General features: G+C 40.1%; 34 protein-coding genes, 1 long non-coding RNA gene and 1 other non-coding gene across 60 annotated transcripts; 20 read left to right on the top strand and 16 right to left on the bottom strand.

The window, feature by feature from the left end:
- Positions 1 to 12,086: 12,086 nt before the first annotated feature.
- dact2 (dishevelled-binding antagonist of beta-catenin 2) lies at positions 12,087 to 50,820 on the bottom strand. Of its 2 annotated transcripts, XM_054798884.1 has the most exons (9): positions 50,695 to 50,820; positions 44,089 to 44,556; positions 43,783 to 43,962; positions 43,518 to 43,589; positions 36,258 to 36,319; positions 16,324 to 19,023; positions 15,243 to 15,375; positions 14,874 to 15,158; positions 12,087 to 14,239 (listed from the first exon to the last, which is right to left on the bottom strand). In XM_054798884.1, the coding sequence occupies exons 6-9, from the start codon at positions 16,594 to 16,596 to the stop codon at positions 12,405 to 12,407; spliced, it is 2,526 nt and encodes an 841-aa protein (XP_054654859.1). In that variant the 5' UTR covers positions 16,597 to 19,023; positions 36,258 to 36,319; positions 43,518 to 43,589; positions 43,783 to 43,962; positions 44,089 to 44,556; positions 50,695 to 50,820; the 3' UTR covers positions 12,087 to 12,404. The 2 variants fall into 2 exon arrangements, with proteins under 2 accessions (XP_054654859.1, XP_054654858.1); XM_054798883.1 differs by lacking the exon at positions 36,258 to 36,319 and having other exon boundaries at positions 43,518 to 43,962.
- Positions 18,586 to 37,101, top strand: adam8a (ADAM metallopeptidase domain 8a). Its single transcript, XM_054798882.1, has 25 exons — positions 18,586 to 18,679; positions 18,762 to 18,862; positions 18,964 to 19,037; positions 19,117 to 19,195; positions 20,287 to 20,363; positions 24,046 to 24,277; positions 25,479 to 25,556; positions 25,671 to 25,739; positions 26,192 to 26,361; positions 26,441 to 26,522; positions 28,647 to 28,789; positions 28,871 to 29,048; positions 29,145 to 29,234; positions 29,350 to 29,545; positions 29,628 to 29,709; positions 29,794 to 29,971; positions 30,051 to 30,137; positions 30,222 to 30,306; positions 32,393 to 32,501; positions 32,579 to 32,777; positions 33,844 to 33,882; positions 33,979 to 34,035; positions 34,709 to 34,759; positions 34,857 to 34,937; positions 35,193 to 37,101. The coding sequence occupies exons 1-25, from the start codon at positions 18,634 to 18,636 to the stop codon at positions 35,235 to 35,237; spliced, it is 2,628 nt and encodes an 875-aa protein (XP_054654857.1). The 5' UTR covers positions 18,586 to 18,633; the 3' UTR covers positions 35,238 to 37,101.
- spef1 (sperm flagellar 1) lies at positions 38,720 to 45,003 on the top strand. The gene is made up of 7 exons (XM_054798885.1): positions 38,720 to 38,941; positions 39,162 to 39,273; positions 41,906 to 42,053; positions 42,124 to 42,169; positions 43,925 to 43,997; positions 44,072 to 44,177; positions 44,465 to 45,003. Exons 1-7 carry the CDS (start codon positions 38,833 to 38,835, stop codon positions 44,600 to 44,602), a joined length of 732 nt encoding a protein of 243 aa, XP_054654860.1. The 5' UTR covers positions 38,720 to 38,832; the 3' UTR covers positions 44,603 to 45,003.
- Positions 50,821 to 53,645: 2,825 nt separating the features above from the next.
- Positions 53,646 to 63,838, bottom strand: erlin1 (ER lipid raft associated 1). Its single transcript, XM_054798913.1, has 12 exons — positions 63,690 to 63,838; positions 62,749 to 62,877; positions 62,502 to 62,583; positions 62,233 to 62,279; positions 58,299 to 58,360; positions 58,075 to 58,200; positions 57,910 to 57,983; positions 57,099 to 57,157; positions 56,914 to 57,005; positions 56,721 to 56,810; positions 56,561 to 56,640; positions 53,646 to 55,356 (listed from the first exon to the last, which is right to left on the bottom strand). The coding sequence occupies exons 2-12, from the start codon at positions 62,859 to 62,861 to the stop codon at positions 55,192 to 55,194; spliced, it is 990 nt and encodes a 329-aa protein (XP_054654888.1). The 5' UTR covers positions 62,862 to 62,877; positions 63,690 to 63,838; the 3' UTR covers positions 53,646 to 55,191.
- Positions 63,839 to 64,220: 382 nt separating this feature from the next.
- LOC129194023 (inhibitor of nuclear factor kappa-B kinase subunit alpha-like) lies at positions 64,221 to 77,296 on the bottom strand. 3 transcript variants are annotated; one of them, XM_054798910.1, is made up of 22 exons: positions 76,909 to 77,296; positions 76,029 to 76,171; positions 75,826 to 75,920; positions 75,611 to 75,728; positions 75,430 to 75,499; positions 73,687 to 73,775; positions 73,516 to 73,605; positions 73,314 to 73,438; positions 72,424 to 72,531; positions 72,209 to 72,344; positions 70,919 to 71,119; positions 70,637 to 70,739; positions 70,372 to 70,495; positions 70,071 to 70,222; positions 69,932 to 69,993; positions 67,714 to 67,823; positions 67,591 to 67,640; positions 67,398 to 67,506; positions 67,182 to 67,329; positions 67,000 to 67,049; positions 66,818 to 66,917; positions 64,222 to 65,053 (listed from the first exon to the last, which is right to left on the bottom strand). In XM_054798910.1, exons 2-22 carry the CDS (start codon positions 76,131 to 76,133, stop codon positions 64,976 to 64,978), a joined length of 2,223 nt encoding a protein of 740 aa, XP_054654885.1. In that variant the 5' UTR covers positions 76,134 to 76,171; positions 76,909 to 77,296; the 3' UTR covers positions 64,222 to 64,975. The 3 variants fall into 3 exon arrangements, with proteins under 3 accessions (XP_054654886.1, XP_054654885.1, XP_054654884.1); XM_054798909.1 differs by having other exon boundaries at positions 64,223 to 65,053; positions 76,029 to 76,174; positions 76,909 to 77,295; XM_054798911.1 differs by lacking the exons at positions 75,611 to 75,728; positions 75,826 to 75,920; positions 76,029 to 76,171; positions 76,909 to 77,296 and having other exon boundaries at positions 64,221 to 65,053; positions 75,389 to 75,499.
- Positions 77,250 to 87,530, top strand: LOC129194024 (tissue-type plasminogen activator-like). Its single transcript, XM_054798912.1, has 12 exons — positions 77,250 to 77,420; positions 82,653 to 82,874; positions 83,279 to 83,355; positions 83,447 to 83,501; positions 83,579 to 83,729; positions 84,752 to 84,834; positions 84,922 to 84,960; positions 85,040 to 85,220; positions 85,299 to 85,444; positions 85,549 to 85,689; positions 86,019 to 86,167; positions 86,938 to 87,530. The coding sequence occupies exons 3-12, from the start codon at positions 83,305 to 83,307 to the stop codon at positions 87,130 to 87,132; spliced, it is 1,191 nt and encodes a 396-aa protein (XP_054654887.1). The 5' UTR covers positions 77,250 to 77,420; positions 82,653 to 82,874; positions 83,279 to 83,304; the 3' UTR covers positions 87,133 to 87,530.
- trnaa-ugc (transfer RNA alanine (anticodon UGC)) lies at positions 86,726 to 86,797 on the top strand. The gene has a single exon. It is a non-coding gene; the product is annotated as a tRNA-Ala (tRNA).
- A 5,322-nt stretch (positions 87,531 to 92,852) lies between the features above and the next one.
- LOC129194192 (vinculin-like) lies at positions 92,853 to 121,950 on the top strand. Of its 5 annotated transcripts, XM_054799222.1 has the most exons (24): positions 92,853 to 93,389; positions 98,792 to 98,862; positions 100,599 to 100,749; positions 101,170 to 101,278; positions 102,140 to 102,262; positions 104,147 to 104,307; positions 107,412 to 107,502; positions 107,586 to 107,733; positions 107,809 to 107,962; positions 108,032 to 108,207; positions 108,290 to 108,388; positions 109,551 to 109,741; positions 109,949 to 109,975; positions 110,850 to 111,049; positions 111,274 to 111,402; positions 111,475 to 111,624; positions 111,736 to 111,844; positions 113,578 to 113,880; positions 113,946 to 114,070; positions 114,816 to 115,001; positions 115,964 to 116,119; positions 117,496 to 117,699; positions 118,021 to 118,125; positions 119,815 to 121,950. In XM_054799222.1, exons 1-24 carry the CDS (start codon positions 93,222 to 93,224, stop codon positions 119,959 to 119,961), a joined length of 3,483 nt encoding a protein of 1,160 aa, XP_054655197.1. In that variant the 5' UTR covers positions 92,853 to 93,221; the 3' UTR covers positions 119,962 to 121,950. The 5 variants fall into 5 exon arrangements, with proteins under 5 accessions (XP_054655197.1, XP_054655198.1, XP_054655199.1 ...); XM_054799223.1 differs by lacking the exon at positions 109,949 to 109,975 and having other exon boundaries at positions 92,854 to 93,389; XM_054799224.1 differs by lacking the exon at positions 108,290 to 108,388 and having other exon boundaries at positions 92,856 to 93,389.
- Positions 121,951 to 123,885: 1,935 nt separating this feature from the next.
- ap3m1 (adaptor related protein complex 3 subunit mu 1) lies at positions 123,886 to 128,496 on the bottom strand. 2 transcript variants are annotated; one of them, XM_054798686.1, is made up of 9 exons: positions 128,457 to 128,496; positions 127,846 to 128,123; positions 127,602 to 127,773; positions 127,394 to 127,531; positions 126,899 to 126,984; positions 126,691 to 126,824; positions 125,018 to 125,225; positions 124,774 to 124,918; positions 123,886 to 124,691 (listed from the first exon to the last, which is right to left on the bottom strand). In XM_054798686.1, exons 2-9 carry the CDS (start codon positions 128,116 to 128,118, stop codon positions 124,591 to 124,593), a joined length of 1,257 nt encoding a protein of 418 aa, XP_054654661.1. In that variant the 5' UTR covers positions 128,119 to 128,123; positions 128,457 to 128,496; the 3' UTR covers positions 123,886 to 124,590. The 2 variants fall into 2 exon arrangements, with proteins under 2 accessions (XP_054654661.1, XP_054654662.1); XM_054798687.1 differs by lacking the exon at positions 128,457 to 128,496 and adding an exon at positions 128,247 to 128,405.
- Positions 128,497 to 129,371: 875 nt separating this feature from the next.
- adka (adenosine kinase a) lies at positions 129,372 to 137,699 on the top strand. 2 transcript variants are annotated; one of them, XM_054798934.1, is made up of 11 exons: positions 129,372 to 129,549; positions 130,910 to 130,984; positions 131,569 to 131,622; positions 134,566 to 134,644; positions 134,735 to 134,907; positions 134,987 to 135,095; positions 135,671 to 135,841; positions 136,104 to 136,139; positions 136,236 to 136,350; positions 136,429 to 136,515; positions 136,589 to 137,699. In XM_054798934.1, the coding sequence occupies exons 1-11, from the start codon at positions 129,458 to 129,460 to the stop codon at positions 136,711 to 136,713; spliced, it is 1,116 nt and encodes a 371-aa protein (XP_054654909.1). In that variant the 5' UTR covers positions 129,372 to 129,457; the 3' UTR covers positions 136,714 to 137,699. The 2 variants fall into 2 exon arrangements, with proteins under 2 accessions (XP_054654909.1, XP_054654910.1); XM_054798935.1 differs by lacking the exon at positions 129,372 to 129,549 and adding an exon at positions 130,096 to 130,278.
- Positions 137,700 to 138,809: 1,110 nt separating this feature from the next.
- On the bottom strand, positions 138,810 to 143,045 carry LOC129194041 (dual specificity phosphatase 29-like). The gene is made up of 4 exons (XM_054798936.1): positions 142,938 to 143,045; positions 142,408 to 142,595; positions 139,355 to 139,578; positions 138,810 to 139,276 (listed from the first exon to the last, which is right to left on the bottom strand). Exons 2-4 carry the CDS (start codon positions 142,584 to 142,586, stop codon positions 139,053 to 139,055), a joined length of 627 nt encoding a protein of 208 aa, XP_054654911.1. The 5' UTR covers positions 142,587 to 142,595; positions 142,938 to 143,045; the 3' UTR covers positions 138,810 to 139,052.
- Positions 143,046 to 145,467: 2,422 nt separating this feature from the next.
- dusp13a (dual specificity phosphatase 13a) lies at positions 145,468 to 149,012 on the bottom strand. Its single transcript, XM_054798938.1, has 4 exons — positions 147,483 to 149,012; positions 147,225 to 147,350; positions 146,516 to 146,757; positions 145,468 to 146,446 (listed from the first exon to the last, which is right to left on the bottom strand). Exons 2-4 carry the CDS (start codon positions 147,347 to 147,349, stop codon positions 146,232 to 146,234), a joined length of 582 nt encoding a protein of 193 aa, XP_054654913.1. The 5' UTR covers position 147,350; positions 147,483 to 149,012; the 3' UTR covers positions 145,468 to 146,231.
- On the top strand, positions 145,627 to 151,251 carry LOC129194045 (uncharacterized). The gene is made up of 4 exons (XR_008573673.1): positions 145,627 to 146,384; positions 146,525 to 146,708; positions 147,290 to 147,353; positions 150,882 to 151,251. It is a non-coding gene; the product is annotated as an uncharacterized LOC129194045 (long non-coding RNA).
- Positions 149,114 to 151,034, bottom strand: LOC129194043 (dual specificity protein phosphatase 13-like). Its single transcript, XM_054798937.1, has 3 exons — positions 150,865 to 151,034; positions 150,397 to 150,614; positions 149,114 to 150,328 (listed from the first exon to the last, which is right to left on the bottom strand). Exons 1-3 carry the CDS (start codon positions 150,990 to 150,992, stop codon positions 150,117 to 150,119), a joined length of 558 nt encoding a protein of 185 aa, XP_054654912.1. The 5' UTR covers positions 150,993 to 151,034; the 3' UTR covers positions 149,114 to 150,116.
- A 1,896-nt stretch (positions 151,252 to 153,147) lies between the features above and the next one.
- On the bottom strand, positions 153,148 to 154,731 carry LOC129194019 (dual specificity protein phosphatase 13-like). Its single transcript, XM_054798902.1, has 3 exons — positions 154,529 to 154,731; positions 153,552 to 153,766; positions 153,148 to 153,484 (listed from the first exon to the last, which is right to left on the bottom strand). The coding sequence occupies exons 1-3, from the start codon at positions 154,717 to 154,719 to the stop codon at positions 153,291 to 153,293; spliced, it is 600 nt and encodes a 199-aa protein (XP_054654877.1). The 5' UTR covers positions 154,720 to 154,731; the 3' UTR covers positions 153,148 to 153,290.
- Positions 154,732 to 156,166: 1,435 nt separating this feature from the next.
- Positions 156,167 to 170,616, top strand: LOC129193839 (sphingomyelin synthase-related protein 1-like). Of its 3 annotated transcripts, XM_054798555.1 has the most exons (7): positions 156,189 to 156,285; positions 158,504 to 158,645; positions 158,871 to 159,497; positions 159,617 to 159,712; positions 162,781 to 162,898; positions 163,032 to 163,182; positions 165,880 to 167,656. In XM_054798555.1, the coding sequence occupies exons 3-7, from the start codon at positions 158,875 to 158,877 to the stop codon at positions 166,182 to 166,184; spliced, it is 1,293 nt and encodes a 430-aa protein (XP_054654530.1). In that variant the 5' UTR covers positions 156,189 to 156,285; positions 158,504 to 158,645; positions 158,871 to 158,874; the 3' UTR covers positions 166,185 to 167,656. The 3 variants fall into 3 exon arrangements, with proteins under 3 accessions (XP_054654531.1, XP_054654529.1, XP_054654530.1); XM_054798556.1 differs by lacking the exons at positions 158,504 to 158,645; positions 165,880 to 167,656 and adding an exon at positions 170,470 to 170,616 and having other exon boundaries at positions 156,167 to 156,285; XM_054798554.1 differs by lacking the exon at positions 158,504 to 158,645 and having other exon boundaries at positions 156,167 to 156,285; positions 165,880 to 167,654.
- On the top strand, positions 170,526 to 177,494 carry npy4r (neuropeptide Y receptor Y4). Of its 2 annotated transcripts, XM_054798558.1 has the most exons (3): positions 170,585 to 170,682; positions 172,970 to 173,004; positions 173,934 to 177,494. In XM_054798558.1, the coding sequence occupies exon 3, from the start codon at positions 174,007 to 174,009 to the stop codon at positions 175,297 to 175,299; it is 1,293 nt and encodes a 430-aa protein (XP_054654533.1). In that variant the 5' UTR covers positions 170,585 to 170,682; positions 172,970 to 173,004; positions 173,934 to 174,006; the 3' UTR covers positions 175,300 to 177,494. The 2 variants fall into 2 exon arrangements, with proteins under 2 accessions (XP_054654532.1, XP_054654533.1); XM_054798557.1 differs by lacking the exon at positions 172,970 to 173,004 and having other exon boundaries at positions 170,526 to 170,682; positions 173,934 to 177,493.
- A 215-nt stretch (positions 177,495 to 177,709) lies between these two features.
- On the top strand, positions 177,710 to 223,561 carry mcph1 (microcephalin 1). Of its 4 annotated transcripts, none has more exons than XM_054798549.1 (15): positions 177,716 to 177,750; positions 178,196 to 178,257; positions 178,364 to 178,455; positions 178,830 to 178,948; positions 179,048 to 179,132; positions 179,399 to 179,510; positions 180,454 to 180,585; positions 180,661 to 180,741; positions 183,138 to 184,262; positions 186,126 to 186,238; positions 188,299 to 188,336; positions 189,202 to 189,364; positions 189,429 to 189,506; positions 222,558 to 222,784; positions 222,899 to 223,561. In XM_054798549.1, the coding sequence occupies exons 2-15, from the start codon at positions 178,224 to 178,226 to the stop codon at positions 222,930 to 222,932; spliced, it is 2,433 nt and encodes an 810-aa protein (XP_054654524.1). In that variant the 5' UTR covers positions 177,716 to 177,750; positions 178,196 to 178,223; the 3' UTR covers positions 222,933 to 223,561. The 4 variants fall into 4 exon arrangements, with proteins under 4 accessions (XP_054654525.1, XP_054654524.1, XP_054654523.1 ...); XM_054798548.1 differs by having other exon boundaries at positions 222,558 to 222,795; XM_054798550.1 differs by lacking the exon at positions 178,830 to 178,948 and having other exon boundaries at positions 177,710 to 177,750; positions 222,558 to 222,795.
- angpt2a (angiopoietin 2a) lies at positions 189,730 to 208,522 on the bottom strand. Its single transcript, XM_054798552.1, has 9 exons — positions 208,031 to 208,522; positions 203,405 to 203,560; positions 202,218 to 202,339; positions 201,853 to 202,091; positions 200,520 to 200,647; positions 200,232 to 200,333; positions 199,466 to 199,632; positions 196,554 to 196,684; positions 189,730 to 193,280 (listed from the first exon to the last, which is right to left on the bottom strand). The coding sequence occupies exons 1-9, from the start codon at positions 208,307 to 208,309 to the stop codon at positions 193,120 to 193,122; spliced, it is 1,485 nt and encodes a 494-aa protein (XP_054654527.1). The 5' UTR covers positions 208,310 to 208,522; the 3' UTR covers positions 189,730 to 193,119.
- Positions 223,562 to 225,242: 1,681 nt separating the features above from the next.
- Positions 225,243 to 241,213, top strand: agpat5 (1-acylglycerol-3-phosphate O-acyltransferase 5 (lysophosphatidic acid acyltransferase, epsilon)). Its single transcript, XM_054799301.1, has 8 exons — positions 225,243 to 226,012; positions 228,158 to 228,227; positions 228,299 to 228,414; positions 228,492 to 228,581; positions 229,304 to 229,394; positions 231,113 to 231,274; positions 236,292 to 236,415; positions 239,599 to 241,213. The coding sequence occupies exons 1-8, from the start codon at positions 225,794 to 225,796 to the stop codon at positions 239,822 to 239,824; spliced, it is 1,098 nt and encodes a 365-aa protein (XP_054655276.1). The 5' UTR covers positions 225,243 to 225,793; the 3' UTR covers positions 239,825 to 241,213.
- A 2,050-nt stretch (positions 241,214 to 243,263) lies between these two features.
- On the bottom strand, positions 243,264 to 245,243 carry gsta.1 (glutathione S-transferase, alpha tandem duplicate 1). Its single transcript, XM_054798945.1, has 7 exons — positions 245,198 to 245,243; positions 245,013 to 245,134; positions 244,884 to 244,935; positions 244,532 to 244,664; positions 243,787 to 243,922; positions 243,593 to 243,718; positions 243,264 to 243,496 (listed from the first exon to the last, which is right to left on the bottom strand). The coding sequence occupies exons 2-7, from the start codon at positions 245,094 to 245,096 to the stop codon at positions 243,359 to 243,361; spliced, it is 669 nt and encodes a 222-aa protein (XP_054654920.1). The 5' UTR covers positions 245,097 to 245,134; positions 245,198 to 245,243; the 3' UTR covers positions 243,264 to 243,358.
- A 466-nt stretch (positions 245,244 to 245,709) lies between these two features.
- On the top strand, positions 245,710 to 247,354 carry tmem14a (transmembrane protein 14A). The gene is made up of 5 exons (XM_054798948.1): positions 245,710 to 245,942; positions 246,204 to 246,286; positions 246,367 to 246,468; positions 246,546 to 246,633; positions 246,973 to 247,354. The coding sequence occupies exons 2-5, from the start codon at positions 246,211 to 246,213 to the stop codon at positions 247,013 to 247,015; spliced, it is 309 nt and encodes a 102-aa protein (XP_054654923.1). The 5' UTR covers positions 245,710 to 245,942; positions 246,204 to 246,210; the 3' UTR covers positions 247,016 to 247,354.
- LOC129194051 (glutathione S-transferase A2-like) lies at positions 247,353 to 251,300 on the bottom strand. The gene is made up of 8 exons (XM_054798946.1): positions 251,282 to 251,300; positions 249,181 to 249,299; positions 248,984 to 249,105; positions 248,855 to 248,906; positions 248,489 to 248,621; positions 247,879 to 248,014; positions 247,685 to 247,810; positions 247,353 to 247,588 (listed from the first exon to the last, which is right to left on the bottom strand). Exons 3-8 carry the CDS (start codon positions 249,065 to 249,067, stop codon positions 247,451 to 247,453), a joined length of 669 nt encoding a protein of 222 aa, XP_054654921.1. The 5' UTR covers positions 249,068 to 249,105; positions 249,181 to 249,299; positions 251,282 to 251,300; the 3' UTR covers positions 247,353 to 247,450.
- Positions 251,301 to 251,480: 180 nt separating this feature from the next.
- Positions 251,481 to 261,786, bottom strand: LOC129194049 (serine/threonine-protein kinase ICK-like). 2 transcript variants are annotated; one of them, XM_054798943.1, is made up of 14 exons: positions 261,616 to 261,786; positions 260,764 to 261,028; positions 260,578 to 260,632; positions 258,717 to 258,838; positions 258,568 to 258,647; positions 258,358 to 258,490; positions 255,018 to 255,189; positions 254,764 to 254,931; positions 253,034 to 253,390; positions 252,764 to 252,969; positions 252,545 to 252,687; positions 252,351 to 252,467; positions 252,160 to 252,267; positions 251,481 to 252,084 (listed from the first exon to the last, which is right to left on the bottom strand). In XM_054798943.1, exons 2-14 carry the CDS (start codon positions 260,862 to 260,864, stop codon positions 251,936 to 251,938), a joined length of 1,911 nt encoding a protein of 636 aa, XP_054654918.1. In that variant the 5' UTR covers positions 260,865 to 261,028; positions 261,616 to 261,786; the 3' UTR covers positions 251,481 to 251,935. The 2 variants fall into 2 exon arrangements, with proteins under 2 accessions (XP_054654918.1, XP_054654919.1); XM_054798944.1 differs by lacking the exon at positions 261,616 to 261,786 and adding an exon at positions 259,125 to 259,178 and having other exon boundaries at positions 260,764 to 260,855.
- Positions 261,787 to 262,338: 552 nt separating this feature from the next.
- Positions 262,339 to 269,379, top strand: fbxo9 (F-box protein 9). 2 transcript variants are annotated; one of them, XM_054798296.1, is made up of 13 exons: positions 262,340 to 262,545; positions 263,636 to 263,713; positions 265,439 to 265,570; positions 265,653 to 265,710; positions 266,770 to 266,866; positions 266,977 to 267,107; positions 267,186 to 267,300; positions 267,707 to 267,825; positions 267,894 to 267,984; positions 268,058 to 268,153; positions 268,253 to 268,346; positions 268,734 to 268,888; positions 268,972 to 269,378. In XM_054798296.1, the coding sequence occupies exons 1-13, from the start codon at positions 262,543 to 262,545 to the stop codon at positions 269,078 to 269,080; spliced, it is 1,278 nt and encodes a 425-aa protein (XP_054654271.1). In that variant the 5' UTR covers positions 262,340 to 262,542; the 3' UTR covers positions 269,081 to 269,378. The 2 variants fall into 2 exon arrangements, with proteins under 2 accessions (XP_054654272.1, XP_054654271.1); XM_054798297.1 differs by lacking the exon at positions 263,636 to 263,713 and having other exon boundaries at positions 262,339 to 262,545; positions 268,972 to 269,379.
- Positions 269,380 to 269,901: 522 nt separating this feature from the next.
- On the bottom strand, positions 269,902 to 284,511 carry elovl5 (ELOVL fatty acid elongase 5). The gene is made up of 8 exons (XM_054798298.1): positions 283,988 to 284,511; positions 279,027 to 279,091; positions 278,713 to 278,900; positions 276,034 to 276,111; positions 274,568 to 274,739; positions 273,896 to 274,020; positions 272,205 to 272,339; positions 269,902 to 270,884 (listed from the first exon to the last, which is right to left on the bottom strand). Exons 2-8 carry the CDS (start codon positions 279,082 to 279,084, stop codon positions 270,768 to 270,770), a joined length of 873 nt encoding a protein of 290 aa, XP_054654273.1. The 5' UTR covers positions 279,085 to 279,091; positions 283,988 to 284,511; the 3' UTR covers positions 269,902 to 270,767.
- Positions 284,512 to 285,177: 666 nt separating this feature from the next.
- On the bottom strand, positions 285,178 to 300,699 carry gclc (glutamate-cysteine ligase, catalytic subunit). The gene is made up of 16 exons (XM_054798294.1): positions 300,075 to 300,699; positions 299,339 to 299,451; positions 296,051 to 296,233; positions 295,282 to 295,395; positions 292,679 to 292,737; positions 292,405 to 292,541; positions 292,174 to 292,248; positions 290,432 to 290,548; positions 289,551 to 289,689; positions 289,373 to 289,485; positions 289,197 to 289,289; positions 288,326 to 288,430; positions 288,159 to 288,240; positions 287,963 to 288,072; positions 285,914 to 286,034; positions 285,178 to 285,829 (listed from the first exon to the last, which is right to left on the bottom strand). The coding sequence occupies exons 1-16, from the start codon at positions 300,222 to 300,224 to the stop codon at positions 285,648 to 285,650; spliced, it is 1,893 nt and encodes a 630-aa protein (XP_054654269.1). The 5' UTR covers positions 300,225 to 300,699; the 3' UTR covers positions 285,178 to 285,647.
- Positions 300,700 to 306,867: 6,168 nt separating this feature from the next.
- On the bottom strand, positions 306,868 to 311,144 carry klhl31 (kelch-like family member 31). The gene is made up of 3 exons (XM_054798756.1): positions 311,069 to 311,144; positions 309,275 to 310,477; positions 306,868 to 308,666 (listed from the first exon to the last, which is right to left on the bottom strand). The coding sequence occupies exons 2-3, from the start codon at positions 310,447 to 310,449 to the stop codon at positions 307,931 to 307,933; spliced, it is 1,911 nt and encodes a 636-aa protein (XP_054654731.1). The 5' UTR covers positions 310,450 to 310,477; positions 311,069 to 311,144; the 3' UTR covers positions 306,868 to 307,930.
- A 1,421-nt stretch (positions 311,145 to 312,565) lies between these two features.
- eloal (elongin A, like) lies at positions 312,566 to 323,117 on the top strand. The gene is made up of 11 exons (XM_054799015.1): positions 312,566 to 312,659; positions 313,944 to 314,000; positions 314,068 to 314,177; positions 314,259 to 315,027; positions 315,096 to 315,186; positions 315,269 to 315,436; positions 316,916 to 317,013; positions 318,668 to 318,848; positions 322,209 to 322,323; positions 322,663 to 322,793; positions 322,950 to 323,117. The coding sequence occupies exons 1-11, from the start codon at positions 312,582 to 312,584 to the stop codon at positions 323,009 to 323,011; spliced, it is 1,860 nt and encodes a 619-aa protein (XP_054654990.1). The 5' UTR covers positions 312,566 to 312,581; the 3' UTR covers positions 323,012 to 323,117.
- Positions 323,118 to 326,755: 3,638 nt separating this feature from the next.
- On the top strand, positions 326,756 to 366,223 carry lrrc1 (leucine rich repeat containing 1). The gene is made up of 14 exons (XM_054799230.1): positions 326,756 to 327,329; positions 345,881 to 345,998; positions 346,085 to 346,163; positions 347,890 to 347,979; positions 352,487 to 352,543; positions 354,185 to 354,248; positions 354,671 to 354,745; positions 356,929 to 357,073; positions 357,145 to 357,263; positions 357,361 to 357,444; positions 359,694 to 359,809; positions 361,386 to 361,558; positions 363,816 to 363,955; positions 365,487 to 366,223. The coding sequence occupies exons 1-14, from the start codon at positions 327,171 to 327,173 to the stop codon at positions 365,643 to 365,645; spliced, it is 1,578 nt and encodes a 525-aa protein (XP_054655205.1). The 5' UTR covers positions 326,756 to 327,170; the 3' UTR covers positions 365,646 to 366,223.
- A 1,916-nt stretch (positions 366,224 to 368,139) lies between these two features.
- Positions 368,140 to 373,198, top strand: LOC129194295 (PDZ domain-containing protein 2). The gene is made up of 9 exons (XM_054799429.1): positions 368,140 to 368,154; positions 368,317 to 368,340; positions 368,907 to 369,080; positions 369,304 to 369,546; positions 369,648 to 369,737; positions 369,922 to 369,999; positions 370,367 to 370,648; positions 370,731 to 370,826; positions 372,264 to 373,198. The coding sequence occupies exons 1-9, from the start codon at positions 368,140 to 368,142 to the stop codon at positions 372,414 to 372,416; spliced, it is 1,155 nt and encodes a 384-aa protein (XP_054655404.1). The 3' UTR covers positions 372,417 to 373,198.
- An 8,579-nt stretch (positions 373,199 to 381,777) lies between these two features.
- On the top strand, positions 381,778 to 441,071 carry mlip (muscular LMNA-interacting protein). Of its 6 annotated transcripts, XR_008573697.1 has the most exons (14): positions 381,778 to 381,841; positions 383,027 to 383,290; positions 398,208 to 398,315; positions 407,195 to 407,329; positions 407,603 to 409,087; positions 410,715 to 410,786; positions 413,179 to 413,262; positions 413,349 to 413,432; positions 413,528 to 413,569; positions 428,052 to 428,090; positions 429,921 to 429,977; positions 430,083 to 430,217; positions 437,302 to 439,910; positions 440,587 to 441,071. XR_008573697.1 is itself a non-coding variant. In XM_054799127.1 (13 exons), exons 2-13 carry the CDS (start codon positions 383,261 to 383,263, stop codon positions 437,440 to 437,442), a joined length of 2,406 nt encoding a protein of 801 aa, XP_054655102.1. In that variant the 5' UTR covers positions 381,778 to 381,841; positions 383,027 to 383,260; the 3' UTR covers positions 437,443 to 440,574. The 6 variants fall into 6 exon arrangements, 5 of the variants coding, with proteins under 5 accessions (XP_054655102.1, XP_054655101.1, XP_054655104.1 ...); XM_054799127.1 differs by lacking the exon at positions 440,587 to 441,071 and having other exon boundaries at positions 407,609 to 409,087; positions 437,302 to 440,574; XM_054799126.1 differs by lacking the exon at positions 440,587 to 441,071 and having other exon boundaries at positions 437,302 to 440,574.
- A 31,382-nt stretch (positions 441,072 to 472,453) lies between these two features.
- On the top strand, positions 472,454 to 488,173 carry fam83b (family with sequence similarity 83 member B). The gene is made up of 5 exons (XM_054799637.1): positions 472,454 to 472,601; positions 475,145 to 475,621; positions 478,032 to 478,196; positions 484,547 to 484,671; positions 485,879 to 488,173. The coding sequence occupies exons 2-5, from the start codon at positions 475,169 to 475,171 to the stop codon at positions 487,743 to 487,745; spliced, it is 2,610 nt and encodes an 869-aa protein (XP_054655612.1). The 5' UTR covers positions 472,454 to 472,601; positions 475,145 to 475,168; the 3' UTR covers positions 487,746 to 488,173.
- Positions 488,174 to 503,933: 15,760 nt separating this feature from the next.
- hcrtr2 (hypocretin (orexin) receptor 2) lies at positions 503,934 to 524,374 on the top strand. The gene is made up of 7 exons (XM_054799294.1): positions 503,934 to 504,512; positions 512,862 to 513,040; positions 516,236 to 516,479; positions 519,506 to 519,621; positions 519,709 to 519,929; positions 521,435 to 521,556; positions 523,017 to 524,374. Exons 1-7 carry the CDS (start codon positions 504,299 to 504,301, stop codon positions 523,187 to 523,189), a joined length of 1,269 nt encoding a protein of 422 aa, XP_054655269.1. The 5' UTR covers positions 503,934 to 504,298; the 3' UTR covers positions 523,190 to 524,374.
- Positions 524,375 to 535,479: 11,105 nt separating this feature from the next.
- On the top strand, positions 535,480 to 543,676 carry gfral (GDNF family receptor alpha like). The gene is made up of 9 exons (XM_054799003.1): positions 535,480 to 535,618; positions 537,403 to 537,534; positions 537,825 to 537,974; positions 538,089 to 538,148; positions 538,219 to 538,534; positions 541,278 to 541,531; positions 541,613 to 541,693; positions 541,771 to 541,849; positions 543,419 to 543,676. The coding sequence occupies exons 1-9, from the start codon at positions 535,549 to 535,551 to the stop codon at positions 543,495 to 543,497; spliced, it is 1,221 nt and encodes a 406-aa protein (XP_054654978.1). The 5' UTR covers positions 535,480 to 535,548; the 3' UTR covers positions 543,498 to 543,676.
- hmgcll1 (3-hydroxymethyl-3-methylglutaryl-CoA lyase-like 1) lies at positions 543,361 to 566,817 on the bottom strand. 3 transcript variants are annotated; one of them, XM_054799005.1, is made up of 9 exons: positions 566,687 to 566,817; positions 564,450 to 564,521; positions 563,910 to 564,017; positions 563,474 to 563,569; positions 563,233 to 563,381; positions 560,707 to 560,770; positions 560,420 to 560,608; positions 547,245 to 547,370; positions 543,361 to 545,596 (listed from the first exon to the last, which is right to left on the bottom strand). In XM_054799005.1, the coding sequence occupies exons 3-9, from the start codon at positions 563,976 to 563,978 to the stop codon at positions 545,492 to 545,494; spliced, it is 798 nt and encodes a 265-aa protein (XP_054654980.1). In that variant the 5' UTR covers positions 563,979 to 564,017; positions 564,450 to 564,521; positions 566,687 to 566,817; the 3' UTR covers positions 543,361 to 545,491. The 3 variants fall into 3 exon arrangements, with proteins under 3 accessions (XP_054654980.1, XP_054654981.1, XP_054654979.1); XM_054799006.1 differs by having other exon boundaries at positions 563,923 to 564,017; XM_054799004.1 differs by having other exon boundaries at positions 566,463 to 566,785.
- Between the last annotated feature and the right edge of the window lie 9,899 nt (positions 566,818 to 576,716).

Genomic DNA, 576,716 nt, shown 5'->3' with positions numbered 1-576,716 from the left:
TGTAAGTGACTTTGAGTCATGTTTCAAAAAACCATTAATCAGTATAACATATACAAATAACAATAGCATGTGCCATTTCAAACTTTTGACCTCTTCACCTTTTTCACATGATCATGTGATGTGCAACACCAAATATTTCTCAAAAGATCGTCAGGCCTGTATGTTTGCCTTCATTACAATAATTTCGAGATGTTGCAAAATCCGAGGTTTATGGTGACAGCTGTCTGAACCTCTGGGTGCAGAGACGTGATACCGCCAGGAGGATCAGTCTGTTCCCTGAATGACCCCTGACCTCTGCACTAGGAGAGGGGTGGCTTGTCCAAATCACTCAAGAGAAAAGACCTCAGGGAGTCCTGCAACTTGTTAGTGGAGTCGGCTGAAATTACCTTTGTATGCGCCACAGTATCATGTTTGTTTGCTTTTTTTTTTTTGCCTCAGACACAAAAACAGTGAAACAGACACTAATGAAAACAAGTGAAACCGACTTTGTTAAAGCACACATCCGGAACCGCAATTCTGACTCTGGGCGTGTTGCGGAAAGAATCTTATTATCCTGTGTAATCTGTAAATGAGTGGAGCCTCTCCAGTGCACCTGTGAGCTGTGACCTATGGGGAAGAAGCTAACCACTAACTATACCTAGGAGACAAAAACAAACAAGACAAACAGCAACATTGACCCCAAGGAAATGCCGCACTTTGCCCTATAACAACCAACACCCCCCACCCCGCCGAGTCCGACTTAATTGGATCGTCTCCCATGCTTTGGAAAAACTAATTTGTGTACGTGTGTGTTTGTGTTTGTTAAATTTTATCTACTTGGGAATGAAGAAATTATGATTTCTGCCTTAATCCTGTTTTCCAGCATCTCAGAGACAATAAAGGTCATTAAAACAAATGGTTTAACATACCAATAATGTGAAAGACATGCCATAAAATTGTGGATCGCTGCTCAAAATGAATAGAATATTGACCCTTTTAGACTTGCCAGCTGAGCCTTCATTTAACAAGGTTCGTGCACTGCAGAGAGACAACCAGGAGCCATTACACAAAGTCTGGCATATTTTTTTATAGGTGTTAGGCTTGAGTCCATTAGGCCTTGAGTTGTTTGAGCTTAAGGAAGCCACAGCTTTCAAGGCGCCATTGTGAAAGCACTTGCAGTGTATTTATGGCATCTTCTAGAAGGAGAGCAGTCACACGTGCAGGGCGACCAAATAGTGTGGAGGAGGGAAGCAGAGAAATAAAAGCCATGTGCATGTAGCTTCAGAAATACTATTATGTAAGACAGGGACCAGTTTGGATAACAATTAAGGGGCGCTCAGCTCTCAGCCATAATAGTAATGATATGCACTTTATATTTAAGATATTAATAAAACAATGCTTTAATAGGGCCAAATTAGTTTGAAACTGGGCTGCATGGCAACCCAGTGGTTAGCACATCAGCCTCACAGTCTGGTTTGAATCTCTGTATTTTCCCCAATGTGTTTGTTGGTTTTCCTCAGTCGTTCCCATGTTCCCAAAAACATGCATGTTAGCTTAACTGGAAATTCTAAATTGTACACAATGTGAGTGTGAATGGTTATCTACGTGTTCCCTGCGATTGGCTGGCGACCAGTCCCCGGTGTACCCCACCTCTTGCCCAAAGTCAATTGCCCTGACGGTTCTAACGGTGTAGAAGATGGATGGAAACCACTAAATACAGTTAGGGCTAAATGTCTTTAGACAATGAGCTCACCAGTGATTTCTTTAATTTTAAGAATGTAACCCAACTGTTAATGTGGCTACTCCTAAGGTTTGTGCTTTTCCTTTTTTAACCTGTTTTTCAGCCTCCTTTAATTGCATTAAGGTCTCAAGCCAAACAGTTGCCAGATGCCAGCTCACAACTCGATATCAGCTTCAGATTGCTATCTGCTTCATTCATTTGTGAAGTAACAAGATAATGGACCACACCTGGCCAGTTGTGAAAAGGGGAGTCAACTGTAATTCTTAATTTCTTAAATTGCAGCTAAAAGTCTACACTACACTCACATATTGACTGAAATTCATTGTTGTGGTGAATAATGTCATACAAAGCCTGTCACTGTCCAGTTACTTATGTACCCGAGTAAATGAATGTTAATGGCTCAAGGGATGTGTGTAGAGAAAGGGTCGCAAGTGTCAAAGAGGAATTTACGTTGGTAGGTGAGGGGGGACTTGTTAGTGGCCATATGGGAGCAGCAAGAAGGGCGATGCAGCTGGAGGGGGGTACCTGTAGGGTCCCATGTTCTCCTGTCACTCTGATCTTATCAGGGGGCCAGACCAAGAGGAGGACCAGCTGTCAGTCTTGCCGCTCTTTTGATGTCCTCCACCAGATCTCACACTCACCACTTCAGAGCAATCGGGCCTTGTTTTTGTTCATGATGAGAACCGGTGGCTTTGCTGGTGGCTAAGTCGACAAACCCCGCAGTAAAGAACAGGCAAGATAAAGCAAAGATTGTTCCAGCCCTCTGAGGACATGTGGGGCTGGGCCAGATGAAATGAGTAGTTTAGAGCTTTCTGCCTTGACAAAAGAGAGGCAACCCTCTGAGCTGACACAGGACATCCTGCTCATAAAACAGTCAGGACATCCTCACAGAGAAACTGAGACTGATAATAGAGGAAACGCCAAGCATTCAACAGATACACTAGTTCCCTTGATGAGCGCATGAGCTCTTTTCAAGTGTACGCACTTTGTGTAGATTCCCACAAAGCTACTGGGAGAATGTGCTGACATTGTTTTTGCCAACTAAAACTCAAAACCTTGCGTCATCTATGCTGTCTTTGCAAACTTGAAGGCGCATATAAAATGTAAAATGCATGCAGTTTGCAGATGACTGGGTAATGTCTCGTACAACTTGTGACACACATTTAGATCTTTAGATGGAAGATCATTTGCGCCTCGTGTTTTTATGGCACACCTAGCAACCTAGCACAGTGGTGTCATTAGCAGCAAGGCAAAGCATTGTTTGAAGTGCTTACTTTTTTAATGTATCAGACTGCAATTTCTTGGTAAACACATGTTCTTATACGTTGTAACTTATTGAGGTTGCATGCCTCCTGCATTAGTGGAACTTTGCTATTATCACACAATACACCAACGACACAGGAATATATTTTTATTTTGTTATGTTTAATATTATTAGTTCATTTAAACCCAAAATAATCATGCCCCAAAGAGTACCTCAGGTTGGCGACGAACCAAAGAGTCCCTTTGCATGCACACACAGGATTTTCTCTGCTAGACAATTGCTTGGCAGGGGCGAATGCACTCACTTTGCCCTCTGTTGCTGTGAGTGCGTGCTCTCCATACATTGCGAACTTTTGAACCACCCCTTGACCACAGCTTGAAGGGAGTTGAAACAATGGTTAGCAAACACAGCGGAGTGAATGAAGGGATTAGCTATTAAATGACAGGATGTGCTTAAAGAGGAGCAGGTGGTGGTAAAGGAAGGGCCTGCTAAGCCTTGCAGGACTTGGACAGCATGCATCTCTTTTGACTTGCTCACCATTTGCCTTCAGTCCTCAATCTTTTATACACTCCTGATCAAAATTTTAAGACCAGTTGAAAAACTGCAAAAATTTACATTTTGCACTGTTGGATGTTAAGTAGAGCTTCTAAATACAAAAGAAGAAACGGAGTGAGACAATTACAATTTATTACAAACAAGCAATAAAGTGACATAGGCTGTTCATCGGGTGATCAAAAGTTTAAGACCACAGCCTTTAACAGCCAAAATCATGGCAAAAATGTGGATTCAATGTAATTTTTCTGTCAGGTATTCACAGTCATGATCTCCTGATGGCAAAGGCAAGCTTCCTCTCTTTGAATGCATTGTTGAACTGCATAAGCAAGGTCTCTGGCAGCGCGCCGTTACACGCATTGCACTTTTTTACACTTCTTCAAAGATCCAGAGGGTTATGGAACAAAAAATTCAAGCGGTAGACCCAAAAAAATGTCACCGGCCCTGAGCAGGAGTATCCGATTGGCCGTCCATCAAGACACAGGACCATGCTCGGCCCAAAATAAGGTTGTTAGTGGTGCAGAGTGAAGTCCAATAACCATCAATAACCAGCTTTTAAGAACAAAAACCATCTTTAAAGGCCTCGTCTCCTTGGAATTTGCACATAGGACATTGAAAGGTAAAAGAAAGCTTTATTCTCTGATGAGAAAAAATGTAACCTTGACGGTCTTGATGGCTTCCAACATTACTGGCATGACAAGGAGATCCCACCTGAGATTTTTTCCACACGGCACACACAGAGATGATCCTGATCTAGGGTGCTTTTTCCTTCAATGAAACAATGGAGCTTCAGGTTGTGCAGGGGCGTCAAACGGCAAATGGCTATGTGGAGATGTTGCAGGGGGCATCCCTCATGACTGAAGGCCATCGTCTGTGTGGTAAAGGCTGGCTTTTCCAACAGGGCAATACCCACCTGACAAAGGAATTCTTCCAGAGGAATAACGTCACTCTTTTGGACCATCGTGCGTGCTCCCCTGATCTAAACCCAATTGAGAATATTTGGGGATGGATAGCAAGGAAAGTTGACAAAAATGGACATCATTTCCAGAGAGCGGGTGCCCTCCGTGAAGCCATCTTCACCACCTGGAGCAACATTCCCACTAGCCTCCTGGAAACACTGGCATCAAGCATGCCCAAACCAGTTTTGGAGGTGATTAACAAGAATGGTGCAGCTCATTACTGAGTCCTTTTTTGAAAATGTTATTTCTATTGGGGGGGGGGGTTCTGCTTTTTTATGCGCTTTGCAATAAATTGCTTACTCACATTTCTTCTTTTTACGTTTTGAAGCTCTACTTGAACCTCCTTAAGATCCAACAGTGCAAAATGTAAATTCTTGCAATTTTTCAACCGGTCTTAATATTTTGATCAAGAGTGTAGCTACCCTCAAATGTTGCTGCTCATTTCCCTCACTTTCTATCTTTTCATATGGTCTCTTTATTGTCCACTTCTCCATATAGCGAAAGAAGCCTGCTCATTAACACAGACCGGAGGCAATTGACATTCATGAGGTTGGACATTCCGGTCCAGCCCCATTCATATGTACAGTCAGCTAAGGGACAAAAGATACTATAGAACCCATCCCCCAAATGGAAGGTCGCAAAGAGGCTTGTTGAATTTGGGTTTCGTTATACCGTGTGTATATTTAGACACGTTCAAGTGCCACTAAATTGAATTTCGGCACTACTTACAATGCATTTTATTTGTAACCTGTAGAAGGACAGAAACTGTGACATAATTTTATTTATATCATATTTTTTATGTTTAAACTAGCCAAATAGTGATATAATGCACACACCACTTCTACTGGAAGTCCCAGAATGCATTATAATAGCTGATATTTAATGTTGTTCTCTTTTGGATGTACAGTCACTCATTAGTGCTCATGCTCATGTATTTCCATCAAGTGATTCCTTTTACCGACTGAGTTACTCACTGAAGCGAATCGGGTACTAAAGTCACTCGAGGTGAGTTTCTGCCAGTGCGCTCTGCAGAAACTCATGTGCAACAAGTTGTGAATAGGGTACTCGATTCTCTCGAGTCACCCATGTGTGGGGTTCCCGCTTGCTCTTTTGGTCACGTGATGGCGACCGCCCGGCAACGCCATTATTCTCAGAAAGAAGTATTTTGCTTGTCCACAGGACAACGACAAGGCGATGTTGTCAGATTTTCCCACTCTAGAAGCCGTTTTCAAACAGTTTTAGGGACAGGCCTTTAATCACGCTTGCTTGCCTTTTTTAATTTAGCTAGCGGTAGCAGGGGTGAGTAAGCAAACAAATGAACAGAGACAAGTACCTGTGAGTCCCGATTCAGTAAAAAACTCGTTCATGGCTCTCAAATCTCTCAAGTTTCCACAAATTGGTGGTTCAGAATGTAGATTTGAAACGTACAGTTCCTCTCCGAATTTTGTCACTTGCATTTGGTAGTAGCTTAGATCTTAGGTCTTGTATGTGCCTGAGTATGGTGGCCTTTGAAGGTCAAAAAGGTTTAGTGCTCCATTGTTGAACATAATGACTTCTTCTACCGGATTTAAAATCAGCATTGACATGGACAGTTGGGTCAGTAGTGAATTACAATTTTCCTGACTACTTGAGCGTTTTTTTTCACATTTTCTTAATTAAAACAGTTGTTTTTAAACAAATGCATAACAGTCATCCCTCGCCACATCACGGCTGGAACATTGCAGTTTTTCAAAAATGTATTAATTGATAAATGATCGCTGTTTCATGGTTGATGCCTATTATTACTCAAAAAATATTGAATATGCTGTATTCTGGTCACTAGGCATCAGTAACGTTGCATCGATGAGACATTACATTAACTTAAATTACCGCAACTTGCGCTGTGGTGTCAGCCATGTCTGACGTGACATAGTGAAAAAAAGTTTTCCTCCCATTCGGTGTGTATGCCACAACAACAAGGAACTTTCCCAATGCTAACGGATGAATTATCGCTTATCATGTCTACTATATTATGTAATACAAGTATAAAGGTGACTATAGGGGTGTTATTTCATGTTTAGAGGGCTCTAATAATGTTAAAAATGTTTTTAGACAGTCATAAGCAGGTTTTCTATGCTGTAACTATGAAAACTTTCCATCCATCCATTTTCTTGGCCACAAGATACGATTTGGTGGGCCGCAAATGGCCCGCGGGGCGCGAGTTTGAGACCCCTGTTGTAAGATGTATCTAACCCCAACTGATGTGTGGAGAAGTGAAAAATGTTAAATATGTATGCATGCAGCACATTCCACTATTCATTTTACATTTTTACCCTCGTTTCATTAGTTTTATATGCAGTGGTGCCTTGGTTAACGTCATAAATCCATTCCAAAAGTTCCAACTTAAACCAAAATGGGCTCTAACCAAGGCAAGTTTTCCTATTGAAAATAATGTAAATTCAATGAATTTGTTCCAGACACTCAAACACATTTTATAGACAATAATTATAGTTTTAAAGGCAGAAAATGATGCAAAAAATTATTACAAATGACAAATGGAGAGGAGAGGAGATTATGCTTCGAGGGCAATCCCTTTTTTTACTGTTACTACACTCATGACGCAAAAATAGTCTGTGCTTTTTAACATGCACAATTTTACATTCAAAAAACAATGCCACAAACATGACATATGAAATGGAGAAATTAACATTTCACATCATTTTACTTGTAGCGGACATCCTTGCAAGGTTTGTCTGCACGCTCAAACTCACCATGCCTGACGACGCTGTGTATGCCTGTTCTTTTGTTTGTCATTTTTGAACTAGCCTCTGTTTGCTTGACATTCGTCAAAAGACTCACTCGTCGCAGGTGTTTTCTGTGGCAGACCCTGTGTCTCCCGCTAGCTCCCGCCAGTCGTTGAACCACATCGGCAACAACTTTTGAGCACCTTCCGTGGTTGGTGGTCCCTGTTTTGTTAACACTGCTACTCCTTTCACAACATGAGCTCACTTGATTACGTTGTTATTTTTCAGAATGGCAGCACATGCTGCCACATAGGCTGCCATAGTTAAGGGTGAATCAAGTACCTTGAGATTTTGTCTCTTTATTACGCGTGCCATATTGCACGCAAAAGGTTTGGATATTAACCGAAACACGCGCTAAGAGGGGCGGACGTGTGCAAAATATTAGATGGCTTTTTGTCATGCTTTGTTGTGTCCATTGTGACAAAGAATGATACACTTTACCAGTTAAAACTTCAATACAATATATTATTAGTCTGATTTGTATCCGTAAAAATAATAAAATAAGGTTATGCTTAAGTAAGCTTGTAAATGAATTATTTCAGTAAGCTGCTCCTTCTCTCTCATGAACAATGAACGTTCACATTGATGAGTTCCTGACCTCCATCTTGTCAGCACAAGACACATCTATAAAAGAGACCCAGCACCCCTGGCCCAAGTTCTCCAAAGTCATGTGACCCCCTCACATGACTTAATGCAGTGCTGTCCCAACTTTTCCACCGAGGGCCGCATACTGAAAAATCTAAGGATGTGGGGGGCCACTTTGACACTTTTATATATTTTATTAAAAAATATATTATATTGTATATATTTAAAGACAAAACATTGTGCTATTATTAGTTGTTAGTGTCAACATTGACGTTTTTTCTCTTTACATCGTGCCAATTTTTGCTGTTTTTCTTCTCTTTTCTCTAAATGTGTTTGTACAAAGTGCCACAGGCTGTAAATGGCCCCTGGGCCGCACGTTGGACACCCATGATTTAATGCATTCAGCAGAAATACTGTAGTTATAGAAGCCAATCACAAATCAAAAATCTCTGTTTTTGCGAATATGTTTCCAACAAACTGAAGGTAAATGTGAGTCATGGAATGACTGTGGGAGCGCAGAGAGCTTGAGGGCTTCTTTTATGTGTTTCGGAGACAGCCTGGGAAGGGCTGGGATAAATTAAGATTTGTGATTACCTCATCGTCACGTAAGAGGAGAACCCCTCCTCCAGCTGTGACCCAAGTCAAAGTTTAATTAGCACCTGTCTGCGGCGCACCCTTTGTTGTTCTTAGTCCTCTCCCTGCTCTCTCTGGCGCTTGTTTGCAATGTTGTTCTTGTTTCACAGTTGTCACATTGTCACGGAATTGTCAAAGCAATACACAATGTGATATTTTAGGTGCAGTTGTTTTGTTCCACTGATAGAAATATGCTTTGGCTGCCGTGTTAACTGCACGAGTAGCAGCTCAGTGACCTTAAGTGTAACATGTAATAAGATCACGATCCAAAGCTGCTCAGTGACATGCGTTCTAATGACCTCTGTGATCATCTGTTCCTGCCCTAAGAGCACTTAGTTGTAACACATTTGCCTATTTTTATCTCAATGGATGTTGCCAATAACGACCTGCTGCAGACTGGGTTATAGAACATCTCACTGGGAACTCCAGTAGCAAACTAAGCAGGTGCTGGCGGGAGTTATGGTGTTGCTTTTAAAAACCCTGTAGAACCACCCATCTTTTAGCAGAACTGCATCTGATTACGCTCACATGCTTGGTTGTCTGCAAAAGACATCTTGGCTTGCCTTTGCTTTGGCAAGCAGCTGTGATGTTTCCACCAGCCATTGTGGTGTCAGCAAAAAGCGGTATGATCTTGATGAGAAGTGACATCTGCCCATGTGTTCTCCTGCATTTGATGTCAAAGTCAGAGCGCATGAACGACAATCTGTGTAATGAGATCCCACACGACATCTGTAGTCCTTCACTGTGACTTGACAGGCAACCACGGGGGAGTATTTTCGAAGGAGGGTAACACCTTTTGCATGAAATACATCTACGCTTAACTTCATTTAAATATCAGTCATGTAGGTTAGGGTTCCCCATCCACCGGGAAGCTTTCAGGTGCAATGATGAAAAAAAAACACTTAAAAAATACATTTGTAAATAACTACACTGAATTGTATGTAAACACATATCAATTTTGGAAATATGTTCCATTATTTTATTTAAAAAATAAGTAAGTATAAATAAAACACATTAGATTGCTATGTTGGACATGTTGGATGTTGTTTTTACTTTCAATTTTAGTAATTCAGTGACTTTAAAGCAAAGTGCGGCACATTCTAAAATGATAATTTAGTAAGAAAACAAAAAAAAAAACAAACAAAAACAAAACAATAAAGGCAAAATATTAAGAGGAGAAAGTTGTAATCTAATGAGAAAAACAGGAATAACGTCGTATTATGAAGAAAAATCATTTTAGTATCATAAAGTTAAAATATAAAGCAAAATACCTTTAAAAAAAAAAAAGAAAGTTGTATTATTATGAGAAACAAAAAAACAATGAAAAGTTGTAATTTGTGGAAACTTGGTTTCGGAAAAATGTATCATGTTAAGTCAAAATAAAGTCAAAATATAATGGGAATAAAGTCATAATTAAGAGAAGAATAGTTGGGGGAAAAAAATAAATAGAAAAAACAGCTGTAGTTTTTGCAAGAATATCCATCAATTTTCTATGCCGCTTATCCTCATTAGGGTCGCGGAGGTATGCTGGAGCCTATCCCAGCCGCAAGAGGCGGGGTACACCCTGGACTGGTCGCCAGCCAATGGCAGGGCACATATAGACAAACAATCATTCACACTCACATTCATACCTATGGACAATTTAGAGTCTCCAATTAACCTAACATGCATGTTTTTGGAATGTGGGAGGAAACCGGAGTACCCGGAGAAAACCCACGCACGCACGGGGAGAACATGCAAACTCCACACAGAAATGCCGAAGCGGAGATTCGAACCCACATCTTCTCGATCTCCTGGCTGTGTGGCCAACATTCTAACCACTCGGTTAGAGAATAAAGTCGAAATAAAAAGGTCGTATTCTGACGAGAAATCTTAACATGATCTTAACGTGAAAGTCGCGATTTTACGAGAATAAACTCGGAATAATATGAGGAAAAAATGTCTTTTTAGTAGCATAGATTTGAAATATTATAGAGAAAATATATATATATTTTTAAAGTCATAATATTTTGAGAAACAAAAACAAAAAATAAAGTTGTAACTTTTGGAAAATTAGGTTGAAAAAGAAAAAGTAATAATATTATGGGAATAAAGTCAAAATATTATAGGAATGATGTCATAATATTAAGAGGTTTGAAGGTTATTTATGAAGAAAGTTTAATATGGAAAATTTAAAAAAAAATGCTGGGATGCAAATATCACAATGGCCCAGTATTTGGACACCCCTGGTTTAAAGCAGTAGTACAAATATGCCATTACAAAATATACTTTTTTCTTAAAGACAGAAAGCAATACTGCCGTAGATCTTTGGGCTTATTACAAACAAAAGTAAAACAGACATGTTGAACATGAAAAGACACCAAGGGTATAAAAAGGCCCCCCTTGACCTCTCTTTTGTAGCAACCCTCGGAGATGAGCCAGAGCTACAGCTGCAGAGGTCAGTCAGCACACAAGGTCAAGCCGAGACGGTCCTGCTTGCCTCAACATCAAAGTTAAGTCCAGCAGCGGTCGTGATCCCTGAGAGCCTGCCTGAAAACAGCAGCACTAATCCCGCCAAGGTCTCGCTGTCGCTCTCAAGGAGAGGACAGAGGGCGTACAAACCCCACCCTCAAAAAGTTGATTCAGTTGTAGCAATGCACTGAATTGAAAACGCTACCTTTGATGTGTGAATTGTGGCCTTTTGGTCTATATTTTGGGAGGGGAGTGCTGCACAACGGCCCTTCCTTGAGCACTTTTACTCAAAGACGGATTCATTTTCTTCATGGAGTGCAATGCTTTCTTGTTAAAGGAGGACTGAGGTCTGAATGAGAATTAAATACTGGTGTGTATAGTGCTTCTCGCTACGGGGAACACATCTTCAAAGTAAATTTTGATGAAATGCTGACTATGCTAGCCCTGTAAGCTTCTTAGTTTGCAACTTTAGGGTTAGAAGTGACTATGTGGTGGGAGAAAATGTTATTATGTACCACCACAGGAGACAAAGGTGGTATTTTGAAAGCTGCTCATTGCACAATTTACCCTCAATCTTAAATCATTTCAAAATAAGTGCCACGCCACTTCCCACTGTCTAATCTCCTTAAGGCAGACCAGCAATAAAGAATCGCTTATCATTTCCTGCCCCTTCTTAAATCCAATGTGCTTTCTGACATACGCTGACCGTTTTAAAAGTCAAAGCCTAAGCTCTGACACCTGAGCTGTAACTCACTTAATGTCAGCTCAGTGCCCGTTCATGTGTGGCGATTGTGTGTGTTAGTGCTCCGGTGTTTGCTTTCATTTGAATGTCTGAGTGCTGATAAGTTTCACCCTGCTAATTAAGCGTGACTGTCTGGGTCGAATGTTGAATCTGCAACTTATTAAGCCAACAGCTGGTCTGAATCGGGAAACCAGATAAGGAGCTGCTTGAGATATCTGTGCTAAATTGGTTTCCCTCAGCAGGATGTTTGTCAGGATCAAGAGTTTTGTGCGATAGTCGTCGGGGGAGAAAAAGAAGGTGGCACGTTGCTCATGGCAAAACCGGAGTCCCATTGCCATTTGTGTTTGCACTCAAATCAAAAGTCAAAGCAATTCAATGTATTCATCAAATGGCCATTTATTAAAACAACAAACATGGATTATTAGACAGAAAACATAAAGAATAAACTGTTAAATGAAATAACTAATGTAAAAAGTTGGGTTTTGTACACATTATTATGAATTTCTGTTGAAATAGCAGACGCATGCATTGAGAAATGACTCAGAATAAGATAACTATTTACAAATAAGTGTAAGTATAATGGTGTCATACGTGCATGCTTTTGGTTATAACAATATTGTTCATTCAAATCACCAGTGCACAGAAAAGAAGGGTGCGACAATGAAATTCTGTCAAAGTTTCCCACAGTTCTCTGCTTTAGCCCGAGGTGACTCCGCTACACCAGGGTCATGACCTTCAGAGAGGCAGGCTGGAAGCGACGAATCTTTTTCTTCAGGGCTCGGGAAGCTTTGATGCGGCAGGCTGAGGGCTCCGGTCGTGGGAGCTGCTGGAGGGTACGTCCGGCCGCAGTGGGCCCAAGTGAAGCTTCAGCCCATACCAAGTCTCCCTCCTCCTCGAGGCTGTCCAACTGGTCCCCCTCGTCCAGGGACAGGCTGCTGTCGGAGTCTGAGAAGGATTGGAAACTCTGGCTGGACTCGCTATCCCCGAAGCGATTGGTGGTGTTATCGCTCATCTCCCCATCGCTGCTTGCAGCGATCGTGGAGTGAAACAGTGACATGCACTCAGCTGAGTACTCAGACTCACATCTGGGTGGGTAGTGGCTGGATATGCGGTAGGGTGCTGGGGGGTATCTGGCATTGAGACTAGTATGGAAGGAGTTAGCTGACATAGAGGTCATGAAGGAGCGAGGAGGTCCTATCCACTGGCCTGACCTGGTGCTCATACTGCGGACCAAATGCATGCTTCCTGGTGCTTGTGAATGGAGATCTTTGGACCTTTGTCGCTGAGCCCACAATGCTTGAAACTTCTCCCCATGCCTCTTCTTCCTCTGCTCCAGAGGCTGCTCATGCTCTCCACATTGTGATCTGCGGCTTTTGCTGGATTTGGGGGCAGATGGAAGAGGGTGTGGCTTCGACTGGACCTTGTGGGTGTACATTAGTCCAGGGCCACACTGGCTTGAGTCTGAGCCTGAGCCCTGTTTGTGCTCTTCAGTCGGACAGCTGGCATATTTCTGGATCATCTTTCCCTTGGCTGATCTTCTCGCTTCTCCCTTGGAGCCGCTGGATTCTCGCGTTCTTTCGCCAGATGAGTAGCCGTGCTGCTGCCTCAGCGCCCGAGGCTTCTCGCTGCTCTTTCTTCTGAGTTTTACGGCTTTGGTTTTACGATCAGCTTGTCTCACCTTGACCCTCTGAGTCCCAGCTGGGACAAATTTGGCATGGACAAACTCGGGGGAGCCTGTGTGGCCATTGTGCATCTCAAAGCCTTGACTGTCCTCTGCACTTGAGCTGTGTGACATGACGGTTCTTTGCCTATAGCCCTTCTTCTCTACCAGCCTTGTTTCTGAGTTATCCCCACATGTCTTTTGTGTGTGGCCTCTTGATACAACATGTGTTTTGTCCTTCTTCCTCAGTGATGACACAGTCACCTCATCAGAGCTGTACTCTCTCATGACAGCAGGATAAGAGGGCCCATATGAAACCCCCTGAGGTCTCACTGACTGTTGGTGGCCTGCATTATCAGTAGTTTCTGGACTGGAATGTGTCATGCGGTGTCTCCTCTGTTCATTATCTTGTGGTATGATGTTTATGGCTTGAGTCGGGGGAGGTTGTGGAGGAGATACCGGTTTCTGAGGAAACACAGTTACGACTTCAGTCGGTTTCCTCTGATAGTTGCTGTGTGTCTGCACAGCCTCGGGGGACATTTCAATTTGGCTTTTGCTGGAGCTGCGCTGGAGGAGCTTGTCAATGTAGCCCAGAGTCTTCGTATCATAGCCCATCTCAGTAGCCTGGAGCGTGTCAGACTCCGTCACTGGGGTTCCTCCTGCAAATCCAGGTATGGCCGGTTCCCCAACATGGAAAAAGATTGGGCTTTGGAGGGCCACAGCATGCAGTGGGCTAGGGTAGTGGTACAATTCAATTCCACTGCGGGACACCAAATTGCTCTGAAACTTGGGGTCCATTGTGGGGATCTTTAGGTTTGGGCACATTGGTTGTTTCTTAGTGTCCACGGATTTGTAGCTTAGTCCTTGAGTCATCATCCGGTCTAGGTCACCTGTAAAACACAACAGGCACAATTAACCGTTTGATGAGAAATCCACGACAAAGATAACAATGCTCTTCCCATCTTTAGGAAGGCAGAATTTTGTACACAGCCATTGTCTTCCGTTATCAGCACACTTTATGTTGTGGTATTTGCTTGTGTCTTAAAATGCAGAAAAATGCTACTTAAAAATGAATAAGTATTCATAAAGAACTACGTTTTGTGTGTGTAGATTTGTAGATTTATTTCGTCAAGAAAGACAGGCACAGTGCAAATTAATCAACGTTTGAATGTAAATATGCAGCAAGTGGCTAATTTCCATCTTTAGGCCCAGCAGTCAGATCGATGTTTAGCATAGTAACATTTGACATTAAAAAAAACGAAGAATAATAATAAAAAAAAGAAAGGATAAACAGTAAACAGACAGCTAAACAAAAGGCATAAAAGCGTGTGCACTTGACAAAAACATGAGTTTGGGGAGTGCTTGAGTGCTACAGTGTTTAGGTGTTAATGTACTTGGCTGCTAAGTGCTGAAGTGGGCGGGGCCGTAGTACGTTTTGACACATTTATTGCACACAAATGTGTGCAGATGTTTCAGGCCTTTAGGTCGGAGAAACCAAAATGTAGAGCGTGTGGGAAGTGTTACCTGTTGACACGGGTCTTGGTCGTCCGTGTTCAGCGACAGCAGAGCTCGCTCTGATCCTGCTGCTTCCCAGATGAATGCCGCGGGCAGCGTTGGGCTGAGTCGCGCTTTCGTCGGCCGAACGGCGGCGGTGAACATCCGTTTGGTATTGCGAGCAAACTTGAGAGTTAGCGGGGCTCGTGGTTGGGAGGAGAAGACTCGTCTGGGAGGATGACAGACATTCGCTGTACACAGAGGTGCAGGAGTTGGACAAGGAGCAAGAGCCACCATCGCTGAGCTCGTAGAAACCTAGAGAGGGAATTCAATGATTATTCAACGACGACACAATATTTTAGTCCGTGAGTGTGAACCGTCGCATGAGCGTATACGCACCCGAACTCGGTCTGCTGTCGCTCTCCAGTTGCTCTGTGGAGGCCTTGCTCACATCCAGTTTCAGCTCACTTATTTGTTGGTCCAGCTGCTGTAGGTGAGTCTTGAGTCCGACATCCTGTTTCCGAAGACGAGACTGTAGAAAAATATATCATTTCAGCCACTGGGGTCATGCGCAGTGTTTATGCATGCATCAAAATAGAATAAAACAAGAAAGACATACATACAGTACATCAAACTGTACAGCCATCGGAACAAGAGGCGCTACTCAGCTGTGGCTGATGATTAACCCCAGCAGGACACGGGGGAGCACGGAAAAAACAGTGGTGGGTAACTCATTCTCCCCCACAGCGAGGGCTAGCCATTGTGTAAACTGCTTAGAGGAGCAATGCTTGGGGGTTGGGGTGGAGGACTGTTTGCTTTGCAGCCAGGGCACGGCCTCTACTGTTACAGTTGTTTCAATGCCTTCAATATACACTCTTGACTTTTATTGTCTTGCATCTGCGCCACCAAAGTTGCTACAGGAAAAAGTTATGCACGTCAACACACTGTGTTGTAAACTGATATGGTTGCTGAAACATAAGATGGGATGGGAAGAGCCTTCGGGTTTTAATTCACAAGTGTCCCACAATAAATCATTGTAACTCAAGCATGCATGATAATCCCCGCTCTTCCTGCAAATGGCTCTAACAGCAGCACACATGGCAAAGCTCGTCACGCTACTCTTCACAGCGCCAGTTGTCGGCAGCACTCAAGACAACACATAAAAAACACCATCCTTTATTTTATTATTTCCTGGCATTGTGGCATTAGTGGTTAATGATTGTGACTGGCCCCCTGCAGTCTACACACGCACACCACACACACAATACTTGGTTACAGCATTGAACCTGATTTATGACTCTAATCCTACTTCCTACCCCCATTTGAGGGTTTGAAAGTGTGTCTGCTAATAATTGAAGACATGAGCATCAGCTGACCGCTTCATGATTCACAAGCAAGGTAAGAATAAATTAAACACATTAGAAAATGTGAGCGCATGTTCTCTTTCTTTGTTGACTTCTGTATTTAAACTACTTCCTACCAGCTGTTGCTTCAGCGCTGTGAGGGTCGCCTCCAACCGCTGCTCCTCGGCCCCCATCATCCTGGTTTCCTCCGGGCCAGGGTGTACGCAAGTGAACGGCTCCTCCCGGTCCACCTTCAGAGCCCAGCTCACCATGTCACTCTGCCGCTCCCGAAGCAGATGCAGCTCTTGCAGCCCGGCCAGGGCAGCCTGCAGCCTCTCCCCGACCCTGCTGCGGTCCATGCCCACTGCAGCGCTCATCATTCCCACGCAGGAGCCCTTGGTGCTCAGCATCGTGGAGGACAGACACCGTGCATATCCACAAACGTCATGCAATGATGTGAAAAGTCCTCGTTCGACCTCGCAGTTAACGACAATGTCTTGCTGTTGCTGTCGTTGACCTGCTTGGGTTTTAAACTACCTGATGGAACTACTTTGGAACATAGAGAGGCAATTTAAGCTCCTCCCACAGACCAAATGGCCCCGCTTCCTATTGGCTGGCCGCTGGGCCCCATTCAACATCTGCTTCTAATCTTTCCCACATTCAAACTGCCAGTACATCAACATCATCTGCATATCATTGAAATGTAAAAACAAAAACAAAAATGATCCTTTTTATTACGGTGCGGAAAGTACACCCTTGGACGTGCATCTAACTAGTGTATCTATCTAGCTAGCTATATGTAGTCACCATAGGTAAACTGCACCCTCTTGTGGTCATGCATGTTACTGCAGTAGGGTGGGGGGTCGTGTATGGTTAAAGAAATGTGCGTGTATACCGTAAATATACTGGGTCTCACTTTCATATCACTTTTCTGCTGGTCTGAGATGTCACTTGGATGTAAATGAAATAAATGTTTGCCAAGAGTGTTTTCATTTATATCTGTTTTTAAAGTAGTAGCTCCAGTAGTGCTTCATCTTGCAAAAGGTACAAAATCTAGTTTTAAAATACATGCAGGCTCGTGAGATTACTTTCTACACTATACAGTGTGTCTGTCTATTTTTTTTTGGCCTGTTCTAATTTATTTTAAAATAAATGAAGTTCATTTATTTCAGTAGTTCAATTCAAAAAGTGAAATTCATTCATTCTATAGATACACTACACACAGAATAGCCAAAAAGGTTGATATCGTGAACTACTGGTTCTCGCTTTAATCGGCAAATGAACTGAGCGGAGCCTCCAGGGGACATGGAGAAAAAAAAAATTAAAAAAAAGATTGCCCCGCTTGCACTCCTTGATTATACTATCCAACTATAAGCGAGATCGATTTTCAGCCGAGGGAATAAGCTAGATATGCTCACTTTTTGAGCCGAGCGTCAGGAATAAATGCAATATGATATATTAAGTAGGCCAACGTTAGCAGATGTCTATGTCACAGCAGTCCTTGTTGGGTACTCAGCCTGTTGATCTTTTTATATTACAATATTTGCTGGAGGAATAAGCACTCTGAGGCGTCAATCAACTGCCATAAAACACTTAATTTTAACAAAAACGAAAAAGTCACAAAGAAAAGCCGCCATAAAAAAACGTCAACACTCCCATCTAGTGGTCATCACGAGCTACAGCATGTCTCGGGCACACATCAGTCGATTTAGCACTAATTTGTCACAAATAATGAATATAATTTAGTTTGCCGTTGCTTGTGTCTCGGAATGATGACATCAATTCACTGGCAGGCTGTTAAATTGGAACATTGGCGCCATCCTTCGACTGAAATCAAGCTAGGAGTAGCATGAGCTCACGGGAATTGTTTTTCTTTACGTCATGTTGCGACAGCATATTATGAAATTTGAGGTGCATGTAATCTGTATTGCACTGCATGTAGTGTGTGTCAATAGACAGATAAGTAATAATCAAATGTGTTGCAATAGACGACCTTTCATGGTTCGTGCTTATGAAATTAGGCGAGGCGGCCAGCAGATGGCAGCAAATGACAACATGCTCCGTAAAACTATGTGCAATGAATTGACTGCTATCATTTATTGTAATTGCTCGTCAATGTATCAGAATACATCTGTATTCATGTGTTATCTAATATATTTTTATCCTCTATAGAACATTTATATCTATAACTTTGAATTACGACATTTTAGTTTTAGAACAAAGTAGAGAAGTTTTTCCGGAAATAATTTCTACATCCGAATTTCGGCACACTAAGAGACGTTCAAAATACATGTCTAAATGGCTCCGGGTCTTTTTATGTACTCTTGTGATTTGTACACGTCAGAAGGTCAGTTTCAGGAAATTACAACACGGGGGGCGGGGAGATTCAAGTCTTGGGTATTTTCTCAGATTGTCAAGCTCACAATGACTGAGTCCATCCAAGCAACATGACCCAATTTGGATATTTGATATGGATTTTCTTCTCCTTGTGGGGTATTTCTATTACTTTTTCTTTCTAGCTTTCTTTTTTCGTTCTTTCTTGTATTTCTCATTGGACCACTGATGGTATTTGCAGGAAGTGTGTGGACTCTACCTCATGTGATGATGTATGAAACAGTGACACCTCAGAAGCTGAACAATTCATTTCACATCATCAGTGATGCTGCCCCCCATCAGGTAACCTACATACGCACTGTACACCTCTGCTTAGTCTTGAAACATCTACTTATGTTAGTAGTATTGTTGTTATAGTACTTTGTGTGTGTGTGTTGTGTTAGATATACCCTGATGTATTGCAGTACTCTCTGAGGATTGCAGGACAAAACTGCACATTGCACCTGGAGAGAAACAAGTAAGAAAGGTTTAGTCCACCTGAGCACGGATTTTTATTATTTGCTAATACGGCCGTATCTTGCATTTAATCATTTCAGGGAGCTTATTGGAAAAACCTTCTTGGTGACACATTATTCCCAGCAAGGCGTCCAGATAACAACAAAACCTGCTCTTGAGGTATGTGCGTGTGGTTTTAGGACATCTGTGTTGTTAGTGAGTAATATAATAATAATAATTCACACTTCAGGAAGACCCTGGTAATGACATTTTAATGCAGTGGTGGGAAACCTACGGCTCTTGAGCTGTACAGTATCTCACTAAAATGACTACACCCCTTGCACTTCATCAATTTAGCATTTTTTTCCATATTATTACATGAAACTTGGACATGCACAACTGGGCAATCATATTTAACCCACAAATTATCATAACGCATAATGTATGACTTGTCATCTGAAATACAATACATCTGAAACGGCAGACTCACGGTGGCATAAAAGAAATATCACTATAATCGTCACATGGCAACTTAACATGCATCAGGTAGATAACACATACACGGTGTGACTACTATTATTAAGAGGATAATACACAACATAATAAAAAATTATAAACACCAACTATGTTAACTCTAAACATGTACTTTTGGCAACCATCTACAAAAAGGTGCTGCAAGGCATGCTGGGAAGCTGGAAGCACTCCTCACTTGTTTTGTAAGAAGTTTGTAAAGTTATATGTTTAGAGTTAATATAGTTGTTGTTTATTATTCCTTATAGTAGTAGTGTTTTGCACTATGTGTGTTTACCTTTTTGTTACGTGTTGTGCTGCCATGTTTGTAGTTCTCGTGATAATAATGGCATCGACTCTTATGGGATAATGTTCCGCAAAATGTACTCTGATCTGTTCCCATAAAGTTGTAAGCATAGAAATGTACATGTCTTGGTAAAGGGTCCTACTTCCAATGCACCGGTAGTGTTTTCAACACAGGAGATTGCAGCATGTTCTGTATTAATCAAGTGCAGGACGTCCTGTGGCATCAGTAGTTTTGTCACATTTGTTCTACATGGTTTGTTCATGGGCTGTGCCCTTTGCTTTATCAGTGACCAATTTCCTTCCTCTAATGCTGACATCTCATACAGGAAGTTGATTACTAATACGGTGTGTGTTCCAGATGCATCATTCCATCTGACTATGACTCCTAATGAGCTTGACCTCAGACTATACTATGATTATTTGTGTTAAAATCGCTCTTTTCCTGACATGTTCAGAATCACTGCTACTACCATGGACACATTGTGGGAGTGGAAGACTCTTCGGCCAGCGTGGAACTGTGCTCAGGAATAAAGTCAGTATACAGCACTAGTCTTTTTTTTTTTCCCGCCGTCCTGTAAAAATGATCCCACAATGGTTATTGTTTCCTTAGTATGGCACAGCCAAATTGGCTTAGACCCATGATGGCTTGAGACTGACCACTGTGATTCATGTCCAGCGTGCAAAAATAGTGACTCTTCTGCAGCCGTTTCCTCCATTAGGATTAATTAGATCACATGGCTCAGATCCAGACGTCCCTGTCTGGAGCTGGTCTCGCTATAACGACATTATTCATTGAGTCGAACCGTCGCCATCATAAAATCTTTACAACTGTAACTGTACAGGCCATGTTTTACGTAAGTAACATTAAACACGATTAGCTGCCATACATGTATGAGGAGACGTTAACCACTGCATACACCTAATATAAAGCAAAACGAGTCATTCTTTGGAGATGATGGAGCAGAGGCATCACTAGGTTTTAAGGACAAGGGAGGCTTAGTCCCCAGGAGATGCACAGGATGTGAGCAAACCTAGACTGAGGCTGACAAATTATTTTTATTATTATTATTTCAGTCTGTTTTTTTACAGGGTTAACACAAAAAAAAAGAAGAAAATCCACATTATGGTGCCGAATTTTGCAAAGAATTCTTACTTAGGGACTGTTTGCAATTTGCTCCAATAATAAGTACATTTTTAATAAGATAATAAATAAATAAATAAATACACAGAATACAAATATAAGAAGAACACTGCTGGCTACCGCATTACAAATTTAACGGAATAAAAATTGTTGTTCGGCCGCAATAAGGTGATTGGCGGTCGTGGCTGTCACTCGTGTCTCGTACGTACAGTATGTATCCACTTGTATATGTTCGTCACACATGCGCATACACAAAAGCAGGCCAAGAGCGTCAATTAGCAGTCATTCTATTGTTACGATAGGATATGCAGTCGTCCCTCGCCACTTTGCACTTCGAATTTCGCAACTTCACTCTACCGCATTTTTTTCCAAAATATGTCGATTAATAAATCATTCGTGGTTGAATACAGCCTATTAGTAGTCTAAAAATATGCATATTTAGCAAATTTCTAATGTTTTTTTGCCTAAATTAACTATTTTCAAGCATAAAAATGGCGAAATGAACTTAAATACAAATATAAGCCATTCAGAAGATGCATTCAAAGATGCTGGGATGATATGTAGTATTGTACACTGGTCACTAGGTGTCAGTAATGTTACTGTGATGTTCAGTGAGATACACAAGCACCAGACTTGATCACTGGAACAACAGGCTTTTATTGCAGGGTTGTCTTATGGCACAACAGGCACAATAATCCCTAAAACGGACAACTGTGGCGGCTGTAACCCAGGCCACGCTGAAACACAACTCTGAACCCTTGACGTCACTTTTTATTGTCTTATTTATTGTCATAAATGGCTTATTTTATCAAATTATGTCTACTATATTGGGTAATATAAGTGTAAAGGTGACAATAACAGTGTTATTTGTTGACTAGAGGTCTCTAATAATGTCAAAAACCGAATTTAGAAGGTTGTAAACAGGTTGTCTGTGCTCTAACTACAAAAATATTCCATTTATATATTTTGAATCCTACTTTGTGGAAATGTACTTGTCACGGTCGGGTGTGGAACCAATTAACCGTGATGAACAAGGTTTCCTGTACATTCACTGATAGCTCATGTTGGTAGCCAGATCTTTGCTATTTTGCAAATCACTATTATCAGCTGACAACAAACATAACTAATGCGCGTGTGTGTGTGTGAGTGTGTGTGTTACATGGGCTGAAGTACTCGCAGCAGGAAGAGGGCGGGATATAATGCTTGAAGCACATTTGAAGGTCAGCGGCCTCTAGGCAGCCGTGTAACGGTTCCAAACAGCCCCTTTAAGAGCCCACATGTATCATACGCAAAACTGTATGGAAAAAAAGAACACTTCCTTGTCACAGTCAGCCAAGTGCCAAGTACACCATTTTTAAATAACATGGCTATGATATCGAGTTACTTGGTGGGTGGAAGTATCAAAGAATGCCATCTGTTTTTAAGGGTGGCAAATGGTCTGTCACTCTGTTGTGACTCAGATGCTGAAGCGCGTCTTTTTCGACTGACATGACAGCAGAAATGGTGAAGGCTTTTTTGACCCCCTTATGTGGCATCAGCTTGACGTGCACCTCCAAAATATTCAACGGCGACACGGACCACAGAGCTGTGATTGCAATACGTAAACTTGAGCAGTAATACGCGTTTCAGAGCAACATGTACAACAAAAGTGACTGATGTTCCACATCGATTAGTTCCAGCTCCAACGAGGATTTGGATGTTGCGTTGCCATTGTTTATTACTAAACTGGAAGCTAAAAACTTTTTTTCAAAGAGTGTTGTTTTTGTGGAGAATTGCGAGTCACGTGTCAGCCCCTGCCAAAGAGCTATATATCACGCAAGATGCAGTCAGACCGTGCGTGCGTAGTGACGAGGCTGAAGCATAATTCAGGCTTAGTGGACCTTTCACATGAGCTGCTGCATACAAGCTGCTTGAATGGTTGCCTTCAGAGAGTGGCGAGTGGAGCATGTCTGAATCAAGGAGGTTTTGGACAGACAATTATCTTTGGGTGACTATCCCGCCTCGTTTTTTTGCGCAAGAAACTTTCTGGCCACCAGAACTTCCTCAAGCAATGGATTGGATGACAACCCACTGAAGGGGCTCCGTATACCTTACACTATGGTTGGTTCCAGAGCCCGACCATGATAAGTGAATTTCCGCAAAGTAGGATTTCTCATTTATAAATGGAATATTTTCGTGGTTAGATCATAGAAAACCTGTTTACGATCTTCTAAATACGGTTTCTAACATTATTAGAGCTTTCTACACATGAAATAACACCCTTCAAGTCACCCTTACGCTCATTTTACCCGATATAGTAGACATAATAACAGAATATAAGCCATTTGAGACATAAATAAGACGTGTGCTAGTGTGTGTTGCTGTGTGAGTGAAGGGCGGACAAGAAGAGACATTGGGGGGTTCAGAGTTGACTTTTAGCTAGGCATTGGTTACGGCTGCAACAGTAGCCCGTGTTAGAGATTTTTACAAGGGATAATTGTGCGATAATTCATTTACAGTAATTGTACTGGTTTAATTGGTTTATTTTATTTTGAACATGCAACACAAGTTCATTTGGAATGCATCACATAGTAGAATTCACAGTTTTACACGTCCAAAAAGGAGTAGGAGGAAGCAAAGCTTCTTCTTGGTCACATTGATTTGAGCAGTCAGACGCTTACCCACAGTATGTCACAGTAAGTTTCATGGTTGGTTTATGGTTATCATCACACTTTTCCTCTTTGCCACAGTGGTACTGTGGTGGCATCACAATAAAGTTAAAGAAAAATCACAACATACTTGTTGAGTTAGTCCTTTTAGATTCTCACTGAGCTACTGTAAGTCTCATGAGATTTTCGCTTGGTTTGACCTTTGAGGTATGTTTTTTTTTCAGAATATGTGAGTTGAACTTCAAATTGTACACTTTTGAGGCATTGGACTTTAGAGTTTATGCTGTCTTTTGTTTTTTTTTGTAGTAAAAATAGGTAATATTTGATCATCCCAGCAAGCTCAATAAGCAAAACAAACTAAAGGAAATCAATTTTACATTACATTTCCCTCCACCCTCTCTTTAAGTTGCTTTTTTTTCCTGTAGGGGGTTTGTGCGCCTGCAGGACCAAACGTACCTGATAGAACCCCTCGCCAGCACTGCAAGTGAACAGCAGGCTGACAGTGGGGCTGCTAAAGTTTACAGCGACAAGGGTCTTCATGCTGTGTACAACTACAAACACCTGAGAAGGAAGAGGAGCTCCTGTTCCCATGGAAACATAACCATGTACTATGATCACGGAGCCCGTCCGTCTGGACTGTTCCAGCTCAGCAATCTGGTAAAGACACACTGCATGGACACATACACATTCTGCATGTAAGCACGCCACAAAAAGGTTTAAAAAAAAATCTCTATAAGAAAACAGCAAAATCTCACTTCTTCTATTTACTGTTATGAATTGACATTAAGGAGAGGCATAATAACAAATTCAAATTTGTGTCAAGCTACTAGTATGTTAAATTATTAAAACATACACTACCAGCAGCTCTTCAAATATGTGTAAAAAAATTTTGCTACAAGACTACAGTTGTGAAAATGTGTTCCCCATTGACAGACGACACCCTTAGCTAATATATTTTTATGCTTATCTTTTACCTTGGTTAGCGTACGCCCCAATTAGCATGTTTTTTGATTAAAGTCGAAAATTTATGGCAAAATTTTGCCTCGGTTGGCATACATTTTCCGGCTAGCGTATATTATGGCGCGCATGTTGTCATGTTATTAATACACTGCATCCAACTGTGTTCTTAATTTAATTTTTTCACAAATCGTCCTTGGTAGCAGCATGCTAATATATGAAAACAGGAACCGGTGGCTCCGTCGCCCGTCTATGATGTCATCAGTGGTTGACTGTGTAGTCCTTTGCTAGCAAACACAGTTACGTCCCACATTGTGTCTTTGACAATAATCATGTCCTCAATAAAGGTAAAAGCAACCTTATATGTTCATTTATATCTTTCATTCATCATTTATGTGCATTTAGAATTGTTTTACGCATGTAAAACTATAAATGCAAAGCTACAAAAACGTGTTTTGAGACTTGTGGCCTAACTGTGTTTGCTAGCAAAGAACTACACAGTCAACCGCTGATCACATCATAGACGGGCGATGGAGCCACCCATTACTAGTTTCATATATTAGCAAGCTGCTACCAAGGACGTTCTGTGATGAAAGTAAATTAAGAACACAGTTGGACGCAAACAAAATGCACCAAAAACACAAATTAGAAGAGCTGTTGGTCGTGTATATGTTTAATGTGTTAAATGTTTATTTATCCATTTCATTCATAATTTATATGTATTTATATGCATTTTGAATTATTTTTTTGCATGTAAAAGTATAAAAACTTGTTTTGTGTTAATATGATTTCTTATGGGAAAAATTGATTAGGTTTTTGAGTCGGACCTTCTGCTTCACCTATGGATTAATGATGCTGCTGTATATGTTTATGTATCTTCTAAATTGTCTGTGTCCCTCAGAGAAGCAGAGCCCAAACCAAAGACAATGGAAGAAAACCAAGAACAGTAGAGCTCGCTGTTGTGGTCGACTACAAGGAGGTTGGATTCTCCTTCTTAATGTCTGCACTTGAAGCTAATCATAAATCAATTTGCAATGCACATTCCCTTCAAAAAGAAACTGATACCGATATACTGTAAATGCTTCCTTTCCAGTACAAGAAGTTTGGCAGTAAAAAAGTTGTGGAGGCCAGAGTGCTTGAAATAGCAAACCACGTTGACAGGGTACGTGTCAGAAATAGTTCTTACTACTATAAAGTAGGTTCATTCTCAAATTTATATGACTAGATTTATTTCCTGTGGTAACTTTGGGTCTGAATACCAGAAATTCAGGAAAAAAAAGTGTGCCGATACGATGTGTTCTTCACAAGTGATTAAAAGGAGAAGTTCTCTCACTTTAAGTGTGAATCTTAACACATTAGCGGGGGATTTTAACACATATCACACGTTCCTGTTTGCATATTTTCTCAGAATTGGGCCAATGCCAATGAATCATCAGACACTAGACTCAGACAGTGGTGGACTGTGGCAGTATCATAGCTGCAGTACTGTATGCCCTTGCTTCGGTGGTTTCTAGCGTCACGTCTGACTCCTTTTTGAACTGTTCTTCACAAAAGCCATCCATGTTATTTCCTTTCCATTTCAATGTCAAATTGTATTCCGCCGTTGTGTTGCAGCTCTATCGACCTGTAGGCATTCGTGTGATGTTGGTGAGTCTGGATATCTGGTCATACAAAGATCAAATAGAGGTCAGCAGCAACCCTGAGCAAACCCTCAGCCGCTTTCTCGAGTGGCGCCAGCGGAGCCTCCTGCCGAGGACTAAACATGACAACGCACAATTCATCACGTAAGACGCAGACGTGTTTTTTGGCTCGCACCGAGAGAGGTTAACTACTGTGTTAACATTTGTCTTTTTCTTCATTCAGAGGGGTGGATTTTGAAGGCACCACTGTTGGGCTGGCCAACACAAATGCAATGTGTACCTCTACCTCAGGAGCGGTCAACGAGGTAGGTGCATTCTTTTGTTTCCTACAATCCATACATCCATCCAAGCTGTCATCATCATAAAACCTTCATTATGTGTGAGGAATGTTTTAGGTAACATTTTGACAATTTTAACTATCATGCAAGTGTACAAAGAAGTTAACCGCTGTAAAACACCCTACCTTACTGACTTTCATAGCAAGTGCACTAGTAATTAAAACAAGTAAGTAAGTAAAACATTAAAGAAAAATAACAGTAGTAACTTAAGTAAGGAATGACAATGGCATAATGAGGTGGGGCTCCACGTCACAGACGCGCATCATTCGTCTCACTTTTTCACATTCTTCACTGTCACACAAGTGCAAGAAATGTAAAAGTAAAACAACCTGCAATGAGGACTGCTTTGGGTCATTTTGTACAAGTGCTAAAAACTTACAAAAAGCCAAATAAGAAGCAAAATGTGCAGATTTAATCCATTTATGTTATGTATTCGGGCGAGAGGCGGGGTACACCCTGGAACGGTCGCCAGCCAATCAAAGGGCATCTATAGACAAACAACCATTCACACCTATGGACAATTTAGAGGCTCCAATTAACCTGACGTGCATATTTTTGGAATGTGGGAGGAAAGAAAGAAAGCCCACATGCAAACTCCACACAGATGTCCCAAGGGAGATACGAACATACTGTAAATACATGTACATCAAAAACATCAACTGATTGGGATGGGATTGCTATGGAAATGATGAAAAGGGTTATTAAAGAGACTGTCGAACCATTAACTTACGTCAGCAAATTATCATTTCAAACAGGTACATTTTCAAACAAAATGAAAATAGCAAAAGTAGAGAAAATGGAGACAAACACCGATTTACAAACTATAGACCAGTTTCCTTACACAATTTTCCAAAATCATTGAAATTATTCAATAAGTTAGACACATTTATAAATAAAAATACACTACTGGCGGACAGTCAATATGGATACAGAGCTAACATTTCAACTTCAACGGCATGAATTGCAATAACTGAGGAAATTACCAATGCAATAGACCGCAGTGCTCAGCCGGACTATTCATGGAAGCAATTAATCCTAAATAACAAGTTAGAGCATCAGAGGTTTGGTCTTGAACTGGGTAAAAAGCTACCTTACTAATACAAATCAATATGTGAAGCTAGGAGAATATACATCTGCATGTCCATAAATATCTTGTGGAGTACCCCATGGATCAATATTGGGACCACATTTTTTTTTACTTTATGTATAAACAATATCTGTGAAGTCACAAAAGACTTTAAAGTTAGTGTTATTCACAGGTGATACAACTGCTTTTTGTTTTGGAGGTAATGCACAAGAGCTAATAGAAACCATCATAGCAGAAATGAACACATTTAAAAAAAAAGAGTTTGGCAAAAACAAAAAATTGTGGACGCCGCCTCTCACCCGAAGTCAGCTGGGGTAGGCTGCAGCATACCCCCGCGACCCTAGTGAGGATAAGCGGCATAGAAAATGGATGGATGGATGGACCTAACCCTAATCCACAGCACCGGGTATAGAGAGCCAACAAAACCTTTATTCATGAAGTCACAAATATTGAAATGTAACTGATCTGCTTCATTTTCAAACAGCTAATATTATGCACCAAGCAAACAATAATCTGCTCCCCAACAATGTAAAACAATTCTTCCCAACAAAACAGGAGAGGTATGACCTCAGGGACACATTCGACTGAAAACACTCGTACGTGTGCATAGCACAGAAAACCTTCAGGATATCGGTATGTGGAATTAAACTATGCAACGGAATGAGCAAAGACCTCAAACAATTTATGAACATGATTCAGTTTCAGAAACAGGACAAGTGTTTGGTGTTCACAAAGTACAAAGAATACTGAACCACCTTGTCTGAAATCATTACCCGCAATGTGTGGGTGTTTGATTTAAGTATTTTAGACAAAAACATGCTGAAACTAATCCAATACAGGCCAAAATATACGTATATGTGAGAATTTTCCACAAGTGACAAAAAAAAAAACAAGCTGCATGCCGCAAATGGGCCCCGAGCCTCAATTTGGACACAGAGTGGTCACTGTATTTGTCACTGTATTTGTGTTTTTCTGTACTCAGTATCCCTCCATTGTGCACACAGGATCATAACAATAATGCAATAGGAGTGTCTTCCACTATTGCCCACGAGATGGGTCACAACCTGGGCTTGTCTCATGATACTGAAAACTGCATCTGTGGGTCTTTGACATCAAAAAAAGGCTGCATCATGGCTGAGAGTGTTGGGTAAGCTCGTTGTGTTGACTTAGGTTGAATGAACTACTGTATTGTCAAACTTAAAGGAAACCTTGTTGAATGTTCCCCTAGTGTTGTGTATCCAGAGTTGTTTAGCAGTTGCAGCCGGCAGCAGCTCACCAGGTTCTTGACGGAGGTCAACCCAGCTTGTCTGCTAGATACCCCCTCTACTGGTCGTATTTATGGGGGGCCGGTGTGTGGCAATGCCTTCCTGGAGCCTGGAGAGGAGTGTGACTGCGGCACAGTGGAGGTACTGCATGCTGCGCTCACATAAACATTTCAATGAATGAAGAACCCCACCAAGGAAGGCTGGATTGTAATGTTGTGTCCCTGTCACGTCTCCAAGGAATGCATAAATCCCTGCTGCAATGCTACTAACTGCAAACTTAACGCTGGAGCCCAGTGTGCTGAGGGTGAATGCTGCCACAACTGTCAAGTATGTAATCGTCACTCTTCATGTGACGCTCATTGTGCAACCGTGTCTCTTGACAATGTTCAGGCTCACTGGTTCTATGTGATTAAGCGCATTTCTGGGCCATCACCATTTGCAGCTGAAAGCGTCAGGCAGCGTCTGCCGGCCAAGGACAGGAAACTGCGACTTGGCAGAATACTGCAGTGGACTGTCCGCCTCCTGTCCTCCTGACGCCTACGCCCAGAACGGCCTGCCGTGCAACCGTGGGAAAGGATACTGCTACAGTGGAAAGTGTCCGTCACGACAGCAACACTGCAAGAGGTTATGGGGACCAGGTAGAAGAGAAATCGAATTATTACACCCTGCCTATGTTTTCGTAACATCAGGACATCTCAGTCACTTGTTTCCTTTCTCTAGATGCTGAAGTGGCTGCAGATGCTTGTTTCTTCCAACATGGAGGCTGCAGAAAGACCTTTTTTAGCCAAAGATGTTTGGGAAAGTATGAAAATTTACACTGCATTATGGTTGCACTAATTATTATCGCGTTCTTGGACTTTTATCACTTTGTGTTGTTTGGTTGCAGAGATCAAGCATGCGGGGCACTTTTCTGCACTGGAGGATGGGAGTTCCCAGTGACATCGAGGAAGTCGTTCTACAAAGTAGGAAATGAGGAATGCAATGAGGCAACAATGAATCCTGAAGACAACTACCCTGCAGATTTGGGCATGGTGCCAACTGGAACCAAGTGTGGCAACAACATGGTAAAACCCAAATGATTCTTTTGACATATAGCTTACATAAAACCCAATCAAACGCAACTCAACTTGACATGTGTCTCAGGTATGCTACAATCAAAAGTGTCAGGACATCAGACACATTAAAGCATATGGAACCAATGACTGTTCAGCCAAATGCAACAATCACGGGGTGAGAAATCCCCGACACACACACACTATATAAAGATTTGAAGCATTTTCAAACACGCAAATTTACTGAACTTGACTCGAGCAGGTTTGCAACCATGAGAGCAAGTGTCACTGTGATCCTGGCTGGGCTCCACCTTTCTGTGATGTGCTGGAGTCGGACCTGCCAGAAGGTATTCTTTACATTTAAATGATGTATTTTAGGGGTGTACGATAATGAGGTCGATATGAGGGATTTATGAGGTCATACTGATAAATCCGATGACATTAAAAAATAGCTCTGATAACAGATATTTTTTTTTAAAAAAAAGCTCCAATGAAGCGAAATTACCTATACTGTGCAGGTGAGAAAATGAAATGATACTCCGGTTCTCCAGACTTGCGTAGCGGCACACCTGCTGCTCAGAGTATCCGAATAATAGTGCACTTTGCTGGGCCACAGCAGGTGGCTCCCTCCGCTCTAGACTCTGGTTCTCCCTGATAGAGGTGATGTGGTAGTAGCAAATCAACACGAACAGCTGGTCAAATCCAAATTTCTTCGAGTCCTTCTTACCTCCAGATGTGCACAAACTAAAATGTGAGTGTGAATGGTTGTTTGTCTATATGTGCCCTGCCATTCGTGATCAGTCCAGGGTGTACCAGTCAGCTGGGTTAGGCTCCAGCATACCTACGACCCTAGTGAGGATAAGCTGCATAGAAGATGCATGGATGGATGTATGCATGGTACCATATGGGTCTTGAGAAGCAGAAACTTATCAGTATCAGTTTAAAAAAAAAAAAGATATTGTGCAACTCTAATGTATTTACCTGCTTGTGTTATTTTTATTAGCATTAGCATCTAAATTTCCTTGTTTAACCATTGGGAAAATTAGCTTTAAATATATTTATAAATGCTCGGAACTCCTGTTTCCATGTCAGGCAGTGTTGTATTGAGCAGAGATCTGCATAGAAAGTAGCTCAACATCCCATGTCATGTACTTTTTTAATCAGCAAACTAGTTGAGTCAACAGTGTCTCTGCTGGTTGCAGGAAAGAAGCAAACTCCATTTTGCCTCATTTGCTTGAAAGGAAAACTGCACATTTTTGGGAATTTTTCCCATCATCCACAATCCTTGCGTGAGACATGAACACATATGTCTTTCTCTTTTCTGTGCACTCTAAAGATATAAAAACAGATAAAAAGATGGAGGTAAGACTGCACGTAATGGGATATACTTATGCTGCCTATAAAGCTTTCTGAACAAAACTCCAAAAAGCTCCAACAACGCACCATTTACATACAACGTGACGTGCATATTACCATTATTGTTAACATTGTTACCACTGTATTGACACTTTGCTACATCGGCTAGCGACTAGCGTCACCACGAACTCACCCGCAGCGTGTCAGCGGCTGGCTTACAATGCCTCAAGCCCCTACCAAAATGCAACGCTACTTATTGGAGCTGCTGCTACTGCTGCTGTGTTTTTATTTTTGAGTTTGGAAAAGTTAATGAAATAAATGCGCCCAGGAAGGAAGTTCCGGTAGTGCTTAAAAGGTGGTGTGTAGGTGTGTCCCATTACGTGCAGTAATAAGCTGTCTCTTTTTATCTGTTTTTACATCTTTAGAACGCACAGAAAGACGTGTGTTCATGTCTCACATAAGGATAGTGGGTGATGGGCAAAATTCAAAAAGAAGTGCAGTTTTCCTTTAAGACAAGATGATCCCATACAATTGAGTACATTTTTTATAATCAATTTATTGATTGTTGTACCCAATCTGAAAAATCACAATATACACACATATGAAAACATTTTAAAGCGCATGCAGAGATAGTGCCGATCATTCATTAATCATGCTTGTATTAGAAAATGGGATGAAAAAAGGGTTTGCATTTTTATTAAGTGGATCTTATTTCAAAAGATAAAGGAATTGTGTGCAATGATGTTTAGCGAGATATGAAGATGAAAGATGAATGCTGGAGTCGAAAACGAACAATACAGGTCAAAAACAGTATGACTCCTCTCTTATAATCATGCATGAAGTTGAACTACCACACAAACATGTGCTTTACATGTGATTGTGTCCTGTTTTCTTCTCCAGCACTAACTTGGTGTAGTTTATAGACAACTGTGATCTGTTCTTGCTATCTAACAGAAGCATTCATATCAGTGATTTCATGGAATTCCCCGATTAGGCGGCGTAAATGCAGTAATGACATTTTCAGTCACATCCTCCAGAGAAGTGAATTAATACTGATAATGTGATGTGTGTTTACAGGAGGCGGACTGGTGCTTATTGTGTCGCTGGCCGTAGGCTTGCTCATACTCTTCGTCCTGCTCATTGGAGGCTTCATGTGCTGCAGCCGGACAAGACAACCCGCAAAGAGGTATGATATGTAGTTCCCTCAGCCTCAATGAACGAATGAATCCCTGTCTTAAGTTTAAGAACATGTTTCTGTGACAGATGCCTCCAGTCTACCTCAGGACAGACAAATCCATTGTTTCGCTCAGGCATTGCACGGGGCAGCCCTCATCTTCGTACCACAACTATCAGCCAGCCAACGTTCGTGGAATCTTCGGCAAGCCGAATCTGTAAACCTGTGTCGTGCGCCACGGTTAGATCATCGAGTGCGGTGTTCAAGCCCTGCAGAACAGCCCCTGAGGTTTGTTGTTGAGCAAAGAACTCAGGCAGGTTTTGTCTATTTCAGTATTCAAAAATGAACAGGAATAGACAATTGTTAACGGACAGTTGCCAACTGCACTGGTCGTTTTGTGGTACATGCTAATGCCTTTTGTGCAGTTCATGCATGTTCAAGTCCTGGCCATGCCTCAACACTCTCCAGTTGGATATACCAAGTGTAGGACCCAGCCAAAACCAAACTGTAGGTTGTCATTGACCAGGGGTGGAGAAGCTATAAACTATGGTTGTAAAAAAACTAAAAATAGCATTAAAAAAATAGCACGTTAACGTCGGTAACTAATTTATTTCATTAATTACGTTAAAATTGTTAGGGTCATTAAGGCATGCGCACCTTGTCAAGCCACCCCTCTCGGTTATGATGATCGACGGGGGAACAATAGCATCCCTACAGAGTCTGATGCTCTTCATTTGTTGTCTATGCCGCTTAATCCTCACTAGGGTTTCACTACTGTATGCCGGAGCCTATCCCAGCTGACCCTGGGTGAGAGGCGGGGTACACCCTGGACTGGTTGCCAGTCAATCAAATGTATCTCCTATTCAGTGACGTGTCAGGGGAGGCATGATGATTTTTTTTTTAAAGGAATATTGATAACATAAAACAAGTATTAATATGTGTCCATTGAACTGTATTCAAAAAGTATTGTTTGTATGAGTTCAATCCTTTTTCACATTTTCTTTTGTAAAAATTTCTGAGTTTGCACATTTATGTGTGAGCTAAAAGGTGCTTGTCTCAACATCTCAATATAAACACTTGAGATGTTCTAACTTCTTCATATGTTTATATACCGGCCTGTATATGACAAAATATCTAGTCACTTGCCATATGGCATGTGCATGCTGGTGAATATTTTCATATTTTAGAGATCTTGGACATGAGCCTCCAAGACTGTCTGTCTTGCGTCCCCCAGATGGCCACCTTGACCCCACTACTTTCCAGGCACTAAACCTAGTAGCCCCTTGAGTAGATCTCAAAATGTCAGTCAGAAAGAAAGAGTCATCATTCTCTTCTTTGTCTTCGTCTCCTACAGCCCCCCAGAACTGTACCTCAGCCATCAAAGATCCAACAGGTAACACTAACCAGCCCCAACACCCCCCAGAGAGTCATCCTTATCACCCTCAACGTTTGTGTTTCTACTTAAGTCACAAAATGTGTTTTTTTTTAGGGTTTAAAGCCACTCGTGCAACCACCAGCTGTGCCAAGCAAGCCAGTCTACTCTGAGGTAATAATGCAAACATGCTCTAAGTATACTAGTAGTAGATTTACGTAAACCACACAGAGGACGTGGCATTAATTGGAAGAATTAATTGGAATAATTAGAACAAGGCTGTTATTTCTGAAAATTGAAAACTTATTATATATGACAACTTTATTATTTATTTATTTTACTTCGATCATGAGTTGGAGTGCATGAGAAAGTGGAAAGGAAAATGTAGCTCTCTTTGACTGCCTGGTCATTTATTAACAAATATATTGCACAACACAGCAGCAACAGTACCAACGTTGTCATAGTAGAAAGGTGCAATCGCATTAGTTTCACACCTACAGCGGAGTCGTGGTGGTAGATACAAACTGCTGGATGCTGACCATTCATGATGCTTCGAATGCAGCTACTGGTGTCTTGTGGAGTTAATACAACTAAACCAGGAGTTTGTCTAGAGGCACAGCTGTTAATGCCAATGTTTTTGGTGGTTATTTGCTTTTGTAGGCCATGCGCCCGGCGACTATAGGAGCCTTTGTGATTATTTAATTGAATAGAGGCGCTAATTAGAACAGAAGGACGTTCCCTAAACCATTCCAGTATTTTGAATCGGGGGGACTAAGGCGTTTGGCAAAACCCTTGATAGACAAATAAGTGATGAGGAGTTGTTTGTGATTGCTTGTGTTTCTTCCAGGCTAGGCCACTACCTCCATCCAGACCTCTACCGCCTCTTGCGTCAAAAACAGTATGTCAACAACTAAAGCAATCATGCTGATGTTTAAACAGTTCCTGACTTTGTTGTTTTTGTTGTTGTCCTAATGTAATCATCTCATATCTCATAGGTCACAAAGCCTAAACCTCTGACACCTCCAGTGAAGCCAAAGCCCGCGGTTGTCCCGGCACCGCTGCCTCATACTCAGATGGTACGTGAGTCAGACCACAGCTTTTCTAAATCCTGCAAATTTTGTCTGCTGGCCTTCTTGGTATTGGTATTAGTGGAATGCACATTCATGATTTGGTTTCTTGTTACTCGGTGTTAGTGTGGCATCCAAATCACATGAATGAACAGAGAGAGAGAGATGGCACATACAGTAAATATCTAATGTGTGGAGGAAGCTAATTAAAGATACTCAAAGAAGCTTATGCAGTGTGCGTTTGCTGACTATTTATTTGTGTAGCTTGCAGGGAGAGCCGCCCTCATTCCGCACAACAGGCCCAGATGACTGAGGGGAACAACTCACAACAAATCCTCCGACATTGATGATCTTATCTCACCTACAAGGACTTAAAAAAGTCTTTCAGGAGACGTCAGGTCTGGGGTTCACGTGGGGACGAGATGCAGTGGAGGATCAGCAAGAAAGATACGCAAACAGGACTTTTTTTCTTCTCTGCACCTTGAGGATTACCGCCGTCTGCCTTCCTTCTTTTTTTTTAATGAAAACCTGAAAACTGTGATTGACACGTTGAACTCTTGTGTGCTACACATGACAAATGGCTATGCCGCCATGATGATGATGTGTTTTAAGGGAAACGTCTTTCCTCGACCCTGAGATATGTGAACACTTTGATGACTAAGATTGCGCTGCTGATGCTATAACTCTTTTGACTTATTACCATACACGCACATTGTTTTGGTACTGCCTTTCCGATAAGTCGTTTAGGGATTTTCAAATGTGGCACCAACGTGGGCACTTTAAAGACTTGTATGAATTTGTGTATGGTTATTTTTTCTCATATTAATACACGCTGTCAAGGGATTTTTTTTATATTGTACAATCTATGCAGCAGTCATCATCACATTGTCCCTTATAATAACATTAATAATACTGTCATTGTTTTCCTTACAATGACCATTCAAATATCAATCTGAGAATAATTTATATTCATAAAGACTCTGAGGATAATAAACTCTAGTGGACATGCATACACTCCTTCTATTATTTTTTAGTATTCCGAAAGTGTGTGACTTAATCATAAAAGAAAGCTTTATTCAACATCACTAGCCATTCAGTGTGTTCGTGGCCTTGTCTGTTAGTGGCCATTTTTGGCTATGAATATGCTCAAATTTTTTCTACTTTTACTGTTTTTAACTAGTTCTTGTATAGTACAAAATACCCTCGTGAACGAAAAAAACTTTTAACACAATGCACTTTGTGGAAAACAGCCTAAAAACAAACAAAAAAAAGAAGTGCTCATTGTTTTCAGTGCTATGGTTTTTCATGCATCATTAAGATCAAGCTTACCGTATGTCAACATTGTGCCATTCTTTGGCTGCATTGGAGTGCCGTAAGCCATCAAACATAATCTGGTGAAAGAATAACAAAAATATAATCAAATTTGTAAGTGTTATGTTTAGAAAGAATGAATTTTACCTAGATTGGAAGATTTAATACTGTAAATAGCAAGGAATTTAAAGTGCTCATGACACCAAAAAAAGTCTGAACAAAAACAAGAACAAAATGAAAGTACTCACTTAATAAAACATTTTTGTCATGCTGCTGTCATAGATAATAAACTATGAAATAGGACTGAAATGAAGTAGTGATTTTGACAAGGTTTTGACATGCCCACTGCTGAGTTTTCTGAACCGATGCCATCTTGGCTGTGACATCACTGCCAGAATACATTCTGGGAACCACATTCAAACACATGAACTCACAGCTAAGCCAAGAAAGTGACATATTCACAACAATAACACAGTAATAACATTCACTGATATTGTGTTGTGACAACTATGATATAGCACACACGCAAAAATGGCCACAAGTATAGCTGCTTATTTAGCCCTGGAATGAAACCCGACAGTGTTCCTAGAATAGATCTAGTGTAATCCACCTGTTTCACACTGCCTGCGTCATGGCTCGAACGCAGGACCTTCGTAATGGGAGACGAGAGCGTTGACCGTTGGGCCAAAAGCCTGGACTGTCAACCCAACGTTCAGCACACCTCTTAAGGCCGAGGGAGTGAGGTTTTATCAACGTACACTTGCGCAGCCACACCAGATGGCATCCGTTTCACTGGTACAGAAAATCTGGATTTACTTACTGAAAGTGACAGATTGACTGCAAGATAAGCTAGAAAGACGAGTGACAACAATCCATGTCCATGTCTTTATGTCACCGGCAATGAACGCATGCTAAGAAAGTGACATATTCACAACAATAATAATGTTCATTAATATTGTGTTGTGAGAAGTATGATATGTTTTACTTGCAGTGATAGCCCCAGCAGATAGCACAATAGCCATCTTGCTAGCATGTCAGTTAGGAATTAGCACTGCTTTAGCTGCCATGAGCACTTGGCTGGCTACTATGTAGCATATTGCTGGAGAAATGTAAATTCACTTACTGCCACCTTGGCATGCTGTGGCTTTTTGACTTTTTATTTCCATCTACGGGGTAGTATTGAAACATTTGTCTCACGAAAGTTTGCCGGTCATCTGGCGAGGAGAACGGTGTCTTTTGGAAATGTGAACAAGCATACTCCGCCTCCTCAAGCGTTCCAACAAAAGCCTTCAACACAACGAGCGGGCGTAATGTAGAAAAATATATAACAAACGACAGAAGTTCCCAGAGAACTGGAGAATAATTACAGGGAATGCATTGTAGTGAACGGGAACTTCTGGGTGAGGCTGTGCAGTTTTAAGTAGAGCATGACCCCATTAATTCAGTGTTTCTAAAATAGTGGGGCACACCCCCCTCGGCAGCGGGGCGAGGTGTCAGGGAGGCCCAAGGGAGGAGGCGTTTGGTCTCTACTTGCTAGCTCAGCAGATAACAGGTTCTCCATGAAGACGGCAGTTGAGTTCCATTTCAGAGTCTTTACTTTGAAACACTTTTAAAACTGAACATACAGAAATAAAGCATGTCAGTTTTGACTTACATAAGGTATGAATCATTTCTCAGTGACGTTCAACATAAACAAAATGCATGAAAACAAATGCATTAGCTTGATGCTAATTTACATTGGAAATCTGACATACAGTACAAGCTAGTGAGTTACATGCATGAGGATTTCAAACACCTCCAAATATGACAACTAATTAGAAATTTAAATGTGCATTCCACTTGAGATGATGCATAATAAGCATAACATACTTTCAGGCAAACACAGCTCAACAAGAGATAAGTCTGGCACACTGCACGTCACAAGGGCAGTACCGACTTCCTGGTTACGTACGGCAGTACACCAAAGACAAACTGAACCTAAGTGCATACTTGCAAATGAGACTCATATAGGCAATATTGTTGCATGGAAAAATGTCTGTGCCTTAGGCAGGGCATGACAGATCATAAGTGAGAACCACTGCCATAATTCAATTGGCCAAAAGTGGCCATGATAGAGAAGAGATACAACTGGATGTCATTTTTGGTATATTTAAAGAGCTGAAGTTGCAAATTACATTTAAATAAATGCAGACCCTTGGCAAATGTAATTCTATAAGCCTTAACACAGCCAAAATGGTCCAAAAAACTGTTTAGGTTAGAAACCACTGAGTTGAAAGTAAAAAAGCAAAACTACACGTTTATGTAACTCACCATAAAGTTAGTGTTGAAGGCTTAATTGGCAAAAAATGTGGTGTATTTAATTCTACAACAGTTCAATCCTGTAGTGCTTCATGCAAGAGAGAACCCCATCGTGCACACGTCTGCTTACGTATCGTTTCAATTCACAAGTGCTCCTATTGGCGCTCCTTCCGCATCAAGACCCTTTACGCTATGTTGCCTAGCAACCACCTTCAAACAACCCAGAGAGTTGACAGCCGCTTGAACGGCAAACTGATACACTTTTTCCAAGTAGGCAAAACTCTATTTGCAGCGAATGGAGCGAGAGTTAGACGAGGAAGAGCTGCAGGATTTGTACGCTTGGATAGACAAAATCCCTCTTTCAAGGCCCAAAAGAAACATCGCCAATGACTTCAGCGACGGAGGTACTTCAGCTAAAGCTAATGCTAACGCTAAAGCTAAACTAGGAGAACAATCAATCAACGCATCACCAGGCACACCTTGGCTAATGAGATCCAATACAAAAACTGTACCAGAAATTCTTCCTTTACAAGGATAATAACGACCATTTTTAATTGGAACTATCAGATAACGGTATATCTATATATATTGATTTATTGTGTCTATTTATCTATTTATTTCCAGTAATGGCAGCAGAGGTTGTTAAACATTTCTTCCCAAGGCTTATTGACTTGCACAACTATACTCCTGCCAGCTCAACACAACAGAAGCTCAGCAACTGGAACCTTCTCAACAGGCAAGAAACCACCACTGTATCTAGCAGAACTTTATCTATCTAGATCATCCTGAAAGATGTTGCTAATATTTTCACTCTCTTATGTAGCGTTTTAACGTAACCAAAATGTCAGAAAAGCATTATTTTGCTATTGTCATATTGCTGTGTGTGAGTTTTGATGCGTGGTTTGCTGTCATTATTTACATGAGGGTGTGAAATATTAGAAACAACTGTCAGTATGATGCAGTGCACACTACAACCACAAGGATGATATAATGTGGTGTGAAAAAGTGCTTTTCCCCTTCCTGATTTCTTTTTTTTTTTTGCACATTTGTCAAACGTGAATGTCAAATGTGTTTTTAAATGAAACTTTTTATTATTAAGGGAGAAAAAAATCCAAACCTACATGGCCCTGTGTGGAAATAGTGATTGCCCCCTAAACCTAATAACTGGTTGGGCCATCCTTAGCAGCAACAACTGCAATCAAGTATTTGCGATAACCTGCAATGAGTCTCTTACAGCACTGTGGAGGAATTTTGGCTCACTCATCTTTGCAGAATTGTTGTAATTCAGCCACATTCGAGGGTTTTCCAGCATGAAGCCCCTTTTTTAAGGTCATGCCACAGCATCTCAATAGGATTCAGGTCAGGACTTTGACTAGGCCACGCCAAAGTCTTTATTTTGTTTTTCTTCAGCCATTCACAGGTGGACTTGCTGGTGTGTTTTGGATCATTGTCTATTGTCCAAGTTCGTTTCAGCTTGAGGTCACAAACAGATGGCCGGACATTTTCCTTAAGTATTTTTTGGTAGACAGCAGAACTCATGGTTCCATTTATCACAGCAAGTCTTCCAGGTCCTGAAGCAGCAAAACAGCCGCAGACCATCACACTACCACCACAAAATATTTCATTGTTGGTATGATGTTCTGTTTCTGATATACGGCGTTACTTTTACAGCAGATGTAATAGGACACACACCCTCCAAAAAGTTTTTTCCAAAGGGTATTGGAGATCATCAAGATGTTTTCTGGCAAAATTGAGACCAGCCTTAATGTTCTTTTTGTTCAGCAGTGGTTCTCATCTTGGTACTCTGCCATGCAGGTCGTTTTTGCCCAGTGTCTTTCTTATGGTGGAGTCATGAACACTGACCTTTATTGAGGCAAATGAGGCCTGCAGTTCTTTGGATGTTGTTGTGGGGCCTTTTGTGACCTCTTAGATGAGTCATCACTGTGCTCCGCGTAATTTTGGTTGGCCGGCCACTCCTGGGAAGGTTCACCACTGTTCCATGTTTTGTGGATAATGTCTCTATAACCTTTTCCACTTGAACTCGTGTATAATAATCCACAGTTATGTTTTAACAGGGGGTGCAATCACTTTTTCACACTGGGCCATGTAGGTTTGGATTTTTTTTCTCCCTTAACAATATAAAGTTTGATTTTAAAACTACATTTTGTGTTCAGTTGTGTTGTCATTGACTAATACTTAATTTTTTTTGATAATCTGAAACATTTCAGTGTGACAAACATGCAAAAAAATAAGAAATCAGGAAGAGGACAAATACTTTTTCACACCACTGTAACTACTACTACAGTATAGATTTACTAGCCACTGAAAAAGACTCAACACACAGCCGCTGTTATTTAAAATTGCCTGCAGAAAAGCATGGTGTTACATATTATGGTCTGGTATGGTCTAGGGCTGACGGCACAAAATTAATTCCAACATTTTCTAAGCAGAAACTGGGCCTCATGGCAGTTTTCCAACATGATAACAAACCCAAACACATCTCCAAGATGACAATTGCCTTGCTGTGGAAGCTGAAGGTAACGGTGCTGGAGCGTCCAAGTATGTCTCCTCCACACCTGAACACAATTGAGCACCTGTGGGGCATCCTCAAGCGGAAGGAAGGTGAAGGAGCGCAAGGTGTCTGTCTAACATCCACCAGCCCCGATGTCTTGATATGATGTGATGGAAGAGGGTTCCAGTAACATCCTGTGCAGCTCTGCTGAACTCCATGTCCGAGAGGATTAAGGCAATGCTGGATAACAATGGCGCTCACACTAAATATTGACACGTTGGACACAATTTGGACATGTTCGCTGTGAGGTTTACTCAGCTATTTAGACAATAGTAGCTGTGTCATCTTGTATCTGAGTCATTTTCAGTGAATAGTGAATATGTCCAATAAGTCCAAGCTTAATTTTATAGTATTTTCCCTTGATAATAAAATGGTTGCCGAAATGCAGGGCATGTACTCATTTTTGTGAGTACTGTATATCCTGATTCCATGTGACTCATATCTTGTCTGTTTGGTTTATTTTTTCTTTTTAAAGTGATTCAGAATACATTCTTATAGCTTATAAATGGCCAAACTGTGACTTAAGTATGTCTAGTGCTCTCCTACCCGCCATTCCCAGCAGACACCTCAACATATTCAGCAGCCTGAACTTAGCTCAACTCTCTTCATCTGGCGGTGAGAACCAGTCCAAACACGGTCTTGGACCGTTTACATGGCAAACAGCCAACTATGAGGCTTCACTTGGGATCCCTGTGGTGTTTATCATCAAAATGCAACATCAATTCAGAACGCCTTTCCTCTGCTGCTCCTAATTGGAACCAGCTGTGTGTTTGCGTGTGTGTTTTTGCGTGCACAGGAAGGTGTTTTCCAAGCTGAACTTCCACGTGCCCGAGAAGTCAGTGAAAAAGATTGTACTGAGAACAGCGGGAGTGATCGAGAGCGTGCTCAGCGCCCTCCGGGAGAAGATAGACAAGAAGCTAGAGCACAACACACACAACATACTAGTATGTAACCTATGCTAATGACAGAACATTCAAACACACACACACTTACATGGTGTTCTTTGAAATTCAGGATTTGGAATACTATGACACCAGGAACCCAGACAACACGCACACAGGTAACAACATTCACTCCAACCACAACACACCTGTTGGAAATCTTGTTTATTTCTCTTTTAAAGGTCCCATATTATACTATTTTTCAACAACTAAAAAAAAAAAGTCTCAGAAGTCCCACAATTGTGAATTTGAAGTGTTCTGGCCAAAATCTAAACTTTTGTGTGTGTTTGTCCATGCCTTTCTCTGACAGAGTAGGTGGCTCCAAGAAGCGCTATTTTACACTTTATCCACTTTTTACATATAAACTGTAATTAGGGATGCACCGATCCTCATTTTTTCCCTTCCAATCCAATCCCAATACCCGAATTTGCTTATCTGCCCATACAATACAATTCCGATATCAGAGCTCTGTTTGCATTAACATTCAACCACGCCAAAAGAATGTCAGCAAATGTAGGTAGAAGAATATCAGTGAACGTAGCTGTCCCCACACACACACACACACACACACACGAGCGCTCAGCCTGACGCGTTCACAGGCCGTTGGACAACACTGAACTCATAACATCGCACATAACTTCCGGGTTGCTACGTTACCATTATTACTGTTGATTTTATATGAGGCTGTAATAAACTCCTCTTTACAGGCAAGTTATACTGTACCCCACCGGACGTTTTGTGTTGTGTAGATGTTTGACTGTTTTGTGTGGCTGCGAACGCATCATGTGGAGTACTTGTGTGTGTGCAGGAATCAGGACAGCTGCCAGTGCCTGTGTGGCGAAAGCTATGTTCACTGATATTCTTTTCGCTGCGTTTGCTGACACCAACAAGCTAACAACATTAAAGCGCAGACATAGCTCATGAATCAGAAATCTTCACAGGTGGTATCAACAAGGTACGATATGTGAATTATGCTGGTATCGGAACCCGAGATCGATTCTAGAGCCTTTACTGTAACTCTGCACTTGTCCAATGTAATACAGGCTATATATCACATCCAAAAAAATGTAACATTAACACTAGGGGAGGATAGTTGGTACAGCTCTGGGCTATTTTAAGATGTGTAGAGAAGCCTCTGAACATTCATGGGGCAATCTCATCTAGCTAGGGCCAAGTCAGAGGCAGTGGAGCAAACAGGAAGTGAGAGAGACACACGATTATTGTTCAAGTATCATTCAAAAGGGCCCATTAAGTAGTTTTTTAAGGTAATGATTACTAATTAAAAGTCATTATTATCTTTGTAAAAGCAGAATTAAATGGGAACATCAAAACTGAGCATTATTTTCTTTGGTAATCCTGTATAGGATTGGAGTAGCTGTGCTTTGTGGTGTATTTTCCTATGATCCTATGCTTCCTGTCCTTTTATTGCATGTGTTGCTATCATGATAACAGTGGCCACACACATACCTGATTAGCAAATGTCACGACCTTTAGGGCGTCATTCGCTGACCTCCTTTTCTTCTGATTCTCACACCTCATCTGTTGTCACAAAAAAAAACCCTGTGACCTCAGACCAGTTCCTCTTTCCTCTCTTTCTTCCCCCACCCTACACGCTATCACACACAGAGCACAGAGTGCAGGTCCTCCCATCAGCAGATGGCCTTATCACTGACCTAAGATCAGCATGGCAGAACATCAAGGCCTTTCCCTCCCTTGTTCTGCTTCTACTCACCCCCTATTGTTGTGGTCGTAAGATTTACTGTCTCATCTTCTAAGAGTGTCCTACAAGAGCAAATGCCTCATCTCTCACATTAAGTCGACATGATTGTTTTGGGGGGAAATGTCATGCATTTTCTTTCTTATCTTTTTTCCAGATCTCCAGTCCGAGGTGACTCAGATGGCACGTGAAGGGCTGAAAAAGGATGAAAAGTTTAAATTGGAGAATAGGTAACACCAAAGCAGAACACCATTATCAGCTGCAATGTATGGGGAATAAAGAATACATGTCCTTAATGGTGCAGCAGAATGCAAAACGCACCCCAGTTTTACTCCCACTTGGACCCAGCTCTCCGGCAAATTCTGAAGGAAAAAGAGCACGCGGCCATGGCTTTGCAGGAGACAGTGGAGGTATGCACACACTTCAATCTGGGAAACGCATCGCTTGGCTTGTCTTCCTAGTTAATTCTCTGCTGGGATAAAAGCAAGTCATATAGACATTTTGCAGGTGTGTGTGTGTGTGTGTGCACATAAATGGCACAAGCTGTGTCAGCAGTGGTCAGTGAGTCAGTTTCACCCCAGCGGATGTAACGCTCAATGTGTGACAACATCTGCATGTGAGACCAGAGGCTATACAAGGACACAAATGTGCAATGCTTCCCTTCTTTTTTAACATGTGTGTGTGTGTGTGTGTGCAGATCCTGCAGATGAAGGTGAGCAAGTTGGAGCGTCTGGTACAGCTGAAGGACATGCGGATAGATGATCTGAGGCAGAATCTGGAGATGTGTAACTGTCAAAAAGGAAAACACAATGATTCAAACACCAGCAGCACGTAACACTTTGAAATCCTTAAATTAACACTTTTGAATTGTGCAATTAGCTTCAAATACTCCCTTACCAAAAAGATATAAAAAGAAGCAATGTGCAAGTGTGTTTCCTCAAGTACATTGAACGTAATCCGTTCAGGGACACCAGTTAATTCATTCCGATTTTTAAACCCTTGCTCCCATAGGATATAATAGAATTTGGATTAATCTGTTCCAGTGTCAAACTGTATAACACAAGTATAAAAATAATATAACAACTAATGTAATTTAAGACAAAAAAACCCTCTCTACCCATGATAACAAGTAATGTGGTATGGTGCGTTTTTTTGCGATGTGTGTGATGTCAGCCAAATTGATGTTTTTCATGTTTTTGTGCCGCAGTTTATTAATTTAGTGTAGCAAGACACATACAAAATCTTGGGAGGTGTCCTTTTCAAACCTATTCTCATCAGAATTTAGTAGGACTTTGTACAGAAACTAATGCAGAAAACTAAAAAATGGTGTTATGAAAATAATATTTCCATACTACAAATTTCTTTGAAATCATCTGAAAATGTTAGGACTTCCTACTAAATTCTCATGTGAACACCATGTCTAGGTCAGAAATTCTTGTACTTAAATCTCTCCTGCTTTAATTTACTCTTAAAATATCCTGTTTAAGGGGAGTAAACCTGTTGTTTACACATTTGTTAATGGTATACTTTTGGTATACTTTTAACTTTAAGGGAAACATATACAGTGATCCTTGTTTATTGTGATTAATTAGTACCAGACCCGACTGTGATAAATGAATTTCCGCGAAGTAGGTTTCCTTATTCGTAGATGGATTTTTGTAGTTAGAGAATAGAAACCCTGTTTATGACCTTCTAAATATTTATTTATATTATTAGAGTCCTCTAGACATGAAATAACACCCCTATAGCCACCCTTATACTTGTATTATCCAATATAATAGACATAATAACAGAAAATACGCAATTTAAGACATGAATAAGACTTGTGCTCGTGTGTGGGACGACAGGAAGTGACATCAGGGGTTCAGAGTTCAGCTTGGCATGGGTTAGAGTTCATCTTGGCGTGGGTTATGGCCACAACAGTAGCCCGTTTTTATTGGGGATTATTGTTCCTGTTGTGAGATAATTCAAATCTGCAATAAAAGCCTATTCTGGCAATCAAGTCTGGTGCTAGTGTGTCTCACTGAACATTACAGTAACATTACTGACACCTAGTGACCAGTGTAGAATACTACATAAATTAGTTTAATGCTCTTTTAAATGGCGTATATTTGTATTTAAGTGCACTGAGCCATTTAAATGCTTACTTTAGATATGCTTACTAAAAATATGCATCATTTCCTTAAATATGCATATGTTTTGACCACGAAATGGCATGATTTATTAATATATATTTTTTTAAATCGTGATAGAGTGAAATTTGAAGCGTGAAGTGATGAGGGACGACTGTACCGTTAGTTAACTTGCTTGGTCATCCAATTACACCTTATGATAACACCAAACAAGCACAAGCCAAGCATATTTTAAAAATAGGACAAATATCATCCAACAACACAGAGACCAATATGTTAATTGTTTAATAGCTATACTGTAGAGGCTTGCCTATTCGTGGACTGTCTTCTCTCTACTTTAAATTGTGAATACATTGGCACCTCGTTCCAAGAGGTCAGACGAAAACCAAATGGTATCTTTATACTTTGCAATGAGTTAATTCTTGAATTAAATAGTGTTTCTCACCTTCTTATTAAATTGCTGTAACTCCCAACTTTGGCCCCATGGTGGGTTATTTAGCAGTCGCGCTCAATAAAAGATGCACAGACAGTGAGTCACGCATGCATAGGGTACTTTGTTTGGGCACTTCATTTCGCGGCATGACACAGTACAGGCAATGGTAGCTGCTGGTTTTTGAAACGGGAAGCTCATTGGGGTCTGACATACATTTAATATGATTTTACCAACTGCGGCCATCGTGGCTGGGCTAACTAGCAAGCTACTCCTCCCACAACGAGGATATGATTTAATGAAGCAACTAACGAACAAACCTTAATAATGCTGGGATTATTTAGTTTATTTACACTGTAGTATGTACAAAGTGAGAAAATAGCTGTAGAATTGAAGCACTGTGAAATAATTCACTCTGGGAAAGTGGGCAAAAACAACCTCGCTCACTTCTCTGGCTGCTGACAGTGAAAATCAAGGACCGCCCTGCTTCATAGACTCACAGTGAAGCTCAGCTTCCATGGAAGTGACATTTTTTGCCGAATTATCCAATCAGGGTCCTATTATCTCTTGTTCAAGGTGTTGCTTTTTGCCATAAGTAGTAAGTGGGGGACCCTTGCGCAAAAATATGCTCTGAGCTTCCATGCTCTGAAGCTACAGCTTCAATGGCGATTTACCATAGCGTCCGTGCTGCTTCCGAAGAAAGAGAGATCAGAGGGCAAATTTACAGCAGATTAATGCTCAACATACTCACAAAATTAAGCACACTTTTAATGCAGTTTTAAAACGACATTTAAGATTATCAGTGCATATTTGACCAATTATTTTCTTAAATTTAATGAAGTTCAGCTTTTAGTCGATGAGCAATCGGCACTGAGTGCATGACAAATGGACCAGTTTGTTATGCACAATATTTTATGATAACTGAGACTGTCCAAAAAACGGGGCACAATTGTGGCGAAAATGTTAATCAAAAACCAAATCATACAAAAACTGGGGCGTTTGAAAGCTGAGGTTTGAATGTAATTAGTTTTTGTTTTACAAGCGGCCGAAATGAGTTTTCCATGTAGGGTGGCTGGGCTCTCCTTTAGAGATAAGGTGAGAAGCACTGTCATCCTTGAGAAACTTAGAGTACAACAACCCTGCATTGAATGGAGCCAGATGAGGTGGCCTCCCGGACGCCTCCCTGCGGAGGTGTTCAGGGCACGTCCGACTGGCAGGAGGCTTCGGGGAAGACCCAGCACATGTTGGAGAGACTATGTCTGTCAGCTGGCCTGTGAACGCCTCGAGATCTGCCGGGAGGAGTTGGACAAAGGGGCCGGGGAGAGGGAAGTCCGGGCTTCCCTGCTTAGGCTGCTGCCCCCATCACCGGACCTCGGATAAGCGGTAGAAGAAAGATGGTGGGATAATTCAGTTATTTTTTTGTTATTTATTTTAATTACACGTTCCACTTTCATGGTGTTCTATTATTATGTGGTTATGTGGTTGTTATTATGTGGTTTAAAAATCTGTTTTGTTTAAAAAACTGTTTTGACTTGACTTTTTTCTCTTTTCAATAAAGATATTTCAAAATACTGTAATACATTTTAGAGCTGTAATTGTAATACTGTGAAACTGTAATATTTTTGCCCATGGTTATCATTCCGTAAGAATCTCATACTGGCCCATTCTTAGACGTGATGTTGTGTAACTGCACTTTTAGTACAATACTTTATACTGTATGCCTGTAATTGTTACTTAATGTGTAAAACTGAATTTAAAATGCATTCATTAACCCTTAAAGGTACATTATAAGGCTTAGAGCACAAAAAATACACATTTTAGGACTTTTTATGGGTCTTGGAACCCCGCGAATAGCGGGGATCTACTGTATATGTATTTAATTGGCACAATATATTCCAATCCAAACATTTACAATGCTGAAAATGGCTTATTTTCAGTTAGAAATAATAGTGTACTGTATTGCACTGTAATGTATTGTAAAAAATAAGCATCACGTGACTGTTTGTATTCATCAAAGTGTATGACAATTCTTACGGCAATTACGATGTTAAAAAATGCACGTCTTTCAAATCTCTGACACAAATATAATGCAAGATGAACTTGTTGATGCCTATGTGACACACCTATGACATGCATTATATGATGCTAGGTGGGTGTACAAATTGGTCAATTCAGTGGATAACAAAAGGCACCTCTGGAAAGTCATTGTAACGTCTATTAAAATGTTTGTGACGGGAGAAGACCGGAGAGACCACTGGTATGTAATAACTGTTGTTGGTTCTAAGGTACAACTGTGTTTAGTCTTGAGTAGTAATGCTGTTCCTCTTCGATTCAAAAGTTATCAACCCAACCCGATAACGCCTGCAAGTAGTCGAAGTGTCAAGTAAAACTCAAGAAAATCTCCTGGAGTCGAGTTGATTAAACGGCCTCTACAATCAAATGCAAGTGCGGGCTGGCTTAAGTCCAAAAGAACTTGACAGTACTTAAATATGCATCTTGATTTGTAAGGGACTGCTTTGAAATACACCAGCAGCTTCATGTGATTATGTGTTTGTCAAGTGCTTCATTGTATTTTTGTTCAAGACAGAGAATGTTTTGTCACTTCCTGGTACTGTATATTCAGGTCGTACCATAACACGGCCGCCTCTGTTCTTTTTTAAAACATATTATTTAAAAATTTGTGTCCCTTTGTACAGCTAGAACCGTCTGACCGCCATGTGCTCAATAAATAGACAGCTATAGTGTTCCAGTATGACCTCTTCAACTGGGGCTCTTTGAAAAAGTTGCTGCAAACACAATGAAATGCAGTGTTAAGTTTACTCACAAGCACCGTCAGTTCCTTCCACATTTGACATTGCAACAGCTTATTTTGAAAGCAACTCCTGTTCCTTTTTGTTCAAGTGTGAATAATGCTGAAAGAGGAACGCGAGTGGCTGTAGTGTGCTGTACATTTCCACCCATGTTCGAAGGTAATAGAAGATGAGTCTGACAGGAGAATATAATCATTGCTGATTCAGCATCACAGCTTTTTTTTTTTGGTAAAGTCTAATGACAAAGCATTAGGTCATGTTCGTAACCGAAAAGGCTGACACAATCATGCTCATTTTAGAACATGAGAACTAAACGAAAATATCAGTGGCAGGCTGGGCCTTAAGTGACCGAATCCACCTTTTGATTCCACCGCTATCACGTCCCATAATAATACACATAACTGCGATATGCAACAATGCACATCATTAAAGACAAACAAGTTAACGTTTGTCTTCATTCATCACAATGTCTGCTTTTCCGGAAAAGTCAGCCTTGAAAATTGATTTTCAAACCAATTTCTTCTCGACTTCCATCAGCCATTGTGGGCATTATTCTGGGCAAATTGCTACAGACTCTTCTTCTGTTATTTATTGGCAGTTGGCAAGCAACTTTTGCTGTACATTACAGCCACCTTCTGCTCGTCGAAGTCAGCATTGTTTTGCTCCATTGGTGTTACTGTACGCCTGCAAGCTGGCCCTGTGAGGCAAATCTGAAATCTGTCAAAGAAACAGCCCCACTGCTAAAAGTTTAAGTGATGTAGGGCCAGCACTCCTACCTCTGAAGGCCTTTGGCAGATTACATTGGTATAGCAGCTCAAAGAAGCTGAAATCTGATTGGACAAAAAATGTAACATACACCTACTGGAAGCAATGCAGCCTAGAAACATGCAATGAAATGAAGATGCTGTTTGGAATAAATTAATACATTTTAAGAGAACAAATACTACAGTTTAGTTGTAAATGTAGGTCAGTGATTCTGATAGTTTAGGTCAGCAGAGAAGGCCTTGCGGGCTCTGTTAAATATAATATAAATGTAAGTAAATCGACAGCTATGGACATACGGCTGAGAATTGACAGGGAAAGTCGTCAGAAACAGTTGCATACAAAGCACAGACGCACAAAGGAAATAACTATAAATTAAAGTGCTCTATATAGAATATTGAATTAATTTGTGAAGATTATTTTTTTAGGACAGCTTTGTCAAGCGCCATGCGTGGGATTGGGAGCATCACTGCACCAATATGCCTTAAAGCAGTGGTCCCCAACATTTTTGGACCTTTTTGGAGGGGGAAGGGGGGTCGTATAGCGATCTAATTTATCTCATTTAGTATTTATTGTGTAAAACTACGACAGGAGCAACATCAAATTAAAAGCACAAAGTGAATACAGACCCACCATCCACCAGTATAAGATTGGAGTTTGTTTTTCAGAGCGAAGATTATTGCGCCGCTGCTTGACGTGTGTGCTAACAGGCAGTGTGCTAGCATGAATTTACTTGAAGCTGTGTACAGAACAAATATACACATTAGCACTCAGTAACGTCATAAAACTTTACCTTTATGCATTCCCACAGGGTACCAGCATTTGGGAGCAAATATGAAGTGAAAAAACCCCGATAAAAATACAGTATAGTTGGCAATCTGTGCAGAGTGGGAGAAGGCTAGCGCACATACAATGGTGCGTTAAAGGACTGTCAAACAAAGCGGGACACTCGCAACAAACAACATAAACATGTAAAAACTTCAAACTATATTATTTTTTTAAATAAAATAATGGCCCATATTTCCAAAACTGCTATGCATTTACTTAAAATTTGATTTAGTTATTTACAAATTGTATAGTATTTTTTGTGTTTGTGTAGTTTTATCATTGCGCCTGAAAGGTTTCCTCCCCCCAGTTCGGTGGTTGGGGCCCCCTGCCTTAAAGGGGTAGTTCGAATTTCTTGACATGAAGTTGTATGACACCCCCCACCCCCCACCCCCACCACCAATTGGAGGGGTAAATCACTGTTGCTGTAGTCCCCTGCTGATGGGGATGTCACACAACTTCATGTCAAAAAATCCGCACTATCCCTTTAACGCAAACTAGGTTAGGTTTTGAAAGGAGTAGAAGGGTGACAGAGTGAATGTGTATGGTGAAAGTGCAATAGGGGTATATTGTTTAAAGACGAGGTGCTGAATAATGAGGGAATAGAGCGTGGAAGTGCAGTAAAAAGCAAAGGTAATGCTTTTAGTGTGAGTGTGAAGCTCCAGCACATGGGATTGGAATGTAAGACCAAAAAAGTCAAGCACTGACTGACGGTGAATCACGCTCACTATTGTGCCGCTGTTTAGGATTTAGATTTACACTCCTCAGAATGGGGCAACCACACCCTGTCACTGAACTATGAGGGAGGATAGAGGGACCATCATAATGACGGTGAAGGAAGGAAAGAGCAGACATGGACTTGACCTTACATCCTGAGGGAGACAACGTTGCTGACATTGCCAGACCACCCATTTAAATCAACATTGACCACATCTTCTTATGCAAACAATATTAGCTTTATTTATACGCATTCTGATCAAATGAGGTCAGACTCAAACAAAACACCCTCCCCATTTTTTCAAAGTAGAGGCGACACAAGATAGATGTATTTCATAAAGTTATCTTTTCCATGTAAAAGATGTTGACAATAATGACTTTGAGGAAGCCATCCCTCTTCTGCTGCAGAGCTTACACATGTTGAGTGCTTTCTGTAGGCTCGTGTAAACAGCTGACCAGCCTTGCTGAGGGCCAAGGCCTGAGGCCAAGCACTCTCTATGGATGACTGTTTCACAAAGAGCTCCGTTTACGAGGTTTATTCATCAGTGCGACACACTGTCATTATTCAGCCTGTCATCCATATAAGAACGCAAACAACACAACATGATAAACTCGCATGTCAAATCAATTCTGGATTTTCATGAATTTGCTTTTATTTCCAAAAAATGTTTGGAACGAGTGTCACGCGATTATACTTCAAACAAATTGTTTCAGTATTTACAGCGTTAGGGCTCCTTCTGTTGGAAGCTATGGGAACTGCATCTCTGCCGCGTCAATCTTGATACTTTATTTGCTGATGACATGATGACTGCAATGCATAAAATCTAGAACAAAGGTATTAGGCCAAAGACAAATTAAGAAATGTAGAGGACAGCACTAGAACGTAGTAAAATACGTCGTAAATGTAGTCAAAAAATACTCCGTTTTTTGGATGAAAGAAGACAACGAAGTTTTAGTCTTGATAAAGGAAGAAAGGCGGCGGGTATTGTGTCAGATGACCAGTAATGAATACTTGTTGAAGCAGAGGTTGTGTATTTGTAACAAGCAATATGGCGGACGATGACGTGCATTGTGCATTATGCAGAGGCGCAGACTTGCAGTACCAGAGTTGAGCACAAGAGGGCGGTAAAGCACAAAAAATTATGTGGCAGAACACCTGTCAAAGCATTTGAATGCGAGAAGATCCACCAAAATCGAACACCAGAAACGGCCTTATTTGTGACAGTGACAAGATGTTCTTGATTCAAGATCTTGAGCAGTTTACCCGAGGTGAGCCAACAGACTTTGTACGGCTAATGCATGCCAGCTGGCGCTGTGCAAGTGTACGCTGGTAAACCTCACTCCCTGACGCCTTAAGAGTCGCCCTGGACATGAGCTGATATGCCAGGCTTTTAGCTCGATGGCTAGCACTCTCTAATCCCATTCTGCAGAACATGTGGCTGGCTGTACCGGGCAGTTACACAAAGTTGTCGGCACATGATACCTCATCAAGGCTACAATGAAGCAAGAAGCCTGCGAGTTTATCACTATGCTAACGAGGTGAACATTGCAACTTCCTGCACGAATAAAGCTTTCAGATGGTCGCAAATTAATCTTCATAGCTATTCACTGTTTCTCACTGGATGCAAGATATTAACCAGCTTCAGGACAGTAGTGTGTAAACTGCCATACAAAATGAGAAGTGGAGAGAGCAAAGTTTGCATTGATAAACAGAGAAGCTAAAATATCACGTGAGTGAATGAATCACCCATGAAGAATCATGACACGTCTGAGGTGGGACCTGTGGAGACACCGGGGCAGGAACAAACAGCCGTGTTCTGTCAGTTTTGCCAGGCTGTGTCAAATCAAAATAAAGTGATCTGTCAGTTTTGCCAGGCTGTGCCAAATCAAAACAAAGTGAAAGCTACCTTCGTCATTTAATAATGCATTTATGGACAATGGAGGCCAAGCAAACATTTGCTATGAAATGCCAGATGACTTGATTTTCCTGTATTGAAGACTGATATCCCTCAAGTCTGGCACATTTCTCATGTAAATTAATCATTTCTTATTATCTGTCTGACTCTAAGGCCAAATATGTTTGGGGACTTGATCTAGTACAACAATCCATCCCTGCTGACTTAATGCAAGAGCTGTGTTACACCCTGGATCACAAAGGCAAGAATATAAAGACTAAACGCAGTCAATCAACATCTGGAGAAGACAGGTACCAAAATAGGCTTTATTTAAGAACATTGTCAAAACATTTTGCATATTAACCTTTTAAAACAAGGAGACAATTTCAGATTTTTTTGTACAAAACAACAAAAAGAACTCATGTTCTTGAGTGATTTAAACCCCTCATTTGCATCGTTAATTGAACCTGCTGCCAGCAAGCAGCAGAGGAAGAGTGCGGCCATTCGGAGGTCACAAACATCAGGACCTGTCTCTTTAGCACAAGTAGTGTCTTTCTCTCAACTCCAGCCTACGGTAAGGCAGGACAGCGTGACAAACCTGGCTTGCTCATTTTTTAAACTGAATCATTCATTCCCCCGTTTTCCTTTTCAACAACACTGAGAGGGAAAGAAGTAATAGTAGCCCTCGCTTGCAAGTTATGTTTATATACAACTGCATCCACAAATGAGAAGATAATACAAGCTTTCATTTGTTTGGCTGAGAAACTTAGCAGGCCTCTGTGTGCAGTTTATCCACAAGTGTGTAACCGTGTATTGTCCTCAGACTGGTGTAAACCTGGCCACAACTATTGGATGTAACCTAAAAAGCAAAAGCTGTCCTAATGATGGCATTATGATCCAGTATAAACAGCAGGAAGAACATTAAGCAAACTTTCAAAGTCCTCAGACTTTTTTTTTTTTTTTTTTTTAAGACAGCCGCTCTTCAGATAAGTTCCTGAGAATGAATAGTTAACCACCGTGTGTGAGTAAGCTCTAAAAGTTGGCAGACAATTGCAGGCACTACTTTTATCACCAGAATCAGGCCACAGTAAACGCTCACATGCATGGCCCCGAAAACTCAATCCAGCAGACCAATAAGAACAGGAAGTCACAACCTCTTCCAGTGGACAGTCAAATACGAAGTCAACTTGAAATTAGCATTAGCATTAGGAGGAAGTCTGCTTTCTTTTAGCAGCATAACATATTCATTTCTTTGGAGGAGAACACAACAGTGCAATGTATCGTGTTTGACCCACAAACAAAAACAAGTTACAAGCCACTGAGCACAAACATAAATGGACAAATGGTTTGAAATCATCCACCAGAAGCGTGTGATGATTGAACAGCATGTACAGATGTGTGTGAGACAAACACGAACATATCCCTCCCCCATGCTTATAATTAGTGTCACTCGCTGCATTCCAGTCCAGATAAACGCATTCGCCTCCCAAGTAAACACATCGTCATCTTGCATACCACGAGGTTAGCACAAATCCAAAAGCAACGTTAAACTGATTCAAGAACGTGTAAATTCGGGCGACTCCTTGCTGTCACTTTGCAGGCAAAAGCTTTTTAGTAAGCTTTTCATTTTCTACAACTGATTATTTCTTTTGAAAATAAACTGTTCCCTTCCTCAATGACTGGAAATGTATAGAAAAAAAAAAAAAATAGAACATTCCCTTTCTTTGTCTTCCAAAACATCACTTGCGTTAATGAGCATGGAAAAATCTTTCTTTGCAAGTTAAGACTTATTCAATCCCACCAGTCATCTCCAGTTGAACACCTGTACATCTCACTGCTGCCGCCACTGCAACTTAAGGTTTCAGAAAGTCTGCATCTGATGGCTTGTTTTCCACTTTGGGTGGACTGATGCTTGCCTCCACAAACATATTTGGGATGTCCTGGCCGAAGTAGATCTTACTGTTAGCTGCTATGGCTTGATACTTCATCAGCTCAAGATACTCCGGGGTTAATTTCAGCTGCAGAGAAGCACATGTGATTGTTAAGCTATATTGCCACCAAATTGCGCCGTATCGCTCAGTATGACACAGTACAGTTTGGAAGGGTGAACTCTGCATTACTAGTACAGTATAGTTATAGCTACATCATCTGCATGTGGCATCATAGCAGTGCAACACAGTGTAATTAGCAGCCAATTAAACTAAGAGGAAGAGGAGAGGATGTCGACCATAGAACTCCGTCCTGACTGCTTAGCAAAAGAAAAATCGAATCCGCTGTTCATGTGACGCATGTTGACTTATTCCCCATCAGATATAATGCAAAGTGTAAGATTATTATTGTGATGCAATTGTACCATAATGCCTTAGTTTTAAGCAATATTTAATATCCAATACAAATGTAAATGTAAATAGAAGGTTATACCCTGTATAGTAACGGGTATCTGCAGGGTCTTGAAAAGTCAAAAAATCCAAAAATTGGACTTTAGGGCCTTAGAATGTCTGAAATTCCCTGAAAAATTGAATGTATTAAATGCAATTTTGAAAGGTCTTTAAAATGTATTAGTAACTTTTATTTAAATAAACTGCCTAAACTTCAGTCCCGCTTTTAAGCATTTCGATTTTTGTGGACACTATAATGTAACGTCACAAATTATTGAGCGCAAACAGCTAGTGTGCTGTGTGAAATGGGTCTTAAATTTGGAAAAATTGGGTTGACATCCAATCATTTTTTGTCTGCCTTAAACTTTGGAAGTTGTGTCGTGCGGTGTTGTCATCAATATAAAGGGTTGGATGTACACCGCGGCACAAAGTCAACTGTGATCTTTTTACACTTGTATGACAGTTCAGAATGTTTATTCATTAAGTCCCTCTCCACTTCCTTAATCTTGGCGCTTACAGTATGTCACACATCAAAGGGTTAGAAGTTTTATTTTCCTTGAGCTTAATTCAGTTATCCAGTGTGCAACTTTTACACTTTAATGTTGGTTACTGTTAAAATAAATATGAATATGAACAAATTGACAAAGTTTGCATTGTAATGATGTTAGATTGACACTCAACAGACTGCAACGTGTCCAGCTCCTCCCTTGAGTGCATTATTATTGAGTTTGGTACCCTGTCTAAACAGCTCAGTCATTTTGGCATCCTTATGAAGTTTTGGCAATGTAAAACACAACAATATGTACTCCTACTAGAATATATAATTATGTGCCACATCTTTTACCTGATTTGCTTCAGCAAATTTGGCAGCAGTGTAATACTCCGCATCCGCCTTTGCTTTCTCTCTCGCCAGGAATGCAGCATCTGATTGAGACATAAACAGACGACATAAATATCTATCTCACAGATAAAGAGGAGACACGCACTGAAGCAGTCAGGCTAACCCTCTATTTCGGAGATCTTCTTCTCCGTCTCTTTCTCCATCACTTTCTGCTGATACTGGATCTCGGCAACCTGAGCCACCTTTTGAGCCTCTGCACAAACAAAGATGAGGTTCAACAGCACGCAGAATTGGAGGTGAGAAGACTGGAGGTAATTAAATGCCAGCAAGCTGAGTTACAGTAAAAATACACTTACCAATAATGGCTTTCTTCCGCTCAGTCTCTGCCTCCTTTTCCACCACCTTCTGAGTCTGAGCGGTAATTAACAGACGGGTCTTCTCTGCTTCCCTACACCGACACACACAAAGTTCTCACAAATACTAGTCTTCCTGCTGTTGGCAAGAAATGAAATTACACACTGCAACATCAAGCCAAACTCACATAAGTTCAAAATTCCGCCTGATAGCCTCTGGGATCTTTGGCTTGGTAACACGGACAGCCTGTATAAGTGTTGGATTAAAACAAAACATTTACTCCAATTTCACAGATAGCAAATGAAACGTGGTTGTTACTTGATGATTGCTGTATTGAACATTTCAGAAGAGATGAGGCAGAATTAGCTAGTCTGAGATGACGCGTACGCCTACACAAACAACTAAAATGTTTACGAAAAACGGATGTGAACTAGTATACTGATGCAAGCCAGTAGTCTCCTTACCCTGCCTTGTGGCAAAGTCAACCCCGCCTATTCTACAATCTGAGGTAGCATTACCGTAGTCATAACAGAAGGTGAGACACCACCTACAGTTGTGTAAAGTTTAACATCCAACACTCACCTCTAACACATACTGTTGAAAGCAGTGGTCACTGACAAGTACTGTATACATGACAACAGATTGTGGCACTAACTTCACCATGCATCTAATATTGTGTCACTGTCAGAAAGTGTACAGAGCATCCGTCTGCTGGGTTGTAGAAAAGGCAAAGGCACATAAGTTTGGCCTTTCATGCAGCAACTCTTTTACAGTACAAAGCGTATTTAGTGAGCTGCAACAAAATGTAGCGGTCATCATGGTCAATTTGGCATTTTTTGTGTGTAATCCTACTAACACACAAAGTTACATAGCCAACAAAAAATTTACATCCTTTGTCGAGATTTTAAAAGTGCTGTGTTGAATTGTGACTGGGTGACTAAACAACCCAAGTCAAGTGGTATTTGTACTAAAAAAAAAAAACAACAAAAAAAAGGTACCTGTATTGTAAGTCCAGGGGCCATGACATTAAGATCTTTCTGCAGTGCAGTCTTCAGGTTTTCATCAATTATGTCTGCATAACAAATAAAAACACAATATTTTATTTCTTCCACTTCTCATGATCCTCCCCACTCCTCCATTTACGGTAGTTGCAGCAGACGAACCAAACAGCTCTATGTAGACCTCCTGCAGAGTGTGCACACTGCAAAACTGGTTAAGTTCGTGGTGAATCTTGTTGAAAATGAGAGTTTTGTCATAGTCGGCCGTATAGTTCCTCACTATATCCACCACTACAAAAGACATCAACAAGAGAAGTATTACGCTACTATGAGGTGGCACAACAACTTTAGGCAAAACAAAGGAAATATTGCAATTTAACAGTTTGTACCTGCTGAGGGGACCAGCATGTTGACAACCTCTATTCGGTCAAAATAGATCATCACCCCACCACTATTTAGGAGACAAAAATGTTGACATGTTAAGGTGTTTTATTTTTGTTGTAAAGTCAGCATGAAAGGAGTAAAAGGGACTCTATGCAATTCCAAATTACATTTTTTGAAACCGGAAAATAAACCACCACTGCTGGCCAGCATGTTGCCAACAGAGGTTTAAAAGAACAAATTGTACAAAAAAAAGTATAGCTTTTTCACAAGTACAAATTAAGTACAAAAATAGTCGGAAATGTTCGTTCGGCACAAATAAATGAACTGGTTCATGGCTGTCACTCAGGCCTGTTGGTATTCACATACACGTCCGTGACGCGTACACATACACAAAAACAGTCTCAGAGGCGATCAACAATTTGCAGTCAGATTGTTGTTAATGCTTAACTGAAAATGTTGAAAATGCTTTATTTAGGCAAAAATATGTAACATTTGTTTAAATATGCATATTTTTACTAATAGGCCATATTCGACCACCAAACACCTTAATTTATTAATTCCTATATTTTCAAAAAAACGTAATAAGAGTGAAACCACAAAATTCAAAGTGCCGAGGGATGACTTTTTCCCCCCTTGCATTAAAATTACAGCTTTACTCTTGTAAAATGGCATTTCTGTTCTTGTAATATGAGACTCCCTTACTCCTGATAGGATGTTTGAAAATTCTGAGGCTGCTTGTGCTTCTTTGTCTATTCCAGTCTCTCTATTCAGCATAGATTGGTCCGATAGACAATCTAAATATCCTGCAGAAATCCTGACAATTTCATCAAATTCACCCAGCCAGGGCTGAGAGTCATGTGTTGAGCCCGATTTCAAAAAAATTATTACATTAGTCTTTGGGTTCAAACAAGTTTTTTTTCTGAAATATTGTTAACGAATCAAGTGTGTGATGACAATGTTCTTTGTGGAGAATCTTTATAGCACCGATAGATGTCGGCCTTTGAGAGGTGGAGATGTTGACATTTTTGTAAGGAACAGTTTCTTTGGGAATGTTATCAGCTCACATTTTTGTCAAGGAAAGTTTCTCTGGGAATGTTATCAGCCTTGCATCTATCGCGATATTTGGCATTAAGTGTCTCTCAACTGTGAAAAAACTGCTTGTTGTGGGTGTATGCCGTCCTTATTGGACCGCATTTTAACCAAGAAGCCACACAACTTTAAATCCTCTGGAGTTCTCCCCCTTGACTTTTAGTGATCACACCCACTCGCTTGTATCATCTTTATCAGACTGCTGCAGTAGTCCAAAGTTCTGAAAGTCCTGGAGAATAATTAAAACTCAAGACCCTCCTCGTCCCACTTACTTGTGAAGATCTCTCAAGACTGCTTTCATTTCTTATAAAAATCATGTGACATTCTTAATAAACACTATTACCACGAGTCATTCAGAACTTAGGCCAGAATGTGCCAATAATTCAACAATTCTACATTTATGTTAACAAGGAATGCCATAATTTTTTCTTTAGGCCCTTCATGTGTTAATACGACTTGTTCAGAGGGCGTAGAGCCCACCTTTGTGAACACCTCTGTTATTGTTCATTGGTGACAAAGGAAGCAAACAAGCTGAATAGCTGATCAGTGTCTTGCTTTCTCACCAAGTTGACTCACTGGAAAATACTGCCCCTAAATGCTGTGGTGGAGAATTGAACGGCACATGCTTTGAAAGGCTCATGACAACGTTAGAAGGGACGGCATAGTGACCACACACAAGCATACACCACCTGGAGCCACAGCAAAAGGATGAAAGGGCCACATGCGGCTGGCTCCGGAGTGCAGGGTGCAGACCCCTGCCCTAACTTATGGAAAACAGCTTATGGAAACTACTTTGCATAAAGGTAGTCCCACAAATGAACAAAATAAGTTTAAGCCATTTTAAAAATTACCCTCTTTGGCAAAAATGTTACAAGACCTGATAAGTGATCAAATGTGAGCTTTCTAAAGCCAGCTGACCATGCTGTACTTCTTGAGCATCTGTACAAGATTGGCTTCGATTACCAATCCTGTAAATGGATTAGGAATGATTTATCTGGCAGAACTCAAGATGTGGTTGCTGATGGTTTCCGATCAAACTATCTGAATGCCTGTACAGGAGTGCCACAAGGGTCTGTTTGAGGACCATTGTTTTCCTTATATGTCAATGATTTCCATGTTGGTATCAAAAACAGTTTAATTGATTGGTACATGGATGACCCAATCCTCTTATCAATTTCCCTCTCAGTTGATCCAGCTATGCAAAATCTAGTCTGATTTCTATGTAATTCAAAGCACTCTCGCTAAACTTAAACTGGTGTTAAATACAGGGTTTCATGCTACACATATCTGGGCATTGGAAAGGGTTTCATGTTGTAAGTATCTGGGCATATGGATTGATGACAAGTTTTAAACACGTAACAAATTTCAAACAAACTGAAGCCTTTATTGGTAGGCTATTACATAAATAATTGTTGTCTTCCTCAGTACTGTAGAAAGCAGATGTACAAGCTTTTATCAGTTTTGGACTATGGAGAAATCATTTATATGCATAAATCATTTATATGCATGCTTCCCTCACTACATTATAACCACTTGATACTGTTTATCACGTTGCTATTAGATTCATTCTTTCTGTATTAGACTGTCGGCAGGACCTCTTTACCTCTAAGAAATGACAGTTTGTGCAGACGCTAACACTGTTTATTACAAGGCCTTTCTTCATTTGCAACCTGCTTATTTAACAAATTTGCTTAGTTTTTCGTTACTTGAGCTACTCCATCCCTTGTCTCTTAACACCCCACGTTTGGAAAAATTGCTTTTGAGCATTTTATACCCTTCAAATAGAATAATCTCTTATCATATCTGCAGTTAGATGCTTTGATTCCATGTAATAATTTCAAGTATTTTATCATGAAATGTACTTTAAAATCATTTTTAATTTTTTAAAATAGTTTTGTTGCAGTTTTCATCTACAGTATATTGTTTTAATGATTTGTTTGTAAATAAAGATAGCGTCAATCATGTAGGACGTTTCACTGGTTCAGAGGAAGACATTTCACCAAATGCTTTGCAAACATTCTGTGATGAGGGAAAAAAACATCAAGCTTCAACACATCAAATCTCCACATCAGCCAGAATGGCTACGACACCTGGGACTTCTTCCTTTCACCGCAGCGTTTAAATGCAAAAAGGTTTGCCAGAGACAACCCGAGGGCTAAAGCGATCTGTGATTTCATTATGGAAATAATGGTGCTATGTAGATGACCAGCACTTTACCACCGTTGAAGATACCGGCTTTTGTCGGCTAAAAAAAAACCCTTGGAGCCACGGTTTGTACTTCTGAGCCACTATTTTTTTTTAATGTTTTGTTAATAGTAGTAATGTCAGGATATTTGGTTAGGGCAAAGCTAGAGGTACAGTTTTTCAAATCCAACTTTGAGTCGTTCTTACCTGCAGGTGTGCAAAAACTACAGTTAAATCTAAATTTAAAGTTTTCTATCTGGCTTGAGAAGCAGGAAGTTATCAGTATTGGCTTGAAAAAGTATATATTGTGCATCCCTAATTACAACTCTATTCTCACAATATTTGTTCTCATCATACAACCTTGTTCATGTAAATCTACATCTTTGTTCTTGTGATATTACACATTTATCCTTCTTAATATTCCAACTTTATTGTAAAATTCTGATTTTCTCATAAAATTACAGCTTCATTCATGTAAACCTGTATTTCTGCTCTTGTGATATAGCTTTTTCCTATTACAATGACAACTCTATTCTCACAAAATGACACCATTCTCCTATTGGTACAAGTTAATTCTTATAAAATTTGTTTAGTTCTTGTAATTCTAGTACTTTATTATTCTAAAATTACACATTTGTTCTTATGGACAAAACAATATTCTGGTACCTTGTTCCACAAGGTACATTCTTGATCTCATCAGTCTGGAGTGTAGTCTGAAACAACAAAAATAAAGCATTATCTACAAACAAAATGACCACGATAAGTCTCACAACATGTATACAAAAGCTGCTACAGCCATATATGGAGAATAGTCATTTAGTTGAGGTTCCTGTTTGGTCTTGTGTGTGCGTGCGTGTGCATGCGTGTGTTCGAACATTTTACTTCCTCATGCTTGTGTTAAAAGGCCTAGTGGGCAGAATGCCAGAGGAGATTACCTGCACTGATCTGTAGGTGGTAATGAAAGGCAGCATAATATGATATCCTGGACCATTAGGGCCTGTCAGCAAAGCCCCACCCCTGAAATGAGATTTCAAAACAACTTTTGGGACGATTTACTAACGTCTTGAAAATCCGCTGATTACACATCAAGACGGAAGGAAAGTAAACCAGCAACTTTGGATGTACAACCCCTGACAAAAATTATGGAATCACCAGCCTGGAGATGTTCAAGGTGCTTATTACCTGTAGTAAACAGCAAGGTGTCCTTCCTCTATTTTGTGAATGGAGGAGTGCAACAGGATGGCCATCACTCCTGCTATGGCTGCAAACACAGCCCCTACATGCGGCATCGTCATCCTCACTGGCTCTCCCCTGCAGGCACGCACACGACAAAATAAACACAATGTTTATATGTGGGCCGTAAAAGCCGTGGAGCCGTTTTGCTGGCCAGTCAAATAAAATTAACTCCATCAAACAGGATTTGCATGTAACGCGATGTGTACTGTACCCATGATTTAACAAGGAACATTTTGGTGTCTCATTAATAACATGAAAGTTGACTAAGACAATGTATAGATTTCTTAATAATTAAAGCATAGATGAGGAAAACACTAATATATTTTCTTCAATAGCATCGTAAAGTGATTTGTCTACTTGGTGTCGTCACAAGGGAACCTAGCTTGTGTAAACAGCATAAGAATAAGATACATGACCAAAATCTCACTTGAAGCATGTTAACATGACTGTAACAGTTAACACTGACACCGCTACACAACAGTCAAGAAGGTTATATAGTTAAAATTGACATGCACTTATTTACAATGACAGCTGACCATGAGTATGCGGCTAACAAGGGTAGCACGCCTACTGTCATTAAATACTCAGCAGATACATTCTACCAAGAAACAACTGAATAATAATGTTATCATAACATAACTCTCATTCGTCCCCACGATTAAATAGTTGAAACTTTAAAAAGAGTAACGCTGACACACCAACGGCGTTAGTTAGCCAGTTAGCCGGCTAGCTAACGTTCGCTACCACGGGTCGCCTTAGCAAAATGCTAACTCAACGGTCAGTTAGCGTCAAGCAAACGGCCCAAAGAGACTTCCCTTGTGTGCTGAAATACGGACAAAAATACTGAATGAATGTCAGGTTGAATGGCTATCACTAAAACAAATTACCTCTATCTCCAACAGTTGGCGGCTTCTTGTGTTCATTCAACGGCCCATCCCCAGTATCCAGTACCACCGCCCACTGTTTCACAAGCTTTTACTTACGGTGTAGTGCGTTCAGGGGCTGTCGAAATTTACACTACCGCATTTGACAAGTCAAATGTAAAAATAAGACTTTGTAGGAAACATGTTGTGTTGATCAAAGTTTAGTAAGACTTTGTAGAAAACATGTTGTGTTGATCTAAATTCAGTTCTAACCAATACTGATTAAAATCTAAAGACATCATATTACTAATGCACTGTCGAAAATTAGTCAAGAATGTTAGGCAAGGCAACTTTATTTACAAGCTTTTACTTACGGCGTGGTGCGTTCAGGGGCTATCGAAATTTGCACTTCCAGGTTTGGCAGGTCAAAGGTAAAAATAAGACTTTGTAGGAAACATGTTGTGTTGATCTAAGTTCAGTAAGACTTTGTAGAAAACATGTGTTGATCTAAGTTCAGTTCTAACCGATACTGATTACAATCTACAGACATATTACTAATGTCGAAAATGAGTCAAGAATATTAGGCAAGGCAAGTTTATTTATAGAGCACAATTCATACACAGGTAATTCAAAGTGCTTAACAGAAAAGGCAAAAATCATATTACATGATTGTACTGTAAGGTTAAAAAGTATGAATTAAATATGTAATCTTTTGCCTTGCCTATGACATCTATAAGAGTATAACAACTACTTCACTTCAAAGAGTGTATTTTACACACAAAATAATTTAAACAAACTAAATTTGATAGGGTTCAGTTTTAACTGGACTAGTCACCACCAGTCAATCCCAGAACACACAGAGACAAACATTCACACTTCTGGACAATTTAGTGGCTCCAACTACCTTAACATGCATGTTTTGGGAATGTGGGAGGGAGCACGGTGTCATGCAAACTCCACATAGCGATGTTCCAACGGAGATTCTAACCCGGATCTTCAGCCTGTTAGCTAACCACTACCCCCACTCTATAAACAAAGTTCACAAATTGATTCAGTCATAATAAGCAAGAACAAACACGTTTATTGTTCTTGGCAACAATCCTTTACTCTTCTGAAGTTGACCGGTAAAATAAATACGTTCCAGGTGGAAAACACTTCAAATTGAAAATAAAATGTAACACAAATTGAAAATAAAATGTACCATTAATATTAAAACCTAAAGGCTTACATCATTGTGTATCACACATTGTGTTGTAAATATTTCCAATACATCATCCTATGTAAGATGATCAAAGATAGCATCAAATGTACTAAAAACTTTTATTTTTAACTGTGCCTGACTCTTTTGAGACTTTTTGGTTGTGTCGAGTCCAACTCCAGTCTTGATCCTGGAGAAAGAACAAAGACATATCCAAATATATCATCACAGGACAGGACATTAGTTATGGAAAAACATGCTCCAAAATATTACATTCTTGGGGAAGTTGTTCTTTTTAAATGATAGATGATGAAAATACGTTCAACAACTATTTATCGACACATAGTTTAATGGTTACAGTTTACTTAAACTCAGTGCTGAAATGATATAAAAACACTTGGGCCTGGTTTTTCAAAACTAATCTGCTCAGATTTTGGATAACAGATTGGATCAAACTTTGAAAATGGGTTTTTGTATCACATAATACTATATCTGGATCATGCAGTATAGCCTGCAAGATATCTTATTTAATCATAAGATTTCAATTTCATTTGTACATCTGTCAGGTTAAAGTGATTAGGTAGGCTATAACCTATTACCAACTCTATTCTCACAAAAATGACACCATTCTCCTATTATCTTTCAGAATAGCCTTACAGCAAAGTAGAAAGAGTTTGGCCTCATAAAATACCGTAATCCCCCAAACAGCTGTCTATTTCCATCACAAATTAATGTATATTCATCACAATCCAAAATATTTTTGTTTTGTTTTTAGCTATTTTTTTAGTGATGCATGCAATGATAAAGAAGAATAACAAGGCAATGGCATTTTTATTTGTTTTAGGTTGTTCAGATGAGCGGCCTGCCGGAGAATGTTTTTTTTTTTGTTGTGTGCGTGTTTTAGTTTCAAATAAAAATAAACTTGTTGTCAGGGAAATCCTTGCAGATAACCAAGACAAGTACTGGACTGTATAACTACTCAAAGAAACAGATTCAACCAAGCCAAGATTGTCTTTTTACTCACGAGGAGAACAAAGGGACGCACCAGAGTTGCCTTCCCACACCGCTCTGCATACGCGCTCCGAAAACCTCTCTCTTTACTTTCTGTTGGGCGTTTCCTAGTTACAGGAAAGTTCAGCTTCTCAAGGAAGGGGCCTACTACAGCTGGACTCTGTGTCTTTGTACTGTATAGCTATGTTTGTGTGTGAGAGTTGTTATCTTACACTTTTCTAACACCACAGGATATGAACAGGAGCAGAAGAGCAGCCTGGCCTTGTGCACTCCCCCACTTCTCTGAGTCACACAAGACTGGTCCTCTGTTCCTCTCACACAGGAAAATGTGTGAGTGTTTAGTACATTTTCATAACAAAACTTTCACAACGATAGCACTTAATTAAAACAAATTCTTTCACACTTGTATTGACCCCACACTGGATATTCTACTTGTTGCTCTTTACATATCTATAGTTCTACATTGTGATTTCCTACCCTGTTTGAGCACTGGTTATCCATATTTGGTGATCCTGAAAACTTTCTATCCGGATTAGATTGATCCATTCCGATGTTGTTTTGAAAAACAGCTCAAAATTAAGATGGATTACGTGATCGTGGATAACAAAAAAAAATATTACCAAAACCGCATCAACTTGATTGGATTAAAACATTTGAAAAATCGGGCCTTGGTGAAATGACACTTGTTTATGGCATGTGAGTGAGATAAATACGCCACCTGCTGGCGGAAATGTACAAACTTCATGAAACATGCATTTTCATGTTTGCAGTCTCCACTATTTTGTGCCGTTTTACTCCAGAAAAAGGTTTGTGGTCTGATCCGAATACTCCTCATATATACATAATATAATATTGTAACCCTATAATATGGCAAAGATTGATAAGAAATGGGTGAGTGGAATCAGCTTTAATAAACTATTGTACATATATAACTATACATTACCATAATACTATGCTCCCTCTCATCACTGGCATCCTGCAGCAGAGACGTAAGCTGACTTAAATAACGATGATTGTCGTCCAGTAACTGATGAACAGTTTCACTGCACAAGAAAAGGGATCTTTTATTGCTACAAAAACAACATTTAGACATTTTCCAAATTTTTTTTAGTATACCATAATCACCTGTCACTGTTGGGCTGAATAAAACTTGGTGATGAAGCGTTGCCCTGGGACTTAAGACATAAGGACACATGGTATTGTATGCACTTATACAGTACATGCTATAATATAATGTATTGCTGTCCTTCAACTGACTAAACATCACAGATACTGAAGACTTTCTACACCATTTGCTAAATACTCACACAGGCAATCCTAAGAAGGTACCAGAACTCCTTCTGCCGCTTGGTTTGCATCTGCATTACGGCTGACTCTGCAGTCTTTATGTTCTCTACTGCCCTCTCCAACTTTGGAAAAATGTCAACGATGCGTCGCTTGCACACCAGAATTGTACTGGAGAGTGAGACGTGAATTAGTACAATCAGTCTTACAGCACTTTGCATTGTTGTTGGACAAATTACCTAAGGTGAGTGTACAAGTCTTTTAGGACTCTGTCTTGGTTCTGAACCATTTGGAGTATGGCTTTCACCATGCCTGAGCTGTCACTGTAACCATGTGGCGGGTCAGGGCCTGCACAAACAAAGCAAAAATACAAATGTTACACTTTTTGCAGCCTGGCTGTTAATATCAATACAAGTGGAGATTTGCACTAACTTTTGCACTTGGCTTTTAGTTGCTTGTAGAGTTCAATAGCTTTTCCTTCACTGTAGAGACAAATTAAGACATTTACTGAATATATCATTGAAATTATTGCTGCATCGTTACAAAAATACAGACAGCTGTTCCATTAAGTCCCCTTGTCGCCTCAAAAACGGACTCCGCTGCAACTCCACAATTTCAGAATGTAGAGAAATTATTTCTTCATCCAGATAACCCACATCAGCAACCTGCAGCAGAAAACACACTTTATGAAGTTTGAAATTAATATGAATAATATTTCAGCAACCATGTTATTATATCTTCTCAAGGGACAATACTATAGAAATATAACTTGGCTATAACTTAGAGGAGTCCGTGTACAGATGGTATAGAAGTACAGTGAAACGACAGTTAAGCCAAATATACAGCACAATTTTGCTTCAGTTTGTGTGCATTCTCCAGTCAGCGTTCAATATGGTGCATGTCTTGTCTTGTCTTGCTGACTGTGTGGGCCCATCTGTATACTTAATGTATTATTTTTATTATCAGAAAGCATACTTCAATGTTAGCATCTTATTAGATAGCTAACAAAATGGCAACCAGAACCAGAAGTCAGCTACATTACGTCGCTCGTCTGTGATGTCATCAGCGGATGACTGTTCAAATTTTTTAACACAAACAAGTTTTTATATTTTTATAATTATAGTTTTATATGCATAAATCAATTCTAAATGCATACAAATGACAAATGAAAAGGCTAAATGAACATTTATTGAATGACTGACATTCATTCCCGAAGACACGATGTGGCAGCGAGATCAACCAGCAACCATCTTCCTGTGTTCCCATGAGTTACTTCTTGAATTCAATGGTGTTTCTCACCTTCTTTGTCAAAATACTGGCACTTGAAACTTTCTTTGGCTCATTTTTGGGTTATTGAAGTGAGAAACACTACTGAATACAAGAAATAACCCTTGGCAAAACAAGCAGATGGTGATGGTTGATCTCGCTGCCACACCGTGTCTTTGGGGACAGCCACGTCAAGAATCTTCCATGAAGGTAAAAGTAACCTTAAATGTTAATTTATCCCTTTCATTCATTATTTATATGTATTGTCCATATGTATTTGAATTGTTTTCTGCATGTAAATCTATAATTGTAAAACTATAAAAACGTATTTTGTGTTAACATTTTTGGCTTTCTGAAATGTATTAATTGGATTTACATGATTTCTTAAGGTCAAAATTTATTCGGTTAATGTCCGTTCTAGAACGAACTGATGCTAACCAAATCTACTGTTGAACAGAAGTAAGTCAACACACAGCCATTACTGTCTTAATAGCTGGCAACACAAGTGAGCACAACTCACAGTGAGCATATCCAAACTGTGTCAATATTTACTGTGCGCACCATAGTTAGCACTGCCTTAATCTACCAATCTACTAATCTCCTGGAATCTTCTTCCACTCCTCCATGATGTCATCACTTGTGGAGCTGTCCTCAAAATTTTCTTCTACTTCAGGATCCCCCAACGGTGCTCAATTAAGTTCAGGTGTGAAGATATACTTGGCCACACCATCACCTTCATGTTCAGCTTCATCAGAAAGGCCCTTGTCATCTTGGAGGTGTGTTTGGGCTCCTTATCATGTTGAAAATCTGCCATGTGGTTCAGTTTCCCAAGGCAGGGGATTATGCTCTGCTTCAGAATGTCACAGGATAGGTTGGAATTCACATTTCCCCTCAGTGAACCGCAGTCATTGACCACGACGCTACCACAACCATGCAGGGCAAAATTACACTCAATATAAACACAACACTTCATTTTTCTTGAGCTGAATGAAGTAAAAAATCTTGGGATGCTCTGGCTTGATGTATACGGTATTTGAGGCAAATGGTGGTCACAGAAGATACTGACTGGTTTTCGGACCCCTCTAGATCACCCCCAACACAGTTGACTTGTACACTCACCTTAGGTAACACACACCCACAGCACATTTTGGTGTGGCCTTTTATTGTGGCCAACCTAAGACACACCTGTGCAGTAATCATGCTGTCTCATCAGCATGCCACACCTGTGAGATGGATAGGTTATGAATCATGAATGCTCACAAACACAGATTTAGATAGATTTGTGAACAATATTGGAGCGAGATAGGCGTTTTGTGTACATCGAAATGTTTTAGATCGCTGTTGAGTCATTTTCAGTGCATAATAAATCTATACTGCTATCCAAGCTGTTTCATTTCTATAGTGTTGTATTGAGAAGATATAATGTATTAAAATGATTGCAGAAATGTGAGGGGTTTAATCACCTTTGTGAGATACTGTTTGTCTGCAATTTGGATTTCTGTCCTACCTTTGTAAATCCCTCAGCTTTTGCTTCATTTTCATGCCAGGTCCTCAGCATCTTTTCTGAAGCTTCACAACAATAGGCTGTTTTTCAGTCCATTTGCATGGATGCATAGAATGGAATAGAATGATAAGAAGAAACTCACAGATGCCTGTGTGTTTCTGCTTGTTGTACTGCTCTAGGTCGTGCTCAATGCTAGTTTTGAAGAAAGCCAGTTTGGCTTGCAGCTGCTGTGACTGGGAGAAGAGCAGGTTCTTGTAGCGCGTTAAGTTGGTGTTGTATCGCAGCAGACTGAGGCTACTCGGACACAAAGACAAGAAAATAATATTCGGTAGGATCAGGTAGAGCTCACCCCTTTTAGGAGGTGAAGCAAAGTAGCATACAATTCATAACGTTTTTCAAAAAAGCTCATCTTAAGGAGCCCCTAAAAACATGTGTTCACTTACATAGCAGCCCTTTGACCCTGGTACAGGCGGGTGTAGTCCTCTTTGAGTCCGCAAATGTAGCTGACTGCTTCCCCCCATACTTTTCTCAATGCAGCCAGTGGGAGCTGTGTCTTTGTCTCCCTGACTATGAAAATAAACATTATTTACCTTAATTACCATCATTTTAAAATAACTAATAGGAAGCCAAGGCAAAAACCAACTCATTTTAATGTAAGAGTAAGGTAAGAACAAGATTTGCATCCTATTATAAAGTGAAATATCTCACCTATAAAGTTGACACTGTCTGGCGGTGGTCTGGCAGTCAGGGGTCCTGAGTACTTGGACAAGCTCTTATCAAACAGAAAGACTATGGAGGTGTCCCATCCCCTCTGAGCGAAAAGAGCACCAAAAAATATACAGTAGTATATATAAAAATATATAATACGGTCACACACTGAGGTTTCTACCAGTTAGGTGGCGATAACGATGACGATGCTCACACATTCATGTGCAATATCAAATTTGATGCCAATTTTCTCATGTGAGCTTGTGTGCATGCGTCACATACCAATCCATCTGGCAGACAGTGTGCAGGTGGTCTGCGTGGGTCGAGGGAGATGCCAGTCTCTAACAGCAGTTCTTGATTAAGTGGGGAGATGTGCGTCTGTGTATGCGTCTCCAGACGAAGCTGCAATGAGTGTAAGCTCTCGTCTGCATCCAAAACCAAGGAGTGCAGCTCGGCTGACGTCATGTCCAAAACATGGATTACCTGGGAAAACACAGATTGCAGATTATGCGTTTTTGTTTGTCACTGGGCTTAATGTATCTTAATGGCTGTTTTATATACTCACTCAGTGGACGCTTCATTAATTAATTATTACTGCAAAATGTTAAAAGCAGTATGAGCAAAAATCTAGCCTTGCAAATTATTAGAAACAGCTCTCAGTGTGATGTACACTGTAAACGACAACCACCAATAATAAACATTAAATTACATTGTCAATAAATAAATGAGCATTATTATAATTGAAAACGCAAAATGAATGATACAGATTTTATATTGGGTCTCATACAGGTGCACTTCAATGTTGTTGGTGGAAATTACATACTGATCATGTAATTTCACTAGATCAGGGGTAGCAAAACTTTTTGACTTGTAGATCACAATGGTTTCCCGGCCAGAAGCAGGTGGACTGTGTGTTTGTAGAAATATATACAGTAAGAAATGTAATGTTATTTCATGTATGTTATTACTTCACGTTGTTTTGCAGGATATAATGATAGACCAACTAAAAAAAAATAGAACAAAATTTTACCGAATAAGGCACCCAGAATGTATATTAATAAAAGGAGCTTTGATTTTCTGATGATTTCCTCCCTCTTTGAATCAAGTGTATATTGTTTACCACCTGCCTGACCAATCAAACAACTCCGGGCTGGGGCTTGCCAGTTGCATGCTGGAGAGCAGCGGGGCATACGGGCGTGTTCAGTGGTTAAAACATGTGCCTTCTGGTCACTCCGGGAGGGTAGTGCACTGATGTGATAATACATGTATTCTTATTAATATTTTTGCGATCGACTGGTCGATCACTATCAAAGAGTTGGCACCCCTGGCATAAATGGTTCAAGAATTATGGTACTTTCAAAATAGCATTACAAACCCTGTGACTGATGACAGCTTTTGGGTTAAAGAGTTTAAAAAAAAATAATTTGTAAAGGTTGGGCCGGCTGAGCCTTCAGCCTTAATGGTAACAGTATATGACCTGCGGGTCGGGTCGTCGGTTGCCCATGCGTGGACTAGATTCATAAACAAATACAAAAATTGTCAAAATATAGTAATAATAGTGTTACTACTGACCTTCATATTCAGAATATTCTGTAGAGCACTGTAGCAGTGTGCCTTACTCGTAACAGCATCCAACCCTCCACCGCGTGCGACAGGGTCCCACAGTAACAACATCTGCAGCAACTTCTCAACTGGCTCAAGCAACGGCCTTAACTCAAACACATGCAAAATGAACATAAAATGAGATACTCTGTAGCGTACATAAATATGTTTTTTTCTATTGCTACCTGCTGAGATTGTTGGGATAAGGAAGATGCGTTGAGAATCGAACTTCTCCATTCATGTCCTCCACTGCCATGATGTCTTTGGCACCTTTATTCTTGACTTTGCTTGTCCTACCAAAAAAACGCACTTAAATATTGGAAAAATTCATATTCAAGTCTATTGCATTTGCTGCAATTATGGTTCATTATGGCTGAAGAAAAACAAAATGAAGACTGTGGAGTGGCCTGGTCAAAGTCCTGACCTAAATCCTATTGCGATGCTGTGGCATGACCTTAAAGAGGAGGTTCATGCTCGAAAACCCTCCAATGTGGCTGAATTACAACAACCCTGCAAAGATGAGTGGGCCAAAATTCTTCCACAACGCTGTAAGAGACTCATTGCAAGTTGATTGCTGTTGTTGCTGCTAACAGTGGCCCAACCAGTTATTAGGTTTATCTCTTAAAGTGTTAGGGCAGATGCCCCAGAGCTGAGCTTTGTAATATCTTCCAGTGTTCACTAAAAGATTGAAAACTAAGAAATTGCGGTATGTCTCATCTCTCTCTCTCTACACAGGAACAAAGAGCCTGATCGGCCCAACTGGGGGCAGTGAGTGGGCGCTCTGCGTTGCAGGCATGCCCATAATAAAGAATAAACCACATCAACATTAAGATGGGCTGCCACTCACTGAAAAGCACAGAGAGTGGCAGCCCATCTTAATATTGATGTGGTTTATTAAAATACGTGGTTTATGCCTGCAATGGTCTACATTGCAGGCATACCCATAATAAGTAATTTCAAGCAGTTTATCCAATTAAAATCTTAAAATTTCAAGCACCTAGGGAACCATGTTTATTCAAGTTATTAAATATGTTTTCTTAATTGTTATGCGCACAAATATCTGGTGTAGACTCACCACTGTACAGGCTGCATGTGGTGTAAAAAGGGGCGGAAACCACATGTGCATTCAAAGATCACTATTCCAAAACTCCAATAGTCTACAGTTACAGTGTATGGTTTACTCTCAAACAGTTCTGGAGCCTGAAACACAAAACAAAACACTTAGTAGGTTGCATTAGGTTGCAGAAACAGACAGACATTGGTGTTAACACACTTACAAGATACTGCAGCGTTCCAACAAACGACGTACAGACACTGCCTTGGTCAAGATCTTTAGCATAACCAAGATCTATGATTTTATGAACAAGCTGAAGGAGAATATAAAATAAGAGTGAGGGTGTGTACAAGAATGTAAAAAAGTAGCAACGGATACTGTGCAGGAGGTTCACCTTGCCATTGGTTTCTTGCAGAACTATATTCTCAGGCTTTAGGTCTCTGTGGATGATCTTATTTTCATGAAGATACTGGATACCACAACCTGTTAACAACATGAATCAGACTGTAAACACAGTAGGGATTTTCCAAAAAATGTAAATAAGCAGATGAAAACCAGTGACGTGCGGTCAGGGGAGGCAGGTGAGGCCTTATGATAAAAAAATAAAAAAAACACATAATGACATAAATGCATATTAATATGTGTTCATTGAACTGTTTTATAAATTTATTTTCTGCGTAATTACAATTGTTTTCAATTTTTTTTCATTTGGACATTTCCTAATCAAATACAGTGCAGAAACCTCAGATGCGGCTGCTGCAAGAGTCTCTTCTAGGCTTAGTGCGCCAGCCTTGTCTACCGTGAGTTCGATCACGGTGTGTGCCAGTTTCTGTGTGTCAACATGTCGCCAATAATATAATGTAGCAGAAACATTTATTATACACCATGACTTTCTACAGGCTATGCAATGTCATTAATGTCAGTGCACCATCATTATTCTTGCTAATCGAACAATAAAATATAGAGAAATATCATACGCGACAGCGGTGAGTACTCGCTTTATCCTGAAAGGGTGGTGGCGTGCGTGAGCTAGAAGGTTCTTTGTCACTGCCATCCTTCCATAGAGAATAAAAAACAACTTTTTTTGACAGCAGCAGAACCAGCTGTCAAATACATTAAAGACATTTTTATCCTCTGCTGAATGAATGAATTTGACTGCCAAGATGGAGGGTAATGGGCTCCACACACAAGGGGTGACGTCGATTCATTTTTAATGGAACCTGCACGACACGGCGATTATCGTGAGTCTCTGTCCAGCCAAACGACACGCAAAATTGGGGCATGTTCAATCTTGTGCTTGTTCATGTCATCCTGTACATCGTGTAAGTTGAAAAATGTTCAACTTTTTATTGTTGTCGCCCAGACGAAGACCAATCAGCGGGTCGTTTCATTGAACGACCAATCAGTACTCTCTCGCAGGTAACCGTGGAGGAAAAAATAATACTTGCCGTTTCAGATTTCACAGAGCTAGATAAACAAAAAAGCAGCAGGATGGAAAACTGTTGTCACCAGAGTAAACATCAGGTAAGTTTACATTAATTTACATAGACATTTATTTGAGTTCATCTTTGATACTAGCAAGATCCCGTACTAGCAAGAGTACTCAAACAACACCATCCGCTTTTTCTTGCCTGAACTATTTTGATACACCAACACCCCAAAATTCCCTCCAAATCTGACAGCCAATCAAAACCATGGGAGACACTTAATTCGCTCTGGATGTGAGTGCATCGCTCACTGGTGTCACTGGCCGCAGCTGCTTGTCGCCTCCCACGTGTACGGTTTGCTATCGCCAACACAGTCGTTTGTCGCCTCCTGTGTGTGGTGCCTATTATACTGTATGTCCAAGCTCACCAGAAGGTGAACAGACTTTTACAACAAAGTATCAGAACATTTCCTAGAAAAGAACAGGACACATACTTCATATACAGATAAAAAGGTAAGACCACAATTTTTTTCATTTACTACAAAAAATAAATAAATGGGACAAAGAAGAATTTGAAAACAATTATATATTTTTTTCAACCAGTTATTCTCTTAATAAGCAACCTACTGTATATTAACATAAAAAAACTCCAGTGGAGTCAGTGCCTCACCAGCCATGAACCTCACCGCACGTCCCTGAGGAAAACCATACCAATGTCACTGAGAAGAGCGAAGACTTCACTCTCCTTCAGCCCACAGCAATTTTCTGGTTTATTCAGAACCTAAGGAAATTGTATGTAACGTAATGCAGGAGATGTATGTAATGACAACTAAATAACTAAATAAATAACAAAATATATCATGTATTAATACAACACAGAGACATGAATTACTTTACGTAGGTCTCCTCTGGAACAATACTCCATGGCCAGCAGAGGAAGGTCGTTCAGAGCAACTGAATTAAATTCTTCTGGAACTTGGCAAGCCTGAACAACATTCACATGGTTTAACCTGAAACATATAACAATACAACAACAAACAATATAAATATGTCACCATTAAAATCAATATGTGTTGTGCTGCACAGCAGCTAATAATCCCCACTCACTTCCTCATGATCTGGATCTCTCTGCTCCAGCGTTCCTTGTTCTTGGAGCTCAGATCGAGTCGGCAGATTTTAACAGCTAACTTCTCTCCAGACTCCTGCTCCAAAAACACATGTAAGTAATAATAAAGTTATGTCACATTAGTTGCAAGGTCCTCATGTTTGTGGTTCTCCTGTGGAGTGGCCGTGTGGATGAGAGAGCTTACAAGATGCTGGTAGAGGTAGACGTGGCCAAAGCCTCCCATTCCAAGCCTCTCCTTCATCTCCCATGGTCCACACTGCTGGTTTTGTTTGAGGGGCGCTCGCTCCATGATCACGAATGTGGGCACTTCTGGGCAACACAAGTGACCTGCTGGAGACCGGAAAAATATGTCTTTACTTGGCAGCTGCTGTCATTTACATTTACAACTTCAGGTATTTTACTGTGAGTTTGTGTGTTAGCACACTTATTCTTAAATGAGAATGATTTTACTCTATTTTTTTTTACGTTTAGCCTCCTAGAATCGTTCTACATTTCTTGGTAACACTCCACAGATGCTGACATTTTGACACGTGACTACATAATGTGGCATTTGAGCAGGAGAGCAGGGGTTTGGGCTACAGACCCAGCAAAAGCACACAGAGAGAGACAAAGCGGGAAAGAGACGCAAATAAGACAAGGCTTTGTTGTGCGACTCTCAAAGTTTAAAGTTTATCAATAGTTTACACACAGTCAGATTTTTGTCAAATTGAGAATTTGTACTGTAGATCTGTTTTTGGTAACCCTCTTTTCCATGTTGAGTATATAATAAGACATAAATAATAAACATTTGATATCATGTATGTTTTGTACATTACTAATGTACACTATATATAACTTTAACATTATTACATACACTAAATACATACATACACTTGGGAGCCGAAAGAGTCGGCTCTTTATAATGAGATGAATCGTAAGAACCAACGCTCTGGAATTATGATTAACTAAGTAACGGAGCTAGGTAAACACTTGGCTTACAAGCCAAACACCCCTCCGTAAAGCCGATGTTGACTTTACGGACCAAGTATAACTTCACTGCATCTCAAATTTGTCGTAAATCTTACCTGTTTGCGACTTCAGTGTAGAGGTGTCATGGCTCAATATTTAAGTCAGCGCATTTTAGCCATCCAAGTTAGCCAAATGTGTTGTTGTCGGTCCTTTTTCTTAATATTGGAGCTAAACACTTCACGTTATGTAACTGCCAGCCTTCCCAGCCTGTCGAGAGCCTCACAAGCGAGGTTTCAGCGCTATGTTTGTTGTTTTGTTGCTTAAATAGTTCCAAAAGAGACTTAAGAAAACTAAGTGAAAGTAATGGTGAACCTTGAGTGTATCTGCGCGTGCGCGACAGGCTCAACGTATAAGGGAAACACGGAAGAAAGTTGTTGTATCCTCACCGCAACAACAAATTGTGAAAGCAATGAAATATTTTTTCAGACTTAATTTTACCGAGCCTGCCACATGAATATTCTTATTTACCATGGTATGGTCATACCTTTGGTCTGTAGAGGGCACCATATACCTGGCATCAAAGGGATTGCCTGATTTCAGTCATTCGAACATCAACATTTTTTTGCTTGTGAGTACTGTCGCTGTTTTTATAACACGCATTGCTTCTGAAATAGTGGACTGTTTTCGAAATAACATAAAAGAGATATCATAAAACCGAAGGCAATGCGGCAGCAATTATTTGGCATTTAGAATCACTGCGAAAGCGCCCTATGACGTAAGCGCAATGTCATTTTCAACCATCAGGGGTCGTATTTTCATGTCTGGAGATTGCTATCCATACACAAACAACATACAGTAAAACTCACGCTAAAATTAACATACAGACTACAAACAATAGTGCATTATTGCTACACAAAATGTGCTATTGATCTGTACAAATGTACAATGTTTTTTATGTGGCACCAGCCTCTGTAAACTGTCCTATCACTTATAGTAACTGCATTACTTCTCCACCATTTCGTACATTCTTTTTTTTTTGCCCTGTCCAGCCATTAGGGCAGATAGCATTGTAGATCCAAATGTTTTTACGTGCTCAACAAATTTGCTCTGCCAGGGAAAAGTGTGAGATACACTTCCCCTGTTATACAGAATTTATTTGACTTTGTCAGCATGTTCGCCACACAGTCACAGTCCGGAGATTGGGAAGATCTGGGTTCGATTCTCCCTTGGGCATTTTCCGTGTGGAGTTTGCATGTTCTCCTCGTGCGGGCGTGGGTTTCTCCGGTTTCCTCCCACATTCCAAAAACATGCATGTTAGGTTAATTGGCAACTCTAAATTGTCATAGGTGTGGGTGCGAATGGTTGTTTGTCTACATGTGCCCTGCGATTGGCTGGCGACCAGTCCAGGGTATACCCCGCCTGTTACCCGAAGTCTGCTGGGATAGGCTCCAGCATACCCACGGCCCTAATGAGGAGAAGCGGCATTGAAAATGGATGGATGGATGACGTTTTGTTGTTATGCAAATTTGGAGCAGCTGGACTGGAGCAGGGGGAGATGGAGAAGAAGAGAAAAGAAAACAGAGGGGAGAAACAAACAGGACTACATCAGCAAATGTCTGTGACGGCTATAAAGACCATGACGGAAAGGACAAACTAACATCAACAACCACAATGATAATACTGCATTGAAACAGTCATACATATTAGTAGTAATAGTGGTAATGAAATTATTAACTATGATAGTGATCAGAATGACAATAACTAATGCACACAATTGTAAAAACTATAATCATACTGCCGACATCACTGTCACTAATAAAACCAACAACATAATAACACCCTGGGTAACTCAGTGAGTAATGTGGGGAAGTACGTACGTACTGTGACACACTTGGACAAAATTGTTGGTACCCTTCGTTCAATGAAAGAAAAACTCACAATGGTCACAGAAATAACTTGAATCTAAAAAAAGTAATAATAAATAAAAATTCTATGAAATTTAACCAATGAATGTCAGACATTGCTTTTCAACCATGCTCCAACAGAATTATTGAAAAAAATACTCTTGAAAAAAACTCATGAAACAGGCCTGGACAAAAATGACGGTACCCCATAACTTAACTTAAACTTAAAAACTTTTGTTGCACAACCTTTTGGGGCAGTCACTGCAATCAAATGATTCCTGTATCTGTCAATGAGACTTTTGCACCTCTCAGTAGGTATTTTGGCCCACTCCTCATGAGCAAACTACTCCAGTTGTCTCAGGTTTGAAGGGTGCCTTTTCCAGACAGCATGTTTCAGCTCCTTCCAAAGATGCGCAATAGGATTAAGGTCAGGGCTCATAGAAGGCCACTTTAGAATAATCCAGTGTTGTCCTCTAAACCATTCTTGGGTGTTTTTAGCTGAGTGTTTTGGGTCATTGTCCCTTTGCAAGACCCATGACCTGCGACTGAGACCAAGCTTTCTGACACTGGCCAGCACATTTCTCTCTAGAAAATCCTTAATAGTCTTGAGATTTCATTGTACCCTGCACAGATTTAAGACACCCTGTGCCAGATGCAGCAAAGCAGCCCCAGAACATAACAGAGCCTCCTCCATGTTTCACAGTAGGGACAGTGTTCTTTTCTTGATCTGCTTCATTTTTTGGTTTGTGAACATAGAGCTGATGTGCCTTGCCAAAAAGTTCATTTTTTTCCCATCTGTCCATAGGACATTCTCCCAGAAGCTGTGTGGCTTGTCAACATGTAGTCTGGCAAAGTCCGGTCTGGCTTTTTTATGACTTGTTTTCAACAGTGGTGTTGTCCTTGGTTTTCTCCCATTAAGTCCAATTTGGCTCAAACAACGACGGATGGTGCGATCTGACATTGATGTTCCTTGAGCTTGAAGTTCACTTTTAATCTCTTTAGAGGTTTTTCTGGGCTCTTTTGTTACCATTCGTATTATCCGTCTCTTTGATTTGTCAGTAATTTTTCTCCTGTGGCCACATCCAGGGAGGTTGGCTACAGTCCCATGGATCTTAAATTTCTGATATGTGCAACTGTTGTCACAGGAACATCAAGCTGCTTGGAGATGGTCTTATAGCCTTTACCTTTAACATGCTTGTCGATAATTTTCTTTCTAATCTCCTGAGACAATTTTTTCTTTGCTTCCTCTGGTCCATGTTGAGTGTGGTACACACCATGTCACCAAACAGCAGTGACTGACTGTAGTCCTATCTATAGGCCCACCGACTACAAGGTTGTAGACACCTGTTAGTGGACACACTTTGAATTAACAAGTCCCTTTGGTCACATTGTTTGTCTTTTCTAGGGATACCATCATTTTTGTCCAGGCCTGTTTCATGAGTTTATTTTTGTTCATTAATTTTATTGGAGCATGGTTGAAAAGCAATGTCTGGCATTCATTGGTTACATGTCATAGAATTGTTATCTATTTTTACTTTTTGCAGATTCAAGTTATTTCTGTGACCATTGTGAGTTTTTCTTTCATTGAACGAAGGGTACCAACAATTTTATCCACGTGTGTATGTACGTGTGTACAGGCATCTCTGTGTGTGTGCAAGTCTTCATGTATATAAAGGTGCGCGAATGTGTGAACGTGTGAGGAGGCATCGCCCCCCCCCCACCTGACGGAGGCCCGGGCAGCAGAGATGTAACACCCAGCACCAGCCCACACGGAGGAAATCCCTGTGTATCCCCATTAAAAAAAAAAGAATTAAATAAATAAATAGATTTTTAAAAATAAATAAATAAAAGCACACACATACACACACACACACACACCGTGGTCGACTGCCTGTTACCCGGAAACCTCGTCGCAAGATATCCCCTGCTGGGGACCCAGGGCGAAGCGGAGTAGGGGACCCTGGGGTTCCAGACCCACAACCCAGATCCCGAGCCGCAGAGAAGGCATTTAGTACATTCATTCAAGTAGTACCTCTCATGTCATCAGGGGGGCTGCTTGCTAACCAGTTAGTTACCTCGAGGACTAACTAACTTTGAACGTCTACAGACAGGGCGCCTTGCAACCCTGTGAATTTTTGCCTAGGGCCCCAACAGACACTAGAATCACATCTGCATGTTATATTTGCAGTTTGCATTATAGTACATTCAGAGTTACTTCTGTTGTGTTAAGCACTATCTGGAACATTCAATATTATTAAATGCTTTGTTATGTATATTTGCACTATTATGTCATGAAAATACGATGTATAACCTGTTACTAAAATGCAATATAATGTCATGAAAACACTATCTTTTCATGAGAATGTGATAATACAGTATCTCATAAAAACAATGCATTTTGTCAGGAAAGCGCTATATTTTGTTATTGAATCCCATTTTGTATTAATGTCAAAGCATTTGAGGTTATTTTCCCTCAATATTACCTTTCTCATGTTATATTTGCACAATGTTATATTCAAGTTATGTATAGTTACAGTTTTATGTCATGAAAACACCATCATTTGTTATGAAAATGTATGTTTTGTCATGAAAATCCAAAATTTCATCACACGCCACTATATTTTGTTATATATATATATATATATATAAATGCTATATATATATATATAAATGCTATATATATATATATATATATTATATGCATTCTCTGGTACCTTACATCACACAATTTTTGCTTATGCTAAATTTTGCATCTGGTTGCACGTTGGAGACTTTTTATAATTTTATTGTTTATATTTTAGATTTCTTTTTTTTTAATTTCTAAATTAGTATTTTTTATCCTTTCTGCACTGTGGGCCATTTTAGATGATTTTTCCAGTTCTTTGTATGTCTGGTTATTCTTGAATTGACAACAAAGCTTATAGAATCTTGAATATTATTGAATTTTAGAAATAAGTTTAACAGTATCAGTTGTCTGACGTCAATGCACAACCTAACAATACAGGTCAATGTTCATGCTGACCAATGCTGAGCCTAAACTGTACCTGCTGTGTATCGAGCAGAAAAAAAAATAATATGAAGCTTTAAAAGCAATAATTGGAGTGGAACAGCTGAAGATATTAACATTATTTCAACTTATTCAATCAATGGATGTATTAGTTAATGTTTGTGTTAAGTTGTTTCCTTCCTCCTGCCGGCATTTATGTCATCCCTCATTGTCCTCGAGACACAACATGTGTGGCTATTGTGATCAGGAAAGAGGAAATGTGACTAATCAAGGCGTCATGTAAGTATGAGGTAGTGATATTGGAGGGGGGATTTCATACCCAAAATCCCCCTTATTTGGTGCAGGCATACAAAGTAATCTTGTTTTGTTTTGAGAAGAAACACTGTTTGCATCAATACATACAGTAGTCAATACTGCATGGCTTGACAAATTATACATACAGTGGTGTTTTTTATTAGTTATTAAAAGTTTTTTTTTTCTCTATTAGCACGTTTTTAAATCAGGGCCCCACATTTGTTACATTTCCTTGATTGACTATGATGAAATGTCAACAGTGCCTCTGCTGTTTGCAGCCAAGTGTAAAGTGTATGTACAGTGGGACAGCAAAATAATCAGTTCATTCATTACTTTGTCTGAATTTATTGTTGTTTTGATTGTGTCTCTGGATGTTTTTTTTTTGGCCATTATAAACCTCTGAATAACATTTTCTGTGTGTAAATTATCTAAAATTTGCACAAAATTTTCCAGTAGAACATTTTCATGTCCAGGAATCTATACCTTATCACGTTAAGGAGACCAAATTGCAGCCTTGTGAACTTTACTGCATGTAATTATTGGGAAATGGTCTGGCTAAATTGAAATTATGTGAACGCGGTCATCTTCCTATACATCATGCTTGCCTGTTTTCATACCAATTTTGGATATACTTCTTCTATTCTGACTTTTACAGGAGGCGCTGATGTCACAGGACATGACTATTTTGAAGCTTCAGCAGTTTTGTGACAACGATGTTTCATGAGCTTGTGATAAACTCCTCCTCCCAGCTTCTGCATGTTTAAATGGGAGGCGAAGCAGGAGAGGTCAGCGCCACAAGAAGACACGTGAAGGAAACGCACCACCTGCGTTATTTAACCTCCATCTGGATTTTTGGACACATTATCACAACATAAAGGTATGAATTTCCTCTCAAGCTTCCCTTTTCACAAAAATAATATTTCTCATTGTAAGTGTTTCAATGTTTATTATATTGTGATGAAAGAAAGAGAAGAGAAAGTACAGTTCTGTCAATGCAGTCATCGTTATCACATTGATACTGTGTTCTGTTAGAGAAAATATTTTGAAACGATGTTGAAAAAATAAACAATTCCTCACTGATACTGCACAGTCTGCATGGATATAGATTTTATGGTTCCTCTGCAAATGCGCACATGCATTTTATCACCTTGTCTTTATCGTCTTTTTCTAATAATCACGTGTGTGTCTGTCCTGTTATGTCCCTGTAGATAATCTCGCTCTATGGGCATCAAGTCATTTAGTGTTGATATGTTATATTCTCTTTTTCCTGTTTGTCTGTAGACATAATCCCCAAAGCAGAAGTAAAGATGAACTTCTTAGTCATCCTCTGCATCTTTGCAGCAGTCAGTATTGAAGTTGTAAGTAAACTACAGAAGCAACATTTCATGTCAATCTTGGCAATTGGTACATGTTAAAAACATGCATTTGTGGCACGTCCTTTTTTTTCAGGCTTTTTCAAAGAATTGGTATAAAAAGACACCACGCTATATGCAATCTAATCAAGGTGAGCTCATTGTTCATTTTTGTATGTTTGTTTTAAGCGTACATTGTTTTTATTGTTCACCTCTCTTTGGATTAAAGATGACCCTTCAGAGGAGTGTCAATCCAGCGATGGCAGCAGTTACAGGGGAATTATTTCCAGAACAAAAACTAGGGCCCGCTGTCTTAATTGGAACAGGTTCAAAAACCCCTGGGGGACTTCAGTTGGACTCGGGAATCATAGATACTGCAGGTATGCTTCGATTCAGCCATTATAAAACTTACATACTATATATCAGGTATGAGTTTAAAATCTCAGCAAGTAAAATGAAAGGGTTTCTGGTTTACCTCTAATTTGTTTGTATTTTGAACTGATATAATGGAAAATCAAGTAAGCTCTTCAAGAGTCAAAATGTCACCTTCAAAAAACGTTTCTGCAAACAAACAAAGAACATTTTAACATCCTTAAATGTCAAACAAGTGTAAAAATAAGGTGACTATTGGAATGTAAAAAAACACAAATCACACCATCTTACCCTAAATGATGAATAACAATGGCATAATGTTTGATGATTTGTTGCATTGTCACACAGGTGTAAAATGAAGTTAACCACATAATAAAACACAGCCTGACTCTTACTGCTTTGAAAATAAGTTAGTTGACTTGACTTCCAGTTTATGTTCTACTTCGTCTTTAACACCCGCGGTTTTGAGGCGGGTCCTACTTTTTGAATGGGGCCCCAAAAAGTCAAAGAAAAAGCACTACCTTTGAACTGCGCGCTCATGAGGTACACTGAGTTATTGCACGGTATGCTGACCCGTCACGTGACGTTGATCCATCTGTTTGAATAATTGTTGGAAGAAAACAAAAAAATGCAAAATACAGGCCAAGCATTAAACCCCAGATGCTTGTTGAGGCCTTGCCTGATGTCATGTGTAACAGATGTCAACTGATGTGGCTGTGTGAAAGTTCTTTGGCAAACCTCACTACTTGACACCTCAAAGTGGTACCCTGGACGATAAGTTGAAAGGTCAGGTTTTTAGCTCACTGCGTAGCACGGCTCTGCTGAATTCTCAAACAGTAGGTCTCTGTGGACACAAGTTCGAGCCCCGGCCAAGGTGCAGGGCTGAATTGTGTTATACATGCATGGTGACATTTTTGGACACTTTTTTGCACAGACTTAGAAGCACATTGTTCCAACCTCTGGGGCATGGCATGTTATGTTATGTGACTGTATCCAGTTTGACTTTAAAGTTAATGCACTTCCATTCTAGGAATCCTGACCAGAGCTTGATGCCTTGGTGTCATGTCAGAAGAGGGAAGAGAGTCGTGAGAGAATTCTGTGACATTCCTAAATGTAAGACCTGAGATCTACTGTATATACCCGAGCTATTATTCCTTTTCAAATTTTGGCTTTTGTAATGGTCTCATTTTGCCATCCAAGGTTCCTTACCAGTAAAACCCCCTGCTGCCATGGATACAGGTAGTCAATTTGTCCCACAACTTTGTCACCCTAACATCCTCTGATGACTCTGATGAGTCCCTTCTCCCTGTTCTTGCAGAACTGACGTGTGGAGAGATGCCTCAGCAGATGATGCACAGAATTGTGGGCGGTTCTTTTGTAGCCATACAGTCGCAGCCGTGGGTCGCAGCCATTTTTCATCAGCGCTCCAAATTCATTTGTGGCGGCTCGCTGATTGCGCCATGCTGGGTGCTGACGGCTGCACACTGTTTGTCTGATGGGTGAGTCCTAATACACAGCAACACTGCATATGATCATTTCCTCTTCTGCACTGGTTGTTTATGTGTGTTTTGGTTCAGTCCAGGGACCAACATTCAACGTCTGTCTGTGTTCCTGGGGAAGAGTGCCATCAATGAAACAGATTACATCAACGAGCAGAAGTTCACCGTGGAAAAAATGATCGTCCACCAAGCATACAATGCCACCACCTACGACAATGACATAGGTGTGCACAGATGTACTGTTACGACTGATCCCCATATTTGGCCGCATGTCTGTGTGAAGGAGGCTTCTGTAAACTATAAGATGATTTTTTTTTTGTATTTCTAGCTCTTTTGAAGATTAAAAACAGTGATGGTGGATGTGCCGTACAAACAAAATATGCACGGACGGTTTGTCTTCCTCCACCTAATACTCAACTTCCTGTTGGCTTTCAATGCATCACTGCTGGGTTTGGGAAGGAAAGATCCGGTAAGTCCAATATAATGTCCAACCCACACTATATGGACCAAACTATTGGGATATCTGGACATGTTTCCTACAGGAAATAGAAAAAAAATGTCCCCACCATTGAAAATATAACATCTACACTTCTGAAAACTTTCTTCAAAAATGTGTTTGTGAGAATAGAGATGTCCCAAATACTTTTGTCCATTGTTAGGAATGGAATATTTTCCCTCTGCTTTGAACAAGACATGTTGAACGTTTTTTGATAAATATTCCATTCCTAACAGCGTATAATGTACACATATGACAACGGCGTCTATCATTTGTTCTGTTTTAATACATGTTGTCTGCAGGGGGCTGGGAGTATTCACAGTATTTGAAACAGGCCCATGTGAACCTTCTCTCCCAGGCTGACTGTAAAAAAGATATCTTGTATGAGAGTCTGATCACTGACAACATGCTATGTGCTGCGGGACCTAACTGGAGCACAGATGCCTGCGAGGTGAGCAGATATGCCTTTTTCCAACATGTAATGGTAGGTGCGATGGCATTACTAGAGTCTTACTATTACCGTAATGTAATCAATTGCTCTGGTGCAGTGGTTCTCAATTATTTTCCATCACGCCCCCACAGGGAACTGAATTTTTTTTGATTCACAGAGATGTGCATATTTATAGACTTAACACAGTATTTTCAAAACGTGTTAAAACTGGTCACTTGTCAGCCTCGTCATCTTATTATTATTATTATTATTTTGTAAGCATTTACGTTCAGTTTGTCCTTGGAGTACTGCCATTGTCAGGAAGTAGCTACTGCCACTGGGACAGGCAAATTGTCAGCCCTGTCTCTCGTTGAACCCTAGAAAATGTTTGCCTGAAAGCAAGTTGTGCTTATTATGCGTCATCTGTTTAAGTGGACTGTACATTTAAATGTCTAATTAGTTATCATATTTGGAAGTGTTCAGAATTACCATAGAAATTGCTAATGCTAATCACCAGGGCGCATATGAAAATCAAATGTATTAGCACAGAGTCACTGAGGTCAAACAGTGGCAAGGTAAGGGGATGTAGCTCAGTGGTAGAGTGCATGCTTTGCATGTATGAGGCTCTGGTTTCAATCCCTGGCATCTCCATTTTCCACAATAATGAATGTTTTCAAATTGACTTATCACAATAATGCGTTTCTAGTTAGTCTGCTGTCCATAAATACATACAGTAACATTACTTTGTACACTAAACACTGACTGACATGTTTGTCTATTCGCTCTCACAGGGGGACTCTGGTGGTCCACTAGTGTGTGAAGCATCTGGTCGGATGTTTCTTTTTGGTGTGGTGAGCTGGGGCATTGGCTGCGCGCAGGAGAACAAGCCAGGGGTTTACACTGCGCTCACTAAATACAACAAATGGATTGCTGAGAAAACGGATCTCCCGAAGTATACAGAAGGCGTCATGTACCCCCAAAAGTGAAGTGCGCAACAAGGAGTCTGTTGTTGTAATATGATTGTTGTATTATTTTGTATTATATTTCCAAAAGGAATATTTGGCAGCAGAAGTGAAAACTCTGCTTGCATTCAAAGTGTGTACATGTCGCCATGTTGGTTTCACTGTGCACAGAATGGCAGCTGATGGATATTACTGGACATGGACAGAGAAAATTCCTTTGAGGATTTACTGTCATATTTCTTTAGGAATGTTTTGGTTAAGTTTACAGTATTTATTGTATTGGATGTACAATCGCTTGATGTGCTGTTCATGTTGATTCTTTTTGTAAGATTGTAAGATATTTTAAAAAAAAACTTTTTTATGTAATTTAATGTAAACATTTGGCACTAAGCATATTATATAGAAGCCGCTTATATTTTTTAAATAAATTCAAATGCTGAAATTTCAAAGGAGATTGTACACTGTGTAAGAAGTTAAGAAGTGCATGGAAAAAAAGTGGAATGAGTCAACCAATGAGCAAACAATTACTGTACACAGTACCGTGAAGTAAAATTCACACTGGAGGGCACTATTGTGTGCAAAGCAAACCCCAGCAGTCACTGGAAGTAGTACAGTATTTAACACTATTTTTCATCACTTTTATCATTTCAAATTCAATTTTGAAATTAAACAGGAAGGTGGGAAGTATACCAGTGTCACGGATTGTGATCAACTTTGGGTGTTCCACTGTATATAGCAAGAAAAGGTGAACACTTTACATTGATATAATTTGCTTCCTTTGATTAATTGATGGATATGCAAAAGATACATACGAGGTAACTGAGTTGAGTTTTAATATTTTGTTTTGCATTTTCTATACAGTGGTGTGAAAAAGTGATTTCTTTTTTTGCATGTTTGTCAGACTTAAATGTTTCAGATCATCAAACAAATGTAAATATTAGTCAATGACGACACAACTGAACACAAAATGCAGTTTTTAAATGAAACTTTTTATTTTTAAGGGAGGAAAAAAATCCAAACCTACATGGCCCTGTGTGAAAAAGTGATTGCCTCCTAAACCTAATAACTGGTTGGGCCATCCTTAGCAGCAACAACTGCAATCAAGCATTTGCGATAACTTGCAATCAGTCTCTTACAGCGCTGTGGAGGAATTTTGGCCCACTCATCTTTGCAGAATTGTTGTAATTCAGCCACACTGGAAGGTTTTCGAGCATGAAGTCCCTTTTTTAAGATCATGCCACAGCATCTCAATAGGATTCAGGTCAGGACTTTGACTAGGCCACTCCACAGTCTTCATTTTGTTTTTCTTCAGCCATTCAGAGGTGGACTTGCTGGTGTTTTTTTGATCATTGTCCTGCTGCAGAACCCAAGTTGGTTTCAGCTTGAGGTCACGAATAGATGGCCGGACATTCTCCTTCAGGATTTTTTGGTAGACAGCAGAATTCATGGTTCCATAATGGCTCTCACTGTGGTTCACTGGAGTCCCAAAGCTGTGGAAATGGCTTTATGACCTTTTCCAGACTGATAGATCTCAAATACTTTCTTTCTGGGGGGGAGAGAACAGGGGGAGCAATCACTTTTTCACACAAGGCTATGTAGGTTTGGATTTTTGTCTCCCTTAATAATAAAACGTTTCATTTAAAAACTGCATTTTGTATTCAGTTGTGTTGTCATTGACTAATATTTACATCTGTTTGACAATCTGAAACATTTAAGTATGACAAACATGCAAAAAAACACTGTATAGAAATATGCAAAACAAATCATTAATACTTAATTCAGTTACCTCGTATGTATCTTTTGCATATCCATCAATTAATCAAAGGAAGCAAATTATATCAATGTAAAGTGTTTACCTTCCACACATTTCCTTGCTATATACAGTGGAACCCCCAAAGCTGACCACAATCCATGACACTGGTACACTTCCCACCTTCCAGTACTAATTTCAAAACTATTTTTCTAATATAAAAGCATTTGGAGTCAATTGAATGATTTTTTTTTTCCAGGCTTAAACTGTTGACGGGTTTCCTGTCTGGTTCTATGGTTAAATCACAATTTTTCTCTCACTGGTACCCTTCTGTAGTCATCACAAAAAGTACACACAAAAGCCAAAGAAAAAGAAAAACCCACTTGTGTTGTTAAGACTTAAAACACTGAGCCAGTCACAACATTTTTTACTTGCATTTTTATTGTAAATGTTATTAAACTCCAAATTTTATAACTTTTGAGGCAGTTTTGCTGCAGTTACAACACTGACAAGTATACCCAACATGGTTGTGCTTCCCTCTACTGACTCACACATGCATGGTTCTTTAATAATCACAAATAATCAATCCATGTACTGTGTATATACTGTATATGGCATGAGGATAAGCGTTGATATTAGCATGGTCCTCAAGGCATTTTCCACGCAACTTTTGATAAAGCCTTTATTTACAATGTGTGTGTTTCTGAGCCAAAGTAGTTTACAGCAGGACGGCAGGGGCCAATCGCAGTCCAGCTTGTCCTCCCCCTCACAAACCCCTCAATTACTCACACACTCAATCCAGTTTTCTTTATCACTGTGCCTCAAACCATATATGGTTTTGAGATGCTGTAAGTATGAGTCTCACTCCCCTTAAAGGACATTTTGCAAGGAGGAAAGGTGGGAAGAGGGAGAAATCAGCGTCACAAATCAACTGCTCTCACAGCTGGAAGGTTTCAGGTTCGATCCCCTGCTTTTCTATCCCAGTTACCCCTTATTCTATGTCATCAGTGTCTGAATGAGACTTCCCATACATGGCAGCGTAGTAAGTAGTGAACGCAGAAAAACATACCAGGTTTTCTCATGTAAAACATGCACCATTTACATGTTCAAAACGTTAAAATAAAATAATGCCACTAATCTGTACAATTTAAATGAAAGGAGACACATTTCACTTATACAATGTCCAATACACTGGCTAGGTAAATATGCACAAAACTAATACTCTGTCAATGCACCTTTTGCTTTAATCGTTACGTGGCAATATGACGGCTGTGTTTTGTTGTTTTTATGTTTCACAGTAGTTGTTTCTTCTTTTACACCTGTGTGACAAGTAACAGTTGTAAAGATAATTGACTTTAAAGAGGTTTTACTTAGCAAACCTTGTAACAAAGAATACTAGCCTTGTGTTTATAGTAATCAAAATGGCTTTTACCATTCACTTTACTGTTAAAGGGATTTGTGGAGAATGAAAAACAAAACAAAACACAATATGATCTGTGGGGGACTCATCAACATTTCTCTTTAATATATTATATTATATCTTTAATACAGTAACTAATGATCTGATCTAGAGATGCTCGATATTTTCTTACCGATATCCGATATACCAATGTTGTCCAACACTTCATTACCAGTACCATTATTGGCAGTAGCTCTTCCCTCAAACTTATGTCAGGTCATATCTCGCGTAATGAATGAAGACAGCATGCTTCTTTTCCTGTGATGCCACTGGATGCATTTAACAAATAAACACTCTTTGTGCAAAATAAGACAGCTACTGCAATATGCAATGTAAGTTACAGAAACAGAGGCATAATTATTTTAAACATGTTGTCTCAAAAGTCATTAAACATAATGACCAATAGTCAACTAAAATAATATGCTCTCCTACTATCAACAAGTAAAACAGCTTAGTCTTAATAAATTCACAAATAAGAATTCAATAAAGTAATGGTGGTAACGATACAATTTGGAAAGCTGCACATTTTTATGTGACATAAACATTCATATAAGAACAAAGTAAAGTGAAAAGTATGGAACTACGGACTAATACAATCAGTGAATTCATAAATTGGGCTTATTCAGCTTGCCTGTGACCCTGAACAGGATCAGCGGGAGAGAATGACTGAATGAATACTGTATGTTTATTATTGTGGTTGTTTAGTACCTAAGTTACCTGATTAAGTTACAAGAGAGGCTCTTTACACATGGACCACCTCTCAGCGTGATGCAGTTCATTGTTATTTTTGCAAAAACATCATTTTGACTGGATCTCATTAGAATGAGTACCTACCGTAAATTCTGGTGTATAAGCCGCACCCACAAAATTTAGAGGAAAAAACAGATTTGTTCATATATAAGCCGCACCGGTGTGAAAGTCGCGCATGCCCATGTCATAAAATGGCATACTGTGGCACACGTGAGTCCACGAGGACCAGACAGCTCTTTATTTGACAGGAGCCAATTATGAGCTGTGAAAAAAGTCACGACAAGCTTGTCAAACCATTGAAATTGTAGGAGGTCATTACTCAATATAGTCGACTCACTGTGTCATCTTACATAGAACACTAAAGTCATCACACAGCAACTTAACACTCAAAAGGTTCCTAGGAAATATACATTACAAGTACCAATCCGAGTTTAAAATGACAAACGGCAGCTATTTTAAGATCTATCCATAATGCATTTCTGCCAGAAGAGCAGTTCATTTGAGGACAAGTGACATAGAAAATGGATGGATGGCGCTACAATGCTGCCTCTGTCCACCAGAGGAAACCAGAGGACCCCAGAGAACAGAGCCCAGAGGGAGGCTGATGTAATTGCAGCGTTCAGTGAATGCATTGCTCAGACGCAATGTATTATGGGAGAACTTTAAAAGAGTTAGTTTTAATTTTAAACTCGTATGGGTACATCTTTGTGTATTTCTCATGTATATCGTTCCAGTGTTAAGTTGCTATGTAATGAGTTTAGTGTTGTTTGTAAGATGACACCATGAATCAGACTGTTATATTGTTATACTGTTATATATAATGACCCCATGTGATTGCCAGTGCGCTGACAAGCTTGTTGTGAGTGCACTGATAGCTTGTGGTTGGCTCCTTCCAAAGAAAGAGCTACCATTTCCTCACTGACTCACAAGCGGCACAGCATTTAAACAATTAGTAGTACTCACAAGATTCAGCCATAGATAAGCTGCACCGCTGTATAAGCCACTGGGTTCAAAGTTTAAGAAAAAAGTAGTGGCTTATACGCCGGAATTTATGGTAATGTAGTAGTCAGTGGTTCATGTATAAAAGAAGCCCAGTTAAGAAAAGGAGATCCTCTTCAGCCAGGTGGACAAGACTGTCTAGTCTCTCCAGTTTGGTTGACAACGGCATCTTGCAGTCCCCCACACTCACACACACAGAGCTATAAGCACTGTGGTGGTGAATGTCTCCAGGGTATAAATAATGCTGGTTTTGCCTGAGACGTCTCCGGTTTCCTCAACCCACATTGAGAGTGTCACCATTCCAGCAGCACCGACAGGAAGTCATTCCAAATACCTCCAACTGAGTCTTATGCACCATCGCATTCCCTAGTAATGTGTATATTCATGCATTATTTAGAATGTGGACATGTAAAAGTGCATGCGTCAGATGTTTGTGCCCCCTTCTTTGGGCCACAGCAAGATGAATCCATAATCTTAATTTAGACCTGAACATTGAGGCTTGGGGACATGAACTCCTGACCCACCATTTAATGAATGTGGATCATGTCTCAAATGCAAGTTTGAGGCTTCATAAAATAAAAAAATAAAATTGCTATTTTGTTCTTCACCTGCATCTCATCTCTAGTGTCCTCTACAGTTCCATTGAGCTGACCTTTTTAAAACACTTGTGTTGCCACGTTGTACCTTTTGGCGGCGCTGCACCAAGTGTCTTCACATAAGCGAGGAATCCCCACCTCGTCTCATTACTTTAGCTCACTTCTTCCCTTTTTGGGAGGGGGCTGGGGGGGCTCACTGCCATGCATGTATGCAAGGCATGACGTAACTTGGACTGAACTGTCACTTGCACAGTGGTGTGCGCGTCCATGTACGTGCGGCGTGAGCGCGCACCTCCTCACCACCGCCAGCACCAGCAGCAGCAAAGAAGCAAGCAGCGTCTTTGCCGTGATTGGGCGGAGGGTGGTGATTCCTTCTGGCACAATTCCGGTAGATCCCACCGGAGGAACCCTGGAGAAGCTTGAGTGGACGGTGCACACGCTTGAGTGGGCCCTCCTGCAAGTGAGGAGAGCAAAAACAGAAGGAAAGGAAGGCTTCTGTGCAAGAAGCCACCGACCACCTTTTCTGTGTGCTGGAAGGCTGCGGTAAAAGTGGTTGACCATGCCGGTGTTCCACACCAAGACCATCGAGAGTATCCTGGAGCCGGTGGCCCAGCAGATCTCTCACCTGGTCATCATGCACGAAGAGGGCGAGGTGGACGGGAAAGCCATCCCGGATCTGACCGTACCGGTGCAGGCGGTGCAGGCTGCAGTCAGCAACCTTGTGCGGGTGAGTCTATGTGAGTTTATTGTCATTTTTAATTAATCATGTAATTAATTAAGAGAGCGTTGTCTCATCTGGCATAATCAAAAGGCAAAAAAGAAATGTAAGAAGATCTTATGATTCATTTTTTTATGGTGTTTGATCTTTGCACACGTCATTAAAATGATAAGTGACTACAAAGGCAACATGCTCAACTTTGGTTTTACGGCTAATCAGAAGGACACTTGACTCAGTGGAGTTTCTGGGGCGGAAGATTGAACTGACACACACAGGTCATCTTCAATTTAAGATACTGTATGTCTGTGCGCAATTACGGCAGAATCCATGTGGGCCATGTCAACAGACATTCATCATTACCCCCACATGGCTTATTTTGGCATATTGGATGTATTGCATGGATTGTGAGGTGAATTCAGTATGCACAGTGACCAGACAATCCTCAATACCTGTATCCCTAACCAGGTCTGAATAGTTGGCAATGTTAACAAAACCTCTTTTTCTTTCAGCTGTCATACTTTTTTATTTAGCAATTCAAATCTGTCTTCATGTTCCTTCTACGGTATCTTGTTAGCAGAGCAGAACAGTGATTTTTGTTGTTTTGTTGGAAACATTCAAAGGTCAGAGCAGTGTTGCCTTAACATTCCAATTCACTGATGAATATTTGTACATATTCATGTTCCTACTATCCTGTCAGCATAGTACATTTGTTTTCATTTTTCAGTTGGAAACACAGTGGCTTCAGCAGTCAAATTCTCTGATAAACATCTCATTAACTGTCAAAAATAGAGCATCTTAACCAACAGGTGTGGGCCCTTTACGGCTGACAAGAGCATTCAATCTGCAAATCTCAGAAAACCATTATAAAATACGGCAAATCATTTAACACACAAATGGCTGGAATGGCGGTGGCCTAGTGGTTAGCATGTTGGCCACACAGTCAGGAGATCGTTAAGATCTGGGTTGGGCATCTCTGTGTGGAGTTTGCATGTTCTCCCCGTGCGAGCGTGGGTTTTCTCCGGGTACTCCGGTTTCCTCCCACATTCCAAAAGCATGCATGTTACTGGCGACTCTAAATTGTCCGTCAGTAGGTATGAATGTGAGAGTGAATGGTTGTTTGTCTATATGTGCCCTGAGATTGACTGGCGACCAGTCCAGGATGTACCCCGCCTCTCGCCCGAAGTCAGCTGGGATAGGCTCCAGCATACCCGCGACCCTAGTGAGGATAAGCGGCATAGAAGATGGATGGATGGCTGTAATGTGTAATAATACATATTTGTTTGATTCACTTAGTATGGCTCTCTGAGGATTTATAAAAACTAAAATTGTGCCTGATAACCCTTTAAAGGCTTCTATTAAAAAGCTAAAAAATTAATCAGTCCATAATGCTCTCTTCTTCTGCTTGTCCTCGTCCTTTCAATCAGTTCATCCATCCAGACGGCAAGCAGAGGGAGGCTAATGGCAGCCTCAGGCATATCTATGACATGTTGTGATGCGAAGGACAGTGAGGACGCTGGAAGGATGCTTCTTTTATCAGATTTAATTACACATATAAGATTTGGGTGTTTTATCTCATAATGGCACATGATCATTTTGTAGTTATGAAGCCGAAGAGGAGATGATGGACAAGGTAGAGAGACGTTTTAAAGGAACGCTTGCTGGTTGCTCAGTAGACAAGCTTAATTGGACATGATGGACACCCTCTGGTTTTGTAGACTTTATTTTAGCAAGCAGAGTCAGTTCCACGCATGCGCTATTACTGCAAAGGTGTAAAAAAGTACACCATAAGCACGCCGCTGCACACTGATACAGTTACACTGTTATACTGTTATGTAAAAAGTAGGTCACTGAGATTGTTGAAGACGCAAACAAGATAGTGTCAAACAGTCAGAGAGACGTGCGGGCTGAGAGCGATTCAACTAAACATCTAAAAGATTGAGCTGCTGCATTTGGTGGAAATAACGTACAAGCTTGCTGTCAAAGATAGACTCTTGGAAGTTTGAGCTCCCAAAGCAGGCGACGTCGATCTCATTCCCGAGTATGTCTGGGGGAGGGAGGCGAAATAAATAGATTTACTGTTGAGAAGTGAGCAGCTAAGCTAAGAAAGGAGTCACCTGCTTCTGTTTGGGATGTTATTCACTGGATGACCCCGGATGGCCTTAACAGTGGTGTTCGCTCATACTGTCTGCATCCTACACTAAAGCTACTTGATAATTACATATTTGTGTTGGACAACTGCAAAGTTGACATATGCATAAGTTGACAATGCATATGTGTCATACTTAATGTACTGTAAATACGGGTTATTAGACAGCTCCTGCTTAAAAGGTCATCTTTGGAGATATTGCTACCGGTTATTACAGTATTTCTCATATACTTTAGAGTAGTCTATGTACAGCTCATACAGTATATCAGTATAGATTTACTATCCACTGAAAATGACTCAATACACAGCCATTACAGTGGAACGGTTTTTATCATTCATTGGTTCCAAATGGACCGACACACAAAATGTACAAAAACAAAGGCAGTTTTTCGGACAGGAAAAAATATATATCCAATGAATCCGTTCCAGACATCTAAAAATATTAACCACAAATACATTTTATAGAGAATAATTATGATTTTAAATGCAGAAAACAATACTAAATAATTATAAATGACGATTACATGGACATTATTGTTGATGCGGATTTCTGCACTTCCTGGAGAGATTGAATTCAGTAGTGTTTCCCACCTTCTTTATCAAATCGCTGGCACTGTCAACTTTCTTTGGCCTCAAGGCGGGTTATTTAGCTGTCACACTCGATAAAAACGCATGGGCAGTGAGCCAGCAACACCTGACTAGTTTGTTAACTGCAACATTGTATGAAAACTGAGACAGTGTACGAAACATTTTAGCGAAAATGTATGCCAAAAACTGGGTCGTTCGAAAACGGAGGGATTACTGTCTTGTCTAAATAGCTGGCAACACAGGAGTACCAGGATAGTTGTGTCTTATCCACAATCAAGCATGGTGGCGGTAGCTTCATGGTCTGGGGCTGCATGAATGCTGCCAGCACTGGGTAGCTGTGGTTCATTGAGGGAAATATGAATTCTAAAATGTACTGTGACATTTTGAGGCAGAGCATGATCGCCTCCCTTGGGAAATGAGGGGTTTTCAGAGTGTGGCACCGTGAGCCTCCCCTCAGAGAATATAATGCGGCGGGACCTCAATTACGGACCAAAAAACAGATTTTCTGCTCAACCCAGACTCAATTTAGTCTCGCAACAAAAATCAATGCATTCTGTCCTTGACATAACTGAAGATAGCTTAGCAGTTTAAAAAAAAATGTTTTTCTTTATTTTTCTCAAGCTGCTGCACCTCCACTGAAGTGTTCTGGTTCCTACCCTGCTTACTTGGTCACTACTTGACTAAAGTACACTTTTCCAACGCACACACAATAACACCGTGTTTGTGCTACAGTGGGCCACTTTGCAGCACATTAATAATGCACCGAGTCATCAATGATTATGCATTGAATAATCGATGATAAGTGTTGCAACGTGCAGGAAATGCTGTCAGGAGGTTTCATCAGGACTTGCTTTACTCGCAGAGCTTCATTCCTCCCCAGCTTCAAAGAATCTTTTTGACATTTTATTAGCCAAAAAAACAAAACTGAAAGTAACCTAAACAAATGTGTAACTCAACCAACCACCCTAAATCCAAAATAGTCTTGCAGAATAGATCAATGAATGTAAACGTTAGAATAACTAACATATAAGAGCCTACCTGCCTATAGGAATATAATTAAATGGGTTTAAATTGCTTTCATTTTGACTACCATAAGGAGAGAGATCAAATGATTGGATGCCAGTGCTTGCTCTTGTTTCTCTTCCTTCCTGTGCCTCTCTGAGGCCACAAAAGTCTATTAACTGAAGTTCAGCAATGCAGCAGTGAGAGACTGATGTCATCATCTCGCTGTAATTGCATCTCCAGTGCATGTGTATGTGCATGCACCTGGAATCTCTTGTGATTGTGTGTGCGCGTGTGTGTGTGCGTGTGTGCGTGTGTGCGTGTGTGTGTTGGGGGGCGGGGGTCCTCTACCAACCAGCTGCATCACTATTATGATGTGAACATCTGCAAAAGAAATTAGCAACATCACTCTGGTGTGTATCTGCATGTACATATGTAACACTGTGATATGTTTTTTTTATACTTAGTACACAATCTTCATGTGTTCATGTGTTTTTTTTGTCATTCAATTCTAGTATTGTGCTTGTTCAGAATTACACAGAAAGCAGTGAAATAATTTCCATGAAACTCTATGGATGGATGTGGCATGGACCAAAGACAAAAACTGTCCAAGTTTGGTACAGGTCAGGATAAAAGTGCATTCCTCCTCCAACTGCAAACTTTTGGCAAAAGTAAAAAAAATAATAAAAAAAATCCATATATATACTGTATATTTGTTTGTGTCCAGTATTACACAAAAAATAGTGAGTGGATTTCCATCAAACTTTGTACATGGGTGTGGCAATGACCACTTTTCAGTTGTGGTGCAGACCTCCGCCAAGGCCAAACTATTGGCAAAAATGAAAAAATTATGTGTATTTGTCAGTTTGTGTGTTAATGTGCAGGGTTGCACATAACCTACTAAATTGATTTAATTTCTATTCAGTTTTGCATATGGCTGTGGTATAGACCAAAAATACATTTTGGTGCAGCTCTGGATAAAGGTACAAACCACCACCAAGGCCAGAATATTGGTAAAAGTGAACAAAACGTGTCTGTTTGTGTGTTAGTGTCCAGGATTACACAAAAACTACTCAAGTGAATTCCATGAAAGTTTGGAGAAGAGTGTAATATGGGTCAAAGAAGACGTTTTTCTTTTTTGGTAGTCTGAAGCTAAGTCTGAATAAAGTTCTAGACTCCACCAAGGCCAAATGATAGACAAAAGTGAAAAAAGCAACTTTAATAAATCTGTTGTGTGCTTGTGTTCAGGATTATACAAAAACTACTGAAGTAAATTCCATGCAATTTTGTCAATGAGTAGGGTATGGACCAAAAAAGACATTTTGCAATTTTGGTGCAGATCTGAATAAACTTGCAGACCTCCACCAACACCAAACACCAAAAAAAAGAAATTTGTGTTAGTGTGCAAGATTATACAAAAACGATTGTGTTGTTTTGTTCATGCACTTTTATTCAGATCTGCACCAGTTGATTTGCCCTAACTCTCCACCAAGCTTTGAGATCGTCTGAGTAGTTTTTGCAGAAAATCTGCACTCAATTTGGCAAATATTTCTTCTTATAATTCATGACCTGATTACTCCTATTCCCAATATCTGCAGTAACCTTTATTCCCTGTAACCATGAAGCTTATGACACGTTTCAATTCATGACGCATGTTTTAATTCACGTGTTGCAGGTTGGGAAGGAAACGGTTCAAACCACCGAGGACCAGGTGCTGAAGCGAGACATGCCCCCTGCATTCATCAAGTATGTTTGTTTGTGGATGACTATGCATGCCGCTTCTGTCCGATATGATACAAATAATCCATTTAATCTCCGAGCAGAAAGAGAACTTGTTTCAAAAAAAGGATTCCAAGCAGTTTAAAGTCAGGAAATATGGCAATGGTCCCATGTGCAACAAAGATCCACTTCAGAGCTGAGTGTTCCGTCTGAGGCAGCCCACGGGCTTCAAGCATTCATTCAGCTGAGAGGCCGTTTGTTGTGTTCCAGCATGTGTCTAACGTCTGATAGGATGACCTCTGCGTTGTGTGACTGACTCAGCATTGCTGCACTACAGACATCAGGCTACATTGACTTGACTGTTCAGCAGTGACAGAATTATGAAGTTCACTGACTTAACTGGAAGAGCAAATGCAGGAACGTTGCATAGCAAAACATTCCTATATTTTTGTGTTAATGTCTCGATTATAGTACTTTTTAAAAATTTTAAATGATGTGGTGTAAGGGAACCATTGCTGATGAGGGCAGATGTCAGAATATTTTTTTTTTCTTAGTTTCTCACAATTTGCAAACATTTTAAGGCCAAATAATAGCAGAAAATAAAATAATAATATACAAATGACAACTTTAAAAAATACAGCTTTCTTTAATATTTCAACTTTATACTGTTCAAATTACGTTATTTTTCCTCATAAAATTACAATGTTCTTTTAAATTACAATGTTCAATTACAACTTTTTCTTGTTTGATTTTTTTTTTCTTGAAAGTTTTTTCTCTTAATATTTTGACTTTATTATTGTAAACTTTTTTCATTTTAATGTTTTTTTTGTTTTTTTTCTTATTAAATTATGTTAAAAATAATACAATAATAAAAAAACAGCTATGGGTGGCAGATGGCCCCCAGGCCTCACTTTGGACACCACTGGCTTAGTTTTTTTTTTTTACACAGGATGGCATTCCTGATGCCACCCTCGCATTTATCCAGGCTGGGACCAGCACTGGACATCTCTAATGGCGAGGTGTTGGGGCTGTAGCCGAGAATCAAACCCGCACAAAAGGCAGCAGCATGTACCATTACACCACCAGGGCTATAATTATCAATAAATAAATAATAAATTATAATCTCATGCAGACATTGGCATCAAATATCTAAATAGAAATTCTGTACATTGGCGTAGTCGTCCAGTGTACCGTATGCATATATTTTCATTATTGTCTTTAAGGTTTTACAATATAACATTTGTTTATTGGTTTAATTCCACTTCAGTTCGAATCTTAAGCAGATGCATATCTGACCAGCCCAGTCCCTCCCACCCCACACACACATATATAAACACACATACATACGCACACTTACAAGGGGCACAACACCGTAAATCTCACCCACAGGGCTTAGGAGGGAGCATGTGAAATGTGAACCCGCCTAAATATAGCTGAACCAGCAGCCATCGATACCCTGACCAGCATGGGTCAGAAGAAGGAGGGTCTTGGCTCCTTTTAAGCACTCTTAAATTCATCTTCATCTTCTTCTTCTTTAAGCCTGTGAAGATATGTAATGTCTAAGCATGGGGGCGCTCATGCTGGAAAACAAAGGTCCAGGGCCTTGAAGTTAGTGATACTGTATCAATCCATGACAAACTAACATCTGACTAAAAATATCACAATATCCGCTTGCTTTGTTGCCCCTTCTTTGGAAATGTTTGCGCTATCCTTTTTTTTTTTTTGTAAAATAAATATGCTTTGGTGTTTCTGTGTGTTTGTAGGGTGGAGAACTCGTCATCTAAACTGGTCCAAGCAGCTCAGATGCTGAAGACAGACCCATACTCAGTCCCTGCTCGAGATTACCTGATTGATGGATCCAGAGGGATTTTGTCCGGCACATCTGACCTTCTGCTTACTTTTGATGAGGCAGAGGTGTGTGTGTTTTTCCGCGTGTGTGTGTGCTTTAGCGGTGGGGTAACTTTCGGGGAAATAAAGCTTTATATAGCAGCACACAAACAGTAGGAGGAACTGAGCTAAGAACTTCAAGCAGTCTTGTAATGGAGTTCACTGAGATAAAATGACCTCCCCTTCTGTCATAACATAGGACCTTTATGTGTTTGAGTGCACAAGAGTGTGTGTTAGATATTAGCGGGCAACTCCTTAAGTGGAATCACACTGAGCACGTGATAATGGTTTCATCGTGAAACCTCTTCTGGTCACAAGACTGACATCACAAGACCGTAACGCAGACACACACAATCACTACATCACAACATCACAACAATAAAAGCCTTTTATGGTCTTTGGCAGCGATGCTACTCTTTGAATTTTCTCATCACTATGTTGTTTCAGGTTCGTAAGATCATCCGTGTGTGCAAAGGTATCCTGGAGTACCTGACAGTAGCTGAGGTGGTGGAGACCATGGAGGACCTCGTCACTTACACTAAAAATCTGGGGCCAGGTCAGCAGGAACTGTTTCTACATGCTTAAAAAGAAAGTATTGAAACACACAAGTGAAGACCACCGCCAAGGCCAAAAGATCCAAATTGTGTCCAATGAATTTAGTCTTTAAAGCGTCTTTCGCACAGATACATGGTACATAAAATCTATAACAGTAGCTCTGGCATTATCTGCCTGTACCTGTTACACAGAACCTAGCAAAGCGGGACCTAGCAGCAACTGTACTTTCACACTACGAGACAGCATCCTACCAAATAATTTAAACCATCATAGAACTGCTGTATTACTTTCTGCACTATCCGGCAAGGTGCTAGCATGCTAACTGTTTGCATTTTATTCATTTTACTAATGTAAAAATGTAAATATTTACACAGCATGATGCAAGTACAATTTAGAACTTTTGCTAATTAGTGCCATCTTGTTAGGTGCTAGCATGCTAACAGCATGTTAGCATGCCGGGGCGTACGCCAGCCATGGTTCTATTGTATCTTAGAAGGCTAAGCCCAAAAGCCACAAAGTCGGTCTCAAATGCCGGGCCAGAGGTGAGGAATAGGTAGCAGACCCATTCAAAATTTCCGTGGGAATTTTTCTAGTTAAGTCTGTTCTTTAGGTTAAAGGTCATGTTTGCCAAAGCAGTTAACACTCCTCTAACTCTACAATGATGTGCGCCTCCTCACTAGTGAAATGCTACTTGTCATTACAGATTAAAGGGTCAAATATGCTGAGCTGTGTGCATTAGTTGCATGAAATATGATAGCAAGGTTATTCATTCACACTTGACTGCTGCTGACTGACTTTGTATGAGATGATTCAAAGCATGTCAACTGCTCTTGTTGTTAAATCTGTGTTGTCTTTGCTGCAGGGATGACCAAGATGTCAAAGATGATTGAAGAGAGACAACAGGAGCTGACACACCAGGAACACAGACAGATGCTCGTCAGTTCCATGAACACCGTTAAAGAGCTGCTGCCTGTCCTGATATCAGGTGTGTATGTGTGAATGTTCACATGCGAGTGCACCACAAAAAGCCAAAGAGAGCAGGTCACTGAGCATGCCACGGTTGTTATAGCAACAGTGATTACAGTCATTAGTTAGTATTGTAAGACCGATGACGAGCACACACGCAAGCTGTTGTCTGAAATGCTGCAACAGCTCACAGGAGAGGACAGCTTTATAATTGCGCCCCATGCATTTCCTATATGAGTCAAAAGTCAGTTGGAAAACAGCCTTTCTTCTCCCACAAAGTTGGAAGACTAGAATTCTCCAAGATGTATTGAAAAGGTTAATAATGATGATTAAGGGGTCAAGCCAAAACACAAATTGATCAATTAGTTTATTAAGAGGGACGTGTCAATACTTTTATTCATATAATGTTGCTCTTAAATGGCTAAAGTAGCCTTAAGTACACCACATGCATACTATTCACTGTTCACATACATAAACTTGGGTCTGCCTGCCTAATCATCAAGTGTGACAGTACACAACCAAGTCGTGTTTTTGTTAGCTGCGTATGTCACAAACTATGTCTTTCTGCAAGCTGGTCAAATTTTACAGGGATTGCTTTTTGTAAGACCGCCCTCACAGCCTGATTTTCTGCTCTCTGTGCAAAGAGCTGCCATTGTCTTTTCTGGTGATCGACTACACGACTAACACTATCATGTTTAAGCCAAAAACTAAGCAGAGCTGCAGCGTTGTTGGATGTACAACCCGAGTTCTGCTGTGTAGAGTCGTCCCTCGCCACATCGTGGTTCAAATAATCACGGTTTTTCAAACATATTAATTAATAAATCATGCTGTTTCATTCTTTGAATAAGGGCTTTTAATTAAAAAAAAATTATATTTAAGCAAATTGTATGTATTTTTTGCCTTAATTAAGAATTTTCAAGCATAAAAATGGCTAAATGAAGTAACTAAATGAGCTCAAATACAAATACAAAGCAGACGATGCATTCTAATTGTGAATGTAGTATTCTACGTTGGTCACTAGGTGTCAGTAATTGTTCGTTGAGACAAGCACCAGACTTGATCGCCAACAGGCATTTATTACAGGTTTAAACTATCTCACAACAGGCACGATAATAATAACATAATAATCATAATTATAATAATCATAATAACACAGGCTACTGTTGTGGCCATAACCCACGACAGGCTAAAACTCAACTCTGAACCCCCATTGTCACTTCCTGTCCTTCATATACCTGTCCGCCCGCCACCCTGGGAAACACATCGAGTGCAAGCATGAGTTTTATTTTTCTTACATGGCTTATTTTCTCTGATTATGTCTACTATATTGGGTAATGTGAGTGTGAAGGTAACTATATGGGTTTTATTTCATATCTAGAGAGCACTAATAATGTTAAAAACTGCATTTAGAAAATTGTAAAAAGGTTTTTTATGGTGTAACATTCATTCCATTGATAAAGAAAGATTCCTACTTCTTGAAAATTCACTTATCGCGGTCGGTTCTGGAGCCAATTAACCATGATAAATGAGGGATCACAGTCAGGAGATCATGGGTTTGTTTCTCCGTTGGAACATCTCAGTGTGGAGCTTGCATGTTCTCCCCGTGATTGCATGGGTTCTCCCTGGTTACTCCGGCTTCCTCCCACATTCCAAAAATATGCATGTTAGGTTAATTGGAGACTCAAAATTGTCCATAGGTATGAATGTGAGTGTGAAGGCTTGTTTGTCTATATGTGAAATGCGATTGGCTGGCAACCAGTCCAGGGTGTACCCCGCCTCTCGCCCAAAGACAGCTGGGATAGGTTCCAGCATGCCTGCAACCCTTGTGAGGACAAGCGATACAGAAAATCGATGAATGGTGATGACATTCCAAATGATTCCTGCCTTAACTTTTTGTCCTCAGCAATAAAGATTTTTGTGGCCACCAAGAGTGGTCGAGGCGCTGGTGTGGAGGAGGCTGAGAGGAACCGCCGTTTTACCTTTGAGAAGATGAGCGGCGAGATCAACGAGATCATCAGAGTCTTACAGCTCACGACGTGGGATGAAGACGCCTGGGCTAACAAGGTACGACGCTTGTCTCGAGTTTCGTTTGATCTCATTTGTACCCAGAGCCTCTCAATTGAATCCCCACGCACTTATTAGATTGCATCTTTTGGTGGGGAATGCCTTCACACACACGCACACATACAGTCTAATAGCCACACAGCCCTCTTGGCTGCAGAGAGCATCTCCAAAAGTCACTCTTTACTTTCTGTGATTCACTTTTTCTTTTGGCGTGCTAGTGTAACCCCTTTTTCTTTTTCTTTCTTTACCTTCCTCCTCCATTATTTTCCTCCTTGTAGAAGGTAAGCCTGTTTCTCTCCCCATCTGCAGCCTCCAGCATGCACGTATGTGTGTGTGTGTGTGTGTGTGTGTGTAGATTTAAAAAAACAAGTACAATTTAACACATTTATATGAACACTTATAAATGTATATGTAGTGTAAAGTTGGTACTTAACAGCCTGTGTGTCATGTGTTTCAGTCAGCTGATGTACTGTATACGGTCAAACCTCATTTTTTGAACGCACCATTTGTCATATGATTCCGTTTATTTTGGCCCAAATTTTGCCTCTGTTTTTGTGCATTGTCTCGGTTATCATACAATATTGCACGTAACAAAGTAATTCGTATGCGCTGCACATGGTGAACATATTTTCATGACTGATTACCAGTACACTCAGCCTGACAATGAGATATTCAAATGATATTCAAAGTTTATTCAAAGATGCCTTATAATTATAATAATAGAAAAGAAAAATACTATCGATACCCAAAGACACAAATTCCAAAGGAAGAATGTTAAAAAATCAGGCCGAAAATGATTCCAAAAACAGAACGACACAGAAAACTGAGAGTGTCTTAATGCAGAACGATTTAATGCCCGAAAACCAGGACATTTTCATTTCATTTAAAAAAAACCCTCTATGGCCAGGACAGGACGTGAAAACAGGACATGTCCTGGGAAACAGGACATTCGTCACCCTACCCTATACTCTAACCATGGAAACAAGTGCCCAAACAAAGCACTGCGACTACTAAATAACTTGCCATGGGGCCAAAGAAAGTTGCGAGTGCCAGCAATGTGATAAAAAAGGTGAGAAACAATACTGACTTCAAGAAAGAAAGAATCACAAAGTACAAAGATGCTGTGTCCGGGAAGTCATCAACAATAAGTTCCATCCTGGCAAAAATAGAAGAAATCAGGAAAGCTAATGGTAGTAAAGTTGTTAACAAAACAGAGATCACATACAATCGAAGATCTTGAGAAGTTGTTGTTGGTGTAGATCCTCTCTCCCTTCCCCACCTTCCTCTCTGCTCTTCGCCATCTTTGTCAACAAGGGTCTTCAATAAAGGTAAAAGTGATCTTAAACGTTCATTTGTCCATTTTAGCCATCATGTATAATTATGTTGCTTTGTTTTCTGCATGTAAAACTGTAATTATTCTTTATAAATTGTATTTTTTTGTTCATATTTTGGGTGTCTGGGACGGATTTGTTGTATTTATGTAATTTTTTATAGAATCGGTTTTCGTCTGACCTTTTTGGAACAAATTCCTAATGAAAACCGAGGTACCACTGTACTGAACAGTATATGCAACTCGTCACTATATTGTCACATGTATCTGTTTGTCTAATTTGAGACTAATTGCTTGAAAAAGTTGACATTACCTTTTACTGCATATTCAATCCACTACATACTTATATTTACTCACCAGCTCACATATTACTGTATATGACATGGTAATGTTGTTTTAAACTGAAATGACCTCACTCTAAAATGTTGATGATGCTTTTTTTAACACGAGAGTTGATAAAAATCAGTTTCACTCGTCTAACCTGTAACACTGCATGTTTTGGTGCACGCAAGATGCACACACAATGATTTGTCTTTGTGTCGCTGCGCGCTCGCGCGTGTGTATGTGTGCTGCGTGGGGGGAAGTGTTGCCCTCCTCCCTGGGTCATAAATTATATAAAATAAGCTGGTCCAGACACATCCATAATACACGAGTTGTTGAATGGCTCCACTCAAGCGTTTTATCGTCCCCTGAGCTGGAAATAAATGTTTTTCTCTATTATATGATGAAAAGGGGGCACTCATTTTTGAGTGATTCTTCAAGTAAACAAAGGTTTCTGATAACATAATGGTGTGCAGCTATGTATTGTACAATAATCTTTTATTACATACAAAAGTTTTAATGGCCTATTGACGAGAGGTGGGCATAACAATCCACTAGTCAATTAACTGATATTTAATAATTGTGTCAAACTTGGTTTGCGGTGCATCGAGAGGCCCTTGAGGTGATATGGAGTACGCTACTTATTTGGCTGCTACCAGCAGAGGCACTGTCGATTCATTCTCAACTAGTTTGCATTACAAAAGATAAACAACATGATATCCACTCTGGGAAGTTGAGCTACACTCACACAATTCTTCTCTTCTGCCGTATAAAATTTATATAGAAATACTGTTTAGAAAATGACACTTAAGTGGATTCATTGATTGTTCATTTTCCCCATAATCAATTAAGGAAATGTTGTCAAATCCTTATTTTCAAACTCAATTTGCTGAAATAAGATTTTTTTCCAAGCTACAGCTGCAGGCTTTAAACTATATAGGATTGAGAATTATTTCGATTTATATTTATTCTTGGATTGCTTTCATTCTTTTCAAGTTATGTACACTATTTCTCATACTCCGTTGTTGCAAAATGCTCACATTGCGTAGTCCTCTGCAGCCGTTGAGCCATTCTGTTGATGACATCACTCTATTTTTAGCCGCAAACATGACTTGTGCACCAAAATGGTCAAAGCCTTTCACAAAAAAAATGATTCATCGACAACTGAAAATGGCCCTTTATTCCTTACTTGTGTAAGACTTGCTAAAAATAAAGAAAAAAACAAAACAAAGCACCTAGCTATTTTGGTAAAGTGCGTTGCTTGCATTTTTACACATTAAAAGGTGTGTGTTATAATTTAATGGCTGCTCTATACAATGTACGTATATATATATATATATATATATATATATACACACACACACATTATTTTTAAAGGCCTTAATGTACCAACAATGTAATTTTTGTGTCATATTATTATCATTAAATTATTTTGTGGCCATTTTTATATCAGGATATGGAGGCACTGAAGAGATCTCTGGGTTTGATTGAATCTAAGATGATCCAAGCTAAAAATTGGCTGAAAGACCCCTATGCTCAACCAGGTATGTATTTGAGGTGTTTTCTGTTTCCTTTGTCTCTGCTGTAAGTGTTGCTGTAGAACAGTTTTGTGGTGTGCGTCCCTCAGGAGATCCCGGTGAGGTCGCTATACGTGTGATTTTGGATGAGGCCGGAAAGGTGGGAGAGCTGTGTGCTGGGAAGGAGAGGAAGGACATACTGGCAACACATAAAGCTTTGAGTCAAATGACTGATCAGATTGCAGATTTGAGAGTCAGGTAGTGCACCTTTATGAGAAGTATACAATTTATTTGCATGTTATGTGTTCATGCTTTTGTCTTTATTTGCAACAGAGGCCAAGGCCCAAGCCAGGCTTGTGTGCAGCGTGCAGGCCAGTGCTCTCAGGGCTTCGATTTGTTATTTGGCAAAGTTGACAATGCTGCTCGCAGGCTGGAGGCTCTCATCAATGCCAAACAAGCCATTGCCAGGAGGCTGGATGCTGCTCAGGTGTGATAAAACAACACAACATAGTCATTCAGGTCTCTATCTCTTGTTACGTTTTTGTATTTTGTCCAGGCCTGGCTGGCTGACCCTAACGGTGGTCCAGAGGGCGAGGAGAACATCAGGGCATTACTAGCAGAGGCTAAACGCATCGCCGACCTGTGTGAGGACCCTAAAGACAGGGACGACATCCTGCGCTCCATCAGTGAGGTCGCAGGCCTCAGCACCAGACTTGTGGAGCTACGCAAACAGTGCGTTTTTGTTCTCCTTTTACCATACAACTAAAACTGTTTGGGGAATATTTTCAAATAATTCTAAGACTCTTTATTCCAGGATGAGAGTGCAGCCACGTGTCACCAATAGCTGGCACGTTTTACCTGCCTGGAGGTTATGTTGTTGCATGTCAGCGTTGGGTGTCAGTCCCACAATAAGGTTGCTAAACTGCTCAAATAGCGTGTAAGACATATGCCATAATTTAAGGACGATGAAGGGTGAAAAATATCAAGTGAGTGCAGAAAACAAAGGGAAATATCACAGTGAAGTTTGAGCCACTGAACTTCCTTGTAGAAAGACTTTGCTTAGTTCCTTAAATCCAGTGAGTCATGGCGACATGAGTCATTGTTTGTCTAGATTTTAAATGAAATCACCATAAAAGGAAATCTACATGAACAAAGCAAGTAAGTCTCTTGTCCCATGACTCAATACATTTTTGATCTACCCTGCAGGACCAGGAAGTCCTGTATTTGTATTGTATTATTTTTATTCAAAATTTAATTGCATGTATTTTGTCTTTTGAAAGAAATTCCATTATAGCATAAGTAAAATCAAAGGTATAATATTTGCTAATTGAGTAATAAAGCGAGGATTGGTGAGTGATATGGAAAGCTTGTATGAATGTAAAATGTTTACTTCACCAAATGTTAGTCATGAATAAAGTCATAGATGAAGAAGCACTATGGTCATGCTCGTCAAAGATCGTTTATATGCTTTTATATTATTATCCGAGATCATCTACCTATATGATATAATATGAAATATACTGCTGTTTGTAGGAATTTGCTGCAATTCCTGTCAAGTTTTGAACTGAACATACGAGCCAGTCTGTCATTTAACGGCCAGATTTGGCCCGCGGGCCGCAAGTAGACTAAGGCTGCATTCTAGCATAACACAGGGGTGTCCAAACAGTGTCCCAAATGCCATTTTCAGCAGGCAGCTAGATTTGTATTGGCCCTTGGCAACTGAGTCCAAATGGCCCCTCACATTTTATAATTGTTCTGCACGCAGCCCTCCGTGGAGCATTATAGATATTCTGAATTTTGTTTAAAGAAATGAACAGTCAAATAGAAAATGATGACAAAGTCAAACAAGTGGTATCAAAACCAGTGGTATTTCCCTTTAAGGGTGGTGATCTAACAAAGGGTTAGTTAGATTTTGGACTAACAAAGTGATAACTATCTAAAATAAGATTTTTCTTCTTAAGGCCGGTGATCTAACAGGAGACTTGGACTACTAAATACCTTACTTCGCTTCTCGTTTCATGCTTGTCTTTGTGCATTTTCTTAAACTTCCTGTCTTTTTGTTGTTGTCGTCTCAGGGGTAAAGGTGACAGTCCGGAGGCCCGTGCACTGGCGAAGCAAATCGGGGCAGCCCTGCTGACCTTGCAAGCCAAGACCAACCGGGCTGTGGCCAACATGAGGCCCGCCAAGCCTGCAGTCACTCTGGAGGGGAAAATGGAGCAAGCTCTACGCTGGGTCGCTAACCCTGGAGTGGATGATAGAGGTGTAGGTGAGAGGTTATGACAACAGCGAGGAGTGTTTGCACACTTGTGTATTAGCTGCCAAATGAGGGATTCTGATCAGTGAATGATGTTGGATTTGGTACATCCTGAGCTACGACACCATCAGAAAGAAAAATAAGGTTTTAAATCCTCGGTTTTGTGTGTCTGTTGTTTAATTGTCACCTGTTCCCTCCCATGCTGCCTCATGGGAGCAGAGTGTGAGAGACTAGAGTGGAACACAGGTACTCCTATTTTTTTCCTTTCCGATATATATATATATATATATATATATATATATATATATATATGTTAATAACTGACCATGCGGTCAAAGAGTTCTACGTTTTCCTTGCTATTACAACATTGGTTCTATATGTATAACAAGTTTATCGAGCAACGCAGCAGCAACAGAACCAATGTTGTAATAGCAAGGACGTAGAACTCTTTGACCGCATCTGTTGCTGCTGCGTTGCTCGATAAACTTGTTATATATATATATATATATATATATGTATAACAAGTCTCGATAAACTTGTTTTATAACAAGTCTCGATAAACTTGTTTTATATATATATATGTATAACAAGTTTATCGAGCAACGCAGCAGCAACAGAACCAATGTTGTAATAGCAGTAAGGTGCAAACTGCTCAGCTGGCATTAATACCACTGATGAGTTCATTGTACAGTTTCACACCAACAGCTGAGTAGCATAACATTTTCAAGCGCATGCAGAGGTAGATAAAGCTGCTGGATGCTGACTACTATATATATATATATTTGTTAATACCTGACCATGCAGTCAAAGAGTTCTACGTTTTCAATATTTCAAAATCGTTCTGAAAGTTAAAAAAAACGTATTAACTAATTATATTAACATATTAACTTATAACGTCATCATGGCAGTTTAGGAAAATAAATACCCTGCCATTTAGAGCATTGATGGTATATGCTATATAGTCAAAAGATTTGGGACAATGATGAATTGAATGATGATTATGTCTGACTCAATACTTTTGTCCACTACTTCCAAGATTTACATAGATTACTTTTTCATGACAGAGCAGGTGTCTAAATGTGATATGGAGGATGACCTCTGACCTTTGTCCTCACCACAGGTCAGGCAGCAATCAGGGGGATGGTTGGAGAAGGAAGGAGGCTGGCAGGATGCCTGTTGGGACCTTACCGCCAAGACATGATGGGACGCTGCGACCGAGTAGAGGGTCTGATGACATCCTTGGCAGACATGGCAGGCAGGGGCGAGGCCGAGGCCCCCCATGCTAGGGCAACGGCCGCACAGCTACATGACAGCCTCAAGGTAGTTGTGCAACCAACATTGTTCAAATTCTTTGAAGTATTTTGGATTTATTTATTTTTTTTGTCAAAGTTGCCTCTGGATGTATGTATGTAAACCTAAAACACATTTGTGGTGCAGACTATACATTATTTCAGTCTTCAATTTGAGGCATGCTTGTCAATTGATGAACTGGTGCAGAGCGCCACCCAGTGGACTGACAATGGAACGTATTATGCTTGTATCAGGACCTGAGGCAGAAAATGCAAGAGGTGATGACCCAGGAAGTATCAGATGTCTTCAGTGACACCACCACACCTATTAAATTGCTGGCCGTGGCTGCCACTGCTCCCGCGGATGCCCCTAACAGAGGGGAGGTCAGTCAAGCAGTGTGCACATTCTGCACCATCCAACCAGCTAAAACTAAAAGCCTTGTGTCTCTGTTGTAGGTTTTTGATGAGCGTGCAGGGAACTTTGAGGCCCATGCAGGCCGTCTGAGTGCAACTGCAGAGAAGGCGGCTGCTGTGGGAACAGCCAATAAGAGCACAGTGGAAGGGATTCACGCTGCGGTCAAACATGCCCGTGAGCTCACACCACAGGTGCTAGTTTTCTCTTTGTTTTGACACGCCTCATTTGCATAATTGCACACAACCTGTACATAAAAACAAGAAACATGAGTGTGTGAGCGTGACATGTTTGTTATTATCTAGGTGACGTCTGCTGCTCGTATCTTGTTGAAGAATCCGGGCAACAAGGCAGCGTACGAGCACTTTGACACCATGAAGAACCAATGGATTGACAATGTGGAGAGACTCACAGGTGACGGGTTTTTAAAATAACTTTAGCTGAATTAAAAATTTGTAAAATGATGGTATTTAAATAATAAAATTTACATTTTTGTAGCTGTAATAAGCCAGAAGATACATGTAGTAATGTGGGTAACATTATATAATAAGCAATGTAAAACATTAATATATAAAGTACGTCATATATCATATCATTTATTAAAGTATGCATACAGAATTTGATTGAAAAATTGTCCTACATGTCATAACACATCATAATACATTTGTGTAATATTTGTGTGTATTTGGGATGCTCAGATCAACTGGCCACCAATCAAAACCGTCCGATTTCTGTGGAAAAAGCATGTGACCGGCATATGCCGATAAATGCGTTTCAACACCTTCACTCTGCGCAGGCGTGCCAAACCCAAAACAATCATGTCTGCTGTGTGGGACTTACTAGTCCTTTGTGAGAGTGATATAAATGTTGCACCCTGCAAAACATGCCATGAAAAATATCTCGCCGGGGTATTACGTTAAAAAGCTTTAATTTAATACTGCATTTGGAGAACACTTGACAGAGGACGGTGAGTTTTCGAGGCTCACAATATGATCATCATATCTGCAAGTCCTGCTAAAAGGCCATCAAACAATGTATTCTCACATCTAAAATCTCCAAAAAGTAAGTCAAATATGCAAATATGTTTTTGTCTAAATAAAGGTGATTTTATGATTCCCTTTTTCATATCATGTAGCCAATAGTAAATTTTACAATTTACACTTAATCTACAGTCATGGAAATATTTATTAGACCACTCTTGTTTCTTCAGTTTCTTGTTCATTTTAATGCCTGATACAGCTAAAGGTACATTTGTTTGGACCAATTGAATTGTTAAGTAAATGTTCATCCATTCAGTTAACAAATTGGTAAGACAATATTTCTGTTATCTACTTGTAATAAATATTTACTCCCTCAGCTAACAAGTTAATATAATAATAATATCCTACAATTATGATGATAACAAATATAGCTCATAAGAGTTTAATTGAAGACCTAATATGTAGTAGTAGTAGTAGTAGTACTTTATTAATCCCACAGCAGGGAAATTCACTTGTTACAGCAGCAAGCAAGATACACAAGTAAAGAATGCATAGTGACATAGTGAATACAAAATGGTTCAGGTGTTGTAGAGCCTGATAGCGGTCGGTATGAAGGACCTGCGGAACCTCTCCTTCTTGCACCGTGGGTATAACAGTCTGCTGCTGCTGCTATTTGCTAATATCTAGCAACTTCCATGGTTTTCTTGGTTATAACCAAAATCACTTACTGTAAGTTCTTACATGAATAGCTGTAGCATTGTACTGCCAAAAAATGTAATGCTCTTATGAGCTATGTTTGTTGTCATTGTTATGTTTGTCCAAACAAAGGTACCTTTAGTTGTGTCAGGCATTAAAATGGACAAGAAACTGAAGAAACAAGGGTGGTCTCATAATTATTTCCATGACCCTATGTGATCGGTATCGGCCAATATCACTCATGGATGTTTGCTATCGGAATTCGCAGCATAAAACCCTGATCGGAGCGTCCCTAGTGTGTATCATTTAGAATAGAATAAAGTAGAATAGAAGTTTAGATGGGCAGTTTGCTTAGATGTACTGTATGTAACATCAGAATATCATTTAGAAAAGAATAGAAGTTGAAAAGGCCAATTTGCTCATTTAAGTGTGTGTGTGTGTGTGTGTGTGTGTGTTTGTGTGTGTGTCCAGGTCTGGTGGATGAGGCCATAGACACCAAGTCTCTGCTCGACGCCTCAGAGGACGCCATCAAAAAAGACATTGACAAGTGCCGAGTTGCCATGGCGAATGTTCAGCCTCAAATGCTCGTTGCCGGGGCGACAAGCATCGCTCGGCGAGCCAATCGGGTTCTGCTGGTAGCAAAGAGGGAAGTTGAGAACTCCGAAGACCCGCGCTTCAGAGACACAGTGAAACATGCGTCAGACATTTTGTCACACACCATCTCACCCATGGTCATGGACGCCAAGGCAGTGGCTGGCAACATACAAGATAAAGGTACATTCAGTAGAAGATTTAAAGATTATTTGAGGGGTTACCTGACGACTTCTGACCCTTCACAGGACTGCAGAAGGCCTATTTAGACTCCTGTCTGAGGATTTTGGCTGCAGTGGGAAAAGTCAGAGAGGCCTTCCAACCTCAGGAGCTGGACTTTCCACCTCCACCACCTGACCTAGATCAGCTCCAAGTAAGTACTGCTGTTACTCAGACATCATTTACTCATATACTGTCATTAAATACTTTATATCAATGTTAATCACTTTGAGGCAATTCAGTGCCCTCAATTTCTGACTTTGTACCATATATGTACCATATATGGACCATATTTTTGGTAACTTAAGTCCATAAAGACCCCACATGCTCTCATTTTTTTAATGCGTATTTTTTGTGTTTTATCATGTATTTTCTGTCTATTTAATTATATTTTTTAACCAATATATTTCTTTGTTGGGCTCAGAGAAATCTTAAATATTACGAGGCAAAAATAATTTAAAAAAAGATTATAATTCAAGTAAATGCACAGAAATCTAACTAATTAAAAATAACATAAAAAGAAACATAACGGTACACCTTAAATACAGTATAGGTATTTTTATTCATTAGCTTATTACAATTGTTTCTTTTACAATAATTTTTTTGTTTTTATTTAAATGATGAATGAGCTGAATGAAATCACTGATGGAATTAGATAAGAATATTCAAAATATTTTAAATGTGAATTCTTATAAATATAAGAAAAATAACTTAAAAAGAAAAATAATGTACCAGTTTAAAAAATGTATATGGTTTCATGTAGAATATTAAAATTGTTTAAATGATGATTGACTATGATTGAAGTAGAAAGCAATAGTCAATAACAATATTTAAAATGTGGTCTACATTACAGTTTGGATCTGTTATGCGTATATGTGTGTCTGTGTGTTAACATTCAGGTAAGCGATGAGCAGGCTCCACCTAAGCCCCCCTTGCCAGAGGGCGAGGTGCCACCTCCTCGGCCTCCCCCTCCAGAGGAAAAGGACGAAGAGTTCCCGGAGCAGAAGGCGGGAGAGGTTCTCAGCGAGCCCATGATGGTGGCGGCCCGACAGCTGCACGATGAGGCCCGCAAGTGGTCCAGCAAGGTCGGTCCACACACACACACACTGCACACCCACGCGTGTCACGAGACATTGTTGAATTCTATTATTGTCCTTGTCTCGCTGAGTCATGTTGATCCTGAAATGTGGACATCTGTGGCTAGATTCCAATTTCAGAAGGAAACTGGAAACTGTCATCTGGTAAAAAAAAAAAAAAGAACAAGAATCTATCAATCCAAATGCACACTCACTGGATATTTCATTAAGTACGCCCACATCATCTAGATTAGCTGATAAACATAACAATAGTCAGTTTTAGAGCTTTTAAGTCAACAACCGTTTACTATTGTGGTTATATTATGCAGTTCATCTCTGTTCAAGGTGGCCAAAATATTAGAAACAGCTCTTTGTCTGTATGATGCAGTGCAGTTGTACACCACTGCGAACTACAACCACAATAATAAAGTTATTGTTCAATCTATGCTTTTCAAAACTGCGCATTAATGAATTGTTATATTAATGATTGAGCTCTGTGTCCATCTTAAGGGAGATATCTTCAAATCAAACCTTTTGTATGTGTTAAATGCACATGTATGTGTTTTTGTGTGGAGGTAACAAAAATCTCTTATTTATGTGAGGCTCACACAGTTTTTGCACACCAAAAATATCTCACTTCCATTACGTCACATTTGGCTTCCCTGCTTTATTTCTAAATATTCTGGATACAGTTATATGCATCGGCTCTAGTCATTTCCCCACTTTGCCTCCGCCGTGCAGTCCTGCCTCCCCTTCCTGCTTCTCCATAAAGCCTGTATGCCTTTCTCCTTATAAGTTCTCCTGTCCTCTGTTCTTCCACCTACTGCTTCTTATAGTGTACTAAATGCTTCCTTCCCTCCCACCTATCCTGGCTGTCTCTCTTTCCCCTCCACATTTTTTCTTCTCCGATCAATCCTCCAAACGCCAATACACCCCTCTCCCCGCTGCCCTGCTCTGCCCTGCCGTGCCAGGAGGCGGTAGAGGTAGACGATGAAGATGAGTTTACTGATGGTGAGGATGACTATGAGCCAGAGCTGCTGATGATGCCCTCCAACCAGCCTGTCAATCAACCAATGCTGGCAGCTGCCCAGTCTCTCCACCAGGAGGCGCGCAAGTGGTCCAGCAAGGTCTGCGCACATACATGCCACATGCGCATACGCCGATCTGAAGATGGGTTGCAACACACGCATGCAAAAAAATACACCAAACACCAGCATAAACAACGAGCTGTGCATCTTCCGCTACCATGGAAAGCTCCCACCAGCTTTGGCTGCTGCATCACACTCAGACAATGCTAAAGTTGTGCTAAAGGGTGAAAATTTATGGAATGGCTTTTTTTAAAATAAATGATACACCAATACGCTAGCCTCACAACATCCCTCCGCGATGTTGTTTGATTAGGGAAAGGGGTTTCACTGTTGTCAATCACTAGTTGTCTGACCAACCAGTGATGCCAAGGATGACAGTTTCCCAAAGACTTCTGGGTGATGTAGTTTTGGCCATTACATTGCCTGCACCTGCTTCTGCACCCTAGTGTCAGGCTTTGTTTGTGTGTGTGTGTGTGTGTGTGTGTGTGTGTGTGTGTGTGTGTGTGTGTGTGTGTGTGTGTGTGGATCACAGTCCACTGTCCACTCATGGTTACTAACCTTAAAACAGAGGCAGACACTGAGAAATTGTTCATCAAGCATGTAAATATCACTACAGTGTGTGCATACTGCATGAACTTACTAAAATGATGGTTTGGTTCAGGTTTCAACTGCCATTTTGATGACTTTAACCTCTGATTAAAGGTCCCATATTATACAATTTATCAGCAGTTTTAGTCTCAGAGGTCCAGCAATAGTGTATTGAAAGTGCGTTGGCCAAAATCTAGCCTTGAAAAGTACTTTTAGTGAGCCCTACTGGGAACACGCCGTTTTATGTGTCTGCAGCTTTAATGCTAATGAGCTGTGTTTTGACCACACCTGTCTCCGACATAGTGTGTGGCTCCAAGGAGGGCTACTGTGCACTTTATCCACTTTTTTGCATATACACTGGAACTCTGCGCTTGTCCGATGTAATAGATTCCATATATCACATACAACAATGTAACACTAAGGAGTGGGGTTGGGGGGTACACAAGTGTTAGCAACACTAGCATAGCTACGACACAGCAGCATCATGCTCGGTTAGCCTATTAGTTGAAGAAAAACTAAATGATCAACTTATAGCTCCCACGTCTGTAGCTTCCTGACAAGTAGTTGGAAGAGCTCTGGGCTTTTCTTAAAGATGTGTAGCAAAGCCTGGTTTGTTATGTTTTTTTGGTGGGCATATACACAGGGCAGGCTCATCAAACTGTTTGAGCATCTCTTCGCTCATAATCCAGCTCTTGGGAGACTTATTACTGAACATCGTTAAAAAGTCAATTTTACATAATAGGGGACCTTTAATAATACAGTAACAGAACAATGTGGGGAAATGTCACCTAGACAATGTAGACACAAGTATCCTCTCCACTTTGCAGGGTAACGACATCATCGCCGCCGCTAAGCGAATGGCTCTGCTGATGGCAGAGATGTCCCGGCTGGTGCGTGGTGGCAGTGGCAACAAGCGAGCACTTATCCAGTGCGCCAAGGACATCGCCAAGGCTTCCGATGAGGTGACAAGGCTCGCTAAAGAAGTGGCCAAACAGTGCACGGACAGACGCATCAGAACTAACCTGCTGCAGGTGAAGGCATTAAAGGCATTTTTGGATGAATTGCTCAATTTCTTTGCTAGTTGGAGCAACTCTGCTGCCTCAAACAGCGGAGACAGCACTGGGAAAGTCAGCAGAAACAAAGTCAGACAGATACACTTCAGAGAGTACTCTAAAAACTTCACAAACTAAAAGGATAATCAGAAAAGAGTAATATAGCAGTGGAATCACTCCTACAAGCTTCACCGTAGTGCCATCTGCAGGATCCGGTGGGGCACTGCTCCATTTGCCTCTGGTGCAAAATCACCATTGGACAGAAAACTAAGTGACTTTCTTCTTTCTCTCCTGCTTAAGGTGTGTGAGCGGATCCCCACAATCAGCACTCAGCTGAAGATCCTCTCCACTGTGAAAGCCACCATGTTGGGTAGAACAAACATTAGTGAGGAGGAGTCCGAGCAGGTAAATCCACCGTACAGTATCATGTTGCCATCGCTACCACAATTGGACATATAGTGTTTATATAGTGCATATTCTCAAATATTGACTCCCAGTGAAATAGATGTTGCGTGTCAAGGTATTGGACAGTGTGTTGTGAGTAAAAAAAAATGTCCAAAGAGGTGGTGCCATGAGCTAGCTAAGAAGAAAATACAATAAGAATAACAGTAATCCATCCTTGCCATCATTGCAAGGGCTGCACGGTGGCCTAGTGGTTCGCATGTTCACCCCACAGTCAGGAGATCTGGAAGACCTGGGTTTGAATCTCCATTGGACATCTCCATGGAGTTTGCATCTTCTCCCCACTCCGGCTTCCTCCCATATTCCAAAAACATGCATGTTAGGTTAATTGGCGACTCATTTTTCCACAGGTATGAATGTGAGTGTGAACGGTTGTTTGTTTATATGTGCAATTGGCTGGCGACCAGTCCAGGGCGTACCCCCCCTCTCGTCCAAAGTCAGCTGTGATAGGCTCCAGCGTACCCCCTCGACTTTAATGAGGATTAAGCGGCATAGAAAATGAATGAATGAATAGGATTCTTTACTTATAAATGAAATATTTTCATAGTTAGAGCAGAGAATACCTGTTTATGACCTTCTACATATGGTTTTTAATATTACTAGAGCCCTATAGCCATACAATAACACCTCTACAGCCACCTTTACACTCATATTACCCAATACAGTAGATATAACCAGAGAAAATAAGCCATTTAATACATAAGTAAGACTTGTGCTCGTGTGTGTTTCAATAAATGCCTTCCAGGCGTGTGGACAAGATATGACGTCGGGGATTCAGAGTTGAGTTTTAGCTGGAGTACAGCTACAACGCTACCCTGTGCTATTACTGTATTATGATTCTGATGATGATGATGATGATGATGTTAATATTGTGCCTGTGAAATATTTCTGCAGGTCATCAATGTCCCGTACACTGTATTTGTATTTTAGTTCATTTAGTAATTTTTATGGTTGAAAATGCTAGACCAATAATACTTATGTTATACTTAATACTTATATTATTGGGTAATATGAGTGTAAAGGTGACTGTGGGGTTGTTACTGTATGTCTAGAAGGTTGTAATATTATTAAAACCTGTATGTCGAAGTCATAAACAGATTTTCTATGCTCTAACTACGAAAACATGTGATTTCTTAATCAGGAATCCAACATTGCGGTCGGGTCTGGAACCAATTAACCCCGATAAATAAGGGATTACTGCAAATACAAAATAAAATAGAATATGCAAGATACAGTTCTACAAACAAAAATTCAAATTAGCATGTTTCTTACGACCATGCAAACTTACACTACAGTTCTATATGTTGCTAAATGTAAGGTTCATGTCTTGTAAAAGCGCCTGCCTATTTTGTGGGCTGCTATGGAGAGTTAGATCAGTGCTGCTCAAGCAAGTGTGTCCATCATACAGCAAGAAGGAAAAACAAAGGAATTAATACCTCTGACTGTGCCATATTACTAACAGGAACACATGAATAGAAAGTACGTTTAAAAATCCATTTCCATCTCAACATGTGCTACTCTTTGCAGTTGAATAAGAACAACACAGCTATTTGAGAAAATCAGTCCTTTGTCATAGATTTTGTTTTCATTGTAATTTCACACATCCATTTGTCCCCATGTTTGTTTGACCAGGCCACCGAAATGCTCGTCCATAACGCCCAGAACCTGATGCAGTCCGTGAAGGAGACCGTAAGGGAAGCTGAGGCAGCCTCCATCAAGATTCGCACGGACGCAGGATTCACGCTCCGCTGGGTGCGCAAGACCCCCTGGTACCAATAAACACAAAGTAGTGATTTTGTGGCAAAATTTGAACAGCAGCACACACGCTTTGAATAAAAGTAGCAACATAGATCTAGATGATTATCTATCATCCTTGGTCGATCTGCTTCATCTGCTTTAAGCTCTCCTTTTCTTCCTTAAGTGGAGACACAGGATTTGGAATATCTATTTTTGGTATGTTGTGTTCAAATGAAACGCAGATTGCAGGTAGCTATATATATATATTTTTTGCATGAGAATGTTTTCTATTTTCTAAATGCTTCGTTTCTTAATAGTTTTATGTGTTTTGTGTACCTCGAGCTGTGAGCTTTATTCACTGATTTGAAACACTTAAGGGCGGAGCCTGGCGTGGGTGGACCACATCTCCTCCTCCTCCTCTTATGTTTACTTTAACAATTAACCGCTGCGCTGCAGGTTGAATTTAATGGTGTGACGTCATCAGCGCCATATGATGATGCTTATACTTGAAGAACTGTTAAATCCTCTGGCTTAGAAGTATTATGACTCTTGGGCAATGAATTGTATAATATCACGAATAGTGTATGCCAGTAAAAAGACCGGTTTAGTTGATTGCTGTAAGGTAGTAAAGTGTTTATGTGTGACACTATGGTGCAGCTCATCATTTGTTAGCTGTAGGGATGGGCATGATTATCACTTTTTCGACTTGGTTGATTAATTGTGTCTTAAAGCAATTGAAGCAAAATAGAGTGCAGTACTTCGCTGCAATCACCAGAGGCACTGTTGCTTCAAAGAAGGGCAAAATGTCAACTACGGGAGCTACTGTACATCCACTTCAAGCAGCATTATTCTGTTCAATATGGCATGGAAACAGGAGTTCAGAACATTCAGTTGGCATGAGCCTTCAGTCGAACCAGAAAGTGCTATCATCCTCTCGTCAAGCCCATCCCTAATTTTTTTTTTTTAAGTTTAATTTAAAAGCACTAATTAATAGGGGTGTCACGAGACACTTAGTTCATACGATGAGACGATACACGAGAATGAGACGAGATTTCAACATTATTTTTAAGAAAAGTACAATGAAAACAAGTGACAATATATTGCAATCTACTCATTTATTTTCTATTACTTTACACTCTTCTCCACCACCCGAGACACAGCGACTGTATGACTGACAAAAGGGCTTGTTTGTTTATGGAACAAATGTGCCAAGGTACTGAAACCAATGCACAGAGTGAACTCTCTTCCTGCCTGCTTGGAGGCGAGAGATGACGCACGCATCCACGTGGCAATATATCGAGGTCGGCGAAATCACCCAGTTCATTTTCATTCATTGTGTGATTAATGAGTTAATTTATTATTGTTCCAGGCCTTGTGCCCTTAAGGCTTTATTTTAAACGCGAAATCTTGTCACGTTTTAATCTCACAAGATATTGCGGCACGAGAGCTTGTGACGCCCCTACTAATTAAATAATTTAAATTAATGACAGTGATTAAAGCCAAAGGGTTTTTGTTTTGTGCTACCACATGTTTGAATTGAATCTTACATTTTTTGTGTAATGGTCTTTTGTCTCTGTATGGAACATCATAAATGTGACACCCAATCAACATAATCTAGAACTGATTTAAATACTCATTAGGAAAAAAACAACCCTGGTGGTTCGATGTGGTATGCCCAACATTGCAGGTTTTTAGAGCTTTTACAAGACATGTTGGAGTAGTTACCTTCAGGCAGTTCCTTACATAATCCTTACATTTTCTTAAACTGTCACTTTTATCATAATTTATACAGTATTTTGTATGATTGCTGGGCAAATGTAACTTTGTGTGTGTGTGTGAATATAGAAATGGGCACTCCATTGAAGGGATAGAATGTAGTGTGTATGTAGCAGCCGCTTGCAGACAGCGACACAGAGTGTAGTTGTGTGTGCGTATGTGTGTGTGTCCCACGCACCCTGAATGTATCCTGAGAGCTTGTGGCCCCTGCCAACACGTGTTGTGCCTTAGAACAATAAAAGACGATATGATGAATGATATCGCTGCTGATGTGTCTTCATTCACACTAAAAAGAAAAGGCATATGAGACGTCAGCTCAGTGAGCAGCTAAAGGATGTACACTGTGCACAGGGCCCCATGATCCATGGGGAGCCCCATTGTGGACGAAGGGGCGCATTCTCAGTAAATGTGCAAGGGATGCGCTTCGCTACTGCGAGGCATAGAGGACAAAACCGGCCCGAGGCAGGAGTGGGGGGGAAAAAAAGGTGAACAGGGCCCTCCAAATGAAATTCTACGTCAGGCCCCAATTTGGCCAGGGGCAGCCCTGAGGGAAAGTATGATGATAACCAGAGAGCCATGAGTGGAACTTAATGAGACTTCGTGGAAAGTTTGCTTCAAAGCGCTTAAAATTTCGCAACTTCACTCAATTACAGTTTTTGAAATATATATTTATTAATCATGCTGTTTTGTGGTTGAATAGGGCCTATTAATAATCCAAAATATGAGGTATTTTTGCCTAAATTAAGCATTTTCACGCTCCATAAATAACATGTATTATTATTATTGTTATTATAAAAATGGCTAAATTAACTAAAATACAGATACAGTCAAACCTGTCTTAGCGGCCACCTTTATAGAACGGCCACGTGCCTATAGCAGCCACTGAAAAATCCCCCGCAGCAAATTTACATGTTATAGACCCTGTGTATAGCAGTCACCTGTCCAACGCGGCCAGCGGCCACCCATTTTGTCTCCCTTGGTCAATATCTGACTGCATATAGCGGCCAAATTACCAACTCAAGTAGAAGCTTCATGCACGAAAAAATTTCGTTTTTCAATCAATGAAGCTGTCGTGTGTAGACTTTAATTACTGTATAAGGCATTCGGAATAATCATTCAAAGATGCTGGGATGATATGTAGTATTCTACACTGGTCACTAGGTGTCAGTAATGTTACTGCAATGGTCGTCACACGAGCACCAGAATTGTACGTTAACCCCCAACACGAGCTACTGTTGCAGCTGCAACCCATGGCAAGCTAACACTCAACTTTGATCCCCAGTGCCACTCCTTGTCATTTTAATTAATTAATTTACAGCAACACACACACGAGTACGAGTCTTATTTATGTTTTAAATTGTTTCATTTCTGTTATTATGACTACTATATTGGGTCATATGAGTGTAACGGTGACTATAGGTGTGTTATTGGCTCTAATAATGTTAAAAAATGTATTTAGAAGGTTGTAAACCGGTTTCTGTAACTATGCTGTAACTACGTATATGAAAAAATTCCATTAAAATTCGCTCATCATGGTAACCACTATAAACTAGGTGAGTTTATTTTGGTTCATAGGTGAATAATTTTATTACACAGTTAACACAGTTAGTTACCTTCTCTTTCTGCAGTACTTGACAATTACAATGCTTTTTATGATGGTGGCAGTTTGAGCCTGGAACAAATTAATTCACTTATTTCCTTTTGGGGAAAATTAGTTTTGAAGCTAGAACAACATAGATGTCTCCTAGTTCACACTCTTAATTATTTCCATACACACAGTCAAATTTAAAGTACTGTATTATTAAAATTCACAGTCATTTTTCCACCAAATAAACTTCTCATTTACCCAAGATCTTGACAAAACTGACATACCCAGGTAAAAAAAAACTTTGCCCAGAGTGGCCCTGCTAAAATTTATAAATATATACCTCTCCCACACATCATCAGCCTGATTGTAATGCATTTTTAGGAACTTTGAAGTGCGGTGCAAACACAAATCAGACTGATTATTTTACCTGGACATTGTAAAAGTTTCTGCAAATGTTGGTGGAAAAGGACTTTTCCTTTAACATATATTAACTTTTCTAGAGGTGCAGAGGAGTAGAAAAATATGGAAATCCTGACATGTCTTCTGACATGCTAATTAACCTGTTGAATAACACACATTAACTTCAAAGAACCACAAAGAAACAAGGTCATTTAAAGTTTTAATAAGGCATCTTGCACATTTAAAGTGAGCTTGATACAAGAGCAGATGCAGTATTTTTTCCATGTAGAGAAATGATTGTGCAAATACTGGGCTAAGATAGGAAGTTTCGTTCAAGATCACGTTAAAGGTTGTGCGTTGTGGGTGCCAATCACGTAGGCTGTTTTTAGCTGTGTTTGACCCACAGCCAATCACAGCCTGACATCTTAGTGTGCAGAAAACACGACAGGCAAACTTATCTGACATAGATTGCTATAAAGTCCTGAAGGAAGCACCTTGAGGCGCCATACAAGGCCACATTACAGAGTGAATGTCCATGTGCAACAAAACCTGTGCTAAAGACGGTGTCTCAAGAAAGTGTATTTTTCACATATAAACAAAAGTAGAAAAATTATATGCAAAAAGGCTACAAGGTGACATACAAGCAATATTTCAATAGGTTGACAACATGATTGTGTGATCTCAGTGTCCTCTTACAATCCCTTCATCAGACAGACAGTGGTAAGAAAATGACAAGTTGTGAAAAAGTCACATTGATTTGTTATTAAGGCTTCCCTTCACAGGCCACAAAAGCAGCTTGGTGTATATACAGAACATGTAATGCCATGACATTTAATAATAAATAACTTAGAATGCAAAGTCATTCATTATCAGTAATGAGGTTTGGATCTTTATTGTCGACCTTTTATTCAGGTCCGCACTTGGAATTTCCCAGCTTTTGTCACGTACTTGACCCCTTTAAAGGGTTTGTACTTTTCGCCGTACATGTCCAGACGATTCACCTTCAGGCCTGCGTCACAGCGGAGAGGACAGTCATACATTTCTTGATTTTAAAAAAACATAATTGTTTGCATTCCATATTTGGAGGTTACCTGATATAGCCAGCTGCTGTATCTTCAAGTCAATGTTGAGCGAGGGGTTCTCCTCAGGTTTTGGAGCTCCTGCCTGCACGCTTAGGCTGCCTCGCAGGTTAGGAAGCTTCTGGGGGTTCAGCTTCCCGATGTCCCAAACCAACACCTAGGAAGACATATCAGTGGGATACACTGGCAGGACCTGAATAACAAAAGCCAGCTAACCCTCCTTTGCATGAGAGACACTTCTTGATCGCACAATCACCTTGGTGGCGAGGTCGTACGTGTAGCTTCCCTGCGTGGCTGTGAGGTTGGTACTGAGCACAGCTTTAGGCATGTGGATGGTGACCATCAAACCCTCCACCATCTTCCCCATGGTCTGCTTGGGTCCTATTGTGATGTCCAGACGACCGCAAGAGCCTGTCTCCAAGAAACTGATGTTCTGCTTCACGTACACCGGAATGGCCACCAGACTGGCGATAAGGAATCAAAACGTGATTACTACAGAAAAGGCGGATTTTAACGTCATTTGTAAACATCCTATAGTTCATCATACAGTGCTGTGAAAAAGTTCAAGTCACCCTAGCTTTGTTGGTTTAATGACCTTTTTCATCATTTGACATAATAAAACAGCAAATAGTCGCGAACATACGTATGAAGATACGTATATATTTAAACCGTGACTTTTTCATACCGTGGTATGCACTGAAACCGGTAACCGGCCCATGCCTACCGGCAATCGAGTCTGGTGCTTGTGTGTCTCACCCAACATTACTGACACCTTGTGACCGGTAGAATACTACATAGCAGGGGTCACCAATGTTTTTCCTTGTGAGAGCTACTTTTACAAAATGAAAATGGCCAAGAGCGACTCATTTTTGTAACATTTATTTTCAGAGCTTATTTTAAACCCAAACAAAGCAAATATGCTTGTTTTACCAGAACATGAACAAAATGCTGGTGTCCACAACTCACATTTTGTATTTCAGAATGCATTTCTTTCTACTGTTCTTTCATTATTAACTGAAAACCTGAATGAAAAGCAGGCTTGCGGGCACCTCATGTGGTCATGGGGGGCGACCTGGTGCCCGCGGGCACCACGTTGGTGACCCCTGCTACATGTCATAGCATCATCTTTGAATGCGTCATCAGAATGCCTTATATTTGTATTTGAGTTCATTTAGCCCTTTTTATGCTTGACAATGCTTAATTTGAAAAATGTGCTTAAATATGCATATTTTTGGACTAATAATAGACCGTATTCAGCCACAAAATAGCATGATTTACACATATATTTTTGGAAAAACCGTGATGATAGAGCAAAGCTGCAAAATTCAAAGCACTAAGTCGTAAAGGATTACTGTACAAAGTCATAAACAACAAATTCAATGCTAATCTTGTGGCTAATAAACAGATAAAAAGATGTTAAAGATGTTAAGATTTGCTGTGTGTAAGATGGTAATCACAGCATTTCACATACATCCATTTATTTGTGGCGACTTGATAGAGTTGGCACTACCCTTTTATGTTTTGTTTTTCCAGATTTGGCACTACCTGTTTCCCTTTGCCCACAAACACATTATAAGGGGACTGTCTTTGTCGTTTGTCGTTAAAACTCTGCTGCTTAACACACTTCATATGCACATACCACAACTGACTTGATCACAAAAATCAGTTTACAAGAAACATCATGAATGTTTTTTTTGTGATTGCCCGTGCGTGTTATAAGACGCACGCATGCACATCTACTGCTGCACGAAATATAACCAACACCCATAGGTCAATAACTTCTTGTTCCATTTAACCCATTTAACAAACACTAAGTCAGAGTTTCTGAATGCCACAGATAGATCGCAGCCATGTGGGGAAACACTGAATCGCACCTCTTTTCCCTGATCTAAAACACACAAGAAGACATTCTGTATTAGCCGTGCTTACTTCTGAGAGCTGACATGATAAGTCATGAGGGTGAAGTTGCCATCGGGCGGGATGAAAGAGAGGACGCGCTCCGATTCCCAGCGCTTAAAACGCACACATGGGTGAAAGCTGACGTCGTCAAGAAGACGAGGATTCTTGAATACACAAAATGACAACACCAGGGGTGAGTTTCACAATTGGATGCACACATGAGAGGAGGCGAACTCACCATGAATGACAGAGTGAGGTCAGGCATCCCTGTGAGTCTCACACAGGCTTCTATTACACCCTGGATCTCTGCAAATACTGTGGAACCTCCACGAGAAGGACAGTTAACACATTAGCATAAATGGCTCAATTAATGCCTCTATTCATTTAACTGAATAGTCTCCCATAGTTGCCGGGTGCGTGGTCAATAAAAGCAAATGGCCGCTGGGGTCTCTGCTGATGTGTTTTTTCTTTAAATTATCAAATACACAAAATGGCAGGAGCTACATTTGAAGTATCATGACATGTCAGCATCCAGCAGCTTTATCTACCTCTGCATGCACTTTAAATCCCTGCTAAAGTTGAAAAAATGAAGTTGTTACACTGCATACATAAAGAGTTTTTTAATTTCTGCAATAACAGCCCCTCTCCAATTATTGCCACCCTTTTTGCGATTTATGTCAGTAATCATCCCAGCCATAATGACATGATAACAATGTCCAAAACAGATAATCACCTGATTTGTCCAAAATGGCATCTATTTCCTCAATGACGTCGAAGTATGCTTCATTGTTGGTATATTTCACACCAGCTCGCCTCCAGGGAATATTAGACAATTGACCGGTTGGTAACATGTCTCCAACATTGCTTCCCCCTGGAAAAAAAGACAACTGCAACATGATTGACTTTTAAGTGGCCAAAATGAATGCTGGGCGTCTGTTTACCTGTCAGGGTATTGACAACTGATCTCAGGATGGTGGGGGGCTTAATCATCTCCTTAAGGACATTGGACTCTGTCGCCAAAGGAAAGCCGTTGTCAAGCATCTCTTCCAAAATCTCATAAACTGTCACCAGGTTGTCTTTGATGACCCCTTCGGTGCATTCTCCAAAGTAGTCCTGTTGCCAACAAAACACTTGATAACTGCATTTGCTTTTTGAATTTTTTTTAGATATCAAAAAGCTTCACACCTGAAGCGTGTCTGCGACTCTGTGCAGGAATTCAATGACAAACAGTGGAGGAACTTCAGTCTGGGTGACAGAGAGGAAGAAGAGCTTCCCTCTGTATATACTGATGAGATAGTGATGTGGGGTCTGCAATATAGGAGGCACATTTTCGGGCTCCAACGCTTTCTCCTTGGCTTCGAAGAAGTAGTCGCATACACTCCTGTTTATGACACTCTTCCAGTGTTTCTCCAGGAAGATGTCTCCCGTGTGATTAATCAGGAACAGACTGTGGATCATCTCAGCTGAAACAATGAGACGATTGTTGTTGTTGTTGTTGTCAATAGACTAGTGCAGCACTCATGTCAGCACTTTTACAGCATACATCCCAATATATTAGTCTATTTTTCATGTTTTTTCAAACTTACTGTACGGAAGTGCCACGTTATGCCAACTGGCCGACTGTCAGTCCACGTTAACTCCAATTACCTGAACTTGCAGTTTATGAATTCGGAACTTGATCTAACATGCATTACTGTCCACAAGACGAAGCACTATTCAACATGCACAGCCGTATAAAGCTTAATTATATAAATGATTTAAACAGATAAGGTTATGAATAACATTTTAACTTTTACCTGCTGACTGTAGTTGGGTCGACCAGCGATGGTGATGTTGCCAATATGGCAGGAGTGACTGACGTGACGCCTGCACGGTGGTCACACAAACTCACTTGAGTCACCATTTTCTTCTGATGAAGATATATTAAAATATTTTATTTTAGTTCTTATTTTGGTTTGTTTTTGACTTTGTGTGGTCACAATGTAGGTAATTTTTTGTCTAGACCAAATGACCAGTCTTTTTCATCAGGCATATTTACAGTCAACTACTTCTGCTTTGATAGATTTTATTTCATACCCTCATTTTCGTCTATCAGGATTTCTTTTCCCTCGAAGCACTGTTAGATAAAAGTCTGTACTGTACTATGATGCGTGATAAATGTTTTATATCGGCACTCGTGTCACGTAGAGCAACATTCTTGTGAAAATGTTTATTATCCCTGTATACGCTTTGCGATAAATACCTAACATGAACTCCTGTAACTTTTTACGGAAATCCCAAAATAGTGCTTCATTGAAGAAAGTGAATCACATGCTTTTACAATTGCACAATTTCCCCTTTAATTTCGTAACATGTGTATTAATTCCCATTACTTTATACAATGTGATTCCATTTACTACCTTACTGACTGACTGAAATAAGCAACAGAAGAGATAATTTATAATAATCCTTTAATTTAATATAATAATAATAATAACAATAATAATGATAATAATCGTGATAATAATAATAACATGATAATAATAATAATAATCACTCATTCGTTCATTCATTCATTGAATTAATAATAATAATAATAATAATAATAATACATAGTCTATACTGTACTGTAAATGCAACTTGTGATTGGTGGAAGTCTCTTGTCGTCACGACTCAGCCGCCTGCCAGCCCTCAATCGGGGTGAATAATGACCAATTAAAAACCAAGTGGACACCATACTAGTTTTGTCACGCCGGGTTAAGAAAACCAGGTAAACGAGGTAAAGGCCATCGAAACGTGACTTGCTTGACCAACAGTAATGGCCTCCGAGGAACCTAAAGCAAAGAAAGCTAAACTTTGGAAAGGAGAAAAAGCGGACTCGGTGGCCAAAACATCTCCTGTTAAACTAAGGTGACCACACGCTAAGGAAACAATTCTTTAATTTGTTCTTTAGTTGTTACAACGTGTGACGCTAACCTGGTTAAAACGTGGAATTCTGTCGTAATGCAACGTTTTTTTTAGAACATTAATGTTTATGAATAGAAAGGAGGTCAAAGTTTAACAGAAGGGTGCAAAGTCCTTAAAGTAAGTAATCAGGCAGCTAGCATTGTTTTTTTTTTTTTAGCTCACTTTAGCTCAGTAACGGTCTTGAAAGTGTCCCTGTGTGTCATTGTCAACGAGCACAAGGTGACCCATTGTATGTAGAAGCTGAGCAGAAATAAATAGTCAGGAAATTGTTGTTCCGTTGCCAGGCCTTATGTGAAGCACCTGAACGCACCGGCGTCCGAATAGCACGGCTGTCACGTGACCCCCTAATAGGCGCTCTAGTGCTTAAATCCAGCTCTCTCTCCTTATCAGCTGTCATCAGCACGCCTCTCACGATGTTGCATGTATCTTTACAACAAGAGTGTACTGAGGCGTTCCAAGCCAATAGCCAGACAGAGAGCGACTGTCCTGGCCCTTCCTCCTTTCAGATGCCACCAGTCACCCAGCCAGGAGGAGGGGCTGGGATTTTGCAGGGGAAGCATCGACTTGCCATAGTGCTGAAATTGAGGAGTTTTTAAAAGCCTTGTTCTTTCTGAGATAGGGTTAGCTTGCTCAACAGGTCTCTAGCACAGACGAAGAGATGTCTGCACTGGGGTAAGCTTAAATAGACAAAGAGGCTTAATCTGTATGGGGCTTGTGTAATGTGCTCTTTCTTTATGCAAGGAAGATGTAAGTGTTGGAGAAGACAATTAGGGTGCGGTGCCTTTCTTTAAATATATTCATGCTTTATTCTCGTGTGTTTTGTCAATATTTACGGAAGCATTTCAGTTATGGCTGCTGACTTGTAAGATTCAGTGCAGTAGGCCTGTGGCAGATTTTATGGCTGTTTGCTTCCAGAAAACCATGTGCAAGCTCCACTTAATGATGATATTCGTTGACACAAGGCCTGAGTGCCAGCTGGTAATATCAATGTGCTGTTTAGAAGCCTAATAAAATCACATGACTTCCTTTTTATAATGAAATATTCAAGATCAGTGTCGTCCCAAGAAACAACACACAGCTTGTTTCTGTTATCTTAATGGAATCACACAAATGGCTTGACTGGGTTCTCTTCTTCCACATGCATTCATACAATGTTAGAAGTGTATATGTGTCAGGCCTGGTCTGTGCGTGCAAACTGGGAGTCTTGCGTAATCATGTGCTGGTGCTGGCTTATAAACACTCAATCACTCAACACTCTTATAAAAAATCCTCTTTTTTTTAACGCTTAGTCTCTGTGTTTCAGCCCTAATTCACTCTTTGGGATGGGGAATCCCTTGCTGGACATCTGTGCTGTGGTGGACAAAGACTTCCTGGACAAGTAAGATGATGAATTAAAGTAAATATACAGTCAAAAAAGTCGAAGTTGAGCTAAGCTGCATTTTTCAGAATGTACAATAATGAGTTATTCCCATAATATTTGCTGTAAAACCTCCATAACAAACAGATATTTGATACAGATGATGATGACTAGTCCTACTGTATTGTAGTAGAGCACCAATTTCGACATTTTAATTTTGACTTCCTTCATTTGACTCTCTGTCCCCTGCAATAGTGTGAGTCTTCATTAGTCATCAGCTGGGTTTTTTTCTGCGTCCAAGCTGAAGTGACCAGGGCAAAGGGCTCTGTGTGGCTTCCAGTTAGGTTAGAGTCCACCCTCCAAGGCCTTGCGTAAAACTCCAGGATTAGATAGATCTAAGCCAGCCAAGCACACGTCTATTTCAACCTCCCCCAGAATAAAGCAAAAAACCCTCTCCTGCAGTAAAAATGTACATAGACAGCAGCACTACTATTGTGTGAGTTAGCCATATAAACACAAAGAATGTCTTGAATGTTGTGTATTTGTTCCCCAGCAATAACCTACCATGCAATCTAATTCCTCTTTCCTATTTGTCCTTTTTGCAGATACACACTGAAGCCCAATGACCAAATCCTGGCAGAGGACAAGCACAAAATGATGTTGGTATCTCCTACATTACAGCCCCTCTTGTAGAATATTGACTATTTTATGTGCCCTGTCTCTTGCTTTCGCTATTATATCTACACTCCTCACTGTGCTGGAGCAGGCCAGTCAAAGCAGGCCACAAACGGCCTGCTTTGACCTCCGTTCTGTTACAGAACAGCAATAGCAAAGCTGTGGATTCAGCACAGGGAGAGTGTGTGTCAGCCAATAGCAGAGCAAGACTTTTCACCTCCCAGTGCCTCTGAGAAAAGAGCCACAAAACAAACAGCAGAAGATAAGAAAGTTGTGTGAGTGTGAGAGAGAGAGAGAGAGACAAAGAGCACCACTTACACCGACTGTGGTTATACATCAAGGAGTTGTACATTCACAGGAAATACACTTGAAGTCATCCATTACTCAGGCTTCACTTGACGTCAACAGAGGTTTTTAATTTTTTTTTAAATTCCCCTTAGTAGGAAGTTTTCATTAATTTCTTCAGCCTCTTTCACACAGAGATCCTGTAGAACTGCAAGAAGCTGTATTTGCTGTTTACACAGAACCCAGCAAAGGTGGAATATTTTGCCACCACACTGCAACATGGCACCACACAATCAGACGATGAGACTAATCACATGAGCACCGGAGTCTGACAGCAATGTTGGCCCTTTTCACACTCTGTGAAAGATGTCTCTGTCTGTCTTTTTCCCCTTGTGCTGTATAAATGGCACCTCGACAGACGGACCTAGTCGAACCGGCATTTTTCCGCCTCTGAAAGTGGTATCCAAAGCTGTACCAGAAGTGGGGAGCTGCCTCTGTGAAAGGGAATGACAGAAAGGCGAGACAGGGTGTGAAGTACTGAGACTGAAGACTTGCGGGGGGACAAAGACGGGGACTAGGACTCTGGCACCAACGAGTTCCCATGCTCCTGCTTTTTTCTTTATATCTCTATATTCTTTTTTTAGAAATGTCAGATAGCTCTGGGGAAATCTGACATGGCAAGTATAGCATCCTGTCCACTCATTGGTCGATCAATGAGACTCCTGCTGATTGGTCCTCGTCTGGGCGACAGCGATGAAAGGTTGAACATTTTTCAACTTTCTGCGATCGCGTCGCATGACACGCACAAACACAAACTTTCACACACACAAATCTCACGTGTCGCTTGGCTGAACGGTGACATGCGATGAGCGCTGTATCGCTCAGGTTCCATTGAAAATGAATGGAATAGAGGCGATATTGCCTACCGTATGTGTCGCCCATAATTTCTCCCGTAGTAATGTTGACAGTAATTGTCGCTGTCCGACAGGTGTTTTATATGTTACACCAGGCACATGTGCTGATGTTGTCACTGGAGGTGTCACGAAATCTTGTCACAAGATATCGTGGCATTAAAATGTGTCGAAATTTCTCATTTGGAAAAAAGCTGTTTCGCAAGAACAGGGCAGCCAGAAGCCAATCAAATTGTGAACCATGGCATCGTTACTATGAATGATAATACACGTAATATGGAAGTGGCAGTGCGCAAGGCATTATGGGAACTGTTGCACAAGCGGTGCACAATGTGGTGTAAGCCAAGCTGCCAGTATTATTATTTTGTCTTTTTTTTTTTTTTTTTTTTTTTTTTTTTACTTGAAATTAGATCAACTTGAAATTGAACAGCTACTTACAGAGTTGGACCATTTACATGGATTTAGATGAATTTGGTTGCAAGGGGGCACCAAACAAAGCCAAAAAAGATTCCAGGGAGATATCAGATCTACGTATATGCTATATTAAGTGTGTTAAACATTTCTGAACCAAAATATGGCAAGTTTGGGACAGAACCTGAATATGTGAAAGTGTTTGGCTGGAGATTGTTTACACCTGTTACACGCATCAGTCATACTAGGGTAGATTCGAGACAATTTTAAATTGGTGTCATGAATTTTGTGCACCACTTTACACTGCAGCAGGCCATGTCTTATACAAATTGAGGAGGAGTGAATCGACCGCAACACAAGTTGCCAGCAAACATCCGGAAAAGTGGTTCCTAGTTCCTGCTCCCAGGACTCCTTGGGGGCAGACGGTTGATTAAGCAATCTAAACAAGGACTTCCTAATAAGAACCGGGATATAAAGCTAGCAGTATTGTCGTTGAGTGTATGGCAAATTAATTAATTCCACAACCTTACAGAGTGAAAGATTACATATTAAAGAAAATATTGCATTATTCTATATTATTATTATTATTATTATTATTATTATTATTATTATTATTATTACGGTATATACTATCATAACAGCGGTTTATTTGGTTACAAAAATGTTGACAATCATATTGTTTAGCGTTAATTCGTAGGAAACTGTTTTATGACTCGCTTAAATACAAAGACTTTGTTGGTCCAATAATCATTGTACTTTTCTAATAATTAATGTTAAAATCTCATCTCGTTCTCATGGACCCAATCTTGTGCACAATCTTGAAAACTAATGGATTTGTGAACTCTGACCTGCTGTCATTCATCACAGACGCTGTGAAATATCTGTTGATTTTGTTTCCATGATACGCAACATGTGTAAGAATGTTTCCCCCCCACTGCAACATCTGGGTCTTAACAGCAATGGGTCTGTTATCACTGCCGAATTAAAGCCATGGTGCACAACGTGTAGAATTATGGCTAATTTGGTGGGATTTGTAACCCTAATATCAAATGATAAACTCGGTTATTGTGTTATGTAAGTACGTCAAGTAATAAGGAAGAGGCTTGCGTTGACTAAATGTTTTACAGCATGTTAGCCATCACCTCTTTCTGTTTCTTTTACTCCGCCTCATTCAGTCTTTTGTAGTACACATCTTCTGCCTGTAGAGGTCTGTGTCTACTGTGGATCAGGCTGAGTAAGAGTCAAGCATTTGATTGACTGTTCTTGGAATGGCATACCGTGTTCAAGCGCACTTGCATGGATTATGTTATCTCCATGCAGGTTTGATGAGCTGGTGAATAAGTTCAAAGCAGAGTACCACGCCGGGGGAGCCACACAAAACTCCATCAAGGTCGCTCAGGTCAGTCACAGAACATCACCATAGTAATACTGTAATTTCATGAAAGACTGGTAATTTGTTCTGATGTGTCTCTACTGTCACTGTTTCTAGTGGATGATCCAGGAGCCTCATAATGTGGGCACCTTCTTTGGCTGCATTGGCAAAGACAAGTTTGGAGAGATCCTGAAGAAGAAAGCGGAGGAGGCTCATATTGATGCCCACTACTACGTGCAAGATGTGGAGCCCACGGGGACGTGCGCCGCGTGCATCACTGGAGCGAACCGGTAATGCCCACACACTCATTCACGCACTCAGTCGATATTTTTTTCATCATCTCTGGTGTTTTCCCTCTTCTTCTTTCAGGTCACTGGTGGCTAACCTGGCTGCTGCTAACTGTTATAAAAAGGAGAAACATTTGGATCTGGAGGAGAATTGGAAGTTGGTGGAAAGTGCTAAAGTGTACTATATTGCTGTGAGTCATAGTTCTGGGTTCCCATGGGTGATTGAAGTGCTTTTTAAGGGTTTGGAATTAGTACTACAATCTCTCAAAAGTGAGTACAGTCCTTTCATTTCAGCAACCATTTTATTACAGTATATCTTCTCAAGGGACAGTGTACAGCTTGCATAGCGGTATGGATTTACTATCTTCACAAAGTGACTCAAAATACATTCTAAATAGCTGTCAAGTGAGTAGCAAGATGATCGTCTTACCTACCCTTACCCAGTTGACAGTAAATATTTACTGCTATACAAGCTGTACACCGACTACTCTAGTTCTAATCCAACTTTAATTTCTACAGTATTGTCTCTTGACAAGATGTAATAAAATGGTGGCTGAAATATAAAGATTGTACAGTGAGATACTGTACAGCGGAGCATCTAAAATTGAACATGATTCATTCCAGGGTGCTAGTAGATGAAACATGAATAATTCATTTGATTGTCCAATTGTTGCTATCATAAAACCTTTCTTTTACTTTTGTGTGATCTTTATTATCTGTACATTACTTGTACTGTCAATAAGGCGTTCTTGACTGTTCCTCACAGGGTTTCTTCCTCACCGTGTCTTTGGAGTCCATGCTGAAAGTGGCCAAGCACGCGTCAGAAAACAACAAACTGTTCTGCCTCAACCTGTCTGCACCTTTCATCTGCCAGTTCTTCAAGGACCACCTCAAGCAGGTCCTGCCCTATGTGGACGTGCTCTTCGGCAATGAGACGGTACAATGTATAGCTATTTTAGTATCTCTCGCTCAATGTTCCCCAACCTTTATCAAGCCAAGGCACATGTTTTACATGATAAAATCTCACAAAGCATGCTAAGACTTATTCTGTTGTGTGAGTGGCAACAGGTGGATACACAGGTCAATTATGTGCCACACTAATGTGCGGCAGCACAGTGGTTTGGAATCACTGCTCTAGCTAATTGCATGTAAGATGCATCAGGATTACTAAACCGTGATTGTGTATTGATGTTCTGCAGGAGGCAGCTGCGTTTGCTAAAGAGCAAGACTTTGAGGTGATTTGATGTTTTTTGTTTCGTTTTTCTTTAAGTACACAATCTGTCCTGCATTTTCATGCATTTTGTATACCGTGTATCATTTGGCCTTTGCAGACCAAAGACGTCAAGGAGATTGCCAAGAAAGTGCAGGCACTTCCCAAAGTCAACACAAAGAGACACAGGATTGTTGTCTTTACTCAGGGGAAGGAGGAAACTGTGATGGCTCTCAGTAAGATTTTTAACTTAGTTTTACTCCTCAAGTAAATATTTGTTTGAGGTCTAATTCCTTTCTCTCCTGTGTGCTCAGGTGACAAAATTGAGACTTTCCCAGTGTTGTTGATTGATCCCAAAGATATCGCTGACACAAACGGTGCCGGTGATGCCTTTGTCGGAGGTACCATCTTCTTATGTTCACCATGCATGTCTGCATTTCCCCAGCCATGACAGTATTGCCTTCCATCATGTAGGTTTCCTGTCTGAGCTGGTCCGAGACAAACCACTGAGCCAATGCGTGAGGGCTGCTCACTACTCTGCCAACGTCATCATTAGAAGATCAGGTTGCACTTTCCCAGAAAAGCCTGATTTTGTCTGAAGAGGCCCTTTTTACCAGTACGATTTTACACAACATGTTTTTAGGCCTGTTCTATACCTATCGGTTAATTTTCCTGATTTCTTATGAATGGTCTGCTATCTGCCTCCTATGTGACTTAGTCTTTCCACGTGGTGGTGCTGCAGGTATTTGGCCTCCAGTGAGTGATTACCAGTAGCTGTGCATCCATGCACACAAAATGTATCCCAGCAATTGAGCATCCGTGGATGTGCTCCAAAAAACACTTAGTGTCCACGTGACATTTTGCAATGCTCTCGTGCTACAACGGTGTCCATTTCTGTCTAAAAATCCGGTATGTGAATACGACAAGATTGTCCACGGCCACTTGTCATGAGGACTATAAAGTAAATTGTGTATATAAAACTTTTAATTGTCTGCAGTCTTCTAATTTGTGTTAGATTGTTTTAATACTTTCTAATTGTCGTTTTATGTATGTGTCATTAATAAGAATGACCACATTTTAAAAACACATTATGCTGTTAAAGCGCCTTCCCATCAAGTCCTGTGTCAATATAACTAATGTTCAGCCTCCATTATGAGTGCCTTTCTTTCTTTGTCATTGTTGCAAAGTTTAAAGACTTGAACCTGCTTTTGTCATCAGAATGTACAACTGGTACTGTTGAAAGGTTAAGACATTTAAACAAGGCTTTTTGTGGGCATATTGGTGGTGGAGTACCTCAACACTCAGCTTTAACTTAGTCAATGAATACTTGTTTATCGCGTTGCGATATAATGCAAGCTTTTCTTTTGACCTTTTCTGTGTTTAATTTGGTTGAAGTCAATCTATACTTGAATACAGTCATCCTTAAGATGCAGAATTTCTTTTTGCAAAGTCTTGAATTTACAATCCATCAAATCATATTCCTCTTGTTCACAAACCACAAAAGTCTTCAAGCGACTGTAATGTCTGGATGTTGCCAGACTGATGCCAAACAAGGATAAATAAAACTAAAGGCTTATGTAGTGAATTTATGTTGCAGATGTTGTCTTTGTTTATTGTATTTAAACATTTTAAAACTGGGTGGAGGCGGGTGAGAGGCAGGAAGGACTTTCAATATTAGTGCAGACCTGCCAACATGTATGAATTTATCATACTTGGCAGGCAATTTGACTCTTGAATACGCTTGTATGCTTCACTGCGCTCCATTTTTTTTCCTGTTTTGAGTTCAGTCTGTACAGTACAGATAAATAAATAGCTTTTATCAGTTTCTCAATAGTATTTCAAATCGGGGGGGAGGTGCAAAAACATTTGTTTCCCAGTGGGGGCATGACAGACGGTTATTGAGAACCGATGCATTAGCCCGACTAATAAAAGCAGCTTTTAACCATTTAAAAGCTCATTGCGCATTCAGTTAAAAGTAATTAATCACTGTGAACCATTTGTTGTTCTGTGTTTTTGTCTGATGGTCTCAACATTGTACGTACAGTGCACCCTCGCTACATCGCAGTTCACCTTACACAGATTCGCTCTTTCAGATTTTTTTTTAAGTGCAATTTTTACATGTTTTTCTTAACAGCGTATAAACGCGCATTGTGTTCTGAGTCCTTGTGGTGAGAGTGATCTATCGGTGCTCTGTTTTATGTGTCTGTTATTGTATTTACTACTGCTACAGGTAGGGGGAGTTGTATACTCATGTGAGAGTTGAAGAGTGTCCGGTTCGTCTCAGTAAATATAGAGCCACAACAGTCCTGATTGGCTAAGGGAGAACCCGCCCATTCTGTTCTGCATTCTGATTGGCTGTAGACCATTGTCAATCACTCTCCTTGTGCAGGACTGCCTGTTTCCTGTTGTATGATCGCCAGCTGCTAGCGATCCTACATGCTGAATGAAGGCAGAAGATATGCGGCTGGAGGGCGCCTGGTATACTGTAAATGAATCTTCGGTTCATAGAGGACGACAAGGAGGAATATGTTTTAACAAGGATACAAAAACGCTACAGCCTAACGGTGCCAGGACAAGCCACTTAATTTCTTGTGTCCAATCTTGTAAATTGATATTAAAATTCAAATTAAATTTGAACTCTGAGAGTGTTTAAAAAGAGAGAAATGTGATAAAACCACAGTTCACATTAACTGTTGTACAGTAAGTGGTGCCATTTAGCAAGTGAATGCAAAAATTATTTAATAATTTTGATAAAATGGGAAAACAATTGTGGCAACTCCTGCTTTTCATTGTACAGCGACTATTTTTGTCTTCTAAGAAACCCCATCACTTGCACATTTACTAGACACAACCATCGTTGAATTAGATAAGAATGAGGTAATAGATCCACTGTTTTTTAATTGTTTTTTTTTTATCCTGCAGTCAGTATATGATCCCATTATATGTCTTGCGTCTGTCTTTTTAGTCTGAGCTTCTCCTCTTGTAGTGTGATGTCCAGAGCTCTGAGCTGCTTTAGGAAGCCATGGTTGGGCAGGATGCAGCGGCGCTGTCGCACATGCTCAATAGCATCCACCACAGTCAAGCTGTGCTCCATCATCAGGTAGGCCAAGACCAGAGTGGCTGACCTGCTGCGACCCATCACACAGTGCACCAACACTTTGTCTGGAACAAGTCAAAGGATGATGATACTGTAATTGGTTTTACAAGCTTGTAAAATAAGTCCAAATACTGTTGACTTACTCTGTGGTTGGTGCAGGGCCTCGCTGATGAAGTGTGTCGCCTTGCAGAAGAATTGGGAGATGTCGAAGGTGGGTTTATCATCAGCTTCCACACCAAAATACTGGATGTCCAAGTCAGTGTAGTAATCTGCACCAGTCAGCACATTGTTCCACTTCCCCTCTGCGGCATTCAGCACATGCGTGATGCCCAATTCCTTCAGACCAGGTCGCTCCAGAGCTGTCTTCCTGTTTCCAAACAGTAGATGTCCTTTAATTTAAGTTAATTCTATTTCATTTAATTTAGGCTTTTTTCAAATATTACTTTTATTATTTTTTTTTCTTTTTTTTTGCCCATGTTATTCCCTTCTGCAGCATTGATGCGTAATACCAAATTCCAATTTCAGAGCAGGTTTTTTTCCACAGTTGTCATGTTTCCAAGCAACGCATGCTTTAATTTAATTTTCTTTTTCATGCACGTAGTTCCACTGTCACAATTAATTATAAAAAAACATTTATTTAAATTGTATTTAAATGAATATATTTTTTGATGTGTGTTTGATCAACACGCACCCTTTAAAAATCTGTCAGACAGAAGCCTCTCGGAGACAGAGAAGGCAGTATTAACCAAGGGTCTCAACTTCTCAGTGACTCCTAAAACGATACCCACAGTAGACTATATCACAGCAGCTGAATCGGCCATCAGGAACAATAACCTTTCTAGAACAGAGGCAGGGGACCTTCGTCTGAGAATATCGGCCCTTCTCAGTAGTGCCAAACCACCACCGTCCAATATCACGTTAGGTGAGAGGAAAGCATTAGCGGCTCTGCAGAAAGATGAGAGCATCACCATCTTACCAGCTGATAAGGGCAGATGCACAGTGGTTCTCAACACATTGGACTATGAAGAAAAAATAACAAGTCTAATTAGTGATGCCAACACATATGAGCAACTTAAAAGGGACCCATCCAGTAGGTATAAGAAAGAAATCATACACTGTCTCCAAAAGTTAGAGAAGGAAGAACTAATTGACAGACAGATGTATCATAGGTTATACCCTGGGGAGGCTACACCATGTATCTATGGCCTTCCAAAAATCCACAAGGAAGGGTTTCCCCTCAGACCCACTGTCTGTAGCATTGACTCTACCACGTACAATGTAGCGAAATATGTAAAAACAGTCTTATCCCCATTGGTAGGCAACACTGATCATCATATAGAGAACACAAAAGGGTTTGTGGCGAGCATCAAAGACCTCAGATTGGAGCCAGAGGAAACTTTGGTGTCTTATGATGTGACTTCACTTTTCACATCTGTCCCCACCTCAGCAGCAGTCTCGGTGGTGAGGAAGAGACTGCTCGAGGACTCAACTCTGCATCGGAGAACAAAACTTAGTGCTGACCACATCTGCCAATTACTGGAAATTTGCCTTAACACCACATATTTTCAGTTTAGAGGGAAATTCTACAGACAAATTCATGGTTGTGCTATGGGCTCACCAGTCTCACCCATAGTGGCGAATCTGTACATGGAAGAGATGGAGAAACAGGCTCTCACATCCTTCTCAGGGACAAAACCAAGGCACTGGTTTAGATACATGGATGACACCTTTGTCATAATCAAAAAACAAGAAATTCAGTCTTTCACAGATCACATCAATCCGGTGGACACCAATATCAAATTTACTCGCGAGGACACTAAAGAAAACCAACTAGCCTTCTTAGACTGCAAGGTAATTATAGGAAAGGACAGACAGCTACTTACAGAGGTCTTTAGAAAGGCCACTCACACTGACCAATACCTGCTTTTTGAATCAAACCATCCACTACAACATAAACTAGGGGTTATTAGGACCCTCCAACATAGAGCGGAACAAATACCAACTAGTGCTGAGGGAAAGAAAAAGTAGACCCAACATGTCCGGAGAGCGCTCTCAACCTGTGGGTACCCACGGTGGGCTTTTAACAAATGTCAAAAGAAGAGAGTAGGGAAAGAAACCCAAAAGCCCACAGAAGCAAAAAGGAGAGGAGTGGTAGTCCCTTATGTAGCAGGGGTTGCCGAAAAACTCCAGAGGATCTTATGGCAACACAAAATTCCTACCTATTTCAAACCAGTAAATACCCTGAGACAAAAATTAGTGCATCCTAAAGACAAGGCTCCAAACCAGAAACAAAGCAATGTGGTCTATTCCATCCACTGTAAAGATGAGGAATGCAAAGAGCACTACATTGGGGAAACTAAGCAAATGCTCCAAAAAAGGCTTTATCAACATCGCAGGGACAATTCTAGTGGGCCTCAATCAGCAGTACATCTACACCTGAAAGCTACCAATCACTTTTTTCAGGACAGCGAGGTAAAGATTTTGGCCAAAGAAAACAGATGGTTTGAAAGAGGAGTAAAGGAAGCTATTTTTGTCAAACAACAGAACCCATCATTGAATCGGAATGGTGGTTTGAGGTTTAATTTGGACCCTGTGTTCAGCAGGTTACTGAGACCAAAACCCACAGCTCTTAGTCTTGCAAATGAGGTGAATCCAGGGCCGAGCCAGAACAATAGATGCTAACGAGCCAGTATCAGAGTCGTTCATACCCAATTCAGGGAGCGACACTTCCCTTTTATCGGAGGTGTTAATAACAGGATAGGATTATACCACTACTCCGCCCAGGCTTAGTGTAACGAACCAATAGGAGGAGGGTGTTGGCACACCAATTCCGCCCACTCGTACTGTATTTAAGGCCTAAGCTACCAGCACTTATTAGTTCGCTGACGAAGCTCTTCGGATGAGGAGCGAAACGTCCGACACCTTCTTCACAGAAGTACAGATGACGTCTCAAGAAGCCTTTTCCTCGACGCACCCTTTAGTTACATTTTATTTTATTTGTATATTTCCCTTTGACTTTTTACAAGTTTTTTCCTTTTTTCCCTCCTATTATTTCACTTCTTTGCAGCAGCATGGGTGATTCCCAATTCCTTCAGACTTCCATTTTTTTTTTTTATTTTATTTTTACTTTTTTTTATTCATGGCTAATTCTATATATGGTTATTTTTCTTTCTCTGATTACTTTACATTTACTCACTCATCCCCTATGAAGACATTGGGCCAAACTTGGTTGACGTGTGCATACTGAGCACTGGGGCCGGTCCAGAAGAGCTGCTCCAGGTCAAGTGTACCTGGTGTGATGTAGTCACTATCTGGGTCCACCTGGACAGCTGCATAGGGGTTCTTTCCTCTGGATTTTATCACACAGGAGGTCATAATTCACCTCTGAGGACCAGGGAGAAAATAAATAATTGAAAATAGGAACTATGCAGTACACTTTTGTAGTAGTTACAATGCATACATTGGATTACTTTGCCATGAATGAACACATTTACTCTTAAATGGGTTTTGTACACAGTACATATACTACTTATACATATATACTATGTATATACTACTTATATGTATATAATTTTATCTACATATCGTGGCAATTCATTAAATCATCAATGCACATCAGCCATAGGCTGCTATGTGTTAATGTCACAGATTTAGGGACTTTAAATGGCCTTTTACAGCTCCTTTAGATTATTTAAATTCCTATAAAGGGCAAAAAATGTCACTTACCCCTCCTGTGTTTCCTCGTCATGCAGGACTACAGATTCAAGATCTGAAGTGTGTGCATGTGTGTTTTCCTCTGCAGTCTACAGGAGGGTACACATAGGGGAATAGTAACTGCTCTCTCTGTGTTTAACATGATATTTTTAGGCCGCTGCCTGCCATGAGACAACACCTGACATGAGCGTGACACAAACACACACACTTGCTTTTTTAGTAGCTTGAGACATCTCATATACAGTATGACAACTGTGACTCCTGTTCTGTGTGGTAAAGCCCCTGTGCAAGTGAAAAACAATTTAAAGGGAATAGTGGATTATATCATTGCTATGTGGAGAATCGTACTAATGTTGGGACAGGTGTGGAAGACATCGCATGACACAGCAGATTGATTCTTGTTTCTGGAAATAACACACAGCCAGTTGTCTTATGTTTTGGAAAGAATGTTTAGATTTTCCTTGAAAAGATGGACACCTCCATCAACAGCACCGTGGACAAACAATCTTTATTTTTCACAAATTAACTTGGAGTGTACAGTCAGTTAACATGGGCTTTTGGTGCCCAAAGAAATACGCACACATCAACAGTATGTTTACTCCTGGCGAAGAAAGAAGAAATCATAGAAGCTAATGTTGCGAAAAAGGTAAAGAAACAGAGATCACAAACTAAGATATTGACAAGTTGTTGTTGGAGTGGATAACCTCCTCTCTCTTCCCTCGCCTCGTCCCTCAACGCTCCTCGCCATCTTCGACAAGAGTATTCAGTGCAGTTAAAAGTTATGTAAATGTTCATGCAACTACTAGAATGACCATAGCAGTCATTTTGACTCTTTGTATATAATTTGGATTATCATTAAAAAGATCTAAAAATAAATTGGTGGAATAGATAAAAAACACATCAGGACACTAAATGAAAACTATAGTGATTGAGTGTTTGATTGAATTGACACAACATAACTTCTCTGCAATTACACATGCAAACTCGAATTGCAACCATTTTCTGTGAAGCATGGCTAAAGCCTCCATAGCTGTCACCTTCTTTCTACTTGTCATTCGCTACAGCTAGGTTTTAGCATCACAGAGCATAAAAACAAACAGCCAATAGAGCAGGAGGAAGGGTGGGGAAAAATGTAGCAAATAGTGAAATTGACACCCCCCTGTAAAAATCAGGCAGTCAATTTGACTGCTATGGTCATTCGAGGTAGTAATACTCAGAACTCTTTTGTGTTTTGAAATTTTAATGATAAAACAATGTTAGAATAAAATATACACACATTTAGGAAAAGTCAGGGTCCTATGGGTACATCAAAATGACTGCCTTGGGAGTTTGAGTGTTAAAGTATATTTTTGGCTGTCTGGAAAGGCATTATTTCCTATTGTTTCTTTCTTCTGTTGTCGTACATTTTGGTTTTTGTCTGACGTTTTGGAACGAATTCATGACGAAAAGCGAGGTACCATTGTACAGCGAAACCTTGGTTAACATCATTAATCCGTTCCAGAGGATCCAACTCTAACAAAACTCTCCCATAAGAAATAATGTAAATCCAATTAATCAGTTTCAGAAAGCCAAAAGTGTTAACACAAAACACATTTTTATAGTTTTACAATTATAGTTTTACATGCAGAAAGCAATTTTAAATGCACATGAATACATTTAAATTATGAATGAAAGGGATAAAGTGAACATTTAAGGTTACTTTTACCTTCAGTGAAGACGTGAGACAAAGACACGATGGCAGCGAGATTAACATGGACACCACCTTTGTGTTTTACCGTGAGTTACTCCTTTAATAGTGTTTCTCACCTCGAGTCTGTGCTTTTCTTTTGATCATGGCTGCAAAAAAAAACCCAAAATGGAGCTAAAGAAAGTTGCAGGGGTGAGCATTTCATATTGATGGTGAAAAACACTGTTGAATTCAAGAAATAACTCACAGCAAAACACAAAGGTGGCGTCTGTGTTGATCTCGCTGCTACATTGTGTCTCTCAATTTGTGTCAATCACATCTTCAATGAAGTTAAAAGTAACCCATCCATCCATTTTCTATGCCGCTTATCCTCACTAGGGTCGTGGGGGTATGCTGGAGCCTATCCCAGCTGACTTCGGACGAGAGGCCAGGGTACACCCTGGACTGGTCGCCAGCCAATCACACTCACATTCATACCTGTGGACAATTTAGAGTTGGTGTGAAAAGTAACCAAAAATGTTTATTTATCCCTTTCATACATAATTTATATGCATTTAGAATTGTTTCATGCATGTAAATCTATAATTGTACAAAACTTGTTTTTTGTTAACATTATTAAGACTTGGCACTTAACTGTGTAAGTTAGCAAAGGACTACAGAGTCAATTGTTGATGACATCATAGACGGGCAACTGGGCTCCACATAGCGGCAAGCTAATAGGATGCTAACAAGGACATTTTGTGATAAAAAATACATTAAGAACACAGTTGGACTCAGCATATTAACATGACAAGCTGCTCAACAGAAAATTTACACAAACCCATCCAAAATTTTAATTCCCCCCAAACCCACCCTCCTTGCAACCAGGGTATATATGCCTAGAAAATAATATATACTATATATTTTAAATTATATGTATAGATACAAAGATATATTTCTTTATTTATTTTGGAGAAAGGTTTTTAAAATAAAGTGAAAAGTGATACATATAAAAAGCTTTGTCTTTACATAAAAGGCTTTGTGTTATTATTGGTTGTTGTTGTCAACATTTCAGCTTTTTCTCATTGTGCCTTTGCTCTATTTTTACAATTTTGGCAGTTTTTTAAAATTGTATTTTGTTTCTGCAGTGATGCAATGACAATGAACCAGGGGCCGTGGATGGACCCTGGGCTGCACTTTGGGCACCCCTATTTTTGTGGCTCTTTGTCGGGGTCGAGCTAATTCAGGGATGTTATGGACTCTGATGTCTTATTCAGTAGGGGGTGTTTTGCTTGACTCTGACCTCTCTGTATCCCCAAACATATCCAGAGTTAATCCTCCAGCTTATCCTGGATATGAAGACATCCTGCTTCATCGTACAAGCCCCTGGTTTATGGAGGACGACATAAGATGATAAGTTCATACCAGTTTTTGATTCTGACTGTTTCTGTGCAGAAGTGTCTTAGAATTGCATGTGTACTGTAGCAAGGCTGAAGAAAGAATACAGTAAATGTCATACTACACTAGACTATAGTATTCCATTACAAGTTAATCAGAGAGCTGCTGACCCGTGTTGATTGTGATCTTGCAGGAATCCACTTGATCTAGTTAGCATCTAGTTACCTACATTGTAGCCACCTTCATTGTGTTTGTTGCCGTCTCCTCCTCTCCCTCTCCATGCTCACATCTAGATGGCGTAACTGCTGCAGGAAGCCCGAGTTCGGACAGATGTCTCGGTGAGTCCTGACAGCAGCCGCCGCCTCCCTGAGGCTCAGATCTTCACAGATCATGAGGTAAGCCAACACCAGTGTGGCAGAGCGACTCACACCCATCAGGCAGTGGACTAACACTCGCCCTGGGACAGACACACTCACTGTTTAGTTAACCAAGACAAAATGCACATGCACTGCTCAGCTGAACTTGCCTCCATCAGCCAGTGCCCTGCTAATGTATCGTGCTGTTGGGTAGAAGAAGGGACTCAGGATGAAGTCCACTGAATCATCAGCCTCTACTCCGTAATAGTCCACGAGCATGTCTCTGTAGAAGCGGGGCCCCGTGTGGACAATGAAATGCGGCCACTGGCTGTTATGTGGGGATCCATGAGCTGCGTTTACAATGTGAGTGATTCCCAGAGTGTGGAGTGTTGACTTGTCGCGGGCTGTAACTCTGAAACATATTCACCTCATTCACCACCACAACATCTCAATTAAAGACCCTTTCACACAGAAATCCTGTAAAATTGCTGCATCAGAGCTAAAAGATCAAGCACTTATTCGTCTGTGCCACAGAACCCAGCAAAGCAGGATATTGCCACAACTGTGTTCGCTTACACACAGGAACACGACACATACACAGGCACCGTCCCGCCTCTGTTACTTCTCCATAAGGCAACACAATGCAACTCTCATCTATCCTAATTGGCTGGGTTCTGTGTAAAAGGTACTTTTACTTTGATGACTTGATGGAACAATTTTGTGGGATATCTGTGTGAAAGAGGTTGCGGTACATCATGGGAAAAAGGCAGCTTTTGCAAGGATGTTCATATTAAGGTGTGTGCATGTGTGTGTGTGTACACATACGTGCCCGTGTGTGTGTGTGTGTGTGTGTGTGCATGTGCATGGTCTCACACATACTGGTTGCCAATGTAAAGGTTGGGCCAGACTTGATTGACATGCCCAGTGGGTCGTCTGTCTTTTAGGAGAAGCTCCTGTAGCTCTGACACAGAGGGAGGCTCGTATGATGGATCCCTGAGAGACATTCTGGTACACACACACGCAACACAAACAACACCAAAGTCACATAAAAATGTCACTTTCCTTGTATTTCCTAGAGAGAGAGGATTGCAAAAAGACGGCAAAAAAGAATTTAGCTCACTCTGAGGCAGTGCAAACCTTTAGTGTGTGCTCGCAGCTCTTCATCGGGCTTCCCCTTGAAAAGCTCGCTGCTTTCCTTTTATAGCTCTGCAGTCATATCAGTCATTGCAAACAAACACCATCCCTCGACAGTTTTAATGCAACCTGTTCGACTGTGACAATACGCCCCAGGTTTCTGATGAAAAAACAATGTGGCTTTATCCATTGAACTTTAGCATTTGAGTGGTTATGTAACATGTGTATCGCTGCACTGCTGTCCACTGCCTGTCTCCATGGAGAAATATGACTAAGGTTGTAGCAGGCATTACCTGGCTGTACTATATGATGTTTTTTTTTACAGCATCTGACCTGTTGAGAAACACAGTCAATTACTACAGTACTAATAATAAAATTTTACTAACAAAATATTCTACTATAATATTAATGACAGTGATTAATAATAATAATATTCATTCATTCATTTTCAATACTGTACTGCATTTTCAACCCATGACCCATCTACCCACATTTAGACAAACAACCTTTTACACTCACAATCACAGCTAAATCTCAATTCGGAGTCTCCAATTAACCTGCAGTGCATTAACATACATGGGATGTATGGGGACCTATGAGAAAACCCATATAAACACAAGGAGAACATGCAAACTCCACACAGAGATTGTCAAACAGAGATTTGAACCCTTGATCTCCTGATTGTGAGGCCGATATGCCAACCACGTATTTCGTTATTTATCAAATTGTAGGTTTTCTTCAAAATGTATATGAAGTACTTTCAAAGCATTTGGCCTTTGGTCAAACTAAATGATGCACATGATACTACTGTTACTGCTACTACTAATAGAATAATGAAATTATTTTTAATTAATTATTTTAATGAATTATTTTTCCAACGTTTTTATTTAGTTTAGAAACTATAAATTACCAATCATCACAAATTGCATTGTTATCATTATTACTACAATAGACGCCCCTACAACGTAAATAATCCGTTCCGAGAACCTTTATATTATAGGGTTTTTACATTATACGAAGCGTAAAATACATGTAAATAGCCTAATCCGTTCCAAGATCTTCCCAAACTCACCCCTTTGGCCCTTCAAAATATTCAAAGTCCACCAAACATGGTGGGAAAATATAAGAAAACGTTAGCATAAACATAGTACAGTAACATTCCAATATAAAATAAGGTAATAAATAAGATTACTGTAAATGAATAAAACTGATAAACAAAAACAATCTTACCGTTCACGAGATGTCTTGATCAGGAGCACGCAAGTGGAGGCAGGAGTAGGACGAGGAAGAGGAGAAGGACTAGCCTGAGTCGAAACGCGACTCAAAGAGTCTAAGAGTCAGCTGGTCTCACAGACAAACGCACACGCACCACACGATAATGCTGTGTGCAAAATTTTAATTTGTAACTTAATGACTGTACAGTAACACTAAAACTAAAACTAAATCGAATTTCTGAACTTGCACCAACTTGACGCTTTACGTTAAATGGAATTTTTTTACGTAATACGATGCAAAAACTTTACATAAATTCTTTACGTTCAGTGGAATTTACGTAAAAGGAGGTTTACGTTATGCAAGGTACTACTGTATTTATATGTATGTATGTATGTATATATATATATATATATAAAATAACACATAAAGGATTGTGTTATTATTTATTTAATTTTTTAATTCCTTTTTCACTTGGTTAATTTTATATTTATATAATCAATTTTATATAATCAATAAACAAATTCATTATATTAAAGGAACAGGTTGGATTTTTTGACATGAAGTTGTATGACATCCCCATCAGCAGTGTTGTGCATCAACAGTGACTTAACCCCACTACGGCGAGATGCATTCACAGACACTCCGAACCTCACAACAACGTCTATGTTATGCGTATATGTGTATATGTGTTATGCGCATATACGTGGTGTCTTTGAATGCAGCCCCTCATTGCTCATAATAACACGGCTAACGTGTGATTCAAATGTTCTGCTATAGAAACCAGTGTTAGGTAAATACATTTTCAGACATGTGTGCTGTCTTTTAGCTTGATTTACATTTTCAGTTGATTTGAAGCTGTTTGTACATACAAATATATTACAATCCCGTCCTGTCTTTTATCTTTCTTTGAATAAAATACAATAAAAATGGACGTACTTCAGACGTAGTTGCAAATGGTGATTAATCATGATTAATTAATTTGAAAACTGTGATTGATCTGATGAAAAATGTTAATCATTTGACAGCCCTAATTATTACATAATTTAAAAAGAAAATCAAAGATGCTTTGAGGCTACAATAGGTGAAGATTAGTCCTGGACGATTCTTTTTTGATAAATAATACGATATAATATTAATAATTTGTTCCCTTATATAATAACAAATATTACAGTTGCGTTGGTCGTCAATTTTAAAAACAAAGCAGTGCATGGTAAAGTGTGTGTGCACTCTTTAAAAAAACATTAAAACAAACATTGTATTTTGTGGGATTTTCTTTAAAAGTTGCACATACAAAGCTGTTGACGTGTATTGACATTTTGCTGCATGAAAATCATGATCGTGTGGAATTAAAGGCCGTAAGCATCACCATACACTCTGTGATGTCTATAAGGAGATTTTCTTTTGAGCCACCTTGGGGAGGTGTCAGAGTAAGGGACACATCTTCCTTTTGAATGCCAGCTGTTCACCCAACTTGTGGAGGAGCATCATAAAGTTCCTATTCGGGTAAATGGCTCTCTTTTGGACGACATGCTTCAGAGCATCCTGGAGAGACAAACGCTGACGCATCATCAGATAGGCCAGCACCAAAGTGGCAGAGCGGCTCATACCCATAATGCAATGCACCAGCACTTTTCCTGAAAAGGATGAAAATGACAAGCATGGGAGTTAAACACCGTCTGTGGCGGAGGTGACTCATGCTTACCATGATCACACTTCAGGCCTTTATGGATGAAGTCCGCTGCAGGTTTGAAGTACTGGCTCAGGTCAAAGTGGTCCGAGTCTTCTCCTGGTATTCCACAGTAAACACAAGCGTTGCCGTAAAATCTTTGATCACCGATGCTACCTTGCTTGGAGTGAGCAGCGTTCAAGACGTGAGTGATGCCCAGCTTAGATAAAGTCTTTTTGTTTTGTGCTATAGCTCTGGGACAAACATACACAAATATACATGTACTGTGGGCTGTCTGAATGTGAATATTATTTTATTCTTTAAGTAAAAAGATTGCACTCCTGAACTCACAATAACACCAACAATTTCCTGAAAACATATGACTCAAAAGACAAACAAAACCTAGAGTTCAAACCATCAGACTTCAGCTCAGTGAGCATGTAAATGAAGTAGCTAAATTAGGTAAGCTAAATATTAGACAAGCCGTATTGAGGCATGACTCACATGTTTCCAATGTACAGGTTGGGCCAGACTTCATCCACTGCTGTGAGCTCCAGAGTGCAGGAATCCAAAATGAGCTCCAGTTCTTTAATGAGCACCAGGTCGTGTTGCTGCTCTTTGCGTCCTGACATTCTGTCCTCATCGGCGGAGAACCATAACACTGTTTGAGTCGAATGCCGGTCACTGCCAAAGGCTGCTCACTGCACAGTGAAGGACATCAGCAGGTGCTTGTTTGAATGCCAAAATTAGCTCAGTGTTTTCTCGTATGATGTTGTGTGACGGCCAAAGGTCCAAGACTGAGACGCCGAGGTCACTCGAGCAGTATTGTTGGAAGGATTTTTCTCTTTACTTATTTATGTGCAACTTCCTGTCAGCAGCTTTTTATAAATGACACTCGTTTTTTTTATTGTTCATGAATTTTATATATATACTGTATATACTATTATACTATTCTATAAACTGTATCTATATATTTAAACATTTTAAAAGTAATTGTTTTTAGATGATTGATACAATATTTTATTGCTATATGTATTTATTTATTTCAATTATTACAATTATTAATTATAACTATTAATTTAAACTATTTTAAATTCACTATACAATGTTTTCCTTTATATTACAGTCCAGTAAAGAATAATATAATTATGTCTGAGAATTTGATTGGCACCATTATTGGGTGGGTTGTACTTGATTTCATTCTTTATTTTATTTGATTTTGGAATTTTTATGACATGTCTTTACGCTTTATATTTTATCTTTCAGCTTTTAAAATGAGGGCTGTCAATCACGATATTTAATCAAAATATTTAATCACTATTAATCACTATCACTACTTAATTGCTTGTTGCATTTTGTCCATAGTTAACTCATAATTAATCGCAATTAATCACAGATAGACGTTTTGATCTATAATAAGTAGGGATGTAAATCTCTGTGGTAAACCCTTCCATACGCGTCTAGATACACGGGTTAAGATACGATTAAAAAAACGATATATTTTAAAAACAGAACAATTTGATACAGTGTACAAACGATACGATGTAGACATTAAAACATAAAGAAGCTAATTGTATAAAAGTGTCATTCTTACAGTATTTTCAAATGTTTAAAAGAGCACATCATAGCCCCAAGCATGCTGTAAGGCAGGGGTCCCCAATCACCGGGCCGAGGGCAACATTCAGGTGCAATGATTGAAAAAAAAACCACACAAAAATGAAATAATTTGTAAATAACTACATCCTGTTTTTGTAAAGGGATCCTAATTTTGGAAATATGGGCCATTGTATTCAAAAATTAATATATAGTTAGAAATCACATTTTTTGCATGTTTAATGCATGCGGCGACTTTGTTCCACGGTCCTTGAATGCACCATTTAACTTTGCAATGCATCTTCTCTCACGATGCACAGATAAAACTATTTTACTGTACACTAAGTCCCCAACTAACGAACACAACTGGTTCCAGACGACCGTTCTTAAGTCGAATTGTTCTTAAGTCGGGGAAAAGGTAATATTACCAATGATATAGGTACTACATGTACGTGTTTACATATACAGTATATGCGTATGTATGTAAATATGAGTTTGGATGCAGTAGTAATTGTATCATAAAACTCTTATCCTTCCTCTCTCCTCTTCCTCGTTTTCCTGTATCTATTGGTCCCATTAGCAGTGTCACAGTGCCCTCTGCTGGTCAAGCATGTAGCAGTATACAGTAAATATGGACTTACAGGTATTAGGCAAAACACATGAAAAAATAGACCAGTCGGCTTGTGTTCGTATCTTCGAGTGTTCGCATATCGGATGTTCGTTAGTAGGGGACTTAGTGTATTTTTCTGGTTGTGGGAATACATAAAGGTAAAATTTGACGACCTTATTGAGTTCTAATGTACATATTTGTGGTGCATCTCTCTGAAAAAGGTCCTTCAGGCTTGTACTGGTGGATGGTGGCTCTGTATTCATTTAGTGCTTTTAATTTGATGTTGTTCCTTTCATAGTTTGCACAATACATAATAGATACGATAAATCAGATCGTTATAATGTACGTAAATCTTTCCCATTTTGTTATACCTGTATTTATTATTGTGTTCACTCATTGGCTGGGAAGCATCTAAAATGTAGTTCCCCAACCTCTTAATGATGATAATGAATAATGGTCCTTTTTAAAAACCCAACTAAATGACCATCTATGGTGCCTTGCACAATAAAAGCATGTTTATCATTGTAAACCTCACTTAATATGTTCAGATGCTTAAATCTCTGACAAATCTTGCCAGATCAGGTTGTAATTTGTTGTGCTAATGTAGAATAATGTTATAATATTGTGTTCCCTTGGATAGATAAATCATCGTTTACACTCACTGACTTTGTGAATAGTGCAAATGTTATCTAGTAAGTTATTCTAAAGCACTTTTATTTTAGCATGGTCAGTCTTGGCTCTTCAGGTTTCTTTCCAGCGTCATCAGCAGCCGCAGGAAGCCTCTGTTTGGAAAGATCCAGCGTTTCTGCTGCACACATTGTATAGCGGACGTAAGACTTAGGTGATGGTGAATCATCAGGTAGGCTAGGACCAAAGTGGCTGAGCGACTCACACCGACAGCACAGTGCACCAGTACCCTTCCTGGAAATGATGAAGATTTATTGGAGGCTGTTCAAATACCGGGGGTGCATATAGTGTCACATGGTACCTCCTGATATCAGAGCTTGGCCAATGAAGTCAGCGGCAGGGTAGAAGAAAGGCGAAAGGTCAAAGGTGGGCAGGTCATTGGCAGGCACGCCGTAGTATTTCACTGTGGTTCCGTAGAAGTCATCGCTGCCTTTACAGCACAGTTTACCATGTGATGCATTGAGCACGTGGCTGATGCCCAGCATCCACAGTCCATATTTATCATGAGACATAAACCTGAAAAAACAGCATGATAAACATTCATTTAATTAGGTACAGGTGCTGGTGTACTTAATTAATATTATTAAACACACTAAAACCAATTCAATGTACAGCACTTGATACATGTATTAAACCACCAAAATCAGAAAACAAAACATAACTACAACCATTATTGTTATTTCGGTGACAAATAACGAATAAACAACAAAACAGTCCTTTGACACACAATAACCAAATAACTTGGTATTCTCGGTGGTCCCCTTTGGCCTTAAAAAAAACATTTTTTCTGTTAAGGAATACATCTTACATCTTACTCGGTGTATGGTTTGTGCAACTTATCTGTTATATCATGCGCAAGATTAAATCCAAAAACAATCCCTTAATATAAAATAATAAAAAATAATAATGTGCATTACTGTTTTTTTGTGTGTAAAATATTAAATTAGAAAATTCTCAGATGACAGCAATAATTTCATTTTCGCATTAAAAAACAATTTGGATGCGATGAAAAATGTTTTCAGTAATTACCAATGCTATGAATTTACTGTAGGTCAGCTGTTGCATAAACCTTAACACGTGTGCATGCTATGCTTATTATATTCTCAGCAACCTTTTTTGTTCTTTTCAGTGCAGCCCTAAACCTTCTTCGCAATGTTATAATGCAAGCCATGTTTCATTTTATGTGTAGAATACGTTGCGGGTGAATAAAAAACTAGATACGGGCGCAAATGACCCAGGTGCCACACTTTGAATAGCCCCGGTGTGCAGCATACTCACATGTCTCCCAGGTACAGGTTAGGCCACACCTCATCTCCATGGCGACAGGAGCGTGGCGCTGCATGTAAAACCTCCACCAGTTCCTCCAGAGACGGTTTGACCTCTGTTGTCAAGGGGTCACCTTCCGTGTCATCTTCTCTTCCCTTCCTGGAGTCTTCAGGTTTGCATTTCACAGCTGACACACCACTCATGACTTAGGAGAGTTTTTGTCAAACTGAAGACAAAACTAAAACACACATCACTGTCCTGTGTACACTTACACTCCACATGACTGCTAAAGACAGGTGGAGGCATTTGGCAGTACAAGGACTCTCATGGGAATGTTTCCAATTACGCTAGTGAAGGCAAAATCACAGCTAGCTAGCTTCCATTAACCCTTTATAGGGTTTTTTATGGTGTTTTCCAACTTATCAGCAAAGAAAAGCCATGGCAATGATGAAAAACACAACATTAAATGTAAAGAACAAAGTCCAATAGACTGTATGATAATATTGTAACATTGTTATGTATGTGAAAAATAATTGTTATTTTTATTATTTTAAGTGACTTATGCAAATAAAGTCTTGTGATGTATTATAATAGCTTTCTGGGGTTATAATAGTACATTTATTTAACAAGCTCGCTCTAATTTCTCTACAGGTCTTGTTTTAATACCATTAGTACTACTACTACTACTACTAATAATAATAATAATAATAAAGTTTTACCACTAGTACTAATACCAATAATGATAATGATGATGCTAATAATAATGATAATAATAATATGAACTATAATCCATCCACCCGTCTTTATACGCTTATCCGAGGTCGGGTCGCGGGGGCAGCAGCCTAAGCACGGAAGCCCAGACTTACCTATATGAACTAATAATAATTTGAATATAAACAAAATGTGACTTATATAAATAAAGCTTTGTGATGTAGTTTAATAATTTTGGGGGTTATACTATTTTGAATTTTCAAACAGGTTCTCTTTAACTTATTTTGTGTTTAATGATACTAGCACTACTACAAATAATAATATGAATACGACTTTGTTTACTTGATTAATACTAATACTAGTGGCCTAGTGGTTAGCTTGTTGGCCACACAGTCAGGAGATCGGGAAGATCTGCCTTCTCAGTTTGCATGTTCTCCTCGTGCGTGCGTGGGTTTTCTCCGGGTACTCGGGTTTTCTCCCACATTCCAAAAACATGCATGTTAGGTTAATTGGTGACTCTGAATTGCCCATAGCTATGGACGTGAGTGCCCGACCCAAGTGAGGATAAGAGGCGTAGAAAACTAATGCTAATACTACTACTTCATCAACTACTATGACTTCAACCGACACCACTACTACTAATAATATGAATATGATATGAATATGATTTAAAAATGTTATATACAGTATTTCAAACAAGTTCTTTATACATTGTCCGTAAATCTTGATAGTAATAATACTAATAATACGGCTACTACTACTAACAACAATAATAAGATAACCGTTAAACATATAAAATTGTAGTTAATCCACATTTTTGCATTTCCTTCATATGCCGTAAATCGCTTTCCTACAAACTGACCAGCAGGGGGAGTGCACTTTAAGGAACACCCTTACAAGAGACCATGGGAGCTACGCTTATCTGGCCTTGTCGTCACTTCCTGTTTGCTGTTGCCTGTTTGTGAAAGTGAGTATGTTGGCGGTGTAACACTCCTACAATGCGAGAGGAAGACAGCTCATCTTCTCCCTCTCACACCAACGCTGACAGTGGTTCTTTGGTAAGAACAATTACGTTTTCTTCTGAAAAAAAAATACACGCGCTTGATCTCACCTCATTTGATAGCTTTTGACGTGTACAGTAGTTTCCTCATAGTTGGTGTTTATGTTAACAACTTTAGACATTCACATTTTGTCTCGTAACCCATGTTGCGGTTGTAGTTAGTATTCACCTGAGATGTTGTAATTTATGTCGTTTTTTTCGAGACTTACTTGCCAAAAGAGCCATTGTGCAAGTGCCTCTCATCACATCTGTGTGTCAGTGTGTGACTCAACTAGCAAAACAAGCTGACTTGGCACTTAGGCGGACCAGACCAGCCCAGCCCAGGGGCTGCTTCATGTTATCATAGAGGGTATTGTGTTTTTTATGTATCTAATTGTTAAAGTAATCATGGAAAAAAAAATAGTGAAAATGTCGCCTGAAACCTTTCTTGTCCAGGGAGCCAGACACATTTCTTGTCTTGTTTTATTGACCCAAACTTAATAGCTGCTTGCTGGTCTTTCATTTGACATCATTTTGGGTGCAACTGTGACTGGAGTTTTCAAGAGCAGGGCAAGGCTTTGGAATTGTAATATTATACAGTATTATAAATACCAAACGTACCTTTTAAATACTAGTAATATTTTGACATGTCAAAAGCCAAATTAAGCTGTAATTGTTTAGCTGTTTAAGCAAACCACGAATTCTTTAACTGCTACATAATCATATGTTGCATGTGCCACACACCAGTCAATAACAGAGAAAGCCAACAGTACATTTTGAATATGGGGAATAAAAATGGGAGTAAAAATGTGATAATTCAATTCCTCAGCAGTTACTTGTGCATAGCCACAGTTATTGCTCTGCTGCTACTTTATTCAAATGTAAGTAAGTCTTAAAGTGAGTAAGTCTTTATGATGCATGACTGGGAGCTGACTGACTTATGATGATGAGTGCAAATTCTTACTGTTAGCGTACGTAACAGTCATGTTTTTCGGGTTTGCTGACCTTTGAGTCCAAGGGAGGAACGCGGCGAGCTGCCCTGTGGTCATCTTATCTACAAGTCAAAGGGCAACGAGAGAAAACGTGAGGATAGTTTAGTTTCATCTACATCCATTTCTGCCAGTTCATAGCAGAAAAGAAGATTAAAGCTGGGAGGGTGATGGGTTTTTTTTTTTAATTTGAAAAATGAGCTCTATCTAATAGGTTTAGACGCCGCTGCCAGTGCCAGTCTGACACTCAGCAGCCTGAACCAAGAGGATGTAACAGCAGTGAGTAGCCTGCAGTAGTGCTGCGTCATTAAGTACAGAAAGAGCTGACCATCACGTGAAACAAGTGCCTCCTTCATTACTGCTACAACACTAACACAAGTGCAGTTCAAGGCAAAATGTTCATTTCTATGCACGGTTTGGCTGGAGATGGAAAACATGGAGGTTTGTCTCGAAAACAACCCTGCATATGACCCCCAAAATACAGATGCACAGGCAACTCATGCCACGTCTAAACCATACTGTCATCCATATCTAGACTTTGATGTGGTTGGAAAATAAATGAATAACTTCAGTAAATGAAAGCTGTTCTAAATGTATTTTTAGCAATTAAGTTAGCAAATAAAACACTGTAATAAACTAAAAAAAAATACTTTCAGCAAATGAGCCATATGCATAAGCATCTACTTTTTGAAAAATAATTCCCGATTCAGCAAATGTGTGTTTAGTTGAGTGTTTTAGTTATTTATATTTTTATATTTTTGCAATCAAACGTAATTTTTTTAAACAAACTACTTTTTTTTTTTTTTAGGAAATACTGTATGTAATGTGCAAAATATTATTTTTAATCCTTTAGTATTAAATGTTAATACTTTTAAAAAGTAGAAAAAGTGCTATTTGAAGTGCTATTTGAAACCCGTGGGCATAGAAGAATACCAATGACGATTGTTAGCATATTGTGGCCAGATTGAGTCACACAGGAAATGGTCGGAAGTATCTTCAGCTTGCTTTAAAGAAGTGCTTTTGATTTGAAAGTAATTAGCCATCAACTCTCTCTGCCAACATAAGACGCCTATCGGTGGTGTAAACAACAACAACAATGAAACAAAGTCAACACAAATAGAACACACAACGCAACTGCACCACATGGACTTTGCGAGGTATCAAAATAAAACTTGCCCACTAATATAAATGCAAGACTGTTCCAGTATTTACAAACCTGTAAGACATGCTGGCTAACCTTATTGGTAGCTATTCTTCTCCAGACACTACACACGGGTCGCCCACTTGTCATTAAGTGGTGATGGTGATGGAAACCACTTGAGAACTACCGATACAGAGGTCTAAAAAAGCGATGCTTGGCTCAACAACACCTACTTCAGCAAAATATTAGGTGATTTGGATTAATTATTGATGTTATTATTTGTATTTTTTGCAAGAATATTCTGTTTGATTACTGCATTTTTTCTATTTTTTTTAATTTTTATCAGGGCTTAGTCCAATTTATATACAGTATACACTATAAATTTGACATGAAGTGATTGGTTGAGTAATGTAGTTGCTGCACCATCAAGGTCTGTTGTGCTAATTGCATCACTGTGTGTGTTTATGCCTGCAGTGGCATGGCGTCAGAGCACGGTGCCAGCACATGGAGCTGCAAGCAGGTGGCCCAGTGGCTGCAGGAACAAGGATTTGGAAATTATGTGGAGCTGCTGTGCACTCAGCACCGCCTGGATGGACCCAGTCTCCTGGCTCTGACTGAGGCAGACTTGCGCGGGCCTCCTCTGGGACTCACCGTGCTGGGAGACATCAAGAGGCTGGCCATATCCCTCCGCCAGCTCCAGAGACAAAACCAATCCCAGCTGGAGGAGCTTGGTCTCCAGCCTGGAGACAGTCTCATTGCTCGACTACCATTGGGTCCCTCTGTGGCGACCGAGTGGAGCTGGGACAGATCCGAAAGGTGCTACAATGAGCACGATTGTTACGGGAATGGCACAGAGCTCCGACTGAGGAATGGTGCCCGATCTGAATATGGTTCTGGAGAGCAGCTGTGTCACAAGCACTCCATCGGGAGGTCTCGCCAACACTTGGCTGGACGACTAGACCCGGAAGTCTGGAAGACTGTCATCAGTGTTGTATATGTCTTTCTAGTGTTTGGCTTAACATCCTTTGTTATGGTTATTGTACATGAGCGCGTCCCAGACATGAGGACGTACCCACCGCTTCCGGACATCTTTCTGGACAGGTATCAGCTCTACAAACAACATTACACAGTACATTGACCGTTATTAGTTCACAGAATGTACCTTGTCCCCATATCTAATCTGTATGCTGATGATACTGATGTTATTTGACGTTTGACAGTGTTCCTAGAATTCCTTGGGCTTTTGCAATGGCTGAAGCTTGTGGCCTCATCCTGTGCTATATGCTAATGTTGATCCTGCTGCTCCATAAACACAGGTAAGACTCAGAATCACACACTACTACACAATATGACCTCTATTCTTAGATTCCACACTGGAGCTCCCTTTACAAAGAATACAGTCTTCTGAAAAAACTTGGCCACCCCGTGATTTAAGTCTTCTACTGTTGAACCGCTGCACACTGAAAATTTGTCAAAACATGCACCCCCCCGCTGTGTTTCCTGAGCTATTTACTTTTAAACATTATAGAACCCTAAAGTTTGACCCCATAAATTGGATTGACTTGAAATTTCTCACACAGCTCAATGCTCCACCGCATCTCTCTGACCTAACTGACCCATGAAAAGCTATTTTTATACTATTTGACTTGAAGCTGAATTTAGTCAGATGTTTTGAAGTAATACAAATACATGGGAATATTGTAGGCATGTCCCGCTTACTGGTTTCAAGGTATACCACGGTATGAAGTGTCACGGTTTCAAAAGCACTGAATTGTCCGTCATGCCGTTCGTGCAGTATGAGAGAATGTTAAGGTCCAGTGCGGCCGCAGCATGGAAATACTTTGTCACGTCCTCGGAAATGGGCTTCCATGTGTTGAAACCACAGGCGTGTGCTGTGTTGCCAAAAGTCGGGCATAGATAGCACCGGCCTTAGCTGCCTCGTTAGCATTGAGCGGCGCCGATACGGCACGCTGTTGTTGGTCGACATATACTCTCGTCGAAAGTCACCAAATGTGGAGATGTGATTCAGAATGAGACAGGAGTGGAGGATAACTGGTATAAAAAGTTTACTATCTACTAAGGAACAAGAAACATCTACTTAACGTCTCAGTTGCTAACAACAATCACATGACCCGGAAGATGGAAGTTTGTGGGAAAGGGTGGCCTGCACATTCACCATAATAAAGTAATAATGTAACATTACATGCTTTTTAAAAAATTATTTATAAAAAATCATTTGTAATTCAGTTTTGATTATAATTATTTATGGAAAATGAATAATTATTTAAGGAAATATTTATTGTGGTGTGACTTGAGTTGCAGGATTAGCCACAGTAGACTGCACTGAGAACTGCATTTTATTTATTTTTTATTTATTTAGAAATAATTCTTTTTTTTATTTTTATTTTTTACTTATTTTAAATGCGTTACACTTTTTTTGTGTTCTATTATATGGTTTAAAAATTTATGTTTTGACTTGACTTTTTCCTCTTTTTTTCAATAAAGATATTTCAAAATAACTAATTTTAGAGCTGTAATTATAATATTGTGAAACCATGATATTTTTGCCCAACCTTATTGTACCGCGAGAATCTCATACCGGCCCATGCCTATTTGGGAAACAAATTGTTCAATAAATTACTTGAAGTGCAAAATAACACATTTGCAGAAAAAAAAAAACCTCTTCGGGGTTGGGATTGAACCGTGCCCTTGCCCTTAAAAGGCAGCAGCTGTACCATTACACCACTAGGGACTGAAACCTGCACAGGTGACTTCAACTTTTTATTTCCTTATTCTGCTGCGCGCTGTCAATCATTGTGGTGACGAGTGTGGTGTCAGCTGAGTCGTCTTTGTTTTTGTTTTTTTTACTCCTCCTGTCTGGGCATACTTGGTGCTCTATGCCTCTCGGCAGCAATGCACATCCTTCGCATATTTGCACAGATTGCACGTGCACGTGCTCCATTTTGTGCAGTCACATTGTGGCAAGTGTCCATTTCTGCAATCGGCAGGGTGCGCATTAACAAGAACAAGGCAGTGGGTTACATCAAATGGACTTTTATTGTGAAAGCGCACAAGACAAGGGCTGTCTTGCCTGCTAACAGCCAGTTGCAACATAAATTCTTGGCTAAGATAGATGTACTGTAACATGACAGTCATCTTGACTGAAATGGCAAAACCAAATATTTTCTATGGAAAGCAGTGGAGTGTCATATTTTGTGTGTGCATCTTAGTAAGCAGGCTACTTCCATTCTGACTCAACAACAAAAAGAGGTTACTGTAATTTCTGGTGTGTAAGACGCACCGGTCTATAAGCCGCACCGCCTAAATTTAGTGAGAAAAACAGATTCGTACATATATAAGCCGCACATGTCCACATCATAAAATAACATATTGTAGACCAGGTAGCTCTTTATTTGACAGGAGGCAATCATGAGCTATTAGAAAACGCACAACGAGCTGATCTAACACATCGGAAATCGCAGGAGGTCATTACTCAATATAACAGTCTGACTCACGGTGTCATCTTAGAAAGAATGCTAAAATCACCACACAGCAACTAAACACTCAAAAGGTAGCTAAGAAATATACAAGTAGCAATAGAAGTTTAGAATAAAAAAACAACTATTTTAAAGGCTTCCTATTATGCATTTCTTCCCAGCAAAGCATGTCATTGGCCATGGCTCGTCATGAGGTCCCTTCTAGCTCGTGATTGGCTCCTGCCAAAGGAAGAGCTACCGTTTCCTCACTGACTCGCTAGCGGCACAGTATTTAAACGATTAGTAGTACTGAAGTGAAGGAGATGTCACGAAATTAGAACATGGCCATAAATTAGCCGCACCGCTGTATAAGCCGCAGGGTTCAAAGGTCAAGAAAAAAGTAGCAGCTTATACACCGGAATTTACAGTGGCCATTTGTTATTCACAACTCTGGACAATTTTGAGTGTCCATTTAATGTTACGTAATGTAGGAAGAAGCCAGAGAACCATGAGAAAACCCACACATGGCCAGGGAAATCATGCAAACTCCACACAAAGATGTTCACATGGACATTCCAACCTTCTATCTCCTGACTGTGAGGCCGACATGTTAAGCACTAAGACACTGCGTTGCATGGAAATCCATGAATTCATTTTTTCTTATTTAAATAATTTTTTAATGTGATGGCTTAATATCTTTCTGAATGTTTTGAACCTCTGTATCCACATCAGCGTTGTATTAATAAGAATAAAGCAGCTTGGAGGATGGAGCTTGGCTTCTTCAGACAGCAAACCAGTTGCTGGTTGCAGCCAAGTAGTGCGCTCCATTTTGCCTCACTAGCTCCAAGCCAATTAACAGTCAACTCCACACAATGTAATTTTTAATGATCAATTTACTATTTATGTAGGTCCATTCTCTTGAGGCGGTTGTGTTCTCTGATGGGAACTGTATTTTTGCTTCGGTGCTGCACCATGTTTGTCACCTCGCTCTCTGTGCCGGGCCAGCACCTCAAGTGTTCCAGTAAGGTGAGAAGCTTCTCTCATTCTACAGGGATTGTGATTTATAGGGACGCTTACCATTTGAATTTGCTGGAAAGCGGCTCCTGCTGCTGTGTGTCACAGCATGCCCACCGCTAACTAGGCTCTTTTGTTCCCTCAGACATACGGTGATTCGTGGGAAAAGATACAGAGGACACTAACAATCTGGGTAGGATTCGGGATGACTCTCGCTGGTGTCCAAACATGCGGTGACTACATGTTCAGCGGACACACGGTTGTCATCACGATGCTCAACTTTTTTGTGACGGAATGTGAGTCTCTTATCTAATATCTATGATTCATAAAAAAGGGATACAAAGTCATTATTGCATTTTTGACACCAGTGAAAACAAACGTGTTATTTTGTGACTTCCTTGTGCCACTCCACCTGGAAGCCATTTGCTCTCAAGACATAAATCTTTAATAACCGACCATATGAATTTTTAAAGAAGGCTCAGTAATTAGCAATGAAAGGCCAGCAATCTACTCGCTGAAACAAATATACTTGCCCTTTAAGGGATGTCCAAATGGGACCACTAGATTTATAATCTGTTAATTCTTTGTATCTAAACATTTTAATTGTTTCTGTTCTTTCAGTAACATTCAGATATTTATAGGGACACATATGGCGCAATTTTGTATTTCTTTTGGTGTTTTTATGAATAGTTTGCTACGAGACTCTCGACAGCTAAGCCCAAAGTGTTTAATTCCCTGAGTTAAAATGACTTTTTATTTGTTGAATGTGCTTCTTTTAGCTAGAAATGGCACAGGAAAGAGGCAAAAACTAAGAAATTGCATGAGCAGGTATTAAAAACAAATAAAACAAAAATAAAATGGTGTAAAATATTAGTACAGTGTTCCCTTGTTCCCTTGTCCCAAAATAGCCTGCAATAAGTGAAATCTGCGAAGTAGCCAACTTCCATCCATCCATCTTCTATGCCGCTTCTCCTCATTAGGGTCGTGGGGGCATGCTGGAGCCAATCCCAGCTGACTTCGGGCGACAGGCGGGGTACACCCTGGACTGGTCGCCAGCCAATCACAGGGCACATATAGACAAACAGCCATTCACACTCACATTCATACCTATGGACAATTTAGAGTCACCAATTAACCTAACATGCATGTTTTTGGAATGTGGGAGGAAACCAGAGTACCCGGAGAAAACCCACGCACACACGGGGAGAACATGAAAACTCCACACAGAAATGCCCAGGGGAGAATCGAACCCAGTCTGTGTCTGTGTGACCAACATGCTAACCACTAGACCACCGTGCGGCCCAGTAGCCAACTTCATTTTTGTAAAATGATTATATGTGTTTTAAGGCTGTAAAACCCCTCAACATACACTTTATACACTTTTCTCAGACAGACAATAACATTTTCTCACATTTCTCTAAACAATCCCAAAAAGTTCAAACCCTTGTTTGAATTTTAATGATCAACCTACAGGTCGGACACAATAAATTATTAAGTCACTTATGCATATTTCACTCCTATGACCGTGCCTTTTTGTCCTGGCGCTGTTCCGCTGTACATACAGTATCGCTACAGCACTCCTCCTGTTGCAGTGCTCCTCCTTCGAACCGAAGATTCATTTACAAGCTAGCAAGCTAGCAATGACACAAGAGACATGGCAGGGCGGCATGAAGGAGATTGATTGACAATGGTCTACAGCCAATCGAGGTGCCGAAAACAATGGGGGGGTGCAGACAGACGAGAGAGGGAAGAGAGAGACACTCAACTTCCCACAATGCAGTTCTTCTTAAAGGGCCAGGCTTGGTTTGTAACAGCGTTCATACGCTGTAATAAAAAAACACTAAAGCACTAAAACAATCCCGTGAATCCACGAAAGGTGAACCGCAACAGACTGAGGGAACACTGTACTTTTGTAATGTTCTAAAGATTCAAGTAACTTCTAATGTAGAACATTTGTAATCTACTATACATTTGTGCAACTGGATATGCACATATTGAGAGAGTTAGAATAATTTTGCACATGGAAATGTCCATCCACCCATTTTCTATACCGCTCGTCCTCATTAGGGTTGCGGTCGGTATGCTGGAGCCTATCCCAGCTGACTCAGCTATGTTGGCCGTCTATCATATCATTAGCAGTTGTGGTTGGAACGTATTAATTGGATTATGGGAAAAATGTATTAGGTTAGCAACTGTTTCGGTTAATGGTGCTAACCAAGGCTACACTGTATCTTAAAGCTGCAACGAGCCTGTTTATGAACACCTGAGAAAAATCTTCACTTCTTTATGCCACTTTTGAGAGAAGACGGTTTTGAAGTTCCGGATTTATGATGACATCATAAAGAAAACACATCGTTCCTTACGGACATGATACCGCCTCTGACCCTCCCCTAGCTAGATGAACCAATTTACGCTGTTCTATACCGTCATAAAAATAATTGATTAGCTGTTAACATACAATTGCTGCTTTGAATTATATAGATGGTTTACTTTATTTGAACATGTATACAAGTTACATTGGAATACATCACATATTACAATTCACAGTTCTGTGTAAGTTTGATCATTTTATTTCTTTTCAGCATTTTCCACTTTATTGTATCATCAGCTAGATGATACCCATTCACCTAATTAAAAACAATTAAACTCAAAATATGACCAGGCTAAACTCTACTTCAAATCAGTACACATAAATCAAGCTCCATATTGAAACTATTTTTAGCTGTTGATTGAAGCACATTTGCTGTGAAAATGGCCGTTTACATGCAGTCAGATGGTGTTTGCGGCTGACTCAGACAGCAGTAATCACAACCTGAAGAAAAAAATGTTAGATTGACTCATCGAAGTGTTGCTCGTTACATTAGTTTGAGCACATTCCTCTTGCTTCAGGCTTTGGATACACAGATAAATGTAGGTCGACGTTGTTGACAAAAGGGTAAAAATAGATGAGCATTAGCTTTATTCTTAACTTTATCCCCGGTATTCCTTGGCAGACACTCCAAGGACCTGGAATTTGATTCACACTATCTCCTGGGTGTTGAACCTCTTTGGGATTTTCTTCATCCTGGCGGCACACGAGCACTACTCCATTGACGTGTTCATCGCCTTCTACATCACCACGCGCCTCTTCCTCTACTACCACACCTTGGCCAACACACGTGCCTACCAGCACAGCCGCAGAGCACGCATCTGGTTCCCAATGTTCTCCTTCTTTGAGTGCAATGTGAACGGACCCGTCCCCAACCAGTACCACTGGCCCTTCAGTAAACCGGCCTTCATGAAAACGCTGATAGGCTAGAGTGTTTTCACAACACTTGTGCTTGGAATGTGGATTTATTTTCCTCTCTTTTTTTATCTTTTATTTTGTGATCTAATCTCATTTGTTGCAGATGATAGGGTTGGTATAGTTAATCATACACAGGCAGAAGCAACCCAAAAATGTTAGCTTTTAAATGTGTTTAATACTAAATAGCTGCATTAGCCAGTCTAATCGAATAACTTTGGATTTTTGCACATTATATACTAATTGTGGGGTCTTATGGGTCTTAAGGGTGCATGAACATATCCTGGGAGGTGTGCACACATGTAGGGCTGCAATGATTTTCTTAGTCGGTTAATCTGAAGCTTGTTGTTTTATCGACGGGCCAAAACAGTATGGACCAAATCAAAATGAACCAAACACAAACAGTCGGTGGTTTGGTCTGAAGCATATCAGAAAAGAGGCAAAAATGTTAATCAGTGTTTTGATTTGTGTGAATCTCTTGTTTTGTCTAAAACACGTAGGTCTGCTTTCATGGATGACTAAGGAAATTAAAAAATATTCACATTTGAGTGGCTGAAATCAGAGGATATTTACACTTTTACATAAAAAACAAACAATCGAATACCAAAATAGCTGTCGATTAATCGGATACTCGATTAACCATCGATTCATTGATTGTTGCAGCTCTACACACATGGATTGCTTTATATATTACCACTTTATTAAGATTTATTCTCAATCTGGACTATTCATCACTCAGCATTTGCATTAGTAAACTGTGGGGGTGTTCACACAGCCAGACCACACATTTGGACTTTTTGGTGCCCGTTTGGCAACAATTACCAAAGAAACATCTTCTGAAGATCAACAGGACAACACTTGCTGTTCACTGAGTCGTTTTACGCAGCGTAGTCTACAGTCCTAATTTATTTGATGTAATTTATTGTTGCACAGCATGTTGATCGTGTCATGGAATGGGAGCTTTTTTCATCTTCGACGTCCTTTACGCCAGCGGATCGCAAACAAATGTGTTGGTTACACTGTCAGGGTTAAAAACACACTATGCACATGTGCGTAGCATTTAATATAATTGTTTACAATTTCTGTCTTTATTTGCAATGCAAGTTATATACTAGCCTTTTGGCTCAACTATAAAAGTTTACAACTTCAGGAAATTGTTATATGTTTTATACTGGCTTTGTCCACTGGCTTTTTTTTTTTTTTTGCATTTATAATAACATTTCAGCGTAATGTTGATTTTTTTTAAAAATGATTTTTAATTAAAAATATAAACACAAACTTGTACTATCAGTGAAAGAGCTGTCGTTTGTTTTATCAACTGTACCTATTTGCAATGGGTATTTTCTTCATTTACGTCTAAAAAAATATATATTTTTTTCAAATCTGAATGTTTCTTTTTCCATGCCTGTATTGTATCCAGCTGCACAGTGGCCTAGTGGTTAGCATGTTGGCCACACATGTTGGGCATCTCTGGGCTTTGCATGTTCTCACCGTGCGTGCATGGGTTTTCTCCGCTTTCACTCCCACATTCCAAAAACATGCATGTTTGGTTATTTGGGGACTAAATTGTCCATAGGTATGAACGTGAGTGTGAATGGTTGTTTGTCTATATGTGCCCTGCGATTGGCTGACGACCAGTCCAGGGTGTACCCCGCCTCTCGTTCAAAGTCAGCTGGGATAGGGATAACCCCGCGACCCCAGTGAGGACAAAGCGGCAGAGAAGATGGATTGGTGGTATTGTATCCTAAGTTGTACTCGCGGCAAGTTTTCATATGGCGCCCCCCCTCCATCAGCGATTGACATAACTTGAAAAGAAATTGAATGGCATTGTTTTTAACTGTTTCTAAGATAACATGTCACCCAATTTAGATGGTTAACAAATTACAAACACTGTAAATACAAAACAAAAATCTGAAATACAACATAGATACCCATAAAATTAAAATCCTGTGAATAGATATTAGTACAAATTGATTATTAATACAACAATCAACATCAAACAATTTCAATAACCGCGTACTTTACATACAATAATTCAATAAATAGGCTACATTTAACACTATTCAATAGCTATACACAAAATCCAAATGAATTGAACTGCAAAAGTTATATAAAATACCTATAAACAATATGCAACACAATGTACAAATATGAAGGGCACAGGTAATATATATAATATATATATATATATATATATATATAATCATTTGTAATATATAATATACATTGGACCTTGCTTTACATTTGAATCAATGTGAATATTTCCATTGTAAGAGTTCGTAGTAATTATCTGACAGTTTTCCTGTAATTTGCATTAATATAATTATATTCAGGGTGACAGTTTCCCCGATTTCTTTGGCGACCCCTGGAGGCCACGGTGCTCTTATCATCTGCCTGGTACTGTATTGCTTAACGGGCCAGCGGCTCTCCCTTGTATTGAGTAGAATAATGCGGCCTGGAGGAGTTGTGGGTGTGGATGTGCAGTATCTCACAAAAGTAAGTACTGCATATCCCTCACATTTCAGCAACCATTTTTATTTTTACAGTATATCTTCTCAAAGGACAATGCTATACAAATGCAACTTGGATATTCTTTAGAGTAGTCACTGTGCAGCTTATATAGTAGTATAGATGAACTGAAGTCTTAAATAGCTGGCAACACAAGTGAGGAGCAAGCTCAGACACACCTCAAAGATGTCAAGTGCCTTGCTGAGAAAGCTGAAGGTGAAGGCGATGCAACCCGATTCAGAACTTGAGGCATCCTCAAACGGAAAGTGGAAGAGCACACGGTGTCTAACATGTACCAGCTCCGCCAGTGATGTCATCATGGAGGAGTGGAAGAGCACATGGAATGCGCAAGAGGCAGTGTTACAACAATGGTCCATCCATCCATTTTCTTCCGCTTATCCCGTACGGGTCGTGGGCGTTCCCAGGCCAGCTGTGAGACATAATCCCTCCAGCGTGTCCTAGGTCTGCCCTGGGGGCCTTCTCCCGAAACACCTCACCAGGTAGGCGTCCGGGACAACAATGGCGCTCACAGTAAATAGTCACATATTTGGACATGCTGTTACATGAGGTGCGCTTACTTGTGCTGCCAGCTATTTGGAAAATAATGTCTGTCTATTGAGTCATTTTCAGTGGAAAGTACATCTATACTGCTATACAAGCTGTACATGGACTACTGTAAAGTATATCAGGTTCCATGTCTGTAGTATTGCCCCTCGAGAAGATAACAATATTGTTGCTGAAATATGAGGGATGTACTCACTTTTGTGAGATACTATTCCCATACAGTACTTATAGTACTTGAGCTGCCAAGGAGCATCAGTCCATTTTGCTTCAATGACATCCAGACATTAACAAACAATTCCACACAATGAACAGAATCGATACGTCGAAACACCGATGCTCAGGCTGACAGGCAAAAAAAGGCTTACTTGCTGGTCCACTAGAACAACACATCAGTGATCAAGGTCGCCATGGCAATGACAGTGACGCTGTTCAACGCTGTCATAAAAATAATCGATTAGCTATTAACGTACAATTGCTGCTTTGAATTATATAGATGACCAAATGTCCTCAGCCTTTTCTTCAGATTGTACAATTGGTCTCTTTTAAAAAGTGAATGTGTAGCACTGTAAATCTTGGGAGAAAAAGATGGCATAAAAGCCACGTGAGGGCGGGTGTCAGACAGCATCTCCCAATGCTTGCCTGCATTTTACTGAGCGCGCATCGGCAGCAACTGATGAATAAAACATGGCTTGTCAATTGTGAGAGACTTACAAAATAAATATAAGGCTGTGTGACAACAACCGTATGGAAATATGCACACAGATGCCCCATGTTTACTCTTTCGTGCTTCCTTCCGACTGCCTGTGTTCCGGCTGGGACTGGTTACCTCCACGTCATTCCCACTCCTCCTTCACGAAGAGCTGATGATCAAAGAAAAAAAAAAACTCCGAAAGTTGGCCGTTGCTTAGACAACCATCATTAGGCGTGTGATACAAGCAGCGTCGCTGCTTATGTACCAAGATTGGAAGCTTGATTTTAGCTAGCCAGACACCATGACAATAAAGTAGAATGTAATTTTCTTTTCAGATTCAGAAACTCACATAAATTTAAAGTGAGGTAGCGTAACGGTATAAAAATTGCACCCCATTGCCTGAGACCAGTACAGAGTGACCCCTATATGTCAAAAGTATAAATATTTAATGACTTTGTGTATCCTGTTGTGTGCACTGCTGTTGCTTCACTCTTGCAACAATTTCCAGTCCAATTTTACAGCAGGTGTCATTTTCAGGATGCAATTGAATGAAATCACCACAGTGTGACAGCAGAGCTCGGTGCACAGAGGGTCTAGGCAACCCTGAGGGCTCTATCAGCCCAATAATAGCCAAACTCCTCTGCCCACTGCCTCTCACTGAAGCATCAGGCTCCCCAGGATGCTCAGCTCCTTCTTCAGCTCTAGATTCAGCTGTGGATTCTCGCCTGCTTGGAGCATCAAATCCCCCATGTGAGTGCTTGTTTTTGAACCACCCACAAAAAACACAGTGATGTTCTCTTTACTATAGAATGTCTGCATGTATTTGCTTTTGTTTCTTGCAAATGTTGAATATTTCTAACAAGGCAGCAAGCTGCGTGCTTTCTAGGAATATGCATCCACTTTCTGCATTTGCAATAAGTTGCACATACAGTGATGGTGACACATTTCATAAATATGTCTGGTGTGGTAATTGCAGGGAAGGTAAAGCACATGAGAAGCCCCAGCTGTGAATAATGAGTCTGGGAACATTATCTTGGGTCAAGCACCGTGCCGACTGCTGTTATCTCACATCTCCATGCAAGAGTTACACTGGAAGGGGAGGACGATTTTATCTCAATAGCACCACGGGCAGAGAGCATGCATGTGGAAAGATTGAGAGGAGGAGTTGGACATGTGTGTGCACATGAATTCACAGATAAGCCGTTCAGAAGTGCAGTGAAGGATGAGCAGATAGAGATTGTGATCACAATTTACAGAATATGACAAGAGATAGGAATCCGTAACTGGATTATTTATTTGACAGCTTAACAGATACAGTGTAGTACAGTACATTGTGGACTTCACCTTATTATTTTTCATTACGGGGTCACCTCCAACAACTTATTGTTATCACAAAAATAGCAGAAAGACGCAGTCACAGAAAACAAGCTTCGTACCTGATTTAAATTGTATTCATTTTATGGTCATATTTTGTCTTATTCATCTATGTAATTCCATGACTGTAGTCACCAATGCAGCAAACAATTTGAAAGATGCAGTCATAAAAAAAATAACCTTTCTAACTGATGTGATTTATTATTTATTTAAGTTTTTTTTGGTCATATTTGGTATTATTTTGAGCTCAGCTGGTGAACAAATCAAATGTCTTTTTTTTTTTTCTTCCCAACTCATATTTTATTTTATTTTATGGTCATATTTTCTCTTACCCGATTTTATTGTATTTTTTAAATATATATAATGCATGCCTGTAATCATTAAAATAGCGAAAGATTGTTAAGATGAAAAAAAATCCCCAAACTTGCTAGTTGTATTTTATTTTATTACTTTCTGTGAACAGATGGACAAATACTGTAGATGAGCCAAGGATGGAAAAGATGCATGAATAAAAAACCCTTCCCAACAGTTTTATTTTATTATTTTCTTTCATTTTATTTTTATAGTCATAGTTTGTCTTATTCACGTACTGTATATAATGTGTGACTGTCCAGGTAAAGATGCAGTGGAAAAAAAAACCCTAATAACAAATGTTCATTTTTCATTTTTTCACTTCTATAGTCTTATTCTGAGTTGATCTGATGGACATACCTTTTTTAATGGTCATACTTTTATTTCCATATATTTTACATTTCATTTCATGTTATGGTCATATTTTGTCTTCATGCACGACTATAGTCAAGAATAGCAAAGGATTGTGACGATGCCGGCATAAAAAGCAATAACCTTCCCTGAATGTGTGATATTTTGGCTGGTGTGAAAACAGTTCTCAGTTAGTCATCAGAGAAGTAATAGGAGACACGTCGGTTCCAGTGTATCTTACATTTGAAGAGATTAACAAATATAGCGGTACTTGGACTACAACACAATTATTGTAAGGAAATACAAGCAGTGGAACCAAGTGGGTGTGGGGGAAAGTTTATCATGCTCCACAATTCACCCTCATTCATCTTCATTTAATTTTCTGTCACCGAGGGCTAATTTGTCAATGATAAATGGCTGTGCTTAACGAGAAAGGGAGAGTATGGTGGACACAGTGGTGCCAGGTCACATTGCTCCTTGTGCTAGTGTACTGTACAGTCTGGATGTGCTTGCAACGCATCATTAGAACAGAGAGGGTCCAAAGCTGCCAAATAATGGGAGGCTTTTTCTTTCAGGACTTCTGCTCTATTATGGCTGTTTGTGTTGTTGTTTTTTTTTCCCTGCATGCAGCTACTTCAATGCTCCGCTACCCTGCCTGCAGCTCGCTCAACACGCTGACAGCGTGCGTTAGTGATGATGCACTGTGAAGTGACTGATAGCAAAGTATATGCACCTTTAATGGAAAATGACAGGCTCATTTTGTCAGTCATGCAGGTTTTTTTGTCACATGCTGGCAACGGTTTCAGGCGAGAGAGGGCCATAATCCATTTTTAGGATTCTGACAATGTCATGACCTTTTATTTTGACACATACTATATTGAGTTACTTTGAAAACAGACTTCTCTGTTGGCGTGCTGTGCATGCACGGTGATTTCACTGTCGTTATGCTTTTCATCTCCAGCTTGACTGAGGAGACGTGAAGTTGGAAATCTGCAGGTGCACAAACACGTTTTATTTATTTTATTTAGATTTATTATTTATTTATCCAGGTTTGTTTCTACAAGAGAAACCAAGAAGGCGGCAGCATTTAAAACAAGGAGGATGTAGATCAGGGATGGGGAACCTGACCCATTGGGGTAGTATATGCTGTAAAGGCAAAATCAGAACAAAAACTGCCAGCTGTGTCCAAACTTTTGACTGTAGTGTTTGAAAAGACTCATTCATTTACAGTTGCCAAAAATATTAATATATAATGTCTTCACAGCAGTTTTTGGGAAACTGACGTATTTTGTGATTATATCGATAATCATGGTACATTAGCATACATTAGCTGATCACTTTAGTACAGGCAAGCACAGCACACAACGCTCCACAGTAATGATTAGCACCGATGCTTCCTAACAGGACATGGGAAGTTTCCTAGCTGGTCTGCCAATATTATATACTGCAATTGAAGGTCATCTACAGTTGCCAAGGCAATTAAAGAGATATTCTTCTTTTACTTACAAGCCAGTGATCTTTGAGGTGACTTAAATGTCAAAGTACTATTTATGGTTGCCTGATGGCAGGTTTGACACTAAAGTACAATGGACTCTCATTGGGATGCAATTAACGTTAACGTTTGAGATGAAATTAAACCAAAGAGTCCACACATTCACAATTGTTGTGAATAGTTAATATCAACATTAAAGATAATAGATGAAAAAGAAAGACAAAATGAAATAAATGAACAATTTTACGGACACCAAAGACTTAACATTGGATGGACTTGGTTTTATGTGTTTAACTGACTGAATACAATTGCATGGAAGCAGTTGACATGAAAGATATACAGTATATATTATTTAGCTTTTGTGTGTGATTGCTTTGCAAGTGACAGATGATGTCTTGTTCCTACTTGTGTGTTTCCCCCCTGTCCCTGTCAGATGCAGACATCTCGCTAAGGGCTGAGATGGATGGTTTCATCCTGAGGGCCGGTGACCCTTAAGTGCTGGTGAGATGTCCTTCAGTGGCAACGCGAGCCAACTCTCCCCATCTACAACGTCTCCACCTCCACCAGTCAACCGCACGACTTCTTCGCAGTTGCCGTCTTGGGAGGAGGGACACTCTTTGCGAGACTGGGCATCAAATGAGACTCTGCTCTCAGACCTATCTGTTCTGGGACATGACGAACAATGCAACACATCTCCTTTGCTCACGGCATCTCTGGTGGTGTGGTACAGCGTTACAATGGTCCTGGGCCTGGTGGGCAACATCGGTCTTATCTGCATAATTACACGGCGCAGGGAAAAAGCCAATGTCACCAGCATTTTCATTTGTAATCTGTCATTCTCTGACATTCTGGTGTGTGTGTTCTGCCTCCCTTTCACGCTCATATACACACTGATGGACCACTGGGTGTTTGGGTCACTGCTATGCCGCCTGGTGCCGTTCATTCAGTGTGTGTCTGTGACGGTCTCCATACTGTCTCTGGTTTTTATCGCTCTGGAGCGACATCAACTCATTATTAACCCAGCTGGCTGGAAACCCAGCATTCCTCAAGCCTACATAGCTGTTGTTGTCATCTGGATCCTGGCATGCTTCACCTCCTCACCTTTCTTGGCCTTTCAACTGCTCACAAATGAGCCGTACACCAACATGATCCTAACCGAGCCGGCACTTTATCGTGAAACACCACACGCCTCGCCTGCTAACTCATCTGTGCTTCAAAATTCACAATACTTTCCCAAACTTTATGCGTCCCTGCATATGGAGGCGTGTATGGAGCGCTGGCCATCCCAGCATGACAGGCTGACCTACACCACATGGCTGCTCTTGTTCCAATATTGTGGCCCTTTAATTCTTGTTCTGCTTTGTTACGTTCGAGTGTTTGTGCGCCTGCGTCACCGCAAAGATATGCTGGACCGCGCCAGGACGCCTGAGAGCCAACGCATGGCCCACAGCCGCCGAATCAACATCATGCTCGTGGCCCTGATAACGGCTTTCGCCCTGTGCTGGCTCCCGCTCACCATTTTCAACGCCGTATCCGACTGGAACCAGGATGCCCTGCCTATCTGCCACCATAACCTGCTCTTCTCCCTCTGCCACCTCCTGGCAATGTCCTCCACCTGCATCAACCCCATCATCTACGGCTTTCTCAACTCCAACTTTAGGCAGGAGGTCAAAGAGGTGCTCCAATACTGCAGGTGTCGCCCCGTAGAGGAGGAAAGCGAGCGCCTCCCCATGTCCACGGTGCACATGGAGATGTCTCGCACCTCAGCGCCGCTCACCTGCAGGAGTAACTCTATTTAACAGACACTAAAATAACAGCTAACATCTCCCTTTCCACCTTTAATAGGCATTGAACCGTTTTCATAATGACTGATGATGAAACCTTTTTGTGTGTGTGTAGTGCTGTGTGGGTTTTATCTTGCTCTCTAGCAGTGTTGCCTTAGTTTGCTTAACTAAATGTCTAGCTTTAATTATGTAAAAAATGCAATGCTGTGGCTTTGATGGTAAGCAGTTTTAAACCTGAAAAAAGAAGCTCTTTATGCATTATTTAAGCCAGTGGTCCCCAACCTTTTTTGACCCACGGACCAGCTTGTGTTCCCACAAATGTACCGCGGACCGGGGGCGGAGGGTGGAGGGGTAGGCGTTCGTACATTATAGCGATCTAATTGATCTTATTTATTATGTATTGTGTAAAACTAAGACATGAATAACATCAAATTAAAAGCACAAAATGAATGGCAACCCACCATCCACCTGTTCAAGTTCCAGCCAAGTTCTTCCAGAGAGATTATTACATCACTGTTTGACATGTGTGATAAAAGGCAGTGCGCTAGCATGAATTAACTTGAGACAAATGTGCACATTAGCACTGAATAAGTCATCAAAACTTACCTTTATGCATTCCCACATACACATAGTATCAGCATTTGACACCAAGTATGAGGTGAAAGAAAAACGGTAAAAATACAGTAGTAGTCTATCTGTGCAGCATGAGATAAAGTTAGCACCCCGCACATCAGGGGTCACCAACGTGGTGCCCGCGGGCACCAGGTAGCCCCCCACGACCACATGAGGTGCCCGCAAGCCTGCTTTTCATTCAGGTTTTCAGTTAATAATGAAAGAACACTAGAAAAAAATGCATTCTGAAATACAAAATGTGAGTTGTGGACACCAGCATTTTGTTAATGTTCTGGTAAAACAAGCATATTCGCTTTGTTTGGGTTTAAAATAAGCTCTGAAAATAAAATACAAAAATGAGTAGCTCTTGGCCATTTTCATTTTGTAAAAGTAGCTCTCACAAGGAAAAACGTTGGTGACCCCCGCCGCACATGGACATGTGTCAAGTGAGACGGATGTAACAGAGAGAATCCGGCCACTTTTCAAAATAAAACATCCCAAAAATAAAAAAGAAATAATGGAAATTATTTCTTCTTTCTGTGCGTCCCGGGACCGGGCCGCGGCCCTGGGGTTGGGGACCACTGATTTAAGCTATATTTATTTAAGAATGTTGCGTGTTAAGAATTTATGCAAGAAGGCATGTGTTCAATAGTGTCGTATTGGATATAAAAGTGTGTTTTTGTCATCAAAAGCAACACAGAAAAAAGGTATGTGAACTATAGTATGTTTAATTACTTGTGCTGTGAAATTTGGTGTTTTTGACACCATAGAAAAGCTGTTTTGTGGTATTGTCATGAAAATGTGTTTTCAATGTTGAATGCTAAGCTTGCTGAAGCAGGGTTTAATATAAATGAATAAATATCATATGGATTTAGAATTGATTGCTCTACCATTTCTATACATGCATGGGCAATTTTATGGTGCCCTATTAGCGGAAAGTTCGTATTCACAAACACATAATTATTCTGTCCATGTTAACCATAAAAAATTAGTATGTTGGCTGCACGTAAACATGGTTAAATCTTGACTGCGTTATGATAAACATGTTAGATATAGGGTTGTTGTTGAAGTTGTTGAAAAATCAGCCTCCAGTGACACTGAACGGCACAAGCAGTATAGTATACAGTAGTAATTCATGAAAATAAAATACAATACTTTTATACTTTTTTGCAATAACCTTTTTTATAATTAAATTTAAACTATGGCTATTATTACTGATGTTTTCCTGCACCATGGGAGAGGGCCAACATATTACTGTCATTTCGACACCACTGCAACCTTACATCTCTGAAAACTGAGTATTATTATCTCGAGCTATACATAACCCATCTTGTATTGAATCAAATTACATTGTATAATTACATTGTGTAACTGACACTGCGTGTTGTTATTGATGTTGGATGTGTATGTGAAAAACAAAAACAAAAACGTGTGGAGTGATGTAACCATACTGGCCTTTAACAGGTTAAAATCCGACAAATATAATTAATATTTTATATGTATATTTCAAGCTGAAGTAATTTTAAAGGACTGACTCATCTAAAGGAGAAAAAAATCAGACTATGTCATATTCTATAGCAGTTTTTGTGAAGCTGACATTTTTTGTCATTAGGGACAAATGAGTGAGGGCATTTCGATTTAAATGTATTAATTATTACGCTGAATGTAATTGTTTTGTAATACAACATAATAATAAACATTGATCGTTTTAATACGTGATCGTTGCCTTGCACTTCAGGAAGTGACGTCTTAGCTTTCAGCCAAATCATTACCTTTGTCCCATAATGCACTGCTTCACAAACTAGAGGCGCGAATTATAGAGACCATACTTCCTTTTTATTCAAGAGTGGCAGCGTAAGTACACGACACACTTATTAGCGGATAAAAGTATTCGCGTTGCCGAGTTGTTCGTAGTTGATATACTTTACCACGCCGATCAGCATCACGAGTAACTAGTAAGTTAAGCGTTAGCCTCTCTGTGCTAAAGTTGAAAGGTAGCCAGCTACTGTAGATAACATGCAGTCTCGGGTAACGACCTTCTCTAATGATTAATACGTCAGAACTACGCGATAAAACCGAAATATATTTAATGTTCAGGCTGTTGGGTGTCGAGTTTGTCTTGTCTGTGTAGTCACGTCTACTATGGGAGAAACGGCAGTGGATAGTTATCTGCGAAAGCATATGGATATTGATTTGAGCACAGCTATTGAAATATGCTGTACACAATGCAGTTCAAAAAAACTCTTTAGAAATGCATATGGATAAATTCAGTGTAAGTAAGTACATTTCTTTTATGAAGGGGAGTCTTGGAGCTCAGGTGGCCAGTAATGACAACAAGCAACCGTGTTACAGTTCTTAAAGGTAATGTACCTCATCAGCACTACAGCTCATTGACCTCAAATGCAATGCATGATGCAGCATCGATTCACAGCTTGTGTTTGTGTGCCATGGATGAATGTCATTCCAGATGTCGTTGCATATGTGGATGTGTGGGCATCTGACAAGAGAGCCAACTATTCGAAACCTTTCATTCAGCAGCTACAGGAAATGGGCGCTCAGGTAAAAACAGAACCATTCATTCATGTTGTACCGATTATCCCATTCATGACTGAGGTTTTTTTTTTTTTTTTTACATTTATATCAATATAAGTATAAGAATTAAGAATGTTCAAAAGTGAAAGATGTGACACAATTAGCCTTTGTCGTCTGAGCTACGACTGTGTGTTTTAAGGTTTTTAAGCCTTTTTAACAGCATTTAGCCTATTTTTGTGTGACCGATAGGAATGTCACAATGTCCCAAAATTTTGCATGCACAGTTAATAAGATTTTATAATGGCAACAGTCTCTCAGGATTCACACAGCTGTGTTGTAAAGTGCACCAACTCTTCACGCAGCGACTTTGCGGGTGTAACATAACCTACAATTCTTTACAGGTATCAAAAACATTCAATAAACAAGTCACCCATGTCGTATTTAACAACGGTCATCCTGCTGCATGGATAAAAGCCAAGAAGAGCAATGTGAAGCTAGTCTCTGTACTTTGGATAGGCAGGTAGGCACTGAAATAGTGTAATTTTTATGTTTATTGCATGTTTTGGTTATGTTATTTGAAGAATGTAATGTTGGTTGTTTTTGCTGAAATGATGTACAGATGTTATGAAGACGGAGTGCATGTGGATGAAGAGTTGTATCCAGCCTCAAATGATGACAGTAATCCTGTGCTAAAGAACAAGAAAGTGAGTACTGTTTAGCCAATTGATTTTTCTGTCATTATAAAGCGAGAGCATCATCCAAAACATTACATTTGGTCGCTGTAACAGAAAGATTATTTATAGAATACAATAAGCCGTCATTATTAGTCTGAAATGTACATCTCACAGCAGCAAAAAGCTTGATTTACGGCTTTTGTCACCTAAAACATAACATTTGTACATGTAGATACTCTTAAAAGGTCCAGTTATTTAATTCCCATTTTTGTCTTGCTTGTGCTTCAATGGTGCAGCATCGTTGCATGCAGCCCAGAGACTCTCCAGAGAGGACGCCAGAAAATGACAGACGCATGAAGAGGAAGTTGGATAAGATGATGAAGGATATGGCTCCTAAGCAACCATCAGGTAAGCGTCCAGGCTGCCTTTTGACAGGTCCTTCCAACTGCTTGCAGGGTGCCAACATCTGCACGTACTGCAAGCATTATATCCTGCCTCTTCTTGATCTGAGTACGTAAGCGACGCCGACGTAACACACGCATGCGCACTAGTTATTTTTGTGTCAGCTAATGTTCGCAATTTGGCCAAGTCGATCTTCTAACATTAGCTGTGATTGAATGTGTAGTTTATTGGCACAACAACATGAATGTAAACTGTTGGTCACCTCTGTGAGACTGTTTTTGTTTGTGTGTACGTGCCACGGACATGTACAAAATACTGACAGCCGGGAGTGATAGCCATGCATAACATTATTTTATTTGGGCCAAAGGAAAATTTGCGACAGTTTTTATGCCGTTTAATTTGAAATTGTAAAAAATATAGGGCTGCACGGTGGTGTAGTGGTTAGCATGTTGGCCACACAGTAACAGTCTGGAGATTGGGAAGACCTGGGTTTGATTCTCCATTGGGCATTTCTGTGTGGAGTTTGCGTGTTGTCCCCGTGCGTGGGTTTTCTCTGGGTACTCAGGTTTCCTCCCACATTCTAAAAACATGCATGTCAGGTTATTAGTCCGACTCTAAATTGCCCATAGGTATGAATGTGAGTGTGAATGGTTGTTTGTCTGTATGTGCCCTGCGATTGGCTGGCGACCAGTCCAGGGTGTACCCCCGCCTGTCGCCCGAAGTCAGCTGGGATAGGCTCCAGCATGCTCCCGTGACCCTAATGGGGAGAAGCGGCATAGAAGATGGATGGATGTACAGTTTTTTGTACATCTTTGTAGGTTGTTCTTTTAAGCCACTGTTGGTAGCATATGCTTGCTGACTTTGGTGTTCTTAAATTTTTAGTTCAAAAAATGTGTAATCCCTTTCAGCTCACTAGTAAATAGTGCGATTTGGCATTTTTCCTTCACAGTCACAGATGTGTCGCCTATCATTATTGATGAAGTCAATGGAATTGTGTACAGCCCTTCGTGTAAAAGGGCAGATTACATGGCGGAGCGCCTGAAACGTATGAAAGAGAAACATGAAAGTATTTCACCCACAGGTAAGTATGAGGATGATCAAAACATTTAATCTTTTTTGCAGTGCCAAACATTCACCATCAGACTCTTGTTTTCAGCCTCACAAATGATGGAATCCTCTTCACTCTCTGGGCCGAAACCTTCGCTTGGGAACTCGCCAACTGTCTTCAAATTTTTGTGTAAGCATTGGCATTCCTTGTTTTGAAATGGCAAGAAGTAACTGCTCTTCCAAAGCACCCACATTACTTAGCAATGGTTCATTTGCAATGACCTTCAGAAGAAAGCCTCTTACTACTGTTTTAGGAATAATTACAAGATTCAATACTAAAATGTTTGCTTTAGGTTTTAGAAAATAATGATGGAAATTTCGGCTCTTCTAAGGGAATCAGTTTTTTGGGCTTGACTACCAACAACAAAGACCCATCACAATTAGCCGAAAAAGTCCAATCTGATTGGTGTATTATTTGTAAATTTCCAGCTGTTTACAGTCAAACAACGCAACAAAACATCCATCCGTCTTCTTCCGCTTATCCGACGTTGGGTCGCGGGGGCAGCAGCCTAAGCAGGGAAGCCCAGACTTCCCTCTCCCCAGCTACTTTGTCCAGCTCCTCCTGGCGGATCCCGAGGCATTCCCAGGCCAGTTGAGAGACATAGTCTCTCAGCGCGTCCCGGGTCTCGCGTTCCATCCTTCCATCCCCCCATCCCTCCCGGTCACGGCTCGAAGAAGCCAGCAGGACCACATCATCTGCAAAAAGCAGAGACCCAATGCTGCAGCCACAAAACCGAAACCCCTCAACGCCCTGGCTGTGCCTAGAAATTACTGTATGTCCATAAAAGTAATGAACACAATCGTTGACAAAGGGCAGCCCTGGCGGAGTCCAACCCTCACTGGAAATAAGTCCAACTTATTGCCGGCAATGCAAACCAAACTCTGACACCGGTCATACAGGGAATGAACCGCCTGAATTAGGTGGTCCGGTAACCAATATTCGCAGGAACACGAGGAACACGGTCGAATGCCTTCTCCGAGTCCACAAAACACCGTAGACCGGTTGGGCAAACTCCCATGCACCCTCGGACCCTGCCGAGAGTGTAGAGCTGATCCACAGTTCCACGACCAGGACGAAAACCACACTGCTCCCCCTGAATCTGAGATTCAACTATCCGGCGGATTCTCCTCTTCAAAACCCCTGAATAAACCTTACCAAGAAGACTAAGAATTGTGATCCCAAGATAGTTGGAACACAGCCCCCTTCTTAAAAAAAGGGGAACCACCACCACCCTAGTCTGCCAATCCAGAGGCACCACCCCCAATGTCCACGCGATGCTGCAGAGTCGTGTCAACCAAGACACGCCCACAGCATCTAGGGCCTTTAAGGAACTCCAGGCGGATCTAATCCACCCCCGGGGGGTCTGCCACCGAGGAGTTTTTTTAAACCACCTTGGCAACCTCAGCCCCAGAGATAGGAGAGCCCACGGCACTGCTTCCTCATTGGAAGATGTGTTGGTGGGATTGAGGAGGTCTTCAAGTATGCCTTCCACCGGCCCACAACATCTCGAGTCAAGGTCAGCAGCACACCATCCCTGCAAAGACACTGTGTTGGCCATGCACTGCTTCCGCCTCCTGAGACGGCGAATGGTGGTCCAGAATCTGTTCGAGGCCGTCCGGAAGTCGTTCTCCATGGCTTCTCTGAACTCTTCCCATGTCCGAGTTTTTCTCTCAGCGACCACCGCAGGCCGCGTGGCCTGCCGGTACCCGTCAGCTGCATCCGGAGTACCATGGGCCAAAAAGGCCTGATAGGACTCCTCCTTCAGCTTGCCGGCATCCCTCACCACTGGTGTCCACCAACGGGTCCTGGGATTACCGCCACAACTGGCACCAACCACCTTACGGCCAAAGCTCCGATCAGCTGACTCGGACTCAATTTTCGCCGCCTCCCTCGGAACATGGTAACGGGGGGAGCCATGTTACTGCAAGCTTGCTTGTCAGTGTAAACCCTCCTTCTGCTTAGTGTCGACGCGCGGATCGACACATTTTGACCAATCACGTGCAGCTTTAACAGACTTAAAAGACAAGAGAAAAAGACGTGTTCATGTCAAAGAGCTGTTTCGACCCATCAGTGTTATAAAACAAACAATTTAATTTCAAATAATATTGTGATTTTAGAAGCATTTTTTTATAGAACAATTCCAACCAAGGCTGAAACTAAAACATGTCTTTTTGTCTGTAAATGAATTGGTATATCAGCTGTCGAACTGATTTCAACCTGCCTAAAAACACCGTAGAAAAAAAACGGTGTTGTTGGTGTACCGTCTGCATGTGCACTATTCACTTGCCCTTTTTTTCCTCTGACAGCTTCTAAGAAATACATCCCTTTGGCATGATTCATCATGTTGTTTAATTTTAATTTGCCTTTTCACAACACCACCGTGGGTGGGTGGCACACAATCTGTTGTGGGGAGTAGGAAGTGATGCAAAGATCCATAAAACCATATTTGACTTATAAATTATGTTTTAACGTTACAATGTATTGCAATTTTTGAAGTGCTGATGATTATTTTTGCTTTCTTATAGATGATAATTCAGACGATGATTCCACTGCCTCTGTTGCTGAGCTCAGCCACTCTCCTGATAAGGAAAAAGTCTGTGAAGAAAGTGACACGACTGAAGATAAACAACATGACAAATACCTCACCAAAGACTTTGAAAAGCCTTGGCTGTCACCATGCAGTGCCATTTCAAAACCCACATTCATAAGCCCTTTAAAATGTCTGGACTTTGAGGAAAATGAGGTAGAAGGGACTTCACAAACAAACCAAATGAGTTCTTCAATTAGAAAAAATCCAACAGGGAAAGCCAAGTCTGTGGGTGTGATACAAGGCACTGTGGAGGAGGTGGCATCTGCTGATGGCAGGGAAGCTGGCAAAGACAAGTCGCATACAAAATCTTGCAGTCCTGTTGCTAAACCACTGGAACAATCGGACGACAAGTCAGAAAAGGGAAGGCGAAATATTCAAGTGACAAAGCCTGTGATAGAGACAAAGGCTAACTGTCCTGATGATGTGAACTCTTCAGGTTTCCTTTTGGCACCAACCATTTTAGGACATGACACTTTATTTAATGACCATTCTTTATTACAGAAAAGGCGGACACGAGGCAAAACCTCTCTCTCTGCTCTTAGTTTGTCCAGTGAATCTCAAAAGGTTGCTTCCAGTTCCCCTGTGGTAAAGGATGATGTGTTTGAGGACTTCTTCTCCTCAACCAATCACAAGATACCCAATAAGCCTCTCTTGCCCGTTATGCCTGACAAGAGAGATCTCCACATTTCCTTTGAGATGGATTCTTTCCCCAAGAAAAGAAAACAAAGAAGAAGTAAAAGAGCTGCTACAGCAACTAACAACTCCAAGAAGAGGAAAGTGGAGGAAACGGGGGACAGGTGCAGTCAGCAGGCTGTTGCAAACACAGAGCGTAAAAGTCCTCCACAAAAGGATGTCAAGGAGTCTCTGCCTGCATTGGATCCTTCGAATGCCACACTGGCTACTAAACAAAGACGACAAAGCACTTTACCTTTTGTTAGAACCAGTGGAGGTGCAGCAAAAAGGTTGTCTGCCTCTGTTCAGCCGCCAAAGCTAATGGAGGCGAAGACATCCTTGGAGCTGCAGAATCACTCTGATTGTCAATTATCTCACACTTTTCAAAGTGAGTAGCAAGGGAGCCATACCTTAGACTTGAGAATATTGATGAACAATAACACATTTTCCCGGTTTCAAAAATATAATTATTATGAAGTGACATTTTGGTTGGAACGTGTAGAGGCTTACAATCTCTGGGTCACATATGTTAAGTTTAATGACTGAATATTGTATTTTTATATAACAGATCCTGACATATATCATTAATTAGCAAATATAGTAGATCTTTAGCATTTTGCACAGGGACCACCAGCGTATGGCAAAAATCCAAAAATATCTATTTTTGACACACGCCCACCCCCAAACTCCTGATAGCTTGATGTTGACGTTCTCCAATTTCAGATTAACATTTGCAATAAGACTGATTGTTGTAATTATTAGATTAGATTCAGCTCCAGAACCCTCCCATTCTCTCTGCAATTTCAAGTATAAAATGTATAGTTACTCACTCCTAATGACTAAGATGATTGATGAACTGATGGAATCAGAGTCATATAAGTGTCACTTTTGCGTCTCGCAGTGCGTTCAAGTTCTGCTGAAAACCAAAAACATCAGTGAAGCATAAAGACATTAACCTAAAAATTGTGGGCTTTTTTTACACTGGTGCATGTATGCTGTACATTTAACCTGTATTATCAGGTGTTTCTAAATTATTACTGATTTAGGATGAATGAGATTTCTTTCTGTGGAGAAAACTGCCTATTTTTGGTGAAAAAATTTATTTCTGGTTTGCAAATGTGTGGGGATCCACTGTACACTGCCTGGCTTAAGAAAAAGATCACCTAGATTTAAGGAAATACTGAATGGGTGATTATGTTTCAGCTGGCAGTGGAAGAACAGCTGCTGTCACCAATAAAAAATCTTGGTGAAAAATGAATGCAACTATGGGCAGAATAAAATGTAACCGTGCAGAAGCTTGTGGAAACAATGCCATAGCGAGGTGTTCCGTAATTAAATCTGAATTTTTGGGGGCCAGGCCTTGTATAATCTTCTATAGCTACAACTATTTTTGCAATGCAATTAGACATACCTAAGATGTTTTTGTGGCATTTTGTATTAAAGATTTATTTAAAAATGCCCATGGCTTCTCCATAAAGTATTAGGTGCTTAAGCAAGTAATTTTCTCATTTTTCAATTCCTGTATAGTCATATAAATTATTGAGAACACTTTCACTGTTTATTAAACTATCAGTGTAAAATTGTCTTTCAGAATCAGTTGCTCTATGAGTCACAAGCGTTTACTAACTAATGTGCAAACTAGCAATGTAACAATTTGTAGAAACACTGAACTCTCACATTTCTATGCAGTATTAGCTACATATTAAATACTTACTGTGTGCGCATACCAGTAATACTACATTATATTTACTAATATTTATATAGTTAATCTTTAACATTATGTGCAGTACAAAAGTTTGGACACACAATACAACCCCACGGCCCCAACCCCATTAATAAGGCAAGAAATTCCACTAAGTAACCCTGACAAGGCACACCTGTGAAGTGACGACTATTTCAAGTGACTACCTCATGAAGCTCACTGAGAACGCCAAGGAGTTGCAATGCTATCAAAACAAAATTATAAGACATATTTAGAGTTATTTCACACTTTTTTGTTAAATACATAATTCCACATGTGTTCATTCATAGTTTTGAGAATCTGCCGTGTAAATAGTCATGAAAATAAGAAAAATGCATTGAATGAGTGGCGTGGCCCACCTTTTGGCCCATACTGTATGTGACTGGCACTTTAGGTTCTTTTAATGCGTGCAACGTATCATTTTGAGCTCAGCCAATATGTGGGCAACGGACGCAATGTCTGTTTTGTATTTGCTTGACTGTTTTCACTTGTGCTTTCTTGCCAATGTAGGTAGAAGAAGAGAACATGAAGCTGCAGCTGCTTTAACAGAGCTTCCCAATGCAGGTTGGGTGAATCAGAATAAGCACACCTGCTCAAGTCATCAGAAAATCGACAAAGTGAAGGTAAAAACAAATTATTTGTCTAAATAAATGTTGTAACCGTGCATTTGATGTTCTCAGTCTTGTTCTGACAATCTGCATGATTGCTGAATTATATGTGGATAGGTTTTGCCTGAATTGCCTCCCAATCCACGTGTAAATGACTTGTTACCACACAACACTGGCTGTGACTGCAAATTCAAATGATTTGTTTAGCTTTGATCTTTTTAACTTGCAGCTGCAAAATATGATGTAATCCTGTCAGGCATTGTTTTCCATGCTGCAGGTAGTTTAGGATCACACGACTTGCATGTACTGTAGGTGGTGTGCTTCTATTAGGGTACAGTATTTCCTTGTTAAGGCCATACACTTCCATTGCTGTCAGGATTTTACACATCTCACCACGGGGCTTCTGTCTGTGTGGTCTTTGGGGTCTTCCTTTGTTTAGCGTCTGATAATAAGCATATCACTTCCTCTTTGTGAATGCACCTGGCCTTTGTTTTCTTTACGCCGTAACCTCAACATCCTGCAGCTGAAAAAAGCTAAACATTGCATCCTAATCGCCAGGCAGTCATGCTAAAGGTTTAAACCTGGTTATGGCAAGGAAGCTATTCTATAGAGGGCCCTTAGAGATCAAGCATTAAAATTTGTATTCCAGCTCTTCACTCTGCCTCAAAATGATCTCATCCCTCTCTAAACGCAGCGAAGAGTGGCAGTGTTCACAACCTCAATCATTTCATTTTTTTCTTCTCATTTTTCAAGAGTCATTACATCTCGTAATTACTGTTGGTTTACCATCGACACCTAGCTTTTGCACAGACACAGCATCCTTGTCCCTCTTTGATTTTTTAATTTTTTTTTTTTTTTATCACGTCTTTTTCAGCATGCGCCAAGACGCGGGCGTCAGTATGACCTTGTCATTCAATGAAGAATTTCTGGCCTTCGCACTCCGGGGCTGTGCTGCATTTCACGGCGGCTCTTTGTTGCAGGCTCATTATTTATGACTCGTTCTTCTCATGTTCTCGTCATGAGAACAGCCATGCTCCTTTGTTTTGAGTTGTTTTGATGTTGTTGGAAAGTGCTTAGAATAAACAATTATTAACAGCCCTGATGTCATTCAGGAGCACGATATAGTGCTGCACTAATTGGGTACCAGTGGAGGAGCCTTTGTAATGTGTTGGTCATTAAATCTTCCCAGCTTCCCTATCAGCATTCATAGAATGTTACAGCTGGGTTGAGGTTAACGTAGAAGGAAGGGCCGACTCACCACAATTTGATTGTCAAGCTGCTTTTGGCCCTTCCAGCTGGGGGACTACAGTAGCTGTAAGAAAACTGTTTGGACCCACTACTCAGGTGTTATGGTTGATTATTACAGTCTCCGGATAGACCAAATACATCAAATTCACAGTTCTGCCTCAATGACTGTGATTGTGTTTTTAATTCACTCTGCTGCTACGTATCTCACAAGCTCAGTCTGTTTCTTTTGTTAGATATGGATCCTTGTTCTTGCTACCTGCAGTACCTCACAACAAAACAGACAAGAATTTGTTCTCATGATTACAGCATCTACAGGAAATGAAAGAAGTTTTGACTTGCTTTGTGAGTCAGTGTTGTTCAAGAGGGATTGCTGGGTCGTCATCTTCATTCTAGTATATCCCAACGGTGTTTGATGGCTTGAGGTCAGGGAAATGTGCAAGTTCTTCATCACCATCCAACTATGCCTTTATGGACCTTACCCTGTGTAAAGAGTGATTGATTAGTTGATTAAGTGTGTGATACTTGTGTCTATACAGTGTACTGTATTATGTAATCCATTTCAAATTTAGTAGGTGCTGTATTTTCTTGGCAATTTCACTGCATTGATTTTGTGAATATGTTCACACATTCACACGTTTCTCTAGTTTATGGTGCCATAAAGTCACACATACGTGTCTATAGCAATAAAAACCAAAAACATGCTGTGTGTAATAGCTGTCTAAATGGAAGTAGATGGAACACTAATGCATATTCAGGGGCAAAATGCTCGCAAAAGAAATATGATTCATGACCAATTCAATTAATGTATTGTAATGTCTGTGTTACAGTCCTTTAGAACACTGGTCATGACAAGCATGCCAACTGAGTAAGTATCACTTAAGATTACATTCAGAATCACTTAGGATAAATATCAGTGTTTCCACAGGACTGCAATCTACTTGCGGCTATGGTGGGTTGTGAGGGAGCATATACAGGTGGTCCTCAGGGTTTGGTGCGCCAAGTTTCTCCCTTTTTGTGTTTATGTATGCTTGCCGATAAATTAAAACTTTATTTTGGTAAGTCAACACGAGACTTGCTCGAGAACTAGTTACAATGTGGCGCACCGCAGAAAAACGCAAGCCACACTACTCAACACTGGACTGTGGTGCGACCATAATAATTCATAATTAAGGATAAAGCTAAACTCAACTGTCCTCTCTGCATGCAGCCACATGCACACAAAGAGGACATATGGCACGTTCACAGACGCTCGTAAATTACAAACCTCTAACACCACCAATCCTCTGAAAGACATGGTAATAACTAGTGTAGTGGTCTTAATATTGATTCTCATTATTTTCATTTTATGATTTTTTTTTTTTTTTTTACTGTTTCATTTAAGTCTTGTATTTAACGGTAGTGTGTTATTACTGTATTTCATGTCCTCTGTGTGTTCTGATACAGTGAGCGACTTAGGAGTTGTTTTAGGTATAAGATTCGACTTACACCAAAACTCGACTTATATCACAGTCGAGGAACGGAACTCGTACGTAACCCGAGGACCGTGTGTGTGCGCTCGCGTGTGTGTGTATATACAGTATATTTGTGCATATAGTTTATGTATATATACAGTATGTGTGTGTGTATGTACTGTATGTATGGAAAAGTCTGATCCATGTAATGCATTTGTGGCAAACAATATGTAATTAGTGCATTTGTCCTACCCTCCTACCGTCGTTGACCTCATCTAGGAAGCAGCACTTGGTGGTTCAGGTGGTGAAAGCACTGGGTGGCTTTTCTATTACCAATCGAGTTTGCAAGAGCACAACTCACGTGGTTTCCGGGCAACACAGGCGGACGCTCAATGTTTTGTTGGGAATTGCTCGTGGCTGCTGGATCCTCTCATTTGAATGGGTAGGTTGTTGTTGATGTGTCCATCATAGCATGACAGAAATTGATGATTGTTATTGATTCTTAGATTCTGTGGTGTTTGGAGCAAAGGCAGTGGCTTCCAGAGGAACCATATGAACTTTCAGAGGTGTTTCCGGCAGCGCAGGTGAGTACCATTGCTAGTTGATATGTCCACGAGTGCTTACTGCTGACTTTATTTCCTAATAGCAACATGCATATGAGAACTACTAGCCTCCACTTCAAAACTGCGAGCATGATGAATGATAGCAATATGTCCTAATCTCTCTGTCTCCGGTCCAGCTTGACTTGCCTTAGATGACTGCGTGTTTCTGCATTAATCAAATGCGACTTCAGTTGAGCATTTTAATATTTTATTCATCTTCCACATAAATAGGCTCTTTCTGTGCACAATATAAAATAAAAACAAAACTCCAGAACATAAAAACAAAAACTGTGAAACCCATTCTGAGAAAATGTGAAAGACATATAGTAACCAGTTACCCTGTGCACATCCTTATGGTATTGTTAATGAATGACTCCCATGTATAGCAGCTCGAAACAAACATACAACTGGTTAAATTAATTAGGTGTTAAATGACAAATATGCATGCAGTTCCCTCTTTTCTGATTTGCTTTTGCTTTGCCAGCTGTAGGCTAATCTGATTATCACAACTTGTATTCATATTGCACTTTCAATTAAGCATTTGTATTCTTTACATTCTGCCACACATTTTATTTTGCATTGCACGTCTGTTCTCTAATGACCGTTATCAGTCCTGATCACAATGCTAACCATTTGTGTGGCTGCTCACTCCTTCCAATAATTGCTCATAAATGCAAGGTGGACGCGAGTTTGCCGCCTGCAAATTTTTATTGTCAGCCATCCATTTTCAGTGGCTTGTTTTTCCTGAAGTATCCTGTGAGAAATGTGGATGTTGCCTCTTCCTGAACTCGTGAGTCACTGTCCGCTGTCCTGCCACAGTGAGGGACTGTGCAGGCCTTTGACGTAGATAAATGTCAGCACACTTCTGTCACGTTTCTTGTTCTTTTGTGTTTTTTGCAGAACCACCTCGTTTTAGTTTAAATGTGATGTTGTTTCCAGAAAGCTATATTTCTTGATTTCTTGTAATTAGCAGTTAACATCAGGGCTGTAAAAAATAACGTATTAATGGTGATGAATAATTTATTTAATTAATTCCGTTAACATATTTAGCGTAAGTTACACATGCACATCATGGCCGGCCAGACCTCTGTTATGACGTTATTATATGGACATAGATGCAAATGCTGAGTAATCATGATTAATTAACTGTGATTAATCTGATTAAAAAGCCCTCATTAACAGTTAATCTTCCTGCAGTGCATTATAAAAGCAAAGTGCGTCGCATACAGAAAAACCAAAGGATGCAGAGGCCGCTTTGATACATTTTCTACATTACAGATGCTAAAACCAATCCAATGTAGGTCAATATATGCTAAGATATCTGAACAAAACATCCACATCTTAGCTTTGTGTTATAGGTGACAAAGCAAATTAGTGTGATATCTACTAATACGTCTCATTGGTAATGAATTCATTTTTTTCTTAGAATACACCGAGTGGCCTATAAAAAAAAATGAGCATGCCAAAAATCATCCCCAGGCTGCACTTTGGACACCCCTAGTGAAAGCTGTTGGCTTAGAGCTCTTTTCTATTAAGTGATAATGTATGCACACCCGCCCCATCCGCCACAAGCATAAAAAAGTTCATATATGCTGTGGTAATAAACATAATCCAAACAATGTCCGCTGGTTAGTACAGTAGATCCCCGCTTTTCGCCGGAGTTAGGTTAGCGAACCACCAGTGAATGGCAAAAAACTGTGAGTAATTGATACGCCCATACGCAATACCAGCCCCCCACCTGCCTGCTAGCTCGACGTTGACGTTCTCAGATTTCAGATCGACATTCGCAGTAAACGTGTCCAGAACCCTCCCCTTCTCTCTTCAATTGCCATTGTTCACTTGCAACACAATCCAGGTCTAAGACCTAAAAAGGCCCCACACACTTACATCAAATACATTTAAAGTATAAAATGTACAGTATAGGTACTCACCACCAGTGAATGACTGTCAAAGCTAGTTCTTCAAGCTTGCATCTCAGCACACAGCTATAGTGTGGTCAAAGACCGCCAAACAAAGTGCAAAATCTCAACGCTTGATGAAAAAACATCATCACTAAAGCATAAAGACATAAACATGTAAAAACTGTGGGCTTTCTAACAGTGGTACATGTATGATGTACATTTTAACTGTATTATCACGTATTTATAAATTATGGGTGTAAATGTGTATTAAGTGAATGAGATGTGTTTTCCGTAGGCAAAGCTGACAATTATCTGAGAATTTTTTTTTTTTCTGACCAAATATCCGCAAATTTGCAGGGTCATGAATGTTGACTCGCAAGTGTGTGGGGATCCACTGTATACCCACATCTCCATGAAACTGGAGGTATAAAAAATTGAAATGCCACATGTAATAAGTGACCTTTAAGGCAACACAATAAGACAAATCTTTGTACATCTGAAGAAAAAAATCAGTTTTGATTCAAATCAACCTTTACATAAATAAAGATGTACACTGCTTATGTGCAGTATAAATGGTGGTATCACACATTCAGGGGATGTGATGATGCAATAGAACAGATTTTTAAAAAATCATATTCCACACATAAATAAAAAAAACTTGTACAGTACAGTAGTGATACATTCTCCGCAATAAATGTTATCTTAATTGAAACCGTAAGCATAATTTATCCATCCATCCATTTTCTATGCCGCTTCTCATTAGGGTCGCGGGGGTATGCTGGAGCCTATCCCAGCTGACTTCGGGCGACAAGCGGGGTACACCCTGGATTGGTCGCAGCGCACATATAGACAAACAACCAATTTAGAGTCGCCAATTAACCTAACATGCATGTTTTTGGAATGTGGGAGGAAACCGGAGTACCCGGAGAAAACCCACGCACGCACGGGGAGAACATGCAAACTCCACACAGAAATGCCCAACAGAGATTCGAACGCAGGTCTTCTCGATGTCCTGACTCTGACTGTGTGGCCAACATGCTAAGCATCATTTGTCATTTGCCTTTTTAAAAATCCACAACACAAACCTATGCAGAAACTGTTAATAAATATGATGAGCCAATTGTTTTACCACAATGTTCGTGTTGTACCATAAATACAGTGGAACCTCGGTTAGTGTGCGCCCTGGTTAGTGTGTTTTTCGGTTTATGTCTAAAATTTACGCCAGCATTTGTCATTGTTTTCTGCATGTAAAACAAAAAACTATTTTTAAACAGTGTTTTGTGTTAGCATTTTTGGCGTGTCTGGAATTGATTAATTGGATTTGCATTTCTTATGGGAAAAATAGATTCAGTTAGTGTGTTTCTGCTTGAGTTGGACTTTCTGAAACGGGTTCCACTGTATTTGCATTATTAACTCATTGTACACATTTCAACCTTATTTATCATTTCTAATGGCAAAACTTGTTAATACAGTCCTTTTAAAAAAAATAATAATAATTTATCACTGTATATTTTGGTTCAGGTCTTTTAACATGCTCATGCACCAATTGATGCTTTCCCCATTAGTCTTTTCAGGAACGTCCTGCAGTGCTTTGCACTCCAGTGGACTCCAAAGCTTTGTTTTGCCTTTGGTGCGAGTTTGTCTTGAGTTTCCTTCCCAATCGTGTTTAGTGTGTGAGTGACACTTAGTTAAACCTAGAAGTCTGCCGGTCTGATCATCATTGTTGTGGTCTTGAGTGAGTATCCTGAGCCCTTCCAGTAGTACCATTTGATTCCGTTGAAGCGATTCGAGTTTTGGCCCTTCTGGTAGTACATGCCGTTTAAATTGGACGGGCCGCAAGCATCAAACCACCAACCTGAAACACAGAACAAGTTGAAGAGGAATTTCAGTGATGAACAGTGCTGTCCCTCCTTTGCAGAAAATGAGTTAGAAGAACACCACTGGCGAGCGTATGTTACCAACAATGGTTTAAAAGAACAGCCTGAACAAATAAATGTCTATATTTGTCACAATTCAAAGTTAAACGTATTATGATGAATGACTTAAACAAAAATTGGGGTTGTCGTGTGGTTATACATTCAATAATTCTGTCGAATTTGTCTTATTTGAGAATATATTTTTAAAAATAAGCATTATTTGACTGTATTTGTATTTATCAAAGAATATGACAATTATTATGCTGATTATGATGCTAAAAATGCATGTCTTTCAAATCTCTGTTACTTACACCTTATTGATACACGAGGGAAATTGTTTGGTTGCAACAGCTCATTTGCAGAAGAAAAAGAAAAACACTCAATGCAATATGAATAAAATATAATAAACTAGAAAGAATATCAGAAACAAGATTTGCATATTTCCAAATAGATGCAATGCAAATATGCAGAATTAATTAGTTTGATACCTGCAGTATGTGACATAGCTATGACATGAATTATACTATGCTAGGTGGTTGTACAGAGTTAATAATTGATCGATTTATTGGACAATAAAGAGATGGCACTACTTAAATGACTGTAATGAGAGAAGACCGGAGAGACCACTGGTATGTAATAGTGGTCGACCGATTATCAGCCAAGCGGATATTTGGAATATTGACGCATATCGGTATCGGCCTTTATTTAAATCTATTAAAAAGAAATCTATTAAAAACAAGGTTATTCGGCTCAGCTGCAGCTGCGTCTCTCTCTCTCACTCTCTCTTTCTTTCTTTCAATCTTTCTTTCTTGCCGGCTGCCACTTGTCTCTTGCATTGCTCCACCCACGGCATCATCTGATTGGTTAAGCAAGCCACGGTACACGTTAGTAGCAGAGCCAATCTGAAGCGGATGCTGTCCTCACATACACACAAGGCGGAGAAGTAAGTTTTCTCATGTGGAGAACATCCTGAGAGCAAACACACATGACAAGGTATACGCAGAAGACGCTCTCGAAATTGTAATAAACATCCCAGTGCTCTACATATCACAACTACTACTAACGTTACAGTGAGCAGCAGAATAGCATAAGAGCGGAGTGAACATTAGCGGCAACTCTGCTAGCTCGTAGTACCTCCCGACATGTCTGAATTACTTGAAAGAAGGCTGCTGATAATGTCGACAGTCAAACAGTCCGTCATAGCAAAAGCATGTGTGTGATTGATTGAGCACGTAAAAAAACTCAATTCACTTGTTTTATTGGAGGTAAGAAGGCCAAGGTGGAAGCAGATTTATTTTTTATTATTAATTTTTAAGTTTTTATTCAACTTCTAAGGCAGGGGTGTCAAACTCATTTTCATTGTGGGCCACATCGCAGTTACGGCTGCCCTCAGAGGGCCACTTGTAACTGTCAGTATATATGAAAATAAATATGAATAGAACCTCATGATATTATTACACAATTGCCCATGCATTTGATTATTATAGTTTTACTAACAAATTGATGGATAACTTGCTTTGAAATGAGAAGTAAAGTGAGAATGTCATGGTGACAAGCAGACATTCAAGTATTTATTTTTGAAAAATGCGTGGAATATCTTGCTGCATGATTAGACAATACTGACGTTTAGAAGAACCGCATGCAGTAACATTTTTCTGTCAAAATGACGGATCAAATACATTTAGAAGGACAAAGGTGAAGTGCATTGTTGATATGCATTATTCCCGAGGTTTCGCGGGCCACATAAAATGATGTGGCGGGCCACATCTGGCCCCCGGGCCTTGTGTTTGACACCTGTGTTCTAAGGGATGCTTCTGAGTGTAGGAACTCCATGCTCTTCTGTAGCTATTATTTTGTTTAGTCAAATAAACATGCTTTAGGCAATGAAACAAAGCTAAGCGTTTGTATTTTATTATTTATTATTATATTTTTACACTTTTACTGCAAATAAATATCTGCTCCAAATAGCAGTTATCAGCCTACTTAACTACTAATAATAATCAGTATCGGTCCTGAAAAGCACATACTGGTCAATCTCTAGTATGTAACAACTATTGTTGCTTTAAGGTACAACTGTGGTTAGTCTTTGAAGTAATTTGATGCTATTCCTCTTTTATTCAAAGGTTTGATTCAAAGGTTATCAACCTAACCTGACAAGCTCCTGTTAATAGTTGAAATGTGAAATAAAACTCAAGAAAAGCTACTGGAGTTGATGAAGCATCCTAGACGATGTTCTCAGCCTTGTTAAGTGCAGGCTGGCAGTAGTCCAAAAGAACTTTACACTTCCGTGAGCAGCTAAACTTTGCCAATTCAATATTAGCTGACAACAAACATAATTGATGCACGTGCATGTGTGTTCCCTGTGGCATGGCTTGCAATGGCAGAGCAGGGAGAGAACGGGTTTATAATGCCTAGAGTACATTCGAAAGTTAGCGCCCCCTATGCAGTACCTAACCAAGGCAGACAGCACCTTAAATATGCTTTCAGTGCATGCTGAAAAGTATATCCTGATAAAGTAATTGGTCCATTTTCCAAAAGATTATGCCTGTTAATCAAACTGTATTTTTCCTAATGACTGTGATGTAACACTGACTGTATTATGATCTTAAAGTTGTGACTTATGAGTATTCTTCGCAGAGCTAGAAAAGGAAGTCAGATGGGTGCTTGTCATTTACATTTAGGATTACATTTGTTTATACACGCATTTGGTCTTCCATGGTGGACTTCAACTCTCTGTTCTCTTTATTGTGCCGCTCAGTCTGTCGACTTGTGAATTATATGCATTAAGAGTCCCCTGTGAGTGAACCCTCATGGGAAAAAGAGCAGGATTCAGAGTTTCTTGCTTTTATGCTCTCTTGACAGACCCCTAATGCAGTGGCAGACAAAAATTCTGGCAGCAGAGTCACTTACAAGGCAATGGAGGGAGGACCTTTAAGTGACAAAAGGAGAAAGGGAACAGCTCTGTTCCCAGGCTCTTTAATGTCAGCTGGTATATTGACTGAATCCCCACTAGAGTTGATCAGTGATTAACTCTGCTTTAATTGTCCAGACTAGAAGGAACAGGAGCTCCTATAATGTACTTCCAAGGTTTCTGGAAGATGTGCCAAGAATCATTTGGGAGAGCGGGAATGTAAAAATGTTCAGCTTTTATTTTTGTATTTTATCTAATGCCCACATTTTAAAATTGCACATTACACAACAGTTTTACTTACCCCCTGTTGTCAGCTGCGAGCATTTGCAAACACATTTGTCATTGTCTGCGTCCTTTGTAGTGAAATCACTTCCTGGCTGCCCGATGCTGCTTATTTTGCCTGCTGTTCCACTGTAGCCTTTAAGGTGTATCCTGTAGAATGGGAAAGGAAATATTAAGGAAGAAGGAGAAGGAAGTCCGTAACCGCTGTTCCTCAAAACACAATTGACATACAGTTCTCTAACTTCACGCAATCTGAATGCGGATTTATGGAATTTAGACATGTGTACTTTTTCGATGTTACTGTGTTTGTTTAGTTTTTAGTGATGAAATATATCCCAAAAGTAAATACATGCCTCACATTTGTGTAATCGTTTTATATAGATGTACATTTACTGTCCTCCGAAATAAGTCAACACAGAGCCATTATTGTCTAAATAGCTGGCAACACAAGTGAGGACACCTCAGAGTGAACATCAAATTGTATCCAAAGTATCACTATTTAGTGTGTATACCATTTTTATCTAGCAATGCCTTAATCCTCTTGGGCACAGAATTCACCAGAGCTGCACAGGTTGCTACTAGAATCCTCTTCCACTCCTCCATGATGACATCACTGGTGGAGCTGGTGGATGTTAGACACATTGCGCTCCTCCACATTCCGCTTGAGGATGCCCAACAGGGGGTGAGTTGAATTCAGGTCTGCAGACTTCCACTCCATCACCTTCACCTTCACTTTCCTCAGAAAGGTGTTGGAAAACTGCAATGCGGCACAGTTTCCCAAGGCTGGGGCTCACGCTGTGATTCATAATGTCACAGTACATGGAATTCATGTTTCCTTCAATGAACCACAGCTGCACAGTGCCGGCAGCACTTATGTAGCCCCAGACCATGAGCCTATCACCACCATGCTTGACTGTACAGTAGGCAAGACACAATTATCTTGCTACTCACTTGTTCTGCCAGCTATTTAGACAATATTGGTATTATTAGTGTGTTGAGTCATTTTCAGTTGATAGTAAATCAATACTGCTCTACTCTTTACACTGACTACTCAAACATATATGGGTGATTCTCCTGAAAGGGGTACCAGGGAGGGTGCCGTCACTTCGAGGGACATGACTCATAGACTACAGTGATTTGAAGCTGTAGCCATATAAAAATATACTACAACCACATCGAATAAACAGTGTTGAATACTTCCTTTGTGTCTGTTGTGTATAAAACACGATTTGATGTCAATTTTAGCCCGTTTGCGCATCACCATTTTGTGACAAGCAAAGGTTTGTCACAAATACGTTGAATTAAATAATACAAAACGGTGGAACTTACATTTCAGCTGCTGTGATTTCCGAACTATAACACCTCGTTGTGCGCCAAACGCCAAATTTTGCTGCATCCATAACATGTACTTTGACCAAACCGCGACAAAACGTTACCACCTCGATAAACGTAACCAGCGTAGTCGGCACTCAATGTAACTAAAATTTAATCGAGGAAGACTACATGCAAATAAGCTGACATCTGCATTGACACACAATGAGATTTCCGGGTTATTTCTCCGCTTTGTTGTCAGTAATTCAGACAATCACTAAAGCGACGCTGATTCAAAATCAGAAACATGGTGTAGAGTCCATTTTACATTCAAGGTTTCTACTGATCAATTTTTTCTGATCAAAACACTTTGGGGAACAAATGTTTTACATCATGTTTCCACGTAAGGTGAAGTGTTACTCTGGTGCTAACTAACAATGCTTTGAAGAACACAGTGTTGAGTCTCGCACATTGTTGCGTGCAAGAAATGTCACCACTGCATAACATTCTGGTCAGCCCAACAACACCGGAAATGGTAAGCTGTGGGGAAAAAAGCCTCACCATCATAAATTGTAATAGAGTGCACAATATCATTTTTCCACGACTGTGTGTGCACAGAAAAACTAAAACGGCAAGGCACTAGTTCACAGCACATGTAAAAAAAAAAAGTCAAAAATGTTCATTTTTTTCAAAACTCTTTACTTTAAACTAATTTATTTACTCATACAAAGTGCGCATCAAGCATTTATCAAAAAAGAAAGAAGTAATTAAATTGGAGCAATGTACAATTGAGATTTCAGTAAACAGCGCCCTGCTGACATGAAATATAGCAAGACGTGATATTTTCTTGCAAGTTTTTCTTCATAAACTGAAACAGAATAACAGAATAAATTGCTTACAAAACAGCAACTTTAACTTTTCCAGGCTATGTCACGCTTTTGGTACCCCTTTCAGGAGAATGACCCATATCCAAATTAAATTTTTATAGTATTGTCTCTTGAGAAGATACAATGTAATAAAAATGGTGGTTGAAAAGAGAGGTGTGAAGTAACCTTTGCGAGACACTGAACTTTAGCTTAAAAATTTAACTTCAGTTGTGTAATTTTGTGTACATGTGTACATAAACTGTCAGAGTTTCCGATCAATACTGTTGACCAAATTGATCAGGTAAATGTGAGACCAGAGTTGCACTGTTTTGACCGATCAATGGCAACTGTTCAACATGCAAAATGTGTCATGTTTTCCTTAGTAGGTTTGAGGTCCTGCTGTTTGTGGATGTCGGGGATGAATTTGTCGAATTAAGAGTAGAATACGGACAAGTCAACTAATAAAGGGGCTTAGGGGAACATTTTTGTCATTAACGTGGGTGTTCAGAATTGATTCCCCATGCCTTACTGTGAACGACTGTGATTGAATAATGCGAGATATACTTTATAATATATTTCAACTAAATAGATGATGCTGATTGTCTACTTTCTACAGTAGAATGTATCTTGCTAAAGCTATATGATACAAAGATATTTAGCCAGAAGCATAAACAGTGACTCGCATAAATGCCACCTATTATCTGACACATTTATTACCCGGAGTAGTTGATTGGTTGTGGTGAACTTGGCTCACCTATAGTTTTGTCTTTCACCATCGAGAGTAAATTGGTCATATTGGGAGAATGCAGAGTTCTCTTCCCAGTCACTCAGTTGGATCCTTAGGATATAGGATTGCTGACTTGTAAGCTTGGAGACAAATTCATTTCCTAACCAAAATTCACCTGAAGGATCTCCAAAACCCTGCACAAAGACACGTTCAGTTAGAGGGTTTATTCCAGTATGACAGATGAATGTGGCTTCTTTGAATTTGCACAATTGGGAAACAACCCATTCACAGTGATGCATCTCAAAATTGATTAGGTATACAGTACTTCAGCCTCCACTAGTTTGTGGTCTGAAGAACAACAGGATTTTAACTATAGGAGGTTGAAATCCACGCAGAGAACGTATGCAAATTCTACAGTATTTCTGTAATGTAGTAAAACTTTTCCGTACACCATTAATTTTATCAATATACTGTATATTAACAATATACAGTCTATGAATTATTATGAAAATAGCATAAAACAAAACACAATGTAGCCACTGTTAATTTTCCCAAGTTGATCGATCAAGGCAATTTACTGAAATGCCCTTGCTGAATCAGGATGCTTCTCTTCATGTGGCTTGGTATTTCTTCTTTGTTGCCTCTAAATGTGTCTCTGAACCAGTGTGAGCCACTAAACCTTGAGAACACTCAATTCCAAATCTTGAAACAGCTTTGTGAATTTGCCTTCAATCCTGTAGCCTAGGTTATATTTTCTTCTAAGGAAAGAATTTCCCCATTTGCCTCTCCTTACCTTTTTATACTCTTGCCACGTACGGTGAAAGTCAACACTGCCATCAAAGCGTTTTTGTAGTATTGTCCAACCACCACCTTCCATCTCCATGTCACAGTAAGCCTGTAAACAAAAGGAAAAGGGGTGATGTACATCATCCTCAGGGTTCTCCGGATGGTTATGTTTGGCTTCTCTGATTGTTTGAACAGTTAATCCAAAGCCGCTATGGGCCGACTCTCAAGAAAACTTGTTCCTGAGCAAATGTACGACTTGTCACGAGTAGCATCTTATTAAACATTGTGTGCTCACCTTAACCTCCAGGGTAGTATTGGGTAAAGTCAGAGTATAGACCCCACTCTTGATATTTCCCGATTTGAAGACAGCAGCGCAGTCCATGAATGTGGCAGGTGTATCCTGCATCATGGTGGGTTTTGTCTCTGCATAGTGAAAACCAGTTTTGTTAGGCTGACAGCACATAGATTCCATTGAACATTGCATACTAATGCCGATAATGTCTCAGTTCTGAAGACAAAGCCTATATCAACCATATAATGGTGGGTAACAGCTTACAGTTTTACAATTTTAGATGTAATATGTTGACAGATTGTGGTTAGGCTCATTTCTATTGAAAAGATGTTCCCTCTGATTAAAGAGACTGTATGCAACTAGCTCCAAATGACTTTTTTTTTTTTAAACCAAAAATATTTAAAACACCACCGATTACCATACAGTATGTCACCAATAGTGGTTTAAAAGTACATATTGTACAAAAAAATGTATTTTTCACAAGTATGAATTAAACTGCAGAAAAATTGTCATAAATTTTTGTTTGGCCTGAATAAAATAACTGCCGTTCATGGCTGTCACTCACAGCTGTTGGTATTCACGTATACAGTAAGTCCATGTTGCGTACACATACACAAAGGCAGTTCCAGAGAGGCAATTGACACTTTACATTCATGATGTTGTTACAATAGGCTATACAGTCAGTGATTGCAAATGTTAGTAGCAGAACTTAACCAAATTGCTATCTTTAGCTGACACCAAACATAGCTAGTGTGCATGTGTGTGTTACATCGGCAGGAAGACATGTACTGTATACATACAGTCATGGAAAAAATGATTTAGACCACCCTTGTTTCTTCAGTTCCTTGTTCATTTTAATGCCTGATACAACTAAAGGTACCTTTGTTTGGACAAATATAACAATGACAACAAAAATAGCTCATAAGAGTTCATTTTTTTGGCAGTACAATGCTATAGCTATTCATGTACGAACTTGAGTGATTTTACTTAAGTGATCAAGAAAACCATGGGAGTTGCTAGATATCAGCTCTTAAATCAAACTCTTTTGAGCTATATTTGTTATCATCATTATAATTATTCAAACAAATGTACCTTTAGTTGTACCAGGCATTAAAATGGATCAATAAACTGAAGAAACAAGGGTGGTCTAATCATTTTTTCTCTGACTGTAGTATAATCAGATATAATGCTTGTAGTACATTTGAATTTTGGTACCCTCTAGGCAGCTGGAGGAATCTGCTACATAGAGTCCCTTTTGAAGATATGAATATTTAATCTGACTGGATGTTACATTTGGTATTATGAATATTTTTATGCTGTTATTCTGGAGACCCACCTCGGGCTGCGCCAGTAGAGAACGTGTGTATTAGGTGGTTGACAGTCTCAAGGAGCTCCTGTTGCTGATGCTGCAATACACTGTTGTTGGATGACACTCTGAGCAACTGTTGCTCCAGTTCACCAATAATGGCTGTCTGCCTTTGTGTTAACGTCTGAAGCTGCTCCTTTTCTTCTCGAAGTATCTTCTGCTCTCCCTGTTTCTGCTCCTCCAACTCTTTTACTTTCTTTTCCAGCAAGCTGGGGAGATGAATAGTATAAGTTACTAGTCTAGACAGTGGTGCTACTTACTGAATATGAAGTTGAACAATAGAAACACAAAGTTGTTGCTTTTAAAAGCAGGCCATTTTGCTGTCACATCCCCACCTGTTTTTGTCACTCAGCTTGTTTATTTCATTCATTTGGACAATGAGTTGTTTTTCCAATTTACTGGTCGACAAAGAATTCTCAAGGAGTTGTCGCTCAAGTCGTGTTGTGTGATTTATTACCTGAAAATACAAGAAGTCCTGTACATAACTCAAACAGTTTTAAACAGTTCCTTTTATTGTTAAGATTAACTATTTCACAATGGATTTTAATTACAATTTGGGATCTACAGAGACCTTCATCTGTCACAATGTTGACTGTCCTACTGTCTACTCATACAGCCAGGCATTGTGCACACATCAAAGGAACCAGTTGCTCCCATGGGTTATGAGCTAAAACTTCAACAAGCAAGCACTGGGGAACGTGTGTTATTAATGGCCGCTGTGGTAAAACACTGCTTGCAAAAATAGGAAATTTGCTCCCTAAAGAGTGTATGATGTAAAAGAATGCATGATATTGTTGAATGCTGCAGCACTGAAATTAAAGTGACTGCTAGTCAACCAGATTCATCGTTAAAAGCCCTCTCTGTCCCTGTAGCGCACTGAAAGTCACTTGCAACAACAATTTGATGATTAAACGTTGTCCGGTGTTTTGTGCTACACTATCGGCATATGCGAAATGGAAAAATGTGACAGGAAAGACTAATGAAATTCCATTGGAGCAGATGTACCTTAACTTGGGGAAACTATCAAAATTCATGTATGCCCACAATTGGTAAATTCACAGGCTGGGGACCTTGCCTCTAATTTCCCAGTTGTGGAGGAACTGAACTCAGCAAAAAGCAGCCTGTTTACGTGGATTCTAACACTGTGTCTCCAATGGAGCTGTTGATGTCTTTGAACAGACGGATGTCTGATTGTGACAAACTGATAGACTCTTTCTGTGGGAATACAAGCGTGCTAATAACAGGAAATGCTGTACAGTTGGCTCACATAAGGTCACTGACGTGAAGCCACAGTAATAAACTGACACACTCATTCCTGTTTTCCCACATATTCTAACAATGTAGCTGTACCGACCATCAACCCATTATGCTTTTACATACATGTATTTTAATATGTAGAGAAATCTATCATGCAAAGCGATTGTATGAACTGATTGTCTTGGTGTCAAAACAGTGCAATCCAACAGTCATCATGTTTTTGTGCATCCTTCAAGTTATACTGATGCATCATGAATAGCCTCACCTGTGCCTCAACGTTGGTGAGTTTTCTGGTTTGCTCTGCAGTTTGACTGAGCAGGTTTGTTCCTATTTCAATCATTGTAGCCGTGTGATTTTGTACCGCACTCTGTTGGATCTGGACCATGTCCTGCTTCATGCTCTCCTGAATGTAATTCTGTAGCTGTCGCACAAATCAAAGGAGAGAGAGCTGTAGATTGTCATCATTCGGGGAAATCAATTACTGACTGCAATTAATAAACAAACATAATGCATTCAGTGAAAGGCACAAATAATAACTGATACCATGCCTTGCTCAGTGACAGCAAATCTGTCCCAAACTCCATATTGTCACCTTTCGTTCAGTCCTACAGGCATGTTCTGAAGCTACCGCAGGACAAATTTATTGCAATATCAATCATCATCAGTTATTTATACGATCAATTAAAATGGCAAATTGACATTAAACATATTGTTCTGATGTAAGGATAAGGAATATGCATATTAATCAATAAGATTGTCATGATATGATCCTTCTCTTCGTTCCCATGTCCCTATTAAACATTTTAACCAAAGGAATTTCACAGTAGACACACAGCCTCAGGATGGGAAAAGGTCACTGTTATAATTTTAACTCGATATGTTCTTATGTACCTTTACAGTATTGCCAAATTTAGACCAAGACCAATCATTAAGTTATTTCCTGCATGCTGTTCCTGAGTGGCAATCAGGTCACACGACTCGTAAACAGGATGGAAGTGTTGAGTGAGGAGTTACATCCTTCATGACACTATGAGATGCGTTAGAACTGAAAGCTCACCTCAGCGTAATAATGTTGGCGTCTGCACAACGTTTGCCTAACAATTTTACAAATACACCCAAAAAGCTGTAATTTGAGCATATTTAGTTTGTCATCATCACCCCGTGGCCAAGTGGGTCTTAATGACACATTGACAGTGGATGGAACAGCCTTTTGAATTGTTGCCAGGTTGTCTCGTTTACAGCTAATGATCTAATCAGTTGTTTACTCCGTGAGGCCCTGAGGCATCCAGTTAAAAATGGCTGTCTTCCTCATTCACACAAATAAGTGACATCACATTTCCCCATCTGTGTATAATCCAAAATAGGTCCCTCTTCAGTTAGGAATATTCTGCTGTCAGTCATTTATTATCTAGCTACTGCAAATACTTCTTGAACTGACTGACACTCGCATTGAAACTTGTTAAATTGAAATAAATTGATAGCATTTTCATTTATTCATTTTGGACGGAAGTGATATTTTAATTAGTTGCTGCTTTGTGTTTTTTGAAAGCTATTCAGAACATTTTTGCATTTTGGGTAATAAAACATAGGGGAGGCTGAGTGGCTTCCCGGAATTGAAAAGTTTTGTTGTCAAACTTTTTATGACTACACAGCTTCTGTATCTATATCTTGGAAAGTTTTGTTCGCCAAGCAGCTGTACAGGAGAAGACTGGCAGCAATTGTGTTTTATTCCCCCCTAGGCACCTAACACCCCCTCACAATGTCATAAATGTTATGTTTACTTTGATGAGTTAAAGCAAAATTTTGGGGGGAAAAACTTGTTTCCAGCAATTTGTATAATTCTGTTTAGTATGGTATGCATTTTATGGTTTGGTTCAGTTTGTAATAATAATAATAATAATAATAATAATAATAATAATACAGTGGAACCTCAGTTATTGCCATTAATTTGTTCCAAAAGGTCCATTGAAACACGAAACATATTAACAGAGGCATTTTTTCCCATTGGAAATAATGTAAATTTAATTAATCCAATCCAGACACCCAAAATATGAAAAAATGCATTTGGTAGATAATAATTATAGTTCTACATTCAGAAAACAGTGCAAAATTCGTGTAATTGACAAATGGCTGGAACTTATTGTTGATTTAGACGTCCCGTACATCCTGGCGAGATAGAATTCAGTAGGGTTTTTCACCTTCTTTATCAAATTGAGCGCACTTGCGACTTTTTTTGGCCCCATGGCAGGTTATTTAGCAGTTGCATTCAATTAAAAAAAAAAAGCACGGACCGTGAGTCAGCAACGTGTAGGGTGCTTTGTTTGAGCACTTGATTTCACGGACTGATACAGTAGAGGGCACAAGGACTAGTTTGCTTGCAATATTGTACAAAAAACTAAGACGGTGTACGAATACCGAGGTAAAATTTTACCAAACATTTTCAACGAAAACTGAATTATACAAAAACTGGAGCGTATGAACACCGAGGTTTGACTGTAAAAATAATAATGAAAATAATAATAAGCGATTGGATTTATACCTTTCCGGACACCCAAAGTGCTTTACATTGTGTAAGCCATTATACAGTCACTCCACAGTCAGACACTGGTGCTGGTAATCTATATCTGTATCCACAGATATACCGTGGGCTACTGATGAAAACGTGGCTGCCAAATCGAATCACTTTTCAACACCCCTTTAAAACAGAACGTCATGTTTTTTGTTTACAGGTACCTGTACTGTCAACACAATGCACTGCACCATGTCCCATTTATATTATTTAATGAATTGATGCAACGATATCATGCTATTTACGTTGCTGACAGTCTTTGGTATTCCACCTACACATTCCAAAATGGAAACACAAGGACTTTCCTGATCCAAACCGTACAGTAAGGAACTGAACTGAACTGCACGGTGCATCAGGAATGCTTAGATCAGTAATGCTTCTTTTTGTATTCTTGTAGCTGTTTCATGAAGAGCATATAATGAATTCCTCACTGAGCTGCTTGGGAAACGATAGTTGCTTCTATTCTGTTATGAGAACATAATTGTGCGATCAAACTGTGAAGTGTCTGGTCTGGCATTCTTAATTAAACACACTCTTAAGAGGGAGCGCAAAAAAGAGGCCTGCTCTTTCACCCCTCAAGGAATGGCTGAGCAAACTGAAAGGGAAGAACATTCCGACACATTTGAGGAGACTTTTGAGGGAGACATTTTGCAATTTTTAAAATACATTTAAAACATGTTGGTGTCTTTTCAGAACAATATAAATAAAAAAAAAACATTATCCCGCTTGAATGCCATCATCATACTGCGTATGTATGTACTAGGAATGGCCCAATACCACTTTTTCATGCAACATTGTATATTGGTCGAAATTAACCTTTTCTCCTTTCGTCGTATCGAAATAGATTTGTATGCATGTAGTTTGTGTGTTCAAAGTATGCAACAAATATTCTGCTACCCTGAAGGAAGAAATTTAATTACTGACAACATGACCCACTTTGTGCATTACTACTGCTGCTTTTTAATTAAAATTGAAAACGCACATAGCTTTTAATAGCATTTTTCATTGGTCACCAGACCCAGCAGCACTTTTCAAAGAGTCAAAATAAAATTTAATAAAGGGAAACTTTGTACAAACATTTCAAATCTGAGTCTTGCAACAAATGAAAAAGGAAATATACTGTAATTCCAGACTGTCCAATGAGATACTTCACACTCAAGTGTGGCCTCAAAGACAGCAAAAACAGAAGTTGAATTGTTGACCATAACTTAAAACCATAACATAAAAATAATAGCATATTCACTTGAAAATGTACATTGCACGCAGAACTTTCCCTTTTAAGCCACTCGCAAATATAAAATAAATGTAGTTACTTGAACATGAGGGGGCAGATAAATTTTCACAAAGATTTCATTTCAGCCTTCGCAGCTGTCAGTCTTCTCTTCCTTTCTTCGATTAAAAATGGATAAAATGGATGCTGTTCTGAAGAGCCTCTCGTACTACACACTCGTTGAATGTGCACAGAGAAATCTTCCCTTCCCTAATAGCAACTGTGTTAGCTAGCTAATGTGCTCCAATGTCTTGAGGCGTCTCTGTCGCTGTTTCGCACAACGTTAATTTGAGCATTTATGTAATTGACGCTTGGGCGTTCAGATTGGATGTGTTATATATATTAGTTTTATATCCGATCCAGTACATTTGGCCAGTATTGGACCAATACCAATACTGTGTATCGGATTGGACCGTCACTAACATGTCCAGTAACAGCCAAAATTTTGGACATGCCATTTCATCCTATTGAATGAGGTGTGTCCAAACTTTTTACAATTACTGTAGTGTATACCATGTCACATGAAACTAAACAACCAAGTTCCAATAATGAGGTCAGCTGCAACAAAACTATTAACTGACCTTTGAATTGCATTGGACCTATGTATAAAAATGTCATAATCTCACCAAAGTTGATGAAAGATGATTTTGGACTATATTGAGATGTCTCGTATTGTTCCAAATATGAAGTGTTAACCTTTGTTCTGCACACCAAAAATGGGGGGTGGACGATTGTTAATCCATGGTATTCCGTGGGTTCCCCCAGTGAGATACGATAATATAAATATGCATATAATTCAAAACAGAATTATGTATACAGTAGGTGAGTATCAGTATATTTCTGTCATTCTCCCTGTCCAACATGGATGGACCTTTGTACAGTATTTCCTAAAATGTTCAGCTTGAAGTCTGTGCAACTCTTTCATGTTTTCAAGTTTGACTCTGAAAATTCATGTCCTCCTAAAAACCAAAGCTTCAATTTCTTTAACTGTACAATGGTGTCAAAGGTCAGTTTCTCAAGGTATGTGACAATATGGGCAGACGGTACCTTACCTTGAGAAGCCACTGTGTGTTGTTCTCCATGACTATCTCCAGCTGTTCCAGCCTCTGAGCTGACTGGTCATTGTCTGTGGGCCCGTCCTTTTGAACTTGATAATTGTAGCCGCTGCTCGGGTTTTGGCAGTTCTCCTGTTCAGGCAGCAGAAAGGTGTAGCTGCATGGCCCGTTTTGGATCTGATACTGTCTCTTACCCACAACGCTGTCCGAACTTTTCTGGTATCCCATCCCCACACCGAGACAGACGCATAACAGGAGCAGGTCAACGTGCAACATTTTCAATAAACTTGCGACCTTGTTTAGAGGTTTAAAAGGTTCTGCTCAATCTTTGACAGGTTTTTTCCCAGTTACATCCAACTTTAAACAATCCTTTTGAGGTTCTGCAGATTATAACCATTCAGTAGGAAGACAAAAAAAGCATGAGCAATCAGAAGATCATTCCCGCAGGTTACCGGTGCCAGACTGCATGTGTGCGTGTTTCATCAAGCCTCCAGCCACTTGCCTGAGCTGCCCCCTGCCACAACCCCATAGTCGCTAAATGTGAATTGAAACCACTCCCCCTTCCATGTGGCCACTCACAGTGAAGAGCAGAATCTTTTATAATTCACACCAATAGCACAAAGAGGCAAGCACACAAACTACACATTCTCTACTATATCCTACACAAAGCCCACGTGTTTTTCCCCTCCACTGGTGAAACACCTACACAGGATGCAGCTGTCCACCTCAGGCACTATAGTCAAACGTCCATTGAAAAATATTTGTGAGCCCTTCAGAAAACACACAGCTGTTTTTTGTTTTGTTTTTTATAGTTGACAATAGCTGCAATGCATGTGAAAGCATAGTCTGTCACCAACTTGGTAATCATGTTTCAAGCAAAAATACCTGTATCAGTAATGATAATTCAATAACATTAACTTATTTCAGATTTATATTAATGACCCAAAGCAGGAGTACCTAATAGACCTCATGAGTCTCCCCCTTTTTAAAAAATTAATCCCTTTTGTATGGCATTTGGAAAACATTTTTTAACCCAGATAATGATTGTATATTACATAACTTATTTTACTTTAATATTTTTTTCTAAATGTGTAATCGCTGTAAATATATTTAATATTTTTAATAGATATTTTGTATAATGGCCGCACGGTGGTCTAGTCGTTAGCATGTTGGCCAACACAGTAACAGTCTGGAGATCGGGAAGACCTTGGTTCGATTCTCCCTTGGGCATTTCTGTGCATGTTCTCCCGTGCGTGCGTGGGTTTTCTCCGGGTACTCCGGTTTCCTTCCACATTCCAAAAACATGCATGTTAGGTTAATTGGAGACTCTAAATTGTCCATAGGTATGAATGTGAGTGTGAATGGTTGTTTGTCTATATGTGCCCTGCGATTGGCTGGCGACCAGTCCAGGGTGTACCCCGCCTGTCGCCCGAAGTCAGCTGGGATAGCCTCCAGCATGCATGCAGCAAGATAATCACCCAGAGTACATGTGCTAATGTTATGAAAGACAATATTTTTAAAAACATGTGCACCATGTTTTTCTTTCGTTGTGTTTTTTAAATTGAGTCACACCAGATTGTCTTTACCAGGTGAATCTTCTGGGGAAAGAAAAACACAAATTAGTATTTTACCCCAGTTACATTGTTGATGCATTTATGTTCTTATGAAATCTGCCTGCGGGTGCTTATGTTGCCTTGTGGAAATAAAGTGCAGGTGTGCAATACAGGAAAGACATAGGAGGATGTTTTGTCCTATCGTGCAGGAATGTGCCTCAATCACATTCTCTATACTATTTCTTCAGGAGCTTGAGCACCCTATTGGGAAAGTAGGGTTCATTAGTAGCTAGTAAGTTGGTTAATTTGTGACACGTTGTGCAGTGTGTTTTACACTCAGCAACTGGACTGTATTTCTTCTTTGAACAGTATGATCAACGGATGGATTGAAATACAGTGAATTGTAGGAAGTAGGCTGATGTAATATGCTACAGCATAAGGGAAATGCAAAATATTTAAGGCACATTACAACAGAGGAAGAGCATGCCGTCATTCCCCAAAACAGTGACGTTTCACATGTTCGTGCCGAGTCACTCCACCAAAGGCTTTTTATTTTTAAAGAGCCTATATTATACGGTGCTATTTTTTAACAATTTTAAATGAGTCTCAGAGGTCCCACAATTGTGTATTGTCAGTGTGTTGGTCAAAATGTTGTCCGGATGCTGTAATCGAGACAGTTTAAAAGCGCTTTTAGTAAGCCCTACTGGGAACACAGTGCTGTTTTGTGTGTCTGTAGCTTTTGTCCACGCCTGCCTCTGACAGATTGTGTGGCTGTGATAAACTTTTCAGACGTAGTAGATGTATCAGAGACATCAATGTAGCATTAAATAGGGCCCTATGAAATCTGTTTTTTTCCCCCAAATGTTTTTTTTTTTTTTTCAAAATTCCTTTACATTTTTTTAGAATTATGTTTTTTTTACATTTTACGGTGAATAAAATGTCCATTAATTAAATGCAGAAATACTTACAGTTCTTGATGCACTACATCATTGGACAATTGTTCCCAGTAATTGAGAAATGGATGTAGCCTGGCCAACTTTTCTAACGGGATGTCAGCCTCTGCGCACATTGCTCCAAAATCTTCAACAAACTGTAATGCCCATGCTTGTGATGAAGGAAGATGTAGTCACGATATAATTCCGATTGCATTATTAATGTAAGATATTTTTTATGACATCCTTATTTTGTTTACACAGTTAGACGAGATGTGGCAAACAGTGTGCTTATTTTGTGTTATGTTTGTGTTAAGAATGTCCGTTGACTCTTAAGACGAGCTGGGTGAAGAAAAAACATACCTTTTGCCGCTTACATTAGCTCGTGCTAGTATGCGCTGCTAAACTAAGCTAACCTCGCTAGTTCCCATTCACGCTCCGGAAGATGAGTTTCCACCAAGTTTTGCCAGTGTTTTAGGTCGCTATTTCACCATGTTTAGTTTGGGAGAGGGCGGGTTAGTGCGTGTGTACGATCGAGCGGTCCGCTGGGGAAATATTTCCCCACATGACCATTTCTTGTTCTCACGATGACAGCATATCATTCACATTAAGTCAATTTCCACGACATTCCGCCTTTAACTGTAAATTCCGTTTTAATTAGCCAAATCTGCGATTCCGTCGGCAATTCTGTTAACGAGGAAATCATAGGGCCCTAATTAAAGTTGCTGTATGTTTTTGGCTCCAAATTACTTCCGTAAACCAAAAAATATAGGAAGAAGACCACCGGCTAGCATATGTTAACAATAGAGGTTTAAAAAAACATATTGAACAAATAAATGTCTATATTTGTCACAATTCAAAGTGAAACTTTGTAGAAATTACCGTTCGGGCCGAAAAGATGAATGGCTTTCATGGCTTTCAGTCTGGGCTGTCTCGTACATATGTGCACGTACACAAAAGCAGCCTCAGAGAAGCGACCGACAATTTGCAGTCATTGTGTGGTTATGATAAGCTATACATTCAATTACAGCTAACGTTAGTAGCTAAACTTTGTCAAATTGCTATCATTAGTTGACAACAAACATAACTAATGTGTGTGTGTATGTATGTATGTATGTGTGTGTGTGGTGTGGCTTGCAATGTCAGAGGAGGAAGAGGGCTTGATATTCAAATGTTAGCGCCCCCTAGGCAGTAGCTAACAAAGGCAGACAGGACGTTAAGGAGTGGGGGAAAAAAACATCTGCAACACTAGCATTGCTACAGTTCCCTCCAGAAGTATTGGCACAGTGAGGTTAATTTTTTTTATTTTTGCTGTAGATTGAAAACATTTGTGTTTGACATCAAAAGATGACAATGAGACTAGAGAGCAAGATGCACAACTTAGAAGATTGCACCTTTTGTTTGAACCCACCCATTTTTCATGTGAGCAAAAGTATTGGAACGTGTGACTGACGGGTGTGTTTTGTTGCCCAGGTGTGTATCGATTACATTGCTTACTCAGTCAGTAAATAACACTGAATGCCTATGGTCACTTTCAGATTGGGAAGGATAGGTTTTGCCTGTGTAGACTGAACAAAGATGTCTTTCTCTATGAAATAAGTGGAACATTGCTACATGGGATGTACGAGGACTCACCACTGGAAAACTAGAGTTGGTAACTTCGGAGATGACGTGTAAAGTAAACATCTTGGGAGTGGCAGAACACTGATGGACAGGGCAAGGCAGGTTCTCAACAGAGAGTGGTGACAAGGTATACTACTAGTATACTACTATATGACTAGGAAAGTATCACGGCAGGAGTAGTAGTGGGATTGGTTTGTTGGTGGTTAAAGAAGGGGCAACAGCAGTTTTGAGTTACAATCCTGTGTGTGACCGGGTCATGACACTTCGCTTAAAAGCTCGCCCAGTGAACATCACGCTGAACAAGATACATGCACCAGCAGGTGATGCAAGTGGCAAGACAATGGAGGAACAGGCGCTTGACAGCGTACCAAGAGGTAACACTACCATCTTGATGGGAGATTAGAATGCAAAGGTTGACTAAAGAAATGAAAGCAGTAGGGAGTTGGGGGAGTGGAAAGACTGTGGACAGTCTCTCTGCACAACACCACCAACCTCGGTGGCTATACACCTGGATCAGCCTGAAGGACAGGGTGAGAAATCAGATTGATTACATCACGCAGACTCCAGCAGTGATCATCAGCTGTTATGTGTGACTGTGAAAATGTGACTTAGTGCTCAGAAGAGACAACATAGGCCAGTCAGCTATGATGTCACAAAGGTCCCAGAGGCATTCACAATTCACAACAACAGTTTCACACACCTACTGAGCCTTGATGCTGATCAGAGACCCAATGAATTGTGGAATGGCATGGTGGCCCTATTCCTCTTGAAAATGAGTGGTTTGCATCTTCTGGTTTAGCCACTGTACTTTTCTTCATGAAGTCTTCTATGGACAATAGAAAGTGATACCTCCAATCCTACCCTCTGCGGGGTGTTGCTGATGTCACTAACAGTTGTCTTTGTTTACAGCTCTCACAATGTTTCTGTCATCAAATGCTGGTTACTGGTTCGACATCTTGTATGTAGTACACCAGTGGTTTCTTTCCTTTTCAGGACATTCCAAATGGTTGTGGCTATGACCAATGTTTGTGCAATGTTTAATTTTCCATCTTCTCTCAGAATCACAGTTGTGGTTTTCATGTTGTTTTCATTTCTAAATGCAGTCTACACAAAAGAGCATAGACATTCAGTGCTATTTATTGTTTGAATAAGCAATGTAATAGGACACACCTTGGCAAAAAAAAAAAAAAAAAAAAAAACAGTTGGCCAACAAAACACACTTGTCCGTCACATATCCCAATACTTTTGCCCACATGAAAAATAGGTGGGTTCAAATAAAATGTGCTATCTTCTAAGCCCTGGGTTCCCAAAGTGGGGTACGCATACCTATAAGGGTACACAAATTGCTGTAGCTGGTACGGCTTGACTACATTAGGGCCGAAAACTGAGATATACATAATGTGCTTGAACGCCTCTTGTGAATGACCACAGCAGGCAGTACAGGTGACAGCATGAAGTTGTTTGTTGTTCGATGTGCGTCAGATGAACAAATAAGTTTGTTGATGACATGCAAGTGTTTAATCTTGAAGATTTTTCAAGATCATTTATATTGTGTGCCAAATGAGAGATGTCTTCTTATGTGGTGCTGTGACTAATTAGTGCATTTTCTGAGCTGTATGAGGCTGTCATTTGTTCGTTGACTGGATGCACTGACTGTGGGAAAGCCCCCAATTTTGCACGCGTAAGTATATTTACGCTTTCACGAATAATGTCTTCTTCGGGCTTTGCTTCCACTTTGTTCGGCGGTCCTTGAACACACCATGTGTGACACAGATCGAGACTTTGGTGTATGAGTTTCTTCGATGCTGCACAAACAGATGTGTATTTTGCATTCTTCCTTTCACCTCGTTCTTGTTCGCAAATGTTAATGCTGCGCGTAAATGCACAGAGATGAAGTTTAATAATGTTAGCTCTGTGCTGCTGTGCATTTTTGTTTGGTGCATAATAACAATATGTGCTCATATGTGCCTTGTCTTGAATACATTTTCTTATAGATTGCTGTACATTATGTGCCGTTGTTTTTATAATTATTTATGTTTACATGTAACATGAGTTGCATTGTACTGATTGTTTCCATGTTGTTGCAGACCAAAGTACAACAAAAGAGCATAAAGATCACAGTTCACCACATCTTACCACAGCTTGTCACCACTTAAAAATAAATAACTAAATAAATTCATCAAACAGAAGACAAACCTGCCAGGAGATGTCTTACTCCTCTAAAACCCTCGCCATTTTAAATTAGTTGCCTATTTGTGCAGTTGAAAATTAGACACATGATGTTTTAATATCATATATATATTTAATAATATATCAAAGGTGTTTTCTACGTGGGCAGGAGTAGGGGGTACATGGCTTCCAGTCCGATGTATGAAGGATGCGACTGCAAAGTTTGGGAACCTCTGTTCTAAGCTGTGCATTTGATCCAGATGTAAATACCTGGAAATAAAAGCTGATGTGTTGCTCTCTGGCCTTATATTAATCTTTTGATGTCAAACCCAAATGTTTTCAGTCTACAACAAAAATAAAGGAATTGACCTCACTGTTCAATACTTCAGGGAGCACTGCATGTGATCTACAGTGCTAATATTAGCATACTGAAGAAAACAAATGAATATGACATAGCTAACATCTGACTGATGTGATAGTTGGCATTGCGACATGATTTATTTTAGTATGTGTAGCGAAGCCTGTATTTTTACAAAGCTGTCCTCCATCATCTAGCTAGAAGTTGGTCAGAGGCGGTATCATGTCCTTGATAAAGAAGGTTTCTTGTTTATGCCGTCATAAAATCCCTGAACTTCTCACTCTTCTCTCAAAAGTGGAGCACACAAGTGAGGGAGCTGATTGATTTGGTGCTCATAAACAGCCACGAGGGACACACATTGCTGTCATAATGTCATTAAAGTCTATTTTGCATTATAGGGAGCATTTACCTTTCTTGCAAGTTATGTTTTTAATACTATGCTACAATATATTCTTACAATGAACACCAAACTGCTGCATAAAAGCCTTATGCTTTTGCAGTGCCCCGTGAAGTAGAAGTAGAGTGTTTGCAGGTATTTAAGAACTGATTTATATGCACAGCAGTTGCTGAAATAAGGAAGTAGGATTTCCTCAGAACAGAATACTTGGTGCGTGTGTTCATCAGCCTAAGCTTGTCTTTGTTATGGCAACCAACGGCCATTTTCACTTTTAAAAAATTGCTGTCTTTGTGGTAGGTTTGGCTCAGGTGGTAATGTGGTTGTCAGGCAGCTAAAAGGTTTCAGGTTTGATTCACAGTCTGAGACAGTTATTTTCCATGATAGCAAACACTGGAAAAAGCACTTTGATTACCAATTATCTGACTATTCGTTGTGCCAGACAAACACAAAATTACACTGTGCATTTTGGGATAAAAACCTTCTTTTTTTTTACCAGCAGATGAGCAGGTGTCGCAGGTGCTAAGGCATTAACAGTACAATGCTGCTAGAGAGCCCCTCATTTTATAATTCCTGCACAAACATTTTTACTAACTTTTATGAATACTATGTAATATAGTCCATTAAAATTTGTATTTACTTGGTATTGAAAGTCTGACCGTTCCCATCAACTGACCTTGTTGCCTTCAATGTTTTTAGTTGCTGGAGTCACAAGCAACACCATTGAGCTATTTCCAAGTGCCAAGTTTCCACAGAAATCAAAAACATGTTATTCCTAGTATAATAGTAACATTGCCGTGGTGTGTTTGTGTTTTGTTTGAACATTTTTATTATGTTCCACTTCTTCCTATTATGAGCGGAGCTTTGTTTTTAAATCCTATTTAGTCACACAATAGGACCCACATTAAGTGTTCGGTTGTTCCCCTGAAAGTGCACAATGTGGGCTCATGTTAACCTGACCCTGTCCCTGAACTCCCCTGGTCTATCCCTGATTACTTGGTGTAAAATAAAACCGTTGTGGACATTTACAAAAGGCTAAAAGCCTAAATGCTTGTTTCCTGGCATTCAACTCGGAATAGCTGATATTGTCCCATTCAGTTTATTAAGTGACCCCTGCTGGATACAAAACAGGCCTGTGGAGAGCTTCGAGCTTCACTCACCAATCCCAGGAATGCATGTCTTCAAGGTCTGTCTGTTAACAAAACTCAACTGACAATTCAAACTATTTACTAGTACTTATACTTAGGCATGAAAGATAATAGGCTGATATTGGCATGAGGGGTGTGACGAAATGTCAATATTTTGCGATATTTAACCCTGTGATGGATTATTGATACACTCTCGTCGTGTATAATTTTTTTTTCATTATTACTAAAATACAGCCGCTATAAATGTCTTTCAAAGTTCTACCTCAGTGAGTCACAATTTTACATGTCATCTAGGAGGAGCTCCCCGCGAGAGCAGAAGAAAATTGGACCCAAGTCACAGAAGCAGAAGGGAAAAAAAGAAAAAGAAGAAAAACAAACACATTCTGCAATCGAGGAAAAGGCTTCTTGAGACGTCATCTGTACTTCTGTGAAGAAGGTGTCGGACGTTTCGCTCCTCATCCGAAGAGCTTCGTCAGCAAACTAATAAGTGCTGGTAGCTTAGGCCTTAAATACAGTAAGAGTGGGTGGAATTGGTGTGCCAACACCCTCCTCCTATTGGTTCCTTACACTAAGCCTGGGCGGAGTAGTGGTATAATCCTATCCTGCTATTAACACCTACGATAAAAGGGAAGTGTCGCTCCCTGAATTGGGTATGAACGACTCTGATACTGGCTCATTAGCATCTATTGTTCTGGTTCGGCCCTGGCTTCACCTCATTTGCAAGACTAAGAGCTGTGGGTTTTGGTCTCAGTAACCTGCTGAACACAGGGTCCAAATTAAACCTCAAACCACCATTCCGATTCAATGATGGGTTCTGTTGTTTGACAAAAATAGCTTCCTTTACTCCTCTTTCAAACCATCTGTTTTCTTTGGCCAAAATCTTTACCTCGCTGTCCTCAAAAGAGTGATTGGTAGCTTTAAGGTGTAGATGTACTGCTGATTGAGGACCACTAGAATGGTCCCTGCGATGTTGATAAAGCCTTTTTTGGAGCATTTGCTTAGTTTCCCCAATGTAGTGCTCTTTGCATTCCTCATCTTTACAGTGGATGGAATAGACCACATTGCTTTGTTTCTGGTTTGGAGCCTTGTCTTTAGGATGCACTAATGGTGTTGGCACACCAATTCCACCCACTCTTACTGTATTTAAGGCCTAAGCTACCAGCACTTATTAGTTCGCTGACGAAGCTCTTCGGATGAGGAGCGAAACGTCCGACACCTTCTTCACAGAAGTACAGATGACGTCTCAAGAAGCCTTTTCCTCGATGGACAACTCCTGTACGACTGAGAGCCTACACAGACGCAAATTCTGCAATCCATCCATCCATTTTCTATACCTCATTAGAGTCGCGGGGGCATGCTGGAGCCTATCCCAGTTGACTTCGGGCGACAGGCGGGGTACACCCTGGACTGGTCGCCAGCCAATCACAGGGCACATATAGACAAACAACCATTCACACTTACATTCATACCTATGGACAATTTAGAGTCACCAATTAACCTAACATGCATGTTTTTGGAATGTGGGAGGAAACCGGAGTACCCGGAGAAAACCCACACACACACGGGGAGAACATGCAAACTCCACACAGAAATGGCCAGGGGAGAATCGAACCCTGGTCTTCCCGATCTCCAGACTGTGACTGACTAGAAACATGCACTAGACCACTGTACGCCCCCAAATGCTGCAATATGGCAGTGTAATGTTCTGTTTTGTAATTTTATCAGGACACTACTTTGCTACCAGAACATGTGTCTGACGCATTGCTGATAAGTGAGCAGTAAAATCAATCAAAGACCTCCAGGCATGTACTTGAGTTTAAAATCACATAGCTTTATTGAAGATCCATTAAAATCCCATTGGTTAAAATCCAAACGTGATAGTCCATAAAGTGCACCAAGCATCTTTCCTGCGAACTGTCAAAGACTGTATGTACCTTTCCTTTACTTGAAAGACATCCAATGACCCTATAATCAACAAGTCAGTGTACCCAAAACACACCCTACTGACCAGACAAAGTAGTGACAAGCAAAACAAAAATGCAGAAACAAACATTATATAATTTTGGCAGATTCGGCCAGTGAAGTTGAACGGAAAGATGCGGCAGCATAGTTGAAATCAAAATTGTGGACTCATTTCGACTTTTATGATGTGGATGAGACAACACTGGGTTTTCCAGGATGTAAGGAGTATAGCCTCATTTACAATTGCATGCATTTTGTCCCCGCAGTGGTACACAATTTTGTGTGCCAATGACTTAATTGGTCGTCAACAGGTGTGAAGTATGTCTAAACTATGCATGGGGTCATGCCAGTGCACAAAAAATATTTTGAAATGTTCAAAATTTGCAGCACGCATAATTTCCGTGAACGTACCGCAACTTGTGGCTAAACAAAGCGCACTAAAGCATGTCTCATTCACTTGAATGTGTTAGCTATTCCATCACCTCTTGGAGCACGTTCAAGTTCATTCTCAAGTAATTTTTGTAGCCTCTGGGCTCTTCTTTGTGAATTTCTGTTAATAAGAGATCATAATGCACAAAGCGATGTCTTCTAGTCAGTAATTTTCTCTCCCACACTGTCCGCGGCTCCTTTTGCGCATTGTCTTTATGCAGGTGTGAGATAATATAGACTTACCTTTCTTTTCTGCATGAGCTTCTTCTCTGGAGTTCAACATAGTCAACATAGAGTTCAAATAGAGGAATTAATGAAGCTAGGGGTGATGCTTGCCGTTGCGTGGCGTCACGCTGCACACAGCGGGAACAAATAATGCCACAACTGCGTCACGGATGCGGGAAATGGTGGTGACAATGCATACCCATACGGAGACAGTGTGTCGTGCAGAGTATTGTCGTGCACTAGACGTAAACAGTACTTGACAAGGTGTAAATAAGTCGTGCCAGAGCACGGTCTTTTTGTGCCAATGCGTACCATTTTTTGTCACAAATTGCGTGCACGTGCATAATTTGTACGTAAAAAAATACAAGCAGTGTGCAAACTAGTCTTTACGCTTTTCAGGTGTGGCATAAATAAATGGCACGCATTGCCATGGAAAATTACGGACAATGTGGAGGCAGAATGCGTGCAAGTGTAAACACCGTTTATCTCACAAAAATACGATATAAGGGCGGCACGACAAAGCCACCTCGTTCGTCACCATCCCTAGAGAGAAAACTGTGCCTAGTAAAAGAAATTTTAGTTTTTCAATTCAAATGCTAAATATTGTGTTATTCAATTAAGAGAGGTGTGTTTAGTGTACATCTTTTATTAACATTGTTGTGCTGCTCAACCATACCCGGGTCATTGTCTGTCTTTTTACGGTGATTACGTCACTACTTTTATGCTACACTAAATATTTACATCTGTTATGCTTCTACTTAGCAGATTTGACGTACTCGAGAGACATGAAATGTGTTTTCTGAAGGAGTTTAAAATAGTGTCAGATACGTAAAATGAAATCCTGTTTACAGTTGTGTTGCACTAAAACATTTTCATTGTTTTTGCACTGTTGCTGGTTGTATTCTGGTTAAAATATGCTATTAAATACCCATCTATTTTCCATACCAGCTGGAGCATATACCAGCTGAAGGATGAATTTTTTGTTTGTTTTGTTGTACCCACCGTATCAAGATATTATTGTTATTGTAAGCCATGCGTCGCGTATCATATAGTATTGTGATCCAGTATCAGGGGTCACCAACGTTTTTCCTTGTGAGAGCTACTTTTACAAAATGGCCAAGAGCTACTCATTTTTGTAACATTTATTTTCAGAGCTTATTTTAAACCCAAACAAAGCGAATATGCTTGTTTTACCAGAACATGAACAAAATGCTGGTTCACATTTTGTATTTCAGAATGCATTTCTTTCTACTGTTCTTTCATTATTAACTGAAAACCTGAATGAAAAGCAGGCTTGCGGGCACCTCATGTAGTCGTGGGGGGCTACCTGGTGCCTGCGGGCACCACGTTGGTGACCCCTGTCCAATGTGATCCGGTCATGTTGGTATTGTTTTTTTCTGCTGATATCAGTGCGCAAGTGATGACTTGCTCCACAGAGCCAACAGTTTGCTTGTTAGCACAATTTGTAATGACAGTAAAGTGTTACATTTTGCTTTTTATGCATAATGCAGCTCCACCTAAATAGTAGCATTGACTACTACTTAAACATTTTACCCAAGCAAAAGTACAACTACTAAGGTGAAATGTTATTTATATACAAGTATAATTACTGGTCCAAAAAGTAAATGTAACTTGTTTAAAATGTACTCAAAGTAAAAGTTACTTAGTTTTTAACACCAAAAGGGGAGTGTCTCCTGTGCAGTGCTAAAAGGACAAGGAGATATAAATCTCAAACTGCTTGTTTTTAATTAAAGGAAAATCTTTACAAACTTGACAAAACATATACATGTAAAATACAACATGTCAACACACAATATCTGAAATAATTACGGAGCTACAAGTGTAGAACATCTTATAGAATATTGTTAAAAATTAAAAGCACTGAAGTTGGCCTAAACTGTTGCTTCTGGCAAGACAAAATATATATATATTGCATTAGGAACCTTCAAGATGTTTTTCAAACAAAACTGTCATTGTATGATATAAGACAACGCTGACTGTGACATAACATGTCACCCCATGGCAGCTGCTAAAAAACTCTTGCCAGGCTGCGCTAATGTATATTTGAATTAAAATGTCCTTCTTTAGAGCATTGCTCTCTGAACTTCTCTCAAGCTTAAGCAGCAATTGGCATTCAGAGTTAAAGTTGATCCTTGTTGGGTTTGCGGTGAACAGCAGTGCAGCACAGCTGAAGAGACGCTCACAGGGGGCTGAAGCAGGCAGGCCAGTGTTGACATGATGTTTCCTCTGCCAACAAACTATCACAAAATAATCATAATACAACCCACCTCATTCACACAAATGTTCATTATGATGTGACCACATTTGAAGTCCTATTCCTATTTACATTCAGATTGTCATTTTCATTTCCCAATAAAATTTTCATTGAGCAATTAATTTTAGATGACACAGTGCTAAGTTGTGTTGAATTTGGCTACTCTACACACATAAATACACTGCAATGGATGGAAATCAAGACGAATAAGTCACAAAGCATCTCAATAGTCAAGGGAGAGCTTGAGAATGTGAGGTTCTGCATTGGTGATGACCCAATACCGATGGTGTCAGAGCAACCCGTCAAAATCCTGGGTAGATGGTAGGTACAATGCAAGCCTCGGGGACAAAGACCAAGGTAGGACATCGCCAACAGTCTGGACACCATCAACAAGACACTGCTGCCAGGGAAGCTCAAACTCTGGTGCCTACAATTCAGGCTTCTCCCTAGGGTAATGTGGCCACTCACGATCTACAACAGGGGTCACCAACATTTTTTCTTGCGAGAGCTACTTTTAGAAAATGAAAATGGCCACGAGCTACTCATTTTTGTAGAAATGATTTTCATACCTTATTTCAAGCCAAACAAATGAAATATGCTTGTTTTACCAAAACATTCACAAAATGCTGGTATCCACAACTCACATTGTATTCTGAAACTCACATATGTTTCAGAATACATTTCTTTCTAGTGTTCTAGCCTGCGGGCACCAGGTTGGTGACCCCTGATCTACAAGGTCCCAATAAAAACTGTGGAAAAGATGGGGTGAACCATAACTTCGTATGTGAAGAAGTGACTTGGGGTCCCACGCTGTCTGACCAACATCAGCATCTACGGCAAAGGAGTTCTTGAACTACCTATCACGAGCCTCACCAGAGAGTACAAGTGCTCTAAAGTGAGACTACATACGACATCGAAGGACTCTATGCTGCACCACCTTTGTTAACGGGAAGGAAATGGACATCACTGGAGCCAACTTTTTTGGCTGTACAATGAATTTATTTACTGAAAAAGGAAAACAGCAGGTCTCTAACATAACGTGTCCACTTGTCCAGAGTCCAACACATCCAGATGTGTCAGGTTGGGAGGAGAGAGAGAGATGGAAGAATGCTCTTCCCCTTGCTGGTGTCTCCCTCTGCCTCTAATGGAGGACTGGGTCCTTGTTGCAGCCAATGAGGGGAGCGGGAGTCCTCCATACAAAAATCAAAAACACACCTACACCAACTTCGGCCAATCAGCAACAACTACACAACAAAAATACAAAACTTACGACCCAGGGTTGTAACAAAACAGCCATCACTGGTGGTGCAAGCAAAACACACTCCAGTTAAGCCTTAGGTTTAGAAAATATCACAGGACTGCCGGATATCACACGTGATGGTGGTTTGAATTTCCAAGTTTTGGTTGAACTCCAAATTATGCAACTTTCGTACATATTGCAAATATCTTTTCTCAGATCTGTCGTCTCCAAAGGCACCTATCTGCTGGTGTGCACCAGCAGGACCTGTTCCAGGACCAGCCGACCATGTTTGTGTCCCAGCATTCCCAGCCACCTGCTCCCAGTCTGGTCGAGCTGATCCAGCTCTGCGGGGGGACAGTCTGTAAAACGGTGCGTCAGGCAGGAATCTGCATAGGGAAGTACAGCGGCAGGAGACCAGAGGGAAGCAGGATCCTGTCTGAGCAGTGGGTGCTTGGTAAAATACTCTCACTGATTATACCTACCGTAATCATGTGCGGTTCAGTGTTATTGTGCTTTCATTGTGGCATTTACTATTTCTTACTGTTCTTTCATTTCAGACAGCATCACACATCTGAAGCAACTTTCCTATGATAATTACGACTTGGAGTAAAGACTACTGATTACGGCGAATATACAGCTTCACATTAACACTCATAAAGGTTCTTTTTTTGGAAATGTGTGCAGAGTAAACACAACTCTCTGAATGTTTTACCCTTCGATGACTTTATGTTGCTGCTTACACATGGAAAACAATAGTCTCAGTAGTTTTAACCTTTGAACTGTCATTTTTTACATGATAGGAGAAGCCAGATTCTCTGACCTGTAGCAAATGTTTTTTTTCCAAATGCGTACTAAGCCAGTTCACTCGACTGCAGCTCACCTACTCTGACCCTTCTAATGTCATCGTTAATAAATAGCTTTTCAAATGTTTTTTCTTTCCTGTCACAAGGGTATTTAAACCAATAGAACAAGTTCATCAAAGTCTGTGTTGTTATGATAAGAAACTACTGTGTCAGAAAGTGGTGCAGCCTCTGAATGATGAGTGTACAATGTTGCAACAGTGTGAAATCAACCACCCTGTCAGAATGAAAAATGAACTTGGTGTAAACTGATAAGTTGAGAAAACTGAGAAATTTGAAAAACGTTTTTGGGTCAACACTTGTTATTCATAAAAACAATTCCAAAAGTATACCTGACATTAATAACCCAACATCTATCCATTTTCTACACTGTTTTTCATCATTATGGTTGCTCGCAGGTGAGCTGGAGCCTATTCCAACTGACTGTGGGCACATATAGACAAACATTCACACAGACACCTATGGACATTTAAGTTAATGTAAGCACAAGGAGACCAATTCCACACAGAGATGCTCCACCATAGGTTCCAACCCAGATGTCCTGCCTGTGACGCAGACATGCTAACCACTACTGCACTGTGCTGCCCCAAGTGTTTACTTTGACATTAATAAACAACATGTTATATAAAATATAGACTAACATAAATTGACATTTTAAAGATATGAATACACAGTATTCTACCGCATCCTCTGAAATTTCTGATTAGCCTTTCAAAACTTTTAATTTTTTATAATAGACATACAATAATATAATAGACCATTCAAAATATTGTAGGATTAGATCCCTTGGATTTTGAATTTCAGAGTATATGGAATGAATCTTAGTATATTCTTCTCTTGGAGACATTTAATAAATAATCACGAGACGAGATTTTAACATTTTAAGAGAAGTAAAATGACAATCTACTAATTGAATTTCAAGATTCAAAAGTTCTATTGTCATATGTACAGTAAAACTGGTATCGAGGAAAAGGCTTCTTGAGACGTCATCTGTACTTCTGTGTAGAAGGTGTCGGACGTTTCGCTCCTCATCCGAAGAGCTTCGTCAGCAAACTAATAAGTGCTGGTAGCTTAGGCCTTAAATACAGTAAGAGTGGACGGAATTGGTGTGCCAACACCCTCCTCCTATTGGTTCGTTACACTAAGCGTTACAGTATCAGAGTCGTTCATACCCAATTCAGGGAGCGACACTTCCCTTTTATCGTAGGTGTGAATAACAGGATAGGATTATACCACTGTAAAGATGAGGAATGCAGGCTTAGTGTAACGAACCAATAGGAGGAGGGTGTTGGCACACCAATTCCGTCCACTCTTACTGTATTTAAGGCCTAAGCTACCAGCACTTATTAGTTTGCTGACGAAGCTCTTCGGATGAGGAGCGAAACGTCCGACACCTTCTACACAGAAGTACAGATGACGTCTCAAGAAGCCTTTTCCTCGATGGACAACTCCTGTACGACTGAGAGCCTACACAGAAGTAAAACTGGTAGTTCTGCTATGCAATTCTACTATGTTACACTCTTCTGCACTCTGTGTGTGTATGCTACCGGCCCCACCTCCACTCACTGAGACAAAGAGACTATGACTCACAAAAGGGTCACTCTGTTTATGCCATTGTTGTATGGAAGAAATTGAGAAATCGTGTCACGTTTTAATCTGGTGATCTTGTGACACCCCTAATAAATAATGATTATTGTAAAAATGTGTTCAGAAAATGTAAAACTATAAAGTATTGTAAAACTATTATGTACAGTATTAATATTGGATGAGATGTAGTGGGAAATTATTTTTCCACAGTGCTTATATTGTAATTAAATGCATTGTTACTAATGTTTAAACACAAAAGTATGCCCGTAAAACTAAAAAAAATGTAATTATAAAAATAATTCGATAATCATAATCAGACCTTAATTTTAACAAATTACAAAAAATAAATGTAGATGGCCAAAGATGCACAGTGATTTACAGTATGGCCCTTTAAGGTTACACACGCCCCCTGGTTGATTGGACCAATCATGTTCTTCGACGTTGCGAGGTGACGTTAAACAGGAGGTGTGTGACATTTGCTGCCAGAAGCTAGGCGTTAAACCTCTAACGGATGAAAGAGAGGAATTAGTGTGTATTTATATTGTTTCCCCTGATAACAGCTAAACTTACACTTAGACTCGCTCTCCTATCCGCCTACGTTACGACACTTTTTAATACAGCGTTTTAGTTCTAAACTTGTCTTCCAATGCAGCACTTTGTAGAGTCGGCTAACGGTTACGACTAACTTGTACAGTAGACTCGCTCCAACTCTGATGCGTCTTGTTTTTGTTATATAACGTAAAACATAAAGCATTGTTCAATTTTATATGCTATTACAGATGAATAGTCCAAGTCGGTAAGGCTAATTGTGTCATGTACACAAGGTTAAAGTTAGCTTTAGCCAGCTCCTCTCTTGTCATCGTGCTAGAACGGTTTACTGTCTAATGTTTATTGCTGCGAGCGTGTCCTTTAAGAAGCAGGAGGGAGAGAGTTTGGCATTTTGTAGTAGTAAATCAATCAGGGATTATTTTTTATATTCTTATTTTTATTAAGTGAGGTGACAACATGCTGCTCTCCCTGGTTGTGCACACTTACTCTATGCGGTACTGGTTTCCAGCGACCATCATGCTGGGGTCGGCTCCAGCTTACCTTCTGTCGTGGGGGGTTTGTCGCCTCCTCTCCACTTTTTTACCGGCCAAACTGTATCACAAGTTAGACGACCGACTGTACTGTATCTACCAGAGCATGGTCCTTTTCTTCTTTGAGAACTACACAGGAGTAGAGGTGAGTATACAATAGTAACTGACCTGCAGAAATGAAAAGTTTAGCTTGATCTTATTACAATAGATCTTTAACCCAAATAACAGTGGTGCGTAATTAAGTTAATGCCCTCGTTAATCAAAACGTGTTGCATGGCCAACAAGCCTGTCAGGCCTATCAGGAAAGTTTGCATTCCTCTGCAGCTTTTGACCACACCTTTGGTAGCACACCTGGAGTGTGCCGACAAGGCGTGGCACACCTATGGTGCATATAAACAGGCGTTTATCAAAAGCCCCAACCTACAAATTCGCATAATATGAAATAGGGCTGCACAAAAAAAATGCGACACTGTTTCAGAATAAAGGGATAGTTCGGATTTTGTGACATGAAGTTGTTTGACGTTCTGTACGACCAGTTCTGGTCGGATTTCCGTGACGACGAGCGTAGTTCTGCTTAGTTGCTGGGTCAGTTAAGTAAATAGTTTGGCTTCTCAAAACAATATGCGTTCAAAAGCGTAACACATTAGCATCATAATTTCAAATTCTTTATTTTTAAAAAGGGACAGTGTACATTAATCAACATTTCTTTACAGAAAGTAAATGTACCCGAGTTAGCTGAAAGGCTCATTTTCATCGGCAGTCCCTTTGCCAGATGGTAATACACCCAACAAAACAAAACAACAAAAAAGACACCATACACAACAGACATAGACAGAAATACAGTCAGCATTACATATCCCCACAGTACAAGTTACATAATAAAATTTATAAAACCAAAATGAAAAATTATAATACAAACACCGCCAAGCCAGCCATATTGGCTACCTTACCATCCATCCATTTTCGATACCGCTTCTTCCTCATTAGGGTCGCGGGGGCATGCTGGAGCCTATCCCAGCTGACTTCGGGCGACAGGCGGGGTACACCCTGGACTGGTCGCCAGCCAGCCAATCGCAGGGCACATATAGACAAACAACCATTCACACTCACATTCATACCTATGGGCAATTTAGAGTCGTCAATTAACCTCACCTGCATGTTTTTGGAATGTGGGAGGAAGCCGGAGTACCCGGAGAAAACCCACGCGCACACGGGGAGAACATGCAAACTCCACACAGAAATGCCCAGGGGAGAATCGAACCCAGGTCTTCCCGATCTCCAAGCTGTTACTGTGTTGGCCAACGTGCTAACCACTAGAGCACCGTGCGGCCCGCTACCTTACCATTTACATTTAATTTGTTCACTACCTGACACAGGTAGAATAATGGATAGTACCAGTGATAAAAATGCCTCCTCAAAAAAATCAGACCTTACAAATTGCTCGCCGTTATATTTGTCTCCCGCCGTGTCCCTGCACACTGTAGCCTTTCCATTCGTGTATATGTGATGAAGATGCGAGAATCTGGCTTTGCCAAACAGCAAGTTTGCTCCACTGCCCTGGCCAGTGAGGTGGTGCTAGTTATCATTCATCAGCTTGCAAGAGAAGGGATTGCATTAATTTGGACTTCTCTTTATTCATTTCTTTATTAAAGTCCTCTGTCAGCTGTCCTGCCGGGACCTCCTTTGAAGAAGACCACTTGAGGTTTCTGTAAAGCAGAGCAAGACAATGAAAAGTCTAACTACTAAAGTCCAACCACTTTTTGTCTACCGTGGGCAGCATAGTGGTCAGCATGTCTGGCCTATAGATATGGGTTTGAATCTCCATCGGAACATCTAGTAACCCTGTTTCTACTGCAACAACCTGTGGTGCTGGTGCAGTTTTAGATCAGATCTGGAGTTGAACTAGCGTTGGCCAGCTCAGCAAGCTTTTGGAGCCAGAGTTGAACCAAAAAATATGTTTTTGTTTTATATGCGCTTGCATGTTCTCTCTCTGCTTGGAGTACTCTCTGGCTTACTCCCACAGTCCAAAAGCCAAATTGGAGACTGTAAATTGTACATAGGTGTGAATGTGAATCGTTTCTTGTTTGTATGCGCACGGTGGTTGACTGTTGACCAGTCCAGGGTGTACCCCATCTCTTACCTGAAGTCAGCTAGGGTAGGTTCCAGCTCACCCGTGACCCTAATGAGGACAAGCGAAATAGAAGATGGACGGATGTCACTTGTGGTCATCGATACAACTGCACACACTTTGATGACAAATAACAATCTGTTCCTTCTCCTTCCACTCTAGATAATCATTTATGGAGATATACCAAAACACAAAGAGAATGTAATCTACCTGTCCAATCATCAATGTACAGGTAAACTAAGTGTACATACATCTTCCTCAGTCTAATATGGCTGATGTTCATCTCCATTGATGTTTTCATAGCGGACTGGATCATCGCTGACATGATGGCCATAAGGCAGAGTGCCCTCGGCCATGTCAGATATGTTCTTAAAGACGGGCTCAAGTGGCTCCCACTGTACGGATGGTATTTCTCTCAGGTAATGCCAGCCAAGGGGTAGCATGATGTCTTGTTTTTACACAGTTGTGATAATGGTCGGGCTTTTCTTTGTTTCAGCATGGAGGGATCTATGTGAAACGAAGTGCCAAGTTTAACGAGCAGGCTATGACCAAGAAGCTTGTCTCTCAGAATCAGTCAGGAGCACCAGTAAGTCCATCATAATGGCTGAAATTACTGTACTACTATTGTGCAGTAGTTTCGTATTGCATACATTTGATTCCCAAACATTTTACCTCCTGACCCAAATTACAGTAGATATTTTGCTTGTAAAATATATATACTTAAATAAATGATAAAGAACATTTTCAGTTCCTACCCTAGGTTTCTCCTACATTAGTGCACAAGTTCTTGTTTCACTTCCCTCTGACTGTGTTGACTGTGTTGCTTTGTCCAAAACAAGGACATGTATGGATGTACGGAACTTTCTAGTCTGTAGCCCACGTCATATTTTCAAGCATAAATCACGCATTTGAATGGTGCCTTATCTCAAGTCACTGTATTTGTACTGTCAGACAACACTTTTCAAGTTCAAGTTCAGTAAGAAAGCGGGCAGAGATTGCAACAAATCCAAGAATCGAATAGTATTTTGATTTAATGGTAGCCAGTCTGCAAGAGCTATCCTTTCAATGTGTTATTGCATGGACCATTGTCATTGTTATTTAAATTTATTTATTTATCTGTATTCTATCTAGTTCTGCAAGGTAGGCGTGTGCGTGTGTATGCTTGCAACAAAAGTTACCCTGGAGACCTGACACTGTTAAAGCTCTTGTAATAGTAATAGAGCAGCCTTATGTTCCTTCTTTAGCCCATTTTTTGCCCCAAGAGTCAAAAGTTAAAGTGTTTCATTTAACATGTTTTTCTTCTCACAGATGTACCTCGTCATCTTCCCGGAAGGAACGCGGTATAATCCCGAACTTAAGAATGTTATCAGTGACAGTCAGGCCTTTGCTGCTAAAGAAGGTACTGACTTGACAGCAGCATACTCACCACTCCACTGCGGCATGCTCGTCAACACACACCCTGTCTGCTGGCTCAGAGCTTTGGTCATTGGTTTTTGCTCACTGTCAGCTGTGCTATAGATATTTGATATACCTATGTATTATAGTATAGAAGGCAGTATAATTACTTTGTAATTACAGTGGAACATACGGTCAAAGGTCAAAGAGAAACTCTTCTGGGACACTGATTTGAATTGTGAGACGAATTTCCGAAACTGTCAAGTGCCATTATGTGCCATTGCTAAAACTGTCTAAAACAGGGGTGTCCAAACCTTTTCTTCCGAGGGCCGCATAGTGGAAAAAAATCAAAGAGGTGCGGGGGCCAATGTTCCATTTTTGAAACCAACTCATGTATAGCGTATTAGGCTATTAGTATGAATTAACTTATTCTCCATACATTACACTTTTTTGATTTTGTTTTTCCATTTTTGCTGTTTTTGGTGTGGTTTTTTTTTTTTTTTTTACAAATACAACTTTCTTGTACATTTTTTCTCTTGCTATTATGTCTTTATTCTCATGGTATGTCTTTATTCTCATAATATTTTGACTTTATTATCATATTATAACTTATAACTTAATATTTTAAATTTATAATATTTTTTCCTCTTAATATTATGACTTTATTCTCCTAATACTTTGTCCTTAATCTCGTGAAATTACTGCTCTGTTTTCCCATTTCTGCTGTTTGTTTGTTTTTTTTAAGTTATTTTTTTAATTGTATTTTTAGAATGTGCCGAGGGCCAATAAAAAAACAATGGGCTTCACTTTGGAGCCCCCTGCTCTAATAGTAAAATTTAAAACCAAATGTGTACTTTCATGATGGATGTGCTGAGTAAGGATTTTGCTGTCGGCATAGAAATAATGACTACATGCACGGAGGAAATTACATGACAGACAATCACCAAATGCCTTTTTGTTTGCGTACACTGGTCATCACTGTATAAAGTAGCAAAGTATCAAATACTTTAAAAGTGTCTTTTTGTCTTTTTAAAACTATTCCAAAATCTAGTGGGATCTTTAACTTTGCTGTTGCCTGATCCAGTACCTCCAATAAACTTTGTTAGTAATAGACTTTATGATTAACATTATATTTGTCACTTAACATTTTCCTGCTTTCTGTTATGGCTGCATCAACGTTTTTCGTAATGGTTACCCACGCTGCAGAGCTGAAGTGTAAAAGCTGAGCCCTGGCTCTGAACGTTACCTTACCCCATTAATCCAAACAAATCACCCACAGGAGCCGACATGCGCACATGACATTATCTGTTATTAGTGAGGTATTAGTGAGCAGAGGAGCATGCCACTTCCACACTGAACACTGAACAGTAACTAACCTCTCAGCATGTAATGAGAATTTGCATTGACCTTATGTGCTCAATGTATTATATTTATTAGAAAAGCACTCAATAGACTTAAATTCTGTTATAGAGATGAATGCAATGGATTCTTCCCTGGCACTTGCCGCCATTCCTCAACTAGTTTTTGAGGAAATTGAAGGAAGTAGTTTTGGCATAATCCTGCAAACTGAACAAAAATCAAACAAATTGATGTAAACATCACCTCCGTGGAGCATGTAGTAATTAAACATTTTAAACATAATTTAAACATTGTGCGACTGAGAGACCAGATAAAAATATGTACGTGTTAAAATACGTACTTCTTCCCTTGTGTCCTCTGTAGGACTTGCCATTCTGAAACACACACTAACACCCAGAATGAAAGCGTCTCACATTGCCCTCAAGACCATGAGGGGCCACTTGGATGCAGTGTATGACGTGACAGTGGCCTACGAGGGAACGCTGAGAGTCGACGGTAAAAGAAAACCAGCGCCTTCAATGCCAGGTAAGTACAATCTCATCTTCAGTTGCTCTCATGTTTCATGAAGGGATCATTATGTACAGTTTGTACAGATGGAGCTAAAATACACCTGGGACGACTTGACCTCATCTCAAGTCCGCGTCAGCAAGGTGTAATTGAACCAGTGTTTGCTGGAGTGACATAAAAACAACATTTAGCCATTCTGAAAAAAAATAACATAAAACTTGGTTTCTTCTTTTGAATGAACAGGAAAGACTATACTTATCGTATAAACATCTATGGGCCTGCGCAAGTGCTTAATTACCTCCATATTCATAGAGGCGCTTCAGTCAATTGCTACTTTTATACAGCTGGTTATAAAGCAGACAAAGAGAGGCTTTGTAAATACTGGTTATTATGTACAGAATCATTTGTACAGCCACTTTAAAAGCTGTTAGGAACCAACAGCTGTGAGCATTCTTTGTTAATCAGCGTTCTTACAGTCGCACTGTTGTTGTATTATCAATTCTGCAAGATTGAACATTGTCGTGACACCCTCAGGAATTAATCACAAAGCCACCATTACCTATTGCCATTTGGTGGCTTCCTGTAAACAGCACGACTCCCTGTTTTGGAGCGTTTCCATTATTTGCGTGTTCGCAGTGATTCTGCAAGCGCTGGTGCAGTATTTCGTGAAAACATCCTCTCACTGTTGGGAATAAACACCGTTGTTTTTCAGCAAGAACAGAAAACTTCTTTCTCTCATCACGCATTTCCTGCTCCAATGCGGTGAAGGTGACTTTGGTTGTATGACAGGAGATGAAAGCAAGGAGCAGAAGGAGATGTCATTAAAAAAAAAAAAAAAAAAGTTCAGTGTATTTCCTCTGATTTCACATACAACATAGGATATGCTAGTTAAACAAGTGCATACTTTCTGTCAAATAAAGTATTATTTCCACATTTTACAATATGTTTAAGTCATGCTGGTTAAGGTATAAAAAGCAAATTTGAGAAAATAAATGCATATCCATCTCATTATTGTAAGGTGGAGCATATTTTGGATTCGTAGCCGTCGTGGTGTCATTTGGCTCACGTTCACGTTTTTTTATACATCTTTGATAACGTAACAGTACTTATAGATTCAACGGTGATCAAAACACCGTTAACTGTTTCTTTTGAGGTGGATTGGATTGGATTGGATCAATTAGAGTAGTAGAGTGGTGTGTTATTCTGCTTGGTCTGGTGATTTTAGGGTATAAACTTAAGCTGTACATTACATCTATGAAGTCATCTATTATCTTGTTCTTGTGTGGATTCAGAAGATCAATACTGTACAAAGATTATTTTTTGGCTGATGTCTGTGAAGGTGGTTTTGCTAAAGTCCTCGAACATTTCAATGATTGACTTTGGAGTATAATACTATAAAAAACTTCTTAATATATTTTTGCCTTTTTCTTTACAGATTTTAAATCGTTTTATTCTATTACAAGTATTCTACTTCGGCTGAAAAGTGAAGCAATCCCAGCCAGTGTATTTTGACCAAAAAATGAGTACGTAATTATTTTGAAGTGTTATGAGCAGTTTCCAAAAGATTATGACTGCTAAAAGCAACTCACCACCAATACAGCGAGGTAGGACTGCCAGTGTGCAGCGTGTGAATGCATAAGTTTAGACGGATTATTATAAAAACTATATACCCTACTAGTCTTTTCATTTATCGCTCAGCATTGCACAACTTTGACATGTTAACACTTATCCAATTAAAAAAAATAAATACACTGGAGCAACAACTTTCACGTCTGATGTTATAGTTCAGGGGTGGGCAAACTAAAGCCCGGGGGCCACATTCGGCCCGCCAAGCTTTTGAATCCGGCCCGCCAGTTGCTTCCAAAGTATTTCATTTAAACTTATAACATACAAGCTAGCAACGTGACTTGCAAGTAGTCAGTGTCAGTCAAACTGAGACAACCTTTTGATATTGTAAGTAGCTTTTCACATGCAGCGATCCAGACAGCTACCTCACCCAAGGTGCCAAACAAACATAAGTCAACAACTATGTGACGCACAACTTAACCTGCCCACTGCACTGTCTGGGAAGTAAAAAAGGAGGTACGTTCACATACTCTGTAATTGTCAATGTTTTAGAGTTCATAGTTCATATTGTACTGTATATCACATATCCTTTATTATTATATTCCGGATGTCTTATTCAGTTAAAAAAAAAAAAAAAAAGTAAAGTGTTGTTATTTGATGTGGTCTGATGGTTAAAGTGCTCCTGAAAAAAAGGGGCACAAGCATATATAACAGATTGTATGACATTTTTTTTACAGATAAAATATGACAGATAACTCCAGGTGGACTATTGGAATTATAAGCTTGAACTAGTGTGCGTGTATCAAATATATAGTCTGGCCCCCCTAGCAAAATTTTGTTAACTCAGTGCGCCCCGCGAGTCAAAAAGTTTGCCCACCCCTGTTAGAGTTTCATGAAATATTTGAATCTGCTGTATCTCGTGGTGATCACCAGATGGCAGTGTTTTTTGCGTGTGACGTGTTTTGTGGCGACTTTTTAAAATGTTTTCCTTTTTATAATAAAACAAGTGTTTTAATGCAGTTGATTGATGCCTGAGTCTGAGTGTTTATTCCTCCAGCAAATATTGTAATATAAGAAGACTAACGGGCTGAGTACTCGGGAAAGAACTGTGACATTTACCTCTGTTAACATGAATTATTAATATTTCATATTGAATTTTATTTCTGGTGCTCGCGTGAGCATGTCTAGCGTATTCCCTCTGATGAAAATCTATCTTGCTTATAGATAGATAATATCAGGGAATATACTGAGTCATGCATGACTTAGAGTGAGTGGTTCTTATTTTCAGTCACGCCCCCCACTGGGGGACAGAAATGGCACCCCTCCCTCCACCATTTGAAATACTATTGAGAAACTAATATCTACTGTATCTATCTGTACTGTACAGACTGAACTCAAAACTGAAACAAAAGCGAAATGCAACAAAACGGAGAGCAGTGAAGCATACAGTACAAGCACATTCAAGAGTCAAATTGCACGCCGAGTACAGCAAATTCATACATGACCATACATGACCAACCATCATGAATCCGTATGTATTTCATCATGTTGGCCGTGCACCCGCCTTAACATGATATTGTGTTTCAAATGTTGCACAGAGCTGATTGCTCTGTTAAAACATTGCAACTGGTTCTTCTTCGTTGGTGCTCGCAGGCTTCTTCTTTGTTGGTGTTCACGGCTGTTTCTTCTGATCAGTGGTACTTGGATGAAAAACATAATTTACAAGTGTTGTGTCACTCAAAAAAGTTTTAGAACCACTGCTTTACAGAGACCCCAGTAACTCTACAACCTCAAAAACACACGATGTCACTTGTTTGTGTGCATGCTTGTGTGTGTGTGTGTGTGTGTGAGACCACATGATTCCTTTTTTATTAATAAGCCATATTTAGTCTGAGGCTGTGAGTAAAAGGGTTTTTTGCTGTTGACTTCGACCTGTTTTGCCCCTCTTGGCCGCAGCACCAAGTTTCCTGATCCGATTGGATGTTGTGGAAACAGGAAATTGACGTTCTCAGGGGATGGTTGTGTAGCCTTGAGCCTTCACACTTGGTCACCTCTGGTAGTTTGTGTGTTGGCTCCAATGGTTTTATTTGACTTGATTGATGTTATGGTCTTACCTCATAATTTGTTTGCGTATTTTTTTACAGTGGTACCACTGTTAACATCCGCCTGGTTAGTTTGTTTTTCGGTTAACAACCCAAATTTTTTGCTCAAATTATGCCTTTGCTTGCTTTCTCTTGCTTGTTTAGTGTCCAAAATACTGTTGTCCAGTTTGCCCCCCCATCTTGTATCACGCGACCAAGACAAAATACTCGCAATACCCCATTTTAGGTTGTTTATATCAGAGTTGCAAATAGTCACTTGTATAGCTTTTCCACCTTCAAGGCGCTCAAAGCGCTTTGCTATCACATTTGCCTACTGATGACGCAGCATCAGGAGCAACTGTGGGTTCAGTATCTTGCCCAAGGATACTTCGACATGATCACAGGAGGACGGACGATCAAACCTGTAACCTTCAGGTTGGGAGATGCCCACTCTACCACCAGAGCCATGCCACCCCCAGTTGTAGAGAGATACACGTCATAACAAACACATGGACCACACGAAAGAGCAAGGCGATAGGCCGTACCAGGACAAGGGTGCAAGACTTTTACGGCTTAAAGAGAAGACCGTCGTCATTTCAGAGGTATGCAGATGTGACGAGAGTCTCTCCGTCATCGGCTGCGATGCACAGTACTCCGGTTCCTGCCTAATAGTCTACCAACCTGGCGGCGCATCGAGGGTGACACTTGGTGTTTCTGCCTGTCTAATTTTACATCCATAACACTCATTTCTGGTTCCAACAACACATAAGCATTCAAACTTACTATAGCATGTTCATGGCATCCCGAGTCAAACATAGCACACGTCACCACCTCGCCAGCACACTTGCGCTATGTAACTGTGGTTGTTTTTTTTAAATTATTATTATCTATATTAAACAGCAATGTACATGTTTATTGGTTCTGGAAGGCTGATCTTTAGTTTGATATTTTTTTACATTTTTGCAAATTGTGGTTGCTGCAGAATAATTATTAATATTATTTTGCTACTCAAAGGTTTTGTGTTTTTTTTTTCAACAAAACTAGGGAAAAGTGATGTTAAATGTTCAGGTGTCCATTTATTTGTATTTATTTTTGTTCAATGTCTAATGTTTATGCAGGGTCAGAAACTATAATATACTGGGTCATATTGGGTTCTTTTTGGATCCAGAAGGTAAAACTTTACCTTAATTATTAAGAGGCTAGATTGTCGTTTCTGCAGGTGACAAATATTGCAGCCTTGGTGGAGGTCTGGCCTTGTGATTATTCTCCATTTATGGCTACCTTCCTGCATGCAGCAGCAACCCACTCACTCCTCCGTGCCGCTTTGCTGAAAGTCTTTCCTGTTTTTGTTTAGTCTCCTTAGTTATTATTGTTTTTCTGATTTGCAGAATTCCTGTGCAAAGAATGTCCGAGAATCCACATCCACTTCGAACGTGTGGATGTCAAGGAAATTCCTCCCGAGCCGCTCTTCTTCCGCAGGTGGCTGCATGAGCGCTTTGAAATCAAGGACCGGTGAGTGTGTGCGTGGACGTTGCATGCATTATTTTGAATTCAATTAATAAGCACATTTCCGTGATGTTTTCCTTGCACGCTTCCCCAGTAAAGCATGCCATCACATTCTGTCTTGTATGTGTGACTGATGTAACCCTCAACAGTCCCATGTTTATATCAGCACTTGTACAGTGCAATCATACTATGTAGGGATGGGTGCCTTTCACATTTGAACCAATACAATACCAATGCTGGGTACCTCAGAATTGATATCGGTACCTCAACATTTTTCAGTGTAACATTTATTTTCGTTATATGAACTTAAACAAGCATATCAAAACAACATCCAACTGTTTGTATTGTAACATTGCAGTTTTCACACATTTCTTTGACATGAATACCCTTAACTACGCAGCTTTTTTTTTCTTAATAATGCACAAATGAAATTAATTTCAGTATGAATTACGGTTGTTGTCGGTCACTAACTTCAGCCTGTTTGCATTTTCAAGTGCTTGACTACAACCGGATGTGACTGACGTCACTTGCAACTCAGCTCTTGCGTACTCTTCCACTCCCTCACAGTCACAAAGATGCATTTAGGTCCCGAAACAAGGTAACGTTTGATTTTACGTGAATCGGTACTCGGTAGTACACATGGAATTCGGTCGGTACCTATCAAAGTACAGAATTCGGCACCCATCCCTAATACTGAGTGCTATAAGATACTATTATATAGTAAGATATAAAACAAGTGTCATTCATCCAGGTCATTGTATTCTCAGGGCATTGAATCTATCTCAACTGGACTGTTCAGGTTGTCTTAGAAGACGTTTTGCCTCTCGTCCGAGCAGGCTTCATCAGTTCATGCTCAAAGACTAGTGGGAAACACACCAGTCAGACTAGATAGGACATCTCTAGTCTAGGGTGTGTTCAATTAAACTTGGATGTAATTTAGAGTAGTCAGTCTACAGGGTGTCCAGCAGTATAGATCGACGGAAAATAAGTCAACTGACAACCATTATTGTCTAAACAGCTGGCGACACAAGTTTAATACCCCTCACAGTGAACATGTCCCAGTTGTGTCCAATTTAGTGTGAGCACCATTGTTATCTGGCACCGCCCTAAGCCATCACCAGCATTCCCCAGAGCTGCACCAGTTGTTCCTGTAATGATGCCACACAGGTGCTCAATTGGGTTCAGGTCTGGAGGAGACATACTTGGCCACTCCATCACCTTCACCTTCAGCTTTCCCATTAAGCCACTTGTCATCGTGGAGGTGTGTTTAGGCTCCGTGTCATGTTGGAAAAGTGCCAACACAGTTTTCCACAGGAGATTGCCAAAGTACATGTTGGAATTCATGTTTCTCTCAATGAACCACAGCTCTCCGGTACCGACAGCACTTATGCAGCCTCAGACCATTACCGTACCACCATTAGTTAGGAGGCACAAATACTTAGTCTGCCACTGGTACCAACAGTTAGTCTCCACACACAAGCAGGTCTTGTTTTACTGTATGTTAGCTTTTTTCCTCCATGTCTTCCTCTTTAGTAGAGTAAATCATGTCATCATGCCCTGCGATTGGCTGGCAACCAGTCCAGGTTGTACCCTGCCTGTCGCCCAAAGTTGGCTGGGATAGACTCCAGCATAGCCCTGCGACCCTAATGAGGATTAAGCGGCATGGAGAATGAATGAATGAATCATGTCATGATGCTGTGGAGCTACAGTGAAAGGAAACTAACTCTTATTAAATCCTTCAAGTGAAAATGTAGTTTTATGTAACAGGTTTGCAACAGCCAATATTTCTGATTTCTCTTTAATCACCTCAGCTGTTTTTTTCTACTTATGCTAAACCATACAATATACAAAGGGATCCGATCCAGTATCAGTATCTGGTTCCGATACCAGCATAATTCACGCATAGGAAATTGTTGATACCAGCTGCTGTGAGTTCCCATCCATGTGCTTTAATTCATTCATTCATTTTCTATGCCGCTTATCCTCACCAGGGTTGTGGGGGTAGGCTGGAGCCTATCCCAGCTGATTTTGGGCGAGAGGCGGGGTACACCCTGGACTGGTCGCCAGCCAATGGCAGGGCACATATAGACAAACAACCATTCACACTCACATTCATACCTATGGACAATTTAGAGTCTCCAATTAACCTAACATGCATGTTTTTGGAATTTGGGAGGAAACCGGAGTACCCGGAGAAAACCCACGCACGCACGGGGAGAACATGCAAACTCCACACAGAAATGTCCAACGGGGATTTGAACCCTTACCTTGTAGATCCCCTAACTGTATGGCTACTAGGCCACCGTGCGGCCAAACGCAGCATATCAGCAAATGTAGAGGAAAGAGTATCATTCTCCACTTAGGCACAGCAGCCGTCCTCACTAGTGCCACGCACACACAGACAAGCGCTCCACTGGACGCGTCCACAGCACAGTCAGACATAAGCCCGGGTTGCTACAACATCATACTTGCCTGTAGAAAAGAGTTTTTACAGTCTCATATAAAATCAACATTAACGATAATGTGGTGGCCCGGAAGCTAAGAGTTCTGTGTTGTCTGACTGTTTATGAAGCCGTAAAGGCGTCAGGCTGAGTGCTTGTGTGTGTGTGTATGTGTGTGTGTGTGTGTGTGTTCAGGGCTACATGTGTGGAGACAGCTACATTTGCTGATATTCTTTTGCCGTGGTTGCATATGAAAGCACAGAGAGCTCTAGTATCGGCAGATAACCAAATTCAGGGAAAGTGACAAAATGTGTGTCGGTGCATCCCTACAATGTCTTTGGTGCCGATCCGCAGCATGGTCTCAGGTGGCAGGGTGGTCATCTCCCAACCTGAAGGTTGATGGTTCCATCCTCAGTCCCCCTGTGAATGTGTGGAAGTATCTTTGGCCAAGATACTGAACCCTCGCTTGCTCCTGATACTGCATCATCTCATCAGTAGGTGAATGAGGTAGCAGCGTAGCTTGAAGGTAGGAAGAAAATCGCTGTACGAGTGTGATGGATGAAATACCCTGAGAATAGAAAGACCTGAATAAATGAGAATGTTTCCAGGCAAGTGAAAGCCCATTTGCCATTTATCAGTGTAATGATCAAAAAGCCCTTTTTGCAGTGTAAGCAGTGCAAGCTTCTCTCTTGTGTATTGACAAAGAACAGCAGAATTCCTCAGAAACTTGTCTGTCTTCTCCTCCAAGGCTTCTGGCACACTTCTACGAGCATGATGACAGAGACAAACTATGCAGCTTCCCAGGAGAGGGCACACCTTCCCACCTCGGCCTCTCCAAAACCCTCCCCTCGGTGCTCATCTTGGGAGGCCTGACGCTGACATTGCTGCTGACCGAGGGCGGCAGGAAACTGTACTGGAGGACCTGGGTGTATGGGACTCTAGTAGGATGGCTGTGGGTCAATGCGCTTCCTTGACCAACGTGCGCACTGAGGATGGTGCCTTTCTTCTCGACTCCAACGCAAGAGGTGTTCCACAAGCAGAGTAGCGTCATACCTGTAAGACGTGGTTCTGTGCCGAACCGATGCAAAGAAATGTCTGACACCGCTTTCTTGGTACTATACAGCCAGAAGGGATGAGAAACAAGTGGATTTGTAAAAAAAAAAAAAAGAAAAGAAAAGAAAAATGAAAAAAAAACGATGAGCTAAAAAAATAGTCCTCCCCTTCTCTTCCCTTTTTACTCTCCAACCGAACCTTGCATGCTCCTCATTCTTTCATGTTAGCCAATTCTAAACTCTTGACGTGGCATTTATCTTTTGAAGGAGCAAAGGTCTGACATAGTCCAACAACTATGAAGTGCTTTGTTTAGCTATTATTTATGCAAGGTTGCTCATAATGCACTGAAGTCGCTCCTTACATTACACGTTGACCAGACTGTCAGTGCATTCAGGTGGCTTTAACATGTAAAAGTCATGCTTTTTACGTAAATGCAACATCGTCGCAGCCTCCAGAAGGGCTTCATCCACCAGCTGCACTGTTTAAACACGGGCTTTAATACTGAAAATGAATGTAGCCATTTCAAGTATAATATGCATATATGATGATCTTTTATGACTTGAAGACGAGTTAGTCTTATGAATGCGTGCCACCACCTTAATTGTCCCCCTAAAAGCAAATGTCAATTGCCAAATCCCGTCGTTTTTTGCCATGATGTTTCATCAGTGTTTTATGTTCAGCAATAATTAATCAATGCCAGCCCCGTGGATTCATATTAATTTTTTATACTGGTCTTATAAATGGTTTGTTGATGTAAAAACATCTACCTTGCTTTAAAGCAAAAAAAAAAAAGCTTACAAAGCCATGCAAACCCAAAAGCCAGGTGTATTATATACATCTCTGTATTGTGACCTGCCGTTGCTGTGTTGTGTTCCACTCTCCACACGTTACTTAACACATTTGTAGTCCGACAGGTAGTCTATTTTAAAGGTAAATCGTGTTTTTATACCTCATCCATTAGTTCACTCCTCTCCCGTGTTCCTATATGTCGCATATTTTATAATAACTTCTATTCAACTGAAGTTCATCAGGAAGTTTTTTTTTTTTAATGTAGACAGCATTTACATTTTTTAAAAAACTTTCTGCAAACCTGTGCCTTCTCATTGGCCCAGACTAACTCTAAGCTGCTGAACGCAGCCCCGTGTGTGTGTGTGTGTGTGTGTGTGTGTGTGTATTCCCGTTATTGTCCACACTTGATGGTGGCTTATTTTGCTCAGAAATGGTTTCAGTTGAATTTGTTTTAACCAATTGAATGTGCTGTGGGTATGGGAATGTGAGTGAAATAAAGTCTTTTTCTTGGGAGAGAGTAATGTTGTTTGAACAGGGCTTCTGTTCTGTCTTACAGTCAATGAACTGCACCATTTGAAGATGCTCTAGTAAGTTGGTTCATGTATCTTAATCATTTTTATGTGTTTATTCTTCAGAAAAACTAGATTTGCGAACAGGATGCACCCACAGGCCCACCTCCCGAACTGGAAAAGTGGCTTTTCAGCAACTTGAGGAAAAAAAAAGCGATTTCGCAACAGCCGTGGTCACACACATGCTGCTAAAGAAACATGTTAGAGAACTTAATACGACTTAACCCTTGAGAGGTATTTAAATTTCAACCATTTGACCATAAGAAAAAAATGATCCAACATCAATCGTGACACACTTGTCATTTCAGTATTCAACTACAAAATGACAACTTGTAGATGCATGGGTTGAATGTGAAAGAATATCGCCATCTTTTGGACGAATCTACAAATTACAAATTAAAAGCCGCTTCTGTTGTCCAAATTGATATACAACAGTAGCGGATTTTAAACTAATACAATCCTTTATATGATAAAGGATTGTATTAGTTTATGTTTTGAATTAGATGCATGTGGAGTCAAAAATAGCACAGTCAGGGGTTAGTGTTGCTTTTTATGTAGCTTTGCCCTTTTAGGCTAATTTAGCGAGCACAAATGACAGCTCTAAAAAAATAAAAATGAATATCCTCTGATATTGATTAAACACAGGCGAAATAGGGTGAAAATAAAAACATGAAAGCCACACCTTCGGATGGTCTATTTGGATTTTCTTGGTAGTTCCAGATGAGTGGACTGTGACAGCAACACATTCACTGCGCATGCGTAACGTGGCGTGTTTGCCTGAACAAGAAAGTGTATTCCAGCTGTGGCTGTTTGCAGGACTTCGTGTCTTTTTAAACAGCGGTATGTTAGTAGCCGTACAAGCTTGGATAGGGTGCAACTTGGTCATCGTAATATAAAACTAAAATGTTTTCAAATCAAATCTATTAGAAAGTATGAAAACTAATCGTGCGTCTGTTGCAGGCTCATCAAAAAACAACAACAAAAAAGTCCTATCAAACAAAAACTTCCTGGAATGCCTGCGTGAAATCATATTTTTTGCTCTTCTAGCCTCTTCACAAGGATTCTGGAAAATGTCCTCAGGAAATTAATAAAGTAGCCATCGTCTATTTTCAACTGTTTATAAAAAAAAAAGTTTTTTTCTTTGTTTTTCTTAAGCTCATCCACTAAAGTCCTCTGACCTCACAAACACTGCTTCGTGTTGAAGTCCTGATTACTTTGTAGGTTAGTTTGGTTCTGATCGTATCTTTATGGACTGCACATTGTAGAAATAAAACTAAACAAAAAAGGGGTAAAGTACATTAAAATTGCACAATGTGAAGGCAAAAAGCTGACATGTTGGTAGTAATATCAAATAAATAGGACAAAACATTGTCTTTCTTTGTACATGCAGTCAAGCCTTAAAGTATTCATACAAAAACACCCCAAAGCAGCAGGTTCCACCACGTTTGACAGTAGGGATGGTGTTCTTAGGGTTGAAGGTTTTTCCTTTTTTACGTCAAATGAACGAACGATACATCATTGTGGCGAAACAATTAAATTTTTGTTTCATCTGACCCTAAAACTGAAGACAAAAACTCTTCTTCTTTGTCCAGATGAGCATTTGCAAAGGCTGAGCGGGTTTTTGTGTGTCTTTTCTGGAGAAGTGGCATCCTTCTTGGTGTGCGTTCTTGTAAGCCAGCAGTGTGGACTGTCTGCCTTGAGACGTGGACACCAGGATGGCCTTGGTGGAGATCCTTTTATTCTTTTTCACCGCTCTCACTATCCTCCTGGCCAGCACAGGTGTCACTTTTGAAAAAGTAACATTAAGTCCAAATTTGCCAGGGATATGAATAATTTAGATCTTAAATGTGTGTGTGTATACAGTATATACTGTGCATATGTATTCTGCAAAGGCCTATATAATTAATAAATATCAGTCCCCCAACCACACACACACATTCACTCCATCATAGTGAATGTAGTGTGGGTGGGTGGTAAAAGTAAATAAATGATATCAAGTGTACAAGCCTTGCAGAATAGACGTTTTAATGAAGTGCATTGTTCTATTCCTATGTTGATTCATTGTACATTCATTGTTCATTGAGTGGAAGAGGAATATCATGGGAATTTCACATCGACTTTGAAGACTTCCATGACAGTTTTTGTGTATGTTTCGTCTGGCTGAGGCTTCCTTTTGCTTCCGGGCTGCAGGAATCTGCTGATGGCAGGAATTTGTGTCATGCGACCCTGGAAGGACTGTGAGGAGATGCGACAAGCAGCGTCATCTTCTAGCAGCACCTTCACTTGTATTTCTTTTTGCTTGACTTTTTCTAATTGCATTTGAACGTCTACCTTGATGTTGCGGAAGTCACCGAGGATTCCAGGAAATTTCTCCTCCAACATGAGGGTGCACTCGAGCAGCAGCACATCCGCAAGGCTGAGTTTACCTCCCACCAGGTAAATGTGATCACACATTTGCTGCATTGTGGGTTAGATACATCACATTTGTAACACGTCCTTGACCAAGACAACTACTTGAATGATACCTTTTCAAAGACAGGCAGGTAGCGCTCTTTGGCTTTGGTCTCGATGTTGTGCAGCTTGCCTTTCACGTCAGTACTGAAAGGCAGCATCATGATCATCTCCATCAGATCCATCAGTCCCTCTGAGTACATGTTGATCCTGTGGACAAGTGGCAACAATAAATGGGCGTCATCATGCGCAAATACAGTGGAATCTCTAAAACGGTGCGTTGTGCTTTTTCTTTGGCTTTTTAGCAACAAACATTTCAAGAGATGGACAGTTTCCACGTGAGACATCAGTGTACCTCACCCGACCTTCAAATATGATACTGTTCCACTCCAGGCCTGCAGATGGCAGTCTTTTGCATTACAAAGTTGATGCCAACATATTTTTTTAATCAGTATCTCCACTGCCCGCTTTAGTACACACATCATCACAGCATTAAGTCTTCACTTTGCTTTTTCTTTGGCTGTTTTCACACTTATTCCAAAACATGCCGCAACCTCAATACCCCAGTGGTTAGCTTATTTTTACAATGTAATCACAATTACAAATGTTAAAAAGTGGCTTTTACATAAAGCAGTTGCCTTCTTTTTACACTTGCATGAATTCATGTTGTGTAAAACATTGCCTGTATAGTTAATAAAGGTGTTATAGTGGCAACAGTTTGACCCCGGAACAGATCATTTTGCAGGTCGACCAACATGGGATGTATTGTGTTCTGCCACTGTAGGTAATTATAAGACATATTTGATGTATGGAACGTACATGACACGGTCTTTGATGTCTTTGCCGTGAAGACTGTACTTCTCCGCAATGTAATTCAAGATGGCTTTGGTCTGAACGAGCTTCATGCCGTCTATTTCCACCAAGGGGACCTGCTGGAACATGAGGTCTCCGTCTGCAAAGAGGGCATTCACATACACACCCAGTCAAAGAAGGTGAGTCATAGCATACCTGTACAGAGGTCAGGTGATCTTCCACAAGTTCATATTCCAGGTGGAGTCATTTGTGGGTGGAGGCATACAAAGTGTTATTTTTAAAATAAGCACAATGACTTCCAGACACCGCAGGAAAAAAAATACACACATATTTAGGTTTTTGGGGAAATAAAACTCACCATTCAGCAGCTTGAGGTACTGCTCTCGGGTTGTCAGGAAGAACTCATCAAACTGAAGACATGAAAATGAACAGCAGTGAATCATCTTGCACGGTGGAGCTTCTTTGTCTTCAGCCTTGCGATTCCTACCTCAACCTGCGCCACAGTCAGAAGCCAGCGGATTGATTCCATCTTGCCTCTGCCATTGAAGTAGTGCAGCTTCACTTCAGCCATTGCGATACTCTATGTGCAATTCTGTTCACTTTTTTGGACTGGAAAGTTACAAAACAATCAATTTGACAAATAAACAAAGTATTTGTAGTGTCTGAACTTACCTGTGTCACCTCCTCAATGCTGACAACGAAGAAGAGTTGGCGAATTGTAAAACTTAGCTATAAATAATAAAAAAAGGAGGGCTTAGACACAATGAATGTGATAGGCTGACGAGAGGTGGGCGGAGCGTTCCAAATATCGATACCAAAGCATTATTGGTATTGGACTGATATTAGCGTGATGAGAGCCATAATTTTCAGTTCTCTTCGATGTTTAGTTTCACCAATAGTGTGTCTGTTTGTTCTTCAACAGTGTATCGGACCGACATTAGTTGTTATGTCCATATCAGGCCATTGTTAGTTTCTAAAGCCATATTTTGTCTGTTAGCACCCTGTACGAATAGAAAGTTGTCACAGCAGCCAGGCAGTCTGTTAAGGCAGTCAGCAACCAGTATACTGCATGTGTAAGTTAACAACAAGAGCGGGAGGGTAGCTGTCACATAGACATGTTTGTTTGAGATGTTTATGCGCGCTGTGTTTGTTAATGCCCTCTGCTGTTCAAACTCAGTATTGGACATGCCGTGTCACATGACAGGGAAGAAACCTTACAGGTCTTCGTTAAAAGAGAGCTCGGGAATGATACAAGAAGCTAAAATGGGTACTACTTGAACTGTTATACTCTCCTACTTTATTAAGCGTCTGTGAAGGCAACACAAATTTACTACGCATGCGTATCGTGGTGTGTTTGCCTGAACAAGGAAGCGTACTCGAACAGGAGCTTTTGGCAGGACTTCTTTTGTAAACACAGGTATGTTGTTGTAGTAGCCGAACAAGCTCAAATAATTGTATTTGGACACACATAACATTAATATAGTTCATATTTGGTGTATGGTTTCTGAAGCCAGTTGCCGTACAGTCAGCCAGTAGCTATTGTGGGTTGCATGTCAATGCTAAATTCACAGCGACACCTAGTGGGCAAATTTGAGGAACTGCAAGCGTAATGTAAAACTAAATGGTTTCATACCAAAGCTTACAGAAAGTATTAAAACTTACCTGTGTCTGTTTCCAGCTCATCAATGGCGTTTGACTGGATTGGGTTAGGCTATGCTGCAGCCATCTTTCTGGGCGGATACATGGGATACAGGAGAAAAGGTTGAACGAGCTGTGAGGGTTACCTCTGCTGACAGGTGAACTAAACACAACATCCTAATCATGTGTCCCCATCATTTAAGGCAGTGTCATGTCTCTGATGGCTGGCATACTCTTTGGTGGACTGTCTGCTTACGGCGCCTACAACATCTCCAACAACCCTGCTGACATCAAGGTGTCGCTTTGTAAGTGTGCAAGAGTGCATCAATCATCCTCTCATCTGTACAATCCCACACTCATGTCTTTTGCTTGTTGTCTTCAGGTGCTTCCGGGGTACTTTCTGTCGTCATGGGGACGAGGTACAAGAAATCAGGCAAACTGATGCCAGCTGGAATTATGACAGTTCTCAGGTTAGTATCAGAGTCTTGTTATAGTGCATAATGGTCCAATAAACACCCTGCCCAACTGCTCTGACTGGTTCCAACGTCTACGCGAAGGTGACAAGTCTTCTTTAACCAGGAGTGGGTCAGTCAGCTGCTTATAAAAGACTAATTACTTTGGTTCTGATACTGTAGTATCTTTATGGATTGTATTTATTATTGTATCTCACTGGAATGACATTCCCTTTGTTTCTACATTGTGGGAGTCAACTATTATGCATTTCTTGTTACTGTGGCAGGAAACAGTACTGAAGATGTTGCTCAAATTTCAGTTTTCCTGATGGTGATCTTGTTAATGTTTGTCTGCAGTTTGTTGATGGTGTTCCGACTGTTGTTCCTGATGGTGGCGTGACTGACTGACGAGTCTTCATACATGATTCCTACCAATTTTCGAGAGCAGAGACCAAACATTTTACCTCCTGACCACTAACAACTTTGTTCATACAGTTGAATATTTTGATTGACATGCTACAGGAAGAAGATGGATGGATATATTTACAATTTTTTTCTGCCTTTTTACTACATTAAAAACATAAATATATCAGAGTGGTCCTCTTGCTGCTTCGATTTTTCAGTATGCGGGTCTCGGTGGAAAAAGTTTAGACACCCCTGTACTACATTATTGTCAACTATTTTTTTGTTGTACCCACCAAACTAAATAAATGATAAAGTGTACAAGTGATGCAGAACAGACCTTTGATGAAGTGCAGTGTTTTATTCCTAATACACACATGGACTTTAAATGTGCAATATGTTGACTCATTGTTCATTGAGTGGCAGAGGAATTTCATGGGATTTTTATGTTGTAGTTGAAGACTTCATTGACAGTTTTTGTGAGCGTTTTGTCTTGCTGGGGCTTTCTCTTGCTTCCCGGCTGCAGGAATCTGCTGATGGCAGGAATTTGTGTCATGCGACCCTGGAAGGACTGTGAGAAGATGCGACAAGCAACGTCATCTTCTAGCAACACCTTCACTTGTATTTCTTTTTGCTTGACTTTTTCTAATTGCATTTGAACGTCTACCTTGATGTTGCGGAAGTCACCGAGGATTCCAGGAAATTTCTCCTCCAACATGAGGGTGCACTCGAGCAGCAGCACATCCGCAAGGCTGACTTTACCTCCCACCAGGTAAATGTGATCACACAGTTGCTGCATTGTGGGTTAGATACATCACATTTGTAACACATCCTTGACCAAGACAACTACTTGAATGATACCTTTTCAAAGACAGGCAGGTAGCGCTCTTTGGCTTTGGTCTCAATAATGTCCAGTTTGCTCTTCTCATCAGTACTGAAAGGCAGCGTAATGATCATCTCATTCAGATCCATCAGTCCCTCTGAGTACATGTTGATCCTGTGGACAAGTGGCAATGTTAAATAGATGTCACGCTTTTTTTTTTTTTTTTTTTTGAAACAGTATCTCCACTGCCCACTCTAGTACACACAGAATCACAGCATGAACTCTTTACTGTGCTTTTTATTTTGCTGTTTAGGCAAAGAAGGTTCAACCTCAATAACTGGTGTTTGTTTATTAGTGTGCAGTGGTTAACATCTTTTTACACTTCAATCACAATTAAGAATGTTAAAACAGCGACGAATGATGGCACAGATTGCATCATTAAAGTTATGCTTATTTTATGCATTTACTAAGTGATGCTCAAATACTTTTTACACTTTAGTTACAAATGTTAAAAAGTGGCTTTGCTTAAAGCAGTTAACTTCTTTTTACATTTCCAGAACAGACCATTTTGCAGGTCGACCAACATGGAATGTATTGTGTTCTGCCACTGTAGGTAATTATAAGACATATTTGCTGTATGGAACGTACATGACACGGTCTTTGATGTCTTTGCCGTGAAGACTGTACTTCTCCGCAATGTAATTCAAGATGGCTTTGGTCTGAATGAGCTTCATGCCGTCTATTTCCACCATGGGGACCTGCTGGAACATGAGGTCTCCGTCTGCAAAGAGGGCATTCACGTACACACCCAGTCAACCGCGAGTCAACATGATAAGGCAAACCTGTACAGAGGTCAAGTGATATTCCACAAGTTCACATTTCAGGTGGAGTCAACTGCGGGTGGTGGGGGCTCACAAAGTGTCTTTTTTTAAAAAGCACTATGACTTCTGGGCAGTGCAGAGACAAAAGTACACACTCACATGGTATTTGTATTTTAGGGGAAATGAAACTCACCATTAAGCAGCTTGAGGTACTCCTCCCGGGTTGTTAGAAAAAACTCATCAAACTGTAGACAAGAAAATGAACAGCAGTGAATCATCTTGCATGGTGGAGCGGCTTTGTCTTCAGCCTTGCGATTCTTACCTCAACCTGCGCCACGGTCAGAAGCCAGCGGATTGATTCCATCTTGCCTCTGACATTGATATAGTGCAGCTTCACTTCAGCCATCGCGATACTCTATGTGCAATTCTGCAAAGTCGTTTGGTCTGGAAAGTTACAAATCAATCAATTTGACGAATGAACAAAGTATTTGTAATCCACACATGTATGTCTGCACTTACCTGTGTCGCCTCCTCAATGCTGACAACGAAGAAGTGTGGCCAAATCATGCAACTTTGAGATAAATCCTCTCAACAACAAGGAAACAGAGAGCACACAATGAATGCGATTGGCCGACTGCCTGTGGGAAAAACGATCCAAATATCAACACAACACCCTTATCTGTATCGGACTAATTCGGGCGATGAGATTGATATGTTCAGTTGTTTTCTGTTTACCTTCACAAATGTGAGTGTTTTTAGCTCAAATATATTGTATATATTTATACAACGATTACAAACTCTGGAAGTAAGTCCTTGGACACAGGAGGCAATAAAACAAAAAATTTGAATGAGACTCAAGTGTAGTTTTTCCTCTTATGTCCTTATTTGCTGCTACTGATGTAATTTTGCTCTAACAATAGTTGGTAATAAAAGTAAAACTTGTATTATTTTGTAGCTATTGTTACTTGATGCATAAAACTTCTTTAATTGATCACAGATCAGTGTGCTGATACAAATATTATTTTGTTTTACTAAACTCTTTGCCCTATGTTTTATTCTCATTGTAATCGTGATCGAAATCAAAATTATTCAATGATATTGAAAACATGTCCAAGCAAAAAGTCTCAGTATCTGCGATAGGTACTTGGTATCAAAGCGACACCAAAATTTGTAGTATCGCCTAACTCCGTTAGGCCTACTCTGGCCAATAGCGAGGCTTTAAATTTGCATTTGCTTCGCTAAGCATGATGGGAAAAAGATGATCCGTGGCTCGCTATGGGCTACATCTCAAACGATCATAGTGTAGTTTTACATATTTGACACAATGCGTACATTGTGTGGTTTTTACGTTAAATCAATGCAATGACGTGTCACGCAGTTAAATACCACCGTGGCCGTAAACGGTTCAATGTTTCAATGGTATTTATACTTCACAGCCCCACCCAATACAGTTGGATGTGAGGGCGATCTGGCTGCGACATCTGTCACCCCATTGATCGCTAGGGTTGATTCGGCTGATCTGGCTGGCTAGGCGGGTGTCCCCTTCCTCCCTCACCGCTCCATGTGTGTCCCTCCCGAAGCTCAGCGCTCGGTGGCAGCGGACGACGTCCCCCCGACGGACGACCATTCATCGGTATACCAGTAGCTGCGCTCCCCTGCTAGAACCTCCAAACAAGCTCAAGGCCCATTTGTAGGAGAAACGTAGGGAAGTCAAGCTCCAAGCTTCAGACACATCCAATTGCGGCGCTGCATGTGGCAGTCTGCCTTCCTTTTAAAACAAATAATTGATAAAATATCAAATATAACTCATGTAATGAATAGCAATTATTTAAAAAAATAAAAATTTAAAATTTACAAAGATTAAAAAATATAAATATATAAAATATAAAAACATATGACAATTTAAAACAAATATAATTGATACTAAATATATAATATTAATAATAATTAAACCAACAGTACAACTGAAACAATGAACATCTAGATTTAAACTGATAAGGCAAGTTATGGCAATTTATGGCTGATGTGTACTAATTTAAGTTAATTCAGTATCTTTTCATGTAAAAGTCAAATATACTACAGCCATTCATTATTTCCATTGGAGTGGGGAATAGCAAAAATGCATTTAACTTGCAGGAAGGAAATACTTTTCTTTTTTTATATAAAAAATTGCATCTTCCTCTCGGTGGATGTACACATGTAAACATCTTGAGTCTTTCTATTTATCATTACTCTTTAAAAACACTACAATTAAGTTCAGCCTTGACTAATTTGAGTTTGGTGGCCATTTTATAATTTACTCATTATCTGTGAGGGAGTAAGCATTTAATTATTATGGTAGCAACACGCTGTTGCCCTGTTTTTATTGCGAGAATAATTAAACTCAAAGTAACAGAAACATATTTGAGGTACGATATAATACAGGAAAATGCCCAAACCTAAGTTGGAAAACTCTGAACTTCAACCTTCACGTTCACTTGTAGCTAACATCTGTAAACTAGCTCGCCTGGAACTGAGCTAATAGCAGCCAATAGCAAGGGTAATGTTGCTGCATTTGCATTTTTTAAAAAGATTGTCGTCTGAAAGTGACATTTTTACATTTATGTGGCAAAATACTTACATTAGGATGGAGGGCAAACGTTTTCCAAGTTAATGCCACACAAGTGCCAAAAACGACAATCTATCTCAGCAAATCATTGAGCCGAGATGCATTGTGGGTAAAGTAGGCGCCTGTTTCCATTCAAATAGTCTACTGTAATAAAAGTTATTGATGGTTCAACAACGTTACACTGTAATGTGGAGTGTTTGTGACATTTCAATCACTGCCTTGACTTTAATTGAAAAACAATACACAAAAATAATAGTTAAGTCATTAGCATCACAAAGTAAAAAAAAAATAAAAAAGCAAAAACCCCAGCAGTATATACAAAGTATTATAGCGTGGCAAAGTAATTACTTGGCTATAAACAAGTCACGGTGTGACTTAATAATATGCATCTCATGTAGACAGGTTGGTAAACACGTTCAATAGCAAACCATACAAAACTTAAAGGTATAACCACAGCAGGACAGTTAGAGTTATGATACAGAAAAATTCATATCACATAGGTGCAAATATTTTTGGCTGGTTGCATTTAACCTCTCTCATACACACACACACACACAACATCCATGGTACATTGTATAGTTGAACAAACATTATTGCTGCGTTAAGATGTATGTACAAAACAACGAAGCCTTCTCTTTGGAAGGTAATGTAAAGAGCGGGAGGCCACTAGCGGTGTTGTCCATATTTGGCAGACCAGTCTATTCGCCCGTGGATGGTCTGTACTGGTGCACGTGGTAACAGACAAGGGGGGCTTTTGTTGGCTGTGTTGATGGAGGTGTTCCTCTGACTCTTACCCGATCGCCATGTTGCATAATCTTAAAAGAAAGGGAATCAGTTAGACACTTAGTGCAACTGGAAAATCTGTTAGTTGAAATAAAGTTCACTCTCACTTGACGCTGTGGATTCCAAAGAGGGACCCTGATGACCTTTGTGATTAACAGAGCTGGCATCTTTTTTATAAAATGTTGGCATACATCCTCCTGGGATTGTATTTGTACCTTTTTTGGGGAAAAAAACCCACCCAAATTAATTATAAAGTTACACAAATAGATGCAGGAAATGCAAAGTAAAGTAAGATTACCGTGAAGACCTCTGCTTGGCAAAGTCCCACCAAAAGGAATACTGCTGTTGCCCCACAGATGGCTCCCGCTCAAGTCTTTACTAGCATTTACGGCCACATTTTTCTTCATGCTGATGCCTTACAGAGAAGCGGAAAGATGAATAAAAATGATTACAAACTTAAAGGCATGGATTTTAGCCTCCCTAGACGCTTACCTGGTAAATAACGTGACTGCCTCAGGTAGTGCTGTTTGGCGGACGCCGTCCTGGATGCTTCCTGGAAGCCTGACGTCTTGTTGAGGTTTAAAGGTGCTTCTTCTTTTCCATTAGGTCGACTAAAGTCCAGAATGTCGCTATGTCTGAAACATTTCGTTAACACAGCTCTTGAAGTTCCATTCAAAGTACTTCCGTCACTAAGTGAATAATTTCTATCACCTTCTGAGCGGCTCCTCTCCCTGCCTTGACTTCTCTCTGGAGATTTTGTTTTTTCCCAGAGCACTCAAAGGCGTCAGTTCGGTGTCTTCGTAGTCGTCCCACTCGTCCTCTTTAAGGTGTCCTGTGCCGTGACCCCAACGGCGACGCCCTCCCTTCGCTTTCATTTGATAGCCCAGGAGGTTTGTGTTCTCACTTTCCTGTCTTGTCTTGAAAAATTAATTGCAATTATTGAATGAAAAAATGGGCAAAAGTGTGGAATTTTCAGCTGACCTTGCTGTTGTCAACAATGTAGGGAAGATGAGACTGTGGCATTCCTTCGCCGGGCTCCTGCTTGAGAACGTGTTTCGGTTGGTGTTCTCGCACCAGCTCTACATGACGTTGGTACGCAGCCGCAGGTGGCGGTGGGGCCGGGACAGGAGAGGGCTGCTGGATCTGCTGCAAAGGTCTGGGGGGGGTACAGTGCTGGTTGTGGGGATGGGCATGGGCGGGGGGCACAGGCCTTAGATGTAAGGGCTGCTGCTGTGGTGTCTGTAAGGGTAACGGATGTGGCTGTGGTCTGCCCTGCTCCAGGATCTGCTGAGGTGTACCCAAAGCCTGGCCTACATGGAAGTAGGAGTACCTGAGAGACTGGACATGACAGTAAACAGTAACATGAGAGTAGTTTCAAAGGCTGTAGAGTGTAAATACTAGGAGAATGGCAGATCTCCGACTTGTTTGACTGAAAACCCATGTACCTGTATGTACAGTGTATTAAAGTATGAGGAGATATTGTTCCAGTCCTTTACAAGATAGTAATGTGCAGTTTGACCACTGTTAGTTGGTGGGTGTGTTAATTAGCAGGATTAAGGAAAAACTACTCCACTAACACTAATTTCCATGAAACTTTGTAGCTCGGGAGCATTTTTGCATAACAAGGACGCATTACAATCTTGGTGCACATTGGAATAAAAATGTAGATAGAGGAATTTATTTTCTCTTGTGTAATAATGCCAATGGTGTGCCCTCAGTCCCACCCTATCACAACATCAACAGTGACTTAATGTAACTTTGTGAAGAACAAAGAATTAGTTATTCCATTTTGACAGTACATTCTTTTTTGGAGCTTTGTCTTTTGGCAGGAGTAGTGACTATGTATTTCACAACCCCTCCTGAGTCTTGGCAGAGCGCCATCAGAATAAAATGATTTCAAACTGTTGGGTAACCTTTGTGTCAATATGTAGGCCACAATTTTTCCACCTTGGCAGACAGAAGTCTGCGCTCTCATGTGGGCCCCCAATGAAAGGGGACTATATCTTGGCTCATAAGCAACCCCTCTACAAACTGAAGGAAATCGGTTTAGTACAGGGTCAGGCAAAATGATCTGACACATTTGTAGGTTAAATAAAAGGCAAATAAAGTGAAGAAACAAAAAAGTGTTTTTATTTTCAAAAAGTACATATAATGCCATTTTTTTCATATAATGCCATTTTGCTTTGTTTCTTTATAATGCCATTGTTTTTCGTTTCTTTTTCAGTTGCTGCCATGAATTGGACTGGTGAGCATTGCGCTTTCATTGTGGAAACGTTTATCAAAACAAACGAATCTGTAACTGCAACACAACGAGCGTTCCGTTTGCACTTCAATCTTGGTAGACATGATCCCGTACCAGCTCGAAACACGATCTTGTTATGGGTTACCAACTTCAGAGATACTGGATCTGCATTGAGTGTGTGGACAATAATGGATCCCATTTGACTGATTTAATTTTTAAAACATAATGAAACAGAATGGCATCATATGAAAAAAAATGGCATTATATGTACTTTTCGAAAATAAAAACACTTTCTTGTTTCTTTACTTTATTTGCCTTTTATTTAACCTACAAATGTGTCAGATCATTTTGCCTGACCCTGTACTTTGCAGCAATTGCCTTGCAACGCACCCTTTTCATAACCTTCTAAACACTTCTCATGCAGACTGAGGCAAAAATGGCATTTCAATGTCCTTCCATCAGTAAATACCTGTGCAGATGTTGGTCTCTTCTTGGGGTCCCATTGGAGCATGTCAGTCATCAGATGAATGGCCTCAGGGCTGGCGTTAGGAATCAGTGTCTTCAGATTGCTTGGAACACACTGAGGCCAACGAAAATACATGGCACTGGCCAGCTGGAATCCCTCTGGCCAATCATTCTAGGAGAAAGAGACACTTGTGTTCAAACTAAAACCATAAATCCACCCACCGCATTTGGATCTTGCTCCGACGGTGAAAACGTTACCTTCCTTGGTGTACCCAAAACTTGGCAAATCTTGAATATTGTGTCCACTTCACTGGACCCGGGGAATAAAGGTCTGAGGGTGTACAGCTCTGCCATGATGCAGCCCACCGCCCACTGGTCTATGGGGGAACTGTAGGATGTGGATCTGAGGAGGACCTCTGGTGCTCGGTACCTGTCCAATCAATACATAAATACCGTAAATTCTCATATGGTGGGCAGAGGCATCAGGCGCACCGTAAAGGGGGGAAATGTTAGGACAACAAAAAAAATGATTTTGCCATCTGATTTTTTTTCCAAATATAGTCATAAAACGACCTCTTTGTTTTTACTTTTGTTTTTGGCACTAAAAGTTAAATCCACATTAACCAAAAAGTAAACACCCATATTGACCAAACCCCCCCTATATCTGCATGAAATGGTTTGGTCCTGCTTTAGCGCGCAGACCTGTGACGATGCTTCATAGCAACCAGTGCACTACAATCTTGCCTAGTACTAAAATAAATCTTGTTTTCATAAAGCGAGAAAGGAGATTGGATAGCAGTACTACGGCTGCAATGAAAAACCGAATCATCCAGTATTTACAAACAAGAGCACATGTCCCGTTTTGAGTTCCAAAAGGAAAGCAATTTGTCCCTTATTCCCGTGAGAAACAAAATAGTCTGTAAAACATCAATGGCATTTATGAATGACTGGGTGCTTTTCATGAAATTTGACGTCTTTTCTGCGCTGTCACCAATAACGAAATATACTAAAATATATCACTGACTATGCCGCAAAGCCACGGTGGTGAAATAGCATGTGCGTCTGCATGAGAAAACAAAGTACGGTACCCGAATTTGTTCCCAGAGTTTGGAAGAGTTATTTTTTTTTGTCTGTTACTTTGTTCTAAAAATAAATTATTGAATTATTAGTTTCAAATGTATTCGTATGATTCCAAAACATGCATCTAACTAAATTCAGTTTCAAGTCACATAAAAATAGCTTCAAGGTCAGTTAAGTCCAAGAGATGTAGTGACCACAGCTGCCCAGGGGGCCCAATGTGATTTCTTTTCATGGCACCCAGAATTCCTGGCGGAGCCCCTGAGAGGCATACATTTATTCAACTGTAGAGCATACCAGACCTCTGATAACACAAAATACAATAATACACAGAAAAGTGTCTTTCACAAGTGAGAACACGGTGGACGGGTTTGTCTTCACAAATTAATAATAATAATTTGGGTGAATTAGGGCTGTAACTAACCATTATTTTCTTAGTGGATTAATCTGAAACTTGTTTTGATTAATCGAGTAATCGGTTAGGCACTAGACGGACCAAATCAATATGAACCAAACACAAACAGTTTTTGGTTTGGGCCACAACATATCAGAAAAAGGCGAAAATGTTGATCACTGTTTTCCCAAAGTCAATGCTGATGTGTGTAAATATCTTGTTTTGCCTAAAACACAAAGATAATAAGTCTGCTTTCATGGATGACTAAGGAAATTAAAAAACTTCACATTTTGAGAAACTGAAATTAGTGGATATTTACATTTTTAAAACAAATGATTCATCGAATGCCAAACTATTTGTTGATTAATTGAATAACTTGATTGATCGATTAGTTGTTGTTGCTTTATGGTCAATGCTCAAATTTTTTAATTAGATCTTCCACCAGAAATGTCCAGCTGCATACAGCAGCACTTTCTTTTTGCTGATCTTGCTTTACAGACGCCATGTCTGCTCTGCAGGCACTGTAGGAAAAACTTGTACCGCAACACATGGTTGTATCAAGATGCCATAGTAAATGTCATTTCTGCCACCTCGCCGTACAGCTAAAATTGTTTTACTTGAAGAGGTTAAAAGTAATTGTCTATTTGAGGTTTGGTATTTATATAGTACGCAAGTGGACGCCTAATGACTGATTAAGGCACGCGCCAATTGGAGCATATTAAGAATGGGAGAACACAAAAATGGTAGTAGCTAAAGTTGACCCCTTCCTGATTTCTTAATTTTTTGCACAAAATGCAGTTTTTAAATGGAACTTCTTATTAAGGTAGAAAAAATCCTAACAAATGGCTGGACCCTGAGCAGCAACAATTACAATAAAGCGTTTGTGATAACCTGTAATGAGTCTCTTACAGCACTGTGGAGGGATTTTGGCCCACTCATCTTTGCAGATTTGTTGTAATTCAGCAACATCAGAGGGTTTTCCAGCATGACCAACCTTTTTAAGGTCATGCCACAGCATTTCAGTAGGATTCAGGTCAGGACTTTGACTAGGCCACTCCAAAGTCTTCATTTTGTTTTTCTTCAGCCATTCAGAGGTGGACTTGCTGGTGTGTTTTGGATCATTGTCCTGCTGCAGAACCCAAGTTGGTTTCAGCTTGAGGTCACAAACAGAAGGCCGGACATTCTCCTTCAGGATTTTTCAGTCTTCCATGTCCTGAAGCAGCAAAACATCCCCAGACCATCACACTACCACCACACTATGGTATGATGTTTTTTTTCTGAAATGCAGTATTGTTTTTACACGAGATGTAATGGGACACACACCTTCCAAAAAGTAAAACCTTTATCTTGTCAGACCACAGAGTATTTTCCCAAAGGTATTGGAGATCAAGATGTTTTCTGGCATAATTGAGATGAGCCTTAATGTTCTTTTTGTTCAGCAGTGTTTTTCGTCTCGGAACTCTGCCATGCAGGCTGTTTTTGCCCAGTGTCTTTCATATGGTGGAATCATGATCACTGACCTTAACTGAGGCAAGTGAGGCCTGCAGTTCTTTGTTTGTTGTAGGGTCTTTTGTGACCTCTTGGATGAGTCGTCGCTGCGCAGGGTAATTTTGGTTGGCCTGTCACTGCTGGTAAGGTTCACCACTGTTCCATGTTTTCGCCACTTGTGGATAACGGCTCTCACTGTTGTTCGCTGGAGTCCTAAAGCTTTAAAAATGGCTTTATAACCTTTTCCAGACTGATAGATCTAAATTAATCTTAGTTATGTTATGTTTTAACAGGGGGGGAAATCAGTTATTCACACAGGGCCATGGAGGTTTGGATTCTTTTTTTCTCCCTTAAAAAGTTTTATTTAAACACTGCATTTTGTGTTCAGTTGTGTTGTCATTGACTACGGTATTATTTTAATTAGTTTGATGATCTGAAACATTTAAGTGTGACAAACATGCAAAAAAATAAGAAATCAAAAAAGGGGCAAACACTTTTTCACACCACTGTATGTTAAATGACAGATTATTCCCCCATAGACCTTTATTAATCAATGAGTTGGATTACATAAAAAATGCTTATCCAATTAAGGTGCACAGTTTGGGTGTGATCCAAAACAGGATTGTTGAGCTCCCTCACCATCTGGTGGACACATAGTCGGTGTACGGTGGTCGAGATCTAATCTCTCGTGCTAGGCCAAAATCAGCTATTTTCACCAACTCTGGGCCCATGCACAGAAGATTCTCCGGCTTCATGTCTCTGTGAAAGAACCCTAAGAAAGAACGATACTGTAGTTACACAGCTGCATGGGAGGCTGATTGAGGTCACTGGAGTTGCAATAAGAGATACCATGTTTATGAATGAATGCAAGCCCCTGGAGGATTTGGAACATGATGTTTCTCACAGCCGATTCTGGGAACAACCGAGCCCTGCACCAAGAACAAAGAAAAACTCAACCAATGTAAGTGTAGAGCACAACATATTAGTGGTAGACATACCTGTCTTTCATGAGCTGATACAGATTTTCTTTCATGTACTCAAAGATAAAATATAAGTGGTCATTTTCTCTGATGACCTCCTTCAGCTTGATGACATTAGCGTGGTTGAGCTTCTTTAAGGACTGAAATGAAAACACAAGCTTTTTAGTATACAATTACGTAAGTGCTGCAAAAATAAATCTGCACAACACACAGCAGGATGCACAGGGAGGATTCAGGTGTAACCATGCTTCATTTGTAAGTCAGGAGGGACAGGTTCTACGGCTTAACATGCTGCATGTTCAAGCTATAGTACTTGGGTTCTACAATCCCTTACAAAGGTCAATCTGTATGAAGGTCAAGCTTACGTAAGTAAACTTAAGGTGGGAGAAAAGAGCTGAAAAGTACACAACAGCACACAAGAATCACCTTCCGCTCTCAGGGTTGCTGTGGGGCTTTGTGCTTTAGAGTGTAACATTCGGTCTGAGTCGTGTGAAAAGAAAGGACAACAAAACCTTTGAGTTTCTCAGCTGAACTCACAGGATCTATACTGTCCAGCAAAAATGTCACCAGCCTTTATTTACATTGTTTAAATTCTAAATTATGGGGGGAACAAGTGGAAAGTCAAGCTGCAAACAAACAACTTAATAGCAGTATAGTCAAGAGTAGCTACACGTATAATTCTCATACGGCATCGGTATAGCTGATTAAATTTAAAGCAAAATGAAATGTATTATAATACATATGTAATATATGTTTTATTTGAGTCGCATTGTAAAAATTCATTTTAAGCAATACATGAATAAACGCGACTATCTATTATAATACAGTTTATAGGTAATACAGTATATTATTTTAAGTAAGTATCATTGGTAATTTGTGGAAAAATTTTTTTTAACTGCATTTGTACGAAAAAAATGCCTCTCCCCTAATAACCAATTAAAGATGCTTTATACTATTTGGAGTTGAATAAACAAACACACTCTTGACCTGGGCACTGGTTTTGCCCATTTGATGCGCCTATTTACATTGTACAGGTGGTCCTCTGGTCACAAATTCTGTTGCTATGACGCATTGGGAGTCGAAGTTTCGCTTAATTCGGAAGTCATACCTAAATTAACAATTATGTCACTTACATTGTACACAGAACACATGAAGGATATAAAATACAGTAAAAATAACACTACATACAGTAAATGAAACTAATTGAAAAAGAGACAACAAAAAACTGATGCTTAGTTATTCCTTTTGCTTTCATAGGAGTAGATCCTTTAACATGCTCAAGAATACTGTAGCGACCTGGCAATTATGGGCAGTATTATAGCTTTAAGTGATTGCCGACACTCTGTGTAGCCACGAACATGACATGAGTCCTGACTGCGTGTGTGTGTATAAAGAGTACGGCTGAGTTTGCTGATGTTGTTTTGGCGTGGTTGCGGTCGACAGTAGCCCGTTTTATTTTTGCACTAAAAAGGTTGTTGATCGACCACCTCCGCGTCATCCTTACAACCGGGTAGCCGTTACAATACCACATCTTTAGCCTTAATGATGGTCGCAACAGTCGAGTGATTGAGACTATTGCAGCCAGTATTGAGCACATAGTGTATTCTTCCGCCACCGCCACACACTGCAAATAGTTCTCGAGCGAGTCTCGTGTTTACCGACCAAAATTAAGGTTTTAATTAATTTACGGGAGCGTGTTTGTAATCATGAAATGTTGTAACACGGAACGGTGTTAACCCGGTAAGGACATGTATCATTTTCTGGTGTAAAAAAAGGTCCATGAAAGAAAGTCATACACGCAGTGAATTCCCTCTCCTCCTACTTCAGTGCTTGAATTTACAAACAATGTAAGATGTGTACTTGAAGAACATCGACAGACCTTGACTTCACGGAGGTTCATGCATTCTTCCCAGGAGTAAAACTTCCTTTTCATTCTACAATTAAAAAACAAACAAAATTCAGGTTACTTGGATACTCTCAATGTTGCCAAGCATCGATCAAGTACACCTTACATTTAGATTGTAGCAGAGTCCACAGTTCAAATAAAAGAAAAACACACACTCACTTCTTTATGGCCACAAGCTCCCCTGACTCCAGGTTGCGTCCGAGGATGACCGATCCGTACGTGCCATCCCCGAGCTGTCTGAGAGTGCTGTATCTGTTCATTGTGCTACTCCGTCCATACCATCACCAGACGGCAGTTGTCAACTGGCTGGAGAGCTGAGATGTGCTTGCCTGCTGCTGAAAGCAGTCAAATGTCCTGTGCCAACGCCACAAGTCCACAGGCCGAGCTGGAGGACTCATGGTGTCATGGGTTTTCCTCCTCCTGGCTGGGAAAGAAGCATAGGAACATGTTATATTACTACAAGTATACATGAATGGCAAAAAGCTACAAAGGAAACACACATCACATCACTGCACTGCACTGCACCCTCTTGCCAAATCAGTGTGCATAAAACTAATGCAATAAATCAGAACAACCTAGCATTATATCATCCCTTCAAGAGGATTACGGTGTCCATATTTGACTAAAGTCTGTTTTTGGTTAATGGACGAGCGATGAATTGTGGCGCTATTAAACGCATGAAAAACACATGACGTATGTAATATATAGATATGGGGCGTTACGTGTGCACATAAGCGTACACACTCTCGATTTAATGACAATTTAGTCTACATGTGAAGCTAACTAAACACATTAGCACGACAATGCCCCATGATTGCATTCGCCGTTTATCCTGCTGTTTGAAATAAACATTTTAGCTTTGCTTTTGTGTTTTACTTTATTCGATCTGCTTTTTGGTTAGCAAATTGTAACACGCAAGTGGCAGTGGTCCAGCTGATAGAAAACAAAATAGCTACAGAATGCAACAGAACCGAATAAGATGCTACAATAAAAACAGGAAACAATTCTCACCCTCCTCGTGTCAGTTCCACAAGAAAACATAGCCGAACATTAGCTGGATCAAAATAACACATTTACAAGACAAATAACTGCATCTACATCTTCTGTTTTGTTCGCCAGATAGCATAAATGGAATCAGAATTAGGCCTAGTCTCGTCTGGGAGCGATAGAGTGTTCATGTAAATCTCGCGATGTCTTAAAAAAAACAATTCATGACAGCACGAAAGATTACAAAATATAACTAAACACTAATCTTCATAACATTGTATGTGACTTTGTACGTTTTAAATGATTCAATTAAATAAATAACAACTAAGGTGTATACACGGCGTTTATCTTCGTTACAAACGATACATTAAAAGCAAGGTTTGAGTGTTACGCGAATGCGGGAGTAACTGTTAACTATTGTTTATTTGCTTTTCTTCTTTGATTAAATAAACTTGCAAGGATAACTTCTCGTAATTTTACTCTGACACGCTAAAAGTAGCTGATGAATGTGCAGCCATTCTTCCACATGCAACTGCAACATTTAAATATGTTTGGTTGTGTACTCTGTGCTTGTGCTCACGCTTAAGTGCTACGCCACTTCAGTTCTTATTATTGTGTTGTAGAAGTGTACTGTATCATAAAATGCACACGTTTGGTGATAACTAAGTGCAATTAATGGTCTATTACAGTCTGTTTGAACAAACATGTAGGGCAGTTTCAAGTCAAAAGGGGGAGTTGTTAGCTAGCCAGGTGATCCACTTCCGGCTCTACTACACGTTCAGGCTCCTGGTCGGACCTCTCAGCGAAATGGCTGCGTTCTTGCGTGCTCGTAAATATGTTAGTTGCGTGGTCCGTTTTTCCGACCGTGAACTGTAAACGTTAAACGCCGACCGTTTGTGAAGACACAACACACACCAAAAAGACTTCCAAGACTTCCTTGGCCAAGTTGTCATGGTGGGTCACCGTGCTTGTTAGCCGTTAGCAAGCTATAGGGAGAGGTTAGCATGCTAGCAGAGTTAGCTAACTTAGCGTGGCACGTTTCTCGTCACATGTACCCTAGTACAGTAAATGTCCGCAAGGGATGAGCCAGTGCAGTTATAAAACATCCGAATGGTCTTCCTGTTATGTTGTTTCAGTACTGTTCAAGTACACAGTAACGAGGTTAACATTAGCGTTCGTGAGTACTCACTAGCAAGTACTTGACTAGCAACTTGTCAAATTAAGCTAATGGCGATTTTTTAAAAACTTATCCCATGTAAACATTTTGCATTTATGAGTTTTCAGTTATCAGTTTCCGCAGTTAATATTTTATCTGCCTTCATTTGGTATAACAAAGTGTATTTGTGAAATTAAGAATAAAAAAAATATGCAGCAGAGTGCAAACCTTTTAAGGGATAAAATAGTGTTAAAGAATACTTAATAAATTGATTAAATTATCCAGGTGCTATGTATGTCAATTTACCATAGATATTTGATATATATATATAAAAAATAAGAGTACCTTACGATGTAAAGTGAGTGTAATACATCATACAGTAGTCCTTGTTATTCAGGTGTAGTATATCAAGGGTCTACTGATCCTCAAGGGCTCAGGATTTGTATAACTGTTTACATGTGTTATATAGTATCAATATTGCATTAGTTTGACTTAATTAGTTATTGTGATTGAAAACACCACATTTAGCTTTAGCAACAGAGGACGGAGCAGCATCTTGAGGACCTGCTAACCTGCTAACTTCAGTTATATTTACAGCCAAAAGTGATTGCTTCGCTTCCTACAGTGATAGTAAACAGAGTGGGTGGGGTGAGCAGGAAACTAAATATGTACAAAATAGTCTCCAGGAAATCAGTTTTTCGGGGTGCAGGCTCACTGTGCCATGCTTGGAAAACTCCTGGTTTAGAGAATGTTAAATTCCATCCATCCATCTTAGGCTGTTGCCCCCGCGACCCGATCTCGGATAAGCGGTAGAAGATGGATGGATGGATGGTTACCTCATCATATTGACTCATAACGTTAGTCTCTCTTTTTTTTTATTTTTGCGAGGCTGAAGAAAATGTGGGTACTGGTGGTACACTGGAGGAAGGGGAGGAGGATGAAGCAGCTGACGACCCAAATCTTGAGGTAAAATTTGTTTATTCGGCTTAAAACATCATTTATAACGTTACCACTTTAGGGTGGTGAGGGAACCGTATGGAACTCTCTATATAAAATTTTTTTGAAACCAAAAAGACCACTTCCACCAAATGATGGAAGAGTGTCTCCAAGTTCTGTCTTCTTTCACTGCCGCTGGTCATGACTTCCCCGAGTGTAACGCTGGGCTGTATGCTTTTAGAGCTGTTCTGCACGCTTTCACACCTCGCCTTTCATGGCGGTGGTAATGCACACTCCTCGGGCTTGTAGAGGTGCCCTGCATGTCTAGATCTCCGCTCCTGCGGCAAATGCTTCCCCTTTTGTGACTGCTTGTACTTGATGACAGAGTAAATGAATGACTCAAGAAACACTTTCTGTGACTGTCTTTCACTTTTAATACGTACCCGGTGAAATCCAGAGCAGAGTTGCGATGCATACGGGAATGCAATATGGGAAATGCTGGTAAAATTTGATAAAGGTTGAACCACATTGCCTCAAGTACAGTGGAACCTCGGTTAGCATCCGCCCCAGTTAGCGTGTTTTTTGGTGAACGTTGAAAATTTCTGCCACAATTTTGCCTCTGTTTGCATGCATGCTCCGGTTAGCGTACAATATGGCGTGTGTCTTTTGTTATTAATACACTGTGTGACATGAATTTGTATGACATCAGCAGTGGACTATTTCAACAGTGAATCATCCCCCCCCCCCCCCCCCCCCCCCAAAAAAAAAAAAACCCAAGCACTCCTTCATATTTTTGTTGTTGTGCTTTTTTTTTTAGCTGAGGATTGGAGCATAGCTAGAGGCTTGAAAAATTGATTCTGTTAGCGTCCGTTTCGATTAGTCATATCTTCTGGACTAAATTAATGACTCTGACCCAGGTTCCAGTGTAAAATATTTTTGCAAGGGCATGGACAGGATTTAGTAATCCCTCGTTTATGGTGGTTAATTGGTTCGATACCCGACCTTGGTAAGTGACTTTCCGCAAAGTAGAATTCCTTCTTTATTAATGGAATAATTTTGTTGTTATGGCATAGAAAACCTGTTTACAATTTTCGAAATACGTTTTTTTAACATTATTAGAACCCTATAAACGTGAAACGACACCCATAGAGCCGCATTTACATTCGTATTACCCGATATAGTAGACATAATCAGAGAAAATAAGCCATTAAAGACCTACATAAAACTCAAATGTGTTCCGGTGCTAGTTGGGGAGCAGAATGGGTGGTGGACAGGAAGTGACTGTGGGTTCAGAGTTGAGTTTTTTAGCTTGTGGGTTATGGCTGCAGCAACAGTAGCACGTGTTGTTGTTGTTATTATTATTGTGCCTGTTGTGAGATAATTTAAACCTGCAATAAAAGCCGGTTGTTGCAGCGATCAATTCTGGTGCTTGTCTCACCAAAAATTACTGACACCTAGAAACCAATGTAGATTACTTAATGCTTCACATTTGCATTTTAGTTAATTTAGCCATTTATATGCTTGAAAATGCTTAATTTAGGCAAAAAAATGTACTGTACAATTTGTTTAAATATGCATATTTTTGACTAATAATAGGCCATATCGAAACATGAAACAGCATGATTTATTAATAAGTATGTTTGGAAAAACCGTGAGAGTGACGCTGCGAGGGACGAATGTATTACAAATTGGTATAGTTAAAAAAAAAAAATAAAATTGTGGATACAAGTTTGTTTTGCTGTGATTCAACTGCAGCTAGAGCTCAATGCTTTCCGAGCTCAGTGGATGTCTGAGCTCAAACCGAGCTGCGACGCGAGCGGCTTGGGCCTGCGGCTTCTACGGACCTCGGGTCAGAAGAGAACGCAAGAAATTGCTCGGGAGGAAAAGGTATGTCATGAAAAGACAGGAGTGGACTTGTAAGCTAGGAGGCGCCATCATTTATTTCTTTTTTAAATTGGTCTTCACTCAGGCCGCAGAACTGTTCTTGAGGGCTGTTCAGGAAGAGCAGAATGGAGCAGTCTATGAAGGTGGGTGCATTTATGTGTAGTTCACTTGAAATAACCTATGCCATCATAAATCCCTTATTAACTACAGTAATGTCTTAGGTAATATTTGAACATTTTTAACTGTCACACAAAAAATAAGTTAACCACTGTTAATAATAAAAACATGCAGCTGACGCTGTGTACATTCCATTATTCTCCTTTGGTTATGATTGTGGAGTTAGCTACTGTATACAGTATAGTACTGAGCAGTCAGTGTACTTTAAAATTAACTATTTAGCTAATTTGCATAAGAGATAAGTTGACTCAGCACTTCCCTAATTAGGCTGTAGGTATATGTCCAAGGTTGTGGTAATGTAGAAAAAAAAAAAAGATGTATTGGGCATGAACCAACCGGTGGAGCCACCATGGCTGGCTGCTTGTTTGGCTGCAAATTCCTCTTAAAGCAAAGAAGCGAGAAGTTAAATAAGTTGAACCTTTCACTCACGGCTCAGCTTGCATTGATAGAGACACTCCGTTTGTGTTTTGTACTGTTTGTTGGACTTACAATAATCAATACATCTTTACAGGGACTCTATCAGGTAGGGTAGGAGGAGAGTGAAGCAGTCATTGTACAACACTATCTTCTATCATGACCACTACTGCTACTTCTACAACCATTGATTTGTGGTGACCACATGCTGAGCTGCTGTTTTGTCAACTTTTGGTTACATTTCTTGATGATTTGATTTGACCTTTGCACCATATTTTATTATCGTAAGTTTTTCAACTTACAAACTGTTGGGAGTTCCAAGGGTCAACTGTACACGTCAGCAATTCACAAGTCATCCTAGACTTGTCGCCAGCCAGTCGAAGGGCACATACATACAAACAACCATTCACATTCACAAATCTCCAATTTAGAGTCTCCAATTAACCTAACATATTTTTGGAATGTGAAAGGAATCCACTTGCTGACAGGGAGAACATGCAAAGTCCACACACACATGTTCTAACGGAGATATGAACCCAGATCTCCTGACTGTTTGGCCAATATGCTAACGTGCTTGCGATGACTAAGTCTCTGACATGTTTTGTTGGCAGCTATCAAGTTCTATCGCCTGGCTATGCAGCTTGTGCCTGACATAGAGTCAAAAATCTACTACAGCCGTCCAGATGCTGATCGAGCTGAAAGAAACTAGTAAGATGCTTGACATTGTGACAACGTTCTTGTCTTTATAAACTACTTGCTTGTGTCATGTAGGTGTCTTGTCCTTGCATTCAGGAGACCTATCATTTGTTATATTGTAGCAGGGAGGAGAGAGATGCAGAGGGAGACATTGAGGATCTGGTTGCCTATTTTGAGCATCAGCTCACAATGGGAACCTCATTTGCCAAGATTTGTACTCCTGAGTTGGAAAAGTCTCAGGTGCATATATCAGGTATAATGTACATGTATTATCTTTGATGTCTTTCATTTCCATTATGTTTCCCTTCATATTTATTTGATGTGACCGCAGCGTTGCCACGGGAAATCCTGATGTACATTTTTCGTTGGGTTGTGTCGAGTGACGTGGACATGCGAGCCCTGGAGCAGCTCTCGTTGGTTTGTCGTGGATTTTACATTTGTGCAAGGTCAGCGCGTGTGTGTGTGTCAACAGTTTTGCTTGTGTCAAATGTTGCAGCACCATCGCTCTGGGTGTGGCACAAAGTGTGCCCCATTTAAATAACATGAAAGGAGACTCATGGCATCACAACCAAACGGCAATGGTGGACCTCAACGCTTGTAACGTGTCAGGTGTATGTTTGCTATACGGCTACTCTGCCACTTTCAGCACATATACGCAGAAGTGTATTTGTTTGCATTTGAGTTTAGTTTATGTGCTAGCAGTGTCAAAGCGCTTTGAGTGTTTGGAGTTGGAAAAGCCCTATACAAGTGAACGACCATTTAGTGATAAAAAGTTGCAAGTGTTATTTAATTTGATTGCATATTCATTTATTTCCATTGTGTTTCATTAATTGATTGATTATGCGTTTGCAGAGATTCTGAGATTTGGCGTTTAGCCTGTTTAAGAGTGTGGGGACGCAACTGCACCAAACATGGACCCTTCCTGTCCTGGAGGGAGATGTTCCTGCAGAGGCCCCGTGTCCGCTTTGATGGTATCTATACATTGGATTACTTGCCATCTATTTGTGATGATTGATATGCAGGCATATTATCTGTGCAGGCGTCTACATCAGCAAGACATCTTACATTCGTCAAGGAGAGGAATCTCTGGATGGGTTCTACCGGCCTTGGCACCATGTTGAGTTCTACAGGTAGACTACACAGTTTTTGCACTGGCAGATATTATGAACTAGTAGATCAATATTTGTGTGGTTGTGTTGTTAGGTACCTGCGCTTCTTCCCTGATGGTACAGTTCTCATGCTGACCACGCCTGAGGAGCCTCTCTATGTTGTCCCTGGCTTACGTACTAAGAACATCAGGTGCATTCTTTTTTTCCCCTCCGCATTGAATCATACAGTGTTTCAATCATGTCTGACAGCGTGTGTCAAGATCTGACCGGAAGTCTGTCCTTTTTTCAGAATGGATGCTGTCATGTTCGGTCACTTCCGTCTGTCACAAGAAACAGACAATCAAACCAAAGTTTATGCTGTTGTCTGCAAGAAAAAAGAGGAGGTGAGTGTGTTGGAAGACTTTCCATGACAGTTTGTGTCGTAAATTAGGTGATATTTTTTAATGTTTGAACAAATAAAATATTTGTTGAGGCAGACATGAGGCAGACCACGAATGCAAACAAGTTCCAAATTGATATTTATTTTTGGCAGAATTGTCCGTTATTTATTTATTTTTTTTATTTAATTACCAGAAATTCAGATGAAAGCTAAGTCATCTTTTACATTTGGGAGGGATTTTTATTTGTAAACCTTTTAAAAAGCATATTTAAAATTTTTGTGATATTATTATGTTTCCGCACTTATTAATAAGCGACAGTTCACCACACGGCTCTTAAAAAGTTGTCACAGTCTACCTGACGACTGCGTTATTGACCCTCAATGTCAACAGAAATCGTCCGAGATGCAAAAGAATCGGTTCTGCAGGCGGAACCCGGCCCCCGACGCTGAGCACACCTTCCATGTAGGACTCCTTCTGTCCTCGGGGGGGCGTCAGAGTTTCAATAAGCTGGTGTGGATGCATCACTCCTGCCACATCACTTACAAGTAAGACCAACACACAAGTGACAGATGTACATTGTTACAGATAGTGTTCTTAGTTAAAGATACAATCGGACTTTATTTTCTAGGCTGACTGGGGAAACTGTTGTCACCGCATTTGATCTAAACAAGATGTACACGCCGTTCTTCTTTGGACGAGTGAAGAGTTACACAGCATTCTCAGAGCAGCCGCTCTAAGCCAACAGGACACCTGCATGTTCATCTATCACTTTAACACACAATGTCATTGTCAGCCTCCATTGTTTATGCTGCAGCTGGTTAAAACATCTAAACAAACCTTCATGGTTCTGACATGCAAGCACTTCTGGATTGATAAATGTTTGATGTTAAAAATACAAGTTAATTTTCTGATTTCAGAAATGTTGCACGCTAAATAATTAGCACATGTTCCCGATGAAGAATGTTAGCATACTGGTTTTGTTCCACAGTGCACTTTTCTTCCTCAAATAAAGAGCATTAAAATGAATGTTTCATTGTTTTCATTTTGAATCATAAACATCACAGTGCAATACACACTGAAGGCAGTTATGAAATAGAAATGAGATATTGTCCACAGTTACTAAGGACTCACATAATCCTCCATTTTTCTGAGAACTGAACATGGAACAGATCAAACAGGATTTGCTGGGGGGGAAAAGTGATTTTAAATTTTGGTGATGCAGCATGGTTACCTATAATTTGACTCAATTGCAAATCAAAAGCTCAAGGCACAATGTAACCAAATGAGCTAAGACAAAAGGAATGCAAATTGCTTTAACAGTTCTTACCTCATAGTTGATTGCGTTACACTTGCAGTTGTGCTGTACTTGTACTTAATGCTTGCGTGTGCACCACTGTCCCTGTTATTGATCGGCCATGTCACGCCACTCTGGATGAAATAGTTTCTTTTGCATGCAGGCTCATAATCAATATCTATGCAGATAATTATAGTCTGACATGAGCACAAATGCATCACCAGTCTGACTTAACTTGTCAAGTAAGGGAATAATTTAACGAAGCATGTACAATTTTTTAATGTTTCAAAGCTCCAGTGCACTGCACTAACATAAAATGTGTCATTCTAAAGCACCTGCAAGATAGAAAAGCACCAGTTGGATTTTTTGCTTTGCAAGCTGGATGTAGGTGAGACTTCCTGCATGAAAAGAGTCTGTCTACCCATCTGTATAGTAATAAAAGCAACAACAATACGTCATCACATACACTCAAAAATAACGCTTAAATGAAGTAGTTAATTACTGTCCACTGCTGATGTCATAAATGAAATTTAGGCACAGAGTAAACCATCGTGAATGTGGTGACATTAGCAACCAAATAAAACAGGTCCATGATGATACCGTATATAGAACACATTGGCTAATGACCAGGATGAACTTCTATTGAGCTAATATCTCATGATGAACAGCTGATATGCATGAGCGTGATGTTATTCTCTAATAAACGTACCGCTTTTCTGAATAAACTAAAGTCCCATTAAAGAGGGAGTTCGAAGGGATTTAACACTTTTTGGGGACTAAATGGCTTAATATCAATATTGCACGATATGCATCTTGTGTCTCTCCCTGCAGAGGACAGAGTATTTAGGGATTATGCAACAGCATAGCCAGGGAGGACACAAGAAACGTGCTCTTGTTACACACATCAAGGACGATCCTACAGTAAATGTCGCCTGCTTAAAATTTCCATCAAGCGCACAGGAGCTTTCATGTGTACATGGAAAGCCTCCTGAGATCAGTCAAAATGTTTGTTTGTTTAAATAAAGTACTGAAATAATGAGATGCTTGCTGTGACGCCAATAATACAATAGAAAAATGTCTCCTAACAGCTTAAGCCAACAAGCTACAGTGACAACAGAGCCTCTCAGATGTCAGTCTGTTCTCAGTTTGTCTTTGCTGTGGGCATTGAGTTCCTGCGATGGCGTCCTGTTTGTGTGGTGAGCCATCAGCGGTGAGCCATCCTCATCCCTCTTGTGTTTCTTGTATGTCTTGTGTGGGACAGAGAGAACAAAATGTGTTCACGATCACTGTCAAAATGCACTTATTCTCTTTAGTGTCAGGGTTTGACCCTGCATTGGTCACCCGAGATGTTTGCACACCTCAATTTTTAATAACTGCTCATAGTTTGCTGTTGGCAGCTTACTTATTTTGCAGATTTGGTGAGAATGTCAAGTGTGTGGAGTGATGCATGTATAGTTTCATGATAGATGTATTTTTTTCATCTTTTTATTTTTGTACTCACCGTTGGTCACCTGGGGTGTCCGGTCACACCACATTAAAAGTGCTCGTAATTAGTAACTGGCAACTCATTTATTTTGGTTCCTCCCAACCAACTCTTCATACGGGTCAGGGTGTCACATGTGTGATGTGGCACAGCCGTGGCTCAAATTGACGTGGGTGTCAGAGGTCAATAGGCCTGCTGGGTCTGGCTGGGGTGTCCAAACACTTTGATAGCTAAACCAATGACTAATTACACCTTAAAACACTGTGACTCTCAATGGAATGCTTGTGCCACCGAGTGCCAACCGTGGGGTTAGGCTTGCAAATTAGGGTTAGAGTTCAAGGTTAGGGTTTCAGATTAGGGCTTCCAACATCAGGTTAGGGTTGAGGGTGAGGGTTTTGTGTTCACACTGTAGGGTGGCATTAGGTTTTTGACTTAGTGTATGATGTTAAGGTTAGATAGCGGCCTGTCAGGTAAGATTACGTTTTTTGGGGTTGGAGGTAGGGTTTGCATATCAAGTTAGAGTTAGGGTTTAGCGTTGGGGTTTCAGGTTAGGTTTGTTGGATAGTGTTAGGTTTTTAAGGTTATGATTTTGGAGTATTTAAGTTAGGTTTAGGGTTAAGACTATGTTGTGTTTCTTGTTGCAAAGTGGGGTTAGCGTTTCAAGAGTTAGAGATCCACGATATGGGATACGGCTTATGGCTTAAAGTTAGTGTTTATTGGGGTTTCAGGTTAGAAACCTGAAAGTAGAATTAGGTGTGCAGGTTACAATTTTGGTTCAGCTTTGCAAGGTAGAAGCTGTAGGTAGAAGAAGGTAGCATTAGTGGTGTAGGGTTAGAGTTTTGGGATAGGGTTGGGGTAGGGTTTTAGTTTAAGATTAGGGTTTAAGGTTGGCATTAGTGTTTAGGTTTCAATTAAGAGTTAGGGTTTAAGGTTAGCAGGGTTTTAGGTTATTGAAAGATGTGATTTAAGGTTGGTGATGTGTTTCATTTAATCGTAATGGTTTGGCAATGGGAAAATCCATATCATGAGCTGATGCAAGTTTAAAGTCATCATTTAACAATATGAAAATGGGAAAACTACTGACCTGGAAGTAGAAATTGGAGAAAAACATCACAAGGGTGAGCATGTAAGTTATTTCGAAGTAGAGCCATCCTAAGGGCAAACCACATGGCCATATGACGGCACACATCGTCTGCAACACTGTTAATACAAACTGGATCTGAAACATGACACACACACACACACACACACACACACAGTGTAGTTAGAAGGTGACTAGAAAGACAGTATCGATCCTCAGCCCAAAATATCTTTAATGGATGCATTTTTCTTTCACCTATGCTTTGTTTAAGCAATTCCGAGAATAGAAGGCGATAAACATTTACTCAAGGACAAAGCTATGCTCTAGATGGCCAGAAGTATTGGGACCAAGACAGCTACACGTGAAAAAAGAACAACATATGGAAACTCTCCTTTGCCTTTGTAACAGCTTCCACTTTACAGACTAAGAGATGTGTCCCAATACCGTAAATTCCGGACTATAGCGCACGTCGGTGTATTAGTCGCACACCCACTAAATTTAAAGAGAAAAAAGATTTGTACATATATTTGCTGCACCTGTATATAAGCCGCAGGTGTCCACATTGTAACATGGGATATTTAGTACACAGATAGATGTTACAAACAAACAATGTTTTAAACTTCTGATTTTAAAAAATGCTTTTTTCCAAACAGTGCCAAGTAACATGGCTACATAAACAATGCCGAACAGTGAGTGTAAGATCACTATAAACAGTAGCGTACCAGAAAAGTCATACATGGCCGTCCTCCTCCTTCTGGGAACTAAAACCACTCAAGTCGTCTCGACAAGCATCACAATTGAATAACTCTCATAATTCCTTCATCACACACTTTATCGGTCTCTCTCTCGTTGTCGCTCTCTGTTTCTGGAGGCTAATTAGCCATTTAGCTTGAGCTTTCCTCTTCATTCAGTTGAGCCTTTTGAAACCCGTTGGTGATAGTGGGCGGCTGGCAGTCTGACTAGTCCAAACAGAAGCTGTAGTAATTTTACACTTGATCAAACTTACTTAAGATGTGTCAGAGATTGCTGCATAAGTCTTCAAAACGTAGTATTAGCTCCCATTTTACTCATTCATGTCACTACTTCCTGAAGCTGCACTCTAAGCATCATGGGAAACGTAGTTTTTAGCCATAAATTTTTAGACATCACTGTACAAGCCACAGGGTTCAAAGCATGAGAAGAAAGTAGCGGCTTAGAAACCCAAAACTTACAGTACTTTTGTTGTCCATACTGTAGCGACTATCTTGTCCTATCATTTTAGTCGCTTCTGGGTGCGGGGGATCCAGGTCATAACGCGCTCCAAATAAACAAAGTCCGGACAGATGATTAGGTATAGTCACTTTTGTTGCACAATGATGAATGAATGAATCAGTCGCTTATAAAGCGGTGGTGTATGTCATCAGGTTGTATGTATGGCAAATGTGGAGGTCTGGTGCAGCGAACATGGGTGGAGCTGGTTGTCCAGGTGAGTCTGCATGTAAAAACCGTGTGACCTCCAGTCACCACCAACCCGTGCCCCGTCACTTCCGCACTTAAATAGTGTGCCTCCATACCACCACCAGCGGTCAAGCGCAATATAATTACTCCAACAAAACTAAAAGACCAACACCAAAATAAGCCAAATAACTACAGCAAAACAAAGCATAAATGGCTCCTACACATACAGTGTAGCTGAAAGATAAAGTTGTGCTTACCATCTGCAGCTGTGTGATGTACTTTTTCCACCAGAGGTACGGCCGCATTGCGGGGATGGCAGACAGGCCGTAGTAGGAGTACATGACCACATGGACAAAACTGTTGAGGCAGGGGCCGAAGTACGCTGAGAGACGCAGGAAGTATCAGTGAGTCAGCTGACTACCATCCAGGGTAGAAATCATCATGATGATTTGCAATTTGTGTGCTCACTTCTATATCAAATCAGTTTAGAGTGCCATAGATTAAATGGATGGTTGACAGGGATGACAACAAGTAGGGGTGTCACAAGATCTCGTGTCACAATATGAAAATGTGACGAGATTTCTCATTCAGAAAATAAATGTCTCGCGATGAAAAAATAAATCAATTAATCACACGATAAATGAAAATGAACTTGATAATTTTGCCGGCCTCCATATGTTGCCTTGTGCATGCATGTCTGTTTTCCTCGTCTCTTGCCTTCACTCTGTGCACTGGTTTAGCACATAGACGCTTCATAGAACAACAGCGTTCCATAGAACAACACAACATATTTTAAAACAGTTAATTGGTCTTGAAAAAAAAGGGAAAAGGTGACATACATGGCTGTCAACAAACAGTGACGATACAGTACTGTGGTTTCAGGTCTATGTTAATATCAATGCAGTGTGATGCTCAGTCAAAATACTCACAGTGGCCACAGGGGAGCCAGTTCATGACAAACCACCAGATGTTGAGCATGCTGGTGTGGTGGTAGACATGAAGAAAGGTAATCTGGTGATTGTTCTTCCGCAGAATGAAAAAGATGGTGTCCATGAACTCAATAAACTTAGAGAAGTAGTACCACCACAGGACATTCATGACCTGAGACGCAGAAAAGCAAAGTCAAACAAAACTTGGCTGTTGAAAAGTCACTAATGAGACTTCAGGTAGCATTTGAAGGAATAACTGAAGTGTGTTTAGCTTTATCTTTGTATTTTTTTTTTTAAATGGCACCAGTGATGCTAATGAGATGATGATAGCGATAGAACTAGAAATGGAACTTAACGGCGTCGCCAGGAATTCTGGACCCCATGGAAAAATAATAATAATCACAAATACCGTATACGCATATCCAGAGCATCCCAAAAATGCTCAATGGGTGACATGTCCAATGAATATGCTGGCCATGCAAGAACTGGGATGTTTTCAATGCATCTGTGTTGTGGTGGTGGCGGTGGGGTTATGGCATGAGCAGGCATACGTGGTGGACAACAAACACAGGTCATTTTATTGATGGCATTTTAAATGCAGCGATACGGTGACAAGATCCTGAGGCTCATTGCTATGCCATTCATCCACGACCATCACCTCATGTTGCAGCATGATAATGCACGGCCCCATGCTGCAAGGATCTGTACACAATTCCTGGAAGCATGGCCAGCATACGCAAACTTTGCCATGCATTGACCATGTTTGGGATGCTCTGGATCGGTATACAGTAATCCCTCATTTATATCGCAGTTAATTGGTTCCAGACCCCACCATGATAGGTGAATTTATGCAAAATAGGATCCCTTATTTATAAATACAATATTTCCGTAGGTAGCACATACAAAACTTGTCTACAAGAGCCCTCTAGACACATAAAATCACAACCATATAGTCACCTTTACACTCATATTACCCAAAATACAGTCGTTGACACAATAAGCCATTTAAGATATAAATAAGGCTTGTGCTTGTATGTGCTGCTGTAAATGTGTTCTCTAGGGGACCCGAGTGAGGGGCAGACAGGAAGTGACGTCAGGGGTTCAGAGTTGAGCAACGGTAGCCTGTGTTACGGATTATTGTGCCTGCTGTGAGATAATTCAAACCTGCATTAAAAGCCTGTTTTTCCAGCGATCAAGTCTGGTGCTTGTGTGCCTGACCGAACATTACAGTAAGGCCTTGTTTGCATTTGCACAATTTGTCCTCGCAGTGATATGCAATTTTGCGTGACAATGAGTAAATTGGTCGTAAACAAGTGTGAAGTATGTCTAAAGTATGTGGGCGGGGCTGCCTGCCAGTGCAAAAGTTCGATCTCGCCGATGTTGATGTCATTAAGGCAGGGATGATAAAAAACACAATGTGCAGCAAAGAACATGGAGAGGTTGTACAGACAGTATGGCACACTCACCTTATTATCAGATTCCTGTGCACTGTGTGTGTTTTGGCAGTAGAAGTCATAGCTTCCTTGCCACACAGCAGTAACAAGCTGCGGACAAAGACGAATGATAAATACATAGTATGAACATATATGAACATGAACATGTGAGTACATGTACAACTGCATGTAATGTACACTGTGAAAAAGTGGTTGTCCCCTTGCTCATTTCACACACCTTCCAAAACGGTTAACTTGAGTAACTTTAGTATTTTCCCAAAGGTCTTGGTTATCATCAAGATGCTTTCTGGCAAAACTGAGACAAGCCTTAATGTTCTTTTTGTTCAGCATTGGTTTTCATCTTGAAACTCCGTTTAGAAAGGCCGTTTTTGTCCAGTGTATTTCTTAGGGTGGAGTCATGAACACTGACCTTAACTGAGGCAAGTGAGGCCTGCAGTTGTTGTGGGGTCTTTTGTGACCTCTTCGGTGAGTTGTCGCTGCGCTCTCGGGGTAATTTTGGTTGGCCGGCCACTCCTGGGAAGGTTCACCAATGTTTCATATTTTTACGGTTTGTGGATAATGGCTGTTACTGGGATTCGCTCTGTCACGATCGGGCATTGTGTTGTGGTGGCTCGACCCCAGGATGCGGAGAGAGAGAGAGAACCCAAGTGCAGGTAAAATGTCTATTTTATTAATTATAGCTGTTGTGCAGCGGCAGGATACCAACAAAGAGCAGTTCAATGACCACGCTCCGACAAACCAAGGCGTACGCACCTGGACTAAATACCAACAACAGAAATTAGTGGCAGATGCGCGTGAACAGAACGGCAAAGCAGGCAAAACACAGGACGAAGCAGAAACGGAAGGCATACCAAAATAATGGCATACAGGAACTAAGACATAAAAAGGGAAAATATATCAAACTGTCACATGGGCTAACTCTAAGAGCGTGACATTCTGCAGTCCCAAAGCTTTAGAAATGACTTTATAACCTTTTCCACTTGAAGTCAGGCGTGATAAACCACAGTTAAGTTATGTTATAACAGGGGGGCAATCACTTTTTCACACAAGGTCATGTAGGTTTGTATTTTTTTTTCTCCCTTACTAACAAAAAGTTTCATTTAAAACGGCATTTAGTGTTTAGTTGTGTTGTCATTGACTAATTTTTAAATTTGTTGGGTGATCTGAAACATTTAAGTGTGACAAACATGCAAAAAAATAACAAATCAGGGAGGAGGCTAACACTTTTTCGCACCACTGTAGCTTGACTGTCCATTCAAAGCACACTTCATAAATAATCAGTAGAAATCACTTTTGACTGCAATCAAACTGCTGTGTACTTTGATTCCAATCAGATGACATTAAGCAGGGTTTAAATGAACCTTATGTAAGACAGAGAGGGGAAGCAAGAAGTCAGCCAGAAAGGGAGAAGACGCACTTTTGTTTTTAGTTTTTATGTCAACTGTTCATTAAAAGGCGTTGACGGTAGCACAGTAGTGTTTTATTCATCAGTTATTCACTTACTAGCCAACATCTAGCTTATAACTACTCATCTGAGACCATGTCTTCACAATACAGTTATTGTGACTATTTTAGTGTTCAAGCACTGGACACAAACAGTCACTTTTAGTACTGACACCAGTAATAACGCAACCATGAGAAGTGTCTTGGCAGAGCCACTGACGTTACATACCACAAAATTTGGAGTTCAGCTAAAAAAATAGGCCAAAATATGCCTCCGAAGTCACACAGAAACATGGATTTCAAAACAGTGGTTCTGCATGATGACATACAATCTCACATTCTAATGTACTACAAGCATTACAGTATATCCCACCTCTTTCTGCTTCCTGCACTCACGAGCACTAGTTATGTTTGTTATCAGCTAATGATAAAGTTAGCTACCACTGAATGTAAAGACTATTGTAACGACATTAATGTAAACTGTTGGTGACTTCTCTGATACTGCTTTTGTGTACGTGTATACGCGACAAACATGCACGTGATACCAACAGCCCTGAGTGACAGCCATGAATGCCAGCGCCAAACAAAAATGTACAACAATTTTTATGCAGTTTCATTCGTAATTGTGAAAAGCATATACTGTACATTTTTTGTCTGTTCCTTTAAACTATTACTGGGGTAAAATATGCTAACTGGTGGTGGTGTTGTTACATTTTTTTTTGGTGGTCATGGTGAAAGTTTGACCCTGGAAGAGATTCATGACTGTGTTACATGGATGTTGATCAGAATGATTAATATATTCAGGTATGAAAGTGTTTAAAAAATAGCTTGTCATTTTTAAGTCAAGACAGCAACACCTGAAAAATGAAAAACAGCTAAAAAGTTAAAACCAAGAGTGGCTGCTGGTTTATGGTCCTGATTTTGATCCTACTCACTAAATGACATGACATGACGGTGTTGTTATCATGACTCACAAGAGGCCGGGGAAGTTATCTTAGAGGGTGTATTTTATATGCAAAACCTTCTAACTAAATCTCATTCACAATCTATGATGATTAGGTTCTATGCTGTGGGTTCTGGGGTCGGCACAGACTTCCTGGAGTCCGTTACCTGACAACGGGCCCTCCTGCTATTAGACAGTGTGATTGATTTTAGCATGGATTAGAAAAAAAATCAATAGGCAACTGACACACACAGGTTTGAGTGAGTATGTAGCATAATTCCCTCATTGCTGGCTTCCGTGTGTACCTGGTAGAACATGCAGAAGGACAAGAGCGTCAGGCCCGCGTTGTAAAGCACGAGGGCGCCTCTGCACGAGTACGGCTGCCTGTGTTTCATATACTTGGGCCCGGTCCACACGACTACAAGGTACAACAGGGTGAGGGCAAAGGTCGGAGAGTAATTGTCTAGCAGCAGCCAACCCCGCACCCGCTGATCTGGAACAGTATTAGATAAAATACACATGGTTAGTTCAGAAGATAAAACTTAACTTTTAATCTTATGCTTCATTCATTACATTACGTTATTTTAAATTAAACTCCAAGTTGACAATATGAGCTTACCTCTGGGGCCCAGCCATGACCCAAACAAGGTGTTGAGTCTTCGATCAAAGTCCTCCATGAGTCACCTAAAAAACAAAATACACTAAGAACAGCTTAGAAGATGTTTCGCCTCTCATCCAAATAGGCTTCATCGGTTCACGCTCACAGACTAGGTGGGACACACGGCAGTCAGACTAGATAGGACAGCTGTAGTCTGAGATCTTGGTGCAAGATCCAATCTACTAAAGGAGGAGGCAGGTCCAGACAGGAATGGTTGGCTCTTTGGTGGTGTCAAATGACAATCAGGATACAATAGAGTGTGGCGTCTGCCCGCCGACGATGGTCATTTGGTTGGTATCACCTTCGCTAGCATCTCATTCAGATGTAATGATGGGTATGGACCCACCTGAAAAAGGGTGGCTGTGCCTTGTTTATTTGTGAGAGGCTAAATGACTAAGAATATCTAGTCTGACTGGTGTGTGTCCCACCTCATATTGGAGCATGAACTGATGAAGTCTGCTCAAATTAGAGGCAAAGCATCTTCTAAGACAACCTGAACAATCCGGTTGTGATTGATTGAAAGCCCTGAGAATACATTGACCTGGATGAATGAGAATATTCACAGGAATTAAGAACAGCTAGCCTTCTAACTGCATTATTTAAGCCTATAAACGTGTTAGCACTGGTCTGTTGGGCATTTGAACAAGCACTATATCCTTTCATTCCATTGAAGTACAGCAGTACCTCAGTTTTCATTATTAATTCATTCCAAAAGGTCTAACAAAATCGCAAACGTACGAAAACTGAGGCAATTTTTCCGAAATAGGAAATAATTGTAAATCCAAGTAATCCCTTCCAGACACCCAAACATATTAACAAGAAATAAATATAATTTTACATGCAACAATCAATGTGAAATCATTTTTTCCATGGTCCCATGGTGGACTAGTGGTCGTATTCACTAAAAAATGCAACGCAGAGGGTGCTTTGTTTGGGCAGCGATAAAGCCTCATTTTCAGGGCAATCCTCACTCTCTCATACTGACACGCACATACTATTAGTATTTGCATTAATTTTGCCATTTTTATGCTTTAAAATGCTTAATTTAGGACAAGAATACATAAACCTTTCTTAAACATGCGTATTATCACCAACAATAGGCTGTATTCAACCATGAAACAATGAACATTTTTAAATTAGTACATTTTTGAGGGTGCGATGTTTGAACCATGAGGTAGAGAGGGACGACTGTAGTTACTAATGCTCAACGTTACTAGCAGTAATGTAAGTCAGGCGTATCACAGACTATGTAGTTGAAGATATGAAGACTTATGTTTTTAACGATACAGTACTTGTATCGCGGAAACCCAGCCATTACTTATTGTGTGGTGGTGTGGTAATATCGGCTGCGCTTCACACGGTTGACCGTGGTTTGAAATCCATTTTTTGAAATGATGCTGGCCCTCACAGTGTGTACTGAAAACAATTCCGGCCGGTTAAGTCACCACTGAAGGGCCATATACTAAAGGCACCGCCTTCCACTGCGTGCAACACAGTAATTGAGGCAATGTAATGGCTTAAAAACTTACACTTTGTGTAGCGTACAGTAATTGGTCTTCATAGACAATAGGGCTACACCAACCCAGTGAGTTTCCTTTTTAAACACACAATATGTGTCACTGGAAGGTCAATTAAGAGTTTAGTCCCCTTATGCTAGCAAGCTATGCTGACTATGCTTACTCATGCTAAGGAAGTTAGCATTGATGCTTAGTCAACCAGATGCATATCTAATTATCTTCTACATAAATGACCTATTGTTCTGTTATACTAATCTAACAGCGCCTTTACATCCTAACCGTATAACTTGACAACATTTACAGCACACGAAAGGCAGACTTGTACAGTATATCAATGCATCTGACATTCTTAGCATTGATGTGATATCACACATTCTATTCTTTATCAGCCACAAGCTATTTGCACAATCTCCTTTCTAGCTTTTCTCTGTCAGGGTTCACCACAGTCTCATGAACTAGTTTTTAGACGGAATGCCATTGCAATCAAACTCATACCTTCTGCCCTGAAAGGCAGAAGCGTGTACCACCAGGGAACTCTCCTGTAGGTTTTAAACACACAAATTTCCATCTTGCAAACACACAGTGCTGCATTATCATGTCAACAGTGCCACCATTTATTATATATACTGTGTGTGTGTGTGTGTGTGTGTGTATATATATATATATACACACACACACACACACACATATATATGTATATATTTATTTTTTTCTAATGTTTTTACCACAGACAGATTACAGATTTGAGCAGGTCAGAGGTCATGTTAAGATTAAAAGCATGAAAGGTTAACAGATTAGAATAACCTTGGATTTAAGCGACCAAAACATGAGTTATCAAATTCAGTGAAAATATTAAAAATTTAATCTGTGTGTGCGCAGAGGCTGCACACATGACATTGAAATATGACTGCCCGATCAATAGCAGCATACTGCTGACTTTGTTTACATGCTTTTAGGCAGCGGTGTCCAAACTTTTTCTACCGAGGGCTGCATACTGAAAATCAAAGGATGCGGTGGGGCCACTTAGATACAGTCAAACCTGTCTTAGCGGCCACCTTTATAGAAGGGCCACCTGCCTATAGCAGCCACTGAAAAATCCCCCCCAGCAAATTTACATGTTATAGACCCTGTGTATAGCAGTCACCTGTCCAACACAGCCAGCAGCCACCCATTTTGTCTCTCTTGGTCAATATCTGACTGCATATAGCAGCCAAATTACCAACTCAAGTAGAAGCTTCATGCACAAAAAAGTTTTGTTTTTCAATCAATGAAGGCGTCGTGTGTAGACTTTAATTACTGAGTCCTAGCTCAGTCACAATCATTCACAAGATCCACACAAACTGTGAGTTGTTCCACATAAAAAAGCAGTCTTCTTTTGAGCTTGCTATTTCCTGGTCAAACATGTAACTTTAAGAGCATTTGCACCAAAACATTACCGCAAATTAGGCTGGGAACAGGACGTGCTCCCAGCGACGCTACAATAAAAAAAAAAACATATGCTAGCATGCATGCGGCAGCGAGAGCAAAACTGAGTTCGGTTGTACTTAACTGAAGTATTTTATCAGTTATCAGTTATTATTAAGCCTCTAGCTTCCTTTTAGTAAGTAAAAACCTTGACTATGATTGCACTACATTGTCATGTAGACCTACAAAGTACACTTGGAAGAACAAGAGGTGAATAAATGTATTGCAACTGATGTGAAACTGATGAGGGGTAGGATTAAATAAGCTTTGCTTCTTCCTACTCCTTTTTGGACATGCAAAATTGTGAATTGTACTATGTGATGTGCTACTGTTTGACTCATGCATGTTCAGGATTAAAACCATGAACCATGATAATAACAAGCCTAGTAGTGCTGTACAACTTTTATCAGCAGTCCGCAGTGCCATCTACTGGTCAACATTATTATTATTATTTTTTTCCCTTTTTTTTTCCTCTACTGGTCAACGTTCAAACTGGACGCCAACCTGTCTATAGAGGCCACCTGTCTATAGCGGCCACTTTTGCAGACTCCCTCTAGTGGCCGCTACAGACAAGTTTGACTGTATTTGTATCTATTTTTCTATTTTGGAAATTTGGACATTTCGGCTTCTTCTCTTTACATTTTGCGCTATTTTTCCCATTTTTCCTGGGTTTTTGGTTTAATTTTATTTTCACAACGTGCTGCGCAGGTCAATTAAAAGCAAGCTGCAGGCCGCAGTTTGTTTTGGACACCCCTGCATTTAGGCATCGAATATAATTACATAACATATAGTAAAGTTAAGCATTAATCCTGTAATTATTTTTTATGATCCAACACAGTAATACCCATGCTGTGATTGTGCAGTTGATTTCAAGGAGTATTTGCTTGTTATTATATTATTAAGCTCTGAGATAGGTCAGCAATTGGCAGCAACATTGATTTTTATGTTGTTTTTTTCCACAGCGTCAGATTTAAAATAAAAACTCACTCAGCTTGAACAATACATACCAAATATTAATTGTACTTTGGTGATTTTAACCCTTTAGTTGCCAGTAGATTGAAATAGCGCAACAGTATAAAAAAAATTTAAAAACACACAAAAAAACAACAAATGGCGACACACACTTATCATTTCAGTAGCACGGCACCATTCAAGAAAACAGTAAAAAGGTGAGAAATTTTGTTGCATGTTCTGAATGGGAAAAAGCAGTGCCATCAGGTGGACAAATGTATTTAAAAAAATTCAAAGCCTGCAGTCTAAATTGCTGTGGATGTGCATGATTCCTCCACACCACTGTGGTGCAGGACAGCTCGTTAAAAGACCACATTGTAAAATTGCCAATATGTCTACTGATGTGACTTAGACCATCCAATCCACCAAACAACATTAAATGAGCAAAATGCAACATCAGTATGAGCTATTAGATTTTGCACATTTAACATACAGTATAGGAGGTACACCATACATGCATGTTCTTTACAAATGAAACATCATTTACATGGCAAATAAACAGGTTTTCCAACATCTATATGGTAAGGAAGCATTGTTACAACTAGGAAATTACCTTAGCAGCTTCCAATTGTATAAAAACTATGCCAGAATGCTATACATGTGGTTTAACCAGTTCTTAGAAAACTGTAACCAAGTTAGCAAAAGTCATATGTTGACGGACAGATACTGTGTAGATTGATACAGATAGTACGTAGCAGTGTTGTTACTCTTACAGCACTTAGTACCAATTTTACAACATGTATATTAAAGTATACAGTAAACATTTGACTGTCAAAATAAAATATGTAGGACTTAGCTAGTTTGTATGAACAGTGTGCTAACATTCTTCATATGACTTCATAAGGATGGCCGTCTACACACTCCCACAGGTACCGGCAAACCCGCTTTGAGCATGGTTTGGACCGACATAATGACATAAATAACACTCACCATAAAGTCCAAGGAGCCCCCGGACGGCCACTGGCAAACAGGAGTATGTAGCGATACTTTTTGGTGGAAAATCACGTCTTCCAACCGTGGCTGCCGGAGCGGTGTTAGCACAAGTACAGCCTTGTCAGCTTTGACAAGAAGGTAGTGCAGAGTCGGCGGGGCTTGAACGTGTAAAAAGTGGCAACGGACTACAAAGATGGCGGACGTACAGTGGCCCTCACTAGCACTACTTCAGTACTGAAAGTGAAATTACCATCACGGAAATGATTAAAAGTAACTATTACGACTCAATTAATCGCTTTAAGTCCATGTGATAAACTTTGGTGACAAACAGAAAGCCTTTTTTCAGTTCTTTTAAGGTTTAGTATGCAAAAATATTTTAGTTTATTAAATCACTTCAGTGCAATGAAATGTTAATGTTAAGTTCTTAAGTCACATTATGAGTATCCACTGTTATGTCATCCACTAAAATGTTAAGCGTAAATTACACTCTTATTATTTGACGACGTGTAACCGAGTCAAGGTGCAAATGTTTATTATGGTGACAACACTTTTATTGCTGTATTTACACACTTACTGTATCAAGTCCCTCTTGTTTCGCTATACAAATAGCACACCTAAAAGGTAGTTCATAATTGCTAAAATAAACAAGAACAAGGTACAAGGACTACCTGTTATGATACAATCATTAAACAGAAAAATTGTGGTTGGACAGTCTCACATACCCAGCACATAATGTTTCTTTTAAAGTTTGTAATTGGTAAATAAATTATGCTTATCATAAAATTAATTAAGTAAAATTAGTGTGCTAAAATCGTCACACTTATGTTGATCCCTCCTTTATAATAACCTAAATATAAGCAGAAGCTGCGCTTAAGAGGAGTTAAATTGTAGTTGGATTGATCTGTGGCTCACTGCCGCCATCTAGTGGCTTTAAAAAGACATACGGCAGTACTAGATTACAAAACTGGCCTAAGATTTTAAAGAAGGTAAAATTTTTCCTCAAATTTGGTGCCTTTCTTTTAATGGGAATGTTGCAAAAAATAACATCTCCCTAGAATCCCGATGTGCCAAAGAAAGGGCACATCAGGCTCTATGTCTTTGAATGTGAATAAACAAAAGCATATTTCTGCAATAAATACAATAAAGTTGTGTTGTACAGATTTATTCTGAAGCAGCATCATATAGAAAACTGCCTGTACTTGAATGCAACACTGCCTCCAACTACAATTACAAATAGAGCAAAGCAATAGAACAAAACAAAACAGATCTTGTCCAAAAGGCAAAGAAAGCTCACATAGATGCTGAGACACAACGCAGTGTGCCATGTTAATGTTTCAAAGAGCAATGAGGTACAGTATTAACAGGAGGGAAAGACACTAACTACTGTACAACTCTTTGCTACATTTACATTGTCACACAGAGATGTTTCATTTCCAGAGAAAAATAAATATACATGATTTCTATGACATAACCTTTACCATATCTCAATCCTATTAAAATAATTTGCAATCATAAAAATCTGATACAGTATATATGTACATAGATTTGCTGCAGTGTATTTTTTGTTAGTTTTTTTAAAAACATCTTTTAAAAACTGGACCGCTTTCAATTTGAGCCACGTAGTTTGGTCGTTGTCTTATACATGTACAAGTTATTCTTACTTGAACTTGTTGACTGGATTCCCAATGAGCTCTGGGCACTGTTCTTCACCTTTTGCGATCTTGTCACACCTCACAAAGAAGTCATAGTTTATCTTGTCGGTTATGACGCTGTCCTGCTTGTACTCGGGGTGCTTGGCCACAAACTCCCTCATCCACTTGGCCATTGTCATTAATTCACCTGGCCAGCAAAACACAGCCAGTCTCAATTGTCAAAAGTTGCAAAACAAAAAAAAATTATGGTGCATATAAAGTTAAAATGTACCTGAGGCACGCTTCTTGATAAGCTTCAGGTAGTTCAATATGGTGCATCTGGTATCTACATCAACCTCCATGTTCTCCAAATAGCAGTTAAGGATGGGGATGAGTCCCTGAAACACTCCCTCCTAGTCATTAAAAAAAAAAAAAAAACAATAAAAAGGAAGGCAAAGACGAGTTTTCCTCAGGAATTCATAAAAAAAAATTATAGATTTTGACAAATGCATGACGTTTTTTTCCATCAAAGGTTAACAAAAATGAACTGTAATTATGTAATTCAGCAACTTTCGCACTGAGAAGCAACTTCATACATGCTTCTTTTTAATTTGTCCTTTACTAGAGAGGAGGTGAAATGCTCACTTCGTTGGTCCTATTTATTTTGTGCAATTTTGACATTGGGTTATACTTTATTATTCAATTCCTTAGTCATGAATTCTCAAATGCATTTGAACATGTAATTATGTCTATACAGTATATGTTTAATAAGATGCCATACACATGTTTTAGCAGGGTATTTTGGAAAAATACATTTGTTTGCTTTCACTGCTATTTGGTACTATTTCACTGCTATTTGGTAATAGCAGAAGGGAGATGTACGACCAAACACAAATTAATGGAGTGGATATTGAAAAAGTGGTAGAATATAAATTCCTCGGGGTTGTAATAGATTAAAAAATGAGTTGGAAATCTCAGATTAAATATATACAACAAAAGGTGGTGAGAAATATCTCTATATTGAATAAAGCAAAATATGTTCTTGACCAAAAATCACTCCACACCCTGTACTGTTCCTTAGTATTACCATATTTAATGTATTGTGTGGAGATATGGGGAAATAATTACAAAAGCAAGATTCACACACTCACTGTACTGCAAAAAAGATCGATGAGGATCATTCATAATGCCAAGTATAGAGAACATACAAACCCTCTATTTTTAAAATCGCAGATATTGAAATTTGCAGATTTAGTACACTTTCAAACCGCTAGAATTATGTATAAAGTTAATAACAACTCGTTACCCAAAAACCTCAAACAGTATTTCTCTATCAGCGAGGAGAAATATGATCTTAGAGGAAAATTAAACTTAAAACATTTATATGCGAGAACTACGCTGAAAACACACAGCATTTCCATGTGCGGAATTAAATTATGGAACGGATTGAGTGAGGAACTCAAACAAAGTACAGAGATGAGCAAATTCAAAAAACAATACAAGCAGTTGGTGTTTGCTAATTACAAGGCAGAAGAGGCTTGATTATCACAATGATGTTCTTTCAGGTTTTTTTTTGTTTTGGTTTGTTTAAAATAAAAAAGTTTTGTTCTTTATTCATATTTATTTTAAGCATTTATTTATTTTATTTTTATTATTATTATTATTATTAATGTATATGTATATATATATATATATATATATAATTTTTTATAATTATAATAACTATTATAATATAAAAATAAACTTATATATAAAAATAAATATATTATAAAAATATATAATAACCGTTATCTATTATGTATTATTCTTACTATCACAGAAAACATGACATGGAATGCAGGAAGTGAACAACATGTACTGTACTAGATGTAGAATGGTTGGGGGGTAGGATTAAATAAGCTTCGCTTCTTCCTACTCCTTTTGGACATGTGGAACTGTCAAAAAATGATTCATGAGATGTATTCCATTGTAACCTTCATGTTCAAATAAACTAAACTAAACCAAACTACTATAAAACTGGGTTGCAACTTAATGACTATGTAAAAATGTGGGTCCCAGGATGAGACCAGAACCCCTGCCTGACCTAACACACCTGTGTAGCGGAATGCATGAGATAATCTAGCAGATGTCCATAAGAAAACATTGTGGTTGCCTATAGCCATGCATTTCCAATTTTACATTGAGTGTGTAAAGTAACTTAAGTGTGACTTAAAAAGCAAAAACAAATACTATGTATGAAGGGCAATGTTAGGAAATCTTCCCCAAAAAATGCAGATTTTTTTTTTTTTTTTTTTAATTGCATTTTAAATCAGCATGTTTTTCCACGCAATATCACACTAACCTTCCCATTGATGATGGTGTCGATGCTCATCAGTGTGTACTCCTCGTTGGCGCAGTCAGTCTCCAGGCCATTCTGGGCAGAGGAGGTGCCGTCGAGGCCAGGATTACAGCCTGTTTATGAGCAGAATATGATAATGCGTAATAAACTGCTGTCCACTGAACCCGCCATAAAAGGTGAGACTGTCGTTTTCAATCACCTTTGAAGATGTCCTTTCGGAAGTAGAACATGCCCTCTTGCACAGCGTTCCTTCTCTGCGCCGCTTTCATGTTTTCGTCCACCTGATGAAAGATAAATTTACATCAGAACACCCACAACTAGCAATCAACAACTAAATATACTAACCTGTTCAAAAAATTTCATTACCTTGGACAAGGGGATGAGGAAGTCCAGTTTGTAGGATAAGATGACTCTGGTCAGCAGGACAACGAATACAACATAGGCAGCATTTTCAAAGTCTGTTAGCTGTACCTAAAAAGTGAAATGTGTCAGTGTTTGTGTCTGATGGCTGCATTCAAATCATATGTATTCATATCATCAGGCCCATATGAGGAATTATGATGTCATACCGATAAATCCAATAACATTAAAAAAAATAATAAATTGAAAGCTCTGACAAACTGATAAAAAACAAAAACTTCCAATGAGGTGAGATTACACATACTGTACTGTAAGATGAGCAAATCAAGCACTCCTTTTCTTCCGTCTGATGTGTGGAAACTCACTTTACATCATAAACAAACATGAAACATGAAAGGGGGGAAAAAACATCAAGCTTCAACCCATGAAAACTTAGCCACCTGAAACACCAGCAGCGCGCCCGGGGCTTGTTCCTATCGCTGCAGCATTTGAAAGGTGTAAACAGTTTGCCAGAGAGGACCCGAGGGCTAAAGCAGTCTGATTTCATTATGGAAATGATGGTGCTAGAGGAACCATCATTGAAGATACCTGTTTTTGTCGGTTAGTAAACCGCTTGGAGCCATGGTTTGTCCAGAGTCGCTGCTATTTTTTTAAAATGTTTTCTTAGTGATGTCATGATATTTGGTTAGGACAAAAGTTTAGCAAATCCAACTTTGTTTGAGTTGTTTTTACCTCAAGGTGTGCACAAACTACAGTTAAATCTGAATTTAAAAATGATACAAAAAGTTATCGGGTATCGGTATTTGTCTTGAGAAGCAGGAAGTTATCAGCATCAGTTTGAAAAAAATTTATTGTGCATCCCTCATCATTACTTCACCTCCATTGGGCGGAACTCAACTCTCCAGCCAATGTCTGAGTTGGGAGGGGGTGGTTTGAACCTCATCGTCTGCCAGTTGGTGGACTGGAGGTTCTGTCAAATGCCACGAGAGTAGTTGAAATCTCTCACAAGTTGATACACTAATACTGTCATCTAAGGAAAAGTCAAATCCTCACCTCAAAGTGATCTGACTCATTCTCGTCATCTTGGTTCAATTTCTCCTCATAGGTGCAGAGCGGATCGCGAATGAAGAGGTGCGCAATGTGCTGGGCCAGAAGCTTGTCAATTCCTACACATTTCCCACAAGATAAGTTCCACATGTCAGGTGTTAGTGTATATGCGCATGTGTAATACCTGCACCCAGCAGCTGCTTACAGATGTCCTCATCTATCGTCAAATCGATGTCGTTGTACTTCTCACCGCATTTAGACAAGTAGCTGTCAATGGAGTCATATCTTGACTTGAAAATTCTGTATTTGTTCTTTTTTAAAGGCTGCAAAAGGACAAAACAAGCACGGTTAGACACTTAAATTGTAGTTTATGTATTGAACATGCCTTCCTCCTTGTGGTTTGCAATCAGTAAAGCACCAACTAGAAGGGCACTCAGTACAGCGCAAAAATGGGCGAAGGTGGAAAGACTGAGGCGTACATATCAAAAAGGATTGTATACATTGCTACCATACATGTACAGTATAAAACTCACCACACTGCTCTATACCAAACCGTGATTCAGCATGCCATCAATCGTGCCATCACTTCATAACATTGTCATTATTGCAGCTTTCCTGACTTTTGGTATTATTTTGAGTCATTTTGTTTATTTTTTTAAAAAGTCATCATTATGCAAAGTGGCAGTTAGTTAGTCATATAATACAACACATCCAACTGTCACATTCATACATTTTGCTTGTTTATTAGAAAGTCCTCTAACTTTGGAGCAGGGGAAAATGACCATACAGTGAACGTATAAAAGGTGCCTCAAAAACCCAAATCTAATTACACTGTAGTAAGGTATTTTTCAAAGTATTTTTCCCTGCTCCAAGTTATGTCAAGACAGGTATTGTATCGGATAGTGTGGCAAGAGTGTGAATAAGACTTTACCATTTGATTACAATGTTTATGCACATGTTACATACACATTTTGTGAGAAGACAATGCATGTGGAAACAACAGCTTTCACACGCTCATGAATAAAACCACTTTTAAAAAGTCATGTTCTCTCTAGTGTCTCTCACCTTGAGTCCACGTTCCTCCTGTGTCCTGTCATCCACCGAGGCAGAAATAACCCCCCAGCGACAATCAATGTCCGACACGTGGCCTCTGTAGAATGGGGAGGCTGCGCTCAGAGCCATCTGCACATAGCCAAAATAGTACTGAGAGGTTGCAGCATTTAAATCATCACAATCATATCCATTATCGGCCTTCAACAATATTTTGATGATACAGTTGTTAATAGAGAACCCGTGATTCCTGTGAGACTCCTGGATTGCCTACTTTACTAGTCTATAACAGGGGTCCCCTAGAAAGTTCAGAAGATTGTAATGTATACTGTAGCATACATTATAATTGACCAGCTGACTAAAAAAGAAGAAAATTGTACAACAATACTGAGTGTTATAAAGTGCTTTCCAGCAAGATATCCAAAAATGATTGAGTTGAGTGTCAGCAGTTTGAGTTGCTTCATTCTTTCTTGATAAACTACATTTGCAAAACAATGTGAACTAATACTAACAACTAAATAGCCTCCTTTTTTTTTTGGTTTAAACTGCTCATGTCACTAAAACATGTTAATAAATGTTATATAAAAATAGCATTGAAAGGCAGATTTCCAGTGTTGGATGTGAGAGAACCCTCCCACCTGAATATGGCCATGGTTTTTACAGTCATGGAAAAAATGATTAGACCACTGTTGTTTGTCTTCAGTGTCTATGTTCATTTTTATGCCTGCTAGAACAAAAGTTAATTTGTTTGACAAATACAATGACAACAAAAATAACTCATAGGAGTTTAATTTAAGAGCTGATATCTACCCATTTCCATGGCTTTCTTGATCATAACCAAAATCACTTAAGTTCTTACTTCAATAGCTATGGCATTTGAAATGTTGTCATTATTATATTTGTCCAAACAAATGTGCCTTAAGTTGTACCAGGCATTAACATGAACAAGAAAATGAAGATAAGAGCGGCCAAATCATTTTTTTCTGTGGCTGTATATTGCTATGCTGCAGTTTTGGTAGAATTTCTGTTGTTAAAAAGATGTTTTGACATTATGCCAGCTCATTGTGTGGCAGGCCTTTGCGCAAACACTCGAGGAGATGGAGTAAGCCTGCTCACACGTGACGTCACAGCCAAGATGGCGGTGACTTAGCTTGAGGGTGTCTGAAAAACTTAATTGCACTCGTATTTTATAGTTGCTCACTGGCGGATGACCGCAGTATGACAAAATCATTTTATTTACGGAGTACTTTCATTTTGTTATTGTTCCCTCAAAATTTTCTTTGGTGCCTTGAGCACATCGGTTTAGTCTGAACATTCTTCCTTGGACTTCTGTTCTCACACACCCCCATTGTACAACTTTTGCTCTACATGCAAAGCTTCTCTCAATAAACCGTTTTATTGGATGAGTCGTGTCACATGGGGCAGAGTTTCAATGCTCATAGCTGGTTTGTGTGTTTCTTGTGTACATACATTTACTACAGTATGTCAAGAAAAGCTCTCAGGAAGTAAATACCAAAAAGTTGCACTGGTTAAAATTTGATTTCAAGATTCAATGATAATATAACACAAACAAGTTATGTTAGTGTTTAAGCATATACATTTATTAGCTTGTCTGTAATGTAAAGTAACTTGACTGCCAATTTAAATTAGATCAAATATTGTTAACAGACAATTAGCAAAGACCAAGACCAGCGACAGGTAATAAATACCTGGCACGCGCTCATTTTTTTTTCTTTTCTTTTTTTTAATCTACTCACCACTATCGGACAGAATGTTGCTAGTTGGTCATAAAGATATCTTGCCTCATCAATACTGCAAGCTTGGAATGTAACCTGTAAAAACATAATAAACCTGTTAAAGAGATACATTTACGGCAGGGATTAAAGCCTTCCTCACCGCTAACAGACCAGATAGCACCCTATTATGTTAGACAAAGAAAAATCAAAGACACCATTCAACTAAAGCATGTAGGTCGGTCTGCTAGCTACCTGCAGGCAACAGTTTCCCATCCCAAAGCCCATGGCGTCCATGTAGATGTGGTCAGGAAGAGCTGCTCTCGCCGACTCCCCGTCATCTTCAGGAAACTCTTCCACAAATGGAGATGGAGTGCACTTGTCTCTGAAGACTGAAACACACCAAGTTGATGCACATCCAGTGGCATATAACACCTGCTAATTAATAATAATAATAATAATAATAATAATAATAATAATAATAATAATAATACTGGATGGGTTAAAAAATGGCATCAATGTGACTTACTCGGCACATTAATTGTGACTTTCTCTCCTCGCCTGTGTCGTATGTTCCGAGTGAGGGTGCTAATAAACAAAAAAAAACATGCACAATGAATACATTAAAGACAAATATGTGATAAAGAAACACTTGATAAAAGACACGAAGACACTATGTATACACCTACAGGTGGTCCTCGGGTCACGAACGAGTTCCATTCTAAAACTGTGATGCAAGTCGAGTTTTAGTGCAAGTTGAAGCTTAAACCTAAATTAACTCCTAAGTCACTCACACTGTTATTTTATTTTACACTGTTATTTATTTTATTTAATCTTTTTATTGCTGTATTTATACAGCAGTAATAAAAAAGAGAACACCGTACAACTCCTTACTTTTATCCCGGGTGCAGGCCTTTCTACAGGGTAGACACACAACTTTAAAGTACAAATTTAAAGACTTAAGACCTTTCAAGACATCAAAATGGAAAAATGAAGACTATACCACGGCAAAATAAATAAATAAATAAAAAGAGTTCTGAAGGCGGGGCATTATTGTTATGAAGTGCTTTGAAAGATTAGTCATGACCCACATCAAAAAGAGCATCCCGGCGGCAACCGTGGACCCTCTACAGTTTGCATATCGCCAGAACCGGTCCACGGATGATGCAGTCAACACTGCCATCCACACAGCCCTTTCTCACCTACAGGGCCAGGACACATACGTCAGAATGCTATTTATAGACTATAGCTCTGCTTTTAATACAGTCAGCCCCCACAAACTCACAGATAAGCTCCTCACACTTGGCCTGTCTCCCTCCCTCTGTAACTGGGTGTTTAACTTTCTCACAGGCAGGCCCCAGTCAGTCAGAGTCCACAACCGCACATCCAGCTCAAGAATTGTGAGCACTGGGACCCCACAGGGGTGTGTGCTGAGTCCACTCCTCTACACGCTCTTCACCTACGATTGCGTGGCCTCCCAGAACACCACCAGCATCATTAAATTTGCAGATGACACTACAGTCATCGGACTGATCACTGGTGGTGTTGAAACATCATACAGAAGAGAGGTGGCGGACCTCATAGCTTGGTGTCGTGATAACAATCTCCTTCTCAATACAGATAAGACTAAAGAGATGATCATCGACCCAAGAACAAGGGAAAAGGAGCCGCATAGACCCCTGTTTATTGATGAGACTGAGGTGGAGAGGGTGAAAACCTTCAAGTTCCTTGGCACACACATCAGCGAGGACCTCACCTGGTCTCACAACACCCAACAAATTCTGAAGAAGTCCCAAAGGAGACTGTACTTCCTGAGAAGACTGAGGAAATTTGGCATGTCCACCACAATCCTGAGTTGCTTCTACAGATGCACATCGAAAGTGTCCTTACCGCCTCCATCACTGTTTGGTACGGTAACTGTACAACACGTGATAGGAAGGCACTCCAGCGGGTGATCAAGACCTCACAGAACATTGTTGGGGCAGCCCTCCCCTCACTGCAAGACATTTATAAATCTAGAGTCCTACGCAGAACACACAACCTCATCAAGGACAGCACACATCCACAACACTCATTATTCACACTCCTACCGTCAGGCAGACGCTACAGGAGTTTGAAGTCCAGGACCACAAGGCTGGCAAACAGCTTTTACCCACAGGCCATCAGGCTCCTCAACGAAGCACTCGCACACGCCGCACGCAACACACGCACACACTCATAGCACTTTATTTATTTATTTATTTGTATTATTTACTTGTATTAATGTCTCTTCTGTTGTTGTTGCTTAATTTATTGGTATATATGTTTATGTGTTTATGTTTCTTATGTTCTTATTCTTTCATTTGTTTTCTTTCTTTTCTTGGGAGAATGAACAGAATAAGATTTTCATTGCATGGTATAACTGCTGTTGTACTATGCACATGACAATAAAACTCTCTTGAATCTTGAATCTTGAATTACCCATTTAATTTGCAAAATTTGCCATGGCGCATGACTGGTTTCTTTTTAGGAAAGTGAAAGAATGCAGGTAAGTACAGTACAAGAATTTCAAGTGTGTGAATTATTATTTTATTTTTAGTAAACTAAAGTTCCTTCTTGGCTGAAGTGCAGCATTAATAGTTCTAACATGTATTTGAACAATGTCAGCTCACTGCTTACGTCTTATCTATTTGTCTTTGTCTATTTATGCCAGGACTGTCCAAACTTTCAGAACTGCATTGCACAGCGGTGTTCCTGCTGCACACTCGGAAGTGGAGCGCCACTACCGCCAGCTTGCACAGTGAATACTTCGCCTTCCTTTGCCGCTTGTGTTCAATTACCAAATAAATGCATGCCCCTACAAACGCGGCTAAAGAGTTACGGTGCACACCGCCATCTTTTTGATTTCACACGGTATATTCATCCACCCAGCACAAGGCACACACTGCCTTTTTGTGCTGCGCGCTGCGCGTCTTCTTCCGCCGGCATGCATTGTAAGTGGTTCTCGAGCAGGCCTCTCATTTACGAACAAAAAATAAGTTTTTAATACATTTTTGTGTGTTGTGTGTAACCACAAAACACGGTCATCTGTGTAATATAACACAAATGTATGTAGTCACTAATGAACAAAACAGGAAGTTGGCTGGTGCATACCTGAATCTTGGGTGTATGTTAATGGCTTCATCCGGGAAAAACAGTGACTTTGACGCGCCGCTCTCAATAGGCGTTGGCCGATACTCAGGCTTGGTAAAACCAGGGCAACCTAGCCTAGTGGACAATGCAAAAAAAAATTTGCAACAATTAAGTGTATACAGTAAATGCAGTCTTGTGTTTTTGCTGTTCAGGTTTTGCTCAGTGCAAAGATATGAGTCCAATGGTCAACATAAATTCCATGTTTGCTACATTTGAAGATTTTTTCAATCACTATCTACTGGCCTTTTGTCCACATGCCCATTTTACGAAAGTCAGCTGTATAGACAAAACCCATCCCCCCTTACATACCGTACATAATATTCAAGTGTGTAGTCAGTAAAATGCACTTCCTTATTAATGCATATGTCTGATTACCTTTTAGTGTTACTGTGGTTTTGAAAGAAGTTACACCCCAAAAGTCATACGCTTTCTACGACAACATCATACATGATGTCACACTAGATGTGAACAAATTAAAAGTTTAAAAGATGAACAAGATATACAAGTGTTTTGCTTTATTTTGGGGTTTTGTTGATGCCACCACAGAAGGGTACGAATGATGGCAAATAAGGAAAGTGTGTTGATAACAACAGAACTAAAAATGGAACTGATAGGAATGTGCCTCAGTGCAATATAAACAATTACTTTATTTTAATATGGATTACATAGAAGAAGATGACAAACACGGAATTCCAGCAATATTTATTTTTTAAAAACTCGAAAATTGTACCTTGGAAATGAGGTGATTGTGCATAGAATTTCATTGTGGTTAAGAACAGATGAAGCCTCTTGTCGTCTCTTCCCCATGTTGCCCTCCACAGTGTTGAACTCTGACATGGTCCCGCCATATGGCTGCCCTGGAGTTCCCTCTATCATGTAGCTGCCATACTCGGGCCTCCAAAGCGTGGGGTGGCTGCACAAATAAACACACACTTAAACACAAAAATTTCTTTTTGACATCACTTGATGAAGTTTCATTGGTTCACTCTGACTGACTCCACTCTCCTTTTGTATCTTACGTCAACCAGAATTTTGGCGGGGGAGAGTACGCAACGGCTTTGTGCATCAGAGCGAGCAGTAATGAGGAATGTTGGGCTCTACTATGCTCACTGCCACCAGGATTTCCCCCGTGGAAGAAAAATTGGCTGCACAGATATACAAGTATTTCCATGGACATCATGGCAAGTACAGCGCTTGCAAAGCATGTATAAACGCAATGCAACTTCAGGTGACAAATGTGTAGAGAACATTTCCAGGGTGGGTGTTGATTGTCTGCAGCTCAGATTTTTTTCCAGGTTCGGACATGTCCCAAAATCTCAGCTCACTTTAACTGCCCTTTTCTGGTCTGGGACAAGGGGGAAAGCACCCATTCTCTCTCAAAAGGTCCCGGCAGGACCCAAAAATGGAAGAAAAATGTTCTGTGCGGGTCAAATTTCAGAATTTTTTATTTTTTTTGCTTTTGCAAAATACTTTTTTCCCAGGCAGCTTCAACTACACTTTTCTGGTCTCGGAGGGTGGGGAAACCTCCCACACCCAGCGATTACATGCAAGAAGATGACTGAGTCCCGGCATGACCCAAAATGGCAAAAAATGGCACTTTTCAGAGGGGCAGATCTTCTGAATTTTTTTCAGGTCCAGACCTGTCAAAAAATGTCATTTCTTTCAGGTCACATCCTCCAGCAAAAGAGCATTATATCAGCATTAGCAAATACAATACAAAAAAATCTTACTTATATATCGGTGCAGCGTGACTTAGCTTGGCTTCAAAGAGTTGAATGTTTTTATCCCACAGTGACTTGCTGATGAGACGCTAGTCGACTTCCTAAACAATAATGATGTGTCCTTGAACAAATCACCTACATCCTTCCGTTGCCTGCATAGCCAAGGGGTGTCCAAACTTTTTCAACTCAAGGCCGGAGGGGACACCTTGGTATTTTTATATATTTTTTTTATTTTGTATTTCCCCATTTCCCCCCTTTTTTGGTTTCATTTTATTTCTACAATGTGCTGTGGGCCAATAATAATTAAAAAAAAATGACAGGCTGCACTTTAGAAAGCATAGTTAAGAATTTCCCCTTAGTATTATTATTATTATCGTTATTATTATTATTATTCAAATAGTGAAAAAAAGCATTCTTCAAAGTGTGCTACATAGGGTTTTTTTTAACTTTTGTAATTTATTGTCTATTGCTTTAATTAAATACAGTTAGTCTTTCATTATATTAAATTAGAAACGTTTATCAATAATCTTCTTATGTGGCAGAAAACATTTGGTTCTGCTGCCTTCTAGCATTCAGTTTAAGTGACAAAATATGGTTTCTTGTCCTACTTGCTAATATATATATATATTTTTTTAATCAAATTAAAAATTTATTTTATCCACATTGTGACAAGCTCTCTCATAGTGCTAGCATTTCTGTCTACTTATTTCACAAATGATGTTACATTCTTTGAAAGAATTTTATCATGCCCCTAAAAAAACACACTCAAATTCCAAAGCATATATGTCACACTGTGCTGCACACAATGAGTGCAGCATATGTCAAGCATGACGTATGTTGAGCTACACCATTAAGGGAAGGGCGAAGCAGCCTTGGAGATGGGAAGCAACATGCCTGAAAGTCAGAGACTGCCAGATGGACACATACTTAAATCTACAGAAAAGCATAAAAGCATCAGACTCCTTGGCCAGAAACTGGGGAAATGGGCTGTCCTTTAAAGTTCAAACACATAAAATTGACATTTTATGGGCTTTCCCCTTCAGACGTGTGAAGCATGAAAAGAATGAATCCAGAACCCTGCAATTCATGTGCTGCTACTTTTGTTCTTATGTAATGCATATGATACGGTCTCTGAAGCTGCTGACTAAAAACCTGACAAGGGAGTAGCAAACAATATCGCGACATGTTCGCTATATTTAGGGAGTAGGTGTGCGGATTAAAAGTGAAAGACAGGAAGTGTTTCTTGCATCATGCATTTATTCAGTAATTAAATACACGCAGTTGACAAAGGTGAAGTATCCACCGCACAGGCAAGTGGGAGTGGAGCTCCACCTACGACTGTGTAGAGGTATCACTGTGCAATGATCTGTCTGAAAGATGCATAAACCCCTCCACAATGCAACCCAACCCCTTACCAGCGAGAGAACCAAGAAAACAAAACTTGGACACACTCCTCTGTCACCTGGCAGCGCCTCACCTTCCTGGCAAAACACGCATGGGTGTCTAAAGTGTGGCACAGGGGCTGTCTATATCCAAATATACAAAAACCCAGCAAAAGTAAAAAAAAATAATAATAATAATAATAAAATAAAGCAAAAAGGCATAATTTAACTAGGAAAGTTAAAATGTCTATACTCATAATAAAAACATTTGTTTTTAAATATATGTATAATGCTATTTTATTAGATTTTTTTAAAGCTACAAATATCAAAGGACAGCTGGACATCCCTGATGTAAATAGACAAAGACAAACAGATAAGACAAGAATGAGCTAGCATTGTTCAACTACAAGCTGGTACTATTAATACTGACAACCCTATTGAAAGGCCAGCATTTCAACAAATGCTACAAATGACTGAGACAGTATGAATTGCCTGGGGGAAAATGCATGTCGCAAACATCAAATCCGCATGCAACTTTAGAGAGTGAAAGATGACATATTAAAGAATATATTGCATTATGATATAATTTATATTATATATTACCATAATAGTGGTTTATTTGGTCTCAAAAAATGTTGGCAATACTATCGTTTACCATCAATTTGTCAGACAAACATTTCAAAACGCACCTAAATGCTTTTTTGACTCAGTTAAATTAATTTAAATCTTAAAAATAATGCTAAAATCTCGTACCTTCCCCATAGATCCAATTTAATGTATTGTCTCATGAACTTAGTGTCTCGTGACATTTCTAGTAAGCATATGTAACCGTAAATGTTTGTGTCACATGAACATGAAAGAGAGTGTCAAATGACTGTCATGGCTGCAGATCAAAGTTTCCTGACGTTGACTTACTTTGGGTTTATCTTTTCACCTTGACCTTGGAGGGTATCCAAAACATCGCTACTGTTCAGAGCCAGTCGAACCTTTTCATCTTTGTCATCCAATTCCACCAACATGTACTCTACCTAAAAATAATCAGACAATATATAAAGCACATTTGTGTGTTTCCTTGACTTTTTCCACACTGCTACACTTGTAAGCCCCTGTCTGAAAGAGGGATTAAACCTATAACAACAGCATTCCACATTGATGAAAATCATTACACAAGCTCATACGAGGGCGACATTCCACATGAGAGATCAAAGTTATCGATGGTCATGGCACAGTACTTTTGAACACATTTGCATCCTGTCTGCTATTTACATAAGCTCTGCAAGATGTTTTTATTGCCAGCGTAGTATGACTATGCAAAATCTACCAAAGCACACCTTTGTGTTTGGTAGTAAAGAGCCCCTGGATTATGCAAGACTTTACTGCACTTTCACTACTCAAATTCAAAAGGGACCGTCGTGTGCAATATGTAACATTGCCAGACAGCTTCCCCTAATAATGTATTATTATTTACACGTGTGTCCCCTTTGAAAGTATTTCCTGTACGTGCAAAAGTGGCTATGCAATGGCAAAATATCACACCATACCCACGTCTTAAATAAAGGCATTCTATCTGCAGTTATGGTATATTTGTTCTATTATACACAAAAGAGCACAGGCCATATTTAAAGCACATGATGCTCCTGTCACGTCTTACCTCATCGCCCCATTTTAGCACATCCTTCTGCCGGTCCTTCAGATTGTTGTAAATGTTAACAAACTGGATGATGCCGTGTTTTCTGATGTGATCAGCATACTTCTTGGTTTCTTCCCAGTTCAGTGGCGATCCTTGACTGAGCAAACCCATCTCACAGACGCTCAAACAGAGCTTGCCTTGCTGTCTTCTCCGGCTAACTTTCACGCCGAGTGTTAGCTAGTAACAAGCTAGTCTGTCCAACTTGTGCCAAGCTAGCATAAAGTCTCACAGAAAAAACATAGCAATAGGATAATTAAATGAGCTCTCCGGGAGGTCAGATGTTGATTTCGTATTTTCGGGGTGTTGGAAGTTGAAAGCAGCCTGTCTTTAACTTTTAAGTGTCTATCCACAAGAAGCTAGAAAGGGCCCTGCTCATCACTTGCTAATACCTCGTTAGCTGACAGACACGCTACGGCTGATGCTCAACGAAAGCAACCCTGCGGGAGCTTTTTGTCACTTGCCTGCTCGTTGAGGCGCTTTATAAATGTGCACTTCTGTGGTGGGTTGAACCAAAGGAGCCGCGGCTGCCAAACCAACCCACTTTAACAGAGTTGTACTGTCTGTCGTACATAATGAACACCTCCCCCGAAATAAATTGCATGTGACGTCACTATGACTCAGCATTGTTCGCTAAACTCCTGTCAGGATGGTGCCTTAAAATGTTAGTGGAAAAGTAGGACTACATACAGGCAAAGGAAGAAAAGTATTGAAACCCCAGGTAAAAAAAAGAATGTTACAATTATATTTATGTGACTAAGTGTATAACTAAACTATATTACATCGTGAGAGTACAAAAAGAGAGAAAGAAAACGGATTTTCAATGAGTGAATTTCAAAATTACGTTTCCTCGATGTTTCTTTTTAATAGTCTTATGTGCAACCTAAATAAGCCACTCCAATTGGCTTCCATAATTATTCCTGCAATTTATATACAGTATCTTTATCATTTAGATCTATACAATTGTCATTTCTCTTTCACATATTGTACTACTGGTCAGGATGGTGCCTTCAAATGCTGGAGGAACACATATTGTCTGGGAGGAAAACTAACAGAACCCCGTTAAACAAAGTATTTTAAAAAGTAAGTAATTAAAGAAAAATGCAAGAAAAAAATTGCAAGAACACAAAGAGAAAACAGATTTTTAATGAGTGAATCTCAAATTCAGCCTTTTCTTTGTTTTTTTTCACTAGTAATTCTCCATTGTATAACCTAAATAATGTAAGAAGAGAAGTAATATTTTTTTCCCCTCTTTTCGACAACAAGCAGAGTTTCTCAAATTGATTTCCATAATTATTTCTGTAATTTTGATATTTTTATAGCTCAGATAAGGTTTTCTTTTCACGTTTACATATAACTGTGGATTTTATACTATTTTATTTCATTATTATGTATACTTTCAGCCTTCCTGGCCTTCAAACTAAGCAACACATTCTTGTAATATTTAGATACCAATTTCACAACACATAACTGGAATGTCAACATTCAGTCTTCTGCTGTAACTTTATTTTCATGAACAATTTATTTGATTTGTATTAAAAAATTAAATATCAAATGAATGTTTGCTTTACTTTATTAAATATATTAAAAACATATTTTGGGATTAAAAGAAACTAAATATGTTTCTTCTGCCTTATAATTGTATTTTTAAATACATATTTATTCTGCAAATGTTATAGATAATTGCATAGCATTATAATTTATCTTTAATAATAGCCTTTGACCAACTTTTGACATTATGTAATCACAGAAAGACAAAGGAAAAATAAAGCACGATGCAGTAAACCTCCATTATCAGAGGTGTGGCAAATACTGTGGGAAAAGTAGACTTGCATCTGACTCAAATACCAGTTAGATTGATAAAATAGCTGTTAATGTATTGTTGAATTGGCTGTATCCTGCTGATTTATTACCTTTCTGCTTCAGTCGGTATTCAATCCTGCATGCATGCACACAAATGTCTTTATATTAAGTTGAAGACAAGGTCGGAAAGGCTTGGGTTGTAGACCTGTAAAAAAGAAAATGCTTGCTCATGCTTGCTCAAGAGGAAGAGGGACGGTCTAACAAGATAATGAAAATGACATTCTAGGTCAAAGTTAACACAGATTCAAACAAAACACAACACTTGAACCAAATAAACACAATTCAGAGTCAGCCTGAGACAGCCTAGACGGGGCTGTCCCAATGAGCTTACAATAAACTTGGTACAAAGGTACACTTTAAACTTGTGTAGCTGTAAAAGGTGCAACTTTCAATACTCTAAGCCAGTGGTTTCCAAACTTTTTACAGTTGCGTGCCCCTTCCGACATTTGACCTGAAGGCATGTACCCCCTACTCCTGCACACTTAAAAAACATACACTTTTTAAAAATCTTAATTAACTTGAAATCCATCCATCCATCCATTTTCTATACCGCTTCTCCTCTTTAGGGTCGCGAGGGTATGCTGGAGCCTATCCAGCTGACATCGGGCGACAGGCGGGGTACACCCTGGACTGGTCGCCAGCCAATCGCAGAGCACATATCGACAAACAACCATTCACACTCACATTCATACCTATGGACAATTTAGAGTCTCCAATTAACCTAACATGCATGTTTTTGGATGTGGGAGGAAACCGGAGTACCCGGAGAAAACCCAGAACGCGGCCCTAATTAACTTGAAATATTGAACATAATTAATTGGTCAAATAATTTAGTAGTAATTTCAAGTCAAAGATTTGTATTTTGCATGGTCACATTTTGATAAAGTTTCACATGAGTACTGATAAATAGATAAGTAATCATCCTACATGTCATTTATTCCAGTCTGATGTTGGCATGTCTGATGTTGGGTTGAATTTGAGAATCACTTTTTTTGTCCACTCACAATGACTATGGTATATAGGTCTGCATATTAATTTAATACCAAATTGAAGGGGAAAGTTTAACAATCACGATAAAGGTGTATCTGAAGTACAAAAATACATGCAACCAATGATAACGTCTGATTTTGGGGAGGCATCCCCACTCACAGTGCACGTGCAGGGATTGGAACACCAATATAAACATAAATCTTCAAGATGAAACACTCTCAATGCCGTGAGGCGTTCAGGTGCACTCGTAATTGTGAGTATGAGGCAATAATTGTTTTTAATTTGTATTCACGTATCCCATTACAATTGGCGTACTTTTGGGGTATATATATTTTAAAGTTGATAAAAAACAACAACTGACATATATTTAAAGCCAAAGATTTGTGTTAATTGTTAGTATCAACATTTGAGCATTTTTCTTTACATTGTGCCACATTTTGTTTTCATTTTATGCTGTTTTAAATTTTATTTCCTGGGCCTCACTTTGCACAACTCTGCTCTAAGCAACAGAGTCAGATTTGAGGTCAAAAAGAAACGTTTCCTTCAAAAACACTAGAAAACAAAGAGGCTGACTCAGGAATCACATGACACGAGAGGGGAACACGCACAACAGGAGCCCCCACTAACTTAAAAGTGTTTCCAGGCAGAAAAACGATCTCTTTCTACTGTGAATAGTTGATTTGGAAGGACAGGTTTGACAGGTCAGGCGACATTAAGAAAGTTGCAACTACTCTATGCTTATTGAACATAAAATAAGCAACAAAAAAGACTGCTGAAGATACGCCAAGTAAACCTTTGAACCAACAACCAAAGCTGATTTGCACTTAGCAAAGGTCATGTCAGGTGATGCTTTTGCTTTATCAGCATGCATTGTAGAATAAACATGACCATTTGCTAAACATAATGATGGTAGCAAGACCATACCTTGAGTTTATTGCCCATTGATTTTTACTCACACTTTCTAACTAATCAACGTTTTCCATATGGTCTGCCTATATAAAGTATTCAATATTCATATCAACATTATTCAATCTAAGCTTGAACTCCAAACTATGTCACCAGTATCTGCTCTTGAGCTGTTCATGACTGTGTATATTTGTCCTCAATTACGGAGAGGTCTTGAATATTGAACGTGTCTCACATGTGAGTAATTACTGTTTTTTTTAAATGCATTGTCATTTATGTTATGTTTTATTTTTAATATGTGTCAAATGTTTTTGTGGCTCTCAAATTGTAGACTCGGCAGTCTGGAGAATGCCATTTTACAAGCCGCTGGACAGGTTCTTTCTGCAGCTGTCATTCACATTCTCTTGGCGTTTATAGATTGTAAAAAAAAAAATTGTCTTTCACAAGTTAACAAAGGAACAAAGCCAAAAAACCCAGAAATTAACTATTATTATGTCTTCTATATTGGGTAATACGAGTGTACAGGTGTTATTCGATGTCGAGTGGGCTCTAAAAATGTTAAAAAACCTATTTAAAAGGTTGTAAAGAGGTTTTATATGCTGTAACTACGAAAATTTTCCATTTATGAACATGGAATAAAGGAATCCTACTTCGCAGAAATTCACTTACCACTTACCACTGAACCAATTAGCTGTGATAAATGAGGGATTATTGTAATGTACACTTAAATAGCAAAACCACAAAATTAAATTTAAATAGCCCAGCTGGTATATATGACTTGCCATCATGCTTCCGAAAGTCAACAGAAATCGTTACGACTGTTGCTGTTGTTGTCTGTGATCCACTTTTGGGTCTTGACCCACCAGTTGAGAACAACCGATGTAGCGTACATTTCAGGGGCCAAAACCTATTTGGACTAATTGTAAAAATAACCATAATGCATATGTACTGTAGGTATAAAATTTGGGTGAAACGTCATATTGTCATGTTATTTTACAGAATCTAATATTAGCCATAGCTGACAAAATAAACCTTGTAGAGTACAATCTGAAGGTTGCTGAGAATTCCTGTGGTTCAAGTTTCAAGCCTGGAACAAAGTTTCAATGCTCGCAAACTGAACAGTGGCTTATGCTGTGATAGTGGGTTTCCAACTTTATGCAGTAGATCCCTGCTATTCGTTGGGGTTACCTTCCAAGACCCCATGCAAATGGTGAAAAAACACAAATAATGGAGGCACCCATAAAAAGCTTTTTGATCAACTCAACGCACAGTTATTCAACACATGCACTTTAAATTCAGTTTTACACATTAAGAAACAATTACAGGCATATTGTACTTATAAAATGTGCAGCTACATGTCAGGTCTTTACGAAGGAACATTAGGGCCACATTTTTTTTTTTAAATTAGAAATTTTGAGAATAAAGTTGTAAATTTCCGAGAATAAAGTTTTAAATTTACACGAATAAAGTCAAAAATTTGTAAGAAAAAAAGCCGTAAATTTACGAGAAAAAAAGTCATAATATTACCTTTGCCCAAGGTCAAAGGTCACATAAGTCCCCCCTTTTCATAGCTGTCTCAGGCAATGTCTGGTAATTAGTTATTAGTATTAAAATAACCTAAGATTTCGAGAATAAAGTCGTAAATTTACAAGAAAAAACTCTGAACTTACAGGCATTGCCTGAGACAGCTATGAAAAGGGCCAACTTATGTGACCTTTGGCTTTGGGCATGTAGAGGGTTGGGGTAAGGAAGGCGGAAGTGAGAAGGGCTAGATGTGCTAATTGTTTTGTGCTCAACTGCTCTGTTTTGCTGTCAAGTTGTAAACAAAAGCTTTCCTGAAGCAAGAGGATAGTCTCCTTCCGTCCGAAAGCACTATGCTCTATTTTCCCTGACACGTATGGTACGATGACACGTAATATTACAACTTTATTCTCGTAAATGTACGACTTTATTCTCGTTAACTTTACGACATTTTTTCTCATAAATGTACAACTTAATTCCCGTTAATATTACGACATTTTTTCTCGTAAATGTACGAGTTTATTCTCGTTAATATTACGTCATTTTCTTCCTCGTAAATTGATGACTTTTTTCTCGTAAACTTACAACATTGTTTCTCATACATTTACAACTTTATCCTCGAAATTTACAAATTTTTTCTTGTAAATGTACAACTTTATTCTTGTAAATTTATGACTTTATTTTTTAAATCTCTGATTTTTTTTTTTCCAATGTGGCTCTAATACTCCGTCGTACGTCTTGTCAAAGCATCATCTTAATGGAAAATGTTGAGTGAATTCACCTGTGAGACAGCACCCTCTGCAGGAGTCAGAGCTGCAGCACTCTTTCCCCTGCAGATAGTGCCGACAAACCACCTCCTATTTAAGTTACTGTACAACTCAAAGCAGAGAAAAGAAATCCTCTAATAGGCGTGGAATTACTGTATTATCTACAACAGGGGTCACCAACGTTTTTTCTTGCGAGAGCTACTTTTAGAAAATGAAAATGGCCACGAGCTACTCATTTTTGTAGAAATGATTTTCATACCTTATTTCAACCCAAACAAATCAAATATGCTTATTTTACCAAAACATTCACAAAATGCTGGTATCCACAACTCACATTTTATGTTTCAGAATACATTTCTTTCTAGTGTTCTCACATTATTAACTGAAAACCTGAATGAAAAGCAGGCCTGCAGGCGCCTCATGTGGTCGTGGGGGCACCTGCGGGCACCAGGTTGGTGACCCCTGATCTACAGTATCTATTTACTGTATTCTTGATGCCAGGTCGAGTCTGCTGTATAGTTTTTCCTGACACTACAAGATGGGAATTCAAATAAGCATACGTCGTGATACAAATATAGCATGCAAATGAAGCCTACTGGCAGCCTTATCACATGAAAACCTGTTGATCCACAAAACACTGAGCCAGTGTTCATTCAATAGGCAAGCAATAATTTTGAAAGAATGACAACAGCAGACTTGCTTGTGTAATGTCACTTCTTTTATTTAAAAACAAAACAAAAAACATGAGCAACCATGGAAATCACTACTCCCAAGACAGCTCAGGCAGAAACATCTCCTGTTACAATGTATATATTTTTTTTACAAGTTTTCTGAACACATTCATCATCCCCATCCTTGCAGTATTTTCCAGCAGGACCTTTTTCAATTTAAATTCACAGATATTGTTGACCATCACGCAACCAAACAAAATGTTCAGCACCCACTTCTGGCAGGTGTTGCCTCATTAATTCCAGCTTTTTGACTCTTCAAGTACCTGAGCTTTGTAGTCACCATAAACCAGGGTTTCCCAAACTGAGGGTCGAGACCCAAAATGGGTCACCAGTCCATTTCTATTGTCCCACAAAATGTTTTAAGATATTGTAGGTACAGGTAGGCACAAAAGCGTTCTTTATCATGAATTTATGTGCAGTATATGTCAATGTTATGTCAATACATGGTGAAGGAACCACATTTGTAAAAAGCTTGGGAAACCCTTCGATAGTCTGGATTTTAAAATAAATACCTACTTTATGTTGTGAATGCATGTCAATTTTGTTTTCAAAGTGTGGCACAGTCAGCCTCTCCTCAGAGAATATAATACGTATCGGGCTGCACTCCAAAAAACAGATTTTCTGGAGCACATTTTGTGAATGTTTTATTTTTTTCTAACTCACTATAGGAACTAAAAAAAAAATCATTTTGTCTGTTAGCTTAGCAGGTTTGAAAAATATGTTTTTTTTCAAGCTGCTGCGCCTCCCTCAAAGTCCGCCTCACACGGAGTAGTGGGTTTAATTTAGAGATGCTACAGAATACGGGCAAATGCTAAAATGCTAACATCTAAATTGGCCCCACAGAGAAATGTCTGCCTAATAGTTGTGGTGGATATGACTATGGCGAGTTTGTCTGTCTCATAAACATTATCTGCCGGTTTCATACAGCTGCTTAATTAAAGACCCTTTCCAGTCACTTGAAAGCAGCACAGGGAGATGTTTATGTAACAGACAATTAAAGTCCTAGAAGCAGGTAAAGTATCTGACCATTAGGATCTCATGCTTATATACTGACTGGTGCAGAGGAAACAGAGCTGGCTCTTGACTCTCGTGTTGCTTTCCTTGTGGGTATGGTGACAACGCAGCAGGAAATACCCACTGTCGCTTCTGGCAACTCGTCATCTTCAGTCCACTCATTGAGGTCAGGGTTGTACACCTGAATACACTTCTTGTACTTCTTCTCACCCTCGTTCCAGCCTCCGAGGAGATACAGCTTGTTGTTCAAAATGGAAATACCGGCCGTGCTTACGCCCGTGTGAAGAGCAGCGCAGTAGCTCCACTGCCCTGTATGAGGGTTGAAGGATTCCACCGCCAGGACATCCACCCTCTCCCCGCGACCTCCCAGCTGGCTGCCACCAATGACATAGGCGCGGTCACCCACTGTGGCAGCACAGTGCCAACCTCGAGGTGAGCTCAGGCTACCCTTATCCTGCCAGCTGTCGGTGGACGGGTCGTATGAACACACGGCTCTGGAATAGGCGTTATTGATGTAACCACCCGACACCAGGATCTTGCCGTCGATGACTGAGCTAGCGTGACAGCAGCGGGGCACCTCCATGGGCGCTTTCATTTGCCACTGGTTGGATGACGGCACGTAGCACTCCACTGAGGCCTGAACGCCATCGGAGTTACGGCCACCGATGGCAAACAATAGGCCATTGAAGGTGCTGAGGCTGAAGTGGGTGCGCCTTTGGATCATGTTGTTCAGGTGGATCCAAGTGTTGAAGCGGGGGTCATACCTAAAGAATGCGAATGGGATTATTATTTGCTCAACACATGGACTGCACTACTTGGCTGAAACCAACAGAGGCGCTGTTGGTCAGTCGCAACTAGTTTTTGGTCTAAAGAAGAACATGACATCGTCTTTGGGAAGTTGAGCTACACTATCTCATAAAAGTGAGTACACTCCTCTCAGTCCAGCAACCATTTTTACAACAGTACAGTATATAATCTCAAGGGACAATACTACAGAAGTGAAACTTTAGTAGTCAGCATACAGCTTGTATAGCAGTATATATTTGCTACTCAACACACAACCATTTTTGTCCAAACAGCTGTTGACACAAGTGAGCACCAAGATAATTGTGTCTTGCCTATAGTCTATGGCTGCATGAGTGCTGCTGGACAGGGGAGCTGCGGTTCGTTGAGGGATACAATAAAAATGATTGCTGAAATGTGAGATACTATACATCCAGGCTGGCCTTCGCTATGGTTCAACATTATTCTGCTTAACACAACACTGGCATAGAAGCAGGAGTTCAGAACATTTAGGGAGTGATTCCTCCTTATTTAAATTTCGTACGTTAATCCAATACTGCCAAACACTACCTAAGCAAGATGTTTGTACCTGCAGAAGTTGCTGACGGCATGCTTGGCCTGGTTCCTCGCGTCATTCTGGTCCTCGCCTCCAGCCACATACAGGAAGCCATCCAACACCGCCACACACTGATTAAAGCTCTTGGCCGGCATTTCTGTCAAGCGATTCCACACGTTATCAACGTCCCTGTAGAGAACATCCTTGCTGAGAGATTTCTCTGTCAAGGCGGGGCGTCCTCCAACCGTCAGTATCACCTTGAGGCCCCCGCGCACCTTTGTTCTTCTCGACTGGAGGATATTCTGCTGGTACGGCAGCAGGTGGTAGTTCATAGCGTCCACCAGGAGACGGTGGCACTCGGGATCCTGCATCATTCTCGGCACGCTCTGGATGTGATTTACAAGATCTTGGGCAGAGATGGTGCCGAAGCGGATGTGAGTCAGGAGATCGGCGGCATACTTCAACCTCTTCTCGTCGAAGTCCAACCATTTCATGGCGATCTGGAAGGCGGTGACCTCCGAGGGAAGATGGAGGGAATCGTCTGAGAGGAAGTCACTGATCTGCTCATAGGTGAGCTTCAGGAACTGCTCCATCTCGGAGAACTCAATGAAGTTCTCCCGCATGTACTTCTGCGCCGCCTCCTTGGTTTCTTTAAGATCATAGGCGTCTGCAATGTTTGTCACGTACATGCAGTTCTCCACGCTGAGTTCCTGCATAAGGAAGTCACTGCACATCTTCACTAAGGTTCTGATCTGCAGAAGCATGGCCGCCGCGATGGTGCTTCCGATGCTGTAGAGCGACAAGGTGAGTTTTCCTGAGTATGCGTATGTGATGACTGTAGCCAGGCCGACGGGTGACAGGTCGTTCAAGTCGATTTTCTGCAGCGTTGAATCTTTTTTCAAAATGTTGTGTATGTACTCGCTGCAAGAGGCCATGATGACCTTGTGGACATCAAAGGACTTTGATTTGGTGGCCACTGTTAGATCGCAAAGGAAACTCTCGTTCCGCATGGTGCTCAGACCCTCCAGGAGGTTGGGAGCATAAACGGAATCTGTAACCTCAGTGGAAATGCAGCTGAAGCCATTTCCTCCTTCGAACAGTGTGTTCAACCCATTGATCTTGTTGACAGGGCTGTCCTCAACCATGATGGCCATCTCGTTGATGTCTCCTTTGTTCTTCTTGGTCGTCTTGTTCTTTTTGGGTGCCATGGCTGAGGCAGCAGAGCACAACCCAGACCTTTTGGAAATATAAACAAAACAATAAATGCTTTCAATTTGATGGACCAAAAAGCAAACAATGATCTAACATCTGATTTCTCAGATAGAACATGTTAAAACACCTAAGTTGTTCCTAGAAATGGTATCTTTAGGCACTAGCAAGACACCGACACCTTCCAAGCATGTGTTGTGCCAGGTGATGCCGGAGCTAGTGAGTGCGTCAACACAGCCCTCGTTGCATCTGTCACATTTTATCAGCAGCCTGTCCCGGAATAGCAACACTGGAACGGCTCACCACCAATGTTCCTTTTATAGACGTTGAGGCACGTATGGCAGGCCTCATGTGCTCCCGAGTATTTTGGTTCAATGGTTCAATAATGAATTCCAAAATACAGATTATTTTATGTAGTTGTATCTTGAATTTAATGGCTTCACCTAACCGTACTGATAATCTGTCTCTATGACAATGTATACAACTTTGCAAAGGTTGAACAACTTCAAGTGATTCATCCAATCACCAAAGCCCAGAGAGAATAAAAGTTGGATTTTATATCGTCAAACATCACAGCATCAGCTTTTACCACCACTGTATGAAATAAATCCCACGTACCTGAAGAATGAAGATGAGGCTGGGGAAGAAGGACCTTGTGCCTCCAGTTACTGGAGCAGGAGAGACCGGCAGTCACCCAAGCTGAAAAAGAAATCCTGCTAACTCCTCCTCTAGGGGAGTGGGTGCCAATCACACATTGTGACATGAATGTGGCTGGCTGGGGGTATAGTGTCCCATAATAGCTTCCAGTCCGAGGATGTCAACATTCTGTTTATCGTGATACGTGACATTCAAAGTTACATGTGGACATCCTGTGTAAAAAAATGTTAAGTCATCAATTATGATTGCGCTACAACCATTAGTTCCTTGGTGATCTCAATTCATGTTGTCACTAAATTATTTTGGACAATTGTGTGCCGCAAATTTTGTGGAAACAGCTTAGGGAAAGCCCTTCTGTTCCAACACCAGTGATTTCTGACCACACGGACAACAACTCCCAGACACACTTTCAACATCTGGTTGAAACTATTCCCAGAAGACTGTAAACTGGGAACAACTTCCTATTTTATTCCATGTTCACTTTCTGTTTAGGTGCAGTGACAAACACTTTTGTCCATAAAGTGTATTTCTGTCTAAAGTGAGCCTCTAAAGTTGAACACACTATGTTTGGTGACGTGGGTTGACTTTTAAGTTGCTCTGATTTCAAATAATTTGTTCCCATATGAAATAAATTTTTCCAGGCTCGAACTGCACAGACAATGTTAACATTTGAACATTTTAAACATTTACAAAAGTAAGAAAAAACAAAGAACTTCAGAATTAAACTAAATAAAAAACACTACTCACCCCTAGAAGCCGCCGTCGACAGAGCTGTAATGCAAAAGGAACATGAAACGGTTTGTTGGCAAGCATGCTCGTCATTAGCCACTATGCTTCTATCTGCATTGTATTGTATTGTATTGTATTGTACTTTATTTATCCCACAGCAGGGAAATTCACTTGTTACTTGCATGTGATATACATTATCATCTCATCGGTAAAATTCCTTGGTAAATGCAACTGATTGTATTGCTCATATTGTACTGGGCAGCCAGACCTTCAATTTCTGGTTTCATTGCTCACTGATCTGAAGTCTCATGGTGACTTTTGAGGACTTTTTTTGTTTTTTTTTTACAGAAAAATTCCAAACTCCAAGTCATGCATATTTTGATGCATTTGTATTGTAAAGTTTTTTCTTATGTGGACATTCATATCATTGTCCACATTGAAAGAGATCCTCCTATTATCACAATTGGCTGCACAGCAGCGGCAACTTAGGTGTCAGATGACAAATATCATTAGCATATCCGCTGAGTGATACGCAAACCCTTGACGTGGTTGTTCTTCGTGCATCTATTATACATTGTATCATAGTGACGACTTTCCAGCACACTTTAACATCATAAACACGCCAGCGCTTGGATATTCCATATTTCACCTTAGGGGACCCTTAAGTGCGCATTATGACTTCCTCTTCTTATAATTAGTGTCATTATCAGTCAGGTGTGTGGATGATCGCACTTGCAGCACAGTGATGGCCAGCAGCTCGGAGGTGGTGAAGAGAGTTTTACGCTACAAACGTCAACTAGCAGGCACACCACAGTCTGCCACGGTAGATAGCTTTTGGTTTTTACCTTTTTAACACACGGACTGCAAACGCACCATTTATCTTGTCACTGCATATTAGCAGTAGTTGTGGTTAGTTCACTGGGCGCCGTTGAACAATCTAGCTTCCTTTTTAAATTATTTATTTATGAGAAACAGTTAATGTTTCTGTCACTCACCTTCGTTGAAATGTAAAATGATCAACTGGAATATCAATAAACACAGACAAGACGTCTATCAAGGTCGAGTAATACTAATTTGGATTAGCATCAATTGATATTAATGGCCCATTCTGATACATGGCTCTTTTTGTAATTAAAATTAACTGAATATTTAGGAATTAGGACGAAAGTGAGGCGGGGGGGGGGCGGGTGGAACACAGATTCACACTTTTCAAAATCATTAAAGGTAACAATAGCACAGACTAAAACAAGCAAATATTAAATTAGATGGAAGTAGATTAAAAATACCCCCCCCCGCCCAAAAAATCGGGAGTTCTCCTTAATTTCAAAGGTCGGCATAGTTACCAAAATAAAAGTGTATAATATTGAAAACTAACTTGTAAAATGTGACTTACTGCCTGGGATTGTATTCATCAGCTGCAAATTATGCTAGATAAAGTTTCACAGGACATTTCAGTTTCAGTGTTCTTTTTAAATACTCATAGCTAAAAAAAGAATGCCACAGACCCCCCAATATTCTGAAAACAGACAAGCACTTTAGTCCAGTGTTACATGATAGTTTAAAACGTCCATTATAAAGAATTGTAAGGCATTCAGAGATAATTAGACTGCGTAGTGGGAGTGGGAGTCAGGCTGCTGAATGGGAGGTGCTTTGCTGCTAAAAATGGCTTCTTCTCCAGGGGTTGAATTTATGACTGCTGTCTGTTTCCCCTGATGGCTGTAGACATGGAACACTTCCTCTGTAGCAACAATTTGAAATGGAAGTACATGCAGTTGACGGGACAGCGACACTGAACGACTTAAATCTGTTTAAATGACATTTTACGTGCTCCGTATAAATACGCACATATTAATCCAATGGAGAGAATAAATAGCAAAGAGCAGAGGTGTTGTCCATTTATAGCTGGCAGTAAAAGGAGCAGACTAAAAGAGGGCGTGAAAGGTTCCCATACATAGCTTCAGCTCTGAATGCACAATCAGCAACTGTCGGGATCCCAAACCAGGATTGCCATATTCGGTGTGTCAGGTTTTGTTCACACTTTAGTGTTGCAATTATGCATGGTGATTTTTGCTTCAACTACAAATTTCTTCTCATAATCTCATTTCAGGTACTAAAAATCTTGCAGAAACTCAACAATCTGGATGTCACTGTAGATGTTCTTGCTGTAAGTGCTGCAAAGACGATGTTTGGATGTGACAGTGCATTGACTGATGACTGCCCTTATAAATTAGGAAACTGGCATTGGTAAAACAGTCAACTCCTTGCGCAAACACAAAGAAGCTGGAGAACTAGCTAAAACGCTGGTCAAAAGTTGGAAACAATTACTCCCTAAGAAGTCAAGGTGTGCATCCTTGTTTTTAGTCCCTAAATTGTACAATGCAATTCAGATGTATTTTGTTTGACACCTTTGTCTTAAATGCAGTCATACAGGCAAAGGAAACTCATCGGACAGTTTGTTCGTCAAAGAGCAACTCATCAATGACATCAGATGTCCAAATAGAATGCAGGACGTAAACAACAATTGCTTAAAATCAAAACGCAAGAGTGTGGACACTTCAAATGAACATGCCAATGAAAAACATCATACAGAGAAAATGCATGAAAATGAAAAAAGAAAAACGGAGCAGAATGAGCAGAGTGATGAAGACACTACAAATAAGATGGGAATCTTGAGTTTAAAAAATGAGGAAAAATGTGACGCTGTTTTGAAGCAGAAGAAGAATGGCAACTGTAAATCCAAGTCTAAGGAAAAACTTAAAGAAAAAAGTGGAGGCTCTCATTTGGAAAGAAAGTCAAAAAAGAAATCAAAAGAACCCCCACAGCTCTGCGATGATACTGCCCCTGACAAGCCCCAGAACTCGGATGATGTGGGAGAAGATAGATCTTCGGGCAGCTCAGACACCAACAACAGAAAAAAGAAGAAACATGAAAAAGACGAGGAGCTGTCCAAACCCACAAAGAAAAAGGTCAAAATACAACCACAGAAGGACAATGAAAGCGAAACGGAAGAACCTTCCATGTCATTTGAATCCTACTTGAACTATGATGAGAATGTCTCCAAGAAAAAGGAACAACCCAGAAGGAAGAAAGCATCCAAAAAGAGCAAGACTGTTTTAAAGGAGCAGCCAAAACAAACTGTTGTACAGTCCACATTGATGCCTGCTTCTCCAATGCCTGCTTCTCCAAAAAAGGTACACTACACAATCTAAACTATGAATTATTTGGATTGTAATGATTGATTTAATCTTTTTAATTGTAGAAGTGTATGGAGTCTCCAAAGGACCTGCTGAGCATTCCTTTACCGGTCATTCTTCCTGAAGTATCCACTTTTGACTATTTCGATAGGAAAGGTACAGCATGTCCACCAAACACTAAACTTTCACAGTATACAGTACAAGCCCCTCTACTATAAACTGTATTTGTCTTTTTAAGTGGAGAAAGAGCCTGATTTTGGAGACCAGTATGAGGAATGTACAGTCTTCACCGGCCAACGTCTAAACAAGAAGATGCAGGTCTATTCTGGAACGAAAACCATCTTCCTGCCGGCCATGATGAGCTTGTACCAGCAGTGTATACGCATGTTGCAGAACAATATTAACTGTGAGTCATGCCCACATGCCTTCAATACACCTTTCATACGGCTTCAGCCGTACAATATCATTCTTGTAGTAATTGAACCGGTTTTCTCATTATAGCAGTTTGTGTAATATAACACTTGTACTCCTGAACCGCTGCACACAAGAAGGTGAACATTTGTCGAAACATGCATCCCCACTGTGTTGCCTGTGGTATTTTTTTCTGACATACGCATTCAACGCTGTTGTGAAACATCAAAATTTGACCCTGTACGTTGTATTGACTTTGAAATTTCTCACACAGCTTTACAAAACACCCACTGTAACTTTAGGATGGTTAGCCGAATCAGCGTGGAAGTTGGTATACGGCTTTAGGGGACCAACGAGCAGGCTTTAAGCAGGCTTAATTGAGGAAAAACATGGCATCAACCAAAACGTCCTTGTAGGGGCACGGGCTCATGATTGTATATGAGGATATCTGGATTACAGTAATCCATTGTTTTGTGGTTAATTGGTTCCAGACCCAACCGTGATAAGTGAATTTCTGCGAAGTAGGATTCCTTATTTATAAATCGAATATTTTTATAGTTATAGCATAGAAAACCTGTTTACGACCTTCAAAATATGTTTTTTAACATTATAGCTCCCTCGACATGATATAGCATCCCTACAATCAGCTTTACTCGTATTACCCAATATAGTAGACATTAACTGAAAATAAGCCATTTAGGACATGAATAAGTTGCTGTAAATGTGTTCCAGTGCTATGGGAGCTGAGTGGCGGGCGTACAGGAAGTGGCTTCAAGGGTTCAGAGTTGGGTTTTAGCTTGCCGTGCATGCCTGCAATAAAAGCTTGTTGTTCCGGTGATCAGCTCTGGTGCTTGTGTGTCTCACCCAACATTACAGTAACATTAATGACACCTAGTGACCAGTGTAGAATACTACATGTCATCAGTCTTTTGATTGCATCTTCTGAATGCCTTATGTTTTGTATTTTTGTTCATTTAGCCATTTTTATGCTTAAACGCTTTAACATAGGCAAAAGTGTACAATTTGCTGAAATATTCATACATTTGACTAATAGGCCCTATTAAACAGCATGAGTTATTCAAATACCTGTATTTTTTTAAAAACATGACCAAGTGAAATCACAAAATTTGAAGTACGAAGTGGTGAGGGATTACCGTACATGTATGCAAATGTGTCTTCCCTAGCACTTTGAGAACAACCTGGAGGGGGTGCCACAAATGTCGTGCAAAAATTTTGACAAGGTAGGCACTGTAACTCCATACATAATGCCCTGGCCAATGAGTTTATTCAGAGCAGCATAGACACTAATTTGCCATACCAAAAATATTATGAACTGATAAAGGATGTTAAACTATTAGATTATCTAAACTATTATCTATCCCATTAGATAAAGTAAACAAATCAACTCGCATGCTTGACTTGAGAATTTATACCAATTGCTAATTTCGTTGTCTTTGTGTTCTCTTTGTCTCAGTGCTTTATGAAACGGGCAGCGTACCCTTTGAAATCCTTGAGCCGGTGTTGGAGAGGTGTACGCCGGAGCAGCTGCTGCGCATCGAGGAATGCAACCCGGTAAGAATGTCTGAATCGCAATCGTACCCCTTAACCCTTCCCCTTCGTGTTACCCCTTTTAAAACCTAGGGCCACGGGGAGGAAGCCACTTGGAAATGGGACACCACATGATTCTCATTACGTCATCACCCTTCACCGCTTGCTGGCTGTGACATAGGCAGATAAGATAATTAAGTAGTTCATAATAATGTTTCCTACCATAAAGTGCATACATTTCTACATTATTTAAATGTTATACACCTTTTTTTAAAATAAAAGGCACACATTTTTACAAACTGGGACATTTATTGCAAAACAACAAATGACTCTAATAAATAACAGCTAACCAGCACAAGCACTGTGTAACATTTATAAAAATAAAAAATGTATCAAATATACCTATGAAATGGAAGTAACAATATAACAAACTATACGAACATCAACAAATGTATAAACCTTATGAACCATTATTTCAAGGTTTAAAAACCTCCCTGTTTTGGCCTCACTCTCCTCCTGTTGTTGATGTTCTCCTGCAGGAATGACACATATGCATGATTGATGGATACAACTATTAACTCACTGGAAATACAATAATAATAGTAGTAGTAGTATAGTAACAGTGTGCTTAACACAAATATAGAGTAATGGTTAAAAATAGCTGGGATGTTAGATTCCAAAAGTTGACTAAACTTCAATAATCTGGTGTGCTGTCAACACATGACCATGTTGTTTACATCTTTTATTTAGCTCACTTCCTGACCATCCATATTGTGTCCTGAATACAAGAGACATGAGAATTGTTTGTGGACTATGGTGGCTATAATTCAAAGCAAACAAACTTCAGTACGATGTACTGCGTTACATGAGTGATTAGATCGCTAATAGCTAAATGCGAACGTCACAGTACAGTTCAGTAATGTAGATTCACCTCTCTATTGAGCGATTTTAAAATACAACTTACAATTAACAAGCTAATGTGGATGCTATCTAATCATTGATGTTAGCCGCCAAGTTATAACTAGCAACAACCAACAATTCAAAACATGGCAAACATTTATGTGGAGTAGCAAATGATTGGATATCTAATCTAAAATGAGACATTACTGTGAAAGTCAATAATTATGCTGAATTACTTATATTTATGCTTCTTTCATTCTCAGCTCTGCTGCTAAAGTGTTGTATCGGAGAAGGCTCCGCCTACCCCTTCATTTCAAGTCTGGTCCCCGACAGCACTTGGTTTCTAGGGCTATACACCCCTTAGCACTTACCCCTTGATTTAAGGAGAATTGGGACACCACTTGATTCTCGTGAACGCACAAAACCTAGGGAAAGGGATAACATAAGAGGTAGAATTGGGATTCAGCCTAAATTTAGAACAGACTCTCTGAACAGCTAGATACACCTGCCAAAGCCTAGGCAGAGACTTTGAATGTTATAAGTCCAACAAAAATGCTTAAATGAGGAATTCAAATCAAGTGTGTAGTCCAGAGATGTCATGCCGCCACCAGTCAAACAAGTGGACACAAAAACTCACTGTCTTGTGATCTTAGATTTACAGTGAATGGGCCAGGTCATTGAGTAGAGTTGCCTACATTCTCAATGTTAAATTGAGCTGAGCTAATACAAGCATGCAAAGCGGGTTTCTTGGAATTCTCTATGCTGCTTGTTTCTACAGGTGTACATCGGAGTGACGGACAACCTGTGGGGAAAACACTGCCAGAGGGACTTCAAGGACGCCAAGCTTCAGCAGTACGAGTCATGGAAAGAGATGTACATCAGACTGTCTGAAGAGAGGGAGAGAAAATTCCAGAGGCTGGCCAAAAAAATTGTCTTGGATCATTCCAAGAAACCGAAAGGTGTGTACAAAGAATTCCCAAATACAGTTCTATGCAAAAGTCTAAGGTATGGAGTTAAAATTGTGCCAAAACATCAAACACACATGTTTTACTCACACCCAATGATAAATTGTGGTTTACAAATACAAAACATCATTCACAAACTTAATGCAAATAAGAAATCCTGTACATCCTGCTTCTGAAAGAAATACAGCATGTTTTATACCAGGGGTGCCCATTACGCCGACCTGTCGATCGCATAAATGTTGCTTTGCAGATGTCATTTGACGTCAAGTCAACTGACATTAAGCTCCCCTCCTGATTCGCTCTTGCTCCCCTGCGACAGTGGTGAACGTCTCGTCACAAACTACACACACAGATGCAACTACACACAGTCAAACTTTCATGCTACTTTGATTACGTGTAAACTTTGAACCTGTCAATGTGAAATATTAATCATTAGTATTTAGTATAGTAGTTTCGAAGTTTATCAGTTAGTTTATATATACGTTGTATGTTTTGTAGTCAGAGATAGATCACGTCGACTTATAACTTGCATGCTGAAAAAGTGTGTGCACCCCGATATACATGTACAATGTACATAAATACACTTATCAAGATGGTGAATATATATTTTCAATATTTATAGTAGGGTGTAGATCTTTGGTACTTGGTCATTTTAAAAGTAGCTCGCAGGCTGAAAAAGTGTGAGCAACCCTGTTTTTACACATACAAAGGAACATTTCTTCAATTAGAAGAAACATCCTTCAAGTACAAAAAACAATTCTACAATTTGGAAAACCATCACGTGACTATTATCACAATCTTACCGCTGTCGTGTGATTTTTGTCACTCATCTTCTGCCTTGCAGTTCAACACACAAATACACTTACACAAGGAAGCCAGTTCCGAGAAATGGCCTGTAATTTGCACACCACAACGACCATGATGATTTTAATGTATTTATGTTCATAAGTGACACTATGGTACTTAATGAACTTTGTGTGTATGTATATTTAGGACATAGTTGCAAGTGTCACTAATATATAAGTGGCAAAAAATGAGGACCTGTAATATACCATCCTCTTCACATTAATGGCACCAACACGTCACCAAGATCAGTTATCGGTCACAACAAAGTCAATCATCCATAGTTAAATATTAACAAAAGAAAGCATGTAAGAAACGGCTGAAATCGAACTCGTGACCCAACGTTTAAGAAAAAAAATGACACTTAAGTTGTGGTCTGCATCACTACTACACTGTGAATGTATTCCAGTAGCGACATGAACACTTAACATCTTAAGGCCCTGTCACACCTTGACGATTTAGCCAGCTTACGCCAACGTATGAAAAATTTGGCCAATACGCTGGCGTACATCGAATAAGTTATGGGCAAGTTTTGTATATCTTAACAGCACGCGGAAGCACGCCGGCATACGTCGTAGTACGTCTAAGTCGTCCAAAAATTTTGTGCATGCACAAAACTTTTCGACATATGTCAACGTATGATTCATACGTCCCGCATCCGCGGGCAATAAGTTATGCCATCGTTGACACTCGTTCACACACGTTATTTGTAAGTTATGCACAAGTCATGTCAACATACCTTGAGACAACTATCTTAAGTTATGCACAAGTCATGTCAACATACCTTGAGACAACTATCTTAGCTTGACCAGTAGAGGGCACTGTGACACTGGGAATGGAACTAACATTTATTTTAAATTTTTTTGCGCTTTGTCTGAGAGAAACAATGCACGTTTTAATCAAGCATTATTGATCACGTCAACATAAAGTGCATAGGAGTATTTACATTGAAAAAGAATGGAGAGATACAGCATGTTACTGTCCAAGTTAGCGTTAGGTTTGATGCTGGTCAAGTATGGAATCACAGGAGTGCCAAAATTAAAAGGGAATATGTGTGGAAATACAAAGAGAAGCAATAATAAAAAAAATATACAAATGTAGTCATTCTTTTTTACATTTTGTCAATGTTTTTTCTGTATTGTTTGTTTTTTCCAATTCGCCGTTCTTTTTCCTGTTTTGTATTTGTCTTTTCCACTTGCGTTTTGTCATTGCATTTAGTAATGACAAAAAAAAAAGAATGATTTCTGCATTGTCTTTGTTTTTTCCATGTTGGCGTCGCTTTTCCTGTTTTGTCTTTGTCATTACTAAATGCAATGACAAAACAAGTGGAAAAGACAAATACAAAACAGGAAAAACAATGGCCAATTGGAAAAAACAGACAATACAGAAAAAACAATTTGTGTATATATATTTTTTATTATTGATTCTCTTTGTAATTCCACATTTGTATATTTTTGTATTATTAATTCTCTTTGTATGTCCACACGTATTCCCTTTTAATTTTGGCAATCCTGTGATTCCATAGTCAAGCTGCTAACTTATCTGCTAACGCAAACACGACAGTCTCCCTCTCCTCTCAGTCAAAGCTTGCCAAGAAGACAGTTTTGTCTCAATGTATGTTGATGTATTACGACTTGTGTGTAACTTACAAATAATGTGTGTGAACGGGTGTCGACGATCGCATAACTTATTGCCCGCGGATGCGGGACGTATGAATCATACGTTGACATACGTTGAAAAGTTTTGTGCATGCCCAAAATTTTTGGACGACTTAGACATACTACGACGTATGCCGGCGTGCTTCTGCGTCTTGTTAACATACACAAAACTTACCCATAACTTACTCGACGTATGCCAGCGTATTGGCCAAATTTTTCATACGTTGACGTAAGCTGGCTAAATCGTCAAGGTATGACAGGCGTTGGCCGTTGGGCATAAATTGTGAACACCGGCAACGCTACGCATTCGTTGATATAAGTTGTCTATAAGTTAGAGAAACGTTCTATATTAGTTACTAATACGTCATGTTTACTTTGACCTCGTTATTAATACGCTATGTATACGCCCAAAATTGGAAAAAAAAAACTGTCGGCAGTTCAACGTATGCCATCAAAATGATCACGTCAGGCATGCGCTGCCTAAATCGTCAAGGTGTGACAGGTCCCTTACTTCACTTATGACTTGTTCTGGTCTGGAGGCTTCTTGCAACCATGCCCCCTAAATACGCATACACGGTTAAATAAGAATCATAGAGTGTTGCGTATGAACATTTAATAAAATGTGTGGACACACATTACTCTTTGGACGTCATTTAAAAAGTCTCCCCGCCCCTCTCCCATACCCAGGACAAACAAACTTTAACCTCACACAGACACTCTATAAAGTTGTATGGTACCACAATTGAGACATTTAATGAATTTGTCTACACAGTATATTGTAGAACATAAACTATTTTTGACAGTGACGAAAATAGTTGTTTTCATGACATTGTACCCTGCCTTTTCTGTTAAGGCCGGCAAGTGAAGATGGCATTTATTCACACTGTTGCCAAGCCACCCAGACATGTGCGTATCCAACAAGAAATCCATGGAACTGCGGTTCAGCAGCCTCAACAGCCCAAGTGCAGGTGGGTTGCTACTCTAAAAATATGAAGGATTTATTTATGCTTCCTGCACATATAGTAAATGCACAATAAGTGTACTAGGACACTTGTTACTAGAATCTCCTAGAGACTTTTGTCTTGTCATGCTTACAAGGCTTCGGGCCTTCGCTTATCCAAACAAAGTAACTGGAGCAGTGTGCTGGATGAACTGGTTTTTATTGTGGCTAGAGGCGGCCTTTGTCACATGTTGCAACGTGACTTCAGCCTCATGTCATAATTATTCAAGAGCTTCTTTAACGTGGGGAAAATGTTTTAAAGATAACGGCTGAATGCAGGTTATTCCATGCTTCTTCTATATTCAAGCGTCAAATCTCGGGAGAGCAAACCAAAGCTGAGTAATGACCCAGCAAAGACCACTAACAGCAGTAGCACCACCACCACCACCACTACTACTTCAGGTCCAGGCAACACACAAGACCCTCGCAAGAAAACAAGTGAGCCCACATGCACATCACTTGCACAATCTTGCCCTCCCTACCATTCAAAGGCTAGGCTATACAAATAAACTGTTTAATACTGTACATGATTTGAATGTGCCCATGTTTTATGAGAGATTGTATAATCTTTTTTAAACATGTTTATCACCACAGGGGTCGCTCCAATAATGGCAAAGTCCTTAAAGGCGTTCAAGAAGCAGTTAGGACGACGATGAACGATCCCGCGCTTGTTTGAATTGTGGCTGTGTTCATTCACACAGTATTCACCTTGTATTACTCTTTGTATTTATAATACAAAGAATCGCTATGTTACTCCTGAAATGAGGATTTTCTTGATAAAATAAAATGCATTACCATGTCTGTTTTTTTTCTTACACCCCACAAACTATAGGTTCTGTTTTATCAAATGGAGTGTGGCTCCCTCTAAAGGACACATAGGAAAATAGTTTCACCCGCAGAAAGCTGTGTTTTTTCCTGCTAACGTAAAATGTATAACTTCTGTGTTTTGATACACTTCATGGCTAAAAGCTGTTTGGTCTGATGCTAGTGAGTTTGCTTTTAATAGATGATTTGGTTATTGTTTTTGTCACAATCGATACTTTTGTCTTACGGGGAAGTATTTCCGTAGTACTGTATTTGATGCTTCTCGAGCCCTTTTGTCTGTTTTTGTAGTATTTTTTTTTTTTTAGTTGGAATGATGGTAATGCTGGCGTGAATGCTTTAAAAAGGGTCATGGCCTACAGCTCGACCTGTGATAGCCCAATGAAATTATGTTTGATGTTTCATGTAAGATTTCTCCCTTTCCATAACGACATTTTAACTCAGTCTTAGATTTTTGCCATCATTTCGAATTATTGGACTTCCCAGTTGACGAGAGAGACGGAAGTGAAGCCACTGTATTAATAAGTAAAAAGGGCATGTTAGTGTGGTTGAGTTACAACACAGCCTGGGGCCTCCTGAGTCCTAGATTCACTGATTGTATTTTGGGGGTACATGCTTAGATTAATTGTGACTTTGTTTTGGATGAATCAAAAATCTGTTTAATTCATATAATCAGTAGACTATAGTGTTTTTTTTGCTTCCTGGGGTGCAGTCTTATGGCGTTAGCTACTAAAATGAAGACCTGCATTATTTAATCTAATCATGCTGACATGTCACTTATTGATATCGCTACACAGCCATCTAAAATGTCCAAAGTAGAACGCAGAGCATAATATGAGGGATGGATGCTGAGTTGATGGGACAGAATGTATTATCATGGGCTCACCCTTCCTGCAAGCTATTTAATCATTTTAGCTGCGTGTACATAAATGAGATAAAAATCACAGGCAATAGAGGCAATGATTCATAATGATAATGACACTGACCTACTGAACCGATTTGTAGTGATCCAAGCACCGGCAGGTTTTTAATGCTGCAATGCAAAGTGATAGAATGTAAAAGGGTGCATTATAATAATCCTTTCACTTGAACCAAAATGAATAAATCCATTTACATGAATCAAAAAATGTTTCTATTTTTTTCATGAATATTGGTGGATATTCATTTCTTAAACATTTTAGAATAGCCATCTGTGTTCCTTAAAGGAAAACTGCACTTTTTGTGGGAATTTTACCCATCATCTACAATCCGTATGTGAGACATGAACACAGGTCACAGCTTTTCTGTGCGTACTAAAGATATAAAAACAGCTAGAAAGAGGCCGCTAAGAATGCACGTAAAGCAACTATCCCGCCTATAAAGTTTTATGAAAAAAAGCTAAAAACACCGCCAACAATGCCCCATTTACATAATGTGACTTGCATGTTAACCAAGCTACAGCGACAATTTAATATTAACATTGTTACGTCGAAGAACTACTTTAACGGTGTAGTGACACCTTGACACACCACCACATCGACTAGCTATTCGCCTGCTAGCGACTAGCTTCACCACACACTCACTCAGAGCGCCGTGCTCACAATGCCTCAGGCCACTACCGAAAGGTAACGGTACATATTGGAGCTGCTGCTGCTCCTGCTGTGTTTTTGAGTTTGGAAAAGCCAATGCTAAGTGTAGTGTTCATGTCTACAGTATGTTGCTATGTGAAATCAATGTGCCCAGGAAGGAAGTTCTGGTGTTGCTTAAAATGACCAAAGTACGGCAACATACTGTAAGTACTACAAGTTATCATGAATGTACCTGTCATTATGGTCACAGTATGGATATAAAACAACGTTGTTGGGAGGTTTTTGGAGGTGTTTTAATAGCAGACTTTGTAGGCGGAATAGGTGTGTCCCATTACGTGTATGAATGCCTGCCTCTTTTTATGTGTTTTTATATGTTTAGAACGCAGAGAAATGAGAAAGCAATCCATGTTATGATTTCAATTTGGGCTACTGTTTTTTAAATTTGTCCACTGGTTGGAACGCCTGCAGCAAAATTTCTCAACTTTTGCTGTTTTCTGCAAAGGTGCCTTAGTTTGATATACTTTGGTCCAGGTTTTCGCAACTGGTGTCATGTCACCACCCACTTTATAAATGCATTTTTTATTTCAAAACAACCACATGTATGTAGGGATGGGTACCTTTAATATTTGAACTAATATGGTACCAATGCACGGTACCTGGGATACTCAATGGTAAAGATTTCCAGTACTTTTGTGTGTGTTTATGTGATGATAAATGCTAACTTACCAATTTAATTACATTTTTTCGTGTTGTTGGTAATTTTTTAATGACATCTGCTTTGGTTTGTGTGGTTGTGGTGCTCCTGAGAGGCATAGAAAGAAATTGCCATTGGGGCAGATTAAGTTAACTAACTAGAAACTTTCTGCTATGCAGTGAATGATTTTTTATTGCTGGATTACCTGTCAATGACATATAAATTGTTGTATATGGACATTCCAGGTTTACTTTACTAAATAAAGTATTAATAAATATGTTGGTTGTGAATGTTGTTTCTCACATACCTCCAGCCTGTTGATGTTGTTGTAAACTTACCATTGACTTATGAAATACACACATATGATTTTCAGTCTATTTTAAGTCATGTGTGAATACAAAAGTTTTGGTAGTTTGGTTTGGTTAAAATATGGCTGTTTGGTCATTTCCACACACCAGTATGTATCCAGGCATCATGTCACGTATTAAAAGTGTGTTCTTCCACAACATTGACATTTAATTAAACAGGTACGTTTTATTGTATCCATGTTCTTAAAAATATGACTTATTTCAACTTCTGTAGCTTTAATTTGTCTCCTTGTTGGTGTAAACATCGCCCCCTCCCTCTGGCTCGGTCTTCTTAACTTGTGAATTTAATGTTGTTAGAAGTAGCGCCGTGACACTCCATAGAGACTGCCGTTTAGGTACCAAAATATGGTACCTTTGCATTTTACGTGAATCGGTACTCTGTCGTACTGACAAAATGCGGTCGTTGCCTATAAAAATAACAAATTCAGTACCCATTCCTTCATGTATGTCACCTTTTAAACATAAACACCTGTAAACAATTACATGTGAAAAGTACTTTTCAGAACACAGTTTTTAAGAAACGTATGAGTAGAAAATAACTGCAGGTATAAACATTTATAAATATAGATAATTTTGTGTATACCAAGGAAACATGTGCCTATCAAAAATATTTTTTCATAATGTTATTTTAACTTGGCTGTGTATTGAATATTTCAACATAATTTCTTCGACCCACTCACAATGGGCCAACAACCCACTTTTGGGTCGCGACCCATCAGTTGAGAATTCCTGCTTTACCTAACTTGAGGTCAACCATTACTTTTATCATTATACAAAAGACTATCTTTAGAATGTATCGTTTGTGTTTTCAAATGAATGAAAAAGCCCAAATGTTAAGGGGGTGGTGTTCTTGTGATCAAAGGGTTGACTGGGCAAAAGGCGCACCCTTCCGTCCCAACATGGCGACCCAGCGCGGGACGATGGGAGGAGCCGCCAGGAGTGATGACGTAGATTGGAATGAGGGAGTGAATGTTCCGGGTCAGAATCTGGACGCGAGAGGAAATTAACTCTGGGACGAACGGCGCGAATAAAACGACAATGTTTGCCTTCTTCCAGGAGATGTAGGCCGGCTTCCATGCTGGTAGTAACAGCGGGGAGTTTAACGTGGCCAAGCTAAGGGTGCCTTCAAACTAACTTAGGAAAGTGACGACGGAGAGTGATCCCCATGTTGGCCGCCACCTAACATTCGGTACCTTGGACTTGTTTACGACTGGAACCACCTGTTAGTTTCGCTTTACCTGTGATTTTTCTTTTTTTGTTTTAATCCGGAGCGGCCGCTCCGTGGCAATCTGTTGCATTCCCTTCCAGGCTTGGACTGTTAGTTTGTCGCTCTGGTACGACATTCACCCGCACCTCCCCCGTGATGTTTCACTGTATCCCCCTGTGGCGGTGCAACCGTCATGTGGAGATGATCGATAGACGCCACTGCTCGCTGCTCTTTGTGCCCGATGACATTTATCGCTACTGTCGGAGTTTGGAGGAGCTCTTACTGGATGCAAACCAACTTCGAGACTTGCCTAAGGTAAGTTAGCAACAAGCCGCTTCCGCACACCTTTCTTCCCCACCCATCCACACGAACTCGCACACAAAATGCAGCCTGTGTTAGAAGTTGACACTGAGCAACCAACTAGTTAGCTGAGCTGGTCCATCCCGTGAGAATGTGCGAGGACCTGGGGACAGTCATTACGCAAGACCAGCAAGCAGGGGCGTATTTCGTCATTTGGGGGCCCAAGGCAAACCTTCTCACTGGGGCCCTCCACATTCGTTTTTTTTTTTTTTTTTTTTTTTTAAAGTTTTTACAAAATGTGAGTATGTAATTCAGGCCACTTTTGTTCTATTACAATTATCTATCAGTTTAGTTGCTAAGTTGATAGTTACATAGCCATGTTTTTATAACCCACCCCAAAAAACGATTTTTAATATTAAGTGTGAATATGACAAAATTCTCCTATTTTCTGAGCTCGATAAAGTCCTTGAAATCCTCCTGGGGGATTATTATTACCTAACATGTGCATTATCTCAATGCTTTTACTGTAATTGATAAAAACACTAACCAACATTTAATATTATTACCGCCTTAATACATCTTTGTTATGGAAAGCATCATTCTCGGGTTCTTTTCTAAAACTAATGCATCCTCAGCTGACACTCTGGCCCTGTCCAGACGGGAACGCTTCTGAGATTTTTTTTTTTTCGAAAAGGATCACTGAGTGAAAACGATGTAATACACAAGGCTACGCCTACGTGTGGCGCTGTGAACAGATGCGCAGACGGAACCACGTGACACACCGTACTATGGAAGAAGAAAGGACGCATGCGCATAAGTATGTCGTCTTACACTTTCCAAGGCTTTGTCTAGACTTAACGTCAAAGTGGAATTACATGTGTGTCATTTTGGGAGTATAAGACAAGAAAATACCAGGAGAATGTTGACTGCTGTGAGTCATGACACTCAAAATATTCAGATAGTATGTTTGCTTGTCGTGAAACCTCACTTCTGGTCATGTGACGGCGACGGGTCGCTGACATCATCGCTTTAAAAAAGAAGCGGATTGCTCGTCTATCCGGAAACGGCGATGGTCTGTGTTTGCCTAATGGTAAGTCTGCCTCTGCCAGCAAGGCAGCAACAACCTGTAGAGGTGCAAATTTCCTGCACAGCAGGCCACTTCACGGGTTAACTACATGCATCTGCCTGGCCTTGGTTTGGTCACTGCTGCTTGCACAAGAAGCATTACTTTTACTTTAGGCACGGTAATTCTCCATGCAAGTGACAGTACTTCAAAACAGCTTTAAAGAGCTGCTGAACCAAAACAAAGAAACAAAAAACAATTGTTTTGGTATATAAACAGGACAAAGATCTCAAACTGCGCTGCTTGAACGGAATTTGAGATGAACACAACATAGCCTTTGTCTTGGAGACGTAAACATAAATTTATGAGCATCCATATTTGCGTGTAAATGATTATACAGTATCTCCCAAAAGTGATTACGTCCCTTAAATTTCAGTAACCATTTTATTATATCCTCTCAAGGGACAAAAGTACAGATCGATTAGTACGAGTACCACTAGTGGTACGTAGCCTTCATCCATCCATCCATTTTCTATACCGCTTGACCTCATTAAGGTCATGTGTAAGCTGTAGCCTATCCCAGCTGAGAGGCAGGGTACACACTTGCCTGGTTGCCAGTCAATCACAGGAAACATATAGCCACATGACCATTCACACTAGGGCTACTGCAAAAAAACCCCTCAAAAAACATGATCTCAATTCACACTAAGACACTCTAATTTCTAAATGATGACTTTCAAAATTTAATTAGCTGCATCACAAACAAATGCTGCAGTTTTCTTAAGGACTCACTGCACAGTCGTTGCCATGACGGCTGATGCTTCCTCCTCACTCTACCCGTGCCCCACCGAGCCTCGCTGGCCAGGGAGGGCTAATGTCAACCACGAGGCTCGCTGGCTGTCATTCGTCAGCTCGCAGGAGGAGCGATGCCATTAATTAATTGACTTTTCTTTTGACTGGTCTTTATTACATACATGAAGGTACTGTCGAGTGAGCAAGCGTGCCATGTTTTTGACGGGATAGATTATTTTCCGTCTCGTATGCATTCATTTTTATTAAGATTCAACTGTCCTTCTGGAATCTCCCATTAAGAACTGCCAATAGAACAAAAACATGTTTGTGTGTGAGAGAAAAACTGTATCAGCCAATTGCAATCTGAAGAAAATTGTGATTCACATTTCTTCCAGAATCAGAATTGACACTTGGGCTGGGAATCTCAGGGTACCTCACGATACTATATGATTCGTGGTAAATGGCTCACGATAATGATAATATCTTGATATGGTCATAGGGTGAAACAAAACAAACAAAAAAAAAGGCGGAATTTATATTTTGCAGCATTCAGTTGGGATAGGCTCCAGCTTAGCAAACGGTATAGAAAATGGATGGATATTTTGCAGCGTATGAGATCGTTTTAGTACAACATAACTGTAAACAGGATTTTAATTTAGGCGTGACACTATTTTAAACTCATTCAGAAAACACAACATCGTTTAGTGTAGTGTACAATTTGTGTAGTATAGTAGTAGTGACGTAACCACCGGAAAGACACAGACAATGACTGGATAAGGTTGAGCAGCACAAAAATATTGACAATAAAATACAGTACATAAACTAAACACACGTCTCTTGATTCAACAACACAAACATTTAGCATTTCAACATTTCTCTTACTAGGCACAGTTTTCTCAGTGAGCGTGGTGACGGACGAGGTGGCTGACTGCGCATGTTTGTCGTACCTTTGTATCCATGCAAAGTCCATATCCAGCTTTGTCTCATCCACACTATAAAAGCCAAAGTGAGTTCTTTCTTGTTCTCCTGTGACTTCTGCTCAAGTTTCTGCAGCTCTCACAAGGAGCTTCTCCTGGATGACATAAAATGGGGACTCGACACACTAGGGAGGAACGGTGAAAGAAGTTTTTAGCGGCTGTATATTAATAATAACGGCGAGAGCGAATAAATAGGCAAATATCGCGATAGTTTGAAATATTGATATTTTGTCACACCCATAATTGACACTCTCATTCACACCTATGGACAATTTAGAGTCTCCAGTTAACCTACATTCTTATTTCTAGGATGTGGGAGGAAGCCGGAAAAACTAAGCAAGCACTGTGAAAACATGCAAACGCCACATAGAGACATTCCAACGGAGATTCAAACCCTCGATTTCCTGACTGTGAGTCTGTAATCCTGACCAGTCCACAGTGCAGCCTATGCGGGCTCCATGAAAAGAATTACAAAATTTGATATAAAGTGACCGCATTGAAAATGTGAATATAAGTATTTTTTCCCACTAGATAACATATTATATTTGCCGTCTAGAGGTTTATACACTTCCGAGCGGACTGCCGCCCATCTCTCAAGCGACTCCAAAGCTAAACCGTGAGGACAAACAGTATAGAAAATGGATGGATATTTTGCAACATATTGTCATATGTAAATCTTGTCATATCTAGAGGTTTATACATGCACAACAACAGGCTGTTGTGATGCACTTGCGAGCGGACTGCTGCCCATCTTCCAAGCAGCTCCAAAGCTAAACCGTGATTGCAAGCGTAGGCAGCAAAAACAGTCGTACTGGCAAGGCAAAACATTTTTCAAGTTTGAAAAGTACTTGTTGTAAAAAGTTTGAGAACCACTGGTGCACAGATTGTATAGCAGTATAGCTTGACTGTCTTTTGCCAGCTAGACAATAATGGCTATGTGTTGAGCCATTGTCAGTGGATAGTAAATGTATACTGCTATACAAACTGTACACTGACTAGTCTAAAGTATATCCATGTTTCATTTCTATCATGTTGTAACTTGAGAAGATATGCTGTAATAAAAATCAAATGTGGGGTAGTCACTTTTGTGCAATACTGCATTACTTCTTGACATACAAGTACATGGTCATGTGATGTGGTAGGAAAATGTCCAGGAAGTTTATCTTGTAGTACAACTAGGAAGAGACCTTGCAAAAAATGGGTCATGATAATAAAACTGTGGTATCTTATCTACTTTTGTAAGCTGTTTTTTTTTTTTTTTCCTAATGAAAGACTCACATTCCTGTTAGACTTTCAACGACATTAGCTCAACAAGCTGGCTCTCCTTCACTGAACTGTGCGAAAGTCAAACAAATGACCTCGATTGACAATCTAGTGTGATAAAACAGACCAGAAGCAAAACAGACGGAAATTGTTGACGGTCCAACTACTAGCCTCTGAGATGGGGTACACACATGTAACCCCATTTGGAAGCTAATGCTGTGGATTAAGTTCAGTACTACTTATAGGATTAATGCATGTTACTCCTTGTGATTCATTATTTTCTGTTACTTTACGCAATCCCACTGTCTAGACTCAGTGCGTTTTATCTCTGACGAACTAACATGTTTGGTTTTGTTGCGGCATAGCACTCAGTTTTGGCTGCCACACCAGTTGTGCTTCACAGCTGACCCTGACAAGTGTACAGAGGATGCCACTTGGACCTGTCCTCAACTCATGTAGCTCACTAATGGAGACGAGAGACCTCTTATATAAAAGACCATAGTTTTAATTCACAATATCTAGGTTTATTTTGCCAAATGTTCATGATGTCTAACATTTTTTACATTGTCTACACTTGCTCTGTAATATGGCACTGAGTCAACTGTAGTAGTACACCTTGAACTGAACTGCGAACAGCTCTTTTACAACCCATATATAATTATTATAAATGACAAATTAGGCTGTTAAGTTCATGAAATGATTCATATTATGTTTGGTGATGTGGTCATTGAGCTAAATGTTACTCTGAGCTAGATGTAATAATTCCTTGATTTATTGTTCAGGACCATGTTGATTGTATGGAAATTGATTGATTGTTTATGTCTTGAAGCAGTTGAGGCAAAATTGAGTGCACCTCTTGGGTGTAACCAGCAGTTTGTATTCAGACTGCTTACTCAGTCTCAACTACAGTCGTCCCTCACTACATCGTGGTTTAAACCCCACTCTCTCACTCTATTGCGGTTTTCTGAAAATTAATGAAAAAACAACTGACCATTGTTGCGTGGTTAACTATGGACTATTATGAGTCAAAATATTGAAAAGACAAGTTATGTGTAATATTCTGGTCACTAGGTCTCAATAATGGTACATGGATGAGACAGATTAGATTGAGACAGCTTCACACTGCATGTGGTAGTCAGTCATGGCATGCCCAACATGACATAGTGAAAAAAAGTTCTCCCATTCTGTGTGGTAAGTTTTTGGCTTCTCTGTCCTTCTCCCCCACTCGGTTTGAAACCCTTTCTTAAGTTTAGAATAAACAAATTGGAGGCTAACTAGTTAACCCGGTAGCATGGTATGTTTAAAGCGGCGGCCTTCTCTTGTGTTCCTGCAGTGATCCCGTAGCCTGTGCATTGCAGTTGTAAACAAGGAGTAATAGGAGTGTAAAGGTGACTACAGGGGTGTTTTTTCATGTATACGGGGCTTTATAAAGGTAAAAAAAATCATATTTAGAAAGTCTTAAACAGGTTTTCTATGCTCTAACTCCAAAAATATTCAATTTATTATTAATATTGAATCCTACTTCGGAAATTCACTTATTGTGGTTGGGTCTGCAACCAGTTAACCTCGATAAACAAGTGATCACTGTAGTTCACAATGTAAAGAAGAGCAACACGGCGTTAGTTATGGGAAGTTGAATTACATTCACGCTATGTCAACTTTTTAGCATTATTCTGATAAATATGACACTGGTATGGAAGCAGGAGTTCAGAACAATCAGAGATGTGTTCATGCCATTTAAATAACTGTAAAAAACAAGAACTGGTGAATTAAAAACTAGTGAGAGCAACAGCATTCGTGTTTAACATGAGTAATGATGCGAACAATCTAGCAGGCTACGATACATCAGCAAATACTCACTTTCCTGCTCAAAAAAAAAGATGCAGATTAGACAACATGCTATCCAGATACATGCTACATCAAATGTATGTTTGTTAAGTCAGCGGTTTCATCTGTTTACTTCTTCTACTTTCTGCATGTTCCATTAAATCAAATCAAACTTGATTTATAAATAACTTTTCTGCACATAAAATGCAACACAAAGTGCCTTCCAGGGTTAAATACAATGCCCGACAACCCCCTCCCACACACCCCAACCACACACACGCACACCTATACACACATAAACTTAAAATACTCCTTAAAAACAAACCCAAATACTTCTCCACTTTCCGCACTTGATTCATTGTGTAGAAATAACAAAGTGCCCCTTCTTTGACAGGCTACGTTGGACTTCTTCTAAGTAGTCAGAATCAGGAACGTCAAACAATAAATGACGTTTGTCTGATGCCAATGTTACAGAGGGTTTCAGGATGTCGTCGAAGTTTGGTGTAAATGACGTGAGCATCGGCTGCAGGAGGCAAGTTTATGCATGTGCACAGTCTGTCTCTTTTAACAGTCAAGACACCTTATCAACCCACACAACACACTTCCATCCTTCAAAATAAGAGCTCTGTGTGCCACATCCTGTTTACTTGTGGTAACAAAATAACGGCATCATAAAAAATTGCTTACACCAACATTGAGGCAGCAAACAAAGTATACAGTACTTGTGCTAATACGGTAGCTCAACTCAAATATCCAGCCAAATATCCACGTGAGCCCGTGTACTTTTCATAGACAAATCTTTTACATGTTATTTGTTTGATATTCTGCACCCAGGTTAGTGCAAGTTTAAGTGCCTGCAGCATCACACACTCACTAACACATAACACAAACAACAGCTTATGTGGAAATGTTTTTTCATGAGCTTTTCAAAAGTAAACATCTTTTGTGAAAGTGTACTCCTGTGGAAAGAAATGCCATAACATTTATATTCAAGTTGAATGGTTCGATATGTGTATACTGCTTGAGAATAGCCCTGTGAGAAATTCATAGTAAATTGAAAAAAAGTTAATATCATTGAAAAAAATTCATAGAGGGTGGTCTAGTGGTTAGCATGTTGGCCAACACAGTAACAGTCTGGAGATCGGAAAGACCTGGGTTCGATTCTCCCTTGGGCATTTCTGTGTGGAGTTTGCATGTTCTCCCCGTGTGTGTGTGTTTTCTCCGGGTACTCCGGTTTCCTTCCACATTCCAAAAACATGCAGGTTAGGTTAATTGGCGACTCTAAATTGTCCATAGGTATGAATGTGAATGGTTGTTTGTCTATATGTGCCCTGCGATTGGCTGGCGAGCAGTCCATGGTGTACCCCGCCTGTCGCCCGAAGTCAGCTGGGATAGGCTCCAGCATGCCCCGCGACCCTAATGAGGAGAAGCGGTATAGAAAATGGATGGATGGAAATTCATAGAGAAGTTATGTCATTTCATCCAAAAAGAACTCACCCTCATTTCAGCCATGCAAACTTCTGTAACTTCTGTAACCCTGCCTGGGGAGGTGTTCAGGGCACTTTTGACCAGTTGGGGGGCTCGGGGAAGACCCAGGATATGTTGGAGAGACTATGCCTCTCAACTGGCCTGGGAACGCCTCGGATCCGTCGGGAGGAGTTGGACGAAGTAGCCGTGGAGAGGGAAGTCTGGGCTTCCCTGCTTAGGCTGCTGCCCTGGCTACTTGACATCGGAAGTGGAAGAAGATGGATGGATTGGTGGATGGGTGGATGGCACAGCCATTTCCATTTGTTTTGCAAAATTTACCAACATCGGTTCTTCCAGGTTACTGCCCTTAACACCACACCTGCCCATCACCTTCTCATCTCCTCTGTTTCCTTCACCAACATGGGAATTGAGATCTGCACCAACTACCACTCTCTCACCTGAAGGAATAGTCTGCATCAGATCCTCCATCCAGCTCCAGAAATTCTCTTTCTCTTCTCACAACCGACTTGTGGAGCGTACACACTAACAATATTCATCATCACTCCCGATTTCAATCTTCATCGTAATATCACCGTCTGACCTCCACAACACTGTATACATACAATTCCTTGCTGCCTTTCAATCTCTTGGACACACTATATCAATTTTCATATCAATTTTTTTCCTCCCTACCCTTTCCTTTCATTGTGCCAAAGTTTTGAGTCCCTACTCTCACTGCTACGCTGCTGTCTTTCCTTGCTGTCTCTGACTTGGTTGTCTTCAACCAACAGTTAAATCCCCACGGTCCTGTTTAAACCGTTTTATGAAGCTCTTCTTTTCTGGACATAAAAACATTCACACATGATAAAATAACTGTTAAGTGATTTTCTATTTTTGTCCCGCTCCAACTCCATTAATGAATGTTTATGGGGCTGTTGTAGTGAGTCAGGCAGGGAGTATGCTGGCGGTTTGTTTACGTGACTGAAGTTTTATATATTTGCGTTTGAGCAGCCTTGTGAGTGATGTAATTACCATTTGAGGCATATTTATTTGCATTGTCAAAGTTGACATTATTTCATGGTAGATACAAAGTTGATCGGCCTGAAGAGCTTTAAAATAAAGCTTTAAATTTTGTCAGAATATCAACACAATTAATGTGTTAAGATTTTTTTTTTTTCATTCATTTGATAAAGCAAAGAATGTTTTCTGCTCATTACACTTACATCAGGGGTTTCAGTACACTCCACAAAATATGCTCCAGAAAAGTTTTTGGAGAGTAGGGTACCCAACTCTATTATGTTCCTTGAGGAAAGACTCAGGGGCAATACACACGGAAACGTTTTTAGATCAAAACATCAAACTTTTTTTTTTATCATTTCAGCCTCTCATCCACACGGAAACGGTGTTCTGGGTACACTGATACTGTATTTTTTTTAAAACAGCTTCCAGAGTGTGAACATCTGAAAACGCCGGCTCGTTGTTTCCGTATAGATGAGCAATCCGCTGCTTTTTGGAAATAATGACATCACCGACCCGTCGCCGTCACGTGACCAGAAGTGAGCTTTGATGACAAGCCAACATAATATCTGAATATTTCAAGTGCCGCGACTCACCGCAGTTGACATTCTCAAGGTATTTTCTTGTCTCATACTCCCCAAATGACTTGCTGAAATAATTCCACTTTGTCGTAAGTCGAGTCGAGTGGAAAGCGGAAGACGACGGACTTATGTGCATCCATTCTTTCTTCTTCTATAGTATGGTGTGTCGCATGGTTTCGTACGTATGCGTGTTTGTTCACAGTGCCACATGTAGGTGCGCCTTCTGTATTACATCGTTTTCACTCCAGTCATGCATTCCCGTCTGGATGCAACTATTTACTAATCCGGCACAGTGTGGACACATTTTTTTCAACCCGCCAAAAAAAATAAAAAATCTCAGCAGTGTTCCCGTGTGGGCACGGCCTCAGTGTGTCACCGTGCTATACATTATTATATCCTCCTGGGCAAAATTTGCTGATAGAGATAAAGACTTTTATTGTCACGGGTTACAGTTTTATCAGGTTCAAAATTGGTGAGCTGGCAACAGTACTTCAAAATTCTTCAATTTTGTTATGAAAGAAAATTATGATTTCTTTTTGATTCAGTTTTATTGTAATTATTGGAATATCTATTGGGTGAATAACCTTTATACATATATACATTATGATTAAGAATTCCAGGGTGTCTGGTGGGATATTAAGGTTGTCTACAACCATGTAAGGCTATTTTATCCTCAAAGATTATATAAAATTCCCATAAGAAAAGGCTTGACCCATTTTACTATCTTTTGTAGTTAGTACATCAGTGAATTTGATTAACCTCCATTGATGAGATTGTCAATATTTGAGTCTTTTGCTTCATTAAATCAATTATATATTTTTTTTCCTCAGAGAAAAGCTCAACTTTCCGTAGCTGTGTGATTGTACTGTTTAGTTTGTTGGCCGAGTAAAAGCTACACAACAGGTACTGGAATTTAAAACAAAGGCAGCATTAAGGGTTCTGCTCATGTTATTATCGGTGTTAATAAGCATGCAGCAAATCAACACAAATGCTACTCTGCCATATCCACATGACAATGGAGTGATGTTTGAGTCCAGTTGAGAAGTGTTCTATGCATGTTTAGTGTAATGAAGGGTTATTAGTTGCATGAACACATAGAGAAATGGTTAATCATGCTTGCTGGCGTGTCACTAATGTCTTCAATGCTCGCTGAGTGAACTCAAAAACTGGATCGTATCAGTTCACTATCCACTTCAGTGCTTACTTTGCCTCCGAGGTGGATAAGTGGATGCGGCTTGACTGGCTCGGTGCTCACTTTTTGCCCAAAGCAGCACTTGTTTTCCCTTGGATGAAAAACACACAAGCACATTAAATCCTTAAGCGGTGCACTGACCTTTACTCAAATGTATAATTTTGTGGTGTGGCACTTGTATGAATGTTGTAGCCTTTTAAGCAAGTGATGTAATAGCTGAATACAAAACAGTTTTTTCAATTGGAGATATAATTGTTTTAAACTCTTTTAAACCGTCTGCTTTTGTGGTTTCAATTAGCTTTTGTGTGGTTATTAGAGCTTCAACTAATGATTATTTTCTTAGTCGATTAATCTGAAGCTAGTTGTTTAGATTATTCGAGTAATCTGTTAGGTCCTAGATGGACCAAAACAATCTACACTAGGGATGCTCCGACCAGGGTTTTATGCTGCCATTCCGATCATCAATGAGTGAGTGAGATCGGCTGATACTGATACCGATCACATGGATTAACTGTGCATTTTTCAATTTATTTATGATGAGTGCTATTGGCCAGGCCTGCCATTCGACAATTCCAAGGGCCCCTGGCAAATAGGTAATGTTCATAAAACAACACACAAATGGTGTTTGGAGGACCAGACATAATTAGTGTAATGACAATAATAGACACTTGAAAAAGTTAGCACGTACCCGATGGATGTAATATCCACTTCCCCATTAGACAAAAATGAGGTCAGAACTGACCACATTGCTTGTTTGTTTTAAAAACAAAATGTCACTGTGCTAAAAAAGTCACATTTGGAGTCTAAAGACGAGAAGCTAGGCGGCTAATTCTATCTCATTAGCTAATTAGCTGCGGCCGTAACCAGCTAGGCAAAGCGTGTAAAGAAAGATGCAAGAGAAGTCGAACACCAGTGCGTTTGCCAAGGAAGTGATCAAACACACAGGCATCGATTGGCGTAGCCTGTGATAAGCTGTCAAACGGAAACCATTGAGATTTTACCAACTAGTTTTGATTCTCGCGGCAATACGGGAAAAATTGCGTTCTTTGTCGGCTCAGTATGGGTGTTGCGAACCGTACGTGACACAGCAGACATGCACATTCATGTCATGTTTGTGTTGCCATGACATTAATTGTCATGTCGCCGCCACATGGCAATCAGATTTTGTGATCGGCTGTGAAAGGCATTTATCGGCATATGCCGATCGTGTTTTTTTTACGTAAATCGATCGATACTAATCTGACCGATCCATCGGAACATCCATAATATAAACCAAATACAAACAGTTTGGTATGCAGAAAAGAGGTAAAAATGCTGATCACTGTTTTCCAAAGCCAAAGCTGATGTGTGTATATAGTATATCGTGTTTTGCCTATAAGACAAAGATAATAGGTCTGGTTTCATGGATGACTAAGGACATTAAAAGATATTCACATTTGAGAGGCTGAAATCAGAGCATATGTCCTTTTTTTCAATAAAATAAACCATTAATTGAATACCAAAGTAGTGAATTACAGCTCGTCGATTAATTGGCTAATCAATTAATCATAGATTCATCGATTAATTGTTGCATCTCTAGTGGTTACTTTGTTTTAGTTGTTTTGTACACTGACCTTGAATCCTTTGTGACATAGAGTATATAATCAGACTGTTTTTAAAATAGTAGTAGTCTTACTAAACATCTGTTAAGCTTGTGAAGAAGAATGCAAGACAGCCTGCTGGAGTCTTTTTGTCTGTTTTAAAAATGAGCATTGTTACAAATCGGAAGTGTGACAGGTGATGTATAGTGTCTAGTTGCTTTGAATGTTTTCATTTTGAGCAGTTTGAGTGAAACAACTCCTTCACCTGTGCGGTTGTATAAGCACATGCTTCTGCATAATACAGCGGAATTCCTTCTGGGCAAGTTTTGCCACATGGCATTCATCTTGGTTACGCCTTCGGACAGTTATTTTGGAGTGACAAGACCAACTTCATACCTAAATGATTATAGAGTGAATCATAACATAATATTTTGTCCGGCGTGAGATGTACAAGATGAATCTAATGTACTTGCTTCCTGCTCTGTTAGAACCACAGTTTAATCAAGAGGGGATAACCTGAAGTTTGCAGTTTATTATCATACTGTAAAATCACTTTCAGTCATAGATTTTTATTTGTGTTTGGATTTCATAATCATTATTTTGTCCGTCACCACAAGCCCGGTCTTTGCACTTTAATCATTTTGAAAGCATGTTTTTGGTTTCACAAAGTAGTAGGATAAAGACTTGTCTGAATGAGCATTTCTTTTTTAATTTTCCTATTATTTAAAAGCCCTTGTTTTGACATCAGTAGCATCGACAACACGTCTGTATGGGTCTGACAGGTGATTTACCTCGGACCACCTTTAACTAAAAGCAAACTAACCACAACTCACTTTCTGATGACAAATACTGTATCGAACCCAATATAAGACTGTATTTTTCTACTAGAAAAACAGTCTGAAAAAGACTTGTCGTCTTATATTCGGGGGGTTACGTAGAGAGTCATGGAATGAATCAGAGGTTTTCTTCATGTTACTCACACTAGTGACCTGGAGAAATGCAAACACGACATAGAGACCCTGTGGAAGAAAGTGTCTCAAAGGTGTCTGAAAGGTTATGTTAGCAACAGAGGAGTTGTTATGCTAACTTTAAAATAATGGGGAGTCATAAAACTCCTTTTTTTTTTTTTTTTTTTTTTTTAGTTTGTCTTATTTTTTCAAAACAAGCAGTTGCACTACACGCATGTTGTGCAGGCATATCATAATTTTTTTTCTTCAGATTTTTCAGTTTTTACGGCACTGGAATGGGTGATCAGGCTGTTTTCTGTTTTGGGGGTAGTGTCATAGTTGTAGCAGAGGCAGTGACACTGACTGTCTGAAAGGTAATAGTGGAAAACTGGGACGCGGGTGTGAAATTAAACACCCAATGGTCACTTGACTTGAAAATAATTGTTGTCTGAGAAGTATATGTCACATCCCTGACTATCTGATCCTTGATTATCTGAATGCAGTATTGTGTGTTGCTGTGTGAAAGTGCACACATACATGCCAATACACAGCAATGAACTCCATGTCACTTGACTCCTTCTTCTGTACAGTATGATGTTGAGCAGTACTGTATGTTGATGGTCATGCATGCATTTGTGTAATTACTAAGAAAGAAGTGGCACTTAATGGCATTGCTCTGACTGTTCAAGTGTCTTATTTAGGGATGCCCCATTCAAGGTTTTATGCCCGGGGTTCCGATACCGATCATCCAGGACTGAAATCGGCCGATACCGATCACATGGATTAATTATACATTTTAAAATGTATTTATGAGTGCTATTGGCCACGGGTGCCGTATAATTATTAATTATTAATAATTCTATTCAAACATGACACCTGTATTTACTGACAAATGAGTACAATTAGTGGAGCTGTGTTTTGTAAATAAAGTGCCATTTAAATATCACACAGTGTCACATAAAACACAAATAGCGAATACTTTCTTTTTGTCAAATTGGTTTTATCATAACCTAATAAGTCGCTAATGTCGTCGTTTAATAGGTTGTAGTGTGACACTACACGTATAGTAAAATGTAGTAAACAACAAACTTCACTAATATAGCTTTATTTAGTGAAAACATTGTACTCCGGTGAAAGATTCCTTTAAAAGGGACGCACACCTATCGTCATTACACAGCGTTTAAATTATTTATGTTGTGACCTTCCTGAGCCACTTAGTGATTGCATTTATTTGCGTTTTGCTTTTTTTTTGGTTTGTTTAAAGTATTTACAGTATGGTGTTGTGACTTGAGTTGCACGATTAGCCACAGTAGACTGCATTAAAAATTGCATTATTTATTGTTTGTTTAGAAAGAATTCAGTTATTTTGGTTATTTATTTTAAAAACATATGTTCCACTTCCGTCTTGTACTATTATATTGTTGAAAAATGACAGTTTTTCTTCTTCTTTTCAGTGAAGATATTTAAAAATAACACATTTTACAGCCGTAATTATAATGCCGTGAAACTGATATCTTTGTCCAAGTTTATCGTACCGTCAGAATCTCATAACGGCTCATGCCTAATTGCTACGCTATAATTTCAAACGATATTTAGAATCTTGCATGATGCACAACAACAACTGGTGCTGAAGGTGAAAGACAAAATTCAATGATTGACTTGGGTTTGCATAGGTTAACCGCTTGACTCAGCCTGTTTTGGTTTTTGTGTTACACATGGGTGATTTTTTTTTCTTTTCTTCAGGGGGCGTGGAGCCCATTGACAGTAACAGGAAGAACTGGTTTGATCTTGCAAACGTGCACATTTGTAAGCGTTGTTGTTGTCAAGCAGATTTGAACGCCACTATGAAACTGCTTTTCTTTGAGATGCACGATTTGAGGTGATGGGAAAGATGGTATCAGTCTTCTGTTTTTTTTTGTGTTTATTATGTGTCACAATTGGGGAAGTTGGATGTCTGTCAATGGTGTGAAAATGAACACTTGTGCTGATCAGTTCAAGTGCATAGGAACCATCCTGCACCGAACAGGACATCCTTTATGAGCTCATAGGCTCTTTGCAGCTTTGGTTGCATTGGATTTGAACCAACACATTTAAGTTTGCTTGCACAAATGAAGGATTAAGGGTTGTTCCAACTGTCTGACATGTGCAGCACCTATTTTTTTAGGGTGGAGTTAGAGTGGAATTTATGCATCATGCAAATTATAACAACACGGTGTTGAATTGTTCTCTCTCTGGATAGCAGTTTGACAACAATGTCTTATTTTGAACTGCTTATTTTACAGTGATCCGACATCTGTTCAGTCTGGCTAGTCAAGACTGTATTTTTTTCCCCCCTTTCTGCACAGTCATATAATTTATAGCGGCAAAAGTTCATCACAACTTTGCAGCGGTACAAAAACCCCCAAAAAACTGTTGGACTCTTCTATGCATATAAATCTTTTTCATTCAATTGCGTAGCTTTTCCAAAAATCCAAATGGAAAATGAATCAGCATTGTTTATTCTGTATAAATTCAGATATATCGCTGTTAATTTGAATACAATCATGTATATATTGTTTATTATTGTATCTGCCAAAAAAACCAGAGGTGCAGTCTTTGAGATTATTGTGCTATGTTTTGCATTACAAAAGCTGTATGGAATTCAGACATTACTCATCATATTTATTGCACATGTGGTTTTATTTCTTTGGTTTAAAGGATTAAAGGGAGTGATATAAAGAAGTTCTGGCATTTAATTTGAGTTAAGTCAATCATTTGCTGCCCGTTAGAGCTTTTTCCACGAACTACGCCAAATGCTGCTGTTGTTTAACTGAGAAACAATTAGTCTTGCAACCTATTCTGATAATTGGAAACATCTACTTTTAGCAGGCCACCCATCAGAATATATTTCATGTAGCTCTCTTGGATAGAAAGGTCATGTCGAGTCCCAAACTGTCCACAAAACAACAGAACAACCCTAATTTGGATCGGCATAGGCACAGGCACAGGGGATGGGCATGCTAATGGCTTGATAGTTAACAATTTGGTGGTTTGTTTTGATGAAGTGAATTGAAGCAGTTGAGGCACGGTTGGGAAGCACTAATGGCAGAGACAGGATTCATTGATTGATTGAGTCTCAACTAGTTTGCAAAGAATAGGCTAGAAGTGAAATCGAATGGAAATTGGCATCAGGGCTGGGAAGCTACATCCGCACAGAACTCCATTATAGCACAGGAATTTAGCACAGGAATTTAAAACCTTTATTTTATTTAGTTTGTCAGGGCCGCCACACAAGCAAAACTCTTGTGTTTCAAGTATGTGCATGTTCTAACTACATTTGCCTGCCGTTTGAGTGCCAGTTGGCTTGCTCTCACATAGTGCAAGTTGATTCTGGCTGCTTATTAGTTTCACTCTCTGTATCTTTTCATACTGTATACATTATACAGTGTTTTCCATAGGTCAGCCGTTTAAATGTGGCAGGGAGGCAGTAAATGACGTAATCATATAATCTGCATTATTGGCCATGATGCAAAAGTTATTGTAAAACAAAGCTTTTTGGTTCGTGTCTTAAGAAATGTGCAACATTAGCTCCGAACAGAACATTAAGTTATTGACTTAAGTGGAGATCAATAAAGTATCTATCTTAATGGGGTTGACTTTGTGGTGTAAACATGTTTTTGTACTGGCATGCCTTTATTTTGAAAGCGTACTGTAACTTTACTGGCTAAGGATGTGTGGCACGCCGAGGTTGCTCGAGTGTTGCCCTGCGGACTGGACCCAAAGGTCACGGTCGCTTGAGGTTGCGAATGAAAAGCTTGCGTTGAGAAATACACCTTGAAGTCTGATTGAGCCCACATATACAAGGGACGTCAGCCTTCATTTTGTGCAGTGATGGACGTGCGTGTGTGTGTGCTGTATAATCATCTCCAAGAGGAATTCACACATGTCTATCGATTTATCAGTGCTCATGTAAAACTTTTATCATAATTTTACCATGCACAATACACATCTTTGAACCAGAATTACTTGCTGTAACATTTATTAACCGATTAATCATGTTTAATCTTTCAATTTAATAAAATGTAAAAATGGTTCATGTTTTTTAAGTGTGCAGCAGTCAAATGTCTTAAGGGATACGCAACGGTAAAATGTTTGGGAACCACTAGAGTAAGGAATATTTAGATTAGTAACAAACCAGCTGAACCAGTAATCTGAACCAGTAAGTGTCATTAGTTGCAAACATTCTGGCACGTCAACAAAGTGACCTTGCTGATGGCATCAGGGTTCCGAATTCTTAATAAACATTGCAATGGTTATTTTCCGACCCAGAATCAGACGTCTGACCAGTGGTGTGCAATTTAAGGACAGCATGGAGGAGATTACGTTTTCTGGAGGTGGGAGGAGGGGTGGGTGCTTGTTAATCAGTGCAACTTGATAACATCATGCCCACGCAAAAAGAATTGTGTGCCTCCTGCCTGTGAGGCTGTGCAGGTGATTTAAAAGTAAACAAAGTTTGTTCAAATAAACACAGGATTTTTTGAAGCTGCGGTGGTGGGCTACATGGGAGGGCGGATTGCTACCGCTGTGTCGTGCCGCTGCTGTGTCTGCAATATATTGTTTTTTTATGACAAATAGCAATTTCTTATGACTTATATATTAACAAAACTGTTAATTTAATGGCAAAGTTGCCGAGAGCACTTAAAGTGAAAGTCTAAAATGTCGAGACTCCTTTTGTTACCTGACCTAATTAGTCAACACAAGACGTGTCGCATATCTGGTCAGACATATGCAAGTTGCAACAAGACAGAGCGGCGATTCCGGTGCATGCTTATCAAAATAAAGCGCAGTGAGCAACCAAGATTTTTTTCAACATTTTTATGACATTTTAAATCGATTTCAAACTAATTTTGGTCAACGTGTGTAAAAAAATAAGCTTTATATGTATCTATTTTTACAATGTATTACTTAAAATTGTTTTCAAGTTAAAAAAAAAACTAATTTTTAAGGTGTGGCGGCTTTTATTTTGTAGTGGTGGGCCGCCACAATCAATTACATGTAACGGAAACCCTGTTAACAGGTTGGGGTTTGTACATTATAGCGATGTAATTTATCTTATCTCTGGCGTTTTTCCAGAGAGATTATTACATCGCTGTTAGCATGAATTAACTTGAGACAATTGTGCACATTAGCACTGAATAAGTCATCGAAACTTACCCTTATGCATTCCCACATAGTATCAGCATTTGACACCAAATATGAGGTGAAAGAAAAATTGTAAAAATACAGTAGTAGTCTATCTGTGCGACGAGAGAAAGTTAGCACACGCACAATGGACATGTGTGAAGTGAGACAGATGTAACAGAGAATCCGGCCACTTTTCAAAATAAAACATCAAGGAAATTATTTTTTTCTTTCTGTGCGGCCTGGTACCAAATGACCCACGGCCCGCGGGTTGGGGATCACTGCTATAATGTACGAACCCTTTTTTCATAGGGCATAGTAGTCCATCCACATCTTTATTAATACCACTATTAATACCACAAGATTTAACATGCAAAAAGCTAAGATGCAACAGTTTGTTACACGCAATATTGTATAACCGAGACAGTGGTCGAGAACCGAGGCAAAATTTTTGACAAAATTTTAGGCGAAAACCGAATCGCTACGAAAATGGGGGCAGCTAGGTAGAGGAACCAGGACGGTGTTCACTTAGCGATACTGTGCATTTATACTTTAGGTATTGCTGGAATTAATAATTTGTAACAACGCATTATGTGCTATGTGTTTGCTTTGATAATATGTATGAGTGGTCCATGGTGTTCGTCTTTGTAAATCCCACTGTGCATTCTTTGACTTTATGTGTTTTCTTTTTACCTTACAGCCATTTTTCCAACTGGCGAAGCTAAGAAAACTTGGCCTGAGTGACAATGAGATCCAGAGAATTCCACCAGAAATAGCTAACTTTGTACAGCTGGTCGAGCTGGATGTATCTCGAAATGGTAAGCGCAATTGTGTCAATCTGGATTATATGATTAGAAAAGGGTTTTCAAAGCAGGCCTATATTGTTTGCTCTTCCCTTGTGCAGATATTATGGAAATCCCAGAGACCATTTCATATTGCAAAGCCCTCCAAGTGGCAGACTTCAGCGGGAATCCATTAACAAGGTATTATGGCAGATTATGTCGGTTTTGCCCGTCAGGAATGGGGAAATAAATAGTGGATGAAAAACACATTATATAGTCGTTGCTGCGGAACAAAGCATGGTGATCACAGCGAGCAATGTCGGCTGTTCTCAGTTTAATACAAATAGTAATACAGCTCGTAATGACAAGGGCTGACAAGTGCTTATGGTTTGAAAGGAATAGAAGCAAGCACACAAAGGATGCTTAGAAACGAGTTTTCATCTTGTCTAGTGATGTCATCGGTCAATATAGGCATAAAAATTAGATATCGGTCTTGTTTTGTTTTGCTAGGTCAGTATGTCTGCGGTCTGGAATTACAGTCGTCAGTCGTTTATTGCGGTTAATTGGTTCCTGACCTGACCCGCGATAAGTGAATTTATGTGAAGTATGATTCAATATTAATGGAATATTTTCATAGTTAGAGCATATAGAACCTTTTTACAACTTTCTAAACACGGTTTTTACAATTATTAGAGCCCAGTAGACATGAAATAACACGCCTATAGTCACCTTTACACTTGTATTACCCAATATAGTAGACATAATAATAGAAAATAAGCCATTTTAGACTTGGGTAATATAAAAAAAAGACTCACATGCTATTGTCTCATCAATGCCACGTTACTGACAACTAGAGGCCAGTGTAGGATACTACTCTGCTGCCGCTGTTTAAGGAGAGACTCACGATGCACTTCAATTGCTTTATTAGCAAGCAGAGAACACATGCAGTGAACATTCACACAACCACTCTCTACACTGCTAACTTTCTACTAGCACTCAGCTACAGTCAACTTTCGCTAGCTAAGGTGACAAACGTCACTCCCCAGGCCCTGCCTCTTAAAGGCACTCACAAGTCACAGATACTATATTATACTTCATATCAGGTCTTCTGAATGATTTATATTTGTATTTTCATTCATTTTGCCATTTTCGTGCTTGAAAATACGCCAAGAAGATATACAATTTGCTTAAACACGCATCTTTTTTTTTTTTTTTTTTTTACTAATAATAGGCCGTATTCAACCACGAAACTGTCGTCATTTATTAAGTAACATTTTTGAAAAACTGCGATAAAGCGAGGGCGCGATGTAGCGAGGGACGACTGTATTTCTTGTAATTGTGCAATTTGCAGTGATTGTAAAGCACTGCAAGGGGGGAGTGAGGTCCCTTCCTTTAATACTTCTAATCTAATACCACACCCCTAATCTAATACCACACCCCAGGAAGAATCACTTAGTCAGCAGGTAGCATACCTGCAGCAAAATAAAAAGACGGGAGATGAATGAGTCCATTTTATAATTTCACTGTCTTAGTTTCATACTCTGAACTTTACTTTGTTTTTATACGTACGGTTGTACCATATAGAAATGTGCAACTTTCCAAATTGTGTCATTGCCAGCATTATTTCATTGGATTCTTATTTGTGAATTTATTAAGACTGAGCTGTCTTACTCGTACTGTAGATAGTAGGAGAACATGTTATTTCAGTTGACCATCGGTCATGAGGTTTTTTACATGAGATGTTAGTTAGAAGGAAGAGCTGCTGCCAGCATCGGTATTGGTTGATATTCGTATCAGTAATGAAGTACTCGACAATATCTGTATTTGGGTAAGAAAGCCAATATCGAGCATCTCTAATCTTGTCTCTTGGTTGATTATTTTCAATTAAGTTTGCATCTCCTGCTGTTTCCCTTTACTGTCTTTCCAGGCTACCTGAAAGCTTTCCAGAGCTACGGAATCTAACATGCCTTTCCATCAATGACATCTCACTGCAAGTCCTACCAGATAACATTGGAAAGTAAGTGGCATTTGATGTGACATAATGAGCACAAATCTGTAGCAGGTGAAAGGAAATAACCCGGTTTTGTTTTAGACTGTGTATAAAAAAAGGCATTTATTAGCTCTTATTAGCAGATGTTACCGTAGGTATTTTACCTAGTCACTTTAAACCAGGGGTGTCAAACTCGTGCCATGGAGGGCCGAGACACTGCAGGTTTTATCTCCAACCAGTTTCTCCAGCAGGTGATTTAATTGATGAGCTCCTTCCCTCAAATTGAAGGTGCTGATCATTAAAAATCACCTGCTTTGGTAACTGGCTTGTAAGAAAACCTGCAGCGTCTCAGCCCTCCATGGCACGAGTTTGACACCCCTGCTTTAAACACCTTAGATCAGTTGTCCCCAACTTTTTTTGACCCACGGACCGGCTTGTGTTCCCACAAATCTCCCGCGGACCTACATTATAGCGATCTAATTTATCTTATTTATTATGTGTTGTGTCAAGTTCCAGCCAAGTTTTTCCAGAGAGAATATTACATCGCTGTTTGATATTTGTGGTAAAAGGCAGTGCGCTAGCATGAATTAACTTGAGACAAATGTGCACATTAGCACTCAATAAGTCATCAAAACTTACCTTTATGCATTCCCACATAGTATCAGCATTTGACACCAAATATGAGGTGAAAGAAAAATGGTAAAAATACAGTAGTAGTCTATCTGTGCGGCATGAGATAAAGTTAGCACACGCACAATGGACATGCGTCAAGTGAGACGGATGTAATAGAGAGAATCCAGCCACTTTTCAAAATAAAACATAAAAAAAAATGAAATAATGGAAATTATTTTTTCTCTCTGTGCAGCCAAACGACCCACGGCCCAGGGTGGGCCACCACTGCTTTAGATCATGGGTCTCAAACTCAATTTCACTGGGGGCCACTGAAGGTAGAGTCTGGGTGAGGCTGGGCTGCATCAAGTATTGGGAGTAGAGCTGGGTATCTCAGGGTACCTCACGATACGATACAATTCACAATACATGGCTCACAATAACGCTAAAGGGCCACCCCTCCCCCGGTCCATGTGATAACACCACTGTTAGTTCAGTGTTGGTGTTTACTAACACTGAGCTTGCCCAGATGTTGCGGGCTGCAGTTACACTACTCTTTGATGTCCAGTCGCAGGCCGCAAGATACGATTTGGTGGCCCGCAAATGGCCCGCAGGCTGCGAGTTTGAAACCCCTGCTTTAGATGCAGTATAAAACACTTTCCTCTTACAAAAGCATGCAAAAAAAAAGGCTTGCTAAAGTCTTAACTTATTTTGAATGTTTTGAAAGCATAACCTTGTTCTTTCCTTGGCTGCATATCCTCTTGAAAGGCAATGATGGCAATGATGTCTTTAAATGTCACATAATCAGCAACTAGTGAAAAGGCATGTCTGACAACATTATTCCTTCTATCAAGTTTTAATTGGATTTAATAACACAACTATGCGCTTTTGGGGTCACATTGCCACGAGGGATGTTTTAATGGAAATTGCGGTGGATTTTAAGTGAAGTTGAGTTTCAGCTCTTAGAAGGTGGATTTAGAGAGAAAATCTGGGCACTCTTGTGCAGAAAGGTCTGTAATATCCTGATTTACTTTCCCAGACGCCCTCATTCACCTCTGCTGCATTCGTTTACTACTTTGTACAGCACTGAGTGGAACCTCCATTGTCCAAAACGCCAAAAGTGGTGCAATTTGAAGTTTATTGGGCCTCTAAAGGATTCCTGTGTTTTGCAGTACGGGTGATGACAAGGAGGAAATGTGTGATAACCACAGAACCAGAAATAGAACTTATTTAGAGTCAGAAAAGGACTTGGTTGCTCAGTACATTTATATAGTGTAGTTATTCATATTATATATACGACCGTATTTACACGAATGACCCTGAATATAAGCTGAGCTCTATTTTTAAATACTGTACCTGTTTTGGTCCAGACATGCTTAACCAGTTACATTAAAGAACATCACATGGCTATATTTGCACAATTAATATCTGAAAAGGAGTAAGAAGAAGCACGACGCTGACACACTGCAGGTGAGTCTGTAGTCTAGCTAGTCGCTAGCTGGCTAGTAGCGAGCCGGTGTGTTATGGCTAAGTGTCGATACACCAGTAACTTTAGTTCGATCGGCGTAACAATGATAATAATAATAACAATGTTGCTGTAGCTTGGTTAAATATGCAAGCCACCTTATATGTAAATGGAGCATTTTTGGCACTTTTTGGAGTCTTTTTCAGAAGACTTTATTGGGGGAATAAGTGGTTTCCATACATGCAGTAATGAGCTGTCTCTTTTTATCTGTTTTTATATCTTTAGAGCGCACAGAAAAAAGAGAGACATATGTATTCATGCCTCACATAAGGATTGTGGATGATGGGCAAAATTCCAAAAAAGTGCAGTTTTCCTTTTAAGGACAAATATTCCCCCTCTTAAAATCTTGTTTTCAATGTCAGTGGAATAACTGGTACATTGCAAGCTACTCATTTTTGTAACATTTATTTTCAGAGCTTATTTTAAACCCAAACAAAGCGAATTTGCTTGTTTTACCAGAACATTAACAAAATGCTGGTGTCCACAACTCACATTTTGTATTTCAGAATGCATTTCTTTCTACTGTTCTTACATTATTAACTGAAAACCTGAATGAAAAGAAGGCTTGCGGGCACCTCCTGTGGTCGAGGGGGGCTACCTGGTGCCCGCGGGCACCACGTTAGTGACCCCTGCTTCACAGTGTGTTGTTGCGTCTCTCCGGGTCACTGGTTTGTGGTAGCGACAGGAAGAGAAGATGACACATTTGGTCTTTATGTCTAAATATCTAGGCCCCAAATAAAAGATGGCCTGTTTTTTCAGACTTTTTAGGGAAAAATACTGCTTTATGTTTGTGTTATTTCAGTATACAACTTGATAGATTAAATATCCAATGTTGACAATAGATACAAGTAATTGCTGTTGGTGTCGATTGCCTATTTAAACAATTTCCTGACACTACAAAGTTAAACACATACCTGTATTTACTTTGGCTTGCCTTAGTGATATAGTACAGGATTATTTGCTCGTTTTGTGCAAATAGTACATGCAGGACAAATAAAAGCCTGGATCTTTAGTGTTCACAGGTCAAGACTGCATACTGACGTAATACTCAGCATGCCTCAAATGAGCTGTGGATTAGTGTAATTCAGATTATTTAAATAATTCTTCAGGAAAAACATGGTGAAAATCTGAAAATAACCCAATCTGCTACCTTCTATTTGCTCCATATTGATTATCAACTGCTCGTTTTATAACAGTTTTTCAACACCACGTTGTAGTGCAGTCTTCAGGGATTACAGCATGAAATATAGGTCTGTTTGTTTATGGTTACGTGATCTCTTGCACCTTGTTCCTCTTGGTACGGCTTATGTGCCACATAGGCCCCATATCTAATACGTTACATAACGCTGTCAGCCAAGTGCTGTTCATCGTCAAGAGACCAGCGTAATGAAAAGAGTTACAGAAAAACATGGTTTGGATTTTCTGAAGAGGATAACATGATGGATGTTTTTGAGCTTGGATGGCATCATTTTTTTTCTGCTTTGAGAGCGGGGCTACGGTGACATGATGAAAAATGTCTCTTACAGAAACATGAATACTGACATCATCTTTCAACAGTTACAACATTTAATGACTAAATGAATGTCTACTTCTGAATATTACATGCTGTTATTCCTCTGGAGTGTGTCTGAGATGCCTGTGACTATACAATGTTTTATACGATTATTAGTGTTCGAGTTTGGGTCTTCCACAACATTGTTGTTAGATTCTAACTAGAGATGGATTGATTGCTAAGAATTCTAATGACTGTGAGTAAGTAATTGAGGCAAAACAGAGTGCATTGCTTGGTAGCAACCAGCAGAGGCGCTGCTGATTCGGTCTCAACTAGTTTGTGGTCTCAAGAAGAACATGACGTCGGCATGGAAACAGGAGTTGAAAACATCCAAAACACGATTTTCCCATCCCATTAAAAATAGTATTTAAAAACAACAATCATTTATTTTTTCAAAATTGTCAAGGTAACCTCGACCAAATGTCTATCCCTAATACTACCCTCTTCTGTAAAACATCCGTCTTGAAGATGTACTTTGCGCTGTTCACCGGGTAAAAGTTTGCCATCATAAAACTCTCTGTGTACAGTGCTGTGACATAAACACTGACGAAGGATAAACTGTGCCTTGCTCTTTTTTTTTTTTACGGCCTTTGAGATGTTTTGCTCTTCATGTAAGTGCTGCAGTTGTTTATGTGGCTGCTGTGTGTGATAAGACAGACAGGCCTCCTTCCTGTTCCTTACATCAAGATGGCAAAGAGGTCTTTTATGGCTGTTTGTGGCACAGCTTTTATCCCGCCCACCCATCCTCTTTACTTGAAAAGCACTCACTGCGACACAAGCTGTGGTGTGGAAAGGTGAAGGCATTATTTAAACATTCAGGTGATGTTCTGCCTGCGTTGTCATTGCAGCCTCTCCAATTTGGTGTCGCTCGAACTCAGAGAAAACCTGTTGACATTCCTACCTGAGTAAGTATTCATGTTCACTGTCTAGTTGCATGTAAGATAGCTCACAAAAGTGAGATACCTCACATGTCAGAATCCATTTTTGTTACATTACAATATATCTTTTCAATACTGAAATTAAACTTGGATATACTTCACAGTAGTCAGTGTACAGCTTGTAGAGCAGCATAAATTTACGATCCACTGAAAATAACACACAGAGCTGTTATGGTCTAAATAGCTGGCAACACAAGTGAGCAAGAGAATTGCGTCTTGCCTGCAGTCAAATATGTTAGCGGTAGTGTCATGGTCTGCATGAGTGCTGCCCGCTGTGAGAAGCTGCGGTTCATTGAGGGAAACCTTTATAGCAAATAGCAAATCTATAATGCTATATAAGCTGTACACTGACTATTCTAAGTTATACAGTAATCCCCCGTTTATCATGGTCAATTGGTTCCAGACCCGACAGTGATAAGTGAATTTCCACGACGTAGGGTTCCTTATTTTTAAATTGAATATTTTCATAGTTAAGAGCATAGAAAACCTTTTTATTTTTAACATTTTTAGAGCTCTGTAGACATGAAATAACACACCTATAGTCACCTTTACACTCATACTACCCAATATAGTAGACATAATAAGAGAAAATAAGACATACGAATAAGACATAACATAGACTTATCGCTGGGAGACTTCCTTGTTTTTTTCTGGACGGTGTATTCCCGGCAGTGGATATTGTCTCATCATTGTAATGTAATGGCGGCTCAATGACACCACGTCAGGATGGCTGTAAATTATTAAGCCTTTTTATTTGAAATACAAACATGGCACTGTGTCTTACAGGCAGAAGATCAAAACACAGCATCAGCAGTTCAACAGTTCCCAGTTCTCTTCCTCTACTGATTTCTTAAAAGCTAGCTCTAACCCAGCATGAAGAATGTCACTGCCTTCTATATAGCCCATTAAACAGCAGCTCAGAACTACACAATAGACTGGTTATTACAGTAACATTACTGACACCTAGTGACCAGTGTAGAATCCTACATACAGACGTCTCTCGCCACTTTGTAGTTCGGACATCGCTCCCTCGCTCTATCGCGGTTTTCCAAAAATGCTGCTTTGTGGTTGACTATGGCCTATTATTAGTCAAAAGATACCGTATTTAGAAGGTCATAAACAGGTTTTCTATGCTGTAACTATGAAAATATTTTGTTTATTAGTATTGAATTCTACTTCGCGAAAATTCACTTATCGCGGTCGTGTTTAGAAACAGTTAACCGCGATAGAGGAGGCATGATATTTGTATTTTCATTCATTTAGCTATTTTTATGCTTGAAAATGCTGAATTTAGGCCAAGAATATCTATAATTTACTTAAATAAGTATATTTTTTGGACTAACAGGCTGTACTCAACCACGAAACAGCGCAAATGTATTACTTATTTTGAAAAAGCGTGATAGAGTGAAGCCGTGAAATTCAAACTGCAAAGTGGCCACGGACTAGTGTATCCTAGTTTCTTTTCTATGGTATTGTCCCTTGACAATATATAATAAAATTATTGCTGAAATGTACCCATTTTTGTGAGATAGTATGCAGCCCCCATATACTTCAACCTGTTCAACCTGATCTTAAAATATCTCCCATTTCTTCTCTGTACATCCACAGCTCGCTATCTCTACTGCACAGACTGGAAGAACTCGACTTAGGCAATAATGAATTATATAGTTTGGTAAGTTTTTCCCTCCTCTGAATTCTGGGAAACCTGTGGTCAGTGCACAGTTTAGCTCACAAAATGTGTCAAGCGGAACTTTTGTCCATTTCCTTTGCTCTCATCACAGAGTAGATTAGAATTCCTCAAGAACCGCTTCCTCCTCTTATCACGCAGATGGGAGGGTGACCATCTGCTTCCAGCTTTTGGGTTTTAGGGTGTAATCTTATGTGAGATTTACTGGCAGAATGACCAAAACTAAGCTGCAGTGGTGTGGCTGTTCTGTTGCATTTTTTGTTTGTATGTTTAAATAATATTTGCACTCTTAAATTAGTTACAGTATGCACAGTATATAGAAGAATGAACACAATCTGGTGATGATTTGCATGTATTTTGTTGACATTTTCTTGCTCATTCATTCATGACATTTTTTCCCCACACAGCCAGACACAATAGGCTGTCTTGTCAGTTTAAAGGACTTGTGGCTGGATGGAAACCAGTTGGCTGAAATACCCGCGGTAAGCTCATCATACTATTTACTGGATGTTGTTGACATTTTTTTTCTCCCTTGTTTCTCATTTTCCATCAACCTTTTTTAAAAGACATAAGCCCATTAAAGTAGGTTAGTGTTAACAGTACAGTATCTGAGGAGAGTTGACCATTATTTGTGCTGGGATTTGTATGTCTAACATTTTAAATGTGGCATACAGAAGTCAAACTCAGAATTTGACTCAAGGAAAATATTATCCCAAAAGTTCAAGAAAAACAAGGTGAGACCGTATTCTTTTGCTTTTTTATGTGTATGTTTTCCTCTTCATGAAATGCGACGTAAAAGGGGAAAATGGTCATCAGGACGATATAACCCCCCCAAAAAAAAGGTTAGCGTGTTTTTCGGTTAATGTAGAAGATTTATGTCAAAATGTTGCCTGTACTTGCTTGCATTCTCCGGTTAACATACTATATGGCAGAGGTCCCCAACCCCCGGGCCGCGGCCCTGTACCGGGCTGTGGGTCATTTGGTACCGGGCCGCACAGAAAGAAAAAATAATTTCCATTTTTTGATTTTTTTTTTGCTTTATTTTGAAAAGTGGCCGTATTCTCTCTGTTACAGCTGTGTCACTTGACTTATGTTATGCCGCACAGATAGACTACTACTGTATTTTTAGCATTTTTCTTTCACTTCATATTTGGTGTCAAATGCTGATACTATGTGGGAATGCATAAAGGTAAGTTTTGATGACTTATTGAGTGCTGATGTGCACATTTGTCTCAAGTTAATTCATGCTAGCACACTGCCTTTTATCACACACGTCAAACAGTGATGTAATAATCTTGAATTGGTGGATGGTGGGTCGCCATTCATTTTGTGCTTTTAATTTGATGTTGTTCGTGTCTTAGTTTTACACAATACATAATAAATAACATAAATTACATTGCTATAATGTACGAAACCCCCCCCTCCCTCGATCCGCGGGAGACTTGTGGGAACACAAGCCAGTCCGTGGGTCAAAAAAGGTTGGGGACCACTGCTATATGGCACGCGTCTTGTCGTGTTATTAGTGCAGTGCATGAGTGGAACTGTGTTTTTAATATACTTTTATTACAAAACGTCCTCGTTAGCAGCTTGCTAATACATGAAAACATGATGTCATATGAAATATGATGTCATCAGCAGCTGATTCTGTAGTTCTTTGCTAACTAGCACAGTTACTCCACACGTATCCAAAACGTTAACAGAAAACATGTTTTTATAGTTTTACAGTTAGATTTATACATGCATGAAACTATTATAAATGCATATATGAATGACGAATGAAAGGGATAAATGAACATTTATGGTTACTTTTACCTTCAGTGATTGTTGGCAAAGACACCATGTGGCAGCAAAATCAGCACAGGCACCACCTTTGTGTTTTGCCATGAATTATTTCTTGAATTCATTAGTGTTTCTCACCTTCTATATCAAAAGAAGTCACCTGTGTAGAATGCTATCATATCATCACAGCGTCTTCTGAATGACTTCCATGAACCAATATACAAATATATATTTGTATTTTAGTTCAATGTAGCCATTTTTATGCTTGAAAATGCATAATTTTTGCAAAAAAGACATACAATTTGCTGAAATATGCATTTTTTAAACCAATAATGGGCCGTATTCAACTATAAAACAGCATGATTTATTCATATATTTTTCAAAAACCATGAGAGTGAAGCCACGGAATTTGAACCGCAAAGTGGCGAGGGACGACTGTTTTGAAGTCAACAAATAACTCATGGAAAAACGCAAAGGTGGTGTCCATACAGATCTCGCCACATCAATCCCGTCTTCAATGAAGGTAATTATCTTGGAATGGATTAATAATGCTGACCAAGGTTCCACTGTACTTGTATAACAGTGGTCATTTGCATAGTCCAGCCCTGCACATGACAGGCTCGAACAGGCGAACACATCCTCCATGATTGAGAGCTAAGTCGAGCAGTGCTCCAGCTTTTAGCCCATGAGCCAAAAGCCCCGGTCTGTGAACTCATGTTCAGCGTAGCTCTTAAGGCATTGGGGAATAAGGTTTTCAAGCGTCCTCTTTTTTTATATTGGACTAAATGGAAAGTAATTGAAACTGACCTAAGACAAAACATCATCCGTGATCATGATTTTGTGTTCATCATTAGTCTGAAGCCCACTTTTTCCTCATCCCCTTCAGGAGATGGGCAGCATGAAGAGCCTTTTGTGTCTAGATGTGTCTGAAAACAAACTGGAGCGACTTCCAATGGAGCTGGGGGGCTTGATGGCACTCACTGACCTGCTGGTGTCTCAGAACCTCATTGACTCTTTACCAGAAAGCATTGGTAAGCTTCTCTTTTCTGCATACCTGACTAATCTCTCAACCTCTCATGCTGTTTTCTTTTTTTTCTTGCAGGAAAACTGCGCAATCTGTCGATACTGAAAGCTGATCAGAACAGGCTTACATACCTGCCAGAGGGCATCGGGAACTGTGAAAGTCTTACTGAACTTGTGCTAACAGAAAATCAGATACAGGTTATTATCACCATATTTGTTAATAAAAGACTTCGTAAGGTTGTTGTGGTGGCTTATACTTACACATATGTGATTTTATTGTTTGTTCTTCTTCTAGAGTTTGCCAAGAAGTGTAGGCAAATTGAAACGGCTCTCCAACTTTAACTGTGACCGAAACCAGCTAACATCCTTACCGAAAGAGGTTTGTCTGCACATATAAACTATCAATCCTTTCCTTTATTGTGTCTAAAAAAAACTGTCAGGAAAAGCTGAAAAAACAAATTTTACTAAATAAATCAACTTTATTCTTTTCATATAACTTTCCATGCAAAAACACAGTTATTCTTGTAACATTACACAATTTTTCCCAAAAAAAGTTACTTTATTCTCATATTACAAGATTTTTCCCCATAAAAATACAACTTTATTCTTGTAATATCATGTTTTTCCCCATAAACATACAACTTTATTCCTGTAACATCATAAGTTTATTCTTTTAAAAATATGACTTCAGTCACGTAATAATTATGCTTTTTCCCCATAAATATACAACTTCATTCTTGTAAGGTTTTTCCTCTTGAAAATACTACTATTCGCGAAACATTACAAATTTTTATCCCCCCAAACTATATTGGAGTATTTTTGTCAGAGCTGCAACAATTAATTGATGATTATCCGATTCATTTACAACTATTTTGGTATTCAGTTAATCGTTTGATGTCATCGTCATCCATGAAATCCCTCCTATTATCTTTGTGTTTTAGGCAAAACAAGATATTCACACACATCAGCTTTGACTTTGGACAACAGTGATCAACATTTTTGCCTCTTTTCTGATATGTTGCAGACCAAACCACTAAGTGTTTGTGTTTGGTTCATACTGATTTCGTCCGTCTAGGGCAGGGCAGTGTCAAATTCGCTTTCACTGAGGGCCACATTGCAGTTATGGTGACCTTAGAGGGCCACTTAACTGTCAATATATATGAATATAAATATGATTCATGATATTATTACACAATTGCCCATGCTTGCGATTATTGTATTTTTACTAACATATTGATGGATAACTTGCTTTGAAATGAGAAGTGAAGCAAGAATGCCAGGATGACAAGCAGGCATTTAAGTATTCATTTTTGATAACCAAAAATGTTGAAATATCTTGTTGCATGATCATATAATATTAAAGTTTAGAAGAACTGTATTCAGCACAATTTTTCTGTCAAAATGAAAGAACAAATACATTTAGAAGGAAAAAGGTGAAGTGCATTATTGACACACATTATTCCCAGGCTACGTAAAATGATGTGGCGGGCCACATCTGGTCCCCGGGACTTATGATTGACATACATTATGTGGTCTAGGCCATAACCGATAACTCAATTAATCTTTACATCAAGCTTCAGATTAATAGTCTAAGAAAATAATAGGTAGTTGCAGCCTTAATTCTTGTAATATTATGTTTTCCCCTTCATAAAAATACAACTTTATTCCCATAAAATTATGACTTCTTTATTTTTATACAACTTTATTCTTGTAACATATACATTTTTTTCATTTTTATTGTAACTTTCTCATTTCAAAATCTGACAGAGTTTATAGTGAGTAAGCTTCAGTTGTTTACTTGCCAACATTCTTCCTGTTCTGTCTGATCCCACTTTTACTGCACATCACTGCGCCTTATTCATCTCCATTTGAGTATCTCCATTGTGTCTGCATATGGCGTTGTTGTGTAACGCTGACGCCTATTTAAGTGGAGGATTGCCGTACAATGGCCCTGTGTGTTAATGCTGCAAACCAAAACGTAATGGCACGCTTAGCCTGGACAATGATGTCAGTGTCATTGTTGTGGTTGCATGACATCAGTGCTCACATTCTAACCGTGGTCCACTACCTCAGTGTGTGCTTTGCTAGCTACTTGATCATCCGCCTAGTTTTATGGATCCTATTGACTGTTGAATGATTTTTCTCTGAAAATGGAACTTGTGTACAAGCAAGGCGAGAGGTGATGGACTATCAGAATCTTTTTTTGGCTTCTTTAATGGCTAAATGTTTTACCTTTGGAGCTTTAGTGAAGCATTTTACTCATGTTTAACCTTTTAACACGATGCACTGCGTTTGAGCAGATTAATGGATTACTTGTCAGCTCAGATGGCTCATTAAGCCCGGGCCTAATTGTTCCTAATTTTAGGTCGCTCTGCCACATCTCATCGACATTTACGGACTGAGAGCGAGATCACCATTTCTGGGACAATGTGCTTGAATGCCCTCAACAGATTTTCTCTCTTGTTTTCTAGTAGGATTAAAGCAGCATTTTAATACACTAGTTGCACTCTATAAATACTTAATACAAGCTCCTAAAGACATATTTATATGTATTTACATGTCCTTACAGTTTAGTGCACCTCCCAGGATGCTTGTTTCACAAAATCCTTTTGTTTGTGCACACTCCAGATTGGAGGTTGTAGCGGCCTGAATGTCTTCTGTGTGCGAGAGAACCGACTGACGAGGATTCCGTCGGAGCTGTCGCAAGCCACAGAGCTGCACGTGCTCGACGTGTCTGGAAATAGGTATTTTCATTTATTGTGGTGCTTTTTTTTCTTATACCGATGAAAATACTTAAATCATTAAACGTGTTTTGAAGCAAATGACGCAAAATAGAGTGAAATATTTGACTGAGACGCTCTTGATCCAATCTCAACCACACTCAACAAAAATATAAACACATATACTGACTGATTTTGTGATTCTCCCCCAATACAGAGAAACTGTAAATTTTAGAGTGGCCTTTTATTGGGCCTTTATACGTGTGCAATAATCATGCTGTCTAATTAGCATCTTGATATGCCACACCTGTGAGGTGGATGGATTACCTCAGCAAAGGAGAAGTGCTCACGAACACAGATTTAGGCAAGTGATAGATTGTGAGAGTGATAGGCCTTTTGTGTACATAGAAAATGTTTTAGATGTTTTGAGTTCAGCTCATGAAAGATGGTAGCAAAAACAACAGTGTTGCGTTTATGTTTTTGTTGAGTGTGGTTTCCTGTCTAAAGAAGCCACCATGACATCAGATATGGGAAGTTGAGCTACAGCCAGTATTGCTATTAATACAACAATGGCATGGAAACAGGAGTTCAGAACATTCTGAGAAAGAGGCATTCTCTCATTTCTTTGAGGAAAAAAATATTGTAAAATAGCATTGTTTGATTGATTGTCAAATTTTGCCCAATGGCCATCTAAATAGGGACACTGTATGGACACTTGTATTGGGACAGAGATCTCAATAATCAATCAGGGGTTGGGCAGATGTATTTGTTACCCTTGAATATTATTGTTTTAATGGTTATGTTTCTAATTACAAAGGGGGATCCACTACATACTTTCTCCCATTTTCACTTAGTGTAGGTGTCCCAATACTTAAGTCCATATTATGTAATATGTCTAAGAAGACAGCAGTCTATTGATGGAATGGCATCCCATTTAAAATGCCTGACCTATGTCAAATGTCATTTCCTATGGAACCTTGGTTTTCGTCATCAATAATAAAAAATACATTTTTCCCATAGGAAATAATAAAGTAAATTCAAATTAATCAGCTCCAGACATCCGAAAATATTAACACAAAACACATTTTAGAGAGAGTACTTACAGTTTCACATGCAGAAAACAATGCGAAATACATATAAATGACGACTGAAATTAACATTTAACGTCACTTTTGCCTTTATTGAAGACTGGCAAACACAGTGATGAGTGGAGGGACGGGGGGGAGACGACGGAAGAGCCACATGGACTTGGTTTCTTTCTTAACTTTAAAGAGTGGACGGTTAGCGCTGTATACAGTAACCGAGACAGTGTATGAAAACCAAGACCTATTTTTGTCAAAAACCGGACTGTGCGAAAACCAAGATTCCACTGCACTGGCTTTCAAGCAAATAAGTGAATACTTTCTGTCATTTTTTTACCTTTTGGTATTACTCGCCATCAATGAGGTTTGGACACAGCTTTACAGAAAGGTACATTGTATATGACGGAAATAGCATGCAACTTGCATATATGCAGTATCTTCCGCCTGATATATATAAAAAAAAAAAAAGTAGAGAAATGTTTTTGCTAAGCAGTGATTTTTGAGTTGTGTGTCCTCAGGTTGGCCCACTTACCCTTGTCTTTGACAACACTTCGACTGAAAGCCTTATGGCTCTCGGAAAACCAGTCGCAGCCCCTCCTCACCTTTCAGACCGATGAGGATCCTGACTCAGGAGAGAAGGTTCTCACCTGCGTGCTGCTACCTCAGCAACCCTATGAATCGGACAATAAAGGTATTAGTTTTGTTAGGTTGCCAGGATATACAGTATATGGTATACACATTTCTCTTCCGTACACTGAGCAGAAACAGTGTAACAATGCGAACCAGGCTCCTGTTCCGGTTGTACAAGGACCGAATGGTACGTAGTAGCGCGCCACCAATCCCGTGTTCCCAGAGCACCCCACACAGAACACCACGAGGGACACGGTCCAATGCCTTTTCCAAGTCTACAAAGCACATGTAGTCCAGTTGGGCGAACTCCCATGTACCCTCCAGCACCCTTGCAAGGATGTAGAGCTGGTACAGTGTTCCGCGACTAGGACGAAAACCACATTGCACCTCCTGTAGCCGAGGTTCGACTAACTGTCGTACCCTCCTCTCCAGCACCCTGGAATAGACTTTCCCAGGGAGGCTGAGGAGTGTGATCCCCCTATAGTTGGAACACACCCTCCGGTCACCCTTCTTAAACAGGGGGACCACCACCCGGGCCCGCCAATCCAGAGGTACTGTCCCTAACGTCCATGCAATGTTGAAGAGACGTGTCAGCCAAGACAGTCCCACAACATCCAGGGCCTTGAGGAACTCGTCCACCCCTGAAGGTTTGCCACTGGGGAGTGTTTTGACTACCCCAGATAACTCAGCCACGGTGATGGAATTGTCCGCGTTTATGTCCTCAGACTCTGCTTCCTCTAAGAAAGGTATGTCAGTGGGATTGAGAAGAACCTCAAAATATTCCTTCCTGTGGGTAGAGGTGAGTCCGACTATGTCTAGTCGGAATATCTCAACCTCTCGCACAAGTTCAGGCTCCTTCCCCAGCAGACAAGTAACTGAAGACCATATTTTACTGTTGGTATGATGTTCTTTTTCTGAAATGCGGCGTTACTTTTACGCCAGATGTAATGGGACACACACCTTCCAAAAAGTTCAACTTTTGTATCGTAAGACAACATAGTATTTTCTCAAAGGTTTTGGGGATCATCAAGATGTTTTCTGGCAAAACCGCCTCCATTGAGACAAAGAAAGTGTATGACTGACAAAAGGGCTCACTCCGTTCATGCCGTTCTATTGAGCACACAACGCGGCACGGTGCTGAAAGCAATGCACAGAGTGAATTTTCTTCCTGTTTGTATGCGAGAAACGAGGAAAACCGACACACATGCACATGGCAATATATTGAGGCCAGCAAAATGATCAAGTTAATTTTCATTTATTGTGTGATTATTTATGATCGTCCCAGGACTAAGCCTGAACGAGAAATCTTGTCAAGTTTTCATCTTGCGAGATCTTGTAACACGAGATTTTGTGACACCCCTGTTTAATACCAAGGGGAAAGTTTAACTATCATGATAAAGCACTATCTGAAGTATAAAAGTACCAACGATAAAGCCTTATTTTTAGGGGAATCTCCACTCAGTGACAGGTTTTCACTGCAGCACCATGCAGGGATTGGAACACCGATATAAATGGTATCTTCAAGATGAAACACTCTTAATGCACAAAATAATCATCAAACTTACTTATTTGTTCATATGATGCACACAGAGCGAGGAACAACTTGCTCTGTCTGCTTTCTGCTCTGCTGTCTTTGGGTCGTAAGGCTTTCAGGTGCACTTGTAATTGTGAGTATTAGGCACTAATAGTTTTTCATTTTTATTCACATACCCCTTATGAAAAGTAGTGTAACCCTGGGGGTACACGCACCCCACTTCGGGAACCTAGTCTGTATAGCATCGGAGTGCCTGTAAGAGATCACGACCTATGCCATCCCTTGAGGCCTTCCTTGGTGATGTTATTCACAAATGCGGTAGATTGGACAACTAAAGAGGCTTAGCAGCGGTTGGCTTGTTTCCATTAAAAGCTCACCCTGTCTGTACAGAGCTGTGACTGAGTCAGTGCTGGATCATTTGCTGCTGGGTGCAACAGTTTTTCCCTTACACATCCTTGATCTCACTGCCATCTCCCTTCCTAAAGCAAAAATCGTATTGATCAATAGGTTTCTGTGTAGTGGAGGAGGTGCAGCAATAAGACTGTAGAGATCGATCAAGTGAGGTTGGGGGATGTTGTAGATGTGTTGCTGTAAGCAGGTGACTTAACCGGGATTTGAAACTGTGATCAGGCAGTTGGAGCGTTCTCTCACGACAGTGACGACTTTCATCTCACGTGGGAAACATAAAAGGAACCGAACATATTGATCTGAATTTGCTGCTGGTGTGTGTCTCACAGTCACTGCAATATAAATGGTGTCGTCTCTTGTCAATAAACCACCGCAGGCTCTGATAATCTTGCCCGATTCGGAGCCCTGGAGAGCCTGGTGAATGACATGACCGATGACACGTGGGAAAACAAAGCCATGCACAGGATCAGCGCTATTCACTTCTTGGATGATGACGATGAGGAGGACGATGAAAAGGTAAGAGCTTTGAACTTGAGAGCATAATAACGCCATCTCGATGCCATCTATTTGACACAGCCAAGGTACGCTCTATTTGTGTGCGCATTCATCTGTCAATCCTGTAGACCACGGGTATCAAACTGTAAAGATGCACAGGCCAATTTGATATTTTTATTTATTATGCACAAATAATAAACCAATCCAGTGTATTTCAAAATAGGCTAAAGCAGCTAAATATACTTAAAGGAACATACTTCTTAGTTTAGTTTTAGAGATGATAAAACATATAGCGCAGTATTAGTGTGACATTTGTAACATATTTCTCCTTTGTAATGTTCGAATGTGGGGGCCGTTTAATGTTTAATTTTTGCATATGTTGCGGGACAATAACAAAACAAGCTATGGGCTGCAAATGACCCCCAGGCCAGACAGCCGCAGTTCACAGCTTTTTTAAATGCTGATGAGAACTGGACAGATTGATAGAGTATGGAGGAGTATTTGGGTCACAATCAAAAAAACTAACGTGAGAAAAAAGTTATAATTTTCTGGGGGACAAAATTGAAATTTTTTGAGAATTTAGTACACATCAGAATATTAGAACAGAGTCAGAATACTCGGTGAAAAATTGTATTACCAGAATAAAGTTGTATTTTGTTTATTTTATGAGAATAATGAAAATGACTGACTATTGAGGGCACCTGAATATACACTAAGTGTTCCCAGCGTCGCTCGTTAGCGCTCAAGAGTGAAGACATGAGACACCGTTTTTCATCGGCATTCAACTCAGCTGCCACGGTCCAAGCAGCTCAAGCAGAACCTGTCGTAATTCTACGTTTGATCAAAGTCACTTAAGATTTGTCATATCAAAATACGATCGCTGCTTAAGACTTCAAAACATGATATTAGCTTAACTACCCCAAATCACTACTTCCTGAATATGCACTCTTAGCATCGTGGGAACTGGAGTTCTTTTAGCCATAAATTAGCCACATCATCAATTTTGTAATTTTACAAAAATGACAAGAAAAAAACAAGAAAAAGGTTGTAAATGTAAGAAAAAAAGTTAATATTACAAGAATAATGCTGCAATAATAACTGAATAAATACATTTGCGAGTATTGCTCTAAAATATAAGTGTAATATAAAATAATGAGGAAAAAAGATGAAATTAAAAAAAGTTCTTAACGCAATAATAAAGTAATAAAATTAAAGGGCAAAAACATAATAAAAGAATAAATGGTTATATTACAAGATAACATTTTTAAAGGTGTAATATTAAGTTATAATAGCTTTAAAAATGTTAAATATTGAGCATTATGGAATTTTTGATGTGCTGTTTGGATCTCATCGAAGCATTAGTGGCGGTGTGAGCGTATCAGCTATTTGAATGTACCATTCATCCATATTCTGTAGTGCTACATACAAATTGAAGAGGCTGGAGTCCAACAAAGTTTTTTTTTTTTTACTTCTGCGGCTCCCTCAGCACCACTTACGGCAACAGCAAGCTCTCCGGTCACGACACTAACACAAGTTTGCTTCCTCTTCTCAGGGAACACTACTCCGCCGTGCCACACCCCACCCGGGTGAGCTAAAAACCATGAAGAAAGCTGCGGAGAACCTCCGCAATGACCTGAACGCCGCCAAAGGCCTGGACTCCAACAAAAACGAGGTCAATAATGCTGCAGACAATGTCACCACATCTGTGTGACATTTACTTTTTTAGATTTTTTTTTTTTTTTTAAACCTCTCGCCATATTGTCCTGCACAATCCAGCAACCTCGCACCCCCTTTTTTTTTTCTTAACCCTCCAAACCCCTGGCGTGGCCTTCCCGTCCTGTGATTGAACCCTGGAATGCCTGTAAGCTTGATCCTTCTCCTTCCCACCAGGGCTGATGTGCCTTCCTGTTTTTACTTCACAGCAATAATCCTCAGAGATGCTCATTTAAATATTTTTTACTTTTTTTTTTTTTAAATGCCTCTTAAAAAAAAAAACAATAGGTAGTTGCACTATGACTCTAAATCTCTATAATACAGTCAAACGTTTTTAAATGTGTTATATATTTGCTCTATATCTATTTTTAAACACTGGGTGAATTTCGGAGCATATATAAAAGCAGGAGGTTTTGGATCTACTGATTAAGGATTGTTGTATAGTCTCCTGTGAATACTTTTATACTTTTTGGCAGCTCCAATGTAAATAGAAATGTATAGCAAATTTTTAAAAAATTATTTTTCTTTCCGTTTTGAACTTGGTACTTTTTTCTTTAAAAAAAAAAAAATCAAAAAGCAATGAGCAAAATCTCATTCACTCATGTCTTATCAGTCCATTGAAATGTCATCGAGTACGATGGCCTTTTTCAACATCTGTCAAGACTGGATTTAAATGACTGCACATCGTCTTCAACTCATCCATAACTGTGCTTCACTGCATTGAATTTTTTTTTTTTAAATAGATGCAGAAAACAGCTGTATTTTTCCTGCTTTTTAAAGAGTACTATCCAGAATAATAAACAGTGCAGGGTTGATGGGAATGAGGCTCGCATCCTCTCTTTAAAAATGCAGCTTTTTTGGATCACACTTCTCATGATATGACACATTTATAATAGTTTATAATTTGTGGACCAGGTTCATAAAGTGTTGTTTTATTTGTTTTCAAGATTTTCTGATCAAACTGCACAAAGTCGGATCTTAAAGGGACTCTGAAGCTTGAGACCTGAATGACTTTTAACCACTGATTTAATAAAAACGAGTGCAACACTAAACAAAATGTTTCTTATTCATTTTTACTTTAGCGGCAACTTTTATGATATGGGACATAATGGGTTGTAATTTTAAAAAAACAAAATAACATTTCCTTAGTAGTACATCAATAAAGTCATCACATTTATTGTTGGTTATTAACTGACCTGCCCATTGCTTGCTTGTGCTTTTGGAATGCTCATGTTGTCCACCCTGCATGTATCGACACTTGCATGCTTTGACTCCAATATTTCAATGTATTTGCATATTTCTTTTATTCTTTCTACATCACATTAATGTCCATAAAACAGCAAAGCTACATTTTTGCAACATCTGCTTTTGAACTAGACAATAATCCACCCAAAAGTAGGGTTTTTTTGTTTGTAGTTTGATGAGGTTAGCTACTCCAAAACTGCACGGTGCAGTTGGTGTACGCAAGACATCACTTCATGTTTGTTTTTCGGTATCACACACCAGTGTGATAGCAGGCGTGCACACACTTTTTCAGCCTGCGCGCTACAAAGTCCCAAAGATCTACCTCCTATAAACATAGAGAATATTTACAGTACCATATATTTATAAATATGGGTATTTATGTACATTGTACATCAGGGGTGCATCCATGTTTTCAGCATGCAAGTTACAAATCAAAATGATCTAATCAACTATAAAACAGGAAAACATAACATATATAAAATTTAACCGGTAAACTACTATAAACCACAATTTATATATATATATATATAAACTACTATATATAGTATAAACTACTATGCTAAATACTAATAAGTATTTCACATTCCCTGTTTCAAAGTGCAAAGGTAGTCAAAATAGTTGATATTCAATAGTTCACAATTCAATATGGCAATCAAGATAATTACATATAATTCCTCAATAGTTGTGCGCATAACCTGAGTAGTATGTTAGTCAAAATAGCTACGTAGCGTTCATTATACACGCAATTCATGTATTACGTTGATTGCTATAAAAAAATTACAGAAGTGAAAATGATTATGCAAAAGACAACACAGCTGAAGTCAAGGCAACATATTCAAAAGGTTTCAGCAATGGGCTCATTTTCCAATTAATCATGAAATAATAGTTTCACAAACTAAAGTGGAGAAAACACACATTGCTACTGTATAGTGGCGTTCAGGAAGCAAAGCAGAGCCATCAAACAACTGACTTTTGTTCTATATAACCAGCCTCTACAAGTGAATGGATAACTTTTGTTATAGATATAGGCATCTTACCACTGAGTTAGTTTATCCGTAATCTGAATAATAAAGAAAGTTGCATTGCCGTGTGCCTCTTATTGAGTCGTCTCTTCACCACTTAATCTTTGCAACAGCGAATCAGGAGGGGAGCTTAATGTCCACTGACTGATGTCATATGACATCTCCAAAGTGACGTTTATGATGTGGGTGACACATGCGATCGACCCAAACTCCCTTGACAACGTAATGGGCACCCCTGATGTACAAACATGCAGATGTCAGTCTGGTGTCCGAACTTCAGAGATGTCATAGGTGGCTAGGGGCAAAACACCTAAACCCTAACCAGGATTGGATTGGGACAACAATTTGGACCTGGACTTTTTTGGTTCAGCTTTTGGTTTCTCTGTCGTGTTGTGTCTGCAGCAGCATGTTCTCAGGCCGGCCCAGGTAAGGTAGTAACTGTTGTTACGCAGGCAAGGAGCAGCAATAAAGCAATAAATAAATGAAGTGTCAATCAGGCCATTATTGATCAGTCCACCAAGAAAACTCCTGGTACGCCTGATGCCCAGTCTGCCCCTGACCCTAACCCAACTCCAACCATCCCACTAGTCCCTAAAACAAACACTACCTCAACTCTAACCCCTAACCTTAACTCCTACCCTTAAACTCTAATCCTAACCCTAATCCAAACACTAACCCTAACACTAACCCATTTTTTAACTGCTAGTCCAACCAAAGTCATCCTAACCTTAGCCCGAACCACGAAACCAACTTTAACCCCTGACCCAACCCCTAACCATAAGTAATTTTCCCAAAACCTGATCCTATCCTAACCCAACACTCGACTGAAACATTAACCCTAACCTTACACAAAACCCTGTTCTACTCTCTACCTAATGCTACCCTCTAACCCTAACCTTAACCGCAAACCTTTGTCCTAACCCAAGTCTACACCCTAAACCTAACCTGTCCCCAGTCATTGATTTCTGTTTGAATAGTAATCACATCTTCAGAAGCAGGTGGTGTCTTCTGACCAGGACAGTAGAAGCCATCATACAGGCCTGTCCCACAGGAGCAGCTGCCAAAACTGGGCGCTTCCTGGTCTCGGCAAGGTGGCTAAAGTGTGTCTCCCTGCCTTTGATGGTGTGTGTGGTCACCATGCCAAGAAAACCGAGCAAGCAGCTAAGGTGCGTTTGGTGTTGATCCTGCACATTACATGAGACATCTTCTCTGAAGATAATCATCAGGTTCACCCGCTCATGTTGATAGTTCCTCATAGATGTCATTGCACATCTACACACACCAGTTTAAAAGCACTCACGCCTCTACTGTCACCTCAGAATGAAATACATTGGACCTATCTCTCCTGTCAGGTGTCAAAAAGAGCTTCTTCTCCTTCCTTATCGCCAGGGCACCGCAGGCCAGCTGACAGCAAGTGATATCTTCCAACATCGATTCCGCCATCAGAGAACTGCCACTCGAGAGGGCAGGAAATTTCAGCTCCACAGAGCTCTTAATGTAGGGTATGGTCTCCATGGAGACCCTGCTCCCAGTTTAAAGATCCCCTCCGCCATCACAAGGCATCCAACGCTCATTTTGCATGGCGAGAAGACACCTCCTCAGGAACTGGTCACCTCCCAAGTGCCATTAAGAGTAACTCATCTCTGTGTTGTTATCATAGGAATCATAATGATGGAGGCTCTCATTTCTGCTTGACTTGAGCACCGATAGAATCTTCTCTCTGGTCTTTTTAGTTACAGATTCAAGTGTCAGGCCAGAGGGACAGTCTAGGTATCAGCATAGCTGGTGGGAAAGGCTCTTTACCTTACAAAGACCATGATGAGGTAAAGGCTGGTGAATAAGAAAAACACAAGCTGTTTAATTTCCCGCAACATGTTTTAACTCCTTCTCACTCAATATTATGTAAAAGTATTAATAAGTAGCCTCTGGCTTGTTTACCATGAACAAATCAATTTCTGTGAAAAAGATTTATCTCGGCTGTCACTCACTGTTCTTATGTCCTTTCAGGGTATTTTTATTTCCAGAGTGACTAAAGGGGGGCCCTCGGAAAAAGCAGGAGTCCATGTTGGAGACAGACTACTGGAGGTAGTATAGGAACTGTTACTGCTGTGATTACTTATCCTCAATTACCCTAGAATATTTCTATCTCAATGTAAACAACATGCATCCTGCTATTAAGTAAAGCTGGTGTTGTCCCCTTCTTGGACAATAGAGGGCACTAAAGGACAGATGAGCTTAAGCTGCCTGCGCCTTTGTCAATAAGTGAAATTGCTTCACGGACAATAGCAAAAACAACTATTTAAAGTCAATGCACACATTCCCAAATTGGACGTGCTGATAAAAATGCGCCTGTGACAGAATATAGATGATAATATCGTATTGTAGAGGATTTGTGTGTGAAACAATATTGAACTCTATCTCCCACTTATTAAAGTTTTATGCCGCTGTGCAGGTCAACAGTTTCAGCATGCAGGGAGTAACCCACCTGGAGGCCGTCAGGGCCTTGAGGAACGCTGGGAGCTGCATTAAGATGAAAGTGCTGCGAGAAGCATCGCACCCAAGGCAAGTCGACCAGTTGGATGATGGCACTCAGGATGCTGAGGATGCAACGAGCTGGCGGCCGTGCAGCCAAGATGATGCTAAAGGCCAGAGGGGCACACAGCAAAAGATGGAGGGCGGGGATGACTCTTTGCGCCAGAAGATGGAGGCGGTGGTCTGCAACGGCAATGGCATTGTAGGTAGAGGGGAAACACAATACAATGAAAGTTATTTTCTCAGCATGCTTATTCTTGGTCCTGTTATATTTTTGTTTGCAGACCAATTTGAAGAGTGATTTGAAGTGGTCTCAGCTGGAGGCAGAGGTCTTGATGAAAATAAATGATTCAATACATGTGGACAAACACACAATGACAGTAAGATTTGTTGTTTATATCAGTGGTCCCCGACCTTTTTTGACCCACGGACAGGCTTGAGTTCCCAAGGGGGGCACGGGTTGTTCGTACATTATAGCGATCTAATTTATCTTATTTATGATGTATTGTGTAAAACTAAGACATGAATAACATCAAATTAAAAGCACAAAATGAATGGCGACCCACCATCCACCAGTTCAAGTTCCAGCCAAGTTCTTCCAGAGAGATTATTACATCACTGTTTGACGTGTGTGGTAAAAGGCAGTGCGCTAGCATGAATTAACTTGAGACAAATGTGCACATTAGCACTGAATAAGTCATCAAAACTTACCTTTATGCATTCCCACATAGTATCAGCATTTGACACCAAATATGAGGTGAAAGAAAAATGGTAAAAATACAGTAGTAGTCTATCCGTGCGGCATGAGATAAAGTTAGCACACGCACAATGGACATGCGTCAAGTGAGACGGATGTAACAGAGAGAATCCGGCCACTTTTCAAAATAAAATATATTTAAAAAATGAAATAATGGAAATTATTTTTTCTTTCTGTGCGGCCCGGTACCAAATGACCCCAGGGGTTGGGGACCACTGGTTTATATAGCGGTGTTTCTCAAAGTGTGGTTCATTGACCACTTGTGGTTTCCCGAGAAACCAAAACTAGGTTTCACAAGCGGTTGAATGACACCGCCTTCTGAATACTGTACACGTAAACACGACACCACAGTCAATTGCCATATACAGTAAGTGCAAAAAGAAGTCATCCAAGTACAGTACATGGTGGTAAACTTAAAAACAATCAAATCTGTAGCTTTTTGGCTTATCATCATCGGTCCCCTTGTAAAAGAGTGTACAGTAATCCATTGCCACTTCGCGATTGGAATTTCATGGCTTCACTCAATCACGTTGTTTCCAAAAATATATTAATTAATAAATTATTGCTGTTGAGGTTGAAGATGGCCTATTTTTTTAGTATTTGTGCAAATATATGTTTTGCCTAAATTAAGCATTTTCAAGCATAAAAATGGCTGAATGAACTAAAATACAAATACAGGTATAAGGTATTCAGAAAAATCATTCAAAGACATGTGGTAAGTACGTAGTGTTCTACGCTGATCACTAGGTGTCAGTAATGTTATATTAATGAGACAATAGACACTGCAGGAAGCACAGTATTTGGTGATAGTGTGTCTCTTCCAGCGCTAGCATATGTGAGTCTATATTATGTCTTAAATGTCTTATTTTCTGTTACTATGTCGACAATACTGGGTAATACCAATGTAAAGGGGTGTTAGGATTTGGGTCTAATCGTGATTTTTGACCCTAGCAGTTCCACTGTTTAAAACATCTGTGTTGTATTTTAGCAACATATGGCGTGACCTCTTATTTCTAGCCGAAACCTGTTACCTGTCTTTTTCCTGTCTATTTCTTGACAGATCCCACGGATAATCCTCACTCATCCGTCTACCTCTGATGAAGACGTAGAGCTCTTGACACATGGTCCCAGCAGAGAAACCCCACACCACTCAGATATTCCAGAGAACCGTGTACCTTCGGAATCTTTCGACAGCGCTTTTTATCCACCTTGAACGCATCCAGACTTGAAACCATTTACTGGACAGTGTTTGTTATTAGTAACAAAGTGCACAACTGCTGCTATTAGTATTAAGTGGCATTAGTCATTTGTCATATTACTATAGTAATATTTGATGTTAAGCTGCACAGGCTGCATAGTAAGAAGAGATTGCTCCAAATGTCCAAATACAAGCTGTTCCCCACCACCGTGGTGTATGGTATTAATGATGCTGTTAATATTAATGAACTGCTTGGACAGAAGGCAAAATACATCTTGGATAAAATAAAGGCGCGGCTGGAAGTCTTTAATCTCACTTGCATAATTTAGTTTGGTTCAGTTTAATCAATTTGAAGGTTTCTTAAATGCTGACATCACATTAGGTTCCCATTTTTTTGCTCATGTCTGACCTGTATCTGATTTTTTCAGGTCAGTCTGAACAGTACAGTTCCGATGTGTTCAAATGCGACCCAGGCCTTGTTCATATGTAGCTATAAATCCAACGTGTAGTCAATCTACTGCAGTCTGGTCAGGTCGCATATATCTGACCTATAAAAAAGTTGTTCTTTTCATCTCAAAATTTGTAAAAGTTGGGCTGCACGGTGGTCTAGTGGTTAGCATGTTGGCCAAAACAGTAACAGTAGGTTCGATTCTCCCTTGGGCATTTCTGTGTGGAGTTTGCATGTTCTCCCTGTGCGTGTGTGGGTTTTCTCCGGGTACTCCGGTTTCCTCCCACATTCCAAAAACATGCATGTTAGGTTAATTGGTGACTCTAAATTGTCCATAGGTATGAATGTGAGTGTGAATGGTTGTTTGTCTATATGTGCCCTGCGATTGGCTGGCGACCAGTCCAGGGTGTACCCCGCCGGTCGCCCGAAGTCAGCTGGGATAGGCTCCAGCATGCCCCGCGACCCTAATGAGGAGAAGCGGTAGAAAATGGATGGATGGAATTTGTAAAAGTTGTCAGTGAAGCAGCTCACGCCAATGTCCCGCCACTGGTGCCACCCACACGCTTCTTGGAACAGACGTTGCAGCAAGTTCTCCACAAACCGCCATAGCCCAAATTCTTGCCCTGTTTCTTCGTAATCTCCTGCGCAGAATCATTTGGTTCAGAAAATATTGACTCCCATTGCACAAAATCCTTGAACTTGCCACAAACACATGAAGGAGCCCACGCGGTGCAGCAATCTTTACTTCCGTAAACACACAAGAATGCGGGCGACGTCTCGCTTTTGCGCATACACCTCACATCACTTCCCAAATGCTAACAAGTCACACTTTTTGGTCATGTGAAGGACCACATAAAAAATCAGATTTTAACAAAAAATCTGAATTGGGCATCATACCCTGCAGTGTGAACATGGTCCCATTACTGCTGTTTAACGATTCTGTCTAAATATTTTCGTAAGACGGTATCACACGGCGGCCAATTGAAAATATTTGGCCATGGATGATAACAGCATCAGTAAGCCTGCAACACATCAAAACCTGAGTAATGTCTGCTTAACTATGAGTAATGAACGAAAAGGCTGAAAATGTCTGAATTACGTCCATCAACATCCAGTTTGCACCTTACATAACGCTAAGCTTCAATCATTTCCTCATTGTAATCATTGGAGTCAATTTACAAAAACCGAGACATATTTTTAGTAATAATTTTTGACAAAAATGTAATCCTACGAAAACCGGGGTGTATGAAAACCGAGGTTCCGCTGGAACCAGGCTGGAACCAGCAGGACCAGGCTTCTCATGCATTGAAGAAATCCAAATTGGCTCCCTCTAAGGAACAAAGAAAACTGAGACTCAGTGTGGGGCGGCGATCTGCTTCAACCGGTTGGGGTTGAGATAGCGACACAGAGTACAGGGACAGATGTTGGGGTGAGAGAGAGTCCTGGAACAAAACATCAATCGTTTGTGCACTTACACTTCATTTGGGGGCAGGTGCTGGGGGTGGGTGAACCCAAATGCGTGTAAACAGTAGCACCAGGTAGACAGGAACTGAGTCATGGCTTTGTTTTAAGTTGAATTCTAGTACAACTCCGGTAGGCAGACAAGAACAAAGGCACAAAAACAGATGAGTGACACACCAGGCAGATAGACAATATGTACAAGGAACCTGTCATGGCTGCCAAGAAACTGGGGGAACTAAACACAATGAGACTAAAGAGGAGATGGCAGTGGGTAGATCAAAAGCGGGCAAGAGGGAACTGTGGCAGACAAGGGAAACAAGACGGGTGGGGGTTGGGGGGGGTGTCTGAAAACTGAGGTGAACCCAGTGACAGACAGACAGCGAGAAAATTCCAGAATAGAAGGGAAAGATTAAGGAACTCAGTGTAATCAATATGGTCGGTGTTGTAGGCAGATGTAGGTGTGGGTCCCTCATACTACCTCACAAGCCTCTTGTAGCAACTCACAGTGCATTCATTTTCCCCAGTGGAAAAATCCATCAACTCATCCATTTTCTGTTCCTTGTCCTCACTAGGTTCGCGGGGGTATGCTGGAGCCTATCCCAGGTGACTTTTGGGCGAGAGGCAGGGTGCACCCTGGACTGGTCGTCAGCTTATCGCAGGGCACATGTAGACAAACAACCATTCACGCTCACATTCATACCTATGAACAATTTAGACTCTATCTAGACTCAATCTAGACTCTTGTAATGAGGGAGGAAACTGGAGTAAAAATCAATAAGATGGAAAAATCAATTAAAAAAATTGAGCAGTGCCATCCTGAGGATCACCACGGCTCCCTTATTGGATTTCAGATGTCAGATAACTCGTAGGAGCTGGATTTAACTAGATCCGCTTTGGGGAATTCCTTCTCACCGTTCCTATTCTGCACTTGCATTCTACAGTAGATTGAAAAGTCTTTATTTGTTATGGACGAACACATTAAGACTAAGTTTACAATTGCATGTTTTGGGTGTTCCATGTGATTCACGTTCTTATAATGCAAGTCTCTCTTCTCGAAAAAGCTCAGCTGTTGTATTGCCGCATCAAATCGTTTGAACATGACTACAATCCCATCTGACTGCTAATGAATGTGTGCATTTATTAGAAGTAGGTAGCAGATGGCAGCGTCTTAATCACACTTTAACTGGACATCCAAAATGACAGTACAGTGGAACCTCGGTTAATGTATGCCCCGGTTGGCATGATTTTTGGTTAACGTAAAAAATGAGGGCAAAATTTAGCCTGGTTTGCATACATTTTCCAGTTAGTATACAATATGGCACGCATCTTGTCATGTTCTTAATACACTGCAGTTGTGTTTTTAATGCATTTATCACAAATCGTCCTTGTTAGCAGCCTATTAGCTTTCTAATACATGGAAACGGGAACTGGAAGTCAGCTCCGTCGCCCATCTGTGAGGTCATCAGCGGTTGACGTTGTGGTACTAACTAACACAGTTACGCAACTAAGTCACAAAAATGTTAAGAAAACATTTTCATAGTTTTACAATTATAATTTGACATGCAGTAAACAATTCAAAATACATATAAATGACAAATAAATCCCTTTCTTAATGTTCTTTTACCTTCACTGAAGACGTAATAACATGAACCAAAGACATGATGTGGCAGAGAGGTCAACACAGACACCACCTTCATGTTTTGCCATGAGTTATTTATTCATTCAATAGCGTTTCTCACCTTTTTTTTAATCAAACGCTGCCACTTCCAACTTTCTTTTGCTCTGTTAGCTTATTTTGCAGCCATGATCAAAAGAAAAGCAGAGACTTGAGGTGAGAAACACTATTGAATTCAAGTAATAACTGATGTCAACACACAAAGGTGGTGTGTATTGATCTCGCTGCCACATTGCGTCTCTGTCAAGCACATCTTCTGCATGTAAAACTATAATTGTAAAACTATAAAATTGTGTTTTTCATTGTACATTTTTGGCTTTTTGGATTAATTGGGTTTGCATTATTTCTTATGGGAAAAATGGATTTAGCTAGAGTACGTTTTAGTTAGAGTCGGACCTTCTGGAGCGGATTAATGACGCTAACCAAGGTTCCACTGTATAGCGACTTCTGTCAACACATCTCTAGCTCAACCTGCCTGAGAACAACAACAATAAGCCCAAGTAATATATCACATGTCCAACGAGGCTGGGACAGCAAGGCATCATGGTTTACTGCCCCCAGGGTGCAAATGAATGCCTTATTATTTAATTCCACTAGATGGCACACTGCAAATGCAGCTGGCCTTCTCTAATGCTGAATTCCTATTAACGAACTAACAAAATGAGTGGTCAAGATGGTCAGCAGGTGCTGTGCTAAGACAGAGCTGAGTCTAACCAAAGGCTGTGCATCTGGTCTGTCAGAAAAGTGGTGCTCTTTTGATAAAACAAAGGCAGCATTTAAAAAGTGAAAAACAGAACAAAAACTTTGGGAACAACTTTCTAATCAACTGCTTTGGTCTCTGCCCTTTTTAAAATAGCCTGTCTGTCTGGCCCTTGAGCCAAAAGGGTTTTCCCAGCCCTGCTGTAAAGCCAACCAAAACAGAGATGGCCAGCCACCATGCCACTGTCTGGTCCAACATCATAGGCCTCTGACCTCACAAAATTTCCCACAAACGAGTTGCAAAGTCTTCCTCAACAAGTGGAAGCTGTGAAAACTGCAAATGGGAGATTTTGGGTTTTTTTTTAGGTGTACTGACCTGGTGTTCCAATACTGATGTCCACTGCCAAAGAAATTTGTTTCTTTCACATGAATAACAAATAAACATTTTCCCATTCACAGTTACTTGCAACAGTGAACCTCCATGTATTGACGTATCGCTGCTGGTGTCCTCTAGTGGGCCTATACTATATCTCCTCTTTCAATATCAGCTGCTGTCAGGCTAAATTTTAATATTGACTAACACACGTGACGTACCAGCATGTTAAAGCCCTTTCCACACATACTCAAACCAGGAAAAGAGGAGATTTACAGATCCCCTATCAAGCAAAGTGGCCTTTTTAACTGTTCTAACTGTAATATGTGGAAAATGTGTCCGTTGATCAGAGGTCTCGAACCAACGACTGTATTGACCATATTACTAACTCCCTACTTGACTTCCCATTTTTGTGCTTGTGTGGCATGTGAGTTTTACATTACAGTAGCAGTACTTTACAATAGTACTTTTACAGTAGACCCCCCTACAACGTAAATAATTCGTTCCGAGAACGTTTACGTTATAGGGTTTTTACGTTATACAAAGCATAAAATACATGTACATAGCCTAATCCGTTCCAAGATCTTCCCAAACTCACCCCTTTGGCCCTTCAAAATATTCAAGAAGAGATTTCAATGCGTGCGAACTAGTTTAAGGGCGACTACGATGAGGAAGGGAGGTTGAAGGGAGAAGCCTGTCTCTCACACAAACTCACGTATGCGCTGTATAAGTCGGCCAATGAGATGAGAGCGTAGGCGGTGCCCCGAAAATCAGCCAATGAGATGAGAGCGTAGGCGGTGCCCCGATCATCAGCCAATGAGAGCGTGAAGCGTCAGAAGGCGTCACCAAGTTTACTCTGTTAGTCATGGAAAATGTTTCCCTCTCTCTGTCGCGCGAGCTATTCAAATCAAATTTCTGAACTTGCACCGACTTGACGCTTTACTTTATACGGAATTTCTTACGTAATACGATGCAAAAACTTTACATAAATTCTTTACGTTCAGTGGAATTCACGTAAAAGGAGGTTTACGTTATGCGAGGTACAGTAGTATTGTATAATATATATTGTGGTAAATTTGAGTACCAAAACACATGTTCAGAGAGGCACTTCAGCTTGCTTAAATGAAGGGGATCTTTAATTAGCTCACAGTGCGCTTGCCACACAGTAAAATGACCAGGAGGGCCACTAGACAGAAGACTAACTACAATCAAAGTACCAACACAAAGATGACAGCACAACATGTAACATGTATGTAAACACACATACAGCAACTACTACTACCATGGGGAATAATAAACAACAGTTATGGTAACTCTAAAAACTTACATTTAGCAACTGTTTACAAAACAAGTGCCGCAAGGCATGCTGGGAAGCCAGTATAGCAATGCTGTGTAAGAGGAATCGCTGCCAGGTCTCTGGCAGCAGGGAATGGGCAAGAGAAGCCTATGATCTGAAGAACCATTCGTGGTCTGAACTGTTTTTTATGAAAGACTGAGATGATTGGCACGCGACCCTAGTGAGTATAAGCGGCATAGTAGATGGATGGATGAGAAGGTTGGATCAGTTGTACTTTTCTTTTTGGAATACTTTGAAACCCTTTTTTGTGGAGTACTTGATGAGGCCCAGACTTACCCAGACTCTACCTCCACATGCCCCCAGGTAGGTTGAGTTTGAGACTCCTGCCTGAGATCCTGTTTCATGAACACCAAACGTGAGAAAAATCTATCATCATTTTTTTTCTGAGAGAAGCGATGTTCAACTGCTCGCTTTTGTAGTTCCTGTGAGGCTGTGCAAGTGTACGTTGGTAAACCTCACTCGCTCTGCCTTAAGAGCTGCGCTGAACACGCGGTTGACAGTTCGGGCTTTAGGCCGTGTGGTCAGCGCTCTCGTCTCCCATTGTGAAGGTCGTGTGTTCGAGCCCCGGAGCGGGCAGTGTGAAGCAGGGTGGGTTACACCTAGCTAGATGAGCCTGCACCAAGGGTATATGCCAACCACCTCATGGAGAACAGGCTTGTTGACGCTATATGTTATGTTTGACAGTGTGTATGTAAAAAGCGACTAAAGTACACAAGAGCGCTTTTTGGAGCTACATACTCTGAGACAGGTTTGGACAGACACAGCTCATTAGCATTACAACAGCTCATTTCCAGTTTCTTGCTAAAAGCACTTATAAACTGTATAAACTATAGATTTTTCTAGCCAATCCACTATTGTGCAACCTCTGAGACTAAACATAGTGTACTGTAATGTGGGACCTTTAAGGGTTGTGTAGAATCGAAAAATGCTTGAAATATGCTTTCCTGTTGCCAACACAATAGTAATACAGTAATCTTGTGAATGCAGCAGAGGAGCGAGTGGTACGGTATGTGATTGTGTGCTGCTACCATAGACAGATAGACGGGGAAGGAAATAGCTGAGTAGAAATAGACAAGAGCAGCTGTGACAGGAATGAAGAATGTCGTGTACTTAAAGGATTAACATCCACTCCACTGGCTTGCTTCCACTCACTTGTGAGGCAAAATGAACAACATAAACAAGCAAACAAATGAATTCGTTTCACTTTGTCTTAAATATATCATGTGACACCGTTAGACCTCATCCTTTGACTCATAGAAGAATAAGCCCGCTGCAGTTCAAAATGCAGCCGCATATAAAAATAAATTTAAAAAAAAATATTTCTTTATTCTGTCACGCCCACATTGAGTGCTTTTTCAGCTGTCTGACATGTCACAGAGGTGATTTTATTCTGCTTTTATTCCGCTTTCTCAGTCCAACTGCCTGAACTCACAATGCAAGCTTCCCATCATATGAATACCCATAATTACCTTCAATTGGTTGGTAATTGAAGTGACCATGAGGCACAATGTGTCAGTGTCCTTGGGGGAAAGCTATTTACTTGACACTCTGCATACTACTGCGCATAACAATTTTTGTATTGTATTTTCAATGTTGCATATTATATTATCCATCCAGTATCTGTCTTTTTCAGCAATTGATACTGGAATTTAGACAGTTTAAAGTGCTTTTTTTAAGACCTTCTGGAAAAAAGCTGGTTTGTGGGTCTGTAGCTTTAATGCTAATGAGCTGTTTGGCCACGCCTTTCTCTATCATGCGCTTTATCCAGTTTTTACATATAAAGTAGCCCTCGCCTGGAATTTCACTGCCTCGCTCTATCGTGGTTTTTCAAAAATATCTACATTAATTAGGGCTGTGAAAAATTAGCGCGTTAACAGCGGTAACTAATACATTTAATTAATTACGTTACATTTTTTTGCATAATTAACGCATACGCATGGCAAACAACGGCTCGCTGTTATGACAGACGGGGGCACAGTGTAGTGTAGGGTCATGACGTGGTGGCATTGACAGCAACTCCTAATTGCTCATAATAACACAGTTAAAGTCTGAGTCAAATATTCTGCTTTAAAGAAACCACTTTATCCTCACTAAGGTCGCGGGGGTATGCTGGAGTCTATCCCACAGGGTAACATGATTTACATTTTCAGCTAATTTGGAGCTGTTAATACATACAAATATATATATTCCTGTCCTGTCATTTATCTTTCTTCCAATAAAATACAGTAAAAATGGGCATATTTCTGACATTGTGTGACAAGGTGATTAAACATGATTAACCGTGATTAATCTGATTACAATTTTGAATCATTTGACAGCTCTAAAATCAATAAATCATATTCCATTTATAAAGGGACTTCACTACATCAGTCTATTCACTGAACTTCCTTAACTTTTTCTGCAACCTAATTTTCCAAAAATTACAACTTTATTTGTTGATGTTACGACTTAAAAAAAATCTCTTTAATATTTCAACTTTATGCTACTAAAATTATGTTATCTTTCCCAATATCGGGAAAAATTATGATTTTTTCTTGTTGGATTACAACTTTTTCCTCTTAATATTTTTACTTTATTCTTGTAGAATTATTGCTGATTTTTTAATTTTTCTGTTTTTTTTTAAAATAGTTTTCTAGTTAAATTATATTTTTAGAATGTGCTGCAGGCAAATAAAAAAACACACCTGCGGGTGGGACTTTGGACACCCCTGGTCCAGAAGATGAAGGTAGTAATGATTGTTTAGTTCCATGAAAGACTGAATTATTTTTGCTTTGATCTGTCAACATGATTTGATCAATATGCATAGTGGACATTTCTTTGGACAGACTTTGTACTGAATGAGAAACTTTTGTTTGTTGGTGTCATTTTTTATGTAATTTGTATGGTTGTCAAATGATTCAAAATTGTAATTGAAATGAACTGTATTTAAGAGACCAACTGTATTTAATTAACAGAAAGATAAATGACAGGATAGGATTATATATATTTGTATGTATTAACAGCTCCAAATGAACGGAATATGTCAATCAAGCTAAAAGATACCACACAAGTCTAAAAATTTGTCTTAACACTAGTCTCTTTAATACTAGCCGAACATTTGAATCACGCTTTTAGTTATTATGAGCAATGCGGAGTTGCGTTCAATGACATCACGTAATTTGAAATAAATGTACTTTTATTGTATTTTCCTGCATACTTAAATGTAGCAAATTATATATCCGAATTAAGAGCTAGGAAGCGAGTGAAAACAATATTGACTTCATGTTTTTCTTTTTCTTCCTGTTATTTTACACACACAGACACACACGCGCGCGCGCGTATTATAAAGCAGCTTTTGTGATATTCGGAGTGTCCCTGAATGCATCTCACCTTCTTGGAACAGCAATGAGGAAGTGTCGTTCCCAGGATGAACGGACGAGAGATGTGTGTGAGTTGGAGAAACATACAGTATATGGTGTTGGAATTGTACCGCTGTTGATGTGTTCAGGTCAGAATGAAGTTATAAAACAGCGTCAGACTCTGTGTGACTGTGTGGTGACGCTCCACTGTGTTTCGAAGCACAGTGGAGAACTCCGTCTGCCGTCATAACAGAGGCGTCCTTGCTCTCAATGAAATGAATTAGTTACTGTCGCTAACGTGTTATTTTTGACAGCCTTAGTAATTTCTAAAACTCCAATAAAAAGATCATGAAAAAAGCCAATTTTTCGTAATAGAGAACCGTTCATGTCTTTTCAAAATTCAAGATTAAAAATTCAAGAGTTTTATTGTCATATGAACAGTAAAACAGGTAGTTCTGCTATACAATGAAATTGTTGTTTTGTTCATTCTCCCAGAAGAAAGAAAGAAAGAAAAACACAAGAAAATGAATAAGAACAGAAGAAACATTAATACCAATAATTTAAGCAACAACAACAGAAAAGACATTAGCGTTTCCAAAATGGGGACTTGGAACAGCCTTCAAAGCACCTTTCATGTTGCTGTAGACTTGGTACAGGATGCAATTTGCCCTTGTGGGAAAGCCTACATGCTGATAACATTCGGGGAGAACAGTCCCGAGGCTCTGGAGGCTCTGTCTCCACAAGACACTGAAGTCCGATCTCCCCCGGCAAGCGGCAAATGTCCCCAACCGAACCGCCGAGTCTGGTATATCCTCCGTCCAGCCAGGCCTCCGCGAGCACACAGCACTATCCGATCTCACGTAGAGCTGCAGTCCTTGATCGCAGCTCGTCCATCCTGTCTTCGAGAGAGTGGACGCTGGCCACCAGCAGCAGGCCCGGTAGCGGTGGCCCAGTCGCTCCAGCTTTTAGCCTAGCACGCAGGCCGCCCCTCCTGCTCGCCTTTTGTATTGTATATTAATTTGCACTGCTTCTAACTAAATATAATTCCTTATTGGACTCATGCATTGGTGTTTTATATTCTCTTGCTCCTTGAGTTTCTACCTGGCTGTATAAATAAAGATGCTTAAGAAATAAATTATCAGTTTGTATAAAATGATGTCACTGTATTACGTCTTATATGTCCATAACCAGATGAAGATTGTTTTATTTGAAAAAGTCATACATGTATATGTAGTCCACAGATTTTCTCCAGCACTGTGTTGTTTTCATTCCAGCACAAACATTGTTGGCGGTGCCGTGCAGAGCCAGCTATGTGCCAGCTATTTGCATCTATTTAGAGTCTATAAAAGGAACGGGGCCTGGTGATACGGCCCACATCAAGCTCCATGCGGCAGGGCTGAGAAGTGGTCATGTTGCTTTGATCAAACACGCAACAGCAGCTTATTGAGGCCTGAAAACAAGCAACAGCATCTGAGTGGGAACGAGAGAGATAGGCATTTGAAGCAGACATGAGGAGCTCCAATAAGAGTCTGGCCAAGGTAAGAGGCTTTGCTTGGAGAAATAACATTTCCCTGTTGAATACATGCACCAGATGACAACTCACTGACAAATAGTCACTGAAATCCCTTATTTAACAGTGCTTGCGCTGACATTCTCTTCAGGCTTTTGAATAGGAATAGGAATAGGAATAGGCTTTTAGAGAAGTTGTTTTTAACACTGTCTACCCAAATTCCCGGTGTTTTAGCCACTACTTTTTTCTTAAACTTTGAACCCTGCGACTTATACAGCGGTGCGGCTAATTTATGACCATGTTCTACTCATGTGACATCTCCTATACAGAACTACCACAAAAAATTCCACTAAATACTGTGCCGCTCGTGAGTCAGTGCGGAAACAGTAGCTCTTTTCTTTCGCAGGAGCCAATCACGAGCTATAACGAAACGCACGACAAGCTTGTCAGCGCATCAGAAATCGCAGGAGGTCATTACTCAATATAACAGTCTGACTCACGGTGTCATCTTAGATAGAAGGCTAAAATCACCTTACAGCAACTTAACACTCAAAAGTTGTATCGAAGAAATATACAAGACAAGTACCAATACGAGTTTAAAATGAAAAAAACAATTTTAACTTCTTCCCATAATTCATTTCCTCCCAGCAGAGCAGTTCAATGGCCAGTGGCCAGTGCATCATGGGAAATAGTTAAAATTGCTTTTTATTTTAAAAGTTCCTTTATAGCTTGTGATTGGCTCCTGCCAAAGAAAGAGCTGCCTGATCCTTTGGTGCTTTTTAAAAATATGTTGAGATCGCATCTTTTAGCTAGATTTGGCACAAGGAAGTGGCACTTTAGAAATTATTTGCCATTTATATTTGTCTGGACATTTTCACAATGAATTATATTCCTGACAAATTTGAGGAAACACATTTGACACAAATTAAAAATTAATATAAACGTTTAAAAATGATCCACAAGTAAAAACATGATAATTGCCACCTCAAAATGAGCCACAAAGTCATGAAAGCGGCATTAATACAGCATTGTATTATGAAGTCATGACACATGCAAAATGGTTGAAGCTGGGGTGCCTTATCTACTGAAGGTTTGTGTGTATAAAAACACGTGCAAACTTGATAGAATGCGCAAAGTTGAGCAAAAGAGCACTGGCAGTCGATTTTGGGTGTTTGCCTTCATGAATATGCAGAATAAATGCTGATTATCAGAATACACAAAATACTGGGAGGAGGAGATGCAAACGTAATCATTTTGCATCCGCAATGTGATTTATCAAATCTGAAACTTGTTCACGGTTGATGTTTTTGCATCTATTTTTTGCGTGTTTGGAAGGCAGGTGCAAACTGGCACAGCGTTATGCATGGCTGATCATTGTACTAAGAAGGATGCAGGTCCAATGACACAACAGAGAGAGAATCTTCCATGCGCTTGTCAACATATCAGAAATAAAAATAGTAGAGACATATCGTTTATTCAGGGGTGATTTGGAGCCAGTCACAAAAATGAGCCATGTTGTATCTCAGGGGCGTCCGAACTTCTTCCACCAAGGCGACGTATTGAAGAATGAAAGGATGCAAGAGCCATCATAACCTAATCAATCATAAATTTCATGGTTTAATATTGTAAAACACATATTTCACAATATGTTGTAGTGTAAAAAATCTATATTCGATTACAAAATACACTAATATAGCATTATGATGATGATGATGAAGACCCATTTGCATGGAACTACATGGTCATCACTATCACAAGATGAGACGATACATGAGATTGGGTCCATGAGTACGAGATGAGACGCAATTTTAACATTAATTTTAAGAAAAGTACAATGAAGAAATCTGATTGGACAAACATTTTTATTTAATCGAGTCACAAAACCGTGCAGGTGCATTTTGAAATGTTTATTGTCCCACAATTTGACGCTAAACAATATTATTGTCTACATTTTTTGAGACCAAATAAACCACTGTTATAATAATAATAATAATAATAATAATAATAATAATAATAATAATAATAAATATATCATAATAAAGCAATATTTTCTTTAATATGTCATCTTTCACTCTTTAAAGGTGCGGAATTGGCGCTTGTAACATCTGTTTTCTCACAGGCAATTCATACTGTCTGTTATTATTATCTTATTTTATTTCTGTAATGAGCCATGTTCCGCAGATGTCCCCTGCGCTGCACTTCGGACAGCCATGCGTGTTTTGCCAGCAAGACGAGGTGCTTCCAGGCGAAGGGGTGTGCCCAAGCTGTGCCTGTCTCTGTCGCGTTGCATTGTTGATATATTAGAGCTTTCAGACCGGCATTGCAGTGCTGCTGCACAGTCAGAGGTGGAGATCCTGCATGGTGGATACTTCACCTTTGTTGGCCGCTTGTATTTAATTACCGAATAAATGCATGACTCAACAAACACCGTCCTGTATTTGACTTTTAATGTGCACCCCTACTCGCTAAATATTGCAACCATGCCTCTAAATTGTCAACACGGCTCTCCTCTGCGTATGAGGTGTGTTATGAAGCGTAGTTACGGTCGACAGTACGCCCCCATGTCGGACACATGCTGCCCTGGAGGTCAGGAGAACCAGAGTATAGAGCGGAGGGTGCCACTTGCTGTGGCCGCTATGGTATACATGCATGCTAGCGTATTGTAGCGTCGCTGGGAGCACTTCCTGTTCCCCAACGTGCTTTGCGGTAGTGTTTTGGTGCGTCGCTGGGAGCACTTCCTGTTCCCCAGCGTGCTTTGCGGTAGTGTTTTGGTCCAAATGCTCTTAAAGTTACATGTTTGAGCTACATAGTTGTGCACTATGACTTAGACTGTTGTGTTGAGTGATGACCATCCTGATTTCAAGTGGGTTCGTTAAGTCGGTATGTGTTACTGTGCGTACCTGCATCCAATAGTACGGTGCGCTTTGTGTATGTGTTAAATAAAAAAAAAGCACACCTTTTAGTACGGTGTGCTTTATGGTCGCGAAAATACGGTACTTTAGTCGGAGCAGAGTCGGACACCTGCTCCGAGCAGACCCGGTGCTGACAGTATTAATGTTGATGGTGATTAACGATAACGGTGATGAAGGGTGCAGACAAGTCCAAACATCTATTTGTTTTGATACGATAAATCTTCAGTAACTTTGATCAAATATAGAATTCTTACAGCTTCAACTTGGATATTAACATATGCTGCATAACTATGGAAAAAAACATTGACACGTCACTGGCTGAGGCTGGGAACACCAAGTTAGGTTAGATTGCAGGGTTTAAAGTGTGTGTAAAGCACTTAATGTGTGCTTCCAATAATGCCTCGCGCACTGCCACTTCCATATTACATTTATTATCATTCATTCGTACTAGCGATGCCACGGTTCACTGATTTGCTTGGCTGTCCTGTTCTCGTGAGATATCTTTTCTCATCCAAATGAGAAATCTCGTCACGTTTTAATCTCATGTTGGCGTAGAATGTGGCTGGCAATTTGTCGTGTTATTAATACACTGCTCGAGTTCAACTGTGTTCTTAAATATATTTTTATGCATTTTTATCACGTCCTTGTTAGTAAAGCTTGCTAACAAAATGGCAACCGGAACCAAAAGTCAGCTCTGTCGTTCGTCTATAATCAGCCATCAGTGGTTGACTCTCAAAAATGTTAACATAAAACAGGATTTTATAGTTTTACAGTTAGGGATAAATGAACATTTAAGGTTACTTTTACCTTCACAGAAGACGTGACTGTTCCCAAGACACAACGTGGCAGTGAGACACCACACAAACACCATTTTCCTGTTGTATGATGAGTTATTTCTTGAATTCAATGTGTTTTTCACCTTTTTTAAAATCAAAATGCTGCCACTTGCAACTTTCTTTGGCTCCACTTTGAGTTACAGTATTGATGTGAGAAACACAATTGAATTCAAGAAATAACTGATGGCAAAACAGGAAGGTGGTGCTGGTTGATCTCGCTGCCACATCGTGTCTTTGGAAACAGACACGTCAAGAATCACGTCTTCATGAAGGCAAAAGTAAATGTTCATTTATCACTTTCATTCATCATTTGTATGTATCGACAGTAATCCCTCGTTTATCGCGGTTCATTTGTTCCAGAACCAACAGCGATAAGTGAATTTTTGCAACAAGGATTCAGTATTAATGAATTGAATATTTTTGTCGTTATGGCATGGAAAACCTGTTTATGATCTTCTAAATACAGTTTTTAACATTATTAGAGCCCTCAAGACATGAAATAACACTCCTATAGTCACCATTACACATTTATTACCCAATATAGTAGATATAATCAGAGAAAATAAGACATATTAGACATAAATAAGGTAACAGACTCACATGTTAGCAGTTCCTTGTTGTTTTTTTCTTGATCGTGTACTTCCAGTGTAGCAGCTTTAAATGGCTTTACACTCATATCACCCAATATAGTAGACAGAATAACAGTAAATAAGCCATGAAAGACATAAATAAAACTCCTGCTCGAGCAGTGTGACACTGTGATAATCGAACTGCGATATTGCGAGGGACGACTGTAAATGCATTTCGAATTGTTTTCTGCATGTAAAATTATAAAACTGTGTTTTGGTATTTTTGGCTTTCTGGAACAGATGAATTGGATTTACATGATTTCTTATGGGGAAAAAAAATATTCGTTTAGCATCTGTTTCGGTTAGAGTCGGCCCTTCTGGAACTAATTAATGACGCTAACCAAGGTTCTGTTGTGTGTGTAAAAGTGAATAAAGTGTCTTGGAGTCACACATGTCATCGAGACAGCTGTGGACAAACACAGATCATTAGCATTAAAGCTACAGATACAAAAAAATGTGTTCCTAGTCAGGCTTACTAGGTCTTGTCGTCTTTTACCATTTTCTCATGTCATTTCCAGCTGAAAGACCCACGCAATAAAAAACACTTTAACTAATGGTTTGCGTCTAACCGGCATCCATCTGACATTTGTTAATTCTTAGTATTTGCACATGTCCTTAAGTTGTGTTGCCTTTGCTTAATTACATTTTCCCATCAAATGGTGCCAATTAAAGTTAGGAATGTAGTTTATAATTTACAGAGATAAGTGCTCAGTAACTGTGCAGCTATCAGAGCAGCTGACACTGCTATATTTGTACATCTTATCTACTGTGGAGGGAGGGGCTGTCTTGGTCTGTAATTCAAGTGTTTGGCTTTACTGAGACACACCCAAGTCTTTATGTGACACATCTTGAACCACAGAGGAACTGACGTGAATGTCTGAGGATTAGACGTTTACAGAGAGCATTGTAGAGACGCTTCTAAAGAGCATTAGTCATAGCAACGTTATGGAGGAGATGTGAGGGACACACTGAAAACAGCAAATATACTGTAACTAAGAGATGAAATTCAGAATAAGACGAGAAAAATAAGTTTGTAATACACTCCTGATCGAAAACTTAGGACCAGTTGAAAAATTGCTAGAATTTGCATTTTGCACATTTGGATCTTAATGAGGTTTTAAGTGGAGCTACAATATGCAAAAACAAGAAGGAGGAGTGAGGCAAAAAAAATTTGGAGCTTATAATTTAAACAAAAAAAAAAAACTGAAATAGGTTGTTGTCACCTGATCAAAAGTTTAAGACCACAGGCTATAAAAGCCAAAATCTGCTCAAAATGTTCATTTTCTGTCAGGCATTCACACTGTCATGCCCTCCTGATGGCTAAAGCTAAGACGCTTTCTCGTTTTGAACGTGGTTGGATTGTCGAGCTGCATAAGCAAGGCCTCTCGCAGCGTGCCATTGCTGCTGAGGTTGGGTGCAGTAAATCAGTCATTCAACATTTTTTGAAAGATCCTGAGCATTATGGAACAAAAAAGTCAAGTGATAGACCCAAAAAAATCACACCTGCGCTGAGCCGGAGCATCCACCCAAATTAAGGCCCTTACTGGTGCCCACTGCAGCGCAATAACCATCAGACGGCATTTGCGGGAAAAGGGTTTAAAAAACAAAAAACTAATTCAAAGACCTCGTCTCCTTCAACGCCACAAAACCTTGACGGTCCAGATGGCTTCCAACGTTACTGGCATGACAAGGAGATCCCACCGGAGATGTTTTCTACCCGGCACAGTAGAGGGGGGTCTAGCATGATCTGGGGTGCTTTTTCATTCAGTGGAACACCGGAGCTTCAGGTGGTGCGGGGTCGTCAAAGGCGGCTGCTTACATGCAGATGTTGCAGCGGGCATCCCTCATGACTGAGGGCCCTCGTCTGTGTGGTAACAGCTGGGATAAACAACCTATTTCATTTATTTTTTTTTTTGTTTAAATTACAAGCTCCAATTTTTTTTTGTCCCACACCCCTTTCTTGTTTTTGCATATTGTAGCTCTACTTAAAACCTCATTAAAATCCAAATGTGCAAAATGCAAATTCTAGCAATTTTTCAACTGGTCCTAAGATTTCGATCGATTTCGATTTCGAGTGTACTATGACTTTCTTCTCGCTTTGTTATTCTTGTAGCACAGTAGATCCCGCTTTTCGCCGGAGTTACGTTCATTCAGCAATACACCCACTAATAGTACATACAATTTTTTTGTTTGCACACGCAATTTAGCACTTGTTCTTTGAGATCAGTCCCTTAGGGAGAATGAGATGTGTTATCTGTGGAAAAAAACAGAAGGTCTGTGAATTTGTGGGGGCTTTAAATGCTCAATTGCGGATGTGTGGAGATTCACTATATTCCCACTTTTTTCTTGTAATATGATGACATTTTTCTTGTAATATGACTTTATGTAGGTAGCATCATAAAAATATTCCCACTTTAAACTTGTAATATACAGTTATTGTATGTTCTTGCAGCAGAGTTACTGTAATAATCCAAAATTACTATTGTAATATTATTCCTCTATTTGCATAATACTACACATAAAGTTACACATCATTATCAAAAGTTTGCTGTCGTAATATTGATAATGATACATTCTTAAAAATCATAATCCGACTTTTTTCTGGTACTAGGACTTTTTGGTTTTGACAACTACTTTTTTGTACTTTAATAGTGTAATATTACACATTATTTATCATAATATTGCAATTTTAAAATGTTCTCCGTCAAAATATTTAAAGTTTTTTTCTAGCAAGTATTTATTCTGGCCAAATTATAATGATTTAACTCCTAATATTCAGACTTTCATAATAATAAAACCAATTCTGGTAATATTGCGATTTTAATGCCATCATATGTCAAATGTCAAATGTTGAAATGTTTTTGTTGTAATATTTTATGACTTTTTGTCATAATATTCATTTTTTTTATTAATATGACTTTATTCTTGTTGGAAAATCTCAGTGGCGAAAAATGGCAAATCCTGCCTAATATTTTTCAATTCATTTTAAAAATAAATCTTAAACAAGTAAACCCCAAAATATGTCAGTTTTACTAATTATAGTCCACTTGAATACAAAAGCCTAGAAAACTCTTCTCAAACAAAATAAAGAACATTTAAATATATTAAATAAAGCAAGTTATTTCACTTTCCTCACTTTTTCTGAGCGTCCCTTTAAAGCCTCTCCTGGAGGGTGGTCTGCTTCAGGAAATGATTTAGCACTGTGGCCTGACATGCCATAAGAAATAGTTCAGGGACCTCTGGCGAGTGCCTTGTGATGCAACGCATAGCATGGGGATCCGGCGTCGAGAGGGAATGTGATCTCTGGAGACGATGTGACCTTGGCAACATTTGGCGCTATGAAACATTTAGGAGGTCTCTGCTAGGCAAGTAGGAAACACTCACTTTAACCTTTTAAAGTGTCAACTTTCTTTGCTTTGACTGAGGACATATATACTGGCAAATGTGTCTTGCAAGTGTGTGTGTTTGTGGTGGGGGGCGGCGGTTGTGGCTGTTGAAAATTCTGGTGAAAAGACAATTATTTCCCTAATTTTCTGACAGTTTCCCTTATTTGCAGACGCAAATGTTGACAGGTATGCATAATATGTTTCACAATCTTATTCACTGTTGAAAAACCCACAGAACGCCAGTGCATTTTTTGCTTTGAAAGACTTATGTGTTGATTTTATATGTAGTATGTAGTATTCTTGTGCTCGGCAGATGAAGGCTGACTTTGAAGCTGTGTGATGTGTAGAAAACTTCTGGTTAGGACTTTTGAGTTAAAACAATTGCACTAGCGTTACAAGTAGGGGTGTAACGGTTCATGTATTGAACCGTTTCGGTTCTGCGTGTTCGGTTCGGTCCACTCGCGTACCGTTTTGGTTATATTTTATGCTATTTTTCTCATTAAATTTATTACTACAGTGATCTAAGCGCTTCACACGGAAATGAAGTCCTGGGCGAGTTTCTGCACGGACGCCTTTAGGAAAGGAAAAACTTGTGAAAAACACGATTGCACAAGTGTTCTGCATGCTTGAATGTTATCAGAAATCTCTTAGTTGGTGATTAATCGGCTTCCCCTTAAGTGTTGTTGGGTCAATAACATGCAGATCAGTACTGTGTAGTTTCCTTCATTAATCAGAACTGGTAATGGTAGAAAACTCTTAAAAATGTTTTCACATGCCCTTCACTTACTGTAGATTACAGTCACAATTAGCATTTTAGGTTATGCCATATCAGTTTCCTTCTGGTTGCAGAGATAAATACACTGCCATGCAGGATGAAGATGTAAAGCTGCACCTGGCTTATCTGGATAGCAGGATTAAAAGTATTGAATGAGCGAGGGGTCACAGATCCAGCAGCGGAAGATCCAGGAACAGTCCTCTGGTCCATACCCCTCCCATTTGACCAGGTATTGCACACCCCTGCCCCTTCTTGTGCCTTCACCGTAAATACCTCTTGACCATCGATCAAGTGCGGAGGAGGAGGCACCACTGGAGGGCTAAACTGACTGGTGGAGACTGGCTTAAGACTGTAAACATGGAACACTGGATTGACCTTGAAGGAAGGAGACAACTGGAGCTTGCTAGCCACGAAATTTATGATAGCATCAATCTTGTAGGGACCCACAAATTTTGGAACTAGCTTTTGGGAAACACCAGCGAGAAGTGAGTCATGGGATGACAAATATACCTCTTAGCTGGGTCGGTAATCCGGAGCAGGAATCCTGTGGCGATCCGCCAGCTGGCGGTTACAGTCAGCAGTCCTTGAGAGGGCAGCACGAGTGTCTCGCCAAATACACTCGCAGGTGGATATGGGCAGAAGGGACCGATACGTCTGACTCTTGGGAGGGAATGAGATAAGATTGGAAACCATAGGCAATTTTGAAATGCGATGGACCTGTGGCCGAGCAGACGTGGGTGCTGTGGGCGGACTTGATCCAGGGGAGATGAGAGGACCAAAAACAAGGGTGTTGATGGCAGACACAGCGCAGCATGGCCTCCAAGTCCTGGTTTGGTTACTCTGTCTGGCCATTGGTCTGCGAATGATGACCTGCGGACAGGCTGGCCAACCCACCAAGCGCTTTGCAAAAGGCTCTCCACACTTGTAAGTTCAGTGAATGAGTCTTAACAAACTCCAAGTCCAGAAAGTCCAGAAAAGTCATCTGCCCCAGAGTCAATGTAGCTGAGATCTTAATATTATGTCCATTGCCATATAATAAGCCGGACAACTGAAGTCTCTTGTGGTGTGTCTGGGACGTACTCACAGGATGCAGGTGAAACTGATGGTGCAGGAACAGACCAATGAGGCAACATGCTGGAAGGTGGGCTGGAGTCATTGGCAGGACGAGTTGGCCACTTGGAGATGCGATGAGAAAAGTCACCGCAGTAAAGACAAAGATGAAGTTTCTTTGTCTGATGCGTTCCGTAGATGTGAGGCAACCTCCAAGCTGCATAGGACCTCAATGACCTGCGACGATGGGGATGATCCCGGAGTCAATGCCAGGTGTAGAAGATATCATCCTGGGCTGTCTGGGTGTGACGTGTCGGCCGTCGTTGGACGTTGTGTACTTCGATCCTTGTGGTGGTTGCTGAGATGCTTCTCAGTCCGGACGGCCAGGACGATACGGTCATCGAGATCACTGGTGGTTTCTAGGGGGATCATGTAATCCTTAATATGCAGGTCGCAAGAAAAAGGCGTCCAGTAAGGCTGAAGCGTTCCAGTCACTGTCGGCAGCCAGTGTTCTGACTTCTATGTCATACACACTACGCTGCCCTTAATGCAGCTTTAGTAGGGCGCAAGCTGCTTCCCGACTAGGTGGATGATGCTGAAAAATTGATTCCATGGCTTTGACAAACAATATGTAGCACAGGTAGCGGATTGGTGGTTCCACTCGGCTGTGGCCCCAGCTCCGGCTCTGCTAGTGATGAAGGCCACTTTAGCTTGTTGACTGAGTGTGTAAGGTGCGAACGTCTCCTGAGTCAGCGGAGAAACGCTCAGGCCGGGAAAATTGACCTCAGGTGTTGCTAGAGTCTCTTGTTTCAGTGCAGCTTTACAACTGCTAGGGAGTGGAGTAGTGGTGGCGCCGCCATTTTGAAAAAAAATGTCAAAAACTTATGAGTTTGAGACTCAACCACCTGTATGCCAGCATCCTGACGCTCAGCCATGCTTGGGATATTAGCACCCAAAGTGTTAAATTGCTTCTACTGTTTATCTCGGGAATTGAGTCTTTTTGTGGAGGGCACGTTTAAGCGGGCGCATCTCCATGGAGTCAATATTGACCAGATTGTTCTGTTCTGGCTGGCGGATACGTCAGCAGTTTGGCCCCCAAAGTCGAGACAGAGAAGGCAGGTGGTTGACAAGTTTTGATAAAAAAAGAACAAAAAAAAGTAGAATACAAAATGCCAGTGACAGACATTCACCGGGAAACTAACAAAGTACAATCCAAATACTGAAAAGTATCAACAAAGGATAAATGGCAAAAGGCACTTACTAATTGGCAAAAAGAGAAAAGGCACAAACACGAATCACTAGAAGGACTGGCATGAGAAGGAGGACATGCTCGATGCTGGTGAAGGTTGGAAACAATCTGGCATCGAGCAAGCGTGTGAGCAGGGCTCGAGTCCTGGTGATTACTGATGGGAGGCAGGTGTGTGGTGGTAGCACCGCCCAGGAAGACTAAACAAGGGAACTGCAAACAGACAACAAATGGCAGCAAACACCAGCAGAGTGCACACATGAGGATGATGCATGATAGGGATAAATGAACATTTAAAGTTACTTTTACCTTCATTGAAGATGTGATTGTTGCCAAAGACACGATGTAGCAGCGAGATCAACCACCACCATCTTCCAGTTTTGGCAAAGTTATTTCTTGAATCCTGTAGTGTTTCTTACCTCCATAACCTAAAATAACTTATGGCAAAAGAGGAAGATGGTGGTGGTTGATCTTGCTGCCACATTGTGTCTTTGGAAACAGTGGTCAAAAATCGCGTCTTCAATTAAGGGAATAGTACCCTTAAATGTTCATTTATCCCTTTCATTCATCATTTATATATATTTATATTACATTTACATTTTGCATTCTGCATGTAAAACTATAATTGTAAAACTATAAAAATGTTTTTTGTGGTAACATCTTTGGCTCTCTGGAACAGATTAGCTGGATTTACATGATGTCCTATAGGAAACATTGATTTGGTTAGCGTCCGTCTTGGTTAGAGTTGGACTTTCTGGAACGAATTCTTCACGCTAACCAAGGTTCCACTGTATTACACTAATTTGATTTGCCACCTATAACACACTTATAACAAGCTATAACAAGCTTATATGCCTTATAATCCAGTATATTGACATACATTGGATTGGTTTTAGCATCTTTAATGCACAAAATGTAGCACAGTGCCCCCCCATGTGGGTAAATTTTTCTGTATGCTACATCTATATTTTTATTTTTTTATTTCAGAAATGTATTTCATGGAAAACTGCCTGCCAACAGGTTGCAGTATTTTAAAGTTTCATTTAAAAAATTGTTAAACACAATAGATAAGCAGTTTTATGTTTTGCATTTTGTTCCCTTATGCTACCGAAAAAGAACTGAACCGTGGCCTTAAACCTGATTATGGTGTACTGTTGCACCCCTAGTAATCTCTTACAAGTATAGAATAAGACAAGTGAGTGGATATTGTGTAAATCTATGCACAGCCAACTGTGCCAAAACACATGCGATTGAACTTATTTGAATAAGTAATTCAAATATGTTGCGCCCAAGAAACGCTGTTATAACTCATTATGTCTCATGTGTCAAGGCAATTTGCCTCCGTGTCCTAAATAGTCTAATTTGTGTTTGAGGCAATAGCTCTCTGGAGAATATGATAAGAAACACCAAGAAGCAGGAATAATACCATATTAAATATTCTCATATTAGGCAGTGAGAACCACTTTAATTGGATGTGTGAGGAGAAATGAAATAATCATAAGTACTAGAGCTACAAGTACAAATAAACCATTAAAGATGCTGTATGTCTTCATCAATTTTTTTCAACCAAAAAGTATAAGAACGCCACCACCGGCTAGGGTATATTACCTGTACTGGTTTAAGAGAACAGATTGAAAGAAAAAAGTCAATATTTTTCACAATAAAAAAATTGACATACATTTTTGTTGTTGCAAGATGGCTGATCATTCATGGCTGCTGGAATCACGCACGTCCACACAAACAAAAGCAGTCTCAGAGAGGTGATCAGCAATTTGCAGTCATGCTGTTGTTACGATAAGATATACAGTACATTCAATGATAGCTAACTTTATTAGCTAGGGTTGGGCATCGAGTCTCAAGCATCGATGGGAACCGGGACTAACATTCCAATTCTCCCGGGATTGTTTAAATGTACCTGTAGCCAACACCAACGAAGAAGCGGATAAAATGTTTGGCTTAACCTCAAAAGAGTGGTCGGCTCAGTGCAACATTTGCAACACAATGATATCGTGCAAAGGATATCGTTCATGGTGTAGAAATAACTCAGTACCTCGTCTGCGAGCGCTACGTTGGACTTCCTCTAAGCAGTCACAATCCGGGAAGTCAAACAATAAATGACGTCTGTCTCATGCCAATGTAAACCAGTGTTTCAGGCTGCTCGCTGATGTGGAAGTTCGGTGTAAATAAAAGACGGTAACTACTGCTGTGGCTAGGCAAGTTTGTTACTGTCTTCTGGAACCTAAACGAAGAAGTGAAATTGGAACCGGATCGTTCAAATAAAAAAAATGCCCAACCCTATTAACTCATTCAATCCCAGCCATTTTTCAAAATTCAAGCCCTTCACTACCAGTCATTTTAGATGATTTTGACAGACTTTTCAAGGCACACAGAATATTGTTCTATGGCTATATGAAGATGGAACCTACCAAGAAAGATTATACTCTCGTCTTTCATCAGAAAAAAAAAAGTTTGTTTGTACCTTTTTCCGTTCTTTAGCAATCAGTAGTAGAAGATAAGTAAGTTTCAGGAAAATATCACTTCTCAACAAAAACATTTCAGGCATAACTTTAACTTTGCCACAATTGTTTTTGCTTTTGTGACAGCTCAAATATCTAAAAAACTGCACCACAACATAAACAACACAAAAAAGGGTTGTTTTGCATCAAAATAATTTATTTACAAATACAATACCATGACCAATTTACAATTTTCACATTTAGAACTAAACTGTGTGTGCGTGCACGTGTGTGTGCGTTAAAAATTTTAAAAATGTCTTAAAAATTCCCAACAATGCGTAACCTTCAGTACGTAACACTCCTCCACGCTCTCTCACTTCCTCCTTGCTGTCAAGTGTGTTAATACATGCAAAAGATCCATGCCGAGCTCTTATCAAATGCACTTCTGCCACCTTGTGGCCGTTTGAATGGCTTAAAACTGCTTGAAAAGTCACCTCTTTCATTGTGCACTTTGTGTTGTCACCGCTTTTTGCCTTTCGCGAAAAAAACTTAAAGGACATATAAATACGTCTTTAGGAACGAGCGTTCGGGTTAAAAAAAAATGTATAAATACATTTTTGGTATTGAATGAGTCAATAGCTAAACTTAGCCAAATCGCTATCATGAGCTGACAACAATGTAAATAGTGCGTATGCTTATGTTACATCAGCATAGTTTACGTACTCAAAGCGGGAAGAGAGGGGGATATAACTTGGGCTGTCCCGATCCAATATTGATATCGGATATTGGTCCGATATCAGCAAAAAAACCCAAAAAACAGTGTGAGATTATATCCTGCATGTAAAATCTCCGATATTTTCACTATGAGTCCAGGCTCTGCGCCAGCACTTCGGTCCAGCAGCAGCTCTTCTATGCAGCATGCGAAGCAACAACAGATTGTGCTAACGTGTTTATCACGTAGTAGGAGTGATGTCGGCCGTTTGACAGTATTTTTTTGTTCAAAGTCTGAAAAAGACCTTGCAGCTGAGTGCCAAACTTTCACAAGTTTCCCATGGTGACACAGAACCAGGGAAGTTTAATACGACCACATCATAGCGCATTTGAAGCAGCATCGTAAAAAATGATAACAAAAAGTCATTGGCTATAACACAAAAGCACCAACCCCTGATGGTGGTAAGTAATTTTGGGTTTACAAGCTTCACTGAGCACCTCGAAACTTGATAAATGTACATTATGCCTATTATTGATAAAATTATACACCAGATGCATCTAGTAAATGGGTCGGTTTTCCTCATTCTTATTGTTGCTGACTATTGTTTTCTGTTTGAGTAATATCACTAGATCAAGCCCTTTCTAACATTAAACGCTGCTAAACAACTAATAAATGATGATTTGTGCTATCGGATCAAAATTGGTTGTCGGCTGATCGTCAGTGCTGAATATTAGTACAGAATATTAGAATATTAGAATTAGAAGTATAGAATATTACTACTGGAAGTGAAAAAGTATCGTGACACCCCTAGATATAATGTTTGCAGTACACTCAAACGTCAGCGCCCTCTGGCCACCTGCGTAATAAAGGTTGACAGCACCTTTAATTATTTAACGAATTTGTTGTCCATTTGTGCTTGAACAAGTTTTTATCTGTTCTACAGATTTTGCGAGGAGTTCCAAGTCAGTGTTCTGGTTTCACATTTGTTCCAATGGTGCAGATGTTACCAGTTGGAAGTATTATAACTGAAGGAGCCCAGAAGACAAAAGAGGTATAAAAAACGTTCTTTAAAGCCTATTGGGTATAATTACGTCACCACTGTGAGCTGTGTGTTGATATTGTTTCACTATTACACCATATTAGTGTCGGGAGAAAGTATCTGATTCATCATTATTATCAGTATTTTGTGGTCCCCTGAAAGTCTTTTAACATGCACATTCTCAAATGACGACAGATTTGACTCATTTAAATCAACCTTGCACATTCTCTTACATGCAGCAATGTTTCAGTTTAAACCACAACCATCTATTGTTGCAGGTATAGGTGTTTACATTCTGTTTCATTATACATTTCATGGCCTTAAATGTTTCCAGATTCTTATTGACAATACAATGCACTGAAATGTACATACTGTACCTCTAAGATGTGTAAATTAGAGGTCTGAGCGATTATGATTGAATTTGAAATTGCTCAATTTTATTTTTATATTGCTGGTAGGACCCTCCAGTGCATCATGTTTAAAACATGTGGCGGTACAACTGTATCACTATGAACACCAAACCTAAAGCTGTTCTCTGTTCTAAAAGCTAAAAGTCATGCATGTTATTATTTACATTTTTAAAATGTATATATATATATATGTATACACACCTTTTATTTTTATTTTTATTTTTATTTTTATTAATGTCCCCCATGACCCTAATTAGAATAAGCGCCATAGAAAATGGATAGATGGATTACAGATAACATATTTATCTGTTACGGTTTGCGGCTGAGCTTTTTGAAGCTTGACCCCCAGTATGCAGAGATGAGGCGGTGGCGTGCAAACAAAAGATCTTTAATGGTGCACGAACAGGTACAAACAAAAGGCGACAGAGGGAAAAAGCTCTGTGGAAAATAACATGAAAGTATCGACAGGTAAGTAGACACTTTAGGTGACAGCACCGGTGAGGAGACGAGGAACAATGACAATGAACCAGCTGCGTACATGCGACGACACTGGCGTTTTAACTGCCACAAGTGTTAATTGTTGCCAGCTGCGCGGCAACCAGGGGTAAAGCGGCTGCCATGTAAACAACAAATACAGGCATACATTGGTAACTTTGTTCCAAAAGATCTAACTTATGAACATTTTTCCCATAGGAAATAATGTAAATCTTAATAATCTCTTCCAGACACCCAAAAATAATTTTTGATTTATAGACTTAATAACAACTTAATGGCAGACTCAGACCAAGCAAATATTACTATTGCAAAAACATATCATCAGTAGGGTAAAACTAACTTGTTTCATGATCACACGTTTGCAAAAAACATCAGAGCCAATCTATGAGCTTATGGCGGTCTAAAGGGAAGCAGGCTTCAGCTTGAACGGTCTTGGTCCTAGTGATGGACATACCTGTATAATGTCTCCATGTACCGGTAATATAGTTTTACATTGTTTTTGGACGGTAAAAACTGAAGGGGACCAAAACTAAGTTTTGAAAAAGTATAGGGGACATGTTCCCCCTGTCCTCCCCACAAATTACGTCCGTGCATTTACACCCAACATCCCTACAGGCAATATGGAGAACATGTCAAGTCCAAATGAATACACCATTTACTATCTTGGAGCTGGAAATGGCCAACTGTTGCTGTACGTAAACAGTTTGCAGTCAACCCCCAGCTGTGGTGATCAGGCTGCACCGGTTTAATGTGCTGTAAGGTGTGAGTCCAGTACCAGTTTCATAGCGAGTTGCGCCTTTGGTTAGCTTATAGCCTTTGATGTCTAATGTCAGTTTGTGCTGCATACAGTATGTGACTTCAAAGATCTTCTCAGTTGGGGGGGGGGGTATCACTCGCTTCTCAGCACTCCCTGCTGAGACCACCTAGGGCATGGGTGTCAAACTCGTTTTCATTGAGGGCCACAGCGCCGTTATAGCTGCCCTCAGAGGGCCTCTTGTAACTGTCATTATATAAATATACATAATTATTATAATTATTGGTTATTATTAAATGAGAAGTGAAGTGAGAATGTCAAAGTGACAAGCAGACATTCAAGTATTTATTTTGATATCAAAATGCTTGTAATGTCTTGTTGCATGATCAAATAGTATTAATAGAATATAAATATCAAACCATTCCACTCGAAAATGAAGTTTCTTCTTAGAGGCACACACTTTCACAAAGATGTTTATGTATACCATTAACAGGAACACATCTAAAAAGAACTAAATTAATGAGACATTGTCTAAATGATATGCAGTTGTTTAAAATAAATGAATACATTGCTCTGATGTCCTATATTCTTTATTTTATGGGCTATGATTTAGGATTGGTATATGTTTGACATCCATTCTGACTGCTTCGAGGAAGTCCGACATAGCGCATCAAAGGCAGGGCACTCTTGTTATTTCTATACCATAAATACCGGAGTGTTTAGTCATGTTGATCGTGCACCCTCCTTTGAATGACATAATTGTGTTGCAAATGTTGCACTGAGCAACATGAATTTTTATGAAGTAAAGCCAAACTTTTTAGCTGCTGCTTCTTTGTTGATGCTCGCAGGCTTCTTCTTTGTTGGTGTTTATGGCTATTTCTTCCGGTCGACGAAGTGGGCATCGAAACTAAGGATCAAAAATAAAACCATTTGAACGGTCCTGGGAGAATCACAATAAGGAATGTAAATCTCTTTATGATAGACGATTCGATATGCATCTACAAAGGTTACGATACGATTCAAAAACGATATACAGTCTATTGCAATATCGTGGTTTGATTATCGCTCACTCACTATATTGTATTTTTTTCAAAATCAATTAATTAATAAATGGTCGCTGTTTTGTTATAGACTATAGTATATTATTAGTAAAAACAGAGTGACAAACAAGTGATATGTAGTATTCTGGTCATTAGGCGGCAGTAATGACACAAAACGTTACGAGACATTACCTTACATTACATTACCTTAAAACTGCATGAAGTCATGAAGTCCGACATGATAGAGTGAAAAAAGGTTCTTCTCCCATTCCGTGTGGTGTTGGAGATGAAATTCTCCACAACCTACTAAAGGTCAAAGGACCATTTTGGAAAATTAATGAAGCCAATTTCACCTCCCCCTTACGTGTTCGTTAATCTCCAGTTACGAGAAGGAAAAAAGACTCACACACCAGATTAGATTTACGCAATGTATTGAAAAATAAGTCAGACGGAATATTTTAACAGTCTTACGAAGCCTTCGGAACCCTTCTCGTGAACCACGGATGAATGAGAGAGAGTCCCGACCGATAGTCCCATACTTGTTTTGCTCAGACCATTGGGCCAGTCTCTCCAAAGATAACTTTCTCCTGAATTCCTTGACAAAGCTTGTGTGATGTCAGCAGATGGTAGCCGCCTCCTTCGCTGACTTGGTTAACACTTGTCCTGCACATATCAGCATGTATTTTGGTTTGGTTTGGTTTAATTTTATTTGAACATGCATACAAGTTACAATGTAATACATCACATGATTCATTTCACAGTTCCACATGTCCAAAAGGAGTAGGAAGAAGCAAAGCTTATTTAATCCTACCCCCATCCGTTCCACATCTTGTGCAGTACATATTATTCACTTCCTTTATTCCATATGGGATTTTTAATACATAGAAAAATAATAAGATAGTGTAATTTGGCCAATGTGATGATGTAATTATATATAGATTTTTTCACTTCTTTTTAAATTAGTTCTTGTGTGCTTTTCCACAGAACAAAAGGCAGTAGTATCATTCGCAAATAATACCAACTTTAAGTCCTTTGTCACTTTACAGATGTCATTGATATACAAATTGAACAGTTTTGGTCCCAATATTGATCCCTGGGCAACTCCACACGTAATATTTAAACTTGCATGTGTGTATTCTCCTAGCTTTACAAATTGCTTCTTGTTTGCTAGGTAGCTTTTAACCCAATTCAAAACTAATCCTATGATTCCGTGACTTTCTAATTTTGTTGTTAAAATGTTGTGATTAATTGTATCGAAGGCTTTTGTAAGATCCACTAATACTGCGGCTGCACTCTTTCTGTGGTCTAAAGCGTTAGTAATTTCCTGTATCCATACTGACTGTCTGCCAGTAATGAATTCCTATTAATAAATTTGTCCAACCTGTTATTAAATAACTTCTTCATCATTTTGGAAAATTGGTGTAATAAGGAAACTGGTCGGTAATTTGTAAATTTATGTTTTTCTCCATTTTTAAAGATTGGAACTATTTTGACTATTTTGATTTTGTTGAAATTTTCCAGTCTGAAACAACAAACAACAAACAAACAAATTGGTGCTGTTTTTTGTCGTGTACAGTTAAATTATTTTGATTCTTGGTCTGAATCTGGCACACTTATTAAGAACGGTTGTGAATTTCATGCTACATACAATATTGTTTTCACTTTTAAAATTAAAATGCCAGAGGAGTAGTTTATATCGAAGGAGTCGCTTAATTACGCAGATCGCTGTAAGCACTTTGTTTGATAAGGTCCGTGAGGCAGGCCAAGTCAATGCTATTTTCCAAACAGTTCCGAGGGCCGGATTGCAGCACAGGTTTGATTTGGCCCCCGGGCCTGAGTTTGACACGTGCCTTAATCCTTCCTCTTCGTTTTACCACTTCCTCTACCCCTTTAAAATGAGGGCCAAGGGAAAGAAGCCACTAAGAAATGGGACACAACCTGATTCTCATTACATCATCACCCTTCACCGCTTTCCGGCGGTGATATAGGCAGATGAGATAATTAAATTGCTCATAATAAATGTTTCCTACCATAAATTAAGGTCCACACATTTCTACGTTATTTCAATGTTATGTAGCCTACCTCAGAACAGTTTCTTTAATGAAAGGCACACATTTTGCATGATTGATGGGCTACAACTATTAACTCACTGGAAATACAATAATAATAGTAATAGTAGGATAGCAATAGTGTGCTGAAAACAAACATGGAGTGATGGTAAAAAAATGTAAATGGGACAGCGTTAAATTCCAAAAGTTGAAACTAAACTTCGATAGTCTGGTGTGCTGTCCACATATGACCATGTTGTTTACATCTTTTATTTAGCTCACTTCTTCATCATCCATGCTGTATGCAGAATACAAACATACAGTATTTCACCGTTAGATTGTTGGTGGACTAGGGTGTCTATAATTCACAGCAAACAGACTTCACTACGATGTGCTGCGTTACATGAGTGATTAGATCGCTAATATAAAACGCCAACGTCATAGTACAGCTCAGTAATGTCAATTCCCCTCACTAGTGAGCGAGCAAGCTTGCGAACAATTTTAAAATACAACTTACAATTAACAGGCATTGTTTAATCATTTATGAAATGCTTTGTTTCGGCTCTGAGTAAAAAAATGGTCAGGTTGATTTTGCAATCATTCTGTGTCAGTGCCCTTTATACAGAACAGCGACTATGATTTTACAAAAAAATCAGGCTTTTACAGGCACAGCAGAAGAGGCTGGTGATGCAATTAAGGCCTACGTGGATCAGCTTTGCTTTCAACATACTGTGCGTGATGACATGATTGATTTAAACTGCCACATGTATGGATATTTTCCCAGGAAATAAATGTCACCCTACCAGCTTTTCATTTGTTCCATTACTGTGTGTAAAAAAAGACAGCGCTGCAACTTGTGTCGATTTGGAAAATGGAGGGTTGCCGCTTTGGTATAGTGCCATGCCTATGTATAGGGTCCTAATTAGTATGAACGTGGGAGTCCATGTCAGGAACAATAAATGTCAGAAGCAGGAAGCAGGAGAGGCCAAAATGAAAAAATAATCTCGAGTCTTTCCCAGTATAGAAATAATTATTTCACATGATTTCATTTTTATTAATCCTTGACATCATTTTAAAGTTAACATTGTAGTTCCATCCAGATTTTCTTTTTAAAATAGCAGCTGTTCTCGCAGCACTTGATATCGTAGAATGTAACTTTTTTTTAATCTACATTTACGATGGCACTATGACAGAGCACAGATAAATTAGCTATCTTTTATGGTTTTATTATTATCATTCTTTTTTTAATTGTTTAAATTTTCACATATTTTATGATTTATTCCTCTGTTTTTTTTTTGTTTTTGTTTTCAGCTTGGCTATAATAGGGAAAAACACTTTAGAGTTTAAAGTAAATAAATATATTGCTGTGATGTTTTGTAATTTACAAGACCCCGTAGGTGTATTTGCACAAAGTATTGGTATTGGATCGGTATCGTCGATTCCAGGCAGAATTTTAGTCAGTATTGGATCGGAAAGGAAATCAGTGGTATCGCACATCACTGCTCAAAACAGCTGATTTTGCCCACTCATGCGCCGTAGCGGTAGGTACTGTAGCACAAATCGGCATTACACCGGCACACTTTTATTGCAAGTTTATTGCAACACAACTAATACATAAAATAAAAATACAACTACAAATAAAAACACGGGCTACTTGCAGCCGTTACGCACTAAACTCAACTCTGAACTCCAAAAGTCACTTCTTGTCCGTCCCTCTTTCAGGAACATGAGGTAATTTACCATCCATCTTCTTCCACTGATTCATTTCACCTAACTTAATTTCATTGTCAGTTTGTAGCCACAGCTATTTTACATTTTCATCGACTAAGATAATGATCATGATTGTATTTTTGTGGACATTTATTGTTTTACTGAAGCTATTTGACAAACATCTAGATTTTTAATTATTTAACATTATTTTAACAGAATATTCAAACGGCACCCTGTTGTTTGTGCACTTTTTTGTCTGTCAGTTCAAATGTTCTATTTCTAAATAAAGAGGTGGAAATTAAAAATGTTTTTTTTATCCGATTCATCGAAAGTTAGTTAGTTGTAACACAAAATTTGCAAATGAAATGATCCCTGGTAGCATGTTGACAAATCCCGGTGTTATCCTGCACGCGGGCGCTCATTGAAATGTAATCCACACCCTTGTTGCTTGTTCTTAAACCTGATTGGATGTTAATACAGTAGATGCGATGCATTCAGTGAGGAACACATTCACTGAAAATCTGAAGTATTTTTGAGTCAACAGGCTAAAGTCCGAGTCAAGTCCTAAGTCAGTGATGTCTAAGCCCACTTGTCTAAGTACTTTTCAGTACGTTATTTCACATTTGTCAGCAAAAGTCATTGAAAATAAAACTGAAACTGGATGAAACATGTTCTTTATTAAAATGTAGCAGATGTTGATTATCACTACAATAGTGATGGAAATTTCGGCTCTTTTTAGAGAGCCGGTTCTTTTGGCTCAGCTCCCAAGTGTCTCCTCAAATTTTTTTGTTTGTCTTTATTTATTACCAAATTATGTGTATTGTGTAAAATGAAATACTAATGTAAAAAATACATGATAGCAAATGGCCGTCTACCAACTAACTTTAAATATCATAGAAAACCGAAATAGAGCGAAATAGAGAACGTGAGCTGGAGTCGAGCCAAGCAAGCACAGAGTCACTGTCTGTATTGTGTCTGTGTGTGAAAAAGTGAGAGGCATGGCTCCTATCCCTGGCTGTAACAAGTCTGTTTAGGGAGGGGCGGCAGCTGTGTGTGACTGTCCAATCACAGAGCGTGATGAGTGAATACATAAGTAGTACCCAATTGAGGATTTTCCTTCATCATGATTACGGATAATGATGAGCTGTACTCGTTTTATGCTCGTACTCTAGCAAAAATGCATTATCCGTAACCGATACTCATCTAAAACGAGTATCCGGCTCATCTCTAATGTTTACTCTTATACACACAAAAACTCATTTCAGCATGCTTGAAAGCAGCAATGTTATGTGTGCCATTGCACACATAAAATTATACTTTTCTAATGTGGAAATAATGACATATAATTGTTACGTCATCTGTCAGCAACAAGCCAAAAATTCCATCTTCGCCATCCACACAAATACGCGGAAGCTGGAGTTTTAAAAAATCTTCACCCTGACTGGAGTTTTCCAAAAGCTCAATGTTTAAGGACAAAAACCTCTGTTTGCGTGTGGATGAGAGGCCAAAATGCATCAAAAAACATGCGGTTTTAAAATATCCGTATTCGTGTGGACATGGTCTCAGTTGTCCTTATTAGTTGATGTTTTCATTGTAAATTTTCAGTGGTGCTGGAGTGGAAGGAGTAGCAGATACTGGCACACAAGCCTAGCTGTCAGTGTGAAAAAAAACACATAATTGTCACTCCTGAGTACAAGTCGCAGAACCAGTCAAACCATGAAAAAAATTGCAATTTATCGTCCGGAAAATATGGTATATTGTTTTTTTTTTCCCCCAATCAAAATAAGTTTACAACACCTGTTTTCTGAGCACTGCTTCCAGCTTTAATATACAGTATTATAGTAGCTGCTAAGCTTGGTAGGAGGAACTGGCTGCTCATATAAAACAAATTCTTGATTATCTTCAGCATCTTGGCCTAGCTATCCAATGAAATGTTAACCTTCTACACAGGTCATAAAAACTATCAGCTGTCAATGTTTTTTAACTGTGTGCTATGCAACATCAGTTAGTAAGCAAGAAAGGCTCGATGTTTACTTGACAACTTCTGTAAACAAATTGTCAAATGTAAGTGGCTGTCCCGGTAGTGACCTTTTGCAAGGTCACTAACCCTTTAATGCTGAGGTGTCATTGTGAATGACTATTTCACTGCATTATGGATGTGTCTTGCTGCCTCCAACGGGTAGACATAAAATGAGTTACATTCGTTTGGGTCCAATTTTGTACAGTTGTTGATTTAAATGAAATGACACAAATGTGCTTGGCGATACTTCAAATGTATTCAAGCTACTAATTTATGCACACTGAGGACACTTTACACCAGCAACAGCATGACGTATGTGTACATGTGAGTTATATGCTTGGGACATGTGGTCCCCTGACACCAAGCACACTCCCCCTGAGCTCTCCCTCTTCCCCTTTGCCTTTCTCCTGTCAGAACTTAGCAGAGTCTCATGTGAAGACAACCGACGAGATCATGTCGGACGGGGAGATTTTAAAAGCAGAGATTGTCTATATCAAGGATTCGGTGGAGGGAGGGGGAGCAGGAATCCAAACGAAGAAAAATGTTGAGGTATGTGAACTCAATAGAAACATTGTGTCTATCTCAGCATGTTTCACGCTTCAATGGATACACTGCATGATGTTAAATTAAACTGCAGTCTTGACACTTGAATTATGAGCAGAGTAAGACGCACAACATGTGTCATGATCAACCAGTCGTGGTACTTTCTGTTGTAATGAAATGTAAATGAAGTCAACTGTTGAACCAACTATGTCTGAATTTGATATGAAAATGAGCTCTCAGCACTAACTAAATAAACTGTCAAACCACTTTTTTCGTCAGCTGCAGCCTGTGTTGGACCATGTGAGCCTCTCCCAAACCTCCATGTCACTCGGTGGCCAGTCTGAAAATACACCCAAACACAGCGGCACTGCCTCCATGGAAACAACTGCTAGTAAACCCAGGGGCCTTTCCTGGCTGTGGGGTCATGATTCCTCTGGATGTGTTGAGGTTAGCTCGGGTTTCTCTACCGATAAGCTGTCTGGCTTGCATCACAGAACGGCGAGCCCCACATACTCGGCACACGTGTTCCCCACGCCAGCTTCATCCAGAGAATCCATCCTGTCAGACAGCTGGGATAAAGACAAGAACTGGCTTTCCTCTCTAGCCTCTCCTGGCTCTTTGAGCCGCACTGTTTCCCCCTGTTCCTCAGTCCGCTCTGGCATCTTCTCCCCCGCTGTGGTTCAAATCCGAAAGCACAACCTTGCCCCAGGCTCCAGTCTGGTTCACCTCCCTCAGTCCTGTTTCTCCTCCTGCGACAGCCTAGCTTCTTCTGTCTGTCCACAGTCCCCTCCTCCCCGGCACCGTCCTCCTCTCACCAGACTCTCCCTCCTGACAGCCATCCTGAGGAAAGGCCGTCTGCCGGTGCTGTCTGCTTCCCTGCAGAGGCCTTACACCCCCTGCTGGCCTGTTAACCCCGTGACCCTTACTTTCTGCAACGCATGCTCAGCAGCTTCCAGCGTTGCCTCTATTCCCTTGGAGTTTTCGTCTCTCTTCTCCTCATCGGCGTCCATAGATAGTCAAACTTGTGCTCACAGTGAGCCCAATAGGCCTCCTACTGCCCCCCCACCTGAGCTGCCTAATGAGCACAGTAGGCCTCACACGCCAAATAAAAGATGCACGGACCCGATTCGGCGAAGTGGTGTGCCAAGATGGGAGAGGGTTATTTCACCTTCGCCTCCGAAAAGCACACCACTGCCCATAGAACCTCCACAACGCACATGCTCAAAACTCAGGACTGCAACACTGCAGCAGTCTTACGTGCTAAAGTCTCCTGAGCTAAAGGCCAGCTTTCCTCACATGTATCTCAGGAGCAAAAAAGACACAAACCTTGAAAAATCAATCACTCCTCCTACAGCTTTACATCAACCAGCAAAACTTCAGAGCAGACAGCCAAATTCCTCTCTGTCAAAGCTTCGCTGGCTTTCTGAACAACTGCGATCCCCTCCGCCATATCCCTCCCTGTCCTCTCCATCACATTCCCGCTCAGCCAGCTCCGCCGTATCACCTCTCCCTCCTTTCTCGACAGGGAGGTGCAACTCACCACAAGGTTTCTCCAAAGCGTACAATCTGACGCCTTCCCGCTATACACCCATCGCTTTTTCCGGCTGGCCCTCGCCCATCAGCTCTCCCACGCCTACGCCCTCTCCTACCGCACTGTTTCGAGAGCTCACGCCATCCCCTTCCTTCTTCCTTTGCTCCACGCCGTCCCCAAGACCGGGGAGTGGAATATCAGACTGCAGTGACAGGGAGGGTAAAAAAAGAAAGGTAGCCACACTGCTTGCCACGTGCGCCACTTCAGACTCAGGATATTATTGACCACGCTCACTGTTACATGCTGTTCTTTGACATCACTTTCTCACTCTTGATATGCAGACATGCACTCACCAGCCAAAACAATTTACAGAGAGCCACGCACAGAAAAACATTACATTACGAACTCTTCAGTTTTGATATTTTAACAGATGTATTGATTAAATGACTATAGAGAGGCATACAAGTATGAAAGCTTTTTGTTTGAAAGACAAGGCCGTTTTCACACTTAAAGATCTACTGTCCTCACTGTGATTTCTTCGGCTTTGTTGTGTCCACACATCAGCGCTTAACAACTCTTTTAATCCTGGACCACTGCAAACATTTGTCAAAACATGCACCCCTGCTGTGTTGCCACTCCCATTATTTTTCTGACAAATACACCACAAGGTGGTGCTGTTATTAAACCTCAAAACTTTGACCCCATAAGTCGGATTGACTTAACAGCTCAATGCGCTCTTCATAACACCCACTGTAACTTTTGGGTGTTCGCTGAATCATGACAACATTTGGTACACATTTTTAGGGGACTGACAAGTACATTTTTGTAAAATTTGAGCAAGATTAATTTAAAAACACGGCTGCCGTCAACCAAAATGTGTTTGCAGGGGCAAGTACAGGACTTATCAACTAATTGGCTATAAGTCAGTGATTTGAAAGTCTAATGATTATAAGACCTTGATGACTGTATTACATGTACGCCTCTTCCAAAGTATTTTGAGCACAACCCACAGGGGGAGCCACAAACAGGGTGTCCTCATTTTTTCACATGACAAAAAATGACATAGGCTTCAGTCCATGCAGAACACGTGCATGGGCACTTTTGCTGTTAAGTTGCAGTGTGTGTTACATTATCACGCAGTAATAGGTTTTGTGAACTGCAAGTCTGGACAAGGCCTTAGAACCAAGATTTCAAAGCTACACTGCTTTGAAAATGCTTTTCTTATTTTTCTTCAGGTTGTTTTATGTATTGTTCTTAGGAGCAGCACCACCACTCAGTAGATTCAAACACAATAAGAAAAACATGTGCGGCTGTTTAGGGAGGGGCCTCAGAGCAGTTAGTGTAAGATTCCAATCAAAATTTCTGTGACGTCATCCCCTCTACTGGGAAGTAACAGCCCCTGCGCATATTTGAATTCATATAATTTTGATTGTTGTTATCAACACTGCGCTGCATCATACTAAGTCCACACGAACAAAGTTATTTCAGTTACAGTTGACCCTCGCAGCTGCTGTATTAGCTCGCATGAGGCGTGATGCAGGTGTACCATATGTTGTGTCTGCTGAATGTAATTTCCATTGTCATTTATAAATACATTTCCTGAAACAGGAATAATTGACAAGAATGTGACAAACAATTCAAATGATCATGGTTATTGTTCTGTCATTTCGAATATTTCTTAAACACTAGACAAACACACTTCAGTATTTGGCTTGTGACCAAAAGACTGGAAGGTTTATTGGAGATAAACAAAACATGCCAGAAGAAATGACTGTCTAAAGAAACCATTGGGGGGAAATGAGAATTAATTTATATTCATGTGTGTTCTTCTCCCTCTCTTGCTCTCTCTGCATACTGAAGCCTCACAAGATTAAGTCGAGCTACAAATCCCTCGCTGCAATTCCCACAAACACCCTTCTTTTGGATCAGCAGGTACAACCACTTAGTCGTCTGTAATTCTTTGAGAGCATCTCATTATGATTGTTCTACAATATGATATTTATTCTTATTCGATTCTTGACAGCAAAGCCACACAGAAATTCCAGTTAGATCCAGAAGTTGAGACACCACTGGCAAAGCTTTTTACAAAAAATGTTTGTGCAGCCCTACTACTTAACAGAGGGCAGCTTCACTACACATCTTAAAATAAAGGCGCTCATTTAACAATCTGTCAGTCAGCTACAGACATGGGAGCTGTAAGTTTGATTTTTTTTAGTTAACTTAGGATGATGTTGCTGGTAAAATGAGCTGACAGTGGAACCTTGGCTAGCGTAGGCCCTGGTTAGCGTTTTTTTGGGCTTACATTGAAAATTGACAAAAAAATGTGCGTACATCTTCCGGTTAGCATACAATATGGCGCAAATCCTGTTGTGCTATTAATACACTGGGTGAGTCCAACTGTGTCAGTTAGCTATTTTTAGCACAAAAACTCCCTGCTAGCAACCTGTAACTGGAAACCGGAACTGAAAGTCATTGTCCCCGAGCGTCATCGCCCTTCTATGACATCATCAGTGGTTGACTCTCTAATTCTTTGCTAACTATCACAGTTATGCTACAATTCTCTGCTTTTCTTTTGATCACGGCTGCAAAATAGCCCACAATGGAGTCAAAGAAATTTGCAAGTGCTAAAACACAAAGGTGGTCTTTGTCAATGCAAAAGTGACGTTTAAATGTTCATTTATCTTTTTAATTGTCATATTATGTATTTTGAATTGTTTTCTGCATGTAAAACTATACTTGTAAAACTAAAAAAAGTGCTTTGTGTTAGCATTTATGGCTGTCCGGAATCGATGAATTGGATTTGCATGATTTCTTATTGGAAAAAAGTAGGTTTTGGTTTGTCGGACCTTGTAGAACAAATTAATGACGCTAACTAAGGTTCCACTGTACAGTCGTCCCTCGCTGCATCACGATTCAAACATCGCTATCGCGGTTTTTCAAACATGAATTAATTAATAAATGATTGATGTTTTGTGTTTGACCACGGCCTATTAGTCAAAAAAATATGCATATTTAAGCAAATTGTATGTATATTTTACCCCAATTAAGCATTTTCAAGCATAAAAATGGCTAAATGTACAAAAAAACAAATGCACTATAAGCCATTAAGCCCACAACTTGTGAATGTAGCATTCTACATTGGCCACTAGATGTCCGTAATTATTCGGTGAGACCACCACCGAAGCACCAGACTTGAACAACCGGCTTTTATTGCAGGTTTAAATTATCTCACAACAGGTACAATAATAATAACATAATAATAATAATCATCATCATCACCCTCATCATGATAATGATGACTGGTTACAGTTGCGACCATAGCCCACAACAAGCTAAAAATCAACTCTGAACCCCACTTCCTGTCTGCCATCGATTCTGCTGCCCCTACAAAGTAAACTGTCTTGAATGGCTTATTTTCTCTGATTATATCTACTATATTGGCTAACACCAATGTAAAGGTGACTATATGGGTGTTATTTCATGTCCAGGTGGCTCTAATTAAAAAAAAACTTATTTAGAAAGTCATGTTTGTATGCCATAACTGTGAAAATATTCCATTTATAAAGAAGGAATCGTACTTACAATTCGCTTATCGTGGTCCAGTCTGGAAACAATTAACCGTGATAAACGAGGCCATACTGTATAACGTTAGCTATGTAGATCACATTGCTACGCTACTTTTGCCAACGTTTCACCAGCGTTTGTGCCCTCTTGTCCCGCTCCTTAAAGTTACGTTGGTTTATGGTATATGTGGCAAAGCGAATAAAGTACACAATTGCAATTACTGGAAGCACACATTAAGCACACTTTCTGCCGGAGACAGGCGTGAACAAACAGCTCTTTAGCATGAAAACAATGTGTCCCCATTAGGGCTCACTAAATGCTCTAAATTCCAGCATCAAGGCTACATTGTGGACGATACACTACTGTGGGGTCTCCTACTTACTTCAAGTGAAAAAAAAATAGCACGGGATAATCATTTTTGTAACTTTAATAGTTTGAATACTTGGATGCACATCATTTGCAGTCAGTAAGTACTTAAAGCCTGGAGCCCATGGAAAACATCAAACACTGAGTTTCTTACTGGAGATTCTTTTTGCTAGGTCTTTACTGCAGCCACCTTCACTTGTCTTAGTGCTTTTAAAGGTGGTTAGTAGTTTTATTTCAAATCATCGCAGGTGACCTACAGTAGCAAAATCATGAATGTAATGTACATGTAAGAGATAAATGCATGCATGTTGGTGATGCAGGAGTGACATGTAAGGCTAACGTATAACTCTAATGTATCAATTTGAAGCCTCCTTATCGTGCTTTACATTCACAGGTCATAGATGAACAAGTGGAAAGAGAGGACAACTTGCAAAGAGTCACCACGAGTGACAGGGGTGATGAAGACACCCATGCTGAGGTATTAGCGCACGCATCACTGGACATTTTTATCACGGATTCCGCATAATTGTGCGATAACGTCAGTGCTTCTGTGCGCCTTTTCAGATGTGCTCGCCTGCTCAGCTCCGGCAGCAGTCTGAGGAGCTGTATGCAGCCATTGACGAGATATTGTCAAATCCCACTCCACCAGTAAGTTTAGGTCATTCTATCAATAGTTTTGTGTTACTTTTAATGAGAATTTGTTGATTACATTTGTCACTGGGTTTATTCTTGCACTGTTTTAGAGCAAAACATCTTCCAAGATATTGACTACCAACGTTTTGCAGGTAGGGTATTTCCTTTCTCTACTAACTGTAATGCTTCAAAACATTAATTTGTCAACAATCACAGACAAATTGATGCCAAAAGTGGATACACTGAAATCTTGACAGCCAGCTGCATTCACAAGAAGATTACAGATATGTCATGTCAGCCTATCAGCATCCCTTCTGGAGATCGGAATGAGAGTAATATTTTCAACATGCCAGAAGCTAAATGCTCATTAAGGCTTCTAAAGAACTGCGACCCTTCTATATATATATATATATATATATATATATATATATATATATATATATATATATTTATTTATTTTTTAATCATAATTGAAAACTCAGAAGACAAAAGAGTCTAGAGCATCACTTAAAAGCAGGGGTGTCCAAAATGCTGGCCATTTTTACAGCCCGTGGCTGCCCTCGGCATATTCTAAAAATACAATTAAACAAGGAAACTATAAAAACAACAGCAAAACTGGAAAAAAGGGCAGTCATTTTACAAGAATAAAGACACAATATTGGAGGATAAAGTCAATATCAAGAGAAAAACAACAAAGTTGGAATATGAAAGAGAAAAAGTTTTATTTTTTAAACAGTCGTAATATTATAATAAACAAACAGAGAATAATGTTGCAATTTTACAAAATTTTGGTTGGGTAAAAGTTATAATATTACGATAATAAAGTCTAAATATTATGAGAATAAAGACATAATATTAAGAGAAAAATGCACCAGAAGAAAAAGAAAAAGAGAGAAAAAAAGTGTAACATAAGGAGAAAAAGCTCCTTTGTACTAATAATATGCTTGTCACTGATAACACAAAGCTTTTTTTTCTTTAAATATAAAAAAACGTCTCAGCAAATCTACATGTGTTGGTTTAGAAAATGTCAAAGTGGCCCCCCGCATTCAGTCAGTATGCGGCCCTCAGTGGAAAAAGTTTGGACACTGCTTTAGAGTATATTTTTGATAGTAGGATGTAGAAGGACGTAATCACGTACGTAATGTCTGGCTTCATAGATGGCAGTGACAATGACTGCTTGTCAGGCCAGCACTACATACAGAACCGGAGGAGACAGAACCTTAACGGACATTTTCCAGACTCGTCTCATTTCTAATATTATGCGTGAAACAATCCATCATCTATGTCATGTTAGATAAGCACCTTTGAGTAGGTTAGGCTGTGCTCTAAGTGCTATTTGTGGTGCCCGCTATGGGTTGTGGTCAAAATGCTTTGGAAGATGTGCTAGCATACATGTCATTTAGATATCGGACTATGTTTTACAATAATTAGGCAAATAGTCAATGACTTATGGGCAATTAGTTGCCCCTGCTTTTGCTTGATGGTGGCCATGTTTTTCATCCAGTCTTGCTCAAATTTGACTGGCATGTGCTTGTCAGTCCCTTGAAGGTGTGTACCAAATTCTGTGGCGATTCGGCTAATCGGGTTATCTCTATGCTCAACATAGAACAGATTGCGGCAAAAAAACCCAACTAATAATAAAACACAAAAACAAAGAACCATCTCATTTAGAAAAAAATCTATTTAATTATTTACTGTGAAACAATATCTACAAAACATTACACAAGCAAATATAAATAAAAATGTGCAAAACTAAAAGAAAAAGCAGCTTTCAGGTAACAGTTTTGGCTGGTCTTAAGTTAATGAAGATGGACATTCAGAAACACAAAGTCCCTCAGCTTTTGTTTCCTGATTTTCTGCTTTCCAGCTCACTTGTGTGTGTAACCCCTCCCTCCACCTCATGCTTAGCGTGGACACACGCAGCACCACACATTTTCACCAATCACGTGCAGCTTTAACAGGGAAAAAAAGACACTTCAAGCCGTTTCCTTTGAGAACGACCCATCACGAGAAGCTACCGTGGGTGTTTTGGGTGTTTTGGGTGTTTTGAGCTGTGTGAGAAATCAAGATTCAAGATTCAAGATTCAAGAGATTCAAGAGAGTTTTATTGTCATGTGCATGGTAAAACAGCAGTAATACCATGCAATGAAAATCTTATTCTGTTCATTCTCCCAAGAAAAGAAAGAAAACACAAGAAAGAATAAGAACATAAACATAAACATATATACCAATAAATTAAGCAGCAACAAAAAGAAGAGACATTCATACAAATAAATATACAAATAAATAAGTAATAAATAAATAAAGTGCTATGAGTGTGTGTTTGTGTTGCGTGCGGCGTGTGTGAGTGCTTCGTTGAGAAGCCTGATGGCCTGTGGGTAAAAGCTGTTTGCCAGCCTTGTGGTCCTATACTTCAAACTCCTGTAGCGTCTGCATGAGTGTTGTGGATGTGTGCTGTCCTTGATGAGGTTGTGTGTTCTGCGTAGGACTCTGGTTTTATAAATGTCTTGCAGTGAGGGGAGGGCTGCCCCAACAATGTTCTGTGAGGTCTTGATCACCCGCTGGAGTGCCTTCCTATCACGTGTTGTACAGTTACCGTACCAAACAGTGACGGAGGCGGTAAGGACACTTTCGATAGTGCATCTGTAGAAGCAACTCAGGATTTTGGTAGGCATGCCAAATTTCCTCAGTCTTCTCAGGAAGTACAGTCTCCTTTGGGACTTCTTCAGAATTTGTTGGGTGTTGTGAGACCAGGTGAGGTCCTCGCTGATGTGTGTGCCAAGGAACTTGAAGGTTTTCACCCTCTCCACCTCAGTCTCATCAATAAACAGGGATTTATGTGGCTCCTTTTCCCTTGTTCTTGGGTCGATGATCATCTCTTTAGTCTTATCTGTATTGAGAAGGAGATTGTTAGCACGACACCAAGCTATGAGGTCCTCCACCTCTCTTCTGTATGACGTTTCAACACCACCAGTGATCAGTCCGATGACTGTAGTGTCATCCGCAAATTTAATGATGCTGGTGTTGTTCTGGGAGGCCACGCAATCGTAGGTGAAGAGCGTGTAGAGGAGTGGACTCAGCACACACCCCTGTGGGGTCCCAGGGCTCACAATTCTTGAGCTGGATGTGCGGTTGTGGACTCTGACTGACTGGGGTCTGCCTGTGAGAAAGTTAAACACCCAGTTACAGAGGGAGGGAGACAGGCCAAGTGTGAGGAGCTTATCTGTGAGTTTGTGGGGGCTGACTGTATTCAAAGCAGCGCTATAGTCTATAAATAGCATTCTGACATATGTGTCCTGGCCCTGTAGGTGAGAAAGGGATGTGTGGATGGCAGTGTTGACTGCATCATCCGTGGACCGGTTCTGGCGATATGCAAACTGTAGAGGGTCCACGGTTGCCGCCGGGATGCTCTTTTTGATGTGGGTCATGACTATTCTTTCAAAGCACTTCATAACAATAGGAGTGAGTGCTATAGGGCGATAGTCATTCAAGCAGGTCACGTTGCTCTTCTTGGGTACGGGCACTATGGTGGTGGACTTAAAGCAGGTCGGTACAGATGCTTGTGCAAGCGACAGGTTAAATATGTCAGCAAGCACATCAGCTAGCTCTGATGAGCAAACCCGAAGTGCACGTCCTGAGATGTTGTCTGGGCCTGCTGCTTTTCGTGGGTTTGTTTTGTTCAGAACCCTGTGCACATCAGCTGATGTCACCATGAGAGGTGAGTCCTGTGTGCTCCCCAGGTTCAGCCACCCTCTCTGCTCATCAGGAGTTTGGGTGTCAAAGCGGGCATAGAACTCATTCAACTCATCACTCAGTGTGGTTTGGCTGGACGTGGCTACGCTACTCCGCTGTCGATAGTCTGTGATGTGCTGGAGCCCCGCCCACATGCGCCGAGGGTCTGAGGTGGAATAGTAGCCCTCCAGCTTCTGTCTGTACTGTTTTTTGGCCTCTCGTATGGACCTTCTCAGGTCATATCTGGCCTTTTTGTAGTCATCAGCGGTGCCCATGACAAATGCAGTCGAACGAGCACGTAGCTTAGCCCTTACATCACAGTTCATCCACTGTTTTTGGTTAGGGTATTTCCTGTAATACTTGGTGGTGGTAACAGTCTCTATACATGTGCTAATGTAGCCAGTAACAGCAGAAGCATATTCATCCAAATCAACAGTACAATCTTCCCTCCCTGCTGCAGTTTTAAACACATCCCAGTTTGTGCAGCCAAAGCAGTCCTGAAGTACTTGATCAGTTTCTTCATTCCACACTTTAACTGCTATACGTACAGGGGGAGCTTGTTTGAGAAGTTGTCTGTATGTTGGATAAAGGAATATAGAGATGTGGTCAGCCTTTCCAAAGTGGGGTCTTGGAACAGCCTTCAAAGCACCTTTCATGTTGCAGTAGACTTGGTCCAGGATGTTATTTTCCCTTGTGGGAAAGCTCACATGCTGGTAATATTTGGGGAGGACAGTCCTGAGGTTACAGTGGTTGAAATCGCCAGATATAATAAATACAGCGTCTGGGTGTTTGGTCTCGTGTTTATCAATGATGTCATGCAGGAGGCCTAGTGCATTAGCAGTGTTAGCTCGTGGTGGGATGTAAACAGCAGTTAAATACACAGCGCTAAACTCACGAGGCAAATAAAAAGGTCTGCATTTCACCATCAGCAGCTCAATGTCCTGCGAGCAGTGCTTTTCCATCGTCTGTACGTCTGTGCACCACGGTTTGTTTACGTAAACACAGACGCCGCCACCTCTGTGTTTACCAGACGCTAAAGTCCGATCTCCCCGGTAAGCAGCAAATGTTTCCAACTGGATCGCCGAGTCCCGTATATCCTCCGTCAGCCAGGTTTCTGTGAAGGTGAGCACACAGCATTCCCGGATCTCCCGTTGAGCTGTAATCCTTGCTCTTAGTTCGTCCATCTTGTTTTCAAGGGAGCGGACGTTGGCTAGCAGCAGGCTTGGTAGCGGTGGCCTAGTCGCTCTAGCTTTTAGCCTAGCATGCAGGCCGGCCCGCTTGCCTCGTTTACGCCTCGGATGCTTTGCTCGCCGGGTATTCAGCTCACCCGGCCCGCAGACTGCTGCGGTCTCCCGGCGCAGATCATGGGTCCATCTGACTCCTGGGATGAAACGTGGTACTATTTGTCACAGGAAACAATGCTGGTATGCATCTTTTAACATTTTCACCCATTTGTGTGTAGAGATTCGGCAGTAGATGAGAAAAATGCCCCAATGTGTTCAAAATAATAGCAGCCCAACATGAGTAACCATATTAATCACTGTTTTTGGTATAGATGATATTACTACGGTACATGGCAAATAATTTACCTGTAGTTGTAGTAGCGTCAAAACAACAACAGATCCAACATTCATGATATGCACACTCCTGAGTCTGTAATTATGTAAATGATTGAAAATATTCAAAATAATAGCACTGTGGAGTTCAATTACTGAGGTAATTCATTCTGTGAAAAAACAGGTGTCAATCTGGTGGCCTTACTTAAGGATGAAGCCAGCACATGTTGGACATGCATTTCTAGGAAAACGTTCTGCAGAAAAGCGTACTTTGATTAAAACATGTATTGATGATGGGGAAGCGTATAAAGAAGTGCAGAAAATGATAGGCTGCTCATCTCCAATGCTTTAAAATGGAAAGAGAAACCAGAGCGACATGGAAGACAACAGAAGACTACCATTGAAATGGATGGAAGAATAGCCAGAAGGGCAAAGAATCAGCCAAAGACCATTTTCAGGGTGATCAAAGACGGTCTGATGTAACCTGTGAGTACTGTGACAGTTAGAATACACCTGTGTGAAGCTAATCTATTGGCAAGAAACCCCTGCAAAGTCCCACTGTTAAAAACAGACGTGCTGTAGAGGATACACTTTGCCAAAGAACACACTGACTGGCCTAAAGAAAAATGAAGAAATATTTTGTGGACTGATAAAACAGGGTTGGACATCGAGTCTCAAGCATCAATGGGAACCGGGACTAACATTCTGAAACGGCCGGGTTGGTTTTCATAAGAAGAGATCAGGCAGACACACTTTTCTGTCTTTTAAATGTTTCAGTGAAGAAATATCTGGAAAATGTCACAAGTACACCGCTGGCCACCTGCTCACATCAACAAGTAGTGATGGAAACTAGGAAGTGGCGAAGGTAAATGCTGTGCTTGACACGCCCACGCAGGGGTGTGTACTCCTTCCTGATTGGATCAGTATGTTATGTGTTGGCATTTAACTGGTTCAAGCTTGTGTCAATCGAGGGTGCAGGGCTGTAAGCTATTGTCCAGGCGACGAGTGTGATAAGGTTGCCAGGCAACCCTGCCCCACCCCCACCCTCGCCCACCCTTTTCGAGCAGCCTGTCTGCTCAAACGTGAAAGCGCAACCATAGAATAACTCTACAATACTACTTTATCTAATTCTATCAACTCTAACAATTCTGATTCTTACCGATTCGTAGTTTTGATGTCCTATCTGCCGACCTGAAGAAATAGAACACCAACAAAGAACAAGCCAGTGAGATCAACCATTAAGCAGACGGACGGAAAAATGCTGACTTTATTGTAGGCCAGCTGGTGGCACTGTGAGACAAATCAGAAATCTGAATCTGTTAAAGAAACAGCTCCACGGCTAATAGTGTTGAAGTGGCATGGGCCAGCAGTCCTGATTCCGAAGGCACTGGACAGATTAGACTGACCTGGCAACACATAGAAGCTGAAATCTGATTGGACAAAAAAATCGAACATACAAATACACTACAGAAAGCAGTGCAGCCAAGAGACTGTTACTAAATTAATACAATTTCATGGAATAAGTACTAGAATTTAAGCTTTAGAAGATCTTTGTGACATGGGAGGAGGTTAAAAAAAATAATCATTTTTGTTTTGAAAGTTTGACAAACAGGGTCAGGTTGTGACTTTGTGCATGTGCTTTTTAATTTACTCCTATGTGAACCACAGCCTAAGTTGACAAGGAACAGCATTATGAATGACTGGTGTATGCATTTTTTTTTCTTATGCTTTCATCCACCAATTATTGTGCGCCACAGATTCTGCCAAGCACTGGCCGAGCAAACTCTTGATGTGGTTCCTGACTGCATTTTCATTTCAGTTGTGAAGTTTTATAATTATTTGCATAAAGTGTGTGCTATCTTTGCAGTTTATTACATTTCTGTTGGAAGAGCAATTGGAATAAAAAATAATAATAGAAAATATGAAAATAATAGAGGGACGTGATTGGTGCCTCAACTAATTCTCAGATAAAAATCCAAATGTATAAAACCCAGTAAATGAATACATATAAATTATTGGTTGGTGTGAATTGGTGTCAGAAGCTTAGCCGCCAGGAGACGCACAGGATGTGAGCAAACATAACATGCAGCCACAAAATTTCACAAATTATTTGTTATTATTATATAGTCTGTTTTTTTAATACAGTACAGTACAACAACCAACATATTTGCATAGTAACAGTATATTTACAGCATTAATAACAAGGGAAAAAGCAAGATCACAGGGAAAACTGAACTGGATTTTCAGTGATGTGTATGTTTTGTATATAAATGGATTATGGAATGGATTGGACAACACACTGAAGGGGCCCTCTTTACCTTACACCATGAAATGAAGGGAAACTGAACGAATTAGGATTATGTTTATTAACTGAAACATAGCAGGTTATATGATTATTTATTTAAGCACATTTTCTGGCCGCTTTATACTGAAATTTCTCTGCAATTTTTTGTTTAAAAAAAACAACAACAATACATTATTTAGAAGAGCCTAAGAATATTTTAGGGAGGCTCCAGCCCCCCTACAATAGGCTTGATGACACCAGTGATTGGATCACTGCTTCTGTCACAGTTCTTTGCACCATATTAGATATACACTCCTGATCCAAATTTTAAGACCGGTTGAAAAATTGCAAGACTTTACATTTTGCACTGTTCGACCTTAAGGAGGTTCTAAGTAGAGCTTCAAAATGCAAAACAAAGAAATAGGAGTGAGACAAACATTTTTTTTGAATAAGGAAAAACGATTACTGTAAAGTGAGTTCATCAGCTGATCAAAAGTTTAAGACAACAGCCTTTGAAAGCTAACATTTTGGCAAAAATGTGGATTCAATGTTATTTTCTGTCAGGTATTCACAGTGTCATGATCTCTTGATGGCAAAGGAAAAAACGCATTCTCTCTTTGTGTGATTCTTGAGCTGCATAAGCAAAGGCCTCTTGCAGCGCAAGGTTGGACGCACTATGTCGGTCATTGTAAACGTTTTCAACGATCCTGAGAGTTATGGAATTAAAAAGTCAAGTGGTAGACCCAAGAAAATGTCACAAGCCCTGAGTCGGAGCATCTGATTGGCTGTCCGTCAAGACATGGGATGATCCTCGCCCCAAATGAAGGCTGTTGCTGGTGCCAAGTGCAGTCCAATAACCATAAGACAGCATCTGCGAGAGAAGGGTTTTAAGAAAAAAAAAATTCTGGGCTCATCTCTTCCAGTACCACAAAATTGAAATTTGCACAAGAGCACCAAACATAATTGAAATGTGGAAGAAAGTTTTATTCACTGATGAGAGAAAAATGTAACCTTCCAACATTATTGGCTTGATTAGGAGATCCCGCGTGAGATGTTTTCTATATGACACAGAGGAGGGGGTGCCATCATGATCTAGGGGTGCTTTTTTTCCTTCAATGGAACAATGGAGCTTCAGGTTGTGTAGGCGTCAAACAGCAGCTGGCTATGTGGGGCTGTTGCAGGGGGCATACCTCATGACTGAAGGCCCTCGTCTGTGTGGTAATGACTGGGTTTGTCAACAGGACAACGCTGCAGTTCACAATTCCCGCCTGACAAAGGACTTCTACCAGCGGAAGAACGTCACTCCTTTGGACTATCCCGCGTGCTCCCCTAATCCAAATCCAAGAACATTTGAGGATGGATGGCAAGGGAAGTTTCCAAAAATGGACATCAGTTCCAAACAGTGGATGCCGTCCATGAAGCCATCTTCACCACCTGGAGCGACATTAGCCTCCTGGAAACACTGGCATCAAGCATGCCTAAGCAAGAATGGTGCAGCTACTCATTCTTTTTCTTTGAACATTTTATTTCTATTTTAGTGAGGTTTGGGGTATTTTTGAACTATGGTTTTAAACCTTTGATGAGCTGATGAACAACCTATTTCAGTTTAATGGTTGTTTGTGTTACAATGTGTGTGTGTGTGGTGGACCACAGAACGTGGAGGCAGGAGTACAGACAAACCGTAGCCTAAGGTCTGCTACTGGAGTGTAAGGTGAGGAACTGGCATCTCCCAGCTTCCCCTACTCAACCTAAGTAGCAGGCGGCCTTGATTAGGAGCAGGTGTGTTCAGTTGTCTCCAGCCGAGCGGAACTGTAGGAGGAGAGAGAGAGAGTGTGAGCACCAGGAGGCACAACAGCAGCTGATCAAAACAGTTTGCAATAAATCGCTTACTCTCACACGCATTTTCACTCTTTGCATTTTGAAGTTCCACGTTAAGCCTCCTGAAGATCCAACAGTGGAAAATTTGATTTTTTGCAATTTTTCAACCGCCCTTAAAATTTGGATCAGGAGTGGATATCGTCAAATCTTGGTTTTCGAACACTCCAGTTTTTGTATGATTCGGTCTTTGATAAAAAGTTTTGCCAACATTTTACCCCGGTCTTCATACACCATCTCAGTTATTGTACAACATGGGGCCAAAGAAAGCTGGGAGTGACAGCGATTTGATCAGGAAGGTAAGACACACTACTGAATTCAAGAAATAACTTATCTCAAAGTAGAAAGATGAAAGGGTTAAAGTTGTTAACGAAACAGAGATCAGAAACGATCAAAGATGTTGAGAAATTGCTGGTGTGAATCCCGTCCTCTCTCTCTGCTTTTTACCTTGAATAGTAACATTGATGTTAAATGTTCATTTGTCAGTTTCATTCATCATTTATAATTATTACACATAGTTTTTTTGCGTGTAATTATAATTGTTCCTTATATATTGCATGTCTTGTTAAAATGTTTGGGCGTTCTTGAATGGATTAATTGGAATTACATGATTTCTTATGGGAAACATTTATTTGTTTTTCGTACGATTCGTCTGACCTTTTTGAAAGGATTACTAACAAACCCAGTACCACCACACATAAAAAATGATCCGATAGGGCCGAGGAAATGTGTCCTAATGAAATGGTGAGATAAAAGTGAATTCAAGCTGTGTAATCATCAGGAGAAGAAATTAAGCCATCTGTTAATTATTGATCAAAAGGGAGATACCACCTTGTAGTTTCCCACAGCAAACACGTTTATGAGTGTGCATAAGGTATGTGCCTTTGCACGTGTGTGTGTGTGTTTCAGTGGATAGAATACAGCGAAACATTTAAAGTCAAACACAATCTGTTTGATGATGGATTGTTGATTTGCAGTTGTTGCAAAGCAAACTACTGCCATTACAAAATAATTAAGGGGAGTATCTCTTACAAATAATGAACTGCACAAGCATTTAAAAAACATGCAAACATTTCTTCACTGTCATGCAAGTATGAAGAAAAGTTAACCACTGTTAAACACAAAAATTAAGTAAATTTACTCACACTTTGAAGATGCCAGACAGACAGGTAATGGAGAGAGACCAAGAAACGTTTTTGTTAGTATTACTGGAATTAATACACTGAACAAAAATGTGAACGCAATACTTTTTTTTTTTTTTGCTCCCATCTTTCATGAGCTGAACTCAAAGATCCAAAACATTTTCTATGTACACGGACTATTTCGCTGAAATATTGTTCACAAATCTGTGTTAGTGAGCACTTCTCCTTTGCTGAGATAATCCATCCACCTCACATATCAAGATGCTGATTAGACAGTGTGATTATTGCACAGGTATGCCTTAGGCTGGCCACAATAGAAGGCTATTCCAAATGTGCAATTTTGCTTTATTGTGGGGAGCTTCAAGGGGTTCAGCAAACGAGTCAGTATCTGGTGTGACCACCATTTGCCTCACGCAGTGCAACACATCTCCGCCACATAGAGTTAATCAGGTTGTTGATTGTGGCCTGTGGAATGTTGGTTCCCTCCTTTTCAATGGCTGTGCAAAGTTGCTGGATATTGGCAGGAACTCAGAGCATGCCAAACATGCTCAGTGGGTGACATGTCCGGTGAGTATGCTGGCCATGCAAGAACTGGGATTATTTCATCTTCAGGAATTGTGTACAGATCCTTGCAACCTGGGGCCACGCATCATCATGCTGCAACATAAGGTGATGGTTTGTGCATGAATGTACTGCCAAATTGTCTGAAACGCCTTTGGCTTTGGGAGAGAAATTAACATTCAATTCACTGGCAACAGCTCCGGTGGACATTCCTGAAGTCAGCATGTCTATTGCACACTCCCTTCAACACTGCAACATCTGTGGCATTGTGCTGTGTGATAAAACTGCACATTTTGGAGCGGCCTTGCATTGTGGCCATCCTAAGACATACCTGTTTAATAGTCATGCAGTCTAATCAGCGCCTTGATCTGCAACTCCTGTCAATTGGATGGATTAACTCGGCAAAGGAGAACACAGATTTAGACAGATTTGTGTACAATATTTAAGAGAAATAGGCCTTTTGTGTACAATGAAAACATTTTAGATGTTTTGAGTTGAGGTCATGAAAGATGGCAGCAAAAGCAACAGTGTTGCGTTTATACTTATGCTGAATGTAGTGTATAATAAGAAAATAAGTATATGGGGGGGGTTATTTTATTGATCTTATTTGTATTTTTACAGAGTGTCATTTCTCTCTCTGCATGGTTGCACATACATTGTTTTGCTCTCTGGATCACGCACACTGGAGTGATCACTAATTATATGACAGACGTAGACAGACACACACACAACACACACACACACACACACACACGCACACACACACACACACACACACACACACACACACTACACATCCCCACAAAGCTGTCGAAACATAGGGGACACTGAAGTGTATTTCCGTTTGCATCTGTTTGTTATGGACCGGTTCTGGCGATATGCAAACTTTAGAGGGTCCACAGTTGCCGGGATGCTCTTTTTGTTGTGGGTCATGACTATTCTTTCAAAGCACTTCATTACAATAGGAGTGAGTGCTTTCGGGCGATAGTCATTTAAGCAGGTTACGTTGCTCTTCTTGGGTACGGGCACTATGGTGGTGGACTTAAAGCAGGTCGGTACAGATGCTTGTGCAAGCGACAGGTTAAATATGTCAGCAAGCACATCAGCTAGCTCCAGGCCCCAGTCAGTCAGAGTCCACATCGCCCATCCAGCTCAAGAATTGTGAGCACTGGGACCCCACAGGGGTGTGTGCTGAGTCTGCTCCTCTACACGCTCTTCACCTATGATTGCGTGGCCTCCCAGAACAACACCAGCATCATTAAATTTGCGGATGACACTACAGTCATCGGCCTGATCACTGGTGGTTTTGAAACATCATACAGAAGAGAGGTGGCGGACCTCATAGCTTGGTGTCGTGACAACCATCTCCTTCTCAATACAGATAAGACTAAAGAGATGATCATCGACCCAAGAACAAGGGAGAAGGAGCCGCATAGACCCCTGTTTATTGATGAGACTGAGGTGGAGAGGGTGAAAACCTTCAAGTTCCTTGGCACACACATCAGCGAGGACCTCACCTGGTCTCACAACACCCAACAAATCATCAAGAAGTCCCAAAGGAGACTGTACTTCCTGAGAAGACTGAGGAAACTTGGCATGTCCACGAAAATCCTTAGTTGCTTCTACAGATGCACTATCGAAAGTGTCCTTACCGCCTCCATCACTGTTTGGTACGGTAACTGTACAACACGAGATAGGAAGGCACTCCAGCGGGTGATCAAGACCTCACAGAACATTGTTGGGGCAGCCCTCCCCTCACTGCAAGACATTTATAAAACTAGAGTCCTATGAAGAACACACAACCTCATCAAGGACAGCACACATCCACAACACTCATGCAGACGCTACAGGAGTTTGAAGTCCAGGACCACAAGGCTGGCAAACAGCTTTTACCCACAGGCCATCAGGCTTCTCAACAAAGCACCCTAATTTATTGGTATTTATGTTTCTTATGTTCTTATTCTTGTGTTTTCTTTCTTTTCTTGGGAGAATGAACAGAATAAGAATTTCATTGCATAGTATAACTGTCTGTCTTACTGTGCATATGACAATAAAACTCTTGAATCTTAAATATATGTATTAATTGTATTATTTTGAAGTTTCCAGTTGTGGTTCTATAGTTATCATTATACTGCAGTGAAATGTTGGTTAGCGTCATTAATCCGTTCCACAAGGTCCGACTCTAACTGAAACGCACTCTAACCGAACCAACCTTTCCCATAAGAAATAATGTAAATCTAATTAATCTGTTCTAGAAAGCAAACATGTTAACACAAAACACATTTTTATAGTTAAACATGCAGAAAACAATTCAAAATGCATATAAACACATATAGGTGATGAATGAAAGAGATAAATGAGCATTTAAATTCAACATTCAATAGTGTTTCTCGTCTCTGCTTTTCTTTTGATCATGGCTGCATAATAACACAAAATGGAGCCAAATAAAGTTGCAAGTGCCGGCATTTGATAAAGAAGGTGAGAAACACTATTTAATTCAAGAAATAACTCTTGGCAAAATATGAAGGTGGTGTTGGGTGTTGATCTTGCTGCCACATCGTGTCTTTGTCAACTTTAATTTATTTTCCAATTAATTTTCCAATTTATTTTCGTCATTTATATACATTTAGAATTGTTTTATGCATATAAAACTATAATTTGAAACGTAATGTGTTTTGTGTGAACATCTTTGAGACTTGTAGCATAACTGTGTTAGTTAGCCAAGAACTACAAAGTCAGCTGCTGATGACATCATAAACAGAACTGACTTCCGGTTCCTGTTCCCATGTATTGGCAAGCTGCTAACAAGGATGTTTTGTGATTAAAAATACATTAAGAACACAGTTCGACTCAGTCACAGTGTATTAATAATGTGACAAGACGCGGGCCATATTATATGCTAACCAGAAAATGTATGCAAACCGAGGCAAAATTTTGGTGGAAATTTTCAATGTTAATCAAAAAACATGCCAAATGGGGTGTATGCTAACCAAGGTTTCACTGTATTTGTCATTGCCATCACTGGTACCCTTCTGCCCTTCTGTGGTAGCATCACAAAACCCTCCACGAAAACAAAAGTAAAACATTTTATATTACGTGTGCGCTACAACTAGTTTCGCCAGGGAGACAATAACCTGTGTACTTTTGGAGAATTATTGACATGTATGATTGTGGAGGTACTCCTGGTATGACAAAAAGGCTTTGGGGGTACACAAGACAAAAAAGGTTGGGAAGAACTGCCTTAGATGCTCACTGTGCTGAAGTCTCACAACATCATTAAATTTAATGTAATTGCTCTTTAAATCTCAAACTATTCAGTGAGCATTTTCTCCTTTTTTCCTCTTCAGTTTCAGACACTTTGCAGGAGTAAGTGCTGCATATATTTCAGACAAATTAATTATTTTCATTTTCCCAGATGGTGATGCTTGTACCAATCTTGTGCTGTTTTGTTTCAACACAGCATGTCCCTTCTTTTTGTATGCAGAACATGTCATCCAAATCCTTGGGACGTGAAACCAAATATGTAAGTAAAATAGCACATTTTAAAGACCTTTTAAAGAATGAGTGAGTAACTTTTTTTCCCCTCTCTGTTCAACATCACATGATATAAATATGCAGATATTTAGTTACATTTTTCATTAAATAATGTATGAATCTTGAATGACAACATCCAGACATTTAAAGAGGACAAGTATCTATGAAGATGTATGATTTGGTGCTGTTTGTAATTAGGATTTATCGCCTTGCGGGATGTGCACTAATGAGTCCCATTTCAGTATGAACTACAGTATATGTTTTTAATGCTCGAGCCATCCTATTTTGTGAATATTGTTGCCTGTTGTTCACAGCACAGAGCTGAGAAGGCAGTGTTTGTAGTATGCAAGGGCTCATTATTCTTGCAAATATCCACATACTGCACACTCACTCATGGGGACCATAATCTCCTGATTGAAGACTTTTTGGAATGGAAAACGATCAGTAATTTAATCTGCAAGTTCTCAAGTACAACATGAAGATAGAGAAGTGGACTAAAACAAATCAATTAATTAATAAAACATAAGACAAACACAGTCCACATCAGCACGGCCTTCATGCTGTGCAGCAAGTACAAACTTGGGTAGATAGTTGAATGCATGTACTGTATGTGTGACATACTGTAAATAGTATTGCGTTATTGATAGCAACTAGAACAAAAACAATTACACTGCACTACACTACATTCACACTGCAGGGTATGATGCCCATTTGATGTAGTTGTTCACATTATCTAAAAAAGCGACTTGTATTTGTCTGTAATGTGAAGTCAATGCGTCCAGGAAGTGATATCCGTGACCACAAAATACGTCACATGCCGTTTTTGCGGAAGTAAACATGGCCGCTTGTCGTAGTCCTGTTGCATTTATGACGATTTCAAGGATTTTGTGGAACCAGAGTCAACATTTTCTTAACCAAATTATTTTGGGTAGGAAATTAAGAAGGTAGAGGGCAAGAATTTTTAATGTGCCAGTTTTTGGGGCTCTTGCTGCAACATCTCTTTCCAAGAGCATGTGGGTGAGGATTTGAAGCCAGTAGTGGTGGGACATTGATGTGAGTAATCGGTTCCAAAACATTTTGTTTTCGCCACTGCCTCATTTATGGTCCTCCTTCAGCCATTTTTTATTGCGCCTGTCAATATTGGAGACGAATCGTGACAATTGTCGCTTTTTGACGATATATAGATCAGATATATTCAGACTGCATTAGCACGGGATACATATCTGTGACACACACCAAAACTATAGAAGAAGAAAGAATGCATGCACATAAAGTCTGTTATCTTTTGCTGGCCTGGCTTGCCTGGACTGACGACGAAGTGAAATTACTTCTGTGAGTCATGTTTGAGTATAAGACAAAAAAAAATCAGCAGAATGTCGACTGAGAGTCATGCCATTTGGAATATTTAGATATTATGTTGGCTTTTCGGCAGCAGTACACAACCGGTCACTTCTGGTCCCATACAGGTGACATCATGTTTCCTAGAAAGTAGTGTTTTGCTTATCCACAGAGCAACAACAAGGCAGTGTTGTCAGATTTTCCCATTCTGGAGGTTAATACAGGGCACCCAGAACACCTTAGCCGTGTGGATGAAAGGCAGAAACAAAATACCTGAAAAAGTTCCTGTGTGGACAGAACTTTGTGATGTGTTGGTTGCGAATGACAAGCACCACATACTATCTATTTGACGAAATATTTATTATTCAAACAAAAACTATTTAATTCCAGTTAGTTTGTACATGATTATTGTGGATACCTCTCTACCTTTCAACCAAATTAACATGTCATCATTTTTTTTTTTTTTACATGGTGAAATAAGGCATCTTTAAATAGCTTGCAGCCATCTGACAAAAGAAAGCTGATGGACTCTCAAAAGGTACAAGGTATTCAGGCACTGTATTTAATTAAAATCAAAACATAAATGACATAGAATTGTGTACGGTAGTTATAAGTAATGATTCTCATCATTTCTGCTTTCCAGACAAAGCCTGGGGTTATTCGCCCCGTGACGGCCATTCTAAGACTGTCAGCGAGAGATGGAGAAGAATACCAACACAATCCCTTCCGAGAAACAGCGGGCAACCAAAGTTTAACAGGCTTCAACAAGTCATGCAAGGCAGGTATAGTTTCCATATAGTCACAGACAAGTCATATTGTGGAGCAAAATAAATGACATTGGAAAGTTGCTTCAAAAATGGTGACATGGTAATGGTTTAATTTATTTAAACATGCATACAAGTTACATTGGAATACATCACATATCACAATTCACAGTTCTACATGTCCAGAAGGAGTAGGAAGAAGCAATGCTTATTCCATTTTACACCAATTGCAATACATTTGTTCACTTCCTGTATTCCAAACCCACTCTCTTCTCGTGGAATACTTAAACAATTAATGAGATAATGTAACAATGTGATAAATAGTAGAAAAAAATATTAGTCAAGTCTGAAATTTAGTCAGATTTCCTGTCACCGTAACTAATAACTGTGATTTTAGAAAGAGAGGATTTGTATGGTCTCGATACGCTGCATTATGGATTATCTTAACTGATCTTTTTTGCGGTATCTTTAGAGAGTGAAGTGTACTTTTACAAGCATATAAGGGATATTAGAAATTATTCTTCATTTTAGTCTCATTGACACAAGTGATAAGCCTCGGTGAGGGTGTGTTCTATGAGGGAGCACTTCATTAGTCTGCAAGTCTCTCAATAAACTCATTAAAAGTTCCCAGTATCCCACTCAAGAAATGCTTGGACGACATAGAATGTATGTACGAGAGCTGTACTCACAGTGGTATTCATTTATGAATACGTGGCTGTGAAATATTCCTTTATTCCTTTATACTTAGATGCTATGCACAGCATTAGCTTATCAGCAGGCAAAGAAAATCAGTTGACTTAAAGAAGCACCTCAACAGTCCTCACAGAATAATTATTATTACTGTGGGAGCATTGGTGTGAAAACAAGGAAAAAAATAAATATGTCTAAAAGGAAGTGCCTCTGTGGAAGCTGATTCAGTGTCCAAGGTCAAGGTTAGACTACATGCTTCTAAGTGAAGAAAAAAACATAATGAAGACATCCATGGATGGCTACACAGAACTAATTATATTGCCAACATTTCAACCATTATCATGTCAGTGAGTTCAGACACATTTTACCTCCAGAAAGGCACATAATATAACCAAGAGCCCATCAGCTTATTTCCTCTTTCTCTGTGCAGCATTGAACTTGCACGCTGTAAGATGCTGCACACCGTAACATGCGTGACTGACTGTTTCATCACAGTGGCACAATGTGCTCCTCACCTTTGCACATCACCATCAGAATTCTAATTATCCCACTGCTAATCTACAAAGTCCTGCACAGTATTTTTAACTGATAATTAACTAGCAAAGTCGAGAATGAAACAGAAAAAAAGTGTCACGTGAAGCCTGTTGCACAAGATTTAAAATCTTCACAGGCATTTTGGATATGAGAGACCCCAGAAATTACCTTGTCATGACATGCCATAGTACCTGGACTTATTGTTTAAACCTTTAACATGGATGCTGTATCCAGCAATGGGACTTGCAATGCTATTTTGAAATTACCATAAGGAACTGCACTTTTTTGGAATATTGCCCATCATCCACAATCCTTATGTGAGACACGAACACACCTGTCTTTCTTTTGTCTGTGCGTTCTAAAGCTATAAAAACAGCTATAAAGAGGCAGATAATTAATGCATGTAACGGGGCACACCTACTCCACCTAGAAAGCCCGCTATTAAAACGCCTCCAAAAACTTCCAACAACGTTTTATGGTTTTATTATATACTGTGCATCAGGGGTCACCAACGTGGTGCCCGCGGGCACCAGGTAGCCTCCCACGACCACATGAGGTGCCCGCAAGCCTGCTTTTCATTCAGGTTTTCAGTTAATAATGAAAGAACAGTAGAAAGAAATGCATTCTGAAATACAAAATGTGAGTTGTGGACACCAGCATTTTGTTAATGTTCTGGTAAAACAAGCATATTTGCTTTGTTTGGGTGTAAAATAAACTCTGAAAATCAATGTTACAAAAATGAGTAGATCTTGGCCATTTTCAGTTTGTAAAAGTAGCTCTCACAAGGAAAAACGTTGGTGACGCCTGCTGTACATGCTGAATTCAGATTTTTTTTGGCCATGGACAGTAGACAAAACAGCGTGAGTAATGTCTAAAGTCTTGACAAAAAACGTCTGCTTAAATATGAGTAATGAAAGGTGTTTCAAGTCACTCTTTGGCAGACCAAAACTTTTCTTTCTTGTAGTCGTTACACTTGCGTACACTTTACTTAACAGTCGCCTTTTCATCATGTCATCCTTGCGCCTCAGGCATGACTAAACAAATCTCACTCAATCAAACTGTTACAGTAGTGTAAAGGCTATTGCTTCTCTCAAGGTTTTCTTCCCGGTTCTTGGGACTACTGAGAAGTAAGCAATGATCACACAATTTAAAAGATTTTCAAATTGTATTAAAAAATAAGAGCAATATATTTGGTTAGAGCACTGGACTCTATCATCAACCCTGAATTAAAGTACACAGAGTCTATATACAAGTACAAGTAGCAGTTGCCGTGGCCCTCTAGAAAGTCAAACTTAATCTTGTGTGCCTGGAAAGTGAAAGTTAATTTTGTGTGAGAGAAACTAGCTTGAACTGATTCTAACTATTCTGATAGCGTGTCTGTTTACTATCTTCTCCTCTCAGTACTTTTCCATGGGTTATCTGTGAGTGTTGTGCAACTCTAGTTGTGCTGTGTGAGTCTATGTGACACAAAGGCCTTATATGAGAAGCTATTAGACTGAAAATGCACTGAGCTAATACTGTAGACTGAATCCAAAGATGTAATAATAATATCTAGCAGTTGCTTCTGTGCTAGGACCTTAGCTCATTTTGAAAATATATTTCAATCACCTATTACCTTGGAATACTATTGTTTTGGACTACTATCCCACTTCTGCCTGCCCAACAGTCATGAAAGTCTACAAAGTGGTAGATTTGAGAGAGAGAGAGAGAGAGAGAGAGAGAGAGAGAGAGAGAGATGACCTTTACTTGTCACTTACACAGAGGTACCATCGAAATTGTGCAATCACCCATCCACACATGTACACCATAGCATACAATATGACAGGGGGTAGACAGGACAGGATGACTGGGCAATAAAAGGGGAAGAGTAAAGGGAAGAACGAGAGGAGAGGGGAAGAGAAAAAAGCAAACTCAAAACTATGCTCCAATGGGGGGGTACAGTATGGGACTAGAAAAAAACCTCGGCAACATAGGCACAAATAAGCACACTTTACATCATAAGAACTCAAAGACTTGCACCAAGGGGGCGCATTGCAATTAATTAGATTGTTAGATGTTTGGGTTTGTGCAAGTAGCAGCATTCCAATAGACTCGGCCACTCTGTTTGCCCATTCTGGTTTCTAGATCGATCCATCTGCCTTTTGCAAAGCCGAAAGCTTCTGCAAGATGTTTTCTTTGTTGTGATTCATAGCCACAGTCAGAGTGCTAACGGCTTTACCCACCACATCAATCATGACAGGCAGACGCTGGGCGCAGTGGACTGCTGTCTCCGTCTTCTGAATTCTGCGATAGACCAGGGCATGGCCTAATCCAATCAGTAAGAGGCCTGTTCATCATTGTTCTGAATAGGGAGATGTCTTTGATGTCCTCAACGGAAAGAATTGCCAGGCACATGACCCTCCACTTCCCCCAACTGTCCATCACATAACCGGCGGTGAACATTCCGTCAGGGCAGACAGGTTTCCACAAACCCGAGCGTTTCGTCAAAGATTTTGTCAATTGCGTGGAGAGACCAGTTGATCAATTCCATGGTTTACATTTGGAGAGTGAGGAGAGGAGAGGGAAAAGATGCGTTGCTTCGTTGAGAGCCAGCAGAAGCCAGCCGTAGTAAAGGTGAAACCACCAGTTGCTATCCAAAACTGGATTCTGGAGATTTTTAACATGTCCAAAGTTTGGAACGGCTATCGCCATCTTTCAGTGTCTCTATGTATGTAAACCAGTTGAAAAACGGATATAAGTCTGAAAATCCAACGCCTTCATTTCTCCTTAAACGGTGCAGTGGGACAGAGTCTTCAACAATGAAACATTAGTTGATGACTACATTATTACAAAAAGCTGATAAACAGCGCAGACTATGGAACAGAAAAGCTTTTTATATATATGTCAATACTAAAATATTTGGCTTATAGAGAGAGACCTGCGTCACAATGCTGGGTCTTGGTTGTGGGAGCAACTGAAGAACAGAGATGAAAAAGGCCTGTCAATTTATTCAGGTCAGGAGTAAACATCAAAAAAATGTAAATATTGGTCCTAAAAGATAGCAAACACTCTTCAATGAGGCAGTTTGTTTTTCCAATTCCTTGGAGATGTAAAAGACTGCCTTTGCGACTTTGTGTGGTCCCCGCGGTCTCTTCGTATGTTTTTTTTTATAATGAGATACAGTGAATTGCTACGTTACGTCAGTTTGTTTGTAAATTGGACACTCTGGTGGTGCAGCTCAAGACAGCCCATTTATCTTGAAGATAAACTGCTAATTGTTGTCTGGATCACATGTAAATGATATAGTCGAAGGTCAGACTTAATATCCTTGACAGGATTTGTCTTCAAACAATTACAGCAGAATTTTCAAACAAAGCCCATTCCATGACACCTTTTTTTCTCCAGTGGAAATAACGTTAATGTAATTAATTAGTTTCAGGCTCAAACTCATGATAAAATATTTATTAAATGTACTTTTGCAATGGTTTAATCAAGATTTTAACACTCATTCCCATCATAAAACTAGAAAGAAAAGTTAGCAACTGTATAATAAAACTAAAATAAAGTAAAATTACCCACCATTTGAAGACCCTTGTCAATTTGCTGAATCTGGTCGCTCACTGCTCAACTTGTCCACGATGTAAGCGGACTGTAACAGTGAAAAGTAAAACTACATATACACCAAAAGTTGTGTTGTTTCTTGTTGAAATCAGTTTTCATTTTTGCTCACTGTCATTCTACAATCTCACATTTCACCCTTGGCAGGTAATGAATACTGCTAAAGAAACGTCATCATGTTGATGATTAGGGATGCGTACCGAAAAACAGTAGTAACCAGACCGAAAAACTAAGTAGCTACCGGTGCCTCATTTCGGTGCTGTGTGTAGTTACTCTTAATTTAGTGGCACTAAAAGGAGGCAAAAATTAGGTCTAGTTACTGCCAAGCCAACTGTTGTGAAGGTGTTATGCGTGTTGTTAGTGTTTCACATGCACAGACCATGGTGAGCATCTAGCGAAGGTTTGGTTGTGCAAACTCAATCACCTGCAACAAGTTTTCGAATAAGATAACATGGTAAATAAAGAAGCCCGCCGACAGAGACACACAGTCCAAGGCTCTTTTTCAACTTTATTGCTGACCTTAACACGACAAAAGCAGTGTTCAATTCCACCTCCACATTCTTCCTCAAGTCACACAGACGTTTCTCCGTTGCTTTCCACACCAGCAACACAAGGTGCATTTGCTTGCATTCATGAACACAGTAATTCTGAACATCATTACAACAACTAACTTCATTTTACTCAATTGGCATTAATACAAAACTAGAGTGTAGGATTAACTAGCAAACGCTGTTGTAGCGATAGATTAACTATTTGTATCAATTATCAATTTCTGCTCAAATTGTGCATAATGTATGCACTTGATATAATATATATAATATATTATAATCTATATATAATCTATATATAATCTTAGACATTTAAGATTCAAATATTGTCTGATGTTGTTATAATTTGCGTACATGCGTCTGCTGTTTATGTGGATAATTGACAATTTATAGCCTATATTAAGGCTATTATTATTGTACACTAGGTCCCCAACTTACGAACACCCGACTAGCGAACACTCGCGGATACGAACACGAGCCGACTGGTCTATATCTTATTTTATTTTGCCTTGTCGTCGCTCATATTTATACTGCTACTGTACATGCTTGACCAGTAGAGGACAGTGTGACACTGCTAATGCAGCCTGAGAGCTAATGAGACCAACAGAGGAAGAGTTAGAAGCTGGGGAGATACAGTGTAAAGCTAAATGGAAAGCTAAATTGTACAACCCCGACAGAGCGTGTGATTAAAGTTTATGAAGAGTTAATAGGCCTGCTTAATTCTACACCAACCACAGAACACTTCCTCTTTTAGAAGAGTCTAACGACGACGATAATTTGTCCTTTTTTTCAATAACTCCTCCTCCAACTCCACCACAACGACGTATGCTTGGCCACTCCTCTTCAAAGGTAAATAACATTTATCATTACGTATTATTATATCAATTTTATTATTGTTTTTTTCATTAATTATCCTCGTTTATTATTACTACTACATCCAAACTCATATTTACATACATACACATATACTGTATATGTATACATGTACATGTAGTACCTATATCATTGGTAATATTACCTTTTCCCCTACTTAAGAACGATTCAACGTAAGAACGGTCGTCTGGAACTAATTGTGTTCGTTAGTTGGGGACTTTGTGTATTGATCCTCCATGTAGTAACAGCAGTCATTTCTGATATGAGAAAAAACTTTTGTGTCCGGATCCATATCTTTTTCCAAATCCATTTTTTTGTGTTCTGGAAAGCAAAAGGTTTCCAATTATTGATCTACTTGTCCTGCTAGCTGTTGTGTTTTGTTTTGAGCGTCATTAAATATAAATTAATGGGTTCCTAAATAGAAAATGGATAGATGGATGGGTTCCTAAATCCATTGCTTCTTGTTGATCAGTCCCTTGTGGTATGCCGATGTAACATGTACAGTAAATGATGCCCAACCCTACTGATGAGACAATGTTCTATCCAGGAAGGAAGTAATAATGCATGTTCAGGCTTTGCATTCAGAAACGCCTCTAATTGACTGTATATGGGAGCAGCAATTCCTGAGAATGCATGAATGGACCTTTTCTCTCTCTCTGAAATCATGGCAAAGATGAGGAATTTCTCCGACACCGAGATTGCGGGGCATTTGACTGCGTGATCGTGTAAGGAAGAATTCATTTCAAGCAATTTCAAAGTTGGGCAAAAATGAAAGCAACCCCTTCTGTGACCATGGCTGCTACTTTTTTCCTTCCTGCAGTTGCATCAGACCACTAACCTAATTTTCTATTTGTAGGTGGAACGTGTGAAAGATACAGGGGAAAATGGACGCGCAAGTAAAAGAAGTCAAATGCTGCGAGAGGAGAGGACATCTGAGAGAAGAAGTCCATTCTCTGCGTGTGATTTGCACATCATTGAGCCAGATCAGTGTCTTTGAGGATGATGTTTTCATCTCCCTCTGCTAGGGAGCTTGTCAACACTAACATCAATCAACTGTTTATGCCCCACAAGACCTGCAGATATTAATTTGCCGACATGAATTAGAAAATAAGACAAGAAACTACTAAAACATGTAGCTGAGCTGCAGAGCGGTGTTTTGTCCTCAGTAATGCTGCAAACTTTCATAAATTACGTTTAAAATTGCTCAGAATTGCTTGGCTTTCTGCCCTCTGCTTGACGTGGGTTGTCAGCGCCTACAGCAAGGTGAGTAACAAGCTGTTAATTAATGAATCTGGAAAATTTGCAATTTTTTAGCATAAGTTTGAAATCTCTCTCATTGGCAGGAGTGCAGGGTTACCTTTTTGGCTCATTGTAGTATTGTAGCAGTAATAATAGGTTTTGATTCATTTCTAAATGTGTTGGAAAACTTTAAAGTGCTCATGATACCAAAACACATCTTGTTATTTTCGCAGTTAAAATTAACATTAACATTCTGGTTCAGAAAATAATGTCTTGTTGGCACTAGGCCTGCGACAATAATAAATTAATTAATTAATCACACAATAATGAAAATAAGCAATTTTACCGGCCTCGATATATTGCCATGTGAATGTGTGTCTGTTTTCCTCGTCTCTTGCCTCCAAACAGACAGGAAGAGGGTTTGGCGCGTTTGTTTCATAGAAGAACGGCGTGAACGGAGTGAGCTCATTTGTCAGTCATACAGTCTTTTTGTCTCGGTGGGTGTAGGCGGGGCCGCTAGCATACACAATGAATGCAGAAGAGTGTAAAGTAGTATAAATTCAATTAGTAGACTGCAGTACATTGTCATATTTTTTGAAAATCTATTTTTTCATTGTACTTAAAAGTAGTTTTTTTTAAATCTCGTCTCAATCTCGTAGACCCAATCCCATGTATCGTCTCGTCTCGAGTGTCTCGTGTCACCCCTAGTTATTGTTGTGAACATGTCACTTTCTTCCTGTGCGTTTATAGCTGTGTTTGCACCTGGTTGCCGGTGCCACCTGGAAGTGTTCTCAATGTGAATTGCTAGCAAAACATGGATCCCTCTCACTCGTCTTGCAGTTGATCTGTCAGTTACATTAAATGCTTATTCATAAGTGCATAAATGCATATATACAATATAAGTATTCATTTTTTACTAAATCTATTCTATGAATCTTAGAATAATAGTATGGGGTTTTAAGCCAGGGCTAAATAAGCATCCACTGCTGCTCACTGGTCTTTTATTTTGCAGTGTGCCTAGAACTGTCAATGTCACGCACAGTCAAAAGAAACATACTTGTGGCCATTTTTTTGTGTGTTATACACATCGCAACATGGTATCAGTGAATGTTATTGTGTTATTCTTGTGGATATGCCACTTTCTTGGCTTTGCTGTTAGTTCATGGCTGCATGTGTTTGAATGTGGTTCCTGGAACATGTTCTGGTTGTGACGTCACAGCCAAAATAGCTTCGGTTCAGAAAACTCACTAAGAGGGTGTGTCAGAATGGTGTCAAAATCAATCCTTCATTTCAGTGTTTATTTATCTGAGAGGAGCATCACAAAAATGTTTTAGTGAGTACTTTCATTTCGTTATTGTTTAGTTCAAACCTTTTTTGATGTCATGAGCACTTTTATGTGGCCAAAAAGCTTGTCGTCTTCTTCTGTTGCTGACTGATGACAGATGACTGAATGACTGACTGTCCTATATTCAAGAAAAGAAAGTTTTCTTTGGTAACAAGATATGGTAATTTGGAAAAGATTTGCACGGCTGCTGAAGTAAAAGCAAAAGATGTTCAGTCTACAGTCTGTGTTTGGCTTTTTTGTGGCTGCTCATCACACTGATTGGGTTTCCCCTAGGATTTTTTGAAGCTGTGGTGGTGGGCGTTTTTTTTTTTTTTTTTAGAACAAATAGCAATTTTTACGACTTATTCATTTAATAACTTATTTAACTTTTTTGAACAACGAGCAGAACATGAACCAAGAACATTACAAAACTGTTAATTTAATGGCAAAGTTGCTGAGAGCAGTGCCAACATTTAAATGGCACTTTATTTACAAAGCACATCTCCACTCAGTGTGTTCATTTGTCATTAAATACAGGTGTCATGTTTGAATAGAACACTTCTAAAAACACTAAGAGGAGAAGCAAATATTCTTTGGTGAACTACTCAACATCAGCCGGTGAGTGACTGCTAGCATAGGAGCAACCTGTTGGAGACCCCTGTGGTGGATTTGAGGATAAGCGGCATAGAAGATGGATGGATGGAAATGGATTTGGCTGTCAAAACAAGGAAACATGGCTGCTTCGCGTAGGACTACTACCATTGAAGGAAACAGCTCACCGAAAGAGAGAGAGGCGACGTTTTAACGAAATTAGGACGCTGCTCTGACACGGATTCACCAAGCGTTGGATTATTTACCCGCTAGTAGAAGACGTGAGCTGGGATTAGACCCTCGTGAGACAGGTTAGTTTCACCCTATTGATGTGTTGTGTTTAACAAATCTTTCTGTGTAACGTCTTTCTGTGCACTAAATATCCCATTTGACATGTTTATATATTTCTAAAGTGTAACGATTGAGTGTAGTTGCTGTGTGATAAGTTTAATGTTGTTTGTAAGATAAAGAGCTGGCTGGTAAACACGGACTCGTGCGCGCCACAATGTCACTTTATGATGTGGATTTGTGGTTTGAAATCTGTTTTTTCTTTTAAATTTAGTGGGTGTGGCTTATACACACGAATACAATCAATAATGTTATTGTCATGCACTACAGAGCATGAAATCCAAATCCCTTCCTCTTACAAGTAAGTGAACATTTGAATATTTTCAAACTGCTGATCTCTTTACAAAGACAAGGTCCATTCAAGTCAAAAAATGAATTTAAAAACATGCAAAAGTGTATTTTTTGGGGTTGTTAAATGTCACCCAACAGCTTTCAGCATTTTATTAAGACACAACTGTCAAATAGCGCATCTTCAAGAATCAGAAAAACACCACATTTGATTCTGACAGAGGAAGAATATACTGTAACAATAATGCTGCATGTTTGCTCAAAGAAAATAAAGTATTATTTGAAATAGTGCTGCGCCTGTCATGGTCTGTGTCGGCGCTCTGCTACTGCCTGTCTGCCTTCTCATTGTAGTGCGTGCTGCCCTGCAGAGGTGGAGCTGGCGGCATTCACACACCTGCAGCCAATTATCCTCATCACCTTCTTAAGCTGGTGGAAGGCAGCAAGTCAGCGCCAGATTGTTCCTCTGCGTTTGGCTCACAACCTGTGCCGTGCCTGCCTCCTGTTGTATTTTCATGTTTAGTCCTTCGGTATCTACTTGTACTTCGCGTTAGTGAGTATTGTACCTGTTCTGCTTGGCTACTTCCAGCAGCTTTTGTTTTTTTGGATTATTCAGCTACTGTTATATCCTGCTAGTGTTAGCATCGTTTTCTGTTTCCTATTGTGAGTGTGTAGTTAGTCCTGAAGTATGTTTTGCTGTCAGCGACCCTTAGGTCCTCTTTTTCCCAGCGGTTAACCCTGGTCTTTTGTTTTTTTTGGACTGTACTGTTTTGACCTTTTTTGTGACTGCCTTTTTCCTCCCTGGAGGTCACCCTTTGTTATTAAAACCTTTTTGTACCTACTGCGTGCCTACCTGTCTGCATCTGGGGTCCAAACACAATTTCACGGCAATTCGTACAAGAATTCGTACAACAAGCGTACAAGATTGTAAGCTAACAAAAACTATTGTCTTCATGGCTTGTTTGGTGCAGTCCCATGTTTTGTGTTTTGTGGTTACTATGGATTAGGGTTGTCACGATACCAGAATTTCAGCAGTTGATACCTATAGCTGAATTTCCACGATTCTCAATACTTATTTGATACCACAATAAATCTTAAAAAAAACAAAAAAAACATGTATTTTAAATTCACCACTTGATTAAAAACTGTTTCTGTTACTAGATTAATTGATTTAAACAGTTATACCTATACTGTACTTATTTTAAGACACGCAACAATAATTCAATCAATAAACGTCAATGCAAAGTTATTCTAAAATCTACTTGTAATAATTATTTACCCACTCAGTAAATTATTTTTTTTCCTACACTCTACAACACAAGCATACAGTATAGTGAAGTAAACTTTATTTTTTTTTACTGACTCCAGTTTCCAGTCACTCACTGAAGTGAATCGAGTATTTGATTCACTCGAGTCGGCTGCCACAGAGCGCATGCACAAAAAAACCCCCTCCGTCACACGGCGACTCCCATAGACATATACTACATACTTCCTACGCAGACACATGGTTGGCCCGTTGCAGCGATGGTCTGTAGTCGATTTGCAGTTAACGTTACGTCGGGAAATAAAGAGCTGAAGGCTGTACAACAGGAACTGAGGAGGAAAATAAGGGATAAAATAAGGGGAAAGGTGAGTACAGGAAGAAGATGGAGGAACAGCTGCAGGAAAATAACACCAGGGACCAAACTCCCAGGCAGGTTGAGATAAAAAGTGGGCAGATGAACATAACACCTACTTCTTCAGGTTTGAGGAGACATCTCCCCCTCCCCTAACTCTGTCAGCCCTGCAGCAGCCCCCCTCCTCTGATCTCCCAGCACTCTGCCCAAAACTCCCCCTCACGTCCCCCACTGCAGTGCTCATCGTTACCTTCACCTCTCAATACTCTGCCCAGTCCCCCATTGACTCTCCAAGACACACAGCCCCCCTGCTTGGCCTTCTCACCCCTCCAGGTTGGGTTTCAACTGAGGAGGATAAAGACCAAGAAGGCTGCAGGACTGGATGGCCTTGGCTCCTGGCTCAACATTGATCATTTGTACAACATGAGCCTGCGTGGCACTTGTAACAAAGACCTCACACCCCCAAGGACTCTAGCTGCTACAGGCCGGTGGCTCTAACATCCCTCCTCATGAAGGCCCTGAAGCAGCTAGTCCTTGGATTGTGGACGACCTCACCAACGGCCCACAGTATGCAGTCACAGCATGACTGTGTATCAGAGACTGCTCTCTGCAGTGTAGCCCCCCACAGGGAACGGTGCTGGCACCTTTCCTCGTCACCCTCTATACTGCTGCCTTTTCCCTCCTGCCACCTACAAAAGTTCACTGACGACTCTGCCATCGTTGGACTCATCAAAGATGGGGACGACCGGAAAGAACTCATTCAGGACTTTGTGGACTGGTGCCAGCGAAACCACCTCCTGATCAATTCCAATCACACCAAGGAACTGGTTGTGGATTTTCCTCGGCGATGGTGACATCTTATAAGTACGTCGGGTGCTCATCTGAACTATGAGCTGGACTGGACTGACAACACAACAGCACTTTACAAAAAAGGTCAGAGCAGACTATCTGCTCAGGAGGCTGAGGACCTTTTAGGGTGCAGGGGGAACTCCTGAAGACCTTTTATGACTCTGTGATGGCATCTGCCATCTTCTATGGTGTGGTCTGCTGGGGGAGCAGCATCACAACAACACCAGCATCATTAAATTTGAGGATGACACTACAGTCATCAGCCTGATCACTGGTGATGTTTGAACATCATACAGAAGAGAGGTGGCGGACCTCATAGCTTGATGTCGTGATAACAATCTCCTTCTCAATACAGATAAGACTAAAGAGATGATCATTGACCCAAGAACAAGGGAAAAGGAGCTGCATAGACCCCTGTTTATTGATGAGACTGAGGTGGAGAGGGTGAAAACCTTCGAGTTCCTTGGCACACACATCAGTAACTGTACAACACGTGATAGGAAGGCACTCCAGCGGGTGATCAAGACTTCACAGATCAAGACTTCTGGAACAGGTGGAGGAGGTGGGTAAGAGGAGAATGACAGCCAAGCTGTCCTCCATGAGGAACAAAGACTCCCACCCCCTCCAACAGACATTAAGGAGCTTTATTAGTGACACGATGATACATCCAAAGTGTGTGCAGGAGAGATATCGCAGGTCTTTCCTTCCTGCAGTTGTCAGACTCCATAATCTAAACTGCTTCGATAATCCTGTGCAATAACCGTGCAATAAACCTGTGCCTGATAAGCATGTACATAGCTGTAAATAGCGTATATAACTTCTTGATTTGTATTACCTTGATTTTACACTTTCTATGCTCTTGTGTGCTTTTGTAGTCTGCTTTTGCTGCTGAAAACCTGGAATTTCCCCTTGTGGGACTTATAAAGGCATATCTTATCTTATCTTATCTTATCTTATCTTATATTTTTAACAAATCGATCCTGTCTTTCAGCCTGTCGGCTCCTTGTGCACTGTGTCTCCACCCTTCCAGATGATCGATGTGGAAACGGATAGAAATGCCAACAGGAAGTGGAAAGGAGAGTTGATTTGAGGCAAGAACCAGATCTGTTGCTTTTTCCACAGGGTTATTACTAGGGATGAGCCGGATACTCGTCTGAGTGTAAAGTGTACGTATGTTGAGGGGGTTTACAGCCTTACAGCAAATATAACTGCAAACAAATACATTTGGCTACTTCGCAGATTTCACTTATTGTAGGCTATTTTGGGAACCCATCCCCTGTGATAAACGAGGGAACACTGTATTCTGTACTGACAGTACCTTTAAAAAAGCAGGCAGCAATGTATTTTTTGCGTGTTGGCATCGACTTGGTGCCGAAGTATTGGTTCATGTGATAACCCTACTATGGATTATTTCTTCTTCCGTTTCCATGTTTCTTTAGATGACCTGAGTGCGGACCAGGGCTGTTGCCAGGAGGCACATCTGCAGGAGATTGGCACTTTGGCCTTTTTAAGCCAGCTGCGGCATGAGGACATGCATTCCTTTTATCAGCACATGGCTCAGACTCGCTATACATTCTGCTTGCCTTTGAGGACTTTAATGCTGTCCAATTTGTATTCCTTAATTCATGCAGCAAGTTGCTTTTTTGCATTCTCCGCATCCTCTGTTGCCGTCCCTACTGGCTCATTAAAGTGTCCAGGCGCTGTCTTAGACCTTTTACTCCTAGCTGTTATGCTATGCTTTTTGTTTGTACTTTTTTCTCCTGGCCATCATGTTTTTCATCTAGACTACATTGCTACATTTTCAGTTGAACTTATTCTTATTTTTTGCCTTGTCACCGTGCTACAGTTCTGTTTTAGGATTAGGTGGATCAATCAATCAATAGATACCTGGCGAATAAATGTTAACAATGTATGCGTCAGTCATCACAAAGCTGTGGTGATGTATAGCGATGTCGTGGCTGGGGGGTGGTTTTCAAACTTCTTGGTGGGCACCGTACTTCATTGGTGTTTCGATGATAGCCCTACAGAGGATGAGCTCGGCAGTGAGATCCCGACCTGGGTTTAAACACTGACTCGCTGGACCGGGTTGTCGCTAAACCTCCCGCCTTCTCTCCCATACCACATCCTTGAGGTAAGGGTAGGAAGGGGGAGGGGCATATACATCAGTCATCTCAAAGCTGTGGTGATGTATGGCAATGTCGGAGGTGGGAGTGGGTTTTCAAAATTCATTGGGGTAACCCAAGGAGCAGCGGAGCCAGGGACCCCGGGGTCCCAGACATACAATCCAGAACCCAGGCGCGGAGAGCGCGGACCGCCGGGGAGCAGGAAGACACCAGGCCACACCCTCCCAACGGTAGGACGCCGCCAGCAAGGCAGACAGAGGAGTCGGCGAGGAGGAAAGCGGGAAAATGAGCAAGCGGGCGGGCAAACGGGCGAGCAGCCAGGCGAACCACCACACGGCGCCGACACCCGCGGGGCAGCAAACCCCGGCGAGGGAGCAGGAGCACCGCACCCCAAGCCGCAGGGAGGCCAAGCACCAGAGCCGAGAAGGCGAGACCATCAGCAGACCAGCCGACAGACCCCACCAGCCACCAGAAGCCAGACCAGCATCAACACCGGCATCAACAGGCCCCAGAGGGCCACCCCAGGGAAAGGCAGGCGAACCAGACAAAGGCATCCCACAAGCCAGGCCACCCCAGGCGAGCCACCCCGACGGCCAGGTCCCTGGCCACACCCACGACCCTGGCGGGCAGGCGCCGCGGAACAGGCACGAGGCACCCCAATCTAGCCCGCCCCACCCATGTATGTGATAAGGTGTGATTGTGTCTATTATGCAATTAAAAAATAATAAATAAAATAAAATAAAAGAGGACAGCTATGAAGAGCTGGTCTCTGTGTCCCTGAGGGGTGTATCTGTGTGCATGTATATGATAGGGGTGATAGCTAATGATGCAATTAAAAGCGGGGGACAGCTGCCGCTCGGAGGGCCCCTCACCTGACCAGCCCTCCCAAACCGTAAGTGTCTACTGTGCGATTAAAATTGGGGGGCAACAGGTCAGTAGCACGGCAGGGGCAAAGGAGCCCCGCAAGGGATTTCCTTGGGGATTAGGATACCTCCTGCCCTCCGTTGTTTCTTTTTGCCACACCACTTTCATCAGCCTCCAAAGAAAACAGAGTACCTCTGGTGTGTTTTTGTACAGCCGGTATGGGACTCCATTGGGACCAGTGGAAGAAGCAGCTTTTGCCTGATGTACAATTTTCTCCACTTCGCTCCACTTGGGAGGGATAATATCCAGCTGATGTTCTGGAGGATGTATTGGTGGCATGCCAGGTGGAAGAACTGTCTGTCCGCACCGCTGGTTATCTGTGATTCTCTCTGAGTTAGGCTTCATAGTCTGTTTTTGATGTTTTGAGTTTGCCACTGTTTCTCTTTGTAAACAGGTTCTTCACAAAGTTGGATCTTTGGAAGTTTGATCTTGCCATCTTCTGCATTTCTTCTGTTCTTCCCCTTATCTGCATTTTCAGATCAGGTCTCTCATTCAGTCCAGCTTCTTAAATGCAGCTCCCCTAAGTTGTTCTAGGAGATTGCTGATGTCTTTGTTAATCGTTTGCTATTCTTTTTTCTCATACGATTTCGGCCACTTGATTTGTGGTTTTCACCCTTGGATCTTGTTCTCATTTACAGGCTGTGGATGGCTGGTCACCTCACTGCCTGGCTCCTCGTCTCCCTCTCGAACAGGGGGATGTCCAAGGGATTGATGTTTTGCTTCTGCTGCTGAACTTCACTTGACTTACTCGATTTGCTCCGCAAGAAGAAGCATCTTTTGTTTGGTACTTTTTCTAGGGTTGTTTTTCTTTTGTTCCTGTTGGCTTGTGGACTAATTAAAGACTTGTCCTTGCTGAAAACTCGGTGCTTCTGCTTTGGTTTCTAATTACACCAAGTGTAACATTACGTCTGTTTAAAAGAAAATCAGAATCACAACAAACATTTGAAGGAACACAATTATAGACAAACCTCAAGAAAGCAATACTAGCTTTTAAACAACTTAAGGAGCAAAGGTCAAGGTAAAGATCAAAAGCCGCTTTTCACACAGGTAGCCTAGTTCAGTAACTTTTCAAATTCCCTGGGCTATTGAAAAAAAACCAAAAAAACACACACACACAATTTCCACCAAAATAACCCAGGTTAAAAAAAAAGTTCCTCTAGAGGCCAGAAAAGTTCTAGCTAGCCACGAGGATTTGTTCAGAAGTTCCAGGAACATTTGCGGTGCAGTCTGTGCTGAAGAATGCTGATTAGTAGAACACACTTGTAGTGCTTCTATTCATAATGTGCAGCTGCAAACTTGTTCATTTGATTTCTACAAGTTTCATTTGGAAAGTGGAGCAAAAGAAGAGGAACTGCGCGAGATGGATGGACAACTCTTAAGCGTATTTGCAGAGGAACATATTCAGCGGGACTTTGAGACAGTGACAAGATTATAAGAAGCTGAAGAACAGTTGCAGTGGAACCAACTGCCATAATAAGCCGTATGACACTTAAACATATTTAGAAAGTCATAAGCAGGTTTTTTATGCTCTAAGTACAAAAGTATTGCATTTATTAAAATTCCATCCTATATCTCAGAAATTCATTTTTGCGGTCGGGTCTGGAACCATTCGTATATTTTTAATGGCCTTATGCCTAGCGTCCAGAGGCTGTGGTAACGTGTGTGTGTGTGTACGTGTGTTTAGAAATTAAACATTAGATAGTGGTAATCAGCGTGTTGCCAGGTCCGCTTATTATAAGCGATTTTGGGCTCCCTTTTTTGTAATGTGTAACGCAAACCTCATGAGTTGCGGGTTGTGTTGTGGTTGCTTATCTGGGCTTGCTTCTCTGTCTGTGTGAATCCCCCCCACCCTGATTATCTCCCAGCTCCCCACCATGAAGGAAAACACGAGCGTGGTACACAGCCCCATTTCCTGGTTATCACACCTGCCCTAGCCGATTTGGCATGCCCCCAAACACACTCGGGGACATGGCGCATGTGGAACTATGGCAGAACCTAGAGTGACAGAGAAACGAGCCATGATGAGACAACGTTCAATGAGTGGCAGTAAAAGTGGGGAAAATATCCTAAAAATTAGGAGAAAGAGAGCACTGAAGGACTAGATCCAACGTCAGGTGGGAGGTGCCTCGAAGGCATTCTTCCATTCTGCTGCAAGTGTGAGATGAGATACGTGCTCACCATGCAGATTTAAATTCGGCAAGCTAATAACGAGAAGCACAAAAACAACTGCATCTTTCTCTTCCACGATCAGGGGTTTCAATATTGAAGACAAGACAAATTACTGAGCTACAAATAGCCACTGATGTAGCCTGTCACATCACATCAATCTGACTTTACAATGTTAAGTTATTCCAAGTTCTTGTTCATGTTTGGTACGCTTTAACAAGCAGTCTCTCTTTCACGATGGGGTGGGTTGCCTGTCGGGCTTGTTTTCAGAGAGCTGGTTGCTTGTTTCTGATAATCAGAGCTGGACGGCAAAGAAGAGAAGCTAGGTGTTTGTCTTGTCAAGAGTTTTTTGGCACTCACCTTTTAAGCTGATAGATTGTCACTCAAACAAGAAACAGCTTCCAAACAGATAGTCAAAGCAAGATTTGAAAATTCAACTCAAAGTTGGTAAGCTTTCCAGCACAAAAATAACTTCCTGGGCCATGCTAGCTTGAAGCTTGCTCTTACAGTATGGTGCATTCAAGACTGTTGGTCTATTTTTGACAAACGGCTCGCGCCTCCTCCAAACCCTTCTACTGGCTTGACGTTGACGTTCTCTTTCAATCAACATTTGCAATAAGAGTTACTGTTATTTCATTTGATTCAGCAGATAGCAGGTTATATTATTTATATACTGTATAATATATATTAAGTCTCACTTTTACATTTCACACAACTACAGTCATGGAAAAATTGATTAGATCACCCTTTTTTCTTCAGTTTCTTGTTCATTTTCATACCTGATACAACTAAAGGTACCTTTGTTTGGGCAAATATAACAATGACAACAAAAATAGCTGAACACCGAACCACCGAACAAAGTGCGACATCTCCACGGTTGATGAAAAAACATTATCAGTGGAAATTGTGGAAATTTTGGTACACGTATGCTGTACATTTTACCTGTATTATCACATATTTGTAAATTGTTACTGACTTAGGGTGAATGAGATGAAAAAATTATCTAAAATTGATTTTTTTGAGCAAAATTTGCCAGGCCGTGCATGGTGAATCGTGAAAGGGCGGCTAGCCATTATACAGTAATTGTCACGTCCTGCGGTGACATCCGCTGGTCTCATGCACAGGTTTCTTCTGTATTGTTACTATATTGCTTGCTGGTACCCCCTACTGTTTCTGCTTTTGTTTGTTTCTCACATGCTGGTTCACCTGAGTTGGGCGGAGCTACGGGATGAGCACAGCTGGGTTCCATCCACTCAGCCTTTTATTCCACTCAACTGCAGCAGCACGGCGTGGGATTATTCCTTTTTGCGGACGCTTCGCCCTAATAGTTTTATACCTCTGCTTGTTCCACGCGTAGTTTTCTATCTTTGCTCGCCTTTTGCTATTTTAGTTGCTCATCCTAGTAGCCCGCCTGACCTGCAGGTACTTTTTTGTTACTTCTTTGTGCTCCTTAGTTTATCCTTCTCTTTCGCGGTGCAGCTCGGACTGTATAGCGCACTGTCAACCTCAGTTTGCATTTTTGTGGTTTTTGCCTTATTATATTAAACATTTTCCAACTTGGAGTTGCCTCGCTCATGCGTCTCGGGATCCACCTGCTCGACTGCACGCTCCAAGCCTGACAGTAATCCCCCGTTTATTGCGGTTAATTGGTTCCAGACCCAACCGTGATAAGTCAATTTACGCTAAGTAGGATTCCTTATTTATAAATAGAATATTTTTGTAGTTGGAGCGTAGAAAACCTGTTTATGACATTTTAAATATGTTTTGTAACATTAGAGCTCTCTAGACATGAAATAACTCCCCACAGTCCCCTTTACACTCCTATTATCCATTACAGTAGATATAGTAAGAGTCAATAAGAGATTTAAGACGCAAATAAGACTTGTGATCGTGTGTGTTGCTCTAAATGTGTTCCCTAGGGGAGCGGATTTGCGAGTGAACAGGAAGTGATGTCGGGGTTTCAGAGTTGAGGTTTTGCTTGGTGCGTTGTTGCTGCAACAATAGCTGATGTTAGGGATTATTGTGCCTGTTGTGAGACAATTCAAACCTGCCATAAAAGCCTGTTACGACGATCAAGTCTGGTGCTTGTGTGTCTCACCTAACATCACAGTAATATGACTGACACATAGCGACCAGTGTAGAATACTCCATATCATCACAACGTCTTGGAATATATTTGTATTTTAGTACATTTGGCAATTGTTATGGTTGAAAATGCTTTAATTTAGGCAAAAAACTTGCTAAAATATGCATATGTTCGGACTAACTAGGCTGTATTCAACCAAGTGCTTGATTATTAATGTATATACATATACTGTACATATTATTTTTCAAAAACTGTAAGAGTGGACCTGTGAAATTCGAAGCGTGAAGGGGTGAAGGATGACTGTATACCATATAGTATACCATATAGTACACTGTGTGCCCAATTATTAGGCAATGTGGAATTTTATTCATTATTAGTTTTATTATTTAACAATAAAAGTGCTCTTGGTCAATCCAAAATGTTAATAAACCTCAAACTTGAGTATTTAAGGAAGTGAAAGTGAGGTTTTGGCTTTTGTTGATAATATCTCTGTGTGCACAATTATTAGGCAACTCAAAGAAAAACTAAAATATTCCCATCTCACTACTTTATTTTCATTTTTTAAAGTCAGAATGACAAACAAACACAAACTTTACAAATAAATACTTTTGACATTTCCAAAAATAAATCAGTGACCGATATAGCCACCCTTCTTTTCAATGACACTGAAAAGCCTTCCATCCATGGAGTCTGGCAGTTTCTTGATCATTTCAACATCAACATTTTGTGCAGCAGCAACCAAAGCCTCCCTGACACTGTTCAGAGAGGTGTACCTTTTTTCTTCACTGTAAATCTTACGTTTAAGGGCCCACAAGTACTCAATAGGGTTTAGGTCAGGTGAGCAAAGAGGTCATGTCATTATTTTTTAAGACCTTTCCTAGCTAGCCACGCAGTGGAGTACTTGGATGCATGAGATGGAGCATTGTCCTGCATTAAATCATGGTGGCCTCAAAAGGCCCAACAAGCTCATCTTTGAATAACTCCAGCCCTTCCCAGTGCCCCACCACCACCCTGCTGGCGTCTGAATTCGAGTGGAGCTCTCTGCCCATTGCTGATGCAGCCACGGGCCCATCCCTCTGGTCCATCAAGAGTCACTCTCATCACATCAGTCCATAAAACATTAGAAAAATATGTCTCCAGATACAGTATTTCTTGGCCAAGTCATAGCCTTCCAACTTGTGTGTCATGTTCAGTGGTGGTCGGGTTTCAGCCTTTCTTACCTTGGCCATGTCTCTGAGCACTGAACACCATGTACCGTACTTCTGGACACTCCAGGTAGATTACAGTTCTGGAGTATGACAGCACTGGAGAATAATGGGTTCAAGTTTGATTTTTCTCCAATATTTGGCAGTTAATTTGCATGTTTTTCTCTCCACACATTTCTTGCGACCCTTTCGTGCACTTGCAACAAAACATTTGATGGTTCTGTGGTCACATCCTAATATCTTCAAGAGTGCTGCATCCCTATTAAATACGTTTTACGGTTCTTGACATTTCACAGTCTGTTAAATCTAAAGGAAAAGAAGCTGCCTAATAACTGTGCACACCTAATAACGGGTGTTGATCTCCTAAGGCCACACCGTCCCTCAGTACACACACGCACATCACCTGGTATGTTTAAAGCCAATAGGCATTCAAGTTTGTTCAGCTTGGGGTTGGAAAATATTCATAAAAATGAGAATATGGTCCAAATACTGACTTGCCTAATAATTGTGTACACTGTGTATACCATATACCATGTAGTATATGGTACTGTATATGTCATATACAGAAGGTAGTAGCATACAGCGTACTCGTCGAAGTAAACAAAAACACGTTGGATAAGCACTTACAGACAGTAAGTTTGTTTTTTAAAAAGGACAATCTGACTTTATGCAATCTCCTTATTTTTTGACATTTTACAGAATAATTTAATGCAGAGATGATGCAACATGCTGTAGCTACATGTGCTACATTGCAATATCTACTAATAAAACAGTCAAAATAAAGCACATAAATATTCTGTTTGTAATCATTTCTACACTTTTGCTGCGTCTTTGTTGGCTGTGTGATGCCAAGTAGAAACTCTGACTTTGATTGGCAGTGTACTTTTCCTAGTCGGAGGTCTGAAATTTTCCACTTTTATGGAAGGCAGCAATTTTCTCAGTGTTATACTGTCTGCTACCACAGTATCATGAGCAGTTGCTTGATTTTAGGCCGGTTTGGGGCACGAAATACAACATAGGTTAACTAGTAAGTAATTAAAGAGACTGCAACTTACTCCAAATTAAAAAAAAAAATTTACCAAAAAATATAAGAGCATCACCATCATTATATGTTACCAGCAGTGGTTTCACAGAACAGTTTATACAAAAGTCTAGATTTTTCACTATTCCAAATTAAGGTGTATAAAAAATTTCGTAAATTTTCTTACGACATTTAAAAAACATAAATAACGTCAAATCAGGAAGAGGCAGGATAGATGCTGGTAATATGTTTGAATGTTAACGCCCTCTTGACTGCTGGAGGAACCCGTTGCATACAGTCCCTTTAAGACAATTTTTGAGGACAAATTTGTAATAATCATCCTCAAATGATATAAAATCAGCAGTTTAGATGGGGAAATATTTCAAAATGCAGAGTCGTGTAATAATCCATGAACCACGACTAAAACAAGATGACTCCAAGCCTTGGATGAGGGCTGAAAAGCAGTGAAAATATGATGTATTTCACAAAAAACACACAAAAAAGCCAATTATTTGAGGTAATCACCATGAAAGAATGGCTTATTGTGAAAGATTATATATTCATAAAGCAGTTTTTGTAGTGGGTGAGGGAGTCAAGTGTGTAATGAAGGACTCATTTGTCATCCCATGACTAAGCAGCATGCATCTGAGACTGAGAATTGCAGTGTTCTGGATCAAGTTGGAATGTGACAACAATTTTTTGCACATAAAAATGAGTGATGGACATTTTTAACAATAGCGTTGTCCAACCCATGACTGAATTTGTTTGTGTAATATAACTCTTTAACCCCCTGAAGCGCTGCACACAAAAGGGTGAACATTTGTCAAGAGATACACTGCTACTGTGTTGCCAGTGGTATTATTTTTCTGACCGCTGTTATTAAAACCCAGTTTGGACCCCATGCGTGAGATTGACACCCACAGTAATTTTAGGGTGTTTAGCCGAATCACCACAAAATTTGGTACGCACATTTTGGGAAAGGATAACCACGTCTCTTTAGAATTTGAACAACATTGGTTGAAAAATATGGCTGCCGTCAAGCAAGATGTCCTTGCAATGGCACGGATGGGACTCAGCAACTAATTTCCCATAAGTCAGTGACCATTTGACCACCCATTAAAAGGAGAGTACTCTACAGCAAAGCCCCCAAAAGTTTGTATCTGCGTTTGTAACCAGACTAGAAGACTAGTTGTTTTTTTGCTGTGACAACAAGGAAAACAAACCATCAGTAAAGACCTTCTGTGCACTTATTTACTCATCCACAATGAAGAAATGTTTCCCAGTTCTGGTAAAACTGTTCCTATGATCATATCCATGTTAATCTCTTTGGGGAGCTTCAGATGTTGTTCACAAGCTTTTCACTTTGATGACATCAAAATTGAAGCTTAACCTGCAGCTGCTGCCTCCAGTCCCTCCAGTTTGATTTTTTCCCCCCACTGTTATCACTGTGAAGCGTGGCACAAAAAAATGGAACAAATCGCCATTAGTTTTGCTAGATTGCTTCGGAAATACTTGTGAATAATGGTCTGCAATGGAAAATACATTTAAACCTTGATGCGCTGTGAATGCAAGCTTTGCCACTTAAAGCTGCTGTATGTCAACGTGCGACATTTTAAAACGTACTGCAAGCCTTATGTCCCGCCTGAGTGAAGTTGCCCGCCGCCTGCAAAACTCTGTTCAAATAGTCTCATTTGTTTGTGCTGCATTTGTGCTGTTTTGTGCAATTAAAATGTTTGTGCTGCTTTCGTTTTTGTGCTATTACAGATTTTTGTATAGGTCAATCAAAGTTCACGCCGTCCCCCCATTTGCTCCAAATTAAACCGAAATAGTCCCATTAGTTTGTGCTGCGTTTGTGCTGTTTTGTGCAAATAAAATGAACATTTAATTACCTATACAAAATTTGTAATAGCACAAAAACGAAAGCGGCACACTCCAATCTATAATAAATAAAGAAATCCTGCTAAGATGCTCAAATAGTGAAACATTTCTTCAAAAGTGGCAAAAATGTGTCCAGGTAAAGAGAAGTAAATGGTGCAATTTGCCACATGGGTGCAATGAAAATGCTGTGTTAGCCTGGAAAAGTAAACAATTCATTGCTCAAAATGTCATAACTTAGTTACCTCAATCTTGTCTTTTGAACTCCAGACGTAGGCTACAATTTCAGCTTGAGCATAACGTTTTGAACACTTCAGGTAGGTAACAACGGTGCAACATTTAAAAGCAAACAAGTTACAAACCAAAAAAATGTAAGCAACTCGAAAAAAGGACACCATACTCGACTCTGTTAGTCTGCTGGTCTCTCTGATCAACATTTGTTGTGCTACCAGTGTATTTCAGAGCTGTTCTGCTTGGCTTACAAATGGCCTGGCTTTTGTTTTCCGTCCTTCTTCCAAAGACGTTGCAAACTTTTGAGATTTTTGTTGTGCTGATGTGACGGACTCGCTGGCTCGAGTCTGTCTGTGTTGTGTCTGTGTGTCAAGGCTGTACAGTGCCAGCATGTCACTCACATATGCGCCAGAAGTAAGAATGTGCGAGTAGAGGAAATGAAAAGGGAGCACTCGTGTGAGTAGGTTTTTCATCCCTTTCATTCTCATTTTACTCCTGTAATAAGTCCATACAAAGTAGAGTAACATTTTTGCGCATCTGTATATAAATATATATACAGTATCTGCAACTCTGGTGTTGACGTCTCAGCCGTACAAGATGCACTTGTAACAAACTGACGTAGCTAACTAGCTATGTTATCAGATGGATACTGGAACGTTGCAGGAAAGACGACTGCTCTCTGTGACGTAAGTGCTGTCCCACTCATGCGCTAAAAAGACTTTTTTCGTTTGTATGCATTGTAACTCAGCTGCTCATTCCCGTGCAGCCCGCATTGAAAGAGAAAGCGATGACCTATTTCTTTCATCATGCATTTACTGTGTAATCAACAAGTCCTCACGAGAGGCTTACCCCCGGAGTGTACCTCCTTAACCCGGTGGGTGTGCACCGCTGTGGAAGCCTGCATCCAGTCTTTGCCTAAAGTGGGGGTCATCAGTGTCGGACTTAGCAATTTAGGGGCCTGAGGCGAACATAGCCAGTGGCCCTCTTCATATGTTTGTTTAACACAAAAAAGCAGGCAAGGCAGCCTCAAAGTTCCCTATCAATATACAACCTTGCACTGATTAACACGGGGTGAACAGAATGAGAGAATAAAGTTTCGGATATAAAACCAGTGTATGTCAAAATGCCAATTTTTTTTTTTTTTTAACACAAACACCCCAGACCCCAGTCTGTGTTTCAGACAGAAAGAGATACAGACTGTATGTACACAGTATGTATTGAGGGTGAAGATGAATTACTAAACAATAGATGCCAGCATTCATAACTAAAGACAGTGTCAGGAGAAAGGCATGGAAATGAGGAGGAATCAGTTGTTTGCAAAGATGACTTATGTTTATGTGTGTGAGACAGAGAGACAGAAACAGGAAGCGATTGTGTTCAAAGAGAGACGGGGCGTTAATGTGTGTCAGAGAGAGAGAAAGCGAGAGAGATTATTTCGAAGTCAATACTGTGAAGTGTAGAGTGCTTCAAAATATGTATAGGTGAATAATTACCATTTCATTAATACAATCTCACACACTCATCCTCCCCCCCCCTCACATGACACACACATGAACACCCCCCTCTCTCTTTGAACACAAACTCTCCCTGTTTCTGTCTCTATCTCACACACACTGTTTTTCATACTTGTTCAAATCTATAATGTGGATGCTAATTATCTTGCTGATGTTTTTCATTGCATAAATGTCAAAGACATAAAGTCCTACGTGTTGCTGCAGCGTCTCACTGGACTTCACACATACGTGAGGTGTTGGTTTCTGGATCTCGACCTCCACGGTACTTAGCGCCGGCTCGTTGACATTTTTTTCTACCGGCACCGTAAAGAATCTTGAGACCTTCGGTAATGATGCAATATAATTTTTGGCGTCCTCTCGCCGTTTCCTCTTCTCAAACCCGCTCTGGTAAGTGTGCTTGATTTTAAGTAGCTGCACACTTAGCTTCTCACAAACGCACGACTTCTTCCTCTTCCCTGTTTAATGGCAGTTGGCAAACCAACTTAAAGGCGCATTACCGCCGCCTACCGGGCTATATTATAGTCCTTAATGACTGTATGAAAGGTGGTGGCAACCTCATCTTCCTGAAGTGAGTTTGCTGTTGGTCAACAGGACTTACCTAAATAGCCCGGAAATTAACCTTCATGTGAGGTTCTGTGACCTTGACATACTTGGGGCTTTCTGTGGACCTGAATCGACTACTCTGCAAGATGATTCTGCAAATATTGCCATTTTAAAAATCCTTGCTAGAAAATTCTGCCCTGAGCAAGCAACTGAGGTCCTGCACGTTTAACGACGTGTTTACACCGATGTCCACCGATGTTGGAATTCCTTCGTCAAGCCTCCAGGAATAATGGAAAGCTCCGAATTCATTTGCTGCCCTTGGTTTTTCACAGCGGCTGTGAGATGGGCGCGTATGGAGTCAGATAAACAGGCACGGTGACGCGTGGGGAAGAAAAACATCTGGTCTCTTTCCGCACACGTCACTCAGCCACTCAGCTATTTTCTCCTCGTCCTTCCAGCGCTTTTGATTGATCCGGCTGGAAACTTTTCTTTAGGCAGCGTCTTCCTCTTAAAAATCACCACAGGTGGCAGTTTCTGTCCAGTACCATGGCAACCAAGCACAACAGCAAAAGCCTACTTCTCGTGCCCCGTTGTGTGTATCGCTACCATGCTGGTCCCCTTGTGTGGTTCACCGGGATGTCGAAAGTGAGCCGCACGTCGTCCATGTTGGTGATGTACTTGGGCCAGATGTGTTTGTCTGCAATGCTTTTACTGCAGTAGAAGCGGAAGAAGGCCAGCTTTCCTTGTAACCCGCTGGATGTTGCTGCGCCACAGTAGTCCTGGCCCGGATGGATAGATGGCACCGTTTCATAAAATATACCTATATATCTACTGGGGGCGTGCCTTTAGCGTCCTCTTTCACGTCGGCATGCTGTCCTCAGTCACGTCCACCTTTCCTCTATATAAGCAGTATGTCGGCAGGAGACGCTCCCAGTCAGTCGAGCGGAGCGCTCATCAAAGTCACACACCAACGCTTACAGATTTTGGAACTCGGTACACACATAAGGCGCGCCGGATTATAAGGTGCCCCCTTCATTTTGGACAAAATTTAAGACTTTTAAGTGCGCCTTATGCTCGTGAAAATACGGTATGTTCACCTTCACTTCCATGGTGATATCTTCACTGTTCCTTGGTGCACTGCCACCAGAAGACATTGCTTTATTCTTGGGAGACAGAACTTAATCAAAATGTTATTCTTTTTCAGTGTAGTTGCGCATGAGCTATACATACATGTATTTTTTTCTTTTGCTGTGTGTGCTGTAACTGGTCCTCGAACACGTGTCATGTTTACGGACTGAGGACCGCCTGTATTTATTTTTGGACTCCTACATATAGTATTTTTGGAACTTACTGATGGTCCTAGATTTTTTTTATTCATTTTCAGGATTGCTATCTAGAAGTCTTCCCATATTCCTTAACAACAAGCACCAGCGTTAACTACTTTGGATTCAGGCTGTGAGTCTCCATGGCATCCGTTCTCTGACAACAATGTCAGCCTTACCTTGCTTGATGATGAGCATTTACCGGGTAGGTCGGCTTTGATTGTGACGCTACAATCAGCAGCTGGACTACCCACAATCATGTGATTGAGAGGCTCTTGCGTGAACCTCAAAGGTCATCATGGGATAGGCTCCAGATCACCCGTGACCCTAAAGAGGACGAGCGGTATAGAAAATGGCTGGCAGAATGATATCTGCTTGGTTTAAGTCATAATATTTAACTTCGACTTCAATCAGTATGCCAAAAAAATCCTAAAAGCGTCTGACATTTGAACAATACAAAACCACTCCAGTCCTCAGTTTGCACCAAAATTGAAGGCATTGGCCTCTTCAATTTTTGGACTACCTAACAAACAAATGACTATTAAAACATAATATCTGCTTGTATGATCACAATTTGGTGGAGTCTTTGAAAAGACAATAGTCAAACCCCGATTTCCTTACACACCAGTTTTTCGTATGATTTGGTTTTCGTAGAAAATTTTCACCCAAATTTTGCTTCAGTTTACTTACAATATTGCACATAACAAACTGGTACGTTTGCCCTGTATTGTATCGTTGTGCGAAACTGAGTGGCAAAAAAAGAGTGGCCATTTTTTGAGTATGACTGCTGAATAACCCACCATGGGGCCATAGAAAGTTGCCTGTTCCAGCAATTTGACAAAGAAGGTGAGAAACACTACTGAATTCAATCTGGCCAGGCTACACAGGAAGTCTGCATCAACAAGAAGTTCCATCCATTTTTCGTTTATAATTATTGTACATTGTTTTCTACATGTAAATAATACAATACTATACTATATTATGATACTAATCTGTTTTTTTAAAAACACAAATAGTAGCATATGCTAGCTGATGGTCGTGTTCTTATATTTTTGGGGTTGAAAAAAATGCAATCTTGCGCCGCTGGCATACAGCAGCCTTAGATTTTATTATAAAGGCTTTTGAATACAAGAACAGGCTGGCAGGACACGCTGGGATGTTTCAGTGAGGTCTACATTCATCAAAAACAATTACTTCAGTGATCACTGTGGCACTGGTACCTGGCTCGCTCAGCTTGATTATGCCCTTTTTCTTCCTGCATGTATTTCAGTTTCTTATATCAATGCACACATAACTGTACAGTGCGCAGACTTAACAGGGAGTCACGAACCATTTTGAAACAAAGAATTACAAACACTCGTCTGTGTATTTTGCGTCAAACGGCAGTTGAAGATGTGCGTGTCTGACCTACAAGGACTGAGCATACACCTGATTTGTGGGTCCACACATGACACAGGCTGTCGCAGGTGGTCTGATCCTTTGAATTGTGATTTTTTAAGAACTCATGCACACTAAGAGAAGGTTTTTAAAAAGGCATGATATAACATAGTGGTCTTGTCCAGCACTTATTAAAAGATAAACGACGACAAAAAAAGAGTAATAAATGTTTTTGTGATTTATTCCTTAATGTTTCAGAGTGTCCATTGAAATGTATATTAAGAACAAAGCAATGGCTGACCTGACGTAATGAGTTTTATCGAGGACAACTTGAAAGATGAGCAGAGCCAGCACAGTTTGTATACGCTTCTTTTTCCCTTTTTTAATGACCACGTAGCCTCATTTGTACCCATACACAAACTCAAATGGAAGAGTCTTGTGTGGCATCACATAAGACTTCGGCAAAACTAAAGCAATAACCTAAAAAGTATGTTTCGCTTTTTATTTATCCCCCAACGAAGTGTATAATTCATGTAAAATGTGAAAATTGGTGACTATAACCACAGAAAAAGACCAAGAACTGGAACTCATTAGTGAAGGGTCTGGCTGCTCAGTAGAATTCAACTGATTAAACTGTAAATTTTACAGTTGCAGACGGTAATGTAAATACGCCATTGACATGCCGTCAGGGAGGCAGGTGAGGCACAGCCCAATAACATAAAATAAATATGCTATAAATGTATTTTCTGTATGATTCCAATCATTTTAAACATTTTCTTCAGTAGAAATTGCCAAATGTGCACATTTCTTGACAAAAGGCTAAGATGAGGCTGCGGCAAATCTCACCTCTTGGTTCAAGTGCGCCAGCTGAGGCTATCATCTGAGTGCACTTCACTGAGTGCACTGGTTGGCATGTGCCCATTTGTATGTCAGCATTTTGCCAATATAATGTTTGCATAATCATTTATGATATGTGGTGGGGATGTGCATGAGCTGGAAGGTGCTTGTCGCTGCCGTCCTTCTATAGAGAGGAGGTTTTTGTTGACAGCAGCACCACCTACAACAAAATTTGGCAAAAAGTCAAATGCATTCAAGATTTTTTTTACGCTATGCTGAATGAATGGATGAATTTGACTGCCAAGATGGTGTGAGGGCTTGTGGTGCACGTGTCTGGATCCCAGTATGCAGAAGCTAAATGAGTGTGAGCAGTTTTTAATTGCTTCTATTTGCAGCCTAGGAACAGAAAACGACAATGCCAAGGAAACCAAAAGGGCATCGTGGAAAAACGGGAGCAAAAATAATTCCAACAAACACAAACCGGTCAGGCGGAGCTACACACATGCTGCAAAGGAACCAGGCTGGACTGGATGGCACCGGGGACGACCAAGCGCAGAAGAGATAGGAAGAGGACTGCACATGGCAAGGAGGCTCAGCCAGGAAGAATCACCGTCGCCACAAGTGAGTATAAAAAGGGTGATGTCAATGAGGGACAGCTGCGCACGTCCTGTAGCTCCGCCCAACTAGGGAACCCCGGCATCTGAACAGTAAACACAAAAGCAGTCATTAAAACAAGAGAAAAGCAATCCAAACAACCAAACAATAAAATGACCCAAAATACCAACCAGTGTCAACGCAGCGCGTGACAGATGAAGGATTATATATCCAAACTCAACAGAAGGTGATCAGACTTTTACAACAAACTATCAGTATAAAGCTTTTCCTAAGGCGCATGTACTTCATATACAAATAAAAGGTAAGACTACGGATGTTGTTTCAGTTTATCAAAGAAATATTGACAAAAATATTTGACAACAAAGCTTTTAATGAAAGTGAATGATCTCCTTTTTATTGTTATCCTCTTAGTGAGCAAAATGTATTAACATTAAAAAAACCTTCAAAGGAGGCGGTACCTCACCAGCCATGAACCTCACACTACACCAAACGCCACTTGGTCGCAGTATTGCTCTTCCTGCTCCCTCTCCATTACACGTACGTTAAGCATCTTCAAAGCATGAGTAGTTCTACTTTAGTTTAGTTTTATTATACCACTCTATATTACTGATATGGGAAATGTTTCTCTTTGTTCATTTAAACCACATTGGTTCAAGTGAGGGGGCCGCACGGTGGTCTAGTGGTTAGCATGTTGGCCAACACAGTAACAGTCTGGAGATCGGGAAGAGTTTGGGGAGTTTGTATGTTCTCCCCGTGTGTGTGTGGGTTTTCTCCGGGTACTCCGGTTTCCTCCCACATTCCAAAAACATGCATGTTAGGTTAATTGGCGACTCTAAATTGTCCATAGGTATGAATGTGAGTGTGAATGGTTGTTTGTCTATATGTGCCCTGCGATTGGCTGGCGGATAGATTCCAGCATGGAACCCCAAATGACCCCAAAGAGGAGAAGCGTTATAGAAAATGGATGGATGGTTCAAGTGAGACAATTCCCAATGGTCATGGCAGCGCATAGCATGTAAAACATGGTATAAAATGCATAGATGAATTTGAATATTCAAAGAACACCACAGTGAAAGCAAAGACCATTAGATGTGGTCTTGGGCCACACAAACAATAACATCTTTCTCTCTAAAATCCTGTTCTTGTTATTCTTTTATTGAAAAAATGTCCTGTTTGTGCTAAGACTGTTTCTATGGCAGCATCAACGCTAATATCCTTGGGATGGACGTCTTTGTCAACATGAAGCCTGTCCTTGGCTCCTCAAAGGATGCTGATTGGTGCAATGTGGTTATTCGAAAGCAGCAATACAACCTTCTATTCCAACAAATCCAAAATAATCCATTAATGCTCATCAATCCCAGTCACATACACAATTTAACCTACTGGATGCCAGCTGCAGACAACAGATATTGATCAGTCACAATTATATTTGTTATTTATGACTTCCTGCAACATAATCACATTGTGCTCTATATATTATAACTGAAACCTGCTACTTTTTTGTGCATACTATGTACAGGTAACTGTAAAGGTTTATAAAAGAAAAAAACTTTTTGTCATCCAGCTAGTTTCTTTCTTTTTCACGTTTCAGATGCAGCAGTCATCATCCACTGTGTCTGAAACGTAGACCTGCAGATTCAAGTTGGGGTCAAGGATGATTTCACATAATTTCTGCAATAGGAAACAAAGCATTCACAGGAGAGCTATAGTAGAGCGGCACTCGGTAGAGTTCCCCTTGGGTTCAATTGTGAACACAAGTAAAAAAAAAAGTGACAATGTAAGACGTTAAGAAGTGAAATTCAGTGCCATTTTCCAGCCACTCCAACCACAAAATGAAACCTGCAATATGGATAATGGTGATGGCGATAATAACCGGTTTGTTGATGAATTGATTGTAAAGGATTCTGGAAATCGTGGAATACTGTATTGATCCGAATATAAAATGACCCTGAATATATGAAGACCTTACTTTTGCAAGACCCGTTTTTGGAAAAATACTTTCAAGACAAACTCAAAAGACAAAATGTATAGTCAAGGTTATTTCTTTAGCTTTTCTTCCTGCTTCTTTGGAACGCGTTGCTATTGGAGAAGTAGTCAGTGCTCTCTCAATTTAAAAGCTTTTCAAATTATTCAAAAATAAGCGCAATAAATTTGGCAACAGCGCTGGACTCTTATCATCAATGAGGTTTTGTACTTTAAGTTTTGTGTGAAAGTTAAGAGTTAAGCTTGTGTGAGTGAGAACAATATATGTATTGTGTGTCTTCCAGTATTTTTCCATCAGTCATATGCAAGTGTTGCACAAGTGATTGTGCTATGTGAGTGTGTGTGTGTGTGTGTGTGAGTCGTGCAGGGTCAGTGTGTGTGTCAAAAAAAGCCTTCTATGAGAAGCTATTAGACTGTAAATGCACTGAGCTATAAGACTGGATCCATATAATATTATCTAACAGAATCTTTTCTTAAAACAAATTTTTTCAACGTCAGGAAAATTAAAATTGGTATATTGCAATAAAATATCATATTTTTATATCATATATTTTTTTTTTCATATCATCATATCATATTTTTTAGCTGCTTGACAGCGGTGTGATGACTCCGCTTCATCGATCACCATTATTTTAAAGTTAGAATAACTGATGCTAACCTGCTAACAGACTTTGAGACACTTTTTTCGAGCTGGAAATTTTCGAGCCCGAAATTTTTCATTGATGAGACCAAGATGAGAGCATTACACACATAGGGGTGGACATAAGAAATAAGTTGATACCTGAAATGTCTAGATGGCCAGTGGGGTGGCCGGAGAGTGACCGTGGCCACTCCTGGCCACCACTTAGCTACGCCACCGGTCTGTGCCACAACTGCATTTGTCTAGGTCACTAGTAGGTGTGAGTGACAGTAAGAAAAGCACTGACCTGCACGGGGAGAAGTTGTTTGGTGCCGCATGCATGAGTAAATCTCTCAACCCCAAATATAAGATTTTTTAAAAAACTTTTTGTCTAGGGAAAAAAATAAATAAAAATTACATCACCCCCTCCCGGGCAGTTGTGGTCACAACATCTCTTGAACCTAAAAATTTAAAGCTACTTTTAGTTTGATTCCCCTTTTGGAGTAATACAAGTACATGGTAAACAATGGATTATTTTTAGTGCAAAATAACAAATGAACAAAATAAAACAGGGTCTAGGTAAAGGCAGCGGCTGTACATTACACTACCTGGGACTAACAGGTGAGAGGGTGACAAGCCTGATGTCAGACTACTTGTCTCTTGTTTTCCTCTGCTGCCTGAGGCTGACTTGGTGCTGGATGCCTCACGGTAGCGATGCACATCCTTTGTGCATTTGCAGAGAATGAGCCCTCTTATGCAAAATGTGGTCCCTCCATGGATGGGGGGGGGGCCCTACACACAGCTTGTGCTCTGCTTGTATGGGAGTGTGGAGGGGCGGCTCTGACTATATCTCACCCCTCCACAAAGCTTCGTGGAAATTGGGTGTGTAGTTCTTGTGTAATCCTGCCACGTATGTACAGTAACTAACCAACAGTAGTCTTAACAATGCTTTCACGCTGGCGATAACAACGTCAATAATGTTGATTTCTCAATAGTCAACATCTCCGCCATCAGGTATGATACTTCTACTTTGAATTAGCACTAGAGGTTGTGGGTTTGTCCTTTGTTTGAGTGCGGCTTCCTGGCTACATTTGTTAACATCTTCTTCTTCTTGTTCTTCTAACATATTTGTCCTTGAAAATAAAAACAAAATCACCATAATTCATAATCACTTCGGACTTAAACGTACTAATCACACATCTCTTACACAACATTACACAGCTGAACTTCCAGCTTGATTAATGATAACTCACTGACTCGTTACAAGTTCTGCTTTAACAATGGAGCAACGATGTTCGGCAGCACGGTAGCTGGCCGCACTGTGAGGTGATCCGGGCTCATAACTCCGTTGGAAGCTGGGATAGGCTTCTGCTCGTGACCCTAAAGAGGACAAGCGGCATAAAAATGGATGGATGGAAGGAATGTTTCAGTGTTGGCAGTGTTCCTGCTGGATCACATTATTCATAGTATTATCATACACGGGCTGCACGGTGGCCGAGTGGTTAGCATGTTGGCCAAACTGTCAGGAGATTGGGAAGACCTGGGTTTAAATCTCCACCTGGGCATCTCTGTGTGGAGTTTGCATGTTCTCCAGGTTTTCTCCGGGTACTCCGGTATCCAAAAACATGCATGTTAGGTTAATCAGCGACTCTGAATGTCTACATGTGCCCTGCAATTGTCTGGCGACCAGTCCACCTTGCCCAAAGTCAGCCGGGATAGGCTCCAGCATACCCCCGCGACCCTAATGAGAATAAGCGACATGAAAGATGGATGGATTATCATACACTTTCTTTAAATTCTCATCCAATGCATTTATTAAACTGTCCTCCTTGAACAAGACAAGACATGGTGTTGGCAGACGGAGCCACTATATCAAGGTGAGCTACGCTGCATGTTTACAAACCACAGAGCTACATGCCATCGGTCATGTGTTACAATCCGGTTAGACAAGTCACCGTCCTGTTCTTCAATAAGTGACAGAGGTACTATGATCCAACATCTAAGTTTCAGCATGTAATTGGAATCCGCAAGCACCTGTAGTTTCACTAGCTGTAAGTAACAGCTATGGAATATCTGTGAGAATGTTGTACCTCACTTGCAACGGGACGTTTGTCAAAAGGATCACCATTACAGAATTTTTGCTTCATTCTTTTTGGGAATACTGTGTCCCAATGGAGTTTAGCTGCTCATTAGTGCCATGCTACTATATTTTCAAAAAAGCCACGAGTGCTTGGCTTCAACACAATATGACGCTTGCCCAGTTTTTCAGCAAGGGAGTCAAGAAAAAGCCTGAAGACGTGATTAAACACGGTGCAGAGATTGGGTGTTGAAAACGATGACTCACCGCTCCAGGAAAAGAAACTCCCTATGAGTAAACGTACATTAGTTCAACTCCTCACACCCAGTCGGAACACGCAGACAAACACTGCCACACACATCTTGTTCTTCATGCTTCTTTACCTGAGCTTTTTCACATTCAGTCAAATAAATGTCGATTGCCTGCTTGATGAAATAGTGTGATTGCATTAAGTAATTTCCTTTTTCATTGAAACGAGATTAAAAAAAACAAAACAATAATCATATACCGTACTTTTTCACGTTCACTTATTGAAATACATTACAATATCACAATTTAATTTCCTGTCCTCATTCTTATTAATTCAGTTAAGATGCAACAATACTGCCAAATAATGGATAGGGAAAAGGATGTAGGTCGTTCTCTAATTAAATGACATTAATTACAATATATTAAATTGCTTGTTAAGCTCTGTGGCGATGCTTGTTGTTGATGGATGTAATAACTGAGATTTTAAAAAATCATCATGGCCATTTTTATGGAATTAATCTTTTCAGGGATAATTACATTTTGTTAGTGTTAGCATTACATGCTTTTTTTGGTCAACTTTATCCTGAAGCAACCCTCAACCTCAACATGTTTGCTTACCACCTGTCACAGTTAGATTTAGAACAGGATGCAGCTTTCATACACACAAAAAAGTCCTATTCAGGATCAAATTATACAGCAGGCAGCGGCCAAAAAACCAAAAACGAGGTTGCTCAGTAACAGTTGAAAATGTCAACACAACAGTACCACAACATTTTAACACCCTGAAGCTATACTTATTTTTTTTGCCACAATATAAAAAATATAAAAAATTTGTTGACATGTGCACTTTAAGGCAAAAAAACAATAACATTGTTTTGTTATTGTACTCACTTAAAATAAAATGCTTTTGTCATATTTCATCCGGCTCTGACGTCATGTCGAGAGACAAAACACAGCCATGGTTGCACTGCAAAGCAAAGAAAGTTCAATATTCACAACAATAATGATCACTGATATTGTGTTATGGCGAGTATGATATAACGCACTTGAAAAAATCGGCCACAGCAGGTATGTTGTTCAACTGGCAGTGACTGACACTGACAGGCTGCAAGATGCAAGATGCGTGAGCTGCGATCGCTGTTCAGCTAAACTTGAAGTTTGGCATAAAAACGCATATTATTATTTGAAGATTTGTAGAATGGATTTAGTAGAAAACAATGTGTGTTTTTTGCTGCTACCTTGGCAAACATCTTGTAGGTTTTTTGACTTTTTGTTTATATGTCCTGAGTAGTAAGATAGTCGGGACAGCTGATGGTAGAAGCACCCTCCGGTAATACATATTCAGTCCTAAACTTTCCTTTATCTGAGGCACTATATCAAAACAACTGTCCTCTAAATGCGGCAAAATACAATACCGAAGAATCTTACGTGGTGAATGGTGAAATGTAAACGGACTTACTCCGTTTTAAGGCTGTAAAACCCCTCACCATACACTTTACACACTTTTCTCAGACAGGCAGTAACATTTTCTCACATTTCTCTCTTGTTTAAACACTCAAAAAAGTTCAAACCTTCATTTGAATTTTAACGATCAACCTACAGGTCGGACACAAGAAATGATGAAGTCACTCACGCGTATTCCATTCCTGTGACCGTGCCTTTTCGTCCTGGCGTCGTTCGTTTTTAAAACATACTGCAACAGTACCCCTCCTGTTGCAGTCCTCCCCCTTCGAACCCAAGATTCATTTACAAGCTAGCAAGCAAGCAAGCTAGTGATGACACAGGAGACACGGCAGGGCAGCGCGAAGGATATTGATGGTCTGCAGCCAAGTCTCAAAAATTTCAACACAAAACATGTTTTTATAGTTATACCTTGTATAGTTTTACATCCATAAACCAATTTTAAATACATATAAATAAGGAATGAAAAGGATAACAATCATGTCTTCAATGAAGGTCCAAGTAACCTTAAATGTTCATTTAGCCCTCCCATTCATCATTTGTATGTATTTAAATGCATTTTGAATTGTTTTCTGCATGTACAACTACAATTATAAAACTATAAAAACACGTTTTGTGTTTTTGGCCGTCTAGAAAGGATTCATTGGATTTATTTAATTTATTATGGAAAAAATTGGTCCGGTTAGAAAACCTTTCGTTTAGAGTCAGACCTTCTGGAACAGATGAATGACCCTAACCAAGGTTCAATTGTATTTTAAAGTTAATAAAGATGAAAGAGTGTTTTATTATTCATTTAAATGTTTTTTTTTCTGTGTGTTGTTTTCACACTTTAAAAATTGCCTGTACAACGGCTTTTTGATGGTTGTTTGTATTCAAGTTAATTGTTATGAGTGGTAGTGTTATTGTGTGTTGTGTTATTTAAAACAAAATGGAGGTCAATTAGTGTCCAGGAATTCATTGTTTTGGAACCTGGAGGACCTTAATTGGTTCATTTGTTTGCAAGTGCCAATCACTTGACGCAGGCCTTGAATTCACACTGAGAATGTGCCTGCTCAGATTGTATTTGCGCTGAAGTCAGCAAATGTTTACACACACAGTGAGGGTGAGTGCTGCAATTTTTTAGATACGTAACACTTCTGAAACTAGACCATAGGTGTCAACATTGGGATTTGAAAACAAGGGCGCAACAAACAAACACTTTCCGACCACCAAAGTGTTGCAACATTGGCCTCTCAGATTCCTGTCGTTCAAGCGTGGATATCGTCACCATTGTTCACCTATTTATTTATTTGTATTAAAGTTAAAATACACAAAACTATTTAAACAATAGAGTGATGGGAAAGAAGGGCAAAATGTGGTAGTTTCCCAGGCAAAACAGGAGTGTTGACAAGTATGAACTAGACATGCAAACCGAGGCTGACCTGAGAATTGCTTCAGGGATGATTATAGAGATTCACAAGAACTGGATGAAATCCAAACAAGGTTACAACATTCCTGCAGGAGCATTGGAGCCTTATGGGGACTTTTGCTGTTGTCATCTGCAACCTGAGAGCGAGATTTGATAGGCAATTGGAGAGCAAACAAAATAAAATGAGCTTCAATCCAGTTTCGCTGCACATGAATTAGTAACCTGCGACCTCAGAGGAGTATTCACGATGCCTTATACATATCAATGACTACGTCAGAGGAGCTACACACACCCATCAGACCTCTGGGTGCATTAAAGTGCTTATGTCACCAAAATACGCTTTGTTTAAATAACGTTTTATTTTTGCAGTGAAAAATAACATTGAAAGGCATATTTTCTGGGTTAGATTCTGTGTGCTCCATAAACTTCCTCAATCTTAATGACAACAAGACACAGATTGTCGTATTTGGTGACCCCGACCGTCTCTATGGCCATATATGTGCAGTTGGCCCACTTAGTAGTCTAGTCTAGTAGTACTTTATTAATCCCACAGCAGGGAAATTCATCTGCTACAGCAGCAAGCAAGAGTTTCCACTTTTAGTTTTAGTTTAGTTTCCACTGCGGCCCCTCTGCAAAAAGCCTTGTTGTTTTCATTGATGGTTCTTTTAAATTTGATAAACAGATAAGTTCAGTGGTAAAAGCTGGCATTTTCCAGCTCAGATTCCTAAGAAAGGTTAAGCCATACCTGCCTCTGAGCCAAATGGAAACAGTTGTTCATTCTTTGATCACATCTCGCCTTGACTATTGTAACTCCCAATACTTTGGCCTTGAACAGTCCTCCACTCGCGGACTACACTTGGTCCAAAATGCGGCTGCTCGCCTGATCGCAAGCTCTAAAGGGCATGAACACGTCACTCCTGTACTCGCTTCTCTCCACTGGCTGCCTGTTATTTTTAGAATTCAGTTGAAGATCTTATTTATTTTTGGGCTGATGACACTTTATTTATCAGAACTGCTTGTTCTGCACACTTCGGCCAGAGCTCTAAGGTCCAGGGGTCAACATCTAGTAGAGTGTCTCAGGTCTAGGCTGAAAACCAGAGGAGATAGAGCTTGTGCAGTAGCAGGCCCCTCCGAGCCTTACAACTGCTACTTCAGTCGAGAGTTTTAAATCAATGCTAAAAACACGCTTCTTTGCACTGGCTTTTAACACAAGCTGAACTAGATACTTTTTGATATTTTTATTTTTTATCTGCTTTTTATTTGTATTTTTAGATGTACTTTTTATTGTGTTCGTTTTTTAGCTATCGTTTTTTGAATCTTTATTTTAGCCTCTTATGTTTTGACGTTTGCATTTGTTATAATATTTTACTTCATACTGTTTGTTACTCATCTACAGCACTTTGGGGCGTAGTGGCTGTTTAAAATGTGCTTTATAAATAAACTTGACCTTGACTTTGACCTTGGCCTCTAACGTTTACGCTTTTTTATACCTTTCATCACTGAAACCAGTCTCCGGAAGGAAACAAGAGAAGTGATGTTTCGTCAAGAACCCTCCCAACTATTTTCTCTGATTATATCTGCTATATTGGGTATGAGTGTAAAGGTGACTATCGGGGTGGTACGACCCAGGGGAACATATTTAAGGAGGACACAGGAGACGGGAAAAGCAAGTGACCAAAGTTTATTGGTACATAAACTAAAAAAAGAAATGAAAACCCCCTCCCGTGCCCAAAGAAAAAGTCCTGATGCACCGGCCCAAACAAACAAAAGGACAGTGAGGTGAACAGGCCAACTCTACACAGGGCCGTTGTCCTGTTGCCTCACCGCTACCCCTAAACAACAAAAAAAGACACAACTAAATCCCTAAAAAAAAAAAAACTAGCAAAAACAGGACAGCCGGTCACACCAGGATAAACGAGAACTAAAAACTAAACAAAACCCAACCCAGCCAGCACGAAGCAGCTGAGGGGCCACTTGCACTCATTAATAGGCTCCAAAAAGGGTGGCGCCAATCAATTCCTGCAAAAAACCAAAATATCAAGCACAACAAAAACAGTGCTCAAACATAAGGGGTGTTATTTCATGTCTAGAGGTCTCTAATACCGGTAAAAATCGCATTTAGAAAGTCAGAAACAGGTTTTCTATGCTCTAACTACAAAAATATTCTGTTTATTAATATTGAATCCTACTTTGAGGAAATTCACTTATTGCGATCGGGTCTGGAACCAATTAAACTTGATAAACGAGGGATTGCTCTAAACAAAAAGTAAAAAACCCAGAAGACGTTCGAGTATCCCAAAGTGGCAGTAAATCAATCCACACCATTTTTTCTACTTGCCGTATTCTCCAAATCTTAGAACAATATGGGATTTCACACCAAATTTCAAGGCAGGCTAAACAGCAATCGCGGCTAACTCGTCTTGCATCTTGCAGTCGATCTGTCAGAGACAGTAAGTAAATCCACATTTTTTTCTATTCCATATATTCTACGACTCTTAGAATAATAATGTGGGTTTTCATGCCAAATTTCAAAGCTGCCTAAACAATGATCGCTGATCACTCGTGTTGTATCTTGCAGTCACTGCCTGTCAAACAACATACCTCTTGTGGCCGATTTTTTGGAGTGTTACATCATACTCATCACAACACAGTCTCAGTGAATATTATTGTGTTATTGTTGGAATATTACACTTTCGTCACTTTGCTGCTGTGCGTCCATTGGTGCATTTGGTTGAGTCTGCTCCTCGATGTGACGCCACAGCCAAGATGGCGGCGGTTCAGAAAACTCGCGGGGGGGGGGAAATCACGACTTCATTTCACTCATATTTTATAGTTGTTTACTGGAGAATGACAGCGGTATAACAAATGTTTTATTAAGTGAGTACTTTTGTTTTGTCACTGGTTATTTTTTTCAAACTTTTTTTGATGACGTGAGAACTTTAAGGCCGAGTGGGGGAACTTGCTTACGGGTCCTTAGGTAATTGAAGCTTTCACCACATACACACAACCCTGACGCAAGAATGCAGAAGTTACACAATGGGACAGTTTCTCAAGAGACTTTGAGTAGCTGACCCCACAAACTCATAAGAGCAAGGACGCGCACATACGCATACATTTTCCCATTTCCCCCCATTTTTGCTATTATTTTCTTTCAATTTTACAAATATTTCAACTTTCTTCTAAAATAATCCTTGTACAGTTTTGTTTCATAATATTCTGACTTTATTCCCATAATATTTTGACTTTATTGCCATAGTTTTATTGCTTTGTCCACAATATAATATTCCAAAAATTACAGGTTTATTTTGTTTTGTTTGTTTGTCATTATTATGACTCATTGTTATGACTTAAAAAAATAACATATTTTTTCTTTAATATTTCAACTCTATGCTACTAAAATTAAAATATTTCTCACATTACGATTCGTTAGAATACAACTTTTTTCTCTTTATTTTGACTTTATTCCCATAAAATTACAGTTATTTTTCCATTTCTGCTGTTTTTTTTAATTTTCCAACTTTGTTCTTGTACATTTTCTAATCATAATTATTCCTTTTTTTTTTTTTTACTATTTTGTAAAAAATACTAATGAAAGTTACTATTTTGACTTTATTCTTGTAACATCATACCTTTGTCCACAACCTAATTTTCAAAAAAAAAACCTTTATCTGTTGTTTTGTTTATTTCTCACAATATTACGACATTATTGTCAAAAAATGAAGACATTTTTACTTTATTCTTGTAAAGTTACTGCTGCTGATTTTTCTATTTTTTGCTGTTGTTTTTTTTTTAAGTTTTAGTTTATAGTGCTGCAGGCCAATAAAAAAACAGCCTTAGGATGCAATTGGCCCCGGGGCCGCACTTTGGACACCCCTTCATTGCACGTTACATTGCCACGGATGATGGCAAGAGCATGGATGCAATAAGTGCATTATTGCAGTATTGTCATCTGTCTGTCATCGTGATTTTCGCTGAGGCTGCACTTTGTCATTAAAGAAGAGGAGTGGCTTAAAAAAAAGTCTCAAACAGGTTTACGGTTGCCTGTGAGCAGGTTTCCAAGCAGACCGGCCATTTGCATGTCAAAACTGGAACTCACACCCTCCGTACTCAGCACACTGCTCATCATGTTCAGACAACTCCCTCCTGTCTTTGTTGCTTCCAGCCTGGCGGACCGTAGCTTCCTCAAATATTGAAGCAAGATACTGACGCCTGTACATAAACCTCATTGGGATATTGGGAGTAGTCAAGAGGATTTTCCCACTCTAAATGTAAGTTACTTACATCTTACCGTTGACTGAGCAGTGATTGCACTAGGATGAAATGCATCAAATCCAGCTACACAGTGTTTGTGCTTTTATATTTGAATAAAGTTATCTTGACTAATATTGTTAATAGTGTTAATAGGAAGTAAGCCATTTATGACATAAATAAGACTCGTCCTTGTGTGTGCTGCTGTAAATGTTTTCTGGTGCTAGCGGAGCTGAGTGGGGGGCAGACAGGAAGTGACGTTGAGGGTTCAGATTTGAGTTTTAGCGTGGTGTGAGTTACGTCCGCAACAGTAGACCATGTCAAGGTTTTTTTGCGCGTAAGGATGATGGGGAAGTGGTCAATGATGTCTTTATTGCGAAAACCAAATAGGCTACAACCACGCAACCATGCCAAAACAACACCAGTAGATTTACTGCCCTCTCTGTACACAGCCGCACTCCTACCGCACCCCCCCACACACAGTCAGGACTCAACTTGTCATGTTTACAGGCAGAAATCACAAAACTCTGTAACATTACACATACAGTAACTGCCAGGTCGCTACAGTATCGAGCATGTTAAAGCACATGCTCCAATGAAAGCGACAAGAATAACTAAGAAGCATTATGGCTTTTTGTTCCCTCTTGTTCTTAAATTACTCTTTCAGTTAATACTTCTCTTACGTGTTTTATTACTGTATTTTATGATCTTCATATGGTCTGTATAAAGTGCGAGTGACTTAACTGTTAATTAGGAACAAAACTCATTGGTAACCCGAGGACTACAGGCACTGTACGTCCATTTAACCGAATGTCTTGTTAGGAAACTTTCTTGTGTGATTGCAGGGAATCCCTTTTAGCACACGCATTGAAACCATCTGAAACCAGACCACAAAAATCCAAACTTGCGTAATAATGCTCATACTACTACCAATAATAATAATAATACTAGTAATACTCCAATTTATATGCCATACATTGTAACATTATAGGAGCTACATAACACAAAAAAAATATACCTAATAAACATACAAACATGTACCAATGCAACGTATTCATTGGGGCGCTGCAATGACATCAGCTCCTTCTGGTGGACAGAGATAGCATTACAGCACCATCAACCATTTTCTATGATACTTGTCGTCCAATGAAATGCTTTGCTGAAACGAAATGCATTATGGGAAAACCTGAATGTTTTTTTTTTACCAACTCATATTGGTTCATGTTTGTATATTTATTAGATATACAGTGAGTGTTAAGTTGCTGTGTTCTATGTAAAATAACACCGTGAGTCAGACTGTTATACTGAGTGATGACCTCTCGCGATTTCCAATGGGTTGACAAGCTTGTTGTGACTTTTTTCATAGCTCATGATTGGCTCCTGTCAAAGAGCTGCCTGGCCCTCACGGACTTGTGCACGCCACAATATGCTATTTTATGACACCGACCCGTGCGGTTTACTGTATATGAGTACAAATCTGTTTTTTCCTCTAAATTTAGTGGGTGCGGCTTATACATCGGAATTTAGGTTGTTTTTTTTTAAACGGAATTTACAGTCTCTCGCTACGGTTCAAATATCACGGTGTTTCAAAAATGTATTAAATTTAAAATGAATCACTGTTTCGTGGTTGACAGTCAAAAAATATTGAAATACAAGTCATATGAGTATTCTGGACACCAGGCATTAGCAATGTTACGTTGATGAAATATGACATTACGTTACATTACCTTATCATTGCATGGAGTCTGCCATGGCATGTCCGACATGATAGAGTGAAAAAAGTTCTCCTCCCAGTCCACGTGGAAGTGGTATGCTTTTATTTTTTTATTATTTTTTTTGCTTTCAAACATAACTGAGGGACTTTGTTGGGCTGAATTTCTTGATAAATGATGTTTATTGTCCAATTGATAGCCACTGCTGAGGTGCCTCTCATTAAAACGCTCCACAAGTTTACTACTCATGCTGTTGACTCGTGCTTTATATGCATGGTGGAGCACTTGCCTCTCATTTAATGAACATGACCTTAATTTAAAGTGCATAACAAGTAAAGATAAGGGAGTTTCTGTGAAGACCTACTGTGGGTGCGTCACAATTTTAACCCACAGACAGAATGACACATCCGCCAGTAGAGTTGAATGGCAAATATTATTACAGTGGCGTCCTAGTTAGAGTAAACATCGACATGACTAGGTTGTCAGGGTTAAATTGAACAAGTTGTGGTACACTGATAATAATTATAACGCCCTTAAATCAATTTCCTGTTTTGTTCCTTGGTTTTAAAACCATCAGACCTGTTTATTGTTATCCAAAAGCTGTAGTTCGAGAGTGATGACAGGCTGCTTATATTTACATTTGGATCCAGACCAGTATTTGCTTTGAAATACCTTACACAATTAAAATGTTTTAAAAAATAACCATTCACCCTTTAAAAGCCTTATCATTTAAAAACAGACTGTGATTACATGTGCCTGGGTATTGACAGTTGATGACGAAAATGCCCTTTAATTTCACACTCACTGATAAAATATAGTCTCCCTAATCCTGTTTTCATTTTCTGCAATAGGTGTAGCCGAGGCTGCCTTCAACGATGGAGTCTTCTGAGTTTTCTTCGCTGTCATCCTTAAGAGGAGACTATGCATCCGGGGATTACATGCAACCCCACTATAAGGAGTCATATCGACTGGCCATTGATTGCCTCCTGAGCGGTGGCAGGGACAGTTACAATGACTTCCTCAAGGGAGAACGTATTGGGAGCTTCCTGTCAGAGGAAGAGCTTGGCTTCATCACTACCAATGCAAAGCAGCTCCCACCTCAGAACCATGTAGAGGAAGTCAATGAACCGACGGACAGCAGCAAATCATCCTCCGGGACGTACTGGCCCGTCCACTCAGATGTGGATGCTCCCAATTTAGACTTGGGGTGGCCAGAGGTTATGCACGAAAACCTACAGACCAACATAGATCTCCTCTATCATCCCCCGAGACAGAACAGCCCCTCGATTAAAGAAGTGATTCTTAAGCATATCCGGGATGCAAGACAGGTAAAAACATGCTCTTCTGACGTGTGCCGTGATCACCCTTAAGCCCTGAGGACAGCGCTACCCTTAGACCTTCAGCATGCAGCAGTGGCAGGGAGTGTCTGCTGGCCTTTCATGGCCCGAATCCAGTTTGACGACATCTCTCATCAAGGGAGTGTGGGAACATGCTGCTAATACTACTACATTAAATACTTTAGTCGATGTCTTACAAATGGTCACAGACAATTTGTATTCTGTTGCATGCAGACATGTTGCAGCTGAACCTGCTCTTATTAACTCCTCTCCTTTGTAGTTCAATTCAAGTAGGGAAAACTGTCACATGGGATGCCTGGTTTCTGTCTGTTTACATTTTGTTAAAGGATACAGGAACTGACATCTTGTCTAAACAAATCGATCCTTCTGTTCTGAAGGCCCTGAAAGAAACGAGTCACCATTATCCAGCAAAATAGGCTGAAATGAAGTCGTCTTACCACCTCATTACATGCAGCCTGAACATTGATTTGTACTTTGTAACAAACGCATTAGCATGGATTCAAGACATGCATGAAAGAGTCCACAGTGAAGTGAAAAAGAAAAATAAATATTTCCAGAGAGGCACATCAGGTGATTTGGGGATGAAAAATGTTTTTACTCAACTGCAGAGAGTTCCATTATTAGGGCTAGGTTGTTGATCAAGAGGGGACCATTATTTGTACACATTTTCACACATAAATGCTGATGCATAGTATTATGATAATGATACATTTTCCACCACTTATCTTGTTCAGGGTGACGGGTGAGTGGGGAAACTATACCAACAGATTTTAGGTGAGAGGTGGGGTGTGTTTGGGATAGGTATCATGATGGAAAACTACTCTGTTCCAGAATGTCACTGTACATGTTGGAATTCCTGTTTGCCCTCAATGAATTGCAGTTCCCCAGGGCCGGCAGCACTCATGCACCCCCAGACCATGACCCTACCACCACCACTCTTTACTGAAGACAAGACAATTACCTTGCTACTCACGCGTGTTGCCAGCTATCTAGACAATAATGGCTGTGTGTTGACGAATTTTCAGTGGGTAGTAAATCTATACTGCTAAACAAGCTGTACACTGACTACTCTAAGGTATGTCCAAGTTTAATTTCTAAAGTATTATCCCACTGAGAATATCTACTGTAAAAATAATGTTTGATGAAATGTGAGGGATGTACTCACTTGTGTGAAATACAGTGGTGCCTTGGTTAACGTCATTAATGCGTTCCTGAAGGTCCGACTCAAACCAAAACGGATTCTAACCGAAGCAAATTTTCCAATAGAACATAATGTAAGTCCAATTAATCCGTTCCAGACACCTAAAAATGTTAACACAAAACACATTTTATAGAAAATAATTATAGATTTACATGCAGACAATGCTGCAAAAAATAATTACAAATGAACGAACAACTGAATATTTAACATCACATTTACATAGTTTTGTTGGGAACCCCCCCCCCCCCCACACCTGTTTGTGAGGTCCATGTGTTTGTTACATTGTGTATCTCTCGACAACTCTGATACAAACAACCCAAAATGGTGCCCGTGGCCCACAATGCACGTGCAAGCGTTGCAAGATTTCGTCTTGGCTGTGTGATCCAAGATGGCGACGTAAACAATTTTGCAAGCCAAGACAAATTATTTGCAAAAATTTTGGTTGTTAACTGGAAAACGCACTAACCCGGGCAGACATTAACCGAGGTACCACTGTAATGTGTGTGAGAGACTGTTTAGGTGTCTTAAAAGGTACTTCCATCTTAGTGATTGACACAGTTCAAATGGGCTCACAGGTTTTCTCACTGTGTATAAACTAGCTGAGTAACAAATACAGCACATGTATTCGTATTGAATTGGTACACATCAGCACACCGATTTCCGACTCAGTACACATTTCAAGTGAGAGGTAGGAAGTGTACATTCGGCATTGCGATGCACCTCAACAAGTTATGGGACTAAATGTGAATTACATGCTTATTTTTTATTAGCAGATTGCATTTGCACAATACAAGGTATGTAGTGAATTGTGAGGATGCCATACCATTGCACCCTTAGTGTGAACTATACCATCTATAAACTGAATTGAGGTGAGGGTTGAGGGTGAGCTGAGTGAGGTGTTTGTCTTCAGTAGATGACACATTAAATGGGACAAAATGTCTATGTACATAAATAAAGTAGGCACCTCACCCATCTCCATCTATCACCTTGCGTATCCCACTTCTGACACCACACTTCTGTTGCAGAACACTGCGGTGTCGTGCCTTTCACCTACATTTCAACCGTTATTGCGTTTATTGGGTTGGAAAACATGTACATTAATCATGACACAAAAAATGTTATACACTACTGTATTCACGGAACTTTGCCGATCTGATGGTACTCCCTTTCTCCTCGCAGGTCATCGGAATTGTGATGGATATGTTCACTGATGTCGATATTTTCAAAGAAATTGTTGATGCATCCATACGGGGATTACCTGTCTACGTGCTTCTGAACGATTTCCACCTGAAACATTTCCTCACAACGGCTGAAAATCAAGATGTTAAAATTCAACAACTGAGGGTAAGTGCACTTCTAAACACCAGGCGCCAAAGATGTACTCCACAGTATTAGTCATGGTTGTTGACTGTTTCACTAGGGATGAGCCAGATACCGTAAAGCACCGTGTATAAACCGCACCCGTGAATTAACCGCACCCCCATTTTCAGGCTCACGGCGGGGAAAAATATTTTTAGTTCATAAATGCTTGCCAACTCTTTCCTCTCAAATCAACATGCGTAAAGGTACTAAGCAATTTCAAAAAGAAGAATAAAGAAGAAATCTGAACTTCGGCATCTAGATCTTTAATATTATGGCTAAGCGCAGATTATTATTATTATTAATAATAATAATAATAATACATCCAAATAAAGAAATTTGCAATTTGCAGAGATGTTTTGATATCTTATCTTTCACTGCTTCTCTTTTTCTCTATTATTATTTTATTGCATTGCTTCAGTGTGAATTTAAATAAGCTCCAACGTTGTATTGTATTTTACATTGGAAGCTTAGGTTAGCTTCAGTGTATATAGAGATCGTTTCACTGTGTGAAAATACAGACAGCCATCAGATAAGTTAGTTGCATACACTAGCATTTTCAGCAACTGTACAGCAGAGGGCGCTAAAGTCAAAGCAACTGTCTGACCCACAGACGGCTATTCTAAAAATGGGCTTCTCGTCAATTTCTGCGTCTGGTCACAGACCTGTCATCGTGTATAAACCGGACCATTTTTTGCTTCTTACCAGTGGAAAAAAGTGCGGTTTATACGGTACTTGTTTTAGACGAGTATCCATTATGGATAATGCATTTTTGCAGAGTATGAGCATGAAACGACTACAACTTGTTATTACCCATAATCGTGATGAAGGAAAATCCTCATTGGTTAACTAACTTATGTATTCACTCTACACGCTCTGTGATTGGCCAGTCAAACACAGCGACCCATACAGACAGAGAGAGGAGTATGCGTTGCATTTGACAAGACAGAGCTGTAAACGGCTCGTGTTGTGTTGGTGTTCTTTTTTTTTTCTGGCTGCTTGCTTCTAATTTGGCTGGTGATATAAAGTCAGGTGGAAAACCTTGCGCGTAGTACTGAACGCGGTGCTTTTGAAAAAACTAGAGTGAACAAGGCTGACAGATTATTTCCCTGTTTGCCATCACTGGATGTTTGCATGAATCACCAACTTCACACAGATCATGAAGTCTTACAGATCACTTACACACATACACAGTACACATGTAGCTGAATAATAAACAATAAATATAACAACTTCTGATCAATCCATGTCAGTTTCAAACTTAAACTACCAATTTAAGTCCCACCCATTTTTGTTTAGACCATGCCTACTTCCGGCTTACGCCCCGCCGGAAATAGGCCTGGTTTAAACGGATACGGATACAGATACAGATAGTGGTGTACCTGCTCATCCCCGTTTCACTAATAAACCTTGTTTCAGTCATCACCCAGTCCTGCCTCTCCTACGTTCAGCCAATCAGCCCAGTTGTGTCACTCACTTATGTCTTGTTGTCACCCACTTATGTCTCATCAGCGCCAAGAACATTTTTTTTTTACTTCCTTGTTTTAGTTCAGTCATCGTCACGGCTTTTTGTGGTTGACCTTGTCATTTATTTAGCTCCTCCTTGGCCAGTGTCCTTGTCATTATCTTCAAGTGCCTTGAGGGGTGAAACATGACACCATACTCAAGATTTCTTGGTGTTTTTTGCTCCACAGTTTTGTTGTGTCAGACGGTGCAATGACAATAAAAGCCTATTCTATTCTTTTAAAAAATGTAACAAAGCGATATTCAATGAAAAAGTTTAAAAATATCTCAAATGTTGCAAAAAATGTGCCAGAAAATGGCGATGTGTGTAAATGTGCAACATAACCAAACAATTTCACCACTAAATGCACCATGATCTGCCATCCCACCGATAACCCCGACCAAACTAACTGCACTATTTCAGAGTGGGACCTTAAAAAGCCAAACTCCACCAAAGTGGTACAATTTCAAAATAAACCAACATTTTCTGAGAAATATGCTTTAAAAGTCAAAGAAAATGTTATTTTAACCAACATCGCGCGTGACATCACTAAACAGTGACAAATGCAGCTTTTTTCATTGTAAAAATATAAAAATGTGTTTTTTCCGTTAACATTTTTGGCTTTCTGGAATGGATTAATTGCAGTTACAATATTTCGTATAGGAACCATTGATTCGCTTAGTGATAGTATGGCAATGGACACATGATATTTTGAATTTACCCTAACCTAAAAAACTTTGTGGCACAACAAAATAGCTATGCAGGCTACAGAACACTCAAGAATATTTTAATAATTCAGAAAAAATATACAAATAATAAATGAGAATAAAATGTATATGTTTATGTAAAAAAATATATATATAAATACAACTAGAAAAAAAGTAGTACATGGTAAAAAATTGTGAATGCAAAATTATATCATTTACAGATGATCCAATACCGGTACCAAATTGGTACTTTTGAAACGGTGCCGGTGCTTAAACCAGTGCTTAAAAAGTGGAAAACATACAAATTTTGTCCATGAACGATTCCTTTTTATATTTAAGGAGTTTTGTGACATGCAAGTTGCACAGAATAGCACTTGTTGCAGGTGGCTGAGTCGGCATTCATTTAGCACTGAAATGTGTCACCGATACTTATGCAACATTCATACTGCAGGTCAATTCCAATGATTTTTTTTGCTCATATGTGACTGATTTTTTCCATGTCTGTGTGAACAGTACAATTCAGAGTTTTTCAAATGTGACCCAAGCCTCTTTCGTATGCCGATATAAATCTGATATGAATCAGGTGCTACCGCAGTCTGAGAGTCTGGGTTGTGTATAGCTGACCTGTATGTCATCGAAAGGTGTGTTTTGCCGTGCGAGAGTTGGGGAAAGGTACACACAGATGGAGGCAAAATGTCCCACCACTGATGGCTCCAACATCTACCCACACGCCACTCCTCAAAACTGCCATACTGTAGACATAAGTCTTGCCCTCTTTCTTGTTAATTTCCTACACATTCGGTTGCATACAATTCTTGAAATTGCCACAAATGTGCCAGGACTGAGACCACTTTATTTCTGTAAACACACTGCGCTGCGTCCTGCGTGTGACGTCGTGTTTTGTCACACAAATACAAGTCACATTTTTTTGGTAATGTGAACGACTACATAAAGGTTCGGAGTTGAACAAAAAAATCCAAATTGGGCGTCATACCCTGCAATGTGAACATAGCCTTAGATTTTCGTTCCTGTTACTACCGTTTACGTAGACCCTGGTGCCTCTATTCACTGCATAGTCTCTCTTACTGACTTAATTATGGCTGCCTCCATGGAAAATTATATGAAAAATTTCTTGCATAAAGCAATACATGTTCATCACAGCAAAAAAGGACAATCTGTCTTGCTGTTGGGAGTTTTAAAGTAAGTGATGGCAAATGGCCATGCAATATTACAAGAATTGTTCGCTGACAGCAAATAATGAAGCAGATTACAGAATTCTTGCTGTATGAGTGACATATGTGGCCTGCATGCAGAAAATGCCATGGTTGGAGTGGCCGTAATGTTGATCCTTGAAATCCAATCAGTCCTACACGTTATCTCCACCCAGAGATTGTTGATTTAAGACAGAAAACAAATGATATGCTTTGACATTTTAAATAACGCTAAGATTGCTTTCTTTCACAGAGAAGAGACTCTGCATACTAGATTACTTTTTTTATGATTCACAAGTAAACAGAGCTAGGTATTGCGGGCACCAATATTTTGGCAAAGCAAAAGGTTTGCGAAATAAATAACACACTACTCATGGCAGTTGTCAAATCAAACACTATAATGACTTGCCTTTACGCAACAGTACCGAAAATGCTGCAATTATAAACAAAGGACAAGACATTAATTGGGTACAGGAAATAATCGAAGAGGCTATTAGAGGCGTCCCTCGCCACTTTGCGCTTTGAATTTTGTGGTTTCACTCTATCACGTTATTCAAATATATTAATTAATAAACCAATCTCTATCTTCTTTCTGCTGGCTCTCAACGAAGGCGGTCGCGTGTTTTCCCTCTCCTCTCCCTTATCTTCCCAGCTTTGCTTCTCATGTCTGGTTTTGTCCTGCCTCATACTTTTAAGAGCCTCTCTCTGCATTGCTCTTCAAATCTAAATCATGGAATTGATCAATTGGTGTCGCCACGAAATTGAAAAAATCTTCTCAATGAGAAGCTCAGGTTCGGGTGAATCTGTGATGAACAGTTGGGGGAAGTGGAGGGTCGTGGGCCTTGCGATTCTTCTTTCCGTTAAGGACATTGAAATCCTCTACCTATTCGGAACCATGATAACAGGACTGTTGCTGACTGGGTCAGGCACTGGCCTGGTGTATCACAAAATTCGGAAGATGGAGACCGCAGTCCAAGTGCCCAGCAGCTGCCCGTCATGATTGATGGTTTGATCGAGAGACTTGAATGGACAAACAGAGTAGCCGAGTCTATTGGAATGCGGCTACTTGTACCACTTCAAACAATGTAATCTGCATTTGGGTCTCCCCCCTCGGCCAAGGTCGGTGCTGGTGCCATTCCTTGAGATTGCTGCAGAGAGACGCTCTGTATCCTTCACCTTTGCTTTCACGGACACGCCCATTCATGGTTGTCTCCTTGTCAACTGCTGTGTTATCGTGATGACATCCTGCGAAATGAGGCACCAAGAGTGTGCACTAGAACAGAGCAACACACATGCATCCAAGAACACTCACACACATGCACATTCGCACACACACACCCCTCCATCCTACGCCTTCACCACTTCATCCCCCCTGTGCTCACAGGTGGGATTCACGGTATGCGCCAAAATATGGCTGCGATTAGTGGCTGGCTGCCGGCCTGCGTTGGAAAAACTCCACCCACCTTTCCCTCTCCAAGTTTCGAGTTTTTATGTAATAATGTGTGCTTCTCTGTCCCTATGCTGCCAAGGTTTTTTGCCGATCCCACATGACACCTCCGTCAGGTGCCAGTAACCTTACACTGATGAGACAATAGCCACCAGGAAGTACGCTAACAATCAATGCTAACGTGTGAGCCTATGTTATCTTATTTATGTCTTAAAATGGCTTATTTTTTATTATTATGTCTACTATAATAGTAAATACAAGTGTAAATGTGACTATAGGGACGTCATTGATGTCTACAGGGTTGTAATCATGGTAAAAATCGTATTTAGGAAGTCAAACAGGTTTTCTACAAAAATATTCAATTTGTTAATATTGAATCCCACTTCGTGGAAATTCACGTGATCACGGTCGGGTTTGGAACCAATTAACCTTTATAAAAATGGTCCGACTGCATTTTATAAATTTGAATGGTCGTTATGTACTCAACAAAAATGTAAATGCAACTACAGACTAACAATTAGTTTCTTAGTGAATCAATCTGAAGATTGCTGTTTTGTTTTGTTGATCACTATTTTCCAAAATCATAGCTGATGTGTGTGAATATCTGGTTTTGCCTAAAACACAAAGATAATAGGTCTGCTTTCATGGATGACCAAGGAAATTAAAAAAAAAATCACATTTGTAACATGAAATCAGAGGATATTTACATCTTTTAATCCAAATTTAAATTTTAAATTAAAAAACAATCAAAATAGTTGTCAATTAATTAATAATGTTTGCTCACATTTGTCATGAGCTGAGTTCATCCACCTCACAGGTGTGGCGTATCAAGATGCTGATTGGACAGCATGATTATTGCACAGGTGTGGCCTTGGGTCGGCCACAACAAAAGACCACTCCAAAATGGTCACTTGAACAGAATACTCACACTCATCCGGGTCACAGCACCAATGTAACCTGCCTGGTCCGCTCCTGCGCATGTCTGGGGCTCGAACCACGGTCCACTGAATGAGAGCCGTAGGCTAGAAGTCTGAGCTGCCAACTCATCATCCAGCGCCGCTTTACCAATGTACTTTCGCACAGTCACACCAGCTGGTATCCGTTACACCCCCCCTCCTACTCTACATTTGCATAGGCGGACCGTTCCAATTTAAATACGTTTCTTTGTCTAGTTTTTCTTTGTGTCTAGTGTGACACAGAAGAAAAAGTGTTGTTATTCCTGTGTGTTGGATCGCAACTGATTTTCTAAGCTAGAGCTCCTGAAAACACACATGCACAAATGAAATGGAAATTGAGAGCACATCACAAAGCAACAACAAAAACAGAAAATGTACCTACCTCACAATAACATTTTTCTGCTCACTTGCTGGTGTGTAGCAGCTGACTGACACATTGATTGCACTATAAATGACGTATGTAACTACTGGCAACCACATGTGACTCGTATTCTCTTCTTTTTTTGACAGAACATGAGGGTACGCACTGTGAAAGGCGAAGAATATCTGTGTCGATCAGGGACTAAATTTCATGGGGCAATGGAGCAGAAGTTTATCTTGGTGGACTGTCATACAGTGATTTACGGCTCCTACAGGTGAATACAACTTTTGCAGGTCGCTTTGGAACGGCCATCATTTATGATTCATGTTTGGAGTGAGATGTGTTCGATATCTTTCAGTATACCAGAGAAACGATATAAATCATCATACCTAGAGTCAAATATTATTTTTTTACTTAAAAAAATATTTATCGGTACGTCGTTGACAAATTTTAACCGTGTGTTCCATCAATTGAAGAAAATAAGAGATGGCTTTGGTTTATCTTTTGGTTTTTTTTGTGATAAATCAGTGTTTACTTTTGAGATACACTGATTGATCTGTTGGTGGGCACGGCTTATATTTAAATTCAACCATCACATCACTGATCATGCCTGGGTGACTTTGACGGATTTCATGTTGTATTCCAGAGCAAAAAACTCTTTTCGGAAGGAATCAAACGTCCATCAAATTATTAAAAATATGATCAAAATAAATATATTAATAATAATAATACTGTATATAACAACAATAATAATAATAACAAAGAATGATGACGATAATAATATATACATTAATTATTTTAAAAAGGTCATGAAATGTATAAATTAGTCATGCAATTAATAATATATAAATGATTTTGTACATAATTAATATTCACAATTATATTCATTAATGGGGAATAGTATAAATCAACATTTTTCAAAGTGTGGGACAAGGCTCCCAGAAGACTTGGGGGTACGTGCAGCAGCTTGGAAAAAAATTAACACAAAAATATTTTTTCAAACCTGCTGGGCTGACTCCAATTGTGTGTAAAGGCAAAATGAATTGATTGTTAGGTCCTACATTGAGAGCGTAAGCATCGTCAGAGCTGATCAGAAACCACCGCAAAATATGTGCCCCCCCCCCCAAAAAAAATCACTTTTACACTTTAAAAAGACCTAATATTAATACTTCTACCTTTAAAAAGATAATAAGCCTCAGTTTTGACTGACCTTGTTAGAGATGTATTAATTGTTTTAACTATATAATGACATTTATTACCAAAAATAACTGAATTATACGGCAGAATTAGGTATTTTTGCTGAGTTTGTATGCCTATTATCTCACTGGGTTGTGCAAGTACATCTAGATAAATTTCACATATTGTTGTCACCATACACATTACCTAAAAAACAGAAAAAAATAACAGGAATTTGACATATACTTTTTTGAGAGATATTTCCTCCACACTGATAAATTAACCACATTTTTGTTTGTTGACAGCTTCACCTGGTCATGTGGAAGGATCAATCTGAGCATGGTGCAAGTTATCACAGGCCATCTGGTGAAGTCTTACGATGAGGAGTTTAGAACTCTATACGCCAGGTCCACCGTGCCAGCTGAGCTGTGCCAAACAGAGGGTTCTCTCCCCTCTAATGGTCCACATGATCTGCTCGTTTGGTCAAAATATTCTTCCCATTGCGGCCAACTCCTGGATCGTCGGGACCAGTTGAGGCACACGCTGGACTCGGTCTACCGGAAGACCTGCGAAAGGAATCTGTACAAAGATAATCAACTTGGTCCTTTGACAGAGCATGACATCGGTTTGCAGAGGCACATGTCACAGTTTCAGTCTGCAGGGACAATGGACTACTTGAAAAGGCACAGCTATGCTGGGGAGAGACAAGATGGATATGTCCCACAGAATATCCGAGACAGAGCAAGCAACTGGAATATTACTCATGAAACAGCAATTGGGACAAACCACTATCCAATGGATAATAATTATTTACAAGTGCCACAGATGTACAGGAGTCAAAAGCTTCGTAAGTCATACAATGGCAATGACAAACACGTTGTGTCCATGCAGCAGAACATGCCAACGCTGGAAAAAACATCCAAGTCATTCATGCGCACATGGAGGATCGAGTCATACTTGAAAAACCCAGATGTCCCGTATGGAGAGTCTGATTATTTGGATCAGTTTGATCGACGAATGAGGTCTTCCCTTGCTTTTAGGTCCACCATACCGGAGCAAATGGAGCCCAACACACACATAAAAAACACACCCTCAACATCGATACACAACCCTTCGCACTACTCCTCACTGCAGTGGAATCCAATTGACAGCAACAGATTGAACAATGAAGAATTCATCATGAAGAGAAAAAGCCTGCAGATTTTGGAGGACAACAGCGAAGGGAAAAGCTCTTACCCATCTTCATATGCCAGCTTAGGTAGGGTGAAACGTGGGCAGATCATCACAAACCCTGACCTTCTGACAAACAGCTGGAACAAAAGGCACAGTGTGGCAGATCCGAGATCAAACTCGGCATACACGCAGGACTCCTCGAGCGCTTTGTATGGTGGTTTTGCTAGAATGCAAATAGATAGAGGCACCACTGGAATTAAATACGGAGGATACGGGTCAAATCTCAATGAGGATCAGAGATCCATGTCTCATTATGATGTCAAGAGCCCCAGCACTTCCAGTTGGCGGGAGCGGCCTTCTAGGACTGTGTCTGCTGCAACCCTGGATAGGGACGGTGCGGATTTGACAGTTAAATCCAGCAGAATGGGCTCTCAGCAATTTTTAAGAAAGAGCACCCAGAAGATAAAGTCCTTTTTGAACATACCAGATAAAAAAGAAGACCAAGCGAGAACAATAGAAACTCCGAGCGTGACATCAGAGGGCAGCACGGACACTATAAAAGCTGATGATGACGGCACAATCTCTGAAAGTGAGGTTAAACTTCACCAAAGCAACTCATCCATCGGGCATTACAGGAACCACACGGCAGATGTGACATATTCCAAACCACGATTTACAACTGAGGAGCACCGGAAAGAACCACAGATGCCTGCCTCGGTAACACAAAATGTGGCTGACATCTCTGACAAAAACAATGAGGTACCGGGTTGGAGGAAAGACAGGAAAACCGACAATCGGCTGTACAGCAGATTTGAGCCTTTCTGTTCAGTTCAAAAGAAGCAACCTTCACGCTCTCCATTCAACTCTTTGGAGAAAACCAAAACGAAAGGTGAGGTAGCGAATGACATCAGCCTCGCCCGACTGGGGAGAAGGCACCATGAAAACAAGCTTGAGAAGTTCTTTCATAGAGTGGGAAACCTCATCCACAAGAACAAGTAGTGGACTTTCAATTGGTGTCTTTCCAAGGTGTAGGTGCCACAAGGCATGTTTATTTGTCTGTTTTATTCTCACGGATCATTCACCATAGAGGTTTACAGTGGAACCTCCAAAGTCAAACAACCCTGTTGCTGTCTGGCTTTCAATTTCTCAAAGAAATCCCATAATATATAATTAAAAGTGAATGAATTCAATCCAGGCCTGTATAAAACCTGTACCTGTCTTAAGAATACGGGTGATGTTTGGAGTAAAATGTTAACATTCTTTTGCACACTTACAAGGGTAAACAACAGCTAAACACTGTAAATATAATAAAACTACAATAAAGTCAAACTTCTCCCCCTTTAAACTCTCTGACAGACACGTAACGGAGTGTTTTGTGGTTGTTTTGTCAACATTTTCTTCAAAATTCATTTGTAATTGGTTTGTATTGTGATGCCACCCCTGTGATACCTACAGGGGTGGCATCACAATACAAACTCCACATTATATGCCTTTCGGAGGTGTCACTATACAGTCGTCCCTCACTACATTGCGGTTTGACCATGGGTCAAACCGCAATGTAGCGAGGGACGCAGTTTTTCAAAAATGAATGAATTAATAAACGATCGCTGTTTTGTGGTTGGCTATGGCCTATTAAGTCAAAAAAATATTGAAAGACAAGTTATATGTAGTATTATGGTCACTAGGCGTCAGTCATTTTCCATTCGCGTGACATTGCAGTACCTTAGATTACATTACCGTCACACTGCATGGAGTCAGCCATGGCATGTCTGACATGACAGAGTGAAAAAAGGTCTCCTCCCATTCTGTGTGGAAGTGGTACGGTTTTCTTACTTTGGCCTCCTTCCCCACTCCATTTGAAACACGAAGTTTAGAACAAATAAATTGGAGGCGAATTAGTGAGCTTGGTAGATTGCTACATGCTATGAGCGGAGGCCGTCTCTTATGTTCCTGCGGTGATCCCGTAGCTTGCACATTAGTGTTGCGCAATGTAGTGTAAACAAAGAACAGCAGGAGTGTAATGGTGACTATAGGCGTTATTTTGTGTCTACAGGGCTCTAATAATGGTAAAAAATGTATTTCGAAAGTCAAACGGGTTTTCTATGCTCTAACTACGAAAATATTCTTTTTATTAATAGTGAATCCTACTTCACGGAAATTCACTTACTGCGGTCATGTGTTGAACCAATTAACCGCGATAAACGAAGGACAACGGTATTGTCAAAGCATATTGAATTGTCTGTAAGTGATATAAACAATATTGAGCACTTAGCAGACAGCACTGATATGCAGCTATGTGAACTCGGATGGGCCTTTTAATGTTAAAGTTGGCAATGTTTCGTTTTTTACACAAATACAGGAATGACTCCAAAAAGCTCAGTGTTTAAATTATTTCAAAGTAGGCCGACACATGCCCTCCGCACTTCTGTTAGTTGAATTCCGTTGTTGGAACAGGTAAAATTAAATAAAGATTACAACTTTTCAATATGTTTTGTGGCCCCTTCGTCTGAGCTCAGGCATGAGATATCAAATGACGCAGCAAGACGCTTTGACAAGATACCAGGCTATCCGGCAGGTAATGTTGTTATGTACTGTATGTAACGTTCTTCCAGTATGTTCACTGTATTTGTACAGTGCTGTACTTACATTGTACGTTTGCTTCTGGCAAACACTGTTTACATTAGGACTCTTTCAATTTTATGCTGCACTGATGCGCTCTACCGTACGTTTACCTTCAGAAACATAGTGAGACCTGCAGAAAACACACAGCTTGAATTACCAAGCAGTGAGTAAGTCAGACCGAGGTGGTGAATCAATCCATTCAAGTAGTAGCCCACTTTTGTCAGAGTGCTGTGCGTAATATAGACTTTATTGTACAAGTCTCTATATATACCAGAGCCCTTTCAGGCACACATAATATTTTTCACGGGTGTCAGAACATAGCAATAATTAAAAGTCAGTCGTAATCCTTTCTGCGTTTCTCAAGGTTTTATGAATAGATATTTTTTCCTAGTATTCAACTGCAATGGAAATGTTGGACTATAAATGCATAAGCAGACTCTAAATCTGCACAAGGAACATTTATGAATAGTATTATGCACACAACATTGAAAATATAGCCTGAAGTAGCAAAGTGAAAGTATTGCAGATGTTACAGTCACAGTATATATACAGTACCTGGGCAAACTACAGCCCGCAGGCCACATCCTTTGCCTATCTCTGACCAGTCCACCTCAGGTGAATCACAATTGAATGGAAAGTGTCGTACCATTTTGTTTTGCTGTTGTTCCGAGGAGTTTAAATTGAATAAATGATGTTTTTGTTAAGCGTCTTTTCCATTGCTTAATCATCATGATTACTCCTCTTACTCTTACCGTCTTGTCATAACAACGAATTTTTTCTGCTTTCATATAATTGATATGAAGCATAATTTGGTTCAGCCTGTTGACCCGGCCGTCCACAATATTTTCTGTTTCTCATGTGACCTCTTGGTAAAATGTATAGCCCATCCCGGGTATGCTATTCTAAAGATGCAGTCATGTATGTGTATTTGTTTGTGTAAGTTAAATGTTCGACTCCTTACCTGCGACAGTATAAATATAAAATACATGAAAATATAGACCAGTCAGCTTGCGTTCGTATCTCCGAACGTTCACAAGTCGGATGTTCGTAAGTTAGGGACCTAGCGTAGTCACACACTGGTGGTGGTAATCTACATTTGTAGCCAACAGCCTCCCCAACCACCACCAAAGATTCATTCACATTTATTCACCGGTGAAGCGTGTTGCCCAACGACATAAGAGCAGTGACTGGGATGGAGGAAGCTGGGTTAAAACACCCCCTGGTTTCTGGATGAACTGCTCCACCTCCTGAGCCACTGCCACGCCATATAGATCACATCGTATACTGTACACTCAACAATAATATAAATGCAACAATTTTGAATGTACACCCATCTTTCATGAAAACCAGTCAGTGTCTGGTGTGACCATCCTTTGCCCATGCAACACATCTACAGTACTTCACGTAGAGTTGATCAGGTTGTTGAATGTGGCCGGTGGAATGTTGGTCCACTCCTCTTCAATGGTTGTGCCAAGTTGCTGGATATTGGCAGGAAATGGAACACGCTGTCGTAAACGCCAATCCAGAGCATCCCAAACATGCTCAATGAGTGAGATGTCCAGTGAGTATGCTGGTCATGCATGCTCTTGATGCTCATGTTGACATCAGCAAACTGCTCAACCCCCACGACACCACACACGCTGTCTGCCCTGTACAGTGAAAACCGGGATTCATTTGGAAAGAAAACCCCTCTCCAGAGTGCCAGACGCCATCAAAAGTGAGCATTTGCCCACTCAGGCTGGTTACGACAACGAACTGCAGTTATGTCAAGACCCCAATGAGCTTCCCTGAGACGGTTTCTGACAGTGCTTAAGCAAATCGCCTGTTGCAGCAGCTGTGCAGGTGGCTGGTCTCAAACGATCTTGGAGGTGAAAATGTTGGATGTGGATGTCCTGGGCTGGTGTAGTTACACATGGTCTGTGGGTGTGAGTCCGGTCATTTTTTAGGGCAAAAGAAACAATACTTCCTTAAAATATCTGCATAATAACCTTCTGAAATAATTTACTTTAAAACTTTTGATTTCAGTAGATACAATAATTGAATTATGACCTCAAGTAGCCTCTGTGACTGGAGTGTTGCCCTCAATATGGACCCTCATTAAAATGGGTATAAAATGTGATGTTTTTCTCAAAAAATTCAGTTGTCCTGGCTATGCAACTTGTCTTTGGAATAAACTTTTTTTGGATTTTGCCTGGAACCTGCCTACAGTGCCTCATTTTGGACTTTGAATTTTATTCAAAATATTACAAATATTTTCACCTACCAAAAACTTTTGAGAGGACTCAGTCGAGACTCACACTTTGTCTCTGGGACTTCGGTCTTGGACTTGATTCCTCTTCCAGAGGAAACGTAAATACATTTTTAATAGTGCAGTTTTGAATTCTCTGTTGGTGAACTTAACGATGACAGGTGTGGTGTTGTGTCTGCCATATAGTGGGACGGTGTTGATTTCTACATCCACCTCCTTTGATTGTAGGAAGTTGGCAATCTTTTGCTTTGTTGAAGGGACATCCATTTCCGTATATATACTGAGTATATACTGTACGATAGACACGTGTCTGTAAAATTTGAGCAAAGTTGAAAAAACATCAATAAAAAGACCATTTGCCTAATGATTAGAAACATTTGATTATAAACACATGTATGCTAACATGTCTTCCAAAGCATTCACTTCCAGGCATTTGGACCACAACCCATGGGGGGTGTAATTTACAGTCATGTGAAAAAATGAGGACACCCCACGGGGTGATTGTGTATGTTTGCTGTGAATCTTGCCCCTGAACAGGACACTGCGATTGTTTGAAATGTTGCGAAAACACATTTTTTTAAAAACCTAAAGCAAAAACGCATGGTGGAAACGTACACCACAATACACACTTCAGTACCGCTGACAGCACACTCTTTTTACTCGTTTACTCTATAAGGCTGAGACTGTTCTTTGAGTGTTAAGATATTCAGATACACCTGAGGCACTTCAGATCTTCCACCTCCTGACATTGACATTGACCACCATGATGGCGAGCCACTTATTTTCACTAAAAATGCAGCTCACCTCCAGTATTCATATTCAACACGATAGTGAGTGCATTCCATCGGGAACATTCCATTGGGGTTCTTCTCTACAATGACAGAAAGATCATTATTTTCAGTGACCACAATAGATACAGTATGTCTATTTCGAGCTTGAAAGGATCGATATGGACAATTGATAAACACACCAAGTTGGCAGAATCTGTTAGAGGCTAATTTGTATTACCAAAAGTGGCAACACATGGCTTCACTCAATAACCATTTCAGAAGTGTTAGCTTTATTTTTATTCTTGTATTGTTTTTGTATTTTTGCATTTTTTGTATTACTTTCATTTTATTACCCTTTTTGGAGGCTCTCAGGACAAGACACCAGATTTTGCAGGCACCTATCATAGCAATACAGTACTTTACATAAACCTGGGTGGATCGCGGGCAGCAGACCTCCGCCAGGCGCCATAGTTCCCCCCATATTGTGATTCCCACCATAAATATTAGTCCTACATTTATTTTATATACATATTTAGATTATTTGACCATGAAAACATACCATTAGCAATTGGATTCATAGTTCAGTAGTTACTCACAATGTCATTTTCCTTTCTACTGGATCTAGCTCCATAGCTTTTGGAGATACAACAAATTTGTTGGCACACTCCAGATTCCACAGTGTCTTGGATATATGTAATGGTGTTTGTTGCATGTTTCTAGCTTCATTTATTGTCTTCCTAAGATAAAAAATTCCAAAAAGGCCTCTATTTTTTCATATTCTAGATCATAATATATGAAATTATTCCATTATCTGGATCAGTCTTTGATATTTTGTAGAGCCTGTTGGAAAGTTGCCCTTTATTTTTATTTTTTTCCAAGCGCTGTGACCGTTTTTTGTGGCGTTATATGCACAAATGCCGAAAATGGTCCTATCTCGTAATGTTAAAAAACCCTTTATTAATCCTTTATTTATTCTTGAAAATTTCATCCAAATCCATTCAGAACTTTTCAAGTTATTTGGAACACAGACAAACTAATAAATGCAGACAAAAACATAACCTCCGCGCTGCGCTTGGCGGAGGTAATAAATAGCTCATAAATAGTCTAATAGTAATAATAAAGTCTAACTTATTCTTTACAAATACAAAGATTTTGAAAATGTTTTTTGACAATGCATACTACTTCTTTGTAATATACGTACCGTATATATGCTATAGTTAACTATTAATGTTATTTTATAGATTTTATTACACGCAGTATATCCACCACCACCTAAACTACATGAAGACAAAAAAAAGTCCCACTTTGGAAATGAAATTGCATGACGCTAAGATGGCGCAAATGTGTCATGCACACTATCCATCAACATAATGCATGACAACCTGTTGTTACTGACAGCAAGATCGGTTGATGGAATAATTGCGGTCTTCGTCAAGACATATGTAGTTTCCTATAATAGAATGACCGTATCGCACACTGGATGTTCCATCTGAAAAAATGTTCCCATGCTCGCTAGTGCATTACATTATGTCTGCTTCATATAGTGGTGACTTAAAACCATGCACAGAGGACCCACACGTCATTACCTAAGGCGCTCGGGCTGGAAAAATTCACTGCGCCAGATTAGTAAATAGTTGCATCCTGAGAGGAACGCGTAACTGGAGTGAAAATGATGTAATACACCAGCCCCCATCTCCACCTTTGCAGCTAATGCGATGGCCATCTAACCGGACACCTCTGGGGAGCTCCATGGCATCCCTCAGCACCAGCGCTTCCTCCTGGTGGCCTATGACCTCTATTATACTGTATTGTATTGTATGTACTTTATTTATCCCACAGCGGGGAAATTTACTTGTTACAGCAGCAAGACAAGTAAAGAGAACAGTGTAAAGAAAGCATAGTGTCTACAACATGGTTCAGGTGGTGCAGGTGTTGTAGAGCCTGACAGCGGTCGGTATGAAGGACCTGCGGAACCTCTCCTTCTTACACCGTAGGTGTAACAGTCTGGTGCTGAAGGAGCTGCTCAGGGAAACAACATAAATGGCTGTAAATGGCCTGAGGTGCCACCAGCACGGTCTGTCAACACCAAAGTGGTCACGGACTTCCTCTCCTCTCTGTTTTCCCACTGGGGTGTGCCTGACACCATAGGAACGGAACTCAGTTCATTTCAGCTGTATTTAAGACCTTCTTGGAGGAGAGCGGAGTCAGACACTTGAACTGCAGGTTCCCCTGGATCGCCTGCGCTATCCAAAGGGAGAGGCTCCAGTGGTGATACCTGGCAACAAAGCAGAGAAATACAAGAATAAAGAATAAGGAAAGAGTAAAGTAGCGGTTCCACCAGCAAAACTATGCAGATAAACCTGCAGTCTACCCGGTTACCCAGGTAGGTTGTGTTCTGTTTTGCTGGCTTGTGTAGAGCCTGGTTGTTCTTGATGGCATTCTTTGAAAAGACTGGTAAACCTAGCATGCGGTTGCATGCTGTATAGTTTGCGGAGCCACGACAGTGTGTCGTGTTGTGCCATAAAGCGCTGTCTTCCTCTGTTTAACGCTAATGGAAATAAAGTCGTGTGAGCACACAGTCGTCGTTTGTGCGTTCCTGCAGAGAGACATAGAAGTCCGTGTCACAAAAATGTATATACAATAGTCCTATACAAAAACTGCAAACACAACCAGCAAAGTACAAACAAAAGTACCGGGCCACACCACGGGAAAAAGGTACAACAGAATTCGACAGGAAGCGCTGCTAACCAGAGGAAATAGCAGGAGAAAAGCACTAACAAAAAAGTAGTTTAAGTTGTCCGGGTGTAATTGCTTGCAGGTGTGATGAGCTCCCCCCAAGCCAGACAGCAGTGCACTGCAACAGATGACACATAGGTGGCAGCAAAGCAGCACTGCAGCTCATGACAGACTGTTATACTGTAGTTATTAGATAAGATCAGCTTGTAACAAACTTTTCCTGTGTATCGTTGGCGGAGTTAAGCACCCAAGCAAAGCATCCCCACGCACTGGTGACTCGGTCTCTGTGATTTTTTTATTGCGTTCGTCTGATAAATGACCCACCATAGGGCCAAAGAAAGTTGCGAGGGACCTCACTTTCATGAAGAAGGTAAGAAATACTATTGAATTCAAGAAAGAACTTGCAGCAAAGTCCGAAAGTGGTGTATGCGTGGCCGGTCTCGCCACGAGGTACGAGAAGTCCATATCAACGATAAGTTCCGGCTGTCCAATAAAGGGGATCAATCAGACGGCAAGAATTTTTCACAATGTAAGCTTTTTATTCATAACTTCAGGTAACTGTGACCCTTCCAGTCCACTCATCAGGAAGAAAAAGGCTATATCTTTATAGACGAGGACGTGGACTTGCTGATAGCTATGTAACCAGCAACAAAAGGATGGCGAAGCATCAACAGAGGCTGAAGCAAAAGCGCAGAGTTTAATGAACAAAGTTACTGCGCGCTATTGAAGATGAGATGTGCCAAGAGGATGCGAGTTGTGAACATCTGAGACAGCTGCTCTGCTTGTTGCCGGAACTGGAAAAAGAAATTGAAGGGGAGATACCAATTGATGGCCGCACGGTGGTCTAGTGGTTAGCACGTTGGCCAACACAGTAACAGCCTGGAGATCGGGAAGACCTTGGTTCGATTCTCCCTTGGGCATTTTCTGTGTGGAGTTTGCATGTTCTCCCCGTGTGCGCGTGGGTTTTCTCCGGGTAATCCGGCTTCCTCCCACCTTCCAAAAACATGCAGGTGAGGTTAATTGGTGACTCTAAATTGTCCATAGGTATGAATGTGAGTGTGAATGAATGGTTGTCTATATGTGCCCTGCGATTGGCTGAGGACCAGTCCAGGGTGTACCCCGCCTGTCGCCCGAAGTCAGCTGGGATAGGCTCCAGCATGCCCTCGCGACCCTAATGAGGAGAAGCGGTGTAGAAAATGGATGGATGGATGGATACCAATTGATGAGCTGGAGGCAGACATTATCAAAAGAGTGGATTATACGGACAACAGGAATCTCTGGAAGGCTTAGTCGCACTAAGAGGATAATTGAAAGAGAGGGAGCCGCTTCAGGCGAGCAAAACTCACACCGCGTGAGTGACAGGAGTACTTATTCGAGCAGAATGACGAACAGGCCATCAGCAAAGTTAGCCAAGCTTGACATGAACAAAAATGATGGTTAAATATCCACATGGAATGAACCCAAACTTATATAAACGCCTAAAGGATGACTTGACACCACAAATTTTTGGTGATGTCATCATAACAAATGGGTCTGGCACGTCAGTACAAAATAAATACAATACCGTGGGACCTTGGATAGCGTCTTCAATTTGTTCCTGACGGTCCGACTCTAAGCAAATGTCACGTTAACTGAATCAATTTTTCCCATAAGAAATAGTGTAAATCCAATTAATCCATTCCAGAAAGCCAAAAATGTTAACAAAATATGACAAAACAAAATACGTTTTCATAGTTGTTTTTTTTAACATATAAATGATGAATGAAAGGGATAAATGAACATTTAAGGTTACTTTTCTCCACTGAAAACATGACTCTTCATGTGACTGCAAACAGGAAAGAGGTGGTGGTTGATCCTGCTGCCACATCCTGTCTTTGGGAACAGCACGTCTTCGATGAAGGTAAAAGTAACTTTAAATTTCATTTATCTCTTTCATTTGTCATTTATATGTCATTTAGAATTGTTTTATAATTGTAAAACAATAAATGTAAAACTATAAAAACCTGTATTGTGTTACCATTTAACAGCTGATGACATCATCAACGGGCGAGGTAACTTTGGGTTCCGGTTGCCATCTTGTTTAGCTAGCCGTGATAAAAAAATACATTAAGAACACAGTTGGGCTCACGCAGTGTATTAACAACACAACAAGACGCTAAACGGGAAATGCACGCAAACAGAGGCAAAATTGTGGCGTACATTTTCTAGGTTAACCGAAAAACATGCTAACCACAGTTTCATTGTACAATTATATGAATACCAATTCCTACAAGAATGAATTGTACCAAGCAGAGGCTTACATAAATAGCATATAGCTAAAAGCCAAATGGCTTTTTGCATGAAAATGACTAGCATGATGACATACAGTAAGTTGCTAACAAATGACACATTTGTACTGTAAACCAGGACTGTCTTCGACTAAGGATTTTCATAGTTGAATCTGATTTGTTAGATTTTGTCCACAGATGACTAATACCGGTAGTTGAATATTGTTTTTTTTTTTTTTTTTGTAAAGAGCACCGCTAATGGCGATCCCTGCAAATAAACAGATCTCATTTGCGACTTTTTCCTCTTCAAAGAAAACGGCTAAAACATATAAACAAACAGATAAACAAATAACCATGGTAAGTGTGCAACAACAGTGCCTTTGTCTTGCTGTGGTGGTTAGCATGTTGGCCAACACAGTAGCAGTCTGGAGATCGGGAAGACCTGGGTTCGATTCTCCCTGTGTGGAGTTTGCATGTTCTCCCCGTGCGTGTGTGGGTTTTCTCCGGGTACTCCGGTTTCCTCCCACATTCCAAAAATATGCATGTTAGGTTAATTGGAGACTCTAAATTGTCCATAGGTATGAATGTGAGTGTGAATGGTTGTTTGTCTATATGTGCCCTGCCATTGGCTGGCGACCAGTCCAGGGTGTACCCCGCCTGTCGCCCGAAGTCAGCTGGGATAGACTCCAGCATGCCCCCGTGACCCTAAAAGAGGAGAAGTGGTATAGAAAATGGATGGATGGTTTCAAATCAAATTTTAAAGCGCATGTTTTGGCTCTATCAACATTACTCTATCAATAAAGATAGTCCACCCAAACCAAGTTGTCTTTTATGTATTTTATTATCCGAGCTTCGAGACACAAGTCAAACAGCGACACCTAGGTGAAGAGTTCACACAAAAATAATTGCAACAAAACAGAGCAAAAGTTCATACAGTGGAAATATTGATTTTGCCACTACTGGCTATAAAATGCAACACAAAGTGCCTGAAAGAGTTAAAAACAATGCCCCTGAAAAACCCCTACCCCACACCCCGACCAGACACACACACACACACACAAAACAATGCACGCACACTTGCACATAGAATGAAAGTATTAAAATATACAAATATGCCTGAGCACAGAGGACCCAGGTGAGGAAACATTATCACGGGTGCAATCTGCACAAGGAGCCAAACCAAACCGTAGTTAACAGGACGCTGGCAAATCGGACTTCCCACAGCCATGGCCTACATAACCCTGATGCAGAGGGCTCCCTCTGAGGAACCATGCAAGCTAAAACTAATAAAACACATAAAGATTAAAAATAACAAAATAAAAAATAATGGGATAAAGATTTAGAATAAACAGGATAAAAATAAATAAACAGGACGGCATTAGAATATAAATACAATAAAAGAAATAAAAAGTTGTAATAAATTGATAAATAATTCATGTTGAGTAAACGCCAGATCAAAGAGGTGGGTGGTCTTGAGCCTGCCCTTAAAAACCTGAAGATTCTCTGCATCCCTGAGGTCCTCCGGGAGACTTTTCCGCAAATGGGGGCCATAATACTGAAAAGACGCCTCCCGTGTGTGTGTGTCCTGACTTTTGGGATGATGAGGAGACCAGTGCCGGAGGATCTCAGGGTGGTAAAAGCAAATCTGAAAGACAGGAAGGCCCGTTAAAAAGCATTATAAACCATAATAAGAACCTTAAAATTGATCTTGAAACACACGAGAAGCCCATGCATTGATTTTAAAACCGGTGTAAAAATAACTACAAACCGCAAATCTGGAAAAGATGCTGGGAGTCGATGTGTGAACGTGCCGCCATTTTGCACAAGTATAGGTCTTCTGTTAAACACACAGGTCATTTTCAGTTCTTTATTCACACAAATGAGGCTTAATTCGTATCAAAATAGGTAGTGTAGCTATGCTGGTGCTGCTAACACTTGTCAACTCCTGTCCCACTCCTTAATGTTACGTTGTTTTATCTCATATGTTGGATATGTAAAAAGTGGATAAAGTACATTTGAGACAGGCGGGGAGAAAGACTGCTCATTAGCATTATAACTACACCTAAGTCACCTAAGCAGGGCTTAGTAAAAGCACTTTTAAAATGTTTAAACTCCAGCGTCAGGGCTAGATTTTGGCAAACACACTTCCAATACACCACTGTGGGACCTCTGACACTTGTTTAAAATTGTTGAAAATATGGAGGTCCTGCTGTGCTTTCTGCTAAAACGAATCTTTATATTTCATGCTTCTGTATTTTTGAATAACACTCTCTCACTCTCTCTCTCGCTCTACACACACACACACACACACACACACACACGCTTAGAGAGCATACTCACATTTCTTCACCAACCAGTCCCGATTTCCGTATGAGATTTGAACCTTTGACCAGTCCTACTGATGCACCGTTATAATCTTGAATATATGTACATCCATCTATCTATATCTATCTATCAAAAATATCCTGCTAATTTCTTCATTGAGACATTTGGAAAAAAAACGGAAAGGTTGGGAGAGATCTAGTCTGAGTTTTATTTTAAAAAGCAATTAACACGTATCAGTTTGGTCCAAAAACAACCTGCATGGTGTCATTGTGATAAGGCTCTGTGCAAATGCACTTGCTGAGGGCACAAAAAGAGAGAAAGAGAGAGAAGGGACAAGGAGATGTGGATGAACTGCAGTCACACACTAGCACACGCTAGAAACTCGATTCCTTTTACTGACTCCAGTTCTTATGAGTCACTCGCTAAGGGGAATCAGGTCACTCTTCACAAAGCACACGTGCAGGAACTCCTCAGCAAGCACCATGGGTGTACTTACCATTAGGCAAACACAGGCAATTGCCTGAAGCCCCAAGATTTCCAGGGGCTCCCAAACACCTAAAAAAATAGATTATTGATTTTTTTTTTCTTTTAAAGTACATATCACTGTTTTAGTGTTAATTTGCGTGCTTAGACGATATCAAAAAGCGTAAGCTATCATGATTGTTTTGACTGCTCCCTGCTAAAAGGGACGTTTTGTGATAATTCAGGAAACCACAGGACCACAAGAGGACCCGCATGGGTAGGCACTAGCGATATGTAAAAAATAGACATTTGTATGAGCGTATAGTGGTGTACTCTACGGCGCATGTCTCTCACCCATACGGTAGTCGGGTTGGGGGTGTGGTTGGTATTCCTGGTTTTGGTGTTCCACCTTTGTCTTGCAGTTGTTGTGTGCAGTTGGAAAAAGCTCTGCATGAGACCAAACATTGAGTCTTTCTTGCAACTGCCACAGTATCAATTGCTCCCAGATTTTTGCCATTCGCTGGTACAAGTAGAACGTAACTGGTGCGAGAAGCGGAGCTCTACTGGATATGTGTTGGAACCGGTATGAAGACAATGACCTCAATAAAGGTGTTTTAGACCGCATGAGAGTGCACGTCTTTGGCAACAGTCCCTCTCCAGCAGTGGCAATCTTTGGAATGAGAATGGCAGCAAAAGAGGCTGAAGTATATGGAAGTGATGCACGAAACTTCGTCGAACAGGACTTCTACGTTGACGATGCATTGAAATCATTTCCAACTGAAGAGGAGGCTATTGATGTCCTCCAAAGAGCTCAAAAAATGCTCGCCCTTTCAAATCTACGCCTTCACAAGATAGCCTCTAACAAAATGAAGGTGGTGAGTGCCTTTCCCCCGGAAGACAGGCCCAAGGAATGCAAAGATCTTGATTTCGCCATAGATGAGCTTCCTGTCCAGCGCAGCTTGGGGGTGAGCTGGAACACCATGTCAGACACGTTAACATTTAGTGTGCCACAGGAGCAGAAGCCTTTCACTCGACGTGGTGTGCTCTCCACAGTAAACAGCCTGTTTGATCCCCTTGGATTCCTTACACCCGTGGCTATACAAGGCAGGCTTCTTCTCAGAGAACTGTCAAGCAACAACCTTGACTGGGACAGCCCTTTGCCCCAAGACATGTATGATGTTTGGAGAAGGTGGCAAGAATCACTGCAGGAACTTAAAACACTGCACCTCCCTCGTACTTATGTCTCATTCTCCATCTCATCACACGCCACTTGCATTGAACTCTGTGTGTTTTCAGATGCTTCAGTAAAAGCTATAGCCGCAGTAGCCTACTTGAAGGTCACTCATGAAGATGGGCACACTGAGGTCAGGTTCGTCATGGGTTAGGCTAAATTGGCTCCCATATCAGAACTTACCGTACCCAGACTGGAGCTTTGCGCTGCAGTGCTTGCTGTGGAACTGTCTGAGCTTCTCACCCAAGAGCTCAGCATAAATATTGACAGAACCACATTCTTCACTGATAGTAAGGTGGTTTTAGGATACATTAACAATCAACACAGAAGGTTCCATGTATACGTGAACAATCGTGTACAGAGAATTAAGCAAACCTCTCAACCAAATCACTGGAGACACGTCGCAATGGAGCATAACCCTGCTGATCATGGCTCTCGGTCAGTTCAAGCCAAAGACCTTGCCAGTACAACATGGTTGTATGGCCAAGCCTTTCTTCTGGGACTCTAGTGCATCACTTCTGAAAAAGGCCCATTTGAACTAATTGACCCAGAGTCGGATGTCACTGCCATTGCTCCAAGTGAACTAGGCTCATTGCGCTTTGAACGAAGCTGAAAGTGGACCTCTCTTGTCAAAGAAGTAGCCTCCCTTCATCACATCTCACACAGTTTCAAGAAGTCCAATGATGCTCATAGTTGTAGAGGTTGGCACCTGTGCAGGAAAAGCCTCACAGATGAAGCCTTGACTTGTGCAATTATCAGATACATCCAACATGAAGTGTATGCAAAAGAAATTAAATGCATCGAGGCAAAACAAGACTTGCCAAGTAACGGTTCCCTTCGCAAGCCAAATCCAATCATGGATGGTAATGACCTATTAAGGGTTGGAGGACGCCTTGCAGAGTCAAAACTGCCAAGCCATGAAGCCAAACCTCTTTTGATGCCAGGAAAGCATCACATTGCTACGCTGCTCATCTGACACCATCATGAAGCTGTAAAGCACCAAGGGAGACACTTCACTTAGGGAGCAGTCAGAGCAAGTGGATTATGGTTGGTTGGAGGGAAAAGACCCATCAGCAGCATTATCTACAAATGTGTGAATGTGCAGGAAGCTCAGAGGTAAAACCGAGCAGCAAATCATGGCAGACTTACCTGCCGAACGCCTACAAATGGATCCCCCATTTTCCTATGTTGGGTTGGATGTGTTCGGACCATGAGAGGTTGTAACACGGCGTACTAGAGGAGGACAAGTTCTTCAAGTTTTATCAACGCTCTCAGAAGATTCTTTGCAATCAGAGGTCCCGCCAAACAATTAAGATCTGACTGCGGGACCAACTTTATTGGTGCATCCAAAGAACTGAAGCTGATTCTTCCAGAACCCGGTGAAACGGGTATAGATGACTACCTGCCCAAACAGAGGTGTTCCTGGGTGTTCAACCCGCCCCATTCATCTCACATGGGTGGTACATGGGAGCGTATGATAGGTATTGTGCAACGCATTCTCGACTCAATGCACTTACAAGCAGGAAACTCTAAGCTGACTCACGAGGTTCTGACAACTTTAATGGCTGAAGTCACAGCTATCATTAATGCAAGACCTTTGGTGCCTGTTTCTTCTGATCCAGAGGCTCCTTTAATCCTGACACTCTCAACTCTACTTACCCAGAAGTTTGATGCCATCCCGGCTTCACAAGGTGAATTCACAAAGTCTGACATGTATAAACATCAGTGGAAGAGAGTTCAAGTGCTTGATTTCTGGGCCCGACGGCAGAAGGAGTACCTCAACTTACTCCAAGGACGTCAAAAGTGGCATCGCAACAGACCAAACATGAAGGAAGGGGACATCATTCTTTTAAAGGAGAAGCAACTTAAAAGAAATGACTGGCCAATGGGAATCATTGTGAAGACTCTCCCAAGCAGAGATGGAGGTGTCAGGAAGATTGAGGTCAAGGTGACACGTGACAACTCTTCAAAGATCTTCTGCCAACCCATCACAGAGTGTATCCTTCTTTTGTCTCCAAAGGGCTAGTTTGTGTAAATGTGTTATGTTGGCATTTGTAGACTATGCCAGGCGGGGAGTGTGCTGGAACCGGTAGAACATGTGTTCCTCCAGACCACTAGAGGGCGTAGTTTGTATTATATTAATGTTGAGCCAATCAGCATCTAAGGGAAATGATGTATCAGGAACTTCCTGCTTGGTATATGTAAACAGCTTGATTGACCGCATGTGGTGTGTTTTCATCCAAACCATCCTTATATTTCTGGCCTTTTGAGTGGCAATATCAGTAAGTTGCATTTTTTCACATGAGTGTTAGAATATGTGTTTCTTAATATTATGGTATTAGGAGCATGTTTATGCACTTGAAATACGAGTCTATTTGTGTTCTAATTTTTGGATTGAGTCACTAAATGCTTTTTGTGTTTTTGTAATTTCAGTTTTGCACTTCATTGTATTAAATTCCAGTCCAGTACAACACGTGCCTGTTCCTTGGAGGAAGTAGTACAAGGAAGAGTTTAGCTGGCTGTGAACCTCAATATAGGACACAGGTCACATTGGGTGAAACAGTACAGTATACAAATGCATTAAAGAGTAACAGTTGCACAAAGACATGTAACCTGGTTTCCTTTTTAGTGGTAGCAGGGGTGAGCGAGTGAAGGAGTTAACGGACACGTGTACCCGTGAGTCCAGCTTCAGTTAAAAAAAAAAAAAAATCGCGAGTTTTGAACGACTCGTTCATGTCTCGCACATCTCTATCACAAGCCGACGAGGTGCGCTGCTGCTTCTGCTTTTGGCGCGTGCGTCTCCTTATTATTTCACCGTGACACACTCTGTCATTCAGTCAGTCAGAGCATAGTCTAGAGAGAAGAGCAAGGACTATCACAAACACACAATTATGTCGGGGGCCACGGATGATTTGACGTGTGAAGAGTGCTTTTCTGCACACTCAGCCAACAGCACAGAGGTGCATCCGGCATTCTCCACGGTGGACGACGATGAACTTTTGAGATACATCTGGACGGAGTATTTGCACCCCAAACAGTACGAGTGGGTTCTTATTGTGGCTTACGTCATCGTGTTCTTCGTGTCACTCATTGGCAACTCCCTCGGTAAGTTGCAGTTATGAGAGTTGCAATTATGAGTATGCAATTATGAATAGTTTAAACTTCAGTGCAAAAATGTCCATGTCTTAACATAAGATACAACTATGCCATATACAAAACAATAAGCGTGTTTTTTATTGCATAATCTTAAGTGCAGTAACAGGTGGCACTGTGTCTAAATGTCGTATTATGTCTGCCACATGAGTAATGAATGGCAGCATTTCAAGATGAACCTGTAGTCGTCTACGATTAAATACAGTTTATATTGTTTGCAGTGAAATCCAACACAAAATGCTAAATTAATAATATGACAAGCGGCATAGAAAATGGATGGATGGATGGATGGATGCTTATTATTGTAGTTTGCAGTAGTGCAATGCATCGGAATGAAATGTGTTTCTATTTTCTTATGTAGCAATAGATGGTAACCAACTCAACTGCAACCAGAATAATAATTTTATATTATGGATCTATGAGAGTGTCAATCAAAACTAACCAATATTATCTTTGTAAAATGTTAATATTTGATGCAACTCGTGCACTGGATCATGAGGGGGGAAGGGTGTTTCCAATGAAATGGCTTGTTACGGTGTAGTAATAGAAAACATAAAAATAAATATTAAAATAGTGCATGATTATCCCTCATGTATGTGTTTAATGGGTACGTTTAATGGGTCACTAAACTTCACTCATGTCTATTTAGTTCCCACGGTATACAGGTGCAGCATCTTCATGTGTACACTTCAATTTTCCATATGCAATTTTCTGGATGTAATTTGCCTAGTCTAGTCTTGGGTGTCGTGTCTGATTGACACATAGCACGCACAAATGAACAGTTCAGTTCATTCAGGTGGAAGTATTGTTCCATTTCTTAGAAAAGTTTAAGTGGACATGGGAAGATCAGCCCTTGGAAGGCTGAAGGAGTGAGTCAACATCAATGGGCACTTGGTGGTCGTATATTACTCACAATGCATTGCAGTGTTGCAAGAAGTATACATCCATGGGTTGGCAGTAATGAACAGCAAACACCGGCTGTTTACCACCGAGGAAGGAGGAGATGCATAAAATGAGCAAGCTAATTATTCTACATGCAACATGTCAGCGTAAACAATCTACAAACAACCAGAAAATTAACCCTGATGCGAATGACTACAGTAAAAATAAGTATTTTTAACAATAAAACTAAATTGAAACAAACAGCCTAACTTTGGGAACTAACTAAAACTAAATTGTTTTTTTAGGGCTTAATAAAAAATGAAATAATAATGGGGTATTGGTTATTATTTGTTGGAGGCAGTATAGCGCTACACCTACAACTGGTGGTCGAACCGTGATTGCTTGGGCTGAAAGTGAAAAGGGAAGGTGCGTTCCATTTATTACTTCCACTTCTCCCAAAACCACTTTCCCTCGGCTCTGCAAGTGGCCTCCGCATGATGGTGGCAGTAATGTCATACCAAGTGCCTAGGTTGGGTGTTTTCCACCGAAGGCCACATACTTTTGTAAACCAACCCATGTAGACATGCTAAGAAGTTACATATACAGTGGTGTGAAAAAGCCCCCCTTCCTGATTTCTTATTTTTTTGCGTGTTTGTCACACTTAAATGTTTCAGATCATCAAACAAATGTAAATATTAGTCAATGACAACACAACACAGAGCTTCATCAAATTTGGTGGCGACGTCACTCATGAAAGGACGCACAAAAATGTCTCGAGATCCCATGTTCAAAAATAAACAGGAAGTCCGCCTTTTCGTTTTAAAGCGGCAATTTGGGGTGAAAACCAGGGGTTGTATTTCCATGAACCAGCCCTGGGGACTTTGAGCAAATGAGGCCACATTAAAATCACAGATACTCCACGTATGGGCGATTATATTGTCAACCAATTTAACCTACGCCATAGAATGTGGGCGGAGCCTTAGAGGCCCGCCAAGCAAAGTAAAACTCAAATAACTCGACTCCACAAGGTCAGACTTCTGCAATAATTGGTGTGTATGACATAGATGACACCCTGAAGAGACCCACATGTCACTTCCTCAATTAGTAACAGTGTCTTCTTGTGGCGACAGGAAGTGACAACTAAATGCATGCTTGATACAAAAGCCCACTCCTCTGAGTGAATGTATTGAATGAGTTTCACATGTATACAGGGCTCATTAAACACATTGATGATACGAAGCATGATGTCGGAGGTGGAGCCTGGCGGCGATTATCCATCAGACAGTCATAGCTTTACTTCATATCATCAGATCGCCTTCAAAACGGGTATGGGAATTAAGGGTTGGGGTCCAATCATGGCTGCATTTTGATATTGAGTCCAATGGCGCCACCAGCTGGTGGAAGTGTATAACTGCTGTAACAACCTTCTGCATTGTCCGATCGTCTCGAAATTTTTTATGGTGTGTTGGGGCATGGGGCAGCACATCACTACATGGCTACCATGACACCAGTTTTGCCCCCTTCTGGTCGAAAATGATAACTTTCATAACTCCCTTCCACATTGTCAAATCAGCCCGAAATTTTGGATGGTGGGTTGGGTCACCCCCCAGTCCGTGACTAATTGGATATTCAGACTCAGGTTTTTTTCAAAGTAGGGATACTGTCCGCATGCCCTCCAACTCACATGAACCCAGAGTTGCGTGGGGGTGCGAGGGCCCGTTGAACGCGGCTTGCAGCTTTAATTGGACTTTATTGTGGTAATATTACAGCTGAAAAAAATGTCCGGCTATTTCAGCTTTCCTCTTGTCCATTTTCTTCACGTAATTATGACTTTATTCTCATGTTTTTACCTTATTCCTGTAATATTATAACTTTTTCCCCAAACTAATTTTCCACAAATTGCAACTTCAGTCTTTATTTTGTTTGTTTCTCATAACATTCTGATTTAAAAAAAAGAGTTTTTTCTGTAACATTTCAACTTGCTATTAAACTATGCAACTAAAATGACAATATTTTTCTTCATAATTTTACTTTATTCTTGTGAAATTATTACTTTTTTCTTGTTAGATGAGAATTTTTTTCCTCATAATATTTTGAATTTATACTTGCAAAATTGCTGCTGATTTTTCTGCTCTTGTTGTTATAGTTGGCCTCCGGGCTGCACAGTTTGGACACCCCTTGCCTATGGGAAGTCAATGAGAGCAACTCCAACTGCTATTGCAATGCAGCCTTGGTAAGCTGCTGAAAGGTTGGAGTTGATTGGAGTTGACTCAGGGGTGATTAAAATATTCATTCATGTCTTCTAGGCTCCATTTCGACGAGTGATCATTGCAAACCTAATGTAATGTTAATATAAATCTAATCCAATATCTCGCACAGAATGCTTGACCAGGTCAGCTAATTGGCCAAAATGCCCCAGAGAGCCGGTGAATATGTTTTCTGCGAACTGATATATTCGCGAACTGATATATTTCTTTATAAACCATGTCGACGTAGATTTTTTTCTTCTTGAGGGTAGCAAGATGTACATTTTTAAAAATATACGTGTTGATTTAAGTTTGCAGCCCTGTTTTGAAAAGGCAAGCAGAATAGGCTCAGCCATGATTGCATTAATAAAACATATTACTTGCACACTTTTTAATATTTATTGCCCAAGTGGTTAGCATGTTGGCCACACAATCAGCAGATTTGGAATATCAGGGTTCGAATCTCCGTTGGACATCTCGGTGTGGAGTTTGGATGTTCTCTCTGTGCGTGAGTGGGTTTTCTCTCCGTGCACCGCTTTCCTCCCACATCCCTAGAACATGCATGTTAGGTTAACTGGGGACTCTAAATTGTCCACAGGTATGAATGTGGGTGTGAATGGTTGTTTGTCTATATGTGCCCTGCCATTGGCTGGCAACCAGTCCAGCGTGTACCCCGCCTCTCACCCAAAGTCAGCTGGGATAGGCTCCATCATACCACTCGTATTCTTGTAAGGACAAGCGGCACAGAAAATGAATGGATGAATGAATATTTGTTGCATGTTTTTGTAACCAAACGTCCAAAAAATTATAATACAGTCATTTTTTTCTCTAGCAAAAAAGTCTGAAAAAGACATTGTGTTATTATTAGGTGTGGACATTAAATGATGTACATGTCGATGTTATTTCACTGATCCTGAAAACGTGATTTTAAGTAGGTAAGTAGGAAAATATTTTACAAAAACATACATAAAAAGAATATAAGACAACCCTTATGTTCAGGGCCATCTTTTGTTCGGGTCAGTATGGTACTTGCCACCATTATGCCTTGAATTCTATTTTCAAAATGAGTTTGTTTCTTAAAAAAAACGATAATAATCAAACACGAAGGTCATTGTGTAATCCCTTGAAGAGTATACATTGAATTAGAGAGCTCTGATCCCTGAAGGGTTGGATTATTTTTAAATACTGGACATAAGAGTGAAACGTCTCACACAGTCTCTTTAATGTGTTCCATCAACCTGAGGCTGAAGCCAAGGGAATTCCCCCCCCACCATCCCCTACACTCAGACACGTTTTAGGCAGGCTGGCCCATGTGCCAGAACATGGACACTATGACTCAAGTCATTCTTGCCCTTTTTTTTTCCTTCTTTCATAAAACTCCCCTGGTAGCAGGCTTGTCTTCATCTCAGTGATTCAGAGGACCATTAGGGATGAATCAGAGGGCTGTACGGGTGCTAACTGACTCTTACATGCATAGGTACAAGACATACTGTACCTCTGCAGTGCAGTGCCAATGTCCTCGACCATCATTGGCTTTTTTAGCATGTTGATCATGGTATAGACCTTTTCACAGACGCATTAGCAGGATTATGCAAAAAAAACAAAAAACAAACCTGATTTTGACAAAAAAAAAAATAAAAAATGCAGTGCACCAAGGCAGAAGAAATTTTGGTCAGGATCTGGAAGAAGAAACAGGAATTTTCTTAATTATTTGAGTCACTATGGAGGAAGTGTCAACTGACCTACAAGCTGCGAGACGCAAATAGCCCCTGGACACCTCTGCCTTACGACTATTATTATTATTTTTTTTACTGTATATCACTATCTGTCACGAATAATAAATCGAGTGTGTGCTCATCAATGACATGCAGTCAGGGTAGGCAGGTGACGTTGAGCCTCATCTGTATTCATTAAAAATAAATACCTAATAATGACAACATAAAATACATAATCATCATCATAATATACCTACAGTAATAACAATGATCAATATTTGTTCACTAATCTGTGTTATAAAAGTGTTTTCTGTACGACTCCAATCATTTTAAACATTTTCTTTTGCTGAACTTTGCGAATTCCATGATCAGATACACGCCCAAAGTTTTGGCAGCTTCACCTCTGAATGTGCAATCCCTCACAAACTGGGTGGCGTGGTGTGTGCCTCTCAGCATGTTGCAGAGATAATTTATCTCCAGTCATCCCTCATTTATCCCAGTTAACTGGGTCCAGACCTGACTGTGATTAGTGAATTTCCATGAAGTAGGATTCAAAATGAATAATAAACGGCATATTCTTGTAGTTAAAACCTGGAAAACCTATTTGTGACATACAAAAATGGTTTCGAACATTATTAGAGCTCTCTAGACATGAAATAACACGCCAAAAGTCACCTTTATACTCGTATTACCTAATATAGTAGACATAATAAGCAGTACTAAGGCATAATAATGCACACGTTAGCATTGGAAAAGTTCCTTGTTGTTGAAGCAGTAGGTGGTGCAACTCTACGCCTGCTATGGGATCGCTGCAGGAACATAAGAGACATAAGAAAGCTAGCGCACTAACTAGTTATCCCTGCAAAATGTTAATGAAGATAAAGATATTATAGATAGATAGTAATCTGCCACTGAAACGTCTCTTCTTTTGGGAGATGATGCTGTGCATTGGATGATGCTGTTTGTCCTTGATGGAAAGGAGCTGCAGCAGTGTCCTTTGCTCTGCCACAGATGTCAGGCTGTCCAGCTCAGTGCCAGTGACAGAACCTGCCTTCCTCACCAGATTGTCCAGTCACGTGGCATCCTTCTTCTTGAGGCTGCTCCTCCAGCACCCTGCGTTATACAGGAGGGCACTAGCTACCACAGTCTGGTCACAGGAGGGCAGTAACTATCACAGTCTGGTACATTCTGTGTTTAGTTCTGATTATAGTGTGTGATTGCAATAATCAGATACTACTAGTCAGTCAACTTTGGAAATGTTTTTACATTTGCACTTGTACTGTATAATGACGGAGGGAACATCAACAAAGTAACGCAACGGTGTGTCCATCACCTCCCACTGAAATGACTGCAGTGTGGCTTGAAGCTACCCTTTGAAGGTGGTCCCTGTGTGCTTGCTAATGCTGGCCGCAGCTGCAGTTACATTTGTGAATTAATGAGCATCATATAATGTACACTTTTTCCATTTCCAGGAAAATTTGCATGTTAATTACGTTAGTCCAGGAGGTAATTAAGATGCTAATGGGTCTTTTCTGATGTCATTTCTGCTGTGTTCACACACACACTCAACTTATACACCGCAACACTTAAGGAGGTTAAGGAGATATATATAAGCATTTTAGATGATTTGTACTTACGCTTATAAGCTCTGCCTTAGCTCAAAAAAAAAGAAGCAGCACAAAATGCGTTGTGACTGTATGATAAATAATCATTCAACCACTTTGTCATAAACTCCGCCACAGTGTTGGAATATTAATTAAAATAGAGCACTGTCACGTGTTTATGAAATTAAATATAATAAACAACAAAAATATTATATATGATTACACACAGGCGATCTCCATTCATAAATAGTAGAAACTGTGATATGCGCACCAGGCCAACAGGGGGTGATGGCACATCACACTAAAGAACATGCATCAGCTGCTCTTCTTTCATTAAAAAAAACATTAATAATCTTTTCTTTACTTTTTTTTTTTTTTTTTTTACAAAACCTAACTTCTCATCAAAATACGAGGCTGAAAATGAGGAAGCAGTGATATAGTCACAGGTGGGGGGCGGGGTTGGGGGTCGTACATTATAGCGATCAAATTGATCTTATTTATGATGTATTGTGTAAAACTAAGACATGAATAACATCAAATTAAAAGCACAAAATGAATGGCGACCCACCATCCACCAGTTCAAGTTCCAGCCAAGTTTTTCCAGAGAGATTATTACATCACTGTTTGACGTGTGTGGTAAAAGGCAGTGCGCTAGCATGAATTAACTTGAGACAAATGTGCACGTTAGCACTCAATAAGTCATCAAAACTTACCTTTATGCATTCCCACATAGTATCAGCATTTGACACCAAATATGAGGTGATAGAAAAATGGTAAAAATACAGTAGTAGTCTATCTGTGCGGCATGAGACAAAGTTAGCACACGCACAATGGACATGCGTCAAGTGAGACGGTACAAACTAGGATTCGGAAATCCAGGATAAATGACTAAGCTGAGCTCAACCAATCCAAAGCAAGAGCGTATAAGCTTAATTGGTTGCACAAAACCCAAGCCAGTATGAGCAGACACTGATTAATCAAGCCAGGTGAAACCAACCCGGATCAGTGCGTGTACGTGACTTCCTTAAAGAGACCCCGACTATCAATTACAGAGTCACCGACTCACCATGGCAACGAGAGCAGCGTACTTTTCCCCGACGGAAGAGGAAATCCTCATAGAGGCTTACGAGGACGTATAAGAGCAAGTAGAGAGTAAAGGCAACACCCCCACAGTCGTAAAACAAAGAGCGAAAACGTGGCAAAGTATTGCAGAGACGATCTACAATACTTTGTGCATTAGTACTACACAAATACACACTCAATGCTCCACTGAAACCATCATAATTACAATCCAGAGAGTTGGTAATGTTATGTTTGTTGCTTGGTTAACAAATGAAGAACAGCGGTGTACACTACTGTACTATCTATGAACTCTGTGCTTTGTTAGCATGTGACCATTACTCGTTCGTAGCTTCAGCAGCGTGTAAACTTCTGGTTTCCCCTCGAGCTCTACGGCTTTTGGGTAATGCAGTACACATCCGCAACCAACACAATTAACATCTCCGAAAACGTAGTGCCACTGTGATTATAAATGTTGAAAAACCGCGATAGAGTGAGGGAGCAAGGTTCGAACTGCGATGTAGCGAGGGACGACTGTACTGTATAGCAGGAAACAACATGAACTGCCACAATTAGCAGCAGACCTTTGGGAAACCCTAACACCGTCATCACCAGTAGACTTGAGGGGGGAACATTTTTATTTCCTTAAATATCAATCCCTGATCCTTTTGACTCTTCTGGCAGAAACTACATTTCCCACAGGTGCTTTTACATCATTGACCCTCTCAGGAGGTGTCATTTAGTACGCTGTTTACATGTCTTTGAGAGGCTTTTTAATTGTGCGATGTCTTTCAGTTTGTTTTGCAGTGTGGAAAAACCGTCATATGCGCACGGTGACCAACTATTTTATAGTGAACCTCTCCATTGCTGATGTCTTGGTCACCATTATCTGCCTGCCTGCGAGTCTAGTGGTCGACATCACAGAAACATGGTTCTTTGGACAGACGCTTTGCAAAGTTGTCCCCTATCTGCAGGTAAGAAACCAACGTATGCATCATGAAGGCAGGATTTTATTTGTATTTGGTCTATTGAGGTGTACCAAATAAATATGTATGTGTGTGTGTGTGTGTGTGTGTGTATCCTCGCCACTTTGCAGTTTTTCAAAACTATTAATTAGATGGGACCTATTATGCTTTTTCTCTTTTCCGACCTATAAATGTTGTTATAATGTTGTATTCTCATGTTAAACGATGCCAACGCGTCAGATAATGAGGTTTGCGCATTTGGAAGTGAGCCCCGAAAGCAGTTTTGGACGGCTCTGCACGCTGTGTTTTACAGTTTTTTTTAACACCGAGTTCCATTGACGTCAATGCAACCCGGACTTCCTTATATGCCCAGCACCCCCGCTCTGCTTCTCTCTGTTCACGGCGTTAACACGTCGAGCAATGGCTCACAGGAAGTGTTTGTTTGTGCCTAAAGAGTCAAGCATCAGGCAGCATCTTGACAGCAACTATTTCGAAAATGTTGATTTAACTGTTTGTGCACACCTGGAGGTAAGAATGACTTTTGTAAGAATGACTCAAACAAAATTGGATATGGCAAACTGTAATTGCAGATTTGTCCCAAACCAAATATCATAACTACTGTTAGCAAAATAAAATAGTGGCGGCTTGGAAGTGCAAACCCTGGCTTCAAGTGGTTTGCTGGCCGACCGGGGCCGGCATCTTTTGCGATTGTGGAGGACGGGCTTGTTTAGAACCTAGTGACAGGCCTAGTGATAAGTGAATTTCTGCGAAGGAGAATTCCTTATTTATAAACTGAATACTTTTGTAGTTAGAGCATAGACAACCTGTTTACGACCTTCTAATACATTTTTAAATATTATTAGAGCCCTTTAGACATTAAATAACATCCCTATATCACCTTTACACTCATATTACCCAATATTGTAGACATAATAATAGAGAATAAACCATTTAAGACATAGATAAGACTTGTGTATGTTGCTGTAAATGTGTTCCGGTGTTAGGGGAGTTGAGTCTGGGGTGGGTAGGAAGTGACGGTGGTGGTTCAGAGTTGAGTTTCTGCTTGGTGTAGGTTACGGCCGCAATAGTAGCCCGTGTTTTTAGTGGAAATTTTTCTTAGGCATAATCGTGCTTGTTGTGAAATAATTCAAACCTGCAATAAAAGCCTGTTGTTCCGGCGATGAAATCTGGTGCTTGTGTGTCTCACCGAACAATACAGTAGCATTACTGACACCTAGTGACCAGTGTAGAATACCACGTCAGCGTCTTAGGGTCTTCTGAATGCCTTCTATTTTCATTTTAGCTCATTTAGCCATTTTTATGCTTGAAAATAATTAAGGCAAAAAAATGTAATATTTGCTTCAATATGGATATTTTAATAATAGGCCACACTCAGCATGCAAGCATTCAAATGGATCAATAAACTGAAGAAACAAGGGTGGTCTAATCATTTTTTCCAGGACCATACATATAAACACAGGGGTGCTCACACTTTTTCAGCCTGTGGGCTATTTTGTCCCAAAGATCTACCTCCCACTATAAACATAGAGAAAAAATATATATCTATTTACTTTATTTTGTAAATATGAGTATTGTACATGGCCGCACGGTGGTCTAGTCGTTAGCATGTTGGCCAACACACTAACAGGCTGGAGGTTGGGAAGACCTGGGTTTGATTCTCCCTTGGGCGTTTCTGTGTGGAGTAGTCCGGTTACGGTTAGTACCGGGTACTCCGGTTTCCTCCCACGTTCCAAAAACATGCATGTTAGGTTAATTGGCGACTCTAAAAATTGTCCATAGGTATGAATGTGAGTGTGAATGGTTGTTTGTCTATATGTGCCCTGCGATTGCCTGTGTACCCCACCTGTCGCCTACCACTGGGATAGGCTCCAGCATGCCCCCGCGACCCTAATGAGGAGAAGCGGCATAGAAAATGAATGGATGGATAGTATTTCACATTCACAGTTTCAAAGTCTACAGGTCATCAAAATAGTTGATATCATTCAGTAATTCACAATTCAAATCAATATGTCAATAAAAATAATTACACATAATTCCTCAATAGTTGTGTACAAAACTGAGTAATATGTCAGTGAAAATTGCTACATAGCGTTCATCATGTATTACGTCCAGTTAGCATTTGCTATACATTACAGATAGTGTATACGATAAATTAAAAGGATTAGGCAAAAGACAATGCCGCCATAGTCAAGGCAACATATTAAAAAGCTTTCAGCAATGGGCACATTTTCCAATTCATCGTGAAATGAACATGGAGAAAACACATATAGTGGACATATAGTGGACAACGGACAATTTTTTTCTACAGTAGCTGCTACAAGTGAACGGATAACGTTTGCTATAGAGGCATCTTACCGCTCAGTCAGTTTATTCCGTAAATGGAATAATAAAAATTAAAGTTGCATTATCCGTGTCTGCCTGCCGACATCTGTTCTCCCCATTTTTTTTTTATGCCGCGGCACAAGAGCGAATCAGGAGGGGGCTTAATGGCAGCTGACTGATGACATCTTCAACGTGACAGTAATGATGAAGGTGACACCCAACACTACCTTCGCGATCGCCATAATGGGCACCCCTGATATAGCATACATGTCCATCTATACACTGTATTACTTAACATTGTTTTCACTTTAAAAAAACAACATTTCCAAGATGTAGCAGCTTTTACTTTGCCGTGGCGCCCCGCCACGATCCATTACATGGAGCGGAAACCCTTATCAACCTCTCTGTCTTTCTCCCTTTTAGCATAATTTACTATCCAGTAAGTAATTTAATGTTCACAGAGAATGTGACATTTCGAGGCTACCTTAATTGGACATAAATTGAAAAGTACTGGAGGGGTGAGGTGTTGTCACATAAATGAAAAATGAAATCTTCCCCAAGAAGCTGTATTAGTTTTGTCTTGTATAATTAAAAAAGTATGCTGTTAGTAAAACTAACAGACATTAGTGAACCTGTCCCTTATATATGATTTTTTTGTCCACAATGTGCAAAATGTGTTTGACAGTTTGGTCGGAATCCAAATTTTGCCTTAAACTTAAATTATTCCAGAGTTCAGGTTTTGCAAGTTAACAAAAGGAGTTTGTGTATCCAACCCTTCAACCTGCAAGATTCCAAGAACCTGCAACACCCCCTAGGTAGAAAAAGTATACTGTACATATTCTTTCTTCTCTTTCTTTTCAGACCATCTCTGTCTCCGTATCTGTCCTAACGCTGAGCTGCATTGCGCAAGACCGCTGGTACGCAATCTGCCACCCTCTGATGTTCAAAAGCACCGCCAAGAGAGCTTGCAAGAGTATCGCAGTCATCTGGGTGGTGTCATGCATCATCATGATCCCTCAAGCCGTTGTGATGGAGAGCAGCAGTCTGTTGCCGGCGCTCGCCAACAAGACAAGCTTGTTCACTGTGTGTGATGAACACTGGGGAGGTATGTCATTAAACCCATCCATCCGTCTTCTATGCCGCTTATCCTCACCGGAGCTTATCCCAGGCGGGGTACACCCTGGACTGGTCGCCAGCCAATGGCAGGACACATATAGACAAACAACCATTCACATTCACATTCATACCTATGGGCAATTTAGAGTCGCCAATTAACCAAACATTCGTGTTTTTGGAATGTGGGAGGAAACCGGAGTACCCGGAGAAAACCCACGCACACACGGGCAGAACATACAAACTACACACAGAGATGCCCAACGGAGATTCAAACCCAGATCTTCCTGATGTCCAACATGCTAACCACTAGGCCACTGTGTGGCCCCATGTCATGTCAAGAAATGACACATTGATACAAAGTAAAATGTTTAACAGTGTATTGATTGCCACGCAAAATATTGACACTTTGGGCCCAATTTGGACTTTTTGACTTACGGGTATTGTAATAACAGAGCACAGGTAGATAATGAGCAATAGTAACGACTGGACCGGAATCACAAGACTACAGTCAGTCTTCGGTTTACAGCGTTCCGAGTTTTGGCGTATAAAGCAGTGATCAAATGTGGTTTCCAGCGCTGGACAGCGTGGGTGTCGGGATTTCTCTTTTTCACTCAGAGCATCGGGCCCATGAAAGTATGATTGAAAAGCTGAGATTCCTTTTCCATCTGATGTACAGGCGGAGTCTAGAGGATTACAGTGTACAGTCGGCCCTCGCCACTTCGCAGTTCACATTTTTCGGCTTCACTCTCTCACGGGTTTTCAAAAATATATTAAGTGATCAATCATGTTGTTTCATTGTTGAATGTGGCCTATTATTAATAATGTGTCATATTTTTGCCTAAATTAAGCATTTTCAAGCATAAAAGTGGCTAAAATACAAATATAAAGGCATTCAGAAGACTTAAAGAGGCTGACTCTACACTACTACTCTACACTAGTCACTAGGTGTCAGTAACTGCAGTGTTCGGTGAGCCACACAAACACCAGACTTGATTGCTGGAACAACAGGCTTTTATGCAGGTTTGAATTATCTCACAATAGGCACAATAATCCCTGCGATTGGCTGGCAACCAGTCCAGGGTGTAGTCAGCTGGGATAGGCTCCAGCATAACCCCGCAACCTTAGTGAGGATAAGCGACATAAAAAATGGATGGAGGCACAATAATCCCTAATAATAAATAAGGAATACGTTTTGGAAGTAAAAAAAAAAGAATACATTAAAAACAACTAAATAAATAAGGAATCCTACTTGGCGGAAACAATCAGGAATCATCTCTGGAACCAATCCGGTCTGGAACCAATTAACCACGATAAACAAGGGATTACTGTTAAACGAGGGATTACTGTAATCGTTTTTTGTAGAAAGTGCTTTAGAAATGAATGGCTGTGTGTAGAATTAATTTGAGTAGACAATAAATGTACATGTTGTTTAAGCTGTACACTGACTACTTTATATTGTATCCAAGTGTCATTTCTTCAGTGTTGTCCCATGAAAAGATATACAGTAATACATACTTGTAGAAATGTGAGGGGTGTACTCACATTTGGGAGGTATTGTATGATTTGCAGAGTCATCGTGGAAGCTGGAGCCTATCCCGGGTGACTTAGGGCGATGATGACTCGTCAATCAATGAGACAAATAAGCACTAACAATCGCATTAACCCACACATGTAAATTATAATTTTCAATGAATATAACATACTGTACATGTTCAAAAGCAGGGAGAGGACATGCAACCCCCACACAAAAAAGGCCCGAGGCGCAATTCACGACAGAAACCACTTAGCTGCTATTTGTGCATGCTAACCACTCAGGCGCTGTGCTGCTGCATGATCCAAAAACTCAGTTAAATGCATGAAAGCATCATCCACCAAGCTCTTGCTTCATGTCAGGTGCACAAATAACAGACTAAATGCCAAATGGCTGAGCAAAATGAATACAAAATCATATTAATCACCTCAGATCAGCACAAAGTAATAATCTGATGCCATTTACTGTAGCTGGTGTCAAATAGAAATGATAAGCAAGGTCCATTAATTTGGTAGAGGGGCGTGGGACGGATGACCTATGATAGGGGAAAACTAGCCTCTTCATCCTTTCGCCTTCATCATGAGACACCAGTGAAGATACTGACCTTATACTTTCACATTAAGGTGCAGGTTGATGACAAAAACACAACCGATGTTAGATAAAATTAACACCCTCTATGTAGTCTGTTTGATGGAGAAAAACAAAATAATCACGCCTAGAGCTCTCATGTCTGCAGCTGACAAATGAATAGTTGGCAGGGCTCTAGGCATTATTTTAAGATGAGTAGCAAAGCCTGCTTTACAAAGCTGTGTGGGCGTAAGTGGTAGGCTCTAACTCGACTTGATCCTGAACAGAATAATCAGTAGAAAATGAATGAATGTTTCTTCTTGAGAATTGCCCTGTCTTTTTGTTGAAATGCTGCGCTTATTTCCATCCACCAGTCGTGGTGCAGTGTTGGGAGAGCTAGGTGATGCTCGCCACAGGCACATAATTGGTGATGAAGAAAAAATAAATAGTAGTACAATAATCCCTTCTTTAACGTGGGTAATTGGTTCCAGACCCAATAGTGATGAGTGAATTTCCACAAAGTAGGATTTCAGAAATTGAATTTTTTTCATAGAGCATAGAAAACCAGTTTCTGACCTTCCTAATACAGTTTTTAACATGATCAAAGCCCTCTAGACATGAAATAGCACCCCTATAGTCACCTTTACACTTGTATTATCCAATATAGTAGACATATATACACTTGCTGTTTTGCAGATTTTTTTAAAGTGTATGAAGTGTATGGTGAGGGGTTTTACAGCCTTAAAACATATATGAGAATTGTACAAAAATAAAGTTGGCTACTTGGCGGATTTCACTTATTGCGGGCTGTTTTTGTTCCCGCGATAAACGAGGGAACTCTGTAACCACGAAACGGCATGATTCATTAATTTGTATATTTTTTGGATTAACGGTGATGTTCTTTTGAATTCTTTCAGCTGAGATCTACCCTAAGGTGTATCACAGCTGTTTCTTCATCGTCACATACTTTGCCCCGTTGTGTCTCATGGTTCTGGCCTACATCCAAATATGCCACAAGCTGTGGTGCCAACAGGTGAGTCTTCTACTTACCAGCAGCCTTCCCAGCACAACCACGTTTTTCTCAGAGGAGCTGATTATATGCCTGATGTGCATTTGACAGATTCCTGGCAGCACGTCAGGAATGCAGAGGAAGTGGAAATCCATGCAGTGCTCTGCTTCTACTCCCGGGCCGGGGGAGTCTGTGCGGGTCAAGACCAATGCAGTTTGTGCTGAGATCAAACAGATCAGAGCACGCCGCAAGACAGCTCGCATGCTGATGGTGGTGCTCTTTGTTTTTGCTCTGTGCTACCTGCCAATCAGCGTGCTCAATGTCATGAAAAGGTATCAGCATCCCCAGTTCTGCACCTTAACTGTTGCATAATTCATTATCAGAGTGGTTAACAAGGGCCAGATAGCGTATATCTTATTACAAAGTCATTTTGGAGCTTCGTCCTTTTGTTATGAGGTCCGAATTATAGATGATTTTAATTAAAGTCGATATGATGCCAATCCTTTGAATCCTTGTACAGATGCTCCTGGAATTACGGTGTTATGACATTTTGTGGTTACAAACGCGCTGCCTTAAATTTAAATGAAAAACGTCATTTTTGTCCATTAACACAAGACTCACTTGAGAACTATTACAGCGTATGCCGGCAGAACAATACGCTTATTAAACCACTTTTTACGCTTCATGTCTCCCAAGCGGTAGTGTGCCAAAGAAAAGGAAAGCCATCACCTTGGAAGTGAATGTGAACATCATAAAAAGCTCCAAGAGAGGGGACATACCCACCGATATTGGCTGCTTTTTTTGGTGCGAACAGCTCACTGATGCGACCATCATTAAGGATAAAGATTATTCAGTGCTAATAAGGCATGTACTGGGGATTCACCTATTCCGTCTATAAGGTCTTCTATTAAAAAAACAACAACGTTTTATCGTTTTATGCACATGCTGTGACCATTTAGTAACAAGCGCATTCATGATAACACTTAATACTTGCAGTATTTTGCCGTATTTTGGTCATTTTAAGTGTCACTGAAACTTTTTTCCTGGGCGCATTGATTTCACAGAATCCATAGCAAAGAACGCTACTTTCGTCAACAGCAGCAACATAGAGAGTGGATTTGCTCCCACTAATCATGGCAAACGACTACTTTTTGCTTTTACTCCACCCAGGCATAGAATAACGTTGCTGGGTGCTAGACAGATCCAGCTGTAGTGAAATGCTAAGCCATTCTCATAGCGTTAGCATGTAGCACTAGTGCTAAACGTTTCACTGACAAAATAAGAGTCACTTACAATGCCCTCTCTCACTGGGATGCTGACTGATGGGATGGCTGTATCCTTCAGCACAAGACATGTGCTCTCTGTTGAGCTGGTAAATTCAGCATAGCATAGCATAGCCCTCAGGTTAAAAAATGCTGAGAGCAAAGGAGCGTCAAGCTGAGTCTTCCTCGCAATGTCATAAGTGTAAGTTAAGTTGAGAGCCATCATCCACTGCCTCAGTCTGTACGGATGTTTAGTTAGTAGATGTGGAATCTCAAAGTTGACCTTTACAGCTTTTTGTCACAACCTTCTGCGATACACGTGCGAGGCATGATTTATAACGTGCAGCAGCAGCTCCGGTTGCAAGTGTTACCTTTCGGTAGTGGCCTGAGTCATTGCGAGTGAGGCGCTGTGTCACTACGCTAGAAAAGGCGTATTTAATATTTTTATGACTGTATTTTTCATGTCCTTCATGTGTTCCTTGTACAGTGAGAGTCACTTAGGAGTTCATTTAGGTGTAATTTCCAACTTGTAATCTATTATTGACCGTTTTACTGATCTTGTTCTTTGCCTGCAGAGTATTTGGGACCTTCAAGAACACAAATGACAGAGAGACAGTGTATGCTTGGTTTACTTTCTCCCACTGGCTCATCTATGCCAACAGTGCACTCAATCCCATTATCTACAATTTCCTCAGTGGTAAGTTTGGTCACAGGTCTGATCCCCACTAAAACGGGCTGAAGGGCTGCATTCACCGACAATTACAACTCACAATATTAATAGTAAATAATATATAAATAAATATGTTCAGTATTACCATTTTATTCTACTGTATGTACTTTTCATACTTGTCTTGTTGCAGCTTTGTTCATATTAATATCTCAAAATCAGTTTTTATAAGCTGCTATTTTACATTATTTCATATTATATAGATTTAGATTTTTGTTGCAAACATGCCAAAATAATATGAACGCATACCTAAAAATATTATATTTCTATGATATATTGTTTTACCCTTTATTGTTGTGTATATATGATATTATTGTATGGAATTTTCCTATTTGTTAAGTGAGAACTTTTTTTTCGACCTACGTATTAAATGGTGACAATCACAATTTATGATGATATTCATGTGAACGTGTCAAAAATCACCGATGAAACAGCATTCTATTACAACTTGATATAATTAAAGATGCTGTGACGCCATAGTGCTTTAGTTGCGAGCTGCTAGTAAGGACGTTTTGTGCTAAAAATGAGACTCGAGTCACGCGACTTGCGCTCGAATCAGGCTCGACAGTTTTGATGACTTTGGAGTCAACTTGACAATATCATCCAAGACTTGCAACGCGACTTGGACTTTGACGTCAATGACTCTGGATTTGACTTGGACTTTAGTCTGATGACTTGAAAATACCTGAGATTTTCAGTAAAATGTGTCCCCATTCAAAGAATTTAACTAACGTGATCGATGTTATGTACAGTAATTTCCAGCAAGACAACATATTTTCCCTTTGAATCTGCCTCATTGAATGAATCTATTAATGATCAATCAGGTTTAAGAATAAACAACAGATGCATGTGGATTACATTTCTGAGCTCTGACTAAATCCTGAATGCTATGTCGGCACTCTTTCTGTGACTGAGCCTTGTCACGCTGGTCTTATTTTATTTAAAACATAAAACAATTAACAACAAACAATTCAAAATACATTGTATTTGTCAAATTTAATAGATAGTAATATTGTTAAAATGGCGTTTTATTTAGGAGACACTAAACAGTGTTTATGGACTCAATGTCAAGGAAATGTCAAGCCTATGACTTCAGACTCGACTCGACCAGCCTGAGATTTGGGATTGCTTGAGATTTGGGATTAAAGACTCATTTGAGACCCCCACCTCTGATAAAAATACATTAAGAACACAGTTCTATTAATAACACAACAAGACACACACCATATTGCATGGTAACCGGAAAATGTATGCAAACCGAAGCAAAATTTTGGAGTACATTTCTTACGTTACCGAAAAAACACGCTAACCAAGGTTCCATTGTATGTTATACAGTTGGATGACCTTGCAATGGTCTTGAATGCATGAACAAGTAGCTGCTAAAAAGATCCTATTAAAAGCGAGATCATTTCTCCTTCTCTCTCATTTAGGAAAGTTCCGTGAGGAGTTCAAAGCCGCCTTTTCTTGTCATTGTTACTGTCAAGACCAGAGAGAGAGACCGAAGAGGACGAGAGCCCGAATGAGCACAGACAGCCGAAAGTCGCTATCGACTCAAGTTAACCACACGGACATAGTTTGTCACATATCGGATCAGGTTGTATAGTTTCGGCAGAGCAGCTGTTTGTGTTTACAACAAGCACTTGAATGCATCTCCCGCTATTCTATCGTCCTTATTCTAAGCTGCCCTTACTTTGGGAACAAGCGTGTGCTGCCAGCCCGTCTTATCTTGTTGTACCACCCTCCAAGAGACGATGATGAACCTCTGCAGTCAGAATGTGCTCGAACCATCCGCCAACGTGGATGGTTCGTGGATAGCTTCACCTCAGCCACCTCACACTGGAAGCTAATTTTGTTGCTTTTGTTGTCATGCATCATATATCTGTTGGCGACTCACAGATCAACATGACCCCCAAGACAAATACACCTGAGCACAGTTGTTATTTCTACAACAAATGATCTTGCAATGGAGGATCAGCGTGCTTACATTTGCTCTTACAGTATGTCCGGCCCTCACATTGCAGCAACCATTTCCTCACAGTACATCTTCTCATGGGACAATATTAAAGAAATGAAACCTTAGAGTAGTCAGTGTACAGCTTTACTGTCTAGAGGTACTGCTTCAGAATGTCACAGTACCTTTTGGAATTCTTGTTCATCTCAGTGCACTGCAGCTCCCCTGCACTCATACAGCCCAGACCATGACACTACCACCACCGTGCTTGACTGTAAGCAAGACATAATTAAGCTTAGTGCCCACTTGTATTGCCAGCTATTTAGACAATCAATTTTAATTTTCAGTGGATGGTAAATCTGCACGTCTGTACAAGCTGTACACTGACTGCTCTAAAGTAAATCCAATTTTCCTTTCTATATTTTATTTTCCCTTGTGTGTGAGGGGTGTACTAGTAGCATTTACATCTATCTTCGAACTCAGCTCAGGTAATACAAGTATTGGTTTTAAGAGTGGGGTGCTAAGGGACGACACATACGCTCCTTAGCAGTGTTGAGCATCAGTGCAACCATCTACCTCAAAGCAGTTCAGATTGTATTTCATTCAAAATGAGAAATACTGATATAGTGAGAGTCAGTAAAACTAGAATCAGAAGTCCTTGCATGTCTGGCCTGCCTTTGACTATTGTTACCTCAAAACGTTTTTATTTTTAAAAATTGAGACATTTTAGTATCATACAGAGCAGCTGCAAATTGGGACCTCAGTAATCTTAAAAATAACAACATAACCTGAAATGGATTATTTATTATTGTGTATGACTGTTTGTCGTTCATTACCATAGTGACCTGAATATAAGATGCGTCTGTGTAGGCTCTCAGTCGTACAGGAGTTGTCCATCGAGGAAAAGGCTTCTTGAGACGTCATCTGTACTTCTGTGTAGAAGGTGTCGGACGTTTCGCTCCTCATCCGAAGAGCTTCGTCAGCAAACTAATAAGTGCTGGTAGCTTAGGCCTTAAATACAGTAAGAGTGGGCGGAATTGGTGTGCCAACACCCTCCTCCTATTGGTTCGTTACACTAAGCCTGGGCGGAGCAGTGGTATAATCCTATCCTGTTATTCACACCTACGATAAAAGGGAAGTGTCGCTCCCTGAATTGGGTATGAACGACTCTGATACTGGCTTGTTAGCATCTATTGCTACCAGCTACCAGCACTTATTAGTTTGCTGACGAAGCTCTTCGGATGAGGAGCGAAACGTCCGACACCTTCTACACAGAAGTACAGATGACGTCTCAAGAAGCCTTTTCCTCGCTGAATATAAGATGCTATTTTTCATTCATTCATTTTCAATGCTGCTTGGAAATCATTCAAACTCACATTCATACCTATGGACAATTTAGAGTTGCCAGTTAACCTAACATGCATGTTTTTGGAATGTGGGAGGAAGCCGGAGTACCCGGAGAAAAACCCACGCAGGCACGGGGGGAACATTCAAACTCCACACAGAAATGCCCAAACGTAGATTTGAACACAGATCTTCCAGGTTTCCTGACTGTGTGGCCAACATGTGAACCACTAGGCTACCATTCTATTTTTCAATCTAGAAAAAAGTCTGGATTGTTTTATATATAAAGAGATTTATACACACAAACCAGCAGGTGGCGCCAAACTACTCCACACTAAGTGAGTCAGGGATTTTCTTCCTGTCACTCCCACACACACACACACACACACACACACACCAGTGACCTGGAAAGATGCAGCGATAACATTTAAAAAAGAAGGGTTGTGAAAGTTCAATGTATTATTTTCAGACAAACTTTCTAAGGTGTGTTGAGTGGAAATTTGACCTTGACATGTTTCGACTGTCATCTGCAGTCTTCTTCAGAAAAGTCAATTTCCGAGGCATATGAAACGAGGCAAACCTGACAGGTCCACCCGGTTGATCGTGCCCCCCGCTGCTTGCTAGTGCCTGGAGGAGAGAGTCCCAGGTGTGAGGGAGCGTATATGCTCCCTCATCTCAATTTATGGTGTTTTCAGCCGCTTCCTTATCTCAGTCGCCTCCTTGATCCATCGTCTGTGTTTGTTGGTTTCTCTCTCGATGATTTTGCCGTTGTCCCAGTCCACGATATGGTTATTTATTTTACAGTGATCTGATATGGCTGATTTTAAAGTTTCCTTGTCCCGTTTTCCTTGTTTACGCCAAGGATGTACAGCTGATAAGCGCTAGGTCTCGGAAATTCACTTATCACGGTCGCGTCTGGACCCAATTATCAGCGATAAACAAGGGATTATTTCACATACAGTCATGGAAAATGTATTACAACACCCTTGATTCTTGAGTTATTGATCCATTTTAATGCCTGGTAGAATTAAAGGTACATTTGTTTGGACAAATATAATGATGATAATAAATATAGCTCATAAGAGTTTGATTTAAGAGCTGATATCTAGCAACTTCCATGGTTTTCTTGGTTATAACCAAAATCTCTTAGGTTCTTACAGGAATAGCTGCATTGTACTGACAAAAAAAATTTAACTCTTATTAGCTATTTTGTTGTCATTGTTATATTTGTCCAAACAAAAAGTTACCTTTAGTTGTATCAGGCATTAAAATGAACAACAAACCGAAGAAACAAGGGTGGTCTCATAATTTTTTCCATGACTGTAGATGTATACACACACAAACCAGCAGGTGGCGCCAAACCACATCTCCACCCTAAGTGAATCAGAGCTTTTCTTTCTGTCATTCACACACACACACACACACACACTGGTGACCTGGAGAGGTGCAGCCACAATGCTTAAAAAAGAAGGGTCATCTTACATTGAGGGTGGGCGTATACTTGGTTTATTTTGTTTGTGTTGTTTGTTAAATACAAATATTTTTGTTTTTGCTGCTCGAGCTACTGAAATGAGACACACAGGGTGTTTAAAGTCATCACTATACACCAGCAACAGCACCTTTTTTGCCGTTCTGTTATTTTGTAACTGTTGCCCGTGATGGGAGAAAAAGAAATGTATTTTATGTTTTGAAAGTCTCTCACATACACCATCAAAAGTCGCTCCTGCTGTTGTCTTGATCTATAGCGTGCAACTGTTGTGCTGCCTTGTTTGCAGGATACGCTTTCTGTAACTTTATTTCAAACAATATTTTATCACTGCAATATGGAGTGTGATGAAACGTGTTTCCTCTTCCCTCCGTCCCTGACAGCACATGTCACAATCAAGCCAATGTTCATACATCTGAGGGGTGTCTTGTTGGAAATACATTAAACTCAGTTTATGACACATGCTAATTCAGCTGTGGATTCATGCCGTGGCTGCTGCTCATTTCCTGCCTGGAAGCAAAAGTTTTAGGCCTCTAAAAAAATCATTATACCAAAAACTTTCTCCCTCAGGAGGAATTGGTGATAGCTTTTTGAAAGGGTGCCACTTACGATGCACTAAGCAAACATCAAACATGACCCCTTTTGGTGTTGGAAATTGGCAGATTCATGCGCTTTCTCAACCACATCATGCAGCTTCTAAGGGAATAAAAAAATTAATAAATAAAAAAAGAAGTCATCTCAACCTAATCAGGATTTGTTTGTCATCTAAGCCGTCATGAGTAAAGATGTTGTCACATCAAAATGTGTGTATACTTTGGTGAATATGTGATGAATTTATTGACTTTGCAGCACAGTGGTCATTGATTTTTTCGGCTTAATAAAAGCATCCATTTGATTTAGCTGTGTGATTGATCACAGCGTGTGACTGGTTGATTGATCGTATGAATAGACACTCCTAATCAAAATTTTAAGACCAGTTGAAAAATTGCAAGAATTTACATTTTGCACTGTGGGATGTTAAGGAGGATTGCAAACAAACGTAAAGTGAAAGCTGTTCATCAGCTGATGAAAGGTTTAAGACCACAGCCTTTAAAAGCCAAAATCTTGACAAAAATGTGGACTCAATGTCATTTTCTGTCTGGTATTCGCACTGTCAGGATCGATTGATGGCAAAGGGAGAAGACCTTTCTCTCCTTGAAGGTAGTCGGATTGTGGAGCTGATGATTGGATGGCTTCCGTTATTGGAATGACAAGGAGATCCCACATCAGATGTTTTTCACACGGCACAGTGGAGGGGGTACCATCATGATCTGGGGTGATTGTTCCTTCAATGGAACAATGGAGCTGCAGGTTGTGCATGGGCGTCAAACTGGCTATGTGGAGATGTTGCAGGTGGCATCCCTCATGACTGAAGGCCCTCGTCTGTGTGGTAAAGACTGGCTTTATCAACAGGACAACTCTGCAGTTCACAATGCCTGCCTGACAAAGGACTTCTTCCAGAGGAATAACCTCACTCCCGCGTGTTCCCCTGATCTAAATCTAATTAAGAAAATTTGGGCATGGATGGCGAAATTTGACAAAAATGGCCATCAGTTCATCTTCACTATCTGGAGCAACATTCCCACTAGCCTCCTGGAAACACTAGCATCAAGCATGCTCAAACCAGTTTGGGGTGATTGCAGAGTCAACTAACAGAAAATCCCTGCTGAACTAAATAGCAGCACTGATTGCTCATCAAATTCAGTTATATGTAGTAAAGACATTGCCTGTGTACCAAACAGGAAATGGGATCACTAAAATAAGTGCACCAAACATAAAAATTAGGGCTGTCAATCCATTAAAATGCATCGATATGCATCTAGATACACGGGTTAAGATGCGATTCAAAAACGATATATTTTAAAAACATTTGACGATTTGATACAATTCAAAGGTTACATTTGTTGATGGAGACATTAATCTCATTATAAAATAAAGAGGCCAATTCTATAAAGGTGGCATTCTTACAGTATTTCAAATGTGTAAAAGAGCACATCATGTCCCCAAGCATGCTGTGAGGCAGGGGTCCCCAACAAACGGGCTGCAGGAAATGTTCAGGCGCAATGATTAAAAAAAACAACAAAAAAAAACACTTAAAAAAATAAAATAATTTGTAAATAACTACGTAAAATTTTATATCAAGTGATATCAATTTTGGAAATATGGGCCATTATTTTTTTCCAAAAAATAATATACAGCTAGAAATCCTCCAGTATTTGCATGTTTAATGCAAATAATGTCCCATTTTGTTCGACGATCGTGGAACACACCTTGAAAGCTCCTGTATTTTTGACTCTGATCCTTGTGAGTCGTGTCACGACTTGTGAGCTTCCCTCTGTTCCCTCAATAAAGCCTCTATTGAATGCAACTTCAGCAGGTCCTTGAATCCTGGCATCTCACAATACACTGAGAGAGCAAAACATCACGCCCACTAGTAGAGTCCCAGTTGAACTGAATAGCAGCACTGATTGCTCATCAAACCCAGCTGCACTCGTAACACTCACACTGAAAATAAAGGCAGTCTATGGTGCAAACAGGAAATGAGAATACCAAAATTAAGAGCACTAAACAATACTAAAACAAAAAAATCCCCAAAACTATCAATACAACCTGGCACGCAGAAAGTGAAACATTTGCCCCATCATATTTTTCATAAATGTAGTACGGTTCTCAGAGGACTCGAATAAAGCTGACCGTTATTTCTAACAATTTAAAAGTGCTCCGAAAAAAACATTCTTAGGACCAAAGCTACACATTCTGTGGTCCGGACTTCCGTCAGGGTCCTACCTTAAAACATATTAGTCTCTTTCACGCTGCAAAATTGGTGCGTCAGTGCCATAACAGTAGATCCCGCATGCATTTGTCTGTGTCTTTCAAGCAGAACCCAGCAAGGCAGGATATTGCAGCAACTGTGTGCACTTTCACACAGCAAGAATTGCTTTAACGCAACTTGGAGGAAGAAGTGGGGTGAATGTCAAACTCCGGTCCTGGCTTTGTGAGGTACACTTTCACGTAGGCGCCCTCCTGCCTCTGTTACAGCCCTGATACTACGGTATCTCCAAAAGTCAGATTACCCTTAGAATTCACCCTCCAAAAAGCGGACTTTTACAGGCAGCGTTTTACATTAGCCCTTGACCTGATTGAACTCCACCAAAAACTTAACAATTACTGCTTTACTGCAGCTGAAATCACTTTAAAACTACTAGAATTAAGCTGCACACTCACTATTGCTGACAAAGTGGACTGATGTGAATTGTTGTAAGTAATGCGTGTTTAAGAATAAATGCATATTAATGGATGAATGGATGAGCGACAGTAGTGCAGTACAGTAGTGCTATATTAGAAACACCAATGCAAACTGCACTGCAACAACTGAATGAAAGCAAGCTCGCGCTTTGCTAGTTTAAAGTACATTAGAAAATGATTAGATAATATACAACGTGGTAAAATAGGAGCCAAGGTTGTTGTCTTTGTAAATAAATGATATAACAGTCACGATAGATAATAGTAAATATAAAATAATAGTGAAAATAATAAGTGATGAAAGGGTTGATAGTTGAGAGAAACATAGATGGATAATGAGTGAGTACAGACAATGTACTCATGGACATGGCGTAGACATGGCGTTGTATGTACACAGTGGTTCAGGACTCTTCTTCCTTGTTCTTTATAAACATCAACTGCTTGTACTGTTTCTTCAAATCGCTAATTTTAGTGCATTGTTTGTGTTCCTTACTCAATCTGTTCCATAATTTGAGTCCGCATACTGAAATGCTGAAAGTTTTTAGCGTTGTTCTTGCATGTACTGTAAGTGTTTTAAGTTAAATTTTTCTAGCTCGTACGTCTCCTCTCTTGTTGAGAGGAATTGTATTACGCTTTTTATTGTTTACTTTATGCATAATTTTAGCTGTTTGAACATTTACTTGATAAACACATTTTAATAATTGGGATTTTAGGAGTAAAGGGATTGTATGTTCTCGATAAGCGGGATTATGGATTAAACTAACTGCTCTTTTTTGTAGTACATTTAGTGAGTGTAGCGTACTTTTATAGTTATTTCCCCATATCTCCACACAATAAGTTACATATGGTAATACCAGATAGCAATAGAAAGCATGGAGTGATTTTTGGTCCAGGACAAATTTTGCTTCATTCAGTATTGAGTTATTTCTCGCTACTTTATGTTGTATATTTTTAATGTGAGATTTCCAGCTCATCTATTATGACCCCCAGAAATGTATTGTCATTCACCCTTTCATTGTCTTCTATTTGCCTGTAAGTATCCTTTCTGCTATTATCCAATAGCATGTTCTTAGTTTTACTTAGGTTCAGGGATAGTCTGTTTTTATCAGATCATCTTTTTAGTATATTCTTTTCATCCACTTCTGTTGTTCCTGTTAATGCACTTCATTTCATAACCTTCCAACTCAAAGTCCATGACCTTGTCCACATTAATCCAAGTTCCTGAGATTGTGATTACTTTGAAAGGTGCCTTGAATTGATTCAAATATTGTCTGATGTTCTCATTTGCATGCATGCTTCTGCGGTTTACGTGGATAATTGACAACTTTAGACAGTATTAAGGTTATTATTGTATTGTTCTTCCGTGTAGTAACAGCAATCATTCCTGAGGAGAAAAAAAAGTTTGTGTCCAGATCTACAGTATGTCTTTTTCCAGTTTCAGTTGTTTGTGGTCTGTAAAGCAAAAGGTGTCCAATTTTAGATCTTCCTGTCTTGCAAGCTCTAGTGTTTTGAGTGTCATTAAATATACTGTAGATAAATACAGTGCTTCTTGTTATCAGTCCCTTGTGGCATGCTCATGACGTCAAACGATAATGAATGTGTCTGTGTAGGCTCTCAGTTGTACAGGAGTTGTCCAATGAGGGAAAGGCTTCTTGAGACGTCATCTGTACTTCTGTGAAGAAGTTGTCGGACGTTTCGCTCCTCATCCGAAGAGCTTCGTCAGCGAACTAACAAGTGCTGGTAGCCTAGGCCTTAAATACAGTAAGAGTGGGTGGAATTGGTGTGCCAACACCCTCCTCCTATTGGTTCCTTACACTAAGACTGGGAGGAGTTGTGGTCTAATCCTCTCCTGCCATTAGCACCTCCGGTCAAAGGTAAGTGTAGCTGCCTGTAGTTGGGTATGAACGACTCTGATACTGGCTCATCAGCATCTATTGTTCTGGCTCGGCCCTGGCTCCACCTCATTTGCATGACTAAGAGCTGTGGGTTGTGGTCTCAGTAACCTGCTGAACACAGGGTCCAAATTAAACCTCAAACCACCATTCTGATTCAATGATGGGTTCTGTTGTTTGACAAAAATAGCTTCCTTTACTCCTCTTTCAAACCATCTGTTTTCTTTGGCCAAAATCTTTACCTCGCTTTCCTGAAAAGAGTGATTAGTTGCTTTAAGGTGTAGATGTACTGCTGATTGAGGACCACTCAAATTGTCCCTGCGATGTTGATAAAGCCTTTTTTGGAGCATTTGCTTAGTTTCCCCAGTAGTGCTCTTTGCATTCCTCATCTTTACAGTGGATGGAATAGACCACATTGCTCTGTTTTTTGTTTGGAGCCTTGTCTTTAGGATGCACACATTTTTGTCTCAGGGTATTTATTGGTTTAAAATAGGTTGGAATTTTGTGTTGCCATAAGATATAGAGTTTTTCGGAGACTCCAGCTACATAAGGGACTACCACTCCTCTCCTTTTTGCTTCTGTGGGCTTTTGGGTTTCTTTCCCTACTATCTTCTTTTGACATTTGTTAAAAGCCCACCGCGGGTACCCACAGGTTGAGAGCGCTCTCCTTTTTCTTTCCCTCAGCACTAGTTGGTATTTGTTCCGCTCTATGTTGGAGGGTCCTAATAACCCCTAGTTTATGTTGTAGTGGATGGTTTGATTCAAAAAGCAGGTATTGGTCAGTGTGAGTGGCCTTTCTAAAGACCTCTGTAAGTAGCTGTCTGTCCTTTCCTATAATTACCTTGCAGTCTAAGAAGGCTAGTTGGTTTTCTTTAGTGTCCTCGCGAGTAAATTTGATATTGGTGTCCACCGCATTGATGTGATCTGTGAAAGACTGAATTTCTTGTTTTTTGATTATGACAAAGGTGTCATCCACGTATCTAAACCAGTGCCTTGGTTTTGTCCCTGAGAAGGATGTGAGAGCCTGTTTCTCCATCTCTTCCATGTACAGATCCGCCACTATGGGTGAGACTGGTGAACCCATAGCACAACCATGAATTTGTCTGTAAATCATTGAATCAGAATGGTGGCTTGAGGTTTAATTTGGACCCTGTGTTCAGCAGGTTACTAAGACCAAAACCCACAGCTCTTAGTCATGCAAATGAGGTGGAGCCAGGGCCGAGCCAGAACAATAGATGCTAACGAGCCAGTATCAGAGTTGTTCATACCCAACTACAGGGAGCTATACTTCCCTTTGATCGGAGATGCTAATGGAAGGAGAGGATTAGACCACAACTCCTCCCAGTCTTAGTGTAACAAACCAATAGAAGGAGGGTGCTGGCACACCAATTCCACCCACTCTTACTGTAGTTAAGGCCTAGGCTACCAGTACTTGTTAGTACGCTGACAAAGCTCTTCGGATGAAGAGCGAAACATCCGACACCTTCTTCACAGAAGTACAGATGACGTCTCAAGAAGCCTTTCCCTCGATAATGAATGTGATCCTTCACTCTGCATCATTCTAGTTTTTGAGTTGTTTTCCTTTTCCATGTTGTCGTGTTGATATGATCTTTAGTATTTTTCCAGGTCCTTGATGTCCTTGACAACAAGCGCTCTGGCCTCTGGTGCTCCATTTAAGTTGATGAAGATTTTGCGGTTGGCACTCCAAGTACCTTGGCTCTTTCCCTGCTTCTTCATATCACGTGCTTTCTTGGCAATTTCAGCCTTGCGTTATGTGAGATGCTCATTCATATAGACGTTTGTTCCTCTTAGCTTTATAACCTGTTTCAGCAGTGCGGTTTTAAATTTCCTGTTGGTGAACTTGACGATGATGACGGGTGTGGTGTTGTTTCTGCCATACAGTGGGATGCAAGTATGGATGGTTTTGATATCTATGTCCACCTCCTTTGAATGTAGAAAAATAGCAACTTGTAACTCCGTTGAAGCGACATCCATGTCATGTGGTTCTTCCTGATACGTGACTGCCCTGGAATATGACCTGGGTTTAATCCGAAGCCCCGTCATTATCACATTGTTCATTTGTGTTTTCTCGTGCATGTCATCAATAGTGATCTTCAGATGCTCAGTGATTTTCTCTTTTCCTTCACTATCTTGTTTGAGAGTGGCGCTCAAGGCAGCATTGCTATCCTGTAATACCTTGTTCTCCATATTCAGGCTTTTAACTTCATCCCTCAAGTTTTGAACGTCCTGTTTTCTGGATCCGATGTATTGTTCCAGGTTATCCAGCCTTGTTCTGTATTCTTTTCATTGTTTTTTCCAGGATTTTCTGTTGTAGCGATTCCATCATTTTCTCTTGTAGCACTGCCATATACATCAACATTCCCTCACGTAGTGAATCCGCATGCGAGGACAGTTGGTGCTTCAGGTTTGTAAGTGCTCCCCAGCCGACCTCGTCATCAGATACTACTTTTATTTTGGCATTGTTGCTGTTGCTAAGCAACACCGTGTGGCGGTTAGCCTATTAGCTTGCCTTACAACGGCTGTCTGTGTTTAATATTTGTTTATTTCGGCAAGTTCGTACCTCTCACCAGTCCGAGTTGAAGCCAGAGGTATCTCTTCTGTGTTTGTGATCACAAAGTGTGGTCAAGGAGATGCCGAAATATTTTAAACCTCCAGCATTGTTCCTAAGCAGCCGCCGTTCAGCAACTAGCCGGTTAGCTCGCCTTGCAACGGCTGTCGGCACTTATTATTCGTTTATTTCGGTGAGTTGGTTCCTCTCGCCAGTCCAAGTTGAAGGCACAGGTGTCAGCACACTCTTCTGGATTTGTGATCACAAAGTGTGGTCAGGAATATTCCAAAAATGTTAAAACTCCGATAGCAAAAGCGGAGCTCTTGCCAAAAACGTCCTTTCCAATAAACAGGAAGTGATCATATTAGTTATAAATCATGCTGTTTAATGGTTTCATACGACTTACGATTAGTAAAAAAATATCAATGTTTAAGCAAGTTTAAGCATAAAAATGTCTAAACTAACTAAAATACAAATATAATGCATTCAGAAAACTCATTCAAAGACGTTGTGATGATATGTAGTATTCTACACTGGTCACTAGGTGTCAGTAATGTTACTGTAATGTTTGGTGAGACACACAAGCACCAGATTTGATCGCCGGAACAACAGACTTGAATGGAAGGTTTGAATGATCTCACAATAATCTCTACTAAAAACACGGGCTACTACCAAGCAAAAACTCAACTTTTAACCCATGACATCCCTTCCTGACCACCTGCCAGTCAACTCCCCTCACACAGTCTTAAATGACTTATTTTCTGTTTCTGTTCTGTCTACTATATTGGTAATACGAGTGTAAAGGTGGCTATAGGAATGTTACGTTGTTTCTTGTCTAGAGGGCTCTAATAATGTTAAAAAATCGTATTTAGAAGGTCGTAAACAGGTTTTCTATGCTCTACTTACAAAAATATTTAATTTATGAATAAGGCATCCTACTTTTCAAATTCTTCATACCCAGGCCACATTTTTAGTTAAAAGTCAAAGTTTTGAATTTCAATTCTATTTATTATTATAATAAAAAAATATGTTAGGGATATTAATGAAAACTATTAACCATTTTCACATATTATTCTTTTTAAATTATTAATATGCCTGATCTTTTTGGACACTATCTTGTCTCTTTTCCAGCTGAAAGATACCCATTCAATTAATTTTTAAAAAAGTCTTTAGAACTCCAAATCTGACTAGTGTATGAATGATTTTGGTCTTTTGGCATTACTGTCATCCAACTAACATGGTTTTATATACAGTACATGCAGCAACTGTGCATTATGGACTGGTGTTGTAAGAGATTAAATTGTTACTTGATGTTGTTGTGTGTTGTGTAAGGTGCAGCGCCCCCCCCCCCAACCCCATTGTGAACACATGTGGCCAGACTATGGGCGTGTGTGTGTGTTTGTGTGTGTATTCCATAATATAGAGACGCCAACTCCAGATGAGATTCAAGCAGAGCTGGTGTTTGGCCACCATGCAGAGAATCGATGTGGGAGTTGCTGTCATGCTTGGTGAGTGTCAGTCGTTCTTCTTTGCCATTGGAGCAGCTAATGATTTCAGAATGAGTATGTTGAATGATTATCTTTTAGCCGAAAATAACATGTGAAAATGGTAACGTGTTAAACACGCAAAAAATCTACAATTTAAGTAGGGATGTTCGATAATTGGCATCAAAATAAGACATCGGATCATATCAATCGTTTTTTTTGCATGTGATGAGCTCCACACAGCAACAAGCTTGCTTGCTCAGTATGTCCACAGACTGAAATGCCTTCAGATTGTATAGATGCAATTTGCAACGACTGCAAAAGGCTGCGAGTGGGGAATAAGGTGTCTTCCATTAATACTTCTAATCTACTATCACACCTTGGGAAGAATCGCATACATTTGTCATACAAACAGCAAAATAATAAGCGAAGGGAGATTGCCCATTGTATGTACTTTGTTCATGTACTGTTTGTGTCACATCGAAATGTGCAGCTTTCCAAACTCTATCAGTATTGTGTTGTATTGTTGACAGCATTATTAAATTGGATTCTTATTGGTGAATGTATTCAAAAGTCTAACCTATCTTACTTGTTGATAGTAGCAGAACATGTTATTTTAATTAACTGTTGGTCATGATTTCTTAAATGACTATTTTGTTGAGGCAAAATGTTTCAAATAAATATGACACTTTTTCTATAACTTGTATTGCATATTCCAGTATTTGTATTATTTTGCACTGCGACCAGTCCAGGCTGTAGCCCGCCTGTCGCCCGAAGTCAGCTGGGATAGGCTCCAGCATACCCCCGTGACCCTAATGAGGAGAAGCGGCATAGAAAATGGATGGACGGATGGTATTATTTTGCATATACAGTGTTTATTTGTGACATGCATCCAGTGGCATCACAGTAAAAGAAGCGTAATGTGTTGTTGCTGCCAATATCGGTATCTGCTGATATCAGTATTGGTAATGAAGTGCTGGACAATATTGGTACATCGGCTATCACTAAGAAAGACAATATCGAGCATCCTCAAATTTAAGTCAAGTTAAAAAAAATCTGTTTTGTATTAGAAGTGACAACGCAAGCTTCATATTTAAGTCATTTATTTATTTATTTTTTACCCAATAATGGCTTCCTTTTCATAATGAATGAATTGTATTTTTAGAACAATAAAAAAATAAGGTATGGGTCAGCAATAGTTCCTACGTTGGGCTTTGGGCATAAAATTTTAGAGGAAAAAAACAAAGATGAAAAAAACAGGCCTCAATTGACACCTGAGCTGGACATTGGACACCCCTACCCTAGATCAGTGATTCTCAGCTGGTGGGTCGGGAACCAAAAGTGGGTCCCGACCCACTTTTAAATCCTATTTACTGCAGTTTTGATATTTAATTTCAATTTATGCATTATTTGTATGCATGCATTTATGTTTCCCCTCATTTTCTTGATAAAATGCCTCAGGAAAATGCCTCTAAAATTCACATTGGACATGTAATTATGTGTTTTAATGTTTCAAAAATAACAAAGACGAGTTTAACAAAACAAATACATTTGCTTGGTTTAACGTAAATAAAAGAATAAAAATAAAAATGAGACACAACTTAATGACCAGGTTGAGATCATTTGAGAACCCCTGCTATCTAGATGATATGCTATAAACTAAATTTGCATGCTTGTGTTACCAAAACAAAAAGTACAAATCTCTTTTGCCACTTTCCAGTTAAAAGATACCCATTCAACAAATAAAAAAATCACTTGAACTCAACATTTGTCTCGGCTGTGAGTCATTTTGGGTTCTTGTATTTTAGGATTTCTGTTGGCTGACGTATGCAGCCTTGCCAGCAGCACACGCTCTGACTGTGTGATCCATATGGACACGTGCATTGCACATGTGTGCAAAAACCAAGAGGCTCTTGTCAGAATCATCTGTGAGAGTAAAGGTGACACATTTAGAAGATAGCTTGAAATGAATTACAGGTTGTTGCCTTACTGAAGAAATAATGACATTTCCTCATAGTGTGTGCAGCGCCTTGAGGCTCTTTCATTGAATTGCTTCTTAGTTCCAACACAACACGTTTGAGTCATAGCCTGCAGCGAAGTGTGTATAACCACCACTTAACCACCTCCCTGTTATATATTCAACAGCAGCAGATGCATGACAAACACCTGTTCATTCACTTGCATGTCAAAAACCTGTTTTTCTCTGCTGGGCTTGTTTTCCACCCATAAGGATGCCAAATTACAGATCCAGAAGTGTGTAACGTGACTATCCAGGCTGTATTTGACCAATTTCCTCAGCTGAGAGAGTGTGTGTGCGCCTTGGAGGAGGGACTTTGTAGCGCCATACAAGAGCTGGTGACACAATGCAAGCCAAAGCCAGGTGCAGTCTTTTCATAATGCTCCACATATTCCATTTGTTGTTTACCAAAGGCAATCACCTTTGTGAGCAGCAGGAATAACAAGCTTTCAAATGATTGTCTTATTATTTGTGCAGCAGCTCCACAGATGAGAAGCACACGAACTGACTGGCAGTCAAGCACTTTAATACACTTTGGTAATGAATTATTCACACTCAAATAAAACAATTACGTGACACACAGTCATTCCAAGCACATCTTTTGTAGATGATGATGCTGTTGGATACTGCACAGACCAAATGAGGCTTTGTGTGAGCGATGCTGTGTGCAACAAGTATCTGGCACGCGTACTTCAGGCTTGCATGGCGGGCCAGTGTGACCCTGACCGCTGCGGACGAGAAACTCAACATTTCTATGCAAGCATGCCACATAACATCGCAGAGATGTTGGTCATGTGTGAATGTGATCCTTCAGACCACAGCTGTCTGCAGATGAAAGCTACGCTGCATGGCAGCACATGCAGTGATGACACTTGGATCTGTCAGGAGTCAGTCAGACACTGTGTTGAGGACCAACCCTGCAGGTACGTCCTATATGTTATTAGGATCGTTTTTGCATTATTTAAAGGTCTCCTATTATGCAAAATAAAAAAATAACATTAGAACCAAACTAAATCGATCATCTCCCTCACTTGTTTGCGCCACTTTTGAGAGAAGAGGCGCTCACACACGTCATGTTTTCATGACATCATGAAGGAAAGACCCTCACCGACTCTCCCCCACTGACATGATACCACTTCTGACCTGCCTCTAGCTAAATGTGCCAGCCCTGCGTAAACACCCACCATTTCACAGAGGAAAGCTTTGAAAAAAAAGGCATAAAAACAGGCTTCACTACACATCTTAAAATAACACCTGGATCTCAGCTACAGAAGCAGGAGCCGGGTTTGATCATTTTGTTTTATTTCAGCGAATAGACTAACCTAGCATAATGTTGCTGTTATGGGACTGAAATGTTAGCAATGTTGCTCACATGGCTATGCTAGTGTTGCTAACGGTTGTGTCCTCCTGCCCCACTCCTTAATGATACGTTGTTATATGTCATATATGACATCTATTACGTTGGACACGTGCAGAGTTATAGTGTACAGCGGAACCTTGGTTAGCATCATTAAGCCGTTCCAGAAGGCCAGGCTCAAGCCAAAATGTACGCTAAACAAAAAAATGTAAGAAATACAGTGGAAATTTGGTTAGTGTACACCCCGATTTTTTTGGTTAACGTCAAAAATTAACGCCAAAATTTTGCCTCCGTTTGCGTACATTTTCAGGTTGTTGTAGAATATGGCGTGCGTCTTCTCATGTTTTTTCATACACAGTGTGAGTGAAACAAGACAAAACGTGCGACAAAGACACAATGCGGCAGAGCGATCAATACGGACACTACCTTCATGTTTTGCCATGAGTTATTTCTGGAATTCAATAGTGTTTTTAATTGTCTTTTTTTTATACTTTATTTTTTATTTTTTCAAAATAAAAGCAAATATAAATAGAAATAGAAATAGAAATAGAAATAGAAATATATTGCCATTGCAACCAATAAAAACCACCATATTATACAGTGAAGTAAAGTGCGTGGAGATGAGTTGTGGAACCCCTATCCCTTTCTTTCCCCTCTCAGAAGTAGCAACATTGTGGAGCTATGAGAGGAATCTGTCACTGAGAGAGCTCCTCTGGTGGGATTGATCTTAATTTAGACACTGTCCTCTGTTCTACCATCGCCTCACCACCACAGACTCCAGGCTCGTCCCAACCACCGAGCCTGCTCTCCAAATGAGACGCTCCAGTCTGTGTGTGTTCTTTTTCTTTTCACTGTCCCCCAACAGACTGCTGCATAGAAAAGTACACTGGACACTATGGACTGATAAAACATATATAAAAGCTTGGAGCAAACATTAGAAGAGGCGAGTCTCCTAAAAAAAAATGTCTATACGATTTGGCAGTGCCATACCCCCTTTGTCCTTTCTCGCCTGCAATGTTGCAAATTTAACTGTTGGCTTTTGATTACGCCACACAAATCTTGAGTTTGCTTTGTTCCAGTGTCTAAATTTCTTTTCCGGTACATTAACTGGTAAGAATTTAAATAAATAAAGACGGCTTGGAAGCTGGTTCAACTTTACAGCCTCTATTCTGGAGCAAAAATCAAGGACTTCCCATCTCTGAAAGTAATTTCGAATAACTTCTCAACATTAGTATAATTGGCATTATATAATTAACTCCAAAGCACTTCATTTTTTGTGCATCCCATTTCAAGTTGTATGGCTTCTCTGTAATGGTTATGAAAGACATTTTTAATGTCGTTTAGGTCATAGGTCAGTTTATCTGTATCTGGGTCTCTAATTATTCCGTCCATGCCCAAAATAATCTTGTCAAACAAAGAACATGATGTCAGCCAATGGTGGAGCATATAACGTATGTTAACTAACCTTCCAATCTCCCAGTCACAATGATATATCGTCCCAGTCACAATGATATATCGTCCCTCTTTGTCACTGATTACTTTTGTGCATGCAAATCTCAGTTAGAAAGGAGAATGGTCACACCTTCCTACCACTCTGTGGAAAGGCACTGTCAAAATCATTTTGCTAACCTAATCTTCTTAGCTTTTCATTTTCCTCTTCCGTAATTTTGTCATGACTTTACAACTGAGTTAATTAGATTATTCCTGTTTAGCGACAATATTCTAGTGTTATTCTGCATCACCCCCAATATACATTTATTTCGCAATCCAGGCCCCAGGACATAAAAAAACATATGAACCGTAAAACACTGGGAAAAAACAAAACCCTGAGACTCTGAAAAAAAGGGGTATACCAAGCTATCCCTCGTTGACCCCTGTTAGTGGTAGAAGGGCAAAACACCTCAATCCTGAAGGGGCCCCGCGAGTATTTCCCGGAAGCGGAGATTACACCATATTGTATGCTAAACGTCAAATGTACACCAACTGAGGCAAAATGTAAACCAGATTCCACTGTATATGTAAAACATGCGTAAAATGTGCAATAATAGAGGAACACATTCTGTCGCAGACAATGGGCAGCACTGATTAGCGTTAAAGCTACACAAACCGCATGTTCCCAGTCACATTTAAACTCTCTAAGCTCTCTAAATTCCAGCATCAAGGCCAGATTTTTGGCAACACCCCTCCAATACACAATTGTGGGACCCCTGAGACTTATTTAAAATTGTTGAAAAATATACTACGGGACTTTTGAATCCCTGATAAATCTGTCTGTATGTCTGTCTATCTTGTATGTTGTTGTGTTGCAGAGAATTGCTAACAAGCTTCCAAGTCAAATGCTGGAGTCCCGAGGAAGCATCGTGTGATGAAGCTCTTCAAAGTGAATGTTTCAGTCGCATGAATCCATCAGTCATTCTTGGAGGAGACTTGGACTGCAGAAAGGCCTTTGTGGCCACCGTGGGCACGGCACTGCACCACCCGTGCACATGTAAACAAGTGCGCGGTCCTGATCTCCTCACCTGTAGCATGATACATGATGTGCTTCACAACAGGTCGCACTTCAGTGAGTGGACTCTGTGGTTCATAAACAGAGGCGCTTAAATGGAAAATATTCCATCTTTTTTTCCCCTACTGTCTATTTTAGGGAGCCACTGGAGGACAAGTAATGGCCCTTCTCATCCTCCTGCAATCAGCGCATCAGGGAAAGGTCACAGAGGGCTAACTGGTAAATGTCCATGTGCAAACACTCCTATTTGTCAATAAAGACATAATGTATGGATTTTTTTCTATGTTTTTTTTTAGATTATTTCCTCTACAGCTGTGCAGCTGCACTACTGCTTGGAATTCTGCTAATGCCTTTGGCTGTTTTATATAAAATACGGTGAGTAGTTTCAATTTCAAAACAATTTCTCATAGGAAATAATCTAGTGAATAAGAGAAAGAGAAGGGAAGAGAAGAGAAAGGCTCAAAGCCTTGTTGTAAACATTTTTAGACTATACAGTCATCTGTCATTTATAGCGGTTAATTGGTTCCAGACCTGGCCGCGATAAATGAATTTCCACGATATAGGATTCAATGTTAATAAATGCAATATTTTCGTAGTTATTTTCGTAGCATTGGAAACCTGTTTATGACTTTCTAAATACGGGTTTTAATATTATTAAATTACACTGGTATAATCAATTCTTTACGCCACATTGTGCAACTCTTACGCTGCAGGGACTCGAGACGGCCGCTAGCTAGCAAGCCAACCGGTTGGCGTCAAATTTATCTCTTCTAAACTGAAGAAGCCAAAAACTTACCACTTCCTGGAATGGGACGAGAACTTTTTTTCACTCTATCGTGTCAGACATACCATGGCTGACTTCATGCAATGTTAAGGTAATGTAATGTAAGGTAATGTCTCAATGTTTTGTGTCATTACTGCCGCCTAGTGACCACAATACTACATATCACCTGTATTTCAACATGTTTTGACTAATAATAGACCATACTCTACCACGAAACAGCGATCATTTATTAATTAATTAAATTGTAAAAATTCAAAATTTGCTTAAATATGCTTTTTTTTTTTAATTGATAGGTCGTACTCAACCATAAAAATGTATGATTTATTAATACATTTTTTGAAAAACCGTGATCGAGTGAAGCCTCAAAATTCAAACCGCAATGGGCCGGGGGACGACTGTAATACTAATATTTAAAGAAGGGCACTTAGCGCCATGGTTCGTAACACAATGTTTTAATGACTCAATTGCAGATTGAAATACAGTATAATGTTTAGAACAAATCAAATTGATAGACCTTGATTTTAGATGGCTAACAGGAGACACAGAGCTGAAGATTTTCCGTGCTCGATGGCAATTTGAGCAACATCGAGGAGTTCAGGGAGGCAGACAATGAGGTGGAAGATAAGGATGGATAGCCACTTCACAAGATGAGGGAGAAAGTAGTAGCAGTAGTAGCAGTAAGGTAATGCAATCTAACGTCATGTCTCATAACATTACTGATGCCTAGTGGCCACAATACTACATATAACTTGTCTTTCAATATTTTTTTACTAATAATAGGCCATAGTCAACCATGAAACAGCGATTTATTCATTGTTTTGAAAAAACGCAATATAGTGATTTACAGTAAACCGCGGTGTAGCGAGGGACTGTACATGGTTCTTGGGGACACTTTTCAGAACGCTAAGGACTGACTTCTGATGTCACGCATGATGATGGTTTGACCTTTGTTGGACTTTCAAGGAATAATTTTCTAGAAAATTGTGACTGAATTCAAAATTGCATAACTTTGAAAGTTCCACCATATAATACAAATGTGATTGTACAAATAAAAACATCCCCTCTCCTCCCACCCTCCCCTTCCTCCTCATAGACGCCTGGACCTTTCTGCAGTTTAGTAAATAAATGGAGTATTGACTTGACCTTGCTTTGTGTCCCAGGGTTTTGAGAAGAGACAAGAGACGAGATGAAACAGGATTCCAGCCACTTGATAAAGGTCACTGTGTTGCTCTTCTGTAAGATCTCCACAAATATTAAATATTCAGTCATTTTGTTGCTATTTGAACTCATATCAGACAAGAAGGATTCGAGTTTATTATGGTTGCTAATTGTATGAGATTCTGTTTGTGATGACTTTTTTTTCATGTAAAGATATCTGTAAGCTGGTTTTCTTCAGGCAGTGAAAATCTACTGCAAATCGTGCCAACAATAAACTAATATAAGCTATATAAAGCGTGTTAAAGGTTTCTACAACAAGATATAACTGCTTTTCAAACATGACCAAATGGGAATGATGATGCAGTTGGTGATGTGGAAGCAAGTGAGGCGAAACTGACCTGATTAGATTCAACATTTCTCTTGACTGCCGTGACTGCATGATGGGATGCAGCTGCAGCACAGGAAACTCGCACCTCCAATATCCATCCATCGTTTTTTGTACAATACTTAACCTGTTCAGGGTCACGGGTGAGCTGGAGCCTATCCCGGCTGGCTTTGGGTGAGAGGTGGGGTACACCCCGGACTGGTCAACAGCCAGTCATAGGACACATACAGACAAACAACCATTCACACATACATTCACAGCATACCTGTGAACCCTCCTATTGTCCACGGGAAGCTATCATATTTTGCCCTTCTTTCCAGCCGCCCACCATTTTTAATAGTTTACTGAAAATGTTCCGCTGTTCTTTGCGTTATACACAATACATAATAAAAAATAGCATTAGATTACTATAATGTCCGTGCCCCCTCCCCGGCCCACGAGAGGTTTGTGGGCATGCAAGCTGGTCTGTTGGCTCAAAACTGTCATAATCCACCAACAACTTCTGGCTTGCAATCTCCTTAATGATATGTAATAGCAGCAGTTTTATCATAAGTGGAAAACAAGAGAAGAGCAAAAGAACTGTACTCAACACATTTCCTGATGATGAGGCTCTTCAGCACTTTTCTACTTGTTGATCTTGTTGAAGCCCAAACAGACACACTGTTAAATTGCTAAATTGTTAAATCAACACAAGCAACTAAATGGTAACCATTCCAAAAAATATATGGATATAATTACTGTTATATAATGTAATTGTGCAATAATAAACCATAGGCAAAAATACATTTTGCGCTAATATATTTTTGAGCATGGGCGCCTTAACTGTTACATAATGAGGGGGACCTTTGCAGCAAGTCAATTAGCATGCATTTTCAAAAATGTATGCAAATATATACAAATGCTTCCCAACCTTTTTATCAGTGCGGTATAAATTTGTCAGACCCCATTTACTGCTATTTCAATGAACTTGAATGTTGAATAGAAATGGAATAATTACAAAACAGATGTGCCATGAGGTGAGCACGAGGACAAGTTACTTTTAGCATGATTTCATTGAGCTATTGCCAAGAAAGGAGAAGAAGTCAGCATCACAAACAATTATGTGTTAAATACAGGATAACAATGTTCGGAATGATCTTTGGCAAAAAAAAAGTGCTTTTATGTTTTATTCTTAGGAGGTTTTTAAATTAATTTCCCCATTATCTGACCTGATTTAGGTAAAGTTCAAATTCAAAAAGCAGGAAATGTAGCCTCTTTTTCCATTATGAAACACCTGTTGAAATAATGAAGCTAGTGACCATTCTAAACTATGTAAGTAATTAAACTGACCTTTTACTGGGATCATATCATCATAAATGAGTTGTAAAAAGCCTCTGAAAAGGACACGACAGCATGTTCTCATTATTTTTGCAGTCCTCCATCTGCTGTATATTTTAATATAATTGATATAAAACCCACAGTTCCACTACTGGTCATTGAGTGGGTAGCACAGACCAGTAAATTGAGTGGATATGACTAACAGAAAGGTTATTTCAATTAGACATACTTAACTGTCAGACACACCTTTTGACCCCAATGCAGGAGCAAAACCAGGCAAACATACAGCAAATTCAGAAAATCTAAAAGCAGCGGCAAGAGTCAAAGCACTTACAGTATAGGAAATCAAGTCAAATATGTGAAAGAAACAAGATCACGGCATCGCGCTCCTTGCCTGAGCAACCTTGGAATTTGTCTTGCGATGTAAAGCATTACAGATGAAGTCACCTGCCTCCAGGATTTTGGCAAGGTTCACCCCCTTTAAAAAAATAATAAAATATTCAATATTAAAATAAGGAACGAGCCTATTGATCATTTGAGGCAAAATTGGGTGCAGTACATGACTATAACCAGCAGAGGTGCTCTTGAGTAAATCTAAATTACTTTTCTGTTTAAGAATTCCCATGTGGTATAATTTGGATATGCATCGTGGCAGCAAAAAAAAGTATATATATATATAGCACTGATCTAAAAAAAAGACTGGATCGAGCTTCTATTGTTCTATTTTTGAAGCCAATGGAAATTTGCGGCGGCCATCTTGGTGAGACCACTTTGCTGTGAGACAACAGTATGGCAACACACTGGTAAAACTTCGATTGATCGTATAGCCACCAAAATCAACTGCTAAAGGTTATAACTACTCAGATTTATACGCTTTTGTGTCATTTATCAAGCTAGTAAGATGTATTTTAGCTTCGAGACGGACGAAAAATTGGCTGAGTGGCAGCCTGCAAACATTGTTTACGTACGGAATTTAAAGTCTATCTTTGTCTAATTATTTTCCTACGGTAAACCATTATTTTTTTTTATCTCAGGATAAGGTTAAGGCAGGAAGAAAGCAGAAATTTTGTCACATGTCTTCTACCTTCGCGTGAATCATGTCTGGTATCAGAATTAATGTAACTTGGTAGTTGTGGTAGCTTTTAAAAAAGCTGTTTTTTGGTACAAAAAGACATTAGATAAGTGCAAATACTCAAAGCCTACTGTAAAAAACTGCATAGAAATAATTTTATCATTGATTGCTAGGCTAGGCACCAAAAAAAGGCCTAGTTGTTACAGGAAGGTGTAACTAGAAAATTCTTGCAAAACCACCCATCAAAGTTCATACTTTAACTTTTGGTTACATTTCGAGAACTTTTCAAAGCAAAGCTGTTCAAGTAGTGGCACATATATCAAGTCAAAAAAAGGTGCCAAGTAAAAGTACTTACGAGTGGAAGGTTCTTGGGAAGTGCTTTTTAAGTTGTGTTTCCTCATCCTCGCTTCCTTCACTGGCACTCCTGATGTTTTTGATGATTTTTCGCTAATTCTGCGTTCGTATACCAGCACAATCACAAAGCTGTGGCGCGTAAGGTGGTCTCACCAAGATGGCGGCGATCGAAAAAATCTGGCTTCAAATTTTGGCGCGTGAAAACAATAGGTTGCTCGATCCAGTCTTTTTTTTAGATCAGTGATATATAGCTATATATATATATATTTTTTTTTTTTTTCTTGGTTGAGTAGAAAAAAAAATTTAAGTATGAATTTATTGTTAACAGTCTCTATTATCAATCAAGGATACTGAGTCTAATGTCCATCCTTGTTGAATGAACATTGTTGTTGGAAAAAGTTCACAAAATATCCAAAGTGAGTCACAAGAGTGCTGCAGTCCACCCTGTAGTGAATACGTTCCACCAGCAGGGGTAGAGATTGTTAAATAAATAGTTCATGGATCAGAGCACCACATAGTGTGGGCACGTGAAATTGTGCAAAACCACTGATGTTATAAAATAAACACTGACAGAGAAGTATGTTTGCAGAGCCATATATGTTTATGTAAATGGAGTCTGGGAGATTGTACGCCCGGTGTGCATGCTGGGATAGTGGACACATAAATTTACAGCAGGTCTGCGGGGAGTGTGTGCACTCACAGTGTCGATGCCCATGCCGTGGAGCATGTAGAGGACATCCTCTGTTGAAACATTGCCAGATGAACCCTGAGCGTACGGGCAGCCTCCCAGGCCGGCCACTGCAGAGTCCACCACGCACACCCCCATCTGCAGAGACACAGTACAAGTCAAGTACTGTACATTTGGACCTATTTCAGGTTCTAGTCCTACTGACAAAACTTAGTAGTAAGGTACTGTGGAACCTCTAGGATTGTATGGATGGTGGTCAACTCAGATTTGACATTTTTCCCAAAGGTAAACAGAAATATTAATAACCTGTGCTAGGCTAAAACCCATAAAACCTTTATAAGGAATATTATAATATATTATTTATTTTAAAAAATGGCTCGTGGGCACTTGGCCTGGGGCAATAATAAATTATTCACACAATAAATGAAAATTAACTCCATAATTTTGCCTGAGTACATTGCCATGTGCATGCGTGTCTGTCTTGCTCGTCTCACGCCTCAGGCAGAAAGAGGTTCACTGCATTGGTTTCAGCACCTTGGTGCGTTTGTTCCATAGAACAACAGCATGAACAGAGTGAGCCCTTTTGAGGGAAAATGTGATGATAACCATAGCAACATAAATGGAACTTTCTGTGACACGTGGCAGTTTGTTATGTTAAATGTTACTTTAAACTCAGTTGGTTTTCAAAGCATGAGAAGGACTCCCAGAAAACTTCAGATGAAGCGCAGCAGCTTGAGAAAAATGAAGACATAACAGGGTATGTTATCTTAAATTTGCAAACTAATTGATACATTTTTACTTTAGTTTCGGAGAAGGGAGGCCCAAGGCTCACTGTACTGCAATTTAAAAACCCCTACAAACATACAGGTAATAAGCTTTCTTACTCTGGAACAGATTATTTCAAATATAATTAATGTTGATTAGAAGAAAATGGAAGTCGACCAGCATGACAGAGCGGATTGTGGTGGACTTGTGGTAGAATTTCCACTGTATATTTTAAAGCGAAGCAGACACATCCAGAACTGTCATTCAAACATCAACCCAGGTAAAAATCCATGAACAAAGATCCTTCTTCTGTTGGATAATTCTAACCGGCATGCAGCTCCCTGCCAAGGCTGTGGGCTTTACAGCTGTATAGGAGAACTGCGGCCTTCCATCTCCAGAATGAACGGGCACAGAACATCCCACAGTATGGCTTAGTCATCCTCTATGTCTGCGTGGAGCACCGGTGCCATATAGTAATAGCCTTGTGCAGAACATTTCATATGGTTCTGATTGTGCTGGTTACTCGTGTTTTCACAGTGTTACTTTGTCCTTTCCGTGCCACATTGAGGAGACATTTTGCCTTTCTTAAGAGGGTGTCTACTTACACTCTTCCAACAAGACGGGAGTTATAATATTACTAGACAAATGTGCCGTTGTTGCAAACTATAATCATTACTGTCATGCATTATTTCCCTGATCCCTTCAGGATAAATGGTCCCGTTTTAGAACCCTCGTAACACACGCACATTAACACGTACAGTAGGTATATATTGTACTCTATATAGTGCCTGTGGGAGTCTACTGTATATACAGTGCACTTGCTAGCCACATTGGGTAAATCTACATCAATCTAATGAGATGGATTACAAGAGATGCTTCGGAAATTCTAGCTTGCATGCTGTGGTTGTGTCATTGTTTGACTTCCGATTTGAACATAACATTTATTTGCTGTATACTGTCTATGTAACATGTAGGCAGTGTTCTAGGTAACAGTTTAACATGCCTTACTCTCCTCAGGGCATTCACACCAGTCAGACTAGATAGGATAGCTCTAGTCTAGTTCATGCTCAAAGACTAAGTGGGACACACATCAGTCAGACTAGATGAGACAGCCTGTAAGCCTTCCATTAGAGGATGAATAGATAAATAGATTGGATCTTGCGCCAGGCTCTCAGACTAGAGCTGTCCTATCTAGTCTGACTGGTGTGTGGCCCACCTAGTCTTTGAGCATGAACTGATAAAACCTGCTCGGATGAGAGGTGAAACGTCTTCTAAGACAACCTGAACAGTCCAGTTATGATCGATTGAATTTTCTGACGTGGATGAATGAAAATATTCACAGGCATGCCTAACTGTCATAGTGTGTAAAGGGGAACCAGTAATTTAACCGCTGTTAATATTGGGACTCTGAAGACCATGTGTGTAATTGATAACTAATTAATGTGTTGCTCATATCTTACTGCCATCACTGGAACCCTTCTGTGGGGGCATCACAAAGGTCCTGTTCACACAGGGATGCTCCTGTTTTTTTGGGGCGTGATGAAAACAATTGCATCCACACAGAAAGAGATCACTGGTTGAAAACGATATAAAACATAAGGCACATTTACATGTGGCGCTGTAAACCGACACACAGATAGAACCACGTCACACAACAGAACTACAGAAGAACAAAGGAAGGATACGCATGAGGTCTTCCGCTTGTCCCACTTGTCTGGACTGACGACGAGGTGTAATTACTTCTGCGAGTCACTTTGGCATATAAGACAAAGAATATCAGGAGAATGTCGACTGGGAGTCATGCCAGTCGACATATTCAGATATTATGTTGTCTTTTTGGCAGCGGTACAGAACCGTTCACTTCAGGTCATGTGATGGCCACGGGGCGGTGACGTCATTGCTTCCAGAAAGTACTGTTTTGCTTGTTCACACAGCAACGGCAAGCTGCCCCCACACGGGCTAACCCCCACTGTGCTCCCCTAGCACCGGAACACATTTACAGCAACATACAGTACATGAGCATGAGTCTTATTTATGTCTTAAATACTGTAGTTTATTTTCTGTCATTATAGCTACTATATTGTCTAATACGAGTGTAAAGGTGACTATAGGGGTGTTATTTCAAGTCTTGAGGGCTCTAATAATGTTTAAAACTGCATTTAGAAGGTTGTAAACAGGTTTTAATGCTCTATGAAAATATTCCATTTCTAAAAAAGGAATCATACGTTGCGGAAATTCACCTATCACAGTTGGGTTTGGAACCAATTAACTGTGATAAATGAGGGATTACTATATTCAGGGATGTCTTAATGCAAAACTTGGCATTATTTTTGTAAAGCAGATTTTGTTTGGCAGATTTCTTGGACGAGAAAAATAATATTGTTGTTCTTGGTAACATATTAGCTGTTGAGCTTTATCGTCATATTGTTTATTTTTACTACCAACCTCTCCCAGTCTCTGGCCTCCATATGAATTTTAAAGATGTGGCTTTCACTTGTTTGCTGGAAGGCTTAACAACAAACATCTTCAAAACATGAGGACACAAATTTTGATGTTGACACTGTAAGAAGAATCAATTTAGCAAAAGAATAACTTCTAACAATTTTTATAAACCAAAACAAAAATATGGCGATGCCAGATGAGCTTTCACATTCATTAGTTCTGAGGATGTTTTCCACATGTACCCGGGGATTGTCGTGAGAATATTAAAGATGTTTTCCAGCTTCCGCAGCAGAGCCAGATGTCAGGGTTGGAGGTCCCACAGGGAGACAAAATTAACACACTGATACTTTCAGTGGTAGTGGGTCATGAAGGACTTTCACCCCATGGAGAAGGATCAAGCAAGCAAAATTAAAAGACAAGAACTTACTTCTTCCAGGGGCTGTCTAAGTTCGCCGTAATTGCTGTTTGTGTTGGCAAGGCGAGAGAGGTGCAGGAGGTGGGGTGGAAGGTGGCGGTGGGGGGGCTGAACTTCGGTGTGTTCAGTGCATGACATTTCCAGACCTTGGTTAAAGCCAGAGCAGGATATTGTACAAGGCAGATTTTTTTGTGTTGTATAAACACAGAGTTGCAATCTACCATGCCAATCCTCTCACTTTCAGCTGCAGACCGCGCAGGGCTGGGGGTCTTCGGGTTTCCGAGAGGAACAAAACAGACCCTTCAGCGGTGTGCCCTGTTCCTTTGGACGCTAATCGTGCGAGAAACGGTGGTCAGCATCTTAAGCTTGCCAGCGCATTCAGTTAGCTTCATAGTGGCCAGAAACCAGATGTGCACTCGGCATTAGAAAGCCATATTCAGTGAGCTGTGGCGGTATGAAAACAATACATTCTTGTGTAAAGACACAGTGTATTCTGAAACGTGCATTGGTTTTTAGGATACGCTTGACATTCTACACTCACACTTGACGAGGCCGAAGACGGACAAGCTCCCATTTTGGTTTTAAAAGTGCGTCAGAGAGACAGAAAGAGAGAGTGTGTATTCACAGGATGATATGAAGCAGTGATGTTTTAGCCACAGCTACATAAACTGTAGGCAAGCTGAAAGAAGCTGTCACAGGGCCGCGGCTGACACATATATCAACCTTTTCCACGGATACATAAATAAGCCTACAAAGCCCAGATACTGGCAGAACAAAACAAACTTTTACAGACAAAATAAATGATATTTCCACCTTGTGATTTATTTTAAAATGAAAAATTATGAACCATGTCATCAATTTTCTTTGACAAGGATTACTGAGTTTAATTACTAACCAAACCTTAGACCTACTCAAATCAAATTCTCAGTGGTGTGCAGTCAGGGCCAGCAAGGCCTTCTCTGCTGGCTTAATCACTATCAGAAGCACTGACCTACATTTACAACTTAAATTCTAGTATTTGATCCATGAAAGTGTATTCATTTATTTTCAACTGTCTATTATCTTCATTTTGTAGTGTGTCTCTTGACTAGACTGCTTCCACTCGTGTATGTGCATGTTAGATTTTTTGGTCCAGTCAGATTTGAGCTTCTATGTGTTGCCATAATCAGGAGTGCTGGCCCATGTCACATACACACTATTAGCAAATGGGCTTTTTTTTAACCACTCAGATTACAGATTCACCTCACAAGATCAGTTAGCTGGCCCACAGTGACATCAGTGTTTTTCAATCCTCTGACTGGTTGATGTCTGCCAGCCTATTCCCTGACATGCAAACTTAGCAGTGCACTTGAATGCATCATCAGATGAACAGTGCAGCAGTAAATTAATCCTGTTATGACATGAAAAGAGTTTTTCATCTTTCTGTGTGCATTATGTGAACAAATTAGTGAGTTAATATGCTGTATATACATATTATATGTCAGTCTGGGAAAAGGTTTGTTGGTGTTGGTTTGAAGGGGCCTTCGAAGTATCCCTTCCACCGGTCCACAACATCTTGAGTCGAGGTCAGCAGCACACCATCCCCACCATACACGGTGTTGACAGTATACTCCCCCCCCCCCCCCCCCCCCCCCCCCCCGAGACGATGGATGGTGGTCCAGAATCCCTTCGAACACATTCAGAAGTCGTTCTCCATGGCTTCCCTGAACTCCTCCCACGTCCAAGTTTTTGCCTCGGCGTCCGGACGCAAACCGTTTCGCCTGCCGGTACCTGTCAGCTGCCTCTGGAGTCTCATCGGCCAAAGAGGCCCGATAGGACTCCATCACCGATGATGTCCACAAACGGGTTCTGGGATTACCGCCACGACAGGCACCAACCACTTTACGGCCACAGCTCCGCACGGCCGCCTCCACAATGGAGGCACGGAAAATGGCTCACTCGGACTGAATGTCCACTGCTTCCCGCAGAACATGGCCGAAGTTCTCCCGGAGGGGAGTTGAAAAATCCTTCTGACGGGGGGACTCTGCCAGACGTTCCCAGCAGACCCTCACAATGCATTTGGGCCTGCCGGTTCTGACTGACATCTTCCCCCACCATCGGAGCCAACTCATCACCAGGTGGTGATTGGTTGACAGTTCCGCCCCTCTCTTCACCCGAGTGTCCAAAACATGTGGCTGCAAGTCCGACGACATGACCACAAAATCAATCATCGAACTGCCACCTAGGGTGTCCTGGTGCCAAGTGTACATGTGGACACCCTTGTGCTTGAACATGGTGTTCGTTATGGACAATCTGTGATGAACATACAGGTAGATGTCCAGTAACAAAGCACAAGCACTGTTGCTTTTGAAGTTTTCATGACATCATGAAGGAAAAAAACTTCCTGCCTCATGGACATGACACCACCTCTGATGAGGCCGTCCCGTGTATTCACCCACTGGTTTACGGAGGACGGCTTGGTAAAAAAGCAGGCTTTGCTGCACATCTTAAAATTAAATCTGGAGCTATGCCCACTACCTCGTGATGGCCTTTTTCTAATGTTACTTTTAAAGGTATAACCACTCCTAAAAATAATATCAAGAAATGTCATGGTGTAACTAATGAATCATTTTGCTTGCCAAGCCTGTGAAATCTAAGTACATAAGTTGTCATTGTGTGAGCTGCCAGGAGTATGGCATGAACAAAGATTGCCCCCCCCCCACCCCCCCACCCCCACCCACCCACCACCCCAGTCCTTTTGGAGAAAAAAAAGGTACAAAGGCTAAGGAATGTCTTTATCAGGAACAAAAGAGGTGACTCAAGGCTGACAGCGCTGGGGGAATTCATTACTCTCCCAGTTGGTGGTGTAGACCTCTGGCACACAGTAATGAAAGGCTATATGATAAAAATCTTTCATTTCCATCTTGTTTATAGGTGAGCAAATGGTCAACTAAGTAGCCCAGTCTGCTATTATTTTCACCAAGCCTGGGCCAGCTGAGATGAATCACTCTAAATATGATCCCTGGGGGAATTTTACCACCCTCTGTGCTTTTATTTTTATTTTTTGTCAAACCATGCTAAGTTCAAAAAGCAGAAGTTAAAGTGTGGCTACTTTGATGAGCATCTCAAAGAGCCAATCATATTTAATTAGTAGTATCTTATATTATATAGGAGCGGTAAGATGACGAGTAAATGCTATGGGAATTTTCTATGTGCTACTTAAAATGAGTAGTTGACTGTCTGGTAAAAAGACACTTGTCTACATAAGTTTACAACAAAGGTCGTTCCTGCAGCTGCATGGCTGTTCATCACATGCACAGCAAAGAACGAATGAAAGGATCATTTTCCACCAGCCTTTAAACACAGCATTGTCAGGAGACCCATAGATGAGTTTGGAGCCCCCCCCCCCACTCTCTCTGCCTTAGGGCTCTTCTATCCACCTAGCCCTCAGTGCCTTTGTACAACAGACAGTGAATAGGTGAGCCTTTGTGCTGACCCCCCTGCCCCCAATCTTCTCACCCGCCCAGCCCCCTTATGAGCAGCAATGACAATGTGGCCCACAGATCTGATATAGCCATATCTGCATTACTTACATATAGATTTATGTCAGCTTGAGGAAGGGCTCAAGCACCTTTGTAGCCACTTAAAGAGTCTCCTTTCATCTGTGTCGAGCTACACAGCACATGACCTTAACAGTGCATGATGCTTTTTCTCCTGAGCGGAAGTCTTTTTATGTTCATTGCAGTATGGGGCGGTGCTCAGTGGAGACATTGAGATTTCTTTGGCTGTTGACTGACGGTTTCTGGTTTTCTATGTATGCCATTGTAACCCACACATTGATTTTGTGGCTGCTACGTAGGAGACTAAATAGAGGATACATTCATGATGTCCTAAAAAGCCACATTGTCATTAAAATATTCAAGGTTATTAAAGTACACAGTACGTTTGTGCGGTACATTCTGTAATATGCATACTTCTTCAAATAGACGTCTCCATGGGGCCAGCAGAATACTGCAAAATATTCTCCAGAAAATCAATTCTCCAAATAGTAGGGGAGGCCCTAATCATATTATATTCCCTGAGTGGAGGCTCACTGTGCCACACTGAGCTGTGCTGACAAAAACACAAAGTTTTCCAACTTTATATCACCAGCCAAATTATACGTCTGTGTAGGCTCTCAGTCGTACAGGAGTTGTCCATCAAGGGAACGGCTTCTTGAGACGTCATCTGTACTTCTGTGAAGAAGGTGTCGGACGTTTCGCTCCTCATCCGAAGAGCTTCGTCAGCGAACTAATAAGTGCTGGTAGCCTAGGCCTTAAATACAGTAAGAGTGGGCGGAATTGGTGTGCCAACACCCTCCTTCTATTGGTTCCTTACACTAAGCCTGGGCGGAGTAGTGGTATAATCCTCTCCTGCTATTAACACCGCCGATAAAAGGGAAGTGTCGCTCCCTGAGTTGGGTATGAACGACTCTGATACTGGCTCATTAGCATCTATTGTTCTGGCTCGGCCCTGGCTTCACCTCATTTGCATGACTAAGAGCTGTGGGTTTTGGTCTCAGTAACCTGCTGAACACAGGGTCCAAATTAAACCTCAAACCACCATTCCGATTCAATGATGGGTTCTGTTGTTTGACAAAAATAGCTTCCTTTACTCCTCTTTCAAACCATCTGTTTTCTTTGGCCAAAATCTTTACCTCGCTGTCCTGAAAAGAGTGATTGGTTGCTTTAAGGTGTAGATGTACTGCTGATTGAGGACCACTCGAATTGTCCCTGCGATGTTGATAAAGCCTTTTTTGGAGCATTTGCTTAGTTTCCCCAATGTAGTGCTCTTTGCATTCCTCATCTTTACAGTGGATGGAATAGACCACATTGCTCTGTTTTTGGTTTGGAGCCTTGTCTTTAGGATGCACTAATTTTTGTCTCAGGGTATTTACTGGTTTGAAATAGGTAGGAATTTTGTGTTGCCATAAGATCCTCTGGAGTTTTTTGGAAACCCCCGCTACATAAGGGACTACCACTCCTCTCCTTTTTGCTTCTGTGGGCTTTTGGGTTTCTTTCCCTACTCTCTTCTTTTGACATTTGTTAAAAGCCCACCGCGGGTATCCACAGGTTGAGAGCGCTCTCTGGACATGTTGTGTCTCCTTTTTCCTTCCCTCAGCACTAGTTGGTATTTGTTCCGCTCTATGTTGGAGGGTCCTAATAACCCCTAGTTTATGTTGTAGTGGATGGTTTGATTCAAAAAGCAGGTATTGGTCAGTGTGAGTGGCCTTTCTAAAGACCTCTGTAAGTAGCTGTCTGTCCTCTCCTATAATTACCTTGCAGTCTAAGAAGGCTAGTTGGTTCTCTTTAGTGTCCTCGCGAGTAAATTTGATATTGGAATATCGAAAATATTATATTGATATTTGATATGAGGAATGCTCTCAACCTGTGGGTACCCGCGGTGGGCTTTTAACAAATGTCAAAAGAAGATAGTAGGGAAAGAAACCCAAAAGCCCACAGAAGCAAAAAGGAGAGGAGTGGTAGTCCCTTATGTAGCGGGGGTCTCCGAAAAACTCCAGAGGATCTTATGGCAACACAAAATTCCTACCTATTTCAAACCAGTAAATACCCTGAGACAAAAATTAGTGCATCCTAAAGACAAGGCTCCAAAAAATAAAATGGAAGTGGATTCCCAGTCGGCTCTGTCACTGCGCAATATGTACCTGGAACGCAATCGGTTCAACTGGGTTATACGCATGTGTAGAACGCGTCTACATCGGGTCGGTCTATTTTTCGGCACTCACATATTAGGCATGTGTCATCTACGCCATCCATCGATCTATTTTATGGCAGCAAGCAATATACGTCCCCCTTCCACTCCCAAAAACGTTATTAAGATAGATAAAAATTTGAGAAATAAAAACATCACTCTTTCTCTTCTTATAGTATATCCATGGTGCAAGTGGACAATTTATAAGATTTCTGCAAGATTTCTGATAATAATCAATAGCCAATCAAAAAGCATGTATTGGCAGTACCCTGATGTGCCGGCAAATTTGTCAATCAGTGCGAGCCAGATGCAAGACGTTTCATTCTGCTCCGTGACACCAAAAAGGAGAAAGTTCTACTCGTATTAAACCGACATTAGATGGGGGATTTAGATATAATTCCTGAACCTTGCTTGTTTGGAGAAGATTGTCCTTTTCCCTTGATGTATAGTAATATTTACTAACAGTTACCGACTGACGGGCAGTGAAACAACGATGTAGACATTATTTTCAATCTATTTATCTTTGAGCTTAAGTGTGCTCCAGCTATGTGGAAAACAAAATAGTAATACTATTGCATTCTGATGTCACCTGTTACTACAAAGTGAATCTGAGGTGTGTGAGGTGTACTGACATCCATTTGCCACCTTACTCAAGGATCTGTTCTGGTGAGTGTACTATTTCTAATAACAGTTTTACTGCATTAACTTTTGCACTATGCTGGATATATTCATGAGGGCCCTCATGATTGTTTGTGTATATAGAAGTTATTGAAATACTATGGATAACTTGTGAACGTAGTTAAGACAGTTAAGTAATTCTTTATGTCTTTCTTGACTATTGGGAGAAGCCAAGATATAAGTTACTTCAAGAACCTTTTGTTCTTGAGCTACTTCTTGAAGTTTTTCTTGACTACTGGGAGAGGCCAAGATATCAGATACTTTAAGAACTTTGTGCTCTTGAACTATTCCTTGAGAGGTAGTCAGCATAATTTCCACATGGCTGTCTTCTTCAAGAACTTTGTGTTCTTGACCTACTTCTTGAGAGTAGCAGTTCCTCTTCCAATGCAACCAGTTGGTCTGTCTTCTGTGTTGATTTTAGTGATGGCATTTTCACCTATCTTTGATGTGTCATCATGCTCGATGAAAATGCTTTCTTGGTTTCTTTACCACCTTCAGGTAATAAGAGCTGGCCTCCTCTACTCCTTCAGGCGACAGCTTTGACAAGAGTTTAACATGTTCGCTGGTAAGATTTCCAGTTTTGTCTTTGCTCTTTTGACTGTCTATTTGCTTTCTAGGGCAAAGATAGTAATGGTAGTCCCTTTTGCACTTCTTGTTTTAATTTTTCCACGGCAAGCCTTTTTTTTTGTGCAATCCAAGACCTTTGAATTTCCAACAGAACAGGACTTTATCATGATGTCGATCATCTCCACACACGATGCATGTGCTTTCGGAGTCTCTCGTTGAGGTTGATGTTTTGGTAAATGCTTGCTTGCTCTCTCTCAAAAGCGTAATCGGTTCACTTAAGCAATGTATATTGCGTTGATTAGTTTGTTGAAGAACACTTTCTTGATCTTGTAGAAATGTCCATCTGTGGTGGTCTCTGCTGCAACCACTAAAGATGGGTCATGGATGGACTGGTACTGGTGGTGGTTGCACTAAATTCCCTCCAGCAGCCAGTTTTTCCATTGTCTATGGAATGCAAAATTGGGCTTCTCTGTACCTTATTTCACCTCTAGTCTCCAGGATAGTTTGGACCCTGGTTTTTGGTTCCCTCATTTCATCCTGTGGTACCCACATTTCCCATGTTGAAATAGCTTGCCTTGCTTCAGTCATCTGTTGTTCAAACTCGTCCAGGAATGATTTGCAGCTATCTGTTGTCATGTCAGCAAGGAACAGCCTATGTCACTGTCTTTTTCAACCCTTCCACTTAAAAATGAAAGACTGTCCTCCTTGAATCTTCTCAACAGTTTGGACTGAATAATTATTTCGGTTTCCATGAGCTTGGCTTCAATTTCTTCTATGTTGTCTTCCAAATGCTCCTTTACTCTTCAATCCCAGCCATTTTTCAAAAGACAACCCCTTCAGTACCGGCCCTTTTAGACAATTTTGACTGATCTTTCAAGGCACACAGAATATTGCGCTCTATGGCTATATAAACATGGAACTTACCAAAAGAAAGATTACATTACCGTCTTTCATCAGAAAAAAAAAGTTTGTTTCTACCTTTTTCCGTTCTTTAGTAATCAGCAGGTAATCAGGTAAGTTTTAGGAAAATATCAATTCCCAACTAGAAAAGGGAGAAAACCAGCTTTTGTGAAAACATAAATTTCAAGCACATCAAAATATAAATTTATTTACAAATATAACACTATGAACTATTTTCTATTTACAACTTTGAGGAATCCAGCTTTGAAATCTTCACTTGCGTCACTTTACAATAGTCTTTATAGAGTTTAGTGGATTCATCCCGAAACATTAGCCCGTCTTCGGGATAATTTTTCCTGTTGTGAGATAATTCAAACTTGCAATAAAGGCCTGTTGTTCTGGCGATTAAGTCTCGTGCTTGCGTGCCTCACCGAACATTACAGTAACGTTACTGACACCTAGTGACCAGTGTAGACAACTACATATCATCACAAAGTCTTTTAAATACATCTTCTGAATGATTTATATTTGTACTTTAGTTCATTTAGCCATTTTTATGCATGAACATGCTTAATTTAGGCAAAAATGCATAAAATGTGCTTAAATATGCTACATTTATATATATTATATATCATAAGCAATTCCCTTAAAAGTGGTGAGAGCAGGGAGATGCTGTCTTTAGGTCAAAAATTGAAAGAAAGAATGAAAATAAAGACAAAAGCATGAGCATTATAAGCAGCACACAACAGTAAAGACACTAGATCCCTGCTTCTCATGGGCTTCTGGGACCACCAGCTAATGGGGCCATAAAAATGTACATTTTGGACACACCTCCTCCTCCAAAGCCTCCTGCTAGCTTAACGTTGACGTTCTCCTCTGGTTCACATAAACATTAGCAATAAAAGTGACTGTTGTACTGTAATTATTAGATTAGATTCAGTTGCAGAACCCTCTCCTTCTCTCTTCAATATGCCTCATTTATTAATCACATTTGAAATTCTAAACTGCATCACCACTAATGAATGATAATGAAAGAGTAAGGGTGTAGAAGTTATATGTTTCCCTTTTGCAACTCACAGCAACTATGGTGCGTTCCGAGTCGCCAACAAATTTCAACGTTTGATGAAAAAACCTTATCAGTAAAGCATGAAGACATAACCATGTAAAAGAAATGTGGGCTTTTTTAACAGTGGTACACGTATGCTGTACATTTTACCTGTATTATCACTTACATGTATCAATAAATTATTACCCACTTAGGGTGGATGAGATGTGTTTTCTGCTGAAAAAATGGCAGATTTTTGTATTTTAAAAAAAAATTAAAATATTTTTCACCAAAAATTAGCAAATTTGCGGGGCCGTGAATTGCCATAGCCTTTTCTGTGCTTGATGTAATTTTTTTATGTTTTACAGTGGAACCTCGGTTTTCGAACACGCCGGTTTTCGTATGATTTTGTTTTTGACCGATTATTTTGCCAAAATTTTACTTCGTTTCTCGTACCCTGTCTCGGTTATCACACAATATTGTGCATATTACATTGTTATGGGAAAAATTGTTTCGTATGTTTCGGTTTTAGATGGACCCTTTCGAACGGATTAATCACAAAAAACCGAGGTGCAACTGTCTATAAAAAAAAATTCATTGAGAAATGGTAACGCTACAATTAGATGTACGGTGGTGAGTTATTACCTGAAGTGCGGTATGGATGTTTGCCAAGGCTTGCCCATACGTGTCATGGCAGTGAATTGCCACAGCGCTAGGAGGAATCTCCTTCAATACACATTGCAGCATCTTCTGCACAGAACCTGGAGTACCCACGCCAATGGTGTCTCCCAGAGAGACCTCGTAGCATCCCATCTCATATAACCGCTTTGCCACCTTATTCAGGGAAGAGATTCATGATCAGTTCATTTAAACATACTTTCTTTGACCAATCTATCAAAAAAAGTATATCAAAGTATATTTATATTTCTCACCTCCGCAACTTTGGTAGGTTCAATGTTTCCCTCATAAGGGCAACCAAGGGCACAAGAAACGTATCTGCGAAAGAACTACTGTCATTTAGTTGCACAATCATTATGCACACGACGCAGAAGCCAAGCCAAGTGATTTATGTGCAAGACACATTAAAATGCTTGCTTAACTTTTCATTATGTGAACAGACTGGTGATTAGATTCTGGTGGTGATCCAGTTCAAACAGTATTTGTTACGAGGAACACAGATGTTGATCATCGCAAATCAAGAGCTGTTTGTTTATCTCTTCTATTTTTTTGGGAGGGTTGCCATGGATGCCATCAATGGAAATGTCTTCAGAAGGGCGTGGCTTACAACTAATTGGCCATAATTAATTTACCATTTATACAAACATGAAACAACTTGAAAAATATCTTAAGAATGGGTCTTTGCTTGTCGTCCAAAGCAATTTGAGCACAATGTGAAGCAGAGCTTGATACCAAACTGGGCTTTATGGCAGTTTTCCAACATGATAACGAACCCAAACACACCCCCATGATGACAACTGCTGTGCTGAGGAAGCTGAAGGTGAAAGTGCTGAAGTGGGAAAGAACTTAAATGAGCACTTGTGGTTCATTCTCACTGGAAAGGAAGGTGGAGGAGCATAAGGTGTCTTAACATCCGCCAATTCTGCCAATGTCATCATAGTATAGTGGAAAAGGATTCTCGTAACAAATTTAGCAGCTTTGGTGAATGCGGGTGGCGGGAGTCAAGTGGCAACCAGCTTTGAGGCGCGTTACTGCACCTACCGTGTTGGAGTGTGGCTCAGAGCTACCAAAGTGATACGGCAACCGGATCAGCCTAATCTCGTGGCGGAAGCCGATATAATCCAATCTTCAAAATACAGCGGATCGACAGCCGATCCCGATCCTGAAGATCGGATCAGGACATCCCTACCCAGTACGTGAAGGCGGTGCTACCTTGGCTAGCAGCAAGCGTTCGCTAACATGAATGAAGGCACAAAAGGCAAATGCAAATGCTCGTGCGGGAATATGTCGGTTTTAAACCGAATGAACAAGGTGAGTGCATGAACAGTGACGAACATATTGGTTCGTCAGTGTTCATGCACTCACCTTGTTCATTTGTTCGAAAATAGTGACGAGGAAGAAGGGGATACGACCAACTTGTATGCACACCTAAAACAGAGGTGGAAAGGAGCCTTCATCCCAACAGTCTGTCAGTGTCAATTGCTACATTGCAAAAGAAATGCAACATTTTGGGAAATGTTAGAAATGTTTGACAGACAGTATGAATTGCCTGGAGGAACGTAGATGTCACAAACAGCAATTCTTGAACTGTATAACCAAGTGAAAGAAGACGTGTTGAAAGGCATCAGAAACATTGCATTTTAGTCCACCATCACAGATATGTGTTTCAGCTCAAATATGACACTCTACATTAGTTTAACAATACACTACATAACTGTGTGTGTGTGTGTGTGTGTGTGTGTGTGTGTGTGTGGTTTTTATTGGAGTGTTTTCTTTCTTAACAGAGAGTCCATTTTATTTTCATTGAAGTTTTTTTTTGTCTTTTTTTGTTTAATTTATTATATTGTTTGTTTAATGTATTTAAAAGCTGTTTCCAATAACAATGTAAATACTCTTGAGAAATTAAAGTTTATTGCTTTTGATACCATGTACTCTCATTATTATGCCATATAGCTAATGAAAAAATGCTCTCAAAAATGTTGTCAATAAAATCGATTATCGACAATAATGTGTTGGACAATTATCGTCCAGCAAAATTTGTTATCGTGACAGGCCTAGTTGCTAGCTATTGAGACAATAATGGCTGTTTGTTGAGTCATTTTCAGTGGCTAGTAAATCTATACCACTATATAAGCTATACAATGACTACTAAACTAAAGTACAGTATATTTAAGTTTTATTTCTATAGTATTGTCCCTAATATATAATAAACTTTTATTTAAATGTGATGCATGCACTCAGATAGGGTAGTAGGTATAGTACTTAGTAGTACCCGATTTTACTGGTGGATATGAGTCAGTTTAGCAAGTAGAGCAAAGTAGGTATCATGCAGTGTAAAACATTGCATAAAGGCCCAGGTGCGACGTCACGAGCAAGAGAGCTAAGCTGAGTGCTAGCTGAGTGTCGAGAGAGTTGGAAGTGTGTGGATGTTGGCGTGGGTTGTGGCCTACAGCATCCCTTGTGTGAATGCGAATTGCTGCAGTGTTCTCCGCTGTTAATAAAGCGATTGAAGTGCATCGGCGACGTGAGTCTCTCCTTCCCCACAACCAGGGGCATTACAATAGGATACAGATCAGATATGACATGCAAAAGAGGCCTGAGTCACGTCGCGAATTGTACTGTGCACACTGGCATGAAAAAAAACACTGGCATGAAAAGAAAATCAGATACAGGTCACAGATGAGCAAAAAAATCGGAACTGACTACGCATGAATGTAGCCTTAGGAGTAAACGGTATTTTCTCTAGCTGTATGTGATGAGGAAATACAAAGAGTACGAACCCGCGAACTGGAATCGCTTGCTCTTTGGCACGCTCAACAACCTCTTCAAACCTGTGCATGCTTTCTTCAATAGAGCAATTAATGTTTTTCACACTGAAGGTCTCAGACGCTGACCCAAACACTGCAACTTCAGTCGCGCCAGCTGCAACCTTCAGAAGGAAAAAATAAGGAAAGCTTCTGAACACAGCGTTGGGGTGAAAAATGTAGTCTACAAGTACATTACACTAAAATCATGACTTACAGCATCCTGAAAGCCTTGCATGTTGGGTGTCAATACCGGGTACTGAACATGAGGTGCTCTCTGGATTCCTGTGAGAACCTCAGTGTGGTCAGCCATCTGAACAAAAAGAGGAAAACATATGAGGTATAAAAATAAACCTTTAAGGTCAACACAACTTGTTCCTGAAAATACATCACTCCCAGTCAAGCCTTTCACATCCCTGCACAGTCCATTAAGGCCCAAGTTACTTGATGTCATATTTCCGTGAAATGAACAAAAAACATGTTTGAATGTCCTTAAAAATAGAATTTCAATTTACGACAGGAAAGGTAGTCTTTCTGAATGTTAAAATAATCTTGGAGAAAAACATCTGCAGCGATGCAGGTAGCCCACAGTAGTTGTTGGGCTTTATAAATCACTCGTCACTGTTTAACTCTGCACACACTGGAGTTAATACCTGCGGTACCCACTTTGAGGAGACAAAGCTGGTGGCCTCGATCACACGCAGGCCTGATCCCGAGAGCATGTCTATCAGCTGGATTTTCACCCCCGTCGGAACAATTTCCTGGGGAACAATAAAAACTCAAAACAGCTCTTTGTGGATTTGAGTCTATGCAAGTTGGGAGGTACGACATGTCTGAAAGTACAACATGCAAACATGAGACATCTCTCATCTCTGTTTTACTAGACATTGTGGTGAAATCTGTAAAAAAAAAAAAAGTGCTGGCATGCAATGAGGAATGATTCAACTGTGACATGCTAAGCAGAGTAAACGAAGCCAGAAGTCATGTCATTTCTCCTCTTGAATTTCAAAGAAAATGTAAAACATATGCTGTGGTAATTATGGCGCACAAGCCATATGTTGTGCGTGTTTTATGTAGGAAAGACAGAAACATTTAGGGAAAAATAGCAGTTTTGAAGGTATGATTAAGCATAGCAGTAGAAGGGCATATATAAACATAAATTACATTTGCGAAAGAAAGGGCGGTTTTTATACCTTTTCATTTTGAAGACCATCTCTGGGCCCTACTTCAACAATCTTGACGAACTGTGGATACTCTGAAGCAGTCTGGAAGAAGAATACAACACAAGCATTCATCTTTGTGTTGAGGAGACACCCAACAGTCATAACCATAAGCCTGCCAGGCATTAGCATGGGAAGCAAAGAGACGTTAGAAGACTCGGAAAAGATAGCATTTCCCCACAAGAACCACAGGGGAAATTCTGAGGATCAGTCCATTTCTGTGTTTGGAAGCAAAAACTGCAATCATCTTCATCGTGAATATGTAAATGAACACTTCAACAAACCATCTAATGTACAGTTTGTGTCAGCATCTTTTTTTGCACTGGCCGCATTTTCTTCCTGTAAAACTCCTGTGGCAAGAATAATCAAACATGAGCATGTAAATGGGATTATGGATTTAGCATTCTGTTAGCAAGTAAACATACTATGTGGTCACATTTCAATTCAGTTAAGGAGTCTTGTACATGTACACATAGTTTAAATAAACTTGTAAATATGAAGATTTTGATAGTATACCATATATTACATTGTAGTTGGATTAAGGTAAAATAAACAACACAATTTACCATCTTCCAGGCACACTCTGAGGCTAACTTCTTTGCTAACAGGTCTGCCAAATTAGCCTTAAAACAACCATAAACTCGTGTTGCTTCTCAGCTACAAAAGCTACATTATCCCTTAAAATAAAGAAAGAATACTTAGAATACTTAGTTTTTTTAATTAGAAAATGTAATGTTACATGGTATTTAATATTGAGCCCTTCCGTAAGCAGCTAGATGCTAACATTTTAGCTAGAGCTTTACTAGACAAGCTCTTCGACTTGAAACAACAGAGGCGCAAGACCAACAATGTAAAAAAGATTAAATGGTAACATTTACATTATGATTTCATTAAAGAGTACTGCAAATTTAACTCTACTAAAGTTATGGCAGAGTGGGCTTATCTTCATAATTTAGCAAGGTTAAGCTAATTGTATGTTACTTACAGTTAACGGTAATAGCTTCGCGCAGCAATGCTAATTGTATATTTTCCTTATACATGGAGGTAATAGCTACACATAGTGATTCTAATTGCACATTTTGCATACACATGGAGGTACAGTCATGGCTTAGCATAATCACAGAGCGTGTTGAGTGAATACATAAGTAATTACCCAATGAGGGTTTTCCTTCATCACGATTACGGATAATGACGAGCTGTACTCGTTTCATGCTCGTACTCTGCAAAAATGCATTTTCCGTAACGGATACTAAAAGGATATTAAAACGAGTAATCCCTATAAAATACAAATATTAGGCATTCAGGAGACACATACAAATACATGTCATTGATCTGTAGTATTCTACACTGGTCACTTGGTGTCAGTAATGTCGCACTGATGAGGCAATAGCCACCACAAGGAACCTGTGTGAGTCTATATTATGTCTTAAATTGCTTATTTTCTGTTATTATGTATACTAAATTGGGTAATACAAATGTAAATCTGGCTATAGGGGTATTATCAAATGTCTAGAGTGCTCTAATAATGTTAAAAAGTGTATTTAGAAGATCGGAAACAGGTTTTGTCCGAAAATATTCAATTTCTAAATAAGGAATCCTACTTATCCTACTTATCACGGTCGGGTCTCGAACCAGTTGTGTTTTAATGTAGGAATTTTCTATCCATACAGAGGAGGCATACTTTAAGTGTATCGAAAATATAAGGCATCTTTGAGTAAAGTTCAAGTATCATTTCAGCATCTCATTACCGGGCTGAGTGTCCTGGTTTTCGGTAATCAAAATATGGTCACCATAGCTTATAGTCAATCTCATGGGCAGGTGAACAAAATGCATGTTCATATTTCCTTTCCATAAAGTGGAAGTATACACAAAGAAAAACAGAATGATGTTACATAAGCTGTGAGCGGCATCAGAGCGTCAGCATCATGACGAGGTCATGTGGCGGAAACGTGTGAGGCGTGTGAGACGCCAGAGAAGGACACCCACCTTTTCCTCTTGCAGCCAGCGTCTTAGCCATGGATAGTCCTGGATGAGTTGCTCATATGTCAAGCAGTGCTTCACCGTCGTGGGTAGGTTTCCCATTTGGAGGTCTGCTGTTTGCACCGCTTCACCTCCCGAAGACACGGAGCCCCCCCTAGCCTGTTTTTGTGTCCTAGCTAATATAGCTAATGCAAGATGGGTATGCCTGCATGATGTAAGGTGTTACTTACCCAGATGAGATTAGAGGACGACTTCTACTGACTGTGGAGGATGATTCAGCAGTTGCCATGGCAGCCACATCCTAGCTGGGAACAGAGAGACTGTGAAGGGGTGAGAGGGGAGTCATTTTCATCAAGCAAAACAGGAAATGGAACAATAGGGAACACTGTCACTTTTTCTTGTAATTAATATTAGATTAATCGTGTCTAGATGCAACTGAGGCAAAATTGAGTGTACTACTTAGTTGCAATCAGCAGGGATGCTGTCTCAACTGGTTTGTGGTAGAATGCTGTATATTTAATTTGGACTATTATAAATATTAGTAAAAATATTTGAGGCAATGAAACACCTTAAACACCAAGGAGGCATGTTAAGTCATGTAAACACGTAAATTGTAAAATTATCGCTACCAGAATATTACGTTTTTTGTGCCATGCGTACAGCCCAGATCACAAAGCGTGGGATTTGGGTCCGACAGTAACGGAATCAAACAAAGCCGGTAAAGGTCAGCATTTCCAGCGTGGGGAAGAAACAAATATATTGATAGATACAGTATGCTTAATTCTTAAAATATTGTGGAGTGCATCAATGAGGTGTGAGTACTGGATAATCTGAAAAATATCAAGAAGACACTTTTGTCCATATAATTAGGAAACAAGAAATAACGCAATCTACTATGCCAAGACAAAAAAGGTAAACACATTTTTTTTTACTTACTTAAGGAAACCAAAATAAAAAAACAAAATACTCGGCTCAACTTGGAAGTTTGTATAGCACTAGGGCAATACGCATTCGGCAAACTCGTAAAAGCATCAAAGCAATGAAATTTATCAAAGGCAAGCATTTTTTGTTTTGACGTCATGACATTATTAACAACAATATTCGGAATACAGTAATCCCACACCACTTTGCGCTTTGAATTTCGGGGCTTCACTCCATAATGTTTAAAAATATATATACATTAATAAATAATGCTCTTTTGTGGTTGAATGCAGCCTATTATTAGTAAAATATATATCTATAGATTCAAGATTCAAGAGTTTTATTGTCATATGCACAGTAAAACAGATACTATGATTGTACTATACTATTATACTATTATACTATGCAATGAAATTCTTATTCTGTTCATTCTCCCAAAAAAAGAAAGAAAAACACAAGAAAATGAATAAGAACATAAGAAACATTAATACCAATAAATTAAGCAACAAGAACAGAAGAGACATTAATACAAATAAATAAATAAATCATGTTATGAGTGTGTGCGTGTGTTGCGTGCGGCGTGTGCGAGTGCTTCGTTGAGAAGCCTGATGGCCTGTGGGTAAAAGCTGTTTGCCAGCCTTGTGGTCCTGGACTTCAAACTCCTGTAGCGTCTGCCTGACGGTAGGAGTGTGAATAATGAGTGTTGTGGATGTGTGCTGTCCTTGATGAGGTTGTTTGTTCTTCGTAGGACTCTAGTTTTATAAATGTCTTGCAATGAGGGGAGGGCTGCCCCAACAACATGCTGTGAGGTCTTGATCACCCGCTGGAGTGCCTTCCTATCACGTGTTGTACAGTTACCATACCAAACAGTGATAGAGGCGGGAAAGACATTTTTGATAGTGCACCTATAGAAGCAACTGAGGATTTTGGTTGACATGCCAAATTTCCTCAGTCTTTTCAGGAAGTACAGTCTCTTTTGCGACTTCTTGATAACTTGTTGGGTGTTGTGAGACCGGGTGAGGTCCTCGCTGATGTATGTGCCAAGGAACTTGAAGGTTTTCACCCTCTCCACCTCAGTCTCATATATATATATATATATATATATATATATATATATATATATATATATATATATATATATATATAAAGTATATGCATATTTAAGCGAATTTAAGTAAGCATTTTCAAGCATAAAAATGGGTAAATGAACTAAAATAGAATTACAAGGCATTCAGAAGATGTTCAAAGATGTCAATGGTCACTATGTGTCAGTAATGTTACTGCTACCTTTGTACCGTGCTAGGAGTTCTTTAAATATTGTTTCTTACATTCTCACATTTTTTATTAAAGTTCTGGCACTTATAACTTTTTTGCAGTTGCATTTAATAAAAAAGAATGCACATGTTCCTCTAACTCTCAGAAACACACAGTGCTCTTGAACATCTCATCCCTGCACAGCACACACCTTACTGGGAGGAAGGAAGGAGACAGATTTGAGTTCATCACTCTGAGTTCTATGAACAAATAAACACACCACATACACATAATGATTAAATTATTCCCTGGCCAAATTCTGTCTATTTTGTCCCAACTCTAAAGAAACTATTATCCATTCTTCACAAAGAATGAGTCACCAGTGCATGGATGCTTTGTTTGGGCACTCCATTCTGAGGGCTAGTTTGTTAGGCACAGTGTTTAGTCATATAATAACCAAGATGGAGACATTTTTGCTCATAATTTTTGTCAAAAACTGAATCCACTTCCAACAGTCTCTCTCTAATGATAATCTGCTTACAATACAGCCCTTTGCAGTTTAGATAAATAAACACCCCAGCTGCAATTAGAGCATTTACAGTACATTTCTTGTGACTGTTTTGATCAAATAAACTTGTGTTGTTTCTGTAGGGCAGAAATATTTTAGTTTTTATACACAAATAGCTACATTTTTCAGCTGTCATTGCCCACCTGTGGCCAAAATAGGGGACATCAGGTTTCATTTTTCTTCTCTTGTTACACACAATTTGATGTGCTTGATGTGAATTTGTAACTGCACTATTTATGGGGCTACAAATCATCGCCAAATGCTTTATTACCTGTCTAAATATTGATTGCATTCTGCAGAATCGGAAGTGTTTAATTCACTGCGTGTTCCACAAAGACTTACCTTGGAGGTGAAATAACAAAATTAGGTGAACATTCGCCTCAATGCTGTGGTTGAAAACGGAGGGGCTTTGACGGAAACAGGCCGCTTTGATTGATCCCCCGTGACCTAAACAGTTGAGCAGGTTTTCCATTGCCAGACGTGCCACCGCTGCCAATGTCAACTGCATGGTGTAATAAAATCCCTTGTTAAGCCAGGTCAACATTTACCAGAGAAAGAGCCATTCTTCTGAAGCCAGATGTTAACAATAGAGAAGCTTAATGAAGTCCTTGCATTCAACCATCTCACCGCACTGAACGAGAGACCTCTACTACCTCGCTCTCAGGGGTTGCAGGCGACTCATGTGATCAGCCACCTACAGCAGACCTCAAGATTGATGTCTATCAGTTTCACAAAATAATAATCACATTGTAAAATATTGCATTGCATTTGTTTCCTATCTTTTCTGATGAACACTACATGTAAACATACAGTATGTGTGTTAATTCTCATTTGTACAAATATGAGGTTGGAAGTTAAAATGTGACGCTGCTTAGTTTCCAAGTTCTGATTTCAAATCAATGTTTCTGCATAGGAAACAGTCTGCATCATAAACCTTTTATGAATTGTACAGGCAATGTTTTAAGTAACATGTTAGCATTCTTGTCTGCCACACAAGTATAAAGAGATGCTCCGAGGGTCAGTCAAAAAGTTTAAGCCTCGCCCAGTAAAAGGACCCATAGCTAAACATTTGTATTGTGATAACACACTGACACTTCTTATGAAACTAGAAAAGCTAATACAGAGTTCTGTCTTAATTTTTTCGCAGGTGACGGACAGGCGAAGGTTAGGCGTGTGTGACAAATCAGAAGATGGACAAACCAGAAGTTTGAGCAATCATAAAGTATATGCAAAAGAAAAGTTTGTACCCCCAATGAAACCCCTGAGGACATGGTACAGACACTTGCTGAGGATTCCCTCTCGTATACAACTGTGAAAAAGTGGGCTGCTGAGTTCAAGCGAGACAACGTTTGCACAGATGACCCCCGGTCAGGTCGTCCACAAACCTCAACCACTGATGTGAATTCCCAAGTTTTTTTCTTGCAAATTACCGTAAATTCTGGTGTACAGTGTTCCCTCGCTCCATCACAGTTCACTTTTCGCAGATTAGCTCTTTGGTGGATTTTTTTTGGTGCAATTTTAGTGCTTTTTAAAAACAATTTTACAGCGTAAGAACGCTGTTACAGGCCGAGCCTGGTCCTTTGAGAAGAATTGCATTCTTGGAGGTTGAGTATTGTAGTCTTCTGCGTTTTGATTGTGGTCATGGCTAGTTAGCAAACAGTGAGCTCTTGCTCACCGCTAATACAGTAAACAATAGCCAACCGTGCAACTCCGAACGCTGCACAGCTGCAAGGCCTCCCCACGACAAAACCCACAACACAGACAAAAAGCTCTGCACCCAAATAGCATAAGAAGCCAGCCGGACCCCAAATTAATCCTCAACGCGGGGGGAATAAACACGATGGCAGATGCAACACGCTTCAACAAGGACACAAAAACACCATAACCGAAAGAGCCACGGTCAGTGCGTCAATAATTTCTTGTGTCCAACCAAGTAGGTTCATTAAAATTCTAATGAAATTTGAACTTTGAGAGTGCTTAAACAAGAGAGAAATGTGAGAAATGCTTGTCTGAGAAAAGTGTATAAAGTGTATGGTGAGGGGTTTTACAGCCTTAAAACATATATAATAATTGTTAAAAATGAAGTTGGCTACTTCGCGAATTTCACTTATTGCGGGCTATTTTGGGAACCTATCCCCCGCGAGGGAACACTGCATACACCACTACTTTTTTCTGATAATTTGCACCATGCGGCTTTTGCATCAGTGCGGCTAATATGTGGCTATTTCCCAATCTCGTGACATCTCCTACACTTCAGAACTACTACTAATCATTTAAATATGTATTTCGGAAAACACTATTATTAAGATAGTCCATCATAAGGGCAAAAAAAGTTCAGGAAACAACCATAAAACTACCATTCTCACAACCCTCTGCTCTCATTGAGTGGAGCCAGTTATGCATGCACACACTCCAGTTTACAGTGAGTGCAATTTATACTAAAATCAAATGTAAAACAGTTGGATTATTCAATAATCACCATACATATACCACCAAGACTGCAAAGCATGTTATGTTGAATGAAAACAACAAAAAAAGAGGGGATGTATTGGAATTTGTGCAGCGATCGGGTTGACACATACCTGCTTCTGCCAGGGGCATATGCACTACTACGTACTATGATGATTCAAAGGTGGCCACAAAGGTGCCACTGGTTCTTATGAAGTCCAGAGGATAACCCCATCAGAAATAATGTGTAATATCCAGCAGTTTCACAAGTGACCCCATGTAAATATTACACAGTGTAAGTAGCACAACAGGCGTACACGTACATCAATAAATAGAAATACAGATACAATAAAACACAAAATACAATATTGTTTTCTTGAATGAATAAAGTATCAATCTGTCCATCTAACTCTGACTACGGAAAATAAACGACCAGATGTAGATGTTCTTTTTCTTGTTTATGGTGTACCGGAATTAGGAGGCGTTCTTCTTCTTTTTGTTTATGGTGGGTCGCAACCAATGTTTAGGTGCATACCACCACCTACTGTACCGGAATGTAGCTGCGTTGTGCACATTTGCAATGACAACCCGATAGTGACAAGCTTCCATCATAGAACATACACGAAGAAATGAAATTGATGCCGCTTTCAAGTTAATGGCAATGGATTTTTAGGATAAGCGGCATAGAAGATGGATGGATGGCAAGGGAAACATGGCTGCTTCACGTAGGACTACTGCCAGTTGAAGGGGGACACAGCTCCCCGAAAAAGAGAGAGAGCTGACAACGTGACGAAGGAATTAGGACGCTGTTCAGTTCTCACACGGATTCACCGAGCATTGAATTGTTCACCCACTAATAGGGAACGTGAGTCGGGATTAGACCGTCGACAGGGCAGTTTTACCCTATTGATGTTGTGTTGTTGCAATAGTAATTCTGAGCTTTGTAAAAAAAAAAAAAGTATGCCTACACTCACAATAATGTCAAGGTTTTTTGATGTAGTGACAAACTACAACTACGATGAACGCATCCATTCACGGCTATTGTTATCTCCTGTATGTTACATGCACTATTCGGCACTGTGTTTAACTGGCTGTGTACTGTTCTGCATGGTTAAGTAGCAGTGTTGCACCACTGTCTGGCGCGCAGTGTTTGGGAAAAAAAAGCATTTACTTTATTAAAAATTTAAAAAGTCTTTCTGTGTAACATCTTTCTGTGCACTAAATATCTTATTTTATGATGTGCACACCTGCGGCTTATACCCCGGTGCGGCGTATGTAAGAACAAAACTGTTTTTTCTTCCAAATTTGGTGGGTGTGGCTTATATATGGGAATTTATTATACGACTTTTGGGCAGTGATGTGCATTGAGGTTCATGGCTGATAAGGCACTGACTCTTTTGGAGTTTTTTTATGTTCATAGGGGTTGCAAAAAGAATAACAAGGACAGCAAGAAAAATAATAATTCATTTGCATTAAAAATTTAGTTTTCAAATACTTCTCAGTCCAATTGATAAATTCTTTTATTGACTGAAAAACATTTGTGGTTTTACCTTTATTTGTGTATAAAGTACTTGTACCCAAAAGTTCTGTAAAAGTCTGATCGCCAAAACTCTGAGCTGGGGGGTATAATCCATCTTGGCAGTCAAATTCATTAATTCACTAAAGCTTAAAAATATATTTAAAGCATTTGAATTTCTGCTGAACAGATGGTGCTGCCATCAAAAAAAAGTGGCTTTTCCTCCCTGGATTCCTGTGACCAGCACCTTCCAGCTAACACCCGCGCCACCCCGTCAGGATGAGGATAGTATTGCAAGAGCCTCCCGTAATGACATTTCCGTAATGACCCCAGGTTTTCTCGTCCCTCCTAGTAGGAACTAAAAAGTAACACATTTTGCTGAAACATAGACTAATTTACTTTAGCAGGGTTCTAAGCTGCTGCGCCTCGTTGAATTCCTTTCGGAGCCATTTACATCCATAAAACACATGCATGAGATAATTAAATTGGAATCACAATAATACGATGAGGAACTTTTTTTAGTTTATTAATTAGTTATTAGTTTTGAGTGTTTTGATTGTTTTGGTTTCTCTGTATATTCTCTTACTGAACGCTGACTGGCCTTTTAACATTCCATTTTTTTTTTTTAGGAAACGGCACCGGTTTATCTTGACAAATACCAGCTGCAGAGACTCACTTGAAACGAGTAGCCTTCCGGGCTTTCTGGAATGAACACAATGCACGTGTGTAGAAAACCTAAGTCAGATTGATATTAAGACAGGCAGGAAAGGTTGTGACATCCAGTTAAAACACTGGATTCCTCAATGATTTTTTTTGACAATTTTTAAGTTTTAGGCAATGTACTTCATTCAGTAAAATAATCTGATATTATTACTATAACCAACCTATACAATAGTACTTGTAGATGACTCTTTGTAGATACAGTGGAACCTCTGTTTTTGAAAGCCCCTGTTTGTGTATGATTTGGTTTTTGACAAAACTGTGGTAATTTACTATTTTGCATGTTGAATCTTGTGGTATCAACTCATTCAATCCCAGCCATTTTTCAAAACACAACCCATTCCCTAACGGCCATTTTAGACGATTTCGACTGATCTTTCAAGGCACACAGAATATTTTGTTTTATGGCTATAAAAAAGATGGCCCCTCCACCAAAAGAAAGATTAGACTCCTGTTTTTCATCAGAAAAAAAAGTTTGTTTTTTTGTGTCTTTGTTATTTAGTAATCATCATTAGAACATAGGTAAGTTTCAGGAAAATATCAGTTTCCGACTAAAAAGGAAGAAAACTGGCTTTTTGTGAAAAGATACATTTCAAGCACAACTTTCACTTTGACACAATTTTATGACAGCTCAAATATCTAAACAACTGTACCACAACATAAACAACAAAAAATCAAAATAACAATTTATTTACAAATATGTCACCATGAACTATTTACAATTTACACATTTGGAATTGAACAGTGTGTGCATGTGTGTGCACTAGTGCATGCATTAAAATGATGCTGCAATGTGTTACCTTCTGCACGCTACACTCGTCCACGTTTTTCCACTTCCTCCTTGCTGTCATGTATGTTTTCCATCCATCCCTCTTCTATGCTGCTTATCCTCACTCGGGCCGCGGGTATGCTGGAGCCTATCCGAACTGACTTCGGGCAAGAGGCGGGGTACACCCTGGACTGGTCGCCAGTCACTCGCAGGACACATATAGACAAACAACCATTGACATACACATTCATACCTATGGACAATTTAGAGTCTCCAATTAACCAGACATGCATGTTTTTGGAATGTAGGAGGAAAACCCACACACGGGGAGAACATGCAAACTCCCAGATGATATGCACAACGGAACCCAGATCTTCCCAATCTCCTGACTGTGTGGCCAACATGCTAACCACTAGGTCATCGTGCAGCCCCGTCATGTATGTTTTTTCCATTCAAATTCACATGCCGAGCGCTTATCAAATGCACTTCTGCCTCCTTGTGGCCGTTTTAATGGCTTAAAACCGCTCTAAAAGTGACATTAATTAGACATCCATTGGCATCCATTAGTGTGCAGAAATACTTAGAAATACGTCTTTGGGATCGCGCGTTCGGGACTATAAAAACGTAGAAATATGTCTTTGGTATTGGAAGAGTTAATAAAGATGTGGACAGACTACTCCCTGCATTGCTTGTTTATTAAGTGCTCTCTTAATCACACACCCAACACGCACACCCCTAAATCTCACGATACTAAGTTTACATAATACTACGGTATGCCGTAAGGCAAATTCATTTGGTAAACACAAGTGAGAATGTTACACAAACTAGACCATTTACCCGTGTATAATTCCTCGAGGACTCGAGTGCCCAAACAAAGAATCCCAATCTTGTCGTGTTATTAATTCACTGCGTGAGTCCAACTGTTTTCGTAACGTGTTTTTATGACAAAACATGCCTGTTTGCCTGGAAGTCATTGTCCCTCAGCTCCGTCGCTCATCTATGATGTCATCACCGGTTGACTCTGTAGTTCTAACTAACATAGTTACACCACAAGTGACTTTTATTGACTACGGCTGCAAAATAATTTATATGCATTTTGCATTGTTTTCAGCATGTAAAACTAATTGTTCAATATTAAAAAGTGTTTTGTGTTAACATTTTTGTGTGTCTAGCGCAGATTCATTGGATTTACATGTCTCCTACGTGGAAAATAGTTTCAGTTTCCGTACAAGTCGATTTGAGACTAACCCTATGGAACGGATTAATAACCGAGTTACCAATGTAAAGGAAAACACATGTCTAAAACGGCTGCACTAGTTTATAAAATATCAGGTCTTTGGTTTTTGGGGGATGTTTTCTGTTGTATTAAATAAAATACCCTTACTCTCGTGTGTCTCGTTATTGAACGTCTAAAGAAAAATGTTGTCCTAAGAGAGAACCAGATGTGAAAACAGCAGTGCTTTGCAGATAACCTGTGCCATGATTTAAACTATGCAGATACAGGCTGAAATCAGTGTATAAGAAACAATCATCTTCAGTGTCCATAGGATGGATTTGGTGACATGCATGGATATGTCTAGCATGTTATATCCATAATTAAATGTCAATGATTGCAGGTTAAACATTCCAAAGGTGTATGCGTTTACTCCAACCGTACACTTAAGATTACCGAGCAATAGGTTATGAGAAGTGTTTCCATTCTATTTCATTTCTATGATTTCCAAGAAGGCTTTTGAAAATAGAATACCAATGCAGCGTCCTTTCAGGAAGGCTGCTGTTTTTGTGAGCCAACTTTCCACAGCTAACCTTGGACACAAGCATGTGTGTTCCACATTATCTTCACTGTAATCACACTGAGGAGCACCCTGTTGCTTTGAGCAGTAAAAGCCATCAACCTTTGTGTTAGGTTTATGTCCACAATATATAGAATGTACATATCATGTTACATAAAATGTGCAATTTGTTGTTGCCATGCGTTCAGTATGATCAGCGGTGAAGTAACTATTAAAGAATAGGAAGTTTAACTATGAGATGATATGGATGGACATAAAACAAGGTATTACA

This window comes from Dunckerocampus dactyliophorus, chromosome 14 (genome assembly GCF_027744805.1).
Source record: "Dunckerocampus dactyliophorus isolate RoL2022-P2 chromosome 14, RoL_Ddac_1.1, whole genome shotgun sequence".
NCBI lineage: Eukaryota > Metazoa > Chordata > Actinopteri > Syngnathiformes > Syngnathidae > Dunckerocampus > Dunckerocampus dactyliophorus.
Note: the sequence above shows the minus strand (reverse complement) of the source record. Positions and strands in the feature narration are given on the sequence as shown.

Bases quoted from the DNA above. Each gene is read 5' to 3' on its own strand.
- dact2 (XM_054798883.1), bottom strand. From the start codon at position 16,596: ATGCTGAGCACCAAGGGCTCCTGCGTGGGAATGATGAGCGCTGCAGTG. The intron at 15,159-15,242 runs GTGCGTATACGC...TTCCCTCTCTAG, and splicing joins CGACAGCAGACCGAGTTCGG to GTTTCTACGAGCTCAGCGAT. The intron at 14,240-14,873 runs GTAACACTTCCC...TGTGTTTTACAG, and splicing joins ACCAAGACCCGTGTCAACAG to GTGACCTAGACCGGATGATG.
- adam8a (XM_054798882.1), top strand. From the start codon at position 18,634: ATGACCCAATTTGGATATTTGATATGGATTTTCTTCTCCTTGTGGG. The intron at 19,038-19,116 runs GTAAGAAAGGTT...TAATCATTTCAG, and splicing joins TTGCACCTGGAGAGAAACAA to GGAGCTTATTGGAAAAACCT. The intron at 34,760-34,856 runs GTATGTCAACAA...CATATCTCATAG, and splicing joins CGCCTCTTGCGTCAAAAACA to GTCACAAAGCCTAAACCTCT.
- spef1 (XM_054798885.1), top strand. From the start codon at position 38,833: ATGGAGCGAGAGTTAGACGAGGAAGAGCTGCAGGATTTGTACGCTTGG. The intron at 39,274-41,905 runs GCAAGAAACCAC...TTGCGTGCACAG, and splicing joins AACTGGAACCTTCTCAACAG to GAAGGTGTTTTCCAAGCTGA. The intron at 43,998-44,071 runs GTAACACCAAAG...TTAATGGTGCAG, and splicing joins AAGTTTAAATTGGAGAATAG to CAGAATGCAAAACGCACCCC.
- erlin1 (XM_054798913.1), bottom strand. From the start codon at position 62,861: ATGACGATGCCGCATGTAGGGGCTGTGTTTGCAGCCATAGCAGGAGTG. The intron at 62,280-62,501 runs GTAATCTCCTCT...TTGTTGTTTCAG, and splicing joins CCACCTACAGATCAGTGCAG to ACTACACTCCAGACTGATGA. The intron at 57,984-58,074 runs GTTCGTCTGCTG...TTTGTTATGCAG, and splicing joins GGTCTACATAGAGCTGTTTG to ACATAATTGATGAAAACCTG.
- LOC129194023 (XM_054798910.1), bottom strand. From the start codon at position 76,133: ATGGAGCGAGCGCCCCTCAAACAAAACCAGCAGTGTGGACCATGGGAG. The intron at 72,532-73,313 runs GTGAGTCTACAC...TTTTTTTGGTAG, and splicing joins CACATGCAGCCTGTACAGTG to GACAAGCAAAGTCAAGAATA. The intron at 70,223-70,371 runs GTAAGTGAACAC...GTGTCCGAGTAG, and splicing joins CAGGGTCAAAGGGCTGCTAT to CCTCAGTCTGCTGCGATACA.
- LOC129194024 (XM_054798912.1), top strand. From the start codon at position 83,305: ATGAACTTCTTAGTCATCCTCTGCATCTTTGCAGCAGTCAGTATTGAA. The intron at 83,356-83,446 runs GTAAGTAAACTA...CTTTTTTTTCAG, and splicing joins CAGCAGTCAGTATTGAAGTT to GCTTTTTCAAAGAATTGGTA. The intron at 85,221-85,298 runs GTGAGTCCTAAT...GTTTTGGTTCAG, and splicing joins GCACACTGTTTGTCTGATGG to TCCAGGGACCAACATTCAAC.
- LOC129194192 (XM_054799222.1), top strand. From the start codon at position 93,222: ATGCCGGTGTTCCACACCAAGACCATCGAGAGTATCCTGGAGCCGGTG. The intron at 102,263-104,146 runs GTGTGTATGTGT...TTTTGTCCTCAG, and splicing joins GCTGCCTGTCCTGATATCAG to CAATAAAGATTTTTGTGGCC. The intron at 113,881-113,945 runs GTACATTCAGTA...GACCCTTCACAG, and splicing joins TGGCAACATACAAGATAAAG to GACTGCAGAAGGCCTATTTA.
- ap3m1 (XM_054798686.1), bottom strand. From the start codon at position 128,118: ATGATCCACAGTCTGTTCCTGATTAATCACACGGGAGACATCTTCCTG. The intron at 125,226-126,690 runs GTAAGCACGGCT...CCTTATCGCCAG, and splicing joins TATCATGTCAGCTCTCAGAA to TCTGGTGGCCATTCCGGTGT. The intron at 124,692-124,773 runs GTAACCTCCAAA...GCTGTGACGCAG, and splicing joins ACAGCAGCTGGCTATATCAG to GCCTGAAGGTGAATCGTCTG.
- adka (XM_054798934.1), top strand. From the start codon at position 129,458: ATGGCCTCCGAGGAACCTAAAGCAAAGAAAGCTAAACTTTGGAAAGGA. The intron at 131,623-134,565 runs GTTGGTATCTCC...ATCTCCATGCAG, and splicing joins GAGGACAAGCACAAAATGAT to GTTTGATGAGCTGGTGAATA. The intron at 134,908-134,986 runs GTAATGCCCACA...TTCTTCTTTCAG, and splicing joins TGCATCACTGGAGCGAACCG to GTCACTGGTGGCTAACCTGG.
- LOC129194041 (XM_054798936.1), bottom strand. From the start codon at position 142,586: ATGACCTCCTGTGTGATAAAATCCAGAGGAAAGAACCCCTATGCAGCT. The intron at 139,579-142,407 runs GTGAGTAAATGT...GTTTGGAAACAG, and splicing joins AATGTCTTCATAGGGGATGA to GAAGACAGCTCTGGAGCGAC. The intron at 139,277-139,354 runs GTAAGTCAACAG...GACTTGTTCCAG, and splicing joins GGCCCTGCACCAACCACAGA to ACAAAGTGTTGGTGCACTGT.
- dusp13a (XM_054798938.1), bottom strand. From the start codon at position 147,349: ATGTCTCTCAGGGATCCATCATACGAGCCTCCCTCTGTGTCAGAGCTA. The intron at 146,758-147,224 runs GTATGTGTGAGA...AATATGTTTCAG, and splicing joins AACCTTTACATTGGCAACCA to AGTTACAGCCCGCGACAAGT. The intron at 146,447-146,515 runs GCAAGTTCAGCT...TGTCTGTCCCAG, and splicing joins CAGGGCACTGGCTGATGGAG to GGCGAGTGTTAGTCCACTGC.
- LOC129194043 (XM_054798937.1), bottom strand. From the start codon at position 150,992: ATGTCAGGACGCAAAGAGCAGCAACACGACCTGGTGCTCATTAAAGAA. The intron at 150,615-150,864 runs GTGAGTCATGCC...TGTTTGTCCCAG, and splicing joins AACCTGTACATTGGAAACAT to AGCTATAGCACAAAACAAAA. The intron at 150,329-150,396 runs GTAAGCATGAGT...CATCCTTTTCAG, and splicing joins AGGCCTGAAGTGTGATCATG to GAAAAGTGCTGGTGCATTGC.
- LOC129194019 (XM_054798902.1), bottom strand. From the start codon at position 154,719: ATGAGTGGTGTGTCAGCTGTGAAATGCAAACCTGAAGACTCCAGGAAG. The intron at 153,767-154,528 runs GTGAGTATGCTG...CTGTTTTTTCAG, and splicing joins AACCTGTACCTGGGAGACAT to GTTTATGTCTCATGATAAAT. The intron at 153,485-153,551 runs GTACCATGTGAC...CATCATTTCCAG, and splicing joins CCAAGCTCTGATATCAGGAG to GAAGGGTACTGGTGCACTGT.
- LOC129193839 (XM_054798555.1), top strand. From the start codon at position 158,875: ATGGCGTCAGAGCACGGTGCCAGCACATGGAGCTGCAAGCAGGTGGCC. The intron at 159,713-162,780 runs GTAAGACTCAGA...CTATTTATGTAG, and splicing joins CTGCTGCTCCATAAACACAG to GTCCATTCTCTTGAGGCGGT. The intron at 162,899-163,031 runs GTGAGAAGCTTC...TTGTTCCCTCAG, and splicing joins ACCTCAAGTGTTCCAGTAAG to ACATACGGTGATTCGTGGGA.
- npy4r (XM_054798558.1), top strand. From the start codon at position 174,007: ATGTCCTTCAGTGGCAACGCGAGCCAACTCTCCCCATCTACAACGTCT.
- mcph1 (XM_054798548.1), top strand. From the start codon at position 178,224: ATGACAACAAGCAACCGTGTTACAGTTCTTAAAG. The intron at 184,263-186,125 runs GTGAGTAGCAAG...TTGCCAATGTAG, and splicing joins ATTATCTCACACTTTTCAAA to GTAGAAGAAGAGAACATGAA. The intron at 186,239-188,298 runs GTAAAAACAAAT...TCTGTGTTACAG, and splicing joins AGAAAATCGACAAAGTGAAG to TCCTTTAGAACACTGGTCAT.
- angpt2a (XM_054798552.1), bottom strand. From the start codon at position 208,309: ATGTTGCACGTTGACCTGCTCCTGTTATGCGTCTGTCTCGGTGTGGGG. The intron at 200,334-200,519 runs GTGAGCACACAA...TTTTGTTTACAG, and splicing joins ATACTACCCTGGAGGTTAAG to GCTTACTGTGACATGGAGAT. The intron at 193,281-196,553 runs GTAAGTAAAACT...TCTGTGTTTCAG, and splicing joins CTCGCAGCTGACAACAGGGG to GTTGGTGGTTTGATGCTTGC.
- agpat5 (XM_054799301.1), top strand. From the start codon at position 225,794: ATGCTGCTCTCCCTGGTTGTGCACACTTACTCTATGCGGTACTGGTTT. The intron at 228,415-228,491 runs GTAATGCCAGCC...TCTTTGTTTCAG, and splicing joins ACGGATGGTATTTCTCTCAG to CATGGAGGGATCTATGTGAA. The intron at 231,275-236,291 runs GTAAGTACAATC...TCTGATTTGCAG, and splicing joins ACCAGCGCCTTCAATGCCAG to AATTCCTGTGCAAAGAATGT.
- gsta.1 (XM_054798945.1), bottom strand. From the start codon at position 245,096: ATGGCTGAAGTGAAGCTGCACTACTTCAATGGCAGAGGCAAGATGGAA. The intron at 244,936-245,012 runs GTAGGAATCGCA...TCATGTCTTCAG, and splicing joins TGACTGTGGCGCAGGTTGAG to TTTGATGAGTTCTTCCTGAC. The intron at 243,719-243,786 runs GTATCATTCAAG...CCCACAATGCAG, and splicing joins ACCTGCCTGTCTTTGAAAAG to CAAATGTGTGATCACATTTA.
- tmem14a (XM_054798948.1), top strand. From the start codon at position 246,211: ATGGCGTTTGACTGGATTGGGTTAGGCTATGCTGCAGCCATCTTTCTG. The intron at 246,287-246,366 runs GTTGAACGAGCT...CCATCATTTAAG, and splicing joins CATGGGATACAGGAGAAAAG to GCAGTGTCATGTCTCTGATG. The intron at 246,634-246,972 runs GTTAGTATCAGA...GTTTGTCTGCAG, and splicing joins GGAATTATGACAGTTCTCAG to TTTGTTGATGGTGTTCCGAC.
- LOC129194051 (XM_054798946.1), bottom strand. From the start codon at position 249,067: ATGGCTGAAGTGAAGCTGCACTATATCAATGTCAGAGGCAAGATGGAA. The intron at 248,907-248,983 runs GTAAGAATCGCA...TCTTGTCTACAG, and splicing joins TGACCGTGGCGCAGGTTGAG to TTTGATGAGTTTTTTCTAAC. The intron at 248,622-248,854 runs GTGAGTTTCATT...CCCTCTTTGCAG, and splicing joins GTACCTCAAGCTGCTTAATG to ACGGAGACCTCATGTTCCAG.
- LOC129194049 (XM_054798943.1), bottom strand. From the start codon at position 260,864: ATGAACAGATACAGCACTCTCAGACAGCTCGGGGATGGCACGTACGGA. The intron at 254,932-255,017 runs GTAACGTTTTCA...TCTTTCTCCTAG, and splicing joins TTTTGGGTACACCAAGGAAG to AATGATTGGCCAGAGGGATT. The intron at 252,970-253,033 runs GTCAGCTGAAAA...TAATTTTTCAAG, and splicing joins ACATTGTTGACAACAGCAAG to ACAAGACAGGAAAGTGAGAA.
- fbxo9 (XM_054798296.1), top strand. The intron at 267,301-267,706 runs GTCAGCGCGTGT...ATGCGTTTGCAG, and splicing joins GGATTTTACATTTGTGCAAG to AGATTCTGAGATTTGGCGTT. The intron at 267,826-267,893 runs GTATCTATACAT...TTATCTGTGCAG, and splicing joins GCCCCGTGTCCGCTTTGATG to GCGTCTACATCAGCAAGACA.
- elovl5 (XM_054798298.1), bottom strand. From the start codon at position 279,084: ATGGAGGACTTTGATCGAAGACTCAACACCTTGTTTGGGTCATGGCTG. The intron at 274,740-276,033 runs GTGAGTGTGCCA...TCTGCGTCTCAG, and splicing joins CACAGGAATCTGATAATAAG to GTCATGAATGTCCTGTGGTG. The intron at 270,885-272,204 runs GTCAGTAGTTTT...GTCCCACACAAG, and splicing joins TCTCCAATTTCTACTTCCAG to ACATACAAGAAACACAAGAG.
- gclc (XM_054798294.1), bottom strand. From the start codon at position 300,224: ATGGGTTTGCTCAGTCAAGGATCGCCACTGAACTGGGAAGAAACCAAG. The intron at 299,452-300,074 runs GTAAGACGTGAC...GATTATTTTTAG, and splicing joins TGCTAAAATGGGGCGATGAG to GTAGAGTACATGTTGGTGGA. The intron at 289,486-289,550 runs GTATTACACATG...GGAAATGTGTAG, and splicing joins TAAGCAGCTGCTGGGTGCAG to GAATTGACAAGCTTCTGGCC.
- klhl31 (XM_054798756.1), bottom strand. From the start codon at position 310,449: ATGGCACCCAAAAAGAACAAGACGACCAAGAAGAACAAAGGAGACATC. The intron at 308,667-309,274 runs GTACAAACATCT...CGCATTCTTTAG, and splicing joins GCCGTCAGCAACTTCTGCAG to GTATGACCCCCGCTTCAACA.
- eloal (XM_054799015.1), top strand. From the start codon at position 312,582: ATGGCCAGCAGCTCGGAGGTGGTGAAGAGAGTTTTACGCTACAAACGT. The intron at 315,028-315,095 runs GTACACTACACA...TTTTAATTGTAG, and splicing joins TGCCTGCTTCTCCAAAAAAG to AAGTGTATGGAGTCTCCAAA. The intron at 315,437-316,915 runs GTGAGTCATGCC...TCTTTGTCTCAG, and splicing joins GTTGCAGAACAATATTAACT to TGCTTTATGAAACGGGCAGC.
- lrrc1 (XM_054799230.1), top strand. From the start codon at position 327,171: ATGTTTCACTGTATCCCCCTGTGGCGGTGCAACCGTCATGTGGAGATG. The intron at 347,980-352,486 runs GTAAGTGGCATT...TTGTCATTGCAG, and splicing joins CTACCAGATAACATTGGAAA to CCTCTCCAATTTGGTGTCGC. The intron at 354,249-354,670 runs GTAAGTTTTTCC...TTCCCCACACAG, and splicing joins ATAATGAATTATATAGTTTG to CCAGACACAATAGGCTGTCT.
- LOC129194295 (XM_054799429.1), top strand. The intron at 369,738-369,921 runs GTAAAGGCTGGT...ATGTCCTTTCAG, and splicing joins CTTACAAAGACCATGATGAG to GGTATTTTTATTTCCAGAGT. The intron at 370,649-370,730 runs GTAGGTAGAGGG...TTTTGTTTGCAG, and splicing joins TCTGCAACGGCAATGGCATT to ACCAATTTGAAGAGTGATTT.
- mlip (XM_054799126.1), top strand. From the start codon at position 383,261: ATGAGGAGCTCCAATAAGAGTCTGGCCAAG. The intron at 410,787-413,178 runs GTACAACCACTT...TTACATTCACAG, and splicing joins CCCTTCTTTTGGATCAGCAG to GTCATAGATGAACAAGTGGA. The intron at 429,978-430,082 runs GTACAAGGTATT...TCTGCTTTCCAG, and splicing joins AGCTGATGGACTCTCAAAAG to ACAAAGCCTGGGGTTATTCG.
- fam83b (XM_054799637.1), top strand. From the start codon at position 475,169: ATGGAGTCTTCTGAGTTTTCTTCGCTGTCATCCTTAAGAGGAGACTAT. The intron at 475,622-478,031 runs GTAAAAACATGC...TTCTCCTCGCAG, and splicing joins ATATCCGGGATGCAAGACAG to GTCATCGGAATTGTGATGGA. The intron at 484,672-485,878 runs GTGAATACAACT...GTTTGTTGACAG, and splicing joins GTGATTTACGGCTCCTACAG to CTTCACCTGGTCATGTGGAA.
- hcrtr2 (XM_054799294.1), top strand. From the start codon at position 504,299: ATGTCGGGGGCCACGGATGATTTGACGTGTGAAGAGTGCTTTTCTGCA. The intron at 513,041-516,235 runs GTAAGAAACCAA...CTTTCTTTTCAG, and splicing joins AAGTTGTCCCCTATCTGCAG to ACCATCTCTGTCTCCGTATC. The intron at 516,480-519,505 runs GTATGTCATTAA...GAATTCTTTCAG, and splicing joins GTGTGATGAACACTGGGGAG to CTGAGATCTACCCTAAGGTG.
- gfral (XM_054799003.1), top strand. From the start codon at position 535,549: ATGAGATTCAAGCAGAGCTGGTGTTTGGCCACCATGCAGAGAATCGAT. The intron at 537,535-537,824 runs GTGACACATTTA...TCCACCCATAAG, and splicing joins AATCATCTGTGAGAGTAAAG to GATGCCAAATTACAGATCCA. The intron at 541,532-541,612 runs GTGAGTGGACTC...TGTCTATTTTAG, and splicing joins TCACAACAGGTCGCACTTCA to GGAGCCACTGGAGGACAAGT.
- hmgcll1 (XM_054799004.1), bottom strand. From the start codon at position 566,558: ATGGGAAACCTACCCACGACGGTGAAGCACTGCTTGACATATGAGCAA. The intron at 564,522-566,462 runs GTGGGTGTCCTT...TTCTTCTTCCAG, and splicing joins GCTGGCTGCAAGAGGAAAAG to ACTGCTTCAGAGTATCCACA. The intron at 545,597-547,244 runs GTGAGTGCACAC...ATTTTTTTAAAG, and splicing joins ACGGCATGGGCATCGACACT to GGGGTGAACCTTGCCAAAAT.